The following is a 513851-nucleotide window of genomic DNA, read 5'->3' on the forward strand; positions in this document are numbered from 1 at the left end:
GGGCTTCCCCTTGGGCCCAAGTGAGGGGATGCGTTCCTGGTTCTGCGGACCCCACGTCGAGGTTCTGCGCCAGCGCCCGGGGGCCGTGGGGAGGCGGCTCCTTGAAGCAAGACCTGCCCAGGTTACCCCACAAGGAGCTCAGGGTGTCTCAGGCTTTTAGATTTGAACTTGGGAGGCCGAGCAGCCGGGCCGAGTTCCGGGACAACCATTGGTTGCTGCCGCGGCGTGACATCAGCGCGAAGGGGTACGGGAGGGAGGGCTGGGAGGAGCCTGGAAGGGGAGTGTCCCAGCTCCTAGCACACCCGGAGCCCCGGGAGCCAGAGGAAACAAACGCCGGCGCTGCCATGGGTCGCCAGTCCTGCCAAGGCGCCAAGCTCACCGAGGGGAGCGCACAGCCGCACCGGGCCCGCGCTCGGGGAACTGAGGACCGAGGTAGGCGATGGGCATTCGTTTGTGGCCGTGCAGCCGCGTGAGGCCTGGGTAGGCTCGAGACCCCCCGTGACGTGGAGAGGATAGAAAGACCCAAGAAAGGGGAGGACAAGGACTCGGGAGCAGGGCTCAAACCGGCTACCCCCATCCCACCCCACCCTCTGCGACCAGAGTGGGTAGGCATGGCTGGGGCCAGGGGCGTCTTGGGTGTCCGGGACCCAGAGCCTCACACCGTGTCCCACAAAATCTTCCGCGGAGGAGGGGGTGACAACAGGGCTCAGCGTCGACAGGACTCCCGGATCTGGCTATGGGAGCCACTCAGGGTGGAGTGAATGGGCAGGTTTTAAAAGTCCACCCCCTCGCGCAGGAATGGGGTGTGTGTTGCGGTGGGCAGGCACACAACAACCGCGGCGGGCGCCCCGAGGGGGGCGTGTGCAACGCGGACCTTCTCCATGAATAACAACAGAGTTCTTCTGTACAGGCCGAGGGGTGTGCGCGCGCTCTCCCGCTCGCACACACGTTGCAGTAGGCGCCACCCGGTGTCGCCCGGCCCGGGAGAAAGGAGGTTAGGAGCCGTTTGGAAGGCAATGGCCTAACGAACAAATACCCCCTCCCCTTCCTGCCCGCAGGAGCCCTTCCCCCCCCGCCCCCCCCTCCGTCCCGCCCGCCTCCCTGGGAAGACTTGGAGGCCAAGGCCGCCAGAGGCGCAGGCTCGTGGCGGTGGGGTGGGGCTGGGCCGAGCTGGGGCCCGTTTGAAACCTGGGACCAGGCTTTACTACGCTGGGGCCCTGCGCGCGCGCCCGGTGCGCTGTGAGCACCGTGCTCGAGGCTTGTTCAGGGGCGAGTAGGTAGCAGCTGGTTAATGATTTAACCGCTGGCTTTTGGGACGTTGAAACTGCGATCCTGGTCTCTGGCTCCTCCCCATTGCTGGAGCGCCCCCACCCGGAGGAACAGATCTGCCCTCCTGTGTCTGGTGTCGCCTGCTGGAGCTGCCTCTGCCTTTTGGGGATCCCCTGGCTGCTGTGGGTCAGTGTTCCCGACTGGAGGGGTGAGTGGCGGTTGAGCTTCCTGGGAGAAGAAGGTAGGACTTGCGTGAGTGTGTGACTGGGGGGGAGGGGCGCTCCCTCTCTGTTAACTCAAACCAGGTTCCTTGTGTTTGCCCAATGAAATACTGCGGCCTGGGCCTCGGGAAGTTTTCTTTTCCTCCCAGGGAGAATGAAGAGGAGTAATACAATGCTTTCTCTTTTCTTCTTGGCTGGGAACGTCTACCCCCTTCAACACTCTCACCTTTTGCAATCTGACCGGCTCCCACGTCCCTCCCTGGGCCCACAGCTCCCATTCTTTGCCCAGGTAGTTCAGCAGTTGATTGAGTCCTAGTGGGTGTCTTTACTTTGAAACCCACTCTGGCAGGAGTGGTTAGGTACTTTTCATCCTTACTCCCAGCAGCCATCTGGACCAGAGATCTGGGGAGCGTAAACAATGAGAGAGGCCCCTGGCAGGGGGCCTCTGACGTGCAACTTTGCCCCGTCTGGGTTTCCAGTGAGCCTGCAGCAGCTCCTCCCGCCCCTTTCTCAGGCCAGGCTGGAGGAGGGGGCCACCAGTGGGATGGAGTGGATTTTAAAGAACAAAGAGCAGGGCCCACATGGGGAGCTCAGCCACAGGTCTCCCCCAGAACTTTGGGGGATGTGGAGCAGAGCCAGGCCGCAGGGCAGCCCAAGGGCAGTTGGCAGTAATGGAGCATCGGCTAGAGTTCTGGTAGTTGCCCTCTGTGTTGGGTAGCTGGGACCGGGTTGAGAGTGGAGGTGCCATGTGCCAGCAGCTCTCATCAGCTGCCTGTATGTGACTACTGATTAATGTGGTTTATCTCCTCTGAACAGGGACTTTGCCCCTCAGCTATTTCCGACTGTGGGGAACCTTGGGAGATAAGGAGGGGAGCTTCTCTGGGGTCCTGGTGATCCATCTTCAGAGGGACTTTGGGAGCTGGTTGCTAAAGTGAGCCTTCTCCCAAGTAGTGATGATTTGGGGATGTCTCGGGCCCTCTGGTAACTTCTTAGGGTTCACAGGATCCCTTGCTCATTTGAGGTACAACTGCTCATGCTCTGTATGCTCACACTGTTCCTTTGAGCATTTCTTCCATTTTCTGGGGTTTCTGTCTCTCCTTTTTAAGACCTCTTTTCCCCTTTCAGCTTGTTTCTCACACATGCTGGCCCTCTGGCTCTCCCTCTGGCTCTCCATTCTTGTATGGATCCTATGTGTACGCCCAACCGCCTTTTGGAACCAACAGTCCAAGCTTCTGGGCAGGAAATCACAAGCAAAGGGAGGGTTTCTTCCATAAAGCAGTGGTCCCAGGGCTGTTTCTGATGTAGACCTGTAAAGGAATCCTAGACCCTCCTTTCAGAGCTTTTCCTGAAGGGCATGGGTTGCCTGTCATTTCTCTGGCTGGGACGGGCTGTGCCCAGTTGTGGCAGGCTAGGTGTTTGACGTTGGTGTCTCCTTCACTTCCTCCTTTCCTTTATCCCTGCCTCCCTCTTCCCTTGAGGTTTGGATGGAATCAGCAGAGGAGGGGTCTCTGCATCCAGCATCCTGGATGGCTAAGGAGTAGCAACTCCAGCTGTTCTAGCTGGGACATCCCACTGCCTCAGCCCCCACAGACACTTAGGCGCTTGCCCCTGTTGAGGGAGGGAGGAGCTGGGTTGATGCCAGCGATAAGGCTGGGGATGGAGAGGGGTTGAGCAATCTCACCCTGGCAGTTGCCGTCGACCTGAGCTATGCTTAGATCTTCAGATCTAAGGTCTAGAGGCTTTTCCTCAGCCTTGGGAAAAGGGCCCAAGGGCCCAAGGCCCCGAGCCAGGGCTCACTAGCAGTGGTAGTTTAGCAGAAGGGCCTGCTAAGGACTGACTGCTGACTCCAGCTAATACTTCTCAAGCACCTTGGGAAAGCTCAGCCCTCTCTGGGCTTGGCCTGGAACAGTCATTGAGGGAGGGACAGGATAGTGTGGCTAAAGGAGCCCTGCCTAACTTGCCTGGTGGAGAAAGTTCAGCCATTAGCTTCCCACATTCCCACTCCTGATACTGGTGAAACCCCAGCCTCAAGTGGGCCTCCTGGAGCCTTGGGCTTCCTTCCAGCTGAGGAGCACTAGAGCTTTTCCCTGCGGCCCAAAGCACTGCTCGCTTGCTGCTCCGGCTCAGTGCCAGGGGACAGTGCTGGCACATAGAGCCTACCTTACCTGAGACCGATGCTCTCTACTCCCCCTTTTCAAGCTGAGGCAGGGTCCCCCTTTCTGGTCTGAGGTGAAACCAGTTTGGGGGTGTCATGTTGATACACCCCTGCCCTTAATCCCAGGGCCAGGGCAAGAGACTCCTATATGTCTTCGTGACACCTGCTTGGGTCGTCACCCTCTGCCTTGATTGTCACAGTGGCAGAAGATGCCAGCTGAAGCCATCTCAGCTCCGTGCCGTCTCTAGCTTCTCCTTTTGCCTGTCTCCATTCAGTAGCTGAACTGAGTCTGGAGACCCCAGTTTTAGATCTTCCTAGGTGTGACAAGGAAGCCAGGTCTGATGTCAGCTTTTCCCATCCCACCACTTCCTCTTGGCTCTGCAAGCACTGACCCCCAACCCCTACCACCATTCTGTCATAACTCTCTCCTTCAGAATGTTGCCCAGGCCCTGAAGCATCAGATGCGGGACCCTCTGCTCTCTTCCCTTTCTGTCTGTGGAGACTGAGGTGTGATCAAATGGTGTGTGTGTGGAAGGAACAGAGAGGCCAGTGGTGCCCTGTGTGGAGGTCTCCCAGGAGAATCTGGGAGGTGCCAAGGAGCAGGCTGCTCTCTACCGGGGTATCTCTTGAGGTTCCGTGCATTGATGTGGCATCCTGGAGCTTATTGGGCTAGGCGTGCACGGGTAAGCCCAGGGCTGATGGTGATCCTGTTTGAACCCACATTGTCACTGAGCGTGCTGGACGTGTTCCCCACACCTCCGTAGATGTGGGTACTTACTGGCTGAGAGAGCGCCTCTCGAAGTGTTGTGTTGAGTACTTAAGGTGTTTAGATTGTTCCACCTTCACCTTAATGAAGGTGGCTTTGAAAGCTGTGGGGAAACCGAGGCACAAGTAGCAAAACTCAGTGTGGTGAGCCGGGTTAGGATGTGGGCACCCTGGCTCTTGGATCCCCTTTGTCCCATGCTCCAGCAGAGGCAGGATGGATGATCTGCAGTCCTGCTTTGGGGGTTTTCTCCAGAGACCCTAGAGTGCCCTTGTATTTTCCACTCAGCTTCTTAGGAGAAGTGGAGAAGCAAAGTGAAACTAAGCCAGGCCTGGCAGGTGGATCTGGTTTCAAGAGCAGCTGCTTCCTTCTTCCTTCTGAGAGGAGACCCGGAGCACAAGCCCTGCTGACTACCAGCAGGGCCACTTCCAGACCCAGGTAGCTTGTCCCACTCGGGGTAGATCAGCTTCCCGTCAGTCACACTCTCCCCTCGATGGTGGTGGCTTGTGCTGGGCAGCAGACTCCTGGAAGCCCACGTTTCCAGGAAGGGCCCTGTAAACAAGTGAAGCTGCCGGACTTCTTAGGTCACTAGTTCTTCGTCGTCTTGGCTCCTTGGTCAATTGTCATTTCCGGTCTCTCCAAGACCCTGGCTCCTTTCCCTTCCCTTGTGGGCAGTTCTTATTCCCAGGCTGTGGGTGAGGGAAGTCTTTTCCTTCACGGCCCCCTGCCAGTTTCCTTCCCCTGCTTCGAGGCAGAGGGTTCTGGAATGAGGATAGAGATGGATCCTGGTCTGAGAATGAGGTAATTCTCAGCTCACAGGAGTCCTCAGAAAGAAGCATCGCCCTGTCTGCTTCCTAGGATTAATTAGCTTTCTCTGGAATGATAGAAAATGGGGTATCCAGACTGGGGAGATTTTAAATTTTATTTATTTTTATATATGTGTATGAGTGTTAACCTGCATGTGTGACTGTTCTTCATGTGTGTGAACTGCTTGCAGTGGGGGCTAGATCCCTTGGAACCGGAGTTCGAGACAGTTGTAGGCCTCTCTCTGTGTGTATGTATATGTATGTGTGTGCGTGTGTGGGTATCTGTGGGTGTGTGTGTATATGGGTTGTGCATGTGCACACGTGCGCAGAAAACCAAATTCTGGTCTGGTCCTCTGCAAGAGCTACAAATACTTTTAACTGCTGAGCCATCTCTGTAGCTCCTGAGATATTTTAAAATAATTATTTTACACACACACAGTGTGAAATGGGTGGGCATGACAAAGTGTGGAGGCCAGAAGATGCTTTTGTGCACCCACTTTGTTCTCTGCTTCTACCTTGTGGATTCTGGAGCCTGAACTCAGGCCACCAAGCTTGGTGACAGGTGGCCTTTAGTGTATTGAGCCATCTTGTTGGGCTTGGGGAAATGTTTAAGAAGAAAGTTGTCTGTGAGGCTGTGGGCTTCCTATGGGTGTTCTCTGGCACCGCTAGCCCTCGTTGCTTCTTCAAGGCTTGGATCCCAAACCTGGGTACGAATCCCCCACCACTACACCAGAGTGGATATGGTTTACCGAGAGTTCCAGGTCAGACTTATCTAGAGTCTTCTCTCAGCTTTCTCATCTGCAGGATGGGAGGGAACTGTGATGCTGTGCTATGATATTTGATGTTGTTGGCGAGCGGACCCAAGATAAAAACCCTCAGACGCTCAGCACGAGGACCTTAAGCAATTTAATGAGAACACGGCATCCAGGCTGGAGTGTCTCCTCTACCTTATAATTCTTGTGACCTGTGGCCTGGGGAGAGGACCGCCTGGTGCAGGGTCTGGCTCTCCCTGATGTTAGGGAGCATCTCACATCCAGATGTCAGTTGATCAGGACCAATTTTGAGAGCATCATTCCAGACCACTCCTGACTCCAAAGCTGCAGTCCCTCTTTTCTGTATCTGGGCTAATTATCCAGCCATGTTTTGTTTCCCTACTTCTCAGCCTGGCTTGGGTATTGGAATTGTTTTTTGTTTTGTTTTGTTTTAGATGTATTTATACAGTATTCTGCCTGCATTTGTGCCTGTAGGCAAGAAGAGGGCACCAGATCTCATTTTAGATGGCTCTGAGCCACCATGTGGTTGCTAGGAATTGAACTTGGAACTTTTGGAAGAGAAGCCAACCTCTGAGAAGCTCTTAACCTCTGCGCTATCTCTCCAGCTCCCTAGCTCTCTAGCCCCCAGAATTGTATATTCTTATACAAGTTAAGGAATAAAAATTTGAGCGGGGTGTGGTAGCACACACCCATAATGCCAGTACCCCAGCATTGGTGGAGACAGAAATATCTTTATGATGCAGAATGTCTGTGAGTCCACTGGAGAATGTGACAGTTAATGGCAGTAGCTATAGAACAGTGCTGCTAAGAGGAGCATAATGCTGGGAGCTGCAGGCCGCTCAGTAGTAGAACACAAATTTAGCATGTGTGAATCCCCGACTCTTGTGCCCACTTCTGGGTACCACTCCCACTTCCCCAGTCATACACATAACTTTAACTTTTCTATTGGCCTTTTCCCCCTCAAGGCAAGATTTCTCTGTGTAGTTCTGGCTGTCCTGGAGGTCTCTCTGTAGACCAGGCTGGCCTTGAACTCACAGAGATTGCCTGCCTCTGCTGGGATTAAAGGCGTACACCACCACCACCACCACCACCCAGCTCATAATTTCAACTGTTTTTAGTAGCCACGTTTTAAAAAATTTCTTTAACGTGATTTTTAAATTAACCTGGTACACCCAAAATATTGCCATTTCCACCTAGCTGTTGAAAGTTTTCAGTGGAGGGGCTGGGGAAATGGCTCAGCAGTGAAGAATGCTTGTAGCTTTTTCAGATGGCCTTGAGTTCATTGCTAGTGCTCATATCAGGAACCTTACAAATACCTGTAACTCTAGATACACACAAACACATTTAATCCAGCACTTAAGATGCAAAGGCAGGCTGATTGTAGTGAGTTCAAGGCCAGCCGGGTCTACATAGTGTGCTCCAGGCCAACTATTCGTATAGAGAAAGGCCCCATCTCAAATAAGTATGCAAATACATTTACAAAAATTACCTAAGGTGTATTTTATGTTGTTCTTTGAGATACAAAAGCTTCAGAATCCCTTGTGTCTTTCATACTAACAGCGTACTGCAGTCTGGATGCCAGAGTTTATAAATATTTGATCAGTGTTCGGATTTCATAAAACTTAGTCACACAGATTGACACACTCAGGTTTTCCCATCACTCTGAAGTTTTCCTGTAAAGAAACCAAACATCTAATTTAAGATTTAAAATAATTTGAATTAGATATTTAAATAATGTTTCCTGAGTCACCCTAGCCACAATGGAAGTACTTGGTGGCCCCTCCTGGCTGGTGGCTGCCATATTGGGAAACTAGGTTTAGAATGTCATGCTTTATGTCTGCTGTAGTATCCTGTGTGGTGGTTGCAATTGTTGCCATGGGGACAAGATTTTCTCTCTCTTCCCCTCTCGCTTTTAAGATGGACTCTTGTTTTGTAGCCCAAGCTGGCCTGGACCCTGGACTCCTCCTGTCGCAGCCTTCCAAGTGCTGGGGTGACCAGTGTACGAGGCCCAGCCCTTCCTTATTCTGAGACACAGATGGAAGAATAAGTAGATCGGAGGAGCCAAGATGATTTTAGGGGAAGAAATAGTTGAAGTCAGGCTCTTATTGTTGGGTACTCAAAACCTGTTCTGCGTGGCGAGACTCCAGATCTGCAGAAAGGAGAACAAGGAAGAGAAAAGATCCTGTGGATGGCGGCTGTAGCGGCACAGGATCCGGAAGGCATCTTTGGTTACTTTCCGCCCATTTTACAACAAAACTGGTTTTCTAAGAGTTCAGGAAAATTATTGTTCTTTGTTGCTATTGTTTTTTCCTGGTTTCGTTGCTTTCATGTTTCTGAGTGTTTTGCCTACACATACAGGCTGTGTGCACCATGTGTCGTGTGTGTGCAGTGCCCAGGTAGCCCAAAGAAGGCATCCGAGCCTCCTGGAGTGGGAATTACAGATGGCTGTGAGCTGTGGTGTGGGTGCTGGGAACTGAACCCAGGTCCTCTGCAAGAGCAGCCAGTGCTCCTAACTGCTGAGCCATCTCTCCAGCCCTTTTTCTGCTGGTTTTAGGTTTTTGTTTTGTTTTGTTTTGTTTTTTGCTTATTTGGGCTTTCTGTTTTGTTTGTTTGTTTTGTTTTGTTTTTGTTGGGTTTTTTTTAGGGGAGTGTCTCAAAATAAAATAACTTTTTGGCCCTGGCTGGCCTGGAACTCACCACGCAGAGCCAAGCTGTGATCTGCCACCACACTGGGATTAATAAACAAAAACAACAACAGACTAAACAGAAAACAACAGATAATATCCTGCTGTAGCTCAGGCTGGCCTAGAACACACTGTGTGGTTGTCCTGCCTCAATCCTCCTGCATAAACCTCCCTGGTGCTAAGATGGCTAGTGCGAACCCCAGAACCTCGCTAAGTTTTGCTTCTGTTTTTATTTTACTGTTTATTACTGATATCTGTGTTACCGGGGATCAAAACCTAGGGCCTTGCACATGCTAGGTGAGCGTTCTACCACGGGGCTGTAACCCCAACTTCGTGTTGAATGAGGCTGTTGACGGCATTGCCTCAGTTTACCTTGAATTTACCACACAAATGAGGCTATCCTTGAACTGGAGGTCCTGCCTCAGACTGAGTAGCTGGGATCATAGTCAGTGGCTCCAGGCACTTGGTGGTTACTGGTCTTTGCACTCCCTTTCGGTGACTCGGTGGTCGAGGTCACAGACATCTGCAGTTTGGGGGTTTTGTTTTGTTTTCCTGTGAGCAGTTGGCACCGCGTTTTCCCATACTTTTAGCTCCCCCTCCCTGCACCCCGCGCCAACTTTGGGGAGTAGAAGCCTTTGATTGGTGAGATGAAAGCCAGAAGACACAAAGCAGCTTGGACCACATACAAATGAGGCACTTGGCAAAACGTGAATCACCATAATGTAAACAGGCATATGCTAAGTTTGCCAAAATATTTGCAGAATATGACTAGGATTTGAAGATATCAGGCAAGTCCATTGGAAAACAGGAAGCCCCTCTTGCCAATAGAGGAATGGGCAAAAAGCCTCAGTGGGAGGTTTCCAAGAGCGGGCATGGGTGGCAGTAATACACTTTTTGTTTGTTTGTTTTTGTTTTGTTTTTCAAGACAGAGGTTCTCTGTCCTGGATAGCCTTGGCTGTCCTGGACTCACTTTGTAGACCAGGCTGGCCTCAAACTCACAGAGATCCGCCTGCCTCTGCCTCCCCGAGTGCTGGGATCACGGGTGTATGTCACTGTGCCCAGTGGCAGTAATACATTTTTAAAAACACTCATACTTAGTAATCAAAGAAATGCAGGCTGCGAGTTTGGAAGGAGAGGCTATGTTTGTATTTTAGAGTTTCAGTTCAGTGAAAGCCTGGTTTACATACCTGTCGTTGGAGGCAGAGGCAGGAGGATAGCTGAAAAATTGAGGCCAGCTGCATCTGAATAGCAAGTTCCAGGCCAGTCAGGGATACAGAGCAAGACCCTGTCTCAGAACAGAGAAGCTGGCACAGGCCTTTAATCCCAGCACTAGGGAGGCACAGGTTGGTGGGTCTCAGACTTTGAGTCAATTCTTGTTTACATAGTGAATTCCAGGACAGACACAGCTACATAGAGAAACTGCCTTTAAGAAAAGGGAGTGGGGAGTGGAACAGACACACAGAGAGACAGACACAGGGAAAGCAGGCAGGTACCTAATGTTGGACACTGTCACCCTGTGTTGCTGGGACTGGAACAGGGGAGAACATCCTAAAACTGTAATGACAGTAAGAAACAGAAGTGATTTTTTTTTTCTTTTTTTTCCCCTCACCAGTCTTACAGAAATAATTACAAGCTGGCAGTTTTAGGGAAAAATAGAAGTTATAGAATCTCAACCAAAGAATAAAACATTTGTGAAAGACCGGCCGGGCGGAAACTTAGGGTGTTAGGATTGCATTTGAAGTGGCGTGTAATTTACTAGCACATGAGTGCGTTCAGTCTCAGAAGGAACAATGGCTGGCTTTATTCCCCATCTCTAGTGCAAAGGACTGCCTGTGTAACGAGGGGGAAATATCTGTACTGCCCCATAGAAAAGTATGTGAGCTTTAAAATCAAGCTTTTGTTATATTTGTTTTAAGTGTGTGTGTGTGTGTGTGTGTGTGTGTGTGTGTGTGTGTGTGTGAATACGTGCATGTGTGTAGTGCAGGGTCCCACGGAGTTCAGAGACATTGGATCCCCTGGAGCTGGAGTTTCAGGAAGGGGTGAGCTGCTGATGCGGTTGCTGCAAATCGAACTCAGGTCCTCTCAAGAGCAATTACGTGCTCTTAACCCCTAGACCATCCTTCTAGCCTTTCTACTTTACCTTTTGACACAGGGTCTCTCACTGCAACTGGACCTCACCCATTTGACACCGGGAACTTTCTTGCCTCCCTGGCCCTGGGATTACAGGCATGTGCCACTCTGCCAGGCTCTTTATTTCTCTAGGTGCTAGCAAATCCAAACTCAGGACCTCATGCTTGCCTGGAGAGCACTTTGCTGACTGAGCCACCTTCCCAGCCTCCGGTATTGGAGTATTTAATATCTCAGCAGCCATACGAAGCCAGTGGCCACCGTACTGGATATCAGGTGTGGAATATTTAATAACCCGAGGCTGAAGAGATAGCCAGGGCTGTTAAGGGCACTTGCTTTTGCGGAGGAATCAAGTTCAGTTCCGATTACCCTCATCAGGTGGCTTGCAACTGCCTGTAACTTCAGTGTCTGTGTATAGACAGACACATGCATATAAATGAATAAATGTAAATCTTTTTTGTTTGTTTCTTTGAGACAGGGTTTTTCTGTGTAGGCCTGGCTGTCCTGGAACTCACTTTGTAGACCAGGCTAGCTTTAAACTCAGAGATCTGCCTGTGTCTGCCTCCCTGAGTGCCGGGATTAAAAAAGGCATGTGCTACCACCACCTGGATAATTAAAACACACACACACCTCCCATAGAAAATGGCAGAAAATGCTAGTGAGGATGCTCTGGAATGGAGGACTGCTCTTTTCCTTGCTGGGTTTGCTCTGTGGGCTCTACCCTGGCTGACTTAGGCTGCCCATCTCCAGTGTCCTTCCGCCCCACCCCACCCGCAAACAGGTTGTCGGATGCAGCTGCGGAAAGCACAGAGTGATGTCTGCGTTCTCAGTCACTTTCCCTTCCAGGAAGGAGCCATCAGAGAAGGGATGTTTATCTCTTGGAAGTAGGATGTGCCCTGGCTTGTCTTGGACAGTGTTGGCCTGGCTTGGCTGGCCTCTGGGAAAAGTGGAGAAAATGCCTTAATTTGACCTCTCTTGGGTCAGGATTCTGATCTTCCTTCTTGGGATCTGGACCCGTCGAGGCTTAACGCTGGTTGGGGGGGGAGGAGTACTTCCTTGAGAAAGCTTTGAAGCTAGGCTTGTGCTGACCCCATTCCTAAGTACCCAGGGGACAACCTGTCTTGGAGTTCTGTCAGCTCCTTTCCGATGCCTTCTCTAGTAGGACTTTGGGAGGCATCAAGTTCAGCCGTCCCTAGGGACAAAACTCTAGTCAGGGAGTTGGTAATGTGGATTCTGGTCCCAATCATGTTAAGGGTAACAGCATCCCTAGAACCATGCTCCTCATCTCCTCCAAGCATATGTGCACCAAGGTCAGTCAGAGATGGGCTCTGATCGGTTCCGAAGCTATGAGAGGGAGTGCGGAAATTTAACCTGCCCAAACCTCAAATCCTTCCTGTAAAATAGGGGTGGTGTTCCTGCATGGTTGCTTTGGGGCGCAGAAATGTACATGTCTGTTCTCCTAGCTCCATGCTAGACACACAGAAGGTACCCAGCAAAGGGGAATAGTTGACAGCCATAATTTTTCTTCGTGTGATCGGTTGAAGGGAGCACCTTGAATGACCCCTGCCTGCCCTTTCCTGTTTTCTCTCTTGGCTCACAGTATTGGGGTGGCTGAGCTGGAGCTGTAGGAGGAGCAAAACCAGGCTTTCACCTGCCTGGAGTGCCTTTGACAGGATCCCACTGTCCCGTGGGTGGCTGACCTCCAGCCCAGAGCTCCAGTGATGCTGGCTGGAGGCCAGTCTCTGTTGGGTGTGCGTGGTTGTTTCCAGTCACCTGCTTGGCCTGGAAGAAGGCTTGAGCATCAGGAAGCAGCTGCTGGGGAGTGAGTTCTCTTTCTGGGAGTGGGAGGTATTGGGGAAACAGGTGATCAGTTGGTACAGATCTGGGAATAAGTCTATTTATTCGGGAATAGAGCATATGGGGCTGTAGTTACCGATTTATATCGTTTTTATTTTATGTGTATGGGTGTTTTGCTTGCATGTGTGTAAGTGCCTGTGGAGCCCAGAACAGAGCATCAGATCTTTTGGGACTGGAATTACAGATGTGAGCAGCCATACAGGTGCTGGGAATCGAACCCAGGTCCTCAGTGCTTAGAACCTGCTGAGCCCTCAGATCTTTAGATTGCCCACTCTTACCTCCCAGACAGCATAAGATATGGATCTTGGGGGTGACCCGGGAGAGGGAGGGAAGGACAGAGGTCTGTGGGAGAGAGCCTGTGGGTATGCAGAGCAGCGCTAGCCTGCTTGAGGTCTTGTTCTTGCAGATGCTGAGCCCTGACAACTGGAGAGTTTTCAGCTGGTTTGAAATTAAAGTCTTTTCCTTAAGCCTTTGATGCTTTGGGATTTATTGTTATTATTATTAAAAGCAGCTTCACCACATTAAAGGGAACATTCGGGAAGGAGAAGCTGGGGAAATAGTTCAGATTGGTCCCTAGAAGCCATGTTAAAGGAGGGAGGGAAGGGCACCTGCCACCAAGCCTAACGGCCTGTTGTGCCCCTCGGTCATACATGGTGGAGGGAGAGAACGGACCCCTTTCAGCTGTCCCCTACTAGTGTACCACACACACACACAAACACACATGCACGTATATGTATCTTGGCATAGCAGGGCTTCCTTCTGAGCCCAGTAGAGAGACAGGCATCGCTGAAGCTCAGTAGTCAGCCTCGCCTGCCCAGGATATTCTAAAATCTAAAGGCAAGTGTGGGGTGAGGGAGGTGGGTTGCAGAGCCTGAGGAATGGCACCTGAGGTAGTTCTCTGGGCCCCATATGTATACGTACACACCCACACACACACACACACTAGCATACCCATCAGCATATACCAGGGACTTATTTTTTTTTTTTTTTTTGAGACAGGATCTCACTGTGTAGACCAGGCTGGCCTCAAACTCAGAGCCGCCTACCTCTGCCTCCCAAGTGCTGGAATGAAAGGTGGCACCACTGGGTGTGGCCTTAGCCAGCCCTCCTAGCCTTGAGCCCAGCCTCACATCCCGGGTTCCCTCTGTCCTGTCAGTCCTTTCCAGTGAGTGTGTATCCTGTTTAGTTGAAACAGCTGTGAGGGGATGGATGTGTGTCCCCTTTTTCCATGTGCCACTGCCTGCTGTTTGGGGAACTGTTCCATGTGGCTGCATGGCCTCTGGACAAACACTCCTCCCCACCCCACCCAGCATGCTTCCTCATTTTCTCAGCCCGCCCCTTACTATAAAGCTTCTGGTTCTTTCCCAGCTTGTGCTGTTGTGAATAAAACTTTGATGATGAATATCCGTGCATTCTGGACTTTTTCCTCCTCTGATGGTTCCATGGGCTATTTCAAGATGTGGAGGTGGCAGAATGACTCTGTAGCCCAGGCAGGTCTTGAACTGGCCATCCTCCTGCCTCAGCTCCTCAGCTCTCCCACAGTTGTGGGGTGTCCCTTGGCTACCCTGTCCCAAGGTCATTAGGATGTGAGTAGTTCTAGGGATCAGGGTGCTGTGACTCTCCTTGCCTAGTGGAACTGTGTCCCTACCCCATCCCCACCCTCACCCCTCTCTCCCCCAACCTCCTTTTATGCCTCTTGCATTGGGCAAGATGATGGAAGAGACAGGAAGGTCTGACCTCGCTCCTGGCAGTGACCCAGTTTCAGCTGTTCCTTGGGAAAATCTTCAGATCGGCAGAGGAGATCTGGGCTCTAGTACCACCTGGGTCCCCCAGAAACTCAATGGCCTTTGGCAAGTCACCTCTCCTTAGCTCTCATATCCTCTCCTTCACACAGCCTCATCCAGGCCACTGGGTTGAATCATCTCTGTGACCCCAGGGAGCTACATTTCAGCACCCACTCCTACCCCAGGGCACAGTCCGCTGGCGTGTGGGAAGGACATACATACCAGAACCTTCACAGCTGTCCTTTTGGTGTCTACAATGGATTGGTTCCAAGTTTCCCTAGGATACTGAAATCCACAGATGATAAGTCCCTTACATAAGACAGGAATATCTGTCTGTAATTTGAACCTATCTCCCGGGGCCTGCACATTAACTCTTGAATCTTTCCCACTCTACCAAACATGACAACGGATGCTCTGTATGTTATTGTTTAGCGAGTAAAGATGGGGTTGCAATTGTACATGTGCAGCATTTGTGTGTGTAATGGTAGGGAATGTGTGTGGAGGGCTAGAAGTTGACAGCGAGATGCCCTCCTAAATGGTTTCTCCACCTTTAAAAAAAAACAACGTAATTTCATTTATTATTAGTCTATTAGTCTGTACGTGTGTCTGTGTATGATGGTTGCTTAGGTGGAAGAGGGGCGAGCACGTGTCATCGTGTTCATCAGTCAGAAGACAACTTTGTGGGGATTGGGTTTGGGTTGCCAGGATGTGCTGCATGCACCTTTCCCACTCAGCCATCTTTTCAGTCCCCCACCTTACTCTTCAAGACAAGCTGGCTGATAGGGATCCCCCAGGATTTGCCCGTCTCTGCCTCATGTGTCCACCTGGGACCAGACTTGGACCCTCAGTGCCTAGCGATGCCTCACCCTTCACAGTTCTTGCCCCAGCCAGTTCCTCAGAACCTTTTCTTTTGCCTGAATCCGCAGACTGGAACTCCATTGATGGCCACTTATTGATTTTCTTTTCCTTTTCTGTTTGTTTGAGACAGGGTTCCTAACTGGGTAGCCCTGGCTGTCCTGGACTCTAGTTGTAGATCAGGCTGGCCTCGAACTCACTGAGATCCGCCTGCCACTGCCTCCCTGAATGCTAGGATTACTTATGTTCTTCCCTCCTTCCCCTGCCAAAAAAAAAAAGTCTAACTTTTTTTTCTTCTTTTTATTCACTTTACATCCTTGCTGTAGCCCCATCCCTCCTCCCCTCCCAGACCCACCCTCTCTCCTCCCCCTGATATTATTTTCTTAAAAGACAAAAACTAAAACCTGTTGATGACTGCATGATTAGCAGTTTGCACATGACCTGTAAGAACCCTGTGCGGAGCAAAGCACGGTAGTACACGCGTTTCATCATAGTGGACAGGAGGCAGAGGCAGGCAGGCAGATCTGAGTTAGCGGCCAGCCTGCTCTGCATAGCGAGTGTTCAAGAACAGCCAGAACGTCCGAGTGAGACCCTGTCTTAAAACAGAAAACAAGAGTTGTGTAAGCATGTGTACACAGAAAGGACGCCCTAGGTGGGTGTACCTCGCACTTTCGATATTGCCTCACTGTTTCAGCAGATGGACCTGGAAAGGGAATCAAACCATGGCTCCAACCTGTGGTTATGGCCCAGTCCCTTAATATGGCTGTCTGTCTCTTAGAACTTGATTCCTTACCCCTCCCCCCAGGTTTTTGTCCTGGGTGGGAAGTGAGGGGTCATGGTATTATTTGTTCATGGTTCTGTCTCTGGCTTTTGTTTTAGAGCCTTGGCTGTTCAGGCCATATCGTATCTATCCTAAGCCAGTACGCCCGAGCTCCTTGTAGAAACTGCAGATTTTCTCATAACAGTGAATGTTAAAAAGTGCCATAGCTGCCCCCAGCCCCCCGCTTCTTCTTCCTAAGCTAGGCTAGTGAGTGGTCCAGAAAATTCCAAACCTTCCTCCACTGACATAAGTCAGAGAGAGCCGTTAGCCTCTCTGGGAGGGGTGTGGCCTGAGACAGGCTTGTTTTCCTGCCTTCTGGTGTAAAGGAGCACTGGACATTTAGACAGTTCATCTTTGGACAAAGGTAAGTTCTGCCTCCGGGCAGGTACAGCCTTGGCCCTGTGGGAAAGCTCTGACTCAGTTCTGGGGAAGGGTGCTGGAACCCCTGGGAGGCTGCCCTTCCATCAGCCATTGGGGACATCAGCAACTCCTGTTGGCTCTAAGACACTCCCATTGTGTGTGTTCCCCTGTGTCCCCAGCCACTCTCATTGCCTCCTCCATGCCCTAAACTCCAGAAAAAGTGTCCTGACGAGTTTGTTTCCCCTCCCCCATGGCTTCCAGGTAAACCGTCAGGAACTTCCTAAGGTCTTTGGTTTATATTCCACACCAACTACAAAAGTCACCTGGCCACGTGGTTTTTGTTCTATCCCTCAAACACCACAAGCTCGTTCCCACCCCCGGGTCCCTGCGCATGCCGTACAGTTTCTGCCAACTCAGATTTGACATGGCTGCCTCCTGGATGATCAGGGGTTCACTGTACCCCTTCCCCAGAGGGCCCTCATCCAGTATCCCCACTTCCACACTTGCTCCCATCACCCGGTACCCTTTTCACACCCCAGCCCCCCACCCCATCAGTGTGTACCTTGAAAATGATAATGAGCTGTTTTTACTGATTTGTTTTCTGGGCCTAGACATTCCTCGGTATTCCTGGGTGATTGGTTCTGGGACACACCCCCCTCAGATAACCAAATCCCAGAAGTTTGTCCCAGAGCCCATTGTCTAAAATTGTTTGCTTTTTTTGTTTGTTTGTTTTGTGGGGGTTTTTTTTGTTGTTGTTGTTGTTATTTTGGGTTTTGTTGTTTTTTGAGGCAGAGTTTCTCTGTATAGCTCTGGCTGTCCTGGAACTCCCTCTGCAGACCAGGCTGACCTTAAAGTGCCTCCCAAGTGCTGGGATTAAAGATGTGCGCCACCACCGCCCGGCTCCATTGTCTAAATTTTGTGTAACCTGTGCATATCTTTCTGTGTCCTTCAAGTGGGCTCTGGGTTCCTTGTACACACAACAGGTGAGCAGTTGGTAGACAGCTGTGCTGTTTGCTTACAACAGTCATAAGGGAGATATCTGCCTGTTTGGTGCAGATGTAGATTTTCACACTGTGGTTGGCCGAATCTCTGGGTACAGAAGGAACCCTTGCTGGCTAGATGTAAATATTGTGGGGGGTCTTCAGTAACCCAGTGACTGACTGAATGAATGGATGGTAAATGAAGCCTCTTATAGACAGTGAGCTATAAAGCTACCATGCGCTTAGTGCCCTCTTCCATCCAGCCACATTGCCTGGAGCCAGTCTCAGATGGAGACCTGGGGAAGGACTGAGAGAAGGCGTGGCTGCCCTTGGCAGTGGCAGGGGTAGAGGAAGCATGTGTAACTTTGTGTACTGACTGGGGTGAGCCTCCGGTCAGCTGCAGGGTGAGAGGCCTGCCTGGCTGTCTTGTCTCAGGAAAGCGTAGCTCTGGCTCCTGCCTAGGGCTGGGATGTCAGGGACAGGTCACTGCCAGGGCATTTAGAGTGGGATGGCTCATTGCATCCTGCCGTTTGTCAGTCTGCTGGCTGGTCTGGGAGGGTATTGCTCAGAGTTCATCCATCCAGGGAGGGTGGTGACACAGCAAGAGCTGCCTGTGTTTTCAGAGCCTGGGCTGTGTGTGAAATGAGTGGCGGGGCTTGTTGACCGTAACAGAGGAAGGTGTTGCTGCCCTCCAAGGCTCTAGAGGGTTAGGGGGAGTTGCAAGCTGCTGGCCTGTTTCCCTTGTTCACCCAGGAAAGTGGGATGTGGCCTCCAGGGCGGGATGTCCGCCTGGCCTCATGAGTGTTTTAGCCACTTCCCCAGAGCTGAGTCATGGTGTTTAGCAACACTCCTCCCAAAGCCACACCCCTGTGCTCCTGTCCTTTTCAGTAGTGCGCTGCAGGCCCCCAATGTCAGCCCCAGGCAGGCCCAGCTTCCCCCTAACGTCCCTGACCATCTCCGCAGTCCCAAACCCTGTCCTTTAGAAGCTTGAGTGACTCATCATTGCTTGTCACCTTGAAGCCAGCAACTTCAAACACCTTACTGGCTGAGTTTTCATTGACCCTAAAGCCTGTTGCACGCTCTGTGTCTTAGGTGCTCAAACTCTGAGATCCTAGAGGATGAGGCCTCATCTTATCCAGACTCCAGGGTGGCAGGAGACCTAAGGTCTCTCTTACTAGATATTGAAAATAGTTTCTCACATGCCATACAGCCTGTACCCACTCTCAGGAGCAAGGGCACAGGAAGTAGATCTTTTATTGTTTTTCAGGAGGCAGAGAGGGGGTACTGGGTGTGGCCTAGGATGGCATGTATGAATGTGGAGTGCCACACTGATTTTTACTGTGTCCCTCCTATCCCCCTTTTAATAGCTCTACTGACAAAGTAGTGCTGAGGAAGGGGACCACTAACGGAAGGTGGACTTCCCGTCCCTCTGTTACTGTCTGGATACTTGGTCCCTCTGGGTGGCTTTGGGGGGCTTTGAGCCTCTGGTTCCCCTTCCTTTTCTTTCTGATGAGCACTTCAGATGGGAAGCTACAGTATGGTCAAGCTTCCGGGATCGTAAGGGGGATTCCTGGACCCACAGTAAAGTCTTTTCACACATCTGTATGATCTTGGGTGCCCTTTGGCCCCTACCTTGCTCCGCATGCCTGATTCCTATTTTTGTCTGATTTCAACATTTCTTAGTTTTTCTCCCAGGGAATGTAGGAAATGAGTATCCTGACCATTTGGGATACCATAAACTGGGGGTGGGGAAATGGATGCTGCTGGTATCTAACAGCAGAGACCAGGGCTGTTGTGAATGTCCTACCCACTCAGCCAACACCACCCCTAATTAAACAGACTGCCCCTAGCAGCCTCAGGCCACGCTAGAATAATGCAATTGTTTTTAGATGGCAGACACCTCCCTTCCTTCTCTGGACCTCCCGGGCAAGTGGTAGGGAGGGCACTGCATTGGTAGTGGACAGTGAGCAGAGTACCCAGAATCAGGAGACAGCCTCAGCAGGTGCCCGCCCTGGGCTGGCATTGCTCACTGGGGTGTGAACCCCGCTGAGGCTGAGTCACCTCCTCAGTGACCCTGCTTTCTCATCCATAAGAAGGAAGAGCCTGGGTGTCCCTCCCAGCGCTGTGTGAATCTTGCACTCTGGGTGAGAAGCTCTGAGCGTGTCTTACCCTGCTGATCACCCGGCAGCAGGGAAACCAGAGGGGTTGCCAGGATCACACTGTAAGGACAGAGACCATGCCTCCCTTTTTTTCCTCCCCTTTTTTCTTTTTCTTTCTAACTAGGGGTGGGGAGCTGGAGAGATGGCTTAGTGGTTAAGAGCACCGGCTGTTCTTCTAGAAGACCCCGTTTTGGTTCTCATGGCTCTCAGCTGTAACTCCAGTTGCAGGGGATACAGCGCCCTCTTCTGGCCTCCACAGACACTGCATGCAAATAGAACAAAGACATATACATACATACATGCAGGGGAAACACCACACAATTAAAATAATTGCTTGACACACATCACTCCCACCTAACTTCCCACCTTGTTTGGGACAGGGTCTCTGGTTAACCACTGTGTAGGCCAGGCTGTCGTCTCTGGATTTTGTCTCTCTTCCTACCTCTCTGTAAGTATGCTAAAATGCAGGTAGACCTAGCTTTCCAAGGGCTCTGAGGCTCTGACTTGAGTGGCGAGCATTTCACCCACCAAGCCAGCTCCCCAGCCCTTTTTTTTTTTTTTTTTTTTAAGCTAAAGAGAGTTTCCCTCAAAACTTGGCTCAGGGTTCTCCCTGACTCCAAGCTGGTCCAGGCCATCTGTGTAGTGGGTCTGCCCCTTGTGCTCTCCTGGGTGTTTGCTCTGAGACCAGCAGTGTCCATGCTTGGGGTGGTGAGGGGTGCCTCACTCTTACTGGTGGGGGTGTTATCAGACTGGGTGGTAGCCGTTTGACATGGAATTATAGAATGTAGGGGAAGAGTCAGAGGGCATAGAGCGGTCAAACCAGGAGCCCAGGGCTGCACTGTGGGCTGAAAGGGGCTGACCTGAAGGCAGATGGGGAGAGAGACTGAGGGACTGGGGTTGAGGGAGGCTGGCCACACTTTAAAAGAGTGTTTGGAGTCGAGCTGTGTAACACCTGGTGCTGGTCAGGATTTAGAACTGAGACCTGTCAGAACCCTCTGGAAGCCCACGCCTGGCAGGAAGGTTAGCGCCCAGCTGGCAGGGACAGGATGGTGTAACAGGTGCCTGCCCAGAGATGTGAGAAGCGGGTGGCCTGGAGGCTTTCCTGGGAGCAGCATTGTCCCCCTGAGGATGTTGGTGGCACCGGATGGTGGGGTGTTGGAAGACAACACCTTGTCTCAAGCCCAAGAGTCGGGTGAGAGAGCAAGGGAAGGGTGGGTGGCTGGCAGTGACATCAAGGAGGGCAGCAGGGATGGTCTTGGGAAGTTTGCAGGGAAGGAATTGTCACTTGTCAGGTTTTTTGTTTTGTTTTTTTAATGTGTGTGGGGGAGTTGTTTGTTTAGCTAAGAAACCAAGAATGAGAGAAACGGGGCCAGGCAGGAAGACCAGCTAAGCGACTGTCAGGGACAGGTGGTTCGGGGTGGCTTAGAATGTAGCAATGGAAGCAATCCAAGCCTACCAGACTTCAGTGTCTGATCTCTGCAGTGGGACAGGTAGCCCTGGGTAAGACCTAGCTATGTAGCTGTCAGGAGGAGACAGATACCCGGGGACCCAACTCCATCCTGCCCAGCTCTGCTAGGGAGAGCGAGGGCCTCCATTGGGGTCTTAACCCTGAACTTCAGCTTGGCCCTTGCCAGATGCTATGCCCTGAGATCACCCTGCACTGTCTTCTGGATTTCTAGCTAGTCACCTGGCATCCTGCACATCCCAAGAGAAAGTCTTCTAGAGTCCTGTCTCCCTCCAGCCTAATGATAAGCCAGGAGGGAGATAGAGCCCGTTACACAGAGCTTGGGGCCTCCCAGTGATGTCACAGGCAGGAGTGTTCATGGATGTGACACCCCCATGAGGGCTGGAAAGTCAGGGAGCTGGTTTTGTGGGTTCTTGCATCCCTACCCCAATTCTGATTCAGAAAGAGAGCCAGACCAGACAGCTGCCCAAATGTAGAAGTGGCGGTCAGCATTTGGGCCTGTTCATTCTGTTCTTTCTGACTCAGGCTGAGGTGTCCACCAACGCTACAGGAATTCAGGTTAGACAACAGGAAGTTCTTGGAGCTTGCCTGCAGACCAGCTGTCTGGAACCTACTTGCTTCAGTGTCTTTTTGACCGTAACTGCCCGTTAAGGCAGTTTGTTCAAATAGCGGTCCTGCTTAGGAAGGGATAGGGGTGGGATCTGGGGGGATAATTTCCCTCTTCCGTTTCAGAGAAAGTATGTCTCTGGTACCAAACTCTAGCTTAATTAAATACTGTTCCATGTTAAGAAATGGGCGTAAAGAAATGGCAAAGTTAGGACTTCACTGCCAGTAATTTTGATGGGAAAGCGGGTAAATGATGGTCCTTTGGTGGGTGGATGTCATATATTAACCTTTTAATTAACCCTTTGCTTCTCCTTCTCTCCTTGCAGCCCTCTAATTGCCCTGTCTACCCGATACACTTGCTGGACTTGAGATCCAACCCCACTTCTCACCTTGGGAGTTTCCGGCTCCCCTTCCAGCCAGCACGATGCCCATCCTCAAGCAGCTGGTGTCCAGTTCCGTGCACTCGAAGCGCCGCTCCCGTGTGGACCTCACAGCCGAGATGATCAGTGCTCCGCTGGGTGACTTCCGCCACACCATGCATGTGGGCCGGGCTGGGGATGCCTTCGGGGACACCTCCTTCCTCACTAGCAAGGCCGGTGAGGCTGATGGTGAGTCCCTGGATGAGCAGGCCTCCTCCTCCTCCTCTTCCAAACGCAGCCTCCTGTCCAGGAAATTCCGAGGCAGTAAGCGGTCACAGTCTGTGACCAGAGGGGACCGAGAGCAGAGAGACATGCTGGGCTCCCTGCGAGACTCAGCGCTGTTTGTCAAGAATGCCATGTCCCTGCCTCAGCTCAATGAGAAGGAAGCCACTGAGAAGGGCTCCAGCAAGCTACCCAAGAGCCTATCATCCAGCCCTGTGAAGAAGGTAGATGCTGGAAATGGTGGCCCAGAGACAGGCTCAGGGGAGGTGGGTCCCCATCGGAATGGGGCCACAGGCCCCCACTCCCCTGACCCACTCCTTGACGAGCAGGCCTTTGGCGACCTGACGGATCTACCCATTGTGCCCAAAGCCAGCTACGGGCTGAAACATGCTGAGTCCATCATGTCCTTCCACATCGACCTGGGGCCCTCCATGCTGGGTGACGTCCTCAGCATCATGGACAAGGACGAGTGGGACCCAGAGGAGGAAGAGGGTGGCGGTTACCGTGACAGAGAAGGCCCCAGCAGCATGGTCCAGGCTCCCCCCTTGCTGGAGGTAGCTCCTCCTCTAGGAAGACAGGAGAGCAAGGCCAGCTCAGACCAGACCTCCATGCTGCCCCACCACACTCTGGAGGATGACGGGTGGGCGGCGGCAGCCCCCAGCCCCAGCTCAGCACGCAGCATGGGCAGCCACACCACGAGGGACAGCAGTTCCCTGTCCAGCTGCACCTCAGGCATCCTGGAGGAGCGCAGCCCAGCTTTCCGAGGCCCAGACAGGGCTGGGCCTGCTGCCCCCAGGCAGCCAGACAAGGAATTCTCCTTCATGGATGAGGAGGAAGAAGATGAGATCCGAGTTTGAGATGGGACAGAAAATTGAAAGTAGCTTCCACAGCTCTGGGCTGCATCTTTTCCCTGCTGCTGCCTTCACTCTGACCTTTTGATCTTAATGTGTAGGTGCAGCTAAGAACCTCATATTTGAGTAGACCCTGGACCTCGGGGTACTGGTAGCCAGGGAGGTAGCATGGGTACTGGCAGCCTGACCTGTCTTCCGCACTGCAGCAGCCTGGGACAGAGCTGTGTTCCAACAGGAATCCATCCTCCTCTCTCTGGCCCCTTGCTTCCAGCCTGGCCTCAGATGGATGCCAGATGTTAGCTTGAGTTCCTGCAGCAGTGGCAGGGAAGCCAGGTGCAGCCGTCTCTCCAAGGTCACAGACACTTGGCTCCCCTTTTTCGCCTGGTGTCTGGTGCCTACCAAGGAGGTGTGTGGAGCTGGAGGCAGGGGTGACCACATGTCTGGGCTTCTCCTCCACCCCTGGCTCCTCACTGGAAGCCTGGTGCTCTTTGGAGTTCATCTGGAGCAGGAGACAGCCTCAACCAATACACTAAATGCAGTCTTTCCCAGGGGCCAGGACAGGATGGGGAACAGGAAGGACCTTGCCCTCCCCTCCCTGCTCCCAGCTTCTTGGGTTCTCAAGAAAGGGGCCCTTCTTCAGTGACACTAGGAACAGGAAAGGAGCCAGCTCTGCCCCACGGGTGTTTTCGTTTGTTGTCATGTTTAAACCTGAATAGAGCAATGTCAAAACCCCCTACCAGGAGAGTAGAATCCTGTTAGCAGGCTGTCTTGGTGGCACAGTAACTGTCAGAGTCTAGGTACACAGACCCTGCCCAGGTTGAACTGTGGGGGGCAGCTGCCACCAGTGTTTGTCCCTGAACCCCACCTCCATAGCTGTGAGCAGCTGAATGAGGACTGTAGGAAAGCTCTGAAAAATGATCCTTAAAGAATACCTTATTCCCCAGAGTATGAACTGTGTTTTGACTGGGCTGTGTCTCCCCACCCCCACTCTGGGGGTTGGGGGTGAGCAGGGTCTCCTTCCATTCTCAGCCTTTCCCAACTGTAGAGACCAGGACTAGGGTTCGGCTATGGGCCAGACTTAGCAAAAAACATGAAACAGTGAGATGGTTTTCAATTTGAATTCCAGGTAAACGAAAGCGGATTTTTGTTTGTTTGTTTTTGGCTTTTTGAGACACAGTCTCACTCTGTAGCCCAAGCTGGCCTCAAAGTCATACACAGCAAGCCTCCCTTCCCCCAGAGCTGGGGTTACAATTGTTCACCACCACTCCTGGCTGTTTGTTTTTCTGAAATCTGTTTTGCTCAGCTCCTGTAACTCTACCCAGAACATGAGTAGAAGAAGAAGGGGCCTGAGCCCTGGGGGTTGGTAGCTCATTACTTTCTGTGCTGGGAACAGGCTGACCCACCTCGTGGTCTAGCATAGCCAGTGGGAATCTGGGGAGAGAGCAAGCTAAATTACAACCTGGAGTCTGGCCAGATGAGGTGGTGGTGGCCTGCCATGGACTGCTCTGCTTCCAGAGTCCTCCCAGATCCTGACCCTGAAACACTCACTGGCTCCTGACTGGTGCTCCTACCTTGGTAGGCATTGACAGAGCAGCAGAACTGTGCCTCTGGCCAGCAGCGCACCCCACCCCACCCCACCCCCTCCTAAATTTACCTGGTCACTTCTAGACTCTTAAACTTTGTATTTTTTCCATGACATTGATAAAGCAGTAAGAAAACATTAAAATTTCCTCCTAGCACTCTCAGTGTTCGTCTCTTCTTCCTGGACTCTTATTTCAGGGTTGGGGTGCAGGAGGAGGGGCTGTGACTAGCTAGTGTCTCAGTTCTGGCAAAAGCAGGAGCTTGAAGCAGCCAGGTCACATCCAATCCACAGTCAAAAAGAGGGCAGTGAATGCTCAGCTAACTTTCTCTCCTTTTTAGCCCAGCCAAAGGAAGGGGCCCACCCATAGTGGATGGATTCTCCTACCTCAAGTAACACACAAACCCAGAGGCCCCTTTCCCAGGTGATTTTAGGTGTCGTCAAGTAAACTGTTGGGATGATTCATTATAGTCAATCAGAGGTCAATGAGGGCCTCCTGGCCCCGTGAGACTCAGGGCAGCTGCTCTTAACCCACTTGAGGCCACCTCACCTTTAGGCCTTGGGAAGGGCCAAAGCTTTATGTGCCTCTGCCTGAGCAGACCCTGCAGGCTCTGGGACTCTGCTGTCCCCACTGCTACTTAGCAATTTAGGACCCCCTGGTCGCTGAGCCTTTCTGTAAGTGGAAGTGTTGCTGTTCTTTCAGGGTAGGGTTGGGAGAATGGACTTTCAGATTGCTTGCTATGGGCTCAGCCTCAGATAAGTATGATCTCTATATTCCAGTAGATAAAGCAACACTCAGGGCCACCAAGGCCACCCCAAAGATGCATGCTGGTGTGGCAATGGGATGGGAGATCCTTGATTGACAACTCTGCTCCTTTCACCACCTCCCCTGGGTGCATCTCTGGAAACGAGGTCAGGGTGTGACTGCCCTGGGTATGGGAAGCAGGTGACCCTTCCACCCACAGTCCTGGCTGGAATCTCAGACCCCGCCTTCCTCACACCCACATCTCCACAGCCTGGGATGGCTCCAAGAAGGGAAAGCATGGCCAGGGCAAGGCCCCCTGCTTGTTCTCTGGACATTTAAGGAATTCTTGAGCTGCAGATGCTGAATTCAGCTCTGTAGATGTGGAATCCTCACATCATCTACAGAGAAATTTGGGCTTCCTCTTCCTCTTCTTCCTGGGAAGCAATTAAAGGCATAATTAGAGTGTCACCCATGTCTCTCTGTCCCCAGACAGGCTCATTAAAGCTAGTGAGAGACCTGTTTAATGAGAAGTTAAGAGAAGGGTGGGGCAGTGAACCTGAGGGGAAAAGAGCCAGGCTGGGAGCCCCCTGAGAATATTAGGGTGCCTCTGGCCTGTAGCCTGTCTTCAGGGACTGAGGTAAGAAGGACCAGTTGGAGTGATGGAATAATAGATACCCTACCCACCCAGACACTGTGAGAGTGAAGGTCCTCTGCCTACCCCAGCTTGGCCTAGGGTTTTGGGGAATCTAGGAGAAGCCAGTAGCCTTGGCAGTCTCTGTTTTGAACATGATGGGAGCCTTCACACCAGGGCTTTCAGAGACTTAGGTTATGAGTGGGACCCCACAGACCCAAGAGATAGAGGGTCTCTGCTCTCTCTGCTTTCTAACTCATAGTGTTCAGGCTCTTTGCAGTGATGATGCACTGAACAGGTATGTTCCCCAAGGCACAGCGTCCCTTGAGTGTGGATTATGGTTGGTGGAAGGCCCTCCTTTGACCAACCCACCTTGAATTGTACCTGGCAAACCTAAGTGTCCTGCACAGCAAGTCACATTTTTTTTTTCTTAAGCTGACCTTGAATTCTAATACTGTCCTTCCGTCTCAGCATCCAGAATGCTAGGATTTCAGGTGTGAGCCACCAGGCCTGATTCAGGTCTCAGAGATAGTCTGTAGGATCTCTTCCCACCTTAGACAACTGGAAACTGTCATTTTAATTCAGCTCACAGCTAAGATTTCCCAAAACCTGAGGAGACCCCCAGAAGTCTCTGGAACAATACCAAGCCAATGTGGGGCCTACTCGATGCCCTGCCCAGACCCAGCCCTCCTCCAAGGATGCTCCCTCTCTACCAAGGTGCTCTGTTTCTATGTCTTGGGCCTATACTATCCTGTCCTAGCCTATCAATGTGATAAAGGGGAGGGGGTTGGCATACTGCCATGCATGCATCAGGACCATTCTTAGTATTTGGTCTCAAGTGTCATGCAGCCTTTATGAAGTGGAAGTATTCATGCACATCCACTTTACGTTTTATTTTGAACTACATTTATCATGGGGTTCGGGTGAAGCAGGAGAGGTGTTTGCCACAGTGTACCTGTGGAGGTCTGCAGGCAAGTTACAGGTTCGCCTTCTGCCATGTGGGCTGTAGGGCTAGAACTCAGGTCAGCGTAGAAGCAAGCACCCTCACCCACTGAGCCAGAGCCTCCCTGATGAGGCAGCTCAAGGTGAAGGAACTAATGGTTATCCCAGCAGCCAGGAAAGGCCTCTAGAGTCATTGCTCATGACCACTTGGCCTTTTGGCAAAAACGATCTACAGGCTGGGACCCAGAATGACCAGGTGGTAAGAGTGCCCAATGGGCAGCCGTGGCAGAGGTCTGGATCACAGCCTAAGGAAAAGTGGCAACTCCTGCTTTTCCATGACAGCTATTCATTCATTGAAGGGCAGCTGGCTCTGCCCACCAGGCAGTGCAAAGGCTCTGCACTCTTCTACATTTACCTTGTCTGTCTCAACCCAGCCAGGCTGGACCAGGGCAATGATCAGGCCCTTTGCCTCTGGAGCTCACAGCCTCAGATATAATCTAAGCTGGTCCTGTGTGGACTCACCTTCGAGGCCAGTATCCCCCATATGTAAGTCAACCCCTCTTCTCTCTACCAAGACTCACACCACATCCTCAGGGGGAAGCAGATGAAAGGAATGGAAGATGTCAAGATCTTGACAGCCTGGGGATTCTTAGCATCGTCCAAGCTTCAAATCCAACTCTCAGCTGGCCCCATGTTAGACTGGAAGACTGAGATTGGAGAACAGGAGACCAAGGAGAAGCACACAGCAGAGCTAGAGAAACCATCCAGTTTGGGATAAGAGGAACAGATTGAGGGTTGGACCCTGTGCATCAGCATTGGGGGAGAGGGGGTCTTCTAGGAACTCGGGGAGAGATGGAGCGGTTAAGCCACACCGGCCCGCAAGTGGCCCTGTCCTGCCAGCCCTGAGACTTACTCTGTAACAGCTCTTCAGAGACCTCCCTGTCCTTTCCATACCTAAGCAGGTAAGTGCTCTGTGCTTTTCTTAGGATGCTCTGGTTTAGGGTGCAGATAAATGGAATAAAAAGAGCAGTCATCTGCTTACCCATCCTTCTCCCTTCACAAGCTCTTCTAGGTCCCCAGGCTTCATGCCATCAGCCAGATGGGAAGCCATGAAGAGTGGTCTGGGGGAGGAAGTCAAGCCTGCCTGCCTGCAGGCAGATGGACGTTGGTGGTTTGGCCTCTGCAACCTGTTGCCCAGTCCGGTTTAGTTGCTGTTCCGCTGGAGGGAGGCTCTTGGAGGGGGAGGGGAAGACAGAAAGAGTCAAAGGTAGCTCTGCCCTCCCATCCCAGGAATTCAATCCTAAGGTGACGATAAAATCCAATAAGTAAAACAAACAAAAAACCTGCCAAGACCACAGGGCTATACTGAATCATGTTCTCTTTTTATGCCCACTCTGTTCCAAAAGATTTGGAGGCAGCTTACGAAATTACGTACAATACAATAGGGCAAAAATAGAACAGAGAGAAAACAATGCTGGAACAAACAGTACTATGAACCAAGTGTCCAGGTGGGCCTGCACTGGGCTTCAAGCCTTCTATCAAGACAGAGGGAGATCCATTTTGTTGATTCACAGGGTTAAGATGGATGTATGCAGAGCAGTTGAGTGGTTTTGTTTCTCTTTTTCTTTTTTGTTTTTGTTTGTTTTGAGACATGGTTTCTCTGTGTAGCCCTGGTTCTCCACTACACCAGACTAACCTTGAACTCAGAGATCAACCTGCCTTTGCCACCAAGGTAATAGGATTAAAGGCGTGCACCACCATGCCTTCTCTTTTCCTAGATACTAAAGTCTAAAAGGGATTTTGGCTTTGGTTTGATTTCCTTTTTAAAGAGCACTTGTTCCTGCAGAGGACCTGAGTTGATTCCCAGCAGCCACATGATGGCTCACAACCATTGATCCCAGGGATCGACGGCTTCTTCTGACCTCTTCGGCACCAATCATGCACATGGTGCGTGTACATACCTTCACTCATATATGTAGAGTAAAATAAATCTAATTTTTTAAAGTGGGTGTGGTGGCCCACAGCTTTAATCCTAGCACTTGGGAGGCAGAGGTAGGTGGATCTCACGGAGTCTGAGGCCTGGTCTGCACAATGAGCACCAGTCCAGAGTGAACAGCAAGACAAGCTCTTATTCAGCCAAGGGCACACCTAGCTGGTGGCCTGAGCATGGGTGCTGGTGACAGCAATGGGAGGGGAAGACAGAACAGGGCAGTAGCTGGGGGAAGCAGAATCTGTTGTCAGCTTTCTGGCACCGTAACAAATGCCTAGGAGAATCGCCTCAGAGAGAAAAAAGGTTTGCTTTAAGAGGCTCCAGTCTGTTGGTCCAGTTCTCAAACTGGGTGGAGACGCACATCATGGTGGTACTTCCTTCCTGTCCTGGGGATGAGGAAGAAGAAAAGGAGGGGCCTGGGGTTGGGAGGGGTGAAGGTGGTGCTGTTCTTACCAAGTTCCGCCCCTTTTAAAGGTTCCAGCACATTCCTATAGTACTGTCCAGGGGACAAAGCCTTTACTGTACGACTCTTTAAGAACAGTAGACGTGGTGGCACATGCCTTTAAGCCCAGCACTCAGGAAGCAGAGGCAGGCAGATCTTTGAGAGTCTGAGGCCAGCCTAGTCTACAACTCCAGTCCAGGACAGCCAGGGTTATTATACAGAGAAACGCTGTCTGGAAAAAGCCAAGGGGGTAGGGTAGGAAACATGTCTGGAGAATTTAATGTACAGCCTGGTGGTGGAGCACACCTTTGATTCCAGGTGTGGGATCAAACAAAAAACAAAACAACCAAATCCGGCGGCTGGCCAGGTATGGTGGCACGTTTTAACTCCACCACTCTTGAGGATGAAGAAGAAGGGTTAGTGTAGCCAGGAGACAGCCTGGACTATATAGTGAACCCCTTCTCTTAATAACACTCAGTCACACCGGCTGGGGTGTCATTCGGTGTTACAGTGCTTGTTTAGCATGAATAAGGCCCAGGATTAGTGCTGGAGAGGTGGCTCAGCAGTGAAGAGCACTGGCTGCTCTTCCAAAGGACCAGGGCTCCATTCCTAGCACCCACATGGCAGCTCACAACTCTCTGTAATTCCAGTCCTAGGGGTCCTGACATCCCCACACAGACATACATGGAGGCAAAACACCAATGTCCATGCAAAACAAAAATTACAAGGCCCTGGATTGAAGCCTTAGCAACTCATTCATTCATTATGTGTATGCACGGACATGACATGTGGATATGGCACTCATGCTGTGGCATGTGTGTGGTGGACAGCTTTGCAGAGTCGGTTCTCTCCGTCCACCTTCATGTGGGCTCCAGGGACTGAACTCACCAGGCTTGCAGGCTTTCGTCCCCTGAGCCATCCTGTTGGCCCCACCTTCCTATTTTTTTTTAAAGATTTATTTATTATCTATACAGTGTTGTGTCTGCATGCAATCCCGTTACAGATGGTCGTGAGCCACCATGTGGTTGCTGGGAATTGAACTCAGGACCTCTGGGAGAGCAACCAGTGCTCTTAACCTCTGAGCCATCATCTCTCCAGCCCCCTATTTTTTTTTAAAGATTTATTTTGTAGGTATGGGTGTTTTGCCACCCTGTATGTGTGTCTATCTGTGCACCACATGTTAGGACCAATGAAATGATGATGCGCACAGATTTTATATGAAAGAGGTTTATTGGATGGAGATGAAGAAAGAGAGAGCAGGAGAGAGCAAGACATGATAAGGGCAAGGGAGGGGACGGCCCGACAGAGAAAGGGGAGGGCAGGAGAGCGAGAGAGCAAGAGAGCAAGAGTGTGACAAAGACAAAGTGGCGGGTTGGTCCTTATAAGGAGCAACTTAACCATCCCTGCCAGGTGTGGCTACCTGGTGGAGACACATGATGACATCATAGGTTGCTAGGCAACCCAGAAGCAGGCTGCCTAAATACAAACACTACATGCATGCAGTGCCCACAGAGGGCAAAAGAAGGTGTCAGATTCCCCAGGAATTGGAGTCACAGATGAGGATAGCTGCCATGTGTATGCTAGGCCCCACATCTGGGCCCTCTTCAAGGATAACATGCTGTAGACTGCTGAGCCACTTTCAACACCCCTACCCTGCTAATTTTTGACAGAATTTCTTACTGAGCTCAGCACTCTGATTTGGCTGCGCTGGCCAGCCAGTGTGCTCCAGGGACGTGCTTGTCTCTCCCTCCCCAGTGGTTTTTCACACAGGTGGGTGCTGGAGAATCAAACTCAGGTTCTCAAGCTTGCCTGACACTGAGCCTGCCCCAGCCCTTCACCTTTTCTGAAACAGGCTCTCATAGGTGAGACTTTGACCTTGCTATGTAGCCTGCTCTTTCACCTCCAGAGTTCTAAGATTACAGGCATGCACCAGGTCACCATGGCATTCAGTTTATGGTGTGCTGGGGATAGAACTCAGGGTTCCCTGTGTGCTCGGCGAGCACTCTTCCAGCTGGGCTGTATCTCTAGCTCCAGGATGCATAGTGTTACAGTCTATTTTGTTAAAGCAGCCCAAACTGACAGAAACATTGAACAGCTGTCTACTTGTCTGGAGAGAATGCATCTGGACTGGGGAATTCTTCAGCCAGGAGATGGAATCTGCTGCCCAGCCAAGGGGCCGGGGCCAGGGCCAGGGCAACTGTGGGTTTGATGAACTCCAATGGGAGACAAAGTCATAGGGGTGGAAGGAAAGGGGTGGGGTGCCTGTGGCCCTGTGTTGTTCTAAGTCTCCCTCCCATATCCTGGCTCCAGGTCAGGGTGGTTTATTCAAGAGTCCCCTGCTGTTGCCACCCATGCCTATTGGGATGTATGCATAAAATGAACACAATGGCTTCCCTGTCAATAGTGGGGCCTGGAGGGTGTTTCCATCTGTGCTCTGTCTGTCTGCCTTGTGACCCAAGAATTATTTAGAGATAAACAGGCCGGAGGGCAGTCAGTGGGGATGAAAATGGAGTTCTTCTTGTGGACACAGTAGACCTTGATGGCAGATCAAATCTATGACCTCAGACTCACAATTGGTGAAGGGGGTCGCTGCTGCCAGGCCAGAGAGAACGGTTTCTTGTAGGGCAGTGGGTGTGGACCCCCATGGATCCCAAGTCCTGGGTGGTCATGCTGCCCCCTCCTGAGAGGGGTCCTAGACCATCCACTGGGTTAGAAGCTTACTAACAATTATATCTACTTTGTCACTGAATAGGTTTTTGTTTGTTTAAGAAGAGACAGCATGCTAGAGGCCTAGGCAAAGAATCCCTTCTTTCTAGGACTGCTTTGCAATTGCTGTGGACTGTTGGCATAGGGACTGTGGTTATCGTGGCTATTGTGCCGGTCAACAGCTGCCCCCACCAAGAGGCATCTTTGGGGCACACAGAGATGGAGAGAGTAGGGCACACTGGGTCATTTATCTCTGGAACTGAGCAGCAGCAGCTGTGGGTCATCTCCCCAAACCATGGCTCTCAGACTGCCGCTCTTATCAAAGCTGTAGGCTAGGCCACTTTCGGGGTCTGAACAGGCAGCAAGCCCCACCCAGGACACACCTAACCCCAGGAGCAGAACAGGAAAGGTGAGAGAGGATGGCACTGGGGTCTGCAGGCAAGGAGCCTGGGTCCTTATGCAGCAGGCCCCATGTATTCCCAGTGTCATATGTAGAGATCAGATAGATCATATTCTCTCATGGAAAGACAGCGCCCATAAAACTGGTACTCACAGGCCAGTGAGTGGGCTCAGCAGGTAACGGTGCTTGCAGCCAAGCCTGATGACCTGAGTTCAGTCATTGGAACCCATATTGTGGTGAAAGGAGAGAACTGACTCTGACAGTTATCCTTTGTTGTCCACAGGGCACCTTTGCATGAACCCTCCAACACACAAAATAAACAAGTGTAATACAAATAAAAAATAAAAACCTGTTTTATGTCAGGTATGCCTTTAATCCCAGCACTCTGGAGGCAGAGGCAGGTATCTCTGTAAGGTAGATGGCAGCCTGATCTACAAAGCAAATTCAAGTCTAGCCAGGGCTACAGAGTGAGACCCTGTCTCAACAAATAAAACAAAGCCAACAACCCCCTCCCCTTTTTTTCTTCATCTTATCCCCAGTCTTCAAAGTAGGTAGTGTTTAAAGGTTCAGATTTACCAATGGGGAATTGGGGAATCTGGGATACAGAGACGACCAGAAATGTGACTGTCCCGTGCCACAGGAGCCTTTCCATGAACTCAGGATGAGTGTCTGTATGTTTTGGGTGTGTGTGTGTGTGTGTGTGTGTGTGTGTGTGTGAGGGGGCGGGGTTGTGAGGCAGGTGCACAGGATAGAAAGGGCTTGGGCCATGAGAGAGTCTGAGCTCTGGCCCAGCAAAGCACTGGTGGGAAGGCCGAAAAGCCTGGTGAGGTGGGGGGAGGGAAAGAAGGATGGGGTGCTGACCTCATCAGCCTCCACAGCCAGAGAATTCTAAAGCCCTGGGCACCGACCCTTGCTTTTCAGAACGGGACATTTATTATAAAAAGGAAGTGAGGCAACATGGTGATGATTCATGGAATTTGTAGCTGGGGTTGAATGAGAGCCTCCTAATGATGGTGATTAAAAATTAATGCCACTGTGCCGCAGTTTGGGTGTCCACTTTGCACCCAGTGAATTAATTAGCAAAGGACAACACAAGTGGCCAGGGCGAGCCACAGAGCTCGGGAGCTTGATCGGGAATGATTCCGAGGGGACATCCCTGGAGGCGGCACCCGTCCTCATCCTCAGAGCATTACTAAGGGGGCTTGCTTTCTATTTTTGTACAGCTGGGTGCTGACCCACCCCGGGGAGCCTAAGAGTAGTCTAAGAGTAGATAGTAGTACATTAGATCGACTGGGTCCTTGTGCACCAGGCCCCATGTATTCCCAGCGACATACCTAGACCTAATAGTAGGTATTAATTTAACAGATAGTAGTCTAAACTGAGGGACAAGAGAATGTCCCCTCACTCAGGAGACAGAGGCAGGTGGATCTCTGTGAGTTTAAGGACGGCCTGGTCTACAAAGCAAGTCCAGGACAGCCCAGGCTACATAGGGAAACCCTGTCTCTCAAAAAAAAAAAAAGAGTTCCCCCTGCTCACAGGGGTCGTTTGTCACCAGTAACAGAAAATACAACTGGAGGTTGCCAGCCTGAGTCCCCACTGGGGCCTCATGATCTGGGTCTCGGGTAGCCCAGGCTGGCCTGGGACTCAAACTCCATATAGCTAAGAATAATAATGAATTTCTGATTTTCCTGCTTTTACTCCTCCAGTGCTAGGAGTACAGGCATGAGCCACCATGGCCAGTTCACGAGTGATATTGGGGATTAAACCCAGGGCCTGGCCATGCTAGGCCATCTGACCTACACCCAGCCCTGTTTGTTCTTTTGAAGACACTGTAGCCAAAGCCAACCTGGAACTCATGATGTAACCTAGATATCTTAGTTACTTTTCTATTGCCATGAATAGACACCTTGAGGAAGGCACATTATAAAATAAAGCATTTAATTTGGGGCTCACAGAGGGCTAGAGTTCATGACCATTATGGCTGAGAGCATGACAATAGACAAGCAGGCATGTGATGACATAGTAGCTGAGAGCTTATATCTGATGAGAGAGATGAGAGAGAGAAAGAGAGAGAAGAGAGAGAGAGAGAGAGAGAGAGAGAGAGAGAGAGAGAGAAAGAGAAAGAGAAAGTAGTTAATTGACAGGGAACATGGTATGGGTTTTTGAAACCTCAAAGCACACCCGCAATGACATACCTCCTCCAGCAAGGCCATACTTCCTAATCCTTCCCAAACAGTTCTACCAATTGTATGAGCATGTGGGGACCATCCTCATTCAAACCACCACAGTCCATTAACCACACAATCATGGTAATCCTCCTTCCTAAATTTCCTAATTTCTGGGCTTCAGGCATGAGCCCCACCTTCGGTTCTTTCTTCGGTTCTTTCCATCTCCTGTTTGCTTTCTGCAGGGGATCAAATGCATGGTGCCACCCACTCTGGGCAAGCTTTCCAAGAGCTGAGCCACACCCTCAGCCCTCTTCTCTGGCCTCCTGTTAGCCAGTTTAACAGTGAAAAAGGAGTGAGGTGTGAAGCTAAACACCCCCGAGGGAGGGTGTGCCATCTGTGGTAGCTGTTACCTACAGCCACAGTACAAGAAAGGGACAGAAAACTACTAAAATGCGTTTCTTTCTAACATTCTTGAGGCCAAAGGTGCAAAGTCTAGGCAGATGCCAGGCGCCTTGGGAGCCTTGGGAGACAGTGTGTGACTCTTGGCGGCCTCCAGCGATAACCACCTGCAGCTCTTAGCTTCCTGAAGTAGGTCCGAGGCATCAGCCTCCACCTCTTTTCTCCGTGTCTCTCCAGGATCTGTGTCTCAAATCTCTCTTTCATCCTTTTGTATTTTAAGACAGACTCTGTGTATCCCAAGATGGGCTCAAACTCTTCTTACTACAGCAATCTCAGTGCCAGGATTACAGGTGTGTGCCACCATACCGGGCTCCTTTCCTCCCATAAGGAAATCCAACAATGGGGTTTAGGACTGGCCCTAATTCCAGGGCGATCATATCTTCAGATCCTTGATTTATTGATGTCTGCAAAGTCTTTAATTCCAAATAAAGCCAACCCCACCAGTAGAAGGCATTGGACCAGATAGGAGGCAGTTCAGCCCACTACAGAAGGATTCTTCCCTGCGCCAAGCTGAGACACCAGGGAAGAAGCCCATGCTTTGGCATTTGGAAGTATCTTCTGTGAGCCAGGTGCTAGAACTCAGAGGAGGAGGAACTGGTGGCTCCACTCAGGGAAATTGTTTCAGATGAAGGTCTTGTTGACTTTGGGCCACGAAGAGTTCCAGAAAGTACCTCAGGCCACATCCCCAGGGCTTCCGCTATTATTTTTGTTCTATTTTGTTTTGTTTTTATTGTTTGAGACAGTGTTTCTCTGTGTAGCCCTGGCTGTCCTGGAATCTGATCTGTAGACAAGGCTGGCCTCAAACTCAGAGACCAACCTGTCTCTGCCTCCCAGAATGCTAGGATTAAAGGTGTGCACCACCACCGCCCAGATGAAGTTTTATTTTCATATCCCTTTTTCTGCCTTTCCTCTCAGTCCATCCTTCATGGTATCTGTTCTCTCCAGAGAGTAGACCTTTGGGATAAAAACTAAACTTCCTGCTGGGCGTGGTAGTTTAGGACTTTTATTTCAGCAAAGGATCTCTTTATCCTGGCCTACCTAGTGAGTTCCAGGTTGGCCAGGGCTATCTAAACATAAAAAAAATAAAACAATAGGCCCCTGAAGTGGCATAAGACTCCCCACCACCCTCACCCTTCCAGCCTACCACCCACTGTATTGTTTCTTGCCTCACGTCTTGATCTAGTCCCTTTTCTGGAACCCCCCCTCCCCAATTCTAGACTTTTCTCCTAGCATACTCTGCCACCTTTTTCCCTGCCCTCATCACTCCATCCATCCGTCCCTTACTGAATTGAGTGTTTGTGTCCCACAGGCTGAGCCACCTCCGGGGGCAGTGGCATACCCCCCATCTCTAGGACACAGCTTTGCAGAGTGGCCTTGATTTCCTCCTCTGTTCTGCCTTCTCTACCAGATCCACGGGACTGTCAAATGAGCCCAAGGTAACAGTCCAGGGACCTGATCAATACCTAAGGATAGGGTCAAGAGAGGCAAGGGCTTCTTCCCCCAGGGACCCCTTGTCCTAGTCTCAGAAAGCATCATAGCCATTCTGTCTCCACTCCCCAGTTTAGACAAGGCCAGGGTGACCCCAGGCAACTCTTGCTCCAGCCCCATCCAGCTCCGCAGCCAGTCCCAGTGTGGGTCTACCTCTCCCGCTGTTTTCTTTTCAGATCTAGAGTTCAAAAGAACAGCAGACCTAGGCGTGACAGCCACAGGAAACAAAGCTGGCAGGCTGGATCCTGTCTGCTCAGCCAGGGCCTGCAGGGCACTGCATACCTCTCCTTGCTAGGTCCCGGGAGATCTCTAGTTCTGGTTCCGTGGACCTCAAAAGCCAGAGTGTCCTGGAAACTGTGGCTGCAGGAGAGGCTAGGCCAATTCAGGACCCAGGAGGGGGAGGGAACAGCTTGGTTTAATTAGAGCTTTAAAAAAAAAAAACTGAATCGGCTGCAAGAGAGCCGATTCAGTTGTTCTCAGCCCTGCAGGGCAGGCCTGGCGTAATCATAACAAAACAACATTTGCATGGAGATTTACAAAGCACTTTCTCAGGGTAGGGAAGGCTCTGGGGTGGCCCAGTGAATTCCTAGCTGGGAGGTCACCCAGCCTGGGGTGGTTCCACCCTCCATCCAAGTTTACCATTGTGATTGCCCGCAGGGTAAACAAAGGCCCTTTCAGGAGATTGTTTCCGATTCTTCTGCCCTTCATTCCTTTCACTCTCTTCCAGGAAGAGCACACTCGGGGTTTGTCATTCAGTCTAGAAAAGAGGCTCCGACGGCCCTTGGTCGGGACTAGGAGAGTGGCTGGAGCCTAATGGACAAAGCTTTCCTCTGCCCCACACCCTCTGGCAACCCTACCCCAACCCCAACGCTGGGGCCGGAATGTGGCATTGCTGCAGTAGGTTACTGCCAATGTGTCCCTTGCTCGGCTACGGTTATGTCCTCACGTATACAATGGGAGCACTGGTTTGGCAATGCCTGTGTTTGGTGATATGCAGAGATAAGCAGGTGTGAGTCTTCACCAACCCCTGCCCACCTGAGGATGGGACTGTGTGAACAGCGTGGGGGTGTGGGGCCCTGGGGTGCCTGCACCTGCATGGCTGGGAGGGCTGACACAGCTGTGGGGCCTCTGTGGGACACCCCTTCAGAAAGTCACATGCAGTCCTCTGGCCAGGGCCACCCTGAAGGAAGAGAGGACCAGGTGAGAGCGGGGTCTAACAACAGTTAGGACCTGGCCCCTTAAGTGATTCTGGCTTATATAGGAGCCATCTGCAGGGGCGGGGAGGGGAGATATCAGCTTGGCGCTTTTCCCATGGTGGGAGAGGGAAGATGGAGGAGATCATCGCAGGGCTGGAACGGTTCACGTTTGCCTTTGAGCAGGATGTGGAGTTGCAGAAGGGCACTGGACTCCTGCCTTTCCAGGGCATGAACAGTGAGTGGCAGGGGCACAGCTTCCCGGCCCCTGGCTTCCCGGTCCCTGGCTTCCCTCTGTCTCTCCTACAGGGCTTCTGGGTAGTTCACTGTCCAGGATAGAAAGACAGATTTCAGAGCTACTCACTGGCCCGCCAGAGTTCCCTGGCTGCCTCAGAGCCATCCACCTCCTGTCTCAGAGTTGGGGCTGAGTTTAAGTGTAATTAAGTGAGTTAAGTGTCCAGAGTTTGGCTCTGGACGGTCGGGGGGAAGGGCCTGGGAAGAGGGAACCTTTGACTCACAGTCGCCACAGCCAGCTTTTGATGGCAGACTGTGGCCAGCGAGAGGCTGAGACAGGAGGATTGCTGAGTTCTGGGTCCAACCTGGACTACACAGTGAGACCTCGTCTCTTTAACAAGTAAGCAGAGGAACACATAAACAACAACCCAAAATCCAAAGCTACAGTACTGGGGGGGCATGTGGGGTGGGGTGGAGGTACATAGATCCAAGCCAGTAGAAGCCTGAGGTGGGACTTTGTGGGGAAGCTCTGGAGGTCCACTGGGGAGGGGAGCTTAGGTCTGGGAAAGTTACCTTCTCTGTTTCCTTCTCCAGAGTCCAGCTCAGCTGTGTGCAATTTCTTCCCTAAAGGGCTCTGTGAGAAGGGTGAGTGAGTCAGGCCTGGGCTGGGCAGGGACAGGAATGGCTGTGCAGAGCATGCTGGGTTCAGCCAGGGCCTAGGGTAGAGAGTGACCTTGGCACCTGGGCTAGGACAGGACTCAGCAGTGCCTTGAGCAAGAAGGTCAATACGTGTAGTTAGTATAACAAGCTTGTATTTTGTTATGCTGAGGATCATCACACAAGGTTCACACTCTCAATTTCTAACTACAGTCCCAAGCCTATCTCCCACGGCTGCCTGCTCACCTGTGCACGGTATCTTAGCTGAAAGGCCGGGTCTAGCCTCTAAGAGAAGTCTCTGATTTGAGAGTAGGATCCTGGAGGAGACTCTCCAGCTGCAGGGCAGATCAACCTGGTGAATCTCCAGATGGGCAGAGCTGAGCATTGCTCTTGGTCTCTGCTTATATGCTGTCTAGTGGGTGTCCTGGGGTTCTAGGACTGTCTGGTTGTCCTGAGTGAGTGATGTCACTGAGTTTCACTGAGTTCCAGTTATCAAGTGCAGCCTTGGGTGTAGTGATGGGTTAGAGCCTTCGGTCTATGTTCTCAGGAGGCTTCAGTCCTCCTCATTTTAAACCACCCTCTCTTCCCAAGGCTTCCTTCCCCTAAATTAACATGGAAACTGACTGACCATCTCAGCTATTTCTTCTGCCCTTAGCTAGACTCTCAAGTTATGGCCACAGCTGCTCAAACATCCCCCTTGTAAGTCCCTTCTCCAATTGTAGCCTGACTTACCTCTCTCGCCTTCTCTTGGCATTTTGAGGCTCCTCCAATAGAAACATACAGTTGTCAGTACCTTATCCCTAACGGTAGGATTTCCCCACTCCTCCCTGAAGCCTGCCTGTGGATCCAGGTGAAATGATTCTCAGAGGCCCTGCCCTGCAGATCCTTCTCAGTCTGTTCCTAAAAGCCAGGAGTCACGGCAAATTTGACCTGGAACTTTTTGTCCACTTCTGGATGGTTGGATGAGAAGGGAAAGTGCTCACTGGCCACCCAGGGTTCTGGGCAACCAGAACCTTCCAGGTCCATCACAGACTGAGTGAGCCACAGCTCCAAGAGAGAAAGCTGCTGCTGAGGAAGGCCATCACATAGCACTAGAGATGGTCAGGAGAGAGGGAGCAGGGAGAGAGAGACAGACAGAGACAGAGATAGAGACAGAGAGATTGAGAGCGTGCACATAGGGTGGGGAGTCACTCGAAGAGGACTTCCTGGTCATACATGCCACGGCCCTTCCCTCCAGTGGCAGTGTCTACTGAAGTGTTCAAATCTAACTTTTCTAGGGTCTGCCCATTGTTAGAGTCAACTATTTCGTGGCTGTGTTGTTCTTAATATCTGAAGTCATGAGCTCATGCTAAGGAGATCCTCTGTGGGCAGAGCACTCATTAAGCTTGTGATCCCCAGCATGCACACGTAAACTGAGCATGGTGAAAAAGGCATTCTTGGCAACATGGTGAGTTTGAGACTACCATCTTGAAAGAATGAGACCCTATTTCAAAAAACAAGAGAGATGACTCCAGGATGCTTGCTTCTCTTGCAGAGGAGCCTGGTTTAGTTCCCAGCATCCACCTGGTAGCTCGAAACAGTCTGTAGCCCCAGTCTTAGGGTATCGGATGCCTCTCCTGCCCTCCGATGGCTCCTGCATATACAACATGCAAAATATACTCAGGGGTACACACCAACACTTAAAGATAACCTTTTGTTTTAAATAATGAAGGACGAGTCCAGAAGAACATTTTCCTTGCCACAAAAGTCACAGACTCAGCAAGCACTTGCAGTGTTCCGGGAGCTGGGCTGGATGTGGCGATGGGGCGAGGTGACTTCTCTCGTGGGAAAGGCAGCCTGCAGGTTCCTAGGGTTTGGCTCTGGGAAAGGAAGGGGTCCACTGACTGTAAGGCTATCCTCTTGCCCAGAGTGGTCCTCTAACCCCTAGTCCAGCCCTTTGTAGGTTGCGTCCAGGTGCTGGGACACAGAGAGGACAGAGGTGGGGAGGAGTGGCCTTGGGGGCTCTTCCTGCCTTAGGGGAAGCCTACAGCAGGTGTTGTGTTCCACAGGGACGCTGTGCCCCCTTCGGCACGAGATGGGGGAGAAGATGGTGGTGTGCAAACATTGGCTCCGGGGGCTCTGCCGAAAGGGAGACTGCTGTAACTTCCTGCACCAGTATGACCTCAGCAGGATGCCTGTGTGCTACTTCCACTCCAACTTCGGTAATGCCCTGCCCGGCTCATGGGCGTGATGGAGGGCTTTTGGGTGGGGTAGAAGAGTAACCTGGAAGCCAGGTGTTCCCCAGAAAGTCCAGCCTTATCTGACGGAGCCCAAGCTGCCTGCTTCTCTGAACCCTAAGAAAATAAGAACCAAGGCTGGGCACAGTGGGGGACTCGGGGGGGAGGGGGGGCAGCTGAAGCAGGAGAATCAGGAATTCAAGGCCAGTCTCAGCTACAGAGAAGTTCAAGGGTAGCCTGGACTGCACAAGACCTTGTCTAAAAACAACAACAAAATAGGGTTCACGGTGGTGGCATACCCTTTTACCCCTAGCACTCAGGGGCCACAGGCAGGTAGAGCTCTGTGAGATTGAAGCCATAATGTTTCAGGTCATCCAGGGATACACAGTGAAACCCTGTCATAAAAATAAAGCAGTAAGGGTCTGGAGAGGTGGTTCAGTGGTTAAGAGCACTTGCTGCTCTTCCAGAGAACCTGGATTTGGTTCCCAAATCCACATGGCAGCTCACCATTGTCTGTAACTGAGTTCTAGGGGACCCAGTGTTCTCTTCTGGACTCTTCAGACACCAGGCATCCACGCGGTACACATACAAACATACAGGCAAGACACATATACACATAAAATACGAATAAATAAATATTTAATAAACAAGTAGGGGCTGGGTAGATGGCTCAGGTTTACAGCACTGGCTGCTCTTCCAATAGTTCTGAGTTCGATTCCCAGGAACCACAAGGTGGTTCACAACCATTTATAATGAGATCTGGTGCCCTCTTCTGTCCTGCTGGCACACATGCAGGCAGAATATTGTAAAAATAATCAACAAACCAACAAACAAATCTTTTTTAAAAATTAAAAAAAAAAGGAAACAAAGAAAAGTAAAAATAGAGGACGCGGAGCCAAATCTCTGTTAGTCTCAGTGCAGCAGTTACCTCAAAGGGAAAGGAATATGTTCCCCGCTTTGGGCCTGGCTAATCCACACCAGGGTGACTGTCTGTTGGGAATGGCCTTGAATGAACCACCCCTCAGTCCCTGCAGGGCCCAGGCCAGGCCTTCCCAAATGAGGTGTGTTTACTTGGTAGCTGTACCCAGAACTCACACCGGTACCCACACCCTGTCTCCTTCCTGCTCTCTTGCTATTTCTAACTTTTTATTTTAGCTGAAAAATGTCATTCTCAAAATGTTACCTCCCAAAGGGGAAGACCTGCATCACTTGTTGGAACAAGAGAAGACCACTATATATATATATAAAGCCACGAGGTTCAGAAGTCAGGGCCCTAAAATTATCTTGTGTGGTCAGGGCTGCTCCAGCCTCCTTTGGGGCCTCAGGTCCTCCTTGGTCATCCAAAGAGCTATTTAGGGACAGTTACAGCCCCTTTCCCCTCCCTGAAAGGTGGAGTCTGTGAATCTCCTACCTCCTCAGTGACAATCTACAGCTTGGTGTCTGATGAGCTCCATGGGGCCTGGGGATTATCTAGTCCAGTCATTTCCAAACTGAGGGGTTAGAGGAGGGGAGGGGAGAGGGGAGAAGGGAGCACGCTGGATGTCCAGGCTCACTCCTCATTCAAGAGACTGAAGGGCCACACTCCTTGTAGGTAGCGAGCTCCATTAGGGGGCAAAGTCTTTCCTGCGGTACGGAAAGTTCATCCCAGTCTCCCAGTCCAACATTCCAGACTGCCTGATCCAGGAAGCCAAGGCCCGTGGCAGTTCACCAGGGCCTCCTGAATGAACACTTTTCTAGAACAAAAGGACAAAGTTTATCTGGAGGCTGGTTCCCCTGAAGTCACTCCCTAAAGCAGTTTAACTTAGAAATGTCCCTCTACTCTCTCAGTCCCGGCTTGGTTTGATGGTCAGATGTGGTTCTAGATGCAGGAGTGGGACTTGGGCCTCCAAGTAATTCGTTATGCACAGGCATGTAAGCTCACAGATATGTAACCTAAGGTTTTGCGCTAAACAGTGAGCGAATACCTCTAATATTATGAAAAACATTGTGTGCTAGGTACAGTGGTACATGCCTTTATTTCCAGAACTCAAGAGGCAGAGAAAGGCAGGTGGATCTCATGAGTTTAAGGCATGCACCCGTGCACGATTCCTCATTTTTCTTATTCCCCCTCCCTTTGAGATAGGGTCTCACTATGTCACCCTGGATGTCCTGAAACTTGCTAGGTAGACAAGGCTGGTCTCAAACTTGAGAGATTTGTTGGCCTCTGCCTCCCATGTGCCAAGACTAGACTTTAGAGGAATGTGCCACTAAGTCCTGCTTCAATGTCCCTATTTTTAAAAATACTGTTGAACTGGAAGTGGTCTTGGGAGATGCATAGATACATGCATAGATACATGATGAGCAGACTAACCGGAAAAGATTGATTCCATGAAGCTGCCATCCCGGTAGGTTGAGACTTGGTAGAGATGCCACTGTTTTGGGGGCTCAGTTAACTCTAAGCTCAACAAACTCGTGGGCATGTGAGCACACACACAAACACACACACGTTGTTGAGTTTTAGGAGCGGGAAAGTACCTTTGATTAGAGCCAGGATGTCCAGGGAAATAAGGGCAGCTGCAAAAGACAGAGTGCAAGCTGGAGTGTTGCTGCCACCTGCTGGTCAGGATCAGGCATAACAACATGCTGCCGGGACAGACAGAGGTCATTTTGAGCCCTGAGGACGCTCAAAACCAAAGGGCAGAGCTCTACCAAGCTGGTCCAGAATGTGCTAATAAGCCCCTTTGCAGTGAAGAAGCTGAGTGAACGAATGTGGCACTTGCCTTTCTCTGAAGACTGGCATCCATACTTGTGAAATGGGAGGGCTGAAAAGGAATAACAGAACTCTTCCTCAGGTGAAGCTTCTGTCTTGTAGAAAGCCCAGTGTATAAGACAACTCTCTGGCAGACCTTTCGAAGGTTGGGTGAGCTGCAAAGAGTAGAGTCAGGCTTTTAGGGAGGAGGTAAGTAGAAATGTTCACAGATTCTCCGCAGAGAGGAGGCAGGGCAGGTCATAATCGATACTTCTTCAGCTCTGCCTAAGTGAAGCCTAAGAGCCATGCACAGCAAGCTGTACAGGCTGCCTCCTTGTGGAAACGCAGCTGACCAAGATGGTTTAACTCTAGACACAGCCCAGCCCAGGCTCATGCTAACACAGGCCCTCAAAGGTGCCCAGGGGCCCAACTGGAAGCTCTACTCTGTCCTTGGTATTTCCTCCAAACCCCCTGCCCTTCCTGGGACCCTGGGAACTGTGGAGGGTTCCTAGTGGGGATAACCAGAGGCTAACTTAAGAGGTCTTCCAAAGATGGCGACAAGCAGAGAACAGGCCAGTGGATTCCTTGGGAGGGAGGGCCAAGGCCAATCTGGGTGTCAATGCACAAATGGTTCTTAGCTCAAACCTGCTTCTGTGCAAAGAACAATGGGCTTTTCAGGTAACTGTAGCAACAAGGAATGCAACTTCCTCCACACGAAGCCAGTTCCCAAGCTCCAGAACTGCCCCTGGTATGACCAAGGGTTCTGCAAGGAAGGTGAGAGCTTGCTGGACAGGGATGCGGGGGATCTGGGTGGAGACGAGGATTCATATCCCCCTGCAGCTGTGCCACAGGGGAGACCCCAGTGGGAAGTCTTCCTGAGGCTGTCCAAGGTTTGTACACAGCCTGGCGTGGGCCATAACAGGCTTCCCAGGAAAGCCTGTGCGAGTCACACCCCACCCTTCTCAGCAGGTGGGTGTGGGAGGGACCTTGGCTGAGGAGCCCAGCACAAAGTCGAGCCCATGAGAGAGACAGCTCCCGGGTGCCGAATGCCACTTAAGTTCCACCGTTTCCACTGCTCCCAGCCAAACTTAGAAGGCAGGGTCCCCATGAGTCCCTGGGCCTTTTGACCACGTGTCTCCCATGCATGCTAGTAAGAATCTTAGCACTGGGTTGGGAGGGAAATAGGCTTGAGCATGCTCCCACCAATACCTTCTCTGTGCTGTGCCCAAGGCCTGGAGCGCGGCCCACCTGTACTTTTTACCACTGAACCACCCGCCCAGCCTGGACATGAGGCAAGGTTTCTATTCCTGTCCATCCCCTGGCTTCAGGGACATTGATGACAGGAAGCCTTCCTCACCTCATTCCCAGCGGAGAAGCCTTCCAGAGCCCGCTGTTTTCCACCATTTCATGTATACTCCCTCCTCTGGATGAAGCGGACTTGGCCATTTGCTCTTTGTCTAGCAGGTCCCCTGTGCAAATACCGCCATGTTCATCAAGTAATGTGTCCCAACTACTTCATCGGCTTCTGCCCCAAGGGACCTAAGTGCCAGTTTGGACAGTAAGTATGACCTCTCTGTTCCCCAATCTACTGGAGTGCTGGGCCCCACCTTCCAGACCGAGACCCTTCTGTACTTTCTTTTGCCCCTGGTGGGAGATTATCTAGCTGAGTATGGTAATGGGCAAGGACAGAAGGCTAGAGGCTCTAACACACACCCTAACATGCACACTCTCTCTCCCCGCTCCTATACCTCCCTCTCCTTCCTTTAGCCCCAAGATGAGTCCTGGGAGCCACGCCAGTAAAGTGAAGGTAAGGGCAGCATTGGGGTGCTCACATATGTCTCCCTCCTTTGCCTCCCGTACCCAGCTGTGCTTCCTAGTACTGTGCTGTTCTCTCTCATATCCGCTGAGTCCCGATCCTGTAAAAGGCACGTGTGGTCACGTGTACAGGGCACCTTCATAAAGTAGTTCCTCCCATTTCCCCCACTCCTCCATGATCACCCTGAGGCCTTCCTTTGCTATGGCGGGTAACAGCAGGGTGGTTTCCCTTCTTTGCTCATTATCAACTTTATTTGTGTACATATGTGGATCTGTAGATGCCACAGTGAATGTGTGGAAGTCTGAGGATAGCTTGGTTCTCGCCTACTGTCCTGGTTCTGAGAACTCAGGCCATCAGGCTTAGCAGTGACCACTTTTACCAATGGAGCCATCTTGCCATCCCACAGGAGTGGTTTTCCCTGATGATTTACAGTCCAAAGTCAGTTTTCTAAAAGAAAGCCATGGCAGTTTGTAAACTTTCTGGGTGCCAGTGTTACCAGGCATCAGTGAGAACCCACTTCAAGGGTCAGCGGGCTACTAGCTTCAGGCCAGGGCCAGTCCAACAGGCTTCCCCAGCCTTACCTCAATGAACCCAGCGTATTGGGTAGTCAAGCATATCAGTGAGCTATATGATAATATCGCAACTTTCCCACCTTCCTTCCCTCCTCTCTCTCTCCCCACCCTCTCTCTCTCTTTATCTCTCAATAGTCTCACTGTTTAGCTTTGGTTGAAGCCTGACTGGGCCTGGGACTTGCTCTGTGAACTGGACTGGCCTTGAATTCAGAGTTCTACCTGCCTCTGCCTCCCTGGTGGTGGGATTAAAAGTGCGGAACAACACTCCTGGATAATGGCTTTCTTTACCTAGAGAGATGAGAACAGTTTTTAAGAGGTTTGGGGGAGGGTTGGAGAGATGATAGTTCAGTGGTTCAGAGTGAATACTGCTCTTCAAGGGGACCCCAGTTTAGTTCCCAGCACTCAGGGGGTCTGATTCCTCTGGCCTTTGTGGGAACCTGCAGGTACCTGGACACACCCACACACATATAGATACTTAATCAAAAAACAAGTCTTTTTTTTTAAAGATTTATTTTTATTATTTATACAGTACCCTGCCTGCATGTAAAGCTGCATGCCAAGAGGGCACCAGTTCTCATTACAGATGGTTGTGCTCCACCTCCACCATGTGGTTGCTGGGAATTGAACTCAGGACCTTTGGAAGAGCAGACAGTGCTCTTAACGTGTGAGCCATCTCTCCAGCCCCCAGAAGAAATCTTAAACAAGGTTGGAGGGAAATGAGAAGACTATTTTGTGCCCTGGGGTGGTCCTTCCGGGGCTCGCAGCAGCTTTCTTGGACCAGCCCCAGTACAGGCCCCATGCAGACATTGCCTTTTATGCTTTGCATGTGTTCTGATCACCAACTCCACTCCAGGCTGCATTTACTCAGTGTAGTAGCATTGGGTGGGGCCTAGCGAGAGGTCTCCAGGTCATGGAGGTGAAGCATCCTCACGGGACTAGATCCTGATGAAATCGGATGTCATGAATGGAGTTGGGCTCTCCCAGCTTCCTTGCTCACCACGTGACCTGTCTGCCCGCTCCTGCCCACTTTTCACTTAGAGCAGCGCAAGGCCCTGCCCAGAAGCCAAAGAGACACTCCTTCCAGGTCTTAGGTCCCAGCCTCTAGGAATGCCATCTCAACAAACCTCTCTTCTTTATAAGCTACCAAGTAGGTAACTTCTTTCAAAGGCAGGCTTTTGGTAATGAAAATTGTTAATAGCACTGAGGAGGTAGAGGCAGGAGGTTCAGGTCAAGGCCACTCTTGGATCCATCTTGAGTTGGAAGCTAGCCAGGGTTACACAGGATCCTGTCTCAAAAATAAAATCGTGTGTGTGTGTGAGTGTGTGAATATTATCAAGACATGTCGTATGAAATCCTAAAAAGAATTGATTAAAAAACATTGAAAACAGCAAGACAAAGCAACCCTCCCCAAAGCAGTCTCTCATGTAAAAATACAAAAAGCAAACTCCCAAACCAAAGAACCCTGTAAGTAGGGGTATTTTGGTGACCATGCTTAAACAGAGTATCTGCAGCACAGTCTTCCCATGACTTCACTCTATCTGCTGCAGCCTGTCAACCAGCCATGGGATTCAACAACCCCAGCTTCTACTGGTCACACCCTAGTGCACCCTCACCAGGCAAAGCCCACGGTCCACCTTCAGAAGAGGTGGAGCCTGTCTCCAGCTTGCAGCTTGAGGGCCCAAGCCGCACCATAGGTAGGTAAGGAGCCCACAGGGCAGGGAGGGCACTTCTGTGTTCTGAGGGCAGGAGAGGAAGGCCGAGCACCCAGCTGGAGTCAATGACCCCACATCTGCCTCAGATTAGGATGCCATGCCGGGGTCCAGGGATGTGAACTGAGAGAATGGGGGGCCTGGTGGGGAGGTGCGTGCATGCCTTTATGATGTAGCCTACAGTCTGTCCTGAACCGTAATCTTTTTCTTTAACCAAACAAATAATCAGGGGCTGAGGCTATTGTTTGGTTGGTAGAATGCTTGGCTAGCATGCACCAAGGGGCTTCATTTGTTGTGGTGCATGTCTGTTAGCATTCAAAATGGAGGCAGGAAGATCAGAAGTTCAAGGTCATGGCTATAGAGAGAGAGGCAAGCTTGGGGCTGGAGAGATGGCCCAGACATTAAGAGCACTGGCTGCCCTTCCAAAGGCCCTGAGCTCAGTTCTCAGCAACCACATACATGGTTGCTCACAACCATCTGTAAGGAGATCTGGTGCCCTCTTCTGGTGTGCAGGTGTACATACAGGCAGAACACTGTATACATAATAAATTAAAAAACAAACAAAAAAACCCAAACAACAACAACAAAAAGGCAAGCCTGGGCTGCATAAGACCTGGTTTCAAAAGAAAAAAGTTACATCAGAATGCTACGTAAGAGAACAGAACCCTTTATTTTCTTAATTGTTTGACTTTACAAACCTTTGGAAATCCAAAACCTGGCTTCTCTGAAATATGGGAGCTGAATGTGAATCTCAAGTCTCTCTTTTGGGTCCAGTTCTATTTTCCTAGGCTCATCTCAAACCTGTACACTTATGAGGTCCTCCCATCTTGACTGCCCTGATTAAGATCCCTGTGGGGCTGAATATGAATGGTGAAGGCATTCATTCTTCACAAACCCAGCCTATGGTTCCCTAGCCAAGCAGGGACTTTTGAGAATTAGAGAGTGGTGACATATGCCTTTAATCCTGGTACCTGGAAGGCAGAGGCAACTGGATCTCTACGGAGCCCAGCCTGGCCGACAGAGCAAATTCCAGGACAGGCAAGGCAGAGACACTCTATCTCAAAAAACAAAAACAAAAGGCATGACCTTAGCTTTCTGTTTTTAATTCCAAACCCAGGCCACCATGCCAGTGAAGTAAGCCGTACAGGATGGAGTCATCAAGACCTAGTCCGTAGGGAGGAAACTGGAAGTTCTCCTAGTGAAGGCTCCATGGCCTCACCAGGGAATTCTACACCCAGTGGTCCAATGAGCCCCATCACCCTAATGAGATGCAGGATGCAGAAACATCCTACGGTATCTGGCTTATTTCCATTTTGAACAAGCTGCCAAAAATTGAACTGGACCGGAGGTTGGCTGACTATGGGAGGGGGCAGTCACTCGTGAACCAGAACAACAAAGTGCTCATGAAACCATGAGCTTCATCAAGTCAGCCATGTTAGGCTTCTGTGATCCTGCAGACCACTCTGGGTCAACGGCCTCAAGCGCCCCTGGAAACGGACAGTGCAACCAGTTGCTTGACAGCTGCTTGCCTGTAGGGCTTATTTAGAGAATATATTGTGTCTTATGTGAAATTGTAGTAATTCCTTTTTCCAATGCTATGACAGAACATCCAACTTGGCGGGGGTGGGGTGGCGGGGTGGTTATTTTGGCTCCTGGTTTGAGAGGGTACAGTCCATCACAGCAGGGAAACCATGGCGATGGAAGTGTAAAGGGACTGGTAGTACTGAATCCATTCAAAAATGCTGAGAAAAAGAAGTGATCAGCTTCCTTCTTGAGTTTTCTTTGAAAATTCAGTGTGGGATTCTAGTATGTGGAGATGGGTGCCACCCATATTCATGGTCCGTCCCCCGCTGGCATTGAGTATTAACCCTCATGGGGGTTAGGCAGTAGGCATATGGAAAAGGCTCATCCTGGTAAGGCAGTGACCAGGACAGTAGTCTACACCATGACAAAGCAGACATAATGCTATTTAATCCACTGGGAAGGGAGGAGCAGCTAAGTGGACTTCAGTGATATAGAAAAAGGTGGCCTGCAGAAGGACTAGGTGGAGCATGGCTGTCTGGCCTCCTTCAGCATGAGGACTTTGCTGAGGGAAAGCTTAACCGGCCCTCACCTCAAAACACCTTAAGATGCTATGTGACAGCTCTTGGGAGGAAAACTGCCTCACCCTAGCCTGCTTTCTGATTCTAGAACATGAGCAGCCATGCCACAGGGCTGTCGTATAGGTAAAACGTCACAGAACATGGAATAGAACTCTGTAGGACTCCTGGCACCAGCATGCACCCAAATCTTAAGCTGGTCCAAGTGTGGACTGCTGTGGAACCTCATGAGTCCTTGTGGCGGTTTGAATGAGCATGGCCCCCACAGGTTTGTGTATATGAACTCTTGGTCTCCCTATTTTGAGAAAATATTTGGGAAGGATTAGGAGGTGTGGCCTTGTGGAGGTGGGGTGTCATTAGGGGTGGGCTTTGAGGTTTCCAAAGCCCATTCTCTTCCCAGTCAGTCCTCTCCCCCACCCCTTGGCATCACGGCTGCTGTCTCAAGATGTAAGCTCTCAGCTACTGCTCCAGTTTCATGGCCAGTTCCATGGCCACCTGCCTGCTGCCATAATCCCTGCATGATGGTCGTGGACTCACCCTGTGAGCCCCCATAACATCTTCTGTAAGCTGCCTGGGCCACAGTGCCTTGGCACAGCATTAAATGAGTAAGACAGTTCCCACCAGGTTCCCATTTTAGATTGGACAACACATATCTCTGCAGGGGAGGTTGAATCAGTCCCAATTTAGAGTTTATCAAGGAAGCTCAGGGGACCCACACCTCCTGTCCTGTGGTGGCAGATCTGCTCAGGGGTCATTATTATTTTTAATGTTTTTACTAAGAAGCCTGGTGACATGACTTTCTCATTAAGTCTAAGATAGCCTTTGAATAACATAATAAATGACATTTTGCTTTCTTGATACTAGGTCTCATGTAGTCTAGGCTGTCCTCAATCTCAGGACATGCTGAAGGTGACCTTGTTGCTAGTTCCCAAGTGAGAAACCACAACTCCAGTCCCACAGCAGTTATTTTTGTGATGTTAGGGAGCCAAACACATGGAGCATCCCCAGGGCCTCATGCATGCTAGGGCTACTTCATGGCTACATCCCCAGGCAGAGAGAGAGGAGAGAGAGAGAGAGAGAGAGAGAGAGAGAGAGAGAGAGAGAGAGAGAGAGAGAGAGAGAAAACATGCACATGCATAGCACATTCGAGTGGAGGTCAAAGATCAACATGTAGGAGTGAGACTCTCCCTCTTCCAGGTGTGTCCTGGGGAACCCAACTCTGTTTATTTTTGTATTTTGTGTGAGTTTTGCCTACATGTGTGGATGTAGAGCATGCACATGCCTGATGCCCTCGGAGTTCAGAAAAGGATGTCGGAGCCCCTGAGCTGGAGTTACAGAGAGTTGTGAGCTGCCTTGTGGGTGCTCACAAGGGTTCCTGGAAATGGAACCCAGGTCTACCACAGGAGCAACAAATTCTCCTAATAGCTGAGCCAGCTCTCTAGCCCCTATGTTTTAGTAGCTAAATATTTTTTGTTATTAGGAAAAAAACTGGTTTTCTGTAAACTTGAGAGCTGGTATTACAGGTGTATGCCTGGGTGAACTACAATTATTGACACTGAGCAATGTCAAACAAACCCTTAATAACACAGGCTCTCGCCTTCGTCCTAAACCTGGTGAGATGACATCCTTCAGGACTTGATGGGTTATTAAACTAGTGGCACTTCTAACCTGGACGTTAAAGTATCGGGAAAGTCCACTTACCACAGTAAACCACTCCTGAAAATGCGCTCCTTACTGAGCAGCATAAATGCTCTTGGTAAAAATCTCCAGGCAACAAGCTTTCCCTGTGGGCCACTCTGTATTTATGTATTAAGGGGTGGTGCGGTGGCTCTCAAGGTACAACACAGAGTGTTTGAGAGAAAACGTGTTTTTTGCTGGATAGTTTTATGTCAACTTGACATAATTACACTCATCAAAGAAGGAACCTTAACTGAGAAAATGCCTCCACAAGATCAGGCTGTGGGCAAGCCTTATGGGTGGTGTCCCTGGGCTGGTGGTCCCGGTCCTCTAAGAAAGCAGGCTGAGCAGGCCATGGGGAGCAATGAAGTAAGCAGCACCCCTCCATGGCCTCTACATCAGAGCCTGCCTCCAGGTCCCTGCCCTGGCTTCCTTCTGTGATGGACAGTGCTGTGGAAGCGTGACTTACCCCCAGCCTGGCCTGGTGGCCCACACCATGAACCCGCACACTCTGTGGGCAGATCTCTGTGGGCCAGCTAGGGCTTCGTAACTCCCAGCAGCTGCGGAGATTTACAGCTTGTCTGCCCCATTTCTTCCCTGAAACTCTAATAAAACTGTCTTCCAGCTTAAGCGGAAGAAAAAAAAGAAAAAAAGAAAGAAAGCTGTGATTTCAGCATTTTATTACTTGCACTCTCCCTGACCCGGTGCACATTTAAAGTGTTTCCTCGGTTCTGCAGTTGTCTCTGTTACATCCTCATGGCTCCCAGATCCTCGTGCTCACCATCATTTACGCCAGCGCTGCAGCTCTAGGGATAAACAGAGACAGATATGAGGACCTGGGAGGATATGTCTTACTGGCTATTTCTATCTTTTGCTTTGATAAATTATTTTTTTTTAATATTTTTCATAAGCTTAAGAAATCATCTTGGGGAGCTGGAGAGATGGCTCAGGGGTTAAGAGCACTGGCTGCTCTTTCAGAGGTCCTGAGTTCAATTCCCAGCAACCACATGGTAACTCATAACCATCTATAATGAGATCTGGTGCCTTCCTCTGGCCTGCAGGCACACATGCAGGCAGAACATGTTATAAATTAAAAAAAAAAAAAAAAATCTTCTTGAGCCTAAGAACATCCAGAACAGTTTTAGAAAAAAAAAAAAAAAAAAAAAAAAAAAAAGGAAATTCCAAGTCAGGTGCATAAGCCTAGTAGTACTCCAGGGCGCAGGTAGGTCAGGATCAGCCTGGGCTACTGGGCTAGAGTGAGACCCTATCAACAATAAAACATCTTGTCTACCATGACTGCTACCAACAGCAGCTGCCAAATAACCTTTCAGAATGGTTCAGCTCAGGGCAAACACTGTCCTTAGGGAGACACAATTCCACTGTGGGCTCTTCATTTGTGTTGGAACTCTGTATTTCACTAATGGCCCAGTGCCTGATACAAGAGCTGGTGTCTATGGCAGGCTGCTCAGCATACAGGGGTGTGCTGCAGGCCCACTCCCACTGTGTCACCTCCAGCTCTCCAGGCACGACCGAGCCAATACACTGAGTTTTCATCTAAAATAGCCCAGGCTCCTGCCACCTCTTAAATTATGGAAAAATACTAAACTTTTTTTGGGTAGCCTCCTAGCAACTATTTATTTTTTAAACCCTAACAATCTGCGAGATGTGGTGGTGCGCATCTTTAATCCCAGTGCTCAGGAGGTAGAAGCAGGTGGATTTCTGTTGAGTTCGAGGCCAGCTTAGTCTACAAAGTAAGTCTAGGACAGCCAGGGCCACACAGAGAAACCCAGTCTCCAAAAACCAACCCAACCCAACAACTTCTAAGAACTGTTTTGTTTTTGTTTTTTTTTTAAACATTAAAGGATTTTTGAGTGAGAGTTTTTGCCTGCAGTGTGTTTGTGCGCTACATGCGTAAGTGGTGCCTGCAGAAGCCAGAAGAGGGTGTTGGATCCCCTGGAACTAGAGTTACGTTTGAGCTGTCACACTGGTGCTGGGAACTGAAGCTGGGTCCTCTGTAAGAGCGACAACCACTGAGCAATCTCTCCAGCTCTAGACCTGTCTGTATATTACACTTAAGTGAATAAAAGTTATCTTAAATGAAGAGAGAAGAAATTTTGGCATTTTCCTTAGTTCAGACTTTGACGAGCTCAACTGCAACTACACGGGTGCTAGGGTTTGGCTATGTGTGTGTACCCCAACCAGCTTTGAACTCACTGCTCTCCTGCCCCAGGCTCTGAATGAGGTACAGGCATGCACCACCATGTCGGTTCAAGGAGCTTGTTTTTAAACACTGAAGGAAGCTAGAGTCAAGAGCTGGAGAGATGGCTCAGCAGTGAAGAGCACCTACTGGGTCTTCCAGAGGTCCTTGGTTTTATTCCTAGCACCTACAAGGCAACTCAAAACCGTCTGTAACTCTAGTTTCCAAGAGATCTGATACCCTCTTCTGGTCTCCATGGACAACAGGCACATACTTGGTATCTAGACATATATGCAGGCAAAATACTCATATACATAAAAAATAAAAAATAATGAATTAAAAACTTTAAAAAGTAGCCAGACTCCAGCCAGGTGTGGTGGCATACACCTGTCACCCTAGCACTCGGAGGCTGAGAAAGGAATGAGAGCTCAGGGCCAGAGGTCAAGGCAGGAGTGCTGAGTGTGAGCGAAGCCTGGCCTGCACAGGGAGAGCCAGTGATCAAAGAGATGAAGTTGCTTTGTCTGAAGCACATAGGCTGTTCTATTTCTCCTGCCCTCTCTTTGTGGCAGAGAGCCCTTCTGTTTTACTGTGAAAAGGGTGTTCTTGGGCACCATGGAAGTCTCCTTCCTCTTAGCAGGGAACAGTTTAAAGCAGGGAAAATAAACAAATCCAAGCACACCAGCATTACCACTGGGCAGCAAGAGCAGTTGTGTAAATTTCAGTCAAATCTTACAAAGACCTTTAGTGGAAGCCACAGAGCCCCCAGTGACAGCTCACCCACTAGGACTCCTAGAGCGCAAGGGGAGGTGACTAAGTTGTTTGAGCTAGTGCTCACGCTGGCGGTGCTTACTCAGATGCTTGAAGCTCCAGTTATAGCACAGGGTAAAGTAGCCAGCGAAGAGCATGGTGAGGCCGCCGACCCCGCTCTTCTTTATGGTGGTGTTGCACTTCACCAAGCCTGTCCAGAGAGAGAAATCACACAGTTAGTGGCCGGGAGTGTTCCAGTATGTACACACCATTCAACTGCCCTGCTAGCTCGGGTGATAAGACTCTAACCACAGAACTTACATGCCTACGTAAGTGTGGTCCACGCAGAGTCTATACATTCCCACAGACAACGGAGCTAAGCTATGGAGGACTTGAGTAAATTCAAGTCACTAGTTCCCACATGGGGAGCTGGGTTAAATTCTGGAGTGATGCAGATGGATATGGATACGATTAGTTAAATATTGCCTTGGCTGATCACGGTGGAGAGGGCAGGGGAGGGCTGGGGATGGCTGGGGACAGCTGGCAGGGGTGGGGGTTTCAGGAAGTGAAAGCTGCACAATAAGCGGGAGCTGCTGCTGTCTTTGGTGTTCTGAGTGACAGTGGATTCCTAAATGGACACAGAGAACACCACCCACTCCCTCTCTTCTCTTTTGCCTTGGTTGAACAGCCTACGGTGGAGAAACTTCTCCACACTCCTGGAGCCAGCGAGAGAACCAAATAATCAATAACAGCAGCCTCACCTTTGTGCACAGCTCCCAAGAGGCTCATTAGAGGGAAGCTGGAAGTTGTAAGCGCCAGGGGTTCCAAACTCTTGCTACCAGCCGAGCTTCGTCCCAACCAAGGAACTACGGTTCCAAACAGAAGTTGCTGTGACAGTTCATCTAGAATCACCCTTACCCAGTATGCAGCCGCATGTCCTTATGGCTAGGCCTCAGGAAAAGCACATCCCGACAAGTGGATCAATGAGACCCTCACTGGGCTGCAGTTAAACTACACACGGAAGTAAAGGCTGCCTCAGGTCAAAAGCTCTTACTGACAGAGACCTTGTCCTGCGATGAATGCACTGCCTGCTCCCTGCGGTGCTCGTGCCTGGACAAGCCACGTTTTATCATCTGCTGAGAATTTGGGAAGAAGCATGGCTTTCTATGACCTGCTGAATATCCTGAAATGTGTGGATCAAAGAATTTAGCTTCTGGACTGAAAAAATATCTGGACCATCTACATGTGTGTAATCTTGGGCCCCAAAGCCAGAACTAAATGCAATCTCTCTGTTCTCTGTTCCCCTACCGCACTGGTGACTGAGCCCAGGATCTTACATATGCTGAAAATGCATGTCCACATGTCCTTAACCACTGAGCCCTAAAATCATCACCCCTTCAGATGAATTTGTCACATGAACTGCACCAACACATTCTGAAGGTTTGTTTTGTTTTGTTTTAAAGCATGCCTGTGTTTACTGTCACCCGCCCACCCCAGAAGACTGGGCTTGGAATCCTGCCTTCCCCAGGACTGCTGATATCCATGTCAACATTCAAGATGCTGTCATTTTGGAGCACTGTGGTGATGAGCTTGGGGACGAGTGACACTCATCACAAATACCCCTCCTCCCTCTCTCCGTCCTCTCTATTCAGTATGCCTATTCTGTAACCCCACCCATCTTGCCCCCTTGAACCTTCCTTTTACACTGACACCGAGTAACAAATGGAGCCAGAAAAGAAGGCACGTGTCTCCTTTTCACATTTTTTTTCTCCATGTCTAAGTCAGACAGCTCATCGTTACTGCTCATGGTTTTCTGGTCTTGTTTTGGTTTGTCAGACAAAGGGTAAATTAAGACAGACAGGTTTAGCAGGTGTGGTAAAAGCTGCTGTGGATGTAAAAATGCTCAAATGATCATACTGTATGATAATGGAAAATAACATGTTGTGGGCTTGGACAGAGGCTCAGCAGTTAAGAGTACCTGCTGCTTTTGTAGAGGATTCAGGATTGGTTCCCAGCACCCACGTAGTGGCTTACAACCATTTTTTAACTTGGTTCCTGGGGACTGGAACCCCTCTTCTGGCTTCCATGGGCAGCTGCATGCATGTGGTGCACATAGCACATGAACTCACATGAGTTCATACGCATAAATTCAAGAGAAATCAAAACAAACAGAAAAAGAAAGTCATGGGGCTGGAGAGATCGCTGCAGTGGTAAAGAGGGCATACTGCTGAGGACCTGGGTTCAGTTCCTAGCATCCACACCCAGCAGCTCACAGCCACCTGGAACTCCAGCTAAAGGGACCTGAGGCCTTCTTCTGGCCTCCACAGACACTGCACTCACACACACACTTTACCTCTGCCTCCAAAACTCAGACTTGGGGGGAAATAAAAAAAGATAAATTATAAAGCCTGAAGGTGTACTCAACTCAAAACATAAAGAGAAAACTGCCACCTTTGGGCCAGGGTCTTGGTGGTGCTGGGAACCCTGTGGCACCTTGACTTCTCCAGATACAAACTTAGGGGAAGTTACACAAGAGAAATCTGAGCTGAGATCATGGGTGGAGTGCAGAGGACACATTCTTAGTACCCACAGGCCTTTCTCCCTTACCTGCCTCTCAGGAACACTGGACTCTTATCCCTCACTGCCTTACCCAGTGGATTTCTTTTCCTTCCCTCCTTGGACTGTGTAGCACTGTTCTGTAGACCAGGCTGGCCTTAAAGTCACAGATCCACCTGTCTAGGCGTGACCACCAAGCCCACATAATCACCAAGCCCAGCTAACCCACTGAGTTTCTTTTATGCCTCTTCCCAGTATAGAAAGTCAACTGCTCTCAGGATGAGCAGCCTGCCCAAGTCTAACCTTCATCTCTCGATGGAGGAGAAGGGAGAAGAAACATTACAACTAAATGTACTGTGGGGTAGACTGTGAGACTAAGGTTGTTTTTGTTTGTTTGTTTGTTTGTTTCTGAGTCAGGGTTTCTTTCTGTGTAGCCTTGGCTGTCCTGGGCTCACTTTGTAGACCAGGCTGGCCTTGAACTCACAGAATGCTGAGTTACAGGCATGTGCCATGCCACCATGCCCAGCTCAGAGTAAGTTAACTGAAGGAAAATGAGTAATTCTGACCTGTATTTCAAAGGCACAGAACACTCTGGAGGGGCAGGGGGCAAATGACCTTGCTTACCTTTCCAGGTAGGGGCAGGGGGCAAATGACCTTGCTTACCTTTCCAGGTACTTCTGCCCTGGGAAATGGTGAGAGGAAGAATCTGAGGCATTGGGCTCCATGGCTGAGGGCCCCTTGGCAACACCCCGAGTTCAATATAACCAGGATAGAGTTCTGGAAACCACTCCAGTCCCATGGGCCTGGGAGGAGCCTCTGAGTCAGCAGCAGCACAACTGAAGAGGGAGTTCTTAGAAACAGGGTACCAAGCTGAGTATGACGCTATGTGGTGCCCCGTCTGAGCTGTGTGGGCATGGCGGAAAGGTGTGGGTTTGAGAACATTCCTTTCACTTCCAAATAATAGCGTTCCGGTAGGGCCTTGACTCTGGTCACAGAACTGGGCTTTCTCTTCTGGAGTAGACTTCACAGCCAGAGAAGGTGGAGTCTGAGGCGCTGATCCTGGGACAGAGAGCAGCTTACTCAAAGCTCCCTCTGGTGGAGTAAATACATTCGGAAATGCAAGATCGGCTTGCGGTTTTGCCTTTGTGGTTGAAATGGGGTCCATACCACTGCGGCCCAAGCAAGGCTGTTCCTGTACTTGTGTGGCAGACATCCTGTCCTCAGGATTTCCCTTGCTCTGGCACGACTCTATCCCAAGGCCAAGTTTCTGGTGCTCTCTGGCCTGAATGTTACCCAGTGGGCCAGTGTGAAGGCCCAAGAGTGATTCTGACTTCTGGGTGTTAGTGTTGCCAGGGTAGGGAGGGACTCCTGAGAGATGACCTCCATCCAGGGAACCGCTCTCCCTTCTCAACACTGAGGTTTCTTGCTGAACCCCACAGCTGCTACTCTTTGGAAAATGACCATCATTAGTAGGTTCATCTAGTAATTCTTCCAGACACTTCTGTCTTTGGGAATCAACTCGGTCCAATTTGAGATTGGCAGAAGTGGCTGGCTGAGTCCGAGGCTGAGCCAAGGAATATTTCCTGTCTTGAATCGATAAAAAAGGTTCTGCTGAGCTGACTAGTGAAGCTGTGCTGACTAGGGAAGCTGCTTCCGTCTCTGAGGAACGGCAAAGACTTCCCTTGGACTCAGCCTCATCTCTGGTAAGTTCTCTTTTGGGAGAAGTGGCATCTGACACAGGAGGCTGAGGGGCTGTGACTCTCTTAAGAGTCACCTTTACCTTGGCATGTCTGAGGGCTTGGAGGGAGAGTTGATTTTGATCTGTGGCTTCTCCTCCTGCTTTTGCTGTACCCAGTCTTCCCAAGATGCCCACTGGTAGTGGAGAGGTCGCAGCTGCCCATTCTGATTTGTTGTTTTCTGCTTTCACATTTTTTGTCAAACTCTCTGTCTTTAGCTCTTTCCTTGTACCTTTGGCTACGCCTTTGGTAAGGTTCTTTTCCGTTTTGTCACACGAAACTATAGCTAGCTTGGAGTGAGAAACTTTTTGGTCAGCAGATATGGGCGGTCCTATCATCTTACAGTGTGGCAGGTGGGATTTTAATCGCTTAAATGGCTTCTTACAGTAAGGACACACCTCCATCTTGGGCCTGGCATCACCCATGCTCTTCCTGGGAAGGTAAAGGTGAGAGGTGATGAGGAATACAGAGCTATCATCAACATCTTATATACAGATTTTAACTTTGTATTTTGTTTGCTTGTTTGTAGCCCAGGCTGACGTCAAATTCACTATGCAGCCTACATAGTGAATTCCAGGAGAGCCAGAGCCACATAGTGGGACCATCTCAAAAACAAACCCAATAACAACCCTGTTAAGTTTCAAATCCAGGACAACCGTTGGGGTGCCCATTTAACTTATCAAAGTGGACCCAACTACCAGGTTCTCCCAGCATCCTTCAGTCCCTACCAGTTACAGGGTTTCTCTGGCCTACCTCAGCCTCTTCCCTGAACTCTCTGGCCCAGGGGCTGGGCCGCCCTTTCCCCAGAGGTTCTTCCCCATATAATCCAGACATTTTGGATACCCACTCCTTTTTTGTACCTTTGGCCTCCTGGCTGCTGTACCTGGTTACTCTCTCTCTCCCCACAAGGCTCAGGGTCATGATCACTCTGGGCTCTCAGATGTGTCTACCTCTGCCTATGTTCTCCTACTTACCCATGATAAACTTTTCCCTCCACCATACCTAGAAGCAGTCATATATGTATTTTTTCTTTCCCTTTTTTTTATTCAAACCCCTCCCCAAAACAATAATAACAAAACAAAGACAAAAGACTCAAGTCTAATAAACTAATGCTTAGTCAGAGAAAAAGGTGTTAATGTTGGCCAGTTGATGTCAAGTGGAGGTTACATGAGTTTAATGTAATTGTCTAAAAATCCTTAAACATACAAAAACTAAATAAATAAAGGGACTACGTAGGGCTTTTAAGAGCACCTATTGCTATTGCAGAGGACCTGTGTTCTGTTCCCAGCGTCCACATCAGGCAGCTCATAACTGAATGAAAAAAAAAAAGGAATTAAAAAAAAAGGATGTGATTGCTCTTAGGTGGAGGACAAAGTTTACTGTAGATAAAAGGGAGAGCACAGGCAGAGACATCTAGGAAGTCCAGAGTAAACATGAACCTGTAGCTGGGCCATGTGAGGAAGAGAAGGGAGGGGAGGGAGCCAGGAGAGTAAAAGGTAGACAAAAGGGCCGGGTAACCAAAATGGCTGGATTATATAGGGAAGGGCAGTCCATACCCTGTGCTAGAGAGTTTAAAGGAGGGAGGTGGGGGATGGCAGCCATACCTAGTAAGTGGTAGGGACTGAGAGGTGTTGGCAGCCAGGCCCACTTTGATATGTTCAATAGGCACCTTAGGCCGTCTGTCCAGGGTTTGATACCTAACAATAACCCTTTATGACTCTAGTTTGGGGGAAATCTGGTATCCTCTGACCTGCTGAGACACTGTGCAAACACAGTATAAATAGACTCATAGAAACAAACTCATATAGGCATGCAAACATACAATTAGTAATACCAGGTGGGTATTCTTTCCCTGGAACTCTCCATTAATTCACATCCACTCGTCTTGAAACTGTCCTTCAGGGATAGAAGGTGGAAGATTTTCAGGCACAGGTACAAAACCTGGTTAGAACAGTTTTTAAAGTTACATCTACAAGATTCACTGGGGTGGAAGGGCTCATGAGCTGTCAGCTGGGGACGTGGCTCAGTTGGCAGAGTGCTTGCCTGACGAGTACCACCAAGCCCCGAGTCCAACCCCAGCACTGCATAAAACTCGATGTGGTAGGAGACATTCATAATTTCAGCACTTGAAAGGAGACAGGGAAGCCAGGTTCATCCGTGGCTCCAGAAAGATTGCGGTTAATAGCCTGGGATTCATGAGATCATGTTTCCAAAAAAAAGCAGGAAGCAGTGGAGGGTTTCCTATGACTCAGGAGAAATGAACTGAATCTCTGCTAATATTAATATTAGCATTATGCATATATAAAAGTAACAATGTACAGAGAGATAATGATCCCAAGCTTTAAGTTTTAAACTGTAATATAACTGATTGTGGTGTACATATACATTTGCACATTCTCATACATATACATTGCACATCCTCAACTGTTTGAAATTTCTGACAAATGTATATAATGAAAAACATTTTCAAACATTTTTATTGCATTTATCTCTGCTATTTTCTGGAGTTGGGAAAGGAGAATGTTTAATTCCAAAGCTCAGCTGGGAGCTATTTTCCCGTTTTTTTTTTTTTTTTTTTAATTCCGAAGGCCAGGGAACCTATCTATCCCGGGCATAAAATCTAGTATCACAAAACGTAGTACTTACCCCTGAATGCTATGAGGAAGCTGAGGTAGTTTAATGTCAGCCTGGGCTACACGGGAAGATTGTCCGTCAAACCATCATCAACACGTGCCCGCGTGCACACACACACCCCTCCAACACTGAGGCGGCTGGTATATGAAATTTGTTCAATGAATAAACACTAATTCTCCCCATCCAATAAACCTCTTTTCGAAGAGTAGACTTAATGGAGGTGTGTGTGTGTGTTGGGGGGGTGGAGGGCGGGATTTAAGTCTTTAAAGCCTGAGACAAGGTCTCAAGTAGCCCAGGCTGTCCTCTGATCGTGCTCACCTTTGCGCGTGACAGCTCGGTTCTCCCCAGCCGGCCACCCGACACTTCTCGGCCCAGCCTCTCGCAGCAGGTGGGCGTGGCCGTTCCAGGCGAGGGCTGGGGCTCCGTTATCCAGTTCGCCGGGTCTGCACTCCTCTCTCGACCTACAGCAGAGGTCGCGGAGAACAGGCCAGCCCTTGGATACTCCACCGACTCGGCTTCGCACCTCCCGAGACGCGAAGTTCCACGCGGAGCTCGCTTCGAACCCGGAGCCCACCAACACCTTTCCTACCACGGAATCCAGAACTCGGGGCCGTCCGCATCAGTGCCTGATGGACCTCCGCCAGTTCTTTTTAAAAATTTTCACTTCGTAGAGATCTAACACGGATACAAGCATCAACTGCGGTCGATAGGTTAATTTTTTTAAAGCCTGGCTTGACTTTACCGCCTGTCCTAATTTGCTTGCCAACAGGCGGATGCCTTGGACACCTAAACGAGGTCCTGGGCGTTCCCGGTCCGTCCTCCCTCCCCGAACCTGCCTCTTCCTGAGGGCGGGGTTATGGGTGAGCGCGGCCGGCGTCCCGCCACTGCGCAGCCGCACAGGACGATACTACGGCGCCTGCGACATGGGGGGGCGCGGAGGGGACGCCGGAAGTGGCTGTGGCGCGGAGCGGACCGAGGGGTACTCACCGCCCGCAGCCTCCACCCGCGCGGCGGCCAGAGCCCAGGCCCGTGGGGGTGGGCGTGGCGGTCGCCGGAACACAACTCCGTCTGTTCGCTGTCGGCGCGGGGCGGCGCCGCGTCGCTCGCCTTCACCAGCTGCCATGAGCGAGCGCCTCCGCCCCAGGTGAGAGGAGGGACCCGCTTTTCTCGGCAGCCCCTCGGCCGAGGATGTACGCGATGGAGCCGAGGGGCACACGAAGCCCGGGTGGTGCGAGGCTCTGCTCTGCGCTGCTCTGCGGTCCGGGGACGAGGCGGGGAGAAGGCTGCTCGGCCTCGGACACCTGGACCCTGTGGGTAGCCGGAGAGGTGACTCTGGAATCCAGGGCTACTACCCCTTCTCTCTCTTTTTCTTTTTTTCTTCGGCTTCTGCCCTTTCCACTTCGGGTTGAGGTTTTGTTCAGTCCTGCGAGGCAGGCGGTCGTCCTAAAGCTTCCGTGCCCCTCAGTTTCGGCGGGGGAGTTGAGGAGGTGGGAATAGCCGATCTTGGAGAGGCAGCCCCTCAGGGCGCCTCGGAGAGGGGCTGGGACGCCTCGGGGGCGGGGAGCTTCTGGCGCCCCAAGGTCAGGAGAAAGGCGGGGGTTGGGCTTAACCCTGCAGTTGGGAGGGCTTAGGGCAGACTGCAGCGCTGTGTCCTGATCTGTTGTAAAGCCAGAAGGGCAGATGGACCCGGGCGGGTTGTGACCCACCCACTCGCGGTTGTAGCATTAACAGGCAGGATTCTAAACTGTTTGGGTGAGGAGCCGTTTGGCCGGGAGGCGGGAGGCGGATAACATTGCGAGTTATGCCCGCTTACCTACTCCATTGAATCTGGCCTCCGGCCCCAGGCGGCCTCTGAGGGCTTTAGGCCCAATCCAGATGAGGTTTCTTTTCTCCTTCTCATTTTCGTCTTCAAGAAGCTGCTAAGCAGTATGTTGGGTTGCCTCGGAATGAAGAGGACCTGTTTTATTTCTTACTAGAAAGTCTCCTAACTTGTGGAGCCTGATCATCATCAAGTTGTTTCGTTTATTTAAGCCTATCCAGGTTCACTTTATTCCATAGTAGTCTCAGGCTTAAGAAAGTGGATTGTAGGATTGCTTTTTTATTTTTTTATAAGATATTTTATTTATTTTTGTTTTATGTTTCTGAGCGTTTTGTCTGCATGAGTGTGTATGTACATACACTCCGTGCCTGCCTGCTGTCCATGGGGGCCCGAAGAGGGCATCGAATCTCCTAGAACTGGAGTTAACAGATGGATGTCACCAACCCTGTGGATGCTGGCAACCAAACCCCAGCCCCCTCTAAGAACAAGGGGTCCCAGTGGCTGGGCCATCTCTCAGCCCCTGGATCTTATTTCTTTCGTTCTGGGCTGTGAATGTAATTCTGAACGCTGGGATTAAAGGTGTGCGCTACCACACCTTGAAACAGTTATTTCATAGGCAACGTCCTGAGGTTATTTGATCCAGTATTAAAAGTTTGTAGGCCCCTAGACTGAATTGAATTACTGATTTTGGTTATATAGTAATTGTGGCAGAAAGCCTATACTTGATTCAAGATGGTCAAACTTAATTGGAAATTATAAAGTGCCTGCCAATTTTATAATCTGATGTGGCATTAATGTAGTATCAAAAGGTTTAAGCTTACTGATTGTACAGATAGCATGAAGCCATAATCTGGCCAGTTATTAAGAAACATTGAAAGCTTTAAGTCAAGTTGAAAATATGGCCCCAATTACAGTCACACCATTAGAGCTGGGATTGGGACCTTTAGATACAGCAAGCCTGAGATTATCGACGTTTTTTGGATTCTCTTGGAATTTCTCGCTTATCTGACAGGCCTCAGCATTTTCTCTCAAGAACAGTTTTTTTTTATTTTATTATTATTTTTTTTAATCTAATGCTGTAGCTAGTAATCCGAGTTTGTACTGATTGTAGATTTTTTTAATCTAATATATACACAACAATCTTAGTGGGTTACTATCTTCTGGTGACTTCTTTAAATAAGCCGTTGGTTAGAGAACAGACCTTTCTTGGCCAGTTTCAGTGTCTTAATATCTCCAAATCAGTTAATGTTTCTGAATCTGATTCCTCATTTATAAGATGAAGGGTTGAGCAGTGTGTGGTCGGGAAGTCTGCTTTATCACAGATCCCTAAAGTTTGCATATGAATTGGGGGAAAGATAACCCTATAGTAAGAAGCAAGAGCTCTTTCACTTTTAAAGAAGCATTTGAGAGGGTGGTTGCATTTGTCTTTAGAAGATCTGAGTTTGAGGCCAACTTGCTTTATATAGCAAGTTCCAGGCCAGCCAGACTACATAGTGAGACCTTGTCTTAAAATAAATTTAAAAAATTTTTACTTTGAAAAGCAGTTTCTGTGCTCTATGATGACATCTGCCCAGGTTTTTGAAGAGGACCGGGAAGATAGGATAGCAGTGAAACATGAAACGTGTTGGAGTCAGCCGTCTTTGGGAGTAATAGATGCCCAGCAATTATATTTACCTAGGTGAAAAGGAAGTGCCTGGAAAAATACAGTAGACCAACTGTAAATCAGTGATGGTGTCAGTTATAAATAAGGGTATTGAAAGGTGAGTGTTGCCAGGGTAGCATCTAATAAAAGCCAAGAACAAGGAAAATGGAGAATAGGTAGAGTTCATTTTTAGCTCATTACCACCCAAAGGAGAGGACAGTTCACAGGCCTGAGAGATGGTGCTTGTCCCTTGAGAAACTGACAGACACATGACTTCAGAGGTAGATGGGAATTTTAGAACAGCCCCTTTGCTCTTGTTACCGGGAGGAAACATGCCCTGTTGCCCATGAGGAAATGGCAATTTTTGGTCAGGCTCATAAAGTTTGGTGGGAATGACTCAGCAGCCCCAAGCATAACCAGCTGTTGGCATACTGATAAAATAAAAGCTGAGGACCAGTCTGCCGCCACTGTGAGCTTCTCTTTGAGTGTCGCCTGGCTCCCGGCAGGCATTGCTTTACCGACATAGCACTTCCCCATGTAAATTGCCTATATCGGGATGAAAGCAGAAGCTTCTTGGTTCAAATTTATATAGTAAGTTGTTTGTTTGTTTGTTTAGCTAGTTGTTTTTTAGACAGGTCCCCACTATATAGCCCTGGCTGTCATGGAGCTCTCTGTTATAGACTAGGTTGGACTCAAGCTCATACAGGTCTGTTTGTCTCTGTCTCCTGGATGCTGGGATCAAAGGTATGCCCAGTTTTGATTTATAATAGCGTACTCACTTAATGATTATTAAAACTTGTTTAGGGTTGTAGCTCGGTAGAGCCCTTAGGATCTAGTATGTACAAGGCTCTGGTATGCTCTAGTATGTACAACCCAAGCATTACAAATAAAACAAGACATACCCGAAAAAAACTATGCCAAAGTAAAAAATGTGGTTTTTGTCTTGTTTTTGATTTTGAAATAGTTCAAGGATATTGTGTGGCCTTGGAAAGATGGCTCAGAGGTTAAGAACACTGGCTGTTGTTCCAAAGGTCCTGAGTTCAATTCCCAGTAACCCCATGGTAGCTCATAGCCATCTATAGTGAGGTCTGGTGCCCTCTTCTGCTGTGCAGACACAAATGAAGGCAGGATAAATCTTAAAAAAAAAAAAAAAAAAAAGAATATTGTACAAGTGCTAGACGGTCTAGACGGTCTTCTGGGAGAAAGGTAAGAAGTAGAAAGAAAATCTTATGCCATTGCTATGTAATATAAATTGTGTGGTCTCCAGTTACTCAGAACTCCTGGACTTGTCTTTAACACCAGTTCCAGGGGATCTGACACTCAAATAGACATTGTGCAGGGAAAACACCAGTGCATATAAAATAAAAATAAAGAAACCATCTTAAAGAGGGGGGGGGTCTGTTTCCTCTTTAAATCATTGACTCATCCTGTGTCTGGCTCACTGTCTCTCTCTCTCTCCCTCTCTCTTTCTTTCTTACAAATACACACACTCACCCACCCTCGGAGGACTTGGAACCCTAAATAAACTCTTTTGCAGGAGTCCTGCTTGTGGCTGGAGAGCTGGCTCAGAGAGTGTAGATACTTACAAAAAACAAAACAAAACCTCCCAGCTTTTTTCTCTCTCCCTCTCCCTCCCTCCCTCCTTCCTTCCTTACTTCCTTCTCTCCTCTCCTCTTCTCCCGTCTCTCTCTCTCTCTCTTTGTAACTGTCTGTGTGTAGTCTTGGTTGTCCTGGAACTCTCTATGTAGACCTGTAGACCAGTCTGACCTCAAGCTCAAAGAGATCCTTCTGCCTCTGCCTCCTAAGTATTGGGGTTAAAAAGTGAGTGCCCCATCAGGCTCTATCACTTTTATCTTTCTATTAGAGATTTGACTTTGAAAGCATTTTCAGTGTAACTGATCCACCTTTGGAGGTATGGAGCTCTGTCAGTGCTGCCCAGTAGAACTGTTTTGTTTGTTTGTTTTGTTTTGTTTTTAATTGCTTAAAGAGCTTTTTATTAAAGCAAGGTTTTGATAAACAAAAACTTTTTCCTTACTCAGTTATCAGTTCAGTTACTTAGAACAGCTGAGGGCTGGAGAACTGGCCTAGCAGTTAAGAGCACTGATCGCTTAGCTGGACCTGGAGTCAGTTCCCAGCACCAACATGACAATTATTTGTAACTCCAGCTCCAAGGGATCCATTGCCCTATTCTGACATGGACATGTAGGCAAAACACTAATACATATGAGATAAATCTTAAAAAAGTTAACCCAGCAGAGCTGATATGGTAATCTATCCCACAGTAAAGAAGTGCGGACCTGCAGAATCTTTGAAGTTTTATTCTTTGCTGAACTTTTTCCCTAGGGTCCAAAAGCAGTAATTTGGTTGTTGTTTTTTTTTTTAAATTTTGTTAGTTTCATATTTTGTTTGTTGTTTTAAGTAAAACAGCTTAGGACTGGCAGTGTTACTACACAGGCTTTTATTTTTAAGTATATAAGGTTCAAAATGTCCTTTAATTCTAGCATATATCTGCATATTTGGAAGCAGGGGCAGGTGGATCTCTGTGGCCAGCCTGGTCCACATAGGGACAGCCAGGGCTACATAGATCCTTTCTCAAAAAAGAAAAAAAAAAGCCCTTTTAAAATTTATATTTTACAGCATTTTCTATAATAAATTTATATTAACGATTTTTTTTTTTCAGTGAAGCAGGAGTTTCTGTGGTCTCTGACCAATTTCACTGTTGATTTTGAAAGTATATTTAATTATTGTATGTGTGTAGATGTGAGTGTATGTGGAGGTCAGAGAGCAACTTGTAAGAGTTTTCTCCTCCTGCCATGTGGGACCTGAGTTAGAATGCAGGTTGTCAGGCTCGGTAGCAAGCGCCTTTACCTGTTGAGCCATCTGACCAGCCCCCAGATGAGTTTTAAAGGGCTGTAATACCAGCAGTGCCATTGATTGCCTTCTGGGCCGCCTCTACAGCAGCACAGCTAGTTTTCTCAGCCTTAAGGCAGAGAACTGGAAACTCAGGCATGTGAAAGTGTTCTGAGTGCTCAGTCTCAGCATGCCCATGAATTTGGTACTGTGAATGCTGCGTTGCTTCAGCATTTTCTTTTGCTGTCAGAGGGATACATCCTACATAGAAACAGTAAGGGGACCCTATGTGGTTGTGGGTGAAGAGGTTTGGGATTGCAGACTTCCACAGTATATTTGTGCTGGGCATGCTGAAATTGGGAGTGGCTTTGGCAGTAGTAGCTACAGGACTTGCAGCCAGCCTCTTGTGAGTGTGCCATAGCACATTGGGTTGACATGCATGACATGTGAGGAAGCTGGCCTCAGTACTGAAGGGTGGTGTAGGAGCAATGAGGGGCTAGTCCTGGGCAGATCCTGTGATGGGTGAGGCCTGGCATCCTGAGTGGTCCAGTGCGTACTTGGTCTTAGTAAAGTGATTTGGCTGGGAGGTAGTGGACAGCGTGGCAGCATCTGGGCTAGCTGCGCGAAGTAACCTGAAGAGGTACTGGTTGGTCAGAATTGGGCTTGTGGGTGGGCACTGCTCATCCATTTGCTATTCTCTGCATGTATCGGTAGTTAGCCTGGCACACTGCTGAGCCAAAGCTATATATGGTTACTTACGTAGAGCACTGTAATGAAGGGGCTGTGCTGTTAAGCATAATGAGATGAGGTTTCATGCTGTCTGAAATTTGGGGTAGCCCAGGCTGGCCTCAAATGTGCGTGCAATGCTTTTTCTGCCTCAGCTTCTTGCAATTGTAGGTATAGCCACTATGCCTGGCAGTAACTGTTTTTTTTTTTTTTTTTTAATTTTTAAATTAATTACTTTTGCTTTTTTGAGACAGTCTTACCCTTGCTGGCTCAGAACTCACTGTACAGAACAGGCCTTGAACTTGCAGTGATCCCCCTGCCTCTCTACTTCCTAAATTCTGGGATTAGAAGTATAAGCAGGATATGGATTTTAAATTTTGGTTTACTTTAAATGGCCACATTAGTGGTGGCATATTAGGCAGGGTATTCCAAGCAGTTGGTCTTAGAAGCAGCTATTCCTCCTTTCATTTATTCCTGTTTTTCTAGTTTGAGATTAAGAATTCTTCTGATAGCATCTAGTTCTTGTAGATAGGCTAAATAAACACTCCCTGTCATAGTGAGAACACTTGCTAGATTTGTTTTTCCCCTTTTAACCTGGCAGTTCTAACCAGTTTGTACTGTCGCTCAATGACAACTCAGTGCAGTGCTGTGACAGTGCTAGTTGTATATCCTGAGCTTTCCAAGGATGGCTCAGAAAAGCAGTACGCACCACCCTCTATCCTGCTACCAAGCAGGGCATTAGTTACCCTCTCACCAACCTGCGTTTTCCTTTGCGGCGCCATCTTGTGTGTATTTTATATTTTAGGGCAGTACTCTGTGGGCCTGGGAGTAGGGTAGGGAATTTGGAATTATAATTTCAGGGGACATGGCAAGTGGAAACTGAGTTGGGAAGCTTCATCGTTGCTCTCCTCCTGTTACCCTGTTCCCAGCAGGCGTTCGGAAAATAGCCTTTCCCTGTTAGGCTTGGCCTGACTGACTGTCTCTGCTTGTTGCCCGTGCTGGTATATTCATAGTTTCTCCTATTGGAATGTCGTGATGGATTAACTTTTCTATGTTGTTTTGGCTTATAATTGAAATGTCTGCAGGCTCCATAGCTGGTTCTTTTTTCTCTTTGTGATTAAATTTCAGGAAAAGGAGAAGAAATGGCAATGACGATGACCACCACCCTCCTCCCCAGACCAAAAGGAGCAGTAGGAACCCCATCTTCCAGGACTCCTGGGACACAGAGGTAGGTAGAGTGGCCTCAGACTCAGTTGCATGACCTGGTGTCCTTCGCATAAATGGACATAAATGGAGTTTGTTTGTTCAAAGAATATCTCACCTTCCTTGATAGTGGTAGTCTCCACCTTACTTGCTTACTTTCTGCCTCATTATTTTAAGGCAGAGTTTTAAGGAGCAATTCTGGCTGGCCAGGAACTCAGTGTGTAACCTGGTTGGCCTCAAGTTTGTGGCTGTTCTCCTTCCTTAGTGCCGAGTTGTGGCCAAGTGCTGGTGGGTTGCGGGTAAGTGCTGGCACAGCAAGCCTTTAATTCTGCTTTTGAATTAAAGCCTCTTAGAGGAAGGTAGGCACTGTTCTGCCAGGCAAGCAAAGTGTACATGTTTACACACACACCATTTATGGGACACCCATCTTGGAATCTTCTAATTTTACATTTCCTGATGGTTTATGAACTGTGATAACTATGATTGTCCCTAAGGGAGACATAGTTATTGCTTGTATTCAGCAGAGTGTGTACACTGTCTACAGAGATCCCTTTATAAGGGTTTTTATTCCTCAGTGTGTTCTAGGACGTGTTCTTCCAAAAAGTTGGGAAGGCAGAATGAGACAGGTAGGGAACACCCTCAGAGTTCTTTGCAATTTTTGTTTTCCAGGACGAGTGCTCTTTTGGGGGGCTTGTCTGTGTAGTTGGCAATCGATAAGCTGGGGACAGAACTAAAGGATAAAGTGCTGAGGGTGAATTGTGTCGCCTACGCATCCTGGGTCCTTACACACACACTAAAATAAATTCTGCTGTATTTGGTTCCCACCAGTAAGATTTGCCTTGCATCTAGACTCTGTACCACCGATCCAAAGTCACTCGGAAGGGGACACTGTGACCTTCGTGTTTCAGGGCCAGTTAATGAACAAGTCTAGGGTGTATTCCTGCCACATGTAGACTTGGTTCTGATAGCATCTCCCACTTCTAAAAATCTTAGTCTGCTCTTTTTGTTTTTTAAAAGAAATAGCCAAAAAGTAGTTCAGGTTTTGTTTAATGGGATGATTGGGGAATCCCAGGGATGAAGGAAACCAGAGCTCAGAGATGCTGCAAGCATCTTAGGGTTAAAACACTAACAGCCACAGACTTTTGACCATGCTGTCTGTGCCTTTGATGCTTGAGAACAGGATAAAAAAATGTCTTCCCCCCACCCCCTTAACTTGAAAACTTCTGTTTTCCTTTGAAAATTAAAAAATTTAAATTTACTTACCATCGTTTGTGCGTGTGTGTCCTGGGGTGGCCACTGTGGAGAGCCCAGGACAATCTGCATAGAGGTATTGGTTTTCTTCTTCCACTGAGTGGGACTTGAGAATCAAATCAGTTGTCAGACTTGGGCAGGGAAGTACCTTTGCCTGCTGTCTTGCTAGATCTGGTTTGTCTTCTTTTTTAAAGTATTTTTTACTTATGCATATGTATGTGTGCCTACTTGAGTTTATGTATGTCACAGGCTTGGAAGTACATGGAGAGGCCAGATTGAACCAGCTCCCTAGAACTCAATATAAGTGCTTGTGAGCCTACCTGACCTTGATTCTGGGAACCAAACCCTGGGTCCTTTGAAAGCAATAAGCACCTCTAACTGCTGGAATGTGTCTCAGGCACCTCTGATTCCTTATTTTAAACATGTATTTTAGTATTAGGGTTTTTTGCTTGTTTCTGCTTTTTTGTGAGGGAGGCTACTCTCACACAGGGTCTCTCTTATGTAGTTCTTGTTAGCCTGAAACTTGCTGTGCAGACCAGGCTGACTTTGAACTTGAAGATCTACCTGTCTTTGCCTCCCAAGTATTGGGATTAAAAGTGCACCACCAGACTATATTGTTTATTTTTTTATTTTTTGTTTTTTTTCCTGAGATAGGGTTTCTCTCTGTAACAGCTCTGGCTGTCCTGGAACTTGCTTTGTAGACCAGGGTGGCCTTGAACTCACACAGACCCACGTGTCTCTGCCTCTTGGGCACTGGAATTAAAGGGGAGTACCACCATGTCCAAGTAGGCTATATTGTTTTAGTTGTAGTTTCTAGAAAATGCCCTTGACTCAGTTTCTACCATCTATGCATTGCTTTCCAGAAGAAAATGTTGACTTTTGACTTAATCTTTGGATCACATATCTTTTTCTTGCCCACACAAGTTCCGCTATTGAGCCAGTCTGGAATGAACAGTCTGAAGTGTGGGTTAGCTGGTTCTCAGAAAAGCTTAAGGCTGCTGTGACAGCCTTTGTCTAAACCCACTGGCAGGTCACCCATCTTGGTATCCTAACCATTCCTTTCAATGTTGTTTGATGGGCGTAGGCTGCTGTGCTGAGCTTGTTCTTTGGTAAGGTAATAAGTGAACAGCAGGTGACCTAGAGAGGTAGAAGGCCAAGGTCTACTGAAGTGGTAAGCAGAGCCCCAGTGACTGACTTCCCGTTGGGAGAGGTTCTTCTGTTTGTAGCACAAAGACAGCTTTGGAGACATTGGGATTTTTTTCCCTCATAATTGTATATAAAAGAAAATAAATTATTAATATTGTTAGTTGATATAATAAACTGCTGACTCAGCAAAAGTGTTAACTTTTAATTGAGAGGCTGGCTGACAATTGTACTTATTTTAAAGATCTATCTATCTATCTATCTATCTATCTATCAATCAAGTATAGTGTGTTCTGCCTGCATATATGTCTGCACACCAGAAGAGGGTACCAGATATCATTGTAGATGGTTGTGAGCTACCATGTGCCTGCTGGAATTTGAACTCAGGACCTGTGGAAGAGCAGCCAGTGCTATTAGCTTCTGAGCCATCTCTCCAGCCCCTGCATTTTTTTTAGAGTAAGATAGGACTCATTTCTTGGGGCTGGAGAGATGGCTCAGCAGTTAAGTACATTGGCTGTTCTTCCAAAGGACGTGGGTTCAATTCCTAGTAACACATGACAGCTCATAGGGGATCTGACTTCCTCACATAGATATACCTGCAGGCAAAACATATAAAACATAAAACATTTTTTGAAATACTAAAATAATTTTAGAGTTCCTTTTCTGGTGAGTGATTTGTTTAAAGTCACTACCTATAATGAACTTCTAAAACGTACTCTTCTGCTGTATATAGTAGTTGGTCACTACTGGGAGATCAGATGCTGTGGACACTTCTTGCCTTGATGTTCTGAGTGAAGGGCTGGTGAGGTCTGATATGGAGATTTGCTCTGCAGGGAGAAGCTTTACTCTGTGTACATTTTCTTCCTATCATTTTAGTAGGTCTCTTTCCACTCATGTGGAGAAATTGGGCCACAGAAAAATAGCGTGGCTGCTAGGATGTAGAAGAGGCTGAGAATCTGGCCTTAGAACTGCTTGCCTCCAACTGGTATGAGCTGCTTTCAGAAGACAGCTGCCAGTTCAGATGGGCTTTGCTAAATATAGCCAGGAGCAGCCAGATCCTAGGCTTCTCTTCAGTCACAGAAGTAGAATTCCTTCACCTGGAAAATTTCCCAAGTAAATTCTGTGATATGGTAGTGCTGGAGACAGCCTGAAGGGCTGACCAAAATAAATAAATAAATAAATAAATAAGCAACGAGATTAATTTTTTTCCTTCATAATCCTTACTTAGTATTCGAGGACTTTGAATTTTAACTCCAGTGACTTAGAGGTAACGGCAAGCCTTAGGATTCTCCTCTGCCTGGCATGTCCTTGTATGTATCATGTGTGCATGCATGGAGGCCAGAGGCTGAATTTGGCTTCCCCTATTGCTCTCCACCTTATTGTTAATTTAAAAATTTATTATTATTTGTATGCATGATATATGTGTCACACTACATTTGTAGGTCAGGGGACAACTTTGTGGTGACTCCCCTTCCAGCTTTATGTGGGTTTGGGGGCTCAACTCAGGTGGCCTTACACAGCAAGTGCCTTTACCCACTGAGCCATCATCTTGCCGGTGCTCTGCATCCTCATCATCTTCATCATCATCATCTTTTTTTTTCGTTGTTGTTGTTTTTCAAGACAGGTTTCTCTATGTGGTCCTGGCTGTCCTGGAACTTGCTCTCCAGGCTGGCCTCAATCCTCCTGCCTCTGCCTCCTGAGTGCTGGGATTAAAGGTGTGCACCACCCCTGCCTGGCTTCACCTTCTTTTTTGAGACATAATCTCAGCAAACCTGGAGCTTGCCATGTTTGCTAGATGGCTGGACTGCCAACCTCAGGTTCCGAGTCTCCACCTCCCCAGTGCAGTCCCCTGCGATTACAGATGCATGCCACTGCGCCCAGGACTTTATGTGGGAGCTGGGGATACAAACTCAGGTCTTTAGGTTTGCACAGCAGATATTTTACCAACTGAGCCATCCAGCCCCTGATACTGTTTTTAAATCAAGGTATACTATAGAATAGCCAGTACCTATACTACATATAGGCTAGTGTAAAATTAGGTTTTTAGCCATTCTTAATGAGCCCTGATAGCACCTAAGCTAGGCATGCCTCTCTTCTTAGTGAGCAAGACAGGAAGTGATTTATTAACTTGTGTCTTTGTTTTTGTGAGTCCTGTATAAAGGCAGCAGTATTCTTTTTTCACTCATTCATTCATTTTCATTCATTGAATTTTTTTTTTTTTTTTCCTCTATGTAGCCTTGGCTGTCCTGGACTTGCCCTGTAGACCAGGCTGGCCTCGAACTCACAGAGATTCACCTGCCTCTATCGCCTCCCCAAGTTCTGGAATTATAGCTGTGTGCCATCGCTCCTGGCTCTTTCCTTCCTTTTAAGGTGTACTTATTTTATGAGTATGTGTTTTGCCTGTGTATGTGTGCATCACATGTGTTCCTGATGCCCAAGGAGGTCAGAAGAAGGCATTGGATTCCTTGGAGTTTGATTGTTTCGGAGCCGCCATGGAGATGCTGGGAACTGAACCCTTGGTCCTCTGAAGAGTAGCAAGTGCCCTTACCTGCTGAGCTAACCCTTTAGCTCAGTATTCTCTTTCTTGAGCATAAGACTGGTAAAAATGGACTAGATTAGGCAGGTAAAGTGGCTGTGTCTGTAATCCCAGCACTTGGTAGGCTGACGCAGGAGGATCGCCATTAGCTTGAGACCCAGCCACAGGGCTGGTAAGTCTTGAGCCAGCCTGGGATGGTGTAAAACCCCTGTCTCAAAAGAACTTAAGAAAAAAGGCAGTTTTATTTCACAGGAGCTGGTCTTGCTGGTTTGAGTTGTAGTTGTACACATGGAGGAGTGATCTATTTTGGGTGTAATTAGTGTCTGTAAATTATACTGGATGCTCCTATGCAAACTTGGCTTCCTGTACTTAAGTGTGTATATACAAACCTTATAAACATGAGTGAATGAATGAATGAATGAAAGTGGCACATTTTAGTGCACAAGTACCCTCGCCAGTGTTCCCCATTACTGTGAGATATTGGGGAATAGGGTGAAATAATGTAGAGCTGAAACAAGTAACTTCCCAAAAACAGCCTGTGCCTTCTTGTCTTTACAATAAGAGAGGAATTCTGATGCTAATACTGATCCCCAAGAGTGTTCTTAGTAAGAGTATAAAGGGGTTCCCAAAATAACAGAAGCAGGGAGTATACAGATCTTCAAAGTCAGGATGTAAACTCACTGCTGTAACTAGCTGTTGGGTTGCAGTGGGAATGTGCTTGCATTCATTCATTCATTCATTCATTCATGTAGTCACTTACTCACTGATTCCCTCATTTACATTATAGGGTTAAGGGTTGGGGATTTAGCTCAGTGGTAGAGTGCTTGCTAGGTGCAAGGCCCTGGGTTCAGTCCTCAGCTCTGGGGAAAAAGAAAAAAAGACAAAATAACATTATAGGGTTAAACCTAGAGCCTTGCATGTGCCAGGTGCTAAGCTGCATCCTCATTGTAGCTTAGCATAATCTTACAAAAGATGCTTTTAATTTTCATTTTATTCAGGAGTGGTTTGCGTACCTGTATTTCTGTGTACTATGTGCTTGTGTAGATTTCCCTGGAACTGGAGTTTTAGAAGGTTATGAGCCACCGTGTGGGTATTGGGAACTGAACCCAGGTCCTCTGCAAGAGCAATCAGTGCTTTTAACTGCTGAACCATTTCACCAGCTCCAAGTTGAGCATAATTTAAAAAATGTTTATATTAAAGTGCATGTTTTTTTATTTTAATTTAGATTTTTTGTGTAATTTACTATTCTGTTTTACTCATTTTTATTACATTTATTATATGTTGTATGTGTCTACCACTGTGTTTTGCTTTTCTAAGACAGTATCTTAGTAACTCATGCTGGCCTAGACTCACTATGTAGCTCAGGCTAGCCTTTAACTTTGTTTGCGGTGATCCTGAGTCTACCTCCCAAGTACTGTGATTTGCAGGTGTGAGCCACCAGGCTAAACTAAAACCCTCAATTTTTCTATCTTGAATCTTTTTTGGGGTAGTAGGTACATGCCAAAACACAGAATTGTTTGGGGTAGCTCTTGTGTGAGGAACTACGGCTGTTGTTTATAACTCTGTGGTAAAGGAACTTTGAAAATTACCTTTTGTTTTGTTTTGTTTTGTTTTGGAGATAGTCTTGCTATAGCCTAGATTCTCCTGCCTCTCCTCTCTGATGTGGGATTACAGGAATGTGTCAGCACATTGCACATGAGAGTTTTTTTGTTGTAAGCATTGGTGAGTGTGGAGATAAGAGGAGCGAGGGCCTTAAAGATGAAGATGCTTTTTCTAGATGGGCTTACTGCGACACACTTTTAGTCTCAGCACCTGGGAGGTGGAGGAAGGCAGATCTCTGAATTCAAGGCCAGCCTGGTCTACAGAGTGAGTTAGTTCCAGGACAGCCAGAGCTACATAGTGAGACCCTGTTTATAAAAACCAACCAGGGGCTGGAAAGATGGCTCAGAGGTTAAAAGAGCACTTGCTGTTCTTCCAAAGGTTCTGAGTTCAATTCCCAACAACCACCTGGTAGCTCACAACCATCTATACTATGATCTGGTGCCCTCTTTCTGGCACACATGCAGGCAGAATACTATATACTGTATAAATAATAAATAAATAAATAAATAAATAAATAAATAAATAAATAAATCTTAAAAAAAAAAACAAAAAAACAACCAACCAACCAAAACCATAAAATACCCTTCCTTCTTCCTTCCTGCCTTCCTGCCTTCCTTGCTTCCTTCCCTCATTTTTTCCTTCCTTCTTCTTACGTTCCTTCTTTCCTTCCTTTCTCTTGTGATAAAGGGGAGAAAGCATATTCTAGGTTATAGATATATACATACATTCTGGTTCTGATTATTTTAGTTAGCATATATTAATTATACATAATAATAGGCTTTATTATGGCATTTTCATGTATACATGTATTTTATTGTCCCTATCCCCCTTTCTGTTCACTTTCTACCCAGAACCTCTTATATTTTCCTGTATTCATTATTTTTGTTGTTGTTGACTATTTTTGGTGACCCTGAGTTTCCTAAGGATTGCTTGCAGGAGTGTGGTTAAGTTCCCATGGAGCATAGGCTTCTTGCAGTGGGTGTTCCACAGAAGAACATCGCCAGGCAGCCACCTATAGATATTGAGGGAGGGGTGAAGGTTTGTGAGCCTCTTTCCCGGCAGCTACCATTGTCTGCAGATAGGTCCTGGGGCTCATGGCTCCTTTCTTTCCATGGCAGGATGTTGACAGGCCCAATCTTTAACTTTTTTTTTCCAAGACAGGGTTTTCCTGGACTTGCTTTGTAGACCAGGCTGGCCTCAAACTCAGAGGTATCCTCCTGTCTCTGCCTCCCCAAGTCCTGAGATTAAAGGCATGCACCACTGGACCTGTTTTGTTTTGTGTTGTGTTTTGTTTTGTTTTGTTTTGTTTTGTTTGAGACAGGCTTTCTCTATATAGCCCTGGCTGTCCTGGAACTCACTCTGTAGACCAGGCTAGCCTTGAACTCACAAGAGATCCATCTGCCTCTGCCTCCCTACTTCTGGGATTACAGGTATACATCACAGCCCATCTTCAATCTTTAACTTTTAAAAATGACATTTATTTATTTAGCGTTATGCTTGTGCAGAACAGCGAACAACTTATGAAAGTTGGTTTTCTCTCTACACTATGTGGGTCCTGGCTATTGAACTCAGGTTGTCTGGAATGACAATAAAGTACCCTTACCCCTGAGCCATCTCACCAGCCTAGGTGGATCTGTTCTTGCATGGGTCTTGCACCAGTAAACACTGCTCTTGTGAGATCAAAACTGCACAGGCACTGCCATGTTCTGAAGCACGTTACCTCAATCACCTTCTTCTGGCTCCTACATTATTTCCTTCCCAACTTCTGCAATATGAAGGAGGCAGTGATCTGGACATCCCACCTGTGGCTGTGTTCCTTGACGAGTTACAACTTACACCAGACTTCTGGTGCACTAATCTGTAACAGCATGATGGAGATGGCAGTTTGATAGGCATGTCATGTCTATTTAGCTTCCCTGCCGAGGTCTAGGACGTCCCTGGCTTCCAGCATTTGGAGGGGCTTATGGTACCTGTTGAATCCTTCCCTTGGAGTAGGTCTCACATATAACCCGAGAGTTTGATTTCCTCATTACTCATTTAGCACTGTTGGCTATGTACTTCTTGCCTGGCTGGCTGGTCAGTAGTATAGCACCGAGGGTCCACAGCTGAGAGTTCTCCCTGGGCAGCCTGCGTAGCACCCTTTAGCAGAGCTAGCTTTAGAGAGCTAGCTGTTGAGGAGCTAGCTTGTTTTAGCTTGACTTCTGTAATCGTTTTTGTTTGGTTTCTGAGAGGCATACATATATATATATATATATGTATATGTATATATGTATATATGTATATATATGTATATATATATCTGGGAGATATATATATATCAGATATATATATCTCCCAGATGTCCCCAGCTGGCCTTACATTCCAGATCTTCCTACCTTCATCTTCAGAGTGTTGGGATTACAGGCCTGTACTGCCATGCCTGGCTTAGTTCTGATTTTATGAAGCAGAGTGACTCCACAATTAATATGCTTGCTTGGACAGCTTTCTAAAGCCTATGAGTAGAAAACAGTATTTAGAGGGTTTAGCTTTTGCCGTGGTGTAAAGGGGTTATTGTTTAAGCTGGCGTCACAACCTGGTAGAGATAGAACTAAAGGCAGGCCTACCCAGGGGAGCAGCACTTCATATCTGGTGAGACTTTGAGAAACAGTGATGACCTCCTTTAAAGTATTCATTCTCTGCTTTGCAGTTTCTGCATCATGTCTTCTTCCTGTCTGTCACACAGCTTGCCAGGCTCCCAGAAGCCTTTGCTGCTTTTTCACCCTTTGTACCCTCAGGCTTATGGTCTGAACATGTTTTCTCTGGTCTGCTACTGCTCCTCTCTTTCTTCTCAAGTCTTATCTGCAGGCTCCTCCCTCTTTCCCTCCCCAATCTGCCTTTGCTTTCTGCGGCCCGTGGTACTTTCTCAGGGACCTTCCGTTCCTCTTCTTGCTTGGCTTCATTGTTGACTGCTGAAATTTGCAGGGAGTGTGCAGAGTGGTGTTGATATTCCAGCAAGTGTTTCCTGATACCTGCTGCCCCTGCATGTGTGTCCTGTGTCCTCATTCAGCTGGGCCTGCACTGCCCTCCAGTCCCCCCCTGGGCTGTGACACACACCTTCAGCATTTCTAGTCCCCTGTGCCCACCTCCTGCTCAGCCTATGTGGAAACCTCAGTGGGCCTCTTTTTTTTTAATTTAATTTTTTTTATTATTAGTTACATTTTATTAACTCTGTATCCCAGCTTTATCCCACTCCCTCATTCCCTCCCAATCCCACCCTCCCTCCTTCATCTCCTCCCTGCTCCTTTCCAAGTCCACTGATAGGGGGGACCTCCTCCCCTTTCATCTGACCCTGTTTTATCAGGTATCTTCAGGACTGGCTGCAAAGTCTCCCTCTGTGGCCTAGCAGGACTGCTCCTCCCTTCGGGTGTGGGGAGGTCAAAGAGCCTGCCATTGAGTTCCTGTCAGAAATAGTCCCTGTTCCCCTTACGATGGGAAACCAATTGGTTACTGAGCTACCACAGGCTTCATCCGAACAAAGGTTCTAGGTTATATCTATACATGGTCCTTGGTGGAGTGTCAGTCTCAGAAATGACCCCTGTGCCCAGATAGTTGGTCCTTGTGGAGCTCCTATCCATGGATGTGTTACCACCATTTTGCCCTGATTGAGCTGAGTAAATATTTACCAAGTGCCTGAGCAGCTCTGGTGACGGGCTTGTAGCAGGCACACACGTCTGTTTGCATAGCAGGTGGCATGAGAACAACTGGTGTTCTGGCAAGCGCACCAAAAGCCCACAAAGGGACTCCAGAATGTCTGCCCAGGACTGTGCCCTTCTGGCTGCACTGTGCTGCCAGCAGTAATGATGATATAATGGCTGCCCTTACACAAGACCCCTTTTCCACAGGTTTTCAAAACAGAGTTCTTCAGAGTGGCCAGTGCTTCCGTGAGGGGGTTAACAGCGAACAGCAGGACACCAGTTTTGGTAAAATTTCAGTGCAGGTGTAACAAGGATTTCATAAAATTGTATACCAGCTCAGGGTTGCAACCTTTGCTCAGGTTTTGATTCCTTCCTAGATAAAGGAGGGATAGTTTTAATACTAATGTCAAAAGGCAGGTATTTTTTGAATGACGTGCTTTGATGAGGTTTCTGAGGAGTTTCTTTAAGATGAGTGAACGCGGTCACGCTCATTAGAGGACACATGGTGCATACTCAGGCACACATGCATGAGTTGGAAGCAAGATTGAAAGTGTATTTTCTTTTTTGTACTAAGTGGTCATTGGACATTATTTTGAGTGTAGGTTTCAGTTACCTGTGTTCAGAGTTTATTTATGGATGGGGCATGCCTTTTCTATCTCCTGTACCAATAGCTGATAATTCCTTTGAAGCTGAAAACCACCTTTGATTACTGGAAATGGTGGAATGAATGATCCAAGCAGGCAGAGAAGGGAAGGAATAAGATGTAGTTGAAAGGTGTGGAGTCAAGGTCCATGCTTGAGTGAGACCCACCCCCTTCCCACCTGACAGGGTTGTGTGTATGAAGCCAGTGTCTGAGGGCATAAATTAAATTTCTTTATGGCATTTCAGTGTTGACTTTTTTAGGGTTGTTCCTTCTCTCCCCCATCCTTGTACTGTGTCGTCCCCAGGAATCCCCTTCCTACTGTCATGTCTCATGTTTCCTGTTACATTGCCTATCCCCTTTAAGCTGTACCCAATGTCCACATAAAATCTGGGATAGATTAATATTATAATTTCAAGATGTATCCATCTTCACATAAAACTCATATATGTTCATTTTCCTTAACTTATGACCCAGCGATACCACCCCTGGGCATATATTCAAAGGACTTTGCATCCTACCACAGGGACACTTCCATATTTGTGTTTATTCTCTTCAGAGTAGCAAGGAAATGGAGTCATCTTAGGTGTCTATCAAGAGATGAGTGGATATGAAAGTGTGGGCATATACACGGTGGAATTTTGTTCAACTGTTACAAAGAAGACTCTTACAGAGTCATTTTAAGCCCTTGTAAAGCCTTTCTGCAGGAAGATTGGCTGATATGACCCTGGTTTTTCTTTTCCTTCCAGTCTTCGAGCAGCGACAGTGGTGGGAGCAGCAGCAGCAGCAGCAGCAGCAGCAGCAGCAGCAGCATCAACAGCCCAGACAGGGCCAGTGGGCCAGAGAGCAGCCTGAGCCAGATCATCCCCGGATCCTGCCCCAGCACCCCGCAGCCGGTGCCTGAGCAGTCTGCCCTGTGCCAAGGCCCTTACTTCCACATCAATCAGACCCTGAGGGAGGCCCACTTTCATAGCCTCCAGCACCGAGGCCGGCCTCCGACATGAGGCTCCGGCAGCTTCTTGCCTTCTGTGAAGGGACAGCACTGTGCAGATCGGATATTTCAACTTAATAATTTGTTTTTAAAAGTTGCACACAGAAAAAAAAAATGCCTGTTGGCTTTCAGTCTATATTTGAGTACTGGGTCAGCAGGCAGCTGTTTACTTGGGTTTTTGCTGCACTATTGCAATTTCAGAGGGGCTTGGGAGCAATTTTTTATAGGATTCTTTCAAGAGAGGGCATCAGATCCACGTCATGGCAGTGTATGAGGAAGTCTCGTCTGACTGATTTCCACACTGTCAATTAGACGCTGTACTGTATGTAAAAAGGCCTCTTAAAAATGCGGGATCTTCAATTTTTTTAATTCAATAAACTAGTAAAGAATATCTAATTTCCATGAAAAAAAAAAAAAAGTAAGTTTTCTCCCCAAATATAGGAAGCTTGACTCAGTGTTGCACTGAAGTTAACTGCCATACTACCTCTTAGTATGTAGCTGTCGATGGAAACGCTCTCCCTTGGAACAGAACAGTTGCCCGCTCTGAAGACCACAGAAGTCAAGCACCTTTTCTAGTTGTGTATGGTCTGACTTATATTTGTATTTCCAGGGAGAATGTCACTTCTGTATCTGTTTTCTTCTAGTCTGCACCCCAGACGCTACAGAGAACACTGCAGTTCTCAAAGTCAAGAAATACCTAGTAACTGTCTTACGAACTTGTGTATTAACAGCTTAACTGCTAACCCCTTGCAGTGCCCCATGACCAAGGCAGTGGTGTGCAGATGAAGCACATGCTGCCTGATAGCTGAAGGAAGAGTGAGGATTTAACTCATGCTTAACAGCACCCCTGCCCTGCTAGGGGGCCACATTCTATCATTGGAACCAGAAAAATTGGTGTGGTGTAGAAACGAGCGGAGGCGCCTCTAGGGAAAACAATGTGGTAGTATTTAATTAGAGAGCCTGGGCATTGCTACTTCGTCATACTAGAGAGCCAGGTGAGCTTGAATAATGATGGTGCAGGCGAGTCCTCCTCCTCACTGGCGAGCTGTCTGAATAAGGAGCCAGGATGCACTGGGTCACCTACTCTGGAGAGTGCCGGGGGGCCAACCTGCCGTTAGATGAAGAGGAAGTGCCTTAAGTGTCCACCCGTAGCCTCCTGCCTGTTCCCCCTTCACTGCAACTCACTCGAGGCCACACAGCACAGGCAGCAATGTTGAGGAGCAGGGATGGCTCTAGTAAAGGGTCTGAGGGACTTATTGGACCAGAGCCGGTTATACTCTGATACAGCTACAGTCTGAAGGAGGCCCATGCCAGGAAGAGTGATCATGCAGTGCCTTCCATGGTGTGCTCCTCTGACAGCCATAGCATGGAAAGGCCAGCCATGTGACATGGGAACTATTGTCATGAAGCCCAGAGTTCAGAAAGTTTTTTTTTTTTTCCCTTTAGGCTGTTTTCCAGGTTTTAAAACCAGATGTTTGCCTGCACTGGGGACCTTAACTGGGTTTGCTGGCAGGGAATGTGGGAGAGGATATTTTGCTGGAATTCTAACAGTAAGGCAAACAGTGCTGTGGGAAGAGAAGCTGTCAAGCACACATGTACACAACACAATCCAGAAATACCCAGGAGGGCTCCGGCAGGCTTAATGGATGGCGTCCTACTGAAACAAAACATGTATTAATAAACCATGCTTGAGGAAGCACGTTTCTTCCCATCTCCCACCCAACTAAAGGCACAGGCGAGACCATCTGAAGACAAAACGGTCTTCCCATGCTCTGATCACAGTGCTGGGGTGCCAGTCAACAGTCGTCACCTCCACCCTACAAAATGCAAGAAGCCATCTCCATCCTGGGCTGTGCTCTTTTCACAGCCTATGGTCTGGGTCTGGGTATCTATTTTGAGGCTGTTTGCTCGAGTCAATGGGGATCTTTGTATGAGCTCAAGCTAGTAAAACCTTGTACTCTCTTATTGCGCCGCCATTAAAAGCAGCCTTAGTGCATTGCCACACAGTGCCTAATTGCTTATTTCTAAACGAGCTGGCGAGGGTAGGGCTGCAGAGTTGGGGAGGGGGTTGGAAGAACCAGGAGAGCCTCTTCTATTGGCACTAACCTGGGCTTGTGTTTCGATGCCTCTACTGGTTGCCTTTGCCTTTCTTGTGCTTGTCATGCTCAGCGGAAGGAGTCCAAACCTCAAGACAAGAAAGAAGATTTCATTGCAGGGAACAGGCAGCAGGCCAGGCAGAGTCTACTGTGCTCCTCACCTTATCTGACTGGAGGCTAGTGGCAGTATGTTATGGGGTTCCTGGGAGTTGAATGTGCTGCTTCGGGAGGCAAACTGATTCTCTGTACCAGCAACTAATCCAAACAGAACCTGCAGATAAGAAAGGGAGGGGCACAGTGAATGCCACCCGAGAGAGTCACTTCCCCAGTGAGTTACCTCTAACCTCATTTGGGGGAATATACTTTTTTAAGTATTACTTTTTCAAAACTACCTTAATCAGTATCATGAGTGAGAATCTCAAAGCTGTGTAGTTCTTTTCTAAAATTCAGTTTTTTTTTTTCTCTTTTGGTTTTCAAGACAGGGTTTCTCTGGGTTTCCTGAAACTTGCTCTGTAGACCAGGCTGGCCTCAAACTCCTAGAGATTGAGTTCCACCTGCCTCTGCCTACTGTGTGCTGGGATTAAAGGTGTGCACCATCATGCCCAGCCCACATTTATTTTCTTTGTGTGTGTGTACTCAATGAGAGCCCGTGTGACCAAACAGCTTGTCCGCATGCACATGAAGGTCAGAAGACAACTTTCTGGAGTTTTCTTCTAACTCATGGGTCCTGGGGACTGAAGTTGGTTGGCAGGTTGGTAGCACACGAGTTATACACGAGGCCATCCTGCATGTATTTCCGTGAGGCTTGTGTAAGTAAACTTTGCTAACCCTTATCTCCAACATGGCTATTCCAGCTCTTGGCATTTTACCCAAATGGGTATTTATAGCTTACCTTGTACATGGAGAATGGAGCAGGTTTGGCTTATAATTTGAACCCAAGACAGACAGTCTCCCCTCTAGTCACACTGAGCATGGCTGGGACCCTACTCACAGAAGTCCGCTGCACCAGACGGTTAAGGTTGCTGTTGAGATGTGGTGTGAAAACATCCAGGTCAAAAGGGTCGATGAGGGCCTCCAGCCTGTCAGTCACGTTCTCAATTCTGGGAAGAGTTAGAAACATTATTCTCCTACTGCGACAGAAACCCCAGAGGGGAATTACCCAGCTGAGCTACTTTGTGTACTTAAGATACTCAGGCTGACAGGCTTATATCCAGTTCGTACCTACCACTTGCCAAACAGGACTGCAGTCTGCTGGCTTTACCTGGCTACAGAATTTATTCAGCAGGTATTTAAGAGAAACCCAGTCAACCTGCAGGATGTGGCAGGCTTTCTTTGGGGGCAGCTCAGGAAAGGGGCTTTGATGATCCTCAGCTTAGGATGCTGTCCTACGCCAACATACACGCTACTGAAAAGACTAAGATGGTCACAGCTTAGCACACAGGACCCTACAGTGTGAGTTGTTTCCCTCTGGCATGGCCTCAGGGCTGCCTGAGTACTCAGCTCATAGGTACTATGCACAGTGTAAGCATGGTGTTTATTGCTGTCCTGAACAAATACCTAAATCCTAGACTTGGAAGTAGGGCTTCTACTGAGCGCTATACTCTTCCACCACTGTAAAATAGGAAAATCCCAAGAGGAGCCCTTCTAAGTAGGGTGTTTCCCACTAACTACATCAGGAAGAGACTGCCTTGGGGATGCCCCAGTAGGAATAGTCACCTGGAGTCTGGCTTGCTCCGGCCACTCTTTACCTCCTCCCCCTTGCTGGTCAGAACGATGTTGAGGTAGCGCAGGTCATAGAGGAGCTGCAGGGCTCGATTCTGGGTCATGGGAAATATCCCTTCTTTCTGCAAGTGAAGGCTGGCTGGTGAGGGGTGGTTCTTCACATGCTTCCCTGAGCAGCTGCAGCTTCTGCTTGCACTACAGTTTGGTACAGTTTCAAAGGTGCTGCTGACATCCACATGGCCAGGTTGTCTCAAAGTTAAATAGAACCCTGGTCTTCGTATCTCAGAGCATGGAAGAAACCCAGATCTTACAAACAGGCTTTCAACTGAAGGTGGCTATTGCAAAGTGGCAAGGCTTCTTGCCTGAGAAGTATGTGAGCTCTGAGGTCCAGGAGAGACCAACACAAATTCTCCCCCAAGTCAGGACCAGCCCGCCTTTAAATGTTCCCAGTGAAACAGGGTAAGTTAAGGATAGGGTCAGGGAAGGCTGAGAGGCTCTAGGCCCCCTTCTCCACCCTAAAGGGAACCTGTAAATGTCGTAGCTTCCCCATCCCTTACTCTCACCTGACGGCTGGCAGGGAGGGATGTAGCTCATGGATGAGGAAAGCCATTCCCATCTGAGCAGCTCATCTGCTTACATTTGATCCTGAGTAGATCAAGGGCTTAAAGACTCGCCCAGAGCCTGCATGAGCAAATGGCCCCAAAACTCAGCCATTCTTACTGTGAAAGCTTTTTACCCTGTCCACAGTCCTGAATTACGACCTTTTTAATGACCAGTTTGATCTTGACATTGGGTCAACTCATCATTGCTGAATGGCTTTCCCGATAGGATGGAAGTATTTATGGGACCAGGGCCTGTGTTGGTCAATGATACCATTCTGTACCTTTTGTACAAACCAACCAAATCTAAGATTTGTTTGGGAAACAATATGGTCTGTTTGTTTGGGAAAACGTTTGGGTACCCACCTTTATCTGTTTTTCCTCTGTGAGCTTCTCATAGGCAGCTATGACTTGGGCCATGCAGGTCTTCAGCATCTCCTGCAGGGTCACCTTTGGCAAGGCATGGCCTCCAACCCGATTAACTTCCTGGCATAAGCCAAACAGGAAGGACTGTACATACCAGGACGGCTGAAAGATCAGAACATCACCACATTGCTAACTGCACCCTGTAAGCCATAGGTATCCCTCACAGAGGATGCTCACCTTGACCTGTTAGGTCAAGCATCTAGCTGCAAAGCACCAAGCTGCTCCTTAGAAGGTATGTATGGAAATAGCTTCCTAGCCCCATTCTGCTTCCCAAAAGCACTCTGTTCCCTTTTGCAGCCCAAGTACCTGTGACAGTGGGACGGACTCACCTGAGTAGGCAGGCGGATCTTGGATGTGATGCTGCTGCCAGACTCTGTCTCCTCTTGGATTTCTAGTTCATCCCAGTTGGTGGCAGTGGCCAGGATTGAGCCAGCATCACTTAAAAGCAATGATTGAGTGAATCCACAGATCAGAAACTGGTGATAAAAAGACAACAGCCGCTTTAGTTCCTCAGGGCCCTGGCAAGCGTTACACCATGTGTGGGTTGTAGGCAGCCAGCACCACTCCCCGGGCAGGTCTCTCAGCGAGGAGCATGTCATTGGTAGCCATCTTAAAATGCCAGACACCACCTGACTGGGGGGCACAGAAGAGCAAGAGGCAGGGTTCCCTGTCCAGGTTTGTAAGAAGAAAGCATGCTGTAAAATCTAGGCTGAGGAACAGAAAAGCGTTTTACACCAGAGCTGCCTGGCATGTTACAGCAGCTATGAATTAAATATTACTCTAAACCTTACTGAGGCCCCCAAGAAGTCCCGTCACTCACTTTCACAAGCGCTGAGCTCCAGACCCGGTAGGCCACCACACTTTGTTGGAGCAGAATTTCCTTCACTTCCTGCCACTGGCCCTGCACAGGGAGCGCATCTTGAGCTTTCCCCTTTCCCTGCCTTCTCAGAGCCCTCGCCTCCCTTGCAGGCTTTTCAGAGCTGCCACACTTTCCCACAATACACTGCTTCAGGTGAGGGCACAGTTCTCCCAGGGACTGGCAGAGTCTGGCCATGAAGAGGACTGCCTGCAGTTTGGTGCCGTGAAGGATAGCCTTCTGGTCTTGTGTGGCTTCTTCAATAGTCTGCAGCTCTGCCTGGATGCAGCCCACAAGCGACTTGATGCAGGCCACGGACTCAGTCCGCAGCATGTCCTGCACAGTCCCGGCATCTGCATATCTGTCAAAGGCAGGGCTCTTAGCCTGCTGTGTGGCGGTGGGGTCCTTGGGCTGTGGCATGTCACTGGAGGGAAGGTAGGCCAGGAGGTCATCCAGTTTAACCTTCAGCTTGGAATCCAGGGCAGAACAGAAGTTCTGTACACAAGGGCTGACTGCCTGGGCTTTCATGGAGAGGCCACTATTGGCAAACTGGGTTCGGTTTGCCACGCTGACCCAGGCAGCATCGGAAGACAGGTCATTGGGACTCTCAGACCAGAGGAAGAGAGACATGTTGTGCTGGAAGTGAGCGTGCTTATTCGATGTGGGGTTGCTGGTCTCAAGTTCCTGCAAAGCTGAGACTAGAAGCTCTCTGGAGCTGTTGGAGATGGACTCAAAGCCTTCTCTGGTCAGTGTCTAAAGAGAATGAGAGCAGAGTTTTAGTCATCACTACTTGGTGGAAATTTCCAAGTGAGTTGAAATGGTGATTAATCCTGAATGTTCTTAATGTTCTCTACCACACTCAGTGACCTGAGAGCTTGACCATGACATGTCCACGCAGGCTCAGGTGTTAAGCTGGTCTCAGTTGGTGGCACTACTTTGGGAGGTTGTGGCAACTTTAGTAGAAGTGGGCCTACCTACAGCAAGAACACTGGGGGAGTGTTCTTAAGATCTGTATCTTTGTCCCACTCACCCCCATCTGCTTCCTGTTTGCCATAAGGGGAAGAGGCTGTGCCACATGCTCTGGTCACCTGTTTGGGCTCACCACAGGCCCTAAACCAGCCAGTGACCATACGCCGAATTCTCAAAACTTTGAGCCAAAATACATCTTTCTTTGGGTTATTTCAGTCAGGTATTTGGTCATAGAGGTGAGAAAAAGAGCCAATACTGTCAACGCAGCATGGCAGAGAGCAAAGGGGGACATCCTGCATCGGAATCCAGGTGTAGGAAACAGGGAAAGGAAACATTTAATCAAGGAGGGAGGTTGTCACAGAGTCAAAAGGCCATACTAGACTTGGTGTCAGGTGGTCCAAGCGGTGTCCAGCGCACCTGTAAGCGGTCCAGGAAGAGCTGCTGCATCAGGTCCTCCCAGAACAAGAGTGGCTTCTCCAGGAGCCGCCCACACACCACCTCCCAGCTGTGACTGGCAGACTCGTTGCTAAGCAAATCCCATATGGCATCTCTGATGCCTGCGAGACCTTTCATGCTTTTCACGTACAGCAGCAGGTTGCTGATCCCATTTTTAATGTCTTCATTGCACCTGTAACAAGACCACTTTCCTTAGGCTCTGCTGGATTTCTGACTTCTGTGGGTTTTGTTTGTTTGCTTTTCAAAGAGAAGTCGCACTATGCAGCCCTGGCTGGCCTGGAATTTGCTCTGTGGACCAAGCTGGTCTCAACTTCAGAGATTTGTCTACCTTTGCATCTGGAGTGCTAGGATTAAAGGCATGCACTAGCATACTTGGCCTTGATTTGTGGTTTTCACATCGTTACTAAGAAAAATTCTTAAGACTCCATTTGAAACCTCTGACCTGAGTGCATCAGCACATCGCTAGCTGGACTGAAGCTGGGGGGCTGTACCCTGGCCGACTTTTGTCTAGAGCCCCATGGCATGGCTTCAGAATCCACATGGTAAACAAGCTCAGAGGGTCAGACCTCGATCAAACGGAGAAAAGTCTCCACTTACTGTTTCGGAAACATAAATTATCTTTCACTTCATTTTGAATTGTGTGTGTGTGTGTGTCTCACTGCAGGTCCCTCAGAGGTCAGAGGCACGAAATGCTCCTGGAGCTGAACTTATGGAGATGGGTGTGAGCTGTCTGGTGTGGGTTCTGGAAACTGAACCCAGGTCTTCTGGAAGAATAGCAAATGCTCTTAATTGCTGAGCCAGCTCTCCAGCCCATGAAAAAAATAGCTTCCTGATTCTGTCCCATAGGCACTAAGTGGGTAGAGTGTAAGAGTGTACCGGGTGGGTGGCTGACATGTGGCCCATTCCTCAGGCAACTGAGAATCTCAGCTCACGCCTCCCAGCTGTGGCCTCTTCTACGGCAAGCCAAGCCTCGGGGATGCTTTCCAGTTGCTTACATGTCGATCCATTTCTGTAGCGTGTCTTTCAGGTACTCCTGGCTGATGGGATGTGCCAGAGTCCGAAGCACTGGCTGGAATTCTGTAATGGAGGCTGGAAGGTGCCTGAACCAGCTGCACAGCTTCATCTCCCCATGCAGGACACTGATGCCTTTTCCTAGAGAAAAGGCCAAGTGAGAAGAATCCAGGCTGTGCTTTGAGCAGCATATTAAGAAATGAAAGAGTTGGGTGGTGGTGGCTCAGGCCGTTAATCCCAGGGCTTGAGGCAGAGGCAGATGGATCTCTGTGAGTTCGAGGGTAGCCTGGTCTACAGAGCAAGTTTCAGGACAGCCAGAGCTACACAGTGAAACCCTTTCTTAGAAAAAAAAATTAAAAATTTAAAAACCTATGAGGGAATTTTCAAAAACCTAGTCCCCTTCACCTCCTTTCTGCGTGGACCAATTTGCAGAAAAGGTTAGATGAAGGAGGTATAGGAAATGGCAGGCCCTCATTCTACAGAGCAGCTTCGCCAAACTCCGCCTTTCTGCTGCTTGAGAAGAACAGTGCAGGCCAGGAAGAGAAAAAGGAGGGGGAAGGAAGGAAGGAGAGAAGGGAGGGAGGGAGGGAGGGAAGAAGGAAGGAAGGGGAAGGAAGAAGTAAGGGGAAGGAAGAAGGAAGGAAGGAGTGCTGTACAATCTTAATCTGTGTGTGTGTGTGTGTGTGTGTGTGTGTGTGTGTCTGTGTGTGTTTTGAGGTGAGGTCTTCCCATGTTGCTCAGGCTGGTCTCTAACCCTGAGCCCCAGTGGTCCTCCTTTCAGCCTTCTGAGTAGCTAGGACTATAGGTACATACCACTGTTCCCATCAGTCCTTGACATTTTAATAAGAGCTTAAGTAGTCAAAGAAAAGTGTAAACCATTAATTTCCTCTTTTCAGCATCCTACGTTCCTTGAAGATCTAAGGGAACAACTGAAAACCTGTGTCCTGGTCATCCCACAGGTCTGCGCTGTGTTCCCTGGGCAGTGCCTTTCACTGTACTCTGTAAGAGGCCTCTCAGGCTAGAACACAAAGGCCTTGCAAGGTAACCTTATATGTCTGTTTTCCTATACCAGGGCAGGTCAGTCAGTACTCAGCTTTCATTAGAGGGATGAACACATGCCTCTGTGTGTATGTGTGTGTGTGTGTGTGTGTGTGTGTGTAAGCATGAGTAAGGTGGTGTAACTCAGAGGTGAGTCTGATGCTCACTTTAACCTGGAAACAAGCCCCTGGTAGTTCCTGTCCTGTACTCACTTCCTTCTACTTTTGACTTCCTCCTGTCACTTTGTTGACAGTTCCACATGATCCTGTAGTCCTAAGAGCCCAGGGATCTGACTCCGTCATTTTCTCTGCTCATGGATATATCCATCCTTGTGGCTGCAAATGCTGCTATCTGCAGGCATGTTGCAGGTGTGTTTCTGGGAACACCTGCTCACTCCTCAGTCCCATTTCAGGCTCTAGTGTTCTCTAGTGTCTCATCTGCAAATATAAGTCCATCCCCAACCCAATTCCTCTTCTTGGATACCTCCCTTCCCACGTGCTTCACAGCTATCCTTCATCTCCAGTCCTCTCAACAGAGATGGATGTCCACTTAGCTCCATCTCTGTGGCTCTCTTTTCATCCAAGCCCTATGTCTGACCCTGGATCATACTGACAGCCTCCCTTTAGCGCTCAGTATCACTCTGCCACATGAAAACACTTAATTATAACTGGGAAAATGCTACCCCAGTGAAGAATGGGATGCACAGGATCAGATGGCAGAGGGGGCATACCATGCCTGCAAGGCCATGGGAGGGTACCCAGATCTCTGGGCAAAGTTCAACCTCCCATACCTGGCCCATGTGGATGCTTATTACTTGGCCAGGCCAGGTCCCCGGCCTCTTCTCCCTCACTCTAGAAGCTGCTAGTATTTTTCAGCTCCTAAAATATACTAACATTCTTCTCAGGGCTTCGAACCTCCTCTTTCTTTTACATGGAACTCTCTTCCCTTCCTCACTAACTCCTCCCAACCTTCAGCTTTCAGTGTGCCATCACTTCCCCAGGGAAGTCCTACCTGGCTTTTGGAGATCTTTCCAGTGTTCCTAGGCAACCAAGACCTTGCATTTACAGCAATAACTGTGACTGGCATCAAACAGCAACCTCTGGGGGTTCAGCATCTGCTTTTTCAACTGAACTATGATGCCCACAAAGCAGGGGTCTCAATCTTCCCAGTTTACTGATTTATCCCCAGAGCCTGGCACAGCAGCTGGGATATGGCAGATGAGTTTATGAATGAGGAAAAATGTTACGAGCTCACCAGTGGGCTGCTGGCTGGTGATTGTCTCCAAGGTAGAGAAGAGTAAGCCACAGGGCAGAGATGGGTCTGGCAGCACACCTTCCGGTAGAGTGTAGAAAAGCGCATGGGCTTGGTTCAGGGTAGTAGCCAGCAGCTCCACCAAAGAGCAAATCTGGGCCTTGATGCCAGCACCTGTAAGAAGATCCCACCGTCGTTTAAGCAGTTCTTTTCAGTAAGGCTGAACACAGGACTGTGCCTCAGGTTCCCGTGGCACACTGCTCCATCCCTTGTTGAAGAATCACCCACCATGGTGAGGCTGATTCAGAAGCTTCTGAATTGTTGCCTTTCTGGCCAGCAGGAAGTCCGTGAGGGCTTGGCGGGGAGAACTCTCCTCCAAGAGCATTATGGAACAGAGGGCCTCAGCCACAGCCTGGTCCGACACAGCCTGGCATTTGAGCAGCATCTTGCTCTCATGCAAAATAGTTGACCTAGAAAGACTCATAAACATCAACAAGGAATGGCGAACATTTTGGATGAAGTGCCTCAGTGTATGAGGAAAGAAGACAGACCCGGTGACACCCTAGGGGGTTAAGTGAGGTCCAGACACCACTGGAGAGCCTGTGCACCCTCACTTACCGGAAGTGGCTGGCTGCTGCCACCTGCCGGATGAGTATGGGGAATCTCGAGAGAATGGGGCTGTATCTGGAGCTAGAGGAGTCCAGCTGGAGCAGGCTGTGCAGGTGGCCGCAGAGCAGGTAGAGCTGTGTGGCCTGGAGATGCTGGGAGGCTTCCATGGAGCTCCAGATCTTCTCAGGGATTTCTAACAACAGCTTAATCTGGGCAGCCATGCTGTAGAATTTCTCCGACGATGGCTGTGGCTGCGGGGCGGAAGGGATGTCAGAAGAGCAAACAAAAGCATGGACCCCTTTACACAGGCTTGGGGAGACATTGGGGGATATTTTAAGATCTGAAGCTTTGTCAGGTGTGACAGTGCATATCTTTAATCTCAGCACTCAGGAGGCAAAGGCAGGAGGATCTCTGTGAGTTTGAAGTCAGCCTAGTCAACTCAGCCAATTCCAGGCCAGCCAGGGTTAAATAGAGAAACCTTGTGTTTAAAGAAAATAGGGGGCGGGGGGGGGGGGTGGTGGTGGAAAAAAACAAAAGGAAAATCTGAAGTTTTCATTAAGCTAGACTTCAGAGCACTGAGGTCTGACATGGGCCAACATCTGGTTATGGGTGGGAGCGAGCCTTTATGCAAGCTTCTTCCTTCCCTCAGCCTTCCTACCTTCCTCCCTCTTTGACATCACCAAAGATTGCTGTGCTGACTGTTTTTTACCACCCCTGCAACAAACTTTCATCTGGCTCAGTCTTCAGGCCTCTCAGTCTGCCCTCATACCTCAAGCTCCTGTCCTCCTTAGTACTGTATAAGGGGGCAGTAAGGGGGCTGGACCAGCTTTGGCTCTATTATGCTCCTCCCCATCTGCCTTGTGAGGCAGGCAGGTCCTCACCAGATGCTAAGAGTTTGGTCTTGGACTTCCCAGGCCCCAATACTGTGGGAAACTGAATTTCTATTCCTATGAATTATCCAGTGTCAAATATTTTGTTAGAGCAGCACAACTGGCCAGAGACGTAAGTTGTCCTTTTTGAGGAGGAGCCACACCGAAGGCACTTCCCCCAATACTATCATGTTAAAAGGACATAATTATTTTGGTGATTAACCACTTTTATGCTAAAATATCTTCAACTGCTCTTCTAAATTATTTACATAAAAAAAAATTCAACTTCCCATGGGTTTCTTTGATTAGAATGTAAGCTTCGGGAAGAAATTGGGAGGCTTCTTCGGTTTGTAGTTTGACAGGAGAAAAGCAGGTGTGGGGCTGCCCAAGAAATGCGCCAGCCCTAACTATGAAAATCATACATTTCTAAAATAAGGCCAATATGGTTGAAGTTAGCAGCTAAGTCCGGTCATTTGGGAAGGGGACTGTACTTAACGAACAGCTTGGGGAGTGATAAGACTGACATATTGCCAGCCGTCTTTGCGAACTTTCATTATACTCCCCCAGTGTTTTTTTTTTGTTTGTTTGGTTTTTTTTTTTTTTTTTTGGCTTGGATTTTTCTGAAACCCAGGTAGCATGAACAAACTACCTCCAAATGAGGGCTAGAGTGCTTTTGTAATCTCTTCTGTCAGGTAAATTCTCCCAGGTAAAAAATATTTACCCTCCCGTTACGCCTTCTGTTCCTTCCTAGGCCAACACCCAAATGTGAGGGTGTGCTTCCCACCCCATCGTTCTTTAATGTTTCAGGGGAGGACGACAGGATCATCTGAGTTTTCCAGACCAGCCTTCGTGGCCTAAAATGAAATTGTTCACCTATTAAAAGGGGGAGGGCCTGACAGCCGAGGCTTCCCTCCCCCAGTTCTCCAGGCTCAGGTACAGGGTGGGATGAGGAATGAACGACTTTGACGGGAAGGTGTGAGCAAGCGGGGGAGATCTGTTCTTGACTGTCGAGAGACCCCTGGCGTTTTCAGCTAAAAGGGAAGGAGAGCGCTGGGAACCCAAGGGAGGCGAGGGAATCGTCCGGAAGTCCGGGAAGGCGCCTAGAGCAAAAGGCCGGTCGACTTCTCCGGAGCAGACCAGCGTCCCGAGCAAGGCCGGCAGACGCTCCGCCAGAGCACACACCAGCGTGAGGGGCGGGCTCCTCCGGCGGAAGGTGAGGGGTGGGGTCCGCCGGGCGCTGAGGGCGGCGGGACGTGGCGGGTTCGGGTCCCGGACTGACCTGCGGGGCTCGCGGCCCCCGGGGCGCCGCGGAGCCAGCCTGGCGGAGGCGGGCGCAGTATTGATCGGTGGCCTGCACAGCGTCCACCAGCCCCTCCGCGCAGCGGCGCATCTGGCCGATGGTGTCGGCCGCCTCGATCAGGTCGCGGTACCGCTCGCCCACCATCTGCCGCAGCTCTTCCTTCTTGTGCTCGATCTCGGCCCGAACCTGGCGCTCCAGCCCGCGGATTTCCTCCGCTCCATGAGTCTCGAAGAGCGCGTTGGGGTCGCGCAGGTCCAGCCGCTTCAGCGCGGGGGAGGCGGCCGTGGCCGCCATGGCGCCAAAGCCAGAGATCGGCCGGCCGCTTCCGCCTGCCGCCCCGCCCCGCCCCCTCGCCATCTTGGATGGGGGCGGAAGTAGTTCCGCTGGGTGGGGAGCGGTGATGGTCCCAGGTCCTGCGCCACGGTGGCAGTGCTGCGCTTGGGTGTTTGTTTGTTTTACTATTACAGCCTCCTCCTCTCTCCCTTCCCTTCTCCTCCTTCCCCTCCTCCTCCCTGCTCCCACTCTGCCTGGTCCTTGGGTCGCACCCGAACCTTATCCTGGGGAGACAGGAGCTTCACAGGGGGCCCAATTATAGTAAAGACACACCCATGTCGCTTTGCCATCATTCTTGAGTGCGCACCTGTACCTGGCCAGACCGTCCCATCAGCCAGGACAGGGCCTTAGGACCCTTTCCTAATCATCTGGCCTTGCCAGCTGAACACCTGAGTGACAGCTGTGGTCGACCTTGTGGGCAGCCCCAAGGCAGAGATGGTTGGGTGCAGCAGTCCCTGCCCCTTAGTTTTTAGGATCGTTGGTCAAATGAAACTTTATAGGAAGACGAGTTTGAATCCATGTTTGTTGTTCGGAAAGAGCCCCCTTGCGCGGTTGCCTCTTAAAGCGTTTGTTTGTTTTATTGCTGGTTAATTCCTTGGGTCTTCCATCTTATTTTACTGTTTAGTAGTCACAAAGCATGTCTCCCCTGTTACAGTCCTCCTGCGATGGAGATCTGAGGGGAGTCCATGATACCCGAGTATTGGACCCCCTAAGATTGACCCAGTAAGGAAACTTGGGTATTCTGGCCTGCTGTTAGTAAGTCAGTTCATGGCCCTTCGTTTTGTAAAAGTTTACTGTTGAAGCATTCATACCTACTTAACGTAGAGAGAAAACAGTATTACGCGCTCAGAAGCCCCGTGTCCCAGCCTATGGGTTCTTTTCCCATTCACCACCGTCACTATTTTGAGGTGAATGTCGCAGCAATAGATGGATATCTAAATAAGCTGTTTGTTTATGACATTCTAGCAAGAACAGTGTTCCTGCTCTATGTACAACAAAAGCCCAGGCAATTTTATTTGCCTAGGGGAGGAGGGTTATCTCTGAATTTATAAGCCACTTGGCTGTAGATAGCTCCTATTTCAGTGTTCCTTCAAATACTGAGCGCCACCTGGTGGCTTAGCTGCAATGTGCGGTCCTTCCTGTGGGAGCCCCACTCTGCAGGCTGCAGTGTTGCTCTTTTGCTTCTGAGCCTGCACAATCTGTCTTCTGTGTTTGGGAAGCGCATCTCTGCCTGGCAAGAACTTTCCCCAGGACTACTTACACCTACTGTGTCATCCTGGGACCTGGAACTGGCCCACAAGTTACAACTAACTGCCAGGGGCTTTGGAGGCCCAGTGCTGTCCGGGTGCTGGGATGTCCTTCTGGTGGAGGCTTGGTATCACCCGCAGCATCTGCTGTGCAGGAGTGGCAGGGACAGCGGCTGCAGCTGTAGCTCCCACGTGCCAACGCTAGTGGTGGGTATCCAGAGATTGGATCACCCCATGGCATGCTTTGGATTGGGAATGTTCTCCCTTCCCTTGCTCCTGCCTCTTCAGCTTAGTCACACACCATTCCCAGCAGTTCGGCAAGCTGCTCCATTATTGATAATCCAGTTTCTCTGAGAATCAGAAGCACGGTCTATGGCTTGCCCTGGGAGCCTGACACTTGTCCTCAAGCTTCCAGCTCCCCTCGAGTTAGGTAAAGCCTTTCCCACACTGAGGGGAACATGGCAACGGATCAGTTGGTGCGGGACCGGGGGCTTCCTGTATGGTGGCTCCAGCAAAGGCTCTACTGCCCAATGCGTTTTGAGATGGCATTGGGGTTTGCGATCTCAAGGTTTGCTTTCCCTGCCGTTGTGCCATTTCCTTGGCTGAGTTCATCAGACTGGCCTGAAGATGCCACTGTTTCCCCTCTTCCTGCAGAGGTAACTGCTACTCAGGGCTGTTTTTTCAGATGTCTTCCCAGCCTGGGCACTGGAAAAGCTCTCCAGGCCCTGGGGAGATGTGATAAGGCCTCCAGGCTTTACCCTTGCATCCAGAGACCAGCCCCCTCCTTGCCTGACACTGTCTGCCTGTCAGCCAGAAGTAAGTGGACCCAGAGCTGGAGCCCAGGCAGCGAGAGCAGGCTCTGCTGGGATGTTAGGGTCAGATTGTTTAAGGTCGTAGGAAGCTCAGGGGCATTGCTATAGTTTAGTTTCAGTTTATCAACAGATGCAGGTATATGTAATGCCTTCAGAGGCCACAAGAGGGTTCAGATCCCCTGGAGCTGAAGTCACAGGAGACTGTGAGCTGGGGAACCCAACTCCAGTCCTCTGCAAGAGCAGCTTCCACTCTTAACTGCTGGGCCATCTCTCCAGCCTTTTGAGCATGACTTTTAGGATCAGGCTTTCTTCCTTTTAGCTTACACCTTTAAGCTGTAGCACCCCAAGCAGCCAGTGTTTGACCAGTTCTATTCAGTTCCACCCGAGCCCCTGAAATCAGGTAGGCATCCTTCCGTAATCCTAGCTGTCATTTGGCGCACCAGAGGCCCTTGCATATATCATCTCTGGTTCTCACCCATGCAGAGGTGGCATCACAGACAGCTAAGGTTCCATAGGACTAAGTAGCCTAGCTGAGGTCACCAAGCTGGTCAGTGGCCAAGTCTGTTGTCATAGTGTCAACTGTCACCTGGTCACAAGCCTAGAGTCACCTGAGTAGAGGCGACCTCCTTGATCAGATTGGCTCTGGGCCTGTCTGTGAGGCTCTTTTTAAAACTGCTAATTGACTTAGGAAAGCCCAGCCCACCGTGAGTAGTGCTGCCCCTGTATGAGAAAGGTACACAGTGTAGGCATTAGGTTATTGTGTAATTCAAATGCTGATTTCTGCATCCAGTTGCAATTCTTGTTCTGAGAGTCTCCTGTCACAATGTTGTGTAAACACTATTCCCCAATTGTCTCCTAGTATGCCAATAAAGAAGCTTGCAGCCAATTGCTGAGCAGGGGAGAGAACAGGACTGGACTTCCTGGCAGCCAGGGAAGGAGGAGTTAGAAGAGGAAGTAGGGGATTGAGCCATGGGTAGATATCCTGGAGGGACCCACAGAGAGAGCTTAGCAAGAAAAACTACAAAGTGCAAGCATCTTTGGAATGTACGCTGGGAGGAAGCCAAGTCAGAGCGTTAAGAGAGTAGTGACTGTTCAGTTCTTATGCTGTGAAGCTTGTTAAAATAATATAATAGAGTCTCATTTATTTGTGTGATAGCCAGGTTATGAGAGTAGTGGGGTTAAGAGAGAAACCGAGAAACAAACACAAATATATAAAAATAACTGTTACAACACAAGTCATTAGGCATCATTCCTCCATGGCTGCAGTTCGTGTCTCCAGGTTCCTGCCTTGAGTTCCCAACCTGACCTCCCTCAGTGGTGGACCATGATCTGAAGTGTAAGATAAAATAATTTCCCAAGTTGCTTTTGGCCAGAATGTTTGATTTCAGCAAAAGAAAAGCAAACAGGGACTCCTGTCTTCAGAGCCTTGTTGGTCAGCATGACTCTAGAAGTCCTTATCGTTTACTGAATCTCCTGATTATCTTTAAAGAAAGATTTCATAATATCAAGATGACTCAGACAACACTGACCGGCATTCTCATGGCCCTCACACTGCCCCCTTTACTCCACCCGAGGAGGCAGTCTCTACATTTGTATTTGACAGATTGGGAAACATGCTGTAGCCATGGCCGCTGGCCAAGTTAGAGGGGGGCACGTTAGAGGGGGGCTGCCTTTCCAAGCTGGGGGCGTATTGTGTCACTTTTTCTCTGTCAGTGTGTACCCTTGCCTCACTGAGAATACCGAGGGGAAAGGTTTGTTCTCAGCTTGTTCTCTTGGTCCTTCACTCAGGCTGGCTAGGCACTCAGCATGTAACCCAGGCTGGTCGGAAATCCCTTGCAATACTCCTGCTTTAGCTGACTGAGTGCTAGGGTTGCAGGTGTGAGCCATCATGCTTGTGTTTTTGCTTTTGTGTTTTGTGTGTGTGTGTGTGTGTGTGTTGTGGGGGAAAAGACAGGATTTCTCTATGTAGCTCTAGGTTGGCTTGAACTTGAGATCCTCTTGCCTCAGCCTCTTGAATGCTTGGGATTATAGGCAAGTGCCACCTTGATGCTTGGCCCTTCCTTACTTAAAAAGAAATCAACTTATTTTTATATGTGTGGGTGTGTTTTGTCTGCATGTATGTCTGTGCACTACATGCATGCAGTGCCTGTGGAGGCCAGAAGAGGGCATCAGAACCCCTGGGAATGGTGCTTCAGAGGGAATCCAGGAGTCCTGGAAGAGCAGCTCCATCTCTCTAGCACCTCACCCTTCTTAATTGTTTAATAGAAATATAGAAAAACAGCCAGAAGGATGCTTAAAACAAAATCTTCCTGTACTTTGGGTGTCCTCCATAGGTCTACAAGTCAGAGGTTTGGTCCCTAGGGTGGTGCTTTTGGGATGTGGGGAGTCTTTAAGGGGTGGGGTCTAATGTGACGTCATAGGTCATTGAGAACATAGCCTTGAAGAGAATTGTGAGACTTTTACCCCTCATGCTTGCTCTTTGCTTTCTGGCTATGAGGTGAGTGCTTTTTTCCTGCTACATGCTCCCATTGTAATGTGCTCCCACTGTGATGTGCTCCCACTGTGATGTGCTGCCTCACTGTAGGCCCAAAGTAATGGGTTCAACCAATCACCCAAACTGAGGGGAAAAAAAGTAGCCCTTTTCTTTTTATAAATTGATTGTTTTGGTTATTTTGTTACAGTCACAGGAAACAAATGAATACACATTTTTTTAATAGATTTTCACAGATACCAAGTATCCTCCTTAGGGCAGTCTAGGATCTGGTGTCTGGGAAAGATCCCATGGACTTTGGCTCTCATACAGAATGACCCAGCTGATACTTCGAAAATATGTCATGCATTTAGGTTATATAATGGCACGGTGTCTACATAAAGGATGCACAGGAAAAAGCATGCGGGACTTCTAATCATCTGTTGCCAACTGTCTATGCTAGAGAGCAAGCTCATCCAGATTGAGCTCCAATCCCTGCCCCAAACTCCTTTTGGATGTGAGATGGCCATGTTCCTGCATATATGCATAGATCTGAAAGAGGAACCTGTGAGCTTTGTGTCCCGACTCCTCATGTTGGAGGTAGTGGTATTCATATCTTGGGCATGCTTAGACAGGAGATAGTCAGAGAGAGAGAGAGAGATTCAGTTCTGGCTGAAGGAGGAGACAAGAAGGAAGGAGAAAAGGGAGAGGGGCAACACTGAGGAAGCAGAGGATAGACCATAGACCGTGTCAGCGAAAGCCATGACGAGATGCACAGAAGGGCCCCGTGGGACTCAGACATTCGGTGTTTGCTCCTGGCTCAAGATGCCAACGGGATTAGTGCTTGCTGTCTTGACATCTTATCTTTATGGTGGCGTTTATCAGCTTGTGTCTGGGGGAGACATTTGTGATAGCAGGGGCCAGTGTTTGACTTGGCTGTTTGCAGATACCTGAGAGATTACTGTCCACTAGCAGCCAGGAAAGCATCATTCCTGGTGAAAGAGCCTGCGTGTCTGGGCTCCCAGGTCCTCAGTGCTCAACAACGCAGGGCCACTGTGATGCTTCTTGTTGGCTGTACACAGCTCCTGCCACGTGGACGAGCGGTCTGCCGGGTGATGCAGGGAGCACTGAGGGTCTACTTTGTCTTGTCCTCTTGTACCCTTCCACTCCATCTTTACTTCCCAGCACTAAAGAAGAGAACATCTGGGGCTGGCCTCAGAGTCCTACCACTAAATCTACCAAGCTGTATTTTTCTTTTTGGAGATAGGGTCTCATGTAGTCCAGGCTGGCCACAAACTTAATATGTAGCCAAGGATGACCTTGAACTTCTGATCCTCTTGCCTCTACTTCTAGTGTACTGGGATTATAGCTGTGTACCACCAGCTTGTTTTATGTGGTGCTAGGGATTGAACCAAGGACTTAGCAGCACCCTTGGCGTCTGTGGCACAGCCACATCCACATAAAACCATGCTTGCTTGGGAGTGTCCGTGTTCTAGTAGGCAGGGCTTGTGGATCAAACCAAGCAGAGAGCCAGTGTTCACTCACCAGCCCTGGCTCACTGATCCCTGTTCTTTTTCATCTCCGCTTCCACCACTGTGAGTCAAACCACCAGCTTCTCAGCAGAACTCAAGTGATCTTGTAATTCCTCCAGTTTCTACTCTGTGTCCCTCTTTAGCTTCCACTCCTCCATGCAAAAGCCAGCCAGATCTTCTCTGTTCACTTCTTTGAATGGTTAAGGCCTTGAAGAGCTACTGTATAAAACTGGCCACCCTTTATTTTTGGTCAGAGGCAAACTGGTAAAAACCTTCACCCACCTCCCCACCCCCTCTGCCCTATTCATCTCACTCTTCCTCTTCCCTCCATCAGCCACAGCCTCCCTGTTTTTTTTTTTTTTTTTTTTTTTTGGTTCTGAGCTGAGGCTTGGCCCCTCCTTCCCAGGACCTTCATTCTTGCTGTTCCTTGCCAGGTCATCCCAGGCTGGGAAGCCAACCTGGGCCACTACAGGTGAATAACAGAGGCTCACACAGACCAGGCTCACCGGGTGAGCTGCCTTTCTCCGCTCTCACATCTGTCAATGCCTAAAGCTATATCCGGGCTCTTATCTTTATGGTGGAGGAAACCGGATCAGAGGGATTTCTAATTTTCTACAAATCATGAGGGAACAGCAGAGCTGATGTCTAAGACAGTTGTCTGCCTTTGGAACTGGAGCCCCAGCCTCCATGTTTTATTGCCGATGTGTTTTCATCGTAGCGTTTGCCACTGCAGCCAAATATAAGGTTATTTATTTGTATATTTTATAAACATACATACACACATCATATATACATACATACGTACACACATACATATATGTTTGTGTGTGTGTGACACAGTGTGCAGAGAAAAGTCAGAGGGCAACTTGCAGAACTTTGTTCTCTCCTTCTACCTTGGGAGGTCCTCGGATCAAGCTCAGGCTGCCAGGCATGGCAACAAGCACCTTCACCTGCGCCATCTCACAAGTCGATTTGTATATTTCGAACCAAATATCTCTTACTACAGGGAACAGAGAATTGCACTGTCTTTTGTCTTCCTGAGCAGCCTCTGGCACATAACTGACACACAGTATTTGTGGAACACATGAGTAATTTAATGTTGTAAGTAAGTAATTTTGGCATGCTGAAAAATATGTGTCTATGAAAATAGTCACACTACATCTCTAATTTCTAAAGGAGAGAGTGAAAGTTCATGTTGAGTTCATCTATTGTTTATATAAACATTATTATATATAATTTATTTTTATTTTATGTTCATTAGTGTTCTGCCTGTATGTATGTCTGTGTAAGGGTGTCAGAAGTCCTGGAACTGAGTTGCCCACAGGAGTGAGCTGTCCTGTGGGTGCTGGGAATTGAACCTTGGTTCCTCTGGAAGAGCAGCCTGTGCTTGTAACCACTGTCTCTCCAGCCCCAAACAGGGTTTATTTTTACGATATATATGGATGGCTTTATTATGCTGTTTTCATACAGGTAAACATTGATTCTCCCATTGATCCTTTCTCAATTAGCCACCCCTCCCCTACTATCTACTTTCAGGTCTTTTGTTTGGTGACCCAATGAATTTAATTAGGGTTGCTTTCAAGAGCACGGGTAAGGGGTTATTTAGGGAAGCATGGACAACTTACCAGTGGGAACACCACTGAGGAAAATGTCTCTCCTTTCCCCAGCAACTTTTAACTGCTTAAAGTCTACAGGGAGAGGCGGGGCTGCATGACTCCTCCCCCATTCCTAGATCCAATCTTGTGAAAGAGTAATCACAACTGCTGTGAGTTCCTGAGTGTGTGGACTGTGCTGTGCTCCAAAGACAGTGTTTTGGCTCTTATATTCTTTCTCCTGGTCTTCTACGACTTTCTATAAGCCTTGGACATGGCAGTATAGAGATACATTTAAGGTTGAACACTCAGCAGTTGCTCAGAGCTTAGAGCATTTGAGAGCCTCTACAATAACTGTCACCTACTGCAGAAGGAAGCCCCTCAGACCAAAACAGACAGCAGTGCTAATTAATGGGCATGAACACAGTTATTCAGAAGGCAGTTTGACAGGCGCATCGTGTCCACTTAGCAGAACAACAGCTGTAGCTGTCCGCTAGGGCCTCTGTCCTAATTTTGATTAGGTTTAAAGTACCATGAGTTCATTTGTATTAAAATTGAACATTGGCATCCCCATCCCCAAAGTGGGAGACACCTTTGCACTTTTGAATGTGGTGATTGAAATTAGGAAGATTCTGGTGCATATGGGCCTTCTGATCTGTTGTCTGGAAGTTTCTGGGTTGTGTCTGTTTACGTGTTCATACTCCGTAACAGCTGCACTGAATATGGTAATTTGAATGATAAATGTTGGCCATGGTTTTAGGCATTTGAATACTTGGTCCCCATTTGGCGGCACTGTTTGGGGAGGATTAGGAGGTGTGGTCTTGCTGGAGGAAGTACGGCAATGGGGGCAGGCTTGGAGGTTTCAAAGCCTCGTGCCATTTCCAATATGCCCTCCCCATGTTGTGCTTGTGGTTCACGGTGTAAACCACAGCTTTCTGTGTCTGCAGACGTGCCTTCCATCTGCTGTCATGGCCATGTGGGTGCTGAGAACCAAACTCAGGTGCACCAAAGAAGGGTCTTTTATAAATGCAACATGGAAGTAATGCAACCATTTGACTTAATGGACAGCCTTGTGGAGTTGTCCTTTCTTTCCATTTTAACATGGCCTCCAGGGATTGTACTTAGGTCATCACTTTGCACGGCCAGTGTTTATTCGCCAAGTCATCTCATTGCCCACTTGCCTTCCCTTTTCTTTGTGTTTTTTGGTACAGATGGAGGAAATAGTCCCCTGCATTTGAATACCTATGCACTGAGGTTTCATTTTCCCAAGGGAGATGCAAAGCAAGATTATGAGTTGAGTCCTTGGGTGCTGACATCAAATGCCATGCAAGTGCCTAGAAACGTATCCGCCATCTCTGTTGCAGCCTGCAGAGGTCCAGGCTATTTTCTGAAGACTCTTTAGGGTCTGGATCACTGTCACATTGGAAAGCCCCAAGGATCCCTCACTTGTGCTTGTCTCTTGCTCCAAGTGTTTATTCACAATTATTATTTGTGTGTGTGTCGGGGGTGGGGTGGGGTGGGTGGAGCAAGCCTGTGTGCACACCTGTATGTCAGCACTCTCACTCATGGGTTCATGTATGGAGTTGACATCAAGTGTCTTACTTAGGCGCTCTCCATCCTAGTCTTTGAGACAGGCTCTCTCACTGAACCCAGAGCTTACCTGTTCACCTGGCCTGGCTGAGCCATGAGCCCTTGGGATCTATCTCTGCCTGTTTGTTTCTACTCCCAGCACTGGGCTTCCAAACATGCAGCACTGTGCCCTGCTTCTGTATAGGTGCTGGGGACCCAAACCCAGGTCCCCGTGCTTGTCTAGCTCTGAACCATCTCCCCAGCCCTGACGTATTTATTTTTTAATTGATCATGTCAGTGTAATCTATAGCTCATCTTCTAGTTTACAGTGCTGGTGACTAAATCCGGGACTCATGCATGCTGGGTAAATGCTCTTCTGTCACCAGGCTGTGCTCTCTGCCTCTGTTGCTGGGGATTGTGCTGGTGTCCCACCTGCCGTTCCAACAAGCACCTGGAGAAAACAGCGAGGCTGTTCTATGCATTCTACGCGTCCCTCTCCCCCTTGCCACACTCGATACACAGCCCCTCTCTGCCCTGTACCCCCAAGGCTTCTTCTCTGTCTCAGTTGCCCCCCGGTTCCAGTTGAGGCCAACAAAAGGAGATCAAAGGAACCACTGAGATTTCGGTTGCAATTAGGCTGTATCACTTCCTCATGGCTTCTCTCAGTAACCTCCCATGACATCATTCTCTCCTTCATGCCTCTGCTTCAGGATTGGTTAAGGTGTCCTCCTTGACCTTGTCTTCAGGCCCATCCCTTGCTGACTTCCTTACAATTGCCCTTTCTTCTGCAGGCGGTTCTTTTATGGCCTGCATTTCTCTTGAGTGCACCATTTGTTTCTGCTGGACCTGTGAGTGATATAGGAGATGACAGAGCTAAGATTCCTTTGTCTTAGCACCAAGTCCTAAGGCTGGGCACCGTCCCGCAAAGGAGGAGATGAAAAGAGTCTGGAACAATGGCTCAGTGGTCAAATGCACTTGTGTGCATTTCTGAGGACCTGGGTTCAGTTCCCAGCAGCCACATGGTGGTTCACAACTACCTATAACTCCTATTCCAGGGCGTTTGATACCTTCTTTTGGCACACTGGTGTGCATATATACACACAAGCAAAATACTGACACACATAAATTAAAAGTTAATCAGTGGCTGGCTCTTTGACCACCTTCCCCTGAGGGGGAACAGCCTTGCCTGGCCACAGAGGAGGACAATGCAGCCAGTCCTGAAGAGACCTGATAAGCTAAGGTCAGATGGAAGGGGAGGACGACCTCCCCTATCAGTTGGCTTGGAGAGGGGCATGGGAGGAGATGAGGGAGGAAGGGTGGGATTGGGAGGGAATGAGGGAGGAGGCTACAGCTGGGGTACAAAGTGAATAAACTGTGATTAATATAAAAATAAAAATCTAATTAAATAAAAAATTAAAAGTTAAGACCAAAGCAATCTGGCTGTATTTTGTTTAATTAAAGGTGTGATGACACTCACCTGTAGTCTGGCTACCTGCAAGGCTGAGGTGGGAGGATCATGTGAGCCCAGAGAGTTTAGATCAGCTTGGGCAACATAGTCATTATAAAGAGGATGAAGGGAATATAGTATTTACTGAATGCCTCTGTGACAGGCTTTTCACATACCTGCTTTTCTTCCCTCCCTCTCTCCCTCCCTCCCTCCCTCCCTCCCTTTCTCTTGCCTGCCTTTCTTCCTTCACGAAGATACTGCTTCTCTGTGTAGCCCTGGCCCCCCTGGAACTTGATCTGTAGACCAGCCTGACCTCCAAGTCAGAGATCTGCCTGCCTCTGTCTCCTGAGCATTCACCACCACTACCCCGCTAAAAAATATTTTTACTTGGTCTAATCTTTACAAAATTTGGTAACGCACGGGTTGTCCCCAGTTTTGCAGATAAGGAGGTGCAGCTGTGGAAGGCACTCATGGACGGTCACACACCCTGCAGGTAGAAGTGCAATGTGGGATGTGTTGAGGAGCCTGGGCCCTGGGGAGGTCACAGAGTATGCTGTGCCTCAGTTTATTCATTTGTAGAATGGGAGTCACAGGAGGCTCTTTTGGGAATTTAGTTAGATAAGGTAGGTAAAGTGCTTAGTACAGGGTTAACAATTATTTATTGTGTTTTGCCTGTGTGCACAGTGAGTACCACATGCATGCCTGGTGTGCACAGGAGTGAGCTGCTGTGTGGTACTGGGAACCAAACTCTGGTCCTCTTTATGACCACTGTGCCATCTCTCCAGCCTTTGTTTTAATTAATTAATTAATTAATTACATATTTTATTTTTTATATTTGAGTCAGATCTCAGTGTAGTCTTGGCTGGCCTGGGACTTACTATGTAGACCAGGCTGGCCTCCAATTCACATAGGCTCTGCCTCCATGAGTCTTGGGATTAAAGGTGTGCATCACCACACCTGCGATACTTTTTGAGCCAGGGTCTCTCTAAGTTGCCCAGGCTGGTTTTGCACTTGCTGCGTAGCCAGGGAAGGCTTGGATTTCTCATCCTTCTGCTGTAGTCTCCTGAGTAGCTAGGATTACACAGCCATGCCACTGGGCCCAGAGTCTAATTGATAATTAAGACTATCTAAGCAACTGGTAATTGGTTTGGATTTGAATGAAAGGAAAAGATGATAAAAATTGTTTATTGGACCAATTTCCAAACTCTTAGCATTTCTCTGTAATTTGGTTGTTACCAAGTCCCTGCTTGAAGTGTGGTTCTTGTAGGTCACACCTCTCACGGCCTGCCCTCCACTGAGCAAACTGCGCTGTTTAAACAGTCCGGAGGGGACCCGACAGAGTCACTGAAGCCCAGAGGACCAAATAAGATCTGAAAGTATCTGCTTGTTTTCAAGATTTTTCTCCTTCCCTCCCTCCTTGTCTACCTTCTTTGCTTCCTCTCTTCCCCCTTTCTTTCCATTTATAGGCTTTTCACAGGCAGAGAGTTTTCAAACAAATGGCAAAATTCTATTGTGCGTCTCTAATTCAGGCTCTCGGGGATGGAAGGTTGGTTAAATCTGTTAAGATTCTAACCCATTTTCTTGGGCAGGTGAGAGCTCTTCCAGAGGTTAATAGGGGCAGAGGAACATTTCCGTGGCAGTACTAATAAACAGACTTCAGTTTGAGTTCCTTTAAAGGAGAATGCAATTTCCTCAGAAAACACAGGAAGGCTGGGAAGGTGGTTTTAGGTTCTGCATTTAAAAGCGGGCAGTGCAGGGATGGCAGATCAGCAAGCAAAGCAACGCTGAAAATCGTCAGCACATATCATAAGAGCAATCGTAAGAGCAGAAAGAGTCTGGGGATGGGCTATGAGAGAGCTCTGTTGATACGCATATGGAAACCTCCAGTTGTGTAGTAAGCTGTTTCTGCAGCCTGAGCTGCTAAAGGCTTCTTCCGGATGCCCTGAGTCTCCTCACATCCACAGGGCATGGGAGGAGAAGGGAGGCCCCATTTAGCCTTGAAATCTATTGGTGGTGAGCCCAAACCACCAGCATGATCCCCACCACCTTCAGGAAAGGACACAAAACAGAGTCTGCAGCACTCACCACCCGGAAAGGGGTAAGCAGTATGTATGTGTGCATATAAGAATGTTCCTCTGACAGTGACTGGTCTCCTCTTTGTCAAAGGCTGCAACTATTTCTTCATGACAGCTAGGAAGTAATAGATGGATGGATTACAGATGAGGAAGCATGCTGAGAAACAGGCACAGCGTGAGTTCGGTGCATTTTAAAAGGAAGCTCATACACTCTGCCCACTGTTTTGTGTATGTGTGTCTGTTGGGTTTAAATGTGCTTGCAGGTACCTGTGTGTACATGTATGTGGACTAGAGGTCAATCCTGGGTGTTTTCTTCAGTTACTGTGTACGTTTAAAAAAAAACCTTTATGTGTAGGAATGCTTAGTCTGCCTATATCTATGTCTGCATATGTCTATATGCCTGGTGTCTGCAGAGGCCAGAGAGGGTGCTAGGTCTGATGGAACTGGAGTTGTAGACAGTTGCGAGCCTCCATTGGACACTGGGAATTGAACTCAGGTCCTCTGGAAGAGCAGCAAGTGTTCTTAACCAGGGAGCATCTCTCCAGCCCTTCTCTGCCTTGTTTTGTGAGACAGCGGTTCTCATCGAATCTCCAGCCCACCAATTGGCTAGACTGGCTGTCCATCAATCCTGTGGGATCCTCCTGTCTCCACCTCTCCGACACTGGGATTATAGACTTGTGTTACAGCTTCTGGCTTTACGGTGGGTGCTGGGGTTCACAGGCCCCTAACTGACTGAGCCATCTCCACAGCCCCTGCTGCTTGATCTTGCTTAATGAGATGTTCCCAGCATCTTGGGAACCTGAGAGGGAGGGGGTCTTCCAGTCTTGGGGGACAGTCGAATTGTCCCTTGTTTTTGGCCGTTCATCAGATGGAGTGATTTGGTTCCTGGGACTTCACTGGCTGGCCAAGCTGGCACATATCCTCTTCTCTGTTGGAACAGATGGGAGTCCAGTCTTGACTAGCTGTTTGTTCTAAGGGTCTTTTCCCCTTGCCCAACTACACATTGAACTCCTCATGTCAGTGTCATTTAAAGACCAAGAGATGGAGAAAGTGGTCCTGGCACTGGACCATCGACTCACGGTACTCAGAATCTCCACTGAGTTCCCTGCCATGTGTCCATGTGTTATGAAAATGGAGTGCCTCTCATTAATGGTTTAAGGGAGGTATCATAAAATTGTTGTTTCTATTTGTTTGTTTGTTTGTTTGAAACAGGGCATTGTTTTTTTTTTTGTTTTTTGTTTTTTGTTTTTTTTTTTGCCCTGGGTATCCTGGAACTCATTCCGTTGACCAGGCTGGTCTAGAACTCACAGAGATCTGCCTGCCTTTGCCTCCCAAGCAGTGGGATTAAAGGTGTGCACCACCATGGCCTGGCTTAGAATTCTGAAAAAGATAAATTTTTAAACATTTTTATTTTAATTAATTCTTTATTGCGTTTAAGTGGGAGTTTTGCCTGCATGTATGTCTGTGCGCCAGGTGCCTGCAGTGCCTGTGAGGCCTGAAGAGGGCGTCAGAACCTCTGGGGCCATAGTTGCAGGCAGTTGTAAGGCACTGTGTGGGTGCTGGGAATTGAACCTAGATCCTCTGCAAAAGCAGCCAGTGCTCTCCAGCTAGAAGCTGCTCCTCCTTTTACACAAATTTATACTTCCAGAGAGTACTTTCATGTTGTTTTGTTACTTTTCTATTTTTATTAATTATAGTTTATTCACTTTGTATCCCCCCTGTACCTTCCTCCCTCCTCCCCTCCCAATCCCGCCTTCCCTCTTCCCCACCCTGTCTCTCTCCCAGTCCACTGAAAAGGGAGGTACTCCTCCCTTTCCTTCTGATCCTAGTCTATCAGGTCTCATCAGGACTGGCTGCACTGTCTTCTGTGGCCTGGTAAGGCTGTTCCCCCCTCAGGGGGAGGTGATCAAAGAGCAGGACAATCGGTTCATGTCAGAGATAGTCCCTGTCCCCATTATTATGGAGGCCACTTGGATACTGAACTGCCATAGGCTACCTCTGTGCAGGGGTTCCAGGCCATCTCCATGAGTGGTCCTTGGCTGGAGTATCAGTTTCAGGAAAGACCCCTGTGCCCAGGTGTTTTGTTACTTTTAAGACAGGTACTATATTGCTCAGGCTGGCCTCAAGCTTATGATTTTTCTGCCTCTGCCTCCCTCAGTGATGGGATTACACATGTACACCATCATGCCTGGCTTGAGGACACAGTTTTGAAAGGTTGGGGGAATGAGGTAGATATAGAAAACAACTCTGATATGATAAATTGTAAATTGAGAGAGAAAGAGAAAGACACAGAGACAGAGAGTGCGATCTCAGAGGCGTTGACTTTACCGAGAGTGTCTGGGCGTCTGTGGACCACAGTACTGCTTTTCCTTTGTCGTCTTACTGCATCCCTCCTGACTGGCCTCAGACTTCATGGCTCAGGTGATCTGTCTCAGCCCACAGGTGCACACCACCATCTCAGCTTTCTTGGCACTCTTTGAGGGGAAGCCAGCTTCCCAAACCAGGCTCTCCTGGTGAAGTGGCTCGCTTCATTGGGGCTCCACATGAGTTCTTCCTTGGTGTTTAGGATGCTCTTCATTGGTGCATTCTGGAGCAGCGGCAACCCACTAAAATTCCAGCCAATTTCTATGTCTTCCCAGTAGCCCTAAAATAGACTTCCAGCGCCAAGCCACATTTTGTGGCTTGTTCAGTTAGACTAGAGATGTTCCATCCTAGGAAGAATGGGCTTTCTTGGCTGAGAACATGGTCCCTGTGGGGGTTAAGATGTCCCTTCTGCCATCTTGGAGTTGATGAGAAAGCAAAAGGTGGCTTTATTAGTACCTAAGAGAAACTATTCAGGGAGGAAGGATTTATTCTGAATTACAGTTTGAGGGGGTACATCATGGCCTCATGGCATGGCAGGAGCAGGTGGGCTGCTCACATGACATCCGCAGTCAGTGAGCAGAGAGTGAGCAGGAAGTGGGCTCAAGGCCCACCTCCTCCGGCAAGGTTTTGCCTCTTCCAGGCTCTATACCTTCCCAAGCATTGTGATCATCTCAGGACCTGGGTGAGCCTATGGGGGACATTTCACATTAACCCTTAACTGTGGGTTTATGAAGGTGCAGGAAAAAAAAGGGAAGTGCCATGGTCTGTCGCATCCCAGGCAGGTGGGAATGTGAAGAGAAGTTTAGGTAACTGTGTAATCTGCCAAAGACCTTTTAGGCAGAGGCTGCTGAGAAGAGTGAATCTTCTTTGAGAGGCCTTCTCTCCATCCACGGCTTCTGTGAGGCCAGTCCTTCTTGTCATTCTTTTCTAGCAGGCTCAATTAGCAATGTGGCTGCAGCTCAGCTAACCAAGTGATCTCAAGCAGGAACACTGCTCATCACAGGCAGGAGTTACATCATTCTCCCCTTCAGCTTATACTAATAGGTACTAGGAAAGCCCATGAGGTGAGCTGATGGAGCCATCTTGAGCCTAGAGGTGGACTACAGCAAGACCAGGCAAGAGAGGCTGGAGTCTCTTGCTGTGGCATTTTAAGTGAGAATCAGAATCACACAGTCCCTCCCTCCACCCCCAAATAGGCTCATATGTATGAATACTTGTTTCCCAGTTGGTGGAACTGTTTGGAAGGATTAGGAGGTGTAGTCTCATTGGAAGAGGTGTGTCACTGGGGATGAGCTTTGAGGTTTCAAAAGCCCAATCCTAGTCTGCCTCCTGCTTATGGTTTGAGGTGTGAGCCCTCCGCTGTCCCTGTCGCCATGCCTTCTCTCCACCAGCATGGATTCTAACCCCCTGGAACTGTAAGCCCAACTAAACGCTTCTTCTATAAGCCACCTTGCTCTCTCTCTCTCTCTCTCTCTCTCTCTCTCTCTCTCTCTCTCTCCACAATAGAAGAGTGACTTCTATAGACACTTGTGGAACTGCCCTCCTGGGAGAGAGGGAACCTCAAGCATATTCCTAGTGCCTGAGCGTCCCAGCTTCCCCAACGTGCTCAACCTTAGATTTGTTTTAAGGAACGCGGGGTGTCTGTGATGCTGTCCTAGTTCGCTTGTCTTGCTGTGATAAGTACCATGACCAACAGCAACCTGGGGAGGGGAGGGTTTATTTGGCTTCCCTCAGGTTACAGTTATCAAAGGAGGCTGAGGCAGACCCTCAGAGCAGGAGACACCATGGATGACCAGCTTGCTAGCTCACTTGTTGCACACTCCCCCCCCCCCCCCACTGGCTTGCTCAGCTAACTTTCTTGTATAGCCCAGAACCACCTGCCCAGAGATGGCACCGCCCACAGTGGGCTGGGCACTCCTACATCATTTAGTAGTTAAGAAGAATGCCTCAAAGACACAACCACAGGCCAAGCTGATGAAGGCGACTCCTCACTGACGGCACTTTCTCCCAAGGCATGTCTAGGTTTGTGTCAAGTTTGCTGCACTTGTTGGGGACCCATTTAAAATTGTTTTCAGTGATTTTTCTGGAGGAACGTCGCTGTTAGCAGTATGTATGCTTATGCTGGTTGACTACAGACTCATCAGCTATCCACAGGCTTTGGCAACTCTATGTTTTGTTTGTTTGTTTTGAGACAGGGTTTCTCTGTGTAGCCTTGGTTGTTCTGGACTCACTCTGTAGACCGGGCTGGCCTCAAACTCACAGAGATCTGCCTGCCTCTGCCTTCCAGAGTGCTGGGCTTATACGTGAGCACCACCAAGCCTGGCTGTGACCAATTTTTTTTCCATAACTTTTATGTGCATTGGTATTTTGCATGCATGTATGTATATGTGAGGGTGTCAGATCCCCTGGAACTGGAGTTACAGGCAGTTATGAGCTGCCATATGGGTGCTGGGAATTGAACCCAGATCCTCTGAAAGAACAGTCAGTACTCTTAACCACTGAGCCATTTCTCCAGCCCCAAGGTGACCTGCTTGTAACAAAAACAGTCCACTGTGATTCAATCCAGAGTCCTGGGTGGGAAATTGACTCGGCACTTGTATTTCTCCCCATTATCGAATTATTGACTATTCCTAGATTTCTCTGTGTGTGTGCATGTTTGTGTATGTATGTATGTATGTTCATGTATGTATACATGTTTGTGTATGGGGGTGCACACACCAGGGCACACATACAGAATTCAGTGGACAACCTTGGGGATTGGTTCTCACCTTCTACATGGCTTGAGGCATGGTCTCTTATTCATTGCTGTGTACTCCAGGATAGGCTCCCAGAGCTTCTGCGCATTCTCCTGTCTGCACCTCCCACCTCACTGTAGGGGTGCTGTAGACACTGTGTCCAGCTTTACCTGGGTTCTGGGCATATGGACACAGGTTATTGTGTTTCTACAGCAAGTGCTCTGCCCTCAAAACCATCACCTCAGCCCAAATAGTCCTAGATTTCAAATGTGTTCAACAAACTGTGATTTTTTTCCCCCTGTCACTGAAAGCCACTAGGGTGATGTCTACATTGAAGGTCTCACCTAACTGATATACAAGGTGTATTTGTATACGCATACCTCTGTGTGTGTACATCACACACGCCTCTCACAACTAGGATGCGTACCTCACATGTCTGACACACAGACTCATGCACACACATGAGTGAATGTGCCTGTCACATGCATCTGTATGTATCCTGTGCGGCAGCCACGTGAGGGAGTGTTACTTGTACCTGAATGCACACATGTCTCAAATAGGAGTAAGAACAGAGAGGGAGGGGGAACTGGTGATCCTGGGAGACTGTCCCCTGAGACAGCTAAGCATCGATTGTGGTGTATGAGGACTATTTGGATGGGCTATCAATGTGAAAATTTATGCTTTGAGAAAAATGCCAGCTCTCTTAACAGTGAGCTTAATTCTTTTACCTCAGAACAGGGGATCCACCCCAGTCACTGATCAGGGTTGGCATGGCTGGTCCCCTGCTGTCCGTCGTGTGATGGCCAGTTGCCTCAACCAGCTAATCATGGATTTTGCGCCTGTGACACTAGCCGTTGCCCTTTGGGGCCCCTGCCCTGGCCCTTTTCAGCATCCTCTTTGTCATCCTCTTTGTGAAAGAGCTGGGTACAGGGCTAGCAAGGTCTTCTTTGGTAGACCTGCCCCTGGGCTGGGCTCTCCGTAGACCTCCATGGTGCTTTCTTCAGTGGCTTCTACTGCCAAGGGGCCTTCTCCATTGCTTAGGCAGTTGGGGCCCCTGGTAACAAAAACAGTGGCACTGAGTAACAGGGTTGGACCAGAGCATGGCATGGCAGTTCTGATTCCTTTGTGAGTAAGCTTTGTATCACCTACTGCCTCTCTCTCTCTCTCTCTCTCTGACCATATTTATTTATTCACTATCTTTCCTATGTGCTTAGGTGTTTCACTTTCATGTATGTCTGGGCACCACATGTGTGCCTGGTGCTCACAAAGGCCAGAAGAGGATATCAGGTCCTCTGGAACTGAGTTACAGATTGTTTGAGCCACCATGCTCGGAACCCAGGTCTTCCGGAAGAGCAGCAAATGCTTTTGACCTCGGAGCCATCTCTCCAGCCCCTTGTAGGCCAGGACATTCCTTTTCTGCTTCTGGTTCTGGTGGCAGCAGGAATGGAAGTGAGCATCTCTCCCCACTAGATACCAGTATCCCATCTAAGAAGTCTGGTCCTCTCCCTCCCTACCCGTGCCAGGGAGAGAGATGCAGGATGAAGCTTGCCCCCATCCATGTGTCAGTACATTGGAGGCTGTGCCTGTGCCTTCAGCTCTCTCCTGCTTCTGTCTCTGTCCAACAGGAGGCAGGTGCTCATTGGACCAGGGAGCCAAGCCTAGCATTTCATTTTAATGACATTACACTCACTTCTTCCTTAGGAGAATCAATAACACTTTACAGTGGCTAGGTTAATGTTTAGCCCTGTTTTCAGGGGTAGTCCAGACACGAACAGCCGGAGACATGTCTGGGAGAGTGAGTAGATCACCTGCTAGCATTCAAGCCCTCTGAGTGCAGGAGGGGCAGGCAGCATTGGAATGGCTGTGGGGGAGTCTTTGTCTTTGAGACAGTATTCTCAGCCCATTGGTTGCTGAGTCAAATAGTTAATGCCAGCTACAAAAGATTGTCCCCCTTAAGTAGAATTTCTTCCCTACATGAGTTGCTACGAAAAACAAAAACAAAAATGACGAGGCCTCTGCCAATGGGATTGTTCCCAGGAATTTGCGCACAGAGGGAAAACAAACTCTTAAGTAAAGATTTGCTTTGATAGACCATTTGCCAGGGAATTTGTTACTTTGGAGCTGGCAAAAATGTGGATGAGACAAGTGATTGATTCTAAGTGATTACTTATAAGCTCAAGCACTGGGCCTGTCAGCTCTTACTATTCCTGCGAGGCTTAGTACACTTCAGAAGCCGTAATCAGATTTCCCAACTGCACACTCCAAATGCCATATGGATCCTCGGCCATATTTCTTCAGCAATGAGGAGAAACTTGGCTGTCACCGGTTCCGACTTTCCTTCATTGCACAATCCCCTTTGGAGCTGCATGGGGAGGGGGCATGGATCTTACCGCCATTGCCTTTCTACCCACCCCGGTGTTCCTACTGCACACCTTGCCAGCCTTGGACTCCCGTGTAGGGAAGCTGGAGCCAGAAGCAGAGCTCACGGCATGCCATGGAGAGGTCAGATCTGTGTATGCCAACAGGCCCCTGTCTGCTGGTCCACAGAGTCCCCTCTGCCTGCCCTTCCACCTCCACTGTCGCCGTCACATCGTCGGAGCGTGTTCTTTGCTAAGGCACAAACTTCACACAGATTTCAACTCCACGGCTGTGACTGCCCAGCTCTTTGGTACTGAAACCATAGCCAACATCACCCAGTACCCCAGTGCTGTAGTGTAACCCAGTGAGTCTTTGGCTAAGTCTGCATAGGTTTAATCAGCCCTTAGCAACCCCTGCTGATGGGAGGCAGGGAGTAGTTTGCAAAACCATCTGACCATCAGGGATCACAAAGACAATCTGAGGCATTCATTAAAAAAAAGGATTTATTTTACTTTTAACTATGTTCATGTGTGTGTATTTGTGTGCACCTAAGTGCAAGTCCACAGAAGCCAGAAGAGGGTGTCTGATCCAGGGAGCTGGAGTCCCAAGTGATTGTGAGCTGCCCAAGGTGAGTCCTAGGAACCAAACTTGGGTATTTTGCAAGAGTAGCAAGTGCTCTGAGCCATCTTTCCAGCCCCAGTGTATTACCTATTATTATACCCTTCTCTCAGCATCTGTCGGATCTGTTTTCATGATGTCGAGTTGAAGCTGACTGACTTTTTGAACTAAAGTTGGGTTAACATTTACTTTAACAGGTTTGTTCCCATCTTTTAGATGAAAGAAATCCAGAGAACAAGTTGTCTTTGAAACTGATGCTTTGGGGCCTGGAGAGATGGCTCAGTGGTGACGATCACTGGCTGTTCTTATGGAGGACCCAGGTTTGACTCCTAGTACCCACGTGGTTACCACCATCTGTAACTCTAGTCCCAGGGAATCTAATGCCCTCTTCTGGCTCCCACTGGCACCAGGCATGCACACAGTACACAGGCATACGTGCAAGCAGAACACTCATATATATATATATAAAATAAAATATTTAAAACTTGTAATTGAATTATAAATATAGGTGCTTTAACAGGTGAAACATAAATTTCCATATCACGAAACCTGACTGCTTATCTGTTTGGAATGAGTTAAGCATTAATATTGTGTGTATGTTGTGTGGTGTGTGTGTGTGTGTGTGTGTGTGTGTGTGTGTTTGTGCCAGAGGACAGCCTTGAGTGTCACTGCTATGTACATGTACTTTTTGTTTGAGGCAGGGTCTCATTGGCCTGGACCCTCGCCATGTAGGCCAGGCTAGTTGGCTAATGAGCTTCCAGATGTTCAGTCCCACCTCCCCATCTTGCCACTGCTGGAATTGCAAGCACACAGCATTGTACTTGACTTTTCTTGTGGGTTTTGGGGATTGAACTCCTGTCCTCAAACTTAAAAGGCAAGCACCTTACTTACTGATCCACCTCCCAGCCCTGTACCATGGATGTTAAATTCTACTTCTTTATGCCTTCAAATGACTTTCCTGTTGCCCAGTACCCCCAGACATTGCTTAGACCTTACATCTTGAGGTTATTGTTGGCTGCTTAGGATCAAAGCCTTGTTGGAGGCAGTTTCTCAGGCTTCGGGGACATGAACACTATAGAGTCACTCAGTTCTGGATTTCATAGAGCCATTTCTCTAAGATGAAAAAAAAAGGGGGGGCATTTATTTAAAGATGAGTATTTCCAATTGTGGTAATGGTAAAGGTGAATCTATAAAGTTTTCTTCCAATTTGTTCTTGTTTGTATTAAGAGGAAAAGGAAGCAGTGACTCACTGTTTGTCATGGCTGCCAAAAAGCCAGCCCAAAGCTGAACTTGTAGCTAACTCTGCCTTTGGTAATAGTCTGGGATTTTTCTGTATACATCTGTCCTTGTAGTCTTTTATTTATTACAATTTATTCACTTTGTATCCCCGCTGCAGCCCCCTCCCTCATCTCTTCCCAGTCCCATCCTTCCTCCCTCTTCTCCCCCTATACCCCTCTCTAGTCCACTGATAGGGGAGGTCCTCCTCTCCTTCTATCCGACCCGAGGTTATCAGGTCTCATCAAGACTGGCTGCATTGTCTTCCTCTGTGGCCTGACAAGGCTGCCCTCCCCCATCTGTAGTCTTGTTTTATGATTGTGCTTTTATTTTTGGGTGGATTTATTTGCCTATCATAAATCCCACTGAGCCATAGTAAGTAGTTTTAGGGAGCCAGGTACAATGAGTGACATAGTCTGAGAATTAACACAGCCCACTAAGGTAAGGTAGCCACAGGTGGAGCAGTTGGCCATTCTGACCAAAAACAGTCCTTGCTTAGGGAGTCAGAAGAGGAAAATACATTTTAAAATACGGTTGAAGTCTACACAGGGGATGCGAAGAGTGACGCTTAGAACCTAGAATGGGCAGGAGCATCTGCACACCTGCACTCGTACTTTTTCATATCCTAAAGCTGTGATCAACCAAGGGGATGAGGCCTAAGCCTTTTCTTGTCATTTGTGCGCAAACCCATGGATAGCTTGAAGCAATGTGTGTGTGTGTGTGTGTGTGTATATGTGTGTGTATATATAACTGCTGGTGTGAGGACTAGCTTAATTAGCATATTTAAGCATAGCATTAAATGTTTGACACTTTGTCCATATGCAGCTGATGAAGGAGATGACACAGCCCTCTCTGTGAAGTGTGCGGCTCCCAGCTTTTGCCCTGCACACACCTGTATACACCGTTAGCTGGCCTTAATTTAACATTTCATAAGCACTGCTCCCAAGTCTTCAGCACTGTGATTTTCATAATGCCCAGCTTCATATAAAATTCTTTAGAAACCATCTTTGAGGGAATGACTTCACAGGTGAAGAGGCTTGCTGGGCAAGCCGAGTGACTTGAACTTGGCCCACATAGCCCACAGAAAAGGTGGAAGGCAAGAACCAGCTCCACAAAATTGTTCACTGATATCTGCACACATGTCACGACAAGCATGACCCTCCCCACTAATAATAAATACAGAAAACACCTCAAGGGCTGGGGAGATGGCTGATTTGGGGAACACGCTTGCTGCCCAAGCATGAGGGTCTGAACTGGACCCCCAGGGCTCATGTAAATGTCGTGTGAGCCTGGCAGCCCGCATGTAGGGCCAGGGCTTGAGGGGTGGGAGTGGGGGGATCCTCTAGGCAAGCTGGCTCACCTGACTGGGAAGCTTCGCTCTCAGCAAGAGACCCTGCCTCAGTAAAATAGACCACGATGGAGGGAGAGAGCACTATCAACCTCTAACCTAAACATACATCAGCACATGCACACGCACACACTTGTGCACACGCAGACACAGGCATAAATACATACCTATACACCACCTCTACATAGACAAGAAGACGTAACAACAGCAGGCCCCCCGAGAACCAGCAAGCCAAGAACAAGAACAAGAAAACCCAAAAACACCTTTGAGGAGTTGTGGAGTTACAGGTCTGTTTTCTTTCTTTCTTTAAGAAGTCTTGTCTGGCATTAAAAACAAACCAATCTCATGTTTTCCCTTAAAGCTAGAATTCTATTTCATTTTTCTTCTTCTCGCTATTATTTATTTACCTGTGCGTGGACGTGTTTGGGTGTGTGTGTTTGGGTGTAGGTGGGGAATCATAGTCTGTTTTTGTCTTTCAGGTTACCGAGCCCCACTTCCCCAATGGCTCCCTAAGTAAAACCAAAGCAATTGGAGGAGAGAAAAATACAATCTGATATCAAAGCAGGCTTTGCCTCGATAAACACAATGATGGATGGCCACAGCCCCTTAAGTCCTTTTGGGTAAATGAGTAACTGATTGGATCTGAGACGCAAACTCTGAGTTTATTTTTTGGCTCTCAAAGTCTGTTGTCCCTCCCTCTTCTTACTTTGATCTGACTTGTTTGAAATTGAAGGAACAACTAACCTTGACACAAAGGCAGCAACTATGAGGCTAGATGCATATATAGCTTAGGGGCCCTCTGGGAAAAGAATCCAAAAGTACCTTACGTTCACCTTTTTTTTTTTTTTTTTTTAAACAAAACGTATTATTATATGAACATACCGCTCATGCTCCTCCCCGGGTCCAGGAAAGGCCCATGCAAGAGAAATGCCGGAAGCTTACACGTGATTGTATTTGTTGTGGTGAGTCCACTTCTTCAGGTTCAGTGTTACGGTAAATGTCCATCTATCCTAGACACGCATGAACTAGCTACTTGGGTTTACAAACACAGGATGTGTATGTACTGGCTCCGCAGAGACTACGTGGAAATATATACGTAAATATACAAACGTGAAATATCAGATCACAAGATCACACAGCGCATAAGCACGAATACACTCAGGGATTTGGCTTAGGTTGGGTTTTTCAGGTTTCCACTGGGGAGCTGCTTTCCACAAGGTCATGCCCAGGCAATGATGTCCTCTTCTCCAGACTTTGAACTGTCTGCCTGCACAAAAATGTTCACTTTAGGGGAGAAGTGATTAGAGGGATGTACTCTCGGACAAGCAGACTCAACTCCTGCTTGTGTCCTAAAAGCCATGTGTGATGGGCGGGGGAGGCAGGAAGCAGGTGAGAGGGAAACGCACTGCCAGGAGGCGGGGCTTGGCTCGTGCATTTCTGGGTAGTTCAGATACTGGTTTGGAGGTCTCCATTGAGGAGGGTCCTCTGGGTCTCCGTGGTCTCATTCAGCCGGGATTTGTCCTGCTTACTGTCGCTCCGTTCCCCATCATCTGTACCACTCACCTTGACCAAGCAGAGAACATTCTGGAAGCTCTTCTTGAAGTTGTCAGATAAGAAGGCATACAGGATGGGGTTGGCGCAGCTGTTGGCATAGGTAAGGATCACCACAAAGTCAAACATGCCTTTCAGGGCTGGGGTGGGACTGATGGCCACAGACACGGAAGAGACATTGAAGATGTAGAAAGGGAGCCAGCAGAAGATGAAGACAGCCACCACTATGGACACCATTCGGGTGACCTTTTTCTCTGACTTTTTCCTCTTGGAGGACCCCACTCGGATTCCAGAGGACTTTACCTTGATGATGATAAACAGGTAGCAAAGACAAATAATGGTGAGGGGTACCAGGAACCCCAGGATGAAGGCATAGATAATGAACCCTGTATACCACGCCCCAGATTCACCTGGCCAGTTGATGGTACAGCTGCTTCTCCCCCACTGGTTGCTCCGGAGGCCAGCGTATATCATGATGGGCAAAATGACTAGCAGAGACAAGCCCCACACGGCCACATTGATCATCTTGGCTGTCCGGGGTCGCCTCCACTTGGCTGACTTAATGGGGTGGACCACAGCCAGGTAACGGTCGATACTCATGACCGTCAGGCAGAAGATACTGGTGAACTGATTGATGCCATCCACCGTCATAACTACCCGGCAGATGGCCTTGCCGAAAGGCCAGTGGACCAGCGCCACCTGCATGGCCAAGAAGGGCAGCCCCAGCATAAAGAGTTCATCTGCAATGGCCAGGTTGAGGATGTAAATGTTGGTGATGGTTTTCATCTTGGCGTAGCGAAGGATAACGTAAATGACAAGCGTGTTGCCACACAGCCCGACAACGCACACCACGAAGTAGATGAAGGTGAGGACCGCATTGCTTGTCATGTCATAGTATGGCTCTGTCTGGTTGGAGCCATTGCTTGGCCCCAGTGAGCCATTGATGTCAAATGGAGAGGGCATCCATATTTGGCTCCCGTTGGACTGCTCAGCTGTCATCTCCATGACTGCTTTTCACTTAGTATAGAACCAAGCAGCTCAGAGATTTTCCTCTCACCTCAGTGGGCTCTAGGGGCCAAGAATCTATTGTGACATCTGGGAAGAAAAAAAGAAAAAGAAAAAGTAATCACCAGTCCCAGGCTATTTAGACTCTTTCTGCATTCCATGTTTCTGGTTTATCTTCTTATTTAGACATTTTCCTCCCACCCTCTTTTTCCCTTATTTTCATGTGTTCATGTGTGTGCTGCTGCGTGTGTGTGTGTGTGTGTGTGTGTGTGTGTGTGTGTGTGTGTAGGCCAGAGACTAGTCCCAGGTGCTGTAGGGAGGTATGATGACCTCCCCCCTTTTGAGGGAGGATTTCTCACCATGTGGCCTGGCGTAGCTGTTCAGTGAGCTGCAGGGATCCACCTGTGCCTGTGTCTCCACCTGCTGTGATCATGGAAATGTGTCACCATGCCCAGAAGTTTTTATATGGGTTCTGATGGTGGAACTCAGGTCCTCTTGCTTACAAGTCAAGCGCTTTATTGACCGAGCCATCTCCCAGTCTCCCTCCATACTTTCCCCCACCCCCATTCACCCTTTCCTCACTTCCTTTTTTTGGAGACAGGCTAGCCTGGAATTCATGATGTAGCCAGGCTTGGCACACACAGCGATCCCCATGCCTCAGCCTCTTGTGCTTGTGAGCTGCCACACCTTGCTTCTCTCAGATGCATTTTTCAACTGAAAAGCACGTTTTCCTTCTTTCTTTTTTCTTCTTTTTTTTTTTTTTTCATCTACCTGCCAGCCTGCCTGTCACCCTGCTGACTCTTTGAGGTCTTTTTTAGATGGAGGGGGAAGGGTTTGAGTTAAACCATCATCCTTGATGACGCATGTGTGGCGGATGGGTACGGCTTCAAACACGTAGACTTTGACCCCTAAGGAATTGACTGGTCCAGATTGTAAAAAGGCAGATCTTGGAGAGTTTCAGCTCCTGACCCTGGAGGGGTCTGACACCAGCATTCAGGGGCCCCATGAAGAACTCTGAGCTGGCTTGAGATCCCCATAGTGGGAAAAGTCAAGAATTTAAAGAAAGGACAAACTTTGGCTCCATTGCTTAGCCCCACATGACCTCATGCCCAGCCCTTAACTGCCGTGACTTTCCTTTGTCAACACGGGGGTGTCATGAAGGTTAAACAAGAGAAAGTATGTACAAATGCTTAGCATTGTGCATGCTCATCATCGGAACCTCATAAATGTTACCTACCCCCCCTTCTCTGTACTGTCTCATTATCTCTAATTTATTGAAATCTGCCTACACAGTGAATCAAGTTATAGTCTTCAATAGGAAAAGTGTCTGGCTTTCTTTCATTTTTCAAATGTATGCTTTTTCAAATAATTTTTCAAATGTAAGGTTTTCTTTCTTTCTTTTTCTTTCTTTCCTACCTTCCTTCCTTCCTTCATTCTTGGTTTTGTTTTTCCGATACTCAATGCCCTCCATCCCTACTATACCCATGCTTAGGGAAACCCTTTCCTAAAGGTTCCTCGTGGGTGGCCTTTTGCATGCAGTTCTCTGACTTACGGAAAAAACAGAAGTTAGGCGAGGGATGCAGGCCCTTCATGAATGTCAAAAGATGCTTTTAAACCCTGGTGCACAGTCATCATTCACACCCATTTTGTCTCCTCTTTTACCCTAACCATCCTGGGAGGGGAGGATACTGTCCTCCCTTGCTTAACAATGTGGAAACTAAGGCTTAGCGGGTTCTTGGTGAGTGCACGCTTGAACATGAGCCACCTGGCCCCAAGTTTTCTGTGATTTTTCAGCATGTGCCAGCTGATGTTTAGTGGATGGAAACCAGTGGCTTTCATTTGAAGCAACTGACTCTTGAGTGACTTCCATGCTGAGAAAATAATGAGTGCTGCTGGCTTGGCCTAAGATGTAAAGAACCAGATCAACCTATAATGAAGTGATTTACCAGTTATAAAACATTTGGGGGGTGTAAAGGGGCTGGGGCCCTCTGGCAGCTAATACTTTATTGGGGGAGACAGGCAAGGGAGGCAGCCCATAGTGTATGGATTGTATGGAGATATGGCTATCAACCCTAGGGGATTCTTAGGAATTGGGGGGGGCTGGGTCTTGAGCATATGAAGAGTGAGGCAAGAGCTCAGGGTAGGTGGTCCATCCCGGAAGAGAAGAGCTGGTGAGGGCTGGAGTGTCCCGCATCACTGGCTCGCTTGCCTGACGCATTTCCCTTAAGCATTCACTTTTCCAAGTGAATGCCCAATGCAGGTAGAGGCTGCAGAGAAATTAAAGATAGAGCCAGCAACAGGCAGGCGCTCCTTGCCCACCTCTGCCTCCGATTCATTCCCTACTGACAGGTGCCTGGCTTTTCTTTCTGCATTAATTTCCCCAGCACATGCTCAGTACAGGGAGGCCTGGGATTTTTGCACTTGTAATTTGGGGACCCGTGGCGTTGTGTCTATATTGGGTAAGCAAGCACAAGCAGACAGCCATTACAAACAGAAGCTGTAGAGAAACTCTTTTTAGTTTCCCCGGATTAACCTGGCTTACTTCCTCTGCCTTTTTATTTATTATATTCTTTTCCTTCTCAATCTTCTTGTCAGTTACTGAATTCTATAGACCCAGAATCCTATTCAAGCTGCCTACAGTGGGATTTTATAGTAACCGTTAGCTTGTGCCATCCGTGTACCATGGGAGGGCACCTCACTGTCTGACTGAGACTGAAGATCTAGAGCCAGGAAACAGAGGCCGGGGGGAATGAGAGGTAGAGGAGGAAGACAGCAGTGGTATAGGTATAGGACCCAATGTGGTTCTTCAGCCCAAACTGTGCCCTTTGTGCAAAACCAGAATGAATGGGGGAGAAGGGTTCACTTTTCTCTGGACCTGGCTGAGACACCCCCACCCACACACACACACTTTGGGTGAGGTAAGCCATACAAGGGTTGGGTGGAAGTCATAGGCCGGGAATCCCATGGAAAAGCGGAGACTCATCCAAAGAAAGCATGAGCTGAAAACCTAGGAGTCCTATATAACAAGTCAGGTGCCTAAGATCTCCAAGTGACTTCTTTTTCTTTTAGGATTGTCTCACTGAAAGTGAATTTCAAATGCCACTGGTCGATACTTGTTGAATTGTGGTTAAATTAAATGCACCAGGAAGTCTGTTTCCCTGCTCTGTTTTTCCAGTGTCAGAGCTGTTAAATACTGGCCGTGGCTTGGTGGGCGGTTTCCCCTGAGAGTCCGACTCTGATGGAGAGAAGGATTTCCCTGTCTCAGGAGTCCCCTCTCTTATGGGGTAGAGTGTGCTCCCCAGCCCGGGAAATGAGAGGTGGGACAGATGAGAGCAAACTCAGCTTTAGTTCTAACGTCTTGTGTTGTGAACCCCAAGACTCCCTCCCCGCCCCAAGTCTGCCAGGCGCCCCCACCCCCACTTCGCCCCGAGAATCTGGGGCTGGAACCTCAGCCGGCACCAGCATAGACAGCAGCCCTGTGTGGTCCACCATGTCGCTAGAGTGCCCCTCTGCGCTGGGGCAGGAGGCAGAGTTAGTGTGGGGCAAATATTTGGGGCCGTTAACTCTCTGACCCTGCAAACAAAGGGTTCCCTAAAGGATTCCCACCGTTTCCAGGAAGACGAAGGGAGAGTAGTCTGCGGCGCCTGCAGGTCCAGCTTCTAAACACAGAGGGAACTGAGGTGCCAGGGACAGCTAGGAGCGCTGGGGACCTGACTATTTAGTGGTTGGTTCTCTCCGATCTAGACATCTGTCTCTGCCCGAGGGCGGCGGGGTGTGTGTGGGGGGGCTCCTCTCCATCGGGCCATGAAAAAAAAAAAAACCGTAAGAAGCTGCTTTCCTTTTCTTTCGGTGATGTCCCCATCACCTGTCCCTCCCGAACTTAGGTCTCAGGGTGTGGACTCAGGAGCCCTGTGGTGGCACCTGGCATGTCTGCATGTCTCTTCTCCTCTAGCTGGTCTCGCTTTCCTTGGACCAGGGCTGATTCTCAAGTGGCTAGGAAATAAGTTGTCCCCATCGAAGCTACCACCTGGACACTCAGGCTCGCAGGGCACACGCCACCGTACCTGGGCATCGGCTTTGCGGACAAATCCGTCCCGGAACACACTGCTACGTTTTCACCCCTGACGCCAGGCTACGCATCTTTCATTTTCCCCTGTCACCTCCAAAGGCACAAAAGCAGAGAATTGCGCTCCGGGACCAACAGGCAGATCGCTGGAATCCGCGCTCTATCCCCAGCGCAGACGCCTGCAGGTGCCCAAGTGCGCTCGTCGCTCCCTCCATCTCTCGGTGACACACGCCTATGCACACACACGGGCGACCACACACATCCCTCACCTTGTTTTTCCACGAGGACTCGGTTTCTCTGTGTTCCCCAGCACCCAGAAGCTGTCCTTTACCCAGCCGGGTACCCGGGAGCGCAGCAGCTTGGCCGGTGCCTGGCGCTCGGCGGTGACTCCGGGCTCTCAGCTTCCTTGGCTGGTTCGTACTTGTCCCTCTGGCGTCTGAGAGCGTTGGCCTGGGCCCCAAAAGAGGTGGCCTGGCCTGCAGATCATCGACGCCCGGCCGCGGACTGGTGCTCCGGGCGCGGGTGGCCTCGCGAGCGCGCCGGTGGCTGCGCCGCTAGCACTGGCCCGGGCGGGTGGCAGCCCCTGGGCACATTTCCCCACGCCCCCTCCCGTGACGTCACAGCAGCTTCGCTCCGCCCGCCGGGACCTCTAGGACCCGGTGAGCAGAGAGAAGAAACCTGCGGGTGGCCGAGGGCGCCCAGGGACGAGGGGCAGTAGACCTGGATGCTGGTGGGAGGGTGAAGCGATGTCAGTGTCCCCAAGGCTCCTCCGGGTGAGGACGCACACACGGCTTTCCGATTTCAGAGACTCCTTCGGTTTTACCCAACAAAATCCAGGCAGCTAGTGCGGCGGCTGGGGTGACCTAGACTAGCTTTGGGACCTTTCGGTCGTGTTCGTAAGTTTGCAAAGCCGTGCCTACCACGGACCAGTCCCGGGCTCAGGGCACGGGTTGCAGAGCCTGGCGAAGGGCAGGGAGAAAAGGGGTGAAAACAGCCAGCGTGTCTTCCGCTGCAAGCGCCTGCAGGTGTGCGGGCGTGCGGCACCTGGCTTCAGTTCCCACAGCCAGCAGGAGCTCCGCGGGGCTCGACACGTCTTCCAACGGGAGGCTCCAGGGCCACACAGTCTCTCCTCGCTTTAATTTAGCCTGTCAGTCAGTGCTTGCTGGTCTGACCCAACCCAACCGCTCCTCCTACGCGCTGTGGCGCTCTGTAGGAGCAAAGAGGGACCAGCCAGAAGTGGGAGACGTGTCGCATCAAGTTGCAGCTATTTATTTTTGACTGATGATTCAGTCGGCGTTCCGATAGTTTAATATGTCATAATCAATCCTGTAGCCTCCCTTCCCTCACCTTTCACCATACACACACACACACACACACACACACACACACACAGACACACATACGCAAACTCTAGAGCATGGGAAATCAGAAAGCAAACTCTGGTTAGCTTTCTCTGTGGGTTTAGGTGCCCTGATGTGGCCATCCTGTTTGTGATCTGCTTTTGTGTTCATCTAGGGAAAGCATAAATCCAGAAGCTGCGTGTGTTTCAAGGAGGCGTGGGCTCTGCCCCTGTTGAGTTTTGACAGGGAAGGGGAAACAGGGGAAAAGCAGCCTGGAACTGCTTTTAAGTCAGGGTTTCCCTCACAGGCATCCATTGGCACCATCTGTGTGAAATGTTGGTTATCTCAGACCTTGTGGGTGTGGTGGAGATTGAACCACACCCTCACTAGGCTGTGGGGTCCTAGTGGCGCTAGGGGTCAGCTTGTCTTTCGGTTTTTATGGGCAGGGTTGAGGGCCCAAACAGAGCAGCCCTCAACCTGAAGGGAGTGGCTGTGGGGGAAGAAGGGAGCATGGAATGCACTCAGGAGAAGGCCTCCTCCACCCCTGTTACAATGCATATTGCCATCTCTAGTTTAAAACCAATGACCCAGCCAGCTTCCAGGGTCAGAGAAGAATGAAGAGCCAGGAAGTGCCTATTCTGAGTTCTTAATCTCCCCCCCACCCCCAATCTGGTGTGACCTTGTCAAAGTTCTTCAACTGTTGCTTCCCAGTTCTGTGCACTGTTTATGAAAGTAGCTCGTGCAAACCAGGAAACCCTGGTTCTCAACATTTCCTTTTCCCTCATACAAGGTGACCCCCAGGGGGCAGTGCACAGTTTTTGGTTATTGTACTTTTGGTTCCGTATTACCACCAGCAAAAGCAGCCTGCTCCTATCAGCTACATAATCCTTTCCCAAACAACCTGGGGATCATTTCTGCATGTTCTTAGCATGCTGAGCACACACAACAAAATCCACCCCTCATACACATACACCCAGCCCTCCCAGAGTCGGGTCCTGCAGGCTGAGCCCCAGTGGATGAACCCCAGGCACACCTATCTTTTCTGCAGCTGGCCCAGTAAGAGCTGAACACTTTGACCTTGACAGCAGAAAATGGCATCTAGAACAATTATTGATTTTGTTCAGTTCATGTGTGCCTCTCTCCCCTCCCCCTCCCCCACCAGGAATGCCACCAAAGAACTCTTTGAAATAGCTGTTGGCTTTGCTGCTTCCCACCCCCAAGCTCCAGAGCTTCCATTCCTTGTTTGACAGCACCCTGCTCTTTTGACATTCTCCCAGCCATCCATCTGCGGCATGTGTGTCCTTCCTGGGCTGCTCCTTCAGTAACTAAGTAACAAAACCTTGAGCCAGGAAAATATAGGGGTTGGAAGGGAAATGACCTCCTCACTGGCTTGCTTGATATGCGTCAGCCAATGAAATGACACACCTCTCCCTTTTTGCACTTATCAGAGGGACACTAGGTGGCAGGAAATGAACAATGGTAATGGGAGGAAGGACTAGGCCAGGGCTTAGCCCACTCCTGTGGAGTTCATAGCCTGGGAGCTCAGCAGCAACGAAGACTGGAAACTCTCAAGTAGGTCATTCTGTCTGGTCGCTTACATTTATCCATTAAATGGGGAGAAATTGTGCCTCTGCTGTCAGTTTGGTGCAAGTACACATTGCAGTTAAGCTTAGAGGAAAGTGTGAACCCCAGGCAGAGAGCCGGACGGATTGAGGATGTTAGACGGTGGACCAGGCGTCTGGCACGGTGTTTGTCTTCTGCACGCACCACATTTCTGTGGGTAGAGAAGGAGCAAGGCTCCAGGGAGCTGCACCATGGCAAGTGTGCAGTGGTTTGGAACTCACTATGTAGTCCAGGCTGCCCTCAAACTTGTGGTGCTCCTCCCTCCTCTGCCTCCAGAGTGCTAGGATTGCAGGTATGTGCCGCCATACCTGGCCTTGATGTTTTGTTTGGAAAATATGGCCTGTGATTGCCATGATTCTTTAAAGATATGACCTTTTAAAGATATGATAGAGGGCTTGATGGGCTCTTTAGGTGTGCCAGGGGAAACATTCCTTCTCTCTCTTTACTCCTTGCACTTTCCATTGACTTTACCCTGTTTCTTTATGTGGGTGAGCAGCATACAGCCTCTTTGGAGACCGTTCCTAAGTCTGGAGCCAGCTATCCCTTTTCTCACTTCTCTTCCTATTCCCTTCTCCATCGTGCTGGAGGTGCATGAAGGATGCTGGTCCCAAGAGGGACCTCGGAGCCTCTGATGTATGGAGCCAATGCCTCATCGTTATGTAAGTGAGGAAACCAAACTCAGAGAGGCCAGGGTGCTTGCCCAAGGCCATCCAACTAGGGAACAGAAAGGCAAGAGTCCAGCTGACTGACAGCATGGCCATGAAACCCTGGATGAAGGGAGGAAGTCCTACTGGTCTCTTCCTGTCCTAGCATCTCTCTTCCCCAAGTATGTCACTCTCAGGAACACAGCAAGACTCCCCAGCGCTCACTCTGGAGCAAGTCCTTGGTGAGAGTTGGGAAAGATGTAGCTGTCTCCAAGGTGATTTCCAGAATGCTTGTTGGAGCGCTCATCTGCCACAGGCTCTTCAGGAGGAGAATGTGGACAGCTCGGGAGTGATGCCCCATCACACCTGTCCTGCAGGTCAGAATACCACGAGGTGCCATTTGTTCCTGGCCCACTGTCTGCATGGAACACATGTCTATGATCTCAGTGACCCTTGAATACTTTTGGTCACTTCAAGACATCTTGAAGAAACTGATTGTTCTTTATTTACCTCAGTGCTTCACGCTTGATTTAGCCTCGAGAACCTTCCTATGAATACATTTGAACATGTATTGAGTGCTTACTGTGTGCCGTCCTGGGAGCTCTTTACTAACTCGCTTAGTCCTCCCTGCAGCCTTACAAAGCATGATCAATATTCTCTTTCGTGCATGGACCAACCAAGGCACAGAGAGACTGAGTTCTTCAAGGTCACAAAGCTACCAGCTCAAGCTGCCTGCTTTGTGAGGATCCACAGTCCAGTTACCCAGAGCAACATGGGCTGGCAGATCCATCTTCTACAACTTGGTTAACACGGAAGAGGGACCATTCCCGTAATGGGTAGCTTTTGCACAAGGAATCCACCTGTCTTCACTTCCTAGCACTGGGCATTTCAGGCATGTGCCACCACGCTTGGCTTTTTCTCTCCTTAAGTGTGGGTTCTAGGGATTAAACTCAGATCATCAAACACAACAAAACTTAACGGACTGAGCTATCCCCAGCCAAGGCTTTAGTCGCCTGTAGCTGTCCTTTAGCCTTAGGATGTTTTTGTAAATGGGTTCCCCAGTACTTGGAGGCTCTGACAGCTGTCTAGTCCTCCCCTGACCTGCTTTCCTGCTCAGAAGTGTCTGGCTTATTGCCTGCAGCGCAGGTGATGGTCTGCTGCTCTTCAGGCAGAGAGAAGAAAGGACAGCTGCCTACAGGGCGGGACTTCTGCCAGCCCGTGCGGAGGCACCTGGGAGCTTTCTACAGAGGACTGTGTTGACTTTATCTTTAGAGATTTTGGCTTCCAAGGTCTGGGATGGAGCCCAGCACTTTGGAGCTCTTCAGGTGGTTTCCCTGTGAGCTGGAGAAGAGATGCCCTAGAAGTGAAACCTCCTGATTTTAGATGATGGAGAAAAGAGAAAGCCCTGGGGAAATCCCCAAGTGACTAGCTCTCTTTTTCACTCTAGAGTCTCTTTGGGATTATTTGCACTTCCAGCCCAAGAACCTCACTACTGTATTAGTGAGGCAAGCACAGGGCTTTGCACACCGGACCAAAGTTTTAGAATCTGTTACCTAGCCTGTGCCTTCATGTGACAGAACCAGGGTAGGACGGCAGCATCTCTATCTTCTGGCCAGTTTCCACCCTAAACGTGCTGTGTCTTATAGGAATGGTATGTCCCAGCTCGTGAGAGGCCCGGCAGCCCACACATGGTCCAGATGGTGCACATGGCTCCCTGAGCTTCCGTCTGTGGGCAGGGCCACGAGGAGCCTGTGCTACCTGGTTCCAGTGACAGAATGGCAGCTCAGATGGAAATCATCCTTCCTTGGATCTACGCATCCGTGTGTCATCAGGAGTCACGGGACTTAGTGAGGAGTGCTTCCCTTGTCCCCTCACCTCTCTGAGCATTGTCCTGCCCATTTCTTCCTGTGCTATGGCAAAATGATATGACATCTTTTCCTTAATGACACACGCACGTTAGTATTTTCCATGGCTTTGGGGTGGGGGTGGGGGGCTGGGAGCCACAGACCCATGGAGGATCTCCAGGCAGAGCTCCCATCTTGCCATTGGTGGAGAGAGTCTTTGCACAGAATCAGGCTTCATTCCTTTGTGGATTCTAAGTTGTCTTTCAGAGTCAGGCATTTCTACTGCCGAAGGGCCTCCATCCCTAGGAAGCAAAAGCTGGGAATTGATCCAGCAACTGCAGTCAATTGACAAGTATTTTCCCTTCTCTGTGGGGGCTGCTCTCTGAGACCATCATCTAGCCAAACCCTATGTGGGCTACATTTTATCTCCATGCATGTACTCATGATAATTTTTTTACAAATTAGTAAAAAATTGAACAATAATAACTAACAATAAAACACAACCATAGTAGGACATAAGTTTAAAAAAACTATGAATGACTTATTTCTGAAATTTTAATTTCATATTTTCAGACCTCAGTTTACTGTGAGAATCTGAGACTGTGGAAAGAGGACCCTGGCAGGAGGGGGCGTCAAACCCTTTAGGCTGCAGTTCCCATATAGGCCTCAGGGTGGCGTGAGCACACAGAACTCTTCACGGGGCGGGCGGTGGGTGGGGGTGGGGGGGACTCCGCTGTTCTCTCTGTTCCATCCCTGCAGAATGGAACCCAAAAAGCCCCTCTACAGCTGTGCTTTTTTTCTTCTTTTGAAGAGTGACTAAGGACAATGACTGTGGTGCCATTTAGAGAAGAGCCACCATGAACGGGAAGAGAGACCATCAGGGCACTGGCTTCAGGGACACGGCCTCCTGGTGTGAGGGAGCCTCTGGATCCCTGTACTTCAGCCCCACAAGCAGCGGATAGTACAAATGCGCTTCCTGTACGCCGCTTCTGGCAGAGGCAACGCTGATAGAGCGAGCTGCGTTACCTTAGTGGACGTGGGCAGTCTCTTGAAAAGCCGCCTGCCTGGCTGAGTGCTGCCTGAGTGCCTTTGAGGCAGGAAGCACGCACCTTCCCTTCGCAGCGACACAGCAGTGGGCTCCCTCGGGCCCTGGATTTCGGTTGCAGGACCAGGAGGGGCTTTGTTCAGCTGGGTGGTGTCCAGGGATGGGCTCTGGCCACTTTCCAAAGAGACGGTTTAGTGGTGGCTTCTCTCTCGTGGGACAGCTGTCTGGTTGGCATTGTTCGGTGGTCCGGCTGCTGGTCCCCAGGCGTCACGATACACGCCTGCTGGGGGTGGGGGTGCGGAACAGATGGCCAGTCCAGGGAGGGGATACAGGAGGCTTCTTTATCCTTCGAGTCATTATGTGTCTCCTCTTGCCTCCCCGCAGCCCCCAAAGGACTACGAGTGTGCCTATGTCCTCCTCTTTCCCCTACTTGCTCTCCTGTGACTGGATCTCTTCTAAACAGGTTGGCCATGTGGTTGCTGCCAGAACCTCATTTTTCAGCGCTACTTTAGACACTCAATCTCTCTCCAGAAAGACTCTTTTATTTGGGAGTTGGGGAGCATGACAACTCCTGGGTTCTGTCCTCCCCCCATCCCCACCCCCAGCTACGGTATAAAGCTTTTTTGAATAATGGGTTGCTAAGCCTAGGGGAGAAGGCCCACTTAGGAGGGGCGAGTAGGAGCTTTGAGGCTCCCGATGGCCTGGCAGAGCCGGCGGCCAGGGAAGGGAGGCAGAAACTCAGAGCGTGACACTGCAGACCGACTAGATAAGCTTCCTCACACAGCGCTTAAACAATGTTTGCGCAACATATATATGCACAGCATATAAAAAGCTTAAGCAACTTAGGAGGCTTGGGCTGTATCTAAACATCATGTCCACCTCCTCCATAAAAGACTTGGCACCAATGAGCCAGTTCTAAACCTCGTGGTTTCAGCTCCAAGCTGAAGTTTTCAAGGACAAATTCCAAAAAGTGCTTTGGCAGCGGTGGCACTGAATGCGGATTTAGTTTTCTAGGATGAGCATTTCTGAGAGTGAGTTGACTTACGCCGTTCAGAAACAGCAATTGCTCATCCAATGTTTAGTTCTAATGTGATTGGCACAAACAAAACATCAGCACGAAACGTGCAACTGACAACTGTAATCGTGCCTGTGAAGACTCTCTATGTGGTGCTCCTATGTAGGAACAAGCACCTTCCTCTGTTCATCCATCCAATCTATTTTACCATTGATTCATCCATGTAGCTCTGTGTACTCATAATCCATTCATCCAACCATCCATACATCCATTATCTACCACTTATTATCTATGCACCCAGGCACTCTCATCCATTTATCATTCATCTGTCCATCTTCCTATCATCTATCCACACATCAATTTATTATCCACCATCCATCTATCCACTATTCTTATTTCTATCCATCTATCTACTCACCACCCACCCACCATCCATCTATTCATTCTTTCATCCTTCATCCACTCAATTAATCATTCACCTATCCATCTATCCATACATTGTCATTCATCTACCACCCACCCAGGGACTTATCATGTATCTACCATCCACCTTCTGTCCATCAATCCCTTGATCCATGAGTACATCTGTCTGTTTATGTATCCTCTACCCATCTATTATCCATCCATCCATCCATCCATCCATCCATCCATCCATCCAGTCAACAAACAAACAAATTATATCAGAGAAAAGAGAAAAATCTTATTTTCTAAGTCCTGGGGTTGAACTTCTAGTACCTTCCTTTTGGGACCAGGGACTTAATCTTGAGCCCTGAAACCTTAGCAGGAAACATGCAGGCATTGAGATGCCTCTGCCTCTGTGGCTCTTCCAGAAATCAGGTGTTTTTCACGGTCTCTTACATCCTTTCCAAGAGAGACTTCAGGGTTGTTATGTCTAAAACGCTTTCTGTCCCTGTTTTTGGTATCTTGCCACAAAACTGGCAGTTTTTCAAAAAGCAATTAGTAGAACATGACTTTGTGGCTGTTTGATACACTTCTGTAGTGGGCTGGGAGGGAGAGCAGCTTTGGCGCTCTGCATGGATAGAGGCCGCCTGGTGGGCTTGGATTACTCATCCTGGTTAATTTCTTCTAAACTCACATCATCCTCCGTAATTGTGGTGTATATATAGTAAAATATATGCTGATTATGTGAGTCAATCTTTAATACAAGGCAGTAGCAGAATTTGCTCAGCCAGTGAGATCTTTTGATTTTTAGATGAGCTGTTTATTAGATCGTCCATGAAGATGTCTTAGAAAGGCAAAGGGTAGGAGTGGGCTGCTGTGACAGACCGCACAGGCCTGTTCACCCCATTTCTGCTATTTTTCCTCTTATTGATTTACTCCTATGTTTTTTTGTTTTGTTTTGTTTGTTTTAATTTTCTCTTTTAGATTCTGTTGACTTCCCACTATAAAAAGATGCCTAACTCAGTCCTTTTAAATCTCTCAGTTCCCTTCTCTTTCTTTCCGTCAAATCATAGTCAGTGTTTGTGCTTTTATAACTACGTAAACATTTAAAGCTGAGTCAAGAGTGCTTCTGTGCTGGCTTCTCTTTCTTGTAGAGCCTTCTGTTTTCTCTGGGGTTAATGATTACCTCTTTTTAAATTTTTTTTCTGCTTACTTTTCTATGTATTTATCAACGATTCATTCTCAAATTCTGACAGTTGAGGATTTGTTCCGTGTGTTACTTTCACTTTGGAACTCGAGACTCTTCCCTGGCTTCCATTACAGTGGTGCCCATCCCTGAGGTCTGTGGTGCCCATCCCTGAGGTCTTTAGCACAGCTTAGCTCTCCTGTCAGTTTCTTTCTCACTTTCCAATGTTAGTTGGCTTTCTCACTCTTGTTTTGAAAGGTCTATTTATCTTTATTTTATGTGAGTGCAGGTTTTGCCTGCATGGATGTCTATTTATCACATGTGTGCCATGACCTCAGAGGCCAGAGGAGACATTGAATCCCCTGGAACTGGAGTTACAGATGGTTGTGAGCCACCGTCTGGGTACCCAATCCCATCTGGGTTCTCTGGAAAAGCAGTCAGTGCCCTTAGCCACTGAGCCATCCCTCCAGGCTTAGCTTCCTGGTTCTTGCTCTGGATCTGCTTACTTGCCTGGGTAGACGGAACATTGCTTCCTGAAACTTCCAGAACAGTGGTTCTTAACCTGTGAGTCAAGACCCTTTTGGGAGGGTTGAATGACCCTTTCACGGAGGTCACTGAAGACCACTGGGAAACACAGAATTTACATTAAAATTCATAACAGGAATAAAATTGCAGTTATGAAGTAACAACAAAGTAATTTTATGGTTGATGGTCACCACAACATGAGGAACTGGTATTAAAGGTTCGAAGCATTAGAAAGGCCGAGAACCACTGTTTCTGAGAAAGAATGTATTACAGCCAGACTCAAAGATGATTTGATCTCCTGATACAAACAGCGTATGGTATTCACATCCCATGTGACACACTCATTTAATTGACAGAATGTGATGGAAAGGATGCTATTTCACTTCCAAGAATAGGGAAAAGAGCTGTTTTTGAGTTGAGTGTGTGTATGTGTTCACATGGTGTGTGTATGTGTGTGTGTGTGTGTGTGTGTGTGTGTGTGTATAGAGATCAGAAGACAGCCTCCTGTTATTACTTAGGCCCCTTGCACCTTTTTTTGGAGACAGGGGCATTACTATGTAGTCCTGGCTAGCCTAGAACTCACTATGTAATAGACCAGGCTTGCCTTGACCTCAGAGAGCCTCGTGAGTACTGCTATTAAAGCCATGTGCCACCACACCTCACAATATCCCTTCTTCTTTTTTTTTTAAAGTCTTGATAAAGCACATTTTGCATTTTATAAAGATCTATTTTTTTATTTTATTTTATGTGTGCAGGTGCTTTATGTCTGTATGCTGTGTGCATGCAGTGCCCACAGAAGCCAGAAGAGGGTGTGGAGTCCTCTGGAACTAGAGTTACAGATGGCTGTGAGCCACCATGTGGGCACTGGGAACCAAACCCAGGTCCTCTGTAAGAGCAGCCAGTGCTCTTAATTGCCATGCCATCTGTCCAGCCCTACAGTCTTTATTCTTTTTCTTTTTTACAGTCCTTATTCTTAAAAGCTATTGTTACTTTAGGTACTCTACTTTTTTTTTCCTACTTTTTTAATTTCTCTCCTTTTTTTTCTTTCTTTCTGCTGTTCTCATTATTCACTTCGGCCATGTTTCTCGTTCTCTTGGCTTAACTTTTTTTTTTCTCTTTATTGTCTTTTTTTACTTTCTGGGTGATTTTTTATTTCTAACTCTTGTGTTGCTTTTTAAAAATTTCAGCTGTTGTATTTTTAATCTCCAAGAGCTTGTTCTAGAGGCATTCACTGTTTATAGCCTTCTGTTATTATGTCATGGATGTGACCTTTCATTGTGACTCTCTGAGGACTCGTCTTAATTTTAATCTTCTACTGCTTGCTTGTCCATTTCTGTCAGAGTCCCTTAGCATATGAAATTTTTTTTTTTATCTGCCATTCAGGGTTTTCTGGAACTGTCCTTAGTGATCCTAGATGAGTTATATCCTAGTGACAAGCACTCAGATGCCTTCTGGAGGCTCTCCTCACATAGGCGTGGCTGACTAGGTCACTGTAGAACCATGCAGCCACTCTGTTGAAGACCTGTGTGTGTGATTACTTTTCCCATTGTGTTGACAAAATCCTTGATGAAAGCAACTTCATGTTGTACTCCATTTAAGCGTACAGACAGTTGGTGGGAAAGGTGTGGTGGCAGGAGCCTGAGGTGGCTGGTCACGTAGCCTCTGCACTCAGGAAGCGGAGAGAGATGAATGCGTGTACCCAGTGTGCTTTCTCTTATTGTAGTCCAGGGCCCTGGCAAGCACGGTGGTGCTGCCCATATGTAGGATGGCTCCTCCCACCTCAGTTAACTCAATTTAGAAATGCCCCACCTCCGGCATACCCAGAAATCTGTCTCCTAGGTGATCTTGTCCAGTTGACACTCACTCTAGTCCACCATTTTTACAAGCCCCAGATTGTTCACATTGACTTGTGAGCCTCCCCAGAGCCCCAGCCTGGAACTCTGGCTGCTTCTAGTGCTTGCAGAGCCTAATGGGAGGAGGTGGTGTAGGATGTCACCCTTAGGGATGCCAGACGTGTATTTAATTCCCTTCCTTATAGCCTTGTACACCATCTTCACCTCCTGGAAGACCTCATAGCCCAAGCCCAGAGCTGGATCAGTCCAACCATTGCCCAGATAACAACCTGGGAGGAGAATTTCAATGTGAGGCAGCAGGCCTAAGCATGGTTCCAGTACCATGCTTACATCTTAACAGGTAGTCTGCATGTGAGTTCTGTTTGATTTTATTAACATTATATATATATATATATGATTTATTCACTTTTGTTTTGTGTATGAGTGTCAGCAGAGGTCAGAAGATGGTGTTGGCTTTCCTAGAATTTGATTTACAGATGGTAGTGAGCCACCATGTGGGTGTTGGAAGCCAATTCTAGGTCCTCTGCGGGAGCAGCCAAGTGCTCTTAACCATTAGTGCTCTTCAGTTTAGAAAGGTTACACAAGGTCCCTGCCTCAGGGACGTCCTGATGCCTCACTCTGGGTCAGTCACGAGCAAGCTGGTGGTGAGACTGTGCCACTGGACTTTCCATCAAGAAGGCCATTGCTGTGCCTGTCTTTGCAATTGGAAATGGCTTGGTTTCTGTTATCTATAACCCTTTTCTAGGAATACATATTCTGGTTGGTGATGTGCAGTGGCTACGCCAGATGTGTGGAAATGCTGTTTCTGCCTAGTTGGGGGTACCTCCTCATGACACATGGGTCCATGTGATCTTGTGAGGTCAAGTGATTGTAAGACTCTCTCTTTACTTGAGCCTTCCTCCTTGGGCGTCAATGCCTCCATCTTTCTTCCCCTTCTTTCTGACTCCTCTGTCCCTCTATATTTACCTGATTAGATCTGCTCCTACGAAAGGAAGGTGGAAACACACCCATCACACTAGATGCCCAGGGCTCTAATGGGAGCAGGCAGACAAGAAAGAAAGAAAGAAAGAAAGAAAGAAAGAAAGAAAGAAAGAAAGAAAGAAAGAAAGAAAGAAAGAGAAGAAAGAAAGAGAAGAAAGAAAGAAAGAAAGAAAGAAAGAAAGAAAGAAAGAAAGAAAGAAAGAAAGAAAGAAAGGTTAGGGGAGGGATGTTTGTGACTGCCTGGAGGGAATGGGATTATGGACTTGGTAGGTAACTCGAGGGTCCATGTGGAGTAATGTAAAGAAGGGTGAGAAAGTGAGAAGGCTCTTTCCAGGTGGACCAGCTGGGAAGAGATATGCTTCTCTGTGAGGTTTAGCCAGAAGCCTCCATGTGGCATCTGCACCTGTTAAGCCCTGTGACAGGGACTCTGGATTAGAGCTAGGTAAGATGCCTCTCCCAGCCTCCTGCTCGTGGCATCAACGGAGAGGCCTGCCGACAGTTTCCATGCAATGTGCTTTGTGTTCTGATGGTAGAATGATGTCCTTTTGGGGACAAAGTGTGTTATGAAAGGGAACAGAGGAGAGGGAGAGGCAGGCAGGGCCGTGGTTGAATGGATAGGGCCTCAGATACCATTGTGACTTGAGCGGAATTCCCCAGAAGACGTTGGCATTCTAACTCCTAGTTCCCACAACTTGGTCTTTTCTCTCATCTTCCCTCTCTGTCTGTCTGTCTGTCTGTCTTTCTCTCTCTCTAACTAAAACCAAAACAGAACCCACTCAGGGTGAGCATCATTCTCTGACCTGGAGAAAACACTTATATGACCTTCTGGCTTTTTCTAGGCCAAGCTGTAGCCTCCTTCAGATACATACTTTTCACCAAAAGCAGTTGACTCTTGACTTCTCCAGCCTGTTCCCTCTCCTTGTCCCTTCGCTCTCTTGGAACAGCCTCATTTCAGCCCAGCGGCTGACGGGAAGCCCTACTCCCTCCCCACTCCTCCCCAGGGTGGAGTCCCTGGCTTTGGGAGACACAGTGCAGCCTGACTCTCCCGTCTCTTCCCTCCTGTCCTTCTCCAAGGCTGCTCCCTCTCCACTCAGGAGAAGAGTCTGGGACCCAGGTTCCTGCTGTAGTTTTGAAAATTAAATAGCTCTTTGTAGAGTCACCTCTTTCTCTCCCCCCCACCCAAGCCCAGAGCCCATCTTATCCCCACAGCCCCCATCTCCCACACTGTCAGTGTCATCCCACCTTAGTGCCCAAAGAGAGTTATTTTACTTGGATCTAAGAAGTGCACGCTGCTTCAGAACCAGGAAGAAACCCTCTTCCATGCTAAGGCAGTGTGTGCAATGAATACTCTCTGGGGCTGGAAGAGCAGAGTGGCTCCTCTCAGTGCACTGCTCTCTCCAACTGAACATTCTTCAAAGTTACCCTAGGACTGCTCAAAGCAGCAGCTGGGGGTCGGGGAGAAGGTCCTCTCTGGAAGCATGCAGAGGTGTGGCCATTTCTTTTTAATGAGAAGAGCAGGAAGCAGGGCAGGGTGGCTTACCTATTGTCAGCATAAGGCTTTCTCCACATTGTAGGCAAATTTTTAAAGTCCCTTTGAAAGTTGTGCGATCAGTAGTCCTGCCGCAGCTGGCAGGAGCCCTGTGTGGATTCTCAGCTTTCGTGTGCACAGAGATTGAGAGGGAGAGAGAGGAAAGTGAGTGTCGACACCTCGCCTAATGATCATATCCGGGGAGGGGATGGAATCCCACGAATCCTGACACAGTACCCGGGCACTCTCCGACTGTGAGAAACAAACTCCCTGCCTTGACTCCAGTAACTTCCTTAAGATAATTGATGCCTGTCAATCTTGGCTTTTCTTCCCAGCTTTACTGAGATATCGTCAACGGTGGAAGTTGGAATGTTTCAGGTGTATGACATGTGAGTTGATATATGTATATGTAGTAAAATGGTCCACACAATCAGAGGCAACTTAATTTGCCCCTAGATACGACTTGAATATACAGGGAAGAGGCACTGGTATCACTCTCTTAGGAACCCAAACTTCTTCCTTAGTGTTCCTGGACACTGAGTCACCACAGGCATTCAGAAGAGATGCTGCCTTCTCCAGGCTCGGCAGCCCCCAGCAACACCTGGAGACAGGGTTGGGCTTTCAGGAAACAGAAATAAACCAGGAGAAGGCCCCTCAGAGACCCAAGAGTCAAGGATGCTTCTGGAAGAAAGAGGGGAACTACTCTAGGGGGAGGCAGCTGACAGATGGTCCAGGCGCCATGTCAGCTCCATCTTCCTGACCAGCTGTCACCAGGGAAATGTGCCCTAGGCTGGAAGGGAGCCAGGGAAATCCAGACGCCCAGAACATCTTCAGTTCTTACTCTGCAGCTCCAGATGACAGTGGTCTCCATGGATGTAGGCAGGAAGTGAGGGCCTTTAAGTCCCTCCCGGTGGATAGGCTGGGTCTTGAGGCGTTTTTTTTTCTTTTTCCTTTTTCTTTAGTCAACATTTCTTCCTGACACCCCCTGTCCACTGTCAAGCCGCCCACAGGTCTACCTGCGTGGGCTGCTGTTTGCATATGCTAGCCCTGAGTTGATAGCCAGCCGGCAGGGTGACCACACGACCTCAGGGCTTGGCCACCTGACAGCAGCATTGCCAGGCAACGGCCAGCTCGCTTCTCACGGATCAGTGGCTGAGCTCCTTTTGAAGACCTGTCTCCATCCACCCTTCTGCAGAAGCATTTCCTGTAGGACCAGGGATAGGGCGATAGTACCAAGTTATACATTGGTCAGAAAACCTGAGGTCAAAAGCACTTGTGTTGCAGGACAGTTTGGCTGCAGACAGTGTGTGTGTGTGTGTGTGTGTGTGTGTGTGTGTGTGTGTGTGTGTGAGAGAGAGAGAGAGAGAGAGATATGTGGCTCAAAGAACTGATAGTTTTGCTGTGCCACGAAGACAATTTCATAATGCTTTACAAACGTTTCTAAAATGCACCCATGCGTACGTGTGCATGTTTTTGTGTGTGTGTATGTGGGTGTGGAGGTTAGAGGGGAACCTCTGCTTGTCACCCTCAGGACTGCTACCTAGCTCCTCTAAGAAAGGGTCTCTCATTGTATGGAACTTACCAAATAGGCTGGACTGGCTGGTCAGCAAGACCCAGGGTTCCTCCTGTCTCTGCCTCCCCAGCAATGGAATTGCAAGCATGTGCCACCATACTCAGCGATATTACATGGGTTCTGATGATTGAACTCAGGTCCTGCTTGCAAGGCAAGTTCTTTACCAACCTTCCCAGTTAGCGTCAGCTGTCGATGTGACACAGGCTAGAGCACTGGTTCTCAACCTCCCCAACCCTGCGATCCTTTAACACAGTGACTCATGTGGTGGTGACCCTCCCGCCCATAAAATTACTTTCATTGCTACCTTGTAACTGTAAACTTGCTACTGTTAGGAATCATAATGTAAATATCTGTGTTTTCCAATGGTCTTGGGTGATCCCTGCGAAAGGGTCATTCAACTCCCAAAGGGGTTGTGACCCACAGGTTGAGAACCACAGGTCATGAGTCATGTGAGGAGCTCCCAGTTAAGGGGTTGCCCAGAGGAGCCATGTCTGTGAGGAACTGTGTTGATTGGTGATTGAAATGGGATAGCACAGCCCAACGTGGGTACCGCTTATTCCCTAAGGCAAGCAGACCTGAGCTGTATGAGAAAGTTAGCTAGCTGGGCATGGTGGCATAAACCTTTAATCCCAGCACTCAGGAGGCAGCAGATCTCTGTGAGTTCAAGGTCAGCCTGGTCGACTTATGGAGCTTCAGGCCAACCACAGCTATATAAAGAGAACTTGCCTCAAAATAAATAATATGTAAAAGAGCAAGGAAAGGAAAGAACGCTAGCTAAGCATTAGCATTAAGCCTGTGGTGGAGCCAGGAGGCACATTCCTCCCTGGTCTCTGCTGGAGGTCCTCCCTCAGTGACAGACTGTTACCTGGAAGTGTGCGCTGACATAAACCCTCCCAAGTGGCGTTGCTCATGGTGTTTGTTCCGGCCTCAGAAAGCCATCTAGAACACCAAATGAGCTGCTCCCCCAACCCATTTACACACTTAGAGATACCATCGAGGGTAGACATGAGACTGTCTAGGGGAGCAAAGGGACGAATGGGAATGGGGAGAGGTGAGACATGAGAGGGTGGGTGGGTGCCAGGGCATGCTTATGGGGGTCAGAGGACAACTACAGGAATCTGGTGGGTCCCAGGGTTTAAACTCAGGGCTCCAGGCTTGGCAGCCTTTGCCTGCTGAGTCATCCTCTTGGCCCCATGCTCTTGTTTTTTGGGGACCCCCCCATACAGCTTTCGATAGCGGCTGCCCCAGTTTCGCATTCCCGCCCACAGCAGGTATATATTTATATCCTCTGCTTTGTATACAGAATCTGTTTTCATGAGTCAGTGGGCTTTCAGCTTGTATCTAATGCTGGGTTCATGAATCTTAGCTATCAGGGGGCTAAGGCAGGACAGCTGAGAATTCCAGGCCAGCCTAAGCTTTCCAACAAGGTCCTGGCTCTGAATAAATAAGTAAATAATGAACAAAAAGAAAAGAAAACAAACAACAAGGTTGACTTTTTCCATATTCTACAACAAAACTGCAAGGAATTAATTGGAAACAACTTAAAAATAAAGACTACAAAAGAGGGGGAAAATGAATTGTAAGAAAGGCAAAACGGTATAAAGCTACTTTGAAGCACTGTATCGTGTCTGATATATGGGACAGTAGCTCAGGTGATATTGTATGTATGTATGTAGATGCACACATATCTGTATATATACTCACATATTTGCACACACACACACACACACACACACACACACACACACTGTCTTCTTTTTGAGACATTCTTGTATAGTCCACACTGGCCTCGTGTCCCTGACCCTTTCAACACAGTCTCCCATGTACTGAGATTACAGGTGTGTACCAGCATATCCCACAATTCTTGCTTTTTTTTTTTTTTTTTTTTTTTTTAATGGTGGTCAACCATAAAAATTATCTGCTGCACAGGGATTGCTATCTCTTGTCTGGAAACTCTAGGCATCACACTTCTTTCTAGCCTCCTTTGTAACTGGGACCTGAGTGCCATGTGCTGGGACATGCTAAATCACACCACCAGCTCGTGGCCTTGGATAATAAGCTGGTGACAGAAGCAGGAAGCAGGAAGAATGTTTGCATGAGGGTATCGGTAACAGTGACTGTCCAGCCCGAAAAAGTCACGAGGGTCTGGTCCTGGAAACAGTATGTAGGACCCTGGAGGCCAGGACTGAGGCAGGGCCTTTAGTTTCACTGCTGTTGCTGGTTGTCCCTGTGTCACATGATCCTTCATGGTTTGGGGCTCAAACTCAGGGCTTCAAGCAGACGAGCAAGCATTCTACCAAGCATTCACCCACGGCCTGGTCTTGTGCTTTAATTATGGGCCCCAACGGACTTTCGACTCTACGTCTTGTTATTCTGCCCCTCTGTGCATTCTGCACGTGACTCAATAACCACCGAGCTTGCTTTATTTTCATTGCAATGAGTCAGTTTCTCTCACAAGCGACAAAAATTCCTGATGGACGCATGCATGTAATCATATAATTGTGCATATGTTCTCTGGGTAGTTTTAACCAGTGGTCTTTTTCTTTCATGTCTATCTGTATGTGTGCATGTGCACACACGTGTCCATGAAAGTGCTCATGCATACATGTACAAATACATGTGGAGGACTGAGGCCAACTGTCATCCCTCAGGATGTGATCTACTTTTCTTTGTGAGACAGATCTCTGACTGGCCCAGCACTTATCCATTAGGCTAGACTGCCTGGCCAGCAAGCTCCAGGGATCTGTCTGCTCCTCTCTCCCTCCCCAGCCCTGGGATTATGAATGTGTGACCTTACACCTGGATTTCTTTGAAGTGGGTTCTGGGGATCAGACTTAGGTTCTCATGCTTACACAGTAAGCCTTTAGCCAGCTGACCCACCATGCCAGTTTTAACCAGTAGCGTCCTTATGCAATCAAATGGATAGTAGGAAAAGGAAATGCATTCGTGACTAAGAATTTTCCAGAGGTCTTAGGCTTTGGGAGATAATCTAAGACATTTGCATGATTAATAGTATGAGATATTTGCATGAGCGATTTAAGCTTAGAATTGTATGGAAGTCACTGAAAACAACCCTAGGGGGATCTTGTTTCTTTCAGCTAATCACTGGGTCATATATTGAAATTTCCAAAGGCCACGCAGGTTGGGATGGAAGTACTACTTTTAATGAGTCCCCCACTTAGTCCCAAGTGGAGTACATTTCCACAACGGTGGGAGTTGGTGGCGAAGCCTTTTGATTTCCCGCACTGCTGCAGTTCTGGCCTGTTTAGCGCGATGGCACGACATATTACCCAAGGTCAGCCTTGAACCGCTGAAATCTCAGTGCTCAGGGCAAAACCAAGAGAAGGAGAACGCTTCCAGCCATCCTCCTTCCCAAGCAGCAAACCACATGCGGTTGTAATTAAACCAAGGACTTTTGTTCTGATTTTTGCAACCATGTATTTTATTAGTGTTTTCCACGGGGTTGGTGGGAGGGAGGAGCCAGGAAGGCAGAGATTTGTTCATTTTTGCAACAGCATGCCATCGGCAAATGCTCTGATCATGCATTTCTTGCAATTAGCTTTAACTCCAAACAAAAGAAAGTCCTAAATAACTGTTCTTCCTCTCAGGGAGAAAAATGTCTACAGGAAATGCTGTGTCCCAAAATATCAGTGACATTGGCTCCTTTTGCCTTATCATTCGGTTGAAGGTTGCTTTCATCTTCAGGTTCCTTTGTAGTCCAAAAGGGCTGCTAGAGTGACAGCTATTGCTTCATATTTCCAAAGGCAGAAAGGATGCAGCAGAGAAAAGTTTATTTCAGCCTTTTTCTCCCTCATGCTTCCAGGTTAAAATCCTGTTACACACCCTCACACAGCTGAAAGGGCTAGTGGGAAATGTAGTAGGTATCCTAGAGTTTCTTTTAGGGGAGAGAGAGGAGAATGGGTTCCCACAGATAACTAGCTGTCTCCCCGCCCAGTAGTTGTAAAGAATTAGGTGAGTGGCCCACACCCTTTCATCCCAGCCCTCACTTGCACTTCCGGGCCCCATGGCTCCCTTCCTTCAGTGTTCAGCCCCTTTTAGGTGGTTCCTCTGTTCAGCAGGAGGAGAGAGGCTGCTCTTAGCATCAGTCTGAGTCACATATGATTAGGAAGACGCAATTGCCAGGGGGTAAGGAGAGGAAGATAGGGGAGTACTATTAGCATCTGAAATGAATTATAAACATATTTTTTTTCCCCCGTATCTGTGGCTAAAGGTTGTCCAGACAGCTTCCAATAGAGCTGGGAGTTGACTGTGGGAGTAGACCAGCGGGAGGGGAGGAACAGAAGGGAACAGGATATTATCAGTCCTTGAATAAGGAATGAAGCATCATACCACCCCTTATAGTGGGTTGCATTTTCTCCTCTAGAGCAGTGGTTCTCAACCTGTGGGCCACAGCCCCCTTGGGGGGAGCACACATAGTATCCCCACATGTCAGATATTTGTATTGCAATTCAAAACAGTAACAAAATTACAGCATGAAGTAGCAATGAGATAATGTCATGACTGGGGGTCACCCCCACACGAGGAACTGTGGAAAAGGGTGGTGGCGGCATTTAGGAAGGTTGAGAACCGCTACTCTAGAGTGACACTCCACAAACTCTTCCTGTGCATGGCTGGAGAGGACATATGTGAAGCTTTGAGGACCACACAGTCTCTGCTGCAAACACTCACCACTCTGATTGTAGAAAAAGTAGCCATAGGCATCCCAGTAGACCTTCACCTAAAAGGGCTGAGGAGACGACTTTGTCTGTGAAGAGCTTGCCATTCAAGCCTGAGGGGCGGTGCTTGCTTCTCAGCACCAGGGTAGAAGTTGGGCGTCGTCATAATGCTCTATGGTGGGAGGGAGCAGTAGGAACTTGGTGGCCAGCCAGTGTAACTGAATCACAAGCTCCAGGTTCAGCAAGAGTCCCTGCCTCAGAAACTAAGGGGGAGAGCGACCGAGGAAGACGTCCAGTGTTGACTTCCTACGTCAACACACAAACACACATTTGTGCATGCACTTGCTCCCCACCCTCCACCCCATATACCCTTTATAAAAACAGGTCGTCACCAGGTTGGGCTTGTAAGCTGCACTGTACTCATCTTTGAACTAACGTTCAGTGACCTAATGGGCCAGCTCATGTCTTCTCTTTCCTTTGGATGTATCAAAGTATGTGAGCTAACCTATCCCTACGCCGACCCCGCCCCTGGAGGGGTGGCAGGCCCTACTGCCTTGCAGGAGAAACCCACTGTGTTGCTGATTTTAACGTTTTCAGGGCCAAGACTTGTAGAGTTCTGGCAGAGCACTTCAGCCCACTTCTTGCTAGCATTCTTGTTCCATCCGTGGCTTAGGATGGCCTTCCTGATGCTCCAAACACACACAGAACAGGTTTTCAATTTGAGCTGATGGGCTGCAGGAGACAGGAGCTGGCTCACAGTACGTACGCCCAGCTTGACATGGACCCTGTCTATCGAAACTCAGATCCTCATACCTGTGCAGCAAGCATGTTATCCGCTGAGCCATCCCTCCAGCCTGTTTTTCTTTCTTTTCTTTTTTTTTTTTTTTTCTTAAAGAAAAACGTGTGCTAGCGAGACAAACCTGCTCACTGGAATCTGATCCCTGAGACCCAGCAGTGGGAAGGGAGAGGCAGGGTTACAGATGTCCCCTGACCTCCTCTGGTGTGCCTTGGCACACATGCTCCTCCCCACAAATAAATAAGTAAAATATAATTGAAAAAAGCAAATGCGGAAGAAAAATGCAAACAGGAGGACCTTATATGCCTGCATCTACTTGGATGAAGTTATTGGTGTCTACTTCGGGCTAAGGCAGTGGGCTCCCTGCCTTCTTCAGCTTCTCATCTCTTAGGGATGCAGTCAATAAACACGCAAACATGCAATTCTACCAAAGAAGAGAGAGTTGTTTAGTTGTCAAAGGAGCAGTGAGCGCTGGGGAGAGGACTCAGCGGTTAAGGGCACCGGTGCTCTTCTAGGACACTACAGGGTCTCAGAATCCACATGGTGGGTCACAACCATTTGTAGCTCTAATTGAGGGCTGTCTGACCCCGTCTTCCGACCTTTGAGGCCACCAGGCACGCATATATATATATATATATATATATGCTGGCAGAGCGCTCATACACATAAAATGAGGTAAATACATCTTTTTCTTTCTTCCCAAAAACTGCTAGCCAGCATTTCAGAGCAGAAGTGAGGGGAGCAAGGCCACTTACAACCCCTTCCCACGTTCTGCACACTTGCCTGCCTGCAGAATCCCGAGGCTGGAAATGAATAACAATAGGTCTGCTCATCAGACATTTGAAAGATGGAGGTGAAATTCACACAACATCGGATCAACTATATTCTTTCTTTTAAAAATATTTTATTTTATATGATTAGTGGGTTTTGTTGTTTATTATTATTATTATTATTATTGTCTGCATGTGTTTACCACTTACATGTAGTACCTGTAGAGGCCAGAAGGGGGTGTCAGGTCCCCTGGGACTGGGGTCACAGATGGCTTTGAGCCACCCTGTGGATCCTGGGAACTGAACCCTGACCGCCTGCAGGGGCATCCAGGGCTCTTAAAGACCGAGCCCTCCCTCCAGCCTAACCATTTTCAATAACTGCTTAAGTGCCACTTACCATCCACTACCTCCATGTACATACAAAACTTTTCCCTCACTGTGAAAGAAAACTCTACAGCTCTTAAGCACTTTCTACCTATCCCTCCTCCTGTAGCCCCTGGCAACCACAGCATCGCCTTCTCCTTCTATAGAGTCACCTACTCTGGCCATTTTTTGTCTGTGGAAGCACACACGACATGGTCCTTTGTGTCTGGCTTTTTTCACTGTGCTATGTCTCAGTAGTTCATTTTCATGGCTACCTAATATTCCATTGTATAGATATACCCTACATATTTTTATCCATTCACCAACCCTTGGACATTTGGGTTGCTTTTGTCTCTTGACTGTCATGAGTGGTGTTTCTAGGCACATTTCTAGACAAGGATTGCTTGTTTTTATTCCATTTTCGTGGTGAGGAAGGGGATTATGGGATCATAGCTTGATTTAGATGTCACTCAGTTTCCAAACCATTACAAATAAGAAGCAGAGGGTGATGTGCGTTCTCTTTCATCTCTTTAGTGATTTCAGGGCTCAATGTCTTAGGCCTGGGATCTTCTCTGTCCTTCTTGTTCCAAAAGAAGGTCACCACGTCAGCTACCCTGCGGTCCCAGGGATGCCACCTTAGGGTTGCATATCTCCCCACCAGGTCCTGCTTCACGGTCTCCTGATGGTGTCCTGCTGTGGGGGAGCTGGATCAGGGCTGGGGTGACTGGAACAGCCTCTGCTCTTCCAGGAGGAGCACCCCTCCTTGGTGGATTTCCCTCCATGGGTCATCCCATCCCATCATCCAGTGGACAGGGGACCATGAGATTTCAGGACTCACTGGACAGCCTTGTTTCTGAGCAGTTCCCCTCCGCCTCACATAGCCCAGGCTGGGCCTTGGGCTCGATGTATAGCCGAGGATGACCTTGTGCTTCTGACCCTCCTGCCGCTAGCTCTCCAGTGCGCCAGCACACCTTGCTCTTCTGACTTCTCTCTTGGGACATTGTTCTATTTCTGTTTTGGCTTGAGGGATTTAGGAGAGGCCAAGCACCTCCCTTTGGTGCTGCCTTTGAGTTCTGTTGTGAATGGAATGCAATATAGGTGAGAAGGAGGGAACCAGAAGAATGGGAGGGGAAAATGGAACATACAGAGTGGAAGACAGAGAGAGAAGACTGAAGGCATTACTTAGTTCTTTCCCTGTCTTTGACGCTGAAGGCTTAATTTCTCCAGCGTTTCAGCCTCCTCACTCTCAGCAGAGAGGAGAGCCCAGCGTGAGGAAGGCACGCAGCAATGTGGCAGTTTACTTTGTGGGAGTGAGGCAGGTGGAGCCTGTACAGTTCCTCTGCCACAGCTGTGCCTGGACCTTGGGGATTCCCATCCTGGGACAGAAAAGGGTAATTGGGCATTCTTCGCTCCAGCAAAATCAAATGAAACATTGGCTCATCTTTGAGGGTTAATTCTGGAACTAATTGTGTTTCTTGCCCAGGTCACCCTGCCTTCAGAGTCCCCATTGTCTGTTGGACCGAGGCTGTGAGGACCCTGTGTTCACTTGTTAATCTAATGGGTGGCCTAGCCCTTGGCTGCCCAGGGCAAGGCCACTTCCATTGTCAGCCGGATGCCTCGGGTGTAACTTACCACCGGGGACATCTGCATTATCTAGTTTATTCCTTTGAAGCATTTCATTCTTGCTGATTGCTGCTTAAAGGTCATTTCCAAATAAACAGGGATGGAAAGGTCACTGTACCCGGCTGCAGAATCATCTGAAAGCAGCTTTGATCCTGTGCAGCGCCAACTCCAACCCCCTCTGACCTTCCCTGCTGCTTATTCTGGTGGCCTGTGGTTAATCGTGTTGCCTTTTGCTTTTAGGCACTGGAATGGGGCATTGGGGCATGGGGACCATGGTGCAGGACAATGGGTAGAAATTGCACTGCAAACTTAATTTTATTTGTGTGCGTGGGGGGGGGGGCAAGGGGTCATTTTTGGGTGTCATTCCCAAGGGGCCTTCTACTCTTTTTTTTTTTTTTGAACCATCTACTCTGTTTGTTGTTATTTTTTTTTTAAAATTACATATGTATGGCTTGTTGAGACAGGGTCTCACTAAGTAGCCCTAGTTGACCTGGAACTTGCTATGTAGACCAGGTTGGCCCCAAACACACAGAGTGCTGCCCCCTGAGTGTTGGATTAAAGGTATGCACCACCACACCCAGCTGTGTGTGTATATGTGTGTTTACAGGCATGCCATAGCACAAGTGTGGAGGTCAGATGACAATGTGTAGGAGTTGGTTTCCTTCTTCCACTGTAGGGGATCCTGGGATTGAATGTATGTCTTTGGGCATGGTGGCAACTGTCTTTACCTGCTGAGCCATCTTGCCAGCCTCACTCTGTTTCTTGAGACAGAAGTCTCCTACCTGCCTGGAGCTGGCATATTTGTTTAGACAGGTCAGCCAGGAGCTCCAGGCTCCCCTGCCTAGCCCTCCCTGGGATTGTGAGCATCCCTCATTATGCCTGGCTTTTGCACCTGGGTTTTGAGGGTTAGGTTTGCGATTCAAGCGCTTTACCATCTGAAACCATCTCTCTCCCCAGCCCCACCAGTGCCGGTCTCTACCAAAGTGTTGTAGTCTTAGGGAACAGGAACTGGCAATGGAACCGTCTTCAGATGTCACTGAGGAGTCTCGCCAAAGTCACTGAGCAGCCAGGGCAGCCATGTTTCTGTCCACAATTAATCAGCTACCTGCTGACAAGTCCGTGGGAGTCTGAGGGTTTGGTGAACAGATTCTGGGTGACCATAGGGCAGGGAAATTATAGCAGGAGACCAGTGCATTTTTGCATTTCACAAATAATAAAGATGGAGGACGCTTCCTTCCGAGGCTTGCTGGTGAACCAAAGTCACGCTGGGCTGTGCCCTCCATGCTCTATGCTGACTGCTGGGGTTCACAGTCTCATAAGTGCTGTTACTGTGGGCCCACCGATCATCAATAAGGCAGTTCCCATCATGACTGGGCAAGGGAGGTGGGCTCAAGAACCATCTGCAGAGTAAGTCAGCCCATGGGGCCCAAGGAAGGGTTTCTGTGGGGAAAAATGGGTTACTGTGGGAAGGAGGAAGGTTTCTGGTCAGGAGGATCGAGGAAGATGACAAAGGGCAATCAGAGGGGGAAGGTGAATAATTGTGGAGGAGCCAGATGGGAGATTCCTGGCTGGGAAATGGGGGGAGGAGAAGAAAAAAGGTAGAGAAGGGAGCAATCCAGAGGCCCTTTTTTTTTTTTTTTTTTTTCTGTATACCAGGCTGGCTTTGAACTCAGAGATCCACCTGCCTCTGGAATGCTGAGATTAAAGGCATGCACTACCATGCCCAGCCTGGAGGTGTGTCTTTTTCGTAGGTGATGAAGTAGAGGCAGGCGCAGGGCTGGGACCCCTAGCTGCCAGATACCAGGTTCACATCTTCAACTGTCTGCTTCTCAAAGGGTGGGGCTGATATTTCAGCACCCAAAATTGGGACATTGATGAGGATCCATGACTAACTCTCAGAAATATGAAGAATTTCTAGTTATCTATAATGGCAGTGAACTGAGGTCACTTTCAAGAGTATGGTCTGGCAATGTCTGTCAAAAGGAAGTCTGGCCATCCCTTATGAGCAAGCTTGCCCTTCTAGGGAGGGCTGCTATGGCAACATCCTCATTGGAGCATAATGAGGCATCCATAAGAGTGTCGCCTGTGACACTGAGAGTGTAGATGCATCCTGTAAGCTTCTCTGGAAGATGTGCCAAACACAAATGTTGTTGAATATTTATTAAATTCTAGAAGGTTATTCCAACCCCCCAAATAATGGAGACAGAAACCTATAGATTTATTTAATAGCTTTAGCACAATAGCTGGGCAAGTACAAGTTAAACTAATTTTTAAGGTAGTCTTGCTGCTTCTCAGCTGCATTTCTCAAATACTTGCCAATAAGTTGTCCTGTCTGGGCCAGATTTGTTCCATCAGGTCACATCCTCTTTCTCCATCTTCTTCCTTTTCCTCTCCTCCTGCTTCTTCTGGCCTCATGGTCCCTACCTGAGACCCCCATCCTGGGAACCGAAGCTCCACCCACTTCTATTCTGCCCAGCTACAGGCGCTCGCCTTTCTTTATTAGCCGATTAGCGAAAATAAGGGAGCAAAGTTTGCACAATATCATTCAGTGAATGTAGGAATGTACTTGCCTGGATAGCAACCAGATCTGTGGACAGTACTTAGCATTTGAATGCACAGCATTATGGGATCCAACACCCAAACGCACAGCCCCACAGTGGACACCACACAGCAAAGGAGGGAGAGGTGAAGTGACCGTGACAGCTCAGAAGGTCCCTGCCATAGGCCACCAAGTCATCCAATATGTTCCCGAGGAAACTGCCTAATATGAAATATAATCACTATCATTATGGAATTCATATAAGGACACATGCAAATGTATTTGTTTTCAAATTTATATTTATGTAAGGAAACATGCACAAACATATAATGTAGCTTTATACTTTATACATCCATGCATGTATCTCTATAAAGATAGATTTGTGACTATCCATGTGTCAATATATACTTAGGTGCACGCATAAGTGCACTTATCTATCTCTTTGTCTGTGTGTGATACACAAAAATATTTTAGAAGAAAACCCTGTCAACTGTTAATAGTGTTAATAGTGTTACCTCCATCAGTGGCCACTTAACTGCCCCCCTCACAGGCTCCATGACCTTGATAATTCTACCCTGGGCCAAGCTCCCCACATGGGAAATTCTAGGGAACACAGCAGTTACCCAGGGAATTAAGAGCACACACAGGCCCCGAGGGGGTAAACTGGCTTTCAAGAAACACAGAAACTTGGCTTAAAGGTGGATGGCCTGGTGCCTGTCGGCTTAGCATCACCTGGGGCAGCCTTTCTGGGTACCACAGAAGGTTTTCTTCTTATTCGTAGTCTATTAGAGATGCTTTGACTTCGTTCTTGGCATGAGGGGAACCTTGCCCCCATTTGTGCTAGACTCGCTGTAACTGGGGAGGGCCACAGATTAGGTAGAGAGGGTTGGGGAGAAGCCTCTGTGATGCTGAGAGGATGCCTCCTAACCCAGGACTCAGGAAGGACCCGGTGGAGGAAGACAAGGCTGAGAAGGTAGATCTGTGTCTAGAAGGTGGTGACTAGCTGTGGGCTGGACACTGATGGAAAGGCCCTCCTGAAGCACACCAGGTATCTAGGCTAGACTGGGCAGAGCCAGAGTGCATAATTTCACATGAGAGCTGAAGGCCCAAAATTTAGCTCATGCCAATTAAAAAACAAACAAACAAAACAAAACTCTTTTAGAGCCACAGAGATGACTTTGCCTGAAAATTGTTTGTCCTGTGAGGATGAGGACTGAGATCTGCTCCTCAGAATCCAAGTCTCATGGTGTACAGCTGTCATCCCAGGGCAGACAAGAGGATCCTCGGGACTCCCTGGCTAGACAGCCATGCTGAACCAGTGAGCCTCAGATCCAGTGAGAGACCCTGCCTCAAAAGACAGGGTTGGGGCTGAGAGAGGGAGACACCTGGTGTTGGCCTGGCTTGCACATGTGCACACACACACACACACACACACACACACACAGACACACAGACACACAGACACACAGACACACACACACACACACACACACACACACACACACACACACACTGTGCACACAATGTACACACAGAACCCAGAAGAAAAGTGGAAACGTTTTAAGACTTAGTTTGATCATATGTTATATAAAAGAAATCATATGTATATATACATATACCTCTCTATACATATATATACATATACATATATACCTCTAGGATCCTTACGTACACAGAAAAATAATGGAATAAATTGGAAGATAAATTATTTCTGGTTTTTTTTTTTTTTCTGTGTGTGTGTTTTGTTTTGTTTTTTTAAGACAGGATTTCTCTGTGTATCCCTGGCTGTCTTGGAACTCAGAGGGATTCACCTGCCTCTGCCTACCAAGTGGTGGTATTAAAATCATGTGCCACCACGCCTGGCTCAAGAAATTATTTCTTAGCACATCCATTGTGATTTGAATATGATACATTCCCTATATTTTTCAAATCATTCGAACAACAATGTAGTGTTTTTTTTTTTAATTTTTTTTAAATTTATTTTTGCATGGCATTTGCCTGGGATCCTGCTGATGCTAATTCAGACTGGTAGGTTTAAGACATAGATTCAAGCCAGGCTTGGTGGTGTGTACCTGGAAACTGAGGCAGGAGGACTGTGTATTCCAGGCCAGTTGGGGCCGTGAGGAGAGTTTGGAATCAGCCAGCCTGGACACATTGGTACATTGAAACTCTATCCAAAAAGAAAACGCATAAGCAGGGGTGGTGAGATGGCGGGGCGGGGCAGTGGTAAAGCAGCTTGCCGCTAAGTGTGACAACCTGAGTTCGATCCTGGGATTCATATGACGGAAGGAGAACAACCACCAAATTGTCCTCTGACATGTGCTGCGGTATACACAGGTTTTGTTTTCTTGGGTCACAGGTATTCCGTGCTGGGCTCAAACTTGTTCTGCAAGCAAGAACAACGTTAAACTCCTTCCCTCGGAAGGCTGAGATTACAGGGTGCACCACCACACCCACCTCTTACTGTGCTGAGGATGAAACTAGGTCCTAGTGCATGCTGGGCAAGCGTCTACCAGTCCCTGGATCCAGCTTCTGAAGATGCCAAGTAGTGATGGGAGGGGTCAGGAATACATCTGATAATTGGCAAAATATATATTGGTTTATCTTCCATCCATGCAGTAAGGGTGCGTAAGGTCCAGGCTAGCCTAGCGGCTGGTACGGGAGTCTTTTGGCAGTCTCCAAGCATTTACAGGTAGTAAAACAGCACTCCCCTCCAGTGGGGGCAGATCGGCAAGTGCTCCCGCCTGGGATGGCTTCACGCCTTCTGTTAGATGGCTAAGGAGGAGTGTGCAGATGGATTACCGTGGCTATCCTAACAAATGATCCTGCCCCCGCCCCCTTTAAACAATGCCATTAGAAAGCATCTGATATGACTCAGAATGGCACACGAGTAAAAGGCGAAGGGCCTTTATTGCCTTCTGTGGGTTAAATAATAAAGAGCGGCTGTGGGTGGAGGGGCAGATGGCAAGAGCTCCCAGCAGCTGGAGGCTGCTTGTCTTCATTAGTGTCACCAACAGAAGGCTTCCCCTTAGACATGGGGTAGCCCTTGGTCACCCCGCTGATTCTCTCTGGGAGCCTGCAGGGTTCAACCTGGCCTCGTTTTCAAGACTTTAATGAACTCTTTAGCTGGCAGGAGGACCACAGTCCTGCCAGGACCTCTCCCTTGTGTAGGTTAGTGGTTCCTAACAGGGCGCTCTTTGGTTCCCTGGGAGACTTCCTTGATACATCCAGGTTTCCTCTAAGTAGGCTTTTGTGCACTGGCTTTGCTGTCAGGAATGGTCTGGCATGGGTGTTCCTCTGTGCTGTGTGGTGGGGAAACTGTAGCCAAACAAAGCAGCCTCTGAGATCCAGATATTCCAGGCTGCCCCACCCTTTCTTGAAACCTGGAGACAAGAGAATGGACCAAGGATTTGGTTGGTGACTGCTACAGCCTTTCACAGGGAAGTGTCCTATTTGTGCACAAAATGCTGTCATTCACCCAGGACTGAATTTGGAAGGTTCCTTTTGGTGTAAAGACAAAAGAAATAGTGCATGCATGGAGGGTGAGGGGCAAATTGCATGCAGTGGTTCTGTGCCCTTCACGTATGACTGGGATGTCCTGGGGAGCTGGCTGAAGTTTGGGCCCAGGGTTTTCCCCTCAGAAGCCTGACATTCTGCATCTTCAGAAGATCCCCGTCTATGCTGTATGAGAAGGTCACAGGTTGAGTGGCAAGGCATGAACCTGACCCTTGAGTCCCCATGGTTAGGACTGTGGCTAAGATTAATTGGCCAGATTCTTGCAGTTAATTTCTACCTCCGTGCCTCTGAGGTTTCGTTTGGTTTCTGGGACTGAGTCTCCTTGTGTAGCCCAGGCTGGCTTAGACCTGGTGGGTGATCCTCCTACCCCAACCTCCTGAGTACTGGAGTTATGGTAAGCATCACATTGGCGTTTCCATCAACAATGCCCAACTTGGGCTGGGCATGTGAGCCACCCCAGAACAATGGTAGAACATTTCCCAGCATACACAAAGCCCCAGTTACATCCCTAGCACCACCAAACCCAAACAGAGCAAGAAGGGAAACAGTAAGGATTCCTCTGTTTCTGCCTACTCAGAGCCTTCACATCCTCTGAGGGTCCAGTCTCATCATCCAGTGTTCTGCTACATCCCTTACTGACCTCTGCCCAAGGATGTGTGGCCCTTATTGGGCATGGCATGGGGTTCTAGCCAACACAGCTTGGACAGCAAGGTCTCCAAGGAGGAGATGCTCACCAAAAGAAAAGAATAATTAGCACTTGAAGGGGCAGGATCTCTTCATCATGAGCCCCCCATGCCCCCTGCCAGCCCAGTCACCTGAAGCCCCACCAGCCTCCTGAAACAGCAGCTGTGCTCACTTCTTTGATTAATTCCTGTCCTAGAAGCAGTTGTGAGGTATTCGCCCAGAGTCCGGCTGGGCAGTGTGCATTGTAAATATTCATTTATTTGACAAGTGCTTATTAAATGCCTCCCCTGCTCACCAGAGAGAAAAGATGCACCCTCATTGTAATCCCCTTCAGGGCTGAGCAGGCTAATTGGTATACACATCAGGGATCGGGAGCTACTTAGCTAGTTAACTATTTGGAGCGATGCTTTTCTGTGATCGCTCTTCTTGTTTCTCAAACCAGTGTCTGTGGGTTTCATTTATTCCTTATGCCCTGCAGCAGTGATTTCCAACCTGCAATGTCTCAGGTTGAAAGAACTGCCTCGTACCGCCATCTATCAATTATTAATATTTCCAAAAGCCGAGCAAGGCAGAGGTGAATTAAAATCCAATTTCCTTGCTCTGGGTTCTAGCAGCACACCCTCAGTTTGCTAACTTCATTGGTCATATTGGTCCCAAGTACTGATTGGTAGTGGCATCTGTGAGCTTTATGATACGTTAAAAAACTAGGAGAAATAATTAGTTCTTAGCTAACATATTTTGCTTGACAAATCTGTTTCAAACCAATTTTTAAAAGAGATTTATTTTTATTTTATGTGTTTGCATGTTTTGTCTGCATTCATGTATGTGCACCTCATGATGCCTGGTGCCTTGGAGCTCATAAAAGGAGATTGGATCCCCTGGAACTGGAGTTACAGATGTTGGGTGGCGAGCCACCATGTGTGTGTTGGGAACTGACCTGTACCCTTTGCAAGAGCAGCCAGTGCTCTTAGCTGCTGAGCCATCACTCCAGACCCTTTCAAACCATTTTGTGGTTGTTGGTGATAGAGATGAGTTAGTCTTACAGTCAGAAGAGAGCTGCTCACTGATTCTTAAAATTAACACAAAGTAAGTTTTTGGTAAAGAAGGCATGTCTATGTAAAGAGGATTCTGAAGGAACTCAGCATAGTCCTCTCAGCCCCAGACTCAGCCACATCAGGACACATTTTCTAAAGCCTAACTATTGAGTGAGCCCTGGAGGCAACTTGGTTTGAATCCAAAGCCTGTGTGTTATAATTTTCTGGATTGAAGGAAGAGAAAGGGAATCTGCTGTGTAGATAACCTGCCTTGACCTCATGGTTTTCTGGGAACACATAGGGAGTCTGAGATATTCAGAGAAATGTTCAGCCTCTGGTGTATGGAGGGCTCTGCAGGGCTGGAGGCTTATAACCCGTGCCAAGGCCTCACCAGCTGTTGTCTGTGGAGCATGTAGAGAGTAAAGAACTCACTCAGTTATGGATGCTGGCCCGGTGGTGACAGGCAGCCCTGGGGCCTAAGGGAGTGGGAGGGAGTGTGCAATGGAGGAGAGAGCCTTTCTTAGGACCCTGACTCTGGTCACACTTCTCCATTCTGTAGCTGCCCTATGTGAGGAAGAAATTTCTTGGGAAATGATGGATTAAAACAAGTGTGGCAAATCTAATGGGAACTCAGTGTTCCAAATTGGTAGAGATGTGTGCCCAAGAGGCTTTGGGCAGTAAGACTAAGAATCTTGTGTTGGTTATTAGGGGTCTTGGTTACTTGGCTAGGTTTACTAAGTAAGCACAAAAGGCTTTGATGCTGCATTTTTATAGCTTAATAAAAATTTCCCGAGTTGGGAAAGGAACCTAAGAAAGGCAGAAGGACTCTCTTATCCTCACCATGACCCTATGTCCTAGCTAGCGCTGTAAAACTAAGGTCCCCTCTGGCCTCTGTTACATGCATATTATTTTCTTATTGTGATGACATTATTGCTGGTCACATGCCCTGGAGAGACGGTGATGGCAGAAAGCTACCCTTCTCCTAGCTAGGCAATGCCTAGCCTCTCTCTGGCATCAGCTATACTGTATAGGATGAGTTTTGTTGGAAGAAGAGCATCTTGAAATCCTTGCTCTGACTTCAACCCAGGGGCCTTTTAACATCTCTCTAGACCACCTCCTCCCCCAAGACTTGTTTTTTCAAGAGAAAAATGTTTTTTTTTTGGTACCGAACATATTAAAAAGTTCCTACATTCCAAATAAAGTAATTTTACACCCCCACCCCCACTTCAGTCAGAAAGATGTTTTTAAAACTTTGCTTTGGACCTGCTTAGCTTTAAGCTTTACTTAATTTATGATTGGCTATGATTTCTTGGCTTGTGTTGTGCATACTTAAGATTTCCCTGAAAGTGAGAAAGTTAATCCTCAGATTAATTTTTGAGTGAGATTAAATTTTTATGAATATCAAAGTCAATAATTAAGGGTTAATAAGCATTTAGCTAAACGTTCATTAATTTAGGTCTCTGAAGATGGTTTTTTTTTTTTGAGTCAACGTATCTATTTTTTCCATTTCTCAATCATTTTTTAGGCCCCCATAGAGCTTGCTGCATCCAGATTCTGTTCTGGTCTACTCGTTTCTCAGTTCTGAGGTTTCTCTTTTTTTTTGCTTGTCGTTTAATCTCCACTCTGAATTGGGCATGTTCTCTGCGCAGTATCCCAGGCTCCAGCTTGTAATGTTCAGACTCTATTCCAAGAACTTTGGGGCTGCATCTTGCTTCCTTATCCCGGCTTTCCCGCTCTCTAGAGCAGCAGTTCTCAACCTGGGGGTCGCGACCCCCACACCAACCCTCTATCTCCAAAAGTACTTACATTATGATTCATAACAGTAGCAAAATTACAGTTATGAAGTAGCAATGAAATAATTTTAGAGTTAGAGGTGTCACCACAACACAAGGAACTGCTTTAAAGGGTTGTAGCTTTAGGAAGGTTGAGAACCACTGCTCTAGGGCCTTCTGGTTCTAAACCTTTTTGGGACAGTTTGACTGAGCGCGTAGCCTGTGCAGTCATTCAGAAGACCCAAGCTCAGCTTCACACTCAGTTTTCATTGCCTTGAGGTCCTTAATCATCTTCATCTCATGACCATGGGAACTACGTGTTGTTCTGTCAGTCTGTCTGTCTGTCAGTCTGTCTGTCTCTTTCGCCCGCCCCGTTGTGTGTGATGTTTACAAGTGTGTGCATGTGTGTGTGTGTGTGAGCACCTGTGTGGGCACAGTGTGCAGGTGGGAGTCAGAGGGTAGCCTCTACCTCGTTTGATACGGGATTTCATCACTGTTGCACATGCCAGGTCCACTCCCCAGTGAGCTCCCCAGGATTCTCATGTCCTCACCTCCCAGCTCACTGTAAGAGCACTCTGGTCACAGACTCCTGCCAATCTGGCCTCTGGAGGTACAAATTCCAGTTCTCATGTTTGAGGGCAAATGTTTTAACCACTGAGCCATCTTCCCAACCCTCTGCTACATTTAATAGTACCTCTCCTCTCCATTAAAAAAGAAAACAAACAGACAACCAAACCAAACCAAACCAAACCAAACCAAACCAAACCAAACCAAACCAAACCAAACCAAACCAAACCAAACCAGGGTCTCACCATGAATCCCTGGTTTGCCTGGAACTCACTATGTAGACCAGGCTGGTCTTGAACTCATAGACATCAGCCTGGCTCTGTTTCCCAAGTGCTGGGATAAAATATATATGGCACTGTGCCAGCCTCTTCACTCTGTTTTTTTTTTTTTTGTTTTTTTTTTTTTTTTTTTTTTTTTTGACCAAGGAACTTCCCACTTTCATCTCCTACCAGGCCTACAAAGTTATGTACTTAATGCTTCTCGATAATGACAGTGGATGGGATTCAGCGTGGACCCTGGTGGTTCACTGTGGATGAGATTAGCTGCTCCCAGGCGAAAGGAGGTGTATGAATTTCTTCTTGCTGCTGGAACAGTCTGAAAACTTGATGGTTTAAAGACATACCGATTTGGGCTTTGGTTGTTACTTAGCAGGAGATGGCTTGCATAGCATTTGCAAGGCTCTGGGTTTGAGCACTGTGGTTAGCTTGTGGTCCTAGGGGTCACAAGTCCTGAAGTTAAGGTATGTGAAAAGCTGGATTCCTTCTGGATGCTCGAGGGAGGTCTAATGCCACGCCTTTCCCAGCTTCAGGTGCTTGCCCACCAATCTTGGCTTCTGACTGCACTTCTCTGATCTCAGTGTCCAAGGTCTCATCTGCCTCCGTTCTCACCCTATCATCTCCCTCTTTCCCCTCAGCAGGACCACTGGAACGTCATAGACCCACCATGTGATCCAGGACCATTTCTTGATCTTAAGACCCTTCACCCAACCACACCAGCAAAGAAAGATCCTTTTACTGTGTAAGGAGGATGTAATAGTCTTACACCTCTGAATGTATCTGTGAGGGTGTTTCCAGAAAGAGGGGAGACCCACCTTACTTATGGACAGTGCCCATCCACAGGCTGGGGTCCTGGACTGAATAAAGGAAGTGAGCTGAGCAGGCCTTTCTCTCTCTCTGCTTCCTGGTTGTGGATGCAGTGTACCAGCTTCTTGTCATGTCTTCTTGAACCGTGAGCCAGAATAAACCCTTTCTTCCTGAAGCTTTTTTTTTTTATCAGCTATTTTGTCACCATGGTGAGAAGAGCAATTGATACAGGTGACATGGTTAAACAGTGCATGGATTAGGGCACAGGTGGGTATCTCTGGGCTGTTAGGTTCGTGACTGCCTGTCAGGAGAAACTGTTGGATATCTGGCATGAATCTCTAAACATTCATCTATGGCATATCCAGGCTTTGTGGCTTCCCAGGCTCTATAATTCAGAGGATCTTTTCAGATTGAAAAAAGTGGTGGCATAGTCCAGGAATCTCTGCATGGAAAAGGCAGAGGCTGAAGGATCAGGGAATTCACAGCCAGCCTGGGATACACTTGGAGTCCCTGTTTCAAAACAAAACAGCAGCAAAAAAGAACAAGTAGAAATTTTGTCACAAAAACAAATACCATTTCAGAATAAGAAGAAACCACACATTTCCAGAGCTTTGGCCTAGGCTTTGGTCCTAAGAGCTCTCTGGTCAGTTCTCAGCATTGTCTACGTGGATCTGCTGCCTGGAAGACCATTTCCTCCCATGCACCTGCTGCCATGGCCCTAGGTGTGGATTGCAGGGTCTGTTGCTCTCTTAGCCTCGGGAAAGAGAGCATGTTCTGCTGGTTTGTCTTACGTAGCTGGAGACATCCACGACATCCGTCAGGGGAGGACGCGGACGTCTTGTGAGGAGTGAGGAAAATCATCCTTGAGAAACACAAGGCTTCAGTATCAGCCCTGGTTCATGCGGTGCAGCCAACACAGGACGAGACGAGGTACATGAGCAGCACTGTGAAGCCATGGTCTGAGCCAGTGTCACAATGTGCACCCAGCACCCCTCCCCCCAAATCCTATCCCATCATAGATATGCAGTGAGCATTTACTGAGTGACTGGACAAGCAGGTCACTCAGGCAAGTGACAATGGGGTAGGCTGGGCACTGAACTTAAGTGTCGATCCAGAGCTGTTATGTTAGTAAGCTTGTTAACGTGGTCTCTGTGAACTTACTAGCTGGGAGATGCTGGAAGGAGCAGCTTTTGTTTTGGGTATTAAGACGTCTTATTCTGTACCTCAGGCTGGCCTGAAACTCATGGTGCTCCTGCTTCGATTCCGAGTGGCTGGGAAAACCGTGCCTGGTACGGAGGAGCTATTTAAAGCAACAGCAGTAGAAAATGGGGAAATTGATTTCTGCTAATTATTGTCTCAGATTGTATCACCTGAGGGTTGATTCCATATTCAATTGGTGGTGGTTTTTACTTAGTAATTGGTATCTTATTAAGCTGGCAGTCGAGCAAGCCGGGTCTGAATTTTAAACACCTTATTCGGGGCTAGAAACTTCTGTCTCTGCAGCAGATTTCCATAAGTCAGCAGGATTGCATGCTTAAGCCTCTCCAGAGCATTTGTATTATCGGCTCAGAATCAAATGTTAGACAAAGGTGAGAAGGGGCCAGATTGCTGACTCAGTTTCTCCCTTGAGCCCAGGAGAACAGCTCTTGTCTGCAGCAGGCTCAGAGAAGTGGTGCCCAGTTCCTGTGGACTTCTCTGCTTAGGCTAGAGGCTAGCTAGAATGTTCTCTTCATGGTTTACTTGTGTATATCAAGGAACCAACCTGAAGGCAAATAGGCAGAATCTGTCCCAACCATGGAGGAGACACTGTGCCCTGGTTAATCTTAACTGTCAACTTGACACAGCCTAGAGTCAATCTAAGAGAAGAATCCTTAAATTGAGGAGGTGCTTAAGTCAGGTTGGCTCATGGCTGTGTCTGTGAGGGGATTGTCTTAAAGCAGAAAGGCTCAATCCACTGTGGGCAGCACCATTCCCTAGGCAGGTGGTCCTGGGCTGATGTAAGAAAGTTAGCTGAGCATGACCCTGCAAGCAAGCCAGTGAGTGAGAAGAGCAAAATTATTCTAGGCTGAGAACCTTTGTGTGATACTAAGGTAGGTGCAGTAGCATTCCTGGAACAATTTGATCCAGGATGCACATATCATTTTTCTGATAACTCTTAAGTAAGTCTTTGTAAAGTGTAGCCAAGACATAATGCTCTTGTCCCTATCTGATTTACTCATTCAGTGAATAGGGCCCACCTGCTTTGCAGTGAGTCCTGGAGAAACAGGTGGAAACGGCAGGCATGAGCTTGCATTTAGGGAGAACACAAAAGACAAGAAAGATCTTTGTTGGGTCAGAAATTCAAGGAATGTCCCTTTGAAGGATAATATTTGAGGTGAGACCCAAGTGACAGGAGGGTCCAGCTAGGTGAGTCGTGAAGCTAGGTGCTTCAGGCGGAGGCAGGAGCAGGTGCAAAGGCCATGAGGCAGGAGAAAGGTCCATCGAGTCAGAGGTTGTTGGTCAGTCTGGCTAAGAGCTGGGGCCAGATTCCAGGGGCTAAGGTGGGGAGTTAGTTTTCCTCCAAGGGCAGTGAGAAGTCCTGGTGTGTGTGTGTGGGGGGGGGCGGGATCGTGTTGTAGGCCACACCTCCTGATAGTGTCACTCCCTATAGCCAAGCATTCAAACACATGAATCTTACCTATTAGGGCCACACCTACTCAAACCACCACAGAAGGGTAGAGCTTAGTAGGCTATTAAAGCTTGAAACCCATGCCCAGTGACCTATTTCCTCCAGCAAGGCTCCACCCCCTAAAGGTTTCACAACACAACCTTCCCCTGCTGCAGTAATAGCTGGGATCAAGGGTTCAAACAACCTTCCCATGCTGTACTAATAGGTGGGTTCAAGTGTTCAAACACAGGGCCGAAACCCTGGGTCCTTCTGCTGAAGCTATCAGAGGAGTTAGCTTCTCTGGAGGTGTGGCCTTGTTGGAGAAAGTATGTCAGTGTGGGGGCAGGGCTTTGATGCTCAAGCTCTGCCCTGTGTGTGGAAAAGAAGTCTCCTTTAGCTGCCTGGGGATCTAGATACCAAACTCAAGGCTCCTCTAGCGCCATATCTGCCTGCATGCTGCCATGCTTCCCACCATGATGGTAACGGACTAAACCTCTGAGCTTAAGGGACACAGGTCCTGGGTCAGTTTGTCAAACAGACACAAACAGACATATCTGGAAAGAAGAGATCTCAGTTGAAGAATTGCCTCCATCAGATTGGCCTATGGGTGTATCTGTGGGGCATTTTCCTGATTGCTGACAATGTGGGTGGGCCCAGCCCGCTGTGGGCAGTAAGTACCATCCCTGGGCAGGTGGTTCTGGGCTGCGTAAGGAAGTTACCAGAGCAAGCCGAGGAAGCAGGCCAAGGTGTAGTATTTCTGTGTGGTCTCTGCTTCAGTCCCTGCCTTGACTCCCCTTTGGCTATGAACCGCAACCTGTAACCCTACCTTCTCAAGTTGTTTATGGACAGCGTTTTACCACAGCAACAGAAAGCAAGCTGGAACAAGTTTTTAGAAGCTACATGACATCCTGTGGTCCCTGGGAGTATGGGCACCTGTTTTCTATCCAGCATCAGAGCAGAGATTGCATTTAACTCAAGCTTTGAGGGGTGCAGGGCCTTCAATTGGAGACCACAGAGACAGGGTGGTGGCCTTGAGTAGCCATGGTTAAAGGGATGTTCAGGGAGGGGAGACTTCCCATGCTTTATTCAGCTTAACCAGGGGCCTGGAACATGGTTGGCAGGGTGTATGTCTCTTCCGCCAGAAGGTCAGGAGGGGTGTGCTAAAAGCAGCAGAAAGAAGGGACCAGGTAGGAGAGATGCTTTGTAGACTGATTAAAAAACAAAACAAAACCCCAACCAACCAACCAACCAACCAACCAACCAACCAACCAACCAATCAGAAAAACCTGGTTAACTTTCTATTCTGAAAATGGTAAATGCATATGAAAGCAGAAAAAAATCGTGAGCCTCTGTGCTGCCGTTCTCCAACTTTGTCAGGGAGGAATTCTTGATTGTACTGTTTGGTTTAATCTCTACTCCATTCACTTCAGCTTCCCAGAGAATTTTGTGGTGAATCCAAGGCATTGGGCTGTTTAATGGCAAGCTCAGTGGGGGAGTGTTGTGACCTTTTTTGGGTGGAACTGATGGCCTTGTCCCCTGGGCCTTGTTTTGTGCTGTTCATATAATAAGCTGTTGCTGGGGTTGTCTTTTTTTTTTTTTCTTCTTCCTGTTTTTATTTGTTTTTGAGACAGGATCTTGTTGTATAGCTCAGGCTGGCTTTTAACCATCCCCCTACTTTTCAGTTTCCCAAGTTCTAGGTCACAGGCATGTGGCACCTTACCTGGCTGACTGTCACTGGCCTGGAAGTAGTGGGGGCATAAGACCACCTGTCCAGGTCACCTCCTCCTGATACAGCACAGAGCCCATGGGAGTGACCATTGGCTGACTCTTGCTGGACTATGTAGATGAAACTTGAAGCGATAGACCTCGTCTCCTAAAGAACCCACTAATAGATTCGCTTAAGTCACACAATTTAACTAAGGAGCATAGCCTCCAAAATACACCCAAAATAAGTAGCGTGTGAATAGGCCCGTTAGATAAGAGTGAAATTTAGGATGCAAGGGTGTAAGTGTTTAGTCCAGGGACAAAGGAGACAGCTTTGACTTACAACCAGCCATTAGGTTTTATTTTTATTTTTAACTTTGTTTTTGTTTTTTGTTTTTCTTCCCATACCAAAGCCATAACTAACAGGCAGCTGGGACAGGAGGTGGGTTCAGAGCAGGGTCACCATCATGAAATCCAGGTCTGCCATTAAATCCTGGAAAACCATGATTCTGCCAGGTGGACAAGATGACCCTGGTAACAGCTATTTGGACAAGAGCGATACCGGTGTACTTAAAACAATCCTGGCAGTATGTAATACCTTTGCTGTGTAAATCTCCCGGCTGCCTAGGTGGCCAGACTTGCAGTCTCTTGTCTCTTTTTAAATCGTTCAAAGGGTTACCTGGGTCCAGGATCCGAAAGAGATTTAAGGATGACAGTGTATGTAAAATGCAAAAGCTTAAGGTGTGTATAAGCTAAGGAAATCTTCTAGGAGCTGATTGGGTATTGTCTGAGAGCTGGCCCAGAATTCTCCCTTCATCTCTAGGTGTGCGGAATGATTTTCACAATGAAGGCATGTCATTTCTATAACAGGGTAACCGAAACCTATCCTTACTGTCTTCTTTGATCTGTGGTCACTCCATCTGCAGGCTGGTTTTCTGTCCTGATTCCTCTTCGCTTGGGCTGCCAAATACAATACAGATCACTCATTTAACCTCACGTTTCAGAAAACCATCATGACATTAGTGTAGGTATGCCCCTCACACTGCACGAGACATACTTATACTAAGAAATTATTTGTTTTCCTGACATTCTAATGAAACCGGGAAACTGGCCTTCATTTTGTTACAGTTGAATCGGTATTTTCACAGAAGCTCCGGAGTGCCAAGTCCTTGACCTTGGGCAGTGTTTCCTAGAGTGCGGTCCTCAGTGGGGCCCCTGGTTCAAAGGGAAAAATCTCAGGCTCAAGTAGAATGCAGAGCCCGTGTTGGGCATCCTCCTAATGGCAGCCATTGACCTTAAGGATAAAGCCGCTATTGACCTTCGGAATGCTGCCTTATGACCTTCCATCACTCTGGCTTAGTAGTTCAGTTAGGGCTTAGGACAAATGACAAAAGATGTAGACAACATTAAGCACGTCAGAACTGCACCGAAGTGCCCCTTCTTTGGGTGTCTGTAGCTTCCCCGGGCTTCCTGGGTTGTGTACACGTGATCTGCCCTGCCCCTGCCCTTGGCCTTGGGCTCTGTGCTTCGCGGCCTTAGGATGCTGCTCTCGCCCGCCCGCACCTGTTCCTGTGCGCACAGAAGGCTGTGAAACAGAGACTTTATTCTCCAGGCAGGATTTGCCAGTTACGGAGGGGCGGGGCCTGGTGGTGGAGGGCCACGTGTGCTGGAGAGAAGCAGGAAGTGACTGCAGGAGTGGAGCCTGGCGAGCGAGTGTCTTCTGGGGCTGATGGAAGTGGAGAGGGGGCTGGAGAGGGAACCCTAGTGAGTCGCCTTTTCTCTCCTTCAGGCCCGGGATCCCGGGCAGTCACAAGAGTGTGCAGGTGCCCGGAGCTTGCGAAGGGATGCTCTAGGGAGGCCAGGTCCTGATGGAGCAGCAGGGGGCTGTGACAGGTGGTGGGTGGGTGGGAGGTGTTCGGGCCCCCTCTGCTCCGCCCTAGGATGAGCCAGAGGCAGTGATCCGAGGCTCCGGAGTGCACAACCGAGGGCCTCTTCATTCATTGTTCCGTGGTGGTGTGTAGGGGACAAGGGATCGCTGGGATCCAATGGCAGCAGTTCCGAGGCCCCTGCTACTCCCACCTGCATCAGGTCTGGGGGAGGCCCGAGAGCCCAGTGCCGGCAGGATAGCTGCTAGAGAACTTTTTCACATTCATTCTGTCAGCCCGGATCCCGAATCCGTCTCCTGGGCGTCTCTGGTAGAGTCTGGCCTGTGCGTTCTGTGCCAGCTCACTTAAGCCCAGGCAGTTCCTCACTTTAACTAAATCAGCATCTTGAAGTGCGGAGGCAACAAATTCAAGAGAGGAGGGAAAGAAGGACATTTACTGCCTCTATAGGAGCTGGCTGCCCTGTGCTGCTGGAGTGAAAATGCACAGAAGCGCAGCCTGATGTTGGCTTCTTTGAAGTTAGGACAGGCGGGGAATGGGCCCCTCTCCTGGTCACTGGTCCAGTTTATGATGTTAATATGCAGCTCTTGGAGTCTGAAGCAGACTTCCTGGCATGATTTGGCTGGCATGTCCTGTTCCTAAGAGCTTATTGGTCTGTTTGGTACTTGAAACAGCATGTACCAGTCTCCTATGGAGAAGGACTCGCTAAGCCGTTGGCTGTATAGAAGCTGGTCTGGCTTTCTGTAGTTAGCTGTGTGTCAGAATTCCCCCCTGGAGTTCAATAAGCCGCAGATTTGGGATCTGGCAAGTGTGTGGTGTCTCACCTGAGACTCTGCTCTTTTAAGTAGCTCCAAAGGCTGGAGGTAGAAGTCACTTGGTGGAGTGCTTGCCTGCTGTGCACAAAGCTCAACTAGGCATAGTAGCACACTCCTTAATTGCATCGTTTGGGAAGTGGAAGGTGGGAGGATCAGGAGTTCAAAGTCATCCTCTGCTACACAGTAAGTTCTGAGCTATCTTAAAAAAAATATCTAAGTAGCTCCTGAGGGAGACCAGAACTCCTGGCCCCCCCCCCCCCACCCTTTGAGTAGCCAGTTTTCAAACAGCGAACGGAAGAAACTTCTCCCGGGGGTGCTGGGCTCTTATGTGATAACTGCTATTGCTGGCGGATGGATGGGATATGGTTCTGTCTTCCCCAGCATTCCTCCTCGTCTCAGGTGCTCAGTGATGAAATGGGCTTAGAATGTCCTATCCCACCAGCCGCCGTGAACACCCAGGACTCCACGACTCCCTTCTGTTTGAATTTTGGTGGCTGGCAAATGAAGGTCGTTTCTTTTTATCCGTACCTGTCAAAAGACACAGCGAGGCCCTTGGGGTGTTCTATGTTGTGATCCGTCTTAGATAGTGAGAACTGAGAGGATGTCAGCTCGGTGTCTGTCTTTGTAAATGTTTAACATTTTACTCACAAGCAATTGGAAATGATCGGCTGATCAGCGTATTAATGGTTCAGAGTTCCAGTTAAAAAAAAAATCACAAGTCCCTCTTTTTTACTTTTTGGACAAAGGATTTCACTATGTGTCACTGGCTGGCCTGAAACTCATTAAGGAGACCAGGCTAACCTTCAGCTTGCAGACATCTGCTTGCATTGGCTTTTTTAAGTGCTGGGACTGAAAGCCATGTGCCACCATGTCCAGCACTCACCACTCCTTTGAGGCTGACTTGACTCGGGGGATGGTGGAAAGGCTATTTGTAGGCCTGAAATTATTTCTGGGAACCATCGGTTTGTGCAGTTACCGTCTTGAGTTCCTGTATCAGGTGTGTCCAACCTGCGCTTCATGAGAGAGATGAATACAGCCTAACACAAAATAGTAAACGTACTTGAACATTGTGAGATTTGGGAAATGATGCATTTTAAAACTACCTTTTCATTGATTTGTTTTGGGTGTTTGTGTGTGGGGCTTATGCATTCCGTGGTGCAAATGTAGAGGTCAGAGGGCAAATGGAGGTCAGAAGATAGCATGTTGTTTCTTTCCCTCATTTTCATCATGACATGTGGGTGTCAGGAATCAAACTCAGGTTGTGAAGCTTGGCAGAAATTTATTTATTTTTCTTCCTGTCACTTGATTGTGGGGTTCTCAAGTGTCAACAGAGTCATGTTGAAATGTCAAAAGGTTGCATACGCTTAGAATCTGAACCCACAGGTGATTTTACTTTAGACCAAGCACAGGGTCCCAGCTGGGTTCATCTGAGCCCACAGCCTTTTCTGAGTGTGGACTAGGCACAGGGAGGGTCCTGTCCATGCTCTGCCATGGTTTTCTCTAAGGCCAGCAGAGAGAACAACTTCAGCCCTCGTTATTCAGGCACATAACTCCCGCTAAGTTCTGAGGGAGCTAAGCCAGGTGGAGTCAGGTCCAGTCCTGTGGGTGCTGAAGAGCCAAAGGGGAGCTGAATGAGGCCTTTGAGTTGAGGCCTCACACCTAGTGCGTATGCCCATGTATGTGCCAGGACACACAAGTGGACGTCTCTACTTTGTAACTTTCCACAGGAGAAGGCTGACTGTCATTTCAGGTCTAGGACAAGATGGACAGAATCTGGTCTCAGTGTTGAGCATGGTTAATTCTGAGGCGGTTCTCTGCGTCCACACTAGAGAGGGCCCTTTCTTTTCTTGGTGGACTATGCTGCCACTTCACCGTTAGCAGCTACGTGCTGAGCTTCATGGCGAGTGCCGTTCATGGTTGTATTTCCTTATGCTCTCTGCCTCTCCTGTTTGGGTAAGCTGGCTCCTTCTCATTCAGCAAGCAGTTTCCAGCAGGTGCCCACGTCCCTTTTTACAGGCTGTGGGAAGGGATATAAGAGACGAAGGAGACAGGCCCTTAGGGAGAGCAGCAAATGCATGTGTTTGGACTAGTTGGGGGTTCATGGAAGATTTTGTTGTAGGTCTGGCATCAGGTGGGCCTCTGAGGAGGCTCTTGGGTCTCGTGGGCAGGAGCTATGGAGGGAAGGCATTCCCAAAGGGGCTTATGGGAATGGAATCACAGAGGCACAGCTGTCTGGGTCTGTAAAGGTGCTGCAATGAACTGAGTAGTGTCCCTGGTGGGCGCTTTTGGACTTGGCTTGGAGAGTCCGTGGAGGAGGGAAGGTCTGTCAGTGGAATTTACCTTTCGCTGGGAGGCTGGCTTGGGGAGCCAGGAAGGTGTGACTAGGAATCAGATGGCAGCCCTTTAGAAGAGAACTTGAGCTAGTGGCCTGTGTTTGTCAGGGACAGAGAAGAAATGGCAGGCAGGAACAGAGGCATGGAATGAGTGGGAAAAGGCTGTTGCAGGCTCTCCATAGCTCCTTTCCTCTGTGCCACAGCTCAGATCCCTTGCGCTTCTCTCTGGAGCTACTTCCCAATACCTCTCCCTTTGGGAGGGCTTCCTGGCCTCTTTCTCCCGGTGCCTTTCAGAGTTACATGACTTTTAATATCTGGAGCCTGGATGAAAGGCTTGACTCAGGTACCAGGATGTTGAGGACCATTTCATTGGCATGACTTGAAGGTGCAGACACCTACTCTGATGGAGGGCACTTCAAGTAGGGGTTTAGGACATGTATCTGTCGCCATCAGGGCCCCTCAGCATCTGACCCTCTTGTTCTTCTGTGCCCAGCTATATCCAGCATGCTTCAGGGCTACAGCTCCGTGTTCCAGGCCTTGCTGGGGACCTTCTTTACCTGGGCAATGACGGCAGCTGGAGCGGCTCTTGTGTTCATATTCTCCAGTGGACAGGTGAGTTGCTTCATTTCTGGTTCACAGGGACCCCTCGTGTGCTCTGAAACCATCTCCTTTCCACACGGCCTCTGGCAGCAGCCACACAGGCAGGTGGTAGGGTGCCAATGTTCTCTCCCTCCTTGTGTTTTTTTTTTTTTTCCTGTTTCCTTACTAGGCCAGGAAACAGGTACCTGTGGGTGGTATACAAGCCAGGCACTCTCTTCCCCTCACCCGCCCCTGGCACCTGGGCTCAAAAGGGCGTGGGAGTGAGGCCCTAGCAATTCTGCCTTCATTAACCTGCTGCCTCGTTCTGAGCTTCCATCTACTTTCCTGCCTGGAGCAGGGAATACCATGCAGGATCCAAGATGATTAGGTTTCAGATGGAACTGCCCTCCCTGTGGCCTTGACTTAGTTAGACCATTGGTAAGACCTTGGGAGAAGGAAGAGTTCTGTTTCTCTTCTGCCGCAGCCCAGACATTTCATTCCTTCTCCTCGGCGGAATACTGGCAGGCTTACTTCCTCCATCCCCTGTAGACTTCTGTCTGCCTATATCTAACTCCGCATGCCCCACCTCCTGAATGAATAAAGACAGGCCACCTCCTCATTCTCTCTTCTGGTATCATGTAAGGCCACCCTTACCATGAACACATCTGTTCTCCTACATGAGTATAGGCAGGTTTTTTGTCCATGTGCATGCTGTATATGCCCCCCCCCCATATGTCCTCCATACATCCCACAGATAGTCCCCAGTGTGCTCATTCATTCTCAGGCCATGCGTTCTGGCCCAACATCCTCACAAGATCTTGTCTATCTCCCCATCTTTTCTCTTCTCCAACCCACATCCTTACATCTTTCCTCTATCCTCTATACACATCTTTCCACACTCTACACTACAGGCACAGCCCGTGCTCACCTCCTACGCCTGAAGTCTACTCTCCTCCAACCCTGAACTGGCCCCCAGCCCCAGCCCAGAGCCACTCAAGGCTATCCTGAAGAGTGCAGTCCTTGCCTTGCTCAGGGGAAGTTGTAGATATTATGAAAGTGGCCCAGGAGAAAGCAACTTCAATCACTTTAAACACACTGAGTCCTAGATCTAGAAAGGAAATTTTGTCTAGAAAGTCAACGAGTGTCTCAGGCCCTTTGTTATAGACCAGTTTGGCAGGTCCTGGCTTCAGTTACAAATCCTGCCTCCCACACTGCCGCCTCTGTTCTAACTGGGTGAGGTTGGTTGTCACAAATCTATCATTTGGAGACTTGGATCTCAAACTCTGCAGCCAAGAATTACAGGGTACCCAAGATTTCAGCGAGTAAGACATCTGATAGGTCAAATTCACAGATAAAAAATAGAATTCCGCTTGCCAGGAGCTGGGAAGAGGAGGGGAAGGGGCGAGAGGGGAGGAAGGATTTGAGTGGGTTTGGAGAAACCTTGCATGTGAGGGCCACCATCTCACTTAGTGTGGTGTCCTGCTGTCCCAGTATGGAAGCTTCTTCCCTTTGAAATGCCAAAGAACATTATATGCAGACCACAAGTACTTATCTATTGTGTATGACGGATGTGGAAACAGATCTTTTTATTGGAATGGATGTACATTTTTTACCTATTTGATTATTATTTTAGGAAGGTCCATGAATCAGGGCCTAAATCAAGGGCTAGCTCCTCATGGTCCCTTCCCTTCAGGTTTCTTTCCAGTCACCACCCCCACTTGGACTTTCACTCTGTGTAAAACACCCCCACCCTGCTCTGTCTCTCCCACAGTGTAGGCACCCCTGTGTGGGTGCTGTTGTTAAGTGCTCTGCTCATGTAGCATGTGCTGTTCCATGTCTGGCTGAATCCACCCTGTTCAGTTCCCAGTTTACTTAATGCTTCTGCCTGTTGTGTACATATGTCTATATATATCTATACATACATGTATGCACACAGTATGTTCTTTGTGCATGTAATGTGTGTATGTTTTCTCTGCCCTGTGGTATTTGATTGTCTTCCTTGGTGTATTCGCCTTACTGTTGGTGGGACTTTGTGCAGTGCCTCGTTTTGGGCTCTTGTGAACAGTGCATCTTTTCCATGGGTTTGATGATTCCCAGCATGCATTTCTGTTGCGTCTCGGTAGTGGCATGTCCATTGCAGTCACTTGCTATTAGTCCCACCATATAGCTTTGCCTGTGTGACATGGATGTGCCAGTTTGTGTCCCCACCTGTGAGATGGTTTTGGTTGCTCCTGTGTTCCTTACTAGCCCTTAATCATTTCCTTATTTTAGATCAACTACTTACTAAAGGCTTGGGGTGCCGGGTAAGACAGAAAGTGTGAGCCTGTGTGCTCCAAGGCTCTCCTCCCCCGCCAAGGCTAATTCTGGTTGACTTTGGAATGGATGGAATATTTAACTATGTGTCCCTGGCTTTCCCCACCTCCCCCTGTTCTTAGCCCCCTGTTCTATAAGATCAGGAGTTCACCACCAGCTTAGGAATAGGCCAGTGACACTTTTGATCTTTATGGAGGACTCCTTGCTGAGGCCACATCAGCTTGTCATGCTTGGAAACTGAAACATTCCCACTTTTTCCTTTTCAGAGGCAGATCTTAGACGGAAGTCTGGGCTTTGCAGCAGGGGTGAGTTCACATACCTGGTGAAGTGTGCTGATTTTAACCTTTCCCTCCCTGGGGCTGGCGCCAACCCTTCTCCACAGTGTCTGGATGTGCTTTTGTAAGAGCTAACTCCTCCTCTTGCCGCTGTGTTCATTCCCTAGCTTATTAGGTACTCTCCTCTCTATTTTGATGGAGAAGGAAGTAGTTCAAGACTTAGAAAATGGGATACATCTCCTTCCTCTATTCTCCTGGAAGATCTTTTAAAGGATGTTTTTTTATCTCTGATTATGTGTATGTGTTGTGGGGTGTCGATGGTGGTATGTGTATCTGAGTACAGGTGCCCTCCACCAGGTCATCAGTATCAGATCTCACCGGAGCTGGAGTTACAGGGGGTTGCAAGGCTCCTGTTGTGGGTGTTGGGAATCGGTCTTGTCATTTGTAAGAGTAATACGTGCCCTTGTCTGTTTCACCATCTATCCAGTCCCAGGACTTCTTATTTTAGGTACTTTTAAGCATGCAAGAAAAAAAAAAAAAAGAAAAAAGAAAAACCTATAATCTATATCCTCAGCACACATCACCCACCTTCAGGCATGATTGACACTCAGCAAATCTCATTTTATCTGTCTCCCTCCAGCCTTCTTGGGAACTGAAAATGTTTTATAAAAGCAAACCCCAGATCCATGTAATTTCACCTGTAAATTCAATATGTATCTCAAACTGAGTGACTTCTTGTGAAACCGTAATCAGTATGCCACCATCTCATCTACCAAATTGCAAACAGTGATTCCTCTCTGAAATCTAATACTCAAGCCATACTCACATTTTCTCTGTCTTTTCCACGGGGCCCTGTAAGACTGTTCTGTAAGAGCTGGGATCCAAAGAAAATTTGTTAGCTATATTCTCTAAGTCTGTCAAGTCTTTACCTACTGCACCCCCTAAGCTCATGATTTGTTGGAGATTTCTAGATCATTCCACATTCTGGGTTTAGTAGATTCTGCCCCCGTTCTGTTGTTGATCTCTACAGGTGGAGAGTGAAACGTGGAGGCTTAATTTAGATTTCTTTTTTAATTCAAAAGAATTTGAATTAATTGATTATGTTTGTGTGTGAGCATACCTCTGCCATGGCACACATGTGGAGGTCAGAGGTCAGCTTGCAGGGCCTTCCACCACGTGTAACCTGAAGATCAGACTCATGTTCTTAGGGTGGGTGGGAACTTCCTTCCCCACTGAGCAATTTTTCAAGCCTGGATTTTATTTCTCAAGCATGAGTACTTCATGGTGGTGCTGAATATTCCAGCTGCATGGGCTGTATTAGAAGGCGTGTACTGGGGCTTTCTGAGTAGCTCAGAGCCTGTGTTCTCATCTGCTGTCTCTATAACCTTATGATCTGGGACCTCACTGAAGTCACCGAAGTCACTGGTAGTCAGACCAGGGCCTGTCCTTAGAAACCTGGAGATTCCCAGGCTGTATATAGGTGCATGACAAGCAGTAGCGGAATCCATTTCTGGGCCCTCGGCTTGCATGTTTTCCTCTACGTAACGGCCCTGCCTGAGAATGCTCTGAGCCAGCTCTCCTTCCCAGCCTTCCCTAGACAGATGCCCTCCGCCTTGCCTTATTCTCCCATCACCCAGCAACAAAAACTCCTGGCAGAAGTTGAGATTTAGGCTTACCTAATTCCCTTTGAGGTATGTTCCAGTGAGCAATGGACCTCTCCTAAAGTCCCCTTTTTCAATGGTTCTATTCCCACCTGACAGCGCCATATTTGAGACCCAGCCTTAAACTTACAGACCCCCTGAAGGTTACTCCCAAACCATGGCAACTTGGTAGGACCCTGAGCTTCCTGCTGAGGGATCCCATTTGACAGACTGGTGTGTTGTAATGTGTGAAGATTACACATTATACCCTTTCTTCACCCATTCTTCCCAGCCTCACCTCAGGGTCCATGGCACCATTGCTAAGTAAAGGTTGAGGCTTTTAGGGCTGGCATAATGCCAACCTCTCATCTTTCTGGCTTTGGACTCGGCCTGGCTCTCATGGCTCCCCGAATGCTAGTGATTTCTGAAGGCTCAAGGGTACTGTGGTGGTATCCCTGTCCCCAGCTTTCCGCCTGCCCTGTTTTACATGTGCGAGCATGATGGAGGGTGGCCTGCTCAGCACTTCCTAACTCCTGACCCACACTGCGGAGAGAACAATCAACGGCAAGATGAGGGGGGTGGCGAGGCACAGAAGGAAGAAGATAGATTATTGCTGTTATTATTGTACTTTTTTTTTTAATTTCATGCTCAGACTTCCAGTGTGATGATGAACAGCATGGGGGAGGGCATGATTTATGTCACCTCTTTTCCACGGGGCTGGGATGCAACAGTGCATGTCTTATGGGAAGAGCCTTTGCTTTTTTTCTCTGCCCAGGGTGGAGTGGTCTTATAATTGAGTGGTAATGGGACCTTCCTCTTGAGCTGTCTGAACAGTCACCACCCTTTTCTCCCATCCTGCTTGTACTGGAACCTAGTTAGCATGTATGGGAAGTCTACTGTCAGCTCATATACCCATCCCCTCTCCTTTTATCCTCCTGCCCCGCTTTGCAGGCCTGGGCCCGCTGTGTGAAGTAGATGGAATGGTTTTGGGATTGTGATCCTCACTGATGAAGAGGATCACACTGTCCCTGTAAGGAGAAGGTGAGAATGATGAGAAGATGAGGAAAAGCCAGAAAAAGCCCAGAGACGGGAGTGGCTCAGTTGAAGACACCTGTGTAGCACGTGCAAGGCCCTGGGTTCAGTGCCCACTGTCTCCCTGAAACGGAACAAACACCTAGAGGTCCATGTTACATGGCCCTGTGTAGTTTCCACCTTTGTAGTTTCTTTGTAGGAACCGGTAGTTGTCTGCTAGCCTTTCCTGCCATGTTATTGGCTCAGGCAGAGGCTTACAAGATGTTCTTTTAGCATGACTGGACCGTGTTGCACCTGTCTGTCCATCCATTCGCTCATCTGCCCATTCATCCAGCATCTGGTGGAAGCCTGTTTTGCACTGTGTCAAGTGCAGAGCAGTGGAGGAACAAGAAAACACTTCTGTCTGTCAAGGAGTTGTGGTCCACGGGAGGGGTGTGCCAACCAGTCTGCTGGGCCAAAGCCATCTGCCTCCTGTTCCTGTGATTATAGACAGTGCCTGGGAGCAAGCCACGCCCACAGGTCACAGTGCCCTTTTGCTTTTGCATCACAGTGACAACAGTGAGCTACAGCACTAAGCTCTCAAAGTTACGGCCCTTTGTTCTTTGGTTTTAAGAAAAGTTTGCTACCTCCTGAAGTGGTGTTGGGGGCTGGGTATTCTGAGGCCTGGTGGCTGTGCAAATAGCTAAAAAGAAAAAGACCACAGCTCCGTTCCATTGGGCCCAACTGTGGCAGGTTCTACAATGCTCCCTGGAATGTCTGCTGTGCCTGAGCGGATGCCTGGGAGATGCCTGGCTTTGTGTAGACCCTGCAAAAGAGGCCTGGTGTTTTTTTCTTCCTTGTTGAAGGTCCTGTGTGACTTACATAGACTCTTACACCATTTTTTTTTTTTTTTGGTCACATAAAACACAGTTTTTCAGGGCTGGAGAGATGGTCCCGTAGTTAAGAATGTGTACTGCTCTTCAGAGGACCCCAGTTTGGTTCCCAACACCCACAGTGGGCAGCCCACAACTGTCTGTAAGTCCAGCTCCAGGGGATCTGACTCCTTCTGGGCTCTTTGGGCACCCACACTCACGTGCATGCTGCCACACAGACACAGGCATACACATAATTAAAATATAATAATAAATCTCAGGAAAGATGTCTCCAGAGATGGTCAGGGCAAAGGTGTTTAATGGTAAATGTTGGGACTTAGAATCAAAGGAAAACAGACCTCTGGATGAGTCTGTGAGGGAGTTTCTAGCGTAGTTTAACTGAAGTAGGAAGGGGTACCCTAAATGCTGGCTGTACCATTCCATAGACCAGAGGCCTGGACGAATGCCAGGAGAAAGCGGGCTGAGCACCAGCATTCACCTCTCTGCATCTGGACTGTGGAGGCAGTGTGACTGGGTGCCTCTTGTTCTTGTCATGATATCCCCCACCGTGGTGGACTGTATCCCCTCAAACCATAAGCCAGAGTAAACCTTCCCTAAGTTGCTTTCTTTCCGTATTTTGTCATGGCGTGATAAAAGTAACTAATACAGGCGTGCGATGGGAGATTGTGAAAGCAAGCTACCTGTCTCAACACAAACCCAACTCAGTTTCTTAGCTGTCTCTAGTAGCTCTGGCCTGGCAGAGCGAGGCTGCGTGCCCTGGATTCATTGGCTATCGAGTTAAGCAGCCCTCTGGCTTTGGGAGTGTCACCTTCACTCTGATGGAGTGGTCCCCACCCTGGTTGCATGTTACAATCACCTGGACAACATTAAGATTTAAAATTACATTGTATGTGTGTATGTGTGTGTGTGTGTGTATAGTGTGTTTGAACATGGTAAGACTAGGGGAGCAGTTGTGGAGGTCAGAAGGCAACTTGCAGGAGTCAGTTTTCTTCCAGTGATCAAACTCAGGTTCTCAGGGTTGGTGGCACGAGCCTTTAACTGCCAAGCCATCTTGCTTCTCCTCACCTGGAGAGTTTGCAGGGCCCTACTTGAAGTGCCCTGGGCACACCCTGTACTAACGACATCAGCTACTCAGGCTGTTGGGAGATGGTTGAGAGCGTGCATCCAGTGTTAAGGGCTTTCTGGAGACCACATTCTAATGGAGAACAAGCTGGGATCTGGAGAAATCAGACTCCCTTCAAAATCATCAGTCTTTGTGAACCGAGTCAATACTTAGGGTTAGGACCATACTCAGGGTTTCCAGACCTGGAGGACAGGTGCCCAAACTGTGGTGGGAAAAGTCAAGAAGAAGCTCTTTATCTTCTGCAGCCTTGTCTGCTGAAGGCCTGTGGCATCCGGCATCCGGCGTGGATTTGCTAGACGATTGGCTCCCAACGCTGGTTGATCTAGCCTGGCAAAGTGGGCAGTTGTCATACTTCTGGTTCATTTCCAGTTGATCAGGCAATATTGGCCAGCCGTCAGTTGGGAACACAGGCTCCTCTTTGTTATTTGGCTCTTGCAAAACCAGAACAGGAGGCAGAAACTTGGAAAACTGGAGCTTGGGTTGAAATCCCCACTCGGTTCCTGAGTGCTTGTTGGATTACGTATCTTGTGTGAAACATCACAGGAATGGCAAGGACTCACAAAAGTCAGCCCTGGCATCAGACAGATGGTGGGAGCATAGATTGTTCTCTAAGACTTTTGTGAACCTACGATTTCATCTTTTAAAAACCTAATTGAATGTTTAGCTGGCTTTGTAAACTTATCTGATCATGGTATCTTCTTCTGCATTTGAATAATCAAGGGTAGTTGGCATCATTTTAGGCATTTTCATAGCAAGCCTGTTTGGAACCATCATGTTTAATGTTAGTCCTCCTGAAAGCTGTTCTTAAGTGGCTGTACAGGATCCAAGTCAGGATCAGCTCACTTCTGTCCTTCAGACTCTGCACGTCAGGGCCAAATCTCTGCGTGTTCTTAAGACAAGTGCTTTGTGGAAAGGCTGCTGCTGGTCCACACAGGACCACTTTTTAGCAGTCAGTCAGACAAGAGGGAGATGAGCCAGTAACCTATGCCTTGTAAGGGGCCAGCCTCATTTACCAGGCTGTCAAGTATGTATTCAGTTTGCACAACAGCCACTGGTGGTGTTCCTTGGAATGCAGAAGCAAGCCAAGACAAAGTTGTCTTCAGGCCAATCTGCCCCTCATTTAGTGAGTATCCACTGTGTGCTGGGCATTATGGGAGAGGAAGCAAAGAAGTAATGTATGGTACCTGCAAGGAGCTTAGGGTCTGTTGGGACAGAAATCGCTTTCATGAGACAGGTTAGGATGTGGTAGTTAGTGAGATGATGGGCAAAAAGGTATTGGGGACCCAGGGACAGGAGGTTCCTTCTAGTTGGGGAACTGGAGAGAGCTTCATGGGTATAGGTCAGATTGGAAGATAGGTTGGGTTTTGGCAGATGGGGTGATGTAGGGATGGGGTAAGGACATGAATTACAGGCAACGTGGCTGGAACAGAGGCACTGGGAGTGGGAAATACAGGGTGGAAGGACTGGGGAGAGGGCCCAGTTGGGAAAAAACTTTGTACAGGAAGTTTGATCCCAGCCATCATGCAAGAAGCTGGGTGTGGCATTCATGTCTGTAATCCTAGCACTGAGGACCGGAGCTTCAGATTCTAGTGAGGGACACACACCAGAGGGGCCTGGAGAGATGGCTCAGCCATCAAGAGCGCCAGCTGCTCTTTCAGAGAACAGGAGTTCAGTTCCTAGCACCTATATGGCTAATCACAACCACCTGTACTCCAGCTCCAGGGGATCTAGTGTCCTTTCTTGTCCTCCATGGCCACTGTGCACGTGCACGCGTGCGCGCGCACACACACACGCACAAACATACATATAAATAACACAATAAACCATAGGAAAAACTTAAAATGGAGGGCTCCTGAGGAAAACAACCAAGATTGACATCTGGTCTTCACATGCATGTGCACACATGTGCAAACATATCCATACCTACATGAATATGAGCACACTCATGTATACATACAGAGAGAGCCAGCGTGAGAGAGTCTGAGAGTGAGTGAGAGCGTGTGAGCGAGTGAGAGACAGAGGCAGAGAGAGAGAGAAGAATGTGTAGGGTAGTGGTGGCTTTGTCTGGGACACGACCATGGAGTAGCCGGCTGGGGCCCAGATGTGTACAGCTTGAGGTGCTGTGGAAAAGCATCGGTTCTTTCTTCATATAAACGGGGGAGTGCCTAAAGGCTTGAGAGATGGGCAGAAGAGCAGATCTGTTTTCTGGGGAGAATGCAAGGGAAGTGCAAAGCTGAGGGGAGGGTTACAGAAAAGTAAAAACTAGAGCTTAAATGGCCAGAGGCAGAGGAGACAAGAGAGATCTAAGGTGGTCCTGCTCTCAGCTCAGAGGGTTGATTGGCAGGCATCTGAAGGGGAAGGTGGCCAGAGACTGTGTTTCTGGTGCCACCTTTCCTGCGGCTGGCATCACCATCTGACTCATGGAAAGACGGGGAACCTGCCAGAATGGGGAAGGGACTCTCTCAGGCTTACAAGGGGGATCTTTTCTGGCCTTTCTTGATTGAGTTTGTACTTTGGAATCTGCATGTGTAGGGATGGTCTCCATGGCAACCAGACACCTACAGCTTGCAGTGCTGATGGTGATGTTTCCCGCTGCTCTGCTATGGTGATCCATGTCTGTTAGGATTAGACTTGACCCAGGACCGAAGCTTGAAAACCAGTGGCCTGAACAACAAAGTTTCCTCTTGTGCTGAATTGTGGAGACCGTGGCTGGGAAAGTAGGTCCATGGGATAAAGAGTCAGGGTCTAATTCTTGGTGAAGGTACCTTTTTCCTTTCTGCTCCCAAGTAGCTGCTAGAGCTCTGGTTATCACGTTTGTCTTCCAGGCAGTGGGACAAGGAAGGGGGCATTTCCCATAAGCCCATAATGACAGCTCTCTTTGTATTTCATTGGCCAGGACTTGCTTATGTGATCAAATCCAACTGAAAAGACAATTAGGAGACATGGTCTTTAGCCACCTGTCTAGCTAAACTTTGGGATTCAGTAACTGCAAGTTGGCAAAGAACAGAAAGTAGGCCATGAGCATGCTCAGCCACAAGGCTTGGTGTGGAGAGAACACTGAGCCCCTGTGCTCTTACCAGCTTAACTTTCTCTCTGTATTTTATGCCCTAGTTACTTAGGTTTCTATTGCTGTGATGAAATGCCATGGCCCAAAGCAACTCGGGGAGGAAAGGGTTTATTTCGTCTCACACTTCCAGGTTACAGTCCATCACTGTTGAAGACGGAGCAGGAGCTCAAGCAAGACAGGGACCTGATACAGAGGCTGTGGGGGAGTGCTGCTTTCTGGCTTGTTCAGCCTGCTTGTTTATACCATCCAGGGCCACCTTCCCCGGGTGGCAGCACCCACAGTGAGCCGAGTCCTTCCACATCAATCATCAATCAAGAAAATGGCCAACAGGCTCGCCCCAGGCCAGTCTGGGAAGGGTATTGTCTCAACTGAGAGTCCTTCTTCTCAAATGATTCTAGTTTGTTTCCAGTTGACATAAAACTACCCAGCATATTTTATATGTTGATTTTTTTTTTTTACAAGTCATGTTATTTTTTCAGGAATGAGTTTCTTTCTAAGTGATTGACTGTAATGTAGGAAATTGATAAGAAAGTCAAGTGCTACACAGGGTGTATGATAAAACAAATCCTTTGGTCTCTGCATCAGCCAGGGTCGAACAAGTAATACGAAGTCTAATTCAGGCCAGAATAAGGGTTCGACTCATGCATTGCAACTCTTTTGTGTGTACATGTGATTGTGTATAGATGCACATGAGAGTGTGTGTGTAATGTGTGTGCATGCATGTGAAGGACAGGGCAGCGTTAATTCTCCTTCTTTGAGTGGCATCCCTGTTGGACTCGCACAGTAGTACACTAGGCTGGCTGGCCAGTGAGCATAAGGCCCACTTATATCCACAGTTTGGAAAACTGACTCAGGTTCTTAGAGGGTGGAGCCTGTGAAACATGGGGCCTTAGATGGTTAGGCTAGCATTAATGAATGTGAGACGATCTAGGATCCCCTAAGAAGGCAGGCTCAGTGAAGCATTGTCTGTATTGGGCTGGCCTCCAGGCATGTCTGTGATTTAGTGTCCTAATAAGTTAATTGGTGTAGGAAGACCCAGCCTGCTATAAGTGGTACAATTTCCTAGGTAGGGGTCCTGAACTCTGTGGAAGTGGGTGACTCAAGCTGAGCACAAGCAAGCAAGGGAGCAAGCAATTGAGTGGGAATGCATGCATGCATTTCTACCTGCTCTTGACTGTGGATGTGGTGGGACTAGTTTTAAAATAAAGAAATAGATTTACTTTTATTTATGTTACGTGTATGAGTGTTTTACCTGTATGTAAGTATGTGCACCATATGGGTAGTCAGAAGAGGACATTGGATTCCTGAATTTGGAGTTACACATGGTTGTGAGCCAGAATGCAGGTGCTAGAAACAGAACATGGCTTCTCTGTAAGAGCAACAAGGGCTCTCAACCTGTGAGCCATCTCTCCAGCCTGTGTCTAGGTTTTTGAAATTACTGCCTTGACTTCCACACCTTGATGGATGTAAGGTTGGTATTACTTTCAAAAACCATTTTATTTTGTTTTCTTATACCTCTTTCTCCCTTCTCCATCCCAATCCCTTCCAACACCCCAACACCAGGTAGGAGAGAAAGAAGAATAGTGGGGTAGGGAGCATAGTTTTTCCTAGCTACTTCCTGCTGTTTAGGTTCATTGGGTTCCTTGGGTCAAGTCCGATCCTTGTTTCAGGATATCTCTGACTTCTTCTAGTCACACTGCATCAATAGCAACCAGGAGCAGCAGGGGGTGGGGAGGAAGCACCCTTTTTTTTCCTCCTTGGAGCCCCCTTTTTCTCTCTGGCCTCTGGCCTTGATTCCCTCTCAGAGTCCTCAGAACTAAAATATCTGCAGCTGGCCAAGAGCCCCTCTCAGAGTCGGCACAAGGCAAACAAGTTTGCTGCTGTGGACAGTCCGAATCAGTCCCATATTTCACACCTGGGATTAAAACAGAAACGTTTACATATCATAAACAGAAACTTCCACAACACTGTAACTTAGAAATCTGAGGTGAAATTAACCCCATCCTCCCCAAGTTGTTTTTATCAGGGTATTTTTATCATACCATCAGAAATGACCCTGGGACAGAGGCTTTTGCTCTCTCTCTCCCTTTGCTGGGCCTCATACTGGCGCCTCCAGCTCCGAGCTCTTCCTGCCCTGGCTCTCATCCAGTGAGAACAAGGGCTGCTTTCATAGCCTTTACTAGCCTTCTACTAGGAACATCTAGGGAGGAAAAAAAAAATCTTGAGCCCCGGCCCAGCCCAACCTGACCTCTGTCTATAGGCTGCAGAGGAGCTAAGCTCAAGGACCCAGGTCAGTTGTGTGAACTCATATCTATTGAGGGCAAGTGCTTGGGTTGCATTCTTGGTCCTGGGACTGTGTTGTCCCAAAATCAAAGAATTCTGGATAAGACAGCATCTATGGCTGGCAGAGATGTAATCTCCTGAGAATCTACAAGTGAGCAGGGTGCATGGTCCCCAAAAAGCAGGGCCCACTTGGCTGTGGAATTGGAAGAAGTAGCAGAGAGATACTGTTTTTGCAAACATTTTGTATATTAACATTAACTTTGTTAACCTGAACTAGTTTTTAAATCTGTCAGTCTGTCAGTCCATCAGTCTGTTTATCTATACAAATTCTTTGAAAATTTGTTTTGTTTTGTTTTGTTTATTTCAGTCTATGTGATGTTTTCAGGGCTGACTGTTTGGTAGTGGGTAACCACTGGTGTGCTCCTCCCTGGGGAAGACTTTCTCCGGCTCTCAGCACTCCCCAGTCCCTGTAGTTCTTTGTGAAGGGTTATGGGCTAGTAGGCTTTCCTCCACACACATTAGCATGTCTGCTGGTGTTCTTGTTCAGTTCATGTCATGTTGGCGAGACTTTATGTGTGCAGCTCTGCCATTCCTAAGGGACAATCTCACAGCAAACCCCCTGATCCTCTGGCTCTTACACTCTTTCACTGTGCCCCTATGTTCCTGGAGCCTTAGGTGAAGGGGTTGTTAATTTTTGATAGCATGTGCAGGCTGGATTTGATGATCCCCCTGCCTCAGCCTCTCAAGTGCTGGGAGTACAGGTGTGTACTAGGAATTACAGGTGTTTTTGACATAAGTTTTTTGGGAAGGGGACAAGTCTCAGTATGTAGTTCAGGCTGACTTTGAACTCTTGGCAGTTTTCCTGTCTTTGCTTCCCAGGTGCTGGGCTTATAGGCATGCACCACCATGCTCAATTTTTATGAATCAAGAAGTTCTCTTTCTGAATCAGGACTCAGCCTTCTTTTGTCTTTGTCAGGGAGGCTGTGTCTTGTTTTCCATGTTTCTTGTAGATGGTGTGGCTGTAGTAACTAGAGGGGCGGTAGGAACCAGTGTGGGGCAGCAGTTAGTGAGGAGTCTGATGGCTCTGGTTACTCTGGAACTTGGTGAGGAGGAAGGATCAGGCCTCGGGTTTGTAACCAAGCTGTTTATAAACCCTAACCTTTACCTTCCGTGCACCTTGAAGTTCCAGGAGACAGAAGCCTTCTCCTCCCAGCTTGTGCCACTGGTGAGGTTACTTCCAGCCCTGACTGTTTATGTTTCCATGGCCTCCAGAGAAAAGAAAGCACAAAATACCAGGGAGGTGTTAATAGCTGGCCACTGCAAGCTGCTTTTGCTCTGGGGCTCCCTGGTTCTTTAATCTCAAGTCTGCCCTTGGCCTGGGGTGGATTGGGCACTTGCTCAGTCTCCTCCTCAGCACCAGGCCGGGCTCCTGCTGCCTGAGGCGGAACCAGCATCGCAGGCTGCACCCTCACCTGTGCATCCTTGCCCTTTCTTCTTGATTTTCTCTTCTGCCCTGGCATTTCCTTGGTAACCTCTCTCCGTGTCTGAAGATCTGCCCCTCTTGTGAAGAAATCACCTGTGACAGCCCCAGAGCTAAGTGAATTAGCTCTCTGGGAGCAGCGGACAAAGCCAGATAGCTTCCACGTTGCATAAACAAGATGAAAACAGATTAGTTCTGTTTTTCAGATGAGAAAGGACACGACCATTACTGAGGCCAACACTCTAAATAGGCTTTGAGCTGGAATTTGCCCAGATTTCTGTGGGGTGTAAGTGTCCCCACAAGGAACACTGGTCCCTTCGGGGCTCCTGCTCCTGTGACCCTATGTTGTCAGGTGGCATTATTTTATTGCTCTCTGTTTTTCAAAGCACTTTCTCCTCCGAAGCTCCCAATGCTTGCAGTGATCACACAGCTGCAGGCTTTATTTATTATTTGCATCTGGCAGATGCAGACTGGACTGGACCCCATGCTGGGCTCCTTCATCTGCTCTGTTCGTAGGATGCTCAGGACAGCATGGGAAGAAAGAGCCTCTGCTGGTCCTCCTAGTATGTGTCTTAAATGATGGAACTGCACAGCCCCTTCCTGTGAACTTGGAAATCATCCATTTATTAGACAGCTCATCATTGGCAATTCTAGGGACTGAACTGAGAGCCTTGTATGTGCCTCACCAGGTCATGTCCTACGACTAGCCTGTGTCCTCAGCCCTATTTATTTTTTTACTGTGAGACAGGTCTCACTTGGCTACTTAGGCTGCCATTGAACTTAGCCCTTAGTTCAGGCTGGCCCCGAACTTGATCCTCACAGCTCAGGCTCTGATACCAGGATTACAGGCATGCACACCATACCTGGTATATGCAGTTCTGGGGCTCGAACCCAGGGTTTCATGAATGCTAGGTAAGCACTCTGCCAACTGATATCTCCAGCTCTCATTTTTGTCCTTTGACACAAGAGGACAAAAGGATTGGCTTGTCTCAATCTCCCCCAAGCCTGGCAATGCTGCTTTCTCTCCTGCTTCTTTGACAAGGCAAGGTTGAGCGCCTGCTGTATTCCTTGGTTCTCCTTCAGGTTGGCTTCAAACTCACTTTCTGGTTTTGGGCTGGTGTTGATCTCCTGCCTCTGCCTCCTGGGTGGTGTGAGCTAACATGCCTGAATTAAAAAATATTTTTGAAGGAAGTGTTGAGGCAGCTGATTTCAGGTTCAGCTCTATTTCTGCAGACTTGTGTGTATACCACAGTGTCAATCTGCAATCTCAGAGCAGGCATGGAGAAACCATCCCTACCAAGGCTCTGAGGGAACCATTGAGGTGCTTCTCCCAGTGAAGGAAGAAAGTAATTGAATGCAGACTCATTACATCTCTGAAGCTCTTTGAACATCTTCCCGTGATTTAATTTTGATGAACATTTCAGGATGTAGCCAAGCCAGGAAATGTCTCAAATTGTTGGCCAGGGCCGGGTGAGCTCAAGATAGGTGTAGCAGGGCCCAGGGTGAAGCCTTTTTTTCAGCCAGCCAGATGTTCTGTTATCTGAAAGGACTCCAGCCACCTGGTTTGGGTGAACTCACAGAGATCCACCTCCTTCTGCTCCTGAGTGCTTGGGATTAAAGGCGTTGCCACATGCCCAGCACAAGTATGCCATTTTTAATGAGTGACTTGTTAGACATTTAAATTACTCTCTTGTCTTTGAATGACTGCTCCCCTCCCCTTAAATTCAGACATTAGATGCACACATGTAGAATGCTAGTAAGAGGCCTATAAAGAGAAGGACAAGGTCTTTCTTCCTCACCAAGTCCGCAGGCCTGCCTTCCTCTCCAGAAGGAACCATTGTTTGTCAGTTTCTTAAGAAACTTTCTCCTTGGAAATTCTCAATGAATTTGCAGTTTCTGAGTTTGGAAGCTGGGGCCCTTCCATCTCTTACACTTTCTTGCAGCCTCTGGTTCATTGCTTAGTTTCCTGGTGGGGCCTCTGATCTTCCTCTTCTCTTTGTGTGTCAACTCAGGACACACAAAGGCTATTTCCCTCTGGCTGGTAGGAAAGTTCATCAACTCTAACTCCAACAGAGCAGTAAATGTTCCTTTCGTGCTTGGTTTTAGAGTTTCTTGAAAACCCTGCTGTTGTTCCTTTAGAAATCCTCTTTAATTTTCTTCCTCAGCACCAGTCCTTTCCATGGTCTTATCCCACACATTCTGACCTCTCTGATGTGCAGGTTTTCTTTTTCATAGATGTTGACTTTTTGAGGTTTCTGACTTCTGCCAGAGTTCCATCTTCTTCCTGTTTGGTTGCTGTGGTCTCCTTTCACAATCCTGGAGGTTCGAATTGAAAAACGGCTTCCAGTTGGGTAGATGGTGCCAGGATTCAGCATGGCCAGGATTCTGTATGTCCAGTATGTGAAAACTAGCACATGTTTGCCCATTGCGTCCCTCCTGCTTGAGGGAGCTGGGGATTGATGCCCAGCCTTAAGGATGACAAAAAGCCATTTATCCCCAACCCTATGGGGTTCTCAATCTCCCCCAAGCCTGGCAATGCTGCTTTCCCTCCTGCTTCTTTGACAAGGCAAGGTTGAGCGCCTGCTGTATTCCTTGGTTCTCCTTGGTAGTGGTGTCTTTGGTGATGAGTTGCTGACTTATGTCCTTTCTCCAGCTTGTTGTATTAAGCGTGTGTCACACATGTGTGTACAGGTGCATGTAGAGGCTGGGCATCAGCCTCTGTGGTCTTCCTCTGGTGCCATCTACTTGTTTTTGTGAGACAGGGTCTCTCACTGGCCCTGGAGCTCATTGATTTAGTTACACTGACCAGCCAGTGAGCCCAAGGGATCCCTGATCCACCTTCTCAGTGTTGGGATTGGGAGTGTTTACTTTTTAAACCTGGGTTCTGGGCACTGAAGTCAAGGCTTCCTGCTTGTGTGGCAAGCACTTCATCAACTGATCTGTCTCTCTGTCTCCCAGTTTGGACATCTTCATCTACTGAACCATCTTGTTGGCCCTGCATTTTAAATCACTTTTTTTTTTTATTAGAGGCTTTTGAGATCAACTTTAAAAATCAAATTTAAAAATCTCCTCTCTTCTCCTTCTGTTCTTCCTGGAACTTTCCACCACTTTGCCACCTTCCCTCCTAGGGCTTCAGGCCCTCTGCCCCTCCCCCACCTCAGGCCCTCAGTCACTGCTGTGACCTACCATCTTGCCTCTCTGACCGCAGTGTCATCCATCCCCACTGACCCCCTTTTCCAGATGTCAGGCTAGCTGGCTGGTGACAGCCCTGTCTGTCAGCTTCAGCCCACAGTGACCGCTGGCCCTGCCTCACTTCGACTCTACAGCTGCCCTAAGGCTTCTTTTCTCAGTCAAGGGCACCACAGTTTTCAGGATGGGTAAATAGGGCCTAAAATCTCCAATTACTCCACATGTAGATATAGATCTGGAGGCTTTGACTCAACCTCTTGTTCCGGGTCCCTGGCTGTTATTACATGGGAACAGAGATGTAGCAACTTGTAGGACCTGGCATTCCTTGGGCCCCTCTTTTGTTAAACATTTTAATGGACAAGCTTATGCAATCCTTCTTGTACCAACCATGGGAAATACCACCTTTAGGGAGGCACAACTCTCTTGAAACCTCCAAGCCTGGGCCCCCATGACATAGCTCCTCCAGCAAGTCCATACCCCCTAATCCTTTCAGTCAGCTGAATCACGTGATTTCCTGTAAGTTTTGTTTGCTAAACCAGACATCTAGAAGGGGCTTTTCACACTATGCCAATTCCTTCTTGAGAGCCTTCCCTGCCACTCTGCCAGTTTACTGGTGGGGTCCTTCACGTCTCTCTGGGGAGGCTAGGGCAGGAAGCACTTTTACTTCTGTCTTAGTTACTTTTCTATTGCTGTGACAAAACACTGTGACTAAGGCAACTTATAAAACAAAACATTTAATTGGGCTTATGGTTTCAGAGTGTTAGAGTCCATGGTGATAGCTCAAAGCATGGTGGCAGGTGAGAGCTGACATCTTGTTCTACAAGAAGGAGTCAGAGAGGGGCACACAGGGAATGGCAGAAGCCTTTTGAAACCAAAGCTTAGGTCCAGTGGCACACTTCCTCCAATAAGACCAAACCTCCTAATCTTTCGCAAACAGTTCTACCAGTCAGGGTTCAAGTATTCAAACATATTAATCTATGGGGGAGGGGAGGCATTCTCGTTCAAATCACCTCAGCAAAACATGTGTATTAGTTACCCTGTCTCTCATGGTTGACAGGTACAATGTAAAGGAATGAAGAATATATCTTGGCTCTTGGGTCTGTAGCCAGAATACCAGAGTACGTGGTTGCCTGTCACTCACAGACGCCAGTGAGCAGAGACGGCAACTGAATCGTGAAACTGTGCTTCATTCAGAGATCCAGAAATCTGAGAAGACAGTGGACTAACATCTTAAACATCTGTCTCCCACCTCACCTTCACCTGGCACATTATTTAGGGAAAAGGCAGGAAATGGGGAGAGTCAGGCGGCTTCCCTGAAGCTGTGTCTTGCCACTCTGGTTAGATGCTCAGTGAGGTTTTGAGAGTGATATTTGTGTCTCACTTACGATGCCTCATGCTTTTGCCTCCTGTTCTGACTGTCTGAACTCAGGCCGTGCTGGAGACAAGGAGATTCTGATTAGTGTCTTCTGCCATCAGCATCCTATTTCAGAATGGCCGGGCTGGGTTGGGATTCCCTCAGAACAAAAAAGCCAGGAACAGTGCTTATGGGCTGAACTCTTACATTCATGTGTTGATTCTTTTTACAGTGTGGGGTTCAGGCCTGTCTTTATAACACAGAATGTGAAAGTGTTCCTATCCTGTCCCCTGCTGTTCCTCCTGTCCCCTACCAGTTTCAGTGCATCATGGAGGGGAAGCTTCACGTTGGGCATCATAGCTCAGGGTCGCTAAGAGCACGTGACAAGAAGACATTCACATCGTGGTAGACCAGAAGACAGAGAGCAAAACAAAAAGTAGGGTTAACCTAGCCCCAAAAACTCAGCTTCCAGTGATCTGCTTCCGCTACTTGGGCCGTATCTCTCAAGTTTCTAGAACCTTCCAAAACAGCACTTCCAGGTCGAGACCAAGTATCCAAACCATGAGGGGGGTGGGAGTTGAACATTTCATATTCCAGCTGCGGCACCATGCTTTTCCAAGTGGTGGGATGAAAGATGAAATGCGACTGTGTGTGGAAAGGGGAGAGTCATCTTTTCTTCTTGGCCTTGAAGGGCCTGCCCCTGAGTCTTACTGCTGGTGACAGCCTAGAGAGGCACAAAACCTCTCCCAAGGGAGATGAGCAATGCCATGAGGAGCTCATTCCTAGATCTCTGAGTTTTCTCTCAATGGGGCCAGGCAGCTCACCCTGCTCCCTCCTTCCAGCGTAGGCAGGGCTGCTTCCTAGCCACCAGATCTGGGACAGATTGGCTCAGCGTGAGTGAGTGGTGGTGCTGGGGTGGGGAAGCCTGGCCAGCTGGTGCAATTGTCCATCAACAGGCCCACGGTGAGAGGTGCTGATGGATTGGTGGCTGGGTGCCACGGGGAGGCTGGTGAGGGCAATGTGTTCACACCCCCTTGGTGGGCAGCTGGCGAAAGGTTTGGTAAGCGAGCTCTCTCCTCTGTCATCACCCTCATTTTTTTTTCCTTTTGTCTTCATGGATTTAATAATTTTGGTGATCTTAATGATTCTTTCATTTAGCCAGCCTGGGTCTGTCCTGGGATAATAAGAGCTGGGATAATAACAATGCTTGCCTGTCTGTTAATCCCAGTCATAGACTTGTAGAAAGGGAGCATTGAAGTCAAACAAAGAAACTAGGTGTTGGGGCTGAGGGTTGACGTCATCAGTCAAGGTTTGCCATGCAAGCATGTGGACTTGAGTTTGGATTCCCAGGACCCATATAAAAGGCAGGCAGGACAGCAGGCACCTGTAATCCAGGGCTGGGGAAGCGGGGACAGGAGGGTCTCTGGCCAGCCAAACTGGTGGAAGTGATGTTCAGTGAGAGACCCTGTCTCATACAAACAGTGCGGAGAACAAACGAGGAAGTCACCCAGTGTTGACCTTCGGCCTCCACACGCATATGCACACACGCGAACATGTAAACTTACACTACTAAGTATTGTTTGCCTTTGGAGCTATGTGATATCCCTTAGGGGGTAGCTAAGGCCATAGCTTGTGGGAGCTTTGGTGCAGGTGGGCGCCACTCGTGGGAGCTGCTTGTGAGCATCTGAGCTGTGCTTCAGGCTCAGATTTAGAACAGGAGCAGGTTTAGGGGATAACTGCTTTTCAGCTCTACTTCCACGGCACACTGGGAGTCAGAATTAGATCACTGGCCCGTACCTTCGAAGCCCAGACATGTCTTCGGTGACAGGGTTTGATTTAAGAAACTTATTATTTCCTGTGACTTCATCAGTGATGCTCCATGGCAGCTGATTGGGTGCTGGGAGGCTCTTTTGGTGCATCAGTGTCTCACGAGAGCTTGCCTCTCAGCTCTGGGCCTGGACCTTGTCAGGTACTTGGGGGTGATTGCAATGGTGGCGCAACCCTGTTGCACAGGGACCATTTCAGGGTGGACTCTAGAACCCACATGCCAAGCACTGCTGTCCATCAGGAGCAAAGTTTGCTTGTGAGACTCGGGTGCACACATCCTTCCAAAGACTTACAAATGGATATAACTCAATACATATTCCCAGATCATGAAGTTGCTACTCCAGTAGGCTTGTGTCTTTTATAGATTTTAATAGGAATATTAATTGTGACTTTATTTGTGTTACCCTTTATTGGAGTCAGTCTAAGGGTCTGACTGCAGCTAATTATAATGACAAATTATGGCCTAATCATATAAAACAAGTTATAAATAAAAATAATAAGGTACTTGAACATGGAGCATGATTGGGTCTCTCAATAATGATGAATGGAGAGAAATATAGAAGAAAATGAATATGAGATGGAGAGAAGGCTCAGTGGTTAAGAGCACCAGCAGCTCTTGCAGTGGACCTGGAATCAGTTCCCAGCACCCACATGGTAGCCCACAGCCATCTGTCACTAGTTTCGGGGGATCTGAAGCCCTCCCCTGCCTCCACAGCCACCTACACCCATGTGGTACACATAAGCTTATATATATATATATATATATATATATATATATATATATATATATATATTAAGGGTGGTTCGTGAGATTCCGTGTATCAGACATTTACAGTATGATCCTTAACAGTAGCAAATTACAGTTGTGAAAAAGTGGCAACACCAATTTTACAGTTGGAGGCCACCGCAGCAGGAGGAGCTGTGTTAAAGAGCCTCAGCATTAGGAAGGCTGAGAACCCCACTCTGAAAGTCACAGTTTATATTTCTATCACTTCTATCTCAGCAACTCATTTTTAAAAAGTGATTCCACCAAGACCACAAACAAACAAGAAATTGTACTGGATTTTCCTTTTTTTTTGAGAAACTATTTAGCAGTATACACACCCGCCCAAGCGGTCCTCCCCAGCCTCTGGCAGGAGCATTCCTGCTTGAGTGCAAGCCAAGGCCCACGGCAGTGACAGCTGGGCTGGGAGTAAGGCACCAAGATGAGTTCAAATCCACAGAAACATGCAAAGCTGGACATGGTGGCACACATCTGTAATGTCGGTGCTTTTGTGACAAATGGGAGGCGGAGACGAGAGTCCCTAAAAGAATGTGGGTCAGCTCACTGGGCACACTCAGCAGCGAACAATAAAGAGACTGTCTCAAGTGAAGACGGTGAGACCGACACCTTGGGGTGTCCTCTGACCTCTACATGTGGGCTGTGACATTCGTGTATCCATTTACACATGAATGTATGTGTCAACACACACACACACACACACACACACACACACACACACACACACATACACAAAAGCATCAATGGTTGTTTCCTTGTGAGTTGCTAAAGAAATCATTATTCTAAACTGGAGTTTTCCCTTCTGCCATCATTTTCCTTCCTCTGCAGCAATAGATGCAAACTGAGCAGCTCAGAGGCCACGGGAATGCAGAAAAGCCGTTAGGTTTTCTGAGGGTGACCGTGGCCTTGAGACTCAAGTGCACAGATCCCGAGTGTGCACAGTGGTCCCCAGACCTGAGACGACCTCAGTGTTGGTACAGGCACCTCCTCTGGAGCACATCCCTCTAACAAGCTGTGGTGTGCTTTGACACCAACTATAATTATGCTGGATGGCGAGGGGTTTCCTCCCGGGACAGAGGATGAGGCGCCCAGCAGAGTGTCCCTGAGCATGCAGGGATGAGCTTTCCATGCTTCCTGGTGGTGGGAGTGGGTGTCCTCAGCCACCGAGACTGGCGGTGACACGCCTCAGCAGAGGGCTTGGGCAGGCTAGGAAGGGCAGCCCAGGTCTCTCTACACATCTGCCTCTCAAAGGGAGGCCCCAGGGTGATGGTGTGTACACTTTTGCATGCACCTTCCCGAGTGAGACAGAAAATCCGTGTCACCTCGCAGGGAGCTCTTATTCCCTGAGTCACTTTTGACTTTCCTCCATACAAACACTGAATACTTCTGAAAGGTTGTGATGTGTGTTCTTGTGCTTAAGTGACATCAGATAGCACACACACACACACACACACACACACACACACACAGACACACAAACACACACACCATGTATGTGTTGTCTGCCTCCTTTCAATCACTGTAGCAGTTTTGAGGCTCATCCACAGTGGCTGTAATACTCACATTTTCTCCCCTTTATTATTTATTTACATTTAGAAATTTTGATTTCATGTATATGGGTGTTTTGTCCGCATACATGTCTGTGTACCATATGCATGCCTGGTACTGGTAGAGGCCAGAGGAAAGTGTTGGGGCTCCTGGAACTGGAGTTACAGATGGTTGTGAGCTGCCATGTGGGTGTTGGGGAACGGAATCTTCTTCTGGAAGGGTAGCCAATGTTCTTAATCACTGTAGCCCCTATAACTTTTTATTAATTTTTTAATAATTTATATTATTTAATGTCCATCGGTGTGAGGGTGTCAGATACTTTGAACTGAAGTTACAGACAGTTGTGAGCAGCCATGTGGGTGCTGGGAATTGAACCCAGGTCCTTTGGAAGAGCAGATAGTGCTCTTAACCACTGAGCCATCTCTCTAGTCCCTATTAATTTTTAAAATTTAAAAATGTAGTATCCTGGATTATATGTCTTTTTCATGCAAGTATATGATATACTTTGAACTTTTATCCCACTCCCCCTTGTTTGTTTGTTTGTTTGTTTGTTCCTTTGAGGCATGGTGTCTTAGTTAGGGTTACCATTGCTGTGATAAAACAACATGACCGAAGCACTATGGGAAGGGGAGGGTTTATCTCACTTACACTTCCCCATCACTCTTCAACACTGAAGGAAGTCAGAACAAGAACTCAAGCAGGCCAGGAACCTGGAGGCAGGAGCCGATGCCGAGGCCATGGAAGGGTGCTGCTTACTGGCTTGCTCCTCATGACTTGCTTTCTCCTAGAACCCAGGACCACCTGCCCAGGGATGGCACCACCCACAATGGGCTGGGCCCTCCCAGTATCAATAACTAACTAAGAAAATGCTCTACAGTTGAATTTGATGGAGGTGTTTTCTCAATCGAAATTCCTTCCTTTCAGGTAACTAGCCTGTGTCAAGATGACATAAAACCAGCTTGCACACATGCTCTCACAGAGCTCAGGCTGGTCTTGACTTGCTGTGTAGCTGAAGATGACACCGAATTTCTGATCCCTTTGCCTCTACCTCCTGAGTGCTGGGATGACGGACAGGCGCCGTGATGCACATTTCCTTCGGGGCTGCTGATGGAGCTCATGCATGCTAGGCATGCACTCTGCCATCTGAGCCACCCAGCTCTCCAGTCTTTAAAAAATATATATTTTTAAATTTATTTGACAATTTTATACATGTATACAATGTTTTTTTAAATATCTACCCCACCTTCCCCGTCAGTTTTTCTCAATCATTTTTGCTGGCTCTCCTCTTGACTTCTGCACATCAGATGAGGCAGGTTCCAGCCTTGCCACCATTCCTGATGCCTGGCTCTGCACCTTTTTCTTGGTAAGGGGTATCTTCTCTCCTAAATGTACTATGATGTGTTTTTCCATTCCACTGTCGATGGCCATTTGGGATATTTCCAGTTCAGAGCTCCCATGAATCAGGCTCCTGGAACATTCTTGTGTAAGGCATTGTGTGGGTATGTGCCTTCATTTGTCTTGGGCGACTGCCGGGGAGAGGATTTCCTGGATTCTTACTGTGGATGTTCTTCCCGTGTTAGCGATTGTTTTAAGTGTAAACCCTCTTCTGTAGCTTGGAGTGTGTAAGGCAAGCTCTGCCTGTCTCTGGTGCTGGGTGGGCATGCCTGAGAAACATTAGCTTGTAATTGTATGAAGCTGATTCTTTCTGAGGGCTTTGCTGATCACATCACCTCACACAGACTGAGGCCCCCTCCCCCGTAGGAATTGGATTCACACCTGAGTCATGACCAATTGCTGACATGCCAGATTGGAACGCCAGCTCAGTGCAGAGCTCCTGTGTCCACTCATCAAGATGGAGGGACGTGGAGGAAGGGGTACTTCACTCTGGAGGGTCCCATGTGCTCTCCCTCCTTCTTGCTCTCTCTCCATTCTTCGCCATCTCACGTCTGGATCATGTCTGTGGCCCAGCACCTGGTCCCTCAGTTTCCAGCCATTTTAACTCCACCCTACTTTCTGATGCCACTTCCTGTTGCCAGGTGCCTCCTTTCTGTCACTCAAGACCACCCCTGGTGCCTGACATCAAGCCACTCCGCCCCAGTAGCCATGCCTCAGTGTGTCACCAGAGGGCCTCTAAATGCCGTGCCCAGCACCCTGTCCCACAGAATCTGCTTCAGTAGGTTTTGGAGCGGCACCAACCTCCTGCATTTCAAATATTTCAGTGATTCTATTGTGCAGGCAGAGATGGAAGCAACTACTGCCTGAGCAATGAGCCATGTCGCCTGGACTGTATTTTGTCTCCCTGTGTCCTAGTAAGGGTCACTATTGCTGTGATGAAACACCATGACCAAAAACAACTGCGGAGGAAAGGGTTTATTTGACTTATATTTCAACATCATAGTCCATCGTTGAAGGAGTCACGACAGGAACTCAAACAGAGCAGGAACCTGGAAGCAAGAGCTGATGCAAAGGCCACGGAGGGGTGCTGCTTACTGGCTTGCTCCTCATGCTCAGCCTGCTTTCTTATAGAACCCAGGACCACTAGCCCAGGCACAGCATTGCTGACAATGGCCTAAGCCCTCTCCTATCCATCAGCAATTAAGAAAATGCTCACAGGCTTGCCTACAGCCCAATGAATGTTATGGAGGGAATTTATCAATTGGGGTTGGTTCCCTTCTCTCAGACGGCTCTAGCCTGTGTCAAGTTGACAGAAAAGTAGCCAGCACACCCATTCTCCACTCTGTTTTGAGAAAAGACCTCTGAGGTCTGGCCTCCAACCTCTGAGTGCTAGGGCATGACCTTGGGCTCCTTATTCTCCTGCCTGCACTCTAGGATGCTGGGATCGCAGGCAGGCAGACTATGCCAGGCCTCTTTGCCACACTCTCGCTCTTTCTTTCTCAATCAAGGAGAGTCTCCTTGAAGACCCACCAAAGAAGCTTGATCTTTCCAGGGGAAAACACCCACCCTTGGGTTCTTAACCAAACCATGTCCAGCCTTCAAGAGGCTCTCCTTGTGATCTGGGACGCTCTGGCTGGAGTTTCTGTTTTTTCCACCCTGGTGTCTTCTTTCATGGATGACTGTGAATTTCTCCATGTATCATTCTGGGTGCCTCTGTGCGTATGTCTCAGATGTCTTCTGCAATTTCTCTTAATAGGGAGCATAGTCAGCTCCTGGTAAAGGCAGGGCACGGATCTGCTCCAGGCATTTTCTTCCTTCCTTTCAGCCCTTCGGGATCTTGAGTGATATAAGTTACATAATCACTGCCCAAGTATTTGTTGGTTGAATGGAAGAAAAATGTTTATATCTGAGTTGGAGAGAGAACTTAGAGACGTTACTTGGCGCTGTACCTTGAGAATAATTATTGCCTTGATTTTTATAGATCATAAGTTTATGCCTGTTAGTTAATTATACTCTAGCTGTGTGTGTGAGCGTGAGTGTGAGCGTGCATATGTACTTGTGTGTGCATGTGTGAGGCCAGAGATTAGCCTCAGGTGCTGTTCTCAGGACCCATCTAGTCTGGTTCTTTTGAGGCAGAGCCCCTTTGTGGGGCCTGCAGCCAAGTCATTAGACTAGCCAGTGAGACTCAGGGGTCATCTGTTCCCCCTTACCCTAAACTGGGGTTAGAAGCGTGCACCACCATGCTGGGTCTTTTCTGTGGGCTTTGAGGCTCAAACTCAGGTCCTTATGCTTCCTTAGAGGTTGTTTTGCTGATGTAGCCATCCTCTAAACCCTCTAAGGCAGCGGTTCTCAACCTTCCTAATTAATGTGACCCTTTAATATAGTTCCTCATGTTGTGGTTTCCCCCCCCCCATATAATTTGTTACTATTTCGAAACTGATATTTTGATACTGTTACCAATCGTATTGTAAATATGTGATATGCAGGTTATCTGCTAGGAAACCCCTGTGAAAGGGTCATTTGACCCCCAAAGGGGTCATGACCCACAGGTTGAGACCTGCTGCAAGGTTAGAGTCCGTGTTCCTTTCCTTTGTCACCCATTCCACAGGTGGTGCAGAGCCAGGTGATGCTATTTGGAACTGTTTCTTTCCGTCTTCCGTAGACACAGTCTTCAAGGTGCAGAGAATGGATACCATGGTCCAGTGGAGAGCAGTGTGGTCCAGTGGAGAGCAGTGTGGTCCAGTGGAGAGCAGTGTGGTCCAGTGGAGAGCAGTGTGGTCCAGTGGAAGCATGTGTGGGCCTTTCTCTTTAAGATGGAGCTTTGGTTCCGTCATTCCAAGTTTCTTTCCGTGTTTAAACTACCACTACTGTGATAAAGGGAAGGCTTAAAGGCATCCATCAGGCCGGAGTATTGTGTCACATCCCTTAGGGAGCTCTGCACAAACTCACTTCTATTTCCAGAGTGGAAATTGTTCCAGGTGGCTCACACGCAGACGAGAAGGCTCACCTGTGGCAGGCGAGGCACTCATCTGGCTGCTTGTGGCTATTCTGCGCTGGTATCTCTGACACAGGGGTGGTTACTAGCATAGGAAGTATGGCTCCTTGAGACATTATATTTTGAGCACAAGGATCATATCATAAGCTCTGTTAGATTGTCAGAATGACAGGAGGGAAATGAGGAATTTACTCTAAGGAAACATAAGAAAGACTCTGGATACTCTGTGTTTTCTGAACTTCCTTTTAACATGCATGTGTAGGTACCTGTGAACTTGTATGTGTGTGTGTGTGTTTGTGCAGAGGCCTGAGGAGGATGCCAGATATCCTGATAATATGACTTTCTACCTTATTGCCTTGAGACTGGAGCTCTCAGGAAAGCTAGAGCTAGGCTGGGGCCATCTAATGCCAGAGATCCTTAGGTCTCTGCTCCTTTCCAGTACTGGACACACACACACACATGCGTGCGGACACACACACACACATGCGTGCGAACACACACACGCACACACACACACGGCCATGCCTGGCTTTTTATGTAGGTCCTGGGTTCTCATGCTTGCATAGCAAGCATTCTTACCTACCAAGACATCTCCCTAGGCCCGTCAAACATTTTTATATTTGTTTCATTTGCTTGAGTGACATGAGTGACAGTTCAGTTTTGATTTTTACCCCAAAGGCCAGCCAGCTGTCCTGATACTACTTAATGAATAATCTCCTTCTTTAACTGCTTTGAAATGTCACAGTTGTTATTCATAACTCTTTTATCTGCTGAAGCAGGAAGCAACAATAACAAAAAGCCAGAAGAATATCAAGCTCACAAGAGATGATGTGTGCAGCTGTTGGGTAGCGACTATGGGGTTTGGAGTCAGGCCTGGTTTCAAATCCTGGTGTGGTCATTTTCAGCAGAGTGTCCTTGGGTGAGTAACTGAACTACTGTGAGCTTTAGACAAAAGGCCACAGGATTCCAGAAGGTGGAGTCCCTTGTCCCTCTGGCTACCACATACTGAAGCCCCAGGCCTGTGCTCTCTGATCTCAGAATGAACCCTGGGCGCTCTTCACATAGTTGCCTGGTTTATGAGCCTGGCTGGAGTGACCTCCTTCAGTCCCGCCCTGCGCTTGCAGCTTACTGTCAGTTCTAATAAACTGTCACTGTGGAAGTATTTTACATTTTCAGGGGAGTTTCTAAACTGGTGCAGGCAGTTTCCACTTGTCTTTAGTTCAGTTTCTTCTAATGTGAGCGTCTGCCATGAGCTGAGTCTGTGGAAGCCTTGAGCTACAACTGCACTCTAGCTACTTTTCTGTTTCAGGGATAGAGTACCCTGACAAAGAGAAACCTAGAGGAGAAAGGGCTCATTCTGGCCTGTGGTTCCAGAGGGGACTCAATTCACTGTGGTGGGGAAGGCCTGGCAGTGAGGAGACAGTGCTTACATTTTATCTGCACACAGGAAGCAGGGAAGGAGGGAGGGGTGGAAGAAAGGGGAGGGAGAGGGAGAGAGGGAGAAGAGGAGAGGAGAACATGAGAACAGAAAGTGGGACCAGGTTCTAAAACCACAAAGGCCCCCCACCCCCATGGTGTACTTCCTACAGCAATGCTCCATCTAAGTTTTTTTCCCTTTATTTTTATTTTATGTCTTGGGGTTTTGCCTGTATGCGTGTCTAGGCAACATGCATGTGTAGTGCTGGAAGAGGCTGGAAGAAGGTGCCGGATATCCTGAGACTGGAGTGACAGACTATATGAGCCATCATGTGGGGGCTGGGACTCGAACCCTAGTTCTTTGGAAGAACAGCTAGTTGCCTTAGGGGTAGAGCCATCCAGCTCCAAGCCTCTGTCCCTTAACCTTCCCACACAACACCACCAACTGTGGAGCAAGTATCTTAAGGGAACATTTCTTATTCACAGTACAACACACTGGAATTTTACAGGAACCGAAACTGCAGGCTGTGGATGTCACCAGTTCCCCCTCTTGTGTCCAGACTATATATATGTCACACGGAGCCCCCTCTTGTGGTGTAGGTCACCCTGGAGGAAGGTGTGCAGTCTAGTGTATACATGGTTAGTTTTGCAATCCCCAGCTTGAACTATGCTTCCGGGCAGGGATTACTCTGTGAACTCCTTAGTTGCCTGTTTGCTGTCTACTTCGAGGGCACTTGGGGGCCATTAGACATATAAATGTATGAGGTCCCCATTCTTTTCCAAATACAGGTTCTCAATAGGGTCATTGTGTTGGTGATTAGTTGCCTGTAGTTCTGGTAGAAGCACAAGTGTGGGTAGCTCTTTGACATCCTCACTTTATTTCCTTCAGGTTTCTCTCCAGCCACATTGCTGTATCACACGAAGGTTCTAGTTTTAAGTTTTCAAGGAAAGCCCACATTGTTTTCTATGACAGCTGTGCTAGTGTCTACCCCCATGAACAGTATGTTTTTGCTTTGTCCCTGCCAACACCTGATATCTTCTATTTCAATGATGCTAATTTCAAGCCCTCCACTTCCCATTACCCTAGGATCCTTTGCCTGATGAGGGCAGGTGGCAACTTATACTTGCCAACACCTGATATCTTCCATTTTGATGAAGCTAATTTCACACCCTCTCTCGCCATTATCCTAGGATCCTTTGCCTAATGAGAACAGGTGGCAACTTACACCTGGTCTTTACTAAGACATTTCCAGAATTTCATAAAAGACTCTGCTTCTTGGCAAGGTTAGAAGTTGGTACTAGCTTGCTTGGGGGTTGGGGCAGTCAGCCACGTGTGACATCAGTTTGCTCTGGGGCCTTTGGGAAAGCCCCTTCATCTAGTTGAGTCTTGCTCACTCTGCCTGTGAAGTGTTTGGACTGTGTTCTCAATACCAAGGGAGTCTGCAACTCTATCAGTAGACTGTTCAGTGCATTATCCATGGAGCTTTGCAAGGTCTATGCTGATTTTCCACCCCTGAAAAACTCCCTAATTTTTTTTTTAAACTCCCTGATTTTAAATAACTACTTAGCAAACATTTGTCAGAGGAGTGAAGGCATCTGAGTGTGAGCCTATGTGCTACTTAATTTGGAAGGTTAAAGACTCACTTTAAAGTGCAGGCAACAGACTCAGAAGTGAGGATTGAATCACTTCTTGATCATACATTCTAGATTCTCCTCCCCTGCTGCTCCCCTTCATTAGCAGGGATGAGAGAGGGCTCATTTAGACAACAGATATGAAACAAGTCCCTGTCCAAGGCCGTTCTGCTTGGTGGTGGTCGCACAGAGAGATGCCCCAAGCACAGGCCAGAGGCTGTCTTATACACCGTCCTGCGAGTTTGGATGCGGAGAACAAATCCAGTGAGATGGATAAGGGCCCTGGCCAGCGGAGAGCTGTGCCAGGTCAGGGGAAGGAGGAGCTTGCTTATTGAGCAGAGCTTTGGGAAGTAGGAGGATCTAAAACAATGCCTCCTGCCAGCTCCTGGGTTGCCATGGTGGCTTCATTGCTACATTCTTCCAGTGGCCCTGGTTGGTGGCATCACTGCCAGTTGGCCAAACTGAGCAACAGAGGACTCATGTTTGCTGGGGCGCTAGAGAGTGCCAGAGCCAAGCTTCTGAGTCCAAATTCTGCATTTTGTTGTCATGAACATGAACTGCCAGCCAAGGGACAGAGGCAGATGCTGACGTAGGTCTCAGCATTGCCACAGAGAGAGAGAGATGTGGAGTTGCTACAATGTGCTAGAGAGTTCAGCACACCTCGGGGGCAGTAGTACAAGATCAGGACCTCATGGTCGATCACATCAATCCTGACTTTTCAAATAAGTTGTGGTGAAATTTGCTCAACAGAACAGTGACCATGCAGGGGTCAGTGAATTGAGACCGTGAACATTCATGGTGAGCAACTGTCCCATCTTCTACTTCCAGATAGCAACCGCCAATGTACTGTCTGTGTGGATTTCTACATTTGGGTATTGTGTGTCAATAAAGTCAAGTCTCTGGCTTGATGTCATTCTCCTCTCCAGTGGTACTCTTCTCACACCCTTGTAAGGGTCCTTGGCACAACATTGGCCCCATTCTGATGTCCATGGTCATTCTCTTCATCTCAGCGTGGTTAATGTGGTCTCATCTGCAGAATTCTTCTGCCACAAAAGATGAGAAAGTCACAGGTTTGACATTAGTACATGGGCAGTTTGCCTACCACACTTGCCCTTGTAATAGCTTTTTTTTTTTTTTGTACCCACTCACTTTAGACAGGAACCCAGTGCCACGTACAAATTGTCCTTTTGCCACTCCTCAGTTTATGTGTAAATCAGGAAGCTGACAAGGAAATTTAAAGATGAAGGAAATCCACAGGGATCTAGATTTGACTAGAAGGGTGAAGAACAGTGATTTCCATGAGTCCATCTGTGTGTGTCTGGGATGTTTTTCCACTCCAAGCATCCCAGAGTTTAGCTTGGCCTTCACAAGAGCATGTCTCTCTGCTCTGTATTAATTATCTATGAGAATTTGGTAGGGATATGTTTCTCATACGTAGGGATATTCGTAGTTATGATGGTCTGTGATGACAATTTTGGAATTTTGGTTTCTTTAAAAACACAGAAATAGTGTAAGAATATGTTTTTGTTTGAGTTCTCGGTATGGAGACACGGGGCTGTTTCTCAGCAGCTGACTGTGATTTGCCTTGTGGCAGAGGCGTCATTTTTGCCAGCTGCAGATAGTTTCTGCGATTGTGTGATGTTTGGAATTCTGGGATTTTTTTCAGAGGGTTTATAAATGCTAGGGCCCAGAGAGGTGGGTTGTTGGTCACTGTTGGCCACAGTTGGTTGTGGTTTGTTAAGTAGTAGTGTGTAAAGAAGAAACAAGATTAGCTATCCTGAAGACAAAGAGCAAACTTGCCCCAAGGAACTGGATGCCCCTAAGCAGCAGGAAGTAGTCTAACAATAATGTTGCCCCTTTCTGATTCCTCAATTTATTCAGGGATCTCTTTCCTTTCCTCGCTATCCTTTTTTTCTCTCTTATCAAGTGTTAGGGGGCTAAAAGTGTCGAAGGGGGGTGGAGAAGGGTGGAAGAAGGAAGAAACCACAAAGTAGCAAATGCAGTCTGCAGTGGTCTTTCAGAGTTTCTAGGGGGCAGGACTGGTAGAATAAACCTATATTAAAATGTATTTTATTAGATTGTCTTTCGTAATAGATATAGTCCAGCTAAGCCAACAATGGCTGAGAGGCCGAGACTCCCCTGGTTGTCAAGTTTAGGTGCTGGATGTCTTAGTAGTCCCAGACTGGTGCTGAAAGCCTAGGGGTTTCCTGGAGAGCTGCTCGTATTCAGTCTACATTGGAAGCTTGGGGAAGTGAAATTCATCAGCAGCAGGGTAGGTGAGCTTGCCAGCAGAGTGAAGGCAGGCAGGCAAAGGAGTGAAGTGTCCCCCCTCCCATCTCCTTTTATCTGGGTTCCTCTTGGGAGGTGCCAGCCACACTTGTGGGAGGTCTTACCTTTTCAGATAATGTGATCAAAGAGGTCTCTCCTAGCAGTGCCCAGGAGCTTGTCTTTTAGTTGGTTCCAGACCCAGTCAAGTTGACAACCAATATCAGCTGTCACAGGCAGAAAACAGGCTTGGAGCCCAGAGACACAGAGGGGTGCAGGTTTCGATGGAAGCTCTTAGAATAGGTGTTGAGAAGGCTCAGAGGCTGGGGAAGGAGTTCAGGTAATGCTGGTCTAGTCGCTTCACCTCCTCACAGGGTATAAAGATGTTTTGGAGGGTCTGATGAGTGGCTCTCCCTGGTTCTTAAGGTGTTGAAACTGTTGAAGGGGGGATTGTGTGGGGGAGGGAGAGGTGTTACTGGTTGGCTCACGTTCAAGGGGAGAATGAGGAGTGTGTCCATGACCATCCCTGGGCAGGCGGTGCCCTTACAAGGTCTGTGGAAGTCTAAATAATGAGGCAAATTCTAGATGGAGAGTCTCCAGATCCTTCCATGGTCTTTTCTGACAGCCTGGACTCATGGCGTTGAAGGAGTCGGTCTCTGAGGTGACATACTTTCATCCTCTCTGGAGCTTTAGAGTCGGAGGCGGAGTTCCATGGTGACATTCAGACCTTTGCCAGGAGAATCCGTCCCAGGGCAAGTGGCAGTGTGTGAGCAATGGCTGGCTGAAAGCAATCCACAGCTTCCTGAACGGGTTGTTCTTTCTTCTCGCTCTCCTAATGCCTGGTTGTTACTCTGTGTGTTATTTTGGAGACGGGTGATGCGGCATAATTAAGGAAATTTTAGAAATCCATTCAACATTTAATATGTCGTCTATGACTGTTACGACAGGTGGTGGGTGGACTCTAGCCATGAAGATGTCACAGCATGTGCAAGATTAAAAAGCCACAGGCGATTAGTTAATTTGGTCAGATCTGGAGAACAGTTTGTCAAATTGAGCTCGTTGACCCCTGAGACCAGCTGCGTTTTCCTTTCTAGTCATTGGGTTGATTGTGGTTCTGCTTGGTCTGTGCCCCGCATCTGCCTCTTATTGCCTGGATGAAAAGGAACAAATTGTCTTAGTATTAAGATTCAATTTCTTCTCCTTTTTAGAGTGTATGTGTTTATGCGCAGGACTGTCCTAGTTTGTTTTCCTGTTGGTGTGATAAAACAGACCAAAAGCAACTTGGGGAAGAATAGAGTTTATTTTATCTTAGGACTAAGTCCTATGTCACAGCCCATCCCAGAGGGAATCAGGGCAGAACTCAAGGCAGAAAGTCAAACAGAGATAGTGGAGAAATGCTGCTTCTTCCAAGCCTCATACTCAGCTACCTTTGTTAAATAGCCCAGAGCTGCCTGCCCAGGGGTGTCACTGCCCACGGTGGACAATCGGGAAAATGCCACACAGATCTATGCCTACAGGCCATTCTGAAGGAGGCAGTGCCTTAGTTGCGGCTGCCTCTTCCAGGTGTGTTAAATTAAGAGCCAAGATTAGCCAAGATTACACAGTGGGAGTGTACCGACTGTGAGTGTACCGACTCACAGTGGGAGTGTACCGACACGTGTGCACACTGGTGTGGGGGCCAGAGGTCAACTCTGGTGGTGTTACACAGGGGCAAAGTTACTCTTTGTTTATTTAGGGTCTCTCCTGGAACCTGGAGCTGGCCAGTTTATCTAGGCTGGCTGGTTAGCAACCCCCAGGGATCCGCCTGTCTCCACCCTGCCAGAGCTGGGCTTCCAAGCATGGCCTGCCACGCTCAGCTCCTTAAACATGATTCCAGAGGATGGGATTTAGGTCCTCATGCTTTCGTAGGGAACACTTTACTGACTGAGCTCATATCCCCAGTCTGAGATTTAATTTCTTTTTCCACAAATAACAATAGAAAACACCTGCCTCACAGGATCGTGATGACAAGACAAGATATCAAATATATACCTCGGTGCCTAGAAATGGCTGTGGATCAATAGTTATTTGCTCCCTTCTTCATTTTTAGAGACAAGTACACTGAAGAGACCAATCTGACACTGACATGCTGACACCTTCAGATATTTCAAATGCTGTCACATGCTCGAGGGGGAAGGCCCACCATTTCTGATGTGCCAGAGAGTGGAAAAAGAGTAAGGAGACAAACATGGAGGGGAGACAGATGAGGAGGATCAGGAGTTCAGCATGAGGAGGATCTCTGTAATAATCAGGCAGGGGAGCAGTTTGTCTTGGGAGCTTGAAATTGGAAGGTCATTTCTCGGCAGCCTTAGGACTCATCTGGGCAGATGTCTCTTGGTTGTCAGGGGCTGTGGTGTGTGTTGCGGGGGTATTTATCACTAGATATGGTCTCCTGCCCTACCCTCAGTGTGACAGTGACTTTTGGCACTGTCACCTGACCCATGGACTACAAAAACCACGTTTGGATAAGAATCCTCTGTTAGCTGGGTGTGGTGACACATGCCTGTAATCCCAACACTCAGGGAGGCAGAGACAGGTAAATCTCAGAGTTCAAGGCCAGCCTCATCTACAAAGCAAGTCCAGGACAGCCAAGGCTACACAGAGAAACCCTGTTTGTAAAAAACAAAAAACAAAACAAAAAACAACAAAGCTCCTGTGTCAGAGGGTACATAGCAACATAGCAGCAAACTAGGTCAGTTGGTCTCATGATGATATTCTCATACATACATGTAATGTATTTTGATCATATTAGCTCCCCCTAGCTTCTCATCACTTTCCCATTCCTGCTGATCCCTTTCCTCTTCTCAGCTAGCCCCCTCTATTTTCATACCTTTGCTTTTGTTGATCCAATGTGTTTCATGCTTATGGGAGCATGAGTGAGGGGTTACTTACAAAAGCATGGACCACTTGCCAATTGCTCTGTCTTTGTCAAGTTAGGTTCATAAAACAGGAATTATGGGAGGTGCTTTTACTAGTTTCGGGGGTAGTCTTTTGGTTGAGAGTGTCCACCACCTGAGATTAAAGGCCTAAGAAATGTGAAACTGTGTGGCTTATTTTAGGACATAGAGGACAGTGGGCCTCCCTGTCAGAAAGCCTTCTGGGTTGGTTAATGACTCACTGCTCCCTGTGCTTTTCTGCAGGTCATGTTAGCAGCTTCCTATTGGTCTCTGCTAGCACCAGCGGTTGAGATGGCCACGTCCTCAGGGGGCTTCGGTGCCTTTGCCTTCTTCCCAGTGGCTGTTGGTTTCACCCTGGGAGCTACTTTTGTTTACCTGGCTGACCTCCTGATGCCTCACCTGGTGAGTATCATCCTCCTCTGGGCTGTTGAGTCAGGAGCCATCCGGCTCTAGGAAGTGGGTTCCTTTCTACTTGCCTTGATGGATCCATTGGTGCCTCAGGTAGTTGATGGAGTCTAAACAGACAGGGCATCAGTGGGAGTGTCTGGTGACTCCTTCCATAAAGAAAGTGCCCGCCTCTTAACATGACTAACCCTCACTGTTCACATCCTGCCAAGTTCAGATCCTGAATGTCAGATGTAGAGTTGTAGCCAATGTGGAGTGTTACGTGCACATATACATGAGCAACCGGAACTGGCGGCAGGCAGGGAGGGAGCTTATGATCGTGGTTCTGGGAGAGCTTGAGAGCTGACTGAGTCATCAGGGAGACGACAGCACCTAAGGAAAGGGAAAAGACCTAGTCTGTCACATCTATACAGGAAGAGGCAGGAGGAGGGGGACTCTGGGAGGTTGGAGTTCACTTCTGGCGTTCATGGGTCAGGTGCCTCTCAGCTCCAGGATTCCTCCCTACCATCTGGGGACCGTAAGATAACAGCAGTAAAAGCATCAATGCTGGAGAGAACTAGAGCGACTGAGCTTCTGTGTGGAAACCAGGCGGATGGTGTGGGCTTCTGTGTGGGAGCCACATCACTTTCTGGTGTCAGCTGCTTGGCCAAGCAGAGAGCCAAGGCCAGGGTGTATGGGCCAAGCTCTTGTTACCACAGTGCATGCTGTTGGCAGGGGAGAGAAGGGTTCATGCCAGTCATGGTGTAGGATATGTGTTATGTCCCTTTACCACATACATACCCAGTGGGTCTTAGAGGTGGACAGGGGAACCTCCAAGGTGGTGTCTGGATTCACTGATGACCCAGAAAAGGGAGAGGCATGAGAAGAAAGTGGGATTGTTTCTTCTATTAGATCATGGAGCCAGGGTCTGTGTGCTCCTGGGCACGGGCGAAGCCTCTCCTGTGTGCATACTTCCGCTCCAAACCCTCTCTGCTCTTCTTGTTTCCCTCCCTCCTTTCCCCTCTCTTTCTTTCTGTTCCTCCCTCTTTTCCTGTCTACTTTTATCTTCCCTCCTCTTTTTAACTCCCTTTCCCTCCTTCTCTCTCTTTTCTTTCCTTCCTTTTTTCTTTTCTTCTTTCTTTCTTTCTTTCTTTCTTTTTTTTTTTTTTTTTGAGACAGAGTCTCTTCATGTAATCTAGCCTAACCCTGAACTCAGAACCTTACCCCCTCCACCTCTTCCACAGGCCTGGGAATTCAGGCCTGTGCAGCTATGCCTGATCCTTCCCCACCTCACCTTAAATAGCCAACTGGAGAAGGGGAAGAATGACCTCCCGAGGCCGAGGCTGCTGGGCCCTGTGGCACTTGCAGGCCACACACTGCGGCACATTCCCTAGAGCTGCCAGTTGGATGCGACGGGCGCACGAACGACTGTGACAGTGCCCTAAGGAGACACCATCTGTCAGCTGTTTCTCTTTCCACTGGAAGCTTGGATGGCAGTGTCTGTTTCTGCCCCCTGGATGTTTGCTTTCCTTGCTGTCAGATGTACCTGTGCTGGTGGCTGGTGCAGGCTGTCCCGGGAGCTGTGGATTCTGCTCTTAAACCCATCTAGCTATGGGTAAACTTCTTATTGGAAGATTTCCGGCTCATCTGTGCAGGAAGGTCATAGACGCAGTGGATTGCTGTGGCTCAGTGACTGTGCAGGCCTCAGTTGCCTCCCCTTCTGCTTGCTCGCGGGCGTCACCCAGGCTCCTAAGCCAGTCTCTCATTAAGGGCCCTTCCTGTCGTGATTGGGCCTTGTTACTGGGACCTGGGGAGGAATGGGAATGGTGGAGGCGTCAGGTGTGGTGCCGGGTGTGTTATTTGACCAGCTGCCCGAGCAGAGGGCAGTTCTCGGGGCAAAGTAAACAGTCACTGGCCCAGCTTATACCGTGCTATGTGCTTTGTTGTTGTTGTTGTTAATCTTTGGTTCATATTTGTTTTAATTTATGCTTTAGATATGGAGATGCTCCCAGGGGCAAGCTCTGGATACATAATGTAGAAAATCAGAAATGGTGTGGGGTGGAGGCTAAATGTTGGGGGCCGGGGTTAGGGAAGGCACCCTAACCATCAGTGCCCAGATCTCACTTGTTGGCAGAAGATTCAGCAAACATCTGCTCTGGGGCATTGGAGAAGAAATTAATTGCCACTGTTAATGTGAGAAAGGGAACATGTCTCCGAAGATCTCATAAATAGGCAGGCTTTGTTCCTAATTGCCCCAGCTCCTGAATACAAATGCCCACAGAGTCCTGCTCAGAAGTAGCCTGCTGCCCTGCACTATGAGGCTGGCTAAAGGTTTCCCGCTTGTGTCACTGTTAATTTGCTTCCCAGACCTGAAAAGGGCTGCAGCTTCGCCCTTCCGCAGGTGCCATGTGGAGTGTGAATTAATGGGTTTTGATATGGAGTCCCTGTGGTTATCCAGTATTGATTGAGCACAGGCAGGGAATGGACCTTCCCAGGGCAGCAAGACTTGATTTCCTGAGAGCTTACTGCTCCAGGAATTTGTGAAACAGCCACGTTTGAGGCTGTGGAGGAGTTTTGTGGGATACATTCAGCTTGAGGCCTCTTCGGTTTTTAATTCATTGACCCTTCCCACAGAGTCAGGGTGGGCAGGAGATGGCCCTGGAGGAGCAGGGGGATGGAGGAGGCCCAGAAGCCCTCGCTACTGGCCCGTCTACTCTGTGCTTTCCCATGTATGCATGTGTAAGCCAAGGAATGGAATCTTGTTTTCCGTTTTGTGAAAAAAACAAACGGTATCACTGCCTGTGTTGGGGCTGCTTGCGTTTTTTTCAGCTTGCTTCCATCTTGGCACACTTACCTAGAGAATCTCCCCCTCCCTCCCATCTCTCTTTTGGTGTGTGACATATTAGATTGCGTGAGAGGCCGCAGCAGGAAGAGGAAGCTCAGGTGCTTGTGGCTCTCGGTGGCTTTCTCCTGTGTGTGAAAACTTATGTCCCTCCTGAGCAGGCTCTGGGTGGGAGTTGGGGGGGACCAGCTTCCTCCTGGATTTAACCGAGTCCCCAGTCATGCCACGTTCTCATTGTGATGGCCAGGAAAGATGGCTTTATGAAAACCCAGATGAGTGGGACAGACACGCTCGTGCCAGCATCCCTTTGGGTGGGCAGGAGCTGCTTCCAGGGACCACTCGTGGTTACTGTCTGAAGTGACATGTTGTTGCTGGAGGCGAGCTTTGACCACCTGAGGGGTGTTTGTATGCATCTCTCCTCCACCGCTAACATTCTTCATTCTCGTTTATAAAGAATGAGAGGGAAATAGAGAACCCAGGCCGTTGTACTCACAAGTCTGTGGGATAAAGCCGGTACTGTGGGGAGGGGTTGGAGAAATACACAGCATCAACCAAAGATGCTATCTTGGGTTGAACCCAAGCCCCTCCAAACTTGTATGCTGAAATCCTAACCTTAACACTTCACAGTGTGACAATCTGGAGATGGGGCACAGCAGAAGCGAGGCTTGGACCTCTCCACTGGACTTCCCACCTCACTCTCACGCTTTCCTGAGGTTTGAGGTTTGGAGTCTGGCCTCGTTCTTTGTGAGGTACACCTTGGGCTGGAGTGTTGTTGGAGGTTAGCTAGGCTGGTTGGAATTTCTGCAGCAATGGCTGGACCTTCCGGATAGGGCGATGGTTGTGCCGCTAGAAATGCCTGCTGTGTGGGGGAGGACGCCTGCAGTCCCAGGTCAGGAAGGCTATGGATTCTCAAGTAAACCTCTTGGCTTCCTGTTTGCATATCTGTGTGTTCCTGCTGCTACAGCAAACTTCTTCGGGCCAGGAGACTGAAACGAGTATTTATTTTCTCCTTTCTTGGAGGCCAGAAGTCTAAATGTCTAGTGTCCTCAGGGCTGGTTAGTTCAGAGGTCTCTGTCCTTGGCTGCCGGATTGCCACGTTCTCTCTGGCATCCTCACGTGGTCCCCTCTGTTCAGGTGACCCTTTCTGGTGTCTCCAGGTGTCCATATTTTCTCTTGCAAGAACGCCACTCAGTTTGGTGTAAGACCCCTCTGGCAGCTATTTCTTTAAAAGCCCCCATCTCCAGATTGTCACACTGTGAAGTGTTAAGGTTAAGATTTCAGCATACAAGTTTGGAGGGGCTTGGGTTCAACCCAAGATAGCATCTTTGGCTGATGCTGTGTATTTCTTTATCAGATAAGTAAACGTATTGTGTGTGTAAATGTATTGTGTGTGTGCGTGCGTGCACATGCACTTATGTTTTGAGTGTGTGGATGCCCGAGGTCAGCTTTGGCTGTTGTATCTCAGCACTGCCCACCTTGTTTTTTTGAGACAGGATCTCTAACTGGAACCCAGGTTTACTAATTCAGCCAGGTTGGCCAGCCAGGATCCTGCAGGAATCCGAGCACAACAAGCACTTTACTGATGGCTCCACCTCCCAGGCCCTGGCAGTTTCTGGACACTTGTAGGGTCAAGCTGTAGAGATGGCTGGGGTGGAGGAAGCCGTCCTGTGGATGCTGTCATAGGCCGTCATGCAGGCACAGTACATTCCTACCAGTGCCCGCTCTGGACGTCCCTTCCCTGAGTGCCTGCTGGTGGCTGTGTGTGGGTTCCCTGAGGGGCAGGCCGTGCTCAGGAATCTGCGACACTGATTAACAGTCCACTTCTGTGGAGAATCACTGTGCGGAGTGTCCTGGCTACGGGACATTAGGAAAGGCTTCCTGTTCCCAGAGCTCCACTGACTCTGAGAGACTCCTGGCATCCTGAAATCCCAGGCCTTTCCCTAGGTGAGGCTTTGGGAGCTGGCATGCCTAGTATCTTTTCTCCGGTACAAATGGCGCGGCTATGGTGGACGCAGCCTTGCCAGCTGTTGGGGATACCCGAAGCCTCCTGTGGCTCCTAGAAGTTTAGTCACGTACAGCTTGGGGCCTGTTGGCTTGAGACAACTTCCTAACCTAGCGAGTGCCCTCGCTGTCTCTTAGGAAAATGGTGGCTCAGGCTAAAGTGTGTCCCACACTGCCGAGCCTCTCATGCCCTAGCCTCTGCCTAGAAGGCATGGGGTCCTGGGTTCATGCCTCAGTAATCCAAACAGCAACAGCACGTAAGCAAAAAGCCAAGCAATTTAACCATTCTGTGGACCTGTGTGAGCGCCTGTGTGGATGGTGGGAGCACACGCCATGAAATCTTTCTTCCTGTCTCTGTGCTGTATCTTCTGGGGCAGGCAGTGTAGATGGCTCTGTGTCTCCATGTGCATAGGTGTATATGTCTCTTTAGCTGGGGTCCTGGCTCACTGAGATGGCACAAAAACCGGCTGAAGCTTTGCAGGCTGGGGACCAGGAGGTTTCAAGACTATCCACTCTTTAGCTTTCAACCAGGGTTTAAAAGTAAACCTGACAGTGATGGTTGTCCCCAAAGGGATCCAGGGTGGGACATGTGAATGCATGTGCATGCACACGCACACATGCAAACACACACACACACACACACACACACACACACACACACACACACGAGCTTTCTGAGGGACATTCCTTAAGCACCAATTGGTTCTTGTCAACATAGAACGTTTTGGTAGGGATGCTTAAATGTCAACATGAATGCTTGGAACCTTCTAGGAACTGTTCACTCTTCCATCTTTTCATATGTTAGGCCACAAAGTTGTGACTGTCATCTCTTGCTGTGTCTTAAGTCAGGCAACGTTTCAGGGTCCGCTGTAGAGCTATCTAGAACTTGTGGGTAGTTGTGGTGGCAGAGGTGACTTGTGGGGGATGTTCGAAGCACTTTCAGCCAAGGGCATACCTCCTTATTCTTCATGGGAGCCAGGACTCCAGAGTCTACAGCACTCTAACTGGGTGGCAGGTGCTTCATAGAACCTCCCTCTCTGTATCTCGCTGCTCATGGGATCTGAGATTGATTGGGCCAAGCAGTCAGGGTCCCAGGGAATTGGAGGTGAAGAGGGGAAAAGCTGGTGTTAGGAAAGAAATTGACAGTGACCATTTTGGGACAGAGATGAGGTTTGGCCAGTTTTTAAGGAAGGAGGGAGTCTAGTGAAAGGCATGGGGCTAAGTCATTCGCTCCCTCGTGTGCCCTTGGGGATGCCTTAGAGTTGGTTGGAGGATTTGTTCTGAACACTGTGTCTCGGAGACACACCTTGACTCTGGCCACAGCCAGTGTCCTTTGGAAATTCCCTTTTCCAAACACACAGGTGAGAGATAGGAGAGCTGCCTGCACCCTGATGTGCATGGGGGTAGGGGGTTGTGAATTAAATATGCAAATCACAAAATCATTAAACACAATGTCAGTAGATGGCACAGCTGTATGGGTCAGTGGTTTCTTGTTTCTTCCAGTTGAAAGGTGGGGGAGGAGGGCTGGGCACACATGTCTCTCTTGGTATGTGTGTGACACTCTGTGAGGAGGAGGACCTGAGACAGTTAAACTACTTGCCCTCTGGACGACCCCCCCCCCCCACTGCAGCAACTTCCTTCTTTGCTAGAAGCCTTCTCGAATGCTTTCACCCATTATGGTTGGACAGTGCTCATCATCTCCCCTGGACCAGGCCAGCTTTAACAAAAAGCTGGACTTGCTGCTCACTCGAAAGGCCATTGTGCATATCCAAACCTGTGCCAATAACAGCACTGAAGCTGAGGCCGCCCAAAGGCTGACGTGGTGGAGAGGATTCTAGTTTTCTCTGTAAGTCTGTAATTAAAAAGAGCAGCTGGAATGCCATTGGGGAAACTGCAAGCCGGCAAGCCCAGCACCCTGTGGCTGAGATAAGCATCCTTCATAGCTGAAGATCTGTCACAAGGACCAAGCACTCACCTGGTGGTCATCGTCATCCACTCCGGATCCCTTGGCCACAATATTTTAATCAACAGCTTGCTCTCTGCTGAGCTTCAGCAAAGTGGAGATCAGGCATGTGTCTCCACGAGTGGTCATAGACAGTGGTACATGTGCGTGCATTTCTATACACATGCACACATTCCAACTGCACATTCCAACTGCGAAGTTCAGATTTCGGATGCACACGCACACACACACATACACACACATGCTTTCTTTCACATGCACACTCATGTATCTTTAGGGTGGCTCCCGTCCTGTCAGACTCATGATCTCAGGACCTAGTGCGGAACAGGATGGCAGTGGTTACTCAGTGCAGAAGAGTATCTAGGGACGGGCTGACAGAAGCAGCCTCTCGTAGAAGCTGCTGTTCCGTCCTGGGATCTAGGAGTCCCAAGGAGCAGCCTGGACATGGCCAGCATCAGCTGCAGGCGTGCTCTGTGCAGCAGTGGTTTTGGCTGCCGGGACTGAGGCAGACTTGAGAGCAGTGTGCTGTCCTGAGCCCCGGGGACAGTGTGGCTTTCCACTGTCGCCTGGAGCAGAACATAACCATGCCAAGTTCCCTGAGAACGCTACTCATCCTTCCACAATGCTGCCCTGAGGAGCGGCGTGGCAGATGCCACCTAAGTGTGTCCCAGCTGTCCTTCAGTTTTCACCACCGTAACAAAACACCAGCCGGGAGTGCTTGAATAACGAAGTGTATCAAGGAGCTGGCTGATTAGATTACAGGTAAGGCCCATAGCTTTCCGGTTTGCAGGTGGCAAGAGATGTTGAGCCTCCTTTGGGTCTTTCCTTGTTAATACACTAGTTCTGTTGTTAGAATCCTGCCTGCCTGACTTCATCTAACCTAATCAGCCCCTGGAGGCCCCAGGGACATTGGGCACTGCTTCAGCACAGCAAGTCTTTTTGGTGGGTGGATATGACGTGGAAATGTTTTTATTAACACCTGCTGTAAAGAATTTGAGGAACTCCCTTCTTCCGTCTTTTAGATGGAAGAGCACTTTGTGAAATTTCCCAAGGAGAACTCTGAATAGACAGCTCTCTGGCCAATGGGCAGCTTTCTCTGGGTAGGAGAAAGAAAACTGTAGCCTTTCGGTGGAATGAAGTTGATGCTACTCTTTGTATTAACCTTCATTTTGTTTTAATAGTAACAGCCGGTCCAACGTCCTTCCGTGTCTTTATATTTAGTAAACAACAAAATTAGGTCTTATCTTTTTCATGTTGTGTGTGTGTATGTCCATGTTTGCATATGTACACGTGTGTGTGCAAGGGTGTGTAGAGGCCAGAAGTCAACCCCTTGGGTATCTGCCACAATCATGTTCCACTTTTTTTTTTTCTGAGCATCTCTCACTGAACCTGAAGTTAGCCAGTTTAGCAAGGCTGGCTTCCAGTGAACCCAGAGATCCTGCTGTCTGGGCTCCCCAGGGCTGTGATTACTGGTCTGCATTACCACACCGGGCTTGTTTATGTGGTTTCAAGCCAGAGGCTCAAGGTGTCAGCGCTTTCCTGAGCGTTTGCCCCCAGCCCTGGGCTCGCAATGTGTCTCATCTCACCTCAGCTTCTTAACGGGGACATTTAATTTATACTTCATGTAGTGATGGAAGCACCCAGATTCCTGTCTACCATCTTACTGTCATCTTCCATCCAGACTCTTAGGGGTTCTGTTGCTCTTCTGGAGCTCCTGTCCTGCCATCTTCTGGGTTAAGGAGGTAGTATCCCACATATTTTCTCTACAGGATTTAAGAAGATGCCCCCTGGGGCTGTGGAGGGGGCTGGGGAAGAGCCTCTGTCACACAAGCAGGAGGATCTGACTTTGAATCCCCACACCCATGTAAAACCACAGATGTGGCTGGCACACACATCTGATCTTGGTGCTGTGGGTGACGGAGGCAGGAGGATTCCTGTGGCTTGTTGGCTGCCAGCCTGGCTCCAGGTACAGTCAGAAACCCTGCCAGAGGGAGTAAGGCAGAAAGTGACAGAGCGCAATGCCTGATGTAGTCCTCTAGCCTCTGCACATGTGCAGGGCTAGATGCCCTGCCCCTGTGAATAGTCAGCATGCACCTATACCACACACACCACACCTACACACACACACACACACACCCCACATACACACACCACATCTACATACAAACACATACACAGACACACACATACCACACCACACATATACACATGTATACATACATAAATACACACAATCATCACCCCATACACTCATACCACACCCACACACATACCACACACACATCACACCATACACACATACACCACACCTACACATATACACCACACACACACACACACACACGTATACATACATAAACACACCCACTACACCATACACACCACACCACACAGAAACACACCACATATAAACACATACACACATACACACACCACGCCACAATACACACATACCACATATACACGCACGATACGGCTCTCTGTTATATTTTGTGTGGTTGCCATAGTGATTACTGCATCCTTAATCAGAGCTGTGACTGTGCCGTTTTCTCTGTGGTATCAGAGCTAATGACAGGCTTTCCCTTTCCCCTTCTGGGCCCATTGTGTTTTGTTTTTTTTTTCCACACATTTTACATCTTCAAGTATCCAAAAATAGTTAACTCACTTCGAGTACTTTGTCTTCCAACAGTCCATCACCTTTGGTGAGGGTCACAGCCCGGCACCGTCTGCTCACCGATTTCCAGAAACACTTTTAATGTGCTTTCACCTATTAATCCATAGAGCCTGAAACAGAAAGTCATGGTGAGTTTAATGTGGATCATCGCTCCAGGGTCTTTGTAAGACACCCTGTCCTTTTTTTTTTTTTTCCCTCTCCACCTTCAGACCTCCTTTGCCCTTCAAATGGAGGCTGCTTAATTGTCAGGTCGCTGTGTATGAGCGTGGGGGGAGGGGGGAAGGAACAGTAATGGTGCACAGATGTGTGTGTGCATGTGTGTGCCTGTGTGTGGATGGTGGAGGTTGACCTTGGGCGCCTTCCTTCATCACTGTCCACCTTAGTTTTTGAGTCAGGGTCTCTCACTGATCCAACTCAGCTAGACTGGCTAGTCCCAAGGATCTTCCTGTGTCCACCTCTCCAGGGCTGGATTTGAGAGTGCGTGTTGCTGACCCTGGCTTTCATGCATGCTTGCTAGGGGCCCATCTCAGCTCCTGCTGGTGTGGCAAGCACTTCACCCATCTCCCAGCCCCGAGGTCATCTCAGAGAAAAAAGCCACGTGAACAAAAGTTTCTATTTTTCTTTTTTTTTTTCTCTATCTTTTTTTTTTTCCGCAGCTCGTTGTCTGTTTCTGGAATATCGGCTGCATTCTAGCTGCTCACTTTTAAAAACTTTAATTAGCTAGCACTCAAGTGGGGAGCTAGAGCCTCTTGATCCTGATAGTTAATGGAGTGTTGCCGTGGATGGCAGGCATCAGAGTAATTGGTTATAGCTGGGACACTGGCTGATTCACAAAATCACCCGAAGGTGTCACTCCCGAGAAGGCAACTAGATTTAGCTTCGGTTCAAGGGTTCAAAAGCATGGTTCCAGATGCTCAAACGCGTCTCAGTTTCACAGAGACTGCTGTGGACATTGAGAAAATCACCTCTCAGCAACAAGGGAATTAAGTGCTCTTTGAGGGATTCTGTGTTCTGAAGCTCATGTGTACATTAGAAACAACATGCTCTTAAAACTCCAGCTTCCCGAAGCTCTCCTTCTAGGGAGCTGCACCCCGGGAGCTGGAGTGGAACCAGGGCTCCGTTTTTTTAACAAGTGTCCCAGAAGATTCTGATGTAGGAAATACATAGACTTGCGGTGTCTGAGCCACTTTATGTAACAATTTAAACAATTATTTAATGTTTTTTCCCCATCAAGAGAGCATAGAGGCAGCAGCAGCAGCACTGACTCACCATCCAGGCAATGACCCTGTCCAGGAGAAGCATGAGCATCTTGGTAATAGGGCAGAGACAGAGCCCAGGCTCTTCTTCCCCTCACGTTCTGTGGACCTCATCAGGCAATGCCAAGACATGATGGTTCATATGCATCAACCTGACAGAGTCTAGACTTACCTAGGAGACAAATACCTGTGCGTCTTTGACGAGAGAGTTTCTAGATTGGGTGGATTGAGGTGGGAAGTCCACCTTAGCTGTGCCAGGCCTCACTCTACCGGAGAGGGGCTGGACAGAATGAGAGGGAAGAGTGAGCTGAGCACCAGCGCTCATCTCTCTGGCTGTGGATGCGAGGTGACCAGCGGCCTCAAGCTCCTGCTGCCATGCCTTCCCTGCCATGATGACTGGTCCCTCAAAGCGTGAGCCAAAGCAAACTTTCCCTTCCTTAGACTGTTTTTCTCAGGTGTTTTGTCACAGCAATGAGCAGAACAATGGGCACACGTGGTTTGAGGTGTGAGGTGTTTTTTTTTCTTTTTGCATTTTTCTCTTGCATCTGTCCTCTTGCTGTAGAAATACTGTTCCCCAGGGATTTTAGCTGGGGTGGGCTCTGAATGAGACTGCCTTAGCAAGAATGTGGTGCCCATTAAAGCTCTCTGAGCTAAAGAGTACTCACGTCACTTCCTGGTGCTATTTCCTGGGCTTGGGGCCAGAGGGAAAGTAGGGTTTCTGTATAGGTTGTGACATTGTCTAGTGCTGTTTTCGTGTCTTAGCCTGATAGTACATCCTTGGATAGTTCAGAAGGGTGAGACAAGATACCCAGGCCTAACTGGAAGCTTGGATGGTGGCACTGGATGCTAGACTAGGTCTGGGCTGATGCCAGTGGATCTGGGTGGAGATGGGGAGTGGAGTATGTGTTCTCAGGGCAGCACTGAGGCTGGAGAGACCTCTGCACTGCTATTGAGGGCCCTCCGCAGCATGGGGGGAATTGACACATGAGTAGGGGAGATGAGAGACTGGCCCAGTTGGGTTCAGAGCTTGTGTCCAGACCAGAGTCAAAAGAAGAATATGTCAGGCAGAGGGTAATATGAGGCTAAGAGTGGGTAGAGGCAGGGCCTCAAAAGCTGGCTAGGCCCTTTGGGACCCAGTGAGGTAATGTGGGCCCCAAGGCTGCCTGTGTCTGTCCACCCACATGGCTACCCCAGTGTCTAGTGTTAGGTCTATTTGCAGCTGATTAGTAAAAGAACAGATCTGATAGGTTACTTGTGCCAGGAGAGGGACAGAGGACTAATGTTCCCACAGTGCTGGAGGTACAGGCCTCTCGTTTCTCCTGCCAGGCCAGGTCAAGACTAACTGGTCATTTCCTCCTGAGAGAAGGGACTTCTGAGAGGCCAGGCTGAGTCACTGTCTCCTCAGGGGTAGAGACTGCAGGAGGATGAGGTGAGGTGGCCTGAGAGGGTTCTGTGTTGTGTGTGGGAGATGTAGGCCCTGCAAAGCGTGAGGGTGAGGGGTAAGCTCCAGGCTGGCATGAATGACGTGAGCTCATTAGGGCGTTTACTCTGTGGTGTGTGCACTTGTGCTGTGTGAGGAAGGGAAGAGAGATTCATTTTAAGGCTGTGGTCCAACTTAGCTTCTCTGATTAATGCAGCTGAGGAGCAGGACCTGCCCATCACCGTCAGACACGCTGAGGGCTGCTTTCATTACGCACTAATCAGACACCCAACCTGATGACCCTATGATGTCATTCTGAAGGGACTGATCAGAGGCAGCCCCATGGCCACGTCAGCACATCCCTCCATTTACCCGATATCAAAGGGATGCGGGAGTGTCCATGCTCACACAGCATCCCTGGGGGTGGGTCCCAGGAAGCCCCTCATCAAACAAAGCCCAAATCTGCAGATATGCAAGGCCCTAATATAAGATGTTTGCACAGAAGCCACACGAAGCCTGTGGACTTCAGTTCACTCGCAGGTTACCGGAAGTACCGACTGCAGTGTGAATGTGTGTCAGTTACTGGACCGTGCCGAATACGGAATGGCAGGGGACCAATATACGTGTAGGAGGGTGCATGTTCTGGGCTGAGCCACACAAGGCAACAAAATGAGAGGTGAGGAGTGCCGAAGAGGAGGAGCATGTAGGTTGGCTGGGGTGGGGTGGGCTACACAGTCTGCCTGTACATCCCTCCTTCATTGGGTGTGGGTTGATCTAGTGCTTGCTCAGCAAGGTTCAAGCTTTGCTTTGGAATATTCTGGAATTTTCCCTTTTCAAATTTCTCTCCTTTTCCCTCCCTATCTTCCCCTCTCTTCTCCTTTATCACTTCTCCCTTTTTCCCTCCATCTTGTTTTTTTCTCCCCATCTCCTTTGAACTCCCTTCCACTCCTGTCTTTCTGTCTCTTCCACCTCTCCTCCCTCTAGCCCAGGGGTTCTCAAGCTTCCTAATGGTTCGATCTTTTAAGACAGTTCCTCATGTTGTGGTGATCCCAACCATAAAATTATTTTACTTCTACTTCATGACTGTAATTTTGTTACTGTTATGAATTATAATATAAATATCTGATATGTGACCCCTGGGATTGCAGTCCACAGGTTGAAAATCATTGCCCTACCCCTTCCTCTCCTCTTGCCCCTGCACCTCCCTTTCCCACCCCTTCTTCCTTGTCCTCCCTCCTTCCTCTTTTCCTCTTTCTAAGGCTGTACTATATAACCCACACTGATCTCAAACTGTTCATTCTGCTACCTCAGCCTCAGATATACTGGAATTACAGGCATGTCGAACCCTTCTCCCCCTACTTTCTGTGAATATATTTCCCAAAGATTTATTTTTTTTAATTATGTGATTATGTGTGCATGGGTACCCAGAGAGGCCAGAAGAAAGCATCGGATTCCCCGGAGCTGGAGTGACAGGCAGTAGAAAGTCTCCTAGCATGGGTATCAGGAATGGAAAAACTCTCCCCTACCCACTTTGCAGTCACCACTGTTAACTGCCGAGGCATCTCTGCAGTCCCTCCTGCGAGTATTTCTGACCTGTGGGTGATTGAATCTGCAGATGTAGAATCGTCAGGTACACACAGCCAATGGCAGTTGGCGCAGACATAGTTTCTTGTCTGGCCCTTTGGAGAAGCAGCTGCTGACCTCTGATGTAAACACAGCCACCTAGTCCTTTCTGTTGTCCATCTCCACTGCCCGGGGCTCCATCATCTCCTGCCCCAGCCTATAATCGGCAGCATCATTCACAGCTTGGGAGTGCCGTCATGAGCCTCATGAGCCTGCCTCAAACCCCTCCAAGGGCTCCTGGTGCCCTCGGCCACAGGCCTCACCAGCCCTCACTGCTCTGGCCCTTGAAGATGTCCACAGCCTCTTCTCTCCTGTTCTCTCCCCTCCAGCACCACAGTAGACGTCCTTTCTCTCTGCCAGCCTTTGCACCAGCTAGCCCCTCTGCCTAGAACAGAGGTTCTCAACCTCACAGGGGCTACATATCAGATATCTGCATAGCAGATATTTACATTATACTTATAACAGTAGCAAGATTATAATGATGAAGTAGCAGTGGAATAATTTTATGGTGGGGGGGGGTTCACCACAACCTGAGGAACTGTATTAAAGGGTTGCAGCATTAACAAGGTTGAGAACTACTGGCCTAGAGCACTGCCCCTGTGGTGTGCATCATACTCTCCCCTGCCTTTGCTCTGGCTTGTGGCTCCTCCTTCAGATGGTTTCCAGATTTGCCTGTGACTTGGGTCCACTCCAGGTCCTTCCATTCCTGTGTGGACCTGGATACTTGTGTCCTGTGCAAGGTAGAGAGACACACTGTCTTGTGTGCTTCTCTGTTGCTGTGCTAATACAGTGACCAAAAGCAGCTTGGGGAGGAAAGGGTTTACAGGTCTTACAGGTTCTAGTCCATTGGGCGAAGCTGAGTCAGGAACTGAAGCAGAGACCACCGGAGGAGCACTGCTTACTTACTAGCTTGTTCAGCTGCTTCCTCGCATCACTTAGGCCCAGGAACCTGGGGATGGCATTCCCCGCAGTGGTCTGGGCCCTCCCAATGTCCACAAATGCCTCACAGACATGGCTCCAGGTCAGTCTGATGGAGACAGTTCTTCAGTGGAGGTCCCTGCTTCCTAGGTGACTCTAGGTTTATGTCAGGTTGGCCTCTGCTGGATCCTGGCTAGCCAAGAGCCCGTTATATAACGGATCTTCAGGAAGTATTTGATAGATGACTGGGTGAACAGGGATATTGAGATCTTTATAAAAACTCCTCCTTTCGGCTTGTAAGCTGAATAACATGAGGAAACAGATCTGTGCCCTTTGCAATTGACCACTTTCTCAGCACTCCAAACACGAGGCTCAGATAATTAAACATGCAAGAGAAGAAAAATGTAAATTTTAATGTGAACATTGAGTTTGTTCTGTGGTGGTTCATGCTTTATTTGCTTTCATAATTATGTTTGCCTAAGAAGCTAAAAGACCTCTGCCATTTATAATCAGTGATTCTGAGCTGCAAGGCAAGGCTGGGGAGCAGCGAAGCTGTCTGTGTGGGACCTCCCCCATGAAAATTAGCATTCGATGTATCTAGGGTGTATGTGTACACACGTATGTGTCTGTCTGTCTGTCCATATATCCTTCCTCTGATACCTACACTCAGCTACAGCTGCCTGCTACCACAGGCTACTTCTCACTTTGTCCAGATCCTGGATTTTGGATGAGTCATTGTCACTGAAATGCTATACATTCCCCTTTCCCTTCCAGGCCAGAGTCTTCTTATTTGTTACAAAGGGCTCACTAGCAAGGTGAAGATTTTTCCCTTCAGATAATTGGGGGCAGTCATAGGAGGAAGAAGGAAAGGGCCTGGCTATGTGGGTTTTAGACTTGGTTGTTCTGAGACAGGTTGTAGCTAAAGCTGACCTTGATCCCCCCGCCTCCACCTCCTGAGTGCTGGGGTACAGGAATGCACCACCAGGTTCTGGATTGCAACTTTAGACCCCAGGAAAACTACCAGGGGGATCTAACAAGCTGCAGGAGCTAGGGTGAGGCTCCGAGGCTCCCAGGGTGAGGCCCAGGCACCAGAGTCTTAAATGAGGTCATCAGTGGCCTCAGTGCTCCACAGTGTGAAAAAGTTGGAAGGACAGGAAGTAGCCCAGGAGCTATCGTGTCAGGGATAGAGGCTGTGGAGGGTAGGGGTCATGGAGAATGAGGAGCCATGGAGGGTGGGAGCCATGGAGGGTAGTGGTTCATGGAGAGGGGATTCTTAGAACGGGGGGTAGCACTAAGAGCTGGGCTCTGTAATTTATTCATCATCTCTTGGCCTTCTCATAGGGATGCATAACATCACATACAACTCACCATTTAAAGCTAAACAGTCCGGTGATATTCAGCAGTTCCCAGTTCTCTGCAGCCAACAAAGCCACCCAGTCCCCAAACCCCAAGAGAATTCCATGCTGTTAGGCCTTTGCTTTGCATCCCTCCCCACTCCCCAACCTTGCCTACCACTGGCGGCCTCAATCGTTTTGCACTTTTGTGTGTGTTGTGTGTGTGTGTGTATGTATGCACGTGTGTATGTGCATGGCATGGTGTATATGAGGAAGTCAGAGGACAACTTGCAGAAGTCTCTTCTCATTGTACCATGTGGGTCCTGGGGATGGAACTCAAGCTCTCAGTGTTAGCAGCAATCACCCTTATTCCACTGAGCCATCTCATAGCCCTTCTTGAAAGGCTTGAGTGAGCTGACACATTTCACTGATCCCAAACAGCATCAGTTCACATTTGTCATCTTAAAAACTGGGCTTCATCTTGAAGGCAACGGTGAGTGCTATGGTTTGAATGTAAAATGTCCCCAAAGGCTCATGTGTACATGGTCTCTGGCTGGTGCCCTGTTTTGGGAGATTGTAGAACCTGGCTGGCAGAGGTGGGTCACTGGGGATAGACTATGGAGTATTGCAGCCTGGCCTGGCTGCCAGTCTTGCCTTCTGCTTCCTGATCTGCCCAGATGTGAACAAGCCATGGGTGATGCTGTTATCCCAGGCCAGGCTGGGCTAGCCGCCATGATTGACTGAACCCTTTGAAATGGTGTAGGGGATAGTCTGGTGGTGGTTTGAATGATAAATGTATCCTATAGCTTCTCATATTTGAACACTTAGTTCCCAACTGGTGACACTGTTTGGGGAGGGTTAGTTAGCTGGTACAGCCTGGAGGAAGTACATCACTGGGACTTTTGAGAGTTCATAACATCACCTTACTTCCATTCACTCTCTGCTCATTCCTGGGGCCTATAACACTCAAAGTTCTGTCCCCAGTGACCTACCTCTGCCAGTTCTTAGCTCTCAGCTTCCTGCTCTGGCCCATGCCTTCCCGCTGTCATATCTTCTTACCTTCCTCTTAGCTTTTTGAGCCGTAAGCCAAGAAAAACTTTCCCTTCTATAAATTGCTTTGGTTGCAGTGTTTTATTATCGAAATAGAAAAATAACTACTACAGGGTCAGAAAACCCCTCTCCCTTCAAGTTGTGATGTTAGGTATTTTGTCGTACTGATGAGAAAGATAACTAACACCATGGTCATTGTTTGACTGCTTTTCAAGCTCTCAGTGACTGCTTGAGGAGCAGCACACTGCACAGTGGAAGGCTTCTTGAATGGATGTGAAGGGAAATCCATACTGGTTAGGGCAGCACCGGGGCCTTCTCAGGCCTCAGCAGCCGCTGGCTACCGTGTGGTTGCTATTTCCTTTGTGGCACACAAGCAGAAAGCTTTTGGTGTGATATCTCCATCCTCTTCTATGCCTAGTAGTCTTTTGCTGTCTTCTGTATGCATAGCCCCACCTGCGCCCAGAAGCCTGGCCTTTGCTTTGCTGTGCTGTCTTTACCCTGCCTCTCCCACTGTGCTGTACAGCCTCTCCTTGGGACCTGGTACAGGAGAGCCTGAGGGCTCTGAGGAATCCATCTCACCCTGTCTTTATTTGCCTCCCACACTGGAGACACCATTTAGGTGTACACAAGACCCCCTTTCCAGACTTGCATAACTTGAACACCTTTCTAGCACCAACAAGTTTTTTTTTCTTGTTTTAGTCAATTTTCTGTTGCTAATATAACACCACAGACTGGGTGAGTTATAAAGAAACAAAGTTTATAAAGAAATGGCATTTGTGGCTCTAAAGATACAGAGTTGAGAGACTGTATCTGGTGATGCAGTGTTGATATCAGAGTCCCAGTGTGGCACAGGACATCCTAGGGTGAGCAACAGGGGTTGGGAGCAAATGCATACATGTAACAGTCCAGGTCCTGTTCCTTTTATTTTTGAATACATATGTGTGTAAGTGTGTGTGCCATGTTTATGCAAGTACATATGCACATGTCTTCAGCCTATAGCCTTATCCATTCCCAAACCTAATGTGTCACAGTGAGTGTGAAATTTGAATGCATAAAGATTTGGGGATACCAAGACCATGTAAGCACATATAAAATTTTTTCTTCTTATATCTCAACTTATCTTCTTTATGGTGGCAAATAGGACACTCTTGCCGGCTATTTTGAAGGCTGGTCTCCATCCACATGGGTCTTGTCTAAAGCAGAAAGCACAGGGAAGACTTACCATGGAGGATTGCTGGTCTGAATTGTTACCCAGCATTGGAACTCTAGGGCCCAGCAGCAGGGGTTTAGGGGGCGACTTCTGAAAGCAGCTGCTACCCCTGGGGCTGATGAACCAGAGGAGGAAGTTGGCCCTATTAAAGCTTAGAAACAAAATGGAGGGCGGAAACTCTGATGTCCGAGGGGAGGTGGCAGCAAGCTGGTGTTGGTGTCCTCGGCGGGGTGCCGCGAAGCCAGCTCTCTGTGTGTTGGCAAAGCTCGCCCAGCTAGGGCAATAGGAGGGAACCGCTGCTCACACCAGCAGGCAGAGGAGCAAGGAGCTTGTCCCTCCTTCAGCCCCTGGCTCCTCAGACAGCAGACAGCAGAGCTGAGACCAGGGAGCCCACACAGCACAGGTGCAGGTAGCCAATTGTGATCTGAAGCATTATGGAGATAGATAAGAGAACAGTGCCCTGGGCTGAAAGCCATCCAGCTGCCACCTTCAGTTGGCACATGAGCCCCGAAGCAGCGCAGGCAAAATGGTATGTCTGCCTGGCGGGGTTTTGGGTTGCAGATACTGACTCTAACTCTAGTTCAACAGAGTTGAAAGTCATGAATGGACACTGGATACACTGATACACTGGAGGGAGGAGGGAGACAGAGAACCTGGCTAAAGGCTTGGCATCTAAAATAATGGTTAATAGTGTCAGTTTAACAGTCTCTGGACATACTTCTGAAGGATTGTCTCGATTAGGTCAGCCTCTGGGCAGGTCTGGGAAGGATTATCCAGGTTAGGCTAATCGAGGTAGGAGGAACCACCCTAACTCACCGACAAAAAAGTTGGGAGTGAGCTTGTGGTCAATTTGATATCATTAATAATACATCTAGAGTCACCAATAATGCATCAATGTTGCATTAAGAAAAGAAATCAATAAAGCATTTCCCCTGAGAGTCATTTAGTCAAGAGTGAGTCCAGATTTGAATTCTTGCTACTGCTCCCTGTGCTGTCTGCCCTCTGTGAGCTGCATGAGTCTGAGTTTGTGCCTCAGCACTACCTTGTGAATCTGTCCCTGTGTTTGTGTCCATCTGTATGTCTGTGACTATGTATATGCCTGTCTGTGTGTCTGTCCATGCGTGTCTGTGACTGTGTGTATGCCTGTCTGTGTGTTTGTCCATGCGTGTCTATGACTGTGTATATGCCTGTCCATGTGTCTGTCCATGTGTATCTGTGACTGTGTGTTTATGTGTGTTTGTGTATGTCTGTCACTGTGTGTGTCTGTGTGTGACTGTGTCTGTCCTTCACAAAAGGCTTTGCTCTGTTTTTATTGAACAGCAGAGGAAGCATTGCATGGGGAAGGAATGGGATACTGTACAGAAATCTTTAACTGAGTTTTACAGGGGATTGAGTCATAATTACATACATGTTATTTACGCTTATGTTGTATTATTGTTATTACATGTTTTGTTACACAGCTACAATAAAGTCATGGACAGAATCAGAAAGGATATCAATCAATTATTGATATCAATTAACCTGGCAATTGAAGGTGCTGGCAGATACCCACAGAGCTGAGTGGGTTCTGTCCTCTGGGAATTTAAGTGACATTTGTCATGTGCCATTCCTGGCAGAAGCAGGCATCTGGGATCACCCAGGAATACATGCATGTGGCAGGCATTAAAGTCAAAACATGGCTGTTAAAAGGCAATGCTGGGCTCTGGAATTTAAAAACCGGTAATTAGCAAACTATTTTATTGTATTTTTTGTTCACATCTACACTTTAAAATTTACAAATTTGTTGGAGAGTTTTATGGTGCAGCCTTGCATTGGTATCTGCTATGAGAAGGGGGCTCCAAATGACCCAGATGAGTATTTCAAACATCATTGTTTATCAAGCAATATCTAAGTGTTGTGTTCAAGTCATCTCATAAGGTTGCTTTCAACCTGTATTTTCTGTTTCCAGAAAATTACTATTACAACACAGGTACACACACACACACACACACACACACACACTGCATTCTTGGATCAAGGGCATAAGTAGTACATAATTTAAGATTACAGCTATGCACTAGGTAGACAGTAGAGTCGCGGTCTTGAGTCGTGAGAGACCTTCGAGCTGTGTTGTTAATTCTGGCTGTAAGGTCTAGCAGAAGCCCCTTAGGATGTGAGAGACACTCTTATCATAACGCGTTGCCACAGGCTGCATTTCTGTTGCATTGAAGAAGCACGTCAGTGCAGGTGTTCCCTGGCCCAGAGAGCTCAGCAAGACATGGTGTTCTGTAAGGACAGCCTGAGTCAGCATCACTTTCTTCTGGGTGCTTCTTTTGGCAAAGGTGACTGTGACGACGACGAGGAGGAAGGCACACAGAATGGGCATTCCTGTAAAAGGCTGACTTAAAGCTAACCCCGAGAAACAATTATACGGGTTAAGCTCGGCCAGACACCAGCTCGGGGTGTTTGTTTGCAGATAGGAGCTTACAGCCTGTAGTCTGGGTGTACTGAATTAAGGCCCCTGGTGCTGTAGCCATAACTGGCTCTGATAGCTGCAATAATCATCACGATGACTACTGTTGTACCCGTATGTTCCAGGGCATAATTAAGTTGTTCTAAAGTAGGTCCCCCAGGCCATAGATGAGTCAGGTTAACAGGAATCTAGGTGTGGACTTATTGTCTAAGGACTAATGTAGAAGAGTCGTGAATACTGACACAATCTCTCTCATTCCTGGCCCTGGACACAATGTGACCATTAGTTCCTGGTACCCTGCCTCCCCTGTCAGGATGGACTGTGCCTTCAAACTGAGCCAACAAAAGCCCTTCCTCCCTTAAGATGCTTCTTGTTAATTATTTGGCCATAGTCATGAGAAAAGTGCCCAATGCAATAGCCCAGATGAAGTCAATGGACAGCGCTGTTGAGCAAGCTGGGGTGGACCACAGAGCACCAGCTGCCTGCAGGCTGCCCTGTGCTGGGTCTTTGTTAGACATGTCGGGTGCAGCTGCTGCCACTGGTGTGTTAGCCAACCAGGAAGAAGGTGCAAGTAGGAAAGGAGAGAGGGAGACAGAGGAAAGGATGGGGTGGCAGTGGGGGCGAGTAGATAGAGATAGAGACCTAGCTGACTCGATTAATTCTGTGTCAGCCTGATCACGTGAGTGTGCCCAGGCTGCAGCGATGCCAGGAAAATTTTCTAGCCGTTTGAGCTCCTGTGATGAGGAGGGGATCAATATGGGGGGACCCAGAAGACAGGCGGCCACCTGTGCATGGCTGTAGTGTTCACTGGCAGGAAGTGGGAACCCCCACCTCTAGAATCCTCTCAGCTGAGTCTGCGGTTCCAGGTACACCCATTGCTAAGGGCTGTACGTGGAGAGCAACTAAAGCGCTCCTCCTCTTAGAAAGGCTCACTAAGGGATAAGTCGTGAGAACCCCTTGATAATTTCAGCTTCAAGTGCACAGCAGGTCTCCGAGCATGAGCAGCACCAAGCGGAATCTTAACCACAGAGTGCTAAGCCCCACGGGATTTCCGGACCGAAGGGACCTTTGGTTTTTAAATAATTTTCCAACAGCCTCTCAGGATGGGAAGATCAAATACTGTTGCACTGTGGGCGGGTCCAGCTGGGGGCTAACACAGTTTTGAATGTGATAGTAAAAGACTAAGGGACAGCATTGTCCCCTATCCCTACTGACACCTCTCCTCTCTCCCCCTCTCTGTGTTCCTTCCTTCCTTCCTTCCTTCCTTCCTTCCTTCCTTCCTTCCTTCCTTCCTTCCTTCCTTCCTTCCTTCCTTCCTTCCTTCTTTCCTTCCTTCCTTTTTTTTTTTTTTCTTTTTATTGTTTTGGTTTTTCAAGACAGGGTTTCTCTGTGTAGCTTTGGCTGTTCTGGACTCACTGTATAGACCAGGCTGGCCTTGAACTCACAGAGATCTACCTGCCACTGCCTCTCAGAGTACTGGGATTACAGGTGTGCATCACCTCTGCCTATGTTTTTTTCTTCTTCTTTTTTTTAAATTTAAAATTTTATTATCTGACAATTCTGATTACTCTCAGCTCCAACCCAGACCCCCTCTTCCCTCCCTCCCATCCTTATCAATATTACTCTTCTTACCTTCTGTTTTCTCATAGTCATGATTTTTGGTTTGGTTTTGCGACTCATTTAGTTCAGCCAGGCCAGGACCATCTGTGTGACCATTGGATGGGGACTGTCCATGGGAGCCTGGTGGGTTCCCAACTGAAGACAATGATTGTTCCCTTTCTCCATGATCTGTCAGTAGAAAATTATTTGTAGTGAAGGTTAGGCCCTCCACTCATACCTGGCTGTTGACAGGCCCATTCTTTCTTTCTTTTTTTAAATTAAAAAAAATTTCATTCTTTCACAGCTGTGAACAATATATTTGATTCTATACACCTTTAAGGTTACCCACTTTTTTAGTAAATATTTTGTGCTTCAACAGTATTTTTCTTGGTGAAATTCCTTTTATTTATTAAATATATTTTTAAAATTTCATATATATGGACCATCCTTACTTATTTTCCCCACCCTGTCCTCCCTCCCCTTTTATGTCCCTCCCATCCCCACTGCCTCTCAAATATATGTCCTATGTACCCTTTTTACACACACATGCATACACACACAAATACAAACGAAGGAATAGAAAACACACAATATACCTATAAATATATAACTACAGTCCTGTGATTCCATTTAGTGTTGCTTGTGTATGTATGCTTTTAGGGCTGACCACTTGGTATTGGATAATCAATTATGGGCTTATCCTAAGGGAAGAATAACTCTCCCTTAGTAGTCCTAATGGAACGGGCCTGTTCTCATCTAGCCCAGTGCAGCCACCAGCGATGCTGTGACTCCAGGAGGATAACTTTTGCAGCCCTTCCCGATGTTTTCCAGATTTTCGGGTCTTTCCGCCCTATCTTCTGCAATGTTCCTGGAGCTTTAGAAAAGATATGACGCATATAATATAAAAGTGTTTTGTAGGGCCAAGCCCTTGTCTGTGTTCAGTGACTTTTGCTATGTGGGGCCACTCCATGGAGAGGGGAGTCAGGAAGTGCTTTGTCGTTTTAAGTGCCTTTAAGACTGCTGCTTTCTCCAGTGATTCCTTTGTGGCCTCAGAGAAAGCCACCAGCTCTCTCAAGTTCTACCTCCCAGGATCAGGAAATTCCATATGACTCTCTCAGCACGGGTCGCTGTAGACTTTGGTCCCAGGTTTGGTAATTGGGTGAGTTTTTACTGTCCCACGAGGATCAAACCACATCGTGATAGGAGGCTAGACGGGATGACTTTCCCACACTTCCACAGTCTGCTTTTTTAGGCTGTGGGCTTTCTTTTCTCCATTGCCAATGGTGGCCATGTTCCCACAGGGCCTTTGTATTCTCTGATTCATTTAGTGCCAGCTTTTGGAGATAGACACTATTCTTATACAAACACAAGAAAACAGGGTGGCCACAGTTGCTGTCTAGATGGGGGCTGGTTTATGATAGGAGCTCTTAGTCTGTTGGTGGGTTGTCACTGGAAGCTTCCTGGAGTTGGCAACTGAGTTTATACTGTAAAGATTAAATCATAGTTTGCCAGGCGGGTGGGCTTGATGGAAACGGACAGGGTTGGTGTGTATTTCAGAGGAAGGTAGCAATATCTAAAATTATGCTCAGTAGTCTGAACAGTTCCTCTTGGCCGTGGTGCCAAGTGTATGTGGCAGTTAGCAAGTGCTGCTGTGTAACAAATGCTGTGCAGTGCTCATGGTCCACTAACATGGCGGATTTGTTAGCTTGGAGGTTGGCTCAATTGACTGTTCTGCTCTCAGCTAGCTGTGCTTCCTCAGGCATCCGGGGCCCAGCTGGAGCTTCATCAGCCTTCACGGTGTTAATGCTCTAATTAGGTTTGCAGATTGGTGGAGTGGCCTCAAGTGCACGTCATCTGCTTAGACCTGGGCGTGTTCTTCTCAAGGCGAGTGCAGAGCATAAGAGGGAGAGCAGACACCGACAAGTTTCTGAAGGTGAAGGGGTGACAGAACACACCTGTGCCCTGTGCTATGGCCTCCTCAGATCCCGTGGCAGGGCTTGTGAGAGGACCTTTGCCTTTTTGAAGCTGATGAGACACTAGTGTCTAAATATGTAACAGTTTCCCATAAATAAGTGAGAAATGGGCAAGCCATGCTCAGCAACAACACCAACCATAACAAAAATGAGCGAACTCTTCGGTTAGGAGTTTAAGATGGAAAAACTCCCAAGGAGCAATAAATCCATGAAAAGATACCCCGCCTCTAGTGGTTAGGATACCCAACTTTAATATCACTGGCTATATTTGCCTCAAAATGAAAAAAAAAAAAAAAAAGTTAGTTGCTACCAGGAACTGACATAGTAGGATGTGGGCAAACGGGAGCGTGCCCACGGTGGGTGCTGGGGGGGGCGGGTGCAAGCTGGCTCAGCCATCTGGCGAGCTATTTGTTCACATCTGGTGAAATCAAAGATGTTCATCTCCAGTGGCCAGGCACTTCCAGTTTTAGCCAACCAGTATCTAAACAATCCTACAAACGTGTGTGAAGAGACACTGTGGGTTTTTTTGGGTTTTTTTTTTTGTAATGATATTAGATACTGATAAAAGATCAGTCACCTGAAAATGGATGATTAAATGGTGATAAAGCCATAAGGTAGCACACTGACAGCCATTTGTGACATTTACAGGGTGCCATGTACCACTTGAAAACATGAAATAACAGTGCATATTTTTATAGGGATATAAACTATATTAATTTGACATTTTCTGTAGTGAGATATGGCTGCAAAGGCCATCTGAACCTTTTCCGAATGTTGAGTGGCATTGAGAAGAATGCTTTCCGCTCTTTCTGTAATGGCCTAGTAGGTAGTGGGTACGTGTTTTCAGCGTGTTACTATGTACTTTTATACATATGAAATGACTTAAAGATGATAGATAAAACGACACTGAAGGTAAAATACTCTATGTGGATTAGTGGATTTAGTAGGTACCTCAAATTTCCGTTCCAGATTTTATAGAAGAAATCTGTACGGTTTTGGTGAGCATGTGTGTATGCCTGTGTGTGTGTGTGTGTGTGTGTGTGTGTTTGCATGCATGCTTATGTTGCTTTTGGGGGTTATCAAGAACTTTTGATATGAGTGCTGGGAGACGGCCTGGTGGGGAAAGGGTGCTTGCTGCCAAGCCTGACAATTCTGAGTTGGTTCTCTGGGGACCCATGTAGTGAAAGGAGAGAACTAACTCCTGTGAGTTATCCTCTCACATGCCTCCCTTCTCTCTCTCTGCTTCTCTCTGTCTCTGTCTCTCTCTCACACACTCTCTCTCTCACACACACACCACAGTCTGAATCTGTTCATACTCCTCTCCTGGACCCCCACCCGTGTCTCCTTCCTGCTCATTTTCCAATGACTATCAGAACATTAGGTTTTAATAACTACTGAGAAAAGTGGTCTGGGCTTGCTAACTTCTGGATTTGTAAAACATAAGAAAAACAATTCCTAGTGATCCCGAGGGCACCATTCTGGCCTGAATCTCCACATTCTTACTGCAGATCCAAGTAGGAGCAGGTCACCTGTTCTCCTCATACCCAACTGAGTTTGCAGTGTACTGCCTGCTCTGAGGTGGGTGTGGTGCCATGCCTTCTCTATAATGAGACGTCTCAACCCTTGACAGCATCCTCTGCACACAGCCTGATCTCCATCCACTGCTGTGCTCTGTAATTTAGGATGACTTCTCCTTGAAAGAGGGAATTAGTTGACTGGAGAAGACAAAAGGGATTGCCAGAGAGCCTCTTCTATGTGCATTCATTTCATCCTGGATGACATTCGGGACCCTAAATAATTCAGCTTCCATAATTAGGTTTTGTCATATACATACATGAAGCATGTCACAGAAGGAACACTATGCATGGGCTTAAATTCTGGTGCCTGCTCCAGGCAATGGCCAGCTTGCTGTTCAAGGTGGCAATTTATCACCTTTCCTTGATGACTGCCACATTCTACACTCCACCTTCTGAAATAATGGCATGAGAGAAACTGTCTCCACTCACAGCCTGGCTTGGTAAACTGTGGGGGTGAGGACGCTTGACAAATTGTCATGATAAATTAGCAGCCATCATAAGACCAGTGATAATTTCTTAGAACAGTGGATGCCCTCACAAATAATCAGTTAGAAGAGGGGAGGGGGAACCCTGAACACCAGATGAGATTGTTTAAAGGTAATCCATGTCCTCAAGTTGTATCTCGAGATGGTCTGAATAAGAGAAGCTGACAGAAATAGAATGTGTACGCCCCTGTTGCTGTCGTGTTAGAGGGCATGGCGGTGGCTCCCGGCAGGGTAAGGGAAACTGGTGCTGTTCTCACGATGGACTCAATTCATCGCAAATAAAAATCTTCAGCAGTTAGAGGAAAGGAGATTCCAGAGTCTGGGAAATGCTGGGAAATGCAGCCAAGATCATTTTATACCACAGCATGCCAGTGTTGTCGCGGCTGCCGGCGGTTTTCTTTGATGGTATCTTGGGTTTGTTTTTCTGTCCTGGGGAAAAATCACCACAGCATTCCTCATCTTGTTTTGCCAGGGCTCAGTGCTCAGTATAATCACATCACTGCATCAGCGGTTTCCAGGACACTATTATTTGCCCAAAACTCAACACCCATTAAACAGATACTCTCTTTTGTTCACTGCCCCAACCGGGGAGGAAACGGACAGCCCTGTGCTAAGTGACCATTGTGTCACCCGACCACCTTCACTTATGGGCATTTGTACAGTTGGTGGTTACTCAATAAGAGAGAAGCTTAGGTCCCTTGTGGAGCTTCTAGGTCTGGGGTATGTGTGTGAACAAAAGGACTCCAGCATTGCGGTGTCCCCTTTTTCTGTGAAACAGCCCCTCAGTGCGGCTAAAGACAGTGGACAGTTCCTCCTTCACTTTTTCTTGGGGCTCCTGTGTAGCTTGTGTCATATGCTTGGTGTACACAGGTGCTGTTCTGAGCACCGCCTGTGCTTGGCTCTCAGTCCTCATGGCCCCACAAGGCAGATCTCTGCAGCACCCCATTTTACAGAGCATCAAAAAGACGGGGTCTGACTAACTGCTATTCAATGTTGTTTCTCCAGATTATTTGGATTTATTATTCTTTCCTTTTAATCCTTTGCCTTACATCCATGGAAGTGCTTTTCACCCTCAAGTATGTCACTGGTTTACCTGGGATCCTAGTAAAATACATGTTCATGGCTCATCTCTCTAATCCCAGCACCTGGGAGGTAACAGGATTGCTGTGAATTTGAGGTCAGCCTAGGCTACACAGTGAGTTTGGGGATAGCCTGGGCTGCAGTGTGAGATTCTGGTTCAGAAAACAGGGCTGGAGAGAGTTCAGGAAGTAAAGTGCTTGTCTTGCAAGCATGAGGACCTGAGTTCATCCCAAGAACCGATAGAAAAATATGTGGTGTGTTATGGTAGAACATGCTTAAAATCCCAGCACTGGTCCCTGGGGCTTGCCAGCCAATCCTTCCAGCCTAATGAGAGAGCTCCAGGCCAGTCAGAGACCTCCTTTTAAAGGAAGTGGATTGTGTTCTAGGGGAAAAAGCCTGAGGTTGCCCCTGACCGTCATACATACCCACATACATCTCAGCATACACGAACATGTATACACATATTTAAAAAAAAGAAATAAGAGCACAGAGAAAAACCAGGCAAACAAACAGGTCCTAATGGAGTGGGTCTGGAAAGGGCTTGGGTTTTGCCTGGAGCTGGCTCATAGTGACCAGCAGTATCAGACACAGCAGTATAGCAGCCACGAAGCCTCACCATTGAGGGACCCTGGAAGGGTCAGTGCCCTGGTACCTAGCAGGGGCACCTCACAGCAGACCCTCTGACATCCTGATATAAGGCTTGGCATGCAGCTCAGAGTCCTGCATTCTGAAAAGCATCACAGCTGCTTCTGATGTATGCCCAGGTTTGTCAGTCCCCTAACCTCCTCAGCATCTCCCCCTAGTGGCTGTGTGGTGACTGGGTCGACCTGGTTTAGAGAGGCAGCTACAGGGGCCATCTTGCCTTTGGAAAAAACTGGAATCTCATTGTAGAATGTATTGCTTTGTGTTGGTTGTTCTAATAATGGACCACAACTTGAATGGCTTCCACTAAAGAAATCTGCTGTCTCAGGTCTGGAGGCTAAAACTTTCTAGAAAGTCCTAGAAGCACAAGAAGGTAGAAGGGAGGCATACTTTCTGAAAGGATCTTCCTGGGCCTCTTCCACATCCTGGCAGTTCACTTGGCCTCTGTATACACAACTCTGGCCTTTACAGGTGACCTCTGTACCTCTCTCTATAAATCCATTTTTTAATTAGGATCCCACAGGTCTGTGGAGCAAGGGTGCACCCTCATCACCATGTTTCTGAGTACCAGGACCATGACATCATTTGAGAGGCTACATTCCAACCCGTGATAGGGACAAAGTGTGTAGATAGCTAGAGAATTAATAACCCAAAGGCAATATGGAAAAGTCAGAGACTGGCATTTAGAGGGGGAAAATGAAACGGGGATGCCATGTGAGCACAAAGAGTGTGTCTGGAAATGAAGAGCACTAATGAATGCCACCCAGCAGTGCAGGGGGACAGCAGCCAGCCCTCCTGTTGGCTCCACTGATCCTCCCTGCGAAGATGTCGCCTATTGCGCCCCTGCCCAGTGGCTCTTTCTGCGGAGACCCCTGTGGATCTCTCTTCCAAGCACTTCAGCATCACTGCTTTGCACTTAGCGTGTGGCAAAGGGCTGTCCACCATGCTGGGTGCTCAGAGGACAGCCCTAGTTACCTTGCTTTCACCTGCCTCTAGCCTGGGCCTCCCACGGTGCTCTGATGAACAAATCAAAGCCAGTGGAATTTATAGAGGGAAGATGGCTTTGTTCCTAACCAGAAGAAAATCAATTCTGTGAGAGGACTGTTGGACCATATAGTTAGCAGAATTATTAGCTGTGGAAAGAAAGGAAGTCCATTTAGGATGCTGTTGGGTGGTAGATAAACAAATGGCCTTATTCATCCAGCATTCTGATCCCAGGGGAAAAGGGCGGAAGACTCAGGGCTGTGTGACTCGGCCTTCCTTGGCATCCATGAGGGGCCTGGGGAATGCGCACTGGGATAACTGGAGGCTGTCCTCAAGCAGACTGCTGGGCCCACTGCCCTGCTAAGGCTCGGGATGTCTGAAGGGGCTTCTGGACTTTACATTTATTTGTAGTTCCTGGGTGTTGCTGATGCTGCACCCTCATGACCCTACTTTGAAAACTGCTATCTTCCTGAATTTAGATTCTGCATATCTGCAGCTTTCTGGTTTCCCATAATGCTCAGGGAAAAGGCATCTAGTTTGTTGAGTTGGCAAGAAGTGCTGGTCCAACTGACTCCATTATTAAAAAGCCGTTTTGCAGAGAACATTTACTAAAGTTGTTTTGTGTGTGTTTGTGCATGTATATAGATGCAGAGGTCAACCTTAGATGTCATGCCTCAAGACATCCTTGTTTTGTGAGACAAGACCTTCACTGGGACCTAGGGCTCCCTGATAAGGCTAGGTTGGCTGTCCAGTGAGCCCCAGAGGTCCTCCTATCTCTAAAGGCCTCTGCAGTGCTAGTTGGGATTACAAAACCAAGCCACCATGAACAGCTTAAAAATTATTTTTTAATATTTTATTTTCAAATATTTAAATATTTTAACATTTATTTTTAATATTTAATATTTTTACTTTTAATGTATATGAGTGTTTTGTTTATGGGGCATTTTTAAAATTGATGGGGGAGGTCCCAGCCCATTGTGAGTGATGCTAGGCCTGGGCTAGTGGTCCTAGGTTCTGTAAGAAAGTAGGCTGAGCAAGCCAGTAAGCAGCACCCCTCCAAGTATTTCTGTGTTTCCTAGCCTGCCAGGGAAGTATTGACGCAGATTCAGTCAGTGGCTTTGAATAGATTTGCTGGTGTAAAGATGCTCAAGTATACAAAAAGGACATTTGCTCAACTCTGTTCATAGCACATTTATTTGTAAGAGCCAGAATCTAGAATCTAGAAACAACCCAGATGTTCCTCAATTTTGGAATGGATTCAGAAATTGTGGTATATCTACACAATGGAATACTACTCAGCAATTAAAAACAAGGAAATCATGAAATTTGCAGGCAAATGGTGGGAAATGGAAAAGATTATCCTGAGTGAGGTAACCCAGAAGCAGAAAGACACACATGGTATATACTCACTTATAAGTGGATATTAGACCTATAATATAGTATAAACATACTAAAATCTGTACACCTAAAGAAGCTAACCAAGAAGGAGGACCCTGGGTAAGATGCTCAATCCTCAGTCAGAAAGACAAATGGGATGGACATCAGAAGATGGAGAAAACAGGGAACAGGACAGGAGCCTACCACAGAGGGCCTCTGAAAGACTCTGCCCAGCAGGGTATTAAAGTGGATGCTGAGATTCATAGCCAAACTTTGGACAGAGTGCAGAGAATGTTATGAAAGAACGAGGAGATAGAAAGACCTGGAAGGGTCTGAAGCTCCACAAGAACAGTAGAACCAATAAATCTGTGCCTAGGGGTCTTTTCTGAGACTGACACCCCAACCAAGGACCATTCATGGAGATAACCTAGAGCCCCTGTACAGAGGTAGCCCATGGCAGTTCAATGTCCAAGTGGGTTCCATAGTAATGGGAACAGGGACTGTCTCTGACATGAACTCAGTGACTGACTCTTTGATCACCTCCTCCTGAGGGGGGAGCAGCCTGACCAGACCACAGAGGAAGACCATGAAAGACAGTCCTGATGAGACCTAATAGGCTAAGGTCAGATGGAAGGGGAGGAGGTCCTCCACTATCAGTGGACTGGGGAAGGGGCATGGGAGGAGATGAGGGAGGGAGGAAGGGAGGGAGGACGAGGATGGGGCTACAGCTGGGATACAAAGTGAATAAATTATAATAAATAAAAATTATATTAAAAAGAAAGAGAAAGAAACAGGAGGGAGAGCTGTAAAACAGGACTTGGCTATGGATCAGCAAAGTTGAGAGTGAGTCCTTATCAGGTTTCTTCTTGGGCCTCCTGAGTCCTTACCATTTTAAGAAAGCCAAATCTAAAGATGGCAGGTGAAAGGCTGATGTGACATTTATAGAATTGGTGATGTAAGCGGGCCACAGGTAACTCCATAACTTTCTTACACGCAGCTGAGATGGATTACTTAATACACATTTATGTACGAGGAAGTAAGATATTTTGGGAAGTAAAGGTTCCCATTAATTCTTCCCTTGGGGAAGGGGTCCGCACCAGAGTTGGGGCCCGGGGACTTACACATGCTAAGTGAGCACTCGGCTGCTGTTATGCTACATTACCTGCCGCCACCTTTTACTTTCAAAATCAATCTAATAATGACTGGTTTGAGCCACATCGAAGAAAAAAACATGTACTGCACCTGAGCGTATATGAACATCTTTAATAGGGTATTTTAAAAAGATTTGTTTTTACTTGCTCTTGTGTGTATGTTTGTGTGTGCATGCATCTGTCTGTTTGTGTGCATGTATGGTGATTATTATAGGGGCCAAAAGAGGGCACTGAGTCCTTCCTTGGAGCAGGTGTTATAGTTGGTTGTGAGCTGCCTCACATGGGTGCTGGGAACTGAACCCAGATCCCCTGCACAAGCAGCAAGTGCTCTTAGAGTCATCTCTCCAGCCCCATACATGGTTTTTTAAAAGTGAGATTGTATCATGGTTTGTGACTTCTCTGGTTTCAATAGAAAATTTCCAGTAGGCCTGGGCAGAGTTTGTACCCATTGACAATCTCACCAACAATGTATGAGAATGCTTTTATCTGTACCTCATCACTCTGAGGTTTTCAGCAAAATAAAGGTGAAAATCACGTTTCATGGTGTCTTAAGCCTTCCTGAACATCTTCCTAAGTTTGTGTCACTCTGTGGCCATCTGATTCTTCCTCTGCGTTCCAGGTGCCCTGTTGCTCTTCCTGCAGGTCACTTTGGAGTTATTTCGATAGGAAATAACCTATCATGCTTTGTTTTCTGTCACTTAATGACTCTCTTTATGATGCATCTGACCATGTGGGTTTTATTTAATTTGTACTTAGTTTATTATTGTACTTCATGGAGTGATGCTTAGTAAGTCTTCAGCATTCCACCATGGTTAAAGCGTTATTTGTATTCTGTGATTTTATTCTTATTTTTGCATTCAAGTACTGCATGTGTGAGTGTGTGTGCTCTGTGTGCTAGTTTGTGTGAGTGCATATGAATGTGTGACTGTGAGTGTACGAAAGCCAGAGGTCAACCTAGACTATTGTCCCTCGGGATTCCCCCTCCTTTTTGAGACTCTTTTTCTCACCGGCCTGGAGCTTCCTGGAGAGCCCCAGGGATACGCTCGCTTTCATCAGCCCAGCACCTGGATGACAAGCATGTGCCACTGCTTTTACCTTGGGTTCTGTGACTCAAACTCAAGTTCAAATGCTTATGCTACAAGCACTTTACTGACTGAGCCATCTTCCCAGCCATATTCAAATACTTAAACCATCCCACATTTATGCTGTTTAAAGAAAAGTGAGGTGGGGATTAAAATGTGTGCAATTCCCCTTGGGCCCAGAAGCCTCAGTACCATTGTTGGATACCTCACCCTTTTTTTCATGGGTATGAAATGCCGACTGTATAATTTACTAGGCTAATGGATCTATTCGGGTGTTTTTTTGTTTGTTTGTTTTTTCAAATCTTTAAAAATCTTAAAATAAAGTGTACTAGCCATTAGCCCTGTGTGTCTGCTGGACATTTAACCTGTGTTTGGTTCAAATGAAGATCTGCCATTAAGATATATTCTACATTTTGGAGACATACTAAAAAAAAAATTCATATAAAATAGCTTATTAGTGTTATTCACAATGCATACTTATTGGAATGGCAATATTTGGCTATATTGTGTAAAATAAAATCTATTATTAAAATTAATTTTACCTGTTCTTTTTTTCTTTGTTTCTAGCTGCTACTAGAAAAGTTAAAATTCTATTTGTGGCTCACATATTTTTATTGCTGCGTGTGGCGCTAATCTTTTCTGTGCTGTCTTCTTAGCAGCAATGCTATTTCAGTTACAGGAATATTATGCTTTGTTATCTGCTTGTCCTAGGTATTTTAGCATCTTGTCCAGAGTTTCTCAGTGCTGCTGACGACATCTCTTTCTGTATGAACTTTAGAATCAGGGCTCTCATTCCCCAAGTGTCTCCTAGCTGTCTCTCTATTATTTATTTAGTTGTTTTTGCTAGTGTGGTTTCAGATGTGTAGATCCACTTAGGCAGCAATGACAGGGTGACAGTGATGTGTCCTGTTAAAGAGCAAAGCATGCTATTCCATTCCCGGGTCATTAATCATGTCGGTCTGCAGTATCTTCGGTTTTCCTCACAAGCTTGCCACATTTCTGGTTGAGCAAATTCTGGAGCTTTTGCTTCTTTTTTTTTTTTTAATGCTTTTTACCTCATTATATTACTATCATTATTTATTACAATTTATTCACTTTGTATTTCACCTCCTCCCCTCCCTCCTTCTCCCTCTATGCCCCTCTCCAAGTCCACTGATAGGGGAGGTCCTCCTCCCTTCCATCTGACCCTAGCCTATCAGGTCTCATGAGGACTGGTTGCATTGTTTTTCTCTGTGGCCTGGTAAGGCTGTTCCCCCTAGGGGGAGGTGATCAAAGAGCCAGCCACTGAGTTCATGTCAGAGACGGTCCCTGTTCCCTTACGAGGGAACCCGCTTGGAGACTGAGTCTATGGGCTACATCTGAGCACGGGTTTTAGGTCCTCTGGGGGAGATAGAAAGACCTGGAAGGTATAGGAGCTCCAAAAGGAGATCAACAGAGCCAAAAAATCTGGGTCCTGGAGGCCCTGCAGAGGCTGATACCCCAACCAAGGACCGTGCATGGAAAGGGCTTTTGCTTCTTTTGATAATGATTACAAATGGGATCTTTCTATTCAAAATGCTGTTGGTTTGCCCAGGAAAAGCTATTGAATTTTTTTTCCACACTAGTTTTGTTCTGAGATGTCAGTCTGAATATTTTTAATTTTTTTGTTTTTTGATTATGTGTGCACATGTTCATGTATGTATGTATACATGTGTTTGCACATGGAGGCCAGAGCTCAACACTGGTGTTTTTCTTACTTGCTCTCCACTTTAATTTTTTGAGGCAGAGTCTCTCATTCACCCTGGAGCTCACCTGAGGAGGCTAGACCAGTTGGCTGACAGTGAGCCCCAGTGTCTCAGCCTCCCCAGCGCTGGGGTCACAGGCACGGGCTCTCAGGGACGGCACTCAGATCTCATGCTCACACAGCATGCCCCTTACCGACCGAGCCATCTCTGCAGCCACACATGGAATATTTTCCATGTAGGCAGTTATGCTTCTTTGAGATTTATGTGTATACAAAGTATCTTTACAGGTAGTGGTGACTCCCTGGACCCCACCATTTTTTCTCTTTGATACCCTTCATGTTTCCTTTCTCCTGGCTTGTATCTGATCTTCCTGAAACCTGTGACCTGGCTCTTACTTATCAGACACATTGCTTTCCCCAGGCTTATTTCTGTCTTCCTCATATCCCCTCCCCCTCACTGAAGTTTGCATTTTACTTTCAGTGTTGGGCTGTTCTTTTCTTTCCCTGAAGTATTTGTCAGAGTGATGGGGCTGCCTGCCCGGGAGAGCCTCTGGATACAATGAAATTATGGAATAAAGCCCTTTTACAACCAATAATTAAAAATATTTTCCTGCCATACTTGACATGGAAATTAGGGTAGATCTGGTGACGCTCATTAACACAAGACATTTCCTTTTCATTTTTCTTGTCTCTGGAAGAACGAGGTTGGCTTTCTCTGTGTGGTTCTTGTGAGAACACTCACTCTTCTGTCGCTATGTCATTTTAAGGATGTGTCATCCACGTGTTTAATAACTGTTTTGCTGTAGAACCCAGGTGTGACAAGGCACAGGCCATCTTCTCAGTGGGGTTACTTGTCATCATCGTTGAGGCCCTTAGAACCATCAGGCATCTCCAACCTTCTGACATTGCCATAGACAGTGCCACCCACAAAGTTCATGCCTGGGAACCTTGCACTCAAATTACAAAGAAGGAGAAGGAGAAGAAAGAGGAGGAGGAAGAGGAAGAAGGAGGAGGAGCAGAAGAGAAAAGCCTCTTAATATCTTAGTTAAATTTAAGGTTTGTTTTGGACTGTATTCATAGCAATCCTGGGTACAGATAGACTATGCCCTGGGTTGGACACTCCTGATTGATGTGCACTGACTGTGAGCCCAGTGCCATTCCGAGCATTGTTGTGGGACACAGTCTAGTGGGTAGCCATGCCCTGCTGAAATGTGCAGATTCCAAGGAGGCAAACCTAGGCATTCCAAAGGGTACAGGGCACTCCATGACCTTCATCAAGTCTGAAGGGTACAGTCTGTATATGCTGTGCTTGAGAGAACTCGAGTGTGTATCTCTTAGCCGGGGGACTTGAAGATGAGTAGGGGGTAGAGGAGAGAGAAGATTGTTTACATTTGCTGAACAGCTCTATGGGGGCTCCTCTAGGAGATACATGTGTGTGTGTGTGTGGACCTCTGACCAGCCCGGGCAGGTTGTTTCAGGTGTGAAAGGTTTACAGTTATGTTGGGTAGTGGCATGGGACAAGAGTCAGGTCTCTGGTTGTCATCTTAGTTGAACCTAAGGCCAGTTGTTAAGTGTGTGTGTGTGTGTGAGAGAGAGAGAGAGAGAGAGAGAGAGAGAGAGAGAGAGAAAGAGAGAGAGAGAAAATGGACTGTTTGACTCAGCAGAGACTTCCAGAGTCTTCTGATCCTGGTCCCAGCCCACACAGAGGTCTTCTCATTGGCTCCCCCAGGGAGGGGCTGTGTGGCCTCTGCCTGAGCAGTGATTGAGAGCTGTGCGCTTGCTGGGTGACTCTTACTCATTTTCTGTAGCAACATCCATTAGAAAGTAATTTTCTAAAAGCTGAGCTGAACTTTCTTTTTGAGCTGTTCTTTTCAAAGATCAGATAATGTCAAATAGGAATCCTGGTTTCTTTCTTTGTGTGTGTACATGTGACCATGTGTGTGTGCATATGTGTGCTGCTGAAGGCCAGAGGTTAGTGTTAGATGGCTTTCCCAGTCACTCTCTACCTTTAAGTTTCCAGACAGCCTCACTGAACCTTGAGCTCATTGATTTGGCTGGACTGGTCAGCCAGCAGGCCCCGGATCAACCCCGTCTTTGCTGCCTCACCCCCAGCAGTCCTGGGCTTCCTGTGACACCTGGCCTGTTAGGCAAGACCTGGGCATCCCAGCACGGGTCCCGATACTTGTACACCAAGCATTGTTCTAAGTAACCGTGTCTCCAGCTCAAGCATCCTGATTTTTGATCCTTTTTTGGCAAATGGAGGCTGGTATCCCAGTTGGGTCACTGTCAGCTTGGTCAGAGTAGCTGTTGCCTCTCGTGGGTGATGTTGAGCTTTTCTTCAGCCCACACAAGTTTCTCACCTGGAGCCTGCCAAGCTCTTGGTCTCTGCCTTTGAATTTTGGGGACTCCATATAATATATGTAACTGATTAGCACCTAGAATGCGATTTCCTGATTACACAAAAGATGCTTTGCCAATTGTAACCAGCTCCATGTTGAAAGGATGAAAAGTGCAGAAGGTGGAACTTGAATCCAGGATTTGGTGATTCCAAGAGTCCCACTGCTCGTTTTCTGGAATGTGGGAACGATTTGGTATTTGCCCCCATATGGAAAGTTTTATAAAGATTGGTTGAGTATGGGCTTAGTGTAACAGTGACAGGAACATTGAGGCGTTTCCTATGAGGTGGGAGAGAGGTGATAGAAAGGGTGCCATAGATTCAAAGAACGAACTTAAAGATGAAAGAGACCTGGTGATCCCTAACCCTCCCCCTGGCACAGACCTGGCCTTGTGGTCATCCGCCCCTTGATGTGAGCAGGTCCTCTGTACTGGACACTTAGGACTCCATAAGGAAGCATGTTTTGTTCCTGAACCCCATAGAGAGAAAGGCACTCTGATTTCTCTACTGAAACAAGACCAAGCAGGGCCTGGGCTTGTAGCTCAGCAGGTAGTGTGTTTGCCCGGTGAAGTCCTGCACTCATTTCCTAGCACTATGTAAAACCAGGAAAGGCGGTGGCACCTGCCTGTGGTCCCTGCACACAGGACGTAGGACCTTGGTTACGTGATACTACATAAGGAGTTCCAGGCCATCCTGGACTAAAACCCCATTTCAAAAAAGAAAAGAGACCGAGGTGTGCGGTTGAGAACTGAGCATCTAGAATTCTCTTTGATGGTGACGGACAGATTCTTTTTCTCCCCAGTGCAAGCTACTTGGAAACCATATTCCCTTTCCTGTGCTTCATGCTTGCACTCAGACAGCTCTGAAGAGCGAACAGAGCAGCAATTTCATGCCCCTGAATGGGGGAGATGCTATGAGCTGGGTTTCTGCTGAGCAGCCTGCCTTCGTGGTGGGGCTCAGTTCCTATGGGTGAGTGCTTCGGGGGTCAGAGGAAAGCTGATTCTGGAAAATGGGGATTTTTTTTTCCAGTTCATGTGAGGTCTTATTTAAAAGAAGTACAACTCTAGGGGATTCCCTGGAGAGTGTCTCTCTTGTCCTTTCTCAGCCGCTGTTGTGGGCTGAGGGCTGTGGCTAAAGGTGGGACTTACATGCCTTTTGGGAAAGAGAGATCTTTGCAAGGAAGTTGCCTCTTGGATGTGTTTACATTTAGAGGTTTCCTGGCTTCAGCAGCCACCTTCCTTTGCCACATATTTTTTTCTGAGTCCCATGAGGGACAGGAGGCATTTTTACTAGCTGGGAAATATAGTTTAAGATGCTCCCACCAGGGATTTCAGTAGCTTTTAGTCAGCTCAGCAGAATGAATGCAGAGAAGAAACTGAGATGGTGAAAGTATTCTAGTGACCAGTCGCAGAAAGCATATTTGAACTGTAGTGAACGTTTGGTTTTATTGTTTCGTGTGATGCAGGTGATGGAACTCAGGCCCTTGTACATGCTCATACGTGTTCTACCTCTGAGCTACATCTTCAGCTCTGTTGTGAATAGGTTTGATGCAGATAAGCCAAGGCCATTTGACATGAGTTTTCTTGACTTCTGGGCTTGGGTATGGAAGGGACCATGGCATAGCCCCTGCTGTATATGTAGCTGTTTAATTGTGCTGTGTTTGATAAAACCCTCAACAGACTGTTTGATAAAACACTCAATCAGTCTGGAGAAGCAAATCCAGAAGTAGTTGTTGGATGACCTGTTTATTTAAGTGGGTCTTAGGGCCTGAGGTCTTGGGTTGGAGGAAGACTCCATGGCAGGTGTCCAATGAAGTCCAAACTGTGTGTGTGTTTTAATTTTTCCACTTTTGACTGTCGTCTTCCTTTAGTTTGAAAGCATGAAACCCAATACCTGGTTGTTCTTTGCTGAGGCAAACCAACACTTTTAGAATCTTGGTTAGTTACAGAAAAGTAAATAAGAATCTAAGAACATCAGGCTTGCAAAGTTCAGGATGATGCCTAGGATCATGGGAGGCCTGCAGTTGTCTCCATAACAAGTGAGATCTCTTCAGCTCATTGAGACCAGTGGTCACAGCCTCTTATCATTGCTTCTGTTCTGTTTTTTTTTTTTTTTTTCCCTACTCCCAACTTTTCTTTCTGGTCAAATCCGGCCAAAGAACCTCAAAGGCTGAGGAAATTCCTAGCATGCTTTCTTTAACCACAAATTATCCCCCAGAGGGTCTTGAATTTGTTGCATGATGGGACATGGTCTCCAGGGACATCTGCCTGGCCCACTCCATGGAATTCACAGTGAGGTCAGGTGCCATGTTTCTTATGACTTTTTCCAGTCAGGTCCCCTTCATGGCATGTGCCTGCTGTCTACTCAAGAAGGTGGCATCTACTTCTTTCAGCTTGCCTGACTGGTGGTTGCTATAGCCTAGACCTCTGGCTAGTGTGGCTGGGAGTGAATGAGGTGAGAAGAGCCGAGCAGGGCTACACCCGGGCACTGACGGGGCTTTAGTGCCTCCTCAGACTCCCATCCCTGTAGCAGATTTGAGGTAGAATATTTTTGCAGGTGGCCTTCCTCAGGTAAACCTCTGTGGGGACGTCCTTACAGGCATGCCCAGAGTCGCGTCTCCATGGTGATTCTACATCACCTCCGTCTGGTTCTTTCTGCACACTGTGCCTTCTCTCTGAAACGTTCCTGTAGCTCAGAGCATGGCTGTGGCAGTACGCATTACACATGCTCCCCTCGCCCTCCCTCCGCCTCCTCCGTGTGTGTTTCTTCTCTAGGGCTTGTCATCGTCTTTCCTTATACATTTGTCTCTTTGTCTATTATTAGACTCCTTTACAAAATTACATTTGTATTTGTTTCGTGTGTGTGGTGTGTGAGTGTGTGTATGTGTGTGTGGGGAGACACATATTTGCCATGGCATGCTTGTGGAGCTCAGAGGACAGCTTGTTGGAGTTCCTTCTCTCCTTCCACCACATGGGTCCTGAGGACCAAATGCAAGCTGTCGGACTTGGAGCCTTTACCCACTGAGCTATCTTGGCAGCCCTGTTACACTGCTTTAAAATTTGTCTTCCCCATCAGAATGGAGGCTCCTTGAGGGCACAGACTTGTTAGGCCTGTTTGCCAGCACTAATCCAGGGACCTTTGTGAATTCTCAACCAGGAAGTATCTGGGGAAGAGAAGAAAGGAGGAAGAGAGGGAGGGGGAATTCTTAAGGGCAGGAAGATGGGGCTGCTGCCATCGTGTTTTCAGATGGAGTCTGTATCCCAGGAAGTCAGGGGCAGCCCAGATTCTGCCCTGTGAATCTCCCCTCATCTGCAGGCTGTATGGTGGCCTGGTGGTCTCCCCAATGCTTGGCTAGAAAGCTGATGATGAGGAACCTTAGGGCCTGACCTTTGTTATTACTCCCCTGGTGACCCTGTGACTCAGTACCCCTTCCCTCTCCTGTGGCTTCATGGGAGGGAAAAGCATCTGGGAAGCCTGGCTCATGTAGTCAGTCATTTCTGGGCACCGTGGCTCTCCCAGGCAGCTGGCAGCCGACGGTGTTGTCTGGGTGGTTTCTTATTGTTTTATTGAGTGGACTTTCATCCACCCTGGGAGCTGTTTCCCTGTGGCTGCTTCACCTACTGCTATTCTCTTTCCCCCAGACTTACTGCCATGGTGTGTGTGGAGGTGGGCAGAGGCCATGTTTCTGTTCTGGTGGCTTATTTTGCATTGCTCATAGAAGGTGCTAGAGCCTTTTGGTTCTTCCCCGCGTATCTCTCAGAGCCGCTCAGGATGCTCATCTTCACTTTCTCCATAGCTTTTGCAGGTGGCTCATCTGTATCTTGTTCCTAACTCATCCACCTGAGGCTCAAGGGGCTGCTTTCCTATTGCCTCAGTGGCTCAAGAAGGTGTCTCTGTCCCCACTTGGCCTGGAACACCACCTTCCCCTCTCTATTACTTTGCTCTGACTGTATACAAATGCCTGCCCAATGCAGTGACTTTAGGTCACCCCCATCTCTGAGCTCAAAGGGTGGGTTAGAAGTCAGGGAGGATGGGGCTGTCTGTCTGTTCGGGTCTCTGTGAGAGCTGGAGTCTGGAAGACTGCTGACGGACTTGGTGTGTGGACCCTGCGTTCTCTGCTGACCTCGTTTCCATCAGCAGAGCTCACCACAGCTGTAGGCGTGGGGCCCGTTTCTCAGCCGACTGCCATCTAGGGCTTCTGTTACTCTCTTCAGTTGTCCATGTTCCTCCTCATACAGCTCCATCCACAATTCCTTCTCACACAGCTCTGTCTTCAAGCCAGGCATGAAATAAGCTCGTTCTTTCCCTTCAGTGTTTCGGATCTTTTTTTTCCATAACCAGAGGAATCTCAGTCCAAGCCATGTGACTTCCCCGGTCAGGTCATGTACTCTGGCTATGGGCTGCTGGCCTGTGGCAGTCCCTGATTCTGGGAAGTTGGGGAGAATGTACTTGGGGTGTCATTTTAGAAGTTCTGCCTGCCTCATCTGGCCTAGCAGTCGAAACTAATTCCAAAACCCAAAGGAAGGTCTACTCTGCTGTTCGAGTTCTTCGAGAAAAAGATAAAGGAAGGCATGGGTTATCTGTGGTGGACATCACAGTCTCTGTGGTGGCCTTCACAGGGGGCTCAGCTTGAGCCTGTGTGGGACTGGAGAGGATTCGGGTTGAAGAAGTTGCTTACAGTGCCAACCAGCTCTTTCCTGTATAACCCAGAACCACCGTGGAGGTTGGTGATTGTTTTTGAGGTCTGGTCAAAGACAAAACAGAAACAGGTAGTCTGACCACAGCTTGATCTTGACCAAGAAACTGTGTGCATGTGTGTCTCCCCCCCCCACACACACTTTGTGTGTGTGTTGTGGGGGGTTGTTTAGACCAGTCTATGACATGAAATGACCCCAGTGCTTTCCAGGAGAAGCAGCCTCTCCTATTGTGAAGGCCTACTCTGGCGGGCCTTACAGGGACTGTCTCTTGTGCCAGTCTGTGCAGGAAACCGACAGACCACAGTAAATGATCTATGTTTGGAAAAATAGAGGAGGGTGAAGTTAGAGACTGCATCCTTTTAGAAAAGGAAGAAGTAATGATGGAAATGATTATCAGGTCTCCACTGTTGGCTCAGGGCCCCTGAATGGAAGTGGAGCAGGTATTGATTAGCCGAATGGCTCTTTAAACGCCAGCTATGTTTGCCCTCATGCCTCATAAGCAGGCAGCTCTTCTCTGTCTCCGTCCTTATTGGATTTCAGATGGCAGTGCATACAGATACCGCGTCTGCTGGGTAAACATTAGGCTTGTGATTGGGTGGGAGACCTCGGAGGAGCAGGCCTGTCAACTGGAAGGGTTGGAGAACCATCTAGACCGTGGTGCCCAAGCCCGCCTGGTCTCGGAACACCCCCTCCCATGTCCATAGATTTTCCCCCTCACTTCTCCTGAAGTGGGCATCTACAATAGGGTCAAATCTGGGGGACAGAGAGCAACAGCAGTGGTTACCCAAACAGCCTCTAGTCTACGCAGGGAACAGGCTTATGCGCTCTCACTCAGATTTGAGCAACCTTGATCTTGGAGTTACACTGAGCCTGTTTTCATTTCCTTCCCTGTGCCTTCTATCGCCAAGATAGCCCCAGGAATGACATTTGCTTTAATAGTGGTGATGATGATGATGTTGACGATAATGATGATCATGATCACAGCTCCTATTAATTGAAGGTTTGCGACCTTGAAGGCATCCCGCTAACCTCTTGACACATGCTGTCTTTATTGTCACCGTGGAGACAGGCTCATGTCCCAGCAAGTTGGAAGTAGAATTTGGTCACACAGCAGGCATCATTTTGTTCTGCAGCAGGAATGTGGGGCCTGTGTTACAAATCATGTTTGCTGTATAGCTAGAATCTTGCTCCTCCAAATGGCTATACTGGGGCTCACAGTCACTCAAGTCCTGGGTTTTCTCTTCTTTAGTTGTATAACCGACAAGCAGGTTTGGGTGCCATGTGCTCAGCTAGGTGGGGAGAGTAGAGTATGGTGAGCAGCTGGCAGTGAGGGAACCGTAGTATTCGAGCTGGGTTGTGTTTCTGAGGGGTTGCTCTCTCTGAGGCCCCTCCTGCTTCCCAGCCAGAATAGATTCGAGAAGCTTAGAGTATTCCTTCATATCCTAGTTCATCCTATCCAGGAAGTGCTCCTGTTTGCCCGACCCCAGCACCGTTGGTCACCAAGGTCAGTGATATCTTGATTGCATGGTTTCTTTTATGCTTTCCATCGGAATGGGAAAAGAGAGAAAGTGAATTCTCTGACCGGAAGAGGATGGAAATAAAGGCTTTTATTACCACTGAGGGAGTGTGCCATTTCCTGGGGGGGGGGGGGGTGATGAGCAGTGGGCATTTGAGGACTTGGCTGATTTTCAAAGATGGGGGCATGTGTGCATGCTTATACAAGGTGAGGGATGAGTGGTGAATACAAACCTTGATGTTTTCTGTAAGTCGATTCTTGGTGTAGATTGTTACCAGACATCTCATTAAAAAGACACTTTATTTACATGTGTATCTGTGTAGCATGAGCTTATGTGTATGCCTGTGGAGGTCAGGGGAGGGTGTTAGATCTCCTGGAGCTGGTGTTACAGGGGGTTGTGAGCTGCCAGTGTCGGTGCTGGGAACTCAGGTCCTCTGCAAGAGCTGCCAGTACTCTTAGCCATTGAGCCATCTCTTCAGAGACCACCTGTACCCCAACTCCAAGTTTTTGCTCAAGTTTTCCACCATTTTCATTCTCATACTTGTCATCAGACATTGCCTTCATAAGCCTTTACCTTACACTTTATTTTATTTCTTCTGGATCATTCCCCACAGAGAGCAGAGAAATAGGAGCTTGGGACTAAATGCATAGAACGGGAGACACAAGTGGTCTGGGGGACTTGGAGACAGGATACAGCCTCTGGTCTATGATATATTGTTGCACCAAGGTGACGCTACACAAGGCCATCTGTGTCCTGGGATGGAGTAGCATCGGGATCCTCTGAGTCCCACACCTGCAGCAGGTGCAGGGCAAGGAGAGCCCTGTGCACCTGCTCTGCAGACTCAGAATGCCCTGAGTGAGATGCCTTGCTTTGGCAGGAGGCTCTCTCTTACCTCCCGGTGAGGTTAGGGCCCTCATGTGGCCTAGCAGTCTAGTGTCCCCTCACCAGACCCTCCTGGTCTGTCTTCTTAGCTAACCCCCTGCCACCTTTTAAATAGTCATTAGATGCTGGTGGCTGCTTTCTCCTCGTTAGCCTGCTTGCTTCTCTAGGATGGCTGAGCTTGGGTAAACGTGAGTCCAAGGCTGATGCAGCTGCCACACATTTCCTCCCAGCACCAGCCATGCCTGCCCCTCAGTGGTTCAGCCACGATCTGCTCAGCTTCCTCCTTGCTCCAGATGAATGGGGAAGTCAGTGTTAGTGAGATGTTGTTATGAGCAGAGGCCACCTGCTGGGATTTTCAGGGTCCCTGCCCCAGAACAGGCAATTAGACCCAGAATATGTGCATAGTGGGAGATTCAGAGATAGTTTATCAAGAGAGCCAGGGCTGGAGAAATGTCGGAGGTGTTAGGACCAAAGCACCAATGTGGAGGTTACACGTGGGTTTAACAAATCACACCACGAGATTGGTTCCACGTGGGAGGTTTATTAGGGGAAAGGGGTTGCAGAGAGAGAGAGAGAGAGAGAGAGAGAGAGAGAGGGAGGGAGAAAGGAAGAGAGAAAGAGTAAGAGAGAGGAAGAGGAAGAGAGAGACGGGGGAGGGCTCCAGTTCTCTTATAGGGTGACCCATGGCATGTGCAGGTAGTTCCAGGTGGTCAGCAGGTGGTCTGGGTGTCTTCACAAACGCCTGATAACTGGTCTGTCAGGTCCCTTGGGGCTGCCTGTAGAAGTGCCTGCTTACTGATCCCAACAGGAGGTTCGAGGTGCCCGTGTGGGGGTGGAGGGTAGGGGATAGATGGGGACGTTTATGCACGTTGATGCAGCGTGCGCTTGTCTGCACATGTTCTGTTCTGGCTGCCTTGGTTAGGGGGGCATCCTCATCTATCTTCTAGACTTCTATGTGTGATAGTTGGTGCTGGAATCACTTGGGAGACAGGCTCTTGACATGCCAGTGGGATAGCATCTTGATTCCATTAGTGGATGTGGGGAGACCCACCGTAATGATGGGTGGCACCACTTCCTGGGCAGGGCATGCTGGACTGCTTAGAGTGGAGAACGTGATCTGAACACCAGTTTGTTAAGCCTCTGGTCTTTTTCCTTGTACTTCTCTCCATCTTGACACCATCCCTTTCTTGCTGTCCCCTCACATGTTGTGCTAACCCCACCGCACACTGTCATTTCCCAAACTTCAGTTTCTTTTCCACTTTAAAAAACAGGATGATTATCTAATAGGCATTGTCAACAACGGAGTTTTCAGCCTGGTTTTTAGCATTTGAGAAGGATTTTTATTGCTTCATTTAAATCTGCTACCCCCTGGAGGTCATCATTTCTCAGCTGTAAGGCAGTTAATGGGAGTAGAGGCCCAGTGGAGCTTTGGATCTAAATGCCAAATGGCTCATCGAGGAAAGGAATGGCCCTATTATCCCTGTGCTCAAACTCTAGACTAATTTGTTTCCATCACACTAATCACCAAGTTTGTGCCCGGGAACTACCCTGTTGTCACTCAGATCATCCTCATTGAGGGGAGGCCAAAAGTTCAGCCTTGTCAGAGGACCAAGGTCTTGGTTCATTTCTTTGGAGACAGGTGTGGATTGTCTCTGGGCTCATTATAGAACTTTCATCACACACAGGAAGTGCGTGTGTACTCAGAAGGGGTATCACACTCTGGACCACCTTTGGATTTGTGTGGGTCTTGGAAGCTTCTCTCTTCCTGGACTCATTTATTCTTAAAAATAACAAATCATGTATTACACCTGTGTTGGTATAGAGATGAATGTGATTGTGCCTAACTTACATTTTTATTTGTTAATTAATTAATTTATTTATTCATGTTTTTAGGCTCTTCATATTGTTGCATTTTGTTTTTTAAAAAATGTTTTTTTTTTTTTTTTTTTTTTTTTTTTTTTTTACTTATTTTTTGGTAATTTCATGTAATAGTTTTAATCATGTTCTTTCTCTTCCCCCAATTCCTCCCAAATTTCTCCACTCCCATCCAACTTCATGTTCTTCTTTCTTAAAAAAATAAAAATAAAAATCCAAAACTCTTAGTAGGTGTAGCGGCACGTACCCCGAATCCCAGCACGTGGTAGGCAGAGTCAGGTAGATCTCTGTTAGTTTGAGGCCAGCATGGTCTACGTAGTGAGTTTCATGCCAGACATGGCAAAACAGAGAGAACCTGTCTCAAAAACAAATAAATACCCTCCCCAAACAAGCCAAACTAAACAACAGCAAAATGCCCAAACCCAAATAAACAAACAACAAACACACAAACACACACACACACACACCACACACACACACACACACACACACACACACACGCACACATAGAGTTGAATTTGTGTTGTCTAGCTACTCCTGAACACAAGGCCTGCCGTGGAATGGGATTGATGTAATCAGTTTTATTCCACTGAAGCAAACTGATTTTCTCTCTCCCAGCAACTATCAGCTGCACAGAACTTTTTGGCTAGGGGTGGGACTTTGTGTCCACTTCCCCCTCTTACTGCTGGGATCTTGTCTCTTGAACTTGTGCAGGTCTAGTGTGTGTTGCCGCCACAGCCTCTGTGAGTTCCTATGTGCATCAGCACTGTTGTATCAGAAGATTGTTTCCTTGGAGTCAGCTAGCTGTACCTGTGGCTCGCACAATTTTTCTATGTCTTCTTCTGTGTAGATTCTTGATCTCTGAGTGGAGGGATGTGATGGAGACATCCCATTTAGGGTGGAGTAATCCAGAGTCTTTGAGTCACTGCACAAGCCTCTGTCTCAAAGTTTCTGGAACATTTTGTCTTGTGAGTATGTCTGATGAGTCAAGACATGGTACTTGGTCTGCAAGGTCGAATTCTGGTTAAAAGGGTGTGATACAGGTGTAAAAGTAACTTTTATTCATCTGATATAGTTGTCTTGGAGGCACCCTTTCTAGCTCTTTCTGAACTCTGGCTGGCTGGTTCAATTCAGCTGTTTTGGCTCAAACTCTTCTCCAAGCCGACTGATTCAAACTGGCTTCTCTCACTGCGGACTGAATTGCTCTGCTTGGCTTCAAACTAACTGTGGCAATCTGTTCTATTCTTCTGGTCCCTTCTTACTCTCCGGCTCTTTCTGTCTTTACCTGTGTCTAGCTTGTTCTCTCTGCAACCTGCCTCTGTAAAACTGTCCGGGTAAAAACTGCCTCTGAATTCCATGAATTGAACTGCCACAAACTCAACTCCACTGCGCTGCCTCTCAGATACTCCCAACTCTCAAAACTCTCTCCTCTTAGGTAGCTTCTCTTGTCGGTGCTGTTCCCCTGAGAGTTGGGCATATCCTATTCTGTCAGATCTTCCTCTGATTTGTCGCTTTGTCTGTCCCTCAATTAGATGTCATTGTTTGGGATTAAAGGTGTGTACTAAGGATGTGTCTTTATTTTAGCCAGGGAGATCAAAGGTGTGTGGTGTGTCTGCATTCCAGCCATCTCACACAGGTCTAGACGGTCTTTGGATGGGATTAGAGCAGCCATGTTGCTGGATTAAAATTCCTCTACTCTCAGGGACTTGGTTGGGTACCATACTTTCTTATAACATTGCTTTGAATCTAGATTCCAATGAAACACACCAACCCCAGGAATCTCAGGGGTGAAGGCCTCAGTGAAGAGTTTTGTGTGACAAGCATCACTTAGGATAAAGTTCTCACCTGGTTTGGAGTTGCCAATTTATTTATGTTTTTCTTCCCACGAGATGATGATCAGGCAGTTTCAACATGACCCGTGAGTTAAGATGACCACAAGTATAAACCCTTAGATTAGGGACTGGCTCCATTTTGAGGAGTAAGGAATTTGGAAGGAGACTCGAAAGTATAAGTAGCCATGCTGTGTATAAGTTGCCTATAGAGGAGGCCACATGACCGGAACCCAGGAGTGGTCACTAGGGGCTTAGAAGTGGTGACCACTTGGTAGCCAGCAAGAGGACAGAGATTTCCATTCTCCATCTGCAAGGAACTGAATTCATCCAACAGCCATTCTCTTGGAAGAAGACTTTGAACCCCGGACAGGCCCAAGCCTCCAACTTGGGATTGATTATAGTTCAGGGGGCTCTGAGTAGAGAGCTAGCCAGCCACACCTGGACTTCCCAGACGTGAAGAGGAGAAAGGGGCTTCTCCAAACTGCTGCATTCCTGGCAGCTTGCTTCTCAGCAGTAAGAGTCTCACATTGTCTCCATTCGGTGCTGTGCCTTGGAATTTAGGCATAGAAAAGAGAGAAGAGGGGGAAGATGGCAGTCCCCATATCCCCAAGGCGGGAAGCAGAAAAACATTCCCTTAGAAGCAAGCTGCTTCAATACCGTGTCAGCTGCCAAGTCCTCATCAAGCTCAGATAAGCTGAATAATTAACTTTGCTCCAAGCAGAGAGATGCCGTGGATAAAGCCCTCTCCCGTTAAAAAGAAATCAGATATGTTTTTCAAAGCCCAGCCTTCCTTTTGAAGTGGCTTCCATGCCATTCACACAGCTTCCATTATGCCAAACTGCAAAGGGTTCCTTCTCCCCCTATAGCCTATTGCTCCTCTCTACCCTCCAGTCGCCTAATGGTCTGTCTCCTCCGGAAGGTTTGGTTTGAGCTGATTAGCCTGATGGACAGCTCCTTCTGTGAAGCTGTTTCTCAGCCTGGGAAGTGGCAGTTATCTGGAGGCAGAAAAGCTGTTTTCAGAGAGAGTCGGAGGTTTCAGACTCTACTGATCAAGATCCTCTGGAAGTGATGTTGAGAAGGCAGTGGCCTGGGAGGCAAGGCGGAGACCCAAGGATGGACAAAGCCTTGACTGTGAAGATGAGAGGGAGTGACTGTGACATGCAAGCTACCTAGCACCAAGTGCCAACCCACGTCCAGCACCCAGAAGCCCATCCTTTTCCCTCTGCCAGAAGATTTTGGAAAACGTTATGCATGCTAACCCTGAAATGCTGCAGGAAAATCCAGCAGTAGAGCCTACTTGGCATGTTTGGGGTTCCCAGTCCTTCTAGGCTCTGAGCCTCTGATTTGTTGAGTCCTGTAGTGGATTATGAATGCATTAATACCCCGGCATGGCATGCCTGTTGATGATCAAACTCTCACAGTCCTGCTTTCCATGTCAGCCCATCTTTAAGAGTAGCAGGGACACTTGCCAGTGTTTTCTGGTAGCCTAGAGGTCTGGCCTACAGGCTAGGCTCTTTTAAAACATTTTCCTTAAAAAAAAAAGTGTGTGTGTGTGTGTGTGTGTGTGTGTGTGTGTGTGTGTGTGTGCAGGTGCATGGGAAGGCCAGAAGGTGGCCTCCGATTCCACTGGGAACTGGAATTACAGGTGTGTTGCTCAACATGGGTGTTTAGAAACAAATCTAGGTCCTCTGCAAGAGCAGCAAATGCCCCTGTCTGCTGAGCCAGCTCTCCAGTCCTCCTTACTTTTCCTTAGGGTATGGTCCACCCTAGCTGGTGAGGTATGTCAGCTTAAAGCAAGCTGCCACATTGTTCTTGAAGTCAGGAAGCAGAGAGATGGGTGCCAGTGCTCAGCTCAGTTATTCCTGATCTGTTTGCATTCAGTCTGTGCCCCTGTAGGGTGGTGCCACCACATTCAAGGTGAGTCTTCCCTCCTCACTTAAACCTCTCTGGAAACACCCTCAAAGACATGCCCAGGACTGTGTCTCCTAGGTGACTCCCAATCCAGTCAAGTTGACAATGAATGACGTGAATCATCATAGGTGAGCTTCCAACTGAACCTTGTTTAGTTCCAGCTCTCTGTAGAGGGAGGTGAATTCTTTGTCAGGGGATTGTATTACATACATTGCTGAGAGAAGGCTGAAGGTAAGGACTCTCTCCTTTGAGATTCTGCCATGTCAGGAGACAGAGACCATACCTAAAGAAAAACCAATTGCTTAGTGGTGATGATCCACTGATGAATATGGTGAATCACAACTGAGTACCTGTTGTGTCCACATAAATTCTGCCTCCTGTGTGGGCCCACGTCTTGGTGATGGCAGCTGTTTTCCTTCCCTTCCTTCCTTCCTTCCTTCCTTCCTTCCTTCCTTCCTTCCTTCCTCTTTCCTTCTTTTCTCACCATCCTTCCTCCTTAGCCTTCCAGAGCTGGGCTGACAGGCATGCATGCACTTCTGTGCCTGGTTCAATGTTTCCTAGAGCCACATTCCTTCCAGCACATTGCTGGTTGCCCAGTGGGAACAGCACTGCACTGGGCAATTGGTAATATTTTGAAACAAAAGATTTGGCTTCAAATCTTGCCTATACTCTGTGGCAGGAGAATTGTAAGTTTGAGGCCAGCCTGGGCTTCATAGTTAGTTCTAGACTTTGTGTTAACAAATCAAAACAAGACAAGACAAAACAAAACAGAAACAAAACCTTGAAGGAGGGAGATCAGTGGGAGTGGAAGGAGGACAAGAGAGGACAATATGGGGTGAATATGCTCAAAATACATTATAAACATGTATGAAAATGTCAAAATATAATGCATTATGTATAATTAAGATACACTAATACAAAATTTAAAAAATCCTGCTTGTTCTTCTGATTAGTAGTGTGATGTTCAGTAAGTCACTGGCTTCTGTAGACAGTCTCCATTAATGCACAAGTGAGTGCTAAGGCTGACATGATGAAGTCCCTGGACCAGATGGCTTAGGCCTAGAGGTTTATTCTCTTACAGTGTTGGGTGCCAGACATGAGGAGTTTAAGGTGCTGGCAGGGTGGGGTTTTGCAGAGGCCTGGAGGAAGGCTCTGTCCACACCTCTCTCCAGTTGGGAATGACAGCTCTGTCTCCTTTGGTCTTCACACTGTCCTGTACATATCACTTTCCAGATCTGCTGTTAGGACATTAGTCATTGTGCTCAGGCCCTTTACTAACTTCATTTAGATGATGATGATTATAATTTATTCTATCTCAGTGTATGAGCTTTCTCAGTGTGTGTGTGTGTGTGTGTGTGTGTGTGTGTGTGTGTATGTGTGTGTGTTAACACTCTCTGGATCTACTATAGAACAATTTATGGGAGATAGTTCTCTCCTTCTGCTGTTTGGGTCTCAGTGATTGAACTTGGATTGTCAGGGGTGATGACAACCGCCTTTACCTGCTTGGCCATCACTCCTGTCTTCTAATTCAATCTTACTGTTAGTGCCTGTTTAAATGCCCTATCTCCAGAGATGGCTACTGAGGGCCTAGGGTCTGATATATAAGCTTTCTTCCTAGCAAGGGGAGAAAGAGGCCATCAGTCCAGTTACATTCTGTTGGTCTCAGGCAAAATAAGAGGAAATGTGAGAAACCAAACATTTGTAGGGTAGAGTTTGTGCAGGCAGCTCCATTCCTGCTAACTCTTTAACTGTGGGTTCATGCCAAGCCTGCTTCTTTCTAGCCATATCCATCTCTTTTGCCCTAGCACCTCTGGACATGGCTCCCAACTGAGATCAGCTTCTCCTCTGATCTTCTGAGCAATGACCAGCTTGTAACCAGCTGGGGCTGTCTCTTGGGCAGGTATGGTCAACCTTCCTTTCCTTCTGGTGTCAAGGGATGTCATCAGTGGGTGTCAAACCTATAGAGTTTGGTGGTAAGCTGGACTTCACCCTTTCTCCTCTGCAGTACTATGACAAACAACTCTTCTCCAGTACTGGCAACAGAAGGTCTGGTTTATATATTTCTATCTTTAGCTCTTTAAATTTGGCTGATTTTTTTGGTGAGTAATTACTTTTTTGGTTTTCCTAATCTTCAGCTAGTGTAGTTAGAAGGGTTACTCATGAAAGCATGTTTGACAGATTCTACTGAATCGTCTTCACACACAGTAACCACAGACCTTTGCTTGCAAAAGCAGTAAGATTTGAGACAGAGGGTTCCAACCACCTTTCCCTTCCTTAATGAATAGGAATGGGTCTAGTGTGTGAAGAGGGTTTTTGCAGAGTATTTGTGAGCATTGAGCCTGGAATGGAATTGCTCAGAACACAGTTCCCTATGGCTTCATGTGCTGAATACTGATGGGTTTATACGTGACTAAATGATGCATGATTAAACCCAACCTATGTTCTTTGCTGTTCGATTTAATGGAGCTATTGCCTGTGCATGCATAGATTTTTCTAAATGTATTCATCTGTAGAATCTCTTCTCTCAGATCAGCCTGTGAAACGGAATTCTGAGAACTCTTGGGCAAAAAGAGAATGTGTCATTGGGAGATTTTTGTCCACACACAGGTGTAGGTGAATCTACTTTGATTGATACTTTGAGTAGGTCATTATTCTAGAGTATAATAAGCAGTTACAGTGCCTGGGCCATTGCAGTGTTCATACCCTATGTAGCATGTAATTCAAAGGCAGAAAATCCTGAGTTTTGAGTGGCAGCATAAAGAGAGAAGAAGGAAGGGAGTCCAGTTGTTCCAAGCTGTAAGAAAGTGTTAATATACCCCAAGATTGTCAGTGTAAATGTGTTTTTCTGTGTGTGTATTTATAAGCATAAATATGCACAAGTATAAAACTAGGTATGAGTTGGGTTCATGTTTTGGTTCTTCAACTATCATAAAATGAAAAAAAAGGGACAATACAAATCAATAAAATGAAATCAAACATGTTTTTTTCTGCTAATATTAATAATAGGCTACAAGGTGTCAGTGGTATTGGCTTCCACAATCAGCACCTGCCATTTCTTTGTGTAGAGTAAGTGGCCCGATCTGTACTCAGACAGTATCTGTCTATGGAATTGACCTTTGTGCTCACCCTTTCTTCCTTCCATAGTTGCACATGGTCATAGAACTGTGACCCATTCACCTAGACATGCACATGTAAATGAGGCCCCAACAATCCAGCAGCAGGTTGGCTGATTCGGGTAATTCTTCAGAATAGAGTTGTACTGAAAATATAAAGTTAAAAAAATCTGAAGTGTACAGGCCCGACGATTGTGTCCTGTTTTAGGTGGAAGAGGCTGGACTTGTAGGTTTAACCGGAGCAGTTTTCTATAGCCTAGATCCTCAGCGAACTATCAGGGACCCTGGGCCAGGTTCTCAGGTTGCATGACATATTCCCTGTGCCTGTGCATATGCCATGGGTGGCAGAGGTGCCACAGGCTCTTCCCCCATAGCACTGCTGCTCTGAGTCCACGACACTGCAGATGCTCCCGAGAAGGAGCACCACAGGTTTAGTCATCCTTCAACACAGTCAGGATGCCACTGGCTTGCTTTGGTTTATGGGATGATTGCAAATTTGATTCAAGCAGAGACATGTCAGCTACTTGACACTGGAGGTCAGTTTCAAGTTTACCACAAACCGCCTCAGTCTACCTGCATGGAAGATAAGCAGTCCTGCAGACAGTAGTCAGATAGTTCTTGGACATCAGCCTGTAGACCTGTGTGCTATCCCAGGCCATCAACCCCTGCTTGAGCCGCCAGCTGGTTAAACACACCAGTATCAGAGCCCAACAGCTTTCAGAGCAACAGTAACTGATGGTGGCTTAAAGCTAACAGTTGGGGTTGGGGGTTATTGTCTTAGTAACAGGTACCCGAAGCACATGCATTTTTTTTTTATGGGAAGATTTAGGGATCTGAGGTCTTCTTGTTAAATAGATCAGTAAAACCTCGCCTAAGAAGGGCTGGAAAGGGCTCAGGCTGGCTTACTGGGCTGCAACTAATGCTATCTAGGATGAGGAAAGGCATTAGATGACAGTCACCAAGTCCTCTGTGATGGTAGAGCATAAAGGAAGTTACTTTATTGTATGTAGATCTTTGCATTCCTTTACATCTTTGTTGTTTTAAGAAAACTTTGAACTAAAATAAATAGCATACTGGTTTGGAGAGCTTCCACACCCTGCCTCTCTGTCACCACACCAGCAGGACATCCAGCTCTTTGGATCAAAGCAAAGAGTCACCTGCTGAGAATGCCTCTTGGCTATTGCTACAGAGCCTCTCAAAGCTGTACTTTGCAGAACAGTGTCATGTTTTGAAATGTGTTTGATGGGATTAAATAGGCTTGATTATGAATAGTAATTGATTGGCATCAGAAACAGGAGAAGGCTTTGTCCCACAAAGAAAGTAATCACATGTTCGCATGGCTTAAGTATACCCAGAAGTCAATGATGGATGGCTTCAATATGGGACTCGGAGCCCAGGCCATCCACCTGGTGGGAGGAAACAGAGAGATACGGCCTTGGAGAGCCTAGGTTTCCAGGTGGGAAGCGATCACCAGAGCAGAGGTAGGGTGGCCTGTCCTGGGTCTGCCAGGAAGGAGTGGAACCTTTGGGTGGGGAGTTCCAGGCTGCACAGCCTCACCAGGTCTCTGGTCTCATACCCACAACCCCCTCTCTGCCATCATCCAGAGAGCTGGAGGCTCATTTAAAAAGGCCCCTTCCCCTCTGCGCTGATCCCACATCTTCCCTGGCTGTAACGTGTAGATGAGTTTGTCAGTTTGGAGGTTTCATCGTATGGTTAATTCCCTCAAGTTAACTGCAGCTGAACAGTGGGGTGGGGTGGGGTGGGGCTACTGAAAGTGGCACTGTGGGATATATAATGCCTGTTCTGTGGTTCTGAGAAGAACAGAGAACACAGAAAGTTTTCATTTTGGTCAACAGATGGCCGAAGCATGTAGCTGTCAGGGAGGACAGAGGGGACACCCTGGGTCCCCAGGATGCCGGGTGTATGCAGGAAGGCTTCCTAGAAAACAGAACTCAGAGCTTTAACCCTCCCTGGCTGACTTCTCATTGAATGTAGCATCATTGTTGCCGTAAAAGTAAAGGAGGGAGGCTGTGTTAGAATGTAACCTTGTGCCCTGGACACGGTGAGAGAGTTGTACCTTACAAGCCACTGGGAGCCCTGATTGTCATTTTCATCTCTATGACCCGACAGTCCCTCAGTGTCTAGGTAAGTTGAGGTAAGAGGATGTCAGTGATAGCAATCTTAGAGCCTGAGGGAGGACTGCACCCCACACCTCTCCGTGTCCCCGTTTGCTTTGAGGGTGGCCGTGCCTCATCCCGAGCCAATCTGGCCCTAGGCAGAAGGCCATGCTAGGTTCCCTTCGAGAGAAAGTCACTTATTATGTAAGCGTCATTCATATTCTAGCTGGTGATCAAGGGTGACATTTAATTTTTTTCCATTATGTGGAATAATCTAAGATTATGTTATCAGTGTCATTTTTATGGTAACTTCTCAGTCATAAAAACAGCATCAATTATTCAACTTCACCTTGTGTGTCTGGGTTAATTGGGGATGGCGGGTGGCAGAGGCTGGGCATGGAGGAAGCCAATCTCAGGTGTTGCTCCAGGCAGGTGGCCCTGTGGACCCTTCCTCATTCCTGCCTGGGTCCCTGAGAACAGAGTTCCTTTCCAGCCCGCCCCCTTTCTCCCCTGGTATAATGTCCACCAGGGGGCACCAATTAATTCCCTGACCTTTCTCTTAACTTCCCCAGAGAGCTCCAAATGCTTCATGGACCTTACTTAAAGAATCTTTGTTCCAGGGGACTTGGAGGCTCACAGCCCACAGAGTCTAGATTATATCACACCCAGGAAAAGTTAAGGAGTCCCCACTCCAAACCTTGTGAGCGTGATGGCTGGTGTATGTGCGCTTGCAAAGACCACATCCCATGGACAGCCAGCATCATAGCCTGGCCAGCATTTCTCTGCCTAGATTCGGTTGTCGGTAGCTTTGGGATGCCCCAGTAGGGACGAAAAGAGTACAGGTGATATGAAGCACATGAAGGTCACTATTGGAACCTGAGCAGATGTGTTGGTTTGTTTAGAGTGAGTCTGGAGGCTGGCAGGGCCTTCAGTGAGCTGGTACCTACTCCCATTTATGTAGTTGTGCTTGGCATTTAGTTTGCTGTTTTCATCTTCCACCTGTGGATAAAACATCTGAGAGCGGACGGTGAAGAATGTCAGGGAATGCCATCAGCAAGGGAGAAAGGAGCCTTGTGGAGAGTGACTGTGTCCCTTCCATAATATTCCATGGTACTGTGCATGGGTGTGTATGTGTGGGTGTGTGCCACTCCCCCCATGGGAGTCTAATGTTACCTGTCTCTGTGGTTTAAGACAGCATCTTCTCTCTCCTCACTGCATGGACTAGGGAAGCTGGCCTTGGAGTACTTGGAGATTCTTGGTCTCTGCCTCCCATCTTCTTGTAGGAGTTCAGGGATTTCAGATATGAACCCTGCTGCATCTGGGTTTTTATATATCTAGGCTTTGGATATCTGGGTACTGATATCCAAACTCAGGTCATCAATCAGGCTCACATAGCAAGCTCTTTATCCCTGGAACTGTCTCTCTAGCCATAGTGACTTGTTGTGGGTGTGCATATGTGGGTGGTTCTGGGCAGTTTCTTCCTTACCTGGGGGACAGAAAACCACAGTGAACAGAATCAGCCTTTACTTCTGGGTGTGCATACTGCATTCTGAGGCTTTTGTGTGAATGTGAAGCACGTATAGAGTCACATTCTCTGGCCCTATCTGTCCCTCCTCTTCCCTCCCACCCTCTTTTCATTTCATCACTCCCTTTTCCTTTTTTCTACTCCTTCTGTATTCCCTCTGGAAAATGCTATTCTTCTTAGCTGCTGCTTCTTTGCAGGAGTGGGTGGAAACAGCCTTGTGTATTGTGGCCTAGACACTGGCCTCAAACCACGCATGGTAAAAGTAATAATAACAACAGTAATAATTGTAATTCCAGTGCGTGAGCATTGATCTCCAACTCTGGAGCCTTGGATGGGTGTTGCCTCCCACCTCCAGCAGCCTACTCTTGGCCCACTGTATAGAGCTGAGTGGGTGGAACTGGGAGAGGAAGGGCAGGGCAAAAGGTTGGAGGGGAGTGAGAAGGAAGTGAAACATTCTCTCGCAGTTTGTGAAGGAGCCTGTGTATTTTGCACATCTCCATTTAGAAGCCGTGAGGTGATACAGCAAGCCTGAGTTGTCCAAAGCCCTTGAGGTGGGAACAGGGAGGAAGATGACTCACTTCTCTAATGATCAACCAGGCACTCTCAGGGCTATGGCAGAAAGTCAGGGAACAGCTGGCACCAGTCACATATGTGTCCTGGAGAAATATATGCTCCCTTTGTCCATCTAATGGGGCCACCAGGTTTTGAGGAGGAAGTGTGAGTGGAAAATCACTGGAGGTTAGAATTAGTTAGCCCTAGAATAGAAGGAAGATGTCAAGACAGCTACCACAGCATCATAAGAAAGGCATGAAGGACTTTTGCTCTCTGTTCCTGATGCCTCCTACACACGCTGAGGCTGTGATTATTGAGAGCATCTGTATGCAGAACTCTATCACTCTCATCTGGACACCAGTTGTGCCAGTGAAACAGGGCTCCCCAGAACTGCAGTGTTGTTACCCCACACCAAGAGCCACCTTGAACCAGAGAGAGCCTGTGGTGCCTGCCGTTCTGTGTATCCGGCTGATCTCAGCTAACCCAAGCCCTCCGTTCTCAGCCATCCTATTGTGACAACATTTCATTCTTCATGTGGCCAAATTGTATCTACATCAAATTTTTCTCCCTCCATTCTTATATTGACAGGCATAGCTTGGCTATGGTTAATATGCTACAGTAGATAAAGGCCTCAGCCTTCTGACGGGTAAATGTGTGATCAAGCACATGATGGTAGTGGGGACAGGTTGGTATGGACATAGGTGAGATAACTTGGTCCTCCTCCATCTCTCCTCTTGAAGATGGAAATATGGCTTTGTGGTTAAGAACACTTGTTGCTCTTGTAGAGGACCCAGGTTCAGTTCCCAGCACCACATAGTAGCTCAAGATTACTCATAACTCCAGTGCCCAGGGTACTTATGATGCCCTCTTCTGACCTCTATAGGGACCAGCGCTTATGTGGTGTACATAGTACACAAACATGCACGTAAAAATAAGATAAATAACATCTAAAGAGGGGCTCATTTTAAGTAAAGATGTTTACTTAGTTGTGTGTGTATGTATGTGTATGAGAGAGACCGAGAGAGAGAGACAGAGAGATAAGAGAGATGCAGATATATGTAGATATCTAAAGATATATATAGAGAGAGATACAGAGAGATATACACAGAGATACAGAGATATACACAGGGAGATACAGAGAGATGCAGCAAGATACAGAGATAGATTAGAGAGAGATACAGAGAGATAGATATACAGAGGGAGACAGACAGAGACAGAGAGAGCATACAGAGGAGCCCATGCAAACGGCAATGCATGGAGGACAACTTTCAGGACAAACTCCCTCTACTGCCCGAATCTGGGGGTCAAACTTAGGTCTTCAGGTTTGCACCCCATAAAGCCATCATTCTGGCCCCCAAAGGACAGCTTCTGAGTGCAGTTGGGGTAGGGTCTTCCTAATCTACTTCTCCCTGCTTTGTAAAATGTGGATATGAAGCAACCCAGCTCCCAGAATCTGGGGTGATAGAGTGGTAGATGGATCTGAGGGCTGAGGGGTTACCACAATTTTTTTTTCTTAAATGCCATCTTTGCAGAGAGGATACATCCACACAGTAGTGCAAGGACACACACAACTCTGTGTTTAATAATGGTGAAGCTTTTGCGAATCACTGAACATACCCAGCACAAAGCTGGGAATAGGGGATGGCTGTAACCCTTGGCTGTGACATAGTTTTCTCCATTTGTTTATGCATGGACTCACTTTCTCTGTGGCACGTGTGTGTATCTACATGTGGGTGAAAACACGTGTGCATGTGTGTGTGGAGGCCACAGGCTGATGCCAGATGTCTGTCTGATCATTCTTTGCCTTGTTTTCTCAAGCACAGACTCTTAGCTGGGGCTCCCCAGTTCTCTAAGCGGGTTGACCAGTAGGCTCCAGGGATCCTCTTGTCTCCACCTTCCTAGAGCTGTGTCACAGGCACCACCATTCTGGCTCTTACGTGGGTGCTTGGGGGTCCAAACTCAATTCCTCATACTCACACAGTAAACACTTCACCCACCGAGCCGCCTTCCCTGTTCCTTTCTTCCAAACATCATCACTATTCGGGGCTCTAATTGTTCAGTCTGTCATTGATTGGTTTGTTATGGTCTCTCAAAGGAGAAGGGACAGTATGTGCAGATACGGGGATTGGCTCTTTTCTATCTCGAGGAACTTCAGAGCTCTGGTCGACAGTTGATGCTTAATTAAAAATGTATTGAATCGTGAGGGCAGGCAGACAGCAGTCATCCTAGAGAAAAGTGACAGAATTCTTTTCTTGGTAGTAACAAGATCTCAAGAGTTCCTAGCATTAATCTGTAATAACACAGAGAGCTGTGAGGTCCCCGTCAGCCTAAATCTTTCAAAAACAGGGCTTCTCCACATTAGTGATGTTGTCATTTAATTGTCGTTTGCTCTGCGGCTGTCCCATACATGATCAGATATTGAGGAACACTAGAAGAACCGCCTACGCCCACTGGAACAGCTGAAGATGTTTATTTCCCAGCGTTCTGAGGCCTGGGGGAGGGGAGACTAAAACCGCTGTCCTAAATCGCCCTGACCATCTCCAACTTGTGCCGTCCTGAAGGGCTTCCATTGGATGAGCAGCCCCAGCTTGGTGCACGTGCACACAGTGACATTTCCCCTGTCATGAAGTGATTCCCGCCACCTCCATCTTTCTCCCAGTTCTTTGGGAAGTCAGCTGTTACCCTTCCATGGCGAGGCACGCCTTTTATTGCTGCAGTGAGCTGTCAGATATCAGCGGGAGATGTAGAATTAGAAATAATTAAAGCACATAAACAAACAAAGAGCTGCGATGCTGTGGCCCACGGCTCATCACACAGGCACCAGCTGTCACCCGAGAGGAGTTGAGAGGGGCCTTCTGCAGAGGTGTGGACTGGCTTGCTCAGAGCTTCTCCTCCACCCAGGATTCTGTCCATCTGTGGTGCCAGCCTTGACCGTGATGGCAAGAGCCAGATGCCACTCAGTGTGGCTCAGGGGGATTCTGGGATTCAGAAGCTGGGGACTGGGTGGAGCTGGCCAAAAAATGATTGGGCTTCTTCCCCCCTTTTCAAACAAGATAAAATGGGGCATTGGTACTGTTGTGAAAGTACTCCATAGAGGGTTTGATGTACGAGGAATTAAGACACTATAGATGAATGAAAAAAAAAAAAAAAAAAACCCAAAAACCCAAGATGTTAAATACCCAAAGTATTCATGCTTAATATTTAATTGGAAAGAAAATATCTGAATCTTGAGGTTATCTTCTTTGTCCTTGATCATCGTGACCACAAGAAAACATAAAGATGTGTGTGTGTGTGTGTGTGTGTGTGTGTGTGCACGCGCATGTAAGGTACAGTCTGGCACGCTTTTCCTGAAATACTTGCACGACAGAAACTTCCCCAAGAATTGTTTTAGTTTGGATACCTTTTTGGCCTCTTGGACTGCTATTCTGTGAACTGCTGTCCTCTGCCATGCCCTTCCCCACTGTGATGGGCTAAAAGCCCATCGAAACTGTGAGATAAATTCTTCCTTCCCCTCTGTTCCTCTGCCAGGTGTTTTGGTTATAGCGATACAGAAGTGACAAATGCAGAAAACTGTTAGCAGGACTGGGAGATTGGTGTGACTACCTTGATTATACATTTCTCAAGCCTTTAGAACTGGTGTGTAGGAACAATGTGGAGGCATTTAGAGATGTGGGCCGTGGATGTCCTAGAAGCTGTAGGCAGAGCTTAATGGTGATTCTCCTGGAAGCTCAGGAGACCAGAATTCCACAAGAAACTCAGACAGTTAAGAATTGTTCATTATCTTCCTGATGGGGAGAAGCACTCTACTGAGAGCTGGACTACAGATTGTATTATATTCATATTATAACATAGAAAGACACTTGTCTACATTTTACCTGTGTCCTTGAACTTTATGGGAGGCTGAATTCAAATTAATGGATGGGGCTAGAGAGATGGCTCAGTGGTTAAGAGCACACACACTGCTCTTGCAGAGGACCTGACTTTGATGCTCAGCACCCGCTCACAACCAGCTGTAATTCTAACTCCATGGGCATCTCATGCCTCTGGCCTCTGACTGGATTTGCTGTAACCCAGCATACATGTGAGGCTTGTTTGTGGTGTGTCTGTGAGGGCATTTTTGGGAGAAGACTAACTGGGGTGGGAAGATCCCTTCTGTATGTGGGCAGGACCACCTCAGCTTAGGGGCTAGACGGCATTAAGTGGAGAAAAAAAAGAAAGAGGTGGGTAAGCACGGGCTGTTTCTTTTCTTTGCTTCCTGGCTGCTGTGAGGTGAACTGCACTGCTCTGCCATGCCCTCTCCACCCTCATAGACTGACCCACCTGAAATAGTCAGCAAAATCAGCCTTGTTTCTCTGGCATTCTGTCACAATGACCAGCACAGGCGGCTACACGTGGGATGGAGGAGTGGCTCCACGGGCTTACTTCTGCAGGCCAGGGTCTACGTCCACTGTGCCGGGTATCCAGCAGTGGCAAACTGTTGTGGGGGGGGGGGGGAGCTGACATTGGGAGGTTGGTGATAACTTTTTAGATCTTGGGTTTTGGAACCTTCAAAGTCATATTTTCCTAAAGCTTGTCGTCTTCCTCACAGTCTAACCTGTGAGAGCTGGGTCATGTCTGGTGCTCTTAGCAGGACATCTGTGGGTCCTAAGGGTGGAGAGTCCCAAGGACATGGAAGTGCTGTGCTGACACTCCTGTTTCTTGTTTCAGGGTGCTGCAGAAGACCCCCAGACGGCCCTGGCACTGAACTTGGACCCTGCATTGATGAAGAAGTCTGATCCCGAGGGCCCCACCACGCAGCTCTTCCCCGAGAGGGAACTTTCCATCCGGATAGGTAGCACTGGGCTTCTTTCAGGCAAGCTTTCTGCTGCAGATGCCAAGCTGGGACAGAGGGTCCAGACCCAGGGCTGGTAGGAGAGGAGGAAATGCCAAGAGCTCTGCTCTGCCAGGCTGCTCACCCCAGTACTCATGGTGGCTTATGCCCATGGTCTTTTCTCTCATTTGTCCATGCAAACTCTTGCCCACTCTCCAGGCAGCCGTAACAGCTTTGTTGCTTTTCCAGCTTGAGTGAATGGATTGGATGGGGCTGATATAAGTTAGAAAGGCTGGGCTTTCCATCTCCCCATCCCTGATGAACCCTGAGTGCCCTCCTCATTTGCGTGATTATTGACTTTCTGAGTCATTGGGAGAAACAGTACGCACGTCTGTCACTCGAATTGTTTATGTGGAGCCAGATCACTTTAAAGACAACAGCAGCTAAGTGACATCTTTCCTGCTGAGTTAGAGGGAAGGGTCTCTCTAAAGGAATCAGCTGACACCTTCTCTGTCTCAGAGGGGTCCAGTCTGTGCTTGCATTCTGCTCTGCGTAGCCCGAGTTCAGAGGTCTCTGTTGGATGCCTTCTCTCTGGTCGATCCTCTCTGCCTTCCATAGCCTCCCAGGTGAAATATAATCAGGAAATAAAATTCATCTAATAGGATCTCAAACTATAGAGGGTCAGGCACCACAGCTGCTGTCTGCTGCCCGTAACACATCTCATTCCTACTCAGCCTGTGATGGCGGCGGCCTTGCTGCCATTCTTCCCCACAGGATTGTAGTCAAGGGCCGCCTTCTATCAAACTTGCAGTTTTCCTGCCAAGTCCTGAGCACGCAGGTACACAGGTCCTCTGTGGATTCTTACTAGCAGTTTTCTTTGCTCAACTCTTGTGTGCCTTTTGAGGACGTTGCAGCCCTACCTCAGATTTTTTGTAGGGAAGAAAAGTTAGCCTGGCTCTGCTTCCTTGTCTTTTAAGTCGAAAGAGTTGGGCATTCAGGGGTGGTTGGCACCGTTGGCCGTCAATCTAGCAAGGTAAAAGGTAAAAACTGGCAAACACACACACACACACATCCACACGCGCGCGCGCGCACACACACACACACACACACAAACACACACTGAAATATAGATGCATGTATCCTGGAAGCCAGGGGACACCTTTGCCATCATTCTTCAGGCACTGTGTACCTTTTTGTTTGTTTCTTTTGAGACCAGAGGGTGATTCTCTTACTGATCTGGAACCCGCCAAGTGGACTAGGCAGGGTGACCAGAGAACCCCAGGGATCTGTCTCTCTCTGTCTCCCCACATTCAGATTGCAAGCACACACCACAATGTCTAGCTTTTTTATGTAAGTTCTGGGGCTTGAACTCATGGTTGCAAGGCAAGCACTTTACAGGCTCAGTTATCTCCCTAGCTGCTCAGTGGGCCTTTTCCAGGCAGCTTTGGGAGATTTCTGGCTCTTCTCAGGCAACCCAGTGTTTGGTGGTGGGGCTGAGGGGCGCGCTGTGCGGAAGGAGCCACGGTCCTCTCCCCTGCTTCTAAACACCAGGCACAGCCTGTTACCAGGTTGCCAAGCAATCCATGTGTCTGTTGCTAACTGTTCTGATACAGGCCCGGATGCAGCCCTTGAAGATGGTTTGCTTTCAGCTCTCTCTTCTCACCTGGAGGCACCTGTGGGTGTCAGGCATCTCAAACTGATAATGCTTATTTGCTGACTGGCCTCCTGCAGACCAAGCCTGGAGGGGCACTGTTTGTGCCATCTGGATTTGTGCTTTCACTTGCTTGCTGTAACTGGAGCAAGGAGACCAGCTTAATGGGCATTTAGTGACAAACATCAGCCTTTAAAAAAATAATCATGGCACTGCTATCATAGCCTGTAATTGGTTCAGCAGGGGGAAAAACCAGAGAGGCCATGCCTTGGGAGGGAAGTTCAGCTGTCCTGGGAGGTAGCAGCAGCCAAGCTGGGAAAAGCATTTATTAGACACTTTGATATCAGTGGCTGTTTGTGCTTATCATTTATGACATCAGCTATTCTCAAAGCTGGGAATATTTCGGGATGTAGTGAGGCCAAGAGTTCCCTTAAAACTGTATCATTCTCTATTTCTTTGTCTCTCTCTTTCCCTCCCTCTCTGATCCCTCATTCCCATTTTTCTTCCTTACTCTTTCCGTCATCCACCTATCCATCTATCTACCCACCCATCTTTTTTCTTTCTTCTTTCTTTCTTTCTTTCTTTCTTTCTTTCTTTCTTTCTTCCTTTCTTCCTTTCTTCCTTTCTTTCTATTCAGATGTAATGGCAAGGGTTAAAAAGAAAGAATGGTTTTATTTCCAACCCAAATCGCTTATAATTCAACCCCCCTACCATGGACCCTTTCTGGTTCTTGTGTGTCCTTTGAGGATTGCGATGTCAGTACTGCAGCTCTCCTTGGCCATTGTTTTGTATCTTGTGATTTTGAACTTGACCAAATGTTGTTACTGTCTGAGGCACTCTTAACTGCCCATGACCTTGTATGACTGACAGTCCTTTAGATTAATTCTGGTGTTATGCTTTCATCCAGGGTTTGGCGGAGAACATTTTGACATGTGTGAATACTTGTATGAATGTACGTATCTATATAGGTATCTATCTGGGACCTGGATATAAGCATCAAAGACTAATGATAGCCTCTTAAAATATATAACATTTTTGTGTGCTTGTGTCTGCTGTCGTAAGTTCTTTGACAGCTTCATACGTGTAGATAATACACTCTGGTTACTCTCCCTGTACCATATTTATCGTCCTCCCACTGCTCTGAACCCATCTCCTCCTTATCCTTTTGGTTTTGTTGTGTGACCTAACTGGTGTGTTTTTGGAAGGCAGAGGGTTGTAACTTTTACCACACTTCAGATTCTCTGTGCCTCAGTTTCTCCCATCAACAATTTTGAATTATCATCCTCTTTAGGTTAAGAGGGAGTTTTTTTTTTTTCCCCTTCATTCCTTCTGGCCTATAACCCAGACTTCATTAAAAGGATAGGGGTGCTGGGTGGTGGTGGCGCACATCTTTATTTCCAGCACTTGGAAGGCAGAGGCCGGTGGATCTATATGAGTTTGAAGCCATCCTAGTCTATAGAACAAATTCCAGGACAGCCAGGGAGGGCTGTTACACAGAGAAACCTTGTTTCAAAAAAACAAAACAAAACAAAAACCCCAAAACAACAACACAGCAAAACCAAACCAAAACAATAATAATAATAAAAAAATAAATAAATAAGGTGGGAATAAGGCATGGTGGGTATTAAAATGTGCTATCAGAAAAGAAAGAAAACAAAATAAAGTATGGCATGACATTTTATTTTTGCAGAAGGCTGAAAAACAAAAGGCTAAGATGGTGGTGATGGTGGAGGTGAAGGTGGGGTGATAGCTAAGAGCTCCTTCTCACTGTGGGTGTTAAAGTGAGTAATCAGACATCCTTTCCTGAAGTGGGCTCTCTGCAGCCAGCTAGGGCAGATGTACCTCCTTGCTTATGGGATTGTTGTCAGGTGATGCATTTTCAAATCTCTTTCAGTTTCTGGAGAGTGTTGTTATACTTGGTCCAAGTGAGCCTAGAACTCAAATAGCACTTGGCCTGCTTCCTTTCCTTTCCTTTCTTTCCTTCCTTCCTTCCTTCCTTCCTTCCTTCCTTCCTTCCTTCCTTCCTTCCTTCCTTCCTCTCTCTCTTTCTTTTCTTTTCTTTTCCTTTCTTCTTTCTTTCTTTCTTTCTTTCTTTCTTTCTTTCTTTCTTTCTTTCTTTCTTTCCTTTCTTTTCTCTCTCTCCTCTCTCTCTCCTGAGTTTTTTCTGAGGCAGGCAGTGGTTTGGGAAGTACTTTTTCTTGTGGTCCAGCCAAAAGGCAATGCAGCATTCCCATGAACCTGAGTGAGCTGCCCTGACAAAGCACTCTGGTGGGCTGAAGCAGAGGAAATACCTCTCCCCACCCCACCCCCAACTTTGGAGGCTACACTCCGGTTACTCTCCCTGTACCATATTTATCGTCCTCCCACTAAGGACAAGGTAGCTTCTGTCCTTGGCTTGCTAGTGGCTGACTTCTCAGAATGTTTGCCTATCATAGGATACTATTCCTGGGGAGATAAACAAATGTCTGTGCACTCCAGATAGGGCACTAAAAACAGACCAAAGTATGAGATGCCACCAAAGAGCGACTTGCTAAACTGGCCAGCTTTACTGGGGTTTATAGGAGCAGAAGTGACTCAAAGACAGCTGTATCACCAAAGCTCAACCCAGCATGGGTGAAAGATCACAAAAGCTGAGAACTTTAAGCACACTGCACAGCCTGCAGGCTGCTCAGCAGAGTGTCCTTTGCTGGTGGTAGCTCAGCTGGTTTCTACTTCTTCCTGTCTGCTTGGCTTATCTGAGAGCTATTCTCAGCAGTCTTTCTGCTTTCTACTTTTCAGGATGGAGAGGCCTAGTGAATCTGGTTGGTTTCAGGGAGTTCCTGGAGCTATTTTGAGTTGTTTAAAGTTTACTTCCTGACTTAAGGAGCTTCCCTGAAGGATGGAGTGTTTTACTTCTCCTTAGAAAATCCGGTTTCACCTCTTGTCATAACCTCTCACTCATGCATACATACCTGTAGATAAGCCCAATCAACTCATTGGTTCCCCAGAGTGAACTTCAGAGGAGTCATTCATACTTTGGTTTCCTTGTGGCTGCATCATTTTGCCCTTTGACCAGTGCTTACCCAAGTACACACACAGAGTTCTAGTTTCCAAATGAAGCCTCGTTCTGAGGTTCCAGGGAGGCCTGTATCTTGACAGGGGCACCATTCCACAAGGCACATACAACACCTATCCTGTGCTCAACCCCATGTCTGAGAGAGAGACAGAGACAGAGACAGCCAGAGACAGAGACAGAGACAGAAAGGAGAGAGAGAGAGACACAGAGAGGGAAAGGGAGAGAGAGAGAGAGAGGAGCGAGAGAGCAAGCAGGAGAGGGAGTCTGGGGAAGCTAATCCTGACAGTAATAGAATGAAATCCCTTTTAATTCATCCAGAGCCTCAGAGCCCGCTGCCTGCAGTCTGCTCGAGGTATTCATTAAGTGCTACAGAGAAGTTAGGGATACTGTCTCCTTATGCAAAATTTAACACTTGCTTGGTTAGCAGGCTCCATCATATTTATAAGAGCCTGACACATTCATTTCAGCTCATAAGTCTATTAAACAGGATAATGTGTTTTTAATGTGTGCTCAGGAAACAACTGAGAAATGGCCAGAGCCCCACCAGCCGGGTCAGGATATTCCTGCCGGGCTTTTATTACTCAGAGATTTAGAGGGGCTGTGTCCAGAAACAGCCGACTTAGTTGTTTCCTATATTACTTTGTTTTGCTTTTCAGCTGTTGCTTTTTTTTTTTTTAATAACTCACAAAATACAGGGTAGTACTTTGGTTCAAGGATTTAGGACTTTTTATTTTTGCCTTTCTGGGAAGTCCTGGGAAGGGGTGGTCAGATTCAAGGTTTTATTCAGCTCAATGCCATACCCCTGGGCTACACCTCAGCTTTTGAGTGTGTAGGATCCTTAGAGTTTTTTCTGCATGTTCACCTCCTCACTTGGATTCTTGTCTTTCTTTTTATCTCTTACTGTTATTATGTTGCCTGGTACAGACCTGACTCTTGTTTTGGTCCTCTAAGACTGGAAGGAAATTGATGCTACTTCCAGCCTGCGAGTTGGAAGGAGCTGAGGGAAGGCACAGCCTTCCCTTTGGGTTTTGAACTCAGGTGAAGTTCACCATAGCACTATCATCGGAGTGGGATGCTGCCTCACCTTGAGGAAAATCGGTTGGTAATGGGATCGGTGATGTGCCTGGCTTGACCTGGCTGCTATGTGGGCAAATACGTTGTGTGGACCTTCTGCTTCTTCTCGGCCTATGTCATTCTAGCATTGTGTTCTGCTTGCTTCTTTGAATGTTTCCCCTCTTGGGATGAGAGGAGGAAAGTAGCCCTTCACATCCAAATCTAAATCAATTGTTTCAAAGGACCATGATTTAGGAGCTGTATGTTCTGGGACTTAACAGTGATTCTGAAACAGAAGCACTCTCTGCACTCCTGGCACCTGTATCCTAAGTGAGGAGGCGAGGCAGGTGCTGTCATGGAGGACCAAGTCCAGGGAAGAGTGTACGACGCTCCCTCACAACTGACATGGCTCTGGGAATCTCTGTTCTCTCCGAGAGGTGGGGCTCAGCTGCTGGGCTCACAGCACCTCTGTGGGCCTCATGGAGGCTTGGCCCAGTAAGCCAAGTAATGATGGGTGCATTATTTCCTGTGAGGACGACTCTATGAATGTTTACATGGGGTCTCTGCCCCCAAGGAGACTCAAACCTCTCTGGAGAACGAATATGGACCATTGGTCTGTGTCCTTTGAATTGAGTCTGAGCTTCCTCAGAGCTCAGCACTCTACCTCAAATGTGCTCCCATCCCCTGCTTCCACATCTCATTCAGCCAGTGTGGACTCAGGGCCTGCCCTCACTGCCACGCAGCCTCTGTGAGATCAGTGAGGGCATCAGTATTCATTCACTTAGCTTTAGCGTGAAGCCGAACACCATGGTTTGGATCATCTCTGATAAGATCGAGTGCACAACTTGGTCATAAAAAAACCCTTAAGATTATAAATGGTCAGATTCTAAGCTTCATGGTCATTTCAAGACTATGCCCTTGTCTGGCAGATAAGGGGTATTTATAAGGTTCATAAAATGTATTTTAAATTCGGCCTTGGAGCTGTTTACCTTTAATCCCAGCACTTGGGAGGCAGAGACTGGTGGATCTCTGTGAGGTTGGAGTCAGTTTAGTCTACGTATCAAGTTCCAGGCTAGACAGGGCTACATGGTATGACACTGTCTTGAAACTTATTTTAATTTAATATATATAAGTAGCCTTGTTCTTTTTGCATATAATTCCATGAGTTATAAAAAAAATGCGTAGTTTTGTCACCATTCCACAAATGGATAGAAAACAATACCAACACCTTCCCAAATTACCTCTGGCCACACATGTAGCTGACCCCACCTACTTATTTGACCCTGGGTTCTGCGTTTTTGTTCCTCTCAGAATGTCACCTAAGTGGAATCATACAGCCTTTCCAGCCAGACTTCCTGAACTTGACATCATGCATTTGAGAACCCTTTGTGATGTCACAAGTAATAAGAGTCACTTCTTTTTATGGCTTCATCACATTCTATATTATGTGAATATACCACAGGTTATTTATCCATTCTGCAGCCGAAAGACTTGGTCCCCAGTCTTTGGTAATTGTTAGCAATCTCACTGTGGGTATTCACACAGCTTCGTGTGGTTGGGATTCCACTGAATTCATTAACTAACTTGGAGAAAATACAAATCTTTAGAATGCTGAGCCTTTCATTTACAAATGCTGTATATCTCTCCATTTATTCATATTTTCTCTGAGTTCTTTTGCAGTTTGCAGATTTTTTTTGCCTCTGCAAGCTATACATCCATATTTATATGCCCCTGTGTCAAATAAATAGTAATATGTTTTAAGCTTCAGTTGCTTATTGCTAATGTGTAGAAACATAACTGACTTTTGTGTATCTTAAAACCCTGATATGCTCATTTGTTAGTTGTAAGAAATTCATTGTTATATCAGTGGGGATTTTCTGTGTCATGTCTGTGAAGGATACTTTTAATATTTTCTTCTGATGTTTAAAAGCTTTTCTTGCTTTTTTGCAATGGCCAGTGCTCTAGTGTGATGTGAGAGGCAGAGATAAAAGGAATCATTCCTGCTTTATTGCTAGAAGTATAGCGTTCTCTGTATGTTTTTGGTACGTAATAGGATACATATTTGAAACGTCACTGAGCTCATGTCTGAAAGTTGTCAGGATGCACAGATAGTATTGAGTTGGAAAGGGTCAGAGAATAGGTCATAGGTTTAGACACTGGGGGAGGGTTGTAACTTGATCGGTTAGCAGCTGCTTGACCTTGGAGTTTCTGGGAAACTAGATTAAGTCAATACAGATAACGTGTAGAATAAAGCCTGCCAGGGACATCTGTGGGAATGTCAGTTCCAGCAGCCAGTGGCCACCAAACCTCCTGTGTCTCTAGAGCACTCGGGGAAGTGGCTTATGTGACATTGTAGTCTGGAGCAGCAGATGAACAAAGATGGGTTCTGGTGTTGATCTTGGGGTGTGGGAGTAGAAAGTTGGCTACAGGTTTTACTACACAGTCTTCAGGTGAGCACATAGATGCAGCAGCAGGTGTAGCCACTGGGGACATGGGCTACTTTTCTCTGTTCTTGCCATTCAGCAGGACGTTACCATGGTAACTGTAACCTCTCCCCTTTGCTGAGGGCCACCAGCACTTCTTGACTTCCTTAGCTAGGTTTCTCTTAGTCCTTCTTGGTTGTGTCTTATCTTGCCTCTGTTCTCTCCATCCCTCTGGGCCTCTCTTGCTTCTTTGACCCCTTGTTCCTATACCCTTCTTGGTCGCAGCCATCTGCCTATCTTCTTCCTGAGGTTGGGGTGAGGTTCCCCAGCTTTTCCCTCACTTCTGAGCACCAACAGGTCCTTAGAGGATCCTTTTGGGGCTCTGGGGGGCTACACTGGGGACATTTTTCTGCCCCAGTAGTGCCACAACACTTGGTGATACTAGTAATTGGAAAAGCCCTCCAGAGGCATTTTCTTCTCCCTCCAAATAGAGATCTACAGGGTAAATGCCACCCTGGAGTCCTTCCCCTCTTTCTGGAAAATTCAATCTGGGTAAAGTCTCCTCTAGGCCCTTGCTTTGGGCTGGCTTTGCAGAGCAGAAACCCATTAGCCTACAGCGCTAATTAAACGTATCCTAGTGGTTTGTCTCAGGCCTGCCATTCACTGAGTATCAGTGAGGAGCCTGATGATCCAAGAGATTTGTTAGAGAGAGGGAGCCTTGCTTTGAAGCCACCCTTCTCAGTGTCTTGGTGCCAATATTTCATCTGGTACCTCATCCAGCCCTACTTGATTAGAGTCATTAACCACCAAAGTGTCAAACTGCAGTTCTTCCATCTTGGTCTTGGATAGGAATAAAGCTTCACCCTATTAATTTTCTCCTTCACATGGTCTTACATTCCAACACAATCACCTTGAAGATTCCTCGTTGTGTGTGCTTTGTAGTGTGTACCTGTCTGGGACTGGGGAAGAGGACTAGAGCCAGGGATAATGACTATACTGGCATCTGAAGGTTCTTGTTATCTGGCCAAGACGTCAGAACCCTTCTTAGCTAATGATTGGATTAAGCAGCCCTGAGGCTCCAGCTGGTAAATGAAAGCCTTTGCAAGGCCAGGGGACAGGAAACATGACAACAGAATGTAATTGAAATGACTGTTTGAGAACTAACAAGCTGCCCCCTGTTTTTTCATCCAGCCTCCTGTGAGGAGGCCTCATGGCTGGTTTGACATGGTGAAGGCAGAGAGCTACACAAAAGCCAGTTTTGATTGCATGTTTTGATCAGCAGAACAGGAAATTTTTAAAAACCAAACCTGCATTCTGAAAATCTGGCCAGGAGAATTCTAGAAGGGCTGTGACTGTGTCTTCTTCCCCCGTGTCTTCTTCCTTCCTTCCTTCCCTTCATGCCCCACTCTTAATGCCATTGCTAAGTCATGTAGCTATCTGTGTCTCATTTCATCAGTACACTGAAGCAGACAAATACACCTCTTTCCCCACAGGGGACGCTTCAGTGTGCCATACATTAAACAGGCACACAGTTTTATTTCTAAGCACAGTGTTTTTCTTTAAACTAATTAGCAATTAGTTTCTTTAGAGGGTGTATTACAGAAATTAAACCCATAGTTTCTAAGGACGCTAAGACAACCCCCACCCCCACCACTGGAAAAGTTGGAGGGGCAGGTCTCTGTTCTGCACTTGAGTGCTTCCATTCCTACTTTCTCTCTTTATATAGGAATGCGGCTTCAAGCTTAAAATTTGAAGTTTCAGTACTTGAGAAGTTTCAAGTTGAACAGAAATGCAATGCTGGCTGATCAAATAGATTTTAAGGTCTTCCGAGAATGTTCTGGTCTGTCTAGTGCTCAGAAGTAGCTATTTACTTCTTTCTCATTTTGACCCTATATGGGATGACCCCTGACTCTTTCTTTTTAGAACCTCTCTGCCTGTCTTCTTCTGTCCCTCCCTTTCTCAATTCTTCCCTCTTGCCCCCTCCCTCCTTTTCCCCCAGGTGTGTGTGTGTGTCTGTGTGTAAGCATATCAGGGGATCAGAGAGCAACTGTTACCCTTCAGGAGCTCCCATTTTTTGTTTCAGGCAGGGTCTCTCATTGGCTTGAGCCTTCACCAGGGGTGTGAAGGCTAGCTGGCCATCAAGTTTCAATGGAGTCTACTCTCTCTACTCCCCACCTTACCAGCAAGGAGAATTGACATGTGCCACCACACTTGGCTTTTTATGTAGGTTCTAGGGATCGAACTCAGGTCCTCATACTTGTGAACACACTTGGGAGATATGTAAACTGCTTCCAAGAAAGGCTTAACATTCCTAAGGTTTACTTTTAAACAGAAACAGTACATGAAATGCAGAGACTGCCATCCATGCTACTGAACATTTAAGAGGTGGGATTAACCTCTGTTCAGTTGAGTACCAATGATGTCGTTGTTAGAGTGTGCCTCAAACTGCGTACTTCACAAGTGAGGTGACAGGGCTTGGGGATGTTTCAGAGAACACCGGTTCAAACTCCAGTGCCTGGAACCCAAGTGTTGTCAGCTTCATCGAATACTTTTATTTGCAGCCCTGTGTTGGGAACTGTGATCTCTATCAACCAGTAACCAATAGGCTGGGTCGTAGGGCATTTGACTTGTTAACAAAGTCTTTTAGTCCCAGGCTATTAGTGTCTACTGAAGTCAGGAGCAAAAGAGCCACTAAGGCTTACCAGCATCCATTTGGAAGCACATAGTCACCCTTCTCAGAGTGAAAAAAGAAACAATCCTAAGTGAATACATGTGGCAGAACTCTCCTGGAGAGAGGAGCCTGGGGTCCCTGGAAGTGCTTCATTCTGGGATGACAGCCATTGTGGTTTGTGTACAATATAACCCTCCCCCGCAAGGGTTTTTGTATCAGAGTCTTGGTCCCCAGGATGGCAGGGTTGGGGTGGTGGAATTTATAAGAGATAGGGCCTACTTTGAAGTAATTATGAGGGTGCTGGCATGGGGGGGAATTAACTAGCGCTGATCTCACACAGTGAGTGAGTTCCTCTGAGAGAGGGTTGTTATCCAGCAACATTCCTAGAACAGCCATCTTCTCGTTTAAACCTTCACTAGACAAGAGTAGCCACCACTCACTCTGGTGCTCTGACTAGAAGAGAGAAAGACCTCAGGGCAAGCCCTGTCTATGGGCTATGATCATATGACATTTTCTTACGTGTGTCTGACTTCTGTGGCTTCTGCTGGTGCGATTCTGGTCCTTCGAGCTGTCGAGGATAGGTATGAGGCTGTTGTTAAACTTGTGAGTCACAATTTGTGCACCAAGATGGGCCTGGCCACTCATCCTCAGTAAGCCAATAAAAGAGGCAAATTAACAGTAGAAAGCAGAGAAAGGAGATACTGGCCACACTGGGAAGAGATACTTCAAACCCTCACTTTAATCATCAGTATTGCACAGGTGAACTTTGTGAGCTACGAGTGACCGGCCTGGCAAGACATGCCCGCTATGTAATAATGGCATGGACATCTTGAGGTAACCAACCACTTATTATTTGTAGGCCCCACTGTGTTATGAAACTCATAGTCGACACCATTGTTGATCTGAGAACCCATGGCTAGTGAGATTCAAGTTTAAATAGAGGGCCAAGGGTTTGCTAAGCCGTCCTGGTCAAGGTGGTCCTGCCTACTACTGACCTATCATTGTCTGGGCTTCTGTCTCTTCCTGTAAGGCAGTCAGACAAGTCCTTAGAACTGTGTAAAATCTCTTTCTGGGAAACACATTCCCTACTGGCTGGTGCCCTTCCCTTCTTCCAGAATGAAGTTCCTAGGGGAAATTCCCAATTCTTTGGGGTCTGTTGTTGAAATAGTCTGATAGATTGAGAGACACAGGTGTCTCTTTCAAATATCTTCTTATCTCCAAGGCAGGCTACAAGGCTACATTATGTGAGTACCGAAGAACAGAGGCCAGGCAAGATACAGCTGTTGGTCCAAAGTAAAATTATAGTTTCGATTTTCCCCCATTGTTATTAACTCACAGTTAGATGACTCATAAGATGATGGAATTTATCCAGCGTTTCTAGAAGCATTTATAGAGAAAACTGTGCTCACAGGCACTTTCCCAGGGAGGAGGAGGATTGAAAAACCCAAGGGCTCATGTGGGGCTCTAGGCTGGTTGCTTTCATTAGGTTCTGCACTGCAAAGAGCTGTAGCATTGACTTCATTTGTCTGTTGTAATAGGCTGTGTGAGTCAGCTTTGCCTTAAGAATGTACCAAGCAAAGCTCTGTCGTTTGCATCATGAGGGGTTATTTTGCTTTCAAATAATACGCAAATGACAGGTTGGCTCCCCTTATTTTCTGCTCCTTGGTCCCAGGCTGGTAAAGCAGCTCTTCTAAAAGGTATGCCCCATGTCATGGGGAGGGGCAGAATAAAAGCTGGTGGATTCCCTATAAGAATTCTGCATGGCAGCTGGTGACGAACACCTTTAATTCCAGCACACGGGAGGACAACTGTAAGTTTGAGGACAGCCTGGTCTATAGAGTGAGTTCTAGGGTAGTCAAGTCTACACAGAGAAACCCTGTCTTGGAAAAAATTTCTGTACAAAACTGGGGCTGTATCTCAGTTGGTAGAATGCTCTCCTAGCCATGAGTTCGATCCCCTACACCACAAACCAATGAGATCCCCTACAGCACATAAACCAATTGTGGTAGCACATGTCTGTGCCCGTCATCCTGGCACTGAGGAGGTGGGAAGATCAGAAATTCAGAGTCAACAGCTGCATAGCAAGCCCAAGTCTAACCTAAGCTGCTTGAGCCCTTAATCTTTTTAAATTCTGCTGAGCTCTGGCATGTTCATGTCCACTCTTTTTCCATTGTCCAACAGACTGAGTGGCAAATGCTGCCACTGTGCAGAGGAAAACACTTGGCTCAGGTGTTGGTTTGTGAAGATCTTCTAGAGGGAAGGTTTGCTACTGTCCTCTCTGTCACGGGTAGTCATTTGGTTTCTAAGTTTTAGAAGGCCACAGTTCTAGAGCAACTTCTGTACACAGCAGAATAAAGAAAACATGAATGGTAAAACAAACAAACAAACAAACAAACAAAAAACAAAGTCAGTGAAAATAATTTCTAACAATATCCTGCTATAGTCATAGGTTAGCATCTAGCTCAGTTGTCATCAGGCTTCACCCAGCAACTGATGGAAACAGATGCAGAGACCCACAGCTAAACATTAGGTGGAGCTTGGGGAATCCCATGGAAGAGGGGGAGGAAGGATTGTAGGAGCTAGAGGGGTCAAGGACACCACAAGAAAACCCACAGAGCCAACTAATCTGGTCCTATAAGGGCTCAACCCGTTGAGGCTGGCCCTTTTCTGCAGAGAAACAGAGGAGGAGTGGGGTGGGGAGACATTCGAGGGTGGGTGGGGGGAGGAATTGGGAGGAGAGGAAGGAGAGGAACTATGATCAGGATGTAAAATAAATAAAATAGATCAAAATAGAGTTACTCATGATTAAATATTCCCATAACCAAGTTGAAACTAAGCTGTTCATCCAAGAATTGAAGACTAAAGTAACAATGGCTAAAGTTTCCAAACAAGCCCAATTTCCTCATCAAAGTTCCTTTTGCCTTTGACCTTATATAGATACACACTCAAACACACTCACACATACACACAAACACACATACCTGCACTTTTGTCAGCTTAAAGCAAACTACTGACTTCCGGGAAGAGGGACCCTCAATTGAGGAAATAGCTCCATCAGACTGATCAGTGGGCAAGCCTGTGGAGGTATTTCCTTGGTCAGTGATTGATGTTGGAGGGCCTAGCCCACTGTGGGGGTGGCACCCTTGGGCTTGTAGTCCCAGGGTATATATGAAAGCATTCTGAGCAAGCCATGGAGAGAAAGACAGTGAACAGTGTTCCTCCATGGTCTGTGCTTCAGTTCCTGCCTCAAGCTTCCTGCCCTGACTTCCCTTCATGATGGACTGTGATTGCAACATGTAAAACAATCCTTTCCTTCCCAAGCTGTTTGTATTTTACAGCAATTGAAAGCAAAGTAGTATGTGTGCACGTGTGTGCCCACTGTAACCTGACGTCATCTGATATTAGCCAGTTATTTTTCCATTTTTCTGCCTTCCAAAAGTGACTTTGAAATGCTGTTTTAATTAGGACTTGGATTGCTGAGATAAGACACCATGGCCAAAAGCAGCAGAGGAAGGACAATATTAACTTCGTCTTACAGCTAGCCCATTACTCAGGAAAGTCAGAAACTCAAGATAGGAGCTGATGCAGAGGCAGTGGAGGATTGCTACCTACTGGCTTGATCCCATGGCTGCCTCAGCTTGCTTCCTTATAGCACTTAGGACCATGGGCCTTGGGGTTGAGCTGCCCACAGTGGCCTGGGCTCTCCCCTGTCAATCCTCAGTCAGAAGATAGCCCACAGGCTTGCCTGCAGTCCAGTCTGATGGGGGCGTTTTCTCAGTTGAGGTTCACTCAACTCTAGCTTGTGTCAAGTTGACATTGCAACTAGCCTGCAAGAACCAGCCTTCTTGGGGGTCTTGTCTCCGCTTTCTCAACCCTTTTCTGTGCATCAAGCCAACCCTTCTTCTTGGCTCATGGGGGCACTTGTCTTCTGTCCTGGAATGGGATATTAACTGATTCTAGCATTGAAAACGAAATCCTTGGAGAGCTTTAAATTGCTGTAATTTTGTCATTTGATATAGCCTAGAGGAGGGTGGAGGGATGACAGAAAGCAACCTATCACTGTAAGTCTCCGCTCAGTACTAGATCAAAAGGAGGGGAGAGCCAGATCCACCAGTGCTCCTGATAAAGCCTTGCATGTACCGCCTTATTAAGTAATCCTGGGAGGCTGGTTTAGGAATAGCGTTTGGGAAACCCAGCTTAGTTTCAGCTTGGCTTTTCTCTGGTCAGTATCCTCCTACTCCCTGGGTTCCTTACTCCTTTAGGGGAGAACAGCACCCAGCTTGTTGATAGCTTGACGATAACCAATGGCATGGGTGTATTTGTCCCTCAAATTCCCCCTTTCCTCCCTCTATGGTGCACACATGCCCGATAACTATGGGATACCCCCTCCCAACCCACCAAACCCACTTTCTTTGGTGACGAGGCCATATTTTGGGCCCCGTAGGGAATCATGCACCTTCGTTTCTACCTCTCTCCTGACTCAGAGCACTGTCTGTCCAGGTCATTAAATTCCACTTAAGCAGTTGTTTATTGCAGGGTGAGAGAGCCGGCTCTGCAGTTGTTGTCAGAGCGGAAAACAGGAATCCTCTTCCGGGCATCTGGAAGTGTTTGAACTGCTGCTGGGTCCTTACACAGTGTTTGATGCCTGTCTTTCATTTCTTGTTTGGTTCCCCAGGAGGTGATTGCTAGAGTTGTCCTTTTTTTTAAACAACACTGTCTCATTTATCCTAGCCTACCCTTGAACCCCGTTGTGTAGGTGAAGATGGATGAAAGACCTTGAACTGGGTGTAGGTAAGGATGAATGAATGACCCTCCATCCTCCACTTCTTGAGTGCCAGTATGGGACTTCGTGTCTAGTGTTGCACGGTGCTGGGGGTTGAACCCCAGGCTTTGAGCCTGTGAAGAAAGGCACTTTACCAGTCGAGCTACATTCTTAAGAAGTCTGGATCACTGCAGATTCTTGTCCTGTACGCGGCCCTTGAATCCACAGCTAAGGAAATGAGTCTCGGTTGGAAGGTGGTATGCTGAGGGGTAGACATTCCTGTGGGCGGGGATTTGAGCCCTCCTTGAATTCTGGCTGTGTTCTTGTAGTTTCAGTTGAACACCTGCACACCTATTCATTATCTGGGACCAAGTGAATGGTAGAAGAGTCTAATGGTGTTTAGATGTGGGGTCTGGGAGGTGAGCAGTCAGAGCCTCATCCAGATCAGCACTCCCAGTGAGTACTCACGGGGAGACCCTGGATCTTATGCTGAGAGTTCCATTAAGCCACCAGAGGGTTTGAGCCTGGCCTGACTGAAAGTTTTACAGGACCCTGGCCCCGGCACCGGAGATAGATCAGAGCAGGAGAGCACTGACCCATATCCTTGATGCGTTTTTCTCTTCAGTCTAAACAGCTTCTGTGGTTATAGCACTATTCAACCAGCAGAGAAAGCCCAAGTTTGTAAAATGCTTCCTGAGAAGCCCCTTTACAAACGTCTGATTTTACTTATGCCGCTCTGACTCCCAGAATAGAATACAGTCCAACCCACGGCTTGCAATCCACTTCTCTGAAATGTCATTCAGGGCAGTGAAATTCAACAGCAACTGAAGTCTTGAGAGAGTTCCTTGAGATTTTTTTGTAGCTGGACTTGGCCTTGACAACCATGTGCTCTCAAATTGGGCCCACTGTGCATTCCCTGCAGGGCACTGGGGTTGAGTTAGGGTGTCACAGGCACCAGGTCACCCTGAAGCTCTGACTCCCACAGGTCACAGTCAGAGGGCTCTGAGCTGTTTTCTGTGTGGGTTTCAGGTTTTGACCTTTTGTTTTTTTTCTTCTTCTAGAGAGAGGAACCATCCCTCCTTCCCGCTGCCCTGTAGTTGGGGGTGTCTTGTCAAAAGTGTGTCCAGTTGTCCTATCTGTGGCTGAGGTCTATGTCCCACTCCTTCTTTCTTCTTTTTCTCTTCATTTTTATGATCATCGGAAGAGTGGTGTTCTCAGACAACCCGCCCTTTTTTCTCCATGACTTCCTCTCCAGGTAACCTACCCTTTTCTCCCCTCAGGTAACCCATTCTTCCCCTCTCCCCCCCCCCCATAAGCCACCCTTCCCTACCTTTTCTTTCTTGCCTCCCTCCCTCTCTCCTTTCTGCTCCTTCCCTCACTTTATTATTTAAAATATATTTGTTTGTTTATGTATGTATAACACTCATGTGTGTGCCCACAGAGACCAGAAGAGGGTGTTAGGTCCCTCTAGCGCTAGAGGGAGAGGTCGGTGAGAGTGGCCTGATGTGGGAGCTAAGGCCCCGTGTGAGAACAGCAAAAGCAAGAGCTCTAACCATGAAACCATCTTTCCCGCTCTGTCTTTTTTGTTTGTTTTCAAGACTGAACAGAGACTTTTTTTCCTGGCACACCCCCTCTTCCCTTCCCTGACATCTCAAGAGCTCAAGGTGGCAAACTGAGAAATTCATGATAAGCTCGGAATCCCATGGAGAGCCTCATTTGGAAGTGGAGGAGGTTCAAGGAGTCCCGAGGCTCAGCAGGGTCCTGCCCTTCTTGAGTCTGGGGTGCTCTTAGGCTGACTGCCTTTGCCTTGTAAGGTGTTACCCTTAGGTTTTGCATTTGTACAAGCTGAAGGCAAGGTTTAGGGGAATTGAGGTTGTAGAGCGGGACATTTCTTTTTTGTCCCTGCTCACCAGTTCTCTCCCCATATATACTTTCTGGACAGAGGGCCATGCCTTTGGGTGGGGAGGCATTTAAGATCCAAACTATAGTAATAGATGTGTGAGATCCAGTGGTTGACATGGGAGGAAGCTGGGAAAGCCACCCTAGGAATAAATCCTCACCATACAGTGGTGGATCTGCTCAGCCCTTTAATTCCTTCATGTTCTAGAAAGCCCAGTGATAGGGTTTTGTGGGGCTGGCAAATGCAAGGAAAATGTATGCAGATGCAGGCCCTTTTTTGGACTACCATTGGGTTTTGAATGTCCCTAAAAGGCCTGTGTGCCAGAAACCAGCCTGAGGTGACAGTGGGATGTGGAGGCGTAGCCCAGTGGGACACAGTGATGTCATTGGGGTGTGGTCCTTCTAGCCCCTCTTCATGAGGTGAACTTTTTTTTTTTTTTACCACATGGTTCCATTGTGATGTGCTGTGTGCCACAGATCTGTGAGGTCAGTCCTGCCGGTGGCTCTCTTTTCTTTTGTTCTGCACCCATCGGAAACAATCCTGTTGAGTCTGTGTCTGCAGCTCCCACTAGCCTTAGTCTATCCCTTTGCTGTCTGCCATAACTTTTCACTGTCCCCACAGTCCTTCCTGCAGGAGGAAGGAGGTGATCATTGTGGAGATGGATGACCAGCTGGATCAGATGGACTGACTCAAGAATGTCGTGTGTGTGTGTGTGTGTGTGTGTGTGTGTGTGTAGGGGGTGTTTGTGGAGAGATGGTTCAGTGGGAAAGAGAGTGTGCTCTTCTACCTAAGTATGAAGACCTAAGTTTGGATCCCAGTAGCTACCTGACAAACCAGGCGTAGTCCCGTGTACAGCTGTAACCCCGACACTGTGGGGGTTGGAGACAAGATTGTTTTTTGGTTGCTTGTTGACTGCCTAGCTGGAAAATACGCTGGCCCCAGGTTTAGGGACAGACCTTCCCTCTCCCTAAACATACATACGCGTACACACATGTACACACACATACATCATATGCACCCACACCACATTTCTACACTCACACATGCAATTTTCTAAAAGCATGTGTGAAGATGTCTACTGGAGAAGAGCCTGTAGGTTGTCACTGGCTCTCCTGCGGAGAACTCACCTGGCGTGTGGGACATTTGCACTTTGTGGACACAGCCACGGTGGTTGTCCACGAGCTCTGCCATGGTTGTAAGGCCAGTGAAGGTCTATTTTGGAATCTTCCTTCTTCTCTTTCTATCTCCCTGTCTGCAGCCCTGCAAGCTTCTCTCTGGCCCTGCAAGGCCTCCATGGTGGGGTGCTCTACCAAGCCGTGCAGTTGTTTGCCATTTCTTGTTTGCCCATGGTACTCCTGTGGCTTTTCTTCCCCCTTCCATCTGTCTTCTCCAATTCGCAGCTTCCCCCAAAGGCATTTTAGCTAGAAGTGTTTCTCTGTGAGACAGAGCCTGGCTTTCCTAGTCTCTGGAGCTGGAGCCAACACATTCCCTGTCTCTGACAGTGCTGGACAGTTGCTGCAGGTGACTTGAAAGCTTCTAGCAGGAAGTGGGGTAGAGAGCCTGTCTTGCACATCCTTGGACATTGGATTGTGGGGAGCAGAGGACTCCCCTGCTCCTTTCTAGCAGCTCTGTTTTCTGTGAACTGGCTAAGGCATCGTTGGGAATGTGGAGATGATTTCTCCTTTGCATGCCCTTTAACCAAGTATTTGTTGACATTTTTCCTGGGAGACATGAACAAATATCTGTTGGCCCTAGATAGGAAGCCAATAATGAATCAAAGTAATGATACTATCGATGTTTGGGGAACCAGTGAGTTTACTAGGGTTCCTTGCAGGAGTATGTGTGAGAAGTTTATTACAGGAGCAGGGATGACTCAAAGGCACATCACTGAAGCCCCACCCACCTACCCACCCCAGCATGGGTGATGGCTTTTGAAAGCTGGAGCTCTGGTGCATACAGTAGGACTTTTAGATAGCTCGTAAGGGCAGAGCTTTTTGAGGTCTCTTCCAGGGAGCTCAACTGTTCTGTCCTTCTCCCAGCAGCCCTGCTGGTATCCATCTTTCCAGCATCCTTACAGTCTGTATAACCTTGAGGGAGGAGCTTTGTGCATCTGGTCAGTTTCAGGGACTTCCTGAGACTTGTGAGTCATTCATTTACCATGTCTAAAAGAGCATCTCTCCAGGATATAATGTTTTAACTCAGAGGAAGTTTCTGAGTTAAACATCAGACAGGTACACAACATCCTCTCAGGTCGCTGAGGGCAGAGTAGGCAGCCCTTCACAATACAGAAGTGGCCTTAACTACACAAATGATATTTTCCCCATTTCCTTTAATTTCTCCAACTTCTCATGCCTCCCTTTAATTTGAAGATGTTCTGGAAAACTTGACAGTTCCATCTCAGCGTTAATAAAATATTCTCTTTGTGTGGTGTGTGTGAGGGAGGGAAAGAAGGAGGGAGAGAGGGAAAAGGAGAGGAAAAAAGGGGGAGAGGGGAGGAGAAAGACAGACTTGGAGCTATCCCTCTTGACTGACAAAGTGTCTGTTGGTGATATTTAACTCTGCCTGGGCAGGTTTGGTAAATCACTCTCATGGCCTCACCATAAACTGGGGCGTGGAAGCTGTGGCATCCCTCCTGGTAGAGGCCATGCACAGAAGCCAGATACACCTGTGTTCAGGAGGACAGTTTCAGGGGCTGCAGGAAGGCTTTAGTCTACCCTCTGACCTTGACCTTTGGCCCCATGTCTGATTGTTAGATTCCTGCCTAGATACGATAGAATGGAAATGGATGAGGTTTCTTGTAAAAGAGAGGAGTGGGATGCAGACCAGTGGTCTTAGGGTCGTGCTGTCCTGGTGAAGTGGCAGCCATCTCCAGCTGCTTTTTGTGACAGCCACACATGGCCATTCTAGTTTAAAAAGCCCAGAAAAGAGAACCGGAAGAGGAATGGAAGGTGCCTTACACAGTGAAACTCTGGGACCGGCCTTCAGGACTCCCAGAAACACTTGCAGGATGGACTTTGTAAGAGGACAGGGAGCTGCCTGTGAGAAAAGTTAATGACTGAGGTTAGGTAAATGTTTAAGATTAACAAACGTGATGGAATCAATTTTTCCTTCCTGTCACAAGGTTTTGAGACTTATTTTTTTGTTTGCCTGTGTATGCCCATGTATGTTTTTATGTTCACGCATGTACAATGGCCACTCTTGTCTGCATGCATCCGAATTTCACCTCTGTGAGTGTGTCTGACAGTATGCCATGTCGAGGAGATTAAAATCAGTGTGGAGATTAATGGAGCACTCGGAGGCAGTTAACTCCAGAGCTGGCTCATTGACTGAGCAGAAATTCCCATTGTTCTGAAGACAAGCTGCTCCCACTTGATCCCCTCTTGAGAAACAAAAGCCTCCTTTGTGTACGCCTGTGTTCCTAGGCAAGGGCAGACGAGCGGACGCGTGTAGCTGTAGACAGCACTAGACACTGCCATATGGCTGTGTGGGTGTGAGTGGCTGGTTCCCATTTACACAAAGAGAAAAGTGCGGGTTTTTGAAAAATGTCTACTTAGCAGACTTTTTATTTTCGTGGATTCAGGGACATTTCAGTTAAAGGTGTGAATCCAGGAGCTGTGGGGTGTGAGCTGCTCCAGGCTGACTGGCGTGTGGGACCATCTGGGCCACGTGGCGTGTGGTTACTGTCAGCCTGGCTCAGCTCTGCCCACTGCCAGGACTAACAAGGTGCCAGCACGTGAGTGAAGCACATTTCACTCAGGGTGTGGAGGGTGTCTGATGGCTAGAAGGAGGTTGGTAAGAACGGGCTGGGGTGGAGGGTCTCATGCATATCCACAAGATTTTTATCTTATAAGTGGGAACACAGAGAGGCCAATGCTATGCAAAGAAGAACATGTGACTTAGATGTTTGTCCTAAGAGAACTGGTTATACCCTTCGAGGTAGGGCCAGAGGAAGCCAGCAGGAGGCAGAAGTCAAGACTGAGGGGAGAGTGGAGGTCAGCCTGTGGGCTCCTCTGAAGAGGGAAGGTTCCTGTGGGGCTGGAGAGATAGCTCAGCCACAGGCTCACAAGTTCTTCAGAGCACTCACATCAGGTGGCTCACAGCTGCCTGAAACCCCAACACTAGGGGCATTTGTCTCCCTCTTCTGGTTTTGCAGGCACCCACACTCATGTGCACATAATCCAAACACATATACACATAATTAAAGATCAAAACATTAAAAAAGAAGAAACAAAATACAAGGGAGGATGGGCAGTTCAGGATGGGCCAGGGTTGCTGGTTCTGGCCTCTGTGGGCTGTTGATCTGTTTCTAGTAGCCTGGGATTTGCTCTGGGTTGCCAAGGAGATGGCAGGGGTGCACACAAGAGAGACTCCTTTGGGGATCTCTATCCTCTTTGCTATCGTTAGGAGTTAGCTCACCTTGGAAGGGTCAGTACCCCAGAATCTATAAGGTCTCAGATGTTAAAACAGCCTAAGACTGGAAATAATAATAATAATAATAATAATAATAATAATAATAATGATGATGATAATAAGTGCCCAGGATGGGGGATGTCAGTAAGCTCTTGAGGTTGTATAGCAAAGAGAAGCTGGACACTCAGGTTCTCACAGTAAAGAAGCAAATCCTCTAAAAATCTAGGGAACAACTGGAATGCTTTAAAACCCAAACAAACCTACAAAAGGCTCAGATATTCATACTTTTATATGGAGTACAAATTCCTCCCCAATCCCCAGTTCTTGTCAACTTCATATTTTAGCTTTCCAATGCAGGTATGCAGACTTATGACATTTGAAAACTTCCCTGCTGATGGGAACTGGAGACAGTTGAAGAATATATCATGGGAGATTGTGTTGATTAATGCAGGTTTAGGCTTTCCCATCAGGTCCCCTGGCTCCTCTGATTGTCCTGGTTGCTAGAGAAGTGGCACGCAAAACTGTGATGCAGTGATGGTCTACATGTCGAGTTCATGGTCCTCAACTCCATGGGTCCTTGAGTGAAAGGTCTCAAACCTGGGACATGCACCAGGTGTGTGCCCTGTGTGCTTCCCAGGATGACTAGTCCAAATGTTTGCATCCTTCTGCACCCTTAACCACTCACCTCTTTCCCCACCCCTAATCTCATACCCATGCTTGGACTTTTCCTCCTTCACACAGGAAGCCATCTCCTGCTTCACTGGGCCAGTTGAGCCTCCTGGGACTCCATCCACTTCCTACTCTCTTGATGTTGCCTTCCCCTTTACTTCCTGCCGGGTCTCCTCAGAAGAGGTCGGATTCCCCGGCCTTCTGCGGAATTCATTTGCCCAGCCCCACGGTTGCTTTCCATCCGCTTTCCTCAGGAGCTTGCCCGCATGGTGAGCTTCCCTTTATTACATTCACAGCATCTGCCCCGAGGGCTTCTTCTATTCCACTCAAGGATGCTCAGCATTGCTCATTATAAATGGCATTTTTGACCCCCCATGCTACAGTTTCTTATTTACCACGACTGTTTTCTCATTGTGGATTTACTTGTCCATACAGCTGTAACATGGCCCAAGGACATTTTGCCATTTTAGTACAGATCAGGGCTTTACCGAATAGCTAGAAGTTAGCAGAATAGTTTTATCCTACTTTATTGCTCAAGAAGGAGGTGGGAGGTGGAGAAGCAGTTTTATGATATATTTTTATTTCATCCTGGGGATGCCTCTGGTAGTCCGAGTGTCTGGAGAGGTCAGCACCTACAAGCTAATTGCCAGTGAGGGTGGGAGTTCTGGGGTTGAGCAGAACTTATATCTGGAGTCCTCATGTAGGTAACAGAATAGCGGCTATGGTGAGAAAGCCTTTGTAGCACCAGCAGCACAGTCACAACTGCATCCCCCCATGCCATCATGTCTTTGGCACACATGGGACCCACTGTAGCCCTCTGCTTTGGTTGGTAGTTGGTGCTTCTTATCCAACATCCTTTTGTAGTCACTGTTGTTATAAGCAAACTTAATTTTGTCTGTGAAATTTAAAGGAAGTTACAAGTTTAGAGGTGGGAAGAGAGGATTGAATTAAAAAAAAAAGTGTGCTTGGACCTTAAGCATGGCTCACTGCTGTTTAAACATTTTATTTGAACTATCTTTATAGCATAGGGAGTATTGTCTCTTTGTAGGCAGTCTTGACTGTTGCTGAGAGTTCGGACTCCCTTTTCCCTTCTCATGAGTTTCTTTTTCCATACTGACTCAATTTTCTTTCTAAGACTTTGATCCCTTAGTTTTATTTTTAATTCTTTATTTAGTTTGAGATAAGTTCTCGTGAATTTCTGGGCTGAACTGGGGGATTTTGCTCTGTAGTTAAAACGATCTGATCCCTCTGCTGGCATTATAGGCTTGTGGCACCACATACGATTTTTTACGTGGTGCTGGGAGTGGAGCCCAGGGCTTCAAACATGCTTGCTAGGCCTTGCTAGGCAATTACCTAACGATGGAGCTATATCCTCAGCCCCTCCATCCCTTAATCTTAAAGGCCTGTGATGACAGAAAATCAGTTTTCTGAAACATCTTCATTGCTCAAGAGGAATAATGTAGACCCTGTCTTTGAGAAGGATCAAAAGTTTCCATCTGTATGAACAAAGGGTGTCAAGAAAAAACAAAACAACTAGATTTAGAGATTGGAAGCCCCTCCCCTAAAACCTTTCTCCCACAAATGCCTCTGGTATCTTGCTACAAGAAAGGTGGATGCCAAGGCTCACACCTCCCCTGTGGGTTTACTAGGATCAGGCTTGGCTTTTTAATAGCCCAGGCAGCTGAGAGCATTTGTCCCAGATACCAGCTACAAAATTCCTCACTCTCTGTGAGGACAGACTCAGGTTGGAAAAGTCCCAAATGCCAGAGGACAGTAGATGGACCTGTGGCAGGTCCAAGGGGAAGGACCACAAAGAAGGGAAAGAACGCACTGGCAAGAAGTGCCCTGCATCGGCGCTGTTAGAGCCCAGGCCCGGGCTGGCCTCTGCATGGACAGGTACTCAGTGTGCGTCAAGTGCCCTGCTGTGAAGATGAAGTCACACGCTCTGCAAGCTGTCTGTCTCATTCTCTGCTCTCTTCCACGTCTGTGTACAGCTTCCCCAAGCCCAGCACACAGTGGCCACTCTCTTCTTGCATGTCCACTTTGGCCCTTCTTTCTGTGGTTGCCCCACATTGGTCATCCAGGGTCCATTATATGGGACATGGGCATGGGTACTATCGACAGTACCAAGGGTTACTCCTGTCATGGATGCATCGTCTCTTTCTGGAGTTAGAACATGTGTCTGGGTCCACTGAGGGGGATGGAATAAGAGAGACTGGGTGGGTGGAGTGGAGAAGAGGGGGAAGGGACTGCTTGGCCTCCTGTGTTGTTTTTGGGGAGGAGGGTGGTGTGAAAGGACAACTATTTTAGGATGTCGGTGGGATAGGAAGCCCTTTGCCAGTTTCCATGTGAATCTTGCCACATGTTTGTGGGCAGGAAGGTCTCACACTGTCCCCCTGAGTCACTTTCTTCTTGCTACACTCTCCTTGCACACTCTCCCAGAACCTAGAGAGACAGCAGAAACTGTTGCTGCTTCCTAAATATCAGCTTTTCCTCCCCACTCCTCTCCTCCAGTGACTGACGTCAACGCTGCCTTTGGTTGCCGGTCTTGCCTGCTTTGGCAGATTTGGCTCTCAGAGCACTTCCGGCAGGAGCAGCAGTTCTGAGTGGCCAGACAGGGCTCTCGGGTATAGGAGGCAACCCAGGCTGTGTTCCCTGAAGGATCTCCCATCACACCTGTTTCCAAGGCAGGGTTCCAGCCAGACACGAGCAGGCCTAAGAGAAGAGCGGTAATAGAGCTGTAATAGAGACATACAAAGTTTGCTGCTGAGAGAGAAGATTACCCATGTGGGTTTTGATTTTAGACCTCTAGTGAGATTTGCTTAAGAATTCTGGGCCAGCAGCTGGAGAGATGGCTAGTGATTAAGAGCGCTGGCATGCTCTTCCAGAGGACCTGGGTTCAATTTCCAGAACCCACATAGATGCTCACAACTGTTCATAACTCCAGTTCCAGGGGATCTGACATTCTCACATAGACATACATACAGAAAAAACATTATTGCATATAAAAATAAATAAATAATAGTAATAAAGACTCCTGAGCCTGTGGATGTTGGTATGAGCTCTATGTGTCAGCCTGGTTTCATTAAACATACCTGTAGCAGATGGGTTTCTTTGTTATCATCAGCAGGGCATGGAGGGTGCAGAGTGCCTCAGGCACACTCCTTGTCTTGGACATTTTCCCAAACAGCATGCCGTTAGGAATTGCCAGTTGTCCTACCTCCCAGGCCTTTCTCCAATACTCACCTGCTTTTACCTCCCGTGTGCTGAGAGCCCTCTGAGTTCTGAGCCTGGCCCCGGTTGTGGTTACGGAGGCAACTCAACATCTCAGTCTTCATCTTGATTCCTCACCCTTTGCAGTGGGCTTCCTGGATGCTTGTGGCTCAGATATCTGACCAACTTCCTTTTGTTTCCTGTGGACTCCTGGTCTGGGCTGGGGACCTCTGTCTATAACCACTTTCCTTTTTTGCTTTCATTTGCCAAGGTCAACCTGCTTGGGTCTCATCTCTAGCACATGTGACTCACTTGACATTTTTAGGTATCTGCTGTTCAAACTCCACGTACTGGCTATTCTGGGCCAATCTATCCAGTTGTGAGCTAAAAGCTAGCATTAGATATTGGAACATTGCCAGTGTTCATGCTAAAGGGGTTAGCTCCCAGGACCCTGAGGGTCTTGTGGAGACTGAAACACTCAACTAAAGATCATGCATGGATTGGACCTACACCACTTATACAGATATAGCCCATGGCCAGCTCTGGCCTCATTTGGGTTCCCTAGTAAGGGGAGTGGAGTGGGGGCTGTCTCTGACTAGGACTCTGTTGCATGCTCTTTGATCACTTTGCCCTGGCTTGGCTTCCTTGACAGACCAGGGGAAGAGGGGATCTGTTCAGTCCTGATGCAACTTGGTGAGCTGGGGTGGGAATAGGGGAGGGGGATGTTGGAAGAGGGAGGGAGGGGAGGATGGGGAGGAGAGGGGAGGGAATGGGAGGGGATAGGAGGGGAGGTGAGGATGGGAGTTACGGTAGGGATATAAACTGAATAAATATTTAATTAAAAAAAAGATTGTATGAAGAAACACCAAAAGGGGGAGGGCAGTTAGCTACAGGCTTAGTGGTGACTTGTAAGTAAGTGAACCTGACAGGCACAAAGCAAGTGTCACCAAGTGATCCGAAGAGGCACAAAGGTGCCTTAGGACATGATGTTTAAGGGCAGACCAGCCTGGAGTCTTTCCACGTTAGGCTAAAAGTCCATCCAGATCAAAGGATGGAGGTTCCTTAGAGTTGGGGGTTGGTCCTGGACAATTCGATGCAGAGATCAGCATGCATCCTGGTACCTTTCATGCAGGATGTGTTTCTGGAGATGTGTCACTCTAAGCCTGTGGTCATGGGGCAGATACCTGGAATATTTGCCGTGGCTTTCACTCAGAGCCTTAGCTTATTCTTCTGAAGGTAAAGTCCATGTCCTGTTTTGTTTAACAAGCACAGGTCGTCATTACGTACAGGCACCTGAGTGGAAAGTGACCAGGACCATGTGTGCAGAGCTGGGGCTAGAGCCTGAACTTTCTTCACCCCAGGTGTGTGGAGGCTGTGTGTGCTGCTACTGTCTTTCCGGTTGCCCTACTTTGACATTGTTTCTTCCGGGTGATCTGCAGGAAGTCTTGTGGGCGACTAAAGGAGGTGAAATAAGGAAGTGGGGGTAGGAAGTGGGGCTGCACCATGCATCTGATGTTTCGTCCATGAATAGCCAGTCTTCTTGGTGGTGGTGGTAGGGGGTGGTTCTCAAATGTGACAGCTCTTCCCCCGGAATGTGGAAAGAATGATGGAAACATAATTTTCTGTTTTCCAGAGTTCATGTTACTAAGTTGTCTCTAGTGACTTTGTTCCCAAGTGACTTCAGTTCCAAGACATGGGGCTCAATGTCAAAAGTGTCTTTATTCCATGCAGGATTTGTATCCATTTCCTGTCACTGCTGTAACAAACCACTAGTGACTTAGCTGTAAGATTCCCATGTGGGACACATTTCTTGTCTTTCAAGTTTTAGAGATGAGAAATGAAAACTCAGTTGCATGGGGCTAATCAAGGGAAAGGCCATTAGGGTTGGTTCCTGTCCCAGCCCAAGCCTGTGACATTCGATGGCTTTTGTCTGGATCACTCCAACCATGACTTCCGGCTTCTATCATCACATGGCCTTCCTGCTTTCACACTTCTAGGTTGGATATGATTATATAACTCTTACTCTCAACTATAACTCACTGCAGTCCTCATGAACTTAGACCCTTATCTCAATTTCACCTGCAAACTCTTTTGCCGTACAAGGTGTGGTCATTGTTTTTAGGGCTTAATGTGTAAACTACTGGGAGGGCACTATTCAGCCTGACACTCCATCCTACTGGACCACTGCACTTGCTGGAGCATGGTTCCCATAACCCCCTAACATCCTTTGCTTCTAAGCACCTCAACATAATCAGAAGACAGAACGAAGATCCACGAAGCCCCTGGTACCCACATTCCTTCACTTCTTCTGTGAAGATAACTCAGTTACATGAATAATAAGTTTCCCAGAGGTAGGCTGGGCTCAGTCACCAGCTATACTCTTCTTTCCTGCTGTTCCTTCCACCTTAGGAATCGGTAGCCTCAGGTCGACAGGCCCGCAGGAAGGAAATACAGCACACAAAGGTCCCCTTAGAATTTTGACGGCTCCTGTCTTAGTTAGCTCACTGTTGTTACCACCATGACCAAAAGCAGGTCGGTGAGGTGGAGGTTTAATTTCAGCTTAAACTTCCACATCACAGCCCATCATTGCAGGAACTCAAGCAGGATTCTGGAAGCCGGAACTAAAGTAGGAACCACAGAGGAACAATGAATGCTTTACTGGCTCGCTCTGTCGGCTTTCTGATACAGCCCAGGCCCACCTGTCCAGGGGTCGTATTGCCCAAACTGGGCCTGCCTCTCCCACAGCAATCATTAATTGATCATTTATCAAAAGCGCTCCCACAGTCATGGCTGCAGGCCAGTCTGATGGAGGCAATTTCTTGGTTGGGGTTCCTTCCTCCCAGGTGATTCTGCTTTGTGTTAAGCTGACAAAATCAACTAGCCTAGCTTTTCTCTCAGACATCTGGCTCACCCAGCTTATCCATGGTCCAAGGGCCATGGATGTTTGTTGCTTCAAGATGTAACTTGTTTTCTGGGGTGACCATTTCTGAATGAAACATGGCTTGTAAGGATAGGATGGAGGTGACAGGAGATGCTTTAGGATGTCTTTGGCATCTTGTCCTCATTCTGGTCACCACATTGGAGGCCTCAGTGGAGGCTGGGTACTCCAAGTTCTCTGACTTGGAGCATCATCCTCTCTGTTCCCAGGCTTCTGATGCCATGGTGTCCTTTTTGGAAGGAGCCTTCTTCCATCCCCTGCTCCTCTGTCATCATTCCCCCTCTCCCTAGAAATAATTGCTATGGGTAGTGATAAATGGTTTGTGAAATCTGTCCCCCAGTGAGACCCTCACGGTGTCTTCTCCATTGCCATCCTGTGCCCAGGACAGTCTGGCATTTACTGTGTGGGAGACCAGCCTCTAAAAGCCAGCAACATCAGAAGTTGGTAGAACAGTTTCGGGTGCAGAAGCTCGCTGGCTACCATTGTGTATGCAGCAGGAGTGAGGAGAAACGAGACATAGCTCCAGGGCCAGAGGTACTGCTGGCTTGTTTGAAACTTGAGAAAATTTTTTCCCTTCTTTTATCCTCAAGGCAGACAGATCTTTCTAGACAATTGAAAAGACCCATCAGGCCTAATTACTTTGAAAAATTCTCATTGTTTCCATCCATTATGATCTCTCCCCACCCGTTCCCTCTTGAAATTTAATTGGGGGGGGGCATGAAGATAAACAGTGCAGCACAGTTAGGCTCTGGGAGATCTGTCTGCTGTTCCTGATGGTCCACTGCTCTTTTGTGTTGCCAGGCTGGCTCAGGCTTCTGAAGGCCATGGCTGCCAAGGAAGCCTTGGAGAGGGTCACAGGAAAGCATTATTTCTAGTGGCGGCCGCAGAGTATGGCAACATGGGAAATATTACAGATGGGAATTTGGCTCAAAGAGGCCTCGAGGTGGGGTGTTGGAAGGGGCTCTTGCACTTCCCATCCAGAAAGATGGCCTTAGCTTTGTGTGCATGCTTCTCCTCTGGTCTTTCCCTGTGTACTTTTTAAATTGTACTCAGTTGTTTTATTTATGTATTTCTGGGTTTGGAGGGTGGGGGTGTTGCTAGCCCTGGACACTTGGGTCTCACCAGTTTTCCTTCCCTTGGCTTCTCAAGTAGCTGGGATGACAGACACATGCCACTGTCAAACATTGTGTTCACTGTGCTGGAGTATCTAAATGACTTTACTGCTCCTCAGACCACAGTTCATGATTTTTTGGCTAAGACAGAGAAAAAAAAAAAAACAATAATTTTTAGCTTCCACTGTACAGTTACAGTGGGCAGGACCCACTGTAACTTCCTAGGAAATTGGGGTGATTAGCAAGAAGAGTCCTGGGTCATGGGGTAGCTGCCAAAAGACAGTGGCTTTTAAGCTAATCTGTCCCCCTCCAGCTGCACATGAAACCCTTGCTTCACTCTCTGGTTCTGAGAGTTATCTGTTCTTCCGTCTGCTCTTGTTTTCTGCTTGTGGGCATTGACCGCTTGCCCTTTTCACATTTGTTCCTTTATTCTCTGGTTTATTCATTCTCTCATTGTTCTCTTCCCAGCAACGCTGCTTTCCTAACACTGCCGCAGCAAACCGTCACACACTTGGATGACCTTAAACAGTGTTCATTTCTCTTCTCAGCGTTTGAGTGGGGATGGGTTTTTTCTGGTGGCTCTTGGAGAAGATCATTCCTTGCCTCTTCCCAGATTCTGTTCATTCCCATCCATCTAACCTGTAGCCCCCACATTCCTCTCAGCTTCTTCTCTGTATGTCAGCTCCATATTTGCTTTGAGGCTCACCCTAACATGAGCTCAACTTAATGACGTCAGTGAAATAAGTTCCAAATAAGGTCGTGTTCTGTAGTGCCGGGTCATATGAGTTTGGAGGAGACACTGTTCAGCCTACAGCCCCGTCCCTCATGGTGTCAAGTATTGTCCCTTTTGCAGACGTGGCCCACCAGCCTTGAAACAAGGTTCTTGGGCGAAGATGATGGTTGTATCATTATCAGGTATTCAAGTATGAGCAGGAGGTACCTTCCTGTGCCTGCTTTTCTGGTCCCCTGTTAGGGTAGTTGTTTTCATGTGTCCCTGGTCTAGGGTTCTGCGTAAGGACACAGTCAGTAAACAGCTGGTCTTGTCATCTGTGCTCAAAGACAAGGACTGGTTCCAGTTGCCAGCCTCTGCCCTCCGCCCGCAGGCCCTGCCTCTGATAGGATTTCACACTGAGTCATGCATCAGCTGACCACCAGAATGCAGTGTGCCTTTGCCTTAGCAGGGGCAGCAGGTCAGTGGGTAAGGCCTACATCTGGAACAGAGATTTGCAGAAACCTACCAGGTGTTCAGCTGGATCGCCTGGAGCTCTGTCCCCAGCATTGGAATTCTATCCATGATGCCTTCTCCTTGGCTGTCAGCCTCGGTTCTCATAAATCTCCACAGAGAAATTGTTCCGACTTAGCTTGCACCCAATTTTTCAAATTGTTTCAGCTTTGTGGATGGGTTCCTAGATTTCTTCAATTTGATGACCTCCTGCAGCATGATCCTGGAAGGCGATGAGCTTGCTTTCTCTCGTGGGTGCAGGCGTGTGGGTGATAACCGGAAGCCTGCTTTCTGCGTAGGAAGAGGGAGGTGTAAGAATAAGTCCCAGGCACTGCACTATTGCTTGTGAGAGCAGACTCTCTAATTGCAGCTGCTTCCCAATGAGTGTCCACTCTGCAGCATACTGACTTGACATGCCTTTTAGCATGGATGTTAGTGTGTGTGTTGCTGAAGATGAACCCCAGACCCTGAGCATTCACTCTGCTACCAACTTAACTCCCAGTGTCTTGTGGTTACATCAGTGACTGCAGCTGCCACTGAGGCTGTCACTAAGTAATCAGCCCCCACTCTGCAACACCATCTTTTGTCCTGGAAGGCAGTACCTGCTCCTCGTTAATCCCTTTATCCCTTGTGAGGGTTTGTCTTCATTGTGAACTTGACAGGATTTGGACTCACTGAGGATGCAAGCTTCCTGGCTCATCTATGTGTTAGCCTCTGAGAATCCCAGCCCCGTCCTGATTATGTTAATTGATGTGGGAAGATACATTGTAATTGTGAACGGGGACCCTTCCAGGCAGGGGACCTGGGCCTGTATGAAATGGAGACCACAAGCCAAGTACCAGAATACTTTGTCACTCTCTGTGACATCTTGACTCCTCCACTGTGATGGACAATGTTCTCTGACTGGGGGCAGGTACACAGTCCTCCCCATTTAAGCGTTTTCTAGGGAGACTTATCACAGCAGCAGGAAAAGAAGCCAAGACAGGCTCCATTCTATCCTCATATCAGACCCCTGCCCAGCAGCCACAGCAGCCAGGTCAAGGTGCAGATCTGATGACTTCAGGTCAAGTCCAAGCTCCCAAGCACCGACGACTCCTAGGCTTTGTAGGGTCAGGCCCATGGCAACCCCTCTTCCTCACTATTTGTTGGGGGTTCTCAGACCCCCCTTCCTTCGAAAGCCATGTGCCTGTTCTTCTCTCCAGACTTTTGCATGGTCTGTTCCTATTTCCTGATGGCCACGCTTCGTTGACATGTCCCTCCCAGAAATCATGGTGGCATTGCCCTTTTCATTTCCTTTCCTTGATGGCTCTCTCCACCTGTGCTTACAGCATGCCTCTTTCTGCCACATGTACTTTCCCCCGTTGCCTGCCTTCTCTCCCAGTCTGTGTGTCTTGCCCACCACGGTGATCCTGAAATATGAAAATAGCATTCAGCAGGAATGGGGCTGGGACTAGAGAGAGGGAAGCTATTGGGCTTTTAGCTCAATAGCTATTAGCTATTAGCTTCCCCCCCCAAAAAAAAAAATTCTGCTGCTCTCTCTTCAGATTAAAATGGCACACAAAGAAAATGGGATTTAAAGGTTTAAAATACAAAACAAAATGGAATAGGAGTAATTGCTGTTTTGAGGAAGAAAGAGCCACATAGGATTTAGTGTGCAGTTCAGGTCTGGGTGGTAGGTTCCCTGGGGGCCTCTTCCTTAACCTCCTGTCTCTAACCAGTGTAGAGATTGCACCTTCTTTTGTGTTTCTGTGTGTTCATGTGTGAACATGTGTACTTGTTCATGCATCTGTGTGTGTGTGTAAATTCTCATGTCTGAGGACAACCTCAGCTGTTCTTCAATTGTCATCTCCTTGGTTCTATTTATTTTTATTTCTAACTATGTGGGGCTGCATGCGTGTGCATGCAGGCTTGTACACATGTGCACAGGTTCCTACGGAGGTTAGAGGTAATGGATCCCCTGGAGCCAGAGTTATAGAAGGGTGTAAGCCACTTGTAGGTGCTGGGAGCCGAACTTGGGTCCTCTGTAAAAGCAGCAGGTGTCCTTAAGCACTGAGCCATCTCTCCAGTCTCCACCTTGGTTCTTGAGACAAGATCTCAAATGGGTCTGGAACCTGCTAAAACGGGTGGGCTGATGCAGCAGCAAGCCCCAGGAATCCTCTTTTCTCTGCCTCCTCAGCAATGAGTTCACAAGTTGTCCTCAGCTTGTTTTCCTTACACGAGTCACTGAACTCAATTCCCACTGTCCACACTGTCACCCTAGCCCTGCTAAGCCTCCTCCTTAGTGCGAACCCTCCCTCCCTCTCACTGCCCTCAGTGGGCTGTGCTGAGCCTCTCTCTTCTCTGTCCTTTCTTCAGTTATCACAGTGAGCTAGTGTGTCAGAGAGATTACCAAAAATAGACCTGCTCCTACTCCGTGACGTCTGAGGAAGGACAGTCTTGGTCATCACTCGTCTTCTTGTGTCCGATTTAGCACCGATGTTTACCCGCTCACCCTTCAATGTGCCCATTGGTTGCGGACTGCATGGGAGACTCACGTAAATGTCATCACACTCCTGTCTGAAAAACATGATCTGAATGCTACGTTTTTACAGCACTAGTAAATAAGCTGAATTCTGAACATTTTTGAGTTTTAAAGCATTGAATCATACCAAATGCACACTAAAAAAAAAGAAAAAAAAGATTAAAAAATCTTTAATAGGGCTTTGGGATTACAGGCAATTCATTAAACACTAATTCCTTCAAAAGTGGCAATTTGTGCATGATATATATTAGCAATTTTCACTTCGCTGCAGTGTTTGGTTAAGTAATACCCTTTCCTAACCATCCTTCACAGAAAGAGTCTATTGAACGTTCTCAGTTGGGTTTTGCTGATGGTATTGTTCAGATGGAATTTTCTTTCTCTAAACCCCAAGCACATGGCAGTGAGAGGCAGAGAGAAGAAAAAACCGAAGGGAAGGAGGAGCTAGGACATGGGAACTGCCGTGGAGGACAATGAGGTGGCCTCTTAGGTGTTTGCTTTTCTTTAAGAGGAAGCTCATCTCTCTCTGTGTGTGTGGGTGGCTAAGGCATGTAGGTGTGTGTGCGCACACATGTGCGTGCCTTGTCTCCTGACCCCGGGTCCCTCATTGGCTGGGATCCACCCAGGAGGCCAGGCTAGTTACCAATGACACTCCCCCCCCACCTCCCGTCCCCAGCTAGGTTTCCACTTTCCTTGCCTCACCAGCACTGGGATTACAAGTGACCTCATCACACCTGCCGTTTTATGCGGGTGCTGTTGATAAACCTGGACATGCCAAGCACTTTACACATGAAACTAACTCCCTAGCCCCAGGGATCTTTATAGTATAAGTGGTATATTCACAGTAGTCCTGGGCCTTTTTAGGTAGTTTTAAAATCAGGTTGGGGATGTTTTATTCACTCTGTGTTGCACTCTCTGAGGACTGTGTTATGGTCTGGCTTCTCCCTGTCCCCTGTGTCACTGTTCCTGGCCAATCCCAGTCTTTCCTGCTACCCATATTCCTTCACACTCTATCGCAGCCCCATCAGTCCCGCCAACACAATCTTACTATAAAATCACTGAGGAGAAAACCCAATTTTAGTTAGTCAGTTAGACAAAGGTATGAGTAGGTATTAGCTAGCCATTGCTCTGGGTTCTGGGGACACAGCACCCAGCAGTAGGCTGCATCCTCCCAGCTCCACCACAGTTGCTGTGGCCACGCCTCTGAAGTGGACTCTGTCTGAGATGGTCGCCTCTCCTCCGGTAATTTCCAGGTTGTTTTTCAGGCCTTGGTTTAAGTCCTCCACCCTCAGTGGAACCCTCTGCCAAGGCTGCAGCATCAGTTCCTTCTAGATCTCCTCGGCGCTTTTCCCACCCGCCGAGTACTGACTGGCCTTGCTGATTCGCTTTGGGCTTCATCAGTTTCATGTATCAGTTTCTCTTGCTGATTGCTTCTTCCAGTTCAGACTGTCTGTTTTACCCATCTCTGTATTCTAGCATGTGTGGTCCTGAAGGTGCCTAGGATATAACAAGCATTTGGCAGATATTTAAAATGATACATCTTTTAAGTTTTTACAGATTTATTGTTTTTAAGTTATTTCTGTATGTGTGTCTTTGTCTGTTTATATACATGTGAGTGCCAGTGCCTGCAGAGACCAGAGGCATCAAGTCCCCCAGGAGCTAGTTACAGTTGTGAGTCACCTGACTGGGTGCTAGGAATCAAACTCCAGTATTCAAAAACAGTACATGCACCTAACAGCTAAGCCACTGTTGAAGCCTAAACCAATATTTACTCAGATGGTGTATTTGTTGCTTTTTTTTAAAAAAAAATGTGTTTTCTTCTTTTCTATATTTGACAGGTTTTTTTTTTTTTTTTTTTTTTTTTTTTTGCTTTGCTTTGTTTTGGGTTTTTTGTTTTTTATTTGAGACAGGGTTTCCTGTGTAGCATTGGCTGTCCTGGACTCATTTTGTAGACCAAGCTGGCCTTGAACTCACAGAGATGGGCAATGACTCTACCTCCCCAAGTGCTGGGATTACAGGCCTGTGACACCATGCCTGGCCTTTGATGGTTTTATACATACAGAGAGAGTGTATCTGTGTCCTCCTGCACACACACTCCTGCCACTGCTTTTCTTCTTTATATATCCTTCTATATCCTCATCTTTGTTTGTTTTGTGCCCCACTGTCTTTAACCAGAGTCATCTGCATGACAGCAGGCTTGGAACTGTCCACTGGAGTCTGATGGGCTCATTGTTGGGCACACAACTGAAGACAGTGACCATCTCTCTACCAAAATCCTTCAGCAGCAGCATTTTGACAGGGGTTGGAGGTAGGGTATGATCAACTTCCACAATGACTGTTAACGCAAGTCCCATGTAAGCCCAGGGCGCTCTAAACAGCTGCTGTGAGAGCATGTTTCTAAAGGCAGTGGCACAGAGAAACCAAGCTGTAACTACTGGAAGCTTCCTTCCTGCTGACTAGTCTTCATGATGCTCTGTGGGCTGCTAGGGAGGAAAAGGCACCAGTGGTCTTACTCACCTGTAAACTCTCCAAACTACAATGCTAAGCTGGCAAGGTATACCAACTGATACAATAGTGGCACAACTGTTCGGGGGCAACCAACTGCTCCCAACTTGGATTTGAGGTACAAAAGAGAATACGTATATTGTTCCTTTCCTTGTTGTTGTGAGAAATTGCCTGATGAAAGAAACTTTAGGAAGGAAAGGTTTGTTTGGGCTCAAAGTTGGATGTTACAGTCCATCATCACAGAGAAGCCATGGGGCAGGAGATTGAGGCAGAAGGTCATGTTATGTCCAAAGTCAGGAACCAGAGAGATTTGTGGTACTTAGTTCACTTTTTTGTTTTTACTCAAATATTGCAGTCTGGAATGGTGCTCTCTGCACTTCAGCTGGGTCTTCCCTCTTCAGTTAAACCTTTCTGGAAACACTCTCACAGAGACAGATGGAGGCTTGTTTCCATGGTAATTGTACATCCAGTGAAGTTGACAGTGATACATGTGTTGTTGTAGCGTAGGGTATTTTCTGGTTTTCTTTCTGTCTAATAGTGGCGTTCTCAGCTTCATCCATGTCGCCGAGCCTCCTCTTCCTAGCTCTATAGAACAGAGGCATCATCATAGTCTAGACCAGGTCTCCCTTATCTGATTGTTTTCTTATGCTGAGCAAGTGCTGTACCACTGAGCCACACTCCCAGGCCCCCCTGATCCCTAGGCTGTATTTAATTTGCTCATTTCTAACAATGGCATATTAATTACTGCTCCTGTCACTGTGCAGGACACCTGACAGAAGCGATATGCGGAGGATTTATTTAGGGTTTTCAGTTCAGGGTGTATGGTCCTAGTGGCATCTGGCTACAGTGGCCACTGTAAGCACAGATGTCCACTGGATGCAGGCCTTCCAGTTCTGACATCGGGACCCACTCTCTCCAGGGAGGCCCTACCTCCTAAGGGTCCTGCTGTCTCCAAAACTACACCACCAACTGGGGAACAGTTGGTATTGTTGAATACCAACTGGAACAGTTGAATCTAGAGATTCAATACTAAACACATGGGGGACACGTCATGTTTAAACCGTAACACTTTTTGTTATGCATTTTAGATTTTTACAGCAATTAAAGCTCTGCCCCTTTCCATATTTTACCCACTGGTCTCCCAGCATTAGATTCTCAAGTTATGTAGAGGAACCACATTTAAGTATAAGTTGTGCTATATAGGTATCCAAATAATTAGTTCTGTTTTGAGCTTCTGTGGTTCTCAAGGTTTTATTCAATCATATCAGGCTTCTTTCTCCTGCTTCTGCCCCTCCTCCTTCACCACCACTCCCTCTTCTTCCTCCTTTTTGGTTAGAAATACATTTATTATTATTATTTTACAATTTATTCATGTTACAGCCCGATTCTAATCCCCTCATCTCCTCTCAGTCCCACCCTCCTTTCCCTCTTTCCCCCATCCCTCTCCCCTGGTCCTCAAAAACGGGGAGCCCTCCTCCCCTACCATCTGACCCCAGCCTATCAAGACTCATCAGGACTGCTTGCATCACCTTCCTCTGTGGCTTGGCTAGGCTGCTCCACCAGGGAGAAGTGATCAAAGAACAGGCAATAGAGTCCATGTCAAATATAGGCCCTGCTCCCCTTACTAGTAAACCCACATGAAGATTGAGCTGCCCATGGACTATATCTGAGCAGGGAGTCTAGGTCCTCTCTATGCATGGTCCTTGGTTGGTGCATTAGTCTCTGCAGGAACCCCTGGGCTCAGATTTTTTTGGCTTTGTTGGTCTGCCTGTGGAGCTCCTGTGGCCTCTGGTTCCTTCTATCCCCTTACTCTTCCATAACACTCTCTGCACTCTGCCTAAAGTTTGGCTGTAAGTCTTAGCATCTATCTGTTTTGATCCCCTGCTGGAGTCTTTCAGAGGACATCTATGGTAGGCTCCAGTCCTGTTTCCTCTCTTCAACTGCTTCTGGTGTCTATTCTATTTTCCCTTCTGAATGAAAATTAAACATCCTTCCTAGGATCTTGTTATTTAGCTTCTTTAGGTCTAGGGATTGTAGTATGGTTATCCTATATTATACAGCTAATATCAGCTTATTAGTGAGTATATACCATGTGTGTCTTTCTGTTGATGGGTTACCTCACTCAGGATGATCTTTTCTAGTTCTATCCATCTGCTTGCAAATTTTATGATTTTCTTTATTTTAATTGCTGAGTGGTATTCCATTGTGTGTATACCCTAATTTCTGTATCTACTCTTTGGTTGAGGGACATGTAGGTTGTTTCCAGATTCTGGCTATTATGAAAAAAATCTCCTATGAACAGAGTTGAGCAAATGTCCTTATTGTATGGTGGAGCATCTTTCGGGTATATGCCCAGGAGTGGTATAGCAGGCTCTTGAGGAAGCACCATTCCCAATTTTCTGAGAAAGTGCCAGATTAATGTCTTTCTCCTTCTTTTGGTGGGAGATGGACAGGGGCATTGTTTTCTTTAAACTTCATACAAACGATTGTTTTGACAGGAAAACAACAGTCCTCATTCTGATTGGCATCACATTTGAAGTCAAAGTCACAGCTACCATTATGAAGACCGCCCTCATTTCCCCTTGATCAATTTAACATGACTGTTTCTTGGAGACACCACCCATGTAAAATACATCAATGTGAGTGACAAGCCACACTCATTGGCTTCTTTTTTTGCTTGGCCTTTTGATATAACTCATCCACTGTCATAGCAAGGATTTTGGTGGCCAGCCTGTGGTCTGAATGGTACCTCACGGAGCAGTTTGTAACTGCAGAAGCTGAACTGGTCCAGCTAAATGGATGGGTTGTAAACCAATTGTTTCTGTGTCACACCATCGTGTCCAGAATCCACAGAAATTGATAGCATCTTTTAGCCTCAGAATCTAGAGATTCAATTTACTCTATAGCTCACTTAGAAAAGACAGGGGAAAAATAATGCCAAATCACTGGGGAAATAGAATCTCCCTCCAATCTGGAAAGAACTAGACAATATTATTTAATCTATTTCGCCTCATTCTTTTTTTATACCCACAAAAGAGAATTGTCTCATTTTACTCCCCACAACGACTCTTGGAGGGAAGCTGTTTTCTGTGACTTCTGTCCCCACTCCCAATATTATATACATATAAGAGAAAGTTCTGAGCGATGCCCTCCTACTTCCGCAGATGCTCTCTCTGTCCTGTGCATAGCTTGGGAAGACTCGAGGCTCTCAACTCTCAATCGCTCACACGTCGTTTTCACCACTGGGGATTCGACCCAGGCCGTCAAAATATTAGGCAAGCATGTTCTACCACCAAGCCACACCCAGCTCCATTAATCTCCTTATTGAGCACTTACTAAATGATGGACTCTGTGCTGGGCCTCGGGAAGCAGTTACACAGAATAGCACAGCAGCACTCCAGGCTGGTGGGCTAGTGGGGAGCCAGATAAAATGATTTCAAAGGCACCAAAGTGCATTTAGAAGGATTAATAGGAAAGATTGTGATATATGTTGAAGGTTGGAGGTCTATTTGTGTCTCTATCATTATGCATAATAATGTCAAGTATGGAGAGACCAAAAGGAGAAATAAAGTCAAGGATGGCCAGATGGTGACCAGGAAGGTAGTTTTGAGAGGCTGTGTTTCTCCCCTCAGGGGAGGGGTGTGCACAGGAGTGTGCATGAGGAGGTCTGAGGGAGACACTGACTGGCTTCCTTGACTGCCCTCCACCTTCTTTATCGAATGTAAAACTCAGGTCCTTGAATAGTCTAGATCCTCCCTGCTCCCTGACAGCCCCCTGTCTCTGCCTCCCGAGTTCCAGAATTACAGGCAAGTTGCCATGCCTCCTGGCATTTATGTGGATGTTGGGGGTCAAAACTGGAGCCCTTGTGCCTGCATGGTACTCACTTTATCCCCTGAGCCATTTCCCAGCCTATGAAAGGACTTAAATGAAGGACGCAAGCAAAGACTAGAATCCTGAAGTGCTAGGAGTGAGCAAGCGGAGAACCTTCCAGATTGAAGAGCAGCAAAATATAAGGCCTTAAAGGTTATGTGGGGATACAGGTAGGAGTGGTGTGAACCCCAGGCATACCAAGTGTGTGGGAGGACACACACGTGTGTGCATGCGGGTGTGTGTGCTTGTGTGTGTGTGTGTGTATGTGTTTGGAGGAAATCCAAGTTTCCTAGTGATTGGTTAGCCCGGCAGTTTGCCTTTCTGAAGAAGCAGAGCACTTTCTGTGACTACTGCTAAGAGCCCAGCGGGTGTTAGGCCTTCAAGAGCTCTGCACTTCTTCCCTGGCCTTCACTGCCTCAGACACTGCAGTGTGTCCATCTGAATCCCAAACCAGGACTCTGCCCCAGCCCATCCCACTCTGCCCTGGCCCTCTTGTCCTGATTTCTCCTAGCCTCCCCCATTCTTTTGCTTCTATCTGGAATTCATGCCTTTGACTGGTTCTTCAGGTCACCGGGAGAGCCTCTCATTTACCTGGCTCACACTTATAGCTGAAACCCCACTGTCCAGTTCATATGGAAGCTGTCTCTTCTCCCAGGTCTTGGGGCCAGAAGCAGGGTTCCTATTATTCTCATCTTACCTTTCAGTTGAAGCTGTCTTTGAGACTCCCGAGCCTGTAGAGCACTTTTGCTTTATTCAGTAGGCAATGGTTGTAATAAATGGCTGCTGACGTCCTTAGGTGAAGTCTCATTCCTTGCATGTAGCCCCTTGTGGGTGAGTCAGGGAGGCGCAGATGGGGCTCTGGTCCACGTACCTTATGCCACCCGGGTCCTTTGACTCCTCTCAGCTGGAGTTTCCTAGGATCTTAGAATTCTCCATTGGGTCTTCTGAGATTGGCCTACAGACTGTAGAAGAGTGACAGCCAGGAGGATTTAGTGAGAGAGTCAGACACTAAGCCTAGAAAGCTTCCATAGCTCTCTCTTTGCCCACATTCCTATTGGCTATGTTGGAGTCGCATGGCTCACTCCACTGCAGGGAATCCTGGGAAGTGCCCTGGAGGAATAGGAAGCTGAATGTGAGGAGCACATAGTGGTCCCAGCAATGCTGACCACTTCCTAGGGCAGTTCCTGATATCCTTGCTTGTGGCCACTCTTGAGCCATTGTCTTAATTCAGACATGAACTTCAGTATCAGATTCTCTGGCCTCGGCGCCCAGTATTTCCGTGATTCATGTTACTTCTCTTCCCCTGTTTTGGACATTTTCTTATAGTGGTCACATTTCCTTTCTTTGGCTTCTTTCCTGTATTTCTCCATCTTCTGGATTATTCTCTTCCAGAACCTTCCCTTCCTTCTGTTTATCCTTTGACCTCATCATCCCTATACTCTGCTTTTTTCTTAACTGGAGCTCCCAAAGCATGATGAGAAAGACTATGGCCCACGAGGCCCTCCTCTGCCAGGGTCTTGGGACTTGGCAGCCCTTTCTCTTTTAGATTCTTCAGAGATTTGTCAAACTTTTTATGCTCCCCTTTGGCCTTCATCCTCCTGTCATTTCCTCTTCTTTCCCTTGAAATTTGTGCCAGGAGAGGATACTCTTTGCTGTCACCCAGCTCCACGCTGAAGCTCCGAGGGTATTTGCTGTGATCAGCTGTTCGTTTCTTTCCCAGTTGGCAGCATCTTGCCAGTATCTTTTGGGGTGTCCTCTCCCTTAGTTGGCCACTCACTTAGGAGCCCCTGTGCCTCCTTCCTCCATCATTTCTTTATCTTTTCACTTCTGTTGACTTCTTTCCTGGTTATCTCACTCACGCTCACAGTTCTCTTTAACCCCTGGCATGAGGTTTCCAAGTCCATTGGCCATGAGTGCCAGAATCAAAGTCCCTACCCATTCTGAATCTCTTTACGCATTTCCCCAACAGCCATTTGTATTCAGTGGTTCTAAAATGGAGAACACTGATATATCTCCTTTTCCCCAACCTCTGCTTTCTCTATCTCTTTTATTGCTCATATCAGGAAGAATTTAATGGAACCAAATTTACTCGGCCTCTCTAGCCTGAAGCCTCAGCACCATTTATCTCTCTCTTTTCTCTAATCCTCAAATCCACTTAGTTTGCCATGCTCTGCTCATTCTGCTTCACAAATACTTCACAAATGTGTGCTTACTGCGACTGCGGAATCCTGCATCACAACTTGCCCGCGCCATCTATCTGCCTGCTCCCCGCCTTCCTGCCTCTGGGATCTTGTAATCGTTCACCCACCTCCCTCTCTGTGTTCACACCAGGTCAGACTCACAGGGCACCCAAGCCATGCTGACCAATACGGCACCTGATTCCCTCGTGCAAATCAAATCTGCTCCCACAAGATAGCTGAAGACAAAATGAAAAACAACCCCAGTGCCATGAAAATGACTCTTTGTAGCACAGGATAAAATGATAGGTGACAATATCATAGGTGGGTTATGAAGGAGATGAATCTTAAATAACTTAGGAGGGAGCAGAAATTATGTGCTGTTGAATGTTGCTCGGTGACAGAAAGGTCTCTTGTGAGGGGAACGCCAGCATCCAAGAGGCAGAGATTGGAGAACATTGCTTTGTGAGACCAGTAAATGAGCAAAAGGAACACTTCTGATTGGCACAGCTCATACAATATTTCATGCATGTGGAATGGTGTCAGCTTATCATTATCAGTCAACATTTGGGTGTTGACACCATTTTTTTGTCTTCAAAAATGTATGTACTGTGTTGGAGAGTGCTCTCCTTTTCAGTGTGAAGAACAGACTTTTGCTTCATAATCAGAGTCAGTGTGTATCTGGGCAATAGCAAAGATTATTAGAATTTTGTTTGACCACTAGGGTTCCTCGTGATCAATGTGTTTGATCACTATAACATCATGTCTCTGCAACCTGCCACTTCCAGTCACTACTGATTTTGAGTGAAACGCTCTTAGAGCTGAAGTGTGGACTCTGAGAAGACCATAACTGCTCAGAACTATGTTTATTTAGAGCAAAGAAGGTTCCAGGAGGCTTGGTCATCAATCCTAGCAACCACCTGTAAGTGTCATGAACCCCCAGCGTCAGGTAATGTCCGGATCCGAGATCCTGGGGACCTGTTACGTGACTTCATTTAGATTCACCAAGCGTCCTGGGTTGAAATCACACAGAGTTCTACATGGCTCTCAGTGCTGTGGCCAGTACCCAAGCATACAGGTAATAAACTTTAGGCCTGTGCACGCCTTAGAATTTAATAGCATTTAAAAATGTAGGAAAACGGAAGTTTAGACTCAGGGCCCACAGTAACCATATGGCAGAAATGAAGTGTTCCAAAGCACATCCGTGCCTCAGTCTTTAGTTATCTGTTAAAACAGTGGACCCCCGAAATTGGAATTTCCCCAAGAATCACTTGCTGAGAGAAGAAAAAGACTGAAGCCTGGTGCCAGCCAGAGGAGGGGCTTGTCTGCTGAAAAGAGATCTCACACAGTTCTGACAATCTGTTAGTCCAACTCGCATGAGAGACTGGAGCAGAGACACCAGTGGGTGATGGGCAGGACCACACGTGGACCACGTGGCTTAGTTAGGCACATCTCTTGCCTTCTGTGTAAACTTAAACCTCCGCTTAGAGCCCTGAAGGTGGAATGGGGGGCGGCGCCGCTGGACCTCTTTGTAATTCTTCCCAATGTGGCCACGTGGAATCCGTCTCCCTCCAGCCTTTAATGCTGTGTGCTTGTTTAATTGTCTCGTTGAGGGTGGGACGCTGAGCCTGGCCTGCTACAGGGCTTCCAGGGCTCAGACTCTAACCCTAAGCACGCCAAGGACAGGAAGACGTTCAGCCATGCCCCCACCTGATGCACCAGGGCTTCATTCCCGGGTCCTGGATATACGTCCTGATTAGTAAGATTTTTCAGAGGAAGTTTTCAGTTCCTGAAACATTGCTGGGAAGCAAAATGCAAAAAAAAAAAAAAAGGGGGGGGGCTTTTCTTTTTTAGAAACAGTGATTGGAGTGTGAGGGAAATGGGGTTTCCAAGGCAGGCCGGGAGCAACTGGGGAAGGTTTCGTCTCTAAACTCCCACTCAAAAATCGAGAGATACGGAAACATCCAGGGTAGCAGCACAAGCTTGCAGTTAGCTCCTAGCTTTGTGTTCCGTGAACGCAGGAAGGACAGACGCAAGCTCTGCTCGGTGGAGCTGGTATTTTTAATGACCGATTTTTTTCCCTCCCCTATTCTATATTTGCCGTAATCTGGCAAGCACGCACACAAATAGCCACAATTTGTAAATTGTGCCTGACATATTTTCTGCTCTCTGAATTCCCCGAGTGCCTGCAGTATAATTAGAAATAAGCAATCTTTTACATCAGTAATAGGAAAAGGGACATGGTTTCCGCATGCAAATAAGACGTTACCTAAACAGAAAATTACAGCTGGGAAGCCGACTGTCGTCACAGAGGGGACTGTTGAAGGCGGTGGCGACGGTTGCCAGCTTTGCACATGACATTTCCCTCTGATGTCTAGTCACCTGCTGAGTGCACAGGTGGGGGGGGCTCGGATGATGCAAGACCCTGCAGAGAAAGCTCTGGGCTTCTTTGGTGAGGCTGAGATTGTGGAGAACAGACCCACTAGTGGTTTCCTCAGCCTTATTGCACAGGGTGTGTGTGTGTGTGTGTGTGTGTGTGTGTGTGTGTGTGTGTGTACCTTAGGTATCATTCCTCAGGAGCTGTCTCCCTTGGTGGTTCTCTTACTTGTGCCATCAGCTGTGAGGAAGGGGGTCTTGGAGACCTGAAGACACAGAATACATGGAATAGCCACCTTTGGCCCTGGGAGGCTGTCCTGCTGAGGGAGTCTTATGGAAGCACTATGCAGCCCAGAGAGACTCAGGCCGGGCCTGACATGCTGGTACAGTGCTTTCCTTAAGCCCATTCATCTCCTTCGGGACAGATGCAGCTTAGATGGAGAGCTGACATCAGCGAGGCATGTGTGCAAGTATATGCCAGAGGGTGGTTGTAGTAAGATGGGAAATGAGGATAAAGGGATGATGAAGGTCAAAAAGTGGTCCATGCCAGTGGGACCAAAGACTGCCAGGATTGGGGAGTTGCTGGGAATATAGAATGCCAGCCATCAGGGATGATTTCTGCTTAAAGGTGGGGGTCAGTTTTGTTATTAATGGTGTCTATGGGGTGTAGTGTAGTGCACACTGCAGTGGCATTAATTCTAGCACTCCGGAGGCAGAGGTAGGTGGATCTAGATCCAGCCTGGTCTACACAGCAGGTTCCAGGCTAGCCAGGGATACCAGGGCTGCATAGTGAGATCCTGTCTCCAGTCAATCAGTTAATTGACCAGTAATCAGTCAATCAATCAATCAATAATCCCTTTGGGACTAACTGACTTAATGTATAGGACAATGCTATTAGAGGTTAGACAAGAAAAGAACCAAAACCGTAGATAGTTTAACTACATGATGTCTTACCAATTACGCTTAAATTATCAATGCATGGAAGAGGGGACAGGTGATTAAAAGAGGTGACCCTTTAGTTAGCATTAGTATGTGGCTGTTAAAAATAACAACAACAGCACTGACTGAATTCTTTCTGGGTTTGTTTAGACTAACAGCTTCATAAACCCAGCACTTGATTAGAATAAACAGGAACCCAAGTGAAGTATGCAATAAACACTGACATCCCAGGAGTGACAGCAAGCTGTTTAGTCTGAAGGTAGAGAGGACACTGCCTGAAAATGCAGGAAAAATCTAGATGCTGGTTTTAGAATTCAAATGTGGTCCTGGGAAATCTCTTCCATTTCAGTAACCCCGAGTATCATTCAGAGGCCGTAGGTGCTGAGTGTGGATTTCTGTGTTCTTGTGGCATTCTGGAGACACCCCTTTCACCTGTCAGTCAAGTGCAAAGCCCCTTTACAGGCTTCCTAAGGTAATGAGAGACTTCAAGAAAGACAGGGATCCTTCTGCAGCAAGAAAACCCTGCTATAATGATTGCTATTTCTACACATGTGATACACCTGCCACAATTCATTTTTCTTTCCCAAATGAACTGTAGGACCCCTTTGGTCCAAGAAAAATCTATTATTATACTGACCAGGATTCTGTTAAGATTATTAATTTGAAAGGAATTGCTAGCTCTCTGGTTTTGAGCCATTCTCCACAGAGACTGGTGTCATGTATTTCTCATTTGATATTTTAATTTGTCTCACGCTTTCGTTGTTTGTTGAATTCTAATGGCCGCAAGTGATAGCAGGCCTTTGCCGCTTACATATCATGTGGCAACCAGAGTCTGTTCATTAAGACACTGAACATAACTGCTTGGAGTTAAAGGCCACTTGACTAATGCCAAGCAAGATCCAGTCCCCAGATGGTGTGACTGCTTCCTTGCCATGAACCTCAAGGCTGAGGACAGACTTTGTTGCACGAAACCAACAGCTGAATGAAGTCGCTTGCTGAATGAAGTCTTGCTTACAGGGCTTGTTGGTGTTTTACTTTACATCTCTGTTGCTGTCATAAATACCATGACCAAATTCAACCTCGGGGAGGAAAGGATTTACCTGGCTTACACTTCCACACCATAGTCCATCATCGACAGAAGTCTAGGCAGCCGCGAAGGAGGGCTGCTTCCTGGCTTGCTCTTCCTGGCTTGCTTTCTTATTCAGCCCAGGATCACTCGCCTAGAGGTGGCATAGTTGACAGGGGCCTGGGCCCTCTCACATCTATCATTAATGATTAATCAAGAAAATGCCTCGTAGACAGGCTCACAGATTGATCTGATGGCTGCAATTCCTCAGCTGAGGTCCCTTCTTCCCAGGGGTCTTTAGTTTGTGTCAACCTGATAGAAACTAGCCAACATAATGATTATCTACATATTTAAACCCAAGGATCTGAGCCACAGCTTTGTGCAATGGTCCCTCTACAACTGTAAGTTCTGTATTTGGAGAACTAAGCACGAATAGAGAGTGTCTGAAATGCCGTATGAGTGCTGGACCTGTGTGAAAGGTTTTTGTCTTTATTCTCTAAGCCCTGCAGTGTAACTGCTTACATATCGTGTGTACTGTGTTGTGCAAATCATTCAGGCTTGACGTCTCCAGGAGGGCATACATCGGTTATATGTGAATTTTATGTGAGGTTAGACACAGTTCCCTTAGGATTCAGAAGGACTGTCCCGCAGTGAGGGAAACTGAGTCCTTGTTGGGAATGCAATGTAAAATACACTGGAACAACTCGGTAACTCACAGGCTAACATGGCAGGGACTGGAAGGACCCAGGAAAAAGCCTCATCTGTGTTAAAGACCTACAGAGTCGACTGGCTGATTAGAATGCCATGACTGCGGTGGCTGGGCTGTTTGTTGCCGGTTCAGAGCCAAATTACTTTGGGTAGTTTTTAGCTCCTTAGATACTGTTGCTCACTCCTATGTGTGCACCAACATCCTGTGACTGCCAGGGAAAACATCTATAGAATGCGCATGCAGCCCCTTTAACGTCCACTAATCCCAAGGCTAAGCATGTCGTCAGGTAACTTCCAAGCCTATCGCAGTGGTTTCTGTTTTGCTATAACCTACTGACCTGGTGTTCCACCGATGCATTTAAAACGAAACTGTGATTTAGGATGAAGGAGAAGGCTCAGTTGGTAAAGTGCTTGCTTGTAAGCATGAAGGTCTGAGGACCCCAGAACCACATACAAGGCTAAGTGAGGTGGCATGTGTCTAAAATCCTAGAGATGATGAGGTGGAAGGCAGAGACAGGGAGAGCTCTGGGGGCCAGCTAGCCTGGACTACATGGTGAAGCTCCAGGCCAAAGAGAAACCATGCCTCTATGGGTTTTGTTGTTGTTGTTGGATTGTTGATTTTTCAAGACAGGGTTTCTCTCTCCTAGAACTCTCTATGTAGACCAGGCTGACCTCAAACTCAGAGATCCGCCTGCCTCTGCCTCCTGAGTGCTGGGATCAAAGGTGTGCACCACTACCCTGTTTGAGAAACCCTGGTCTTAAACAGAAAGTAGAAGGTATCCAAAGACCAATAGATGAAATTCTCCATTAATGTCTCTATACATGCACACATGGTCCATCACCCACAGTGGCCTCTCTACAAGTATGTACATTTATATAATCCCAAAACGAAAAGCATGAATTTATGACTTTCTTTGATCTGTTGCCATAATAAAACAAAAACAAACAAGCAAAAAACTTCATGAAACTGTTGTCATATTGGGCTGTGGTTTTGAGAGTAACCCAAATCCATGTTCCTGGGCCATGATAACTCACATTTGGCTCAAGAATAAACTATGTCTTACTCTGTTTGGGGTGAGACTGTGTTTTTGGGTTGACAGTTGCTCATGGCTGTCAGCAGTATCGTGCTGGTGGTTTGAGTCAAACTGTAGGGTAGACCAGCAGGACCACTCAAGGCCACTGTGGTTTGTTCCAACTGATCCTCCTTTTTATGGCCGGGATCACTCTCTGAAAACTATTTGGGCCCAATAGGAGGCCATACTTTATAGTCCTCCAACTCTCTAACATAAAGATGGCCCTTTCTTTCACCGTAAGTGACTGGGAACATCCATTGGCTGTCCTCGTAAGTCTCCACTGGGCAAGTTTTTTTGATGAAGCCAATTATGTGTGTGTGGGGGGCAGTATGTACATGCATGAGTGTGGTGCCCACAGTAGCCAGAGGCAGCAGTGGATCCCTGGGGCTGGAGTTGCAGGCAGATGTGAGTCACCTCAGGTGGGTGTTAGGAACCGAACTCGGGTATTCTGCAAGAGCAGCATGCACTCGTAACCCTGAGCCCCCTCTCCAGCTGTAGAACATTTTGAAATTGGCCATTTCACTCTTATAACCTGATAGAGTTATTGGCCTATCAGATTATCTCAATCAAGTGATACAACCAGCTCACTTGCTCAGTACCTCCCTCAGCCAGAAGAATAAAGCACAGAATTCAGACCCTGTTCCAAGATGCCCTCTGGTTCGTGGCCAGCTCCTGCCCCCATGAGCCTTTGAGACACTTTGGGGTGAATGAGGCCTGACTATCATCCTTTGCATATCCTCCAGGAATGCTCCCCAGCTGGCCCAGTCACTAAGATGGTGACGTGAAGGGTCATCTCCGAGATTTCCAGCCAAATTTTTATCAGCAGCCCTGCTGAGGGACTTGGAAAAGATTAGAAGAGAAGTGGTATGAGGAAAATAGAGCCAGTGCAGACAGCTAGAAAATGCCCCAGCCTGCAAGGGCAGGTGGGCTAGAGTAGGCATTAACAGTGTTGCATCGCTCTGCTCAGCTAGCTATTCCTCTGGGCTCGTGCAGCCTTTAGTCTCCTGCTGCTGTGATTCCACTGAGCCAGTCCAGCTACAAGTCATGGGGGCTGCAGAGGAGCCGTCTTCATAATTCCCCAGAGTCACCCTCCGCTTCGAGCAGGCTGTGAGCTCTTTCATCACCCTGCCTAAGCCAGACCTTACTTAGGTCCTGGAGGCTCATTAGAGTTTCAGATGAAACTCAGGCTACTGGATTAAACAGTTGCACAAAACAGCGAGCATGAATAAAACAGCCGAGCTGGCTGACTTAATCACAGGCTTAGAAGACTTCTGTGTACAGCTGCAGCTCTAGGGGGCTACAGCTGTAGCCCCTACAGCACTCAAGGCATGTATGAAATTAACCAGACCCTGTGGCATTTTGAGAGTTTAGGAAAATTGTCCCAGTCATCATGATCCATGAGTGCAGTAAATTTACTGAGGTATATCATTTAAACACCATAAAATTTAAACACTTTAAAAAGATTTTAAAGTATGTTCTCTCTGTGGGTGTATGTGTGTGACTACGGGTGCCCAATGGTCGGTCTTGTTGGAGCTGGAGTTATAGGCGGTTGTGAGCCACCTAACAGAGGTGCTGGGAATGAAACTCAGGTCCTCTGCAAGAACAGTCCATGGGCTTAACTGCTGAGCATGTGCCACTACATCCAAGTCATTACAATTTTTGTTAATTTGATGTACGTGACAGTTTTGCGGGCGTGGATGGCTATGCACCATGTGCATGCAGTGCCAGGAGAGGCCAGAAGAGGGCATCAGAGTCTGGAACTAGAGTTGTAGATAGTGGTGAGCTGTCATTTGAGTGTGGAGAATTGTACCCGGGTCCTCTGGAAATGACGCCAGCATTCCTAACTCCTGAGCCATCTCTCCAGCCCCTACTCCCAACTTTGTGTATGGGCACTGGAAGAGAACCCATCCGCCCGGCTCCCATGGCCAGACCTCTACCAACCAGGCTGTCTTCCGGCCCCTCTCCCACAGTGTGTGATCAGACATCCAGAGGAACCACAGATGAGACTGCCATGGTTCAGAACTGTGTTTTAAAGCCCTGGCTATAAAACCACCATTTCAGACAGCTGTTTGATCACCCCTGTCTTTTATCATACCCTCCCGTCTTCTTCCGGCTTCAGTAGCTGCACGAACAAGTACAAACTGCAGCTTGTCTAAATGTAGGTTAGTTTCTCACTGGATTTAGATGTCAGGTTTGAGGGGGAAATTGCAGAAAAGTATGAAGAGAATTTTTCATCGTTCAGATGTTGATAAAGATTTCCCAGATCAGTGATGGCTGAACACTCGCTCCATGTGAGGCGGGGGCTGGGAAGGTGGCTCAGTGGTGGGAGCCGCGGTGCACTTGCCACAGGCCCAGGCCTGTGCACGGCATCATGCAACTGTCTGTGCCTCCCATTCCAGGGGCTCCAGCGCTCCCTTCTGGCCTCCTCAGGTGCTGTGCACACATCGTGCAGTACAAACAGCCGCAAAACACACACGAAGTAACGAAATCCTCACAGGCTGAGGCGGGGTGGAAGGCCTCCTGGCTTGGAGCCCTCTTTGCTGCAGCTTCTTGCTTCTCCTCCTGGACCTCCTCGTCCTTTGGTTAGGGTTAAACCCAGGGTTGCCGACAGCCAGGGACTTGCACAAAATTGTTTGGAGGGTGTCCATGTGCATTTTCCAGATTCTCCAACATGCCCACACCCCGAGGAGGACACTGTGGCCCACACTGCAGGGAGAGGCTGCCGCAGCCATCTGTGACAGGTAAACTCTTCCCCACCCTCGGCGTCTCTCTGGTGTGAGGTCAGGCGCAGGGCCGTGTGGTCGTGCTCTCCTGAGAGGGTGGGACCTCAATGTCAGTGATACCGCGCGCACAGAGAGGTGAAGATGCCCAGACTGGACGGCGTTATGACAGCTCGTGCCGCCCAGTCGCTGCCCTTCAATCTCGAGTGTCACTTCCTCTCGTCATGAGAAGGAAAACCGTCCAGCGATCAGTGTCGAAGCTCGGGACATGGTGCAATGACTGTCAACTCCACGGTGCTATAGAGTCAGATCCACAGATCTAGACCCAAAGCAGGCACTCGTGTGTGTGCATGTGTGAGCGCATGTGTCCATACGTGAGTGTGTATGTGTGTGAGCGTGTGCATGTGTGCATCTGTGTGTGTGTGTACGCCTGTGTGTGAGTATGTGTCTGTGTGCCTGTGTATAAGTGCATGTGTGTTTGAGTGTTCGTGTGTGCATGTGAGTGTGTGTGTGTGTGTGTGTGTGTGTGTGTGTGTATGTGTAGGCTGGTGTTCAACATTGGGTGGCTTTCTGATTGCTGCTCACCTTATTATTTGAGACAGTGTCTCTCATTAGACCTGGAGATCACCCTAGAGCTCCACCTGTCCACCTATACCTGCCACACACACACACACACACACACACACACACATACACACACACTCACATATACACACATACACACACATACACACACACATGCACACACACACACACATGCACACACACACACGCACGCACACGGGCACGCACACCACCATATCTAGCTTTCCACGCACACGCATGCGCGCGCACACACACAGGCACACGGACCACCACATCTAGCTTCCTCAGAGGTCCTGGGAATCTGGAGTCAGGCCCTCTCGCGTGTGTGGCATGGCAGGCAGTGTACCAGATGAGCCGCCTCCCCAGCCCCCAGGTGCCCTTTTTATCAGCATAACTTAATTGTGCAAGAAAATGGGCTTCATTTTTTTGATAAATATATATATATGTATATATTGTGCTTTGTTCATATTCTCCTTGCTTCACTTTCTTGGCCCCCTCCCTCTTGCCACTGGTCCATTCCTCTTCCAAAGTAGTCCCTCTCCTACTTTAACGTCCTGTTTAAAAAATCTGGGCTTTGTGTAGGTGAGAAAACACACGGTGTTTGTCTTTCTGCATCTGGCTTATCATGTTTCCAACAGTGATTTCCAGCTCTATTATTTTTCTCTCATACAGCATGCTTTTATTCTCCATGGTGCAATAAAAAGGCATCCCATATCTATACCTCATTCTTTTTATCTACTTATCTTGGTGAATGGCTGATTCTGTGACTCGGCTACTGTGAATACTTCACCAATAAATGTTAGGTGGAGGCATCTTGATTGCACGCTGGCTTGAATTTCTTCAGATATTTACTCGGGAGTGATATAGCTGGGTCGTATGGTAATTCTGATTTTAGGGTTTCAGGAACCTCCATATTGATTTTAATGAAGCCCGAATGGGTTTAGATTCCCACCAGAGATGCTTAGCCTTTTCACCTCCTGGCGTCCTCGTGGCATTTGTTGTTTGTTTCTTGATGTCTAAGGAGGGAGACAGGGCATCTTCGGTGTAGCTGGGCTTTGTTGCTGCCGTCCTTTTATTGACACGGTCTCCCTCTGTAGTACAGGCTGGCCCAGAACTCACTGCGTAGCTTTGAAATGCCCTTGTGCTGCCTCAGCCTCTCAAACGGTGTGATGATAGGTCTGTGACAGCATGCTGGAACTCAGTAGTTTTGATTTGCAATTTCCTGATGGCTGAAGATGTTAAATGTGTTTCTCATCTATTCACCGGCCATTTGCACTTCTTCTGAGAACTGTCTCTTTAGCTCATTTGCCTTTTTATTGGCGTGACTGCTTATTTCCCGGGTCTATAACTTTTTTTTTAGATCATTGTATAATGTGGACATTAATCCCCTGTGAGGTGATTAGCTGGCGAATAGTGTTTCCTGTTGCGCAGGCTGGATCTTCACCCTGGCGGTTGTTTCTTTTGCTGTGCAAAGGACTTCATTTCATGCCATCTCACCTACCAGTTCTTACTGTTTCTTGAGCTAGTCGGAAGCTGTTGTCTGTGATTGCAGAGGCCCCTCTGTGTTTGCCTCTAGAAGGTTCAAAACACCAGGTCTTACACCGAGGCTTTTGATCCACTTTGAATTGATTTGCTCACAGGGTGCTGTGATTTGAAATGAGAAATGTCCACGTGTCCAGTGTCTGTGTCCGTGTGTCCCCCCATCCCACCCCACCCCAGAGACTCATACCTTTCTCCCAGGAGGAGCTGCTGTTTGCGAGGTTTAGGAGGTAGGTCTCTTCATGGTGAAAAATATACAAGAGCACAAATCCACTTTTATTCATTTACTTTTCATTGTTTTAAATCCGGGAAGGGTACAGCTTCACATGGACTCTGTGTCCCCTGGCCTTTGCAGGAAGGTTGCTTTGGAATTTGGCAGGAACCATGCCACTGTTTCCATGGGCCCAAGTCACTTTCCCAGGTCACTCTGGTTTTGTTTGGTTTGACTCCAGGAGTCACTGTATTGTTTTTTGTTTTATGCACATGAGCACATCTCTTGCCTAAGTAGAATTCAGTTTCATCTCGGGCATAAATACCTTCAATTTTAAGAAGAGCCGTGTGCTCTCTTTGGTTCTGGAGACCTCGCTTGTAGCCAGCAAAAATGTTCTTGCACCACAGCCTTCCAGACATGTTTGCTGCTTTTCCCAGCAGGGGGGAGTCTTGCTGGTTGAAGGTTTTCACTAGGGGTGGGCTCTGAGCAATCACAGCCTCGCTGTGTTCCCAGTCTGCTCGTCCTCTCTGCTTTGTGTCTGCTTTTGCAGATGTGACCTCCAGCCACATGCCACCATAGCCTCCCCCCCAAGATAGACTCCAAAATAAACTTTCCTCCAGAAGTCACTTCTGTTCATGGTGTTTTATCACAGCACCAATACACGGGTGAGACAAATGCCTCCATCTTAGACTTCCTCAAATAGCTATCTATTCTTCCCACACCATTTGTTGAAGACGCTGTTTTTTTGCCCATGCTTGTTTTTGACGTTTTGTCAGTGTTGGATGGCTGGAGCTGCAAGTGTTCGTCTCTGGGTCACCTGTCCTTCCATCATGCTGTATTCTGTTATTTGGAGTGCACTGTGTAGTTGAAGCCGGCTACTGTGTTTCCACCAGCATCACTCTTTTTATTTAACACTGCAGCAGTTATTCGGTGGATTTTCTGCCTTTTTGTGAGTTCTGGGATTCCCACCACCACCACCACCAATGTCTCTGAAGAATTGCCATTGGGATTTGGATGGAAATTGCATCAAATCCATAGATTGCCTTCAGTAATATCTCACTGCAAGAATATTATTTCTTCCAATCCATGAATATAGGAAGCCTTTCTATCTTTAAGAATCTTTTTCAGTTTCTTCCTTTAGTATTTTGTAGTTTTTCCTCATAGAACTCTTTGAACTCCATGGTCAGGTTTATTCTTAGTATTTAATTTTTAAAATTTATATACATTCTAAGGTTATTGTGTTTTCCTTATTTTGTTCTCAGATTTTTCAACCTTGGCATATAGAAAGCTGCTGATTTTACATGTTGATTTTGTATCATTCTTTGTTGAAAGCGTTTATTAGCTTTAAGAGTTCTCTGGCAAAGAACTTAGGGTCATGGTGACTGTATGTAATGATAACGCAGGGATTCTTAATAAATGGGATGGGAAATGTTTTAACTGTGAGATCCCTTTGCTCTGCCAATAGATGAAAGGACCCACTTAGGCCCTGACATTACCATGCTTTCATTTGTCTTCCAAAAAACATTTAAGGAGCAGCAGTACAAACCATTTAGGGCTCTAAGAACACTGAGGACAAACTGATTACTAAAGATGCCTGGAAATGAAGGCAGCCTTGTTTGCAGAGGAAGAACGCAGAAGTAACCGCTTCAGAGAGGTTTAGAAAAAGGGAATGAAAGTCACTAAAGTCAGGGAGAAAGAGACACCTATACCCAAACTACCTTGAAATACAACAAAGTGTCTAAGCTGCTATCCAAGGTGACATTCGAACTTTTGGCTGAGGGTCAAGCCATGGAGCCAGAGTGGCATTCCATGAGCTGTTCAGGGACGAGCGTTAGCAGTGATCTAGGATCCATGAGTCATTCTCGCATCTACATAAAACTGTTGGAAGAAACCGCTGCAGGCACTGGCACTGCCTCATCAGGAACATACAAGCATTTGCTCAGTGACAGCTCTGCCACCCTAATGTTCTCTGGGTGAAAGTCTACAAATGAAGCCCCCAGGGCTCCTGAAAGCTCCCTCTCTGAACTCAGGATATTTTGTCATTTTTAGGTATATATGAAAAAATCTTAGACAAGGCTAATCTTGGTAGCGCTCTCATTTCTAGGAAATCTATGAGCAGAGAGAGGAACATATGAACTTGTTCTTGATGTGTATCATATTTACACTGTGGAGGTCTGGTCCTCACCGTTCCACCCCAAAGCCTGGTGATGGACATTAAATGAACACATGGACTACATACATATCTAGAAGTAGAGCCATGAATGGGGTGCTAGGTTAGGACCTAAGGAGCCCTACTTTGTCTTTTATATTTTAAGTAATTCATGTATTTATTTTTGAGGCAGGGTCTTTTGTAGCCCAGGCTGGTTTCAAACTTACTGTGAACACAGTACTGCGTTTGCAGGCGTGTTTCACCACTCCTGGTTTACACAGGGCTGGGGAGATAACCCAATGCCAGACAAGTGCTCTGCCAATTGATCTACAGCTCCAAGCCCTTATGTCATCTCTTGAAAATTGCAACTTGATTCTGTTGACAAATATGATGGCTGGATTTAATAAGCATCTAAGTGATATAGAGGATCCCCCGAGGAAGGCCAAAAGCAACAACAATAACCCTATGCCACACTTTTTTCCCTTCCTCTTAGACAGAATAAATGCATGCAAGGTTTCCTGCACCTCTCTTGGTCCATACACATATCAGGAAGTGGTTAAATAAACAAGAAGAAGTGATTAATGATTACAGACACACTCCACATGTGTAGTAGGAGAGGCAGCAGCTGAAGCATTGGCTAATCAGCCCTGACGACGTCATACACTAAATAATGCTTTGTGTTAATTCAGGCCAGTGACACCAGGCTGACTTATGTCCCTCTGCCTCTCAATGATTAGGATGGTTGACAAGTTCTCTGCTTTGTGCAGGGCTCTGAAGTATGGGGAGGCCATTGAGACCCACATCCTGTTAGTATCTGTGTAACTGAAGTGACCCTTGGATGTGCCCTACTTTGTCTTGGGGGCACTTGCTAACACTGTGATTTTCCCTGCTTCACTCCTGTGAACAGCACGGCCAAGGCCAGATGCCGTGGTCATTCCTCAAGCAGCAAGGCTTTCTTCATGTCCTCGGGAGGCTCTCAGCCTCTCCTTCCTGAGGCATTGGTTGAACGGTGTTCACTTCTCAGCTGAGCTCTCAACTCAGGCATTCAGGAAGAAGTCCCTGTTCTTTGTCTCAGTGATTTCCAAAGGCTACTATAGGTTGGGCTCCTTTATCTGAAACCAGAAATGCTTTTAAATCAACAACAACAGCAGCAAATCCCAGAGTTTTGAATGCCAACATGTTTTCACAAGTGGAAAATCCATACATGACCTTGTCCGTCCCACCTGTGATCCCAGCATTCAAGAGCTGAAGCTAGGAAGATTGACATTTGAAGCCCAACATAAATTACATAAAACTAACTCCAAGCTGTGTAAATAGGGTATACAAGAAGCAAATGGATTTGGTGTTCAGTCTTTATTCTCGTCCCCATGGTGTCTCATTATGTACATGCAATTATTTAAAAAAAAAATCCAGAAGAAAGCAAAACCCAGATTGTTTTAGGTCTCAATAATTTTAGAAAAAGTATATCTAATCTGTAGGAGAAAAAAAAAAAAACAATCCCAATTTTGCATTCGTGTACAGAGGAGAAAATTTCATTGTATAATCAAATGCTCTTTCTGAGAGGGAAAAAAAAAACATTTAATTTCCTTTCTTAATTATAGACTCCCAGCTCGCGATGGGATATTAAAATGTAATCCAACAGGTGCCAGTGAGAAAGGGCCCCCACTGGAACATTTTAAGCAGCCAAATTAATAATGTAGTATTGGATTATAACCCAAAATATAAATACGTGTGCCCACATCAACCTAAGTAACTGATTGAATAAATAATAAATGAAGGAGACGAGAGAAATGTGTGCAGTGTGTGGACCCTATGTTTTTAAGGAAGAAGGCGCCCCTCTCCCTGAGTATGGGCTGTGCCTAGTAGTTTAGCTCTCAAGGGGTTGAGCATGGGGAGGCATGCTGACCTTTGCTAGGTGATCAAGGTTAACTTATGAGAGCTGAGTCATATTGATAGCATGGACACTCATATGATAACAATGATACTTGGTATCTCTGTAGTCCTGTATCCTCAAATTCCCAAGTGTCAGCTAATCCTGATTTAAAAAAAAAAATAAATAAGAACAATACAAATCAAAAGGCGTCCTACAAAGTACCTGACCGGACCTGCTTACAGTCGTCTGAGTTTGGGCTGGAGAGACAGTTCAGTGGTTGAGAACTGGCTGCTGTTGCAGAGGGCCCAGGCTTAGTTCCCAGCTCCCACATGGGGGTTTTCAGTTGGCTGTAACCGTAGTTTCAGGGCATTCAGTGTCCTCTTCTGACCACTGCAAGTACTCTATGCACACAGTACCCAGACAAGCATTCAGGCAAAACACAAGTCACATAAAAGATTAAAAATTAAAAAATTATCAAAGTTGAGTATGGAGAAATGGCCCAGTGGCTTAGAGGACAGACTGCTATTGCAGAAGACTGGAGTTTCCCCTGCTAGGACCCATGTTCGGTGCTTTGCACAGACATGTAACTCCAGTCCTAGGAGATCGAATGTCTTCTTCCGGCCTCTGAGAGTGTGTGCACTCACAAACACATATCCACACACAGTTGCACACAGACATATATACGCTGTAGGTTTCTAAAGAAGTTTCAAAGTTATAAAAAAATAAATAAAACAAGTTGAAGAACGTATGACAGCCCCGAGGAACTCAGGGAGAGGTGAGGGTTGAGTGCGGCGTGGAGGCCTGGGTGGGAGCCTGGGCCAGAGGTCAATGTAAGTGAAGTGAAGCAGTGGAATCAGGTGAAGTGTGGTGCTTGGTGGACAGTGATGGTTGCTCTCGGTTCTGTAGCTGTGACACATACACCATAGCAAAGTAAACTGCAGCCAAAAAGGAAGGAGTCTGGGTGAGGCAGTTGTCAGGACTCTTGTCCTGCTTCTGCATCTCTTTTGCACATCTAAAACTGTTTGGGGGCTGGTGAGCTGGCTCAGCAGGAAAGGGTGCTTGCTGCCAAGCTTGGCAATCTGGGTTCAGTCCCTGGGGCCTGCATGGTTCAGGGAGAGCGCTGACTCCTGCAAGCTGTCCTCTGACCTCCACAAGCACACTCCTGTGTCTTCATGAGCATGCACTCACCTAAACAAACAAACAAACAAACAAACAAATGTGTTTTAAACAGTTTACCTAAAGCTAAATTTAAGTGACAGGTCACTAAATATTTGAGAATGTCACTGAGAAGGAAAGAAGTCGAAATGTTCATTTTTTCAAGACTTGTTTATTTTATTGTATGTGTATTTGTGTGTATTATGTGCCCCGCAGGTGTGCTGGTGCCCGGTGGAGGCCAGAGGATCATGTCAGATGCCTTAGAGCTGGAGTCACATTGTTGGAACTTGCTGTCTTGCATTAGTTGTCAGGGCAGGCTGTTGATCTTTTTAATAATTGAAGAAAGTTGCTTACGTCATCCTTTTTACAAACAGATTTGTAGTTTTATAAGGCCGTAAGTGCAACACAAAGATCAACAAGCATTTGCAACAGACACTCAGAACTAGCGAAATAGAGGGGCTGAAGGAGGCGGGATTCAAGCTTGTCACCGCAGTGCCTGCTCTCGAGAGGAAAGTACACACACAGGAGAAGACAGGACTCACACCTGCCCTCCCCACTGGCCGAGATGCCTGTGAACGCGGGTTCTCGCACTCCCACCGCAAGCACTGCTATTCTCGGCATCACTAAACCTGATTGCTTCTGTGACAGTGGAGAGGCCCAGGTTCATGGGCTGAAACTGGCCCCAGACACCTCCATCCATCAGGTTCCAGTTTTGAGGTCTCTGGGCGATGAGATGCTTTAGGCCTGAGCACCACACCAGAGCCTGGAGGCCTGGAGGCTTGAAGTTGAGGCTTTGGGTTTGGTCCCCATGTACCTTTGTCCCCATGTGCCTAGGCTCAAGGTTGAGGAAGGCCCATGCCAGGCCCCAGGGCTTGATGAAAAGATAGTGGCTTTTTTTTTTTTGTAAGAGTTGACACTGATTGAAAAATAAAAATAAAAAAGAGGACAGTCAGTAGAGATTTAGAAAATGGAAACTAAAGTCTATGCAAAAATACATCACAACTGTACTATCTGCTCTGATCCCTCCATTGCTTTTCCTGCAAGGCTTTTGTTCATTATGGCTGTGTGTGAGTGCGCACATGCATATGCACATGCGAATGTGAAGGGGACCCATGGTATCAACTCTAACCTGTGTGTGAAGCTTTGTGACTCAACTGCTCTGGTTATACCATAGGTTCCAGCCCCCCCCCATTCCCGTGCTGCATAGCGTCACCTACCCGTGCACTAGTGGGCAGGGTCTCAGGCCTCAGCTCTGGAATCTTCTCTGCAGCTGTGAGCCTCCTGCCTCAGCCTCAGAAGTAGATATCACAGGGCTCCACCCCTAGGAGCGACAGATACTAGACAGATATTTAAGATACCAAGGAGTTCTACTAGAGCGGAACTGGCCAATGAGGGAACGTGAGACTCCTGGTAGAACTCACCCTTAGGCTTCCTAGGCATGACGCTGCTTTCAGAGAGACAGGTCAGAACTGCATGGAATCAGGGGAAACCAGAACAGTGGAACACCAAGAGATACCCTTTCTGAGGAAGCAAAAGGTGCTGTGGAAGTTAAGAGCCTGTCAGGAACAGCCTTCACACTACCAACCTCAACCACCATTAAAAAAAAAATTGTGTCTGTGCAGGAGCACATATGTGTAGAGACCAGAGGTTGACCTTGGCTATCCTTCCTCAAGCCAAGCATCAGCCACCATTTTGTTTGTTTGTTTTGAGTCAGGGACTCTCACTGACCTAGAATTTGTAGGCTCAGCTAGGCTGCCTGGCTTGTGAGCCCTGGGGGTCTGCTTTTCTCTTACCCATTAGTGCTGGGATTACACATAAGTACTATCATGGCAGCTTTTTAATGTAAAGGTTCACTCTGGGGCTGGGACTCAACTGCTCGTATGTAGAAGGCAAACCTTTTGCCAGATGAACCATTTCCATTGCTCTCTGGTGCCATTTTGAAAATGAAGACCTCTCCAGTCCCTCTACACCCCTTGCCCCGGATGTAAAAGAGGAGGCAACCACGGAGTTGGAATTTTGGAATTAAGCACCCTCATCTGGTTGTCATGAGACCAGGGGTGTCATTCAGCCAGCCCACAACTGAGCTTCAGAGCAAGGCGGCTAGAACAAGCCCTTTCCATGGATAATTGTCTGTGCTTTCTCTTATCCAGCTTCAGATTTCTCTTCCACTTTGATTACCTTTCATGAGTAATTGGGGAAAATAATTAATGGGTTTCATTTGAGCATCCCAAGCTGATGGAGGAAAGGCGTGGTCCTCCTGTCCTCTCTGTGCCAGTTTTAATGTGACACCAGCCAGCGTGAACAGTAATTGTACCTGATGGTCTAATTGCCCACCCTTCAAAGGAATCAGGAAAATGGGCCATATTACACGGTCACTAATAATTCTGCCTTGTGAATTACCATTCAAAGACCCAGTGTGATGGGTGTTCACGAAGCAAAGGCGACAGAGAGGAAACTAGACTGGAGACACACGAATGATTGATCACAAAGCCTCCTACACTCTCTCCCAAAAGCACACCCCTAGCACACACCACAGTTTCTCAGCTTAACTCAGGCTTACCATTATCTAAAGAAAATGGTGTTGGGTAATGACAAGAAATAGTTATTCTGCCTCATCCTTTTGTCTAACCTGGGTGTGACACCATGACTCTCTGGCCTCCTCCAACTAAGGCCCTGGCTTTTGGAGAGCCTGCCAGGGAACTGATGGTTGCTTTCTGCTTGTGAAATTGGAAAGGTTCCCATGGGCTCCAGGTTTCTGTGCTATGTTGGCTTGCTCACACCATGTTGCAAAGAACAGAGTCAAAAATTTGAAACTTAATAATAATATGGTCCCTTGGTGCTGTAGTTCAGATCCAAAGTATCCCCCACTGGCTTCTGTGTTGAAACTCCTGGTCCTTGGCTTATAGGGCTATTGTTTTTTCAATTATTTATTTTTATTTTATGCATATTAGTGTTTGCCTGCATGAATGGTTGTGTACCACTTGTGTGTAGTGCCTTAACAGGCCAGAAGAGGGCATCAGAGACCCTAGAACTGGAGTTACAAATGGTTGTGAGCTGCCACATGGGTATTAGGAATCAAACCTGGAAGAGCAGCTAGTGCTCTTAACCACTGAACCATCTCTCTAGCCCCTTGTGCAGTTATTTTGATGGTAGTGAAGTCTTTAGGAGGTGGGATGGGGCTGGCAGAAGTAGGAGGAGAGGACAGGCCTCTGAAGGGCGCACCTACCCCTGGTTCCAGCCTTTATTCTGCTCTCTGCTTTCCATCCTCCACTGAGAAGTATGTGGCTGCCATGCCACATTCCAGCCACCATGGGCTTTGCTATACCTTCCCTGACACTTCTAAAACCAGGGCTGAAACAAACATGACTTCAGTCACACCTGTCAGGTGGCATAGTTACTGGAAGTGACTAACACACTGGGCTATAAGACTTTGGCATCATGAGAGCCCAGTCCCTACCTCCTTCTTCTCTCTATAATAATTCTGCAATAATTCTATATTTGACCATCTCAATCCAACTTACAGTTCTCTCCAGCGAGCTGGAGGCTCTGGGGTGTGGTAGAGAGAATGAGGTGTCGAGATGAGGAGAAAGAAAACTTCAACTTTGACCCTGACAGGAGAAGGCGATGAGTTAGAAAGCAAACCCATACTGCACTGCAGATTCTTGCTATTAGACATAAGCACAGGAGCTATGTAGCCATCAGGCACATGATGATGGCCCAAGTGTCAACGCATAGCCATAGGCACCTTCATGTGAGATGAGGGACTGAAGGGTGGGTAGGTTTTGGAGGATTTAAACAGCTTTTCTCTAAAACTTCCTCACTCTGCTTGCTGCTTGCAAGCTTGCTGTTTTTATGGACATCCTCAGGGGGCCCAGAGTTGTGCTGTTCTCCTAGGATATCCCCTGGACAGTGACCGCCGTGTCCAAAGTGCTGCTAGTCTCTCTGGCTGCTATGAAAGCTGCCGCCCCCAACCCGTGGGCTGCTCTCGGGGACAGGAAATCTGCCCCACTCTGCCTGCATGTAATTAAACTTTAGGTTGAAGTATTACCCGGGGGCCCTGCTGGCAAATTCAATAATGATGAATTAAATGGGATATTTACAGCATTAATGCGAACAGGACTTAAAATAATGTATACAGCTCACTTAATTACATTCGTTGCAACTCCACACCGGCTCCCCAAATGTCATCTGAGCACCCGGCCTAATTGCAGCAGCTCGGGCATTTCTTTTCTCCGCCTGTGCTCTCCCTGTCTGTTCTTCTATGTGTCTAACTCAAGATCTATCTGCCCAGTTGGGATTATCACTTGTTGGGGTCCTTCCTCACCCCAGTTTATTCAAACTGTTGCTATTATAATATTCCTTAGTTTTATCTGTGGAATGGGGAAAGAATCTGGAATGACTGGTTCCTGAAGGCCCGACTCTTTGTTCTTCTTACTTGGGACAAAGCTGGGTGGAGGCCCAGGGTTGGGGTTGGCTATGCCGTGTCCCCTGAGTGAGGGTCAAGGACTAGTGCAGACAGTGTCCACATCACCACCATGGCCCCCTTCCCAGCAGTTCAAGTCTGCTCCTTCTCAAGGACTCACTCTGTGCTGTTGTCCCCGATTGTTTCCTTGGAAGCATAGATTGGAAGGTGAGCCTAGGTTTTCTGCCTGTACTGGCTACTCCAGGCTTGTAGGAGTTGGATTACCAAGCAGTAGGCTCTTCCCTTTCCTTTGTCTAGAATCCCAAGGACAGTCTTTTAAGGGGATGCTTCTGGTCATTGTCCTTAGGAGATCCATCCAGCCTAAGGATTTAGCTTCCAAGCCCTGTGTTTTGCATTGTGAGAGGGAACTTCTTGTCTGGGATGGGACAGGAGATAAAGGGTGAGCCCTGCAGGGAGCAGGGCAGACTCTGGGTTCCCCCTTTGCTTGGAGCCATGGGGAGGGTGGGTGGTGCTGCCCTTAGAAGCTGGCTTCCCTGAGCAGGTATGTAAGCAGTTATTGCCAGCCTTCTGTTGTCTTGCTACACCATCAGCCCTCAAGACCGACCACATCTGCTGGGTATCCTGATCAAGGAAGGGAGACGGGGTTCACGAAGGAGAGAAGCACACTTCAGATTACCTGAGGGACTAGAAGGAGGCAGCACCCCAGGGCAGTGAGACCTAGAAGGAGGCAGCACCCCAGGGCAGTGAGACCTCTCACCCTCATGGCACACTGGCAGCAGGAAGTGGGACTGTTATGCCATGCATTTGTTCCCGTTTATTTCCCGTCCTGCTTTCCATCAACTGCCTTCGCTCCACAGACTTCCAGCTTCTCTATGCTGTGTCATAAAGGCACTGCGGTGGGTACTCCTTCGGTGAAGGAGCTCCCAAGCTGAGGAGCTAGTCTAGGTCGACCCCACCTCTCCCTGGGAGCAGAGTGGAGCACAGCTGTAAGCCCAGGCTTACCCATCCATCCAGAAACTGTGTCTCAGAGGACACAGGTGATGAGGGTAGAGCACCCCCCCCCCGAAAGGCATACAGTGAGGGTGTCAAATGGAGATTCCCTCCTCCTCCAGGATTCTGTGGGCTGGCAGCATTGGAATCACTGCCTTTATCAGGACAAGGAAGAACAGTATGTTCGCTCATGTAGGAAAACCGTCTCTTCTCCATATGCTCATCAAAGGACACTCACATGAGCAGATATGTGAGCTTTCCTCCACACCAGGCAGTTTTTCAGTCCTCTGCAGACATTGTTAAGTTTCCATAGTTCAGCTCAGGTGCATCGGCACCTACCCAGAGATAATGTTGCAGTTCACAGGGGAAGGGCTCAGTCCCACAAGAGTGTCTCACCTCGAGGCACTGACTCCAGCTGCAGATCATCCATCATCAGGGCTTCTGATCAATGGGCAAGAAGGTGAAGGTTCCCACAAGCCCCTCTCAAGTTTGCTCTTTGGCTAGAATGGCTCCCAGGACTCTGGGAAAGAAGCGTAGCAGGTTGCCAGAAGACTCTGGTCATGACATGGAGGAGGCATGGAGTGAGGTGTAGGGAAAGAGCCACACAGAGTGCCAGCATTTGTGTACACTAAACCCAGGCCTCCGGGGATTTTATGTTAGCTTTCTTGTGTAAGCATGCTTATTCAGTCATTGGCTGTGGGATGATTGCAATCCAAGCTGCAACCCTCGAAGTCAAGCCAGTGTGTGGGGCTGAAGGTTCCAGCCATCTAATCATTTGGCCAACTTCCTGGGTATGGGGGTCCTTTGCAAGAGCCATCAATCTGTCGTTATCTAGTGACTCTTCTGTCTCTCTTAACACTTAGGATGTTCTCAAGGGCCCAAGCAGTTCTAGGACCAGAATATATTTTCCTTACTACATCATGGTGTCACTCCTCTCTACTTGCAGGTCTCTCGGTGATGGATAACATCATCCCTGCAACCCCGGGAGGAAGGCATTGGCGAGGATGTTCAGAGATAATTAGATGAAGGCTAACAACGCAGGCTCATTAGCAGGCAAAGTTTTTCCAATTACGAGATAAGTGAGCCTGTAAAACGAGGCCTCTGGCGAATCAGTAGCTGCGTTATCTTTGGAGGCTCTTGCCAGGCATCCAAATATCTGTGGGAGAGTGTGGCCAGGAGGAGAGGCAGCATGCTGTCAACATCCAGAGAGCATGGGGGCCGCGAGAGACCAGCCTCTGGGCTGCTGCTTTAGCTTTGGCGTTGAGCCAGGCAGGGAAATGGATGAGCAGCCATCTGATGTTCTGCCCAGCATACTCTGCACATGAATAGATGCCTTCCATATATGCCATTTTCAGAGGCAAAGCTAGGCATACTTCCTGCCCTGCACTACCGGAGCCCTGGCAGCTGTCAGGAGACCACGCAGGTGTCAAAGAGAGTCTGGATGGGAACTTTTGTCCATTTGGATGAGACCATGGTGCTGAGAGGCAGGATGTACTCGGTCAGGTCCTCAGCAAGTCTGTTGGCCTCACCATCCATTACAGTCACCTGAAGCATAAAACTGTGACATGATTCTTTTCCTTCTGCAAGCCACTTTACTGAGCAGAGAGTTTTAAGAAATTCTATAGTATGTATGTATGTATGTATGCATGCATATGTGGCTATTTGTATAGCAAGATACCACACTGAGAACAGTTTATTTTAGGCAGAAAAATTATTGGAAAAGGTATATGTCCTAGTATAATAATATTTTTTCCCCTAGAGGGGCACATTAGAAGCGGTCATTAGTGGTTAACTGTAAGAAGAAATATTTAGGCCTGGGGAGAGACTCTTCTTTTTCCTTCCCACCTTTTCCTTCTGTTTGCATCTGTTTGCATACCTGTGGTCTCCTCCAACGATCAAATGTCAGTAGGGATAATCCAAGCAGTGGGATTACAAACCATTTTTTTTTCTTTCTCATCATCTTGTGTTAAGAAAATCACTTTCAAAGCCGCACCAGCCACTGCTGCTAGCTGCAGGCTCTCTGCAGAGTGCACCCGGCATTCAGTGTTTACCATGCGCGGCCATACTTCAGAACCGAATTTCTCATCCCAGGCATTTCCAGATGGGCGTTTTAACAAGAACTGGGGCCTTCTCTGTTCTCAGAAGTTGGAATTTTCTGGTGCACTCTTGCTCCCATGCGCTGCCTCCAGTCCAGGATAGGCATGCCTGGAATCATTATTTGCTGCAGGGGAATGTCCTTCAGAGCATGCGTGTGGGCCTTGCACTCAGAGGGATCTTGCCGGAGGAAGCTCTTTACAGAGCCTTGTGGGCTTGGGTCAGGCCCACCTGGCTAATCTCCTTATGCTAAGGTCTACTGTGCCCCATCCTAGGCTGTGTATTGTGAAGGCAGGGAACTGTCAGAAACCCTGGGTGCTCCGTTACAATTTCTGTTTCTGTCTTATAAAGGACATTTCTACAATTTTACCATGAATCCTGAATAGTGTGACAGATAAACATTTGGAAAGCTAAGAAAGATATCTCCTTTGCCCAATGGCTTTGCATCTGTGTTAAGTGAATGTGGCCTGTGTTTTTTTGTTATGTGGCCTCTGGTTTGAAGAGGGGCTGAGTTAAGCCAGTCTCATTCAGGGCTGGGAAGTGTTACATTTCTTTCATGTGTGTCTCTTTGTCTGGTCTCTGGGGTGGTTAGCAGGGTCCTTGGTAATTTCACAGTTAATGTTAAAGTAAGATGTAGACACATTAATCCTGGTAAGGATTGGAGTTTGCAGGATTCAGGAGTCCATGGTTCCCCTGGGAGGGTGTTGGAGGGACTGTCCTTGGTTGTTCTCCAAAGCTCTTAATTGGTTAGAGTAGAAAGCCCCTAGTTAAGGTTGCCTGGCAATCTCTGGTTGGTTGGGCTGAATATAGTTTGCTTACTTGGAAACCCTAGAAGTTGGGGTCATCTCATTTTAATGAGGTGTGTGTGCGTGCATGATATATGCACAGGCTAACATGCTTATATGTATCTGAGGATGACATCATATGTCCTCCTTTGTCACTCTCCACCTCATTCCCTTGAGACAGGATCTCTCACTGAATTCATATGGCAGCACACAACCATCTGTACCTCTAGTTTCAGGGGATGCAGTGCATCTTCTGGCCCCCGAGGGCACTGCACGCACATGCTGGCAAAACACTCATAAAAATAATGAAAAAAAAAAAAAAGTAAGTAAAAAGCAAGGTGCACCAGAGTCCATGCCTGCAATCCCAGTTATTTGAGAGAAGCTTCAGAGACAGGAGGATCCCGGGAGCTCCCATTCCAGCCAGCCTGGCTTATGTCACAGAGTTCTAGGCTAAGGGCAGAGCTTGCTTACCACAAAGAGGTGGAAGGCCAAGGACCCACACCTGAAGCTGCCCGCTGACTCCCAGACCTGTACTCACAGATGGGCACAGGAAAATGAACGCGCACATATGTGTACACACAAACTCACACACAGACACGCGTGTGCGTGCAGTTTCATTCATCTTCATTAGTTTGGAAATGGTATTTGTCTGTGTATATGCACGTGTGTGTCTGCTCACTTTTATAACATGCATAGTTGACTTGATGAGGTACCCAATTAGTCTGCCCCCTTTCCTCACCCCCAGCAGTCAGATGGAGGTCCACGGATGCCAACTTTTGGTGCTCTTCCTACTTCCTGCCTCAGTATTTCCCCATTTTAGTCACTTCTTTTCGGCTGTCCTCCAATTAGTCTGTGGAACTGCTCTTCTCCACCCCAAGCCAGCTCTTGTGTCTATGTTCCTACGTCTCCCCACAACCCCATTGATCCCCATGGCTTCTCCTCTCTCACTCCGTTGCATTCCCGCTCCGTTGGAAAGGCACACAGACTGCCTCGGTCTCTTTCTTTATTGCAGAATCACTCAGGAGTCGGTGTTACTTCATCTTGTCAGAAAATGTCTTTGTTTTGCTGACTCTTGAAAGATAAGTGTCTGTGAGTGCATTCACACTTCTAGGCTGAGAAAGGGTTTCCTTTTCCTTGGCGCTTCTTGCGTGGAGGATTGTATCACCGGTATGTTCTGTGCCAGGCTTATACAAGAAGGCATGGCAGCCTTTTTTTGTTCCCCTTCCCCTTCTAGGTAATTTCTAGTATAATTTCAGTCGTCTCTGGGGTGTCTGTTTTAGTATGATGTGTACATAAGTGTGTGCATGCAGAGGTGAGGTGTGTACCTATTTGAAGTAATCATTTTTGGAAAATACTTAGCAACCATCTCTTTAATCTTTAAATCTGCCCCTTCCTGGCATTCGTTTTCTTCTTGAACAGCCCTTGTTAGTCACAAAGTGTGTCCTTATCTGTCTCCCCGTTTCTTACCCGTGTGTTAATGGTTTGCATCCCAGACTCTGCCTCCATGATCCAGGCTCTACCTCATTCATTAGGCCTCAAGCTGCCAACCTAATCATCTGGTCCACTGCACTAACTGAAATGCCTCAAGGTTTGACCCTCGAGTTCTAGTGGGTTCTTCTCAATGTATCTGCTTTCAATATTTGATACTCAGTCCTTCCTTGGAGTGTTCATTTCTTCTCTTAGATATTTAATCAGGTAAGATGTGTTGTATATTACATTTTAAATGGCAAGTCTGTCATAGAAAGGTCGTGTTTCTGTTTGCCTCATCGCACCTCCTTATCCACAGAGCATCATTTTCCCCAGGCTTTAGAATTTTTTAGCGATCTCTTCCTTTAGCCATTCTCTGCTGGGTGTGCCTTCCTTCAGCTGCCTAGGGCCCTTGTTATGGAAGCATGCTCTTAGAGAAGGGTCTGTAATATCCTTTTAAAATCAGGTTAATCTCAACCAATTTTTACAACAATGTCCAACCCTCATGGAAAGTGGGCTCTCAGACCACAGAAAATGTGAAATGCAGGGTTTTTTCTTTATTCTTTTGTGCTCTGCAGTTATGCCCGCATGTGCATGCACAGGCAAGAAGTCAGCCTTGGGTGTCTCCCTCTCTCATTCTCTGCCTTATTTCTATGAAAGGACATTTTTCACTGTAGCTGCAGCTCCCTGTTCAACTGCATGACCAGCAAGCTCCAGGGAAGCCCCAGCACTGGGGTTTTCACCTCAGTCCAGCTTTTTTATGTGAGTGCTGCGGTTTGAGCTCAGATCCTCACATTTGTGCAGCAAGTCATTTGTCGACTGTGCCATTTCCCCAGCCATCGGTGGTTTGTTGGTAAGGCTTACCTGGGCGTGCCCCTTTACCCGAACTCAGCCTGCCTTGCAAAGGATACATCTGTGGGAAAGCTGCCCGGCCCGCTGAGCGTGAGTCCTGGGTTATCCATACCAGTTGTCAGAGTGCTAGAATAAAGCACAGAAGTTGGTGCCTGTCTGTGACTTGCAGGAGCCTGAGATTCTGCATTTTAGCACTCTCCAGGTGATTCTCAGTCACATTAAAGCAAAAGATGGTTTGTCGTGCGGGGCTGAGTGTTCCCAGGGAGACATTGAGGTGGTAGCAGGGAAGCAAATACATTCTTAAGGGCTTCAACAGACAGAATTCCCTTGGAAGGCCAAAGATGACTCAGTGGTACAGTGTGTACTTGGCCTGTACAGGCTCTGGGTTTAGTCTCTAGAACATTTTTAATCTTTTGATGGCCAGGTTATAATTACCAGAGAACTGGGGGTGGGCTGGGGGAGCCATAGGTTACATGTGCCAGTGTGCTGTGGAAGAGGGGGCATAGTCTGGTTTATTGGAGGTGTTTGGAAGTGTTTTGGGGGATCAAAGGGGAGACAGCTGTATGTTTAAAGCTGTTTAGTGACATGAGAGAGAAGGAAGAGAGAGGGCAAGAGAAAATCTAATCGGGCATTCACTTCCTTGGGGTTTGCATTCCAACATTGCCCGGATTTCAATTAAGCAAAGCACCTCATCCCCATCCCCAGTTGATCATCCGTTGCCATGGCAGCAAGCACACTGTGCAGTGCGTGCACCCCGCCTCCTCTACCTGCCTCTGGAACGCATAGTCTGTGAGCTCTTGGTTTCTCAGTAGACACAGGGCCCTGGTGGCTCTGTGGGACAGGCACTAGTGGAAGGTCAGGGTTTCCCATTTCTGAGGGTACCCTTGACTCTGCGACTTTAGGAAATGTGCCAGGCCATCCTGTCGGACAGAACGAGGCATTCCTGCTTTCCTGCATTGGAATGATTCAGGAACTTCATAAGGATATACAGTAGGTCATCCTGCAGGCAGCAGCAGCTTCAGCCGCCCCCCTTCACCACTCGCACACAGATGTCCAGGATGGGAGACCGTGGGCTTCCCTTGGGTGCTCTGGGATAAAGATTCTCGAAGTGGGTTCCAGAAGCTTACTGGACTGACCCTGTGTCCATCCAGGTTCTAGGTTGTAATTGGGGAGACTCTAGAGTCGATCATCCTGGGCACAGACTGCATTTGTGCTTGTATGTGCAGGAGTATGAGTGTGCAGAGGATAACCTCAGTGATTCTGCGGTGTTTGTTTGTTTTTTGTTTGTTTTGTTTTGTTTTGTTTTGTTTTTAAACTAGGTTTCTTATTGGTCTGGGGCTCATGGAGGAAGGTGTCCTCCTACCTCTACTCCTTGGATGCTGGCGTTAGGAGGGTGCACCACCATGCGTAGCATTTGTAACTGGGTCCTTTGTGCTTGTAAGGCAGGAAGTGTACCCACCACTTGACCTCCCTAGTCAAGTCTGCCATTCTGTACCTCTTAGGAACATGAGAAAAGAAAACTGTGCTTTGTGCATGGGGAGGGGTTTGGGGAGATTACTGTGGTCCACTTAGGGGACAGAAGTGTCTGAGGCCGTGGTCTTTCTCGTTGGGAGTGCCAGGGAAGACTTGGCAGCAGTCCTGGGCTCTTAGGAGCTCAGCTGAGGAGATCACTATTGTCATGATGGGGGCTCAATAGCCCAGCTGACTCCAGGTTGTGAGCCTCGGGCCTCAGCCTCTACGTGATAGAGTTACAGTCACTTGGGCACCACCACGCCTGGCTGGAAGAGCACATTCGTGGCAGGTCCCTGTGGTGTCTCTTTAGCCTGCTCTCCTCTAGACTGTGATAGCCAGGGTGCCCACAGCATGTGGAGAGTCCAGAACACGGGCTCTAAGAATGTGCACTTGACTCCTCATATAGTTGCGTGCATACGTGCGTGCGTGCGTGCGTGCGTGCGTGCGTGCATGTGTGTGTGTGTGTGTGTGTGTGGTATGGGGGGGCTTGTACATGTGTAGTTGTGGGTATGGGGGAGTTGTTTATAACTGCCCCTCAGTTGCCTGGGCCTGTGACCCTGCTACATATGAGTACATAGCCAGTGTTCATTTAAACACCACCAGGACCATCTACCCTTCCTTTGTTTCTGGCCAGATGTTTTGGATTTTTCTGAACCCAAGAGAAGATAGAACTCTCTGGCCGTTCGGCTCCTTTCTGTCGATCTTTGCCGGGTGGCTTTTACTTCCTATTTTGGGGGTGTCCCTGCCTCAGAAGGAGCAGCATGGGGAATGCTGCCTCCGCTCTGCCTCACTTAATGGAATGCTCTCACCAGGCACTGTCCGCTCTGGAGCATCAGGGCAGCTTCTCTGTCCCCACTCTAATTTCCCTCAGTCCCACTCGGCTGGATTCCTAATTTCTTTTATTTCTGCTCTCTCAGAACCAATTTTTCCTTTGCTCCATTAGCTCAAGAAATATCAGGTCAGCCCAAGATACCTCTGCCTGGCAGCTCCCTTCTGAACCACAGTTTGTGTTCAGAGAGCAGAGGGCTCCGAGTCCAGATGGTGCCCTCACCAGGTCAGTTGACCATCTCAGCGTTGTCCCCAGCAGTGGGAATGGAACCTGCACACCTGGGGCTGGAGACATGGCTAAGTAAGGCTAGTTCCAACATGAATACCTGAGTTCAAATCCCGAGAGCCCATGTAAAAAGCTGGGCGTAGTCACACACCTATAACCCTGGTACTAGAGGGTTTATGTGGAAACAGGAGGGTTGTTGGGACTTGCTGGTTGCCAGCCTAGCTCCAGGTTCAGTGAGAGACCTTGTCTCAAAGGGATGAGGAGAATAATAGAGTAGGACGCCAAGGTCCTCCTCTAGCCTCCAAGTGTGCACAACTGGCACCCTCATATACGTGTGTGTATACACACATATGTACCACACACACATACATACACGCACACAAGGATAGCGTTCTTTGAACATGAAGCAGCCTCAACTCCACAAAATATAACGAGATGTGTCCCACTTGCTGAGAGCTGCAGTCTAAATGGTCTGGTAAGTGCCGTGCCCCACCCCCCAAGCCGGGCTTTTTGGTTCTTTCCGTTCTTGCCCATGTTATAGACAAACCCGTGGACCACAGGGTAGTACCTCTTCCTTCCACAGATTGGCTGTTCAGTCCCAGTTCAGCATGAAGTTTTTCAAAAAATCCTGTATGATTTATGAGTTTTAGAAATTTACCAGGGAAAAGGGGATTCGATGGCTTAATGAAATAGCACTGAATCTATAATATAATGTACATATTTGAGTATGTATATATTCATTCATCCATCCATCTACCCACATGCTTCCATATACCCTCCCATTCATCCTTTGTCTATTTGTCCATCCATCTACTCATCTATCCATCTATCCTTCCATACATGTGTCCATTTACCCACGCATCCATACTCTGTCTTATCTATCTATCCATCCGTCCATCTGTCCATCTGTCCATCCACCCATCATTGATTTTTATCTATCTGTCTATCTATCATAGTGGATCATAGGCAGCCAGTCAGCGTGCTTCAGGGAGTCAATTGAGATACTTAGGCTCATCTGCCTGGCCAGAACATGTTTTTAGGAAGTGCAAACTTGTGTCAGTATTACCCTAAGTAAACTTAATTAGAAGAACAAATCTCCTATTTCAAATAACAAAAGAAAGAAAAGATAAAGGAATGTTACTTTGTATTCCAGAGTAATACAGAGCACCTGAAAGGGCAGGGGCTCCTCCTTTTATTGATGGAAAGTCTCTATTATCTTTAGCTGCGGGTAATCCTTTCTGAAAGTTGAAAATGTCAACACGATTGCAGAATTTTAAGGCATGTTCGCATTACAGGCACACTGTGTTTCTCCTCTGCTAACGTGGAGACTTGGGATTTAATGGTACTTGACAATTCTGTACCAAATTCAATCCTGATCCAATTTTTTTTCTCCTTCACCACAGGCAGATTTCAGTTATGAATAGATTAGGTGTACTGGGGAACTGTTAGTCTCTCTTATTGTATTTTTATAAATCTGCTCCAGGTTTGTTGTGGAAGCCAAACAACTAAAGGTCCACAGAAAAGAGTGGACCCCTTGCCTAACAGGGGTCCCACCCCCTGTTAGGCGAGGGGTCCACTCTTTTCTGCTTCCACAACAGGCCTGCTGCCCAAGTCACATTATCTCCAAATAGCAAGTGGGGAAACTGAGGTGCAGGAGTCTCAGTTGATGTCCCCAGAGACCTTTGAAGAGAAAACAGTGGGGGAGGGGGCAAAGTAATAGCTGCCTGAAAGTGAAGGCACATCAGACCCTATTCAGTTACTATTTGCAAATTACAACTTTAAAAACCAACTAGCGAAGACAGATCCTGGTTTTCAGGCCCTGGAGGCACTCTTTCCTGCTCCTTTCAACACTTACCTGGTGGAGAAACCAAAGTGGACGCAGATGACATAGGTGTGAGGAGCCTCCTGTGGCCCCACTGGACTCCATGATTGGTGTCCACTGGGTGTACTGGATGCCACTGGCCAGCATCACAGCAGTGTCAGCTGGCTCTGTCTGTATGCCTACCTGTCTGACCCAGCACTCCTTGCTTTGATGACAATTCCCAGGAGAGGGTTTAGAATAATTGTGACACCAGTGAATTGTACCATGTCATAATCAACATGTGGACACATACACATATGCCCCTCTGTCTGTCTGTCTGTCTGTCTCCTTTACATGTGTGTGAGACAAAAATACAGAGGAAATATGTGTGGGTTAATGTTTGCAGATATATATTACTTTATATTATTATCGTATGTGTGTGTGTGAGAGAGAGACAGAGAGAGAGAGAGAGGGAGAAGGAGAAGGGAGAGGGACAGGGAGAGAGAGAGAGTCTCCATAAAAATGAAAGAAGACTTCTCATAATGTCCCTGAAACTCTTCTGTTCCAGGCAAAGGAAACAGGATCCCCCTTTTGAAGATCAGAATTAGTTCAGGACAAAACTATAAATTGGGGAGCAACCTGCAAGGAGAGCCAAGGCTTTCTCCCTTGTGCCTCCCAGTGGGCTTTTCCTGCAGAGTCTTTGGCAGTACCATTTGCCTCCATGCTCTGTACGTGGAGAACACACAGGTGTGCGATCCTTACAAGATGAAAGATGGACCTGTAATTCTTATGGTGTTTCTTCTTTCCCTAGCATCTTGGGTGATGTTTACCTCTGCATGGTCTGAGGTAGTCTCTGATTACATACAAACCATGAAAATACTGCAAGGAGGGGGTATTTAGCTAATTAAGAATACAGACTTTTCTAGACACAAACATTTAGCTTCATGATGTGTAAATTATGTGCATCTGGGTGATATGCTAATTGCCCCCTCTGAGCTCTGGCTGATTAGCTCCGAGCTCACCCAACCCTGGGATGTTCGTGAGCATCTTGATAGGATTCACCTTCTAGCCTGACAGCTTCTGCCAGTCTGCGACTCTACCTGAAGAATCCTAGGCCACCTGCCCACTGCACATCCTCTGTGATGCCATATCCCCCCATTAAGAAAGAACTTTTCCTCAAACCTCATGCAGTGCTGTCCATTTGGCGGGCCTAGGCAACTAACATTAGGTTATCTGAAAGGCTTTGGAGTAATTCAAACTAGTGACCAAAAGATAAGGAACCTGAAGGAGCTCTTTTGAAAGTCCTGCTTTTAAACATCCATATCAGGAGTCAGCAATAGGTCCAATCTGAGCTGCTACCTAGTTTTGCAAATAAAGTTTTATTGAAACAGAGTTACAACAACCCACACATTATCTGTTGATGTCTTTGTGCTACAAAAGGCTGTTGAATAGCTACAGCAAAGCCAGAATGATCCTCAAAGTCTAACATTTTGCAATCTGGACCTTTAAAAAAAAAAGTTGGCTGACCTTTGACTATGTCCATGAAGTAGATCTTTGTGTATATGACTGCTGTTCTAGCAATAAAGTAGGACATTGTACAACTACATCCTTAACCTTAAAGAAGATCATAATGTCCCTGAAAGCAGGAGCAGGGTGCTCCATGTGGGTGTGTGGGCACTCTCCCAGGAAATACCCTGGGCTTTCATACTCACTGCTAAAATATTCAAATAATCACAGTGTGCCAGTCAGCATGCAAGCCCTGCAGACAAAATCCTGGGCAAAGCCTACCCTTGCACTTCTCTCTCGGTCTGTCTGTGAATGTGAAAGGTGTAGATCTTAAGACACTGCTGGTAAGTGATGGACTTGAAAACCAGACACACACACACACACACACACACACACACACACACACACACACACACACACACATTCTTTCTTTTTAATATGCCCTTGCAGCTGTGCCTAGAGAAGGAAAGGCTCTCAAGGCACTCGTCAGGTTAACATTTATGCCACAGATGTCTCAGAACATGATGTATTGGCCCTTTTAAGTTCAAACAACATTTGGCCAATTTTTAACTGGTCATTTTAAATTCCCATCTAGCTAGCTTTTATTGTTCTAAGAAGCACGATGCTGAAGAGGGCTGGAAGGTAGCTGTTTATGCCTGACACAAAATCGTTTGGACCATGAACACACAAGAGAAAAGGAAAATGAACATCTAGTTTCGGTTCGGGGTTTGACCCCTTCAAGTGCTCAGACAGCTTCCGGACTGCTAGACATTAAAGGGAATTCAGGTGGGAGCTGGTGATGCAGGAGAGTATTTACAGGTGATGCTTCAGCTCCATGGAAAACCACGTTGAGCGGCCCAGCAGAAGAAATCATGTTGCGTGTTCCTGTGAACACGCACAGATCTAGTATAAAAATGTGTGTGTGCGTGCGTGTGTGCATGCATGTAAATATGGAGGTCAAAGGTCAACCGCAGGCTCTGTCCACTTTCTTTTGAGGTAACATCTTTTCATTGACCTGCAACTCACCAAGTAGACTCCGCTGGCAGATCTGCAAGCCCGTTGGGTGGGATCTTCCATCTCCCCCTTCCCTGAAGAGAGCACGCATGCACGCCATTGTCACCATTCCCGGCTTTTTTCTTTTCTAATTTTTATTTTTTCTGTGGACCCTGTGGGTTGCAGTCAGCTCTTCATGCTTGAAAGGCAAGTGTTGTACTGCCTGGCTGGGCCCTTCCCCTGGCTCTACTATACAAACTTTAAAACTTGTTCCAGTGTTTCCAAAAAAAGTCACCAATGGGTGGCAAGTGACTTTTAGTTTTCCATGGTGCTTTTCTAAACTTTCCCTAGAGTATAGAAATGTCTGTCTTATCCGATGACATTTTCCCAAGGTGCACTGCCATCGGTGTGTACTGCCACTACCTGGCCACCAAGGCAAGATGACCCTTTGAGCCCAGGAGCTTGGAGACGCCCTGAACAGTGCAATGAAACTTCATCACTTTAAAAAAAAAAAAAAAAAAAAAAACAACAGAGAAATTATCTTAATGAACTTGAAAGGAAAATAATGTATATTATTTTAGGGCACAAAGAGACTTCCTGCCATCTATCCAGTGTACTTGCTTCTCACTGACTGGACCTTGTTTCTCCATGAGCAGTTAAAGTGGGCTTCCTCTAAAGCTCTCAGAGTCTCATAAGCTGGAGAGCTCAGTCAGCGCCGGCATGGAGATGCCGTGGGGTGCTTGCTCATGGGACTGAGTGGCCGTTTTGACAGCATGGTCACAGGAGGGTCGTGTCCAGAACATCATGTTCATGCCATGCCGGACAGCCTCGTGGAGTCGGCCTGCTACATTCCCTTGTAGCCAGAAGCAACTGAGACCTTAGAGATCCCACCCTTCCTGGGATGCCCAGGAGATAGAATTGGCTGGAGAAACCCAAGCCTCAGGACACACTCATTTAGTTGTGTCTTGGTAACCTGTATGACCTCAGAAGAGCCATGTGATGTCCAGCACTGTAGAGACAGATGCCAACCTGGAGCATTGCAGTGGCTCTTGTCTTATAAATGGTTATCCTGGTCCCCACTGGCTTCCACGGTGGTTCTCCGGCCTCCCAAGATAGCAAGCAGCTCCTGTGTAAGGAGCTCTCCCTGCTGAAGCAGGGTGCTGGCTGATTTTTTCATGTACCTCTTGGCCTTCTTGGAGCGAAAACAGAAAACAGAGCCTCCACCTTGGGCCATGAATGTTCTCTGCTTTCTTTTCTGTTGTCTCCATGGATCTCACCATGTATGGCCCCCACTGTTGACAAGCCAAGCCAACAAGGAAACCCATGAGCACAGCCCTGCCTGCAGAGCTTTAGCTCTCTGAAACCTCTTACTGTCTCATTTTGTTGAGAATGACGTGCCTTTAGACAGGACAGTTTTCATTTTTACTGTAGCCCACTGGATGGGGCCCTGTGCCCAGGAGGTAGACTTCTGGTTGGAGGAACTGCCATTTTTCATGGATTTTGTCATAAGGCTGACTTACAGGACAGGAGAGGATGTGGGAGATAAAATAGAAGGATGGCGAAGGAATGCCTCCCTCAGCTTGGGAAATTTATTTTTCTCTCACCCTGTCTGCCATGGTTGTATTTTCTTTTACATTCCCCATGTGTTGTGAAAGCAAAAATCCTCCCAGAGCTTTTATCCGAGGCAAGGAAATGGTGATTTCTGTCAAGACAACTCAGTTACTTTTTACCTCCTAGTCTTTAAAAAACTCTTTTGAAATTAAAAAAGAAGTTTGTCTGTATGTGTATAGGCACGTGTGTGCAGGTAACCAAAGGCCAGAGGAAGCTGGAGTTACAGGTAGTCGTGAGCTGCCCCATGTGGACACTGAGAGCAGCACACCAGTTCTTCACTGATGAGCTATCCCCCCGACCCCTGCCTTCTCTCCCCCCTGTGCTGTGTGTTGGAAAAGAATCTCATGTATCTTCGTGGTGGCCAGATGCAGGGAAGGGCCGGGCAGAGGCCTGTCCAGCTTTTGATGCACAGTAATAATGGGAAGATGTGAACACATGTCTACTCACTGGAGGAGTGGGGCATAGGAGGGCGTGGCTGGAATCTCAGATGAGGGTCTGCTGACCCTCCCCACTCCTCCTTCTATGGTGGGGACACTACCAGGCCTGATTTCTGATCTCCCAGAGGCCTCTTACCTTCCTGAGCATCTCTTGATTAAGATGTGTGATGTTTTGAATGAGATGTCCCCCATACTTGGTCCCCAGGTGGTAGTGCTCTTTGGGGAGGATTAGGGGGTGTGGCCTTGCTGAAGGAAGTATGCCATTGAGGGCAGATATTGCAGTTTCAAGAGCTGGAGAGGATGGGAACCACACAAGGAGAGCAACAGAACCAGAAAATTTGAACACAGGGAACTTCCCAGAGACTCATACTCCTACCAAGGACTATTCATGGAGATAACCTAGAACCCCTGCACAGATGTAGCCCATGGCAGTTCAGTCTCCAAGTGGGTTCACTAGTAATGGGAAGAGGGACTGCCTCTGACATAATCTGATTGGCCTGCTCTTTGATCACCTCCCCCTGAGGGGGGAGCAGCCTTACCGGGCCACAGAAGAAGACAATGCAGCCATTCCTGATGTGATCTGATAGACTAAGATCAGAAGGAAGGAGAAGAGATCCTCCCCTATCGGTAGACTTGGGGAGGAGCATGCGTGAAGAAGGGGGAGGGAAGGTGGGATCGGGAAGGGAGGAGGGAGGGGCTCATGGGGGGATACAAAGTGAATAAAGTGTAATTAATAAAAATAAGAAAAAGAAACAATATAAAAACAAAAACCAAACAAAAGCATGCCCTTTCAAGTACACTCTTGTGGCTTTCAGTTGTGAGTCCCCAGCTCTCTGCTACTGGCTCTGGCTGCTGTGTCTGCCTCCTGCTGTACCTGCCATCATGCACTCTTTCCTTCTGGATCTGTAAGCACTAATGAAACTCCTTCTTCTAGAATTGGCCTTGGTTCTGGTGTTTTATTACAGCCACAGAAAAGGGATTACTGCAAGACACGAATAGTTCTTATTGCCCAAGGGACAACATTCCAAACGTGGACAGGAGCATACTCAGGGATAGAGAAAGAGTCTAGAGTGGCCTGACACTGGGCAGTCTAAAATGATAATTTCCAAGTCAAATCATTTTCTCAGTTGAGGTTCCTTCTTCCCAGATGATGCCAGCTTGTGTCAAGTTGACAATAAGCAAAACAAAACAACAACAACAAAACAACAACAAAACAGCCAGCACAAGCATGCACCACCAAGCCCAGAAGTGCTGGGACTTGAACTTAAGTCCTTCTGGTTATGCGACAGGCACTTTATCAACTGAATGTCTCCCAGCCTGGCAAGGACTTTCTGGATGCAGCTGTCTTGCTGCTGGGCTCTCTGGAATCTGTGGTGGTCTCATTTGTACATGGGGACTCTAATACTGGGCAGCCTGGTTCAAGGTGGGCTACAGAGAAGCAGAGAGGCCTCTCTAAGGTTAGGATGAAGTTTTGAGAACACAATTAAGTCACTGGGAGTGAATCCAGGTCCATGAGATGGCTGCTTGTCCTTTAACACAGATAGATGGGCTTTTAATATTACTGGATATTATGGTTCTATTGCCTGAGAGTAGAAATTGTTTTACCTGGATCCTTGGAATGAAGAACATTTTAGTGAGTGGTTTGCTTAATGGATGAGAAATCTTTTGTTAATAGTGAGCCTGCCTCTTCCGCAGCTGCACATTTAATTTCTGCCAATTATGAGGACCCATTTGCTTACTCATAAGTGTTCAAGGTACAGCTGCAATGGCTTTTGGTGCCTGTCAAAACATGCCCTGCCTGAGAAGACCAGGAAATCAAATGAGCCGCCTTTCGCTGTGAGCTTCAAACCCTCTGATCACTGTGTGTGCCTGGTACTTGTTGGAGTGATAAATGGAAATTCTCTTTGTGACTAAAGAGGTTGTAAATAAACTTCCGATTGTGTTCCTTAAGCTCCAGGATGGGGCCCAGATGTCTCTCTGCCTAGAGGTCAGTAGCGGGGCTTGGTAAATACTTCGGTTCTCTTCCCACAAAGTTTCCTTGGTCTCCAGTGGAATCTCTTCCTGCCTGGAGCTCTGGAAGGTACAGAAGAACATTCTTATAGGCTTCAGATGGACGAACATGCAGGCCTGCTTTCCTTGCCGAGTGGAACTGGTGCCTCACCCTTGCTCCTTATAGGACCTGGGCTCTTGCCTGGGCACAGTTCGGAGTGTCAGATAAAATGCAGTGGGCTTGCCTGCGGAGTTGCTGCTCAAGCGTGAGGACCTGAGTTCTGACTCCAGGTCTCACAGAAATATATCCTTTGGTATAAGTGTTTTCCCATTCGGTGCTTGGGTTATGTTTACATGAACGAATTCTTGTTCTAAACTTCATTTATACCCAGTAACCTGTGTTTTCTGTCCTGTGTCTGGCATCGTTAGCAGGGGCCCTGTTCACAATAAGTTTTTCTTTCTATATTTGCAAAAGTGCTGTGACACTTCTCAAGATCCTAGGGCTACTGGAGGGGTACCGGCACCCCCCACCCCCCACCCCCCACCCCCCCGCTGCCAGAAAGAGTGGTATCTTAATATTGAGAGAGGAAATGACCGGAGATAATGAATGTCCCGTGGCACACTGTTGTAAGTAAAGCTGATACGGTGTTCTAGAAAAGAGACTGCATGACCTCCAGAAAGCTTCAAAGGAGTCAAAACCAGGCTGAGGTGGTTTACCTCAAGTTTCCCTCATCCAGGTGGATAGATCTGTCTGGTTTATACTGACCCCTTGCTGCTGCCAGCCAGACCTCCTCAGCCATTGCCATACAGAAGCGATCACGGGAAAATCACCTGTCTGTAAGGCATCAGCCAATCATGTGGTAATTAATTATTTGGAGGCCTTGTTTGTGCTGAGAGCATATCACAAAAGAGGAATGAAATGTGGCAAGTGATAGGCAACTCTACTTGTAATCAAGGAGATACAAATTAAGGGAACTAGCATAGTCTCTTTCCCATAAATGAATGCATTTTTGAGAACTACTCAGTACTGACTGAGATATGGCCAGTGAGAGCAACAAAAACTGCTGCTCATGGTGGTGTCAATGGCACCATTCTCCTGCTCCTTCCAAATTGTTGACTGTTTACACAGGTTAGTGTTTGCGATGATATTTGCTAAGTAAACACTTTAAAAGCAGCCTCAGTGCCCAGTAGTATGAGAAGGCCAGGACTACTCTATTGGTTGGCAATGCCTGAAAGGGTGTTTAATTATAAAAGCACTTGCTTCTGTCATGTTTAGTGGCAGCCAAGAGCATCGTATAATGTGATATTTCAGCTCAGTGCAAGTGCATGAGGATGCATAGGTGCGGGTCCCACCTCCGTGATTAGTGAGGTCGTGGTGGCTTGCATTGTCTTCTGTGTACTTGTTCAGTTTCCCACAGTTCCTTTAAGCATGTGTTAATTTTGTGACCAGAAAGAAGCTCATAGATGAGAATTTTTGAGTCGGGTATTTGACTGCATGGCGAGGTGGCTGGATATCACCCAGTCCTGTTCTGGTCCCTTCACCCCAAAGTTTGCATCCGATTGGTGACACTTCAATGAATGTTCTGACACTGACTTTTATGCCAGAACCCTATATCTGCATCTCTTTGCCGTCAGCTCAAAGGGCTCTGTAAGATTCAAGGACCCTCCTTGGTGCATGGTCTGGTAAGTCAGTGGAGTAAGAGGATTTGCTGGGCAGAGGTGCCCATGGTGCCCTTTTCTCTTTTTACTGTCTCTTGACAAACGATGGGCTAAGTTTATTGTCACTGTGCAGCTGACCCCTTGCCCAGTGCCTGGCCGTTGAGTCACAGCTTAAATGCCGAATGTGTTCTAAAGACAAAACAACTAAGAGTCCCCTGTGGAAATTTCCTTTCTCCTTTACCTTCTGGACTCAGGCCCACAGAAGATCAAAAGCCAAGAACAAGACTTTTGTTTTTCTCACGCTCTTATTGAAGCCGTCTCCTTTTCTACAGATTTGAGACCAAGAACAGTTTGAAGAGGGAGTAGAAATGAGAAAGCATAAAATGTGCAATTGAAGGGAATGCTCTCTTATCTATTTGTATTCTTTTATTTCTGTGTGTATGTCTGGTGTATGTATACATGTGAGTACGCATACACATATGCACACAGTATGTATGCATATGAGTGCGCTTGCCCATAGAGGCCAGAAGAGGGTCTGTGTTCCCTGGAGTTTAAGTTACAGGTGGTTAGTGGCCTCTGGAGAGTAGTAAGTGTGGTCACTGCTCTTATAGGTTCCTGTGATGAACATGGTCCATGGTGCATCATGTCACACAGAGAGGGGCATTTCCCAGGATAGGTACCCATCCTAGATGGGAAGGAAGGTTAGTAGGGATAAGGGAAGTAGACTTCTTTACACATAGTTCCTTGGGGGCAATTCCATTCTTTGTCACCAGGATATCCAGCAGCCCAACAAAACAATAAAACAGCAATCCAGCGATAGTAAAAACAGCAACAAGGACCACCACCAGCAGCAGCAGCAGCAGCAGCAGCAGCAGCAGCAGCAGCAGCAGCAGCAGCAGCAGCAGCAGCAGCAGCAGCAGCAGCAGGGTTCAGCAGAAGCAGCATGAAGTCTTCTCTGGAGCTTTTCTCTCTAGGAGTGAAATGTTCTCTCTTTCTCTCTCTGCATTCGTATTTATACCTTCTCAGAGTCTGTACCAGGATATTTTTCAGCTAGCAAAATCCATGCCCTCTACCAGAGACAGTTTCCTGCTGACAAGGATCACGTGCCTTCCCATGAGGCTGTTCATCAGCTGACAGATCACGTATCTCTCACAAGGCCACTATCAGCTATAGACAAAGCATTCCCACATCTCACACTTGGGACTACAACAAAAAGATAACTGCACAACACAACCCAAACTTCTACTCCCCTGCCCACCCACCTTTAATTTTTTTGTTTTCTTGCATACACACATGGAGGCAGCATGGAAGAAGAGGATCCACTAATCATTCCTGTTCCTTTGTTCTCAGCGAATCAGCTTGATTTGGGGCCTCCGCTGTAAATCACACTGTAATAATGCTCCCTAAGAACCGGCTTCTGAGGGCTGGAGAGATGGGTCAGCAATTCAAAACCACTTACTGCTCTTCCCAGTACCCACATGATGGCTCAAATCATCTGTAATGCCAGTTTAGGGGGAACCAATGCCCCTTTCTGGCTGGTGAGGGCACTGCATGCACATGGTGCATGTATGTTCATGCAAGCAAAACGCGCGCGCGCACATGCATGCGCGTGCTTGTGTGTGCACAGGTGCGCAAATGCGGGGTCAGCGGACAGCTGTGGGCCTTGGTCCTCCCTTAGGGATCGCCCACCAGGCTTTCTCTTCACCCAGAGACTTAGGCTGGGTCAACTGGGCTGTGAGCCTCTAGGAATCTGTTTACCTCCATTTCCCGTCAGGCTCTCACTGGGATTACAGGTACCTGCTGGGCTTAAGTTTTAGTTACGCTTATCTATATAATTCAGTGTGTGCATTTGGAAGTCAGGGGACAACTTGTGGATGTTGGTTCTCTCCTACCATGTGAATCCAGGGATCAAACTTGGCAGCCAGCCTCTTGCCAGATTTCTAGAAGACTTCTGGGGGTCTGAACTCAGGTCCTCATGCATGCGACATGATTGCTGTATTGAGTGAGATGCACCCCCAGCCCTCTTCTTCCATCCTTCTGTTTTGCCTCCCGATGCAGTTCTTACACCCACAGTACACAGCCACTCCACATCCCTGGCCACTCATTATCATGTTTCGTAACAGGGCTGTAGAAACAAAGACCTTTCTTGGGGATTTGAAGCTGTGTGCACTCAGTAGGTAAGAATTGCCTGTTGTGTTATCCTAATGAACGCAACTCCAGAGAGATCTGGGAACTTTTCCATTCTCTCTCATGGCTGGTGATCTGTTAATTAGCATTGCTGTATTCATTGGAGGCCTGAGATTCCATCACTGGGCCCATTTGATTCAACCAGTCCTCCTCTCAGGGACTGCAGGCCATCTGCGTCCTCATGTGGTGGGGCCCAGGGGCGATGAAAGGGGAGGCTAGCTCCAGATCCACCTCCCTAGATGTGTCTTGAATCCTCGAGGACACAGTCACGCTTCCACGCCATCTGTGCATGTTTGGCTGCGGAGTGGATTGTGGCTTCCACTGTGCTTTTATTGTGGTTGCTGATCAGGATGGCTCTGCACCACCCTGGAGAGGACCTCAGGGCTTGTCATGTCACAGGGACGGCTGTGTCTTAGACAGCAGACAACAGAGTTTGCTCAGCTCATGTCTCCAGGTTTATGTCCTCCAGGTGTCATCCATTGGTGTGCAGGGATGAGAGATTCCCAGCCTTGGTATCTTTCTCTTTTTAAAGGAATTTTTTTCTTTTCTTTTCTTTTCTTTTCTTTTCTTTTCTTTTCTTTTCTTTTCTTTTCTTTTCTTTTCTTTTCTTTTCTTTTCTTTTCTTTTCTTTTCTTTTCTTTTCTTTCTTTCTTTCTTTCTTTCTTTCTTTCTTTCTTTCTTTCTTTCTTTCTTTCTTTCTTTCTTAATTCTATGCATGTGTCTTATGAGTGTAGTTGCCCACAAAGGCCAGAAGAGTGCACTCCAGTGTCCCCTGGAGCTGGGGTTCCAAGAAGTTGTTAGCCACCCAATAGAACCATAAGAGTTCTATTGAGGTTTGAACCATCTTTCCAGCCCTCCATAGCAGGAATTTCCCACTTTTGGAAGGAAGTTCCCCCAGTGGAGATGGGAAAGAGGAATGCTGTTGTCTGTCACTCTCAGTTGAGGGCATGAACAATAGTGCCATACCCAGAGCCCCGGAGTGTGACCCTTCTGCCATCTCCCATAGTCAGGGATCTTCCAAACCTGGACACATGGGAGGGTAAAGTGGGGCTCACAGTCCCCGTGGGAGGGTGGGGTGCCGCTCAATGTCAGAGTCTAACCCAGCAAAGACAAAGCCATAGGCTCCATCTTCAGTACCACAAAATATCATCAGCAGGAGCAGCAGGAGTAGACCCACTCTACTGTGGACGGCATTATTCCTTAAGCAGGAGGTCCAGAACTATATTAGGGTGGAGAGATGGAGCTGAGCCCGAGCAAGTGGATGTGCATTCATTGCTTATGACTGTGGCTGTAATGTGACTAGTTCTTTAAATCCTACCGCTTTGACTTCCCCATAGTAATGGATTGTAACCTGGAATTCTGTGCTAAAATAACCCCTTTCTCTCTTAAGCTTTCTTTTTGTTAGAGTATTTTATCACAGTGACTGAAGTGAACTAGAATAATCAACACCATTGCAAGTCTCCTGAGAGGATGAGCCCAAAGGGCAATCCATGTGTGGCTGCTGTGCTCTTAGTGAGCGCTGGAAAACAGGATCTAATCTCTGCCTGAGATACTCAGGTTGTGCACTATTAGGTCTGTCTCTGCCAAGTCCCTGCTTCCTGTTCTTGCTACCATGCTTACCTGCAGACAGCCGTCAGGAATACACAGACAACTCAGGCATGCTGGACTTTTAGGCCATGCACCTAAGAAACACCATTAAGACAACAGTCTAAGAAAGAGTAACACTCCAGTCTAAACCAGAAGAACGTTTCTTTCTTTCTTTCTTTCTTTCTTTCTTTCTTTCTTTCTTTCTTTCTTTCTTTCTTTCTTTCTTTCTTTCTTTCTTTCTCTCTTTCTCTCTCTCTCTCTCTCTCTTTCTTTCTTTTTTTTTTTGAGACAGAGTCTTTTATGTATCCCAGCCTGTTCTTAAACTTGAGATCCTCCTGCCTCAGCCTCCCAAGGGCTGGAATTTGGAAAATGAGCCATCATACCTGACAATCCAAGTGAGGATTTTCAAATTGTTAGTATATAAACTCAGCCCCTAGTGTTCCTTGGGACCTGAGAAGCCATCTATTTCTGTCTTTGTGTCTCTTTGACTGTATGCTTGCCTGTCTTTGCTTACTGGAGCACATCACTTCCTCTGTCCATCTGCTTAGCTGCCTGTTTTTCTCCATTCTTCAAAGTTGCTCTTAAACCCCAGAATCTGTCAGCCTCTGCAAGTCACCTGCAAGTCACCCTGTGTTCTAGGAGAGGGGAATCTGATGGGCTGAGCCTGACACCTGAGTTGTTCTCCTTGGATCTCAGGATGATGACCAAGAGTGAGGTCACAAAATCCTGTAGAGTGCTTGGAGAAACGGAACATATTACCAAAAATACCAGTTTATAGATTCAGCACTTAGAGTATTCCAAGCACTTCGGTGCATTCTCTTGTTGAATCTTCTTCCTTGCTTGGTTCTAGGGATTGATCTAACTGGAGTGGTAAGGGAATGGAGAAATGACAAACACACAGACACGCTGACATATAAAAGCTGGGATCGGGTGGGGTGGGCTCTCTGAGGGAGAAGCTGCAGCACCCTAGAAATTTAGTGGGTTGACTATGTAGAGTTGAACATAGAGGAAGGTTAGTATATACAACTGAATCGAGGAGGCAGGGTTATTATATACAGCTGGACAAGGAGGCAGGGCTATTACATACAGCTGGACAAGGAGGCCGGGCTATTACATACAGCTGGACAAGGAGGCCGGGCTATTACATACAGCTGGACAAGGAGGCAGGTTAGTGTATATAGCTGATCAAGGAGGCAGATTTAGCTAATCAAGTAGGAGTCTGTATGGGAGCAGTCTTTAGGCCATAAACATAGGGGGTAGGGGCCAGGGAGCCTCCATGGACATTGTCTTTACACACTGTCCACACTCACACTCAGACCCCAGGAAAGCTTTGCCCTCCCTCTGAGACTCCCCCAAGGAAGGCTTTGCCACTCCCATGGAGCTCAAATATTGATACCTGACATGGCCGGCCCACGCCTATGTCAACAGCACTCATTCACCCAAGACTTCTCTCCCTCCCTAAAACCCTTAACCCCGAGGAAATATTTCATTGCCCCGTTGTTTTGAATCAGGAAAATACAGTACAGAGTGATGAAAATACTTGGTTAGCAAGCATCACTCAGTTGGTGTGTGGCCTGGTCATGAATTAAAATGATGGCCTGATTCCATAGCCTGTGTTTCTTATCTGTTCTCAGCATCCCTGTCCTTCTGTGGCCATTTTTACCCAGACTTCTTAGAACCCAGACTCTAGGCTCAGGGTGTCTAGTTCCTGCATGCTTGCTGAAAGACTGTCCAAGGGAGTGGCTGAGCCATCAAGAGATGCTTGGTCCGAGGCAGTCTAGATGTAGGAGACTTGGAGACTTCCTCTTGCTGCTGCTTGCCCAAAGAGTCAGTGTGCATGTTTTTACAGACCTTCTCTCTCCATTCTTTTTGCACAGACAAGAGTGAGAATGGCGAGGTATACCAGAGGAAGAAAGTGACAGCTGCTGGCCTCCCAGAGGGCACTGCCCTCTCAGGGTCGGTGCAAGAGAACTCAGGGCAGCCTGGGGTCAGCAGCTGGAGAAGGATCGCTCTGCTCATCCTGGCCATCACCTTACACAACGTTCCAGGTGAGGACTGGTCCTGGGGCTGTCTGCCACCTGCTTGAGGGTTGAGCCATTCATTATCTACACAGCTGTGTGGCCGGAAAGGGGGAACTGTCAGTAGTGACATGAGTAACATTTGGAGGGGAGAGGAGGTGAGGCCACTCTATGCTATGGATGATTTATTCTATAATGAATATAAATATATTCTATACAATTAAAATCTTACAATGAATAAAATAATATAACTTATTCTATATCTTTAGATGTTCCACCTTCCCATTCCAGTTACTTTAAATAACCTCTGCTGTTTTGACCCAGGAGTCCCTTTCTTTACATTTCTGGTACCAGATACCAGATCATGTGGAATGTAGTTTTATCACCTCCGTGATTGTTGGGATAGAGGGAGCTTCCTGTAAGTGCAGGATGTCTCCAGTTCTGACCGATGCTTTGTATGACATATTGAGTTCTGGGCTTGGGAGACAGCTCAGTCAGTAAAGCGTGTGTTGTCCAGATCAACAAGCTGGATGTGGTGGCATGAGCCCATCATCTCCGAACTGGGGAGGCAGGGCAGGAGGGTCCTCGGGGCTTCCTGACCGTCAAATTAGCTTATTCTCAGGGGTTCTCAACCTTCCTAGCGCTTTGACCCTTTAATACAGTTCCTCATGTTGTGGTGACCCCCAACCGTAAACTTGTTTTTGTTGCTGCTTCATAACTGTACTTTTGCTACTGCTGTGAATAACAATGTAAATGTGTGTTTTCCAATGGTCTTTGGTGACCCTTGTGAAACGGTCATCTGACCCCCAAAGGTCTCGTGATCCACAGGCTGATAACAAATGATTTGGAGAGTTCTGGGACAGCGAGAGACTCCGTCACCATCAACTAAATGAACGGAGTTGAGAAATGACACCTAAGGTGACCTCTAGCTTTTACGCAAACATGCACACATGTGGACCCCCACTGAAACAGGCACACCCGCAAACATGTACCCCACCGCACACATATACCAAGAAAACAGTATGGAATTCTGCCATGATTGGCACTCATGTTTCAATCACGTGCTTTCTCTGTATGGACCTCTGTCTGAGATTTTTACAGATCTTTTCCTATAACAGAGTGACTTATTTCATGTCTTTGGATTTAATTTAATGGTGGGAGATTTACTTTATTTAAAAGATAGTATTTCTTTTAGAGCAACGAGAAGCTACAAGTAGGCATAAAATCCTAAACAATAAGGCTGCTACAAAAATAAATAAATGAGGGACCCTGAGATGCTAGGGACACATTCTAGCTCTGCCACCCACAAGTTTATCTCTGAATACTGTTTACTTTTCTCGTGGATGAAATGGGACTAATATACCAACTGGTTTCTTTTGAGACTTCTATGAAACATGCACATAGCCGTTGGCTTCATCACTGTGCTCAGGCCTTCAGAGCATTTGACAGATGGGGGCCACTGTGTGGGCCAGGCTCCTCAGGTCTTTCAACCATGACTTTGTCAGTCTTCTTAATCATTCCCATCCATCCTTTGCTGAAAGTTGAGCGTGTGCTGAAAGTTGAGCATGCATGGTCACCTTCCCTGGGGACCATGCTGAGTGATTTGCTTTTTGGCTCCGCAGAGTTCAGAGATTCCATGTGTTGCCTGTGACAGGAACAGTGCAGCTGGCCAAGGCTCTCTAGAGTGACAGTGTTTCTCTCTTAAGACCCACGTAGCTGTCCTGCCATCTCCTGGCTTTAATTTTGTAGCAGGAGAGAACACGGCCAGGGATGAGGCTAGTCCTCTGGAGAACTTGGTACTCTTATTTGGGCAAAGAAGACACCACATGTAGCCTTGTCTGCACTATTATAGACTAGTACATATGGAATCTGCCCAAAATGCTGTACACCTGAAAACTATTCGGCTGGGCTTTTTCTCTGGGATGAGAGAAACATGTTTCTGTAGTAATTTCCATCATAATTACAGCAATTTCGATCGTGTAATTGTATACAGGCTGTTTTTCTTAGAATTTTCCTCATCGCCTGTCTCTCTGCCATTTTCCTCTTGGCACTTCAGCCCTTTCTGGGTCAGATGTACTTTTTCTAAGGCTCCCCACTTAGTCTGTCTTCAGAAGGAGTCTCATATGGGACCCCCTATATACAGTTCACAGAGAAGACCTAAATGGATTCGCACTGTTGGGGGTTCCTGCCATGAGACCCACAGTATCTTAAATTGCCCATTGGAAGTCTGAGGACTCCTGAATCTCCCCCAGCCTGTGAAATACAGACCGCTGCAGAAGCAGTGTTACCTGTGTTATCCTGTCAGCCATGGGATGGTCCCACATTCAAGACCTCTTATCAACCAGTCTAAAGGATAAAGATCCACCCAGTGGGCTCAGAGGAAGGTCCAGTGAGGATACTGGCTCGCCGTGTGCCACGGTGCTCTCTGTTTCCTCAAAGGATGTGAAAATACCTTCGAGGCAGGCTTTCCATCAACGCACTGGGGTACCAGACTGCCTCCAGATGAGCCTTGCCCACACATAGCACATCTGCACTATCTTCCCATGCTCTGCCAAGGTTGGAGCAGGTATGAGAGGAGATGGGTCAGGGGGTTCCCAAGGCTCTGAGGTGACCAGCTACAGGGATTGGGTTGTGGTTAAGATCATCTAGGAAGAGGATGGGAACTGAGCTGTGAATTGTGAGGTTTGACACCTGTCAGGCAGGGGAGATTGTGAGCAGAAGGCTGGGTTCGCAGGTTGGAGTCTGACTACAAGGGTAAACTGTGACTCCTGGACTCTTGAAGTAGTTAGTATTAATTGTCAACCTGACAGCACCTGGAATCACCTAGACGCCAAACCCTCAGTCTGACCGGTGAGGGATTATTTAGCGCTGGAGTCTTGAGAGTGATTATGTTGATTAGATCCTTTAAGTGGGGAGACCAACCACCCTAAAAGGGATGGGTGCTGGAATACATTAAGTAGCTCAACAGAACCCTTCACCTCTCTCTGCTGCTTTGTGGGTTTATGTGACCGGATAGCCAAGATCCTACTGTTTGGCTTCCCTGCCACACAGGTGCACTTTTAAACTATGAACCTTCTCTCTTAAGGTGCTTTCACGCAGGCATTTTATCACAGCAACAAAAAATTAACTGAGACAGTATGTGGCTGCTCTGGAGACCTTTGGCACCCTAGGACATCCCCCAAGGTCTAAGTGCAGAATATAACATCCTGGGGGCCGGGGGCTGCTCCGGAGCAGCTTAGCAAGCCTTGGGGTGATGGCTTAGCATGCATGGAGCCCGAAGGCTGATGCCCAGAACTGCATAAACTGGGCACTGTGGTGCACACCTGTACTCCCAGCATGCTGGAAGGTAGAAGCAGGAGGATAAGAAGATCAAGGTTATCCTTGGCTACATAACAAGTTAGAGGCCAGCCTGAGTTACATGAGATCCTGTCTGAAAAAAAAAAAAAATTACATAACTCTGAAGTTCCCAGCAGGGTTCATTTCTCATGCCTCTGGTTTCTGCTTTAGTCTGAAGAGGATAACTCACCCACAGTTCCTGTCAGTTGTGTGATGCTCTCTGACAAGAATCATTTTAAAAGCCTGCCCAGCCCCAGCTGCCTCTGAAAAGGTCTCTCTCTCTCTCTCTCTCTCTCTCTCTCTCTCTCTCTCTTTAACACCATCTTTTATGGTTTATTAAAAATTTAGGTTCAGCTTTGACATTCCCCAAGATACTGTGTTTTCAGATAGACTTTCTATAATGACTTAATGGATAATTGATTTTTTTTGAAGTTTTTGTCTTTGCTGGTTCAGTTTTGTATGTCCTGAAGATGACATTTTGTTTAAAAAAATTGTATTGCAATGTGGGAAAAAAGAAAGAAAGGCTTCTTTATGGCTGGCCTGGCTTTGGAGTGTTCTGGAGTACGAGCATACACATGAGAGTGTTCGTACTTACCCCAGGCACCTAAGTTAATGTGTAAAACCTACCTATGAGGACAAACGAATTTCTGAGTCTCTGTGCTTCTTGGTCCTCCTTGACTCCAGTCAAGTTATAGACCTTTGTCAGTTACTGTTCATCACTGTGACAAAATGCTCAAGAGAAACCCAGTTAAAGGGAAAAAGGATTACCTTGGCTCAGGATTTCAGCCATCTGGCTCCAGTGCTTTGGGCTTGAGGCAAGGCAGAGTGTCATGACAGCAGGCATGTGTGGTATCTCCTGTTGTGACATGTACCATTATATACTCCGTTGTTTAAATCCCTGTGTTTTCCTGTTAGATGGGGCGTCTTTTCAAAAGGTCACTGCGTGTTCTTTTATTAACCCAATATCACAGCATGGGCTGGAGCTCCAACCTAGTCCATGGCCACTTCATACCCCAGCACCAGGAAGGGCAGGAACATTCCCTTCCTACCTCCTTTGTAGGAGAGCAGAGGAGTTGAACAATTGTTTCCCTTCTGTGTTGGCTACCAGGTGGGTTAATGGTAGATATTTTTGCTGTGTGTGTGTGTGTGTGTCGTGCACATGGGCATGAAATGGAAGCTGGAGGTTGATATCCAGTGTCTTCCTCGGTCACCCTTCACTCTTTGAGGCAGGGTCTCTCACCGGGACTCGGGGCTCAGTGATGAGGCTGGACTGGCTGGCCTATAACTCTCAGGGATCCTCTCATGTCCACCTGCCCAGCTCTGGGACTGCGGGTCACGCTGCCACCCCCAGCTTCTTGCACTGATTCTGGGCATGAGTGGCAGGCCTTCACACACTGATTATGTGCTGGTTAAGACTCATTGTGTTGTTGCCTTCATTACTTGTTTTCTCATTCCTCTCTCCTTACAGACGAGAGCCAAGTTCACTGTGACAGTTGTTGCTCTGCTGTAGAGACCTGGGGGCTGCTGTTTGTGTCTCCAGGACAGCACAGTGGTTGATTTTAATTATTTGGCTTGTCATCATTGCTAGTTTCTAATAATGGCTTCAAAAGGAATGCTCGGGGTTTGAGTCAGAAGTGATTTTAGTTTCAGGGAACTCAAGAACAAATTTAGAAAACAAAATATTGATGGTGACTGGCTGTTCCTGAGGGCTAAGGTTATAACTAATTTTTATTTTCTTCATGGTTTTGTAAGATTTAGAGACAAACTTCCCTGTGAAAAAATACGATTGCTTGTGATGAAATAAAAGTGGTTTGGGAAGGGGATCTCCCAGGGTGAGTTAACTACCTCTGAATGCCCACCAAAGGAGAGAAAGAAGTTATACAACAGGAACCGTTTTATTTGGGCTAGCCTGGTGATCTCAGATGGTGAATGCTGAGAGGGAAATTAGGAGTGTGTAGCAGAGACAATCTTATTTGGGCTAGCCTGGTATTCTTGCATGGTAGAACAAGGATAAGAACTCTCTGGGGCCGAGTGTGTGTGTGTGTGTGTGTGTGTGTGTGTGTGTGTGTGTGTGTAACTAATCTCATTCCCAAGGGCTCCATTTTCATGATGTAATGACCCCCAAAGCTGTCTCCTAACAGCATCCTTTGTGTTAGAAGCAGGATGAAGGACTGTATTAGTTAACTATAGGTGCTTTAACAACTTTTTACTAACACATGGCTTAAAAACGAGATCAGATTTATACTCCTACAGTTATGGTGGTCAAGGGTCTTAAATCAGTTCTTAAGTTGTTGACAAAATTCTGATTTGCTGGAGCCTTCAGTGTGGGGTTTGGGGACATCCATTTCTTCTTCCTTCTAGCTTCTACAGGCTTCTGGTTGGCTGTCAGTCTAATCTGTGCCTCGTTGTTTTCTGTGTCTGATCTCCTCTTGTTGCCTTCTTGTTTGAACCTTTGACTGCCTCACCAAATAATTCAGGACAACTGGAATCTGATAATTCTCTTTTGCCAGGAGGGCTCAGGCGTTAGATCTTGAATGTTTTAATGGTCCTCATTGCTGAGCCACAGAAGCCAGACCAATCATTGGAACACTGGCCAGAAACAATTAGCTTAAGTCCTCCAGGGTTTTCCTCTTGTCCTTCCCTGGAGCTCCAGCTCTGTCTTGTTTCCATTCCAAAGATGCCTCTGGTAGGACTTCTAAATGATTCTCTGTACTCACTAAGTACGTTCTGCCTGGCCCTCATCCAGGGAGGGGGTGAGTGGGGTTCAGGAGATATTTACTTGGCCTTCTTTCATATGTGTGTGCAGTGAGGGTGCCATGGGGGTGCTGCTGTGTTCATCGTGTGTGTGCCACTGTTACTCCAGTACTTCACAGAAACCGCTTAAGTGAGAAACAGGTTTTGGATTCAAAGGGGAAAAGTTTTGGTTTGGCTCATGGTTTCCATGGTGCTGTCCATCACAGTGGCAGAAGACATGGCAGACAAAGTACCTGGGTCTATGAAAGAGGTGACAGGATCCAGAGACAAGGTACAAGGAAGCCCCCAGTGGCCTGCTTCTTCTAGCTAGGCCTCCCCTCCCCAAACAGTGCCACCAGCCAGGACCAAGGACTCAAAATATGAGCCCATTTGAGGCCCATTTCAGGATTCAACCATTACAGTTCCTACCTCCGTCCTATGGACCACTCCTCTGCTTCACCGCACCACGTGACCCTTTGTGACCGAAAAGACGTTTATAGCAAATGCATTCCTGGCTGTCTTTTACTGAAGGTGACAACATATCCAAGTGTTTTCTCTCCTTCCTGGAGAACCTCACCGTCTGACATTTTTCCCAGTAATGCTCTGTTTTAAAGAACTGGGTTGTAGGCAGTCCACTGATCGCTTGAAGGTACGACTTACCCTCCCACACAGAGGACACTGTTCCTGCTAATTTCCCTCGAGAGAGAATCAACATGCCATAAAAACAACCCTTTCGAGGTATACAGGTGTCAAAGGATGTGCAACTATCACCACGGCCATTCGCTCTCGCCATCCTGTAGAGAAATCACGCACCCAGCGCCAGTCAATTTTCCAGTTCCCCAGCTCTACCTTCCAACTCTATCTCCCGTCTTGATTTTCTTACTCTGCCCTTCCATAGATGGTGCCATGCACTCTGCGTGTGCTCTGCCTCCTCCAGTTTCTTCACCCCGTTCTTCTGTTTTCTGGCATTTGTGTTAGGTGTGCATCGCCGGTAAACCTAGAACATTCTTCATTCTGTGATGTGATGGGTAATCATTATCAATGGGACTGCATATGAGACACACCTCTGTGTTTCCAGGGACGCTCTACTCAGTCGAAACGTCTACCTGATATGCATACCAGTCCAAGGGCTGGGGATGGAATCCCAAAGGGAAAGTGAGCTGAGCCCAGTGTTCTTCTCTCTCAGTGTTCATCTTCCTAATTGTGAATGCAGGGTGTTCGGCTGCCTCACACTCCCACCTCCATACCTTCCCTGCCGTGGAGGACTGTATCTTCTCATACCATCCACCAAAATAAACTCTCAAGTTGTTTTGTCGTAGGAACAAAAAAAGTAGCATCCCTGTGGCTGCCTGTCACTGGGCTCGCATTCATCACCTCATGGACATTTCGTTTCCTTCTGCCTTGTTCAGTGTTGAGTAGGAGAATGTGTTTGTATGGACGTGCTCTGCTGTTTACATACCTTGGGGTCGAACTGCCAGGTTACAGAGAAACCTTTTCATTCTTTGAAGTCCACTGTTTCTTTGGTTAAGCTCCTCCCACTTTGTTCCATGCCACCAGCCTTACAGGCTTCTAATATATTGTCACTGAGGACAGACCACAGCCCCACTCAAGTACTGGCTTTGGGATGTCTGTGCTCTCGCTGTTTAAGGTGTACTGACCACTGTTGGGTTTAGATTTTTAAATGGAGTCTGGATGATCTGTTGGACCAACAGTCAGGATCATGGTGTAGGGCGCTGGCTTCTGTGTGCTTCAGGCGTACGTTGCCCCAGTGTGGCCTTTGCGTGCTGCAAGAGTGCCTTCGGAGGCTCAGCACTCAGAACAAGGTCGGGGCTATGGCTCGCCAGAGGCCAGTAGTTACAGAGAAAAGCACAGCATCTCATTTTCCTGGGACAAGGACGGTGCAGGACACTCTATTATTAGATACGGATTTTCCCAGGAAAAACATGATGTCATCACATCTGCTTCCAGACACTGGGTGTCATTGTCAGCAATTGGTAATGCAGGCCCAGCCGACAGGTACGTGCCACACACAGCATTAAATTTGATGATATTAAAAGGTATTTATTCCGGCCTTGGAAGCTCTAGGCACCATAGCAAGTGTTTGTGATCATGTTCAGGAATTTGTCCTCCTGAGTATGACGGAGGTGCAGAACTTCAAAGATGGAGCATTAGGCCACATAGCCAGCCACCACAGGGGGAGCTGGCCCTTGCTCAGCCTGTTTTCTGAGCTCTTGGCCTCATTTCTACTGATGAATGGCAAAGCGCTACAGTTATCTCCAAAAAGTTCAGAAAACATGCTTTGCTTTTTTTATTTTTTATTTTTTTAATGACATGAAATGTCAGCATCTGCGCCACCAGCTGAGCATGCTGGCGGACTCCTCGGTCCACATGCCTTGGGTTCTGTTCAGCAGCAGGCTCAGGCTGGACAACCTGGATGGTTGGCCTCCTCCACAGCCAGGGCTGTCCCCAAGGGAGCTCCACAGAGGGTTGCCGAGGAATGTCCCAGAAGGGTCCCTTCCACACACATCACCAGCAGGTGAGGGCAGTCCAGGACCTGCAAGGGTTAGACAGGCACAGACTTTAGACTCAGTAAGGCCTGGACTTGGCTCCTGCAGCCGCCAACTGTCTCATTAGCCATGTGACTCTGGGTAAGGGCCTGAGCATCTCAGTGTTGGCAGATGTAAATTGGTGATAACATCTCACCTTGCAGTTGAGTATGAAGTGAGCTAACAGCTATTGTAACAGGCAGGCCACCTGCTGTGTCAACCAGCACAGCAGGGCCTGGTGAACATGATTTCCTTTGCTCCTCTCCTCCTCCGTCTTATCTCCTCCTCCCTCCTCCTCCCTCCTCCTCCTTAGGAGCACCTCAGTTTAGTCCTTACAGTCTCCCATTTCTACTCAGGTGATGTTCAAGGGGCACAGCTCAGAGCACTTTAGTTCTCATCTCCAGCAGGTTACTTCAAGATTCCTCACATTTACTCCAGGAGTTTGAAAACACTGTAATATTCTCCTCTAATTATCTGCACCTCAGTGGGAAACATGACATTATAATTAGCATGGGCTCCTTTTGGGATGACATTTTGCTCAACATATCGTGTTCCTGGGTGTGTGCAGTAGCAGAAGCTGAGAGCACACGTTCAAATCATGCTGTTGGGTGTGAGCATGAGCCCTGGCGTGAACTCCTGGAGTGGGAAATTGCAGCTCCAGAGTCCCCGTGTGATCCCATGGGGATGTGCCAGGCAAGCTGAGATGCCCACCACCATCAGGGCTGTGCACACACAGAACTGCAGCGCCCCGCTTCCTGGCCAAAGCCACAAGCCAAGGCTGCACTTGGATTTGTGTTCAAAAGAAGACTAGTTCCTACGTGGAGTCTGTTCTGTTACTCTTCTACCTCTTAGGTAAGGTCAAGAGAAAAGTCAAAGCAAGGTAGTTGGAAGACAGTTTTTGATTTGCCAAGTTTCTGATTAACTTCATGCTGCCTTGCTCCCATGGCCAGAACAGGGCTTCAATAGGGCCCTATTTGTTTGGTTATTTATCTGCTTATTAAGGGAACCTTTTTTATTTTTTATTTTTTTGAGACAAGGGCTTACTTTATAACCCAAGATAGCCTGGAACCTACTTTGTAACCCAGGCTGGCCTGAAATTCTGGCAGTCCTTCTGCCTCAGCATCTCAGGTACTAGCGGAATAGGCAGTATTATTGAACTGTGCTCAGCTTCAGCATCCCTGGAGTTTGGTGGTCAGCCAGTCCAGCTGAATCTCAGAGGCTCACGTTCAGTAAGAGACCCTGTCCCCCCAGGAGAGTGATTGAGTGTGTCCTGACATGGACCTCTGGTTTCTATACGCACGCATGCACACATGAGCACATGCATACAGAAACACACAAAAATACTATAGCCAGGATGGCCTTGAGCTGTGGGTCTCACTTCTATTCACTGAGTGCTGAGTACTGGAGTTACAGGTATGTGCCACCACATTTAATTTATGTGATGCTGGGGTCAGTCCCAGGGTCTTTTGCTTGTATGGCAAGCACTTTACCAGTTGTGCTGAACCCCCTGACCAGATTCTGTTTTATTTTTGAGTGGAGGACAGACGTGAGTTCAGACAGTTTGTCCAGGAAACTTGGTGCAGGCTCTGACTCATGATGTTCACTGCTGGACCAAGGCTGCTCCAAGAATGAGAAGACTCTTTCCCTGCTCCTCCTCTTGCTCCTCTTCCTCCTGTTCCTCCTCCTTTCCTACATTCAAAGGGACACCTGCTTGTTCTGGCCAAGACAATGTAATGGGTCCATGTCATCTTAGGCCCACCTGAAAAACTAGCCCCCTAACTCAGTTTTGAGGAAGGGATTCTCTCTTATGGAGAACACTGTGGCATTTGTTCTCGGGTCTTTGCTGGGAACATTGTCCAGCCTATCACCCAGTGCTGCTATGAAACACATTTAGTGAACAACTGTCTAGAAACGCTTTGCCTCTCTTGTGAAAACAATTCCAGTCATTTATTGTATATACCTTTTAGTCATTGGCTGCCAGGGAGGCTAATGCCTGTATTTCCTTGGTAACAGTGACATATGTTCTTAGGGTCTGAATTACTATTCTCCCACTTTGAAACCAATTATCATATTACACTGTAATCAATTTCAAAGGAGCAGGATTTTTTTCATTAGTTGTCACAATTTTATTCCTACATTGCCATTTTGCTCCCTTGTCACTGATTATATTTCTAATCCAGAATGCATGACCTGAAGATGCTTATTTTGGTAATAGAGGAGAGGAGAGGGAGCAATCTTTCTAGTACCCTGAATGCTTGCAGTGTGAAGCAGACACATACCTGCATATCTCAGGGGTGCATTACTCAATGGAGATATGGCTCAATGGTTAAGAGCACTTGTTCTTGCAGAAGACCTGGGTTCAGGCCCCAGCACACACATGGCAGCTCACAACCATCCATAACTCCAGTCCAGGGAGATATGACACCCTCTTCTGGCCTCCAAGGATACCACTCATGTGGCACACATACATATGTGAATGAAAGTCATGCACAAGCAATAAAATAAATAAATCTTAAAAAAATACAGAAGAATACAGTGAATTTTTAAACTCTTCACTAGCCAGGAAAGATGACACAGGAAAGATGTGCATTTGTGTACATTTTATACATATATACATATATCATTTATTATAAACTAGCCCCTGGGTATAAATTTTAAAAACAAAAGAAGCAGAAAGCAAATGGCATTAAATTACAAAACACATTTCATCTAAAGTAGCCGCATTATTACCACTTCAACATAGAATCCATAGTTAAAACTTGGAAACAGTTTAGGTTTTGAAGTGTGTGTTTTATGTCCGTGGTATATGTCAATGTGGATGCTGAATTTTAATGGTGAAAACGAAATGCAGTCATTCTGAAACATAGTTGAGGATCAAGGAGGTAGCTCAACGCGTAAAAACCACCTTCCACACAGACACGATGACCCACTTTCAGCTCCCTGAAACCAGAGTAAAAACCCAAATGTTATAGCAAGTGCCTGCAATCCCAGCAGTCATGCAGCAAGAGGGGAAACTTGACGCATGCATCGGGGTGACCCTTCCTAAGACAAAATGGAAGGAGAGAACCAACTCCTAAAGATATTTCCTCCACATGTGCAATGTGCAATGTACCCCTCTCTCTCTCTCTCTCACACACACACACACACACACACAAACATACAAAACCAAAGTTGTATGCAGTATATAAATGTTGCACACATGTTCAGTCTTTACATTTATCTTAATTAAAATAAAATGAAATGGTCTGTTCTCTCAGCGATGCTAGCCACATTTCCAGTAGTCAACAGGGAACCGGAGCTAGCGGCTGCCATGGTGAAGGTCTCTGCTCCCAGTGCTTAAAAAGGGATAGGGGACCGAAGTAGCAGTCTTGCAATGAAGGAGCTTTCAGTCTAAGAGAAGAAAGCAAGCTTACAGATCCATGTCAATAGTACAGAAACTGGACGTGGTAGTAAAAGTCTTTAATCCCAGCTCACAGGCTGGATCTCTGCTGGATCTCTGGGAGTTCAAGGCCAGCCTGGTCTATACAGCTGGTTCCAGGGCATCCAGAGCTCCATAATAGAGAGACCCTGTCTTAAAAACAATCAATATTGTACAGAGTGGATGGGCCATCATAGAACGTCAACACAGTTAAGGCAAAAGCTTTGAAATCAAGAATATGGGTTTTTCTCTGCAGTCTTTGAAGATGAGGCAGCTAAAAAGTCACTTTGACTCCTGGAAATGCTGCTGTTTGGGGGGATTAACTCAGCAGTAGAGTTCTTGCTGGCCATGCATGAGGCCTTGGGTTCCATTCCCAGCACTGCAGGAAAAACAGAACCAACAAACCAAATGAAAACAGAGAAAAGCATCGTCGCTTGGCACTGGTGTCCTGGTGTTGCCAGCTCTATGGAGCATGTCTGCTCCCTCTAGAGAGCATGGTGGTCATTTTTCTCCTTGCTTGTAAGAAGCAAACAAAAGAAGGTTGATTTTTGGCTGACGACTTAAAGGATTCAGCCCCATTGCGGTGAGGGAGGCATGGTGATGTGTGCCTGAGGCGGCTGTCACATGGTGCCCACAGTCAGGAAGCAGAGGGAGATGCGATGTTGCTGCTGTCTGACTTCCTCCTTTTTATTCAGCCAAGGTCCCTCGGCCCATGGAATAGCGCTGCTCTCACTCAGGGTAGGCTTCTGCACCCACTTACATGTTTCTTTGAGACACCCTTACAAGTACACCCAGAGGTTTGTCTCCATCATGACGCTAAATTCCACCAATTGGACAAGATCAACCATCACAGGGGGCTTAGAGGGGACTGTGAGAACTCCCTACACAAGGGGAAGATCAAGGCCACTGTCTGGGTACCAGATGGCTCGCATCCCATTCATGTAGCCACAGCACTGACCTGCCTCCTGCGTGTGTGGGTTTGGGGACAGTCTGTTAGGGGTGTCCTTTTCTGCCATATTTCATCCCTAGTGCTTGTGATTGTCCTGGGGCAAGGCTTGGTGAGATATGTCCCAGACCCTATGGTCCCTGGAGAAGCCATGTAGAGGACCAACCATACAGCAAATGTCAGGCTGTGCCCATCGCTTTGATACAGCGGTAATGGTGTCAGTGTGGAGACATCCTGATTCCATGGGTGGTCCTCCCTAGCTCAGAGATGGCCTTGGCAAGACTGCAGCTCACTTTACCCTAAGCAAAGCTGTGTCTTTTCTAGAACATGGGCTCATGAAAACACTCAGCACCTGGGCTAGTTTTAGGTTCTCCCCCCCGCCAAGCAGCCACCTTCCCTGCCTCTGTTCCCCCACTTCCACCCCACAGGAGGTTTTCTAATTTGTTCCCAAGCAATAGCAGATAACAAGTTTAATCAATTGATAACGCTCAGGGTTCATGCTCTGTAACAGTCCCAGCTGATTCCTATTCATGTATGCTAATCTTAATGCACATTAATTATGCATTAATAAGTCCTTGTTTATTTGGTTTGCCGGCGTTCCCGTTCCCTGGATGGCTTTTATGATGTGGGGTTGAGAATAATGACAGTGTTACTTGTGTTCTACAATAACAATTAGCTGAGGGTGGATCCTTAAATGGAAATTCCATTTTGTTTTCCTTTCTCAAATGAAAAACAATTGAGTGAAAATGACATCTAATCACGCTTCTAGGTCTATTCCCTGCTTTCTTGTTCGTTCACTCACCTTCTAGGGCTGTGACTGCCCACGGAGTCATGCTGTTAGCATGGGTGTGTTTTGACCTGACCTGAAGGACTTTCATTGCTTTGTGCTTCTCTCTTCTCTTGTAGACATGGCCACTAGGTCTGGGACATGAGCTCAGCATGGCAGCTTAGGAGAGAAGACAGACTTCCCTCCATAGACAGACTCAGGTTGTAAAGAATCTTCGAGATAAGTCTGTGTGGAGACTCCCAACCCCCAGAGCAAGGCTTGTGATGACTATAAGCTCCCAGAAACCCCTGGATCACTGTGCCATTTTAAACCAGCTGCCATTCAGTGGCTCTATTCTTGAAAAAATAGACAACCCTGTGGCCTGTGTGTTTTAGATGTAATCTGTCCAATTGTGTGTACTAATACCCTCTTTCAGTCTTCCCTAGCCAGTTGCTGCTGGGAGCTGGGAGTCTTTGGGGCTATCCGTCTGATTCCCTTTGTCCTGGGTTCAGTTGTCTGCAAACGACCGCAGCCCCGTGACCTGGCTTGCTCCCTCCCTGTCTTGGGGCCTTTCTCACTGTTGGGGCACTATACCTGACAAAAAGCAGCTCAGGGGAGGAAGACTTACATTGTCTCACGGTTGGCAGGGGCAGTCTCTCTCTGTGAATGTTATGTGAGCAGGAAGGTGAGAAAGATAGTCACAACATATCTGTGTCCAGGAAGCAGAGAGCAGTGAATATCAGCTCTTTATTGACTTTCTCTTTTTCATGTAGTCTGGGACCCCAGCCCATGGAATAATGGCATCCACATTTAGACTATGTCTGCTGTCATCAGTTAACCCAGTCCAGAAACTCACTCACAGATACACCGAGACTTGTCTCCTGGCTAATTCTAGAACCTGTCAAGCTGACAACCCATACTAACCAGCACTCCTTCCCTCTCTTTGATGACTGTATATTAACATTCACAGCTTCATGGATGCCCCTAGGCAGGGTGATCTTTGCAACCCATTGGAATGGGTTGTGAAATGGGTGTGGCCCCTTCTTATATGTTGTAAGTGGAATTGGGGTGCTGACTCTGAAAATTAATCTACTCTTGAGAATTCTATTCAAGAATAAGTGAACAATGGGATGCATCTTAGTTACTTCTTGCTCTTACAAAATAGTCTGATGCAACAGACTTCAAGAAGAAAGTCCTATTTTGTCTCATGGTTTGAGGTTACAGTCCATCATGGTGGAGAAGGCACAGCAGTAGGAATGCAGATCAGCTGAGAGCATTGCACCCACGGTCAGGAAGCACAAAGCGATGAATACTGCTCTTCCTTAGTTTTCATTCAGTCCAGGGTTCCAGTCGGGGGGAGGGGAGGTGCTGCCTTCCTTCACAGACATGGCAAAAAGCTAAGATAACCTAAAGAAACCCTCACTGATAACGCCTGGAAACCTGTCTGGAAGGTGAGTCTAGATCATGTCAAGGCCACACTCTGTATCAACCGTCACAGTGAGGGATCCTGAACAGATCCATAGAGTTGAAGGATGATTTTAAAAAATATATAATTCATTGTAAATGATAGCCAGATAGACTCTCACAATTCCTCAGTACCAGTGAGAGGTCAGACTTTCTACTCAGGCTCTGTAGTGTGTGTCCTATTACGAAAGAACCTCCTGTGAGTGTGTGTAGTCCCCAGTGGAGCTTGCCAGTTCTGTGAAAGAAGGGGCATTATTCCAGGCTCCGGCCAGGCCCTTGCCTTGCAGGTGCTATGAGAGTGGCTACAGTCGTGGATGTGAGCTGGCTTGAGACAAAGAATTGGGTTTTCTGGATTATGAGATACAACACTTGAAAATATCCCGTGTTGCCTCCTTGCAATCCCCAGTTCCACGTCCCTCAGCCTGGAGCTCAGCCAGCCAGCTTGCTTCCCTGGCTCACAGCTGGCAACTCTCAAGAGTTTGTTCACTTATTCCTCTCCTTTATATTCTCAGACATTCTTCCTGGCCCAGGGATCGGAGCACAGCAATAGAAAACAAACGCTCTGAATCCTGTTTTCTGGGGCAAACGAGGTCTTCTTAAATGTCAACACTGCAACATAGGTGTCTCCTCGCTTCTTTTAATCAAAAGCTTTTCTCCAGGCTTAGCTGTTTGTCTGCAAAATCAGTAGGTCTGGTGATAGTGACATCTTGGCTTTCTTTCCATGCCCTGTCCTCTAGGGTCAGCCTTCTCTTCTCCCCAATGCTTGAGGCCATGTGGGGCTTTTGTGTTAGGAATGGGACAGCATTAGATGATTAACTAACAAGTTGAGCCAGTTTCCTCCAGGGAGTAAGGCAGAGAGGATAGCATGTACATAAGGAATTTGGAGGTGATGGTGGTGAAGAGTGAGGCCTGGAGTCTGGCGAAATACTTGGGGATGCGCACATTTCCTAGCCTCCTTGGGCTCTGCCTTGTTAGGTGCCAGTCAGTTGCTCTTCCATGATCTGCTTTGTCCTAGAGGCCTGGGGTAAGTGCTAGGTTTTACCTCCTGGTAATTCTGAAGAGTGCCCTGTTGCTTAGAGACAGGGATGGTGCCTGAAGTGAAGATAAGGTTGTCAAGGAAACCAAACCACAAATTCCCTTGTTTTTCTTCAGGTTGCTGGACTGAAGAGTAAAGGATTTTTATTCTGACAACTGGAAGTAGATGCCTTCCTTTCTGTGTGTGTCTAGAGATTGATGTGTTGTTCAAAATACAGCCGAGCTGGTCCCCAAGTTGACAAACATGGCATCGAGTTCTGACTCATTATTTCTGTTGGAGAGCACTTTCTAGTATAGACAGAATTAGGTGGCCATTTCAATCTGGACTTTTTTCTGCAGCTCTGTCATACAAATTAGCCTCCTTGAGTTCTGACTTTGGGTATAATCCCTCATCTTTGTGTGTGTGTGTGTGTGTGTGTGTGTGTGTGTGTTCGTGCACACTGTTAAGATTTTCTTCATGAAGATTCCCAGCAGGGGGCATCCTCTTTTCTGTTTTCTGTTTTCATGCTTGAGATGGTGACCCTCACACTCTTAGATATCTGCCTCTCATTACTCAGGGTGAAGAGAAAGGGTTCTTCTTCACCTTCAAGGAGATCCTTTGTGAAGCTTAAGAAAACAAAAACAAAGCAAAACCCTCTCACCTGCTCTAGCTTCCTGTGTCAGTGTACTAAAGACAGGTGGGGGTGGCATCCAGGAATAAACCGAAATGCTCATGCTAGTTAGAAGCCTGCTGACAGCCTGAGTGTGTGTGTGTGTGTCTGCATGTCCGTCTGTCTATTTCTTGCCTCTGTGGCTTTATAGCCTTCGCTCTCTGTTGTCCATTCTTTCCCTCCAACCTGAAGGTCTCCCAGCAATGAGAATTTTGGGTTTTCTGAGCCCCTCACCCCTGCTTCTGACTATTCTCTTGCGGTACACAAGCCTCCTCCACAGGTGACGAGCCTGAACACAGCCAACATCCATCCCTCTGCCATGTCCAGGGGTGTTTGTGAAGACCTGGCATCACTGCTCAGCCAAGTCGGGGGACTTGAAATAGGGCTATGGAAGGCACACAGCTGGGCTGATGTGGGAGTGCGGGTGTCACAGCAGAGACAACTGTGGTAACCACACTCCCCAGAATGCAAGGGTTTCTAATTAAAAGGGAGGAAGAGAAAGAGCCTGGTTTCCAGAGTCCCAAGACACAGGCTCCAGATATGCTGCTCAATGTCTGTGCCAAGTTGTCCTTCAATGTGTCCGTTCTGTCCCCAGCCTCTGGGTCCCCTTGTAGATAATGTCCTGATCTTCACCCAGTGTTCTTGACTAGAGGCCTTAGTACTGTCACGGTGCCTTCCCATCTTCACTACCCCAAGTGGTGAATACCACCATCAAATACCACGCATACTAGCTCCATCTCACCACATCCACTCCGCAGCGTCTTCTGGCCCAGCTTCCTCATCCCGGCAGCTCCACCCACACACCCTGCACTCTGTCCCCAGACTAAATTCTTTTACAGTTTTTTTTTTTAAAGATTTCATTCTAAATTTATGTGTATAAGTGTTTTGCCCATATATATGTATTTACAACATTTGCAGTGCCCAAAATGACCAGGAGAGGGCATCAGATCGTCTGGAACTGGAGTTACAGATGGTTGTGAACCACCATGTGGTGCTACTCACAGAAACAGGTCCACAGCCAGTGCTCTTAGCCACTGGGCCATCCCTCCAGTCCCCCAACCTCACTTTTTTCCTGTTGATCACCTCCTCTCTGAGGAAAGAAGAAAAAGTATTTCCATTACTGATACCTCACCTCTTACCTCCAATGGCCTTGATCTCTGTGTGCTGCTTGCCTGGAGACATACCATTTGAGATTTTTCCATCAGCATAGGAGGGTTCTGGCGTTTGCATTTTCACCAACGCTTGCTATTGTCTGTGTTTTCCTAGTGTACGTGATTTCCATGATTTGACCTGATTTCCATGATAGTTAATAATAGTGAGCAGTTCCTGTGGTAGGAACCACAAGACCCTCATGGATATCTTATTGAACCTGTGGACCCTCTCCTTCAACTCCTTTGTGCACATTACAGTGGTGTATAATGTGCAGTCATGCACTTGTAGTCTCTTCATTTAATTCCTCTTCCAAAGAATTCACCCTGTCCCAGGGGAGGAGAGTGAGCCTCCCGCTTGTTTAGAAGAAGCAGGATCTGAACCTTTCCCTGGAGGAAGTGTGTTCTGTGCAGATAAGGAGAGCTTGTGTTTTCTTGTACTTTTATTTCACATCGAGAGAATCTAAAGCATCAAATAATCCTTTCTGTGCCTGAAGGCTTAGCACTCTCTTTTCTTCCCTCTTTTCTTACCCAGAATTCCACACATGCATTTTCAAGTTCAGAGATCCTATAGTAGGTCATGTTCTTTAGGTTTCCATTCATCTGAAAGAGAGAGAGAGAGAGAGAGAGAGAGAGAGAGAGAGAGAACATAGCCTTGCTTTTTCATGAATGTGAGAAAATTCTCCGTGATGACTTCAGAAGGTCAGAGTCTGTGACCACTGTGGATGAAGTGGTGCTTGTGTTCTGGGTTCTCTGCAGCCAGTGTGGCAAAGTGGCACTTGTGTGGCATTAGCAGTCCTGGACATTTCTGGGCATCTGATTAGAAGTTATCATTTGCCTCTAAGCTGCAGCCCAGGGTGTTCCCTGATGGCATGACTGATTTGGGGAATCTGCTCTCCTCTGGGGTTTCTGGTCCTAGAGAAAGGATCAAAAAGTAAGGAGACTTGTGCCTCAAGGTCAAAGCTGAGCAGCTTGGAAATACTTCCCTTGAACTTTGGTCATGGTAAAACGGTTTTCTTCCATGGAAATAATTTTTCCAAGATCCTGGAGGCTGAGCATCTAAAGTGAAGTGGTAGACAGGGATGGTCCCTTCAGGTGGTGCCAAGGGAACCATTTGCTCCAGGTCTGTGCTAGTTACTTTTCATGCTGTGACAAAGTACCGAAAAGAGGGGCTTAAGGATGGAAATTTATTCTGGCTTACAGTTCAGAGACCCAGTCCTGGCTCACAGTTCAGAGGAACCTAGTCCTGGCTTACAGTTCAGAGGGACCCAGTCCATTATTAGCAGGGAAGAAGTGGTGGCCAGAGCTGGAGGCAATCGGTCATTGCATCTGCAGTGTAAATAGGAAGTGGCGATGAGCTATATAAAACCTTAGGGTTCAGCCATAGGACCCTTCCTCATCCATGATTCTCCACCCCCTAAAGGTTCCACAACCTTCTCAAGCACCATCATCTGGGGACCAGATGTTCAGTCATATGAGCCATTGGTAGAAACATTTATTTAAAACACAGCAAGGTGTTTCTCCATGTCTTACAAGTGGACGATTTACCCCATGACTCTTCACATTCTCTTCCTTCTATATCTGTCTGGGATTTGTTTTCATTGCCTTGTATTTAAGATTTATTTTGAATATTTGATTATGAGTATGTGTGTGTCTGTGTGTGGGTATGTGCATGTGGGTGCAGTTGCATATCAGAGCCAGAAGAGGGCATCAGATTCCCCTGCAGCTGCATTACAGATGGTTGTGCTGGGACCTGAACTTGGGTCCTCTACAAGAGCAGTTTGCTCTCTTAACCACGACACATTTCTCCTTCCCTTTTTATGAAGACAATAATCATGGATTAGAGACCCACATTGTTTCATAGCGACCTCATCCTAGCCTGCCTAATGCCATCTGCAGCCATTATTTCTAAATGAGACCACGTTTTAAGGCATTAGGGTTTAAGATGTTATCTTAGAGTTTCTCTTGTTGTGACTAAACACCATGAGCAAAAAACAAACTTGGGAGGAAAGGATTTATTTGGCTTCTAGTTCCATGTCACTGTTTATTGTCACTGTTTATTTATCTTTGAAAGGAACTCAAAGAGGGCAGGAACCTGGAGGCAAGAGTGTTGCAGAGGCCATGGAGGGGTGCTGCTTACTGGCTTGCTCTTCATGCTCAGCCTGCTTTCTTATAGAAGTCATGACCACCAGCCTAGGGGTGACACCACCCACAATGGGCTGGGCCCTCCCCCACCAATCACTAACTAAGAAAATGCTTTATAGCTGGATCTCATGGAGGCATTTTCATGACTGAGGTTCCCTTCTCTCAGATAACTCTAGGTTGTGTCAAGTTGACATACAATTATCTGTCACAGATAACGACATATGAATTTGACAAAGATGTAGCTGAAGCCCTAAGCTCTCTTTCTGGGGAAGACAGAGGATGTTAGCTTGCTTTCAGAAATGCATAAAAATTAATATAAGCTGAAGAGAATCTAATTATCACTCAAGTACATCAGTGGTGGGACAGTGAGTCTACAGTGGACATAAGGTGGGAGTAGGGGAGAGGAGCAGGTGCTCTGTAGTGTAATGAAGTACAAGGTGTCAAGAGGCTAGAATTCTCATGAGCTCCAACCAGGCAAAGTAAGTACCAACTGGAGTCCTGAGGAAGGCCTGGAGTCAGATCCCCCAAAGTGATAAAAAGGCCACTGAGAAGCAGGGCGAACACATGGGTTTATTCTGTAGTAGCTCTCCTGTGCACACAGGCACTTGTTAATCTGTGAAGAATCACTGTGTCTCCCTTCTCCACCCCCACCCCATCCCCAGCCTGGGAGAGCTCTAAGAGCATAATTTGGGCCTTGGTAGTTGTTTCTCTCCAGTAGTGTTTTACTTGCTTTTCTGTTACTATGATCAGTTATGCTGACCAAAAACAAGCGAGGGAAGAAAGGGTTTATAAAATCTTATAGTTCCAGAAGGGTCACAGTTCAGGATGTTAGGGAAATCATGTGGAAATCATCCACATGCAGAAGGAGGGGCAGCAGAAGAGGAGGGGAGGGGAGGGCTAGGCTATAACATCTCAAAGTCCACCAGTGAGGCTCTACCTCTTCAAGGCTCCATAACTTCCACAAACAGTACTACCAACAGGAGGACCAAGTATCAAGTACACTAGCCTAGGGAGGACATGTCTCATCAAACCACCACAGTGAGCTCTTGTCCACATCTGGAGGTTACGCATCCCACCAGAACCCAGCTTTCCATACCCTTGGGCTTTCAGACCATAACCCAAGCCCTGTGGACTGGACCCTCAGCCTCAGGAGCAAAGGCTGTTGTGCTCATTTTTAAACTCTATTTTATTTAGGGTATTCAAGCCTCTACCTCCCTTCTACCAACCCTCTAACCCTAGGTAAGAGAGAAAAGGTTAGTGGGGAGACGGAGCACAAGCCCCTTTACTTCTCCCGGCTGTTTAGGGTTGATGGGTTCTTTGGGGGCTATTCCAATCTCCATCAACAGCAAATGCAGCAAGCAGTCTCCCCAAGCTGTTGTGTTGGAACGTTTCTCTCTGTCTATCTCCAAGTCGCCACACAGTCCATCTCTGGTCTCTCTAAACTGCCACCTTCTCTTTCTGGGCTCTCATATTTATATCCCTCAGAGTCCTAGACCATGCCCCTCTTCTTGCTTCGTGAGGCAGGCTGTTATCAGCTGGCAAAGACCATGTCCTGCAGGAGGCAGTTATTAGCTGTAGACAAACTAGAGTTCAAACTAAAATACCACACTTGGGTTTAAAACAAAAACATATTTACATAACATAACTGAGTTTTTTAAAGAAACCAAAACTTACATTATAAAAGGCTGACAGGATACATCCTATTTCAGGATGGAAACAGGAAGTCATGAGTGGCACAAACCATTTCAGGTCTTTGGAAGGACCTCATGGGAAAGAGTCTGGGCATGCTGCTTAATTCTTGTCAACTTGATGCAAACACCTAGGAAGAAGGAAACTCAGTTAATAAATTGTCTCTGTCAGAATGGCCCGTAGGCATTTTCTTGATAAGTGGTTGATGTGGGAGGGCCCAGACCACTGTGGGCCATTCTACTCCTGGATAGGTGGATTGGGGTTCTATAAGAAAGCGGACTGAGCAAGCCATGGGGAGCAAGCCAGTAAGCAGCACCCCTCCATGTTCCTACCTCTGCTTCTGCTTGAGTTCCTGCCCTGACTCCCCTCAGTGATAGGCTGTTGGGACATGTAAGCCAAATAAACCCTTTTCTTCCCCAAGCTGTTTTTGGTCATGGCAACAACAACAACAACAACAAAAACTAGTATGCTCAGTTCAACCAGTCCTGGACTGAAGGGCAGAGTCATAAAGGCAGTAGGTGAACCTTGATGTACAGCTGGCCCACAACTCAATAAACCTACTCTTAAGTTGAAAATATCCGAGCTTGAATTTTGTTATTTACTTATTTCAATTTTATTTGTATGTATGCATGAGTATGTGTGTGTGCATGCCTGTACACAAGGTCAAATTTGCATGTGGAGGCCAGAGATCAAACATAGGTGTCATTCCTTAAAACCTGTCCACCTTAGCTTTTGAGAGAGGGTTCCTCACTGGACTAGAGCTTGCAAGTTAGGCTAGGCTGGCTAAGAATGAGCCTCAGGGTCCTCCTCCTGTCTCTGCCACCCGTCGCTGGGATTACTGGTGCATGCCACCATGCCTGGCTGCTTACATGGGTTCTGAGGAGCCACTTCAGTTCTTCATGCTTGTATGGCAAGCGCTTTGCCAGCTGAGTCATCTCCTCAGCAAGAGGACACTGTCGTAGGCTAGTTCACTGTTGAATGAAGTGGCGTCAAATGTGGCCAGAACACTCACTTCAGTCTATAGTTAGTAAAAAATAATAATACAACAGGGGTTCCTGACTTTTTAACAAAGGTGGCAGAGTTCATATAATTTATTCCATATCAATATATATGTATGTATAAAATCCTTGACATCAAAATACTCTATATCCTTGGTACTTCTGCTTCCTGGTGGGTGGGAGAGAGAAGAGAGTGAGTGGGGAGCGAGAGGTGACAGCTCACACACCACATACTTCCAGCTCAGAGAAATGTTCTCAAGAGATCATTATGGAAGTGTGCCAGAAGTATGCGGCTTTTGTTTTATAGCAAAGTCAAAAAGTTTCAAGTTAAAAGAAAAATCACAAATTAAACATCACTTCCCAAAGGAAGTAGTTTTGACTCAGAACTGTCTAAAACTGTTCCGGTTTGCCTGGGATGTATAGCCTATGGAAATCCATAGCTATTGATAACCTGTTAGAGAAAGATACCCCAGGATTTGCCAGGACTAACTGCAGCCATGTTCAATGTCAGGAACCTTCAAGGTCAGAAACCGATCCTGAGCAAGGTGGGTCCCCCTCCTCCCCCCAGGGCACAGAACCTGGAAAATCTTATTTGCATGCTTATTAACAGATTAAAAGAAGATCTTGCTTTTGACTAAACACTTGTTCTTCATATCTCTCTACTTAGGCTGGTCCTGGGCTGTGGTGTGTGAAATATAATCGACAGTACAGGAAATGCTTATTTATTTGAATGATCTCCAACAGACAGCCATGAGGGTTTCTGGAGCGTTGGTTGGGATATGATAAGAGTTCTGTGGCTCTGACTCCCGGAGAGCTTGGCTCTACGAATTCCACCTCTACCTGCCTGGCCAGCTCTGAGTGGGGCAATTAGAAGGCCCCAGCAGAGTGGCAGAAGCCCTCTGCATTGGCCTGAAACCTTCTTCAGCCCTGTCACCATCCTTACCATGCTGGCCTTGTGCTTGGAGGTAATTTGCAAACACTCTTCAAGCAACTATGCTCCTTGTATCTCTGCTTTTACAAATGTCTTCTTCTAATTAAGAAAGGGAATTGGATGTACTCTTGCTGGGGTAGATTTTTCCCCTTCCTGGCAGGAGAATGGGTGCTGGAAGAAAGAACAAAAGATATCAACATCACACACACACACACACACACACACACACACACACACACACACAGCAGACCTCACTGATCAGAGCTGACCCTTGAAGCTCATTCCAGAATACACTGCCGGTAGTATTTCCCACCACTCCCTACCCCCCAAGAATACACTGCCGGTAGTATTTCCCACCACTCCCTACCCCCCAAGTATCAGGGTTCCCAAGTTTAAATCCACTTTGAGGACAATGGTCCTGGAAATGAAATTACTCTGTACAGCTGAGCATCATCCACCTGCAGGGGTTTGGGGGGGAGGGGCAGATGCTGCTGCATTATATAAAGCATGTGGGGCTTTATATAACCTCCCTAATGACTTCCCATCTTTCATAAGGCGTTGGCCGCAAACACAGAAAATCTGACGCATGGGTCTCTCTTCTCAGTAAAAGGCACCCAGAGGCAGGCAGTCCCTTGCTGATAAGTACTCTGCACAATGTTTCTGGGCACACAAACCCTTTTAGTATTTTAATTTTGCATGTGGCTTTAAGGTTACCTCATGGTTTGAGCAGGAATGCTTGCACTTGATTGCTTTCCCTTCTGGAAACTTCTAACATACAGTGTTCTCTTAGTGAAGAAAAGGGTAGGGTGGATTTTGGAAGGCACCATCAGCCTCTGTCCCACAAAGCGGTTTTCGGAACCCATCTTTCTAAGTGAGCTCTGGGAAGGGGCCCCCACTCCATGTCATAGGAGCCACAGTGTGGAGATTAGGGGGCTCTGGCTCAGCTAGTCACGAGGGCACTTTGGAAGATTACTGAGCTAAGGTGCGGGGTACGGCTCTGGTAGAGCCTTGTCAAGCGTGTACAAGGCTGTGCATCTGGTCTCCAGCACTGTACAGAAGGAACTGACCTGTTTTGAGGTTACACTTCTCTCTGTAAAATGAACGAATATACTTCTGCATTACTGTGGCCACTGACCTGGTGTGTGTGTGTGTGTGTGTGTGTGTGTGTGTGTGTTGTTTTTCCAACACAACAGGCTTTCCCTGTCCTGTTAATGCCATGCAGCAGCCATTACCTCCCTGTGAGTCTTTGCATCCTGCTGTCCTACATAGAAAGGGGTGTACCTTTCTCATGCATTTTGTCTGGAACCATCTGAGTTCAAATGGTTTCTTCTTGCCCACTCTCTTCGCTCTCCCTTCCCCGCCCTGATGATTTCACCAGCACATACAAATATGCCCCCCAGAGAGTTTAGGGGCTGGAGTGCAGGTTCAATGTCATCTCATTTCGCAGGCAGGGTCTATTTCAACAGGCAGTTCATGGTCTGATTTAGTTTTGAGAGCCTTCAGTGAGCAAGAGGTAAGTGGTATGCAACCCCTTCTGTTGATTTTCTATCCCCTACTCCAAGTCCTCAGGGTTGAAGAAGAGAAAAGAGGAAGGCATGTGCTTGTAGGTGAAAACTTGAAGAAGTGGTTCAGCCTTGAAGGCCTTTGCCTTCATGAGTGGATTGTTGCTGACATCATGGAACATCAGTTAACAGAATGGGTTCCTGACCAAAAAAAAAAAAAAAAAAGCTTTTGACTCTCCTGCCTTTCCTGTCACATATTTGCTCTGAGGCTTTTTGCCTCCCACTACAGGAGAACACAAGCTGTTCTTCTCCAGATGTGGGTCCTCTGCCCTGGAGCTTCTCAGCCTTGGGAATTGGAAAAAACAATTTTTTTCTTTCTAAATTACCTAGTCTCTGGCATCCTGTTATAGTAACATAATGAAGACAAAAACAAGTGTTGAAGTCCTTCCCTGAATGCTATCGCTGTCACTTCATGTCCTCAAAGTAGCAAATTGTCAAGGGGTCCTCTTTCCCCACAGAACCTAGTTTTCAGAGCGTCTCAGAACGTTTGTATGTGAATATCCTCAGGGTGAGAAGGATGCTAAGGCTCACCTCTAGCCCAGTGATCCTCTCTGTACAGATTCTAGTAGAGTCTGTTTGTCCACAGAGAAGGACCTCTCAGGGTAAGAATAGATGAGGTTTATGTCTAAGTCACCTTCCAAAAAGTCATTGACCTTTCGCCCTCCTTGGGCTGCCTGCTATCTCCAGATGGCCAATCCTAGCCACCTCTTAGCTCTCACTCTGTCCAGGATGCGTTTCCACAGTAACTCAAGCATCTCTCCCAAAGGAGCTGGAAGCAGCTGGAAGCTGGAAGCTCCTTCATTCTCAGGCACACCCAGCTGCTCTCTCAGGTGTCCGACTGTGCTTGCTCTCCCTGCCTTTCAGCTTGAGAACGATAGCATCCAGGAAAGACAAGGCCCAGACACCTCCCACCCAGGAGCGCTGCTCCAGAGACCATTCTGTGGTGACAAAAATGATCGGTGTCTGTGCTGGCCCACAGAATGGATGCAGGCCACCTGCAGCCACAGAGCTCTCAGAATGTGCCTCCTGTGACTGAGAAACCAGAAATGTAATGGAGCTTCCTTTCAACTAATTTAAATTTAAGTAGTCACAAGTAGCTACTGCATTAGCCACGTGGTGAGGCTCAAGAGTGGAGGATGAGAGGGGTAATGGCAGCAGTTTCTCTCAGCAGTAGCTCCGAGACAAGAAAACCCCTCTGAATGTCTTGTTGTTACCCTGGAAGTCACCTTCATGGCCTCCTAAGCTGTAAATGAGCGGCTTTGTGGATGGCTGGTCTAACTGGCAGTCATAGAGCCCTGTGGCTAAGGAGACAGGCACTAACTTTCATTTTATTTTACTTTTTGTGTGCTCAGGTGCATTTATGTACTAATGTGTGTGGAGGCTAGGGGCCATCCTTAGGCATCTTCCTCAGTTGATCTCCACTTTGAATTTTGAGACAGGATCTCTCTCTGAACCTGGCTGCTCATGGGCTGGCTGGGCTGGCTGAGCACAAGGCCGAGGGGATCCTCTTGCCTCTGCCTCCCTGCTGCTGAGGTTAGAGGCGTGTGCCACCACACCCACCACCAGCCTTTATTGATGGAAGTTCCTCCTTGCAGCCTTCCATTGGCTGAGCTGCCCTGCTAGAGGTCTCTTACCTTTCAAGACTACGTAGGAAGTTTAGCACAGGCATACTCTTGGGAGTCGTAACTTGTGCAGGGCAGTGTCACCATGGGCTTACTTCTCTCTCTAGGGACCAGGTGGCACATGGGCTGCGGTCAACACCACACAGGATTCTGGGAACACCTGTGATGACATAGAACTGAACCGAGGGTCTGAGTCTTCAATGCACTGGCTGTGACTTCAGGTCCAACATGGAGGTGTTTTGCTACATTTTTCTAGTCCAGTTTAACTGTTGGGTCTCCCCACACACACACCCTGAGACAAGGTTTTTCTGTGTAGCCCTGGCTGTCCTGAAACTTGCTCTGTAGACTAGGCTGGCTTTGAACTCATGTTGATCCACCTGCTTCTGCCTCCCAAGTGCTGAAATCAAAGGCATGCAACACCACTGCCTGGCAACTGTTGGGTCTTAAAACCACATGGTGAGGGAGATTGAAGCTAGACTTTTATTTCATTTTATTTTACTTTTTGTGTGATTGATTGTGTGTGTGTGTGTGTGTGTGTGTGCATGTAGCAGATGGGTACATGTGTATGTGTGTGCCTGTGCATGTGTGTGCATGTATATTTATGTGCAGGTATGAGCAGGTGCACATGCGTGTCTATGCTTAGATTATGGCTGCACTTCATAATCTCGGTCATTCTATAGAGGCAACTGGTATCTTAACTGGCCCATGGCATCCTTGTCGCAATATTAAAGCTAACTTGAATTTTGTCACTTTAATTATATAGTCCTACAGTGTAAAGACTAGATTTGTTGGTTGGAGTCAGTTCTGGAGGCTGAATCTGAGTGTCTGTAAATAAAGGTGTAATTCAGAGAAAGAGAAAGTGCCAGGCCCCAAGGACCAATGAAAGGTTGGCATGAAATCCACAGCAATAGGGGTGAGCGAGCGGGATGTGTTCATTTTTCTTGTCACTGTGACAAAATGTCCTGATGACACAGAATGATTCTAGCTCACAGCTTGGAAGGTACAGCCTATCACGGCAGGGAAAGTGCAGCAAGAGCTCATTGCTGTGGCAACATACAGCTAGGTCTCCTTGCTTCCCGTGGACTAGGATGCTTCCCGTGGACTAGAGCTCATGAGAAGTAGCGGCAGCCTGTGTCCCTCAAGCTCCAGCTGGTCCATATGTCCAAGAGCTTCCGACCTTCCAAAAACTGCACCACAAGCTGAGGGCTGACTGCTCGCACATGAACGTGGCCGGGTACTTTATATTCAAACCACAGCAAAGTTTCTTCAAAGGGCTGGCATCAGGAGGATTCAGAAACAAAGCTATTTCTGCCACTGTGTCATTATCCTGAATGTCCAGTTCTGGAAGAAAACATTTGCTCGGCCTAGTCCAGGGAAATTATAGAGGCTGACAGAAGGGCAGAGAGGATCTCAGCTAATGATCCAGTCATAAGACAGAGCTAGGACTTTCTCAATAGAAAACAGGAGGGTGAGGATGAGTATGAGGTCAACCCCCTAATACACACACACACACACACACACACACACACACACACACAGCCTCTATAAGAGTTTTGAACATATACAGGATGGAATTCTATCCTGTATAGAATAAATCTGGTACTCATTTGCTGTTGTGATTTTTATCAATGAATCATAAGATAGGAAAGTTCATGGGGGAGGCTTGGGAGATGAGTTTGCTTCTCCTAATATGTCCACTTCACCGATTCAGGAAACATACACTTGCCCAACCCTAAGTACAGCAGTGATGGGACAGAAGCAGGTGTCTGGACTGCAGAACCATGTTCTGGATCCTGCCTGTCTGCAAATGCTTGGAGGTTTCTCAAAAGCATGACACCTGTAATACCAGCTCTAAGGAGGCTGAGGCAGAAGGATTGCTGTGAGTTTAAGGTCAGACTGGGTTACATAGTGAAACACTATCTCAAAACACAGAACGACAATGGCAAAGCCCATTGGCTTTCTGCACAGTTCACCATTCTCTTACAATCTCACAGATGCATTTTTTTGTTGTAGGCAGCATCCATCCCCAGGATCTAGGTACCAAATCATCCCCACTGTCATTTTACTCCCTGCTCTGACCTCATAGAAAAACCAGAATGTCCAGGATCTGATGATGATGCTCCTTAGGCTTGACCTTGGAAAGTAGTCTCAAGGATGAAGCCCTAATATTGCCCAGGTGCTTGCCTTTTGTCAGAAATAATCTCCAGTCAAACGGGATAAACTTGTGAGCAGCTTTTTTACAAGAATAATGTTGGCCAGGCAGTGGTAGCACACACCTTTAATCCCAGCACTCAGGAGGCTGATGCAGGTGGATCTCTGAGTTTGAGTTCAGCCTGGTCTATAGAGTGAGTTCCAGGACACCAGGGTTACACAGAGAACCTCTGTCTCTAAACAAGCAAGCAAGCAAACAAACAAACAAATAAAAAAAACCACAATAATAGTTTTAGAATTTCATACTTCAGAGGAAACAGCATAGTTTGCATTGAGGGCAACTTTGGAGGGAGGAAAGCCAAGGCAGGGGTCATTGTGTTGTTAGATACTGTTGCTCTCTCGCCTACCATTACTAGACAGCTTTGTCAGTAGCATTTTCGTCTCGGGTGCCATTTTATAGTCTTATGATATAAGCCCTTCCTTCAGAAAGAATATGTTTTGCAGCAAAATTAGGCTCATATCTCACAGCATCTGCTGTGTTCATCACGTGGAGCTGGCGGGTATAAGGCATGAGTACAAGGCATGGCTGGAGTGTTCCCTTGCCCTGGAGGGCTCACCATCTGCTCTAAGTGGGACACAGAGCAGGGAAAGCCTGAGTCTGATAGATGCAGAGGAAGGAGATGCAATGTCTTCTCCATTGAAAAGCAATCCCCTCCCCTCCCCCATATGGACCCCACTGATAATGTAGGCCACTTTGGTTTTAAGAAGAAATTGAAGCTTGGGGACATTGTGATTTGTAAAGATGTTGTGGCTGATAACAGAGCTCATGAGGTGAGACGGGATGACTGTGGCACAGGCAGAGCGTCCAGGGACCTCAGCTCTGATGGCAAGGATGCACAGCCTCTCCCTTCACTTCTGAGACCCAGCTTTCTCATTTTGTTCATTTAGTTTTTTCTCCTCCAGAAAACAATAACAAAGAGCTTCCTCTAAAGCCTTTATAACAATAACCAATAATCTTGTCTGGTCCTTCTGCCTCCCAAATCTATAATTTGAATGCCCAGTTAGATATAGTAGGAGTCAGAGGCTGGAGTGATGGGGGTGAAATCTTGTGAGTAGAATTAATGCCTGTATTAGTTATCATTCTCGTTGTTGTGACCAAACACCTGCCAAGAACAGCATAAGGGAGGGAGGCTTTATTTTGGCTCATGGTTTTAGGGAACACAGACCAACAAGGAAGCATGGTGTGGCCAATGGCCCAGGAGGCAGCTGGCCCAGGAGGCCACCAGCCACACCGTATCTGCAGGCAAGAAGCAGGGAGAGGGAAGCCTGGTGCTCCGCCGGCTTGCTCCCTTTGGACCAGTTTAAGACCCAGCCTATGGGATGGTGCTGCCCACACTCTGGAAGAATCTTCCAGCCTCAGCTACACCACTGTAGAAGCAGCTTCACAGGCACACCCAAGCAGTGCAGTGACTCTGAATCCAGTTAAATGGGAGGACCAGAAAGGGGCGGGTAGCAGACTGTGTAAGCACCCAGTTGCTCTTCCCAGACAAAGATCATCTGGGTTTGTAGCTGGATTTGCTTGTCATCCGCCCTCCATTTCTTTATCGTAAAGGACAATAGGCCAGAGAACACTGGGGGGGCAAGGCAGCCTGCATCTGCTCTGTAGAAGCTTAAGGATGACCTCAGAGCTGGCTTGTCATCACGGAAGCACACCGATGAGATGGTGAACACGGCAGAGCAGGCGGAAGCTTCAGGCCATGAGTCCACCAGGGCAGACAGCAGCCCCAGAGCCACAGTCTGCACCACAGGCATGAAGCCACCTCTCTCAGAGGCCAGTTGGCACATCCACCAGAACATCAGGCCTTGAGGAGGCGGGTCCCTTGCACTAATTGCACAGTTGGCTTAATTTCAAACTACTCAAGCTCACAATCAGCCTCCCTTCAGCTGGGCCTTCAAAGAGTCTGGGCATGTCTACCAGGCTGGTACAAGCCAGGCCGAACACTTGATACCTCTACAGTTCTATTTTCTCATCTGGATACCCACACAGTAATGACTTACATGTTGTGATTCAGTGGTGCCCATCAGGCAGGGCCCCGCACACCTAGCACCTGGTGCTTAGGAAAAGCTTGGTGGGTGGAGCTGCTGGTATTATGACGTGCATACAACAACCCAACACTCCCTTTGCCCAGCCTTCCTTTCTTCCCCGTGGTAAGTAGAACCTCCCCTGCAGGGGCGCGAGTCTTTTAAAGCTCCTGTCTTTTGCTGTCTTCTTTCAGCCACTTCTGTGGGAGATGGAGCAATGAGAGCACTCTGCCAACAAGCAGTTCCTTAGACTTTTTTTTCTTGTTCTCAGAGAGCCTCATTCTACAGAAGTTACCTGTTCCTCCCTCTGTCTCCTGGCCTGCATGTTAGTCTTATGTGTTGATTGCTCTTCACCCACAAAGCTTCCTAAGCTGTCCTGGGTCCCCCATATTTGTGTTGGGCAGGGAATTCTGTCTGGCCACACCCTTGTTTTGACCCCTCTTATGTATTTTTTCCTTAAATTTCAGTTACCTGTGCTTGGCTGAAATCAACATGTAGGATGGAAAATTAGACTGAAGAAAACTAAGTTATGTGCTGGAGCGATGGCTCAGTCAGTATTGTGCTTGTTGTGCAGATGTGAGGATCTGAGTTCAGCCTTACAGGTCCTGCATGAAGACTGCCGTAGGAGCTGGTGACTGCAGCACAGTCAGGCTGAGACAGGAGGATCCCAGGAGTCACTGGCCAGCCTGCCTCGCTGAATTAGTGAGCACCAGGTTCAGCGAGAGACCCCACCTCTAAAAAGATGGAGGTTCAGCCCACCAGCCCACTTCCATTCTCAGGGGTGCTTCTTCCTTTTTAATGCACTGTCTGTGTCTGTTCTCTGTCCACCTCAAAAGGCTCGACTCTCTCCATTTCCTCCTGGCAGCGGCTGAGATTTTCACCTAACCTATTCTACGTTTTCTCTTAAAACTCTGATGAAAAGTACCCTTGAGCTTTAAAAAGGTGTGGAATGTCTGAAGACACCTGATGTCGACCTCTAGTGTCACAGACATACTCAGAGCATGCCCATAGGCACATGTGCATGTGTGCACCCACAAACAGACCACACACACACACGCGCACACACACACGCACACACACGTATGTGATATAAAATCACCTATCACCTTATGTTGCACTGTTGTTTATCTTTTTTGTAACAGTGGATTTTTTTTTTCTGAAAGAACTTCAGAAGTTCCTTTTAAAAATGTTCATTACTGCTGGGCCTGGTGAGTAATCCCAGCACTCAAGAGAGGCAGAGCAGGCAGATCACTGTGAGTTCAAGGCCAGCCCAGTCAACAGAGCAAGTCCAGGACAGTCACAGCTACACAGAGAAACCCTGTCATGAAAATAAAAACAAAAAACTTCACTACCATATGTGTATGTTGTATGTATGTGTGTGTGTGTGTGTGTGTGTGTGTGTGTGTGTGTGTGTGTGTCTGTGTGTGTACAGGCATGCACATGACATAGTGCATGTGTGCAAAGACAATTTTATAAATTGGATCTCTCCCTCCTCTCAGTCCCAGGGGTCAAACTCGGTCCTTAGGCTTGTGGGGCAAGCACTTTTAACTTTCCAGCCTTCCCCAAATGCATTTTGCATCAGGGTTGGGGTAGATATCTTTTGATTGCTGAGTACTCGCTGTCAGCACTCAGTGTGGAGTAGAAGGCTATGTCACCTTTAGATTCGAACTGCCTGGCTGTGCTCTGGCTGTCCCCCTGGCATCTTTATTCTGTGGGCTCAGCTTCCCGCTGTGAAGCTGCCCTGTCTCTCAGCCCCTTTTCCTGTTGTTCATCTCTGTCACCTTCCTGCTCCCTCATCTCACATTTCCCAGGAGGGCAGATAGAAAGTGGAAGGCTCACCTAGCCAGCCTAACCCATAGAGAAGAGGCATTTCCAAGAATCTTGGACTGGGGTCTTTGGAGCCTTTTTCCCCTCCCCATACACATAGGTGACCCCCAGAGGAGTTAGCACATGCCTGCCAGCTGGCTTCCTGGGGCCCTCCGATGGCAGTGAATGGCTTGGAGCCCACACTACTAGAAGGAAGTCTAGGGATACCTCATTTGCTAAAGGAGATGTGAATGCCAGGCTCCTCTGTCTCATTCATTGGGAAATAGCTTTCTTGTCTGGCCAGTCTGAGATGTTTCCTACTGTCCAAGGCTGAGCCAGGGCCCCAGCCCATAACTCAGCATGTGAGTCACAGTCCAAGGAAGTGAGGTTGATTGGCATGATGCTAGAGGTGGCATTTGCATTTCATCCTGTTAGCATGGCACCAGAGAAAAATCACTGTGAGTTGACCTCTTCCTCCTTATCTTCTTTCTTTCCCCTTCTAGTTTCTTTTCCTTCTCATTCACTCATTCACTCCATCAGTCATACACTTAACTCATTTGTCTAACCATCCAGTATTTTTCAAGCTCGTTTTACACCCTAAATTCTGTGCTTTCTGGGAGCTATAACTTGCAACCTTTCTTGCTTCTCTGGAATCCAGAGTTTTGGAAGAAGGATGGACAGACAGTACCCTATAAACTATACAACTAATCAGTTAATTGATACAGCAGCTAGTGCCAAGCTGCAGAAACCTGACCTGCTGTGCCCAGTGAGTCATCTAGCTTTATGAAGTGAGAAGATGTGGTAGCTATAGAAAGGTATCCATGATATTCTGGGGAGGCAATTCATTGCTAGTGTGCTTAATTGCACAGCATGAGGGCCTCCGTGTGATGCCCGGAACCAAGTAGGCAGGATGGTGTACCCTGCAGCTAAGTCAGGCTGACTCCCTTGGGTTTCTCCTTTACCAGGAATTGGCTGCTGCTTTGTAAGCAGATCTTTAGCTCTGAGGAAGACTGGGAACTGGACTTTAAGCCAGCAGACACTTGGGTAGGCTGGAAGTAGATCTTCAAGCCCATGCCAGGCTCCGGGAGGAAGGCACACCAGTCAGCCCTATGGCAGTAGCCACATGAGAGAAGCTAGGATGCTACCCTGGCCCTGGGGTCTTATATATATATAAAACTATGAGCTTATACAGGCTTATTGTTATAAGCCACTCAAATGGGGGTGTGAATGCACCCGACAGGCAGTACTCCCTGATACAGAATAAGGTCCTCAGTATCTGCTTGTCTGCAAATGGTCTCTGCTGTAAGTTCACTTTGGGCTGGCACGGAGTTCTTTCTCTCAGCTGGAAAGCTTCTCCTAGCTGAATCTGAAAGGCTTTTACCCATAATGCCCAGCATCAGGCATGCGCTAAGCGATTGCAGAGGCTTATGCCCTCAATGTCTGTCTTTCTCACCTGCACCCTATAGACAGTGCATGAAATAAGCCATGTTGGTGTGCAATCCCAGCATTTGTTATGCAGCATTAGATACATAATCCAGAGGAGCTGTCTGGACGGAGCCTGGAGGAAGGAAAGGAATTTGGTAGGTGAAGAGATGGGGTGAGAGGTATTGCCAGATACTCCAGATAAGAGCCCTGCACCAGGATGGAGTGTGCTGAGATTCAGGGGGGGATGGAGGTCTGTGCCTCTGGCAGCACAGAAGAGGTGGAGGAGTAGCTTGAGGTACCGCTGGGATGGAAAAGACTGTAAAGCAGGCACCTGGACTGTGGGGACCAGGCTGTGCTTGGGTTTTGCTCTTAATTTTAAGAGTGATAGGAGGTGATAGAGAATTTAGGTCAGAGAATCTCATAGCAGACTGTCACTCAGCTGAAAACATGATCATCTGGACCCCAGCAGAAGGAGGAGTGGTGCCCTGCTGGGGCTGGGGCTGCTTGTCCATGCCAGCCTTGTGGGACTGGTGGATTCTGCCCTGAGATGGGGAGGGAGAGTTTGCAGTTCTGACCTGCTAGGATTGGTCTAGGGTCAACAGTTCTCAGGGTGGGTGTGGATGTGTATGTGTGTGAGAGAGAGAGGGATGGGGGAGACTATAGTGCCTTCTCTTGCACAATCCTGTCTTGTTCTATCACCTGGGAATCTGCATATCTTAGAGGTTCCTGGGGAATGTAGATGACCTGGAGAATCAGTGAATTAGTAGAAATGTTTGTAAATGGGGGAGCTCAGCTTTGCATGGTGTGGCTAAGTGACCTGTGGACTTAGTCCCAGAGTTTATTTGCAACTTTCCTTCTTCCCTTTTCCTTTTTTCCCCTCACCTGCCCTCTTTTCTCCTCCTCCACTTTTTCTTCTCTCTTTTTTTTAAAGAATGATCTCATGTGATCCAGACTGTCCCCCAAACTCACTGGGTAACTAAGGATGACCTCAAACTTGAGATCCTCTTATCGCTACCTCCTGAATGCTAGGATTAAAGGTGCCGAGAATGCACCACCACACCTGTCTTATTTCATGCTGGGAATCCAACGGGGCTTTGTGCATGCCAAGCAAGCGTTCTACCAACTGAGCCACATTCGCACACAGCCTTCCTTTCAGTTCAGCATCTGACTAACTTTGCCAGCAAGTGGTACTTGAATTCAGGAAAGTCTTTCTCTTTACAAAAAGAATCTTGTTTATCTTTTCTTAGACATAGTTAGGGGTGTGTTCAAGGTGCAGCAGCGTTCCAGTGAGGGAGACTTTATCTCCCACGGGCATCCTGAGGTGGAGGAGGCTATAGTTATGGGCTGAGGCACAGCTCTCTCTCCCTGCTTCCTTGCACTGTCCCACTTCTCTATCTCATTTGCATTATATTTCACATAGTTGCTTTTAAACTTGATATTCAGCAACCAGGATGTCGTCTTCCTCCTTAGCCAGAGAACTCCTTTGGTTACCTCAGCCTTCCTTCCTTCTTTCTTTTTTTTTCTTTTTGAGATAGTGTCTCTCTGTTATGTAGCCCTGGCTGTCCTTGAATTCACTGCGTAGACCAGGCTGGCCTCAATCTCACAGAAATTTGCCTCCCTCTGCCTCTTGAGTGCTGGGATTAAAGGTTGGTGCCACCATGCCCAGCCATTAATTCATTCTTAATGGTAGAGCCACCATAACTTAATTTGGTTTAGAAGTTTACCACCGTTTGACCCTATCAGGAACCACATTTTAGTGTGGGGTTTTGAGGTGACAAACCATACTTACATGTACACATGGGTACACATGAGAACCCTCATACACACAGTACATACTTTCGCATATTTCAATACTGGGTAGCCAATGGGTTTCTGTTTTCATTGTATCATGGAAGCCGGTTTCCCTCCACGAAATTGTCTGTTGGGTATCAGTAGACCAATAAAAGTCAGGCAAGTGGGGTATGCCTGTAACCTCAGCGCTCAGAAGGCTGAGGCAGGAGAATTGCTTTTAGTTCAAAGTCAGTACCAGGTCAACCGAAGCTGTGTAGCAAGGCTGTCTCCAAAAAAAGAAAATTATAAATAATAAGATAAAAACAAAGCCAAATTAAAGTGGAATTGTTTACACAAACACCACCAGGTTTGCCAGATCAGACACAGAAGGTAAAAGCTTGGGATGTGCTCAAATTCTTCTTTCAGCCCAGCAGGAGGCAGGCCTGTCTCCCACTGCTTACGCTCCAGGGCTGGTCATTCAGGCCTTGGGGCACTTCCCAGGGAATGGGGTTCCATAGCCCCCTCAGAACAAAAGGTTCTTATTCAGAAGCCTCACAGAAAGCTCGGCCTTCAATCAGTCGGAGGTTTGATGTATGGGCTAAGCCAGTCTTGCCCGCACAGTGGGCGACTGATCAGAGCTTGCTGAAGTGAACTGAAGGGTGGAAATCTAGCTGTGTCTATTATCTTCCCTGTAATAGGGCTGCTCCGAGGGGGTTCTCACCTTGGAGACAGTTCATTTCCTCCCATCTCTGGTCACAACACCAGCCTGGCTTCACCCACCTTCGGTCCCAGCAAGTTCTGCTGTGAGTTGAACTGGAGGAAGCCAGTGCTCCATGGCTCTTCCCGGTGGTACCCAGTCTAGGTGCAAATGCAGAATGGTGAGAAATGCAGAGTGAGGTGTCTGGCATGGGGCAGAGTAAAGCAAACATTCTGCCTCCCGTGCCTTCCTCTGTGAGTGGCAGAAAAATGAGATGCTGACATCTGAGAACTTGCTGCTCAGTCAAATGAGTAGCAATAATAGTACAGATGAGAGAAAGTGGGCGAGGATGAAATGGCTGGTGCTGCTTCAGCACTTGAGGCCAGCTTTCAGTTGCACAGTTGGCACCGTTCGCCTATCTTCCACTCCAGCCATGGTGCATATGCTCCTGTGGTCCAGCCCCAACATACAACATCCTCTCCCAGCATTTGGGATGGGGCCCTGTCTCTGGTGATGTTTGGTCTTGTGTTGAATCTGGGTGAAATTTACTCCATTGGTCCCTGTGATGGACTGAGGCAAGCACTGGTTTTGGGTGGGGCTAGGGCTTGGCCATTGTGACAAAAGGCCCTCCTGCTGCTCAAGATTATGTGTTTACCTTACTAAACATGCTCAGACAAAAGGTAGGTTTTACTCACACCTATAATTCTAGCACTTGGGAAAGCTGAAGCAGGAGGATTGCTATGAGTCCCAATCTGAGCTACAGAGTGAGACCCTATTTCAAAAACAAAAAAGCAAGAAGGAAGGAGGGGACAGGCAGACTGGGGAGATGGCTAAGTCACTGAGTACTTGCCGTGCAAGCCTGAGGACCCGCTGTCAGCCCCTCAGCACCTGTGTTTTAAAAAGCTGAGTTTAGTAGCTGAAATCTCACTGTTGGGGACGCCTCAACAGGCAGGTCCAGTCCAGCCAAATCAATGGACTTCAGGCTAAAGGACACACACACACACACACACACACACACACACACCATGGGGAATAGACCCAGTGTTGACATGGCTTCAGCACACATGACCAATGCAACTTAGGAGAGGAAAGGGTTTATTTTATCTTCTATTTCCAAATAACAATCCATCATCTAGGGAAGTCAGGGCAAAACTCAGAGTGGGAGCCTGGAGCCTGCTTGCTATTCTACACAGCATTACCCAACCAGGGAGCTCATTCACAGCAGAAACCATGGGGAACTGTGCTTAGCTATATAGTCCAGGCCCCATCTACCCAGGAAATGGTTCCAGGTGAGCTGGGCCATCCTCCACCAATTAACATTCAAGACAACCTCTCTGAGATGGGTCACCATCCAGTCTGATCTGGGGAATCTCAACAGGCTTTCTGCTCTGGGTTGTGTCAAGATGACAGTTAAGCAAACGAGGACTTTGGAGTTAGCACTGCTGTTTGGGGTGGAGCAGAACTGTAGCTGCAAGAGTTGTTTGCCAGGGCATGATTGGGTTTTATATATGTACTTTTTCATAGATACCTGATTTTTGCTGCCCCAGAAAGTGTTTGTACCCCAGGACTCTGTACATTTTGTGTCTGTGTATGTAATTGTCTAAATGATTAGGGTAGTCTGTAAAGGGGGGTGCCAGCTGTAGTACCCCAAGGATTTTGGCTCACAGAAAAGAACTCTCTTAAAATATTCAAGGTATGCCAGCCAAAGTGACCAGGAGCCAGGGATGGCAGCCCACATCTCTCATCTCAGCATTTGGCAGGAGTAATGCCCCAAGTTTGCGGTCAGCCTCAGATACACAGTGAGTTCTAGAACAGCCTGGGCTCATGTAAAACCCTGTTTAACAAAAAAAGATGCTTGGGGAAATGGATCATCAGGTAAAGTACTTGCTGGACAAGCATGAGGACCTGAGTCTGGATCCTCAGTGCCCAGGTAAAAGCCAGGCAGGCCGGTGAGCAGCTTAGTCCCAGTGCTGGGGACATAGAGACAGGAGGATCCAGGAAGCTCCCTGCTGGCCAGCTGAGTCAGTGAGTTCCAAGTTTAATAGGAGACCCTGTTTCAAAACATAAGGTGGGGAATAAGTCGAGAGGATACCTGACATTAGCCTCTGACCTTCACAAATGCACACACACGCACAGGCACAAGCACACACACGCACAGGCACAAGCACACGCACACCACACACACGCACACACACACACACACACAAAGAGCACAGCCCATAGGTATGCCAAAATGGAAGGAAAGGGGATGAAGAGAGAGAGGGAGAGAGAGAAAAAGAGGAGGAAGGAAAGAAGGGCAAATAGTAGCTGATGGTAGCATCACCCTTTCAGAACCTCTTGAGGTATGCTTTTCCCGGTAAGTTGATGCAAGGTACTCCCCTGACTCTGTCTGCTTAAAAGCTGCCTTTGGGAGCCCTGTTCATACACCCCCAGGTCATTTTCCCTAGCAGCTTCATTTTCTCCTACTTCCCATCTGGATATGTATCTCATCTCCCCGCTTTGCAGGAGGAAGAGAGGGGTTCAGGACAGATGTCGAAGTCTTGCTGTGTAAACTCCTGGCCATCGAGGAATATCCTGGGTGCCTTCTAGTCCTGAAAAGTACCTCAGATCTCATCCTGAAATTTTTACCTCTTGGAAGCGTTAAACATTTGGGGGGCATGGTAAGGGGCCTCATCCTGGTATCTAGGACAGCTTTTCTATCTTGATGGAAAGACAGGATGTGAGGTATAAAATAAGACATGTGTAGGAGGGCATAAAGCGCATTTGCCTTTGAAATTGGACTATATTTACAGTAAGATAGGAAGATAAATGTAAAATTCCCTTGGCATAGGCTGTGGGGTATTTGTCTGGAAGCGCCAGGATCGAAGGCATCCGCAGTTACAGTGTTAACTAAGAATAGAATGTTCCCTGGGCTCTTCTGATATGTTCAGAGTCTTGGTTGAGGCTCTCCATATGCTTCTGCATAGGGTAGGGGAAGCTTTCATCAGATTCTGGCTCCTGCCTCTTATTTTCCTGTCTGCAAGATTACTCCTGAGAGCCCCCCAATCGAATCATCGCCTCTTGATAACTTCACCATGGGACTTAGAACTCCAGGGTGTAGCTCTGGAGAGGAGACCACCCGTCCAGCCAGCAGCACTGCACCCCACCACTCTGTTCCAATCCTGGGGTCACACCACCACCCTCCCCTTCAACTGAGAAGCCCTACTTTCTGATGATGCCATTCTTCTACGAGTGGCAGCTCTTTGAAGAGCCCTCCTGTACTGCATAGACTCTTTACAGCCTTTGCCACCCAACTCCTAAGTGACCTCCTACAACAAGGACCACATCTCATTCCGTTTCAGCTCCCATCATAGCTGCACAGAAGGAAACGGTGGGTGGCCCTTCTGAGTATGGGGTCCTCCTTTGAAGTACAGGCTTTCCTGTGGAGAGAAGAAATGAATGCCTGGTTTAATAAAACAAAGGCTGGGAGCACTTGCCACAGGGGGAGAGGGAGCAGGTTTTGTGAAAGGGTCTGCTTACCCTGTCACTACAGACCGGTGCCCTGGAGATCAGTGTCGTGAGCTGATGAAACTCATCACACTGTGAAGTGACAGGGGCCGATAGATTAGCGAAGCAACTTGGAAGGCACCTGAGGAGGCAAGAAGACAGTTCTCAGAGTCATGTGGCTGTGGAGGAGCAAACACCAAGTTGCAATCAGTCAAATTTTGTAGCATCAGACAAAACAAACAAAGGATCTTTGGAGGTAGCCAGTGTGAACGAGAAGGTGACTCTAGAAGGACAGACAAAATATGGGTTCGTTTTGAGTCTGTTTTATATGGTAGAACATATTTTGGAAGTCCACAAGGTAGACCAGAATTAATATAAAGTTTTTTCATTGGCCAGGCTTCAACTTAGACACCCAAGTAAAGTTTGTGGTTGTGACTTTCACTATTCCATAGGAGGCTGGGACATGCAAATGTCTTTCTGTAGAAGCTTCACCTACACCTGAGACACTTGGGTGCTGGGTGAATGAAAAACCATGAGGACAAAACTGCTCTTAATGTTAATCCTATGATTCTCAACAGAAAAACCAGTTTCACAGTTTTGCACCCAATTTGACACAAGCTTTAAATACTGACCAGGATGAACTTTGGTCACAGCCACTTCCTGGAATTCCCAACTACATGGTGATGAGACATATATTGAAGGGGTTTTTTAAGACAACTGTAAAGCCACTGTATTTTCCCATGTGGCTTTGTCATTTTTCAAGAATTACACCCCACCCCCAGTAGTCCAGGAAATTACTTGTTCTTTGGGCAGGTGGGGCTTACAGGTTAACTTTGGGTCTTACACTAGGTAGGGATAAAGAGAAGGTTTATTGTTTATGTTTATTGTTTGTGAGAGAGAAAACAGCCAAAGGCATCTGTCCAGAATAAACATGGCCATAAGATAAGGGGGTAGGGAGGAGCAAGAGAGGAAGAAAAGATAGAGGAAGCAAAGAGAGTACCTGGGACCCTAGAGTGCAAGAAGACACTTAGCCAAAATGGCTGGGTTATATAGGAGCCAGAGAAGCTATGGGAGGGAAACTCAGAGGCTGGAGACATTCAGGGTAGCGGCAGGGTGAGAAGTGCTGAGGGAAGCTAGGACTCCATAACAGATACTGACCAATGCTGAGAGGGAAGGCAGCCAGCATGTGCTTTGATATGTTAAACAGGCACCAAGTTATAGGTTAATGCAGGAGCAATATGTCCCTTTTGCCAGAGATAAGGACAATGATTCCTTTTAGCAAGTAGGAACTATCTTAAGTCCCTGTGAGAATGTTGGCTTTTGTCTAAATGCCAGACTTGAGAAAAAGGGATTTCTTGAGCCCTAGCACTGGGGAGATATTCCAGATGGTAAAGTGCTTGCCATGTGAGCCTGAGGATGGGGGCCTGATCCTCCAAAATCCATGTGAAAAAGCTGGGGATGATAGTGGGCATTTATCATCCCAACCCTGTGGTTGGGGACAGGTGGGCCCCTGGAGCTCACTGGCCAGCCAGCCAACCTGGCCTAAATGAACAGCTCCAGGCCAGTGAGAGACCCCACCTTAAGAAACAATGTGGACACTGTCTGTGTGGCCTCCACCCACTTGCATATGTGTGCCTGCACACATACACACACACACACACACGTACCCACACATACACACAAATACAAACGTGTGCACATGCACAAATACACGCAGAAAGATTCTTGGTCGAGAGGTGTGCAGCTCTTTTACCACCTTTTTCTGCTTCCCTTTACAGAATAGTAGCCTTAAACTTCCCCAAAAGTGTGTGTGGAAGAGTTTGGTGGAGAATGTTGTTCTCCTGTAGCTGTTATAACAAGTACTATGAACAGGACAGCTGTATCTTCTCACAGTTTTGGGGTGAAACACCAAAATTCAAGGTGTCAGTAATAGGTTTTCTTCACCAAGGAAATAAGCCAATTCAAGCTGAATTAAAACTATAAAAGCAGGTTTATCAGGGGCAGCTCTTGGGAGGGTTCACTAGTCTCATAGAATGAGACCAGGGAAATGATCATGCAGACAGAAAGACAGAGGGCCGGAGCAGAAAGAAAGAGAGAGAGAGAGAGAGAGAGAGAGAGAGAGAGAGAGAGAGAGAAACCAGGGGTGGCTAGTGAGGCCCTTTTATCTGCAGCACACACCTGCTGCACCTGGCAGAGGCAGCTGATGATGTAAGCAGTTGCTAGGTCCCTGAGAGCAGGCCAGTGGAATTGCCTGTATGTTAACAGGGTTAGGGTTGGCGGTCCTGGGTTTAAAACCCAAAAGTCAGTAGGACTGATCTCTTCTCGAGTTTCGAAGAGGGAACTGTGCCTGTGCCCCAGCTCTGGGGACTCCTGGTAGTCCTTAGAGTTCCTGGCTTGCAGACACATCACTCCTGTCTCTGGGCCCGAGCTCTCTGAATTCTCTGTATTGGTGTCTGTTTCCGTAACTTCCCGTTGAGAGTAGTATTGGATTTAAAGTCTACCCTTGGCTGGGCTGATCTCATCTTATTACATCTGCCAAGAACCAAGTTTCCGTTCAGCTCATCTCCACAGAGACAGGGTATGGCTTAGTGGAGAGAGCAGAAGGATACAATTCAACCCACTGGGAACAAAGGAGCCCTTTTTATCAATAGACTTCTTGTGATTTTCTTTTTTCCTAATGGTGCTGGATGGGATGTGGAGTGGATTCTCAGGTATGAAGCATCTATTCTGTGAAGACACTAGCATCTCATGTCTAATGATGATAACGGCTTCTCTCTGGCTCCCACATAGCTCAGGCTAAAGGAGAAATGGCTACAAGTAGAGAAGGCTCAGGGTTAGAGCACTTACCATGCACACCTGAGGATCCGAGGTCAGCTCCAGAACTCACAAAAATGCTGAGCGGGTGTTTGGCCCTCCTGTAATTTCAGCCTCGGAAAGCGGAGACAGAAGATCCCGTGACAGGCTGGTTAGCGGGACTAGCTGGATTGGTGAGCTCGGGATTTGAATGGAGACCCTGCCTCACTGAACAAGGTGGGAAGGCTATGGAGGATGGTTCTTGGCATCAGCCTTAGTCTCACATGCACCCACACAAGAGTACACACACAGGTTCACACACGTATGCATAGCACATACATATGTGAAAGCCTTCTCTCTGGGCTTTATGGGTTCCGGTTCTAGTGGGAAGAGAGTGGCCAGAAAAAAGCAGAAAATGTCCATTGTAAGTGCAGGGCAGAGACCGAGCCTACGGGCCTCACGCTCGTGGCAGTGTGGTTGTGAATGCCCTTCACTGTGGACTGCATGTACAGCTGAAGTACAGGCTGGGGAAGTAAGAGGCTGCAGGCACGCACCAGGAATGGATGCAGTCCCTTCACCTTGAAGTCCGGCCCTGACAGGAAGAGCTAGGAGAAAGTTTACGTTGCTTCCAGTGTCAGAGAGTTCCAGTCCATTATGGCAGGGAAGCTATGAAGGACAGCTTGGTCATGGCCATGGGAGCGTGTGGTAGAGACCAAGAAGCAGTGACCCAGATCCCGGCATCTGGCCTAAAGCTGTTGTTACCTGCTTCTTATAGCTAGGTCTCCTCCTGCTTCGCTGTGGGAAATAGGTGTTCCAAACATAAGTCTGTGGAGGCATTTCAGAGTCAAACCATGGCACATGCTCAAGCGAGCGCGCGCGTACACACGTGCACACGCAATGATTTGTGTTTGCTGGTATGTGTGTACGAACCCGTGTGGAGGCTGGCTACTGACCCCCAGGAATCCTCCTGCCTCCACCTCCCTGTGGTTGAAATTACAGATGTGGGCTACCAGCTCAGGATTATTTTCTCAGGTGCTGGGGATCCAATCTCAGCTTCTAATGCTTGGGTGGCCAGCACTTTACAATGGAGCCATCGCCCAGCACAACTCCCAATCTAATTCATCCTGTGCCCCAGCATGTAAGATATGTATTCAGTCCAGCCAGGTCCGTATAAAGGTGGGTTCACTCTTTGAACTCATCTGGGAACAGGAAATTGGGGATAGGAGGTCTGTGTTCTCCAGGAGGGGAATCAGAAAACCCAGTGCCCTTGACCATGCAAGAACTCCCTGGCCCTCAATTCTATTTACTCTTAGTTTCTGTCCAGTTACTAGGAAGTCAGTCATCTCCTTCCCCAAACTTCATTAAGTTAAGGAAGAAAAGAGAAGTAAACATGAAAGGGAAGGGGTCTTGGGGACATGGGCCTCCTGCTTACACAGAGACAGGGAAAGCAGATGCCCAGATGCTAATGAGGCGGGTGGGAAATCAGTCCCTGTGGCTCCCAAGGCCACCTCCTCTCGCAGACCAGCTGGGGACAGCTCTAACAAGGATATGACATCCTCTCCTGCTCCAGGATGACCTAGACCACTGCCATTTTATGCAGTCACGCAGTAATTAATGTTTCCAAGACAATCCTGAGTCATCGGTGCAGACATTAAATAAGATTATAGATTCAGGAAAATGAATATAGCCCTTGGGAATGACTTCTATCAACATAAAGGAATATCGCTGTGAGTGACAGGGCCCTTGGCTGTAGGAGAAACAGACTAATTGGACTGCCCAGCTCTTCTGTGGCTCTGAGTCAACCCAGCGAGGCTGTGCTCACTCTGTCAGGGTGTAGGGGTCATGCAGGCAGGCCACAAGAAAGCTGGGGTGGGGGTGGTTGATGACTGCTTCTCCAGCAGGGCATTCTGTGAAGTGACTGTTCTAATACCGCCGTGTTCCAGTAAGATGAACGTGACAGTTACACACAGTGTGGTGTCTCAGAATCCTCTGTGGCCATTGTGTTAGTTCCCCAGGGCTTCCACAGCTAAGGACTGCCAGCTGGGTGATTTGAAAACAACAGAAACACCTTGTTCTCAGATTCTGAGACAAAGGTGTCAACAGGACCAGGCTGCCTCTGAAGGCCTCATCCATGACCCTCTCAGTTCTTGGTGGCTGTCATCAGTTCCTGGCATACTCGTGAACAACTCATGGCACTCCCCCCACCCACCCACACATCTTCCTCAGACCTTCCACGGTGTGCCTCTTGGTGCTCCACCTTCTCTCATGAGGATTCTGGTGTTGGAGTTAAGACCCACCTCACTCCAGCTAAGCTTCCTCTTAATGAATTTCATCTACCAAGAATATTTCTAGGGAAGATAGCTTTCGAGCACAAGGCTCTGAGTTTGATCCCCAGAACCCACATTTTAAAAGCTGGGCATGGTAGCCATACTAGTAACCCTAGCTCTAAAGAGGTAGAGACAAATGGATCACTGGTGCAGACACAAATTTGAGGGGAGACACTATTCAATCTCCCTGGTGTGGATGTACAATTTTTTTCTTTTTTCTTTTTTTTCCAAGATGGGGTTTCACAAGGTGTAGCCTTGGCTGTCCTAGAACTCACTCTATAGACCAGGCTGGCCTAGACTTCAGAGATCTACCTGCATCTGCCTCCCAAGTGCTGAGATGAAAGCCATATGCCACCATGCCCAACTTATGCACAATTTTTTGAGACAGATCCTTGCCAAGTAGGCCACACCCACCTCACCCCTCACACTTTGATGGACAAAAGAAGCCTGAAGCATCCAACTGGGATCCATCCTTCGGGTTAGAGCTCTGGCCCTCTGAGGCCCGGGATACACTACTTTTGTTAGCTCTTATTGTCACACACTAAAGCCTCAGTGTGGCTGTGTTCATTCACAGAAGCTCCCAAACCATGATCATGACATGTGCCTTAGACTGTAGCTCCCCAGGACCTTGTTCATCTCAGAGTACCCAGGTCAGCTTATGGAGGAGAGAGGTGAGGTTGGAGGCTGGAGAGATGGTTGAGTCTGAAAAGTGCCTGTTGTGCCAGCAGGAAGACCTGAGTTTAATTCCATGTTTACAAAAGAAAAAGCTGGGTGTGGTAGTAAATGTTTGCTCACAGCTTTGGGGAGGTGGAGACAGGCTGGGGTCTGGGGCTGTTTGGCTGGCTAGCCTTGCCAGTTCTGCTTGTTTCCAGCCAGCAAGAGAGCCCATTATAAACAAACATGGGAGAAAAAGTGGACAGCTCCTGAACAATGACATCTCTGTTTGGCCTCTAATCTGTTGTGTACCCTCGCCCCCTGTCTCGATTCCAACACACACACACACACACACACACACACACACACACACCCCACAAACTTGAAGTTGAGAGAAGTTGCATGTCAATCAGCTGCTCAGGAAAACCCCAAAGCCTGCACCCCGGAGTCCTTGCACTGAAGCAGATGGTCAGTAGATAGACACCTCACTTTACCACAGACAAGACGATACTAGGAACCACAGCTTCAGCTGTTCCACAACACTCATTTTCTACTGGTAAAATGGAGCAGATGAGAACTTCTTTGGGATGCCACTGTGAAACAGAATTAGACCATGGGTACTGGTGTTAGGGATTGCCCGGAATCTCCTCTTCTGTGTGTTTCACAGCTTGCTTCCTGGTTTTGCTCAGTATCCTTCCTGTGTGGGTTTTGGATAGTTTACATTTGGGAAGTGTAAAGAATACGGGGAGAGGGTGAGGGATGAAACAGGAATGGAAGCAGCAAGCTGAGGGTCCGCCACGGAATCGGAGCATCTGTCAGGGGTGGGCTCCCGGTGGATCCCCTATGGTAGTGCCTCGACTCTACCATCTGGTACTTTCCAGCCCCTGTCCTGGCCAGCTGTCTGTCGTCACATCTCCCTCCAGCAGGGGGTCTGGCAGATCTGCAGGTCCCCTTTCTTGCCATATGAGACTAAACTAGGGACGGGGCAGGTCCATGAGATCTGCCTGGGAAGGACAGGTTCATAAATATCATGGAGGCATCTGGGGAACCTTGGGGCAGACCCAGGAGAGGAGTTGTATGCAGCCTATTGTGGCTCAGAAATATCCACAAGACAGAAAATCAGGCCATCACCAAGTCCTCCATAGCAGGAGAGAAAGAGCCCAGGGTCCCATGCAGATCCAGTGTGGCTCTGCGATGGGTTTAACCCAGTTTCTGGACTTAGAAGGGAACTGGCTTGTTCTCCAAGACTGGCCATAAAGGGCACAGGACAGTGATACGGTTCCTGTGTGCTGACGTTTGAGGATCCTCCACTGCAAACAGCCTGTTCCTTAAATCTGTGAGCTTGAGGCTAGACTGGCTGACATAGCTCCAAGACAGCCAGGTCTGTATATTAACTTCCCGTGTAAGGAGTAGAGGAAGAGGAAGAGTCGGGGGAGGAAAAGGAGGAGGAAGAAAAGGAGCCAGGGGCAAGAGTTTCAGGGGAATAATAAAGTATACCTCCAAGAGCAGCTGTGAGCATGTTTCCAGAGAGGACTGGTCTCAGGAAGGAAAGACATGACCTGAGTGTTGGAGCACCATCCAGTTTGGGGAAGGAAGCCTGCAGCACAGGCATTTCTGCTCACTGGCCAGCATGATCTGAGGTTTTGCCACCCAGCCATGATAGACTGACACCTCTGAAGCCAATGGCCAGGGTATATCCTCCCTTTAGTTCACAGTGATGCCCAAGTCTGAATAACATGAGAACCTAAGCAGCTCTGGCTTCCATATTGTCCCTGCCAATTCTCTGGGCTTGGTAATCCCTTCCTGAGTTCTTTGGCCTTTGAACCACATGTTCTGGTTTACAGAAAGTAGAAAACACTTCCTCTTCCAGATGCCCGCTGTGGCCCCAGCAGCTCCCACCTTTCGTAAGCTCCTCGGAAAGGTCAATGTTTGAGTCTCCAGCCCATGCCCCTTCTTGACATGCACACCTGCCCAAAGTCAAGCTCAGACCTTCTTTTCAGCTTTACAGACTGGTGAGAGTCAAAATACTCAAATGCTATTTCAGAGGTTAGGGTGGTAGTCAAGACCAACCCATGCTTTTGACCATGCTGCAGAAGACAGGTACCCTGTGATATTCATGTGTGTAACTGCCTGCATATGTCCTCGTGCTGGAGGAAGCTGGTCTCTCAGTATGGAAGAAGCATTCAAAGTGGTGGATGTATCTTTGAATCCAGGAACTGCCTAAGCATGTCTCTCCCAAGGGGAATTTCAGGACAGTCCTGTAACCGAGATATCGCCTCCACCCAGCTCTTTCAGGTCCAGGCACACCTTTAATATTTCTTTCTGTGTTATCTTCCCCTTCTCCCCTGTTCTTCCTCCTTGCCTTGCCTTTATTACACATGTTCATGTCACTCCTTCAACCCTTGTTCCTTATACACCTGCTGAGAGCTAAGCCCTACACTCTGGCAGTAGGTCTGTCACACCATCAGCTAAGCCGTGGGGTGTGGGCAGCCAGTGTGTTAAACACCAGCCCAATTGGCAGGCAGCCCGTGGCTCCTGCACACTTGCCTTCTCATGCCCCCTCTTCCTCAGCTCTGCCCTGCCGAGTGGGGAATGGTCTCCTCCGTCCTGTCCTTGCTCCACTAGAATATTAGACAGCATTCTCTCTGACAGGGTTGGCCATTCTCCATGTGGGGTGCCTGGACATCCTTTGTATTGCTTTCTGTGCTCTGGAAACACAGACACTTCCCAAGGCAGGATCAGGGTCCCTAGCCTCAAGCAATTTGGAAACAAAACATAAAATATTCAGGGAATTATTTATGGGGTTTTCTTTGACGTTTTCTTATATGTATATATTGTATGTTGGGCACACCCCTATTTCATATCGTCAGTGCTTTCATGCTTCATAAATATACATACATGATTTTGCACACTTGTATAAAATCCAGGAACCACACATGAGATAATATGCAATATTTGCCTTTCTTAGACGTTTTACACTTTTAAGTATAAATAGTTTCTGTTAATCCTGCCTCAAAAGCAAAGCCTCAAGAGAAAAAAATAGAGATGATGAGGTGATGATGTCTGTTACCGTGCTAGGCATGGAGCTTCTGGGGCTTGAAGAATCCCAGGAAGCATGGGCGCGTCTGTAACTTGTGGAATAGTTGTGGAACTATTCTGTTATAAGAAAAAAAATAAGTGTAATGTGAATGATGGGACCTCCATGGATGAAAGTCTCCTCCCATGGCTGGAAGGCTAGTATCAGTCAAGGGGAATCATTTTCATAATGACCAAAGCTAGCCAACTTCTGAATGTGGACCTTGGCTGAAGGCTTGTCACCAGCCTTCCCAGTGCCCACTCTGTTGGCAAGGGCTCAAGGGTGCCAGAAGAGCCCTGGCAACAGCTTTTCCTCTAGGCATGCCGGGCCTATAAGACAGTATGAAAAGGAACCTACTTCCTTGTTTTAGCTAGAGAAGGGCATGGTGGGGTGAAGAGCAGAGGCCCCATCCACTCCCTGCAGGAAGGAGGGTGTGATGTGACGCAGAGAGAGATCATTCCCCAGGGAGGAGAATGTGGACTGGCTCTGGGTCACGTGACTCTTCACATCCTCTCCATCTCTGTCTCAGATGACTAGTTTGTCATTTTTTAAAAAATGAACATGGTGTCAGTTGTTACTTCTTGACTGTTTGACACCTGAAAGATAAAATCATAAAATCACTGTCTATAAACAACACATTGATTTTTCCCCTCCTTTCTGAGGCAGCTGGCCTCAGTCGTGGCTCATGCCCAGGACTTGTTGAGGGCGCCTGGCATGTAAACAGAGATGGTCTCCCTCCGGCAGACCATGGGGCTCCCTCCTACAAGGTGGGCCTGGAGAACCAGAGAACCAGGATGGCTCTAACTCCCACTTCCTCTTCCGGCTCATTCTTGTAACAGCTTGAATGATTCACCCTCTGTGCACCTGGGCTTCTGGTTCCTCTTGCTCCATAAAAGCTGTGGTGGAGTAAGTTTTTAAAATATAGAGCCAAAGCTGGTATGTGTTAAGGACTAAGTGATGTTGCCTGTCATTTCTAACACCATTAAGATCAATTATAGCCAAATTATCTATGACTAATAACCCCTTATAGTTCAGTCACGGGCAGAATATGGGCAAGTGGCAATCTGCCCGCCACTTAAGTACAGGCAGCTCCCAAGTTCACCACCAGCAAAACATATACACATGCATGTGTTAAATAGCACAGGCTGAAAAGGAAGGTCTAAAAGAACTCAAGGCTTTTATTGTGTGCTTCACCCTGCAGAGCAGTTACTGGGTGTGTTGTTTGGTTGGCCAGCATGGAGGTTACCATCTCAGCAGGTGCCAACGAGGGCTTAGACTTGTGAGGGGGGTTCCTGCGGGACACAGGGAGGGAGCAGGGAGGTGAGCTGTAGAAGGAGGGCAAATAAGTAGAGAAGTGTGGGGAGGGAACACCTGGACCACTGAAAAGCTCCCAGTGTGTTTCCATCAGGCCCAATGAGCTGGATCCTTTCAGAGGAGACCCACCTTCTGTTTGAACCTGTGCTGGTCCTGCCATGCTTGCTCACTGGCCGCTGGGTTGTGAGGTGCGGTGCTGGGTGCTGCGAGACTACGCCTGGGGCCACTAGAGGCTGGAGTGCCTGGGACAGTGTGTGTTGTGCTTTGAGTGTGGTTCAGGGTTATAAGAAAGGTGAAGGTTCATCACACATCAGTCACAAGCTGCTGTCCCTGCAGCCTAAGTACCGGCTTCTTCTTGCACGCCATGGTAGGATATGCTGAAGAGGTCAAGACAGCATCACCAGAAAGACTACTTGTTATGTGCAAAATTAGCTGTTTGCCTGTAGGCATAGAATCCTGAAGCAACCTGAATGCATTAGCTGCTTCCCCGTGGGCAAACAAGGAGACCAAAGCTGCAAGTCTGGATGATGTCTATCTATTCCCCCCAAACAGAACTATTGTCATCTTGCCTACACTCTGCCTTGACACCTAGTATTATAATCTCTCGGCCTCCTTTCTAGAACTTTAGACTTTATCCATACTTACATATCTATATTTTTTGAGACATAGTCTCTCTGTGCACCTGGAACTCACTGATTCAGCAAGGCTGCTTAGCAGTGAGCGTCAGGGAGCCTCCTGTCTCCACCACCCCCAGCACTGGGCTTACAGATGTGTACCACAGCACGTGGGTTTTATACAGACGCTGGGATCCAAACTTGGGTCTTTATGCTTGGACAGCAGGGTTAACCAGCTGAGCCCTCTCACCAACCTGAGGGAACTTTGTTAGATATCACCTCACTTGCTTGCCTCCCTCCCTCCCTTTTCTAGAGTGGAAGCATTCTGGGAACCTTTGACCCTTAGTGATTCCTAAGGTGAGAGAGATGAAGTCACCAGGCACCATCTTCCTTATTTGCATCATAAGGATTGCGTTGCTTCTACACAAAAGCTCGTGGTCCAGTTGGTCAACAGTTCCTAGAGACCTGGTGATCTCTACCCCTATTCTGCCTGTGTTTGCAAATCACTGCTGTGCTGGCCCCTGGAGGAGCTGAGACAGGCTGGTCATTTGAGTGCAGGATAGGCTTTCAAGGTTTGCAAAAAAAAAAAAAAAAAAACCAAACTTCCCATTATCTTGCTCTCCCAGCATTGTGTTAATTATGAATCAAGTGGCCTGTGTTGGATATGGGGAAGATAAGTCTGTCTTTGGGGTACCTTAAAATACAGAGATAAAAATGACAAACGTTGTTAAACTGCCTTGTGGTCGACCTGATTTCACATTTGTGGCTTCAGGGATTGGTGTTGGTGACCTCATCTAGATTCTAGAAGGAAAGAAAGCACCCTAGCTCTGATGAGGAGAGCTCTCAGGACCTTCTAGCTATGGTTCTCACTGTGCCACTGATGGGAACCCCTGCCGGACTGAGCTGATTTCATTATCCTTCGTCACATGGCCCTCCCTGGCTTATATCTAGAGACAGTGAGTAAAGCTTCCTTCCCCACCAATAAATCCTGAGGTTTTGTTAAGGATTTTTTTTTTTGTTTGGTTTTTTTTTTTTTTTTTTTTTTTTTTTTTTTTTTTTTTTCCGAGGCAGGGTTTCTCTGTGTAGCCTTGGCTGCCCTGGACTCGACTTGTAGTCCAGGCTGGCCTCAACTCACAGAGATCCGCCTGCCTCTGCCTCCCTGAGAGCTGGAATTACAGGCATGTGCCACCACACCCAGCAAATCTCTCTCTCTCTCTCTCTCTCTCTCTCTCTCTCTCTCTCTCTCTCATTGTCACACTGCAAATTATAGGTATGTAACTCTTCTGTCAGGCATAGGACCAGACATCAACTCCGGAGCCTGGTACACAGGACCCCATCCAGTATCTGTAGCATTTATACCTGTCCCACCCATCACTCTGTCCAGCAAAGTTGTCCATGAAGTTGTCTTCACTGCTTGTGGAAGTTCTTCTTATAGCATGAGACAAAGGTCCCTGGGGCCTCCTTGGGAGAAAGAGGGCCAGTGAAGGGGTGCATGAGAGCTGAGAACTGTGGGAGAGAATGCCAGGTGCAGTGGTGCTCACCTGTGGGCCCAGCTGCTCTAGAGGCAAGCAGAAGGACCACTGGAGACCAGCAGATCTGGGGTAATGAGGTAAGCTATCAGGCGTCCATGCTGTGTGAAGTATCAGTATAATCTCCTAGGTATAGGGAGACCATCAGATTGCCTCAGCAGGGGGTGGACCTGCCCAAGTCAGAGAACTATGGGAGGAAGCCTGCCATCCCCCACGCCAGGATCCTCTTCTGTGACAGCTACAGATAAACCAAGTGAATCTCAGGACAGGAGGCCTTATTCTTGAGATGTCCTTGACCATGGCAAGCACTCAAGGTCTTTGCCTCTGCCTCTATTCCCCACTTTACCAGTAGGAAGCCTGAGGTTTGAAAATTCGAGAGGATGGCACTATCATGGAAGTACCACAGAAGTACCACAGAAGTACTGGCTTGAGGGAAACAAGCCCTGGACCCACGAAATGTTGAATAAACCAAGTACTCCTTTATTAAAGTAGAAGATGATGATACAGGCAGCAGATGATAATCACATTTGCCAGAGGCTTGCAAGAGCTTCCGGGGATGAACACTTTGAAAGTGGAACTGAGTATAGGCACCAGTGTTTGCCTTGATGGATGGCACACTAATCATTAACCTCTGTCTGGAAACATTCCTTTAAGCCCTGGTTCAAAATGGAGTTCTTACAGAAAGCCCTTGGTTGCTCCTTTATACTTTATACTTATACTGAGCCAGACCCTCTGCCTTTCACACTAAGCTGGCCTCTCCATCCTTCCTGTCTCTTTCTTCAGAATCCCCATGCTTCAGGGCATCCCCAGTTCTGAGCCAATATCTGCTACCAAGGAGTCTCTTGATAATTATTTGTGAGTTGAATAAATGAACAAACACGACACCAGGACAAATGGATTTTATTTTATGCAGTATATGCAGGTATAGCTTCAAGGTGGAGGGCTCTGAACGGCCCAGAAAACTCTGAATTATCTGAGTTCTCCCAAAGAGTATTTCCCAAAACCAGGCCCAACAAAGAACAGGTTTTGTGAGGTGTTAACAGGTGCTGTTTTGTACAAGAGTTGTCTTGTCAAACACACTGGGGAAGCAGAGCTCTGCAGGTTTCTTTTCTTCACTGCCAGGGATCTGAGACTGTGGAATGTTCTGGTAGGCTCCGACCCTTCAAGAGCACAGTTGAGGTTTATATAGTCATTAGGTTGTGCTACGTGAGATTTTTCTCTTATGATTTAAAAATAATGGTCGTGCAGTCTACGGATGAAGCTCAGAGTTGGAACTTTTGCCCAGCATGTCTGAGGGTCTGTGCTCAATCACCAACCCCTACAAAAAAGGGTTCTGGAATAGAGGTGGAGCAAAGCATGTTCTCAGGATATGTGAGCCCCAAGTTGAATCCACAGCATCATTTTTAAAAAGTGGTCAATCAGAAATAATTTCATATGATTAAACTTAATGTTTGCACTAAAACCTTCCAAATGTTTCTAGTACCCACGGACATGTTTCCAGGGATCTCTAGTGTTAGTTTCTTGTCTCACTGCTGTGACAAAACACCAGATTAAAGTGATTTAAGGAAGGAAGGAAGGACAGAGGGAGGGAGGGAAGGGTTTATCTTGGCTCACAGTTTGAAGGACTACAGTCCATCAATGAGGAAGGCACGAAACTTGTAACAGCTAGTCAGGTTGGGAAGCAGAGAAAGATGAATGCTGATAGGAAGGAGAGACAGAGAGATACAGAGAGACACTGAGGCAGAGAGACAGAGAGAGCAGAAACACACAGAGAGAGACTGAGACAGAAACACAGACTGTGAGACAGAGATGACAGAGGGAGAGAGAGACACACAGAGGGAGAGAGAGAGAGAGAGAGAGAGAGAGAGAGAGAGAGAGAGAGAGAGAGAGAGAGAGAGAGTCTAGTACCTTAGTCCATGGAGTGGTGTTTGGGTCATTTAGGGTGGATATTCCCATCCCAGCCTAATCTAGAAACTTGCTCATAGGCATGCCCAGAGGTTTGTTTCCATGGTGACTCTAAATCCTGGCAACCTGACATCAAGCTTAAATGTCACACTAGAACATGGGATTTCATCTAGAAGATGCTGGAGGAGGAGGAGGAAGGAGAAGTGTTCCTGAGCATGACTCTCTGCCACACTGGGAGGCTCACCCCAGTCTAGGAGCATCTGCACTGAGGTTTGGGGTCATAAGTTATCTGTGAAGACAAAGTGTTCATCATCCCAAATGAACTGTAGTCTAGTTGAGACTCAAAGGTCTGAAGAGCTATGGTGATTAGGATTGAGTAGGAAAGCCATGAGTCACTCGGGTGAAGCTGGGACTGCCTCTGAATCCTAGCCATTCTTCTGCGGTGGTGTTTGTTGGACAGGTCTGCAGACTGGTCAGGGAGTCAAGATCAAAGTGACACTCAGCTCCTACAAGGGGAAACTCAGCATCCAGGGCCCCCTCTGTCCTCACAGGAGGAATATGGAGGCCTGAACCCTGGTGAATGGTTGACCCTGTGTTTTCACCTCCTCATGATAGAAGTTGCACCACCCTGCCCTCCTTTCTTTTGCTTCCTTCTGTTCTTTGATTGCATATTGGCCTGAGCTTTGCATGTAGGATGCAAAAGAATTGCAGCCAAATTCAGTTCCTCTTCCCTACAGATGCAGAGTGAGGGTTGAAACTCTTGGACCAAGCTCATTATTGATCTATTGTCAATCTTAGGCAAGTGAGAGGAGTAGAAAATTATTGTTCTACAGACGTGGCTGCCAGACATCGTGTGTTCCCCAAAACGTCATGTAACTTTTATGTCGTTCTAGCTTCTTATCTTCAAAATGCAGATTGATCATTTCTCCACCCCATGGTGGTTGGAAGGTTCATAATTGAAAATATGAACTATGGTAGCTAAAAGATAGCAAGGAAAGCCATGCCCGCATCCCTCTCATTTCCCCCCTTGTCTGCCATTTCCTTCAACAGGGACTGAAAATTGGAACCACGGGATAGAAAATAGAAAAGGAAAATAGTTTTATTTTCCTTGATTGCATTGGCTTACCTGGGTCATGGGCTCACAGTCTGTGCTATTGGGAAACAGCTCCAAGGTAATAGGAATTGGGCAGGTGCCTTTCCAGATGGTTCTGTGTTGGGATGTTCCCAGTGGGAAGGCTAGATGTGGATTGGATAGTGCTCTAGTTTCCTGGTAGGTGTGGGGTTGCATCCTCCCTGGGGAGCATGGTGATTTGAAATCTGGGTCTGAGATAGCAGTGAAAGTGGGTGCCGTGTGGTTGGCTTCCTTGATCAGGAATGTCTGTCCTCGGTGGAGAGGATGCGCCCGGTGTTGATGGAGTGGGGCCTGCTGGAATCCCAGGCATCCTTTAAGTGATCTCACACTGCGAGGGAGACTTCGTCTGAATTACTCACATTTCTTTAGCACAGGAAGGGTGCTCCTGGGATGTGTAGGTGGCTGAGATTAGACACTGGCTGTGCTTAGCTGCCCGATCCCCACAGAGACCAAAATTGCCTTTGTCCTCATGCCCCAAGCCCATTTCTAAAGCAGCAGGAGCAGCGGGCTTGGACATATTGGAAGGGCTCTCTGCACAGTGCAGATGGTTCCTCTGATATCTTTCCTAATCAGCACACGCTCAAGTGCCACACAAAACCCATAGGTTGTGAGACTTGGCTAAGCAGAACCCCTTAACCAAAGAAATCGTAGGCTAACGTTCCTCATGTACCACTGATAGATTCACTCAATGCAACTATAGATTATCTATCATATATATGTGTGTGTGTGTGTGTGTGCATGCGCGCACACATAATGTGCTATATACACATGTGGATACATATGTATTTGCCTATCTATGTAAGTATACATAAATACTATAGAGATATGCACATGCAAATATGCACACACACATATATATACATACATATATGTATAATACACACACATTTATATATATATACCAGAAGGCATATAAGCATGAATATCAATGTAGATACTCATTTTTTGTCATATGTATTTGAAAGATCCTTCTCATCAAATGCTTATCACGGAGCTGACATGCCCTGCCATCTCCCTTTCTCTGTCTTGATGGTCTGGTTTGGTTTTGAGATCTTGTTTCTGCCTATGCCAATATTGTCCTCACCACATGATTTGTACAGGTAGCTCACGGTGAACAAGGGCTTCTCATATGACACCCCCAACTGCCCACCAGCCTTTTCTTGATTGATTCCAAATATAGAACATCACATTTACGTTTCCTTGATTTATTTTACAGCTGTTTATTGGTTTTGTTGGCAGGGGAGTGGTGCACATATGGCAGTCAGAGCACAGCTTTCAGGAGCTGGTTCCCTCCTACTGTATCAGTCCTGAGGATCCAACTCAGGTCATCGGGCTCAGAGGCAGATGCCTTGACCTGCTGAGCCGTCTTGTCCGTCAGCTCACACAACTTCCCTTCCTGAATTGCCACACGTGGGCGTGATGTAGCTTCTCCACTTGGTGATTTTAGTGTGCTGCCTCTGTTCAGGCCTTTGTGCTCTCCCCTGATTTTCCCCATGCCGCCGCTGGAGCTGTTGATGTTAATAACAAGCGAACAGCGGCAGCGTTGCTGGCCAAGTTCTGCCCGTCTCCTCCCAGGATGAACAAACCCCTTATAATGCACCTACTAAGAGCTGTCGCTTGGGCAGTTCTGAATTCATTTCACTGCACCTTAATTCATGTCACTACTTCTAAGAAGCATGTTTGTGTGGTGCTGTGAGAATTAAAAGCCAGAAAGCATGCCCGACACATGGAACTTTATTTTTCTTCTTTCCTATTCCCCTCCCAGATAAAATCCAATCAAAAGGATGTTGTCATTCCTTTGAAATGTTGCTGAGAATGAAGCCATACAGGTCTTTCTTCATCTTCACTTGCATTCGTTTATTTTAGAGATTTTTTTTTTCCAAGACAGGATTTCTCTGTGTAGTCTTGGCTGTCCTGGACTAACTTTGTAGACCAGGCTGGCCTCAAACTAACAGAGATCCTCCTGCCTCTGCCTCCCCAAGTTCTGGGATTACAGTCGTGCACCATCATGCCCAACTCTTAATTCTTGATGTATATTTTTTCTGTTTTGCATATGGTGGCCACCAGCAATCTGTTGTGTAAAGAGAGGTGAACATTTATTGTGAGGAAGTATACGTGTGTGTTCAGGCCAGAGGCCAACCTCAGGTCTTGTTCCTCAGGTGCTGCTCAAACTGATTTTTGGTTGTTTGCTTTTTGTTTTGTTTTGTTTTGTTTTGAGACATGATGAACTTGGTTCTCTTAGTTGGATATGGAGCTCACCCATTAAGCTGCCTGCCTGGCCAGAGAACCCCAGTCATCAGTCTGTCTCTGGCTACCCAGAACAAGAATTACACATGCATGTCACTGTACCTGGCTTTTTATGTAGGAATCAGACTCAGGTTAGAGCTGCAAGCGCTCACTGACTGAGCCATCTCCCTAACACAACAGTTTCTTTAGCCTGTGTACCCTATATGACACCTACATCTTTAACATCTGGCCATTTTTCTTCTTGAGTCTCTAGTACTTACTGTAATTTCTCCAAGATTATTTTATTATTGGTGGCCTCCATAATTTATTTCAGGCCTTTATAAGATGACTCACTTAGTGAGTATAAAGTAGGAGAAAGCAACGATGAATCTAGACAACAGCACCTTTTAAATATGTGGGGAAGTGTGTCTCTCACACAGTGTGAAGGCCAGGCAATGGTCAGGCTGGGAATTCTTAAGGAGACTAAATGATGGTCCTGCTAATGATCCTAGATATAAGTTCCATCTCTTGGTGCAGGCCTTAATTCCTATCTCTTTTTTTTTTTTTTGTAAGATTTATTTGCTTATTATTTATATAGCATTCTGCCTGCATGTGTGCCTACAGGCCAGAAGAGGGCACCAGATCTCATTATAGATGGTTGTGAGCCACCATGTGGTTGCTGGGAATTGAATTCAGCACCTTTGGAAGAACTGTCAGTGCTCTTAACCTCTGAGCCATCTTTCCAGCCCCTTAACTCCTATGTGAAAGTAGCTGTTTACTCCTGTAACATTAGTGCCATTGCTGTACCAGTAGGCGTATCTTGCCAGGCCAGTCACTGCTGTAGCTCACAGGGCTCACGTCTGAGTCTAGTTGATAATAACCCGTCTCCTCCAATAGCATGCACAGCACCTTCCAGCACTATGAAAACCAGCCAGTAAGGATGGAGCCTTCAGGCCAGCACCACTTTGATTTCTCTATGTTCTATGATTCAAGTGCAGGCTAGCTTCAGCAAATGTAGAGGTAGGTCTGGGAGGCATTGGGGGAGCGAGAATAAATATAATCAAAATATATACATTGTTTGAAATTCGCAAAGGATTAATAAAATACCATTTTCAAAAGGGAAAAATAATATTCCGGGTTTCATCTTCTCCTTTTATATACCATTAGTTTCGTATCTCACCCTTAAAAAATAGTAGCTTGTGTAACTATTGTGTGACTTTTGGTTAGTTTCCAATGAGCATTTTTATGTTCCTTGAGTCTCAGAAATAACCCTGAGAAATGGGGTTCAGATATATTGGGATGGTATCAGCAGATACAGCAGGAATACAAATGAGGGTCTGAGCAGAAAAAAACAATCCCAGGCTGGAGCTGGGCATGGCAGAGAGAACAAGACAGCATCCTCCGGCTCCCTGTGCCTCCAGGGCTCACCTGAGTCCCTAGAATTGCTGGCAGCTTGATATCTGTGGGATCAGGATAGCTCTCTTGAGTTCTGGCCCCTTTCTCGCAGTTCCTCCGAGTGTTGGGAGCTCTCTGGACAGCTTCCCATTAAATGCCCTGTCAACTGGAACACAGGGGACCAGAAACTACCCTCACCTTTTTTTGTGCCCGTTAGTTCCCTTTAAATCCTGAGTTGATGCCGCTGTGCAAGTCTCCCAGACTTCATCTTGGCATGACCAACATGACCATGTCCACATGGGGCCACCTTGAGGAGAGAGAAGGATGGTTGCTCCTGTCTCCCTGGCACCCACAAACTGCTGAGCTGAGCTGTGGTAGGTCGGTAGGAGGTTACTTTCTTCTTACTGTTAATATCCTGGTGAAATACTGATACTTGTAAAAAAAAAAATACCCTTACCCCCAAATACATTTGGGTCACTTCCTGACCTTGGGGTAGCAAGGCAGACTAGTGATGGAGGCTTTAGACTGTTTTCCAGCCTGGATTTTTTACATGCTGTGGTGCAAGTCAAATCCAGGGCATGATAAATGAACCCAAATCTTAGGTTATTCATCATCCTGGAGGAACTGCCAGGGTCTAATTTTATTCAAGAGTCCTCCAAGGAGGCTAAAACAAATCCTTTCTTCTCATTTTCTTCAGGTCAGGGCTATAGAAATTATAAAAACATAAATAAGCTCCCCTGTTCCAACATGTCCATTTAGTGACTCCTCACACTGCCACCAAGAGGGGCTGTGTGTGCAATCCCGAGGCTTTGGCCTTAGGCTGCTGTGTTCATTCGTGAGGGGGAGAATACATGTACATGTGTGTACATGTGTGCTTTGATGCATGTGTATATGTATGTGGAATAGACCAGAAGACAACCTTGGCTTTCATTCTTCAAGATAATTCTTTTTTCTTGCCCCACAATTTCTGGCCATGGTTTAACTAATTTCTCCCTTCTACACCCTCAGTGGACTTGGGTATGACTCAGCCTGTCTATTCCAAGTCACTCCCCTACCCCCGGGGCCTGCTGTCGTTGCTGGTGGTGCGAGTGTTTGCTGGTGGTGTCCATGTTTAATATTTATGAAACCTCCCCAGGAAATGTTAGTCAATGCCATAATTTTAATGGGCTTCAAATTGAGGAGGATAAGCTGCCGCGGCTCCCCTGATTTCCTGTGTGGCCTTTGTGTTGACATTTTCCAGCCATAGCTTCTAGATCTAGCAACATGCACACTTAGACCAGAGGCCCAGCTGGAGAATGAATGGCATGCAGTGAGGAGACTCAGGTGCGGGAGCTGGGCTGTGGCCTCACAGCAACACACGGGAGACACTGAGCCCTCGGTGAGCGTGGGCCCTGGAGGTGTCCCTGGGGGAAGCCACTGGAGCAGTATGAGCCCTGCGTTGAGTACAGAGGGGAAATATGATAGCACTCCAGTCCTCATCTCTAGTCCTGCCACACTGGGATGACCATGCTGTATTTCAGAAGCCTCAGAGGAGTCTCCACTTACAAATCAGCAACTGTCCCTCCTCTGATGTGACATCTGCTGGTGTCATGATTGTGGTCCGTCCACTCTTCCGAAGCGTGGGATGGAAACTTCTTTTGTCTATGCACCACTCAGTCTGTGCTGTTTTGTTATAGCAGCCCACTGCAACTAAGACATCTGTCAAAGCTGAGTCACATAGATGTCAGTGTCTGTAAGACTCTATCGGACTCTATCCCATGCCCTTAAAACCAAGAGTCAGTGGAGCCTAGAGCAGGAAGAAAAAATGCTTTTCCTTTTTCCCTGACTTTCCTACCATCTTAGATGCCTTGGGTGTTATGGAATACTCTGAACTCTTGTTGGACATGCTGATCACTGGGAATAAGAAAGGTGGAATTTCTACAACGCTGCAAGCACAGCTTATGAGCCCTAGTGAATTTTAGCTGATTCTAACCATGTCCAGGCCAGTTGCCATTAACAAGACCTCACTGTAAAAACCACCTCACCCTCTTTTCAATTTTACAGGAACCTTAAGTAATGGAGTAGGATCCGAGGTTGGTTCTGTCTCAGTCAAAGGTCCTACATTATTCTCTCACTTCTCACCGTCTTAAAAAAGTTCCATGAGAATTTTCTACAGTGCATTTTTATCATAGTCACCTCTCTCCCTACTCTTCTTAGATTGGTCCTGACTTCCCTACCCACCAAACTTTGTGTCCCCCTTTCCCCCTTTCAGAATCCATCAAGTGAAGTTTGTGCCACCCCTATACTCTTGGATGTGTGGTCTTCACTAGAGGGTAGTCTACCCACCTGGGACCACGCCCTTAAAGAAAACTGACTCCCCCTCTCCCATCAGCTATCAACTGCCAGTAGCTCTTCAGCTAGGGGTGGGACTTCACACCTACCCCCCCACACACATGCTGGGATTCTAAAGCTCTTGGGCATGCTCAGTTACTGTGAATTCATTTATGCAACTCCCCTGCTGTTCCCTTATAGTCACCCATCACCTGTGATTCTACATCAGTCTTTCTGTCCCCCCTTCAACAGTGATCCCTGAGCCTCAGTAAGGATAGGGTAGTGGCAGGGGACAGGTGCCCCCATCCCAGTCCCAGGGAAGACTGTGGTGGCTACAGCAGCCTTGGTGCTCAGCTTGTCCTCCAAGTGGCCTCCCCTGCAGTCAGCCATCCTCACTGGTCCAGGCAGTTCATCTCCTCTCTTCTTACAGGTCTAAAGGCAGATGTTTCCTAATGATATTCCAGGCACATGGGCATCTTGTCTCAATTACTTTCCTCATTTGCATTTTTGGTGGAATACCTGGGGTAAGAGTTCACATTTGAACTCCCTCCCTTTCTCACCAGCAGTTCCTTCTTCCATCTGTTGATTCTCTAATTTATGTTCTTTCTGTGTGTGTAATTTATCTTAGCTTCTCGTTCATTTAACTCCTGCGGATAACCTGCCATCTTTGAGCACAGTAAGAAAAACCTTCTCTCCCTCTATTACCTCTGTCCCTTGCTCAATCCTTTGGGAACCTGAGCTAGCCATGGCTGTAGGAAGGAAGGACCTGCCACTTTGGAAACCATCACAGAAAGTTCCCTAGTGGATGGCCCCCTGCTGGTAGTCTGCCTTAGGTGCCTGGCATGCTGCGAGAGGGAGCATTCATTGTGCAGGAGATGGAACTGCAGAAATTGGTGTTTGATGCCCACAGAGCCACACCACATCCATGGAAAAAGCCAGGAGCCCAAGCAGCAAACTGGATATCAAATGGCATTTTGGGAATCATGACAGATGGTAACATAGGTTCAAGGCCGGTCCTCACCCATCCATAGCTAGGTCACTTTGCTCATCCTTTGTCCCATCCCAAAGCATCAGCGAGTGTGCATATGTCTAAGTGCTGGGGCTGTGTGCTGAGCCACTCTCTAGGGTGGGTATTTTGCTGATTAACTTATGTACCATTGCTTTAGGCTGCTCTGTGATTTACATTAAAATGACTAATTAGGAAAAAAAGCCATTAACAGAGGAACCAAGCAGCTGTTGTTTATGGCTTTACAGAGCAATTTTTCCCCCAAAGGGAAATATGCAAGTCTGGGGCCAATAAAAGCCCTAGTTGCCTCCCAGCTTTTGACATCTGTCCCCAGCTGGCCAGAGGTCCTGGGGCAGAGCCTTGTCCTGACAGTCCATTGTTACCCATGGGAGTGGGTTGTAGAGGGGGTGGTGCTCAGCTGGGCTGGTGTATCTCATAGCAGAGGACAGCAGCTTGGTAAGCTCTGGATGGCTGAAGTTGGAGGCTGGCTGGGGACAGCAACTGAGATGCCCCCTCAACTTTGTTTTCTCATGGGTATGGCGTGGGCACCTCCGTAGAAAGAGCCTGCCCAGACCCTTGGCCATCCCCACTGCAGCCTGCCTGACCAGCATCTGACACTCAGGTAGTAAGTCCATCCCTGCCAGCCCCATGGGGGAAGCTTCAGACACATCAGGCAGATATTAATATCCTGGGCATCTAGCCCGTTGCCTGGGCTTATGGCTTCTGCTCCTGGGGGGACATCCAGAGGAACAGAGGTAGAACAGACAGATGTGGGGGCAAAACATTCAGGTTCTCAGAACCAGAACTTAGCTGAGACCACACCCTGTCATCTTTGCCCTCTGCTTCAGAGCCTGGAGATGACAGTCCCTACCTATAAGTCACCAATAAGCCTCGCATCCTGAGGGTCATCAGCCCCCTGCTTTCTAAGGAAAAAAGCTCTAGAGGATGAGGATTTTGAAACAGGGCCTCAGTAGGAAGACATAATCCTAATGGAGAAAACACTGTAAAAGTGGGGACCAAAGAGATGGGCAGGAACCTCAGAGACAAAGTGAAGTGAAGGAAATAAAAATAAAATCTATTTATCTTATTTTATACACATGGGAGTTTTGCCTGCATATAGGTTTGTGCACCATATGCATACCTGGTGCCTGCATATGATCTGAAGAGGACATTAGATCTCCTGGAAGTGGAGTTATAGACTGTTATGGGCCATCCTGCTGGTTCTGGGAATCAAACCTGGGTCCTTTCCAAGAGCAACAAATTCTCTAAACTCCTGAGCCATCTCTCTAGCCCCTTGCATTGAAGTTTTAATAAACTTGGTTTTGAGGGCTAGGTATGTTGCTCACTGGTAGAGGACTTGCCTGGACTTAGGAAGACCCTGGATTCCATCCTTAACAGTGCAAAAAAAGAAAAAAGAATCAATATGGTGGCCCTGGCCTTGTCTTAGCTGCTTCCTTCCACCCCAGAGTGTGAGGAAAGGGGTGGCTTGGTGACTTCTGTGGCCTGCTGTTGTGTGTAGCACGTGCTCTGGGGACACAAGGCGGAGGAGCCCCCATGCTGCTGTGTGGTCTTAGGAAGAAACCCTCCCCTCCAAACACGTAACCTCGGAAGCTGGGGATGACCCAAGCAAAACTCCAGCCGGGGATCTCCTCTGCCTTGGGAGGACCTAGAAAGACTAAGACATTCAGTGAGAAACCACAATTTCAAATTCGCTACCTAGCAGCCTGCAACCAGGTACCACATTAAGAGACCCACACAGGAGAGGGGGCACAAAGGGAAAAATGGGTCCCAAGGAGTCACTGATATCTTAGCAGGGCTGTTGGGCTCCAACCCTCCCATGACAGCACCTTGCTGAACCGTACTGGGTCTTGAGTGATCTCTGTCCCTCACAGGGGACAGCCAGGCATACTTATTCTCTGTGCCTCTAGGACTCCATTGTTATGTCCCTGTGTCTTTGACCACCCTCAACTGAACAGAGCTCAGAGAAAGAAACAAGCCATTCAAAGGGACAGTGAATCCTGAAAAAACACTGGCACCTCTCATTCAATAGAAATGCCTTTCTCATAAAAAAACACTCCAGTGTGGCTCAAAAAGCCCTGAGTCTTGACCTAGAGAAATGCTGGGAATTTTTCCTGCCTGGATCACAGGAGTATCACCTCCTCCACTGGGGACTGGTTCTTGCTCTGGCCCAGGAGATGCAAGTGGAGTTACATGAGGAGGTTTCTCTCCCCAGGGAGTGAGACAGATGCCTAATAAAGAAAGGGCCCCGGCTTTCTGCTTTTCCTTGTATGGATGCAGTGCAGAAAGGCACAGTTTGTCGTGGTGAGGAGGCATGGTGGCCGAGCCTGAGGCAGCCAGTCACATGGCATCCACAGTCAGGAAGCAGCGGGAAGTCATTGCCTGTGCCCAGGTTACTTTCTCCTTTTTCTGTTATGGGTCCTGTGGAAATGTGCTGCCCAGATTTAGGGTGATTCTTTCTTCCTCAATTAACTTAATTGAAATAATGCTTGGGTGTGATGGCTCAGGTGGCTCTCTGTGAGTTCCAGGCCAGCCTGGTTTACATAGTGAGTTCCAGGACTACATAAAGAGACTTCATCTCAAAAAAAGAAAACATAACAAAAAGAAAGAGAAAGAGAAAAGAAGAAAAGAAATAATGCCTCAAAGATATGCCCAGAGATTTGTTTCCATGGTGATTCTAAATCCCATTATTTTGACAGTCTTCATTAGTGTTCTCTCTCTCTCTGTCTTTCTCTCTCTCTCTCTCTCTCTCTCTCTCTCTCTCTCTCTCTCTCTCTGTGTGTGTGTGTGTGTGTCTGTGTGTGTGTGTTTGTCTCAACAGACTGGTGTTTATGAGCCTAGGTTAAAAATGCCCCTATTACATTGATTTTCTGTTAGTTGCAGCCTGAAGCAGTCCTGCCTGATAAAAGGATGGCAAGCTACTTTCCTCATTGGGAGTGACTCCTAACCTCCGTGTCTTGTGTCTATTTCAGAGGGTCTTGCTGTTGGTGTAGGATTTGGAGCCATAGAAAAGACTGCATCTGCCACCTTCGAGAGTGCCAGGTAAGCCGACTCATGGGGCCTGGAGTGTGGGCCGCACCCCTCATTTCTCTGTGCTTGATACCGGGGTCAGCTGCTGGCACAGGGTTGCTAAGTAACCTCATCCCATCATGGAAGGAGTGACGAGGTTAGAGGAAGTTCATTTGAGTGAAGTACTCAGCCAGACGAGCGGGCTTGGACAGTCGTTCTCACAGGAGGCGGCTCACAGGTAACCACTTTGTAAATGCAACCAAGATATGACTGCGTGCTGTACCTAAGAGTGGAGTGTGTGACAGCTAAGGAGAAGGCTTAGCAGGGGCAGCGATCAGTGTTCTGAGTGGCTCCTTCCCCTTGCCAGTCTCCCTCTCTCGTTGTTGGACTTTCCCGCCACTTGTAGGACATCTTCCCAGAAGGCTCCTTTGCTTGGTCCTCACACAGTGACCCATTCTTAAATGTCAGTGTCCAGAACTCAGTCCCTGGAGCATCATCTCTTTTTATTTCATGTACACTCCCCAGGCTACCTCCTCCATTCCTGTGTGACCTATTTGCCATCTACTTGCAAGTGTCACCTGCCTCGAGCTCTGGCCTAAACTTGAGCTCCTTCCAATGGGGCCAGCTACCTTCAGACTTCTGCACTGGGGTTTTGTAGCATCCCCCTGCTCAGCCCTTCCAAGTTGAGCTTTACTGTCACCGTCTCTATCCCATGGGTTCTGTCTTTCCTTCAGGGTTGCAGTCTGGCCAAGCCATGCCCACGATCATCTTCCCCATCTGATTTTCCCTCTTCTTCTCCAGCCCATCAGCCTTCTTCCTCTCACCTAATTCCACCCACCTGGTGCCATTTAGACCTCGTGTGATAAGCTCTACAGGGCCTACCCACACTCACAAAGCAATGGCCACTCAATCTTCCAGGCCGGAGGACACCAGGATGGAGCCTCTCATTCAAGGGCCACAATCCCAGCCCCCTCCAGAGGACTAGGGGTACAAGGACAAGTGGACACAATAGGATGGGGGCAGCTGGGAACGGTGAGCGCTGACGGAATGTATCACGCTCACTGTAAACGCACAGGGATTTACAAGGGGTTGAACACATAATTTCAGGCCTGGAGAGGTAGCTTGTAACATACCTCCTGTACAAGATTAAAAATCTGCATTTCCAGAACCTGTGGAGCAGAGAAGCTAGGCCACATGGTGCATACTGATAATCCCAGCCCTGAGGAGGTGAGACAGGTGTTTCCCTGGGGCTAGCTGACCAGCCAGCCTAAGGCCAAGAAGACAGCCTGTCTCAAAAACAAAACGGTGGGCAGTGCCAGGGGAACAACACTCTGAGCTTGTCTCCAGACCTCCATATGCACAGACACAGTACCCCCAACACTAACACACATAAACACACATGCACGCACGCATACATGCGCAACTCAAATCAGATGGGTCAGAGCGCTGGCTTCAGACAGTCCAGCACAAAGCTATTCTGCTCCTCACCCCACACACTGAACCCCTCCTGTGTGGACCAGCCGTATGTCTACTGGCCAGGACTGTCAGGAGGAACTTTCTCGTCGTTACCCCTTTTCCACCTTTGTGCTAGGTCTTTATACACAGCTGGAGGACTGAGACTTCACCCACCATGCATCTGTGTCCCCAGATGCAGCAGAAGCCTGTGGGTTAAATGCCCTCCCTGTCCAACACCACATCAGGAACCCATATGTTAAAAAATGTGTGTCTGTTCCATGAAGCCCCAAACGTGCAAGGGGCACTGGCAGGCTCTAGGTTGAAGTATGTCCTAGTCTTAGCTCATTCTTCCTGCCTCTTGGGCTCTTGGACCAAGCTATTTTCACTTTAGCATCATGGTAAAAATGCTGCCTTTTGTAAAAGTCAAGTGATAAAGTGGATAGAGGAAGGAAGGAAGGAAGGAAGGAAGGAAGGAAGGAAGGAAGGAAGGAAGGAAGGAAGGAAGGAAGGAAAGAAGGGCCTTTAGGATGTAAGGATTATCACCAAAGAGAGAAAAAGGAAAGAAAGAGCCAAGGGCTAATGATGACTCAGGACAGCCCACACACTGCTCTGCCCCCGTGTCCTGGGAGATGGCAGGCTTAGCTCTCTGCCTTCTTGGAGTAGCCAAATTGGACTTGACTTCATCAGACCATGAGAACCTTCAGGGTCAGACAGTGTCCCTGGGTCTGAGAGCCCCAGGGAGCTGACCTTATGAGCATTCAAAGGCCAAGCTCTCCAACAACATGGGAGATCACATGTGCTCTATGAGGTCAGTGCCTGCAAGTGACAGCCATGCCCTGGGCACCATACTCATAGGCCAGGCTCTGTCTGGTGGCATCATGCCCTTATGGCATCTTGATATCAACTCTGATATCCCTCTCCCGAGAAGAAAGGTAGTGGCAAATGAAAATCTGTCCCTGTGGCAGCCACAGGGGGGAGGAGGAGAGCTTGAGGAACTGCAAATGGGGGAGGCAATGCCCATGATCTTCCACGCTCGCAAGGCCAAACCAAGCCATGGTCAGGCCTGTGGGGGTACTTATCTACGCAGTGAGCTCAAGGGAGGTAACTTCTATCTCCTCATGCTGGGGCTGTTGAGCCAGTGCTGTATGTGCAGTCTAGAAGAGAGAGCCGCAGGAGCACCTGTATGCCATGAGAACCTCCAAGGTCCTGTCTTGGGGTACCACCTGTAACCTTTACATGATACATTATGGGAGGTCCACCCCCACTTGTTAGTTCTCTTTTAGTAAAGAAAGCAGATTGTAGTCAACTGTAAGACAATAAACAGCCATGGTTCTGAGAGGGGCCTCTGGTGAAATCAATCTGCTGTCCCCAGTGTTGAATAGGGGACCTGCAGCAGGTGGTGCAGTGGGGTGGCCGTGGGGAACAGCACTGAGTAGGGAGCTCTGCATTTGCTCCTTGTCTGTTCCGAGTCTCCTGATCTCACCCGGTGCTTCGTTTAGAACCCCATGGAAGCTGCAGGTGCTGAATCTTCTGAGCTCTCTTCACTCGCTCACTCGCTCACTCACTCACTCACTCACTCACTCACTCACTCATTGTTCATCTGTGTGTACTTCAGTGTGGACCAGTGCATCCTGTCCACCAGGAAAAACACAGTTTGTATAAAACTCTTCCAAGAAGCATGACCAGTGCTCCAGTCCTTCCAGTAACAGGGTAAACTCAGCTGGCATGGATGGTCCTTCTCAAAGGAACCAAGCAGCACCAACAGTGCCCATGGCCTAGAGAAGAGAAACACCACATGGAAAGGGTGAGTGGCCTCCGAGCCCAGGAGAGGTCTCAGTGCTTGTAGACATGGCCTTTCTCATGGGGTTTAGGATGCTGAGACAGTCCAGGTAGAGAGATCAGGGCCTGCACTGGAGGGGAGGGGGGATAAAGCAGAGTACATTATGTATAAGACATCAAAACCTCAGACATGCCCCACTGAGGCTGTAGAATATAAATTACATACTCTATCTTGTCCTGAAAGCCATGGATAAAGAACCCACAAATCCAGGAAGCCTCGAGGCAGACACTTATGTATAGATTAGAACAAAATGAAGGGACTGGAGAGATGGCTCAGTGGTTAACAGCACACTCCCTGCTCTTCTAGAGTACCAGAGTTCATTTCGGTTACCACCACCTATATCAGGTAGAAAGTGCTGGCTGTCCTGGTTGGGATCCCAGCGACACCAGGGGAAGTTGTTGAGGCTAAATCCGCCATGCTGTATAGTTAACAGTACTGCTTCGTCGAGTACCCTTTTATGGAGACATTATGGACTGGGGCCTGAAGAGTGGGCTCAGTGTTGAAAGCATCCCAACCTGAGTTAGATCCCAGGCACCCGCATGAGAAGCAGGGCAGGGCGGCATGCACGCCCACAGTCCTAGAGTGGGGGCTGGAGACAGGTGGATCCTGGATTGCACCGGATTGCACCAGCCAGTGTAGCAGACAGTGTGAGCTGGAGGCTCACTGAGAGGCCCTGCCTTTAAAAACAGAACAAAACAAAAATAAGAATAAGGTGGCGAGCAACTGAGGAAAGTACCTGGAATCCACTTCGCAGCTCTATGCATGTACTCACAAAAAGAACCCGGCAGCTGGGTAGGAGGCTTGCAGCACATGTCTGTCTGGTCTTGGAACGTCTCCACGTAGCTGGAGATAAACTAAAGAAAATGATTTATTTCAAGCTTGCAAAAAGGAGGATGCCTTTTAACATTTAGTGAAAAATAGAAATACAACACAAGACAGTAGTTTTGCAGCCAAACAGGAAGATCTGAAAGGACCCAATGCAAATACTAATAGAGAGAGAGCGGATGCTGCAGTTACAGCAGCAGAGTGAGCCTTGAGGCGGGGAACCAAGGAAAGACTAGAGGAATATTTTATGAAAAGGGGCGCAAACTCCAGGGTGATGGGTAGGCATGTGTTTCTATGTACCTGGCAGCACCAGCTCAGATGGTTTAAAAGCAAAACAGGTCCAAACTGTGGGGTGAGAAAGCTACAGCCACAATCCTGCTGGGAGCAGTGTCTCTTTTTGAGGCTTGTTAGCATGGCAGGATTGAGCATCTTAGCCAGAGTCCTCCTTCTTGATTAGCTTCCTTAGGTGTACAGATTTTAGTATGTTTAGTCTATATATTATATGTCTAATATCCACTTATGAGTGAATATATACCCTGTGTGTCTTTCTCCTTCTGGGATACCTCACTCAGGATGATCTTTTCCAGTTCCCACCATTTACCTGCAAATTTCACGATTTCCTTGTTTTTCTATTGCTGAGTAATATTCCATTGTGTAGATGTACCACAATTTCTGTATCCATTCCTCAACTGAGGGGCATCTGGGCTGTTTCCAGCTACTGGCTATTACAAATAAAGCTGATATAAACATGGTTGAGCAGATGTCCTTGTTGTATACTTGAGCGTCTTTTGGATATATGCCTAGGAGTGGTATAGCTGGATCTTGAGGAAGTGCTATTTCTAATTGTCTGAGAAAGCACCAGATTGAATTTCCAAAGTGGTTGTACAAGTTTGTACAAGGTTTACATTCCCACCAGCAGTGGAGGAGGGTTCCCCTTCCTCCACATCCTCTCCAGCATGTGTTGTCACTTGAGTTATTCATCTTAGCTATTCTGATGGGTGTAAGGTGAAATCTCAGGGTCCTTTTGATTTGCATTTCCCTGATGACTAAGGACATAAGTGTTTCTTTGCCATTTGATATTCCTCTATTGAGAATTCTCTGTTTAGCTCTGTACCCCATTTTTTAATTAGATTACTTGATTTGTTGCTGTTTAACTTCTTGATATATACATATATATATGTATTTGGACAACAGTGTCCTTTGCTTTTGCTTTACAGAAGCTTTTCAGTTTCATGAGGTCCCATTTATTGATTGTTGCTCTTAGAGCCTGTGCTGTTGGTGTTCTGTTCAGGAAGTTGTCTACTGTGCCAATGAATTCAAGAAAAGGCAAAGAGGATGGACATCAGAGGAGGGAGAAAACAAGGAACAGAACAGGAGCTTACCACAGAAGGCCTCTGAAAGGCTCTACCCTGCAGAGTATTGAGGTAGATGCTGAGACTCATAGCCAAACTTTAGGCAGAGTGCAGGAAATCTTATGAAAGAAGTGGGAAATAGTAAGACCTGGAGAGGACAGGAGCTCCACAAGGACAGCAACAGATCCAAAAAGTCTGGGCACAGGGGTCTTTTCTGAAACTGATACTCCAGCCAAGGACCACTCATAAAGATGGCCTGGAACCCCTGCACAGAGGTAGACTATGGCAGTTCTGTGTCCAAGTGGCCTCCACAGTAATGGGGACAGGGACTGTCTCTGACAAAATTTGATTGGCCTGCTCTTTGATCACCTCCCTCTGAGGGGGGAGCAGCCTTACCAGGCCACAGAAGAAGACAATGCAGCCACTCCTGATGAGACCTGGTAGACTAGGATCAGAGGGAAGGGGTGGAGGACCTCCCTTATCAGTGGACTGGGAGAGGGACACAGGTGGGGAAGAGGGAGGGTGGGATTGGGAGGGGAGAAAGGGGGAGGTACAGGGGGGATACAAAGTGAATAAACTGTAATTAATAAAAATAAACATAATTTTAAAAACATGGCAGGAAAGTGAATGGAATGGAGAGTACACATCGTAGACTTTTAAATTCCTTTTTAAAAAATCTGAGTATTTGTGTGTGTGAGTGAATGAGGTTACGTGGATGACATAGCATGTCTCTGGAAGTCAGAGGACAACCTTGGGATCAGTCCTTGTGTGACAAAACTTTTCCTGAAGAGACATAACACATGTCAACTCAGCTCAGCAAGGAAGCCCACAATAGACCACACGTATACCACCAAAGTCCAACTTGGCAACCCAATGAACTTTACTGGAGTGAGTTACAGGAATATGGGTGAGGGGTTACTTACAGGAGCAGAAATGGCTCATGCACAACTGTGTCACCAAGTCCCATCCCAGCATGGGTAACAGCTCACAGAAGCTGGAAACCTGGAGCACACTGCACAATCCACAGGCAGCTCACCAGGTTGGAGAGTGACTCTGGGCTAACCCTCTTCAGGCAGCTCAGGGTTAGTCTCTTCTGCTTCTTCCAGCTGGCCTGGACTTGAATCTTCTTTGTTGCTTTGTCTGAGTCACCTTTGCAACTTGGCTTTTTTTGGTCTGAGGGGGACTCCACTTTCATTGCTTAAAGAGGCTTAGTGAATCTGGTCAGTTTCAGGGACTTCCTGCAGCTATTTTGAGTTGCTTGCTTTTTGCTTAAGGAGCTTCCCTGTAGGATGAAGTGTTCAGTCTCTGAGAAATCTGTTAAAGTCCCTTCCTTCAACCTTGAAACGGTCTCGTTTGTGACTACATATGCTAAGCCAGCCTGCCCATGAGCTTCCAGGATTCTGTGGTCTCCACCTCCTGACCTGCTAGAGTCAAGCTGGGGGTTGTGGATGTGCTACCAAGTCTGGCTTTATGTGCGTTTTGAGGATTCAAATGCATGTCCTCAGTGCTTGCACAGCAAGCCCTTTTCCCACTGAGCCTGAAACCATGTCATTTTTAAGCACACATGCTTGTTTTCCAACATTGATTGGTGCCGTACCACAGAGCCATTATCATCCAGGCCACATCATCAGGCTTCAGTGTGATAGAGCTGATCATCATTAGCAGAAACAGCAGACAGCATAATTTGTGAGTGGGCATTTAAAATCAGAACCAGCATTAAGATCTGCAGGGGAGTGATGGAAACCAGACCATTTAAGAAACTCAGAACGGGGCAAGCCTTTTACAGTTGTAGTGTGAATTTCAGCCAAGCATAAGGGCAAGTCAGCTGGGAGAAGTGGGGATGATGGTGCTAGAGAATGCAGTAAGTAAATGCCCAGGAAGCCCCCAGTGTGTTCTCAGGGGAGATGGGAGGATTCTACCAAGATAGAATCCCTTGGGGCTCACAGAAGGGAAGCTCATGGGATTCCAGGGAGGTGGGTTGAAGACAGAGCACACCCCTCACCCAGGGGCCTGAACCCTACCCAGCCTTAGCAGACTCAGGACAGAGCCCTGGAGGTGCTGGAAGCTGCCACCTGGCTAACCTGGCATGGCTTGAGGAGGTAGCAAGGGGATGCTGGAGCTATGGCAAGGACTCAACCATAGAACAAAATGTTTGCTGACCTCGAAGTATAAACATCAGTAACCCCAAGGAAAGGAGGGGCTACATTCCTCAGGAAAGGATAGAGGAAAACCCACCAGAGGAAAAGTTTAATGCTGACCACAAAGGTTCTTAGTTTAGGAGGGACACTGGAAGACCAGGTGTCAAGAAGCCATGGGTGAATCGTGTGACAGTGACGGGAGAAAAGGAGGGCTGGTGTGAATCAGGGAGTTACTCAGCACATACAGACAGCGGTCCCACAGTAAAGTCTCTGAGGATGCTGGCAGGTCCCAGCCATCCACTGCAGGAAGCAACCGATGTTCTACAGACTTTTGTGTTGCTGAGCTAGATGCTAGATGTCACTGGCCAGATGCCAGTGACAGTAGATGTATTGTCCCAGCAGTGTGTGTGTGTGTGTGTGTGTGTGTGTTGGGAATGGGGGTGGCACAAAGGGACTTACAAGAGTCAGTTCTTTCCTTAAACTATTTGAGTCCAGGAGATCAAGCTCAGATCACCAGGCTTGTCAGCAAGTCTCCTTACCCACTGAGCCATCTCACCATCCCTCAAAGCATTTTTTACTTAATTCTGACTTCCAGTGGGTTCACCATATCCAGGGGGATGTGCATGTAGACACAGCCAACCAAGTTGGGCTTAACACCTGTTTCTGTAAATGAAGTGTTCTTGAAACACGGATTCATCAATTTCTCTATGTGCAATCACTGGCCTCTTGGCTCCATTGACTGAGTGAATAGTTCTCATAGACTTATTAAGGCTGAAAATAGTTTCCGACTTTTTACATAAAGTTCGTGGACTTAGATATAGTGGACACAGACCATAGCTTTGACCCAAGTTCATCCTTGAGCCCTGTCTCTTCATGACATCAAGGGGGCTATTTTGTAAGGCATCTTAGAGGGAGAGAGTGTCACTTCTGGCCTGTGATGTCAACCATCACCACCAAGAGAGAAGAGAACGGTACAAAGTAAATATTACAATAAGGTACTTTCTTCTACTCCCAGCATTTTGCTCTGACTTGGTGAGGCAAGAGACAGGCAGGCAAGAGGCAACGAGCCTACAATTGGTGTGTTGCTACTGCCACCAGGTGCCTAAACGCTGTTATTGTTCTCGTGTCACTCAGTCCTCAGTGGAGCAGGGGAGCAGGGGAGCTTTTCTTTCTCAAATCAGTGTCTTGGATGGATATAGTGGCATAGACCTATAATCCTGCCATGTGGGAAACCAAGGTAGGAGGAATTACTTAAGTTCAAAGCCACTTGGGCCACATAGAAATTATCAGGTGAGGTAGCTACCTAGCAAAACTGTGTCTCAAAAGGGGGGGTGGGGTAGAGTGTGTGTCTAGCATGCACAGGGTCCTGGGATCAGTCTCCAGGATGGAATAAACTAGCTGTGATGGGACATGTGTGTAAATCCCAGCACTTGGGAAGTGAAGAGAAAGATGAGAAGTTCATGGTCATCCTCAGCTATATAGTGAATTAGAAGCTAGCCTGAGACATGAGACACTGTCTTTACACACACACACACACACACACACACACACACACACAGTGCCTTTGGAGTCAAGAAGACTCAGCCAGGCATGAGCAGCCTGTGGGCCAAGGGAAACACTGCTGACCTTGCTTTGCTTTCTGATCTGGTCCCTTGGTGGTTTCTTTTGGCTTCAACCACAAAGAAATTCTGAAGACCATATGTCCTTGGGGAGTTTGATGATTAAAGTGATTTTCCTTTCCGTAAGTGTCATTAAGAGGAGACCACACCCTTAGCCCTCATTTCATGGTGAACATAATTCGTACCAGCAGGGAGAGCAAAGGATCTTACCCTTAAACATTGTACTTTGCTCGCCGTCTCCAGCTTTGGCTAGGGGTGTTTACAGTCTGTGAATTCCAGGACTGATGGGTTCAGCAGGTGGCCCGGTACCGGCTGCGCATAGTGTTAGTTGTAGATTGACCAGACCTTGGACAACCTGCAAAGGTGCACCTATGAGGGCTGGTTGCATGCATTTCATGATACTACATGGATTTCATGCCACACGCCCTGGCCAGCTGCTGCTACCCAGTGTCCAAACTCTTAAGGATGTCTGGAAGGTTAAGCTGCATTCAGAACTACTTGCTAAGTTAAGTCCAAGTTTGTGTCTGCTTCAAGTTTCACCCTGAAAGCAGCAAAAAGAGCAGAGATCATACATGACATAAATCTTTTTCTTTTGGCTTATAACATGCAAACATTGCTATATGGTCATGTAAGACAGGGGTCAAAATACACCCACAAAGTAGTGATGGCTATATTTTCCTCATTCACTGAGCATCTTTTAAGGAACAACCCTTGAGAGCTGCCTCCCAGCAAGAATCCATGTAGCATTGTATGTGTGATTGCCCCTACATGCACCAAGCCCACCTGCCTTTAGGGACTTCCCAGGGAGACTGTCTATTCCTCTGAGCTGTTGACCTTGAGTTCTCCCTGCCCTCTGACTTAGGCCTCCCTGGAAGTTTTCCCTGGGTGGATGAGCTAGCACGAGGGTGTGCAGGCACCTGGGCAAGGTAACGCCTTTCACCGCGTCAGCCCCTCTCCTCATGTCAGGCCTTCACTCACTTCCCCTGCATGTAAGGTCTTTCTCTCAGTCTCACCTAAGTGAGAAAGCCTTTCTCTTGAGCCCATCTAACTCATCTCTGAATTTCAAGAGGGGTCCAGGGTCCCTTTCCTTCACCTTTCTTTTCCAGGCCACAGTGGGCACTTGGAAATGGCCCACAGCACCACCGTGTGGTAGCCTGGCGTCATAGCGCACTAGGTGAGGTACTAGGGAAGAAAGCCTTCCAAAGGCAGCTGGGATGAGTCTCTGAATTGGTGTTGGGCTTAAATAGAACTTACACCTATTTAACTCTCTCTGTAAAACTATACCCTCTCTCTCTTTTAATCTTTCTATCTTTATCCTCTATCTACTTATCTGTCTTTCTGTCATCCATGTCTGTAGGAGTTGGTAAACATTCCCTAGATGTTTTGTAAAATAGTATTTTCTATATCCCTGCTATCTGGCTTTCAGCATTTCACACTTTATTTAGTTCATCACAGAATAGATTCATCATCCTTATTCCTTCTGTCCAAGAATTAAAATAGAGCTTTTTTTGTGACGCTCTTCAAAGAAACCAATAGAGCAGGAAGCTACAATAATCAAGGGAAGCAGAGGTGTAGGAAGCCCAACCTCAGAACCCCCAAAAGCCAATTCAGTTTTTCTGTTTGTTACTGGAGGTATGGCCCATTTGTACTGTAGTAACTTTAATAAGATTTATTTATTTTTATTTTATATGTATGAGTGTTTCGCCTATGTGTGTGCGTGTGCACCATGCCCACAGAGGTCAGAACAGGGTTTCAGATCCTGTGGAACTGGAATCGTGGATGTTTGTGAGCATGTGATTGCTAGGAATTGAACCCAGGTCCTCTACCAGGGCAGTCAGTACTTTTAGCTACTGAACCATCTATACACACACAACTTTCTCTTTCTCTCTCTCTCTCTCTCTCTCTCTCTCTCTCTCCCTCTCTCTCTCTCACACACACACACACTCACAGATTCTGTGACTTGGTTCATCAGTCTTGGATAGTGAAAGAAGTGGGTCTGAGCTGATTTGACCACAGTTAAGAGGGTCCTCATGGACCATTTCAGATAAAAAGGCATCAGCTTACTCATGAATCTGCATGGCATCCCTTTGATCCCTAGGCTCCATCTTTTTTGGAGAATGATAGTATGAGCCACTGCCTTAGCTGTTTCTAGTGGGGGAAAAACAAAAACAAAAACAAACACTCGTAGTCAAGGACTGACAGGCTCTAAGTGGTCTTCAGAGATAAGCTTGCTTCTGAAGTTTTGTTTTGGTTTTCCAACTGATGCTTTCAAGCAAGATGCTCGGTAGAATAGATACCCACTCCTAACACACAGTGCTCCCCTGCGTTTGGGGTGAAGACCTTGATTAAGCTCAGTTGAAGCAACAGCAAACCATGTATGAGGAGCTGCTTGTCCGCAGGGAGAGAGGCCTGCACCTGTCTCCATCCTGGGTCCTGAAGCTCTTCCTCTGCCCCAAGAAAGGCTTCTCTGACCCTAGCTGTCCCTGCCTCCACCTGAGACAATAGACACACCTCTAAGGATCTCAGACCTGGCTTTCCACTCCAGGTTGCCCCCCGCTTTTCTATCTTGGCTGTGTTTCTCTCTACTTGAACTCCTTTCCCACTCTAAGGGGTAAATCTCAAAGCCCAAGTGAGCTTCCCGGGAGTGCTCCGTTTGTGCTGTAGAAAACCAGCAAAGGATAAGGATACCCTGGAGCTTGAAAGAAAATAGCGATGTGCAAATCACCTTGGAACCCATCTCCAGCATCCATGCCACTTGGGGGACCCCAGACCATTCTGCCCTCTTCAAAACAGGGCCAGAGGAGGGGGGTGCTAATGAGAATGTGGCCAGGGAAAGGGGCACAGTGTAGAACTGAGCCTCCCAACCTCTGTACTGCTGTGACCTACCCCCAGATGTCTTGTGAGTAGACACACATCTTCATTTCTCTTGGGCACATGCCCAGGAGTGGGATTGCTGGTCTCCACAGGCATTCTGTGTTTAACTTTCTGTAGAGTTTTAAAACCCACCTTCAGGGTCAAGAGAACAGGAAGCAGGTTAGGCCATGATTGCTTTAAAGGACTATTTCTCAAACACAAATGCATGCTCATCCCAAGAGCCCATGATGCTCTGTGTGGTAAACTTTGCACCACAGTCGTGATGGTGAGAGGTGTCTCTGCTTAGTGCCTGCCAGGGGCTCAGGACTGAGCTGTCCTTTCCTCTCTCTCTGAAGTGTCACGCTGCCAGCAGGATCTGCAAGTAACCACATTTTACGGACCTCGATAACTGAGGCCCTCAGGAGTGCCCTATTCACAACCCAGCACCAGCCAAGCCCTTACCCCTGCCTCTGTCCTGGAGAGAGAATCATGGGTCTGGCAGAAAGAAAGACAGGTCTGGCTTCCTAAAGACTCTCCCTGTTGCAGATCCCTGGAAGGGTGGTGTGAAAGGGAGAATATCCAAGGGAGTGGGTTCAGAGCCTGGCTGTCTGAGGTGATGTGTGTGTGTTGGTGGGGGGGGAGGTCACCTCTCTAAAGCATGGGGAACAGTAGCTACCGCAATGGGGAGCATTCCAGCAATTACCCACGTTTGTATACAAAAACACCTACAATGGTGTGAGGCGGGCATTCCCTGGGCTTTATATGCTGTAGGAGATATACAGGCTCCCTGTCTCCCCACCCCTCATCCCCGTGCGAATCCAAGCCCCAAAGCAAGTGCTCCACCCTGCTCACCAGAGGATCGGTGTGGAAGCAGCTTCTGCAGGGTGCAGAGCTCAGGCCCGTGTCTCTTGGTACAAGAAGGCATCTAGGTATTTCTTTTGGGTACCAGGCTTGACTCCTGGCCTCGGCATCCTGCCTCCTGTGTTCCCCAGTGGCCCTCCGAGCAGAGTACATAGCGCTGCCTCAGCACAGAGTTGATGTATCCTTGTTCCTTGCTTCGGCAGTTCCTGCCTAGTGTCCTTAAGCTTCACCACGCCCAGGATCAGGCAGTATGCTGGGTACCGATGTCTTGCCCGGAAACCCACAAGTGACTTTAGAGGACACATCCCTGTGCCTAACCAGAGTCTTTCTTTTGCTTCCCTAATTACCTGGACTCACTCCCAAGCCCCTCTGATCTCACTGCACACGTCACTGTCTCAAAACAAGGAGGCCACCGAGCTGCCCCCACCCCGGTTGCCCCAAGCGGCTAGCAGCCACTTCTCTCCCCATCAGCAGCACAAGGGGCCCTTTATGCCCACCCCTTCCTCCTCCTCCACTGCTTCAACCGCCCCCACCCAAGTCCCTGGCGACAGGGGCCGGACGTCTTGGCAGCGGGAGCCATAGATTCACAACATGTGCTCTGTTAGCCTGGAGCAGCCGGGGGAGGGGAGGGCCCACAGAGCCCTCTGGGAACCAGTGTGCATTCTCTGTGGCTTTCCCAGGCACTCAGAGTGATACGGTTCCGTCTGGTCTCCGCTGCCCCATCCATCTTCACTAGCAGCTGTTAGCAGCTCTCTCAGGGAAGGAAGCACATGTCTTCGAGGACAGCGAGCAGTGAAGCAGCACTCCCCCAGGAAGGGTGGTCTGCATCCCCGCACATCTTGCCTGGTGAACTGAGAGGTAGCCTTGGGACATTAGTGCCCATGTGGTACTGAATAAGAACATGTGTCACCAGTGTTTCTAATGATTGCTTGGTGGAAGCTGCTGCCCCAGGCCAGGCGCGTGGCCATTCTTTAGCAAGTGACGGCATTTAACTTCCATCCACCAGATTCCAAAACTCATTCAGCTGACATTCCTTGAGCTCCTTCCACATGGAGACCTTGTGTCGTGCCTGACACAGGCTGCTGCCTGTGCCTTCCAGTCCTCTGTGTGGGAAAACACGTCATCCTCATTTTGCAGACATGAAATGTACATATGGTTGCCCAGGGCAGAGTGGGCTTTGAACTCAAACAGCCCAACTCCACAGCCTATGCTGCTAGCCACTGCCCTTCTTTGCCTTTCAAGACACACATCTGTTATAACCTAAAGGCTTAGAAAGCGTACTCCAAAGTGGTAGGGAGCCGGTGTCAGCTCCAGTATGTGCAGCATGTCAGCGCTCATTGCACATGGTGTATGTAGAAATCCTGATTCCACTGTCAAGGGTATCTTCTGTTTCCCTGTGCATACTGGGAGACAACATGTGTAGATTGCCTCAGTGAGGAACAGTCAGTCTAGTCTGTCTGTCTAGTCTGTGAACACTAATGTTGAAGAGGCCTTTGAGTGAAAGCTTCAAATGTTTAAAGAAAGCTTTCTCGCTGAGGTGAGAACCGTAGCCCTTCATGGCTGCCCTGCATGGTGGATTGTGAAGGGATAAAGGAAGGAAGAGAGGTAGGAAGAAGGAAGGGAAGGATAGATAAAGGGAGGACAGGAAGGGGAAGGAGGGAAGGAATGCTCCAGAGAGGTAGGCCCCAAATAGTCTGTTGGCATTTATGTCATGAACTGCTTGCCTAGCTTCACCTTGTGGAACAGGTGAACAGATGGCCAAGGTCGCCAAGGAGGACAGAGATACAGAGCAGGGGTCACTTGTCTTAGGAAGTTCCAGAAAGGGGGTGATGTTGGTGGAAATGTGTGATGTCTTCACCATCAGTACTGTGGAGGCCCTGACTTGGCAATGGGTCCTGGCTAGTTCAGATTAGTTTACACTGGATTAGAATGGGTCCTAGGGCCTTTATGACTGGGATCCCATATGAGACAAGAGGATAGGGGTGAGGGGAAGGAGGGAAGGAGGCTGGAAGGAAACAATTGGGCTATGTAGTTACACAAACACACGGAGGGAGAATGTCCATGGAGCAGTGGTGGCAGAGTTTGGAGTGATGCAGATATAAACAAAAGCCTTCCTCAGATCTTCAGATGCCACCTGGAACTGGAATACGCAGGAAGGGCCCTCCTTAGAGCTACAGAAGGGAGCCTGGCCCTGCTGATAACTTGGCTTAAGACTTCTGGCCTCAAGAACACTGAGAAATCTCTATTCCACTTCCTAAGGAACCCAAGGGAGAGCTTCCCCAGGCCACAGCTGGGCCTCTCTGACCTGTCCCTGCTTTCTAAATTGCTTCCTCCTACAAAACCTCAAGGTCACACTGTAATCTGTAATCTATGTCCCATCCATGGCCACGCATCTGCTTCCCTTCACCCTTGGCAGTTTTGGTAGGAGGAGGCTAAAATTTGGGGGGTTAATCCTCCCATTCCAAATCTCCCTTGGTTCAATTTGAACCAGACTGCATAAAGGCAGCCGTATTCTACCTCCTTCAGCAACCTTCAGAGCAGGGCCTATGGGAGAGTCAGGGCTGTCCAGTATTGGAGCTATTAAATTGTCGTAAGAAAGAGGCCTTTGTCGCAGGGACACAGCCCTCAGTTCAGTCACAGAGACAGATTGTGCCAGAAAACAAATAACAGAAGAAAAAAAGTTCAACCACAGCATTCTTTGGAACTTCAGTCATCCGCCTCCCGTCTGTTCTTAAAAGACGAATTTCCTTTCATCACCGTAATTCCCTCAGATAGGTTATTGGCTTTTAATTCCATCCAGAACCCAGAGCCCTGTGGAGACCCTTGCCCAGACCATCTGTACGGCCTACACCCTGCTCTGGAAGGCATGACCACAGGCCTGCAGTTAGGGACACAGAGGTCCCTCAGGCCTGGACGGGCACTCAGAAGAGCCAGGGCTGTAGTTGGCATTTTCAGTCAATAGGAGTCAGCAGGACTGAGTTTTAAACACCTTACCCCACAAATCTGCATTCAAATCACAGCTTATGTCTGCAGCCCAGGCCTAGGGGCAAAGGGCCTCTCTTGACCCATGCGGCCAGAAAGTCCCCCACTCCATTCCACCCCACCAAAAGTCTCCTCAGAACATGTCCTAGAAAACTCTTAGCTCTGGTTGCTAGCCTGGGCCTTAAATCTGTACTTGGGACTTCCTGATAGATACTGCAGGCTGTCCTACTGAAGGAGGCTGGGGACAGAACCCAGGGCCCTGTGCGTGCCAGGCTGGCATTCTGCCTAACTCAGCTATATCCTCAACCCTTGGTTATTTTGTTGTAGGAGTTCACTGTGTAGCCCAGACTAGCTCCAAACCTGAGATACTCTTGTCTCTGTTGCTTAGAGTGCTGGGATTACAGGTGTATGCCACCACACTGGCAAGAATGATCTTTAAACAAACAAGCAAATAAACAAACAAAAACCAACAAGATTCGGCTGGGGAATGTAGCTCCTCCCCCCTTCCTGGCACCCAAGCTTTCTGCTTTCTCTCTCTCCATACCTGACTACCCTACAGGCTTTGGTAAGTATTTGTCCCTTTGCATCTGGCCCTGTCACATAGCATAATCTTCCTGAGGCTCCTCCGTGATGTAGCCTGTGTCAGTTTCCTCCTTCTCCAAGGCTGAGTCATAGTCACTCTCACAAATGGACCATATTGCGTTTCTCTGTTCACCTGTCCATGGACAATCGGGTCATTTTCCTCCTTAAGCTCTTGTGAGCAGCACTGCAGGGGTGGTGTGTAAACATCTCTTTGAGGCCCTGCTCTCCATTCTTCTCTGTGTATGTTTAGGATAGTTGCTAAGTCACTGTGCTTGACTTGTAACTTTAGAGGACTCTGTGAGGGTGTGTTATCTTTGCTGGGCAAAGGGACACAACGTGGAGGAAGGAGAGCCCCATAGACTCTCAGAGCCAGAGACCAGGCTTGTAGGATGTGCTCAGTTCTGAGGGTGACCCTAGATGGCTGTAGCCACACATCCTTGTTGCTGGCCCTGTAGCAGAGAGAGTGGGAAGGAAGTGGGAGAAACAGAAAGTCAGGGGACTCTGACTCCAGCCGTGCCTCTCAGCTGCACTTCCCACCATCAGCCTCGCGACTAGCCGTCATCACTCCTCAGCCAGGTGAGTGACGTGCGACATGAACTCTGCTCTGAAGCCAGGCAGTGGCAATAGGTGAGCAGCTATCGACTGTACAGCCCTTTCTGCCCAGCTCAGCATCCTAAGACCACAATCAGTTCTTACTCTCTACTGTCTAGTGCTCAGGACACAAAGCGCAAGTGAGGCTGAGTCCGGCCCCGCCTCCTCCCCAAGCTTCAGTTTCCTTGTCTGCAAAGCGAGACTCTGGTGGGCAGTCCACCAAGGTACCTGGTGACACTCCCATTCTGTCTTCCTTTGGTACCTGTGGCTAAGTGTAACCTACCCCAGCCTGCATAGTGGACTCCCGCCCTGCACTTGAGTTCCCTGACTCCGTTGTTACTTGTCTCTTGGTTTTCAGTCTGTATAAAGAGACACCGGCTGTCCCCAGGCCATGGAAGGTGAGTACTTATAAATTCCTAGCCCAGCTCTAGAATGAGAGAAATCACAATGTCAAGCCAGATTATGGCATGATGGTGGTGATGAGGGCCTGGGGGAGTTTTGCCTCTGGCCATTTCATGAGGAAAGCCAGTAGGGCTTGGGGCACAGCTGGATAAGGAGGATGGACAGTAACAATTGCCTCCCTGGGCAGGGGCCTTGAAGATCTCTACTCTGCTGAGCTTAGGAGATGGTTCAGGGGGTGCAAGGATTTACTGTTCAGGTGTAGGGACCAACCAGACTTTAAGTCCCCAGAACCCATATAAAGCCTGATGTAGCAGTTCAGTGCTCCTGCAGAGATATGGGAGGCAGAAACAGGGTAAACACTTCTGGAGGCACATGGGTCAGCTAGCCTAGCATAAACAGCAGAACATCAAAGAGATCATGTCTCAAAAGGATCAAAGACGATGACCAGTAGTCAAGGTTGTCCTCTGACCTCCACATTCATGCATGCATGCATGCATGCACACAGGCACACACACAGTGGACACACTGACATGCACACCACATAGGCACACTGTTAGGGTGCTTTTTAACTCTATTTTATTTTAGTTTCTTATGTCTCTTCCTCCCTACTCCATCCCAATCCCTTGTAACACCCCTGGTAGAAAAGAAGGAACATTAGTGGGGAAAAGGGTCGTAGTTCTCTTTAGCTGCTTCCAGCTGGTTAGGGTTGTCAGGTTCCTTAGGGCAAGTCCAATCTTCATTTCAGGATATCTCTAACTTCTTCTCATCCAACTGCATCAACACCAACCAGGAGCAGGGGGGAAACAGCAGCCTTCTTTCTTGGAGCCCCCTTTCTCTGTCTGGGCTCTGGCATTTATTCCCTCTCAGTGTCCTCAGAATTAAACTATCTGCAGCTGGCAAAGGCCCCTCTCACACATAGGATTAAAGCAAAACCATGTTTATATAACACAACAGCACACAGTGCACACACATTCACACGCGCACAGGCACACAGTGCATACAAGTCTCCTATGCTGAAGGGGCACAAAGCTTATCACTCTAAGGCTGCAATGCTACAATGATGCCTGGTTAAACCTCCCTGTTCCATGCTGCCATCTGCTTTCCTGGCCCAGGCCTGCCTGGTCTGCTTAAATTTGAGCTGCTCACCTGCCATCCTTGGTGCTTTCCTTGTCTTGTCACGTAGCACTGGCTAGTCTGGTGCTCACTTTGTACACTTTATATCCCAAACTGGCTTCAAACTCCTGCAGTCCTGCCTCAGCCTTGTGAGTGCTGAAATTATAGGTGTGAGTCACACCTAGCTGTTTTTTTTAATTTATTTTTATTATTTTTAAGAGGTTTTGTCAAGTAGTCCAGGTTAGCCCCAAATTTGCAATCCTCCTGCCTCCCCCTCCAGATGCTGGTATGACTGGCATATCCTACCACGCCCAGCTCCAGTATCTCTCTTGTTCTTCCACATAGCATCCTCACCTTCCTTCCTGACTCAGACTGCCCTCTGGTCCTCATGTGGTTTGTCAAAGTGCCTGTCACCTGTCAGTGTGCTGGTCAGGGACACCTGGTCTACCCCTTCCTGCTGCGGATCATGTCTCAATGTGACCCACGGTATTAACTTTCACATTAAAAGGTGCATTTCTGTTTTTTCTCTTTGCGGTTTAGTAAAACACACAAAATCTCATCCCTTGACCTTGGACTTGAGGGAGAAACAAGGAAGTGTAGCAGGGAGGGTCACCTCTAAGGACTCCAGAAAGTTCCTCTCCTCACCTGATAGAGTGATGGGAAGGGCAGCCAGAGCCAGCACTCAGAGCTCACAGTGCTGCTATGAGCTGCGCCAGGCATGACTAAGCAGACGGTCTACAGGTGGTCTTCTCATGTTGCTCATTAATTTACCTTCTGTTAAAAATCTGATTTTTAATTGAAAGTCATTAGAAACTTTAAAATATATATCTTTTCTTTTCTTTCTTTTTTTTAGATAATGACTCATGTAGTTCAGGCTAGCCTTGAACCTACCACATAGCCAAGGATGGCCTTGAACTTCTGATCCTCCTGCCTCTGTATACCAAGAGCTGAGATTACAGGCATGCACCGCCATACTTGTTTTAGCCAGTGCTCAAGATCAGAGTCTGGGCCTCATTAATACCCATTTATACTGCCAACTAAGCTATAATCCCTAACTCTGGCTTGGGATCTTGTTTTGACCTTCAGCATTCAAGAGTTAGTGAGAATGGCATCCACCTTTGAGTGAAGAATTGGCATTACTCAACATGGCCAGCTAAGTTCTCCTATGGCCTGTCAGCTTAAGTATGTGATAAGAGAATGGCAGTAGAGATTAAAATACATAATATATAGGTTGGAAGTCCTTGGAACCTCCCCCCCCCCCCGTGTGTGTGTGTGTGTGTGTGTGTGTGTGTGTGTGTGTAAGTGTAAGATATATCCTGCTCAGTCTATATAGTGTTTACATGTATATATGTTTCTAAGTTTTCAAAGCTATTTGGTATTGGATAACCAATTGATGGGCTCATCCCTGGGGAAGACTTTCCCCTACTCTCAGCATTCCTTAGTTGTCTGTAGTTCTTTGTATAGGTTTGGGGCTTTGTGGGCTTTCCCTGGACAACATTAGTATGTCTATTGTTGTGGTTTTGTTCAGCTTCTGTTTAGATCATGTGGGTGAGACTTCATGAATTTAGCTTCTGACATTTCTAGGAGTCACAGTCTCACAGCAAACTCCCCAGTCTTCTGGCTTTTACCGTCTTTCTGCCCGTCTTCCACAATGATCCCTGAGCAACAGGTGGGGGATGGTATTGTGGATATGTTAGTTGGGACTGGGCTTCACAACTTTGCATATGATTGGCTATGTTTGTTTATCATGGTTGGCAGCTGGATGCATATTCCCAAAGGAGCAGCCAGGTTAATTGGAACTGGAGCAAAAATTATCAAAATTACAATAGGAAAAACAGAGAACCAGCTCACACGGGACAGGCTTCTATTAGGGCCCCCATCAAAAAAGAAAGCAGTAATTTCCTAGTGAGGCAAATGAATTTTAAAAGGCTAAGGTGGAGCAGTTGGGTGTCTAGAAAGCGGAGCCTGGGGCAACAGAGACACATAAAAGAATGCCAGAGAAGCCGTAGGAGGGAAGCTGAATAACAGGGAGTCTAGAAGGTAAGTCTAACACTATAATGGCCACGATTTCTCAAGAAATCTGTTCAACTGTAGGTCATTCAGATGTAGGAGTGAGGCCACAGAGTGTCTGTGGGAAGAAGAAAGAATAGAGAAGAGAAGAGAAGACAATTGGTCTAATCACTCCTGTCTTCCTCTCTGCCTCTTTGGCCCAGGCCCACTTCCTTCACATTTTAGGGGTGCGTTTCCCATTATTCCAGGAAGCTGCTGTGTGCCTATTCAAAGGCAATGTGGCAATGAAACCATCATTGCTCCAGCCCTCACTCCTAGGAAGTCAGATACTACGTCTGGTATTAGGAGATGATCTGAAACGTAACCAGTAGGTTGTGTGTATGAAATCACCAGAAGGAATTGGCTCTCATGATTACAGAGGCCAGGAAGTCCAAATTCAGAGTGTGGGCAGGTTCTAGTCCAAAGGGCATCCACTGGAGGATTCCCTTCTCACTTTGGGATCATGTCTTCTTGTTCTCTCCAGGCTTTCAGTTGTTGGGATAAGGCCTACCTGGATCAGGATAGGTAATCTGCTGTTCATCACCAATTAAAATGTTTGTTGTGGGGCTGGAGATGTAGATGCCTACCCAGGATGCAAAAAGCCTGGGTTTGACCCCCACACTGCACAAACCAGGTGTGGTAGCACACTGGTGTAATCCCAGCACTCTGGAGGTGGAGCAGGAGGATCAGACACTTGGAGTCACTGTTAACTAGCAAGTTCAAGGCCATCAGTGAGACCCTGTTCAAAACTTTAAAACGGAACAAATAAAATTCTCATCACCTCTAAAGGCACCCTTGTGGAAACATCTAGAATACTTGACCAAATCCCTGGGCATTCTGTAGCCCAGTCAAGTTGGCACATAAAATGGACCATCAGGACCTAGTGGGGCCACTCTGCTGAAGAACAGAGAGCAGCCAGTGTTCAGAGAGGAGACGGGTCCCAGACAGTAGGCTCAGTCAGCAGACAGCTGCACTGCCACAGGAGAAGAAGGTTCACTGTAGTTTCTGCAAAAGCTTGATTGTCTTCCTGAATTCTACTGACTTGCCTCTCCCTGTGGCAAGCTTGCTCCTTCCAGGTGATTGTAGTTAGAGGATCCTTTTTGCCACACTTGAGAAAACTAGACAGACAGAAAGAGGCTTCATGGCTGAGCGTTGCATTTTGCTTGGCACCAATGATTCCTTGCCATGGACTTTGCTTCCCTGGCCATTTGGTGAAGACTGAGAATGACTTCATGGCCCTGTAACAAAACAAGCGTGTGTGTGTCCTAGTGGGTGTGGTTATGGGTGTGTCAAGGGGATGTTTGGGGCTTTGTTCTCCTTATAAATGGAAATGATGATGTCTTAAAGTGGCTTGAAGACATGTGTGCTTTCTCTAGTTTTTTTTTTTTTTATTATTCAGTCTTTCTTTCCCTTGAGTGATTCTTTCCACTTCTCACCCACCCTGCAGCACCACCCACGTGGCCCTGCCCATACATGTGTACCGGTCTCACTCAGGACAGGTCCACATCGTGCCAGCTGAGAACGACACGGCAGCCTCATCCATAACAAGGCTTACATTCTCTGTTTCATAGTCTCCAAAACCCTACTCCCATTTACCCAGCATCTCAATTTGGATTTGCATATTCCCAGCATTTACCAGCCGCCCATGGCTGCCATATCAGGTGAAGCATGGATTCTAACTCTTGGCTGCACCTTGCAGTCAGCTGAAGAGCTTTCAAGTGCAGGGAACAGGGCTGGAGACATTGCTTAGCACTGGCTTCTTCTCCAGAGTCACTGGGTTTGATTCCCAGCACTTACCTGGCTCACTACCCTCTGTAAGCCCAGTTCCAGGGCATTTAACGCCCTCTTCTGGCTTCTGTGGGCACTTCACACACACGTGGTGCATGGATATACAGGTATTTATAGATATGCAGGCAAAACACCCACACATATAAAATTTTTTAATTATTATGTTGAGATCCTAGCTCTTAGCCATTCTAAACTTTTATTATTATAGTGTGTGTGTGTGTGTGTGTGTGTGTGTGTGTGTGTGTACATGTGCCACAGACTTTAAATGGAGGTCAAAGGACAACTTGAGGGAGTTGGTTCTCTTCTTCCAGTATATCGGTTCTGGTGTTCCGTCAGTCTTAATGGCAAGCACCTTTCCTTCTAAGGCATCTCTCTGCTCCTGTTTTTATTTTGTTGCTTGTTTTGGTTGGTTGGATTTTTTTGTTTTGTTTTGTTTTGGAACAGGGTCTCTTGTAGCCTAGGCTGGCCTCCAACTTACTATACAGAGAAGCATTATCATGGCCTTCTAATCCTCCTGTCTCCACTGGGATTAGAAGAACACCGCTCCTGGTTTCTAGGCTGCTGAAGATGGCACTCAGCGCTACCTGGCTACAATGCAGGTACTCTACCAACTGAGCTACATCCCCATCCCCAGTTTTGGTTTTAAACTGGGCTGGGCCGGGGTCCAGGCTCCTTGGGCAGCTGTAAAGTAGACAGTGTCACAAACATAGTAGTGAAAGGCATTGTCCTGGGGAGGCAAGTCCGTCCTCTGTTACGGCCTGGCCTCTCTTTCCCTCTTTCCCTCCGAGACCCTCACTGTAAACAGAAATTAAGCAAGCTCCAACTTGGGTCACAGGGGAAAGAAAAGCAGAAACGGGAGGGTATTAAATTCTGTCTGACAGGCAAGAGGGGACAAGCCAAGCTCTCTTGTCTCCTTGGGGTTTGTTTACCAACAGGTTCAGTAAGTGTTGGTTTTGCCACTGCCCTTTAAGCTGGCAAGGCATTTCCTATCCCCTCTGTCAGGGAGTTCTCTGAGAATTGAGAAGCATTAGGAATGTGTGTGGAGCATGGGTTGCCCCTGTGCCTCACCCAGGACCTCTGAAGGGATCGAGGCATTTCCATCAGGAGTCTCCTTTCTCGGAGAGAATGAAGGGATCAAGGGGGCAGAAGGCCAGGAACGCTGCCACTGTGGCACAGTCCATTCCTCTTGGCCCTAGACAAATGAACTCTCCATCTCAAACAGAAACTAGCCCAGACTAACCGCAAGTTTTTAAATGCATCCAGAAGTGATTGTTTTGGGGAACTGATCAAATGAGGCATGAGTAATTCAATCAGTGAGAATGCAAACACAGTCACATCTGGGTCCCTTGGTGTCAGGGTGCAGCTCCTTGCCAGCTATGGGAGCTCTCTCTCACACACACTTGGCCAGTTGGTCCCTCATACTTCAAGAGTGGTAGAGGGGATCTGTGCATCTGGGGGACCAAAAACTTGCCAAAGGTTCCCTAGAGGCTAGAAATCAGAAGAAAAAATGTACAGGGAAGTGGGGATGCTTGCTCCATCCATCCTCTATTTTTTAAAACTCTGTGTTTGTGCATGGGTCAGGGTATATATGACTGCAGGTGCTCCCAGGTGCTAGAAGTGTCAGATGTGTGCTACTCTAAGACCGGAATTATAAGCCATCGTGAACCATCTGATGTGGGTGCTGGAAACAGTTCTGGGAGAACAGTGTAAGCCCTTACCCACTTAGCCATCTCTTCAGTCCTTCCTCTCTGTTTGGAAGGTATGAGCTTCAAGTTAATAAAATCCACGAGTGATCCAAGAAGGTAGTCGGCAGTGTGTGCACATGGGTGAGGCATGGAGCTCAGTCTCCGCAGACGAGTTAGCCGGCCGGCTGCTGACTAGGGTACCAGCCTCCGTATGTCAGAACCTTACACAGAGAAGATGAATTGATCCCTCTACCCTTGTGTGTCTAGTCTGTTACCCTTAACTGAAAATAGCAAGCCAGAGCAGAGGTTCAGGGCATCCGCAGATAGGTGATGGGTTCAGCAAATCCTGCAGGATCCGTGGTTAGAGATGCCTCGAGACACAAGAATGAGAACCTGAGTTTAGATCTCTGCACCCATGGAAAAGGCACATGTGGCCACATGTGGCCCTCTAACATCAGTGCTACAGGGAGGTGGACACAGGAGGATGAGATTTGCTGACCACTAGGTTCAGGTCAAGGATGAGTGAGAGACCCTGTCTCAAGGGAATAAGAGAGAGGATCATAGAATGGAGACACCCAACATCCTCCTCTGGCTTGTGTGTGTATGTGCCTATGTATACACATCCGTACAATATTTTATACACATAAACTAATAATTAAAAATTCTTCTTGATTCAGGAGCCAGTTATTATATTCACAAGTGACTACCTGTGCCAATTAATACAACCCATGTTAATTTCTTGTCATCTCCTATTTATGATCTGATAAATGGTGTGTCCCAGACACACACCACAGGATTTTGAGCCTAGTTTTCTCTGTTTCCAGCATTCTTTCACAAGTCTTTGAATGAGCTTCTCGTTTCTGTTTATCTCATTTACAAGACACGGAGGCATAGCTCACCATTTCCTTAACTCTGAGTGAGAATTTGTAGATTCATAGAGAAAAAGAGTCCAAGGATTCTGGCTTCAGGCACAGTTTGGCTCAGGGACTTATTTATATCCTTAGGCATCTGCTTATTTTTCCTCTCTTAGTTCTACTTTCTTTAGTGTAGGCTTTTTCCCAGTGTAGGCTTTCCCCCCAGGTTCTGTGCTCTGGACCCTGGCTTCTTTGAAACAGCTCTAGGCCCATGTCCATCCCAGTTCACACCCAACAAAATGGGCCATCTCTTTTTGATAGCCCCTGTGGCATCTAAGTAAACCAGTGTGACCAGAGACAGAATGGCTTTACTCTCAGCAGTCTGGGGCTTAGAGTTGAATCCTATGGAGGAGGCTCCCTGCAGGGACCTGCTGGGACACCCTAAGGCAAGAGAAGGGATCTTTATGGCTGAGTATGCGAATTCCTTTTGGGCAGAATGCACTGGAGTGGTATATGCATCCATTTGTGTGTGTGTGTGTGTGTGTGTGTGTGTGTGTGTGTGCATGTGTGTGTGTCTGTCTGCCTGCCTGCCTGCCTGCCTACATACCTAGGCCTACTGTTAAGTTCAGGGCCTCACAAGACCTACTAGAAAGCATGACAGAGAGCAGTGCTGACTGCCCAGAACTTGGCAAGCTTAAGTCTTCACTCTAGCTATTAGTCTTCGGGTCCTTCAGCCTCAGCTTTCCCTCCTCTCTTTAGACTGAATGATTTAAGAATTGGCAAATTAATGTCTAGTATGATGTTGTGAACAATGGTTTCTGAAGCCAGACTTTCTGGGTTCAAGTCCAGGCTCTGCTGTAGATGGCTGTGTGATTTTGAACAAGTTACTGGAAAATTCTATGATGTGTTTTAGAGAATGACAACTGTGCATTTATCTTATGGAAAAGATATGAATGGGTGAATTAATCTATATGAATGGGTGGTACTATATCCGCTAACTAATATTTTGTTATTCTAAGAGGTCATGATGCCGGTTCTTCTGTTTAGTGATTGTCAAACAGAGTGATGAATTCCCAAGGCTCTTCCAAAGACTCACCAAGGGGGCTAGCTAAACCTTCCCTGCAGCTACTTAGGGTCTCTAAGAACCCTGGGTTGACCTTGGTTAGCAACATTATATGTTGGCTTTCTGCATTATTTATAGACAGACTCCATCTGAACTTAAAACCGTGTCTAAGCTCATCAGGAGAACTGGGGGCAATGGCTGGGGAGAAGGTCAGGAAGTGAAGTGTTGCCCATGAGAGCAAAAGGACCAGAGTTCCATCCCCCAGAGCTCACATAGCAGCATCCTCTTGTAATCCCTGAGGTGGGGAGGGGAAGATAGGCAGGTCCCTGGGGCTCACTAGTCAGCCAGTCTAGCTGAGTCGGCAAGTTCCAGGTAACAGTGAGCACACACACACACACACACACACACACACACACACGGTGGGGGGCCTTCATTTATGTTTTATGAGCCTTCTGTCAGGACAGGGATCAACAGCTTGGAACCCTGGAAGACACTACTCTCCTGTGCTGGCCTCCCCACCGCACTCAAATGTGTGCTCTGTTTTCATGGCCCCTCCCCAGCTCTCCCTCCCCACGAGTACTGTAAATAAAGGCCCATCAGCTTTGTGGTTCCACTTGGCCACCAGACTTTCTTCTTGAGTCTTGGGGGATTTCACTTGGTTACATGGCATCCATTCTGCCTTCTGTCCCTTTTGACACAGGTTCTCAGTAAAAGCAGCAGGCCCATGGTGGGGTCTCTTCCCTCCTTTATCGTCTGGAAGGGAACCACTCCTGACAGAAAGCCCCTAGTGGTTCAGGAAAGGCATCTTAAGGAAATGTCAATGGGGAGAAGAGGCAGTCAGCCCCATGCAGAGCTTCTCTCTGCTCCACTGAGACAGGGCAGAGATGGGGTTCGTGGGATTCAGTGGTTATTAAATCTTCCTTGCTCATCCCAGACCCCCAAATCCACATGGAAAAGTAGAATCCATTCCCAGCCTTTCTTAGAAAAGAGGGGGTCCTGGGAAGATGTGCATAAACATCTACTTACCCCAAGATAGGGCCTCACCAGCAGACCAAAGGAGCATTTCTACCCAAGCCCGGCTTGGCGAGCCAGTGAATTTATTGGGCTCACTTACAAGAATATGGGTGACTCCCCCAAACAGCTGCATCACTGGGAAGTCTCACCCCAACATGGATGACAAGTTCCTCAGAGCTGTACAGACGTCATCCCTCCCTTCAGTTAGCTTCCCGCTACTGTAGCATCCTTTTAGACCATGTGCTGCTAAGTGGGATTACGTCAGCCTGGAGGGAGGCGTGAAGGGGACTGTCTGAATCTCAAGTAAGGTCTAATGACCCTCCTGCCCCTTCTTTCTGTGGGGGAATGTCCCAGGCCCGACCTTAGGGAGGCTCTTCTGTGGACAGGCACATCTGTTCTGTTGAGATGGCGGTGGCAGTCATGCTCTGAGGGCGGCACTCCCAACAGCTCCCGTCCTACGTTAGTGCAGGAGGAACGACTCTGCCTGTAAATGCTTCATCTTTGGGATGGATAAACCTGTCATGGAGGATGTCATGTGTAGTGTAGGACACTCAGTAACATCCTTAGCACCTGTCCACACTATGTGCCCCAAGGTTTGAAGGCCTGCTATGTTTCAAGAACTATACCAAGTGCAGGTTAAAGAGAAAAAGGAAGACAGAACAAAACAAAATGCAGTTGGTTTCTACACAACACTCAGTAGAACACACTAGAACAGAGTTAGAGCAGAATGCTAAGTCATGTGAGCATGAAGACTGGAGTTTTGCAGGAATGTAAGTGTGGATGAAAACTGATGTGTTTTTGATCTGTGTTGCTCGCTGTCTTTTGGAAGAGTTCTGTCTGGCCCGGGGCTTCCTAAGCCCCCCAAACCTATCTCTTGTCTCTCTGCACAATGAAAGGGGAACAGCTGCTCTCAGTTTCCCTATGCTTCTGTAGTTCAGCAAGCTGCCTCTGGGCCTCCTTCTCTGGAAAAGAAGTGCCAGGGCTTTAGCCTCCTGGGAGGCATTGTAGGTAATGGCCTAACTCTGCCAGACATCTGGATGAGAACTGCCAAAGGAGCACAGTTCTTCCAGAGATTTTAAAACTCTACTCTAGGATGAAATGTAGAAGTGGTCCTCCAGAGTGTCAGTCCCTTGAATTAGACTGAGACGTGAGTTCTGGAGTAGGCCCTGTATCCTGTTCCCCCTTTCCTGCTTGCTGCTTGTTGGGTTTACCAAAGCAGACCTGGCCTCCTGGTTCTCCCAGCATCCTCTCAGTCCTTACCTGTTACAGGGCATGGCTGGCATACCCCGCTCTTTCCAGCCAGGGGCTAGCCTTCCTCTTTCCCAGAGGCTCTTCACTATATAATCTGGGCATTTTTGTTCTCTCTCTGTCTCTGTCTCTGTCTCTCTCTTTCTCTCTCTGCACATGCTCTTTCTCTTCCCTCTCCCCTCTGTCTCCCTCTGCATGACAACTTTCCTGGCCTTGTTCCTTGGGACCAGTGAACCCGCCAGAGAGCTGCCCCCAGTAAACCTGCCTTTATATACTTTAATATGGCATGAATCGGCTTATTTTGTAGCAGAGAATACCTATCATGGCTCACCATGGCTTGTGTGTGTCCCTTCCATCCGCCAGGGGCAGGGCTGTGACTTCCACCTCCTGCTTTCCTTCCTAACAGCCTACCCCTCGTGACTGTGTGGCAGAGATGTACAGCAACAACCAAATGACTGGAGAAGCTTGTCATAGTGTATGGATGAATGCTCCGATGTCCTGTGGTCAGTTTTGCTGGTTTTGGCTTTATGGGTTTTCCTTCCCGTTGGTGGTGTACTGATGCTCCAGCATACTGCAGAGGCCATTGTGAACCTGTCCCAGAACTCTACAGAGTGACTGACTGCCTAGGCTGGGCCAGGGCAGGTCCTCTCCCAAACCACCACCATAGTCAGGAGTGATTTCAATCCCCTCCAGAGAAACTCTACCCTACCAGATGCCTCCCCAACAGAGGAAACCCCAGCCAGCTTCCCACCGCTGTTATCTATGCTGGCATGAGGGCAGCTATCCTACCCACAGCCCAGGAGAATACAGGGCACAAGTGGATATTGGCTTGGTGAGACAGTGAGAAGGAGGTTCCAAACCGATGTGTTTCATTCCTGTTGGGTTTGTTGTGTTTTGAGCATCTAGGTTGTGTGTCCTCAAATTTGTGAACCTTCTGCTTCCACCTCCCAAGTGTTAGAATTGCAGGCATATGCCACCAGGTCCAGCATAGCCCATTGTCTCTTAATAAAAAATCATATTTGTGTTCATTGTCCCATTCCTCCTTGGAGAGAACATTTCAAAACTAAAACATACAAAGGCAGAGAGAATTCTGTACTGTCAGGTCCCATATGGTCATCACACGGTGCCAGCAACTATTCAGCTAAGCCCCATGGTTCCCCCTTTTTATTGCCGAGATTTGTAATCACACACCAAAAGCTGGAGACCCTGTAATGAACCCAGCATACAGTGTGCAACACCCACCAGAGGCAACCAACTTCACCACAGGAAAAGCGCAGTCGGGAATTCCAGTCACCGTTTTGGAAACTGCCATTCCCTTCTGAACTGTTTAATGAGACAAACCCAACACGCTACAATTATATCCAACTTCCTTTCTGAGAGAAGACCCAGAAAATACCCGTTTTCTCCTCCCCTTTGTCTGAAAAACCTGCCCCCAAATTTCAGCCTTTGCCTATGTAAACACAGACTTAGAGGCGTGTAGGGGAACACTCGCCTCCAGAGGGGCTTTTATCTGCGATTATCTTATCAGGATAACACTAAACCAGCCCCTGGTAGAACAAGGCTGCTAGTCTTTGCATCCTGCTTCTGTTCCCAGTTTAGAAATCCAGCGTCCAAGGCGGAAAACAATTTGAAAGGCAACATTGTTTCTGGACAAGGCTATGATTGTGACAAAGAGTTTGTGTGGCTGCCTCCACTAATAAATCCCCCTGCTGGGGTTCTGGCTGTTGGGAGGCGGGGTAGAGTTGGCAGAAGGATGAGGCGACATGGTCGCTTTCCTGGATCCATCTAAGGCGCTTATGTGGAGAAATCATTAAGTACGGAGGGCATTCCCAGAGACCCCGCAGGCATGGGAGAGGTGGGTTGTGTTTTGAAGGAAATGCAACGGCGCAGAAGAAAGACCCTGTAATGGCATTTCAGGTTAGGGGTGGGGCCCCTGCCCCCAGTGTTCTGCCTCAGAGGTGTTCTATATGGAGCAAGCTTATGGCACAAGATGCCAGGTGTTTGGCTGAGGGTGGTGGCGTATGTCTGTGTATATGTTCATGTGTGTGTAGCTTCATACTCACACACATGTGGAGGATAGAGTTGGTGATCATCATCTTCTGTCACTCGCACAGAGTTTTCTCATGGAACCTGGGCCTTTCTGATTTGGTAAGACTAGCTAGAAAGTCTCTAGGATCCTCTTGTGTCTACCCTCCCTCCCATGTGAGGTTACAGATGTGCACCCCTGTACCCAGCTTTTGACCCTGGTACCGTAGATGGAACTCAGATCCTCATGCTTACCCGGCAAGTACTGCACCCACTGAGCCACCACCCCAGCCCCTTTGGTGGCATTGGACTCAGATGCAGCCCCACAGGGTTGAGTATTCCAGACCCTCTGCAACCCCTGGCCTGGTCTTGATGCCAAGCAAGGTGAAAAGAGACACGGGGGAGAACTAGGAAATGAAATGTACAAAAGTCCTTAGCAAAACCATAAATGGTGCATAAAAGCTGGGTGTCAAGAGTTATTAGCAGAAATAAAACAAGAACGCTGCAGGAAAGGTGCCAGGGAAGGCTTTGGATTTGGATCAATGCCCCAGGCCTTAGGCAGGGCTCCCAATTTTGCTTATAAAATGTAGACGCCAACATGTGAGGTGGCAATAAGTGATGATGCGTGTCAAGTGTCTACAGTGGTGCAGCAGCATGTCAGGGCGCACCAAGGGCAACCGGGAACAGTGTAGCAATAGCATCACTAATGATACAGCCACAACAATGTATGCAAGCACTGCAGAGAGACCAGGTCAGTGCGGGCAAACTGGGAGACCCTGATTAGATGCAGCCCTAGATTCTAAGAGAATTTACGGGCACATCAAAGAGTTGGATTCAGGGTCCCTCACTAAGGGGTGGGTTTTATTGGTTGGGCATCTGATCACAGCCGGGGGCTTTTGAGAGTGTCGGAGGAGGCAAGTGTGCATTTAGCCCAGACTTTTGAGGTGAGAGCTCAAGTTCAGTGTGTAAGAGCCGCTCCACCGCCCCAGTCCTCTGTGCTTTGAGCCGTAGATGGAGACTAATGCCAGCCTCCTGCATCTTGCAGCTGTCCTGTGGGCCCTGTGCAGTAGTGACCACTCTTGGACTTTGGATTTTTCTCCCAGTGGAATTGAGGGCAAGGATGCAGAGGCTAAGAATGTGGACTTACCCCCACTGCCCCTTCTGGTTCATGAAACTCTCAGCCAAATGCCGACATGTCTGAAAGAATGGCTTCTCTCTTCCTCGGGAGACCCTCTCTTCCCTCCGGAGACCCTCTCCTCCCTCCAGCCCACCCATGTCTTTTCAAGTTCTATGCCGGCTGTAATTAGAAACATTTTGGTTTGCTTAATTATTACCTGTGTCTCCTCCCCGGCTCCGCCTCACCCACAGGCTCCATCTGCCTGTGCCTAGCAGCCAGGTGTTGCACATGGTCTCTGCTAGTCTCCCGTGGCTGCAGTAACAAGCTGCCACAGATGAACCAGAAAGGCTTAAACCTTCAGAGGCCAGAGTCCGAAGGCAGAGGGGTGGCAGAACCTTGCTCCCTTGGAAGGCTAAGCGAGGAGCCTTCTCTCTGCAGTTCGCATCCATTGGCTTGTGGATGCAAAGGTTCCTGCAGCTGCCATCTTTGCAGGGCTTCCTCATCCTCTCAGTGTCTAGCTCCTGTTTGTATCCTATGAAGACACCTGAGATAGGGTCCCTCTGCTATGCCAGGATGTCCCCAGACCCAGACCCTGTTCTTCCTTACAGCTCAGAACTTCCTTTCCAAATGTTTACCGTCTCTGGGACTCAGATGCATGATTTGGAGGCTGGTGTTTAACCCCTGAGGCCTTCCCTTACCGGAGGTCTCTCTGGGAACACATGATTTTCATCTGTAACTCTCCAAGACCCCACAGGCTTTAGAGTTCCAGTTGGACTCAGCAGTTATGAGCACTGGTGCTTTTTCAGAGGTCCCAGGTTCGATTCCCTGCACCCACATAGTGGTTCACAACTGTATGTAACTCTAGCCCCAGGGCATCCAATAGTCTCCTCTGGCCTTTTTGGGCATCAGGCATGCACATGATGCACAGACAAACATGTAAGCAAAACCACCCATATACACAAAAATAAATAATTAAAAGTCAAACAATTAATAATTAAATAATTAAAAGTTAAGAAGCTTTTCTTGTCATTCTGGGACCATGCAAGGAATGAGCTTTCAACTTCCTCTTCCTGCCACCACTGGCTGCCACCATGATGAGCTTATCTCTCTGGAACCATAAACCAAATAAACTCCTTCTCATACAAGTTGCCTTGGTCATGGTGTTTTATCACAGCAACAGAAAAGTAACTAATCCACCCATTACCCTCTTCTGTAAGAATCACAACAGCCAGGGCTGGAGAGGTGGATCAGCTGTTAAGAGCACTGGCTGCTCTTCCAGAGGACGGGGGTTCAGTTCCCAGCACCCACATGTCAGCTCACAACTGTCTGTAACCCCAGTTCGAGGAGATCTGACACCTTCTGCAGAAATAAGACATGCAAAACACCAATGCACATAAAGTGAAAACAAAGCGTTAAACAAAACAGAGCAGCTGGGAAATGGCTCAGTCAGTGGTTTACATGCTGGTCTCACAAGCATGAGGACCGGAGTCTGAACCCCAGAACCCAAGGTGGGTTTGTCTGTCTTTCTTTTCTTTCTTTCTTTCTTTCTTTCTTTCTTTCTTTCTTTCTTTCTCTCTCTCTCTCTCTCTCTCTCTCTCTCTTTCTCTCTTTCTTTCTCCTTCCTTCCTCCTTCCTTCCTTCCTTCCTTTCTTTTAAGGAAGTATGGTAGCATACTCTTGTATCCCGGCACTAGTGATAAGGAGGAGCCAAGCAGATCCTAGGAGCTCCCAGCCACCAGCCTAGCCTACATGGTGAGCCCCAAGCCGGGAAAAGACCCTTTCTCAGAAAGGTGGATGGTGCCTAGAGAATGACCTCCAATGTTGTCCTGTGGCCTCCGCACACACATATGTGGCACACTTTCCTGGTGGAGCGTGGGCACACCCATAGGATGTGATAGTCAACCGTACAGGCTTTGACAGCCAGCCAGTCTTGGTGGCAGTTCCTCAGCTCTCCCCTGGAAGCCCAGAAGGGGCTGTAAATAATACACAAATGGATAGGTGCGGCTGCGCTTTAATAAAACGCCCTTTATGAAACAGGGCAGGTCTCTCTCTCTCTCTCTCTCTCTCTCTCTCTCTCTCTCTCTCCCTCTCCCTCCAACCACCCTTCCCCTAATAAACCTCCCACCTGGAACCAAAAAAAAAAAAAAAAAAGAAACAGGGCAGGTGAGCTCCAGGCTTTGGGCCAGGCTGCCAGTGCTTTCTGGGGACAGTAGGGAGCTATGGATTGTTCTCAAGCAGAAGCCCAGCATGGCTGTGCTGTGGAGGATTCTGGTGGCAGCTGCAGATAGAAGAGAGGAAGGGAGCTTTTTGCTTTCCCATTGCTTCTCCATGGCAATTGTACTCTGCCAAGGGCAGCTCTCCCAAGACAAGTATCTCATTTGCTACTGAGAAGCAAGATTCTTCCCATTCTGGGACCACCCAAGGAATGAGTAGTTGACTAATCTCATTTTTTAAGGAAAATATTTAATGATGGAGGCTCTCCCCACACTAAGTCCCAGCTGGTATTGAGGCATCTGTCTGGGTACAGAGCAGGCGGCCCTGCCAGCTTTAACACCTTCTTTGATTGGAGATGGGGTGTTTTCCAGGCAGTGAGCTAGCTGGCTGGCTGCTCAGTGGTCTGCGAAGCCTTGGCAGAACGGAGCCCGGGTGGATCTTATTTAGACTCAGTGCTCATGCACCTTCTCAGGGTGAATGGGCAGTGGGAGAATAGGGTGTGTTAGTGAGGGGCGGCTTAAGTGTATAAGCAGAGGTTGAGCTTTTCCATCTACAGGAGTGAGACTCTGAATTCCACTATTGGTGTCGTGCAAGCTTTTCCTGGGGAAATAAGCAAACATCACCCTGGATAAGACACCAAGAAGAGACAAGAGAAACCACTTGTCCAGTAGAGCCCAGTGAGCCCTGAGCCTAACTGAGATTACTTAGGGGAGCATGGGCAAACTACATACAGCCAAATGACCACACAGAAGCCCCCTCCCCCTCCATCTCTACACGTATATGCAATGAGGGGCAGGACCTCGTGAACCGCCCCCACTTTGCCCCCACCCCAGCAGCCATTAAGTGTTATAATAGCCTCAGGGAGTCCACATTTTATGCAAGTCTCCAGAAGGTAACCACAGATGCTAAGAATTCAGGAAGCCAACATCAGTGTCATACACGGAGGATGACCCAGAGCAATTGGTATTCCTCCTTTCAACCTTTTCTTTTTATCTCAAGATTCTCCTTGTGAAATGCTCCAGATGTCTAGTTTCTACTGAAGATACCTGGCATGCCACACAGCCCTCAGAACTGCCATTGTGTGTGACAGAGCGCTTTTGAGTAGACAGGCCTTGTCTAGGTCCTAGGCTCGAGCCCCGTCAAGATGCAGGCAAGTTCCTGAGCAAGCTGCTGAGAGATGTGGCCAGCCTAGCTCAAGAGCACTCTCTCTCACCCTCTCTCTCCCTTCCAGCCACAGCCAGTCTGTGGAGAAAAGGATCTCACAGGCACGGATGTGAGCACAAGTCAACCTTTGTTCTTGTCCCTGCTCTCTCCCCACCCCATCTCTTCACTGTAGGGTTGAGTAGCATAATGAGAGTCTACTCAGGAGCCCCCTTAGACAGATGTTGGGATGGGCAGGGCTGGACTGTGATATTCTAGTTGAGTTTGGGCTCCTAGGCCCATCAGGAGTGTGTGTGTGATTCCTTCTTCTGAATCCTCAAGGAGGAGCCTCGGGTCTAACACAGGGTGTCGTGCAATAATGTCTGGGTACAATAATGACCTACCTATCTTGTCATTGTCCTGGCGGGATAAGTATGTATGTGTATGTGTGTGCGTATCCTTGTGTATGTGTCCCTGGGTCTTGTATCCCTGTGTGTGTGTTCCCATGTGTGTCCTATGTGTGTATCCCTGTAAGTGTCTATGTATCCCTGTGTGTCCCTGTGTGTATGTGTGTCTCTATGTACGTCCCTGTGTGTTGCTGTCCCTCTGTGTATCTCTGTGAGTGTGTATGTATCCCTGTGTGTCCATGCGTGTCCATGTCCCTATGTGTGTGTTTCTCTGTGCACATGTATCCCTGTGTGTGTATATCTGTGTCTGTCCCTGTATGTCTGTCTCTGTGTGCATGTGTCCCTGTGTGTGTGCCTCTGTGTGTTTCTGTTTGTGTCCCTGTGTGTGTGGTATGTTCCTGTGTTTATGTGTCCCTCTGTATGTGTATATCTACATGTGTGTCCTTATGTATGTATCTGTGTGAGTCCCTGTGTGTGTATGTGTTCCTCTGTAGGTGCGTCCTGGTACACATTTGTGTCCCTATGTATATATGTGTCCCTATGTGAATGTGTCCCTGTATGTGCTTTTCTCTGTGTGTTTGGTGTTGGGGATAGAACCAAAGGCTCTAGCGTGTTATTCATGGACTCTACAGTTGACCTGGATCCAGGTGTTTGTCCAGCATGAGGTCAAGGCTGTCTGGTGGAGCAGCCCTACTGTCTGCCTAGGAAATATTAGTACCTTCCTTCTTGTGCAGTCATGCCTGCCAGGAGGCCCTCTCCTAGCCTGGCATCCACTCCTGTCTCCAACAATACTTTGTACTTCCCCTGGGCCCTTCCTTCAGCCTCTCATGGCCTCTTCTCATTCTGCCAGGCTCCTGCAAAGCCCAACTTCCTCATTCAGAGGGTGGAAACAGGTCCAAGCAGGCCCAGGACAGATCTGTGGCATAAAAGCACACTTGTCTCCCTTCAAGTTCACAGTTAATCAACCCAGACACTTGACAGTCACCTCAAGTGGCCTCCAACACTGATGGCTTCTTTCCTATTTATACTCCGCTTGGCTGGTTCCACTGGAGTTAGGCCGTCTTGCATGCAGAGGGCCTGCTGATGGATGCCACCCTTGGGAAGTTGGGCACACCAGGGTTCGAGTCCTGGCTCTCCGGGAGGTGTGTGATCTTAGAGGCATTTCTGCTGGCTTAGACAGAAGTAATCACACCCACTTGGCAGAGATGCTGCAGGTATCACGGGCTGTGCAGCTCGGACTTGGCGTGTGTTCGAAAGACAACTACCATGGTTTATTAGCCTCACCACCATGCACACCTCATTCAACCCTCTTCCTCAGGGGGCTATTGGCCCCCAGGCTTGGAACCACTGGCTGTTCAGAGATGCTTTGTAGATGGTCCCGGACAAGATTCTCCACTTCTGGGGTTGGGGAGGGGACCCAAGCTTCATGCTCAAGGGTTTTGGTAATGTCTTCTCCGAGACTCCAGCTGAAGGGATTTCCATGCCTCGTTCATTTGGCAAGTAACCATTCCAGAAGCCTCCAGAGAGTCTGTCCCAGCCATTGACGAGCTTGTTAGTCTGACCAGCAGCAATGTGATAGATACTTGGCCAAGAAAAATAGGCATACTTTTCTTCTAATAGCTAGTAGCATACGGACCAAGCAAGCCGTGGGTCTCAACATGTTCTTGACCCATGAACACTCTAGCTTAAGTCTCGCTTGCTGCAAGTTCAGCCCACTTACTAGAGGAAGTTACACTTAGAGATGTAACTGTAAGTAGGGGTTACATAAAATCTGGCTCCTTTGTGATCAGGCACTTATCCTGTGCTCCAAAATCATTCCCTAATCCCAGCCCATCACTTCCCACCCTGGAGCGTGCTACATGGAAAATGAATAAAACACTTGGGGGCGGGGATCTCGTGCTGATCCACCATGATGAAAAACAACCTTTGCTCGTTCCTAAGAACGTAAGCCTATCAAGACTCAGGACCCATGGGATTAAGTTCAAAGTCATGTCCTCCATCACTAGATTCTGCTCTTGCCCAATGTGTCAGGCTTTCTTGCTTGCTCCCCTGCATGAAAAGTTACTTTTCCCTAATGCTCATTCTAAGCCACTTCAATCCCTTCAGTGACGTTAGGTCCAATGTCATTTTTCAAAAAGTCTGCCTACCCACCTTTTTTCCTCTAGATGCTTCCTTGAATTCAGTAGATCCACCTTTAGCATCCTGCTGGTCAGTGCACCTGGTTGTGGCTCAGCATGTGGGGGTGAATGCCACCTAGTCTTTTTACTTGTGTGACATCTGTCTGGTTCCAACTCCGTGTGACTCTGGATTCCATCTTTAATCCATTATTGTGTCGCTTGCGGCCAGCTTGGCTCATAGAACACGGTAAACACTAGATAAAATTTCAAAGACTAAATGGCAGAGCCAGCCTTCTGAGCATCACTTGTATCCTGTGCTTGGTCCATCCTGAAATGGGACTGCAGGCAGTAAAGGAGCTACCCAGTCCACGGGCTCAGTGTATCCTTAGAAGCCCTGAGACACAAGCACATGTGCCCAGACACAAATTCAATTCACTGGGGGCCCAGTCTGAGCACCCGTAATCTGCAGAAGCAAAATGCCTTCTCTCTTGCTTACCTGAGGAAGCTGACCCTTACTGTCTTAAACTTCTGATGACACCAGAGCCCCCTTATGTCAACACCGCAGAAGGACTCCAGTCAAGGGCCACATTGGTCTCCTGGAGCAAGAGGGAGACTCACCAAAGCCACACTTACAGAGGTGGGTCACAGTACCTGTGATTTTAAAAAAGAAAAACAAAACAGTCTGCCCAGCTGGTTTAGATAACGAGTTAGGCGACAGAGTTTCAATCTCTTGACCTAGAAAGTCTCTAGAAATCCTTCCATTGTTGACAGTTACTTTTCTAGAGTTCAGAATTATCCCAGATCAATGTCAGTATTGAATGGGCAGGCTTGCCTGCCCTTGGGATAGTAGCTTTGTCTGCTTCTCTGCTTGAAGACAAAGGTTGTCTGCCCTGGCTTGTTGTCCCATTAGCCTTTGCTGCTCATTTTTATGAAGTGTTAGTTAGCTCATAAAGTGTCTGCCTGTCTTCCCACTGGGCAATGCCTACTGGCCATGAGCTGAGCACCATGCCTCTGCCTCCTCCACAATACCACCATGGACATCCGCTGACCTCAGGCATTCCAAGCCCTGGTGCTTCTTAAGTAGGACTGGGTTCAAGTACTCAGCTCTGACCCATGAGCTATCAAGCCAGCCCAACAAAACTCAGTTTTGGAGACAGCAAGCTGTTAACAGGCCTACAGAAATAGCCTTGTGGCTCTCTGAGGACCCGCAAAAGAATAGGAAACCTGTCTGGTGAGTCATAGTGCTTGTCTAACCTCAAAAGCAAGCTTCATGCTTAGAAATCTAGACTCTGGGACTCAAGAGGCTTTCTGCCTGCAGGAGTCAGATGGGTAAGATTAAAAGGGGTGTATCAGGAAGAAGTTAGCCAAGAGGAGTACCAGGTCAGACATCTACAGAACAATGCAAGTGACAGGGCCCTCGGATGCTGGGTGATGTTTGGGGAGAGGACCTCATGGAGAACACATGGGACTTGCCTACATGGAGAACACATGCTTTGGTTGCCTAGCTCTGCCTCTGCCTTCTTGGGGTTTTCTACCAGTTCACCTCTTTCCCTCTCGGTATAAGCCCCTTTGTGGGATAAGCACTGGTGTAGGACAGTGAGAACAGAATGGGGTCCCAAACCCAGAGCAAATCATAGCATCAGCCATGTTTCCTTTTGCTTCCATGGGAACATAGATGCCATCCACTTGTCTGTTCATCCCTCTTTCCTCCAACTAAATGGGTGTAGGGCATTACCCAAAGTCTTTTGCTGAGAACTGCATGAGGCAAAATAGAGCATAGAGTGCCCTCAAGAATGTTCCCTAGGAAGCAGGCCAGAGCCACGTGACACATTTTCACGTGGAGGGTCGAGGATATTTCTGGAATCTCCTTTGTATAATTTTATTAAAAAGAAGCAGCTTATATAAAGACTAATTAACAGGTTCTCCTAGGGATGAAGATGAGGCAGGGTCAGGTGTGCGGCTTCTATTTTATCTTGTCTCGTGAACTTTTTGTTTTGTTTGTGGATTTTATTGGTTTTGTTTGGTTTTAAAGAAGAGAATGTTCTAGGTTTGGGGTTATTCTGATTAGAGATGGTTTAAACTTTGATGCCAGATGGTCTCTTACTAAGAGAAACAATCATATTAATAACAAGGCTGCTAACAGTGAAGACTCTTGGGGGGGCTTCCTTTAGGGTGATGTCAGGCCATGGTTGGAGAGAAGAGTAGGATGGGTGGTGACCACAGTCCCAGGCAGTGTACAGACACAAACGTTCCTCAGATATGATAGGAGTTCAGAGCCTGCAAGAGCTCTGGGAGAACCACGAGCTTCTTGTGGTCCCCCTGAGAGTGAACGCAGCATCACCCGGACTAGCCTGCCTCGCCCATGGTGGGCTCTACTGCTGACTTGCTTGTTGTTTTCAACCAATGAAAATGTCAGTGGGGAAACTATTCTCTACCTCTGGTGCATGCATGTCTACCATGACTTCCCTCCTTCTCCACACCGTCATCTAGTCTCTCTCAGCTGGACTAGCAGCCACCAATGCCTTCCTCCAACTTTGATCCGCACCAGGCATGGCAAATGACTGTAACACATTCAAGCAATCTCTTCATTTAAATGACACCCAGATGGTCCCCAGACAAACATGGAAACCCTAAAAGGCAACTCTGCCATTTCACTCCTCAGAATAGACTTGGAACCAGCTGACCAAACAAAGACGTGTTCGTGACTGCTCACACAGAACTTTGATAGCAGCCAGAAAGCAGAAACAACACATAAATCCCACCGATAGAGGGATGGATAAAGTTGCTTACACAAGCAATGGCTTATTGGCTATAGAAAGGCATGAAACAGTAGAGCTGTATTCAGCATGGATGGACTTTGAAGCTCTTACAGTTCATGGAAGGTGCTAGTGGCCACTCATGGTTTCATCAACATGCTATTCAGTTTATAGGTGAACACACAGAGGGAAAAGCAGAGTGGTGGTTTGGGGGGATAAGAGGAGTAGAAAATGGCGAGTAGGTAGCTATTGATGGTTGGGGTAGGAGCAGAGGTTGTGCTGGTGATGAGAATGTCCTAGAACTATAACTGAGGTTTTTCTGGAACTGTTGGTGATGGTTTCACAACACTGTGAATGGATTCAAATGCTACTGAAATGCATTTTATGTCAGTCAAGAGAAGTGGTTTGCACATGCAATCCTAGCACTCTAGAGGCTAAGGAAGGGGGTATGCCATGAGTTCAAGGCCTGCTTGGGCTACACAATAAATTCCAAGTCAGCCTGATCCACAGTGTGTGAGACCTTATCTCAAGAAATCAACACCAAAATTAATTTTTTTTAAATTATGTATATTGCTCGTAAGGCGGTTCAGTGGGTAAAATGCTTGCCATTCAGCCATGGAGATGGGAGTTCATTCCCTAAGAAGCTACCCTAAAAGCTAAGTGTGGTGGTCTAGGCCTGCAACTCCACTGCTGGGAGGCAACACAGAAGGATCCTGGTGTCAGGTCCAAAGGAAACTCCAATTCCCCAAACTCCAAAAAGCAGTTCAACTATCCAGAAATTAGTTTAACCTGGAGCATAGGAGGATCTTTGGTGTTTTCTCTGCTCACTGTCATTCTCCCTTCTCTCACAGCTAGCCCTGGCCAACTTCAGTCTGCTGATCATGTTCAGTTAACTTCTTTCTCTCTCTGCTCTGGCTTCTTCCAGATTCCTCTGGCTGTTCTCTTTCTCATACCTACAATAAAAATTTTTCCTTAACCACAGTCATCAGTTTTACACTGAGTGAGTAATGGTGTTGCCCTGGTGCCATTTTTCCTTGCTGGCATTATGTTAGGGACATGTAGGTCACTAACAGCAGAGTATGAGTAACAGGGCTGTGGGAACACTTAAGACTGTTTTTATACCATTCTAAGAGTATTGCATCATAATGGGTTTTTAAAAATTGAGTACCAGGAATGTAGTAGGCACTTTCTAAATATTTGGTGAATGACTAGTGAGCAGCCTTCTTTTTCCATGGAGTGCTGTCTCTTCAGAGCCTTTCTTTCTTGTAGCCTCCTTTTCTCTTTCTTGGCTCTGATATTTATACCCTCTCAGAGTCCTCAGAGTTAAACTGTCTCCAGCTGGCAAAGACCACACCCCTCTTCAAGCCAGACAAAGCTGTTGACAGCTGACGGAGACCACACTTCTTACTAGACAACTATCAGCAATAGTTTAACCAACAGCAGCTCCATATCCTACACTTGGGATTAAAACAAAAACCTGTTGACATAACATAACGGAGTTTTTAAAGAAAATAAAACTTCTGCTACAGGGTGCTCCACTTTTCTGTTCTACCAATTTATTTTTAGACTAGGTCTCCCTGTGTAACCTGTGTGGCCTCACAGCAGTCCTGCTAGGTTAGCCTCCTGAGTGTTGAGATTGTGGGCATGCACCATGACCACCATGATGGCCAGTTCTGTTTCCAATATGAGGACATCACTATATGAGGCCTATCTACATGGCACAGCTCTTTGTAGGTCTCAGCTATGAGCTGAAGTACTCCGAATGCCGTATCCCCAAGTGGGGACCAGACAGCTGATGATGCATACACTAAACACAGAGTCCTTTACTTCTCCTTTCATGTCCCTTCACAGCCATAGGTCATGCAGCTAATTTGTCTCTGTGCCCAAAACTCTCAACATAAACAACTTACAGGAAGGAAGGATTTATTAGTCTACAGTCTCAGGGAGTTCAGTTGCCTGGCCCCGTTGACAGGAACAGAATATTGTGGTGGCAGGAGCATGGGCAGGTTCTTATGAGAGGCATGAGAGGTTCTCATCTTATGGGTTAAAGGATTTAGAGAAAGAAAGAGTAAAGTGAGACAAGATAACTCCAGGGACCTGCCACCATTGACTTTCTTCCTTCAGTTAGGTCTTACCCTTTAAAGTTTCCAGAACTTTCTAAATTAGTGCAAGCAGCACGAGATTAAGCAGTGTATATGTTCTAGAGAGGAAATATTTCATATTTCAGCCACAGTCCACCTTGAATCTTCTATTTCTCTCCTTCCATCCATGCTCAGCTACGTCTCCCCAGTCCCCCACGAATCCCACTCAGCTGCCATGGTCTCTCACCACAGTGCACACTGAGAAAATTTTAAAATTCCTGCGGATGTGGAGTTTGACTAGCAAAACCCTGTCTCCCTCACAAACTGGGTTTACCACTGTGGGCACACCCTCCTGGGGCCATCCAAATGATCCAGTCATGCCCAACACATAATAGCTGGGGCCTTCTTCTGCCATATGGTTATTGACTAGGTCAAGAGAGGAAGATGACTGGCCACGTGAGAAAGGCCAGTGAGTCATGCTAAAATATCAGGGGACTCTTTTTCCTTGGCATATTATCACTCAGTTTAATGTTTGTTGAAGACATGTCTTTTATGCTTAGCAATAGATATCTTTGGGATATGAGCTGGGGTTAATAATCACAGGCCGCCCCTTCATAGACTGAGATATCAGCAAGATCCACCCTTTGCTTTACACCATCTCTTGTTTTTGTTCTGTTTTGTCAGTTTTTCGAGACAGGACGGGTTTTTTTTTTTTGTTTGTTTGTTTTTGTTTTTGTTTTTGTTTTTCTGTGTAGCCCTGGCTATCCTGGAACTTTCTCTGTAGACCAGGCTGCCTCATACTCATAGAGATCCACCTGCCTCTGTCTCCCAAGTGCTGGGATTAAAGGCATGTGCCACCATGCCTGGCTAGGCACCATTTATTATGAGGATGGTGTGCAAAGGAAAGGAAGCCCTTCAGCTTTGGGCTCAGCAGTTCTGATGTGGGTTTCTATCATGGCAAATTAGGAGAGCAATTGTACCCTCTGTAAGCCTCGCTTTCTTCCTCTGTATCTTGGGTTGATACCATTTCCCAAATAATCTGTTGCCAGAGAAAAACTAGATGATGTGTGATCTGAGCTCAGCATTGGGGCTGGGATGGGGCAGAGGCTCACAGTAAAATGCCTGAACTCAGAAGGCAGCGTCAGTGTTCCTGCTGTGTCTTCATAACCCAGAAGCCGCTGCAGTCAACACCAGGTGTTTATGGGAAAAGTGCCTCTTCTTGGTGTCCTTTGCATGTGCAAAACAGCAGGTGCCCGACCTCCTGATTCATGTTCTATACCGACCCACCCCACTGACACAGATTTCCCAGGCTTGTCAAATGAGAATACACTATTAACACCTGCCTTGTGCCCTGCATTTGCTCTGGGCTGGCCATTCTGGGAAAACAGTCATTTTCTAGTGACAAAGCCCTGAGGTCCTGGCTTCCTAGAAGTCAAGTCCTGAAATACACAGCACAAGGAAGGAGGTGATCTTTCTTCTGTTGGCTTTGTTTGAGGCTTCTTCTGGTTTAGTTTCTTCCTTTACTCAATGCAATGGGTCTTGGCCCTGTATTTTCTATACTTTGGGCTTCAACTGGACACATGCTAATGTTTCTAACCTTCCAGAATAGTACTGCCATCAGGGGACCAAGATTTCAACACAGGAGCCTATGGGAGACAGGCAATATTCGAATCATGGTATACCATCATTGTGCTTTCTCCTCACTTTGAAGCTCCTGCTCTCCCATCATGCTCAGATACCCCTCCCCAAGAGGCTCTGAGCACTAAGGAGAGCTTGAGAATGAGGGTTCAGTAGTGGAATTTGCTGCTACCATTTGGGGACATCTGATAAATAAAGGTGACCAGACATCCTGACCCCCGGGGTCTCCTTCCACCTTCCTCCCCTCTCTCCTTGTAGGTATCCCCTATTATCCACAGGACACTGACTGGAGGGTTCTCTGCTAGCACTTCAGCCCTCCACACTCCAGGGTGTCTTCACCTCCACTCTCTTGACACCCCTAGGTTTGAAGGAGCTACTAGGAAGCTTTCCGCAGGCCTCTTCTCGTTCTGTGTTCTATATATCTTCAGTTCAGCGTCCTGAAACTCAGTTCATTTGCAGAGGCTTTATCATTCCTGTTTGTTTTCAGGGCCCAGACTGGGGATCAAACAAGGAGCCTGCCAGGGGAGGGTTTCCTTCCCAGGCAAGAAGGGAAGAGCACAGACTAAGTGCCTAACTACATGGGAATAGCCAGGGATTTCTCACCAGCCCCCAGAGCTCAGTTCTCTTTGCATTGTACCCAGAGCAGCTCACGTGCTCTGTCTAAAGGGAATGGAGTTGGAGCAGGTGGTGTTCGGCTCTGGCTTTGAACTCAGACCACATTCCCTAAGGGTAAGTGAAGGTATGGTTTGGTTTGGTCTCAATAAAGGAATAGGAGGAGGGGACAGACACCCTTTCAGTTAAGTTTTGCATTGGCCAGGAGCCAGGAAGAAAGCAGTGTGACCGGCAGAGGCTGCAGTCAGAGGCTATTGAGAGCGCGTGCTCAGATGCAAAGCATTCAGCTGCTGAGAGCATGCCCAGAAGATTGTTTTGCAGATGAAAAAAGAAAAGCGCCTTTGAGCCTCTCTCCCATTCTGCCCTCACTGCAGTTTCACTGATCAGCCAGTTTGTTTGGTTTTGTTTTTTTGTTGTTTTGTTTTTTTTTTTTGTTTTTTGTTTTTTGTTTTTTTTTTTTTTTTTTTTTTTTTTTTTAGTTTCTTCTCGGAGTCATTGGTTTATGCTGTCCAGATGTGCACAATGGGATGGTTTTGTGTTGTGGTTTTCCAGATGTGCTCAAACAGGAAAATGAGCTTTGGCAAAGGCGGGGGAGGGGGGCTGTTTCTGCAGCCCCAGAATCTCAAGAGCCCACAACCTCACCCTTGTACAGCAGCCACAAAACTAAGGACCAAGAAAAGAGCTCAGTTAAACCAGTCCCTGTCACAGCCAAAGACACTGAGACCGATTTAGTGTGGCACACTTTGCAGACTAATCCCTTATTCCTGGGGACAGATGTTAGTAGTGTTAGATTTGGGGAGTATTCAGTGACTCCTTCATGGAGGCACACACCTGGCTCTTTTCCAGGTACTGGAACCCCTCCAAGGCAACAGAGTTTCCTAGCTTGTCCTCATGCCAGATGGGGTGAGGGAGGAAGAATAACATTAAGAATTGGAAATGTTAGTTCTATATGTTAATAGGCAAGAAATGCTAAAAAGGAAGAAAGAATGGAGAAAGGAATGCTAGTTTTTAGGTGGGACATTCACTGTTGTTTAACAAAATACATCACAACCTAGTACTTTGAGCCAGCAAGAATTGCAGGTCTTGGGAGGTATTCTAGCTGTTGTGATAACAACCAACCAACCAAACAAACAAACAACCAAACAAACAAAAAACCCTTCCAACAAAAAGCAACTTTGAGAATAAAATAGTGTTTGTTGAGCTTATAATTCCAAGTCACAGTCCATCACTGAAGGGAAGTCAAATAGGAGCTCAAAGCACCTTATCACACCCACAGTCAAGAGGAAAGAAAGATGAGTGCACACAGGCCAAGTTGCTTACTTGCTTTCAGCTGGCTCTCTCCTGTCTTACACTGTTGCATGTGGCGGAGGGGGGGGGGATGGAGGGGAGGGAGAGGATGTCTTACCATGAAGTGGTACCATTCATATGCCCATGGGTGATCGGAGCAATTTCTCGCTGAGACTCTTCCCAGGTGACTATCTTGTTAAATTGACCCTCAAAACTAAGCAGTGTGTGTGTGTGTGTGTGTGTGTGTGTGTGTGTGTGTGTGTGTGTGTGGTGGTTGTGGTGGTGTTAGGGATTAGAGACTCGAGGGTGGTTTTATTGCGTGGCTCTAGCTCTGGGTCTCTCAAGAGGTCACAGTAAATATGTCAGCCAGGGTCAAAGTGGCCCGAAGGCTAGACTAGGATGATGGAGCCCTCATCAGGCTTTTGGCAGGAGGCCTCCCCTCCTCACCACATAGGCTACTTGACTGTGATTACAACATGGCAGCCATCTTCCCCCAGACCCATCAGCCTAGAAGAGAGACAGGAGCCAAAATGCCTTCCAAGACCTTGAGAGTACTGAAGAAGTGAGTCACGCATCCCTGAGAAGGAGGGTTTCAGGGGAAAGACCCTAAAGTGAGAGTGTCAGAGCCCACTGAAGAAGTGAGTCACACATCCCTGAGAAGGAGGGTTTCAGGGGAAAGACCCTAAAGTGAGAGTGTCAGAGCCCACTGGAGGAAGAGCAAGAAGAACACCGAGAAAAGAGCATCAGCCGAAGAAACGACAGGCTAACGACAGGTGGGTCACGTCAGGCCAGGGGACAGCTTGGCCTCTGCTGCTGAGCGAATGAAGAGCCAAGAAGAGCTTTGAGCAAGGGCCCTCCATAGCCCTGCGCTGCACATAAGCAGGGAATGGACGTGAGCTGGGCAAGCGAGAAGTAAGCCACAGGCTAGCAGCTCCATTACCTTGAAGGATGTGATGGAGATGCCCACGTGGTGAAGCCAGTGAAGTCGGAAAAGTGGCTGGATTCTGAGTAGACAGAGAAACTGTTCCTTGGAGATTCCCTGTCAGGCCCCGTGAGGTGTGATGAGGTGCTGAGGACACACCAAGGTCCATGGCAGCACCTTCCTGACAGCGCAACTCAGCACATGCTCTTTGCTTCCCGTAACTTTGGATGACTAGTTCTGAGGCAGGTACTGAACTGCGTGGACCCTCAGTGCCACTGGGTGAGAATGGACTCACATTTACCTTTGGGGGGGGGGAATCTTTGTTGTTCAGCCCACAAAGTGTAAAATGCTCTTCAAGCCGTAGGGCATGCTGTTAGAAGCTAGGGTGGCCATTCCCCTGGAGGGAGGCGTGGTGAGAAGGGAGTGTGGAGCCAGAGCTACCAGCGTTCTGCCTCCTGGACTGTCTATGTGGCACAAGAGTCTGCCAGTTTGAAAATTCATCCATCAGAACTAGAGAGCCACGACAAACCATCTGTGTGTGTGTGAGAGAGAGAGAGAGAAAGTTTGTGTGTGTGGTGTGTGTATGAAAATTGGACTTAGTAGCTTTGCCTTCTTTCTTTCCCTCACAATTCTGTGTGATGGCTCAGGCATCCTGCATCCTGCATCCTGCATCCTGCATCCTGCCTGTAGACGCAGATCTCTCACTGCTGTTGCTACGTATTTTCTATTGTTTGAACGAAACTCTGTGCTCTGGCTCTTTTGGATGGGCTTCGGCGTGTGTCCAGGTTGGAGCTAATGTCCCTAGCACTGCTGGGATAAGAGCATTCTTGGTTTTCAGCTTTCCATGAACAAGTGAGCACACAGTCCCCTCCCCCCCCCCCCCAGTGCCAAGATCCACCTGCCGCTTGAGGCGTCCCAATCCAGATGGTGCATGGGGTCGGCTGGCTCTCTTTGCTATAGTCTCTGCAGGTCAAAGTCAGCAGGGCCTGACTCTGGGACTCACAGATCCCATGCATTCCTGCTCTTCTGCACGTCAGCAAGGAGAGCTGTGTACAGGCGCCCTGAACCACCCTCAGCCACCACCCTGCCCCGCGGCCTGGCCCCTGGTGTCCCTCCCTGTCTTCTTTGGGGAAGGCAGCAGACTTTAGCGGACTGGATGGGTCATCTGAGTCTGAGCCACACAGGCCCTGAGAATGGCAGGAGAAGGGTGGGGGAAGATCCCTTGCGTGCTAAGCCAGCTTTGCTGAGCGGGTAGGGACCCGCAGCCCTGCAGGGAGCACCCAGCCCCTTCCCACCTGCAGGCTCATCAAACACCTTGACAGGCTGCCCGAGTAGGAAGCCGCTGATGTCATCACCAGGCCCAAACAATCAGGCCTTTTAGGGCAGGATGATAACAATCAGAACAGTATGTAAGGGCCTGCCACGCAAGAACACACACGCTCCTTGGCCCTGGGAGGCTCCCAAAGCTGGGTGAAGCGGGGCTTGTCACAAATACGCCTTTCTCCTTTCCTCACCAGCGGGCCAGGGAACATAGCCTGGCTGAGAGTAGCCCAGGCCCTCCTCCACCTGCCGGTTTCATAGAGCAATCCTCAAGTCCCTCCACCACATACCCCAAAGAAACCTCATCCCCCAAGCCCAGAACTAAGCCTCAGGCTCAGCAACAATCCTTGTTTGGGGGACCCCACTGCCCAAGTCCAGCGGGTCCTATGTGTAAGAAGCTACGCCCAGACTAGAACCATAGTGATACTTGGAGAGTGCCACTGCCTTGGCCTGAGCAGAGGAGGCCTGGTGGTTCTCACATACTGTCCCAACAAATTCAGTCCCACGAATGGTCTCAGCACAGTGAAGCTCTCCAAAGCTTTCAGCTCTTCTCAGATAAGATGCCTAAGAGCTTGGGGGGAATTTCTTAGCTGGTAAAATGCTCTGCAAGCATTAGGACTCAAGTTTGATCCCTAGAAACCATGTTTAAAAAAGAAGAAGAAGAAGAAGAGGGATGTAGCAATGAGCATCTGTAATCCCAGTGCTGGGACATGGAGATCCCTGAGGCTTGCTGGCCAATCCGTCGAACCAAATTGGTGAGCTCTGGGTTCAGTGAGAGTCCCTGTTTTGAAACAGTAATATGGACACGACTGAGATAGGGCCTGGTGAGGAAAAGCACTTGCTACACATACCGGGCGACCTGAGTTCAGATCCTCAGAAGTCTCGAGAAACTGGATGTGAGGATGTGATGGTGGGTGTGGGCCTGTAATTTAGCAATGGCATCCAGGTGAGAGGCAGGGAGGTGTCCTCCAAGCTCCTGGGCCAGCCATCCTGCAGTGCACAGTGGAACAGCAAACAAGAGGGACCCTGCGTCCAAAACAAGGGGCAAGGCAAGGACTGACACGTGTTCTCTGACCTCCGTACACATGCTGTGGCATAAGAACACGTGCACACACATGTGAGCACACACACACACACACATACACATACACATACACACACACACTTCTTCGCTTCTAAAAAGAAACCAAAAAGAATGAAGAGCCATTGAAACCTTTCCCCATACTGCTCTCTTCCCAAGTAGCCAGAGTGGAGCAGAACCTTCGGTGTGAGCAGCTGAGTAGGTGGAAGTCAGAACCTGCTTCCCTGCTGGGGACCAGAGCCAGGTAACCACCTCTCTCTGTGTAATAGACAGATGCAGAGGTCTGCAGGAAGCTGACAAGGCCTGAAGTGTGCTCAGCAGCCTTGTAACCCTGAGGACCAGTTCCCCAACTTCTTCAAGGATATCTGCTTCCCCACCTGTGAAATGGGAATAGTGACAGAGACACCCGAGGGGTGGAACACGCTGCTACATGTCAAATGTTTTCAACTGCGCCCAGCATGTGGCCACACTACATACAAAGAGAGATTACCATCTTTTTTTTTTTTTTTTTTTTTCTAGCCAGAGGACCTCAGGCTCTATCTAATGAGCGTGATAATCAAAGATAGGAGCTGGTTTTGACTGCAGGCGGGCGAGGGGTGCACAGGGCTCTCTTCCCATCTCCTGGTGCTTGCTCTATGCTGACCCGAGTTGGAAGCTTCCCCAGGCCCACGGCCTGAGACGGTCTTAAGAAAAATGTCAGAGTGTAGTGGTCAATAAGTGGATTTGAAGGGATGCCCTCCCCACAAAACACTCCCAGAGCAAGCCACCCAGCACGAGGATCTGCCTGACAGCAGTCAGGTGGCCGACACGTAAGTGCCGTCACTTGCCTTTGGCCTCGCAAGATCTCTGGGCTTGGGCTGGGCTATTCAGCACTTGGGTTTTCCTTTTAAAAGCCACTGGAGTGTGGTAGGACAGTGCCACAGAGGGCAGGTGTCCTGGAGAGACAGGCTTTGGCACTCATCCCAATGGGTCGTGTTATATGCTTTGACTTGGTGGGAGAGGAAGGCTCGAGTCACCCTGTTGGGTCACCTCACACCTTCCTGGCTGAAGCCAGCTTCTCCCTCCCCATGTATTAGAGCTGCCCCCTTTCTTCATAGTCCATCTTGAGTATCACTTTGTTCATGATGCTCCTAGATCCACCCCTGTGCTACTCCCCTCCAGGCCATGGAGAAACTTCCGGGGTGTGGGCAAATTGTTTGCCTATGCATTCTTTTCTTCCTGAGTGCCATTGGACACTCCGAAAGATGGGTCCCCCCCATTGCCTTTCTTCCCACATGGCATCAGCACTTTCACATGGCCTAGGCTTTGTGGCTCATCACTGAGTCCCTCAGAAGGAGAACCCTGCCTGGCCATGCTCTGATTAGAGGGCATAGGAGGTGCCCCAGAATTGACCGGAAGGTTGCGCAGATTCAGTATTTGTAAGCCAGCCTGCCCCTTTCCTGCCTCCACCCCACTGTGATGACAGCGGCCCATTCTGGTGCCCAGCTCAGTACTGCCTCTTACAAAAGCCCTGGGCAGTATTTACAGCAGCTAGCATGGAAGGAGTTCCCACCATGGCCTCCAGCCCGGGAAACTTAGAGTGACTATTTCCCTGCCATGCAAAGATCCTGCAAAGAAGGCTCTCCAACATTTGACAGATGAGCTAGTGTCTGGAGCTGGGGCACAGTGTCCCTGGGACTCTATATTAATTCATTTTCTCATTGCTGTAGCAGAATCCCCAAGAAAAGCAACATAAGGGGAGAAGGGATTATTTTGGCTTGCAGTTTGAGGCGGGGGAAGGCTGTGGGGGTGTGGGGGAGAGACATGGTCCCAGGAGCTCAACGCATCTGATCACATTGTACCCATACTTAGGAAGCAAAGACCTATGAATGCAGGCACTCTGGCTCATTTTCTCCTTTTCATTCAGTCCCCAAGCCCAGCCCATAGAATAGTGCCATCTCAGTCAGCCCAGTCTACAGAATCCCCAAAAGACATGGTCAGAGAACTGTCTCCTAAGTGATTCTCAATCCTGTCAACACAGTCATCAGTAATAACCAGCACAGGCTCCTGCCCGTGTGTGTTTGGCTCCTTACAGGTCACACAGAACCTCCAAAGGCATTGAACTTGCCAGCAGCTTGGCTTTTTCCTACGGTGACGGTTAAAGTATTGAACAAGGCTCCCTTGCAACTCAAACTCTCTGACTTGTGAGAATGAGATGTGAGACTAGCATGAGGAAAACATGGCAGGCAGGAGGGTAGCCATTGAGAGGGTGGGGGAGGAGAGTCAGGCTTCTGGCTGCCCCTAGGTTTTTAAGAAGAAAGCTAACTTTCTTAACAAGAAAGCTAACTCATCTCTTGGGATGGATGTCCTGTGATGAAAAGGGAAAGGAGGCTATTCTTGATCTGCAGCCTGGAAGGACCCAGGCCACTGCCTCTGCACCTCTACCAGGCTGCAGATTAAGGAATGGCAGAGAACAGGTGGAAAATACCCTCTCCTGCAGAGGGTCGTTTTTCTGCCAGACTGAAGAGGCCCAGCCTTAACCTTGCCTGTACCTCCTCGGCACCTCAAATAGGCCTGGCAGCTCCCTCTGCTGAGTGTCAATATTTGTGAGTGAGCCCAACCCCTTCACACCCCCACCCATCCTTCCCACCCCTGGGAGTTTCCAGCATCCTCCTGGTCCTAAGAATCCTGAATTGTACCTTTGTATGCCTGCCTAGCCCTGGGTACAGTCTCTATCTACCACTGCCACCATCACTGCCACTTAAGTCCCCACAGCAGTGCCTGGCTAGCCCGTAGTGTCACTCAGCCGGGGTGGCAACATCAGCCTACAAGAACTGCTCTGACATCTTCAGGCTGAAGGTTTTAGGGAGTTGGCTGTCTAGAGGGAGATAGCCCAGGCTAACCACAAACTTACTGTGAAGCTGAGAATAACCTTGCACTTCCAGTCCTTCAGCCTCCACGTCCCAAATGCTAGGATTATGGATGTTTGTTCACCAGGTTTACTTGGTGCTAGGGATAAGCTAGGACCTTTTACACACTGGGCAATAACTACCCCAACTATGCTACATCCTCAGCCTTGTCTGCGCTAAGTGTCTGCTCCCCTTCCAAGATTCTGCATTCCTCCTCCGCAACAGATAACCGTCCTCCCCTGGGATTCGTCTTGGCCACCTGCCCTTCCTGGGTAAGCAGCTCACCCCAACGTGTCCTGGGGCAGTCCTAGGTTCGGTACTGCCAAGTCTTCCATCCCAGAAAACCCCTCAGCTCTGGAGTATCCCGAGTCCCATGAGGAAAGGTGGGAGTGCTCAGGACATTTTGATGCCCTGGCCTTGATCAGCACACACTGGCTCCAGCAGCCCTGTTATTCACCTCTTCCCCACCACCCCAAGTCCAAGGAGTGGACACTGTTTTGTTGTCTTCTTTTTTTGTTTTTGCCATTTTTTGTTCCAGGGATGCACTGATGTGCCCCTCCCCCCCCCCAGGTGTGATGTGAAATGTTAAAACAAGCTTACTTTTTAAATCCCAAGGATGGGTTGCCAGAAGCCATTCCTCTGGGTCTGGTCCACCCTGGCAAATTCTGACTCCACAGGAAAAGGAAAGTAGAAGTTTGCACACTCAAGCCAAAGCTAACTTCTCTGAGAGGCAGCACTCAAACATAGACCCTTGGCTCACCTTCCCCAGAAGAGGCCTCCTCGGGGCTGCTCCTGCCCTGAGGTTGCAGCTTGGCTCCCAGGAGCCACTTACCTGCCCCACCCTCCAGTGATACCCTATCCTATAAACCCTTTCCTGACCCTCTGGTAAGGTCCCCCTCTCATGTCTCCCCACCAGGCCCAATGACAGGTCACTAGGAGGCATGGCTGGTCAGGAAAGGGACACTGCTATTCCCACCTTCCACCAATGTGTCTTGGTGTTGGGAGCAGGAGGACTGAAACCCATCAACAGCGGTGGCAGGGTTAAGTCTGTGTATCATTCTGTCTGTGCCAGGGGCCCTTTTGAATACTGCTTGGAATTGTATAGCAGGTCCTTGAAAAGAAACCTCTCGTTTCAGCCTTTTTTCTTTTCTTTTAAATTTTAATTAATTAATTATTATTATTATTATTTTACCCAAGCTGCTAGGAAGGAGATGAGCCAGGTCTGTTTGCCCAGGAATACCATTGTAGATGCTTGGTTAGGTCAGACGTCATGGATGGCTGTATATTACAACTGTGGCTTCAAGCCATCAGCTCAATATCAGGCACATTTTTTCTCCTCACAGTCTCCCATCCCTTCCATCGTGTCTAGCAGTAGGCTCAGAGCTTGACCTCTGACGGCCTTCCCTGATAGCCGAGCCCCTCCGTCCATCCCTCCTCTTGGGTTCTTTAGCCCCTGTGCTTCTGCTAGCTCCGGAATCCTGCACCTGCGGCCACAGCTGCTTGGTCGGTCCTGCCCTTGTTCCGAAGAGTCCCCTCCAGGGCCTCCCAAGTCAGTTCCAAGTACAGTGAACACCCAGTCTGCAGTGCTTCGGTGTGCTCACAAGAGGTCCCTGGTGTCGACAGCTCCGAGCTTGTGCTGGGCATCTAGAGAGCAGAAAACAGGCTCTTGCAATGGAGGTGGCTTTGACTACTGTCTTCCTCCTCACCCCTGCTGATGGTGCTCATCATCAGCTGTTGATCCCCAACCATAGCACCTTCTTCAGACACTGCAGGCATGGGCCCCTTAATCCATCAGAGTCTGCAGAGCTGTCCCAGGCAAAAGCCTCTGGTAAAGCTCCCTGGTAGCTGGAGTGGAGAGCTGCTGGTTCTGAGAACTGTGGATTCAAAGCATAACCCAGAGCCGATGCTGCTGATGAAAAGAAGTAGAGGACCCCATCCGGTTGTGCTTTGGATATGGAGTGTCTCCTGAAGGCGTTGTCCCCAGTGACCAATCCAGTCGTTGAGATGTGATCAGATTGTAGTGGCTCTGGCTTCCTTTTGTCGTTGTTGATGGATTCATAATTCAATGGCATTTGGACCAGCTGATAGACACTCCCAGGGTTGGGTCCTCACTAGAAACAGATCACTACAGACGTGTCCTTGGAGGTTGTCTCTTGTCCCAAGCCCTTTCTCTATGTCTCTCCACTTCCTTGATGTCATGTGAACAGCTTTGCTCTACGTTGTATTCCCTGACATGATACTTTATCTTACTATGACCAGACACAATGGAGCCATGTGACCACAGACTAAATGCTTGGACACTGTGAGCCAAAGCAAATCCTTCCTTCCTTCCTTCCTTCCTTCCTTCCTTCCTTCCTTCCTTCCTTCTTTCCTTCCTTCCTTCCCTCCTTCCCTCCTTCCCTCCTTCCCTCCTTCCCTCCTTCCCTCCTTCCCTCCTTCCCTCCTTCCTTCCTTCCTTCCTTCGGTATTTATGTAAAGGCATTTTGTTACAGCAATGAGAAACTGATAGAATGTACAGCCAGGTATGGGAACACGGCAGGTGTGTGTGTGTGTGTGTGTGTGTGTGTGTGTGTGTGTGTGTGTAGGTAGGTAGGAAGGAAGGCAGAGAGGCTATAGATTCAGCACATGGTCTCAGGAGCCCAGGAATGTTCAGGATACACTTTCTGATCACACAGCAAAGCATTACCCTGCAGAGAAAGACCTGGCAGGACTATGGGGTGTGGCCCCTGTGCCAGGGCTAGGGCAGGGCAGTGACAATGAGGTTTGCCAAGGATGGAAGAATGGGGTTTCTATGTGGCTTATCAGGGCTCGGCCCCAGTGCAGGATGTGGAGGAGGCTTCCCAATCTACCTGGTGAATGGTAGAACTTTGAACTGGACTCATAATTTGGACTTGTTGGCGACACTGGGTTGGTGGTTCCATGCATGTGCTTAGGAGAGGTCATGCTCCTGCCTGTGTGTATGGAAGGGTGGATACTAACAGCGGACTATAAGCCAGCATCCAAGCTCCATCCTTGCATCACAGAAGAGACCCAGGACCTAGTTTGACCCCTTAGGCTGATCTCTTTGGGGAAAAAAAGAATCCTTGGCTTTGGGCTCTCCAATAGGTCAAGAAAATTGATTTGTTTGACCATTATTTGGAGAGAGGCAAAGAGTGAGCTGAAGGAAGGTGAAGCCGTGCTGCCAGGGGCTGTAGAGAAGACAGTGTAGGCATACTGAAACTTCGGCAGGAACTTAGTCTTGAGATTTGTTTCTTCCACAGAAATGTATGCCAGAGTTTCTCCCTCTTGGAATAGGAGCTCAGGGTCTTCTTGGACATAAAACTGGTAGAAGACGCTTCAAGAACAAACTGTAGTTCTCCCTGTGGCTTTCCCGTAGTTCTGTCCCTGTGGGAAAGAATATAGAAAGAATATCCTAATCAGGAATCACAAGACTTCTGTATTCTTCTCTATTGCTGAGCTACCCATAACCAAGGCAACTTAGCAAAGAAAGGTTTAACTGGGCTTGTAGTTCCAGAGTATTAGAGTCCATGGCAGCAGACTGAAGGCATGGCAGCAGTAACAGCTCAGGTCTCGAACTGAAAGCAGGAGTCAGAGAGCGCACTGGGAAAAGAAGCCTCAAAGCTTACCTCCAGTGACACACCTCCTCCAACAAGCTCTTGCTCCTTCCCAAATAGTTACACCAGCTGGGGTCCAAGTATATAAACGTACGATTTAACTAAATGCAATGCCTGCCAGCTAAATATTTGTAAGTTCAATTTTGGTAGGGCCCAGGGTCCAGGGCCATTAAGCCCCATATGAGACACATGGATATATGTGGTGAAGGTGGATGAAATGTGTGAGATGAAGCCCTCATACAAAATGGAGATTTGATATTTAATACTGAGTATTATCCTTTGTGGTCTTTGCTGGAGTCTAGTCTAGAGGTCCTTGGCCAGAGCTGGCCTGGTGTGCTTTCAAGGCAGCAAATTATGTTCTTACCTTGGGAGTCTGGGGCCTGATGTGCTTTCAAGGCAGCAAATTATGTTCTTACCTTGGGAGTCTGGGACCAAGGATGGAGTGGCCAGTAAAGACAGGGCGGAGCCCAGGTGCTGGCCTGCAGCCTTGCCTTGTATTTGTTCAGAGCTGAGGAGAAAATTCCTATTGGAGCAAAGTGGACAGATAGGAGACAATTGGCCAGAAAGCCAAGCATGAGGCCATTTTCCCTTTCCTATCTAGACTACCCACCCACAACTCCTTCTGTCATAGGCCAACACAGCTACCATTAATGCCCTTGAAGCTCTGTTATTAGAAAGGTCCTCTGTGGACTATCCCTAGGACCTGTCCAACCAAGGTAGAGTCTTGTCCAGGGAGGTAATCTCAAATTACCTGCTGCTTCTGTGGCATCTCTCCTTCCTTTGCAAGTTGGCGTGAGGGCCCATGTGTGCACATTTTGAATTTCGATCACAAATGTGCCTGTGTGCCTTGTCGCCCTGTGTGTATTGCCTGTGTGCTTACCTCATTCCCATTCTTCACTCATTGCAATCTGATTTCTGGCTTCTGCACAAAGCAGCCTCTGAAAGACAGGCCCCCAGTATCTGACTCAGGCATGCAACACAACCCCCCAGTGTCCTGCAGAGGCTCTCAACAGTGAGCACCACCCAAGTCCAGTGAAACACAGCAAGAGTCCATGGGAGGCCTGAGCCTGGAGCCACATTGGTGTCACCTTCAGATTCCCTGTGCTACTTCTGATGTCCCTTCTGGACCATAAGAAATAGAAACTCAAGCACACAAAATATCTCTATGTGTTAAGAACTTCTCAGGTGTTGTTAGGTTGTCCTATGACGTGATAATCCCTCAAAGTGAACGCCATTATCCTCATGTTGTATGCTAGACAGACAGGTAAAAGTCAGTGGCAGAACCTGGGACATCCTGACTTGGAGGCAGCATGTTCCGTGCTGCACTAAAGCATAGTAAAGCCAGATCATGCTTTAAGACAGGAGGGCAACAAGAAAGGCAGTGTTACTCCCTCCTATGGCACTACCCACATGTGGGCCCTCCTTTTTCCTTTGCCCCCCATGGATCCTTGCTTGCTCCCTGGCACCAAAGGAAGGATTCAGGTCTTGACAAGCTACCCTTTTTGATGGGTTCAGGATTCCAGACAAGACATTTTACATGTTGTTCTAAGTTACTCTGTACTATGTCACATTCTGACTAAGAGCAACTTAGGGGCATGGCTTATTTCAGCTCACAGATCACACTCTATCATGGAGGAAAGTCAGGACAGAAAATCAATCAGGGACTTGGAAGTGGAGGCCATGGAGGAGCTCTGCTCGCTCACAGGCTCATCCTTAGCCAGCTTTCTTACACAGCCCAGGACCATCTGCCCAGGGAATATTGCTGCCCGCAGTGGCCTGGGCCCTCCTAATCAATTAATAATCAAGACACTCCCCTACGGACATTGCCCACTGGTTGGTCTGACCAAAGCAACTCTTCTCTAAGATGGCTCTGGGCTGTGTTAAATAGTCAAAGCTAACTAGGACTTATACCATCTTGTGTTTTTGTAGGAATCTGGCCATTGGAATTGGGATCCAGAATTTTCCAGAGGGCCTGGCTGTCAGCCTCCCTCTGCATGGAGCAGGCTTCTCTACCTGGAGAGCTTTCTGGTGAGCGCACCAGCCCATTGGGTCAGAGGAGAGTCGTGTGGGCTATAAACTACTCAGTGTGACCTCCCTTCTCTTGGCTCATGTGGGAAGCCAGTACAGGGCTTCCAGAAGAACACCACAAACATGGGTGAATGATATACCCACAGTAGAGGCCTCCAAGAAACAGGCTTGTCTCTTGACCTTTGACCTTTACACAACCAGCTTGAGTGGCTATATCCCTTTTCAAAGGCCTCTGCCGATAGCAAGCTGTAGCCATCAGCACTAGGTGCTTGCTTCCACCTTAATGCTTCTCTCACCATCACAATATCCTTAGCTGAGGATCATCTTGCCATCACCTGGTCCTGGAAGTCATTGCATGAGCTTTTCTCACACATCTTCCACTTGGGACATCGGCCTCACACATCTCTTTGCTAAAACAATCCCTGGTTTACAACATACAGTCCCAGTGCTCATGCAGATTGCTAATAGGAAGGGTTTTAAAATGCCTTCCATTGTATAGGGCCCTGTGACTTGCAAGTTTGTACATGTACTTAAATGATCCTGTTTCCACCCTCTACAGATCCCTTTCTCCATTGTTAGAGTCCCTCAAATAGAGGATGTGGGAGAGAAGGGAAGTGGGTGGCCTTTGAGATTTTCATAACCTACCAAAGCCATAGTTGTCATTTCAAATAGTTGAGGCACCAGGAAGAGAAGAGGGCAGAGATGCAGAGATTTGTGGTCAGCACCAAGATCGGGAATTGAAGTTTTTTTCCTGTCTCTTAACTTCCAGTCTGGGCTAGATGTCAAAGCCACATTTTCCAGAGAAAACAAGGCCACAGGCAGGGCTTGGATAGACTAAGGACCCGTCTGTCCTGCTGGTCTATTCATGAAAACACAAGGAGCTGGGATGCAGTATCTACTCTAAAAGATCCCACAGCAAAAGTAGGCTCTCTCCCCATGCCCACTTCTGCCTCTATCCAGAGAGGGGCTGGGATCTCCCAGTCCATACCACTTGCCCTCCTTTTCGGGGAGGCTGGCTGGGGGAAAGGTCCTTTATCCCCATGGTACAGATGGAAGGACTGATTCTCAGAGGCTGTGCATCTTAACAAGTGCCCACTTCAAGAAGGGGCCCCAACTCATTGCCTGCCAGTATTGTACCCGTAGCAGGAGTTTTTGGTGTGTAGGGCCTGGCTTATTTCTTGCCCTTGCCATTCGCAGTGCTCCTTTGATCAGAGACCGTTTGGTCTGACGCAGCGGATACCTCCTCTTGCTTGCTCAAATAAAGGCATCTGTGCCATATAAGAGCACAGTTACAGCCTGAACCCACAAACATGCCTACCACAAGACAATTCCTAAGCAGTGCCCTGCCACTCAACATAGGCATCAAAACTGAGCAGAGAGATAACACGTTCTGCAGCCACACAGCGGCTGTTATTCACCCTTGGAAAGAGACATTCTCCGTAGGCTGCAGCGATAGCTCGGTGCAGAGGGGGCCTGCTATGTAAGCACAAAGATCAGGGTTTGAATCCCCAGTACTTGTGTAAAAAGCAAGACATGGCCATGTGTGCCTGTAACCCAGTGTTGAGGGAATGGGAGGTTCGGACACAAAAGGATCACAGGGGTTTGTTGGCTCCCTGCTTAGCTTCCATGAGGAAGCCTGTGTCAAGGGGGGAAAAAACAGAGTAATAGAACAAGCACCCATGTCTTTCTCTGGCCCCTCACACATGGGTGTACACACACACACACACACACACACACACACACTCCAAGCTTTTTTACAAAGAGAAAGATACATGCTACAGCAAAGATTTACCTTAAAAGCATTATACTAGCTGAAATAAGCCCCTCCCCCAACACACACACACAAATCCAGATATGATTCTGTATATAGGAAATGTTCAGAGGCAGCAAACATATATACAGAAAAAAACATGGAGCAATTCATGGTGATGGGCTGGGAGGAGGACGAAACGGGACATGGCTGCTACTGGCCATGGGCATCTTTCTAGGTTATAAAAATGTTGGAATTGATGGTGATGTTCACTTACCTTATAAATATACCAAAAAACACTGGCTGTACAGAAAATGTTACATGGGAAGGAAATTATGTCCCAGTCAAACTGTCATTGCCAAAGACAATGTAGACAACTTAAAGATCCAAAGGAAATAAGGGTACAAAGCTACTGTAACTGCTTTATGGAGATTAGGCAAAGAGTGGGCGGTGCTTCTTAGAACATGGCCGAACAAGATGTCAGAGTTCTGGGGCTGGAGCAGCAGTCTGGGCAATCTGCTTGGCTCTCCTGGCATTGGTCATTGTCTGTTTCCTCCTTAGGTATGGGCAGCTGAGCGGCATGGTGGAGCCGTTGGCTGGGGTCTTTGGAGCCTTTGCGGTGGTGCTGGCTGAGCCTGTCCTTCCCTATGCACTGGCCTTTGCTGCTGGTGCCATGGTCTACGTGGTCATGGATGACATCATCCCGGAAGCCCAGATCAGGTGGGGAGCTTATCCAGACTACCCACTGCTGCCCAACCTAGTCTGAGACTACCCTCTTTCACCTTCCCTTCCTTTCTCTTTCCTTTGCTTATTTCCAAGCTCTCTCTGCCCTTGCCCACAGTTGTTCCTGTCCCTCCTCTGCGTGCAAAAACTGAGGCGAAGAGGAGGAAGGTAACATCACACAGTGGCATAAAGTAGGGGCCCTTGGTGAAATAGACAGCCACCTTTAGACTCTGTCTCTGTCTGTCCATATGTCTGACTTTCTCTCTTTCTTTCTCTCTCTCTCCTGTAATGAGGAGAGTAGTGGCCTCAAAGACGCAAGAGATAGCTATAAATGTATGTTTCACTATCTTGCCATGGGCCAGGTGTCAAGAGGGATGGTGGGCAGGGGAGGAGGCCTGCACAGTTTCATTTCATTTTTTTATAACAGAATAATTGTGAAGCCCATCTATGACATCAGGTAAGTATGATAACCAGGGCTGGGGAGATTAGGCAAAGAGTGGGCGGTGCTTCTTAGAACATGGCCGAACAAGATGTCAGATGGCTCAGTGCTGTGCTTGCCACAGAAGCATGAGAGCCTGGGTTCAGTCTCCAGGACACGCATAACAAGCCAGACATGGTGGAGTGATCCCAGCACTGGAGAGGGAGAGACGGGTGGAATCTTAGGTCCCCGTGGCTAGCCAGATTAGCCCAATCACTGAGTCCTAAGCTAGTAAGAGACCCTGTCACAAAAAAGTAGACAGTGTTGGAGAAGGAATGACACCCAAGACTTAGCTCTAACCTCCACATACATGTGCACATGTGCCCATACCTTTATGCACCTATTCCCTTGCCCCCAACACACGAAGAAAACATAAGAAACAGTCACACCTTTTTAGAAGGTGTTTGTGTATCCGTGGAGGCCAGAAGTCAGACCCCTGGAACTGTAATCATAAGCAATTGTGAAAGGACCGGTGTGGATGCTAGAACAGAATTCTGGTCCTCTGCACGAGCGGCAAGCCCTCATAATTGCTGAGCCGTCTCCCCAGCCCTCCTGATCACTACTTTTTGTTTATTCAAGCATGGAACTGGAGAGTCCTGGTCAAATGATTTACCTGTGCTGCAGCTTGCACGAAGAATCACAGAAAATAATGAGACCAGCCTGATGAGGGCATCGCTTGGGGTTAGGAGTGAGCATTCACTTGGCATATGATACCCACCTGTCAGTGTCGCCACTGTTAGTAGAATGCTTTCTGTTGTGGTTGGCGTCAGCTGCCTAGACAAGGTCCTAGGAAGCTTTGGTTAACTCTCACCTTCTTCCTCTGTTTCCTTCCCAGTGGCAATGGGAAGCTGGCATCCTGGGCCTCCATTCTGGGCTTCGTGGTGATGATGTCACTGGATGTGGGCCTCGGTTAACTCTGAAAACCGTGGGACCCCCACGAAGGAAAGCGCCTGGCTTCTGCAGGACCATGGGCCTTTTTTTTCATGTTAAAAATCTTGTTCTTCTCTCCCCACCATCTCCTTACCTAGATCACCTCTGATTATGTTTTGACTTTTCATTTTATTTTGGAGGGGGAAGCTGGTTTCCATTGTAATCTCAAGATGTCATAAAACTGTAGATGTGTGTTTGGGCCACTGAGTGGAAGGAATCTTTCCTCAGTGGGATTGTCAAGGTAACCGCTACTTGTCCCGCCTCCAGTCTCCCTCCTTAGACTCAACTTCAGCTCCTCGGGGTTACCTTCAGAAGTCAGTTCTTGGGGCGCAAGTCCTGAGCATGTTGGCCGAGGGTTTTAGAGCAGGTGGCCAGGGCCCCTCCTGCTCTTTCACCCGGACCCTCTGTCCACCTAGAATGCCAGGACAGGAGCATTGTGAACACAGAAGCCTGATGTCCAAGGCTAAGCCAGTTCACACAGGGTCTGCTTCCTCCTGGGAGGCATGCATGCGAGGGCCCACACATGGAGAGAAGGAAGTCAGCTAGTCTCTCTCTCTTGTCCTAAGGCAAAGATTGGCATTACTGAAGTCAGAGAAATTTGGATGTCAGGGTGACCCAGTGCTCTGTGAAAAGTGGTGTGAGTATGGTTTTAAGCTGAGGCTGCTGTTCTTTGTAGCTGACAAGAGCAGAGCACTCAGCCATGGCTCCTAGATCTCCTAGCTATTAATCTTGTTGTGTTTACAGCCTTTGTTTTCCTGAGAGACTTGTGGACACCAGCAGATTGCGACTGCTCAGCCCCCTCATTTATCAAGGGAGTTACTTAAGTTAACTCTAGTGAATGAGTGACATTTGGAGTCTGTCAAGGCTCCTTCTCTGCTAGCCATTTGGAAACTTACAACCCCACCCAAAGCCCGTGAGCTGCAGCAGGCTGTGTTGGCATCTGGCCAGAGGGCTTTGAATGGGAAAAGGAAAGAGGGTAGGAAGAGGTGTTTTTTACGTTTACTTTCTCAGAAAACTTAACATTCCGAGATGATCCTGAAGAATGACTGGACGTAGATTTTATGCTAACCTACTCCATCATCAGTTCTCCCAAAAGAGCTGAGGCCTGAGCCCTTCGTGGTCAGTGGGACTCAGAGCGGGCTCTACCTGGGAGCTGGGCATCCAGGTGCTGGGTTATCTGTATCTGCTCTGCGTGTTTACATGCTCCATCCACCAAGGGTGAATATTGTAGTCTGTGAATGCCCATGATCCCAAAGGCCAACCTCAGCAGGATGCGTGTCCATTCTTCTAAAGCACTGGTGATCAAAATCAAAGACACATGCAGAAATTTGATTGGTTGGGGTTAGCCGGTTTGGTGATTGGCACTTAGGTCTCTGTGTGTAGTTCTGTTCTCTTACTGCAATTCATCCTTTCTGCTGGATAAGACCTCGTAACTGTGATTAATATCAATAAAGGGAATTTTGTTGTGCACAAGCTGTGTTACATTCAGTCCTCAACACTTCTGCTTTCCAGACCTGGTGTTTAGGCTTTAATTTTTTTAAACCTACTCTATTTGGGGTTCTTTAAGCGTCTACCTCCCTTCCAACCCCCAACCTTAGATAGGAGAGGAGAAAAGATGAGTATGGACAGGGGATATAGAGCTCTTTAGATGTAGTTCCATTGGGCGATTCAACTCTTTGTGCTTAGGATATCTAGCTGTCCAGCAAACTAGAAGCAACAGCAAACACAGCAGCAAAATGAATCAGCAAACCAGCAATCCAGCAACAGCAAAAGTAGCAACTTAGAGCACCAGCAGCAAGGGCAGTAGCAAGTTCTTTGAAGCATTCTCGAGGCATTTCTCTCTAGGAGCATCTCAAAGTGAAGCATCCTCTCTTTCTCAGAGTCCATACCTTCCCAGAGTCCACACCATGATGTTTTCCAGCTGGCCAAAACCACAACCCATGCCCGAGGTAGTTTCCAGCTGACAAGGATCACTTGCCCTCTCATGAGGCTGTTATCAGCTGTGGATTTCTGCATTCCACACTAGGGATTACAACAAAAACGTATTTACATGATATAACAAAATCGTCCACTACACTGGTGAGGTACCTCTCCCACCCAGCACCAGCAGAAATGAAGAGATCTTTCAGCAGAATGACTGGTCAGCTCGTCATCCAGCTCACTTAACAAAGGAGATTAATTGGTGGATGTTAAGGAACTTGAAGGATATAGTGGAGAATCGGGCTTGGAAGTGGGGTGGATCTAAGATAGTTAGTGATCTGGGCTGTAGCCTGATAGCGTTTGGAAAACAGCTCCAACATATGCCATCCCCCTGACGCTGGCGACATAATTCTGGGCACCTCTGCTGAAACTCCTGCTTCCTGATGCCTCCAACAGCATCGAGAGAATTAGGTTGTACTGGCCTAATCCTTAATGTTCTGGTCCATCCTTCAAGGTCAGGGCCAGGAGAGATAGGACATGGAGCAGATGTTATCATCTGATCTTCACATACATGTACAAACAGATCCACCCACGTGTGCCACACACATACACAAGTGCACCTGTACCCAAACGTAGTGTGTGTGCACACACACACACACACACAATGTGCCGGACAAACGTCCATCTAGAACTTTGATCCTGTGCCCATGAACTGGCTGGTCTTACCCCTGACCAGGAATCACATAACAGTAGAATTTCTAGATTTGGGGATGGGTTCAAATGGTAGAGAGTCACAGGAAGAGACAAGGTTCACTCAGGGTATCTCAGACTGCTTTACTGTAACTCTGTTTTCACATTTTGCAAAGGTCATTGGCTTCAAAGTTGTTGTCATTCCTCATAAGAGCAAACTTCACTCGCCCCCTTCACAAAAGGAGGTAGCCGAGTGATGTGACAGTCCCTATCCTAAAAGTGTCTGTGTTAGAATCCATTTTGATATATACACTTTCTCTCAAACTTTATATAAATAAAAAAATTTAAGTCCTAAAATTACGTTGGTTTCTAATTCTCATTCTTCTTGGTTTGTATTTGTCACAGTCTGTCACATTGGCTTAGAGATGGTTTGAGGTTGTGCTCCAAGGGTTTCTGTGTTGAAAGTTTGATCCCCAATGTAGTAATGTCACAGGTTGAGAGATGGAGTTTAGCTGGAGGTCATAGGTCAGAGAAAACCATGCTGCAATCCAGGTTAGTTCTTGAAAATGGCCCTTCCTGTCCTACAGTGTGACCTCTCTCCTTCCCAAACGGTACCATTGACGTTGAGAACTTGTGTCATAGTTTCTGTCAACCTGACACAAGCGGCACCAAAAGGTGTATTTGGGAAAAGATAATTCAACTGATGAATTATCCACCAGAGTGCTGGGCATGTCCGTGGGGGAATTTCTTTATTAATAATCAATGAGGGAGGTCTCAGCAGACTGTGTGCAGTGTCACCTCTAGCCGTGTTGTTCTGGGTTTTATAAGAGAGCAAACTGAACAAGCCATGAAGAACAAGCCAGGAAGCAGCATCCCTTTGCTTTAGTACCTGCCCCCAGGTGCCTATTTATGTTTCTGCCTTGACTTCCCTCAATAATGGAAGAGTAAGCCGAATAAATCCCTTCCTCCTCAAGTTGCTTTTGGTTGTTTTTATCAGCAACAGAGAAGCAAACTAATAAAGACCATCACCAGAGTTTTACTGGCAAGATCTACCCAGTTGTGGATTTTCAGCTTCCAAAACTATATACTAAGTAAACTCTTTTCTTTATATGGTCCTTAGCCTCGGGTACTTTATTATAGCAATGGGAAAACAACCAAAACTCTTTCTTCTGAAGCAAACCAGGCTATGACTCCATCACTTGAAGATTACTAAGGATGGTGCACACAAAGAAATTTTCTTTTCTGGCAAGATTCCATCAGCAAAGGAGACAAGGGAGTGACGGTGTCTTCAGGAGGCAGAAGAAGCAATTCTTGGGCAGAGAGGAGGCTCTTCGAAGATCTATCATTCGGAGAATTTCCAGTTTTACACATCCTCCTGTTTGACTCCTTTCTTATTCTCCCTGCCCAACTCCTTGGATAATGTTTCAGTTCTCTCTGGAAAGCATGAGACTTTACCAACTCACTCTCAAGTTTCACCTTTGTTTTTCTGTGCTCTTGATCACATGGGTAAGAGTTAAGGAGCTACTGAAGGACCATCCTAAGGCTGGGGACAGCGGTGGCGGAGTCAACAGTTGCTGCATAATCACGAGGTCCTGAGTTCAGATCCCCAGCACTCATATAAAAACCAGATAAGGCAATGTGGTGGTCATTGTGGATGACCTCAGTGCTGGGTGGGGGACCCTGGATATAGGCAAATCCCCAAGGCTCAGTGGCCAACCACTTTAACACGTTGGTGAGCTCCAGATTCAGTGAGAGACCCAGATTCAACAAGGCAAAGAGGACACCTGACAGTAACCTCTGGCTTCCACATGCACACTCAGGGGCCAGCATATCTGTGCATGCATGCACACACATATATTTAAACACACAGCCAGAGAGAGAGAGAGAGAGAGAGAGAACCATCATAGATAGAAATCCCCCAGTCTCCAACTCCTCCCTGTGCTCATGACTTCAGGGCTCTCCATTGTAGTTCCTGGCAGTGCTTACAGATTGCTGGCAAAGCATCATGCCCTTGCCTGTTTGGTGATAGAGGCTCACCCTGTTCCCTCCAGGGGGTGCCACTGATGGAACCTCATCCATGTGACTGTGTGTCACGTATGGGGTGGGGTTGATAATAGATTTGGCTCTTCCCCAGGATCTTCACAGAAGGTAGTCTCACCCTGTTATGCTGAGGGCGCAGGGAGGAGAGCAAAGGTCCGTGAGAAGATTGTGTGACACTGTTGATCCAGATAGGACACTGTGCCTCTCGTCATTTCCTCTAATCCCCTGAGCTGTTTACCATTGATCAACTTCACCCAGGAGAAAAATGAGCTGCAGGATGTGATAGTGGCAGAGGCAGGGCCAAGCAGGCGCAGGGTGGTTTTTCATGGAAGCAGCCAAATGCAGGACCTGACTTCCTGTCCCTCTTACATGCTCCTGAAGCCACCTGAAGGTTAAGTTTTGATTGTCAAGATGACTGGATTAAAAGAGAGCTCCTAGCACAGCACTCGAATGACCTTTTTAAGGGGTCACCTCAGAGCACCGGAAAACACAGGTGCAATTCATAGCAGCAGCAAAATTACAGTTATGAAGTAGCAATGAAAATAATGTTATGGTTGGGGTCACCGAAACGTGAGGAACTGTATTAAAGGGCTGCAGCATTAGGAAGGTTGAAAACCACTGTGCTAGAGCATTCGTGAGATACAACTTTGGGTGTGTCTGTGCCGGGGTCCAAGATCTAATAAAAGTGGTGGAAAGGACAAAAGCAGCTGAGCGCCCCAGGCCTTTTTAAATGCCTCCCAGTGGGCCAAATGTGAGGAGTCCCAGTCACACCTAGTGCCACCATCTTGAACCTTGCATGTCTTTTCTACCAGGCCTTGACAGATGCTACCCTCTCAAGCAAAGAGCCCAAACAAGTCCTTTCTTCCTCACATTGCTTCTTGCCAGGTGTTTGGCCATAAGGAGAGGAGAAGGGTGAGTACCATGGGCCACTTCCTGCAGATCTCACTCCTGGTATTTGGTGGAGGGCTATGGAAGCCAGAAGCCAATGGGCCCCAGGAGGGGAGTGGCTTTCCCTTTCCTCTTATAGGGAGCTGTGCTACCCATGCAACAAAGACACAGAAGTTGAGAGTGTATTACACACTCCTATGGATTTTACCTATGTATCCCTGTGACACTCCCTGCCTGGGGTTGGGGAAGGTCATCCCGAGTCGCAGGCACCCTGGTTCCTGAGATCTGGGGTCTTCTCCTTCTGACAAAAGGTTCTGGGTGGACCCAGTCAGTCTTCCAGTGTGCTCAGACTCTACCATACTCACCTCAGTCCAGGTGGTTCGCATTGCCTGCACTTACACTAGTTCCTGGCATGGCTGTGATGAGGGACAAGGGCTGGGCATAGAAGGCCATGTGGGTATAGAAGGGCAGGGAGAGCCACATGCATGTTCTTGGACCCTCCTCCTCCGACCTGTCCACCTGCTGAAAGAAGCAGTATGCTAACACCAGCTATCACCTGCTTGGCTAGCCTGAGACAGGTCAGATGCCCTAAAGTGAGCTCTGGCTTCCCAGGATCCCTGGAGGTTCACTGTGATGTCACTTCCTGCTTGTCTTTTCCAAGGCTGAGTCTGGGCAGCCCCCAAGGTAGAGAGTATACAGTGTTGAGAGGGCTCTTCGAGGAAAACATACAGAAAGTGCCAACAAAACCAAACTGAGGGCTTTGGAAGGGGCCCCGAGTGCACATGTATGAGGCTTAAGTATCGTTAGCTTGGGGTGACCCCACCTCTAGTGTGGGACAGGACCAGAGGTATAACTGGCTTTTCTGACGTCTTCCTACACAGATCAGGGATAGTAGCTATGAGAAGGACTGTGTTCCTAGCTAGAAAGAACACTGCTCAACATGCTCTCCTCCCTGCCCTGCCCCTATAGGAGGAAGAAGTAAAACTGCTTCCTACACTTCCTTCCTGCTCACCCAAGCAGCTGGAAGTGGCTATAGGAAACAGCAGCCTTGAACCATCTCTGGATTCTGTTCAGCCTCTGACCTTCAGGTTTCTTCCTGGAGACAGTGCCTGGGTTCTGCTGGTGGCTTGAAGGTAAAACAATTCCTGCGAGGTCTCAGTCTGCCTCTGGAGCTACCACGCAGACCTCTAGACCCCTAAATAACCTCAGGGGGCTAGGCTCACACTTTCTGCTCCAGGATAGGGACAGCATAGGTGAATGAGCCAAAGGATCAATTTATTGATGCCAGCCCCTAAGGAATGTAGGGAACACTGTACGGGTAAACCTCTGGACATGCATTCTACATGGCACCCCTGAAAATCCACATATGAGACTGGAAATCAAGAGGGTCTCCATAGACGGAGCCACTGTGTTCCTCCATGCACAACGGAACATGGTGTGAAGTTCCGCCCTGGCCTTTCTCACCTAGCAAGGATGGATTACAGACACAGCTTGTTTGGAGTTGGTGAAGGTCTAGCCTGAGGTTTTCAGACCAGACCATTTCTCTTGGCTAAGCACAAGAGAGGTGATGTCTAGAAAGCCCAAAGTAGAAGTACAGCTGCTGAGATTCAAATATCCCCCAAAGGCCTGTGTGTCTAAAGGCTTGGCTGTCAGCCTATTGCATTATGGAAAACAGTGAGACCTTTATGAGTCAGGGCTTGGTGAAGGGAAGTTCTATCATTGGGGATGTTTCTTGAAAGAGAATATCTTAGTTTTAACTGTCAGCTGGACACAGCCTAGACTCACCTGAGAAGTCTCAGTTGAGGGATTGCCCAGATTAGATTAGCCTGTAGGCATGTCTGTGGGGAACTGTCTTGATTGTTAATTGATGTAGACGGACTCGGCCCACTGTGGGTAGCACCATTCCCCAAGCTAGTGGTCCTAAACTATATGAACTGGCTTGCGAGTAGGCAGCTCCCTCCATGGTTCCTGCTGTACTTCTTGGCTATAAAGTGAGTTCTTGATCAGAGGTGATGCTGTGTGAAATAAGAAGCAGAGCTCCTCTGAGCCCCTGCCTTGACACTCCTCAGTGAACCATGACCTGGAAGTGTAATCCAAACAGATCTTTTCCCCCCAAGTTGCTTTTGGTAATGGTACTTGTTGAAGCAATAGAAAGGAAGCTAAAAGAGAGGTTGTTGGGGTGACCACTTAGTCCTCTTTGCCCCATCTTTTGCTCCCCACCATGCTGTTCTTCCTCCCCACAGGCTCAGAGCAACCAAGGACTGAACGCTTTGAAACACGCTCAAAAAGAAACCTTTCCCCCCTTACACGTTAATTGTCCCAGGGATGGAAATCTGACACAAGTGGGGGCTATGCAAACAGAATGAGCCCCTTGGCCAAGGTTTGGGTTCTTCTTATCACTGTGAAAGTAAGGGTGTCAGGAATGCACCCTGTCTCTGTGAGCCCTGTGTGCCGAATACCAAAGAGATTCAGATTCAAGGTGGTACTTCGTAAGACAAGCTTGGGATGCTGCAAGGAGGTCTTAATTTTGGTCACTATATTCATCTTGCTCCTTTGAAAAAAAAAAAAAAAAACAACAACTCCAAATAAGATACCCCTAGTGAAAATTGTTGCTGAAGCTTCATTGTGTGTTGTTTGTGGCCAGGAAGAGTCAAAAGGAAAAGGATTGGGGGATGCAAAGGTGGGGTATTTTAGTTTACTTGCTGGGGCTGTGATAAAACACTGACTAAAACCAACTTGGGAAGGAAAGACATTGTCTGGTTTATACATCCCAACACCAGCAACACTGAAGGAAGTCGAAGTAGGAAGTCTATTAGGACAGAGACCTGGAGGCAGGACCACAAAGGAGTGCTGCCTACTGTCGTGATCTCCATCCCTTGCTCAGCTTGCTTTCTGACACAACCCAAGACCACCTGCTCAAGGATGACACCACCCACAGTGGGCTGCCCCCCCCCCACAGCCCCAACACCACTCATTAATCAAGAAAACAACGACCCCACAGCTCAATCCGATGGAGGCAATTCCTCATTTAAGGTTATTTCTTCCCAGATGACTCCAGCTTCTGTCAAGTTGACAAAAGTAAAGCAGCACAGAGGATATAAATGTAAGTAACTCTCGAGGCTTCAAGAAACATGTATACTGCTTAATCAAAGCTTGCCCAAGAGAAGCAACAAACATCTTGTAGGTCAAAATGAAGCCCGAGTGTTCTCGATTTGGAACCCAGACAAACGGTAGTAAGAAAAACTTGGGCAGAACTGGCTCTCAGGTTTTCTGCCTTGGAAGCCAGCAAAGCCACGAACCCACATCGCTCTCCTGACTGGAAGCCAGTTCCTTATTCAGTAAGTTCTGCCTGCTTGGGAGGAAGTGTGAAGTAGGTGTGTGTGTTTATTTAATGCTGAATTCTTGGCAAACCTTTCCAGTTGGCAAGTGCTGACAAGTCAAATCCTCCTTTTTCCAAGCTAGAAAAAAAAAATTCTGATGTCAATTTCCGGTCATCATCCTCAGAGCTCCACTGGGTGAAGACCTCTCTTTGTCCTTGTAGTATCTAGACACTGGAAAAGGTGACAGTCCATGGCTGAATGCTACAGCCCTCCAGGTCAAAAAGGTTTTGATGTTTTCTCCTTCACAGTCACTATCATTTGGAATAGTCCCTTTCCAGCTGTGGAAGGCAAATGTTTTAGTTACTTTTGTCATTGTTATGACTCAAGACCCAACAAGAGCAACTTAAGGCCATCTCACTAGATCTTGACAAGTCACAGAGGTAGGCAGAGCAAGGAGAAGGGATGGATGTGGACAGGGAGATGCAGGCTGGCACCATGGGGATCGCTGTGGAAGTATATCTGGACTTGGCATGCTGAGATCAGCATTGTGAGTAGCCATACAGTGTTAAAGGAACTTTGATTTGCCTGTTACAGTTGTTGGCTTACTGCCTCCTTCTGCTAACCTAGGCCTACTTCTGGAAGCTTCTAGCCTCTGTTACTATCTAACCCAGGCCTAGAATGTTTTCAGCCTCTGAGACTTACTGCTTAATAAGCTCACCCTTTCTAGTTCTTACTGAGCTCTGGGCTGGCTGGTTCAACTCAGCTGCTCTGGCTCTAACTCCTTTTCTCTCAGCCTATGAATTTCTCTTCTTGGCCTCAAACTAACTCCAGCAAACTTCTCTAATATCCGGATTCTTTCTCATTCTTTGGGTCATTCAGTCTTCACCTGAGTTCTCCCTCTGTAACCTGTCTCTCTACAACTGTCCTGGTAAAAACTGTATTGCCCTTAAGAAGCTTCCCTTTCCTCTCTCTTCTGGTGAGAGTTAGGAATATCCTGTTCTGTCAATTCTTTCTCTGATTCCTTACCTTTTCTGCCACTCAGTTAGGCATCACTTTCAAACGTGGGTGCTTCCTTCTACAAACTATCTCTGCCTTCAATGTTTAGGACTAAAGGTATGTACCACCACACCTGGATCTAAGCTTTTCTTTACCAGATACTTGTTCTATACCAGGCTGGCCTTGAACTCAGATCTGCTTGCCTCTGTTTCCTGCATTAAGGGCATGTTTGTGTTACAGTTGGATCACAGAGACCTAGAAGGTCTTTGGATGTAATCCTCCAAAGCAGCTGTGTCCGGAATTAAAATTCCTTTACGATCTAGAACTGTGTCTGGACCAGAATGTAGATAAGCATCATGGGTACTTCTACGGAAAGGTACCTGGACCAAGGATGTTGAGACCACCATTGTGAGTACTGCTGTAGAAGCATACTTGCATCATGAACACTCCTGTGAAAATATGCTTGGACCAGGGGTGCTAAGACCAGCTTTGTAGGCATTCTTGTGGGAGTGTGCCTGGATGAGCAGGTAACATGGCTTTGGGAAAAGGCAAAACTCCTCAAGGGTTTATCCTTAGAACTCAAAGCATCAAGTGCATGTCCATGTACGAGATGACAATGCTGATAACATGGTTGATTGGGATCATCCTTGGCAGGAGCTTCCAGAGAGCTTTGTGGTTTGGAAAGTTGCAGCAACAGCCAGGGCATCCGCTGCCTCTCAAACACACCTTTCCCTGATCAGGGCAGCCGCCCCGCCCATACCCAGGATTCTCCCAGTGGGAGCTCAGCTTCCATGTTCTACCTACCTTGGCTGGAGTAGGATAATGGTACCTGGGGGTATTATCCATGAGCACCTGGTACCCTGCCTCTTGTGGGAGTGTGGACTTCCTCCGCTGCCCATGGCCATGGTTATGGCCACTCTCCATTGAAGATCACTTGGCTAAAAGACTTAAGCCATCCCAGGGTATTCAGAGCCTTTGCTGAGGAGGAGATTAGGTTGCATCACAGGGAAGAGTTTCTAAGCAGGTAGACGTGAGTGCTAGGCTTTGGGGTGTTGAATTGGTTGCTTTGCATATTACCTCTCTGATCCTAACCTCCACCACCCTCCCTGTGTCTGTTAAGAACAAAACAGCAAGAAAAGACTCAAGGGGTGAGCTGGGCTTCAGCTATGCGCTGGTTAAAAGGAGAAGCTGTTCATTCGACGGCAAAACTAACACAACATCCGTAGGGTAGACTATTCAGCTGCTTTACCCCACGGCTCTAGGTGACTGCACACGATCAGTGCAAGCCATTGTCCAGACCGCTCTCCTCCTCCTGCTTGCATATGCCTTCGTGGCAGTCTTCTTTGAGACAATAGCTAATGTAGAGGCTGGAGAGGTGGCCCAGCTGTTAAGAGCACTGGCTGCCCTTCCAGGGGACCCAGGTTCTATTCACACACGGTGGTTCAAAACCATCTGTAACTCCGGTTCCGGGGAATTCAAATCCCTTCACAGCCACCAGGCATGCAAGTGTTACACAGATATACATGCAGGCACAATACCTGTACACATAAGAGGAAAAAATGAAAATATTCACAATAGCTGAAGCCATGATCAAAATATACCCCGTGGCTACCTAGAAGTCAGGGATTTCCCACCTAATCTCCAACCTTGTGACATATGACTGGCAGGAACCCTCCAGTATTTTAAGTAAAATTTACTACATTCTGTTTTGGAGTCTAAGCAAAAACAGTGATTGGTTTCTATCCAACCCCGGCTGGAACTTACTCACATTTTAAACAATTAAATTGATGTGTGTGGTATGTGTGTATGCAGGTCTGTGGTGTGTGTGTGTGTGTGTGTGTGTGTGTGTGTGTGTGTGCACATGTGCCTGTGGGGGCCAGATGGGTTCTGAGGCTCAGACTAAAGCACTTTGCTGACAGACCACCTCTCCAACCCTCTTCCCATCTTCTTACTGCCTGGTTATAAAAACACAAAATGAAATCTCTCTTAGCTGCTACAATTTAAGAGCAAAGCCATGTCTGGCCACATACTGTCTAAGGCTCACATGAGTTCATGAGTGTGTCACTTTATTTTTACTCCACTGCGCTCTTTAAAATTTGTTTTTGTTCAGCTTTTTATTATGAAGAATTTCAAGGCTATGCTCAAAAAACCAGAAATGGCACCATGAGCCACCACATACATACCTAAGCACTCATAGACCCATCGCCCCGGAGTACTCACAGACCTACCAGCACAAGCCCTCATGGGCCCATCACTCAAGAGCCCTCCCGAGCCCGTTATCCTGGTCCAGTGATTATCTTCTCCAGCCACATCCTTGCTCTGCCTTCCCCCTCTCTGCAACTAAAACAAACAAAGTCTGAGGCGATGGCTCAGTGGGGAAGGTGCTTGCTGCATCATCATGAGGACTGAGTTTAGACTCCCCAACACGTGTGTGAAAGGCCAGACATGGTGGGCAGTACCCAGCACTGGACAGACAGAGATAGGCCAGACTCTGGGGCTCCCTGGCCAGACAGTTTAAGCGGAAAAGAAATGGTGACTTCCAGGCTGAGTGAGAGATCCTGTGCTAATCAGCTTCTGGCTGCCACATACATGACTCCAATGAATGCCATGCACACACACACACACACAAAAAAAAAATTAAAGACTCACTCTCACTTTTGTGATAAAATGGCCAATATGAATCTCAAAAGGAAAGCTCCAAGACTTTAATGTGTCTACCAAATTTGGTGTGATGGAAATGTAGCCTACAGTTGCCTGTTTGTTGTATTTAGGGGTGGCATCTTTGGGTAATGGTTTGGTCCTTAAGGTTCTGCCCTCGTGAACATACGATGTCTTAATGGGTTATCTCAGTAACAGCTTGATTACAAACCAAGCCAACTCTGGCTTGCTCATTTTTTTTTCTTACCATGTGATATCTACTACTGTGCTAGGAGATAGCGTGAAGGTCTGTACCAGAAGCCCCAAGGATGCTATATCCATCCACTTGAGCTTTCCAGCCTCCAAAACTGTATCTGCACAAACCTTTATTCTTTATAAACAAGCTAGTCTCTGATATTCTGTTATAGCTACAGAAAATAGACTCAGACATAAACGATCTCTCTATGCCATAACTCTGATGTCATTACCATGTATTAAAAGTGACATTATGTAATTTGCTATATGACTGTAATTTGCTATATAAATTTACCATATAACTATAATTTATAGAAGTCACACATTACATATGTTTAATTGCCTTCCTTTTAGTTAAGTAGTGGCTTTGGGCTAAAAGCAATAAAATCTTACTTTCTTTGGCTCAGAAATTCTGTATTTCTAAGGGAATTTGGGCTTTTGCTCAAAACTCATTCATTAGCTCATTTCATGAGAATTTTGTCTAGGAACGAACCTAGAGAGAATGGCTTAGTCATTGCTAATCTCTGAACCTGCCTTGCCCATGTAGCCTAAGCCAATGAAGTCATATCAATGACCCCCACTCCAGGGTACTGCAGACTTTGACCACACCCTCCTCTCCTGTCCCCTCCCCTCTTTGGTGCTGAGTGCCAGGAGCAACGTAAGTTTGCAGCAGAAGACTGTTTGCCCAAAGAAAACACCTGTAATATCCCTGGCCTAGTGGCTGGCAGTGACATGGCTTGGGGTTGGCGGGGGGGGGGGGGGGATAGACTAGAGGCTGGAGTGTTTCTAACATGCACACAAGGCTAAGTTTCAATCCCCTGCACCACAGAAACTAGGTGTGGTGGCCCACTCTTGTAATCCCAGCACCCTAGAGGTAGAGGTTGGAGGATCAGGAGTTCAAGATCATCTTCAGCTATGTAGCAAGTCTGAGGCTAGCCTGGGCTACACGAGTACCTGTTTCTGTCAAAAGAAAGGAAGAGGAAGGAAGGAGTGGAGGAGGAAAAGAAAAGGGGTGGGGAAGAGAGGGACGGACAAGAGAGGAAGGGAGGGAGGGAGAAAGAGAGGTGGGAAATGAAATTCCTGAATAATGTAGGCACCTCCGTGGAATCTACTTCTGGTTTCTCCTTGGCCACAAAAGCCTCAGACTTCTGCAGAGCTGCCACATTATGAGGAAATTCTCCCTTTTTGACTGGGGTAACTTGGTAAGATGTAACACTTAGGGACTGGAATTCCCCTGTCATCCTCCCCCCACACCCCCAATCTCTGTCCTGGTCTATCTTCCAGGCTGCCAGCCACAAAAGCCAATTGTGTGCACCACCCAGGCCCACCAGTTTGCTCACGAGCCCTGAGAGCCTCTGCCCGTGTAGGGAAATGGCTTTCCCTCACATAGCCAGCCCTCTGCCAGGCTGTTTTTTTAAGAAAAGATGCGTCAGGGTTTCAGTAGTACTTTCTTTGGCCCTGGTTGGCTTCTGGAGAGGAGAGCCAGTCTCCCTGCCCCCATCTCTCGACGGCTCCCCGCCCTTAGCTTTGGGAAGGTGACTGACATGTTGCGTGTCAGTCAGCGCTGCCCGGGGCTTGGCTGGGGAGCAGGGATCACAGCTTGCATTGTGTACATCCAGGGCTCTGACAGGTGCTGATGGATTTGGCTTCCTTGAGGCTCCCGAGGGGAGGGGAGGGGACAAAGAGGAGCATTGTTTGGCAGGGCAGGCCTCTGCCTGTGAACCCACTCATTTGCCTGACGCTGGAGACAGGTGTATCACGCTGAGTGTGCCAGAACTATGCTGGACGATAAAGATCTCAGCTGCATTCCCCAGGGTCAGCTTCATGCCATGGATGTTGCATGGGGTGCAGCCCGTGGTCCCTCTCTTCCTGCAAGCCAGTCCTGCTGTCTTCTTTTGCTGGTTTGCAGTGGACAGCTGTGCTCCTGGAGAATGAGGGCTTGCCAGAGATTAACTCTTTGGGGCTCAGAAGGTGGCAGTAATGTGTGGAGCATGCTCACCAGGGAAGGCACATTTGCACCATGGTTGAGCTAGGACTGTATGGTCGCCTCTTACCCAGTCTGTCCTAGAGTTTTCCCGAAGACTCATCCAGCCTGATGTATGCCAGCCAATGGCAGCCTGTAGCCTGGCATATTCATTGTCCCTTCTGAATGGTTGCTATAGACACACCAACTACATTTGTTGTGTTTAAATATAAAATACATTTCTTGGACTATAGGCTCAGCAATTGAATGCTTGCCCGGCAAGTATGAGGTGTTGGGCTTAATTCCTAACAAATCCCCTCCACCCCCACCTCCCCAGCATATGTCTTTCTGCTAAAAGTTTTTTGTTTATACTTTATTTTTTATTATGTGTATATGTGTGTAGTAGGGTATGTTCATGTGAATGCAGGTGCCTGTGGAGGCCAGAAGAGGGCATCAGATTCCCTGGAGCTGGAGTTAAGGGCAGTTGTAAGCTGCTGAATATGGGTTTGGGCATTTGGATTGGAGCAACTGCCACTGTTACCATGGGACCATCCTGCCTTCTCTCTCTACTCCATAATGCTCAGCCTGAATGCCTAGCGTCACTTCTCCTTTTATTCAATACAAAAATAAATCCAGATTTTGCACACAGCTGCAACATGCTCAGGACCAGTAGACAGAATGATTGCTTCCTGAAGGTGTCTGCTTCCCCACCCTCAGAACATGGGAACATCTTGTTACAAGGCAAGGGACCCCAGGTTGCGGACAGCCATGAGGTTTTAACAGCTGGCCTTGAAATGAGGTTACCCTGGAGTTTCCCAATGGGCCATTGTAATCAAAGGGTCCTTGTTTCTAAGTGGAAAAGGAGACTGGAGTGGGTGGGTCAGGGTGATTGATGTGAAACAGACTCATGCAGATGAGGAAGGGGCCATGCTGAAACTCCACAATACAGGTTTTCCTTCATTGACCTGGACCTTTTTACCTAGAAACTTGCGTTATTTTCTTATGTCATTTTTGTCACAAACCTTTCCTCGTTTTTTACAATTTCCCTTTTGGAATTATTTTCTGAATGTGTATGAATGTGTGTGTGTGTGTGTGTGTTTGTGCACGCCTGTCTGTGAAGAGGATATTGAACAGGCAGGTGTGCACAAGTGTGTGTGGAGGTCAGAGGTCAACTCTGCTATCTTTCCTCAGAAGCCCTCTCATTTCTTTGAGACGGTCCCTCACTAAGAGTTGGAAGTCACCTGTGCAGCTAAGCCCGGCAGACTATCAGGCCCAAAGGGTCTGCTTGGGATTTCAGGAGCTAACATCACATCCAGATTTTACATGGATGCCAGGGCTCAAACTCGGGTCCTTATTGTGTGCAGCAAGCCCCTTACTCCCAGTGTCCCCTTCTGCGGAACTCCCATTGTTAGAATAACTGGTCTATTCCTCCTCCATCTCCCACTCCTCCTCCTTTCTCTCGTCTTCCGCTTTCTCTTCCTTTTGGTGTGTGTGTGATGTATGATGTGTGTACATGGGTTGGGGTGTGGGGGCAGTGAACATGCTACGGTGCTCCTGTAGAAGTCAACCTTGGGTGTTGGGTCTTCAGCTTACTCCTTATTTGAAGCAGGGTCTCTTTTTGCTGTCTGGCTAGCTGCCCCTGAGCTTCCCATGATTCGCCTGACTCTACCTGCCATCTACTCTGGGGGTTCTGCGATTATAGACACAGGGTATCATGTCCAATTGTACATGGGGTCTGGGGACTTGAACTTAGGTCCTCATGCCTAAATGGCAAGAACTTTACTGAACCATCTCTCCAGTCCCTCCCCTGGGTCTCTCTCTCTCTCTCTCTCTCTCTCTCTCTCTCTCTCTCCCTCTCTCCCTCTCTCTCTTCTATTATTTCATAGTTTGGATCTCTTTCCCAATGCCTGGTGAGCACACTGAGTGCGGGGATCTGGGGAGGGGATGATATATGGCAATGAGTGCCTAACATGATTGCAGGGTGCAGCGACAAAGACTTGACTTTTTAATGAGCACCTCTAAATGCTACTATTTTCTTGTTATTTTCTGTTTTGTTTCTTGAAACAGGCTGACCTAGAACCTGTGACATAGGGGAGTTTGATCTTGAACTTCGCATCCTCCTGCCTCCACCTCCCAAGTGACAGGCTTGCAGGCATAAGCTACTTCTTCTGTAGTTCTGGGAATTCAACACAGCAGTTCATGGATGCTGGGCAAGCTCGCTAATTGCTGAGCTATGTCACCACCTTCCCAAACATTTGTTCTGTGGGGTTTTTATTCCCGGTGACCTATTTTACTGTGGAGGAATAAGATGGCTCCCCTTAGGTATGAAAATTGATTACTAACATGTATGGAGGAATGAGATGGCTCCCCTTAGGTATGGAAATTGATTACTAACATTTAAAGAACCAAGTAGATGTGGAATTATATAGGCATGGGTCTAATGCCTCTGCCTCAGTCTTCTTAATTTATCCTTGACCTCTGACTCCCCTGGCTCAGAATGCTTTCACATAGCACCCTGCTCCTTCACTGTGGCACTCTGGCAAATTTTCATCTAAATATGTCGCTACAGCTAAAGTGCTTCGAATGGCTTCTGGCACCCAGAAAAGGGCTGGCTGTGATTTACTGTGCTGTACCACCAAACACACCTCTAAATGACCTTGGGTTGTACCCCATCCCCTAAGCCTCTTCTTCATGGGGCTCCCCTGCCATGCCTAGCTCTTCAGGGTCTGATGTAGTTTTGTTGCCAACCCATTTCCCAGCCACACAAAGGGCCATTGTCATCGCTCCCTCCAGATGGTGCATGGTTAGAAGAGACTCCAGCCAGAAGGTACATGTCCTCTGGATGCCCTTAGAAGAGAGAAATATCCAGGAACGAGATAAAGGAATGGCAGCCCTATGTTTCAGAGTAGGGGCTCCCCAAGGGAAATGAGGGGAGTTGTGGAAGACTTCAGAGTCTCATTGCCACCACCACCATCAGCTTCATCTCCATCATCCCAGGGAAAGGCTGCATGCATACCTTGGCCCTCCCCTGTACATGTGCACATGTGCGTATGAGTTGACTGAGCTTGGTCATCTTCCATTTGGTTGAGAACAAGTGGCATGTTTAAGACAAGAATTATAATTTACGCTCAAGTGAGACTGTGGATTAAAGAACACAGGTAAAATTAATTTTCTTTTTCACAAGTTTATAACATGAACTACATATGCATTTAAGATGTATAAGTTTTGAAAATTTTATGCAGTTTTGATCAAATTAACCCCTCCTCCAGCTCCTTCCAAATAAATCTCTTTCCTATCTAGTCAACTCTGTGTTTGTGCATGCATGCGCATGTGCATTTAATTAAAAAACCCATCAAGTCCCTTTTGTATTGCCCATAAACTCTTAAGTGTCCAGCTTTCCACTTGACATAGTAAACCTACTACATTGCCCCCCCCTCCCCCTAAGGCTAAGGGACCATTACGGAAGATGGCAGAGCAAGGCCATAGGTGGCAGATGACTACAAGGAAGCAGTGTCTTCCATTCAGAACAGGTCAGCTGCTCATAAGAACTCACAGCAGTTGTGATGGCATGCAAAGGCCTCTGGGAGCTCAAGCCAGACAAAACCCCAGCATGGAAGAGGGAGGTGAGCTGAGTTGCTAGTGGAACCTTAGCTGCTGGGAGAGGCATATCGGGATTAGAACCTGGGATTCTGATTCCAAATCCAGTGATTTCCCATGACAGCGAGCCTTCTTTGTATTGTTTGGCAGGGAAAAGACAATAATCTGTCACTGTTGGGATTTACCTGCAAGGTGGTTATCTGGACTGACATCTAGCTCTAGGGACTCTGGCTCACTCTCTCGGTGGTTCTTGGGGAAATCAGCAGATCTTCATCTAGTTTATGTTGCTAGGGCAAAATACTCGAGGCTGGAAAATGTATAAAGAATAAAGGTTTGTTTGGCTCATAGTTTTGGAGATGTCAAGTCCAACAGTGAGGTTCTGGCAGCTGGTAAGGTATAACATAGTAGGCAGGGCCTCCACAGCATGAGACAGACCAAGCATGTAGCTCAGGTCTTTCTTCGTCTCCTTATAAAGCCACTTCTGCCATCCACAGGGCCCCATTCTGGAGATCTCAGCATTAATCTTAATCACCTCCCAAAGGTAATTTCAATTATCTTTAATTATATTTAATAGATAAATCCTGGGCTGTAGTTTCCAACCTGTAAACTCTCAAGGGACACATTCAAGTCATAAAAGTGATTTATAGATAGAGAAATTAAGATCCAAGGAGGTTGGACTACCTTCCCCGGAATCAAACCGTCATGAGTCTGAGACCAAGTCGGAACTGGGATCCAAGGCTACTGAGTGTGGTCATTTTGCCAAGGCTCAGAGTCATGGGATGGGGGGAGGTGAAAAGTTCAAGGCCATGGGTTGGCCATCCTCAGCTGAGCGCAACCAATGGCCAGGTCGCATGGAGGTTTCCCAGAGCACCCCTTTCCCGGCCTTTCAGGGCTCTATCCAGTCGTAGGCTCGCCTTTCTGCTTGCTTCCTATAGGCACCGTTCCAAGCTGAATGGGGCACTCAGTGTCATCAGCCTCACCAATGGTCAATTCCTTTCCTTACAAAGCATTAAATTCCTGCCCTTTTATGGGACTGTGACAAAGACTAGCGAGGGCTGCACAGCATGTGTGGGCTGTGTGGAGACAGCTGCTTTGGGGGACCCGAGGACTTTCTGTGTGGTTGCTAGAACCTTGCTGGGAAGGAGGACTCACCACTGAGGTCACCTCCCTGGGGACTGGTGAGGAAGTCAGTCTAACCTAGTGAATGGAGAACCAGAGGCCACATGGAAGAGGGGTAAGGCATGCCAGTGAACATGCAGGACCAACTGCCTAACAGGTGATTAAGGTTATTGGGACTCAAGCCATAGGAGGCATAAGCTTAGCAGAGTGCAGCCCAGCGAACCCAAGGAATCATAAGGAATCCATCGCTGATTGAAGCCATTGAGTTCTGGATCCAAGCTCAGCTACAGGCAACTGCAAGCCACAGGGCCTGGTTGAGAGCCATCCTGGATTGCAAAACCCCAGGCAGCCAGAGTGGAAATGTAAGAATGAATGCCTGCTATTGTGAGCCACAGGGTGTATGGGCGGTTTGCAGTGCTACCCAATAGGTGATTAATACAGGGGACTCAAACCTGACTCCAGAGCTTATTCTTTGTGTGTGTGTGTGTGTGTGTGTGTATGAGAGAGAGAAAGAGAAAGAGACAACAGAGACAGATAGACACAGAGACAGAGAGAAGGAAAGAAAGAGAGAAAGACAGACAGAGAGAACCTATCCAGCACATGGAGGCCACGGGAGGATATCAGGAGTCTGACTCTGTCTTCTATACCTTATTCCACTGAGATAAAATCTCCCATTAAACCTGAAGTCAGGCTGACAGCCATTGAGTCCCAGCCATCCCCCTGTCTCACCCCTGTAACACTGGGTTTTCAGGCAGCCCAGCTTTTTATGTGAGTGCTGAGAATTTGAACCCAGGTCCTCATGTCTACAAATAAACTTCCTGTACCACCCCCAGCCATCTCCCAGGCCCCAGTGCTCACTCATAGCCTCATTACAGTACTATGCTGTTATCCCACAGAGCACACAGGAAGCACGGACCTTGGTGTCCAGACAAACCTCCAGACATCCCAGAAAGGCCCAGACTCCTGTGTTGAACATGAGCTCCCTTTTCCCAGACTGCCAGATTGTTAGAAAAAGAAGAGAGTGCAGACCTATGCTAGAGCCAGACCATTTTCTAAACTCTGCAATACTTCAGAAACAATTTATTCTTAAATGTAAATTTGTACAGTTTGAATTATACCCAGGAGTGCTGTGGTGGAGCAAAAGCTCTACACTGGAAGGGCAGAGAGGAACATACATTCACGTCTTCGGGGAAGAGAGTTTGCAGACTGCAGGTGACACAGGGCCATTTATATACTGTTCAGATCTATAACTGAGCAACATGCTCTTCAGGAAGACAAATTCCAAAGACAATAAAGAGAATAATAATGAACCAAATACAGTGTGTTCACCCTTCCAGGGAAGGGAAAGCACCTGTGGAGGGTTACACAAAAACCTCCGGATTGGTCATGTCCAAGAAGTGACAGTAAGGGACGGGGCTGCAGCTCAGCTGGTAGAGTGCTCACATAGCATGCACAAAGTCCTGGGTTCAATTCCCAGTCATGGTAGTACATGCCCTTAGCCCCAGCACGTGGAAGGTGGAGGCAGGAGGATCGTAAGTTCATGGTTAATCAGGCTACGTAGCAAGTTTGAGGCTAGCCTGGGCTATATGAGATATTATGTCGAATAGACAGTTGGTAGTCATGTGCTGAATTCAAATTTGGATGTGCTTTGCCTCCAGACTTTGTAATTTCAACTGTCTGAACTTTGGTTTGCGTGTTTGTGAGCTGGTCACCGAGAGGACTTGCTTGAAGCCGTGCCTGATAACTAAGGGCGACAAGTGCCACGTGCCGTCTCCTGAGCATCATTATGTGGTGGTGTTTGTTACCAGGGTCTCCCCGATGCAGTCACACAACCAGAGATGGGAGAGGGTGTCTGTGGTCCTTCCCTAACTGCACATTGGTCCAGCATGTGTCTTGTTGGCCACGTTGCTCAGAAGACACAGTGAGTTAGGCGGCCATCTATGTGCCACTGATGGGCTTCCCGTGGGCACAGAGTGGTCACAGTGTTGGAAAGACCTTTGCTGGTGTCAAGGACAGAGGGTGGGACACAGAGGAAGGCTTTACCTGTCTGCTTCAGGTCCCTCTGGGTGTGGATAGAATGCAATCGCCAAGCTGGGTGCTCCCTTCCCTGCTGACTCGGGGTCTGCCCAGATGGCAGTCCCGCCCGCGCCAGGGCTGTGAATGGAAGGGATTGTCGTGTGCATGGGAGGAGCCGGCTTTGGAGATCAATAATTTATTTGCCACAATTAAACTAGAGACTTCTGTCTCCAGCAGCAGATAAGCAAGTGGCGATCTGACAAGGAGGAAGGGAGGGGCCCCTCTGAGAAACTGGTTGTGAAGGCCAGGCCAGGCTGATTGAGTGCCTGTCATTGTTTTATGGTGGCAATAACATTGGCAGGCATCTGAGGGACCTCGGAAGGAAGGAGCCAGCTGGAGGCACAAGGCAGGCGCTACCGGCGGGGCTTCTTTCAGTCTTCTAGAGCCACCAGGGAAGGCTTGGGGTCCCCAGGCCCTGTGGGAAGCAGTGAAATGATAACAAACTCACTGTCTCCTCCCTTTCTGGGTCAGAGGAACGGGGGACTGCTGGGGTGTGAGGTTCAGACACGGGCACAGAAAGTCACGAGGACGTCAGATGCTAAGATGGGGATGGAGAATGGCTGCCCCTGGACGGCAGAAAATGAACCAGGCCACAGGAGGTTAGCCTCCAGGAAGAACTGCCTCAGCGCAGTGACAGTGGCATAACCGTGTCTGGGGAGTGCTTGCTCTCTGCCAAGGTGCTTTACAAAAATGTGCTAATTCTCGTAACCCGCAGAACAGACACTTGTAGTATCCATTTACAGAGATGAGACAATCACCTTGTCCAAGGTCACAGCTCCTGAGTAGCAGACGCAGTCTGCTCTTGGGGTCTCTAGGTGGTATACTGTCTGCTAAAGGCGTACTTACCCATCAGACACTGCGGAACGGTCTCTCCTGCTCCTCTGGGTGAGCAGCTAGTGCAGCCATGCACACATGTACCACATACATGCATGTACACACTGCATAGGCATCCATGCACACATGCCACTCACAGAGCGCGTGTAACATAATTACTAGATCACACATTTGTGAACCAATGCACAATGCACATGTGACATTCATGCACAGGTCACACATGTGCAGACCACACACTATGTACGCATAACACGAAGCGTTACCACACACAGTGCACAAATCACATCCACGCAACCCAGACACAATACACGTATAACACACAGGCACAATCACACACATACATATTACACACAATGAATGGAAAACATCCAAGCACAGGTGACCCATAGGTACCTCCACAGAATACACAAATAACATCTATGAACATCTACAAACAATACATATATAATATATAGGCATATCCCCACATAGTTTACAAAAAACATACATATAACATGTCACACATGTGCACAGGGTATGTATGTATACATGCATGTACCACACATTGGCATAGCATCACATACAAACACATAACCACAACATACCTCATCTGGAAAGATCACACCTATGCACATTGTCTTCCTCAACCACCCACAGCTGATGTGTCGGAATAGCCATTGACCTGATTTCCCTCCACCTCAGGCATCAGTGGATTGAGCAAACTGTAAGGACTGACTTCTCTCTGCCTAAGTAGATGGGGTCTGGCCTGATGCCTGGACCCCTTGACTTCTAAGACACGGCTCTGAGGCAAGACATCCCTGCCTCAGTAATCATGACATTTGGGGCCAGTTCATTTTGTCTTACAGGGCACTGTCCTGTACTTACCAGTATCCTAGCCTCTGTCCTTACATGCCTGTACCATCGTGATATGACAACTGCAGTTGTCTTCAGAGCATTAGCCACTGTCTCCTGGTGGAGTACAGATGTGCAAAATTCAGGGTTGGAACTTTCATATGGATTACTTTAAAATTTTTGATTATGTCATTTGGAGCGAAGCTCAGTTGTGCTTGCCTAATGTGTATGAAGCCCTGAGTTCAAGCTCTAGCACCACATAAAGCTAGGCCCATGTAAGCTGGGCAGTGGCGGCCCATGCCTTAAATTCCAGAGGCGGTCTGCTGTCTGAGTTTGAGACCAGCCTGGTCTGCAGAGCTAGTGTCAGGACAGCCAAGGCTACACAGAGAAATTTTGTCTTGAAAAAAAAAAAAAAATCAACCCTCCCCCTAAAAAAACTAGGTGTATTGTTAAATGCCTGTAATCCTAGTACTCAGAAGGTAAAGGCAGGAAGATCCAAAGTTCAAGGTCATCCTTGGCTACTTAGTGAGTTCAAGGCCAGCTGGCTGCAAGAGACTATCTATCTATCTATCTATCTATCTATCTATCTATCTATCTATCTGGTATGGATAACCTGGCTTCAGGCCAGCAGCCTCCCACCTCTCAGTCCTCTGAGTATACACCCATTTCTACTGTTCTCATCTGTTTTATGGGAGCTGGGGCAGCTGTGGGCAAGACGGTGTTTTGTGAGTGAGGAGGAAAGCAAGACACGGGGCCCTCCATCACTGCGTCTACAATCAGCACTTGAGCCTTTCAAGGAGCAAGCTGTGCTTCCAAAAGCTGGGGCACAACAGCTGGGAAAACAGGCCTTTCCCTCCATCCCCTTCAAAGTCCCAGTTGTCCGCCCGGTCCCCACATGGCCGTCTGAGACTCTAGTCTATCCTGCAGGCAGCAACAAGCACAAATACCCCTCTGTGCTTTCTCCAGTGGGAGTTTTCCTCCCTCTCTTCATCTTCTCCTTTAGAAATGCCCTCCCTACCCCCTCCTGTGACGTGCCCTCCCCTTCCCCTGGTACACCTGACTTATTTATTTATTTATGGCCTGAGTATTTGTGCTGGGGGTTTAGTTCGGTCTATTAAGCTTGCTCCTTTTCCTGCCTGGGAACCCGGGTAATGAGTAACCATAGCGTGCTACAGGCAGCTGTCTCGGACAACCCAAGAGACTCCGTGGAGCCGCATAAGGGAGCGTTTGTTCTGTCCCAGCTCAATAGTTCCTTGTGCGGGAGGCAGTGATGGGAGGGAGGCAGGCAGGGAGGCAGAAAAGAGACAGACACTAAATCACTGCGTTCTGACAATCCCTCTCCTTCCTCCCACCCCTCCCCTCCCCCACCTGGCCTGGTGATCATGCACTCCGGACTTTCCGACTCCTCTCTCTGAGCCAATGGACCTGACCAAAAGCTCATGCACAGCCCAAGGAGAGTACTTTGGCCAGTTTAGGTTACGTGGAGCCCGAGGGCTGGTTTTTCACATGGGAGTGGATTTGGTGGCCTGGATCCCTTGTTCTGCTGAGGAACACAATGCCCATTGTCTCCAAGGTCCTGTTGTGATCCAATAAATCCTCAGCCATGGGCCCCCAACCTTGTGTGCCTGGATATGCCATAAAGCTGTTTGAAAAGTGCTTTCATGAAGTCGTTCAAGTGTATTATGGGATTAGCCCCACAATCAACATGGGGCTCACTAGGACCTCATTCGATCTGTGTCGTTCTGTAGCTGGGGAAGTCAGACAGAGATGGATACTGTACAGATGGCGTCTAGAACACCCCCCAAACTTCAGCCCCCCAACACATTCCATGCATGGGGAGTGGGCACCTCCACTGAGCCAGCTGCTTGGCCAGGTACTGGGAATGGCTCAAAACAAGAAGGGCGTGGCCATGCTCTCAGATTACATTGTAGTAAAGACCAACTTTTAGGTGTGTAAGGTAAGCCCGGCTGTCTAATGTGGGTAGGGAGCACTCTACCTAGGGACAGAAGGGAAGAAAACATTATAATTTAGGTAACCATTATGGAAGATTCCAGAAGGTAGCCCCTCCTCCAGGCAGAGGGGATGCTTTACAGGGACTCTGAGATATCAAGCACTGAGTAAAAAGATGGACCAGGATGGCAAGAACACAGGCAACTGGTTCACAAGTTTCAGTAAGCTCTGGGCCATTCCTTGGGCGAAGGGATATAAGGTACCTGGAAATGTGAGGAAACTATGACAATGTGGAAAGCAGGTAGAAGCAGACACTAATGGTCTGAACAAAAGAAAACAGCAAAAGATGGGGTAGGCAAGGCCGCGACACCAAGGCCAGCAGATGGAGAGTCCAATGGTACAGCATGCAGTGATGTGCAAGGGTGCGGCCCTGTGCCTCCGAGCTGGAATGACTGGGACGAGGATCCAGGGAAACTAACATAAGCATCAGAAGGTCCTACTGTCTGCAGCTGGGGAGAAAGTTCAATCGGTAAAGTGCTTATTGTGCAAGCGTGAGGACCCAAGTTCAAGACCAAGAGCCTCTATAGCAAAGCCAGGTGCAGTAGCATGCGCTTGTAACTCCAGCACTGAGGAGGCAGAGGAAAATGGGCACCCAGAACTCACTGGCCAACCAACCAAATCTTACTTAGTAAGCTGCAAGCAAGGGAAGAGGCTCTGTCCCGAAATCAGAGTAGATGGTTCCCAAGAATCAATATCCAGGGTCGACTGTTGGGCTTCATTCACTCACACATGCTCACACACTTAGGATGCAAGCATATAAACACACACACACACACAACCAAAAAAAATGAAGCAAGAGACCCAGGGAATGATCATAGCTGGCACTGAGATGAGGAGAATGGCTTAGAAGTTGAGATTGACAGATAAGAGAGGGCCAAATATCCCAGAGTCAGTTGGAAATGAAAGTTGGGAGCCAGTGGGGCGGGGAGGGGGAGGCAGCCAGAGCTGCTGGCTCTTAGAGCAGCTCCCTCAAATGTTCCCACAAGGTCAGAAACGTCCTCGCCATGGAGATGGACCTTCTCTCTGTAGCAGAGTGGTAATGAGGCTGTGACTGATAATGGAACTAACATGAGATGATACGGCTTTGAGCTCCAACTTTGCCACCACTGTACGAATCAGTCATTGTATGACCAAGCACCCAACAACACACCCGACCTGTTTTCGCCTCCATAGAAAGGCAGCAATAGTAGCTACCCCCTCAAACCATTGTCACGAAACTTTCGTGAATCAGTGCTTGTGAAAGGATGCTGTAAGTTCTCTGGGCAGAATCTTCAGTGCCTAGATCTGAACATTGCCTTGGGGTTCTGAGTCCCTTGAAATCCACCAGTGTTTAAAACATCTAGCAAATATAAGGATGGATGAAGAAATATTCTCTACACATCCAACATGAGAGCAGAGTTCTGGAGAGGTTGTGTGGTGTCTCTGAGATGGTCTAGCAGGGACAGTGCCATTGTAGTCCGAGGCCTTCATGTTTTAGCCTAAAGAAGTCAGCCTGACTCATGACTAGTCAAAGATACTTTAACATGTGTGACACAAAGCTTAATGGCATTTAGACAGTAATGTCATGGATTACTCTACATGTTGAGAAGTCCCAAGAAAGGTGAATTTCAGAACTAAGGTCCACCAACCCGGAGAGGACTCGGGTACCTTAGTTTCAGCTTGCCTTTCAATCCAAGGCTCATCTTCCAATAGGCTGCAAGAAGGTAAACAATGATAGTTTCCTTATTCTCAAAGGAGAGAAAAATCTCTTAGGCAAGCAGAAAATACATTGTTATACATCAATTATATACTGCTGTGTGAGGAGTTGCTTAAAACTTAGTGGGTCAAAGCTGCAAACACACAGGTACACACATCAGTTATTTGGACAAAATTCAGCTAAGTCTTCTATCTTATATGACTTATGTGGGAGCTAGTTACTGATGTTCTGCAAATGAGTAGCTAGGCCCCGTGGTCCAAGATGACTTCAGGCATGCCTCTGATCTATCTCTGGAGATCTCAGTAGTGGATAAACAAGAATCTCTGGCTCACAAGTTAAGAGCTGTGTGTCTGTAGGCTTTTCCATGGTGTTCAAGGATGCCCAATGAATGTGCCAAGATGCCGAACAACTTACAACTTGGCTTCAGAAGCCCGAGGCCACTTCTAGCCTATCCTGCCAGTCAACAAGCCATTAAAGCCAATCAAACTTCACAGAGAGAGAAGAGCTGGACTCTGCTTCTCAGTGAGAGGAAGAGTTATGGGTAGGTGGCCATCTCTGAGCTTCCCTAGAATGTAAAAATGGTTTTCTTTTTAATCTTTCTGAATGTAATGGTTAATATTGTCACTCCAAGAACAGCTAGAATCACTAGAGAAACAAGACTGTGGCCATGTATGTGAAGCTACCTAGAGTAGGCTAAATGAAGTGGGGCTCCTCATCCTATGTTGGTGGCACCATGCCATGGCTGGGGACCTGGACTAAATAAGAGGGAGAAAGTGAGCTGAGTTCTAGCATGCCACAGTCTCTCTTTATTGACCATGGCTCAATGTGGCCAGATCGTTAAGCCCCCCTGCCATGCCTTCCCTTCCATGATGGACTGTGTCCCCAAAACCATGATCCAAAACAAGTCCTCTCTTAAGTCTCTTTTGCTGAGAGTCTGATCACAGAGCTGATAGACGTAATGGCAACACTGAGCTATGCATACCAAGCTCAGCCATCCCTTTTTCCAAAGCAGAGATAGTTTCCAGGGGAACCCCAATGCTGATTGACAGGGCTGAGCTAGTGTCCTCTCCAGAGTTGACATGAAGTCTAGACAAAGTCAGAATTCCATTGAGAAGGAAGAAGAGAATATGGGATGCTGGATAATCCTCCCCCCCACCCCGAAAGAACAGTCTACATCTTTTATCATCTTGCCTCAAAGCCGAAAATCAGAAACTCCATTTACACGAATTCATTTCTGGAATAGCCCAACTGGCATATGAGCTAAGTAAAGGGCACAGCATGCGGAGTGCAGAGAATATAACAAACAAAATTATGTCTGAGTACATGTCTATATAGAGATGGAAAGCCTGAGAAAGAAAAGTGGATATCTCATATTGGACCAGCCACCTTGTCCTGGTAACATCTTCCTAGCCTGAAGGCTATACTCCTAATAGGCTCAGGCAATAACACAGGGATACCTGTGGAGTTAGGAAGAGATGCTGGGGTCAAAGCCTCTTTGCTGCTGTGTGTTTGCATCTCAACACTAGCCAAGCTCTTAGTTGGCTTCTGGTCTTGCCTCAGCCTTTTATGCCTCCTCTTACCTTGGCAGTTGTGCCAGAAGCCAATAAGGCAATAGCTGTCTTCTTTGGACTTGACACTTGGCTTGGGTTGATTCCAGAACATTCAGTCTTGGCTGTCTCACAGCCTTTATTTGTGCATGTCTTTATGTCTACCCAGTTTCCTGGTTTAATCAAGATTTGCTATGTCCTTCTTCCTCTGCCACTAATATGCCGATCTTCCCTTCCCTTCTCCTCTCCCCCCACCCTTCCTTTTTGACTTTGCTCCCTTCATCTCTTTTCCTTCCTTCCTTTCTTTTTTTCCTTCCTCGCTTTCATACTATGAGCTCACATTTACTGAATGCAAGCTTTTTTATAGACAACATGGTGGTTAGGTTATATTCATTCTCTTAGTCTAATTGCACACACATCAATAGCATTAAGGTCAGTTCTATTCTGTGTCTACTTTAACAGGAAAAAGGTGATGCTGACAGGTGATACAGCTGGGGGGCTGGGAGATGGCTCAGTGGGTAGCGTGCCTGATGCACAAGCCTCAGGAACTGAGTTTGGATCTTCAGAACCCACATAAAAGCCACATCTGGTGGTGCATGCCTGTATCTGCAGCATTGGGGGAATGGAGTCAGGCAGATCCCCATGGATTGCTGGCCAGCCAATGTAGTCAAAACGGTGAACTCCTGGCTCAGTGAACTCCAGGCTCAGTGATCGGGTCCTGTCTCAAAACTAAAATGAAGCACATAGGAGATGTTATCTGGCCTTCTTATGCTCAGAATCAGGCAAATGAACAACCCACCCTACACACACACACACACACACACACACACACACGCACTCACACACAGGAACACAGACACAAAAGCACACCCACATGCACAGGCACACACACATGCAACCAAAGTGGGATGCAGACTCAGATAAGCGGGACTCACTTTTTTTTTTTGTCACTATTGCATAGTCCTCCATCCCTGTCACAGGTACAGAAGCACCATACTCATGATCTAAAATGCCATGGTATTAACATTCTCTTACACCCGCCAGCAAGCTTTAGGTTCTCCCCATGTCGTGCCTAAAGCCTGATGCAATGGAAATGCTGCCTAAATCATTCCTGTAGCTCTTACCCCGCATTGCCCAGGGAATAATCACAAGAAAACGCGTCGGTACACATTCGATGCAGGCACAGTAATTTTCTCTCAAATATTTTTGACTCAAAGTTGGTTGAATCCATGCATGCAGAATTCATGGCGGTGCAAGGTCTTCTGGCTATCTTCTCACACTCATTATACCCATGCTGACATGTAGCTGACATGAACTTCTTTAAAAATACTGCTTTTCAAAGTAACAGCCAAAAAAATAAAAAAGGAAGCCATGTTTTATTCACTCAATCATTTCAACAAATCTGTAGTTTGGGCCAGGCACAGTGCTAGGTACATAGATGGGTCAGAGTAATCTTTTCATGTTGGCAAAATAATAATAATAATAACAACATTGATGATAAACTATAATAGACTATGACAGATTAGTCAATGATATCATCTACTAGAGCTATCAAAAAAAAAAAAAAAGAAAGAAAGAAAAATAAAAAGAAAGAAAAGGAGGACCAGGTAGAGAGACTCTGCAGCTTGCAAAGGCCCAAGGCTGCTTTAAAATGGGGACCCAGGGCTGCAGAGATGGCTCAGCAGTCAAGGGTGAATGCCACACAGTCATGAGGACACAACACCCACATAAAACAAGTGTCCCGTGCATGCCTGCAACTTTAGGTCATGGGGGAGCAGAGACGGTAGAACCTCTGAGCAAGTTATCGTCCAGCTTGGCAGAGAAAACACAAGTCCCAGATTCAAGCCTCAGGCTCAGGGAGAGACTCAGAAGAAATCAGCAGATTATGATTGGAAAGGATTCCAGATACTTTCTTCAGGCCTGTACACACACACACCCCTACATGTACACACCCACACTAATATGCACACAAATAAGTGAATCTTTAACATTATCAAAATTTAAAAAGACAGTTTAAAATGGAGGACTTTGAGCAAATACTTAAGCACATGACATCTTTCTTTCCCCCTTTTTTATATCCCTACCGCTCAGTTCGGCATGCTCTTTCCTTTCCTGAGGTGGAGGTGTGAAATACATATAACTTAATGATGACATGACCCATTATTTCTGACTTCTAGTTTATGGCCATTAAAAGAAATATAAACTATTTAAGGACACACAGAGAGATACTTTCATGCTTCATTTACTCTGAATTGCCTGGGTTGGACCAAGTCATAAGTCTTAGAACAGGAAAGGACGTTGCCCCACCCTTTCATTTTATAGGTGAGTTTTGAATGACTGGCTACAAGCCATACCATGAGCCAGAAGAGCAATCGGTGACTAACGTGAATCTGGTGCCCATCAGGAAGTATGCTTTAACACCAAAGTAGATGGCTGAGACAGGAGGACAGATGGCCACTTCTTGCTTCCCTGGCTTGTGATAGAAAGCTCTAGATCACTGGCCATTAAGCAATATATAGTCCAGCCATTTAGAATGGGTTGTTGATATTGGCACTGCACTGTCCTTTCAGGGCTTCAGGTAGCACTGAGATGACATTGTGTTCCGGTTTCATACTGGTTGCCACTGTAAGATACACTGACAAAAGGCACTTTAAGGCAGAAAGGAGTTTAGTTCAGTCCATAAATCCAGATTTTAGTCCATCCTTGTGGGGCAGTCAAGGCAAAAACTTCAAGCAGCTGGTCTCATCACATCCATATCAAAGAACAGAAATCCAGGCATGCTCGCTTGCTCACACTCAGCTTGATTTTTCCACTCTCACACAGCCTAGGAGCCCTGCTCTCTAGGGAATTTTGCTGCCCACTGGGGGCTGAGTTTTCTCACACAAATTAACTTTAGCAGTCCACTATATTCAGAACCATGGACCGACCCAGTGTAGGCAAACCCTCACTCTTCTCAAGTGACCTTGTGCTGTGTCAAAGTGACAAAACTAAACACACACACTGTTTCCCCAAAGTGCTTTCACTGTCAAGTTCAGTGAGAAAAACATCAGAATGCTGATGTAGCCATCTCTCAGATGCATACATTCTTCTCATTGCACAAGAGTGTCTTGTTCTTCACATTTCTTACTTCTTATTCCTACTTGTACTGTGTGCTATTGTAACTTATGTGTTTTTCTGGCTATCCCCATGTCTTCAATTGCAGCTA

The 513851-nt window shown here is 47.8% G+C and overlaps 7 protein-coding genes, 1 long non-coding RNA gene and 1 pseudogene across 26 annotated transcripts; 4 read left to right on the forward strand and 5 right to left on the reverse strand.

Moving 5' to 3' along the window:
* Positions 1-274: 274 nt before the first annotated feature.
* Cdc42ep4 (CDC42 effector protein 4) lies at positions 275-24915 on the forward strand. 3 transcript variants are annotated; one of them, XM_021634975.2, is made up of 2 exons: positions 275-432; positions 22011-24915. In XM_021634975.2, the coding sequence occupies exon 2, from the start codon at positions 22109-22111 to the stop codon at positions 23180-23182; it is 1074 nt and encodes a 357-aa protein (XP_021490650.1). In that variant the 5' UTR covers positions 275-432; positions 22011-22108; the 3' UTR covers positions 23183-24915. The 3 variants fall into 3 exon arrangements, with proteins under 3 accessions (XP_021490650.1, XP_060242429.1, XP_021490659.1); XM_060386446.1 differs by lacking the exon at positions 275-432 and adding an exon at positions 1139-1477; XM_021634984.2 differs by lacking the exon at positions 275-432 and adding an exon at positions 1140-1510.
* A 586-nt stretch (positions 24916-25501) lies between these two features.
* On the reverse strand, positions 25502-28339 carry LOC132655100 (uncharacterized). The gene is made up of 2 exons (XR_009592735.1): positions 28116-28339; positions 25502-25934 (listed from the first exon to the last, which is right to left on the reverse strand). It is a non-coding gene; the product is annotated as an uncharacterized LOC132655100 (long non-coding RNA).
* A 9715-nt stretch (positions 28340-38054) lies between these two features.
* On the forward strand, positions 38055-47836 carry Cpsf4l (cleavage and polyadenylation specific factor 4 like). Its single transcript, XM_060386465.1, is given in 9 exon segments — positions 38055-38240; positions 38242-38308; positions 38311-38336; positions 38750-38798; positions 40859-41011; positions 44433-44528; positions 45219-45312; positions 45522-45561; positions 47690-47836. Coding segments are annotated over 9 exon segments (858 nt in total).
* Positions 47837-52290: 4454 nt separating this feature from the next.
* Positions 52291-61953, reverse strand: C7H17orf80 (chromosome 7 C17orf80 homolog). Of its 4 annotated transcripts, none has more exons than XM_021634897.2 (5): positions 61816-61953; positions 57791-59295; positions 55333-55437; positions 54675-54782; positions 52291-52433 (listed from the first exon to the last, which is right to left on the reverse strand). In XM_021634897.2, exons 2-5 carry the CDS (start codon positions 59286-59288, stop codon positions 52411-52413), a joined length of 1734 nt encoding a protein of 577 aa, XP_021490572.1. In that variant the 5' UTR covers positions 59289-59295; positions 61816-61953; the 3' UTR covers positions 52291-52410. The 4 variants fall into 4 exon arrangements, with proteins under 4 accessions (XP_021490572.1, XP_060242436.1, XP_060242435.1 ...); XM_060386453.1 differs by lacking the exon at positions 55333-55437 and adding an exon at positions 60698-60759 and having other exon boundaries at positions 61816-61947; XM_060386452.1 differs by lacking the exon at positions 61816-61953 and adding an exon at positions 61510-61772.
* Positions 61954-62270: 317 nt separating this feature from the next.
* Vcf1 (VCP nuclear cofactor family member 1) lies at positions 62271-83576 on the forward strand. 3 transcript variants are annotated; one of them, XM_021634939.2, is made up of 3 exons: positions 62271-62641; positions 69663-69762; positions 81333-83576. In XM_021634939.2, the coding sequence occupies exons 1-3, from the start codon at positions 62271-62273 to the stop codon at positions 81585-81587; spliced, it is 726 nt and encodes a 241-aa protein (XP_021490614.1). In that variant the 3' UTR covers positions 81588-83576. The 3 variants fall into 3 exon arrangements, with proteins under 3 accessions (XP_021490614.1, XP_060242447.1, XP_060242446.1); XM_060386464.1 differs by having other exon boundaries at positions 69745-69762; positions 81333-81438; XM_060386463.1 differs by lacking the exon at positions 62271-62641 and adding an exon at positions 62653-62807.
* On the reverse strand, positions 82499-95117 carry Cog1 (component of oligomeric golgi complex 1). 2 transcript variants are annotated; one of them, XM_060386450.1, is made up of 15 exons: positions 94756-95117; positions 92617-92858; positions 92287-92468; positions 92002-92172; positions 89694-89850; positions 88660-88870; positions 87238-88026; positions 86747-86893; positions 86358-86519; positions 85387-85514; positions 84662-84770; positions 83832-83941; positions 83681-83759; positions 83194-83228; positions 82499-82682 (listed from the first exon to the last, which is right to left on the reverse strand). In XM_060386450.1, exons 1-14 carry the CDS (start codon positions 95068-95070, stop codon positions 83214-83216), a joined length of 2817 nt encoding a protein of 938 aa, XP_060242433.1. In that variant the 5' UTR covers positions 95071-95117; the 3' UTR covers positions 82499-82682; positions 83194-83213. The 2 variants fall into 2 exon arrangements, with proteins under 2 accessions (XP_060242433.1, XP_021490553.2); XM_021634878.2 differs by lacking the exon at positions 83194-83228 and having other exon boundaries at positions 94756-95116.
* Positions 94373-483700, forward strand: Slc39a11 (solute carrier family 39 member 11). 9 transcript variants are annotated; one of them, XM_060386454.1, is made up of 11 exons: positions 94375-94689; positions 170030-170148; positions 172695-172733; positions 205782-205940; positions 267462-267606; positions 354932-355102; positions 420750-420819; positions 478248-478346; positions 480658-480816; positions 481247-481276; positions 482133-483700. In XM_060386454.1, the coding sequence occupies exons 2-11, from the start codon at positions 170041-170043 to the stop codon at positions 482209-482211; spliced, it is 1059 nt and encodes a 352-aa protein (XP_060242437.1). In that variant the 5' UTR covers positions 94375-94689; positions 170030-170040; the 3' UTR covers positions 482212-483700. The 9 variants fall into 9 exon arrangements, with proteins under 9 accessions (XP_060242445.1, XP_060242437.1, XP_060242438.1 ...); XM_060386455.1 differs by lacking the exon at positions 94375-94689 and adding an exon at positions 166131-166269; XM_060386456.1 differs by lacking the exon at positions 94375-94689 and adding an exon at positions 166131-166269 and having other exon boundaries at positions 267462-267585.
* Positions 115796-126273, reverse strand: Sstr2 (somatostatin receptor 2). 3 transcript variants are annotated; one of them, XM_060386449.1, is made up of 3 exons: positions 125443-126273; positions 120115-121197; positions 115796-119818 (listed from the first exon to the last, which is right to left on the reverse strand). In XM_060386449.1, the coding sequence occupies exons 2-3, from the start codon at positions 121105-121107 to the stop codon at positions 119771-119773; spliced, it is 1041 nt and encodes a 346-aa protein (XP_060242432.1). In that variant the 5' UTR covers positions 121108-121197; positions 125443-126273; the 3' UTR covers positions 115796-119770. The 3 variants fall into 3 exon arrangements, with proteins under 3 accessions (XP_060242432.1, XP_021490600.1, XP_060242430.1); XM_021634925.2 differs by having other exon boundaries at positions 115796-121197; positions 125443-126267; XM_060386447.1 differs by lacking the exon at positions 125443-126273 and adding an exon at positions 124714-124859 and having other exon boundaries at positions 115796-121197.
* LOC110547412 (large ribosomal subunit protein eL33-like) lies at positions 321019-321349 on the reverse strand (annotated as a pseudogene).
* Positions 483701-513851: the final 30151 nt, after the last annotated feature.

Source organism: Meriones unguiculatus, chromosome 7, assembly GCF_030254825.1.
Source record: "Meriones unguiculatus strain TT.TT164.6M chromosome 7, Bangor_MerUng_6.1, whole genome shotgun sequence".
NCBI lineage: Eukaryota > Metazoa > Chordata > Mammalia > Rodentia > Muridae > Meriones > Meriones unguiculatus.

Coding starts and splice junctions, on each gene's coding strand:
- C7H17orf80 (XM_021634897.2), bottom strand. CDS start 59,288: ATGGGTGATGCCAGGCCCAAGATGGAGGTGTGTCCTTACTGTAAGAAG. Junction 55,438..57,790: donor GGGCAGAAGTACCTGGAAAG/GTAAGCAAGGTC, acceptor TTGGAACCGTAG/TTCCTTGGTTGGGACGAAGC. Junction 54,783..55,332: donor CTTGGGAGCTGTGCACAAAG/GTGAGGCTGCTG, acceptor CTCTCTGGACAG/GCTTGGTGAAGTGCAACACC.
- Cdc42ep4 (XM_021634975.2), top strand. CDS start 22,109: ATGCCCATCCTCAAGCAGCTGGTGTCCAGTTCCGTGCACTCGAAGCGC.
- Vcf1 (XM_021634939.2), top strand. CDS start 62,271: ATGCCTTGGACACCTAAACGAGGTCCTGGGCGTTCCCGGTCCGTCCTC. Junction 62,642..69,662: donor AGCGAGCGCCTCCGCCCCAG/GTGAGAGGAGGG, acceptor ATTAAATTTCAG/GAAAAGGAGAAGAAATGGCA. Junction 69,763..81,332: donor AGGACTCCTGGGACACAGAG/GTAGGTAGAGTG, acceptor TTTTCCTTCCAG/TCTTCGAGCAGCGACAGTGG.
- Slc39a11 (XM_060386454.1), top strand. CDS start 170,041: ATGCTTCAGGGCTACAGCTCCGTGTTCCAGGCCTTGCTGGGGACCTTC. Junction 267,607..354,931: donor TAGCACTGGGCTTCTTTCAG/GCAAGCTTTCTG, acceptor CTTTTTGCACAG/ACAAGAGTGAGAATGGCGAG. Junction 481,277..482,132: donor AAGCCCATCTATGACATCAG/GTAAGTATGATA, acceptor TTTCCTTCCCAG/TGGCAATGGGAAGCTGGCAT.
- Sstr2 (XM_021634925.2), bottom strand. CDS start 121,107: ATGGAGATGACAGCTGAGCAGTCCAACGGGAGCCAAATATGGATGCCC.
- Cog1 (XM_021634878.2), bottom strand. CDS start 95,070: ATGGCGGCCACGGCCGCCTCCCCCGCGCTGAAGCGGCTGGACCTGCGC. Junction 84,771..85,386: donor CGGAGCAAGCCAGACTCCAG/GTGACTATTCCT, acceptor AACTCTTCCCAG/AATTGAGAACGTGACTGACA. Junction 83,942..84,661: donor GTCTGGTGCAGCGGACTTCT/GTGAGTAGGGTC, acceptor TCTTATCTGCAG/GTTCTGTTTGGATTAGTTGC.